Below are 508049 nucleotides of genomic sequence, written 5' to 3' on the forward strand. Positions count from 1 at the left end.
CTTCCCATCCCACCCCTCTACGTTGTCACAGAGCACCAGCTTTGGGATCCCTGCATCATGCAGCAAATTCCCACTGGCCATCTCTTTTATGTATGGTAATGTACACGTTTCAGTGCTACTCTCTCAATTCGTCCTCCCATCTCTTTCCCCCTTTGAATTCTTAACCCAGAACTGGATTTCAGAGAGACTGAATCTCCTGGAGTTGTATGTGCATTTATGTTGTGTGTGTGTGTGTGTGTGTGTTTATGCATTTGAGGGGCATAGAAACGGGTTGGGTTCACGGCTTTCATTATTTCTCAAGAGTTCATGACCTTAGAAATATTAACAGTAAGCCACTTCTTTTTGAGAGGAAACTATTCGAACAAGACCTTAGAAGGTAAGGATGTGAAAACTCTGCCCTTAAAGCAGATTTGTTGTAGATTGATAGTTCTCCAGCTTTAGGTTAAAAGAAAAGTCACTTTAGCTTTGTGGTCGTACAAGAGATATGCTGGAACTTTGTGGGAAAATAATAAAAGGGGGATGGTTTATGCAATAAATAGGAATTAATTTTGCTCCTTAAAAAAATCCTATGTTATAAGAGGACTTTTACCTCTGGAACACTATCCTGGGAAATTGAGAAAGAAAAATAAAAAAGCATCATAGTTTTTCTTTCCTTTCTTTCTTTTTTTGTGGACACTTAAATAGTCTTAGGTGTTTTCATCATAATACGTGAAAGTTTTCATGAGAACGTTATAGGTACAACAGACAGCTATTGGAAATCGCAGGACAAACCTAAATGTGTGACAAAAAGGCCAAATACAGGAGGAAAGTCTGCAAAGCCTGTTTTTCTGGCCTGTTCTTGCCAACAAACACTAGAGGGAGCAACACACCACAGGGACGCTGAGGTTCTCGGTACTTCATGGTCGGGATTCAACTGTGGATACGTTGAATTATACACAAGAGATCGGCAAAAACACGGAGGAGGAAGAGCACCTCCTTCCTTGTATACTTGTCGCGAGGGGCCTGGCAGACCGCTCCAGGTGTCTGTTCCTGCTGGGAGGCAGTTGCGGACCCCAGAGGGAGCGTCTCAGGTCCGAGCAGGTCCTGACCGAAGCCCTCCACCAACCGTCCTCTTTTAGAAGGAAAAGCCAACCTCACTTCCTGTCCTTGACAGGTGACCAAGCCGGTAAATTAATAGACATACTAATAGGTTAGTGAACACACTGACATTTTTACTTACGATGAGAAGAAAATGATGATATAGACGGGAAATTGACATCAGGTTCATTTACTTATTTTTATCCACAGTTATCTATCACCTGCTCTGAGCTACAACAGTTACATTCCAAGTGTAACCATGACATGGAGGGAGGTCTCTAGAGGCAGCCTTCAGGCTGTTTTTGTTGTTTTGTTAATTGCAGCAAAAGATAAACAACATAAAATTTACCAACTTAACCTTTTTATTTATTTTTTTTTGGCCGCACCACCAAGCTTACAGGATCTCAGTTCCCCAACCAGGGACTGAACGTGGACCAATGCAGTGAAAGACCAGAATTCTAACCACTAGGCAACCAGAGAATCCCCTCCATTTTAACCATTTTTTTTTTTTTCATTTTAACCATTTTTAATGTATGTGCTCAGATGCTCAGCTGTGTCCAACTCTTTGTGACCCCATGGACTGTAGACCCTCAGGCTCCTCTGTCCATAGGATTTTTCAGACAGTACCAGAGTGGGTTGCCATTTCCTCCTCCAGCAGATCTTCCCCACCAGGGATTGAACCCTCGTCTCTCACATCTCCTGCTTTGGCAGATGGATTCTTACAGGCACTTATGGTGCATTAAGTACATTTTTGTTGTTGTACAACCGTCGCCACCATCCACCTCTAGAACTTTTTCATTTTCCCAAATTGAAATTCTATATCTGCATTCTCCCTTTCCCCTCAGGCTTTGGTAACCTCTAATGAAAGTGAAAAAGGAAAGTGAAAAAGATGGCTTAAAAGCTCAACATTCAGAAAAATAAGATCATGGCATCTGGTCCCATCACTTCATGGGAAATAGAGGGGAAAACAGTGGAAACAGTGTCAGACTTTATATTTGGGGGCTCCAAAATCACTGCAGATGGTGACTGCAGCCATGAAATTAAAGACGCTTACTCCTTGGAAGGAAAGTTATGACCAACCTAGACAGCATATTAAAAAGCAGAGACATTACTTTGCCAACAAAGGTCCGTCTCATCAAGGCTATGGTTTTTCCAGTGGTCATGTATGGATGTGAGAGTTGGACTGTGAAGAAAGCTGAGAGCCGAAGAATTGATGCTTTTGAACTGTGGTGTTGGAGAAGACTCTTGAGAATCCCTTGGAGTGCAAGGAGATCCAACCAGTCCATCCTAAAGCAGATCAGTCCTGAGTGCTCATTGGAAGGACTGATGCTGAAGCTGAAACTCCCAATACTTTGGTTACCTCATGCAAAGAGTTGACTCATTGGAAAAGACCCTGATGCTGGGAGGGATTGGGGGCAGGAGGAGAAGGGGACGACAGAGGATGAGATGGCTGGATGGCATCACCGACTCGGTGGGAATGAGTTTGAGTAAACTCCAGGAGTTGGTGATGGACAGAGAGGCCTGGCGTGCTGCGATTCATGGGGTCGCATAGAGTCGGACACGACTGAACTGAACTGAACTGAACTGAACTGAATGTTTGTCTGTTTGAATTTGCCTACTCTAGTTTCCCTGTATAAGTGGAAGCATTTCCACTCTTGTGTCTGGCTTATGTCACTTAGCATAACATCCTCAAGACTTGTTCATGTCAGAATTTCATTCCTTTTTAAGGCTGAATAATAATTCCATTATATGTATGTACGATGTTTTGCTTAGCCATTCATCCACTGATGGACACTTGGCTTGTTTCCATTTAGCAATTGTGAATAATGCTGCTATGTACATGGATGTACAAATACCTATTTGAGAGCTTGCTTTAAATTTCTTTGAGGAGTGAAGTTGCTGGATCATATAGTAATTCTGTGTTTAAATATTTGAGTCCCTGCCATACCATTTTCCACAGCAGGTTGCATCATTTTACATTCCCACCAACAGTGCATAAGGACACCATTTTCCTCCACATCCTTGCCAACACTTGCTTTCTGTTTTTTGATGAGAGCCATCCTAATGGGTGTGAGGTGGTCTCTCACTGTGGTCTTGACAGGCTCTGATTTAGACTAATTTTGTTCACAGTTTTATCCATGATTTTGATGTGCAGAAAATCAAGTACACCATATAGAACTGGAATCCATGGCTTAGTAAAAAAAAAAAAAAAGTAGTGATTTTTCTAAATGTGACTTTATGATGAGTGAAACAGCAAATGTTGATTGTAATGTCAGACCACGTTAGCCGGGAACAAGCATCTAGCACAGTTCTTCCCTGTCTTGGTAGCACACCAGAACCACCTAGAAGATATGAAAAACACTGATGTCAAATCCTTGAGAAAGTCAGCGTAAATGGTCTGGGATGCAGGCTGAGCATCAGGATTTTTAAACGGTTCTCAAGTGATTCCAACGTGCAGCTCAAGTTGAGACCCTGAGCTGTTGCTGTTCCATTGGGTTCAGGCCCAGTGGGGCTTCCCTCAGAGATCAGTTGGTAAAGAAGCCGCCTGGTTCGATTACTGGGTCGGGAAGATCGATTACTGGAGAAGGAAATGGCAGCCCACTCCAGTATTCTTGCCTGGAGAATCCCATGGACAGAGGAGCCTGGCAGCTACAGTCCGCGGAGTCGTAAAGAGTCGGACACGCCTGAGCAACAACAGTTTCACTTTCATACCTTCATCATCGTTTATAAAATACGTCTTAAAAATAGCACTATCCAAAGAGTGAAGCAGTGAGTCCTCTTTCAAGGGATGTGCCGTGGGGTCCCATCCACAGACCACTAGCAGGGATGTTACAGGGGAGATCTAGAGGAAGATGGGTGATGGCAAGGGTCCAAAGAACCCAGTCCCCGCACTGAGGATCTATTGGTGCTTTCTGGTTCCACTTGTTGGGCTAAGACACTGCACTCCCTTATTACACTAAGCCCAGAAGGGAGGAAATATTACTTTTCCAGTTTATATTTGAAGAAGTGGAGGCTCCAAGCCTGGGCCAGTGTTGCATATGACCCACAAGCACCCTGATGGATGATCTTCCAACCTGAGCTTCTCAACAAGAACGTCCAGTGTGTAAGTAACTGGAAATACAAGGCTGAGTTTAGCTATTATGAGGCCATATTGAAAATAAACACTCTGGCACTGACCTGGGCAGGCGAGAGGTGGTATTTGAAACTCTGTCCTTAGCACTGCAAGTGTCAGAGCTTCCAGGAAGGCAGGCAGCAATGTAATCCACCCCGTCCCTCCTCAATTTACAGATAAGGAGACCAAGGCCCAGGGAGGGTCCCAGGTGTGTCCTGCTCATACATTTATATTTGGATGCTCTGACACCAAGAACAGCTTTCTCCCTCCCTCTGCCTTCATCAAACTGTCCTGCCCTGGCTCAAAACACTGGGAGCTCAGCACCTTTCACAGAACTGCTTGCAGAGCTGATTCAGAGGGCACACAAGTGAATCAGTCTCTTCACTTTATTGATAATTTTGACTTTGATTCTAAACTGTACGACCGAGTCTCTGCTTGATACTCCAGACTCAACTCTGAATGACTCACGTTTAATTTGCAAGTATTAAATCAGCGCACAAAGAATGCATATTGCCACCTTTGCGGCGTTTGCCGAGAAAGATCTTTTGTTCCCCCCTTGCTTTAAAATTTCCAAAGAAGGATTGCCAAAGATCTGCTGAGCAATGTCAGCATCAATGAGGTAGGGCATACCTGCCGGGGAAGCTCCACAGGGGAGCCCAGCAGTCCCTGATGGGCGCCTTCTGGTACCTGGGCCACAAGTCAGCCACACCAGCTGCCACCCGAGAGGGAAGCTGCCCTCTGAGAAGAGGCTGCCAAGCTGGGGTGACATTCCTCAGCACCCCACCTCCATCCACTCACCCCAGACCCCAGATCACCACCAACATGAGTAGAGGGGATGTGTACTTCTGGGAAAAGGTGATTATGGAAAAGGTGTGGCTTCTCTGGTCTGGCTTACTTCCCATCAGGCAGCTGAGTGTAAATTATTCCCACATCCGAGGGGAGGGTGGAGTCACAAGAGGGAAAGAACCTGGGGCAGAACAAGTTTTACACTTACCTGAATGAGAAATAAACTTTTATCTGTTAAGTCATTAAAATATGGAGATTTTTTTCTTTTTTTGTTTTTGGTATTGCAACTAGCAAACCCTCATTGAGCTGCCCAAATTGGATTGCACCGAAATGTAAATATACAAACACAGAATTTATCCCAGGACCTGGGATGAGAGGCTCTCAAGAAATGTGCATTGGGCGAAGGCAGAAATGAATCTAAAATATAAAATTTCATGATGTACTTTGTCAAAAGGAGGTTAGGAAATCCTCATAAATAGCTCAGGATGTCAAAGGTGTTTTAATTCCCTGGTAACTCAGCTGGTAAAGAATCTGCCTGTGATTCAGGAGACCCCAGTTCAATTCCTGCGTCGGGAAGATTGCCTCACAAAGGGATAGACTACCCACTTCAGTGTTCATGGACTTCCCTGGTGGCTCAGGTGATAAAGAACTCACCCGCAGTGCAGGACACCTGGGTTCGATCCCTGGGTCGGAAAGATCACCTGGAGAAGGGCATGGCAACCCAGTCCAGTATTCTTGCCTGGAGAATCCCATGGACGGAGGAGCCTGGCGGCCTACAGCCCAGGGGGTTGCAAAGAGTTGGACACGACTGGCCGACTAAGCACACAGCAGTCAGAGGCGTTTTAATACACCTTGGTGAGCCCTGGTTCTCCAGCTGCACATGGAAGTACAAGCAGGAAATGAATGGTAGTTGGCACAGGAAAAGGGAGCCGTACCATGGAGTGGATTTCTGAGTCAAATGAGATCCGCTTCACACCCGGAGAGCACCAAAGGCAGACAGAGGAGCCCTTCCTCGTAGGCTGACTGGAGGCTTCCTGGCTGGCTCTCGCGTGTACTGCAGAGCCTTGTGCAGACATAGCGTCACAGCCTGGAACTTGCTGCTTCCTGGAACCTTGGAGCTGGAGGTGGCCGAGAACCTAGACAGGTCTTCACAGATGAGGAAGCCGCAGCCCAGGGAAGTGGGTAACTCACCCAGGAACCCTCTATCATCAGCAGACCCACAGCTCAAGGCAGGAAAGTGTGGATTCAGAGTGGGAATAAGAGAACCAGTTACCTGGATTTAGGGCTTCCCAGATGGCTAGGTGGTAAAGAATCTGCCTGCCAATACAGGAGACGCAGGTTTGATCCCTGGGTCAAGAAGATTCCTGGGGAAAGGAAATGGCAACCCCCTCCAGGATTCTTGCCTGGGAAATCCCATGGATCTCGGAGCCTGGCCGGCTACAGTCCATGGGGTTGCAAAGAGTTGGACATCACTTAGCAACTAAACGACAAACCTGGATTTGAATCCTTGCAAATTACTTAAGGTTCTCATGCTTCTGTTTCCTCATCTTTAAAATGGGAATAATTAGAACAGCACCTACGATGGGGTTGTTACGAAGATGAGATGAGTTTATCTACTGAAGTAGATTTAAATGTACTGATGTAGAGCCCTTTTCCTGTGTCGGCATTCTTAGGCCTTCAGAATGAAGACATTCAACACCATGGAAAATGGGGAATCATAAAGAAGCAGAGGATGCCAGGAAGTTCTCAGACCAGATGCTCAGAACACACAGCCCGAGAAACCAAAACCTCATAGTAGGATCAAGTGTATGAATTGATGCTTGTTACCCATGGAGTCATTCAAGAGGAATGGAGCATTCAGGCCTTATTCATGTCTCAGGAATGCTCTAATGAGAGTGTAAGTTCACTAGTGTTCCTTGGTGCATGAAAGAAAAGAAAATATAGCAAATGTAAAGTTAGGCCTAAATGAGAAAGAGAAGCAGCCAGGAAGAGAACATGGTCAAATACTGCTTTTCTCTGGTTTGAATGGTAAGATTCAGGAGACATTGACTGTTACGAATTGTATATTGCAAAGGAGTTTATTGGGCTCTAGAAATCATAGAATGCCAGGTTTTTATAGAATTGCCTCGAATCAGTTACGTGTTTCATTGAAAAAAGCACACACAGCCTCTCCTCAAGTTTTCCTGGCCCAACCTTCATGCCAGGGAGGATTTCCTTAATATATCCACAGCAGATGGTTGCCAACTTCTGCTTGGACGCTCCGTGACGGGGGCCTCAGGGAGCCATGGGCCGCCCACTGGTTACCAGGCAGCTTTAACTGTTATAGAACTCTCCCCTGAGCAAAGCCAGCAATCGGCTTCCCCGGAATGCTGGCCCATTGTTCCTGCCTTCATCTTCTGCTGAAACATAATACATGTCTTTGCTCTCTCCCTCTTGATGGTGATGGAGTGGAATTAGACCTTTCCGGGGAAGAATGCTGGCTTTGACATTAACTTAGCTATTGGATCTCAGATCAGTTGATGAAGCTCTCGTTGTCTTGACTTATTTATCTTTAAAGAGGGGCCTTGAATTTTCAGAAGGTTCTTGTGAAAGGTAAAGGAAATAAGCATGATGTCCATAAAATATGGAAGACAGAGCCTGGACCAAAGAATTTATCCAAGAGATGGCAATTGGAATGATCATTGTTTGGGTTCAGCTCTTGGGACCCCAGAGTCTGCTCTAAATTGAATAATCTCAGTTTCCCCCAGCAGCTCCCACTTGGCCTGGTGGTCAACACCCACCCCATTCTGTCTGACCCTCTTTCAGCGCTGACCATCAGGATTCATGTCTTCTTCCTCATTGGCCTTCGTCCTGGAGAGACCTGCAGTGCTGCAGTGGGCTTCTGGAGGAGGAGTCAAAGGGCTGTTTATAACTTGGGGGAGCTGGGCTATTCTTGGTGGGAGGAAGTCTCTGGGGTGGAAGGACCCTGGGGAAAGTCAGGGTCAAGACCTGGAGCTCAGAGGTGACTGCTCCAGGCCTGTAGTACATGGAAGGAGAGAAAGCTTAAAGGGGGACATTTAAGATTTTCTCCCAGAGCTTTCAAGCCTTCTCCAAGGAAAAGGAAGCCAGCTGGGAGTCAATGGAGATATTCTGATTACTCAACCATAAAAAAGAATGAAATATCGCCGTTTGCAGCAACATGGGTGAGCCTGGAGATGATCACACTGAGTGAAGTGAGTCAGACAAAGACAAATATCATGATATCACTTATCTGTGGAATCTGAACAGTAATACAAATAAATCTATATACAAAACAGACACAGACAGCAAACTGATTGTTACCAAAAGGGAGCGGGGAGGGATAAATTGGGAGAATGGGATTAACAGATACAAACTACTATACCTAAGGTAGACAAGCCACAAGGATTACTACATAGCACAAGGAACTATATTCGGTATCTTATAACAACCTGTAATGGAAAATAATCTGGAAAAAAAAAATAGATTTAACTGAATCACTTTGCTGTACCCCTGAAACAGACACAATATTGTAAATCAACTATGTATTTTTTTAAAAGACCAAAAACAAGGTGCGAGAAGGATCCTCTTGCTATATTCTGTTTATCACCCTTGATCTGGATGCCACAGGGTCATGAAAACGGTTTAAATTTGTGGCCCCCTTTCGCACCCACACTGCTGAGGATGCTACTCCGTGACTGAGCTTGTGGCCAACTGACACCTTTAAGTTTGTTTCAAAAGAACCACTTTTAAGCAAGTTTTCCTTGTCCTGAACATGAATTACTGACTTTGAAGATCAAATGGGGAAATCTGTAAGAAACTAGCACAGTGCCTAGCCAGTTGTAAGCACTAAATAGATGATACTATTTTATTAGTAATATTAGTATAAGACAATATTGCTAATTAATATTGTTAATAAATATTACCATTCATATCGTATTAGCCTTGTTAGGTTTAATTTTCCTGATTTCAGCAATTTAGCCTGTTGAGGGTGAGCTGTCTATCACACCTGCTACACACACACACACACACACACACACACACACACACACACACACACGCACGCACGCACAGCTTTCCAGCCTCAAACTGGACACGGGTAGCAGGTGGGAGTTTCCCTGACCAGGGACCAAATCCATGCCCCCTGCATTGAAAGTGCAGAGACTTAACCACCAGGGAAGTCCTAGACCCATTTTTAACCAGTGTGCTTTCTGAGTCTATCCCAGAAATTAACGTAGTGACACAATCTGATAGAACCTGGTACACGGAGTGTTCACTCATTCAAAGGAATTTTGCCACTAACTTTCCTCTTCTATTCCAGAAATATATTTCTCTTCAACGTCCAAAATTTTTTTTTTTTATTAGTTGGAGGCTAATTACTTCACAACATTTCAGTGGGTTTTGTCATACATTGATATGAATCAGCCATAGATTTACACGTATTCCCCGTCCCGATCCCCCTTCCCACCTCCCTCTCCAACCGATTCCTTTGGGACTTCCCAGTGCACCAGGCCCGAGCACTTGTCTCATGCATCCCACCTGGGCTGGTGATCTGTTTCACCATAGATAATATATATGCTGTTCTTTCGAAACATCCCACCCTCACCTTCTCCCACAGAGTTCAAAAGTCTGTTCTGTACTTCTGTGTCTCTTTTTCTGTTTTGCATATAGGGTTATCGTTACCATCTTTCTAAATTCCATATATATGTGTTAGTATGCTGTAATGTTCTTTATCTTTCTGGCTTACTTCACTCTGTATAATGGGCTCCAGTTTCATCCATCTCATTAGGACTGATTCAAATGAATTCTTTTTAATGGCTGAGTAATATTCCATGGTGTATATGTACCACAGCTTCCTTATCCATTCATCTGCTGATGGGCATCTAGGTTGCTTCCATGTCCTGGCTTATAAACAGTGCTGCGATGAACATTGGGGTGCACGTGTCTCTTTCAGATCTGGTTTCCTCAGTGTGTATGCCCAGAAGTGGGATTGCTGGGTCATATGGCAGTTCTATTTCCAGTTTTTTAAGAAATCTCCACACTGTTCTCCATAGCGGCTGTACTAGTTTGCATTCCCACCAACAGTGTAAGAGGGTTCCCTTTTCTCCACACCCTCTCCAGCATTTATTGCTTGTAGACTTTTGGATAGCAGCCATCCTGACTGGCGTGTAATGTTACCTCATTGTGGTTTTGATTTGCATTTCTCTGATAATGAGTGATGTTGAGCATCTTTTCATGTGTTTGTTAGCCATCTGTATGTCTTCTTTGGAGAAATGTCTGTTTAGTTCTTTGGCCCATTTTTTGATTGGGTCATTTATTTTTCTGGAATTGAGCTGCAGGAGTTGCTTGTATATTTTTGAGATTAATCCTTTGTCTGTTGCTTCATTTGCTACTATTTTCTCCCAATCTGAGGGCTGTCTTTTCACCTTACTTATAGTTTCCTTTGTTGTGCAAAAGCTTTTAAGTTTCATTAGGTCCCATTTGTTTAGTTTTGCTTTTATTTCCAATATTCTGGGAGGTGGGTCATAGAGGATCTTGCTGTGATTTATGTCGGAGAGTGTTTTGCCTATGTTCTCCTCTAGGAGTTTCATAGTTTCTGGTCTTACATTTAGATCTTTAATCCATTTTGAGTTTATTTTTGTGTATGGTGTTAGAAAGTGTTCTAGTTTCATTCTTTTACAAGTGGTTGACCAGTTTTCCCAGCACCACTTGTTAAAGAGGTTGTCTTTTTTCCATTGTATATCCTTGCCTCCTTTGTCAAAGATAAGGTGTCCATAGGTTCGTGGATTTATATCTGGGCTTTCTATTCTGTTCCATTGATCTATATTTCTGTCTTTGTGCCAGTACCATACTGTCTTGATGACTGTGGCTTTGTAGTAGAGTCTGAAGTCAGGCAGGTTGATTCCTCCAGTTCCATTCTTCTTTCTCAAGATTACTTTGGCTATTCGAGGTTTTTTGTATTTCCATACAAATTGTGAAATTCTTTGGTCTAGTTCTGTGAAAAATACCGTTGGTAGCTTGATAGGGATTGCATTGAATCTATAGATTGCTTTGGGTAGAATAGCCATTTTGACAATATTGATTCTTCCAATCCATGAACACGGTATGTTTCTCCATCTGTGTCCTCTTTGATTTCTTTCATCAGTGTTTTATAGTTTTCTATGTATAGGTCTTTTGTTTCTTTAGGTAGATATACTCCTAAGTATTTTATTCTTTTTTCAACGTCCAAAATTTTAAAGAACTTTTCCCCACTGGCATTAGCATTACCCTCTGTATTATATAAATTTAAACTGGAAATATCTGTGGAGGAACCACATACGGATCCCTTAAAACCTTAGACTGAGCGAGGCAGTGAACAGGAGTATCCTGGGCTGTGCAGAAAAGGCAGAAGCAGCGGGCTAAGAGGAGGCAGACCAGTGAAGAAAGGGGCAACCGGTAGACTACAGACTTCGTTCACATCCCACATTTGTCCTGGAAAGAAGCTTTCATAAATCTTACACACACAGTATAGTGGGTCAAACGGCGGCCCCTGCAAAGGATATTGTCCTGTCCTGATCCCTGGAAGCTGTAGTTGTGACCTTATTCAGAAAAAAATTTCTCCACAGATGTAAATAAGTCAAGGGTCCTGAGAGGAGCTCCTCCTGGATTATCCAGGTGGGCCCTAAATCCAATGACGTGCACCCTTACAAGAGACGAGCAGAGAGAGATTTGAGACACGGGAGGAGAAGGTCACGTGAAGACAGAGCAAAGGTTGGAGGGACACAGAGAAGGAAGGCCAGGGGCTGCCAGAAGCTGGAAGAGGCCAGGAAGGACTCTCCTCCTGAACTTTCAGAGGACGTGTGGCTCAGAGGACACCTGGAGTTCAGACTTCAGGCCTCCAGAGCTGTGAGAGAACACATTTCTGTCTGTTTTGCTTCTAGTCACCAAGCTTGTGGCAACTGTTACAGCAGCTACAGGTAACTAATACAGAGGGTATTTTCCTTCCCTGAGGAGTCCCTCTCAGAGTCTGAAGGACCACCTCCCTTCCTGGAGAAGGAGTGAACCACGTCTAAGCTCTCAACACCTCATAACCATGAGGAAGTAGGACGTGAGGTTTAACATTAATTGGAAAAACTCAAACAGGCGATTAAGGGATTACTCTGTCAGAAGTCAGATGATAACATCTCGGTGAGCAAGCGGCATCCTGAGTTCAGAACCACCACGGAGGCCTGACGGGCTCTGAGTCGCTGACAGGTCTGGCCTGAGGGGAGGAAATGCTGCCTGGGTGACTGGCAGGGTCATCCGGGCTCCTGGTGAGGCGGGAAGGAGGCCGGGCTCCGGGCACCTGCATGTGACTGGGAGTCATCCTGGGGCTGGGACTTCCCTGTCTGCCAGAGTTCACTTCCATTCCTGAAACAGGCAGGAAAAAAGTTGCAGCTCTAAAAATACTGCTGAAGGCTATGTTCATGCCTGTGGCACCTGTGAATATTTTTAAAAGTAAAGTCCCCCACGTCGTTTTTAATAGGGCCATAAATTGTTGTTATTGGTCACTCAGGCATGTGTAACTCTTTGCAATCCCATGGACTGTAGCTCACCAGGCTCCCCTGAGCATGGGACTTCCCAGGCAGGAATACTGGAGTGGGTTGTGGTTCTTTCTCCAGGGGATCTTCCCAACCCAGGGATCGAACCCGAGTCTCCTGCATTGGCAGGCGCATTCTTTACCACTGAGCCACCAGGGAAGCCAGGGCCGTAAACATGTATAGACAACTCAAAGAAGCTGTCATTCTGAGTCTACGGGTGACTGTTCCCTTGTTAGTCAGGGTAGTCTCGGTCGTGCTGTGGTGACTGACACCCCCCAAATCTCAGTAGCGTAAAACAATAAAGGTTGTAATGGGTTGAGTTGTGTCCCTCCCCTCTCCCACCCAAATTTTTATGCTGAAGTCCCAGGTCTCAATCTCTCAGAATGTGACCATGTTCGGAGAGAGAGGGTCTTCACGAGGTAATTAAAGTGAGGTCATTCCAGTGGGTTCTAATCCAGTATGACGCAGGTTCTCATGAGAACATTTGGACACACAAACACACAGAGAGAAGAGGATACAAAGATAAAAAGGGAAGATGATCCTCTGTAGGCCAAGGAGGGAGGCTCGAGACAGCTTCCTCCCTCACAGCCTCTAAGGATCCAATGGAGCCGGGGCTTTGTGCTGGCACTTCTAACCTGCAGCACCATGAGAAAGTACCCGTGGTTGAAGCCAGCCAACCTGGTGCTTTGATATGTCAGCCCTAGCAAACTCACCCAAAGGTTCATAGCCTGCTTACGCTAAGTACCCAGGGTAAGAAGGCTGTGCTAAGGATGGTCACTTAGGAACCCTGGCTCATAGGACAGCCACCGTCTTGAATATCACCAATTGTTCGTTGGAAAGAAAGAGTTCCGGAGGGTCTGGCACTGATCATTAAATGTACCTGCTCAAAAAGGCACAAATCACTTCTGCTCAGGACTCCTTCACTGGAAGAGTCACATGGCCCCAAGCAACCCACAAAGGGAGTTAAGAAGTACAGCCCTAGGTGAGCTGGGGATGTGGCATTACAGGTTCTAGTCCAAATGCAGACGTGTGCCTCCCAAAGGGTCCTACTGAGGACCCTCAGTATTTTGGGCTCCAAAATCACTGCAGATGGTGACTGCAGCCATGAAATTAAGATACTTCCTTCTTGGAAGAAAAGCTATGAACAACTTAGACAGCATATTAAAAAGCAGAGAGATTACTTTGCCGACAAAGGTCCGTCTAGTCAAGGCTATGGTTTTTCCAGTAGTCACGTATGGATGTGAGAATTGGATTATAAAGAAGGCTGAGCACTGAAGAATTGATACTTTTGAACTGTAATGTTGGAGAAGACTCTTGAGAGTCCCTTGGACTGCAAGGCGATCCAACCAGTCCAACCTAAAGGAAATCAGTCCTAAATATTCATTGGAAGGACTGATGCTGAAGTTGAAACTCGAATACTTTGGCCACCTGATGCAAAGAACTGACTCATTTGAAAAGACCCTGATGCTGGGAAAGATTGAAGGTGGGAGGAGAAGGGGACAACAGAGGATGAGATGGCTGGATGGCATCACTGACTCAATGGACATGAGTTTGCAGAAGCTCTGGGAGTTGGTGATGGACAGGGAAGCCTGGCGTGCTGCAGTCCATGGGGTCTCAAAGAGTCAGACACAACTGAGCGACTAAACTGAGGACCCTCAGAGTGGGTAATAACGCATTCAGTTTACAGATTCCTCAAAAAAGAAAGAAAGAAAGAATGCTTTGTTTTACTCTCCTTTCAATGTCTCTAAAATACTCAGAGCCTGCATCTCCTGTAACTAACTTCTAAAATGTTTCTCTACTGACATCCACCTCCCCTGAGTTTTCTATGAGAAATTATATGTTCTACTTTTGATGACAGTCTATAAAAATAAAATGAATACAATGTATTTCATCTAGAGAGAGCGTCATCTAACTCTTTGTATAAAGGGCCAGATAGTAAATATTTGAAGTTTTGGGGGGCCATGTGGTTTCTATTGCAACTGCCCAACTCAGCACTGGAGTGCAAAAGCAGACAGAGACACGTAGATGACACAAATGAATGAGCCGGGCTGTGCTCATAATCAAGCTCTAGTTACAAACTCGGGCAGCAGGCAGGCTTTGGCCTATGAATCACGGTGTGTTGATCCCTGACTTAAGTAATTTTAGTGCCAGCGTGTGCAGTTGCATTTTTCATCTATGCTAGTCCAGTGGAGGTCAAATGACTTAAAGCTTTGATGGAGAAACGAATGTTTCTCAGTAGTTCCCGGGGAGAAAACTGGTGGAGGAATGGAGTCATCACAAGGCACCCAGGCCCGTCCTCCCGCCTGACTGTGAAGGACCTGTGCTGCGGTGGCTGGTACCACGTTCAGCGGCAGCATGGTGGGGTGGGTGGGCTTAGACGGGAGGCTGTGGAGCCAGACTTGTCTGTCACTTACGCTGTGACTGACCGTGGGCAAGCTGGCTGACGTCTGTGTTTCAGGGCCCCCCGACGGCCTCTCTGTCTCCCTGCCTCTCTCCTTCTGTTGCCACCCTGCCGCCCCCATCCTTTCTCTCTCTCTCTTTCCTGCGCTTCTTGGTCTTCACCGCCTCCCTTCTCTCCTCCTCTCCGCTCCTGCGGACAGACCGCCTCCGAACGCACTCCCTTCCGGGCACCTGACTGTTGGCCCCTCCTCCTGGCTCCACTTTGGAGAGGAACCTTCCAGAACCTTCCGATCGCTCCGCTGTGGGATGGGCGGGCTTCTGGCCCCATCAGCTGCGGCTGCGGGACCGAGGACTCTGGCCCAGCTCCATCGGGTGTTTGTCCCCTTCCGCCGGAGTCCCATCATCTGTGGGCCGTGGGGCGTGGCACGGCCATGGCCATTGGCCGCCGTCTGTCTAGCATTCATTTGAAGAGAAACCAGGGGCCCGCCAGAGTGACGTCCGCACGCAGACCTGCTCTATGCTTGGCTGCGGCTTCCTGCTTCACGGTGGATTCCCTGATGCCCCGTCGCTGCCTCCTCTCACATGCACGGCACTGTGCCTTCTGCTGATCCCCGTCAAGTCATCGAAGCGCCTGGAAGCCCCCGACCTCAGTACAAAGCCTGTGCCCACTGCGGACTCGACGGCACCTGGGATTGGCGGTGCTCAGGGCTGGGAGCAGCGTCGCGTCAGGGGCTGATGCTCAGCAGGCCTTGTACCCAGCGTTCCATGGAAGGGTCAGCGCGAGAGCCGTGGGTGGGGCAGGCCCCTGGGAAGAAGGGCCGCGGGGCCGCCACCTCTTCCCGTGGACTTGGGGGCTGAGGGCAGCGCCTCTGTCCTCGGTGAATTTCTCCCACATTCCCTGCTCTTTGCCTTTGCTGCCCCTGCCAGGGTTGGACTCCATTCAGGGCGGACTTGTGTGTCCGACACCCGTCCCCTCTCCCCCATGCGCTGCCGCGCTCCATGGTGGTGGGGGTTTAGTCGCTCAGTCGTGTCCGACCCTCGCAACCCCATGCACTGTAGTCCACCAGCCTCCTCTGTCCAAGGGATTCTCCAGGCAAGAATACTGGAGTGGGTTGCCATTTATTTCATAATTAGAGCTGCCAAATACAATTGTCTCATATTTCTTTGTAAGGTCTAGGTATGCTTTTTTGGGTTTTTTTTTTTTTTTTTTTTTGGAGAGTGGATAACCAATTGTTAAAACATTTCCCCAATGATGAAAACCTAATCTTAATTATACGTTGTTGTTTAGTCGCTAAGTTGTGTCTGACTCTTTGGGACCTCATGGACTGTAGCAGCCAGGCTCCTCTGTCCGTGGGATTCTCCAGGCAAGGGTACTGTAGCGGATTGCCATTTCCTTCTCCAGGGGCCCTCTCTCCATAGGGGCCACTTTCTCCTCGTCGCGCTGCGAGCCTGACATCTGGCACGGTTGCATGGGACATATTAGGTATTCAAATGAATGGGTAAGTGAATGGGTGCTGGGTGCTAAGGGTCTGCGGGGCAAGGGGAATGTAGCAGGGGAATCCACACTAGACTCTGGGGCAGGAAAGACATCCCTGAAGGATGGCATGAAGGTTGGAATCTGAGGCTCTGGGGTGAAGAGTCAGGTAGAAGGTGGGACAGAAAGCTCCAGGCACAGAACTCCCAAGGGCAGAGAAGCAAGGTAGCAAATTAACAGCAGAGCCAGACCTGGAATTCGACTCTGTGCCTCCTAGGATAGTCACTAGAGCCCCAGGTTTGGTTCTGTTCTGGAAGGATTATAGTAGGTTGCTGTCTTTTCAGCCTCAAAGTGATTAAAATCATTACCCAGGGAATTCCCTGATGGGCCATTGATTAAGACTGTGCTTCCATTTCAGGGGGCATGGATCTGGTCCCTGGTGGGGGAAGGAGGGCCCTATGGCTTGGCCAATGAAAAAAACATCATTACCCAAACACTCACACCTAATCGGAAGACTCTTAATATTTAATATTCCCTTGACTCTCAAGAGGAAACTGTAATTGCCTACTAGTCACATTGCAGCTGGGACCAAGTTATGAGGGACACCACATGCTGTGTGTGTGTGTGTGTGTGTGTGTGAAAGAGCTGATACTTTAGAAAAGCAAAATAGCTTAGAAACATTGAGAAGATAAATAACTAAAAAGATCAGTAAAGGAGGAAAGTGTTGAGTTATTTATTTGAACCCATCGACTCAGAATGGAATAAACACCACAAATGGATAGAGATGATGCTTTTAAAACCCCCAGGAAAACCCTTTATCCACCATCTGTGTTGGCTCAAAAGAAGAGTTCAGCGCTAATCCAAACACAATGCGAGGCTGCCTGAATTAGAATCCCAGAGCTCTTAGCACAGTAAATGTCAGGACAGAATAAAAGGGATTCATCATCTACCCAAAGTAAAAAAAAAAAAGAAGTGCTTTGCATGGCTGAGGCCCTTCTTTCCAGAATGGAAGCACCAAGGTATCAACAAATGTTTAATGGGGACTTACCGCATGCTGGGTCCTCACAGAGAAGTTTCCAAAAATAGCGGCCCATTTGTGTGGCTGTCCTGGAAGACATTAAATAGTAGCACCTCCAGTTCACTAGTGCACTGGAAGCGCCGCAGGGATGGAGGGTCTCCACTGAGATTTCACGCCTCTCAGTGTCCGGCTTGCTTCTGCACCAGCATCCAGGTCAGGGCATGAACTCTCGCGCTCTTCTGCTTGTGGCTTCCTTTCTCTCTTTTCTCATCGCCATTCAGGGGGCATGTTTAGGGTTACAGACTGACCACCTCAACTGGCCTAGAAAATCGTCCTTCCTCCGGCCAGAAGCCCCCTGAGGCCACCTAGATGTCCAGGACTCCCTAGCCATTACAAAGTGACATTCCTGGCTTGGAGCAGTGTTTGATGAGTGGGCCCCCCTTTCTCCTCTGCGGACCCACACCATTCCCTCTCAAATGAGGTTCTGGAACCCACTGACCTATTTCCATCCACACACCCACCCATAACAAGGCTCTGAAGTATTTTCCTCCCACTTTCTATCTCAGGCAGACACCTGGAGTTTGCTGGGCCGTGAGGGCTGTTGGTAACTGGAGGTAACCCTGCACCACTAGGAACCCTAAATGATGTTATGACCAGCGCCCACACAGTGGATACATTCCCATTACTGAGGAGCCACTTGTTACAACCAGGCTACCATCACTTCATCAGGTTTAGCCAAATAATAACTCCCAAAGATACCGGGTCCTAACCCCTAAAACCTGTCAGTATTACATAGTTTGGAAAAAGGGTCTTTGCAGGCATGATTATGCTAAGGATCTTGAGATGGGAATATTACCCTGCATTATCTGTGCCCTAAAGGTAATCACTTTTAGCCTTAGGAGAGAGAGAGAGGGAGATTTGACACACCCACCAAGGAGAAAGCAATATGAAGATGGAGACCAGAGATTGGAATGAAAAGGCAAAGTAAAACTGCATTTGAAATGAATATGTCAGTGAGGTAGATGAAGGGGTGAGCTTTTGTGTTTTTTCCAATGAACTCACATATTTGGGGATGCATGAGACAAGTTTGGCAACGATTGTATTCTCATGCTTTGTTTTATGGATTCAAGTGCTGGCAAACCTTGGCTTACCTTGAAAGTAGGTAGAAACAGAGGAATTCTCTTAGAGCAGCCCTCAATTCTTTGAGCTCCTTCTAAGGTATGTGCCGAAAATTATATTTTTCACCTATCAGATGACAGCTCAATTAAGAACTCCTTCAGTTTTGCTCAAGACAAAGAATTGGAAACTATTTGACATGCGGGAGGGTTTGTTATCCAATATTAGAGTTGCTCATTTTTCTTACTCTCTAGGAAGTACACCAAAAAGTACACCAAAAGTCATTTACCCAGTGACTGTTAATTATACCAGTTACTATTACTCGGTTTTGTTTTTTATTCATTTGAGATGCAATTGACTTATTGCACTGTGTAAAGTATAAAGCATAATGATTTGACGCACATAATCATGAAGTCAAAGATTTCATACTTTTTCTTGTGGCTGAGCAATGTTCCACTGTGTATATAAACATCTTTATCCATTCATCTGTTGATGGAGCTTAGGTGGCTTTTGTGTGCTGGTTATTTTAAATAATGCTGCTACCTCTTACTCTTACTTTGGAAGCTTATTTTCATTCCTCATATACTCAGGAAGGGCTGGGAAAACTGAAATATCATTCATCTCAATTCTTGCTTATCAATGTGATTAAAAATACAGAATTTTTAAACTGCACGCTTAAACACATGGAGCTTTCTTCAAGATCTTGGAGCTGTGAATTTAGCTCACTCAGTATACAGAAAATGCCTACCATGGAATGTAAATGTTCTCAGCATCAAGTCTACCAGCCAAATCAGACTTACTTTATGTTAGAAAAAGGCCAACTTTATTTTTTAATTAAAATCATCCTGTTAATGTGTGCCCTCGATGATATTTCTAACTCTTCAGTGTAGGAGGGATGCAGACCTAAGGCACAGAGCCCGTCATGAATGTGGAGCCTGAGTGAACAAGGCTCAGAGGGCGAACAAGGTCATCACAGGGCTCCATCCAGGAGGAGAGCCTTTGACCATCAAGTTAGGGGTGAGTTATGGTGGAAGAAGTGAGCTGTGCCAGTCTGGGTTCTCTGAGAAACAGATGTCAAGATCGGCTTAAAACGCTAAGACTCTATTAGAGGAAACAAGGATGGGAGAAAATAGAGGCTGGCGGAATGCAAGGAGACTTCTTGGGCCACAATGTGAGTCTGAGACCACGTGGAGGGAGAGGGTGAGTGTCCAAGGCTGCCATGAGGATTGAGGAAGGACCATGCAAGTTATCCTTGTAGGCCATCAGAGCAAGGCCATCAGAGGCTTCTGGGGCCAGAGCTGGGAGCCAGGGAGCCCAGAGTTTCTCAGGACTGACGTGGTACCCTGGCCACGTCGGTGGTTGGCTGAGCACAGCTGGTGGGAGCATGGTGATGGACTTGAGGGTGCAGTAAATGAGGCCTCAGTCAAATGAGCTCCCTGTCCTTGGAGGTCTGGGAGGGGCATTCTCATGACCACCCCCTGAAATACTTAAATGGAAATTGTCATCGCTTCTGTTGTCCCCATCTTCAGTAGATTTGAAACAAGAACATGATGACCGGAGCCAAAACACTCCATTTCCAATGCCATGGTTTGAGCCTTAACAGAAATATGCTTAAGAATGGACCAGGGACTGCCCTGGTGGTCCAGTGGTTAGGTCTCTGTGTTTCCACTGCAAGGGGCAAGGGTTCGATCCCTGGTCGGAGAACTAAGATCCCTCAAGATGCACCATGTGGCAAAAAATGAACAGAATGAACTGGTTTGCAGCGATGGGGTTCAGGATGCACCACCCCAAAATATGATACCTTGGCTTACTGAATATTTTAAACAGAAGGAATTTGAGGAAAAACAGGAGCAGGCAGGACTCTGATTTTCCTTGTCTCCTCTGAAGTAGGCCTTAAGGCCCTCTGTGTGAGGCACCTTCATTATTATGCCTGAAGAAGCATCCTTCTCTCTAAGAGGGACGGTTGCTGAGAAGAATCTGGACAGATCTTGCTAAATTTCCCGCAGTTTCTTCCCCTTATCTCATTCTCTGTCCTAGCCTATCCTTCCACAGCTGTGTGCTGTTCATCAAATCTGCCATAAAGACACTCAGGACACTGACACTCAAGACCCTTTAACCATGTCTTTGGGCCCTCTTTTCCTTATGAAGTTTCCCATCTCACATAAAGCGTATATTAAATTTCTTATGCTTTTTTCCTGTTCATCTGTCACAGTCAGTTTAAATATCAGACCCACCAGAGACCCTTTTCTCCCCGCTACAGGAGTCTCTTGATTAAATGAATCAAATACTGATATTTCAAATTATCCTTTTGTCTTGGCACCTGGGACATTTTTAATACCCTCTGGGGCCATGATCCTAGTAAGATGCTGGACACAGGTGAGGTATCACTTTTATTTCGTACATTAGGAGAGCGGCGACTGTGCATGGGCAGATGGAAGGGACGGACATGGGGACAGCTGCTGCAGACGTTTCCTTGACCTTGACCTCCCAGTGGCTCTGTGTCAGTTTGGGTCCTTTGAGAAGCAGACCCCAGAATGGGATGAACCAGGCAAGAGATTTACTGGGGACATATCTATGAAAGAGCAAGGGGAAAGGACCCAGGAGTAGGTGAGGGTCTGGTCCGACACGTGTGAGAGGAGAGAGGGAAGGGAGGGGTCCTGGGCTGACGGGGTGCAGCCAGGCATGCGGGGAGCCCCCTGCCAGGCCCCGAACGGCCAGGCGCTCCCGCCAGGTGTGGTCGCTGGCGGGGTGGGTGGGAGGGAGGGGCCCAGCGTGAGGGCTGCGGGGTGTCAGAAGATGCCCGTGAAGGGAGCTCAGAGCACAGCGCAGTGGAGCTGCCAGGGTCTCCTCCCAGGGACACGCCCTTGGCCCCACCACTTCCATCTCCTCCTCCCGCTGCATGGGTCCCTTAGACTCTCTTCTCCTTCAGGTCCCAGGGCCCTCTCCCGGGCCATCCCCCTCTCGCGCTGCCCCGTCCCCCACGTGTGCCTGGGAATCTTTGGGCCCCTCCCAGGTGTCCAGGAGGCACAGACGCTGTGTGGAGGGAGAGAGGGTGCCTTGAGGCTGAGTGTTCAGAAGGAGAGGAAGGCCAGCCGCATGGTCCTGACTCAAAGGGGCAGTTTGCTTTTCTCTTCCTGATTTTCCTTTGTCAGCCCTGGGTACCTAGAAATGAATGGCTCCTCTGGCACCGCGAGGGTTAATCTCTGCCCCTTGCCCTCTCCGGGCCTGTAAGAGCTGTGTCCTTCCTACAGATAGAACTTGGGGACCACACGTTTTCTAATAGGCTGTCTGTAGCATCACCAACCTGAGTTGCGTTACAAACTCTGTTGTGGCCATTTAACTTTGGGAAGTACCATGCCTGATGCCGGGGATTCTTCTCTTGTGTGTAGCAGGTAGAGAAAGAAAACTGTCTAGACCCTCACAGCTCCCGAAAATCATTATCTCCCATTCAGAAGGCTGGACTTGCTTCCCTAAAACACTATGCCTTTTCACACTTTCCCAATTCTAAGCCAAATATTTAATACAAAAGAAATTCTATACCAACATTAAGTATTATACTGTTTATCCCTTCTAAGAGACTCAGAATACGTTTTATCAATCTGTGTATCTGGTTTTAAACTACAGTTCAACTTGTGCAAAAGAGAAGCAGCAAAGGTCCAACACCAATTTACAATAGGTATGTTATCTTGGGATAATGCTGTTCGATTTTTTTTCCTATAAAAACATGCACTAACAATCCTTCTCAGCCAATGAACACAAAATCCTTTTGGGTATAAAATTAAGTTTATGACACATATTGCTGAAAACTTAAAATGAGCTCAGCATGGTTAACTGACTGACCCAAGGTCATGCAGTAAGGAATAGTAAACACTAGAACTCCAAGTCTTTGGGCTTCTAGACCAGATCTCCATGCTGAAGAGGAACCTCAAGTTTCAAGTCTAGAAGCAGTGTTTGGAACAGGTTGTGTCCTCCATAGCTCAAGATGAAATTCTGTTCCAGGAAGATGCTCAGATTTCTTCGATATCAAGATTTGATTGCAAGTCTGTGACCACTGAAAATTTTTTTTCCTGCAATAACAACAGACTTGGGTCCAAGGGTTTGATCTTTCTAAACATATATTCAGTACATTATTCAAAAGAGAGATATCCAAAGAGTATACTTAAAGGCTCCAATATTCCAAGTAGCAAAAAGCATAGGTTAAAGTAAAGCTTTGAAAACTCCTGGAGGTGGAAATGGCCGTCAGGTGCCAGAGGAGAGGAAGGTGATGGGTTTGCCCAGGGCATGGCGCATCAGACCTCTGGAGAGGTCCCTTGGTTTTCAGAGTTGTCTTTGGGGCTCTTTCGTCAGTCTGCATAGTGCAGTCATCTGGGAGGTTTCTCAAAGTTCTAGTGTCCAAGCCAACCCCAGGATCAGTTACATCAGAATCTTCTGGAGAGGGAAGCCCAGCTGTGAGAGTTCTCAATCTCTCCAATGAATCCAACGTGCCGCCAAGGTTGAGTACAATTGTGTCAGTGGCCGAGGTTGAATGCCACTGCACCAATGCCGAGCACACAGCCACTTCATAAATATGTATTGAATGAATAGGTGGATGAATAAGTGTCAGCAACACAGCTGAAATGAAAAAAAGAAGAAGCACATTAAGGAGCTAAACATGCTTTTAACTTAGATGGAAGGCCCTGAGATCCTCACTTAGAAGACAAACACTCTTAATTTAGAAACAGTTCCCACTGAGCTCAGATGTCAGGATTGTCAGTGCACAATGAGGCTGAGAAGGGAAGATCATGCCTCGGAAACAGATTCAGCAACAGCAGCAAGAAGAAAACAATATGACAGCTTGAAAGCAACGTACAGGAGACAGCAAAAGCAGGAGACAGAACTCCAAGGAGAGCTGTCTGGGGCCATTTAATACCGGGGCAAACTGACCCGCCCAGCCGAGTTTCCCTGAAGGCATCATGGTATTAGAACAGCGCAGTAATTGATGTTCACAATGCTGGCTGAGTCATTCCGCAAAGGTGAGGTTCTATTCGTCTACACAGTTTCAGGGGCCAGAGGGATACAAGGCAAAGTGCTGGGCTTGCGTCATCCCCTGAGTAAAAGCACGATCTGTTTTTGGAAATCTTGATGAGTTTAGTAGCTGGGAAAAGCATCACTTTAAAGCTAGAAGGAGGTGCTACTTCCTAAGAAGTAGATATTAAATGTCTCAGTGGGGCAGACTGTCCCTTGGTCAGAGAAAGCCCCTTTGCTGTGGGTAAACCAAACGTCAGGCTAGTGGGGCAGAGACTTCTTTGGGGAGAAAATCTGGACTTGGATAGTGGTCCAGATACAGATTTCTCAGACTGAGAAAGGTCAGCTTTTTCTTGGTTTTACAAACCAAGTGTCTTTTTTAAGCAGAGATTTCTTATTTGCTTAAGGGAGATTTCCTTTTTCTCAGCAGGGAGTTAGATAGCTCTGTGTCTGTAAGATATTGCCTGTTCTTGAGAGTTGTGTATATTCTGGGACAAGGAGGAGATCTAGGTCTGAGTGTCCGTGGGAACAGGAGGGCTTTGAAGACTTAAGGTTGACCCTGCAGGAAGGGGGTGGGGGGAGTGGACTCATTTGAATCCGGATACACCAGAATGAAACTGGCAACCCACTCCAGTGTTCTTGCCTGGAGAATCCCATGGATTCTCCATGGGGTCGCAAACAGTCAGACACAATGGAGTGACTAGATGATGAGATGTGACCCCAGGATGAAGGGATGTTGGGTTACCACTTTCCAGGGTAGTATTTGTCCTGCTCAAGGCCGTGCACATTCTCATGAAGGAGAAGGTCCTTCCTTTTTTTAATTTTAATTTTATATTGGAGTATAGTTTATTAGCAATGTCATGTCAGCATCAGGTGTACATTAAAGTGATTCAGTTATGCATATACACGTATCTATTCTTTTTCAAATTCTTTTCCCCTTTAGGTTGTTACAGATACTGAGCAGAGTTCCCTGTGAGGTACAGCAGGTCTCTTTGGTTGTCTATTTTAAATAGAGCAGCCTGTGTGTCTGTCAATCCCAAACTCCTGACTTATCCCTCCCCTCCACTCTTACCCTTTGGTGACCATAAATCTGTGGCTCTGTTTTGTAAGTAAGTTCATTTGTGTCGTTTTTTCAAGATTCCTCATGTAAAGCGATATCGTATGATGTTTGTCTCTGTCTGACTTATTTAGTAGGATCATCTCTAGGCCCACACATGTAGCTCTAAATGGCATCATTTCATTTTTTTCCAACAGCTGAGTAGCCTTCCACTGTATGTATGTGTCACGTCTTCATCCATCCGTCTGCTGATGGACTGTCAGGTCGTCCCCATGTTGGCTGTTACAGATGGTGCTGCAGGGAACACGGGGCTGCAGGCGTCCTTTCGCACCATGACTTCTCTGGGTATACACTCAGCAGTGGGGTTGCCAGGTCGCCCCCATGTTGGCTGTTACAGACGGTGCTGCAGGGAACACGGGGCTGCAGGCGTCCTTTTGCACCATGACTTCTCGGGATATACACTCAGCAGTGGGGTTGCCAGGTCGCCCCCTGTTGGCTGTTACAGACGGTGCTGCAGGGAACACGGGGCTGCAGGCGTCCTTTCGCACCATGACCTCTCGGGATATACACTCAGCAGTGGGGTTGCCAGGTCGCCCCCATGTTGGCTGTTACAGACGGTGCTGCAGGGAACACGGGGCTGCAGGCGTCCTTTTGCACCATGACCTCTCGGGATATACACTCAGCAGTGGGGTTGCCAGGTCGCCCCCTGTTGGCTGTTACAGACGGTGCTGCAGGGAACACGGGGCTGCAGGCGTCCTTTCGCACCATGACCTCTCGGGATACACTCAGCAGTGGGGTTGCCAGGTCGTGTGTTGAAGCAGATGTGCTCAGTCGTGGCCGACCCTTTGCGACCCCATGGACTGCAGCTCGCCAGGCTCCTCTGTCTATGGACTTATCCAGGCAAGAATGCTGGAGTGGGTTGCCATGTCCATCTCCAGCTGGATCATATGGTAGCTCTGTTTTTAGATTTTAAAGGAACCTCCATACTGTTCTCCATAGTGGCTGCACCAATTTTCACTCCCACCAACAGTGGAGGAGAGCTCCCTTTTCTCCACACCTTAGAGGAGGAGGAATTTCTGAGATGAGTAGTCATTCCCATCGTCAATTCCATTAGTCCACTTTAGGTCAGGAAATGAGAACCTGAAAGGTGAAGTCCATGACAAAGGGAAGGGGGAAAGTCCCTTTTTTCTCTGCGCTTTCATGTCACTTTTTTCTAGGCCTCCATATATAGCAGTCTGGGAGCTGACACTTACATTTGGAGGTAGGTTGAGAACCTACCAAACGTGTTTAAAACTCTGAGGATGGGTCCAGGCTGGAAGCTCAGCCCATAACCACATATACTTTTGAAGTTCTTGGTTGTTCTTTGTTTAATCTTTTTCTTCTGTCCCATGAGCAGCACTCTGGTAGAGTTTGGTCGAGAGTGGCCATTTGGTCCCTGCGATGCTTCGGGTAAAGTAAGGAGGGCAGATGCCACGTTGGAAAGATGCCCCAAAGGTGGTCAGAGAGGTGCTATGAGCAAAGACCACCAGCAGAGGGCAGAGGCGCCTGAGGGAGCAGTGAGCTTGCCAGCGTGGTTAGAAGCCCAGGGTGGAGTCACATCTGAAGGCAGAAGTTGGGGGCACCTGCTCCCGGGCAAGTGGGAAGTAGCATCGGGATGCTCAGAGAACTCTCTGGAGGGCACACTGAAGGGGCTCACTCCTGATAATTAGCAAGACAGGAGTGGAGCCAGGGTAATTTATTTGGTGGAAATGATGTCTAATTGGGTTCCCCAGGTGGCACTAGTGATAAAGAACCTGCCTGCCAATGCAGGAGACATAAGAGACGTGGGTTTGATCCTTGGGGTCAGAAAGATCCCCTGAAGAAGGGCATGGCAATCCACTCCAGTATTCTTGCCTGGAGAATCCCACGGACAGAGGAGTCCATAGCATTGCACAGAGTCAGACACAACTGAATTGACTTAGCACACATGCACGATGTAACACTGTTGGGCTTAAAATTTGAGAGGCATTTGGAATCAGAATGCCTGTGTTCAAAAATATGTCCACCACTTACTCGCTGTGTGACTTGAGGCAAAACACCCAAGCCAGACAGTCAGATTTCCTTACACGTCAAGAGGCATACCTAACATTTACCCTCGGGATTTCTTACAGTTGTGTTAAGGATCAAAAATAAGTCAAGCTCAAAGATATTTTGCAAACGGTATGTGTTATTTCACCTCTGAAATTTTTCCAAGTAAAATGATAAAGTATTAAGGTTTTTTGGTTGGTGGTGGTGGTTTTTTTTTTTCCTTCACTGATAATCTATGTCTCTAACGAGCACTTCAGGCGTTCTATCCGACAGGTGTGGGAAATGCAAGTGGCATCTCTCATGGGTTGTGTCCCACTGTCCCCCCTGACTCTGGGATCATTCCTGAGAGGCAGAGTGTGGAGGAACAGGGAGGTGGAGCAGAATTGCATCCTCATTCCTGATTTACAGGAAAGATAGGGGATGCCTCTAAAGAAAGCAAATAAATACACCGCAGGAAAGCAGATCGGCATGTACCCAAGATAATTAAGCAGAGAGCAACATACATTTTTAAGTCACAAAATGACACTTTAAAGAATAGTAACATTTTGAGTAAAAATTCAGGAGGCTAAATTAGTTGATTCATCAATGTTTTTATTCAATTAAGTTTAGCTCACCAGTGTTTGATAAACAGCCCTTTTAGGCAGGGTGCTGTGGAGGTTACAAGGTTATTAGATGTCCATCTTGCCTTTAAAGAACTGCAGCCTTTCCTGAAAAGATATTTATTAATTTGACTGTGCCAGGTTTTAGTTGCAGCATGCATGATCTTAAGTTGCAGCCTGTGGGGTCTAGTTCCCTGACCAGGGATAGGACCTGGACCCCCTCCACTGAGACCGTGGAGTCTTAGCCAGTGGAACACTAGGCTAGTCCCTAAGGAGCTGCATTCTTGAGAAGAAAATATGCGTGTGCAAAAGCAGTGCCGGACCAAGCTTGAGCAGTGAGACCCCACATCCGTCTGTCCAGTACGGCAGCGGCCATGAGCGCGTACACACGTGAGCTGTGTGTGGCTCTTGGGCACTTGAGATGCAGTCCAAATGGAGAAGTGCCCTATGTGTAAAATACACATCTGATTGCAAAAGATCAGTATTAAAAAAAAAAAAAAAGGACATAAAATGCCTCAGGAGTAAATTTCATGCTGGTTATATATTGGAATGATATTTGGGGTCTATCGAGTTACAGAAAATATATTATTATATTTTATTCACTTGCTTTTTGAAATAGATGAGAATCAATTTTCTGCTGAGTTTATTTATGTGGGAGCCCTCACACTTGAACCGTACGTGATTAGATGTCATTGTGCCCCTGTTAATTCCCACACCCTGCATCAACGCCATTCTCAAGAGCGTCCCTCCTTCTTAGCACACTTGGTACACTTTCTCCTCCACTTTGCCACAGTTCTTAAAATGTGTTTAGAAAGCAGACTCTTGTTTTCACCTGAAATCTAATCTCAATTGGATTCTGGTCAAGATCCAAATAAAATGCTTGGCCTTTTCCCCTGCAGTTTCCCAGGCTCAGAGAGTGACGCAAAACGCCTTCCCAGCAAGCAGCGGGTTTCCAGTGCTCTGAATGCCCTGCGCTAGGGGGGCTTCTGTCACTATTCACTTTCCTTGGCTACCTCGTATGCAGAGTTGACTAATTAGATGGAAAAACCGCCTGTTTAGAATCTGTTAAGCTTCCTGATGATGTACGCTATGCAGCTATACATTTACCGTGCTTGTTTTAGACGCTGAAACGTGGTAGGTGCTCAGTAAGAAGTTGCACTGGATGAATTATAAACGCTGTTCTTCTTTAGGATGACTGGCCCAAGTCCAGTCACATGGAAGAAACCTTGAGCCTGTAGGGGATTCACTTTTAAATGCTTGGTGATGACTTAGCCTTTTGGAGATTCTTATGTTGCTCTGCTTTCAAAAGCGACACCAAACCTGAACTTGACATTGAACTTGAACAGAGCCCACCCCACCCAGCCTTCCATCCCTGTGCTGCTGAAGCCGCTGTACGCTTCCCCTCCCTCCCTTCCCACCTGCTCTTCTCAAAGCCCACAAGCCACCCACTTCCTTTCCCCTGCATGGCCTGAGGCTGCCAGCTCTCTGAGTGTTTCCCTTTTGCAACACCAAACCACACAAAGAGGGTTCTGGCAGCTGCAGGCCTGTTCACCTCAGCAATTCTGAAAAGTGCTTTGTAATTACTAAGCAGAGAGTCTGGGAGGGTTAAGAGCCTAAATGTTTGAACGCAAGATTCATTTCCATTTAGCATTTTATATCCAGTTTTCCAGTGTTAAAGGGGGAGTGGGGGCCTACCAGAAGAATTTCACATAGAAATTTTAAGAATTGGTTGACAAGGTATTAAGCACTTTTCTTGCAAATTGATTTGTCTTTTCCACATCTCTTGTGAAGTATCTAAGTCTTCTGCCATTTTTAATTGGGTTGTCTTTTTATTGTTGATTTGTAAGCATTCTTTATATATTTTGGTTACAAGTCCTTTATCAGACACATGTGTTATATTTAGACCATCTGTGATTCGTCTATTCCTTTTGTGTATTTTAACTAAATGTAATTAAAAATTTTGATGACACCCAACTTATGTCTTAATGATTAGTGCTTTTTGTATGTTAGGACCTTCAAGGTCATGAAGTTATTACGCTTTATTCTAGCAGCTTTGTGGCTGAGGGTGTTACCTGTCGGTCTGTGACCCATTCTGAATTAGTTTTCGTATATGGAGTAATTGAGTTTTTTCCTACCCGTGAATTCATTTGTTCCAGTGATAATGTTAAAAAGACTTTCCTTTCTCCATTGAATTAGAGCCAACAGTTGGAAACAATCCAAATGTCCACAGAGATAACTGGGTAAATGATAATATATATGATAATATATTCTTCTAATGGAACACAACTCAGCAATTTTTTAAAAAATGCAAACTGTGAATACATGCAACAACCTCAGTGAATTACTCAAAAACAATATGTTGAATGAAAGAAGCTAAAAACCATGAAACAGTTGTCACTGCATGATTCTACTTGGATGACACTCTGGAAAAGACAGAATGAACTCTACAGTGACAGAAAGCAAATCCATGGTCACCTGGCTGGGGAGGGGGGGGGGGGGGGGGGGGGGGGGACCTGTCTTGGTGTGGTGGATATGTTCTTCATCTTGTGTTGGGTGTTGGTTCCACGTGTATTTGACAATTGTCAAAATTCATCCCTGCAGACATCTAAGGGCTGTCCCAATTCATTGTATGTTAATTAAACCTCAATTTAAAGTATGTTAAAGAAAAAAAAAGAATTAGAATGTGAACCTTCCTGAACTCTGCCCAGGGAATAGCCAAGTTCCTCCGTCTCTGGCGTGGGCTTGCAGTTGAAGTCTGGGAAAGAGAAAGAATTCCACACCGAGCACCCTGCCGCTCCCTGTTCCTCAGCCCGTGGGGTAGATTCTTCAAAACCTTGGCTCGGAGACTTGCATCCAAAACCAGCTGAGTAAATAATGGGACTTGGGTGAGCTGTTTTTCCCCTTCTGTGTTTGGAAATTTGAGCCTGTTGTATGTCTCTCAAGCACATTTCATTTAGGAGATAATTTACATTTGCACGAAATCATGGCTGTAGCCCATCTGCTCAACAATTGTATAAGATCCGACACTTAGAAGCTGTTGTGTGTTGATCTTAGCGAGCAGGAGAACTTGAGTGCCCGGGATCCAAGTTCTTCTGAAATAATCCCCAGCTCCATCCAGCCACAATAGCTTATCATTTCTGACATTTTCTTTGGAACATCACAGGTCATATCCATTTTAGACAGTGAATCACTGGGGAAGGGAGGGGACCTTCAGTCCCCCATTGCTTCACCAGATTTTCTACTGTACTTAAAGAAGATTGTGTTGGCAGCTGGGGAGGCGTGGGAGCTGGAAGGGGGTTGTTTGGTTATGTATCCTGAAGGTTTTATCACCCAGGATGATTTGTGACAATGAAACAGCCGGAGCAGTAACGCGATTCGTATCAATGCCTGCATGTCAATGGGTTAGGAATGGAATTACCATCATTTCTGCGCTTCGGTTTTCCCTCAGAAGTTGAGACTCCTGGTTTATTTACAGGCTGCGGTACGCACAGCCAGGCAGCTAAGCTGCTGCACAGATGGTGGGAAGGGGAGACCGTGTGCTCTGGATCAGTGAGTGAACGTTAACAGGATGGTGTCAGAGGCCAGAGCCCGCAGGAGATGGCAGAGGACCGCAAAGGCTTCTTTTGTCTCCTGCAGTTCTTAACCCTTCCGCTTAGTCCCTTTGTCCCAGTTTCATCTGCCAGGACTTTGGAGAGGAGGAGGAGGATGGGGTAGCTCCAGGGTTTCCTGGGCAGAGCTCAGGGAGGGGCAGTAACCCAGGAAGCGGCTGCCCCAGCCAGGGGCAGGGGGCACTCGTGGGAAGCAGGGGCGGTGATCTCATGGGAAGGTGGGTTCTGGGTATCGGAGCCAAAGCACAGGCCAGAAGAATGGTCCGCAAGCCAGACAGACTCTGCAAGCTGGCATGACACAGGAAGCCTCCTGCTCCCAGGGTGGAACTGTGTCCAGGGAGGCAGGAAGTGGCTCTAATCCAGAGAGGAAGTTCCGGGCCACTCAGGAAAGAGCAGAATTCAGCCCCAGCACTAAGAGGCTTATGGGTGGAAAGTGAGTGTCAGGCCAGGACACCTGGGGAAGTGGCCCAAGATGTTGGTGGCAGGCCCTGGGCACACTTGTGTGTTCCCTTTTCTGTCTTCCATTCAAGTCATCTGCTGAGGCCAAGGTCACTGCCGCAGCTGGAGAGATCAACACCCTAGATACACAAGAGGAAAAGCTTCCATCCCCCCGCCTGAGTCTCCCTCTCAATCATGCATGTGTGTCTGTGTGTGTGTCCGTGTATGTGTGTGTGTGTCCGAGTGAAAAGTCAGAAGTGTTACACCGATGGTTGTCTTTGCACAGGAGGAGTTTTCCTTGACCTTTTCAGATGGGGTCTGAGAATTTAACAGTCAAAGACAGAATGAAAGAAGAAGAGCATATAGATTTACTTAATATAAGTTTTATGTGACATGGGAGCCTTCATAAGGAAGTGAAGACCTGAAGAACTGGTTAAACCTGACTGTTTTATGCTGGGTTTGATGAGAGGGGACAGTCGTGGAGGAATTTGGTAGAACAAAATGTAAGAGGGAGCTGCAGTGAACCAGGGACATTTAGCAAGGTCTGTTTGGATTCTTCTTGGTGTCCCTTTGTCTCTGAGATAAGAATGTTCCTTTCTTCCACAAGAGAAATTTATGACCTGCTTAAAGGGAAGATCAGAAATGCACCTGTCATTCCTCAAATTCCTTCAGCTTGTGATATTGGGGGTGGTGTGTTCTGAACCCCATTTCCTCCCATGTGGTGGAAACGTGAAGTGAAAGGGAAAGTAGTTTTGGCCCCATATATTATAAGTGGTCTTCAGGGCTTCCCAGGTGGTACTAGTGGTAAACAACCCACCTGCCAACACTGGAGACACCATCTCTGGGTCAGGAAGATCCCCTGCAGGAGGAAATGGCAATTCATTCCAGTATTCTTGCCTGGGACGTCCCATGGACAGAGGAGCCTGGTGGGCTACAGTCCATGGGGTCACATAGGAGTCAGACATGGCTGAAGCGACTTAGCATGCTTGTACATAGTAGTCTTCATGTATGTGTTTGAATGAATGAATAATTTAGAAGCCTTTAGTACAGATGATCCTTCTTCCCAAGGCCATCTTTATAGCTACCTGGTTCTTAATATTCTTAATCTTCTATTTCTTGGGATAGAATCTGTTGACTCTGCCCTCTGAGCCGTCATGAAATGCACATGCTTTAACTTCTTTCACAGAAATCTGGTGTTGATTTTTTTTTTTTTTTAAATGAAGTTAACTGAAGTGGAAACTGTAGGATCCTGAAAACAGGAGGAGGTCTTCCTACCAACTGAAGACGTAAGAACAGAGGCTTGATCTGAGTCTAGAAGAGCAGACTGTGCAAGAGACTTCACACTCAGCATAACCATCTTCAGACATGGACTCAGCCTCACGCTGGGTGTCCTTTAAGTCTCTCTTGGCCTCCAAGGTCTGTTAGGGGTGTCTGGCCTAACTCTTCCCTGGGTACCTGCTTCGGGCAGTGACCAGGGACATCTTAGCCTGTAGCTACTGTCGCCTCAGAGTATCTCAGTGTCACTGATGCAGTCCTACACCAGATCCATTTACTGAGTATCTACTAGATACTGGCCCAAGCACTGCGGACTTTACAAATATGACCCCCTTTAGTGCTCAGGCTGACCCAAGAAGTTAAACATTAACCTCATGGTCAGACACAGACGATGAGACTCAGAATATGAGAAACTTACTGGAGGTCAGAGTTGAAATTCATATTCAAGACTGTCCTTGTCCCAAGCCTGCTCTGTTTCCACCATACTGCTCAGACTTCCTGTCATAAAAGCTTTTTCATTCTCAGTAGTTTCCTATTACAATTAAATACCCTGGAACAGTATGAAACCCTAAGAGCTAATGTCTTGGTTCTGCCAATAGAAATACAGCTTGGCAGCAAATGGAGATTTAGTAGAGGCAGTTCTCAGGGAACAGCTGAGGGGCAAGGAAGTCATAATTGGGAGGGAGGACAGAAGCTGTGCTTTAGATTGTTTTGTTCTTGTCTGCAGAGGTTCAGGAAAAGTCACAAGATAAATGTAATGCTGTAGACATCACTGGCCATTCTCTTCTGGCAGTTTAGCAATTGACCTGTGGTGTTGTCTTTGGGGTTCCTCACTGATGAGTTTGGTGGTCTGAGTCACTCTTGCAGCCTTCCTTGCACATGCCCTAGAACTTTCTGATCAGACACTCTACCCAAGATTTTGAATCAGGAACACTCAAGGCAGCAGGTTGGACTCCCGGGGCCACGGGAGTGCATTCAAGGCACGGTGACATGCGGGCCCCAGCACACAGGGGCCAAGACAGGATGACTCTGGTAGACCCATTCTGCAGCAGTTTCTAGGGCACTGTTCCTCGCTATTTCACCCTAAGCAGGGTTCTTCCACCTCTCCAAGGACTCTGTAAATCTGAAAATGTAATTCTGTATATTCTGTAGATATAATTTCTTTCTCTTTAAAAAAAAAAAGGTAGTTACATTGAGATGTATTTCGTATACCATAAAATTTATTCTTTTAAGGTGTGCAGTTTGGTGGGTTTTTAGCATATTCTCACAATTTGGTAACCATTGGAAGTAATTATAGGAGATTTTAAACATTTCTCCCCCCTAGACCACAGGCATTAGCAGCTCCTCCCCATGCCCTTGTCAGCCACTAACCTACTTTCTATGTCTACAGATTTACCTATCCTGGACATTTCATATAAATGGCATCATATGCTATGTGGCCTTTTGTGACTTTCTTATTTCAGTTAGCATGATAATTTCAGCTTGAAAATGCATCCTTTGCTTTTGTGACCAAATAATGTTCCACTGTAGAGATATATCATAATTTGCTCATCCCTTCCTCCATTGATGGACATTTAGGCTATTTTCACTTTGGGACTTTTATGAATAATGCTGCTGTGAACATTCATGGACATGTGGCAAAACTGAACCTCCATTTATAATAATTTTTTTTAAAAAAAAAGCTCTCAACAAAGTGGTCTTTTTGTGTCCTTGAGTAACAGAATACAAAGGAACTAAAAGGCACTGAAAATAACTGCACTACGCAGCAGCTGGGGCAAATTACAAATAATAAAACACAAAAAGATAGAAAGCCAACCACGGCTTCTGAGGTGCTAGGAGCTAAAACAGGGTACCACACCTGATCCCTGCACTCAGAATCACCTGAGCCACCCACCAGCCCAGTCTACAATCTGCCCCTACCCTCACCTCATTTAATGAATGAGCCCGCCCCCTCAGAGAGTGAGCAGGGATACCTGCTAAATTGTTTTCACTCCCTGGGGCTAAAGCAGAAGTCCCAATAAAGCCTTGCTTGCATTTCTTCTATGGCCTCTTATCAATTTTTATTGAGTAAACAATCCAAAGACCCAGGTGGGTAACAATTTGGGAAAATGAAAGATCTGAATCTCTTCTTGTAATAATCAGAATTTTGGGGCAAGGGGTAGGGGGCGGTGGTGGTGGTGGGGTGTAGAGGGGAAGGTCCTGGAATCTGGTCCTTAATAAGAAGAAATAACTCTTAAGTGCTGAAAAGTTCCCAGGCAGGAGGACTATGACTGGCCTATTTGAAGAGGCTCAGGAACACTGTATTTTCAAAGGTTTTTCACAATTTCTTTTTAGTCACCTACGAGTGTAAATGAAATAATCATAACCATCATCATGGGTGGAGACCCCAGAATCATGGAAGACCTGAGGGGGCAGATAGATTTCTATTCACTGATCAGCTGTGATGTTGGTAGTGGCTGCCTGGGTCCTGCCGCTGAGATGAATTACCAGGTCTTTCCTGGGCTGGGACAGGAAGAGATCAATGATTGATTAGTGATGTCTGCCATTGATGTGGGGCGGGGCGTGGCTGTGGGGGAAAGTCTGCCTTCTACTTGCTGTTTCCTCTTAGAAAGACTTGGCTACCCTTTCTCATTTTATGATGAGACACACATAGTACAAAAGCCCAGATGGAAACATATATGTACATGTTAAAGGACAAAAATAAAACACCTTCTTTGAAGCATTTCTCTAGATAGCAGCTTCCAAAAAATCTCCCCGGGGCGACACGTGGCATTGTCTCACAACTTCTTTAAGGTCTGATTTAAATAAATCCCTTTTGGCACAGCTCAAGCCCAGGCCCTTTCATTCTATCCTCAGAGAAAAACAGAACAGCTGCTCCTGCTCTTTATTCAGTATGCCTCCCTATTTTTAAGAATTCAGTTCTCCAGAAAAAAAAAAAAAAATTAATGAGACTCTTCTATTTTAATGAGTTCCTTGTTTGGTAGATTGGCATTTTTCCTCCCTCAAGCTCAAAATTCTTGGTTATAGCGGACAAATTAGAATAGAACATTGAGACTAGAAGGAATTTTGATATCATCCAACTCTTCCTTTCACAGATGGCACCAGAGGCCCTGGACCCTGGGAGGCCTGGCCTGCCCACACAGCAGAATCAGAGCTAAGACCCAACCGTCTGGCCTGCTAGCTGGAGGTTTTGCTGTCTGACCACAGTATGTCAACAATCAGTATGTGCTTTTGTTTTGTTTTTTTTTTGGTCAGCACCACATGGCATGTGGGATCCAAACCTCGTGCAGTGGAAGCACAGAGTCTTAACCACTGGATTGCCAGTTGTTTTTTTAACAGACCCTTTGGTTCTCTCTTTCATTTTTAGCCACACCATACAGCTTGAGGGGTCTTTGTTCCCCGACCAGGGATCGAACATGCCCTCCCTGCAGAGGAAGCACAGAGTCTTAACGACTGGACTGCCAGGGGAGTCCTATCAATGTGTTCTGAAGTGAGAATAAACCCAGGACCAAATGTGTTGGGGTTCATTTTGACACACATCACTGACTTCCTATCTCAAGGCCTTGGGTCTTCTTGACACTGGGCTTCAGACCACGCCTGGCACACACCAGAAGAAATGGTAGATTCACACCTCAGGAGCAACACTTAACCAGTGAGGGATGGAGACAGGCAGAAAAGCACCCCTAGTTCCTCACCTCTTCCTTGAAGGGACAGTTCCGAGGTCTTTGTGACCTAGTGTCTAAGAGACTCCCCAGCAGGCTTGAGCCTACACCAGTGACTCTCTCATGAATGGATCCTTTATTCACCATTCTCTTACCCTGTCTCACTGCCCCGCACCCTCATGGTGCTTCTCAAATAAACACTTTGCATGCAAGTCCTTATTTCAGGATCTTCTTTTTGGGGAAATAAAACTAAGATCATGCTCTACAAGAAAAGAGCTTTATTACATGTTCAGCAGGAACTGTGAATTTAGGAAATTGGCTATGAATGAATTTCCCATGTGGAGTGATCGTCAGGAACATCTTTATAACTTATGGAGCTCAGTGCAGAATGAAAATGTGGGGTCCCTTGTTGAAATATTACTAAGAATTTCAAGATAATAGCAGCAGAGCATTAATGCAATGGTAGAGTCTTCTGCGAGGAGGCCTTTGTGACTGTTCAGTTCAGTTCAGTCGCTCAGTCGTGTCTGACTCTTTGTGACCCTGTGGACTACAGCACACCAGGCCTCCCTGTCCATCACCAGCTCCCAGAGCTTACTCAAACTCACGTCCATTGAGTCGGTGATGCCATCCAACCATCTCATCCTCTGTCATCCCCTTCTCCCACCGTCAATCTTTCCCAGCATCAGGGTTTTTTCCAATGAGTCGGTTCTTCGCATCAGGTGGCCAAAGTATTGGAGTTTCAGCTTCAGCATCAGTCCTTCCAATGAACATTCAGCACTGATTTCCTTTAGGATGGACTGGTTGGATGTTCAGGTTATATATATCCAAGAAGATATGCATATATGGTCAAATTATGAAGAAAACTAAAGGAATATTCACAGAAGTATTTTCCTCTAATGGGGGGATGTCATCAGAGAGGCACAAAAAGGGGGTTTTAAATGATATAAGCATTATCATTCTATCGATTTAATCTGAGAGGTAAGACTGTGGACATTCATTACCATTCTTTGACGATGCCGGCACGCTTGTTGAGCCCTTCCTGTGTGCCAGGCAGTATGCTAAGCCCTTTAGCTGGCACAGCACCCTGTGTTCCTATGACAGCTCCATGGAATAGATATCATTTATTGGGAAGTCTGTTCTACTGGAGGAGCAACATTTGATAAGATGCTGAGTGGGACTTGTCCTGTGGTCCTGGGATCACGAGTAAGGTTGAAAGCAACAACAACAAAAATAACCAATACTAAGGCAAGCCAGGCACCACGGCCTGCTATGGTAGGCAGAATAATGGTGCCCCAAAGGTGTCCACATTCTCTTTTTAAATAACGTATCTTTAAAAATTAATTATTGATTTTTGGCTGTGATAGGTCTTTGTTGCTGCACATGGGCTTTCTCTGGTTGTGGTGAGCAGGGGCGACTCTCTAGCTGTGGTGTGTGGGCTTCTTATTGAGGTACTTCTCTTGTTGTGGAGCATGGGCCCTAGGGCCTGAGGACTTCGGTAGTTGTAGGACACAGGCCGAGTTGCTGCATGGCACGTTGGATCTGGTTCCCTGACCAGGGATCTAACCCACGTCCCCTGCGTTGGCAGGCGGGTTCTTAACTATTGGGCCACCAGGCAAGTTCCAGTGTCCACATTCTAGTCTTCAGAACCTGTGAGTGTTTACCTACGTGGGAGAAGAAAAGTTAAACAATGATCTGATTTTTTTTCACTGTAAAAATGATGTTTCCCCTCATTGTAGAATGAACTCATGTTCATTTGTGTTTTCCAAAATATTTGTAGGGCATAACAAAGAGAATAAATCTAACACTACCCAGCTGCAGTCACTGTAAATATTATGCTGCTTCCTTCAAGTCTTTTATTGACCGTATGCTCTATCACATCTATTGCTGTCAAAACTAAGATTATGTATAGCCTTTTTCATTTAACAATGAATTAGTATTGCTGCATTAGTATCTTCCTGCATTATTAAATATTTTTAGAAGACTTTCCTGAATAGCAACATATTATTATCCAACACATAATAATTTATCTCCCATACTCATCCATGTGGAGATTTGTTTCTACTTTTTCCAATTTATTAACAATTTTGTGATAAGGGTCCTTGCATTCCCAGCACAATATAAGATAGTCCTGCACCTTATCTTTTTCCTTTTCCTTTTTTGTGGAAGAAGGCTATCTTTGGATAATTTTTTTAAATCTTTGTCATCAATCTATCAAAAGATCATGTAACTGTATATATATGTTTAAAGAATGGTAATGAATGTCCGCAGTCTTACCTCTCAGATTAAATCAATAGAATGATAATGCTTATATCATTTAAAACCCCCTTTTTGTGCCTCTCTGATGACATCCCCCCATTAGAGGAAAATATTTTTGTGAATGTTCCTTTAGTTTTCTTCATAATTTGACCATACATGCATATCTGACTAATCTATATATTGTCTAAATGTACATGACTGTCCTCTTCGTGATTGGAGTTGTAACTTCTGCGTATATTTTCGTTTATATCTTGATTCTTTTTGTCAACATAGAATTTTTTTTTTTCCACACCACATGGCAAATGGAACTTCACCAACCAGGGATCGAACCCATGCCCTCTAGAGTGGAAGTGCTGAGTCTTAACCACTGCGCCACCAGGGAAGTCCAACATTGCATTTTTGAGGTCCAGTCACGCAACACTTGCAGCAATCTGGTGTGTTTCATTGCTGTTTCATGCAAGTCAGCAACCTACCTTGTCTTTTTAAAACTGGTATTCAACATTTTTTTTTTAAAAATTGGAGTCAATTTCATGGTGACTGCTGGACCACATGTCTATGAGGAGAGTGTTGAGCAAATGCCCAACTTGTTGGAACAAGCCTGCAATCCACAAGGTGGCAGCTGGAAAGGAAGACCACAGACATTTAGACGTAAACAATTTGATGTGTGTGTTTAAAAAAAAATTCATCTTATTACTCTCCTGACACATCTGTAATTAATACTGCAAGATGATTGATAAAAGGAGAAAGCATTATGTGGACAGTGATTATCCTCAGCTTTTAAGGAGATCTGCAGGACATATGACTGGGTTGAATCGCTTCAGAATACGATTGCTCAGTGCAGTTGAAAAATGCCTTATACCAAGCATAATGTCAATGTTTGGGACTGTTCTGCCTTAAGCTTGCCACTACACCAAGGATAACAGATTTGTTTTCTTTGGAGAAGACCTTTTTGTTGTGTCCTCATTTGTTTGTTATGTTGCCTCTAAATACCCTTCCTGGTTGGCAGTAATGTTACATGCATGCATGCTAAGTCACTTCAGTCATGTCCAACTCTTTGCGACCTCAGGGACTATAGCCCACCAGGCTCCTCTGTCCATGGGATTCTTCAGACAAGAAGACTGGAGTGGGTTGCCATGCCCTCCTCCAGGGGAATCTTCCCGACCCAGGGATTGAACCCACGTCCCTTATGTCTCCTGTACTGGCAGGCGGGTTCTTTACCACCAGCGCCACCTGGGAAGCCCAGGAAAGGAGTTACTTGCTCCCCACCATGGGAGAGGGAGAGTGACAGCCGGTCCCTCCCGTTGCTGCTGGTGACAAAGGTGTGAGTGTGGAGCCCAGGCTTGGCCAGCTGTGTTCTGGGACCTGGGATGCTCACCCTCAAGGAGTGAAGCAAAGATGCAGTGGAAGATGACTGCCAGATGAGGCCGCAGGGCGGCCAGCAGCCCGTGGTGATGTCCAGCGTGCGGGGCCATGTGGCAGTGGCACATTCCCGACTGGCCGTCCCTCTCAGCAGAGTCTGGCGGTGTTCCCAGCTGCCAGTGCTCTCTTTTGTTCCAGCCCATTTCCCAAGCCTTGCTTCTCAATGTTCCCATCAATTCTCTGGGTTACTCATTATCCTTTCAAGGCACTGTTTTTCCTTCTTAAGTTTGCCAGAGGTGATTTATTCTTGTTGTCACCACGAAACTCAGACTGTCCCACTTGGCAGTTATGGTTGTTTAGTATAATTTAGTTTTTTCATTGCGCATCAGGCATTGATCAGGACCCTCATTTCTTATTAAAACACTGTGTAATGGGGAAATGAGATCCACAGCAATTTTGAAGGATCATAAGCCATCATATACACAGCCTATTCATGAACTGGAAGTTCTCCACTTTAATGCCTTTTATAAATACAAAGTTCCATTCTGTTACTGTTGCCTTAGTGTCTTTTATACAGAGCCCATTTTGGGATTTATTCTTAAAAAAAAAAAAATCTAACTTTCTATCTTAGGCTTTGTGACACCTCTGTGCCCACTTCCTTAGCTGAGAACCCTGGCGCGTATTTCCCAATTCTGCTGCCTGGACCCCGCGGGGTGTTGACCATAGAATTTCTATTCTTTCTAGCTGTTGGTGATTTCCCTGGACCGGATCTCCTCCTACTAACTGTCCCCCACCTCCAAGTCAGGTCCCAGGTCTGACCTACCTGGCATGGACCAGAGTCCCCTGTGGCCAAGTGCTTATGAGTTTATTACCAACCAAATATAGACACTTTATGAGTGCTCTTTCAGAAAAGGAGTGCGTATCCAAACAATGAGTCATTGTTTTAATTATCAGATTGGCAAAGATAAAAAAGATTGATAACCAACAATGTTGGTGAGAGTATGAGAAATAGACCTTCATTCACTTTTGGAGAGTGTTAGTAAAGTTATCTTGGGGAGGAATTTGGTGATAATTATCAGAAGATTAAGAGTCCATTGCTGGTAGAGTGAAAAAATGGTGCAACCATTGTGGAAACTAGCTACTCTCTTATAAAATTAAACATATATCTACCATATGACCCAATCATTCCACTCCTAGGTACCCAAGAGACATGAAAACCCAGGCTCACACAATGCCATGTACCAGAATACTCACAGCAATTAAATTTGTTATAGCTCAAAACTGGAAACAATCCAAGGGTCTGTCAACAGAAAAAATAGGCACTACTAATGTGTGCAGTGACACGGATGAATCATATTCACCGTGTTTTCCTCCTCTACATTTCTTTTAGGGGCTAAGAGGGGGTTTTTTGAATGGGAAAAAATAAAGCCTAAGAGTCAGTTATCTGAGATGTGGATTGTGAGTCATAAATAGTCTGAATTTGATGAGAAAAGGACATGGGCTATAGTATAAGGGTCTGGTCCATTTGGCAGATCCTCTGAGCCCAGAATATTACCTATTCTGCCTAAGGCCAGAGAAGAATTTATAATCCTAAATCAGTCTGCAAAAGCAGAGTCAAATCAGTTCAAGTCCAAAAATATTTCCAGTGTGAATTCTTTGCTCAACTCTGGTTCATGTGCCCCGGAGGTGGGGGTAGATGGAGGTGGGTGAGGAGCAAGTGTTATAAGTAAACAGTGATACAGCACTTTTTGAGGTGCTGAAATATAAATTATGGTAAAAAAAAATTTTTTTTCTAGAGAATACTTGGAGACAGATCATAATCAAGCTTGAAATAGGGTGGGAAAAATATCTGAGCACCAAAGGTAGTCGAAAAAGAATGAATTGGGATGAAATCAGGATTTGAGAGCGTGAAGGCAGAGCAACAAAAACCAGCCAAACGAGAAGAAAGTAACAAATTATGAAGGCCACGTGACAGGCTTGGTTTTGTTTTCCTAGACATCTTTCTTTGAATATTCTCACAGTCCTTAGCAGGACATCACTTATTTTTAGACGACTTAATCAATATTGATTGTAATGGCAGAAAATGTAATAAAGAACAAAGATGCCATTATTCTTAAGAGACTGAACCTCACTTCCTAGTATCACCTGGAAAATCATTGTGACAAAGTGAATTCTTCAATACCATCTAGACAGCTGCTACGTTGTGTTGTTAGCCAACAGGTGTGTTTGCCCCGCTTGCCCTGCACGTGCGTGCTTGTATGCCCATTTGTGTCTGACTCTCTGCAATCCCATGGACCATAGTCTACCAGGCTCCTCTGTCTATGGGACTTTGCCAACAAGGATACTGGAGTGGGTTGCCTTTTCCTCTTCCAGGGGATCTCCCCAACTCAGGGATCAGACATAGGTCTCCTGCTTCTCCTTCATTGCAGGCAGATTCTTTGCTACTGAGCCACGAGGGGGGCCCACAGCAAGCCAAACACTGAGATAAGGAGGTCTGCAGCAGAGAGAAGTTTTATGAGTCAGCCAAGCGAGGAGACAGGAGAAATCTCAGAAATACTTCCCAGAGGGGAAGGGGCTCGAAGGTTTTTATGCGACAAGGAAGCAGGGCAGGCTGAGGCATGGGGGGCGTGGGGAAAGGTGGTTGGAAATAAGAAAAAGGTGAGGTAATCATTCTGTGAAGGTTTGGCTAAACTACAGGCTTCTTCACAGGACACAGGTTCAGAAACGGTGGCACTGGGATGGTCTGAGTGTGGAGGCTTTGGTCCTGTGTCATCAAGAGGTCACCAAGGGGACATTCGTGCATGACCAGTTGGAGAGTCAGGGTCCTAACCTGTCTTAGGTGCCTGTTGGGCAAACGTCTTATTGTTTAGGCTCTGTGCTGCTTGGAGGGCGCGTGAGTTTTTGTCACAACAGTTAAAGAAAACGAGCTTGGTCTGTGAAGGCAGGTTATGGGAGGAATGGATCCAACGGAGGATTATCCTCAGTTTCAAAGGCACCACCAAAAGGAGTAGACTTTCCTCCATGGGGCATCAGCTTCTGTTACATTTTAAAAGGCTCCTGTAGAAAATTTTCATGGGATTCCAATTATAAACTTGTAATTTTAACTGTTTCCCATTAGTCTCTATTTTTACTGTATCTAATGCAAAGTTCTGTGCATAACTATTTTTGTTTACATTACAAATTTGACTGTAAAGTCAGTTTTGCTAAACCGAATCTTTCCTTTTATTACTTCTTTTGATAAAATTGGAGGAGCATTCCCTTGAAGAAATGTTTTCAATACCTAGATTGGCAAACTTTCTGTTCAGAATGATGAGCCAAAATGAGCATTTGAAATATAACATTGTAAATCAACTATATATCAATAAAAATATTTTAAAAAGAAGTTAAGAAAATTGGCATTTAAATTTTTTATGATTTTAAAAATGATACATGTAATTGTAGAAGGGTTGAAAAACATAGGAAATTATTTAAAAGAATAGTAAAAAGTTGCAAAAATTAAGAAAAGGAAAGTATACATTGTGAAAGACATACTCAGTGGTTAAGACTTTACCTTCCAAAGGTAAAGGGTTGGAGGGGGTATGGGTTCTATCCCTTATTGGGAAGCTGAGATCCCACTTGCCTCATGGCCAAAAAACCAAAACATAAAACAGAAGCAACACTGTAACAGATTCAATAAAAGACTTTTTAAATGATCTACATTAAAAAAAAAAGTATACATTGTGAAATTATTACCACAATCAAACTACAGTTGACCCTTGAAAAGCATAGGAGTTAGTGGTGCCCACTCCTGTGCAGTGGAAAACCCACATGTAACTTTTGATTCCCCCCCAATTAACTACTAATAGCCTACTGTTTATCAGAAACCTCCTCAGTAACAGAAATAGTTGATTCAGCAGGGAAGTCACTCATGTCATGATAAATGAAATTCCAGTATGTGTTCATTGTTTCACTTCCATCTTACGTCAAAGCACATGAAAATATTAACCAACATTCATGTTAGAACTACACTCATTAAAAAAAAAAACTACACTCATCCATCAATGATGTGAGCAACTTGTCCACTGAATTGAGTTATAATCAAGCATTTAGCCATAGTCTGACTTCATGACATGGTTGTTGCTGATAGAATTATGAAAACTGATGGCAGACTTTGAAGAAACATCAAGTCATCCTGATACAGAGGTGTAAACTTAAAAATAAGGTCAATGTTTTAATTTAAAATTAATTTCATTTCTAAAATTATATAAAGAAATTACTTACAAAAATTTTTCTATTAACCTCTATCATGACTTTTACTAGTATAACATAATATTATTTTTCAGATTCTGATCCCTCAAATGCCAAATTGTCAAAGTGATCTTGTGGTGAAGCTGAAAGAGACTTCTGCTTAATGCGTATAACTTGTACCAGAGTGAGTTTGATGGTACACCCCAAGTCATAATTAAGGACAATAAATTTATCGGAAAAATAGTGGATTGGAATGTAACTCCACTTATCAAAAAATGGTTGGCTTACAACTACAGGTGACTGTGGGTATAAGGATTTGACAAAAACAACAAAATTTTTTGTGAGAAACTCAGATGGCTATATGAAATATATAATCGAGTATGGTATATGTTAGTATTATTTGTAAACTGGGTGCTACACATCCTTTTTATCAGTAAAATTGACAAAACACAAAGACATGTATTTTTTCTAGAGAGCCAGTTGTTAAACATGTACCAGCACACCTGTGGCTCCTCACTCCCCAACCCTGTGTTGGCTACTCCTCCACCCGAAAGGTTAACTTTTCTGTCTAGAGCCCCTCTTCCCGGTTCTGATCATACCTAACAGGGCAGGCCCCTGCCTTCAGACAGGGCTCCAGGGTCAAGGTTGTTGTATTTGGCAGAGGCCATGTGCCTGCAATGCGGCAGACCAGGATTCTATCCCTGGGTCAGGAAGATCCCGTGGAGAAGGAAATGGCAACCCACTCCAATACTCTTGCCTGGAAAATCCCACAGACAGAGGAGCCTGGTAGGCTACAGTCCATGGGGTCCCAAAGAGTCAGACACGGCTGAGAGACTTTACTTTCACTTTAATGTTCCTCTTTTGGTTCTGTACAGCACTCTTCCTGGGGTTGGACTGGACCCCAGTGTCCTCAGGTCTCCAGTTCAATTCCTATCAGTACAGAGAGCTCTTCCAAGATTCAGTCAGTTCCCCCAAAGGATGGACTCTGAAATCCTTGATTAAATTTTAAAATAGTTACACAAATGTTATATCACATTTTTCCCCAGAAAGAATTGCCAACTGCAGGTTCTCTAGCCTAAAAAATTATTATGCTTGATGTTTTAACTTCTTGTTTTCACAATGTTGCATTCTAAACAGTTCAGATGAAGTTGCTTTACTTGAGTGTTTGTGAAATGAAGCAGGGTCTACTGAGTCCACCTGTGCATATATGTGCTGGTGTAAAATGATAATTCATAAGAACGTTGCTTTTGCTGAGCCAAACAGGTTTGTTAACTTATTTATCAGTGAAGACTCACAGGGTTTGGTAAGAGAGAACTTCTCAGGTGACCACAGTTGAGAAACTCTCAAGGAATAAGGAAGGCCAGAATAATTACAGTCTTTATTTCACTACTCTCTTCTTTGGTATTAAATTTAGCTAAGATCATTGCCTTGGGTGGCTCAAGATGGTAAAGAATCTGCCTGCAATGCAGGCGAGCTGGGTTTGATCCCCAAGTTGGGAAGATACCCTGGAGGAGGGAATGGCAACCTTCTCCAGTATTCTTGCCCAGAGAATTCTATGAACAGAGGAGCCTGGTGGGCTACATAGGGTCGCAAAGAGTTGGACATGACTGAGCTTTCACTTTCTTCACACTTTCAAGATCATTGGCTCAGACAACTGTAAGTTCTTTATTTTATTCATTTTATTCAGATTTATTTCCAGAATGGTGCATCCCCAGGGAAGCCCCAGAGAGCTGGTTGCGTAGTGTTTGCCGAGAGAATTTACAGTCCTCTGAGGGCACTCGCACAGTTTCCTTTGCCCAGGTAACACAGAAACCGGCTGAGACTTTGTACCAGACAGATGTTGTCTGGAACGTAAAACAAAATGCTTGTGCTGCAAAACCAAACAAGAGTTGAACAAAGAGACAACAAAGTGCTGCAAAATAAACAAGGTCTGAACAAAGAGAACAAACCTGTCATTTCACCATAAACACAGCATGTGGAGGAAGGAGCAGGCGATGGAGCAGAGTTCATCTAGTTTCTGGGCCATAAGCATTTGATATTTGTTTGAAATGGTTATATTATCTCAGAATCACTTACGTTTTAAAAACAGCATGCATGAACCATCTTAGGCCTCAACTTGGAAGCATATTGAAGTATTCTGAGTGAAAGTACACCTCTTAGAGACAGCTGTCAATAAAAATTCAATACCTCTTGCTGCTCAATCTAAAATCTCATAGAGAATTTCAAACACCAGAAGGAGTATAAAGTGTTGCTAATTTTTTTCTGGTCTCAGTCATGGACTTAGGGTGAACAAAAACTTGAAACAGATGACAAGCTCTGTAAAGATAAATCACCAGAAGAGTTTCAAAAAGGAAATTCTTGCAGCAGCTCCATTAAGAAAATTAGCCTGGTTGTAAATATTACCTATTGAATCTTTCCATCTGTAACTCTTTGTTAGTTCACACAAAGAGCTGCACATTCATATTCAGAAACTGAAAAGAGAAAACAACATATGGTTGACAGAAGACATGTACCCAGAGCAAGCTTTTTTCCAGAGCATGTTCCCAGCAAACACAGTGTCCTGATAACAGTTCCAAAAGCCTTAAAATAACAGGTGCTACCAGGGCAGGGCCAAGCTGCAGAGGCAGGGCCTCCACCCGCCCAGATTCTGGGGGGTGGCTAGGAAGGGGGGTGCCTCTTTCCCACCAGCTCTGAAGTTTCCCCTTTCCCCTCAAGACTCAGTTCTATTCAGGCCCACCTGACTCCAGTCAAATAAGTCTCTGCCTATTGATAAGCAACCGTGAGGGAGAACCTTATAGTATTTATTGTTGGTAGGGAAAGTTAGTAAACCAGCAGGTGATGAACCTACTGATTGCGTGCTGAAAATGAAGATTTACTATCTTCCCATTTCTTGTCAGGGCTTTCCAGGTGGCTCAGTGGTAAAGAATATGCCTGCCAGTGCAGGAGACACAAGAGACGCAAGTTTGATCCCTGGGTCAGGAAGTTCCCCTGGAGGAGGAAATGACAACCCACTCCAGTATCCTTGCCTGGAGAATCTCATGGATAGAGGAGCCTGGCGGGCTACAGTCCACGGGGTCACAAAGAGTCGGACACAACCCAGCATGCACGCATGCACCATTTCTCATCACGTACTGACTCTATGTTAGGGTATGTGAGAGCTTGGACACACAAACATAAAAATAGACACCCTTGCACACGTCTGGAGTCAGTAGATTGGGCTCTTTGCCACTTCTCTGCCCGTTACAAACTATAATCTAGAATGCCTCCATCCATTTCAGACCTACGTGTCCTCTTCTGTAAAATGAGGGGGTGGGATTAGATGATGGCTGGGGACCCACTGAACTCTAACAACTCAATGACCAGAAGTGCACGTCACACCTTCTAGAGAATTCATTGCAGGTGTGGGGGAGGGGAGCGGTAAAAACAGTCCAAACACACAGCCGGTCTCTACAATGGGGACAATGAAAGAGCTTGTTCCAGAACCCTACCCACCCATTGATCCAGCCTCACCCTCCTGACTGGGGCCAGCACACTGCCAGTGCTGGGAAATTTCTCCAGGCAGTTTCATGTGGCACCTTCCTTTCCAGAGCACCTTTCTGCCCTCATTCAAATCTTTTGATTACTATCTAAGTTCAATTTAAATAAAGCCATTAGCAGATAGTCACTGTAGAAGAAAGGCATGGATATTTTCCTGGGGGAGTTTTTAAGGGATGATTTAAGAGGCTGAAGCTTGTGAAAATTAGAATTCTTACAAGAGGTACCAGAGGTACCCAGAGGTACATGATTCCTATAGATACCAGAAAGAAACTCACCAAGAAAAGAAGCCCAGCAACTTTTCTACACAAATAAAGAACAACTCTTGCAAAAATAGATAACATTCCACTGTTCAGTTATCTATTGCTGCATAAAAAGCTAACCCAAATGTACTAGCTTGAAACAACATAATATTTCCCAAATATGTGTCAGGAATTCAAGGAGGGTGTGGCGGGGTGTTTCTTCCATTTTCTCTGTTATCTGTAGAGGTCATTTGGTAATCACTAGAGGAGGTATCAGAGAAGGCAATGGCACCCCACTCCAGTACTCTTGCCTAGAAAATCCCATGGATGGAGGAGCCCGGTAGGCTGCAGTCCATGGGGTCGCTAGAAGTCGGACACGACTGAGGTGCTTCACTTTCACTTTTCACTTTCATGCATTGGAGAAGGAAATGGCAACCCACTCCAGTGTCCTTGCCTGGAGAATCCCAGGGACGGAGGAGCCTGGTGGGCTGCCGTCTATGGGGTCGCACAGAGTCGGACACGACTGAAGCGACTTGGCAGCAGCAGCAGTAGCAGCAGCAGAGGAGGTATGGTGGGAATGTGGTTGAAGGGGTCCAAGATGGCTTTTCTTGCACATCTGTTGCCTTGGCAGAGATGGTTGAAAGGCTGGGTTCAGCTGGTACTGTTGAGGGGAGACCCGCAGGAGACTTCTCCCATCATGAGTGATAGTGTTACCTGAGCCCGAGCTCGTTCGGCTTGCCGCAGATAGGCGGAGAGTAGGGAAATGAATTTTAAGAACAAGGAATAATGACTTTAATTGAAAGTCATTTTAGCTTTAGCTAAATTTAGCTTACTCATTTAGCTTTAATTGAAGGCTAGCAGACTGAGAAGATGGCAGACTAGCATCTCAGAAAACCACCTTCCCTCGGTCCAGTTGGGCTCCTTTTATTTACGAGAGGAGGGGGCGGGGCCACTGTGGCACCGACCAATGGTGGAGCAGGACCACTAACGGTCGTGGTTGACAGTTACTCACTAACGGTCACTTGCTTGGGGGCGGGGCCACTGTGGCACCGACCAATGGGGAAACAGGACCACTAACTGTCGTGGTTGACAGTTACTCACTAACGGTCACTTGCTTGCGGGTGGGGTGCATTGTGGCACCAACCAGTGATGGAGCAGGGCCACTACAGCTTGTGTCCACCTCCCTGCCACTGCACCTGGAGCAGAAAGGTGCGACTCCAGAAAGAGGCGGTTCTGAAGAAGTACCCAGCCGCTCCGGCATCCTTGTCCTTCCTCACAGGAGCGAGGTATGTAGGCAGTGGAGATCATGGTGGCCACATAGAGACAGTTGAAAGGTATCCCTGTCAGAGGTCACAGGCGCCCTAGGCTCAGTCTGCCGCTGGCCCCCCAAGCCAGCTGATGACTGATAAGGTGGCCCCAGAGCTGGCGCCCCAGGAGAGGAGCTCCCGCCTGCCCGCTTGGACAGCGGGTGGGTGGCAGGAGTGGGCCAGCCTGGTGGACTAGGCGCAGCGTTGAGCAGAGAGGTGTGGGGGAGCACCCCCTGGCTTAATGCAGGCTGGCACCACGGAGGGAAGGGCCCAACACGGCTCGGGTTGGGGCTCGGGAGGCCCCCGCTACAGCAGGATACTTGGACTTCTCGCTCAGCTCCTCAGGGCTCCCTCAGAATTCTAAGAGACCTGGTGGAAACTAATGCTGCTCACGATTTAGACTCTGGAGGTTCCAGGATGTCATTTCCACTGCACTCTACGGAGGAAGGAAGACATGAAGGCCAACCCAGGTTTAAGGGGTGATGAATTAAATTCCACCCCCTCAGTTGGAGGAGAAGCAAAGTATGTGCAGCCATCTTGAATCTATCACACCTACGCTGACCCTAAGAATAACAATGCCCCTAGCAGGTCCAGAGGCTTTTCAGCTGCATCCTATGATTTAGGTGCTTAATCAGAGTATAGGTGCTTAATCAAGGGCACAGGACTTTCTCCTTCATGCCCACAGCACCTGACCCAAATGCTAGTGACTTAACTCTAATGGCTAAGTCCTGGGGTCTATTTTCTTCTTATCCCTTGACTGTCTATTCCTCACTCTTCTACATTTTGTGCGTGCGTGCGTGTGTGTGTGTGTGTGCTGTGCTCAGTCATGTCTAACTATTTGTGACCAACTGAGCTGTAGCCCACTAGGCTCCTCTCTCCGTGGGATTTTCCAAGCAAGAATACTGCAGTGGGTTTCCATTTCCTTCTCCAGGGGATCTTCCCAACCCAGGGATCAAACCCACGTCTCTTGTGTCTCCTGCATTGGCAGGTGGATTCTTTACCACTGCACCATCTGGGAAGCCTCTACATTTTGTACTGATAATAAATAATATGGTGTTTGTCTTAGTCCATTTGGACTGTTGTAACAAATATACCAGAGAGTGAGTAGCTTAAACAAAACATTTATTTCTCACAGCATGGAGGTTGGGAAGTCCAAGATCAAGACACTGGTGGATCTGTTATCTAGTGAGGATCCACTTCCTGGTTTGCAGGCACCTGTCTTCTTTCTATGTCCTCACGTGGTGGAGAGAATTAGATCATCATCCCTCTCGTGTCTCTTCTTATAAGGGCATTTGTCCTATTTGTAAGGGCTCCACCCTCAAGGCCTAACGATCTGCTAACGGCTCCACCTCCAAATACCATCACATTTGGGGTTAGACTTCAGCTTATGAATTTGGGGGTTGGGGCACAACTATTAGGTTTATAGTAGAATTATTTTTCATCATGAAGTAACACATGGTCATTGTGGAAAATGTATCACCTTGCCACAATCTGGAGATAACCGCAAGTAACATATCTTCCAATTCTTTCTTCTGTGCATACATGTTTATATTTGCAGTTTACATTCCTGTGATCACATTATATAGAGTTCATATCTTGTCTTTTAAATAAACAATTCATGACCATTTTCTTAGGTGGTCAAATACTCCTTATTGCATCATTTTTAATGCTCACATGCAGTTCCATCACTGGAGTGTCATATTTTAACTGTTTCCTAATCATAGTTCAGTTGGTAAAGAATCTGTCTACAATGTAGGAGACCCAGGTCCGATTCCTGGGTTGGGAAGATCCCCTGGAGAAGGAAATGGCAACCCATTCCAGTATTCTTGCCTGGAGAATCCCATGGACAGAGAAGCCTGGTAGGCTACAGTCCACGGGGTCACAAGAGTCAGACACGACCTGGAGACTAAACCACCACCAATTACAGTTCATTTAGGTTGTTTTCCAATTTTGGCTTTGATAAGAAGTACCCTGAACAGTCTCACACATCAAAATATTGGCCATATTTTTAGTTATTTTGAGGGAGATTCTGAGAAGTGGAATTTTGGGGTCAAATCCCCTACCTTGAAATCATCCTTCCATTGACTTCTGGGTCACTTTTCTCTTCAGAATCCCAATATGTTAAATAATTGGTCCTTACAGTCGGCCTTCATCTTTTCCTCTGCGTATGGCTGGTTGTTAAAACCATGAGACCTGGTAGGAAAGACCTAGGAGAGTTTAAAATCCTAGGAAAAGAAATAAAAAGATTATTTCAATTGACAAAAATGCATTCCTAATATACCCAAAGAAGTCAACACAAACATTAGTAAAGACTACTTAAAAGTTCATTAAAATGTCTGGTTATGAGAGCCATCTCCAAACTTCAATATCAGATGTAAAAAGAAAATACAATTAAAACAGCTTAATGCTCCTAAAATTAGGCAAAAATATAACATGATCAAGAATCATCTAAGCAGTTGGGGCAAAACACATGCAAGGAGGAGGAAATGTGGTAGATACTAATTCTCTCCAATTGTAAATCAGAGTTTTAACTCTATTCCAATTAAAATTCTAATTGCATATTTTTCAGAGCTTCATATAATAACTGTAAAATTCATCTGGGAAAATAAAGACCATGCTTATAAAAGGAACAGTGAGAGAGAACAAATTTTACCTGAACATCGATTTTATTGTAACATAGAAAGAGTCAAAATAGTATCTTAGGGATTTATTCTGAAACGTAAACCTAGACCAACAGAACAAAGTAGAAATAGAATAGGTTCTGAAAGAAACACAAAGTCTAATATGAAGAAGTCAAACAAAACAATGGAGAGATATTCTTAAAATAATGATACCTGTGGGGCTAGAGATCAATAAGTAAAAAAAAAAATTGAGTTCACACTTCAAATCAGGGATATTAACCAAAAATTTTAGATGGTGAAGATTAACAAAAATAGAATACAGAGAGATGATTAAAGAAATGGATGAACAAACATGTTTCAAGCTATAGAAGTATTTGCCCTCCTCAATAAAAGACAATTTAAACAAATTCTAGAAAATCAGAGGAGAAACCTAGGAAAGACTCTACTATATGTCACTTTTATTTTTTTTTAATGTCACTTTTAAATGAGAGAATTTATTTTATGATCTGAAAAGTTCTAGAAATTATCATATCCCTGGGTCCCTGGAAACCACGGCTCCTTATTTTCAGGAGAATGATATGTATGGAAGGGTTAAAACCTGCCTGCAGACCTTGCCCCTGGTAACAGAGAACCTGTCCAACTTCAGGTACTGACATAATTCTTGATGGTCAAATTCATGTCCAGGGCTTTCATTTCCAAGATAAAGTGGTTCCTATCCCAGAAAAGTGCAGAGACCAGCAAAGAGGTCTGTGGGGCCACATTTCTGAGGCAGTCAGGGAGTTAGAGGGCTTCCCAGGTGGCGCTAGGGGTAAAGAGTGAAGTTAAAGTCACTCAGTCGTGTCCGACTCTTTGTGCCCCAGGGACTATACAGTTCATGGAATTCTCCAGGCCAGAATACTGGAGTGAGTAGCCTTTCCCTTCTCCAGGGGATCTTCCCAACCCAAGGATTGAACCTAAGTCTCCCGCATCGCAGATGGATTCTTTACCAGCTGAGCCACAAGGGAAGCCCCAGCCTGCCAGTGCAGGAGATGAAAGAGATGGGGGTTCAATCCCTCGAGGGGAAGATGCCCTGGAGGAGGGCATGGCAACCCACTCCAGTATTCTTGCCTGGAGAATCCCCCGGACAGAGGAGCCTGGTGGGCTACAGTGAATAGGGTGGCAAAAAACAGGACATGACTGAAGCAACATAGCACGCATGTATGCAGGGAGTTAGAGAGCAATTGAGGACCCTGTTTGTGGATAACTGGGAGGGCCTTGGAGGAAAACTATGCAACTGGGATTCAGGTTCATATTGTTTCTGCATCATGCTTCTGAGATTCCAGGGGTGACCACGAACCTCAGGGACAGCCTGGGTAGAGAAGTTTTGATGGGGAGAGGATCGGACCATCATTAACCAGGACCAGGAAGCCACATGCTGACTAGGTGTGCATCCTGAAGAATTCAGGGTAGAGGTGCCAGCAGTTTTGGGAACCAGGCTGGATCACACTCAGGTTGATCCCAGCAGTGATTCTGTGCCTACCAGAAGGCAGGACATTAACCCTTTACCCATTTCTGTTGTAGTTTGAAAAGGGGAGAGCAAAGTGGAAAAGATAGCCTGTATCATTCCCCATCTCCATGGGCCTCTTTAAAAATGCAACAGCTTTACCTCTAAGAACAGCAAATACTTTAGGAAACCTGTTTATGTATCAGATATATTAGATACATTCTTAACACTGTGTGTTCTAAGTTGGGATTCTATTTTAAATACACACAGTGGAGCCAGTACTGCTACCCCATGGATTGTAACCCACCAAGCTCCTCTTGTCCATGGGATTTTCCAATACTGAACTGGGTTGCCATTTCCTCCTCCAGGGGATCTTCCTGACCCAGGGATTGAACCCTTGTCTTCTGTGTCTCCTGTGTTGCAGGAGGATTCTTTACCCACTGAGCTATCAGGGAAGCCCAATATTATGAGAACCCTTTGGTAATACTGTCTCTAAAGCAAATAATCACTAAATAAATCTGCCTCTAGATGTGGATTTTCATATTCTAGATCGGAGTTGTCTGAAAGAAATGCTCTCTACAGATTTATCTTCTGTTCAAATTAGAATTCATCTGTATCCATGCAACCTTTAGAATATTACTTCTGTAACAAGTCCCCAAATACATATGCTATACCAGTCCAACTCCAGCAACAACTTTAGCTCATTTTTTGTCTTTTATCCATACTTGAGAAACTGTAGCTGTCTTACTTTACAGAGGCATGTTCTGTTTCTTCGACAAGGCTTAGGGCTTTACACAAAGGATACACATGGCAATTATCACGTAAAAAGAAGCTCAGTCTCACTAGTAATCAGAGAAATGCAAATTAGTGTCCCCTGGACACCTGTCTCTTCCCCATTTACATTCTGGGTGAGGCAGCTGACAAGTTTGTGAAGAGAGACCTCAGGGCACCTCTCTTTAAGCAGAGCTATGCTTATGCACCTTAATGGCAGACTGGGCAAAACCTGTCGAAACAAATGCTCAGTAGTTTTAACTTGTGGAAAGGAAATGTTATTTGGAAGAAATAAAGTTCTTAATGCTCTGCAATCTTTTTACACTGTGGCAGGGCTAGAGTGCTGGAGAAAGCACTCTGAGATCAGAAATCCAGCCATGTTATTAGTAATTCATTTGCGTTAGCACATATGGGAGATAATGCGTTCCTTGGCCCTGTGGTCCAGGTGGTCAGCTCTGCCAGCAACAATTTGGAAGCGCGTTTGAGCCAAGCGCCACGTGGCTGCCCTTCTGCTGCAGCCGCTAGAGCAGCTGGGTTGGTGGCCACTCCTTTTGTCCTGGTTAGAGCATGTTTCCAAGTTTAGCTGACGGTAGTGTACTCTGCAGCCAGACCCACTGCATACACATGGGCATGCTCTTGGCCAGCCCTTCTCGGAGCAACGGCCCATTTTCGTCTTTCTCAGAAGACCCAACTGAACTCAGGTCTCACATTCTTTAAAGATCACATGGCATCAGGGCCACAGGGTGGGGTTGGGCACAAGTTCAGTCAGTTCAGTCGCTCAGTCATGTCCAACTCTTTGTGACCCCGTGGACTGCAGCACGCCAGGCCTCCCTGTCCCTCACCATCTCCCAGAGCCTGCTCAGACTCATGTGCATGGAGTCGGTGATGCCATCCAAGCATCTCATCCTCTGTCGTCCCTTTCTCCTCCTGCCTTCAGTCCTTCCCAGCATCAGGGCACAAGAGCCACATATTAAAAACTAGAGTGGATTCCTTGCCTTTTCAGCATATTCTGTGCCAGGTTATAAACATGAGTCCACTAAAATAGGAGACAATAATGCTTAGTCAATTTACATGAAGCATGAATTTTACTTATTCATCTCAGTTAGGCTAATCAGGTAATTCATCTGCCAAACATCAATATTTACTCAGTCTATGTTCAGTTTTCAATGGTAATGGAGGAGAGCAAAGATACCCAACACAGAGATAGCCAACAGATACTTGTCATTGACTGATTAGTGTACAAACTAGTAGTTGATCAAAGAAAATTTTGGACCCATAGATTTTCAACAAATACTTTTCACTGATTGAGTGTTATACATATCAGTGGTTGATTTTTAAAAAAAGGGGAAGAAGAAGAAAACCACCGACTAGTTCATCTGCAGACTTGTTATCTCAAGGTTGATGTGCCCTTCTTTTGTTTTGCTCAGGCTGGTACTGAAACGAGTCTGCGTTTTTCAGTATACACCAATTAACGCTACAGAGAAGTGGCCAGGAAGTGTGCTGTGTAAGAAGAAGAACTGAATTTGGGATTAGCATTGCACACGTTAACTGCTAGCACTACCTGCGAAGCCTGAAAACATGATTCTGGGCTGATATTTCAATGATGAATGCTGCCAGTTGGGTTGCAGACTGAGATTAGCAGACACGGTGCTGATGAGGGTGTGCTCTTGGGATGGGCACCCACGGAATGGAATGGAAGGAAGTAGCATTGGGCAGGGGAGGGGGTCGGGCTGAATCCGATGCAGTCCCACTGAAGGCCTCAGTCAACCCCACAGGGGACCCTGAAAAAAGTCCTTCATTTCTGAAGAGGGATCTCAACGGTTTGACACAGCATCTACAAGGATGAAATATAGTACTTGCAGGGAGCACTCCAGATGTAGGACACAGCAAATACAACAGCCCTAGATGAGAGTTCTCTGGGTGCGTGCGTGCAGTGGGAAGGGGACTTACCAAGGCATGAGAGAGAAGGTGCTGGAAGACAAGGAGAGGCAGCCTTTGGCCTATGAGTTCACATTTATTCCAGTAGCAATGGGAGCTATGTGAGGGTTGTAAGCAGGAGAGTAACAGGATTTATTTACTGTTTTAAAGATCACTCTGGCTGCAGCGTGTTAGGTAGGGAAACAGTAAGGCGCAATTGTAGTAGGGAGGGGTGGGACCCCAGAACCTTGGATTAGGTATATGGCAGTGAAGCTGGGATGGCACCCCACTCCAGTACTCTTGCCTGGAAAATCCCATGGACAGAGGAGCCTGGTGGGCTGCAGTCCATGAGGTCGCTGGGAGTCGGACACGACTGAGCGACTTCACTTTCACTTTTCACTTTCATGCGCTGGAGAAGGACATGGCAACCCACTCCAGTGTTCTTGTCTGGAGAATCCCAGGGACAGGGGAGCCTGGTGGGCTGCCGTCTATGGGGTCGCACAGAGTTGGACACGACTGAAGTGACTTAGCAAGCAAGCAAGAAGCAAGTGAAGCTGGGAAGAAGCAGTCAAGTTTGGGATTTAATCTTGGAGGCAGAGCCAATGGGTCTTGTTGATCAGTTGGATATAGATCTGAGGTTAACAACAGAACTCAAGTCGGCGTCTAGGTTCGTAGGCTGTCCAGTTAGGGTGATGGTTGGAGCTTCAGGTGGGGGAAGACTAGGAAATATTCTGGGTGTGAGAATGTGTGAGTTGAGGACAGAGGGACAAAGGAGAGTTAAGAATCATTCTGATAAAGCCATTTGCAGCAACATGGAAGGACCTGAAGATCACCACACTGAGTGAAGTAAGCCAGACAGAGAAAGACAAATACCATATGAAACCACTTGTATGTGGAATCTGAAAGATGATACAAACAAACTCATTTACAAAACAGATATAAACTCACAGACACAGAAAACAAACTTATGGTTACCTAAGGGGGGAGGAGAGGGATCAATTAGGAGTTTGGAATTAGCAGACACACACTATTATATATCTAATAAATAACAAGGACCAGGAAACTATATGCAAAGTACTGTAATAACCTGTCGTGGGAAAGAATTGGAAAAACAATATGTATAAGAAGCAATCACTGCTATATACTGAAACTAGCACAACATTGTAAATCAGCTCTACTTCAATTAAAAAAAGAAAAGAATTGTTCTGGACATGGTAAATTTGAGATTCTTGTCTTAGTCTTGCTTCCCCAGAAACAAATATTGAGATAGGAGTCTGAATGCAGTAGTTTATTCAGGAGATAATCCAAGGAAACACAAGTAGGGAGATGGGCAAGTGAGATAAGGAAGAGAAGGCATCCAGTAGGGTGTCCTTTATCCAGCAAGTTACTAATGTTTAGAGAACTGGAGCTTAACATCCCTGGGGGCTCTGGAAGACAGTATGCATTTCAGACGGGGCCTACCCAAAAGGTAAGGTTGCTAGAATATTTGTCAGCCACTCCTATGAGTGCTCCTGGAACCATTACCTCCTTGGCACTTCCAACCTGCTGCAAGCTTGAGCAGAGCAGAAACTGTTAGCTGGAGAAAGTCCTCAAACAAAGAGGCAGTGGCTGGCAACCAGAAGTCAGGCTGGTAGGCATTGAAATGGTATGAACTGAGGGGATACTGGTGGGAAGGAAGAAATTCAGAATCAAGACCTAGTTAAGACCCCAGATAACATGAGAAGGCCTGGGAGTATTCAAAAGAGCCAAGTGCAAGGGCTGAACTCTTAGTTCAGTCTAGAGTCACAAAGAAAAGACCAGCAGCTGCATGAGGCAGTGATCGGATCGGAGTGAAGCCCGTGGGCAGAGCTGATTGCCTCTGTCTTTTGAAGGCACCAAGTCAATATGAATAAGTAACTCCCTATGGCTCCAGAATCTCAGTGGATTAACTGGGACTGAATGGATCATCAAAGGATGTCAGAGTTGCTTCTCTGGGGATCTTGCTTGAAGACTGAGTAGGTGACTTTCTCAAGGTCATCTATAGACCTGAGATTCTTTAAGTATCCCTCTTTTACAAATGCAGAAACTGTGATGTGGGAAAAATATTTTTCTTAGACTCTATAAAAAGTTTGCTGGTTCCTCTGCTAGAGAGCATGACACACACGAAAGCTCATCCAGTAATTTTTCCATGAAGGGGGCTTGAGTATTTTATCAATATTCATGAAATATTAAGATAATAAGCTTGTCAAAACATCTCAAACATGAAAGCCACATTCTTCAGAATTCTTTTCTGCTGCTATCATGCTTTAATTCTGTGTCATGGCAGTCCAGATCCAGTTCCCCAGGCAATAGTAATTACTCCATTACTTAACTGAGGTCCTAATCAATTAGGATCTATTGTCAAAGGCAATCATCTATTTATTCTAAATAGGCCCCCTTTACTGAAGCCACAAGTACTGAATGGAAGTGTTGGGATTTTCCTAGAGGAATAGTTGAATTTAACCTCTCACTGTTCTCCTCTCCCAGCCTCGGGATCATTTTGTGTTTTAGAACCAGTAACTGTTTTCAAGGCGTGGGTCTTTCTTAAACCAAAAAAAGCAAAAGGATTGCAATTTAAATATAAACAGTGTCCAATTGAAGAGGTACTCCTCAAGCATCTCCATGACACCCTGGGAGAGTTGCTATTTTCCTCTCAGCTTCAACTCCTGATTTTAGCAATTTCTACTTGGATCTTTTGTGTTTGGCTTAACTTTGCTCTTGAAAAGTGTTTATAATCTTGATCAAATAAACTCCACCCTTTAGGTTCTCATTAACACCCAGTCAGAGAGATTCTTAACCTGAAGGTCAAGCATAGCCCTGAGAATGTATTGGGCTAAGAATTTACAGGTTGGTTTCAAGGATTCCATGGACAATTTGAAATTGCAAAATCTGGTGTGGCTCTACGTTTAGGCTTTTCCAGGGTAAAGGTCTTTCCGTAACTTCTTAAAGGCACAGGTGACCTAAAACAAAGCTAAATACCATTTTGTCTTTCTTGTGTGTGCATGTTCAGTTGCTTCAGCTGTGTCCCTACTCTTTGTGACCCCATGGACTGTAGCCCACCAGGCTCCTCTGTCCATGGGATTTCCCAGGCAAGAATACTGGAGTGGGCTGCCTTTTCATTCTCCAGGGGATCTTCCTGACCCAAGGATCGAACCCACGTCTCTTGTGTCTCCTGCACTGGCAGGCAGATTCTTTACCACTGTGCCACCTGGGAAGCCCTTTGTTTTTCTTATCCCCATTTAAAAAGAGGTTTTGAAACCAACTCCCTCTAAAAGCAAGTTCCCAAGTGCTTGATTAACCTCTCTATCCAAAGCCCCATTCCCTTTCTTTCTCTTCAGACCACAACCCAGTTTAAAATAAACACTGATCAACCGGAGTCAGATAACTAAAGTCTGTAGTAGAATTGCTCTTAATAGATGTCATCATTAACGTGCAAACTTGGGTTGTTTCTCCAGGGCAAGATGAGTTCCTGGATCCCCGGAGCTGTGGACCATCTGGTCAGAGAGTCGTAAACCAGAGACATCCTCACTCCCAAAACTATGATTAAGAAATATGACAAAAATGTCACGAGATGACGATTAACTCCAACCTCTTTGTTCTTTCTCTTTGAAAAACCCTGAATTCAAAGACCAAATTGGAAAGAACCTGAAGCTTGTCTCCTACTCACTTGCTCGGCGACCTGCAGTAAATCCCTACTTTGCAGCTAACTCCCACTGTCAGAGCTAGGCTTTCTGTGCTGCAGGCACCCAAGTCCTTTGCTCGTTACAGTTTCATACAAATAATTTTCCTTTGTTCAGTATTTTCCCTTTAAAGCAGCTCTTCAGGGCATCAGCCAGCTGCTCTCCTTCATTGAACCATCCCAGACTAGCATCTGTAAATCTTCCTTTTGCTTTCATACTAGGTAACTCGCATTTAATCCTCCAAGCCCATACTGTGAGGTGGAAAATTATTTCTCACCCTCTGATTCTTAAAAGTGTTTAATTTTTTTTTTTCCTGGAATGGATATCATTAAGGGTTTGTCTTTGTCCTCATTTCCTCAGCATTTCCTTCTGTTATTAATGTAAGCAACAAAATGTAAGAATCTCACCACCTGTCACCAAGAGAAGTGAGATATTTTCAAACCATGTAACAATTGTTTCAGATATTTTGAAATTAGTTTGTGCACTCGTTACTACTTTTAAAATTCACAGTAATTATTATACAGCTAGATTTTGGTGTTTTTTTTTTTTTTAAGTACGCATATAGCTGTCATTCAAGAACAAAATTCAACTATGTAAAATTTGAAGAGCTGATTGGCTTTGTTGAACCAGTCGTGAGTCGGCAGCATCCTGACTAGCAAATACAGGGAGGCTCCAAGGGGCGACAGAGGGAAAGTTTTTAAGGACAGGACAGGGAAGCTGTAAATGGAAAAAAAAAAAAAAAAAGGTTTTATTAGGTCATCTCCCTTTTGGGAAAAAAAGGGGTCTTACAAGGTGGGGTATCTCATCTTTCTTTGGGGGATAAAGAAGGCCCATATGACCTCTCTGGCGCAGACCAGAAAATTCCTGCCTGACCAGCTAAGACTACATTTCTGGGGAAGACTGACACATCAATTAAATTAGGTAGTAAGTCTTGGTTTGCTGGCGTGGCCTAGCATAACTGACGCCGTATCAGGCCTGTGTTTTGTTTTGTTTTGTTTTAAATAATATATGACAAATGTATTTCTTGATGTTTTGTTAATTGTATTTCAGCATAAATGTTTTCCTTCGTAATCCTAGGCATTTTATGCATTTAAAATATTATTGTGAAAAGGGGTTCATGATACCAAAAAAGATAAGAAGCTTTAATTGGAAAAATAGGAGTCCCAGAAAGAAACAAGATAGAAGAGAAAATTAAAGAAATGAAAGAAAAAAAATTTTTTTCCAGAACTGAAGGACATTAATTTTCAGATGCAAGGGACCTCCATGTATTGAGACCAATAAATGAGAAATTCCACATCAAGATCTAGAGTCACAAAGCTGCAAGAACCTATGTGACAAAAATCCCCAAATTCTTCCAAAGAAGAAACAAAATAATATACAAAGAATTGAGAATCAAGAATTCATCAGGTTTCTCCTCTGCAACACTGGAAGCCAGAAGACAGTGGTGCAAAGCCTTCAAAATTCTGAAGGAAAATTATTCCCAGTAAAGAACTTCACATACAACCAAATCATCCATCTTAAATGATAGTGAGTGCAGAGTATGAAAATTTTCAGACAATTCAGGAGTCAAAAAATTTGTCTCTTTCAAAAATACCAATGCTTCTGCTCCAGCAAAATGAAGGAAGAAGTCACAAAAGCACAAGACATGGGACCCAGGAGGTTGGTGGTCCAGCCCAGGGAGAAATGAGGCAGATTCCCCAGATCATAGTGAGATCATGCTTGCCCTGTAACCAGCTAGTTAAACTGCACAGTCTGAGAGAACAGTCCTCCAAGACTCCCCTCCCTTCTGACACCAACTGCAAGTTTTGGAGGTGCTCACAAAATCACCCTCAGATGTGATCATTCACTAGAAGGGCTCACAGAATTCACGGAAGACTGCTAGATTCATGGTTACAGTTTATTACAAGGAAAGGATCCAAATTTAAGTCAGTGAAGGGAAGAGGCATGTAGCGTAGGGCCCAGGAGGGGTCCAAATGCAGAGCTCTGGTCTCCCTGTGGAGTCACAGACAGCATGGCCTCCTCCCAGTCACAATGTGAGGCAATATACAGGGAGACTGCTGACCAAGGATGCCTGAGCTTTTGGTGTCCAGCGTTTTACAGGGGCTCAAGCATCTCCTGCCCACATGACTGACCTTTAGTCTCCAGCCTTGGTGGAAGCTGGGCTAATAGCTTTAGCTTCTAGTTCCTCTCGGATCAGAACTGACACAGCGCATGGCCCAAAGCCTCCGTTAGAGATCACACGGTTAAATGGTCGACAGCCGAGGCTCCTAGGCAGATGAAGACATCCCATCGGGCAGGACGTTCTAGAGGCTGGGAGATCACCTCCCAGGAAGCCGGGGTAAAGGCCAGTCCTCTCTTTTGGTGAAGTGAATTTTCATCACACACTCTGCAATGCCAATGAGCTTCTCTGTCACTTCCGACCCTCCGGGTGAGCCTTAAGCCACGCTTGGGGGGATACACGTTTCTCGAACGAACAAATGGCACTGCTCTTGTCACCCCACCCATAAGCCCCTCATGTGTCTTCTCTGTGTGGAAGGCAGGGGTGCAGTCATTGAAAGAGCAAATTCCAGGAACACAGTGATTAAGGCCTGGGTAGTTCTAGATATGCCACGGTTGGAAGACATGTTTTTCTACATTTAGGCTGTAAAATTCAGAATGGGAAATTTAACATGTCCAGAAAACAGATCGTTTATGTTTTCCTGCATACTTTAGGCTTCATGAAGATGACGCACAAAGGACAGTAACAGCCTTTGATTGGGTCTGCATTCACAGGCTGCTTAATGGATGATGCAGCGTCATAAGTAAATAGTATTAGAGACATGCAGAGGCAGGAAAATCTGTATTGTTTCAGTAAGAACAGGTTCTGAAGAGCCATGGCATGGCTCTATTACTATTACAAGAGTAATAGTCTTGTTACCTTTTCTTTCGTGATAAGAAATATAAATTTAGCCAAGGATAGTGCTTTTGACAAAAAAGAACAGGAAGGGATGCCCAGGAAGAAATCCCACGTGTAGTGTTTGAAGAGTCAGCACATAGTAACTTCTCTATCAGTCCATCTGAGCATTTAGTGATATATCCTATGTGTGATCCCATAATGATTAATTCTATCTGTGCTCATGAATTTTGTGATTCATTTTCTAATCAAAAATTTTATATAGACAGAGAACATGCATGAATTGTTTTCTTGGTGTCCCACATACACAGGGGCAACCCTCCTCCTGGCCTGTCTTATATCTAACCTGCTGCTGTCCCTGAAAAATCAGTCTTTTCTCCATAAAGCGTGTCTCATGGTACCTGAGACCAAAATCTGGGTATTAATTGAGTGTGATGAACTTACAGCCTTGAACTTGGGAGTTATGGTCAACAGTGTCAGTCTCTTATCAGCCTCACCATCTGTAGTGGATAACTGTCCAACCCTCTCTACTTTCTATTACTACCTCAACTCTCCTGAGGTGTCTCTGTTGTGTATAGTTATGGGAGTTGGTGATTACCGCTATGGAAATCAAAGGAGCCATATGCCCCTTGTTACCTGAATAGAATCACATGACTTAGCCTCAGCCAATTGCATGCTTTCCCCTGGGAATGTAAATCTGGAGCAAGTATCACAGGCGTTGATAGTTGGAGGTGATCCCAGAGCCAGTCCTGTGCTGTGGAATTTCTGCTTGGGTTCCTATTGCCTCACCCTCCTGAATTCCCTTTGCTTTTGATTGATCCCAAGGTAAATTTATCATCTCCCTCTTATTTTGTGAGCCTCTAGTATTCTTGCGGTAAATATCCCTTTACAAATTTCATGTAAGATTGCCAGGATTGATTTTGTTTCTTAAGAAAAACAATACTGACTGAATCAGAATACTGTTTATTTCTTTTTTCCCTTTTTAAAAAATATTTATTTATTTTTTACTTACTTATTCGGCTGTGTTGGGTCTTAGTTGCGTCGTTGTGGACTCTTGTTGCGGTGCATGGCCTCTCTAGTAGCAGCCTGTGGGCTCAGGAGATGTGGCACTCGGGCTGAATTGCTCCTCGGTGTGTAGAATCTTACTTCCCCCCACCAGGGAGCAAACTTGCTTCCCTGCATTGCAAGGCAGATTCTTACCACTGGGCCACCAGGGAAATCTGGACTACTATTTATTTCTGAGTTTGTTGTTGTTTTGATATCAAGAAAAGTTTGTTAAGTTTTTGCAAATGATAAGAATTTCACAGCTTGTTGGTGCTCTCAGGTTACACTCATGTAAAGTCTACCAGATGCTCGAGAGTAGAGGCATAGGAAACTGCCACGTCAAAGTCAAAGCTTGTAAGATATATAAGAACAAGTCATAATCCTTTTGGTGACTGTTTAATTTTGAATGTGTTCATAAACAGCTTTCTCAACCACTTATAATTCTTGCTGTTCATAGAAAATACTTTCCAAATATAACATTGTGAAACGTTCAGTGATATAAATAAGAAGAAACTCAAAAATCTCAGTGCTCATTTCTGACACTTATTTACCAAAGTTTTAAAACAACTGATGATATTTTAAATTGCATATTAGGGATAAACGTCATTTCATTTTTATTCTTGGTACATTATTACAGATTATTTACATAAGTATATTAATAAAGACACTGAGATCAGCACAGAGCAGATTCCTCTTTTGGCGCAGTTAACACATTGGCAGTCTCCATTATGTTTAAATTTGTTACTATCACATCGGAATATATGTGAGTGTGTGTTCTTACAGTTTTAAAACAATTGAGTTTTTTTCTTCCAGTTTTATTGAAATATAATTGATATATAGCCCTGTGTAAATTTAAGGTATACAGCATAATGGTTTGACTTACATGCATCATGAAATAATGATTGCAAAAAGTTTAGTGAACATCCATCATCTCGTAAAGATAGAAAATTAAAGAAATAGAAAAAAGTATTTTTTCCCTGTGATGAGAACTCTTCAGATTTACTCTTAACAATTTTCATATATAACACACAGCAGTGCAGAGAAGGCAGTGGCACCCTACCCCAGTACTCTCTCCTGGAAAATCCCAGGGACGGAGGAGCCTGGTGGGCTGCAGTCCATGGGGTCTCAAAGAGTCAGACACGACTGAGCGACTTCACTTTCACTTTTCACTTTCATGCACTGGAGAAGGAAATGGCAACCCACTCCAGTGTTCTTGCCTGGAGAATCCCAGGGACGGGGAAGCCTGGTGGGCCGCCGTCTATGGGGCCGCACAGAGTCGGACACGACTGAAGTGACTTAGCAGCAGCAGCAGCAGTGTTAATTACACTTTATCATGTTGTTTATTGTATCCCCAGTACTTATTTATCTTATAATTGGAAAGTTGTAGCTTTTGACTTTCTTCATTTAATTTCCCCCTCTCCCTTCCCTTGCTTCTGGAAATCACAAATCTGATCTGTTTTTCTACAACTTTTTGGTTTATGAAGTATAACTGATACAGTATAGCAGTTTATCAGCTCCTGTTATATAACATTGTGTTTCGCTATTTCTATGCATTTCAAAATGATCACCATGATGAATCTAGTTATGGTAAGCCACCATACAACGATATTACATAATTATTGACTATCTTCCCCACACTGTACATTTCATACTCATGACTCATTTGTTTTGCAACCGAAACTTTGAACTTCTTAATCTCGCTCACCTGTTTCCCTCATCCCCCAATCTCCTTCCTCCAACAACCACCTGTTCTCTGCATCCATGACTCTGTTTCTGTTCGATTCTGTTCATTTGTTCTAGGTTTTAGGTTCCACATATGAATGAAATCATTCAGTATTTGTCTTTATCTGACCTATTTCACTTAGCATAATGTCCTTTAGGTCCATTCCTATTGCAAATGGCAACAATTCATTCTTTCTATAGCTGACTTTATGTTCCATTGCATATGTATATATATATATATTTCCACACCAATTCTTTATCCATTAGTCTATCGATAGGCACTTAGGTTGCTTTCATATCTTGGCGATTGTATAATTACAATGCTGCAATGAACATTGGGACATATATTTTTCTGTATTTGTGTTTTTGCTTTCTTTGGATAGACACCAGGAGTAGAATTTCTTCACCATACACTAGTTCCATTTTCAATTTTTTGAGAAACTTCCACACTGTTTTCCATATTCGTTGCTCTAATTTACATTCCCACTAACAGTGCAGGAAGGTTCCCTTTTCCCTCTTGTCAACACTTGGTTGTTGTTGTTTTTTTTTATAATGGCCATACTAAAGATGTGAAGGGATATCTCATTGTGATTCTGGTTTGCATTTCCCTGATGATTAGTGATGTTGACCATCTTTTCATGTGCCTGTTGGCCATCTTATGTCTTCTTATGTCTTATGTCTTCTTTGGAAAACTGTCTTTTCAGCTCTGCTGCCCATTTGTTAATCAGGTTGCTTGTGTTTTGATGTTGAATTATAGGTTTTTTAAATATATATTTTGGATATTAACATCTTGTAGCATAGATCTTTTGCAAATATCTTCTCCCATTCAATAGGCTGCCTTTTCAGTTTGTTGATAGTTTTCTTTGCTGTGCAAACACTTTTTAGTTCAACATAGTCTCATTTGTTTATTTCTGTTTTTGCTTCCCTTGCCTGAGGAGACATATCAAAAAAACAACAACAAAAAAAATTACCAAGACTGATATCAAAGAATGCACTGCCTATGTTTTCTTCTAGAAGTTATGGTTTCAGGTCTTTAATCAATTTTGAATTTATTTTTCTATATGATGTGAAAAAGTGGTATGATTTGATTTTATTTGCAGTTGGTTGTCTGGTTTTCCCAATACCATTTATTTGTTTGTTAAAATTTCTTCCAAAATTTTTAAAATAAAATTTATTTTATTCATTTATTCATTGGCTGCACTGTATGGCACATGGGATCTTAGTTCCCCAACCAGGGATTGAACACATGCCCCTGCTTTGGAAGGGCAGAGTTTTAACCACTGGATCACTAGGGAAGTACACCTGCAAACCCCAAAACAAATGCTGACACTCTTTTTTATATTCTTTTCCATTATGGTTCACCACAGGATATTGGATATAATTCCCTGTGCTATAAGGTAGGATGTTGTTGTTTATCCTGATACTATTTGTTGAAGAGGTTGTCTTTTCCTCCATTGTATATTCTTGCCTCTTTTGTCATAAATTAACTGCCCACATAAGTGCAGGTTCACTTCTGGGCTCTCTTTTCTGTCCCATTGGTCTATATGTCTGTTTTTGTTCTAGTACCATACTGTTTTGATGACTGTAGCTTTGTGGAATAGTTTGAAATCAGGCATCATGATACCTCTAGTTTTGTTCTTTTTTCTCAAGACCGTTTTACCTATTTAGGGTCATCTGTATTCCCATACAAATTCTAGAATTATTTGTTATAGTTCTGTGAAAAATGCCATTGGTATTTTGACAGAAATTGCATTGAGTCTATAGACTGCTTTGGGTATTATGGTCATTTTAACAACACTAATTATTCTAAATCATGAGCATTAGCTGTCTTTCCCTCTGCTTCTGTCATTTTCAATTTCTCTCTTCAGTGTCCTATGTAGTTTTCCAAGGATATGTCTTTTACCTCCCTAGTTAGATGCCTTCTTCTCTTTAAATTTTTAAATTGTACTTTTCTAGGCTTGGATAAAGTCCTGCTTCCTGCTGACACCTTCCCGATGTCCAGCACAAGGGGAGTCTCTCTTCCCTGTGCTTAAAGCAACTATGTGCCTTCCATGATAGAACAAGAGGCAAGATGGGGCTTTCCCTGACAGTTCACCATTTGGACTTGGGTGTTTTTATTTTATTTTATGACTACGTATATTCTTCCCCCACATGTGTTTTAAGCTCCTTATGGGTCTGAGCTAGTTCTTGCACAGAAGCTCTGTTTGTCACTTGATCAGTGTCAGACTCCACTTTTGCCCTCAGACCCATTTTTGTCCACTTACTGCAGTGTTCCCAATTCTGTCACCCACCACCTCTCCCACTTTGCCTCAACTTCATGCCACATGTACTATTTTTATCAGAGATTTTTCTTCAAACAAAGTAAATTTTTTTAAATCTTAATTCGTTTATTTTTAAGACCATTGGGAAGGAAATGCTTTTCTTTCTCACTGTGGGAGTCAGTGGGATTTAAGTTATCCGCATCAGCCAGGACCAGCTGGTGTCATGGGAGGCTGACGCCCCCTGGGTTGAGAAGCACCGATACAAAGTGAGCAGTGAGTTCTTGCTTTTTGTGTTCCTGCTTCCCCACCTCACTCATGTAAACTCTTCTCCACTCTCTCTTTCATTTTATTGTAGACCTACTTCTCATCCTTCTCTGGGCCTTACTTTCCTTATCTATAAAATAAGAGAAACCTAACAGACTTTCCTTCTGGTTGCTTCCAGCTCTGACTTTAACCAAAGTCTGTGATCACAAGAGTTCATGGAACCCCAGGCATGTACTCCCTTTTACAATTGCCACTCAGTGATGAATTGCTGTTTGTTAATTGCCCAGCACAGGCTCACTTATCTTCACCATGAAGGAGGATGATGACCAGTATCCTTCCCCTTCTTGAAGGACCCAAATGAAGTAGACAGAGATCCTTTCACTTGCCCAAAGTGTTCAGGGAATATAAGAGGCATGAGCTTGGCTCTACCCCCCAGTTTCCATTGTTTCAATGATTACTGACTTTCTCACATTTTATTTCCATAAAGGGAAGAGAATCCTAGACATGCTAAATATATTTTAGCGTGTAATCCTAGTTTAAGTTAGCTAAAGGGCAACTGAGCTATAAAATCATGCTGAAACCACCCAGAAATCATGTTTGTTTCAAAAAAAGAATATGGGGGCCTAGTACGGTTGATGGCAGTCAGAATATGTGATTGAAAAACTGGTCTTTCTTTTTCCCGGCATCGTGAACTTCTGGAAGCCCCAGATTTCTTATCCATTAGATGTTTTGGGTTACACCAAATCATCTTCATTTTCCCTCCTACCAATCATCTTAAATATTTATCAAACCTCTTAGTTCTGGGAAAAAAAATTCAGGAATCAAATTTTTAATTCGTTCTAAAGCTACAAAATTTGAATAGGAGTTAAGGTTTAGAAATTGACCTCATATAGTAGTTTTTTTTTTAAAAATCTTAGGTGAATAAAATAAATGGAAATTCCTTATTAAATGAGAGAAAATATACTTCTCCAAGAAGGTTCATATTAATATATAAAGTCATCATTTCATATAATGCTATTCCTGAATAAGGACCTCATATTTCATTCTGAGCAATATTAGTGATGAAATTATGTGCCTGAAAATACATCTGGGAAAACTGTCAGCTATCTGCCCTATTGGCAACCCTCAACACTTAAACCTACAAGGCTGTTTGAGAATATGTCATATTTCAATACTAAATATTTAGGCCAACTCACTTGTCTAGTCATTTGCTGACAGCAAAGATACAGGGACAACTTGCTATCAGGTTAGCAAGGGCTGCTGCTGCTGCTGCTGCTAAGTTGCTTCATTCCTGTCCGACCCTGTGTGACCCCATAGACGGCAAAGGGTTACACTTAGAATTTAGAGAGCAAATTACTATAGGGGAAGAAAACAACCTTTTTCTTCCACCCTTCTAGGTTATCAGCTGGGACTCTGTAACAAAAGATGGATTAACAAGAGAAAAGCATATACAATTATTTAATATAGTTTTATGTGACATGGAGCCTTCATAAGGAAATGAAGACCAAAAGAAATGGTTAAACCCGAGTGTCCATATACTAGGTTCTGTGAAAAAATTGTGGGGAAATGTGATAGAGAAATGGGTATGAGTGAAATAAAACTAGGAAAAAAAAAAAAGAAATAAAACTAGGGAAACTTAGTAAGGCCTATTCATTTGGATTTTTCTTGGAGTCCCTCCTTATTGGAGATAAAGATGTCCACCCCCTCTGAGGATAGGGAAGGCAGCTCTACACGGAGGTCTTCGACCTGCTTTAGGGAAAGGTCAGTGAGTCCCTGCTGCACCTACTGTTTCTCAATTTCCTTCAGCTTAAAATACTCAGCATGGCACCATATTTGCTCTGAACTTGGTCACTGCAAAGCTAATATGCTCATCATCCTAGGAACACCGGAATGGTTCGGCGAAAAGCAAGCCTCTGGGATTCTTTGGCATAAGTGAGTGATGAAGCTTGAGCCACTTCTACATTATGGGAAATGAGAGTCCAGGTTTTTATTACTCTCATGTTACAATCGCTGCTGGGGAAGGAATGGATAATGAGCAGAGAGTGTAATTTTCTCTAAGATCTGTCCCTGTGCAGGAGCAAGTTCAAAACCATCTGCAACATGAAGTGGTCATTCTCTGATTTGTCTTGCAGACCTAGCCTTCCCAATTAACAAGAGCTGAAAAATTGGTTCGAGTTATACATGCTTCTTCTCCACTTTAAGAAAAAACTTACCAAAATATATATAACCTCATTCACTCTGACCAGAGCTGGGTAGACATCTCTTTGACTTATCTATGCAAACAGGTTTTGCTAAGCAACCTAATAAGGTAAAAAGCCCAGGGGAAGTTGTGGGGAGGAGGAGGGTGGGACTTTTCCTACTAGAGAGAAGTAACTTCTAATCCCGTTTTTTTTTTTTTGCCACACCACACGGCTTGTGGGAACTTAATTACCCCACCAGGGATCGAACCCAGGTCCCCCTGCAGTGGAAACTCGGAGTCCTAACCACTGGATCGCCAGGGAAGTCCCTTAAAGCCCTTTAAAAAGCATTGATTTCTTTTACACTCATTGGTGCACTGATTTGTTGTTGTTATTGTTGTCATAGTTCATTAAAGCAGATAAATTTGGGGATTACTATTCTAACTACTGAAGATTCATGCTGAATTCCTAGAAAGAAGACATGCGAGTGGAATTAATGTCTGAGCTGCTTACAGATGTATGAATCTAGCCTGGGTACTGAATGAAGGGCATGTGCCTTTTAAGTGAGATGGCAAATTGTCCTAGGGGATTATTAAAAAGCTTCCAGAAATGATAGGCTGCCTGGAATTTCCTTCAAAGTAATCTGGGAGAAGGGGGAAGAATGGGAAGATGGATGAAACAAGATTGGCCAAGTGTTGATCATTGTTGAGCCTGGTGATGGCTACATGAGCCTTCACTACTCTGCTCCATACTTGTTTGCATGTGTCCAGGATGAAATATTTAAAAGTCTTTTTTCTTTAAAGCTCACACAGAGAACGTGGTCAGGGAATTGAGGAGGATCAGCAAAGACACAGAAGACAAGGTGGCTGATGGGAAACTGGGGCTGGAGGGAGGAAGCAGGCGGCCGGGCAAGCGTGGGCAGAGACTTGCCTGCTGCTACCACTTGCTTTCGGCCCCTGCTGGGCGGTCAGGAGGGATCCTGAGAGGTGGGCCAGTGCCTGCTCCTGGGTCAGGCTGGGATGACAGCCGGAAATGCCTTCAGTGCCGCTTGAGAGCTCATCCATGGACTCCCAGCCATGCCCTGTTCTGCCCACCTCCTTATCAAGTCCCACTCAGCGAAAGTTCTAGCTCAGAATCTTAACGTTTTAAAAAAACAGGAACGGTGCTTTCCTTATTTGCATGTTTGTTCATGGCCTTCTCCACATGGGCCTGTCTGAACGTGCGTGTGGGGGGGAGGCGGAGGGGGAATTCTAAGCAGTGAAGTGGGTGTTAGAACAGGGTGAAAAGAGAGAGTTCGTATTCGGCTTCTGGCATCTAAACATTTTTACCCACTTTGTTGAGAAATAGGATTTACATTTTCTTTTTATCTCTTCTAAGAAAAGAGATATCAAAAGCCTGGTCCCCAGCCCAAAGAGTTTTGGATTAGGGAGGTCCCAGTGGTACATACAGGGGAGAGGAGAAAACCGGGCTTCCCACCCCAGCCCAGAGTGGGGGGAGGGATGGGGACAGAAGGGAAGGCAGAGGCTAAGATCCTCACTTCCTCTCCCTGCCCCGTCAAGGATTAGGTTGGAGGGCTTCTCAGGAAGTGCTAGTGGTAAATAATCCACCTGCCAATGCAGGAGATGCCAGAGACAGGGGTCTGATCCCTGGGTTGGGAAGATCCCCGGTAGGAGGAAATAACAACTCACTCCAGTATTCTTGCCTGGAGAATTCCATGGACAGAGGAACCTGGAAGGCTACAATCCCTATGGATGCAAAGAGCCGGACACGACTGAGCACACACAACAGCTTTAGGAATATTTAGAAAGGTCTTGAAATCTAGATGGCAGCGGGGCGTGGTTCCTGCTCATGTTCATGGCTCTAGGCTCCTGCTTGCATCAGGTTGCAGGCAGTTTCTCCAGAGTGAACGCAGTCACACAGTAGGGTTAAGCAGAGGGAGGATGTAGCTCCAGGTGCCACTAATGGAACCTCGAGGGTCCCACCAGCACATGAGGCTGAGGGGGCATGCAGGAGACTGCTGGATGAGAGTTCAGGAGCCCCACAAGCTCCCCACCCCTACCTCCAAGGCAAGGCTGGATGGAGAACTATAGCAGAAACTCTGCCAGATCCATGGTGAAAGGAGAAGCAGAAGTTAGGCTGGGCTGGAGTGTAGGGAGCAAGCCACCAACCTGGACCAAGCTGGACGGCAGCAACCGGGTACCTGGGGAGCATCACCACAGCGACCTGACCGTCCTTCCCCAGAATCTCGGGGGTTTATAGTCCAAACCCCAAGGTGCCCTCTCAGAAGCGGATGGAGGGAGGAGGGGATGGACGATTTCTGACGTGCTCACTGTTTTTATGTGAAGAAAGCTGTTAGCCTTATCACATCATACTTAGCTTACCTGATGACAGGGAAAGGTCATTCATTTCTTTGTTACCTGTGAGCGGGGGCTCTTGAAGGCCTTACATTTTATCTGAATGTCTCAGGGTAGCATCAGAGACATTGGGATCTTGCATTTTTTTCTGTGTATATTTTCTGTGAATTTCGTTTCAGCTGCTGCCCTTGTAGAAGTTGTTGTTGTTCAGTCAACAACAGTTGTTCAGTTGTTCAGTCCCAGAGCTTGCTCAAACTCATGTCCATTGAGTCGAGGATGCCATCCAACCATCTCATCCTCTGTTGTCCCTTGTAGGAGTAGCAACTTTATGACCGAGGAAGGAGAGGCTGTGGGCACAGGGGCCTAGGCACCTGCCCCTGCCAACTGCCTCTCCTGGGATGCTGAGTCCTGTGTCGTATACCTAGGGCCTTCCATGAATAGACTGTCTACCTCAAATGCCACCGATGTGACTTCAGTCCCCACCTTTGTCCAGACCCATCCACTCGTACCTTCATCCTCAGTGGATCTGAATGCTGACCCTTATAATGACAATAAGGACCGTACTGTGCTGACACAAAGTGCCAGGCCCTGGGCCAGATGCTTTGCATCATCATCACTTTTAATCCTTAACGGTCACCTTATGAGATGGGTACAAATGGGAACATGGAAGCTTAGGGCGTATAAATATCTCGATCCCAGATAGTAAGTGGCGGAGCTGGGTTTTGAGCCTTTAGCTCTGAACCACCACACAGCTTCCACTTAACCTGGGGAACACAAGCGATGAGCTTGCTGCGTTGAGTGCAGCGTCCTCCTAAGCTTGGACCTGGGTTTGGTCAACACCCAGCCAGCCGTGCCCTGTTGCACAGCTCGTCCCTCCTCCTACCGACCTGGTTGTTGAGGTCCCTGCATGTCTCGCAGCCGCTGTGATGCTCCTCCACCTTCACCTCACATTCACCACTCAGACGCTAGGGTCACCCCCTGGTTTCCAGAGCCTTCTGTGACTCCCTGTGGCAACGAGTCCCTCTTGTGTGTTTCCATGGCTCCTGGCACGTGGACAGGACCTCTCACACAGAATCATAATTACATAGACATAAGACAGTCACCCGAGGTGGACTGGAGGGTCCTCAGTGACCAGTCAAGACCGTCTTCATTTCTGAGGCTCCACCCAGAGCGCGCATGGCAGAGACTGTGGGCTGCCTCGCTTAGGCCTCTGCCAGTCCTCCACCAGCGTGTCTTTCAGCACAGCAGAGGCCAGAAGCAGAAAAACGACATCCAAAGCTAGGTTCCCGTGATGAATTTAGGTCTTGCCAATCAAATGCTTTCATGCAGGACTGATTCAGGGCTCAGCTATGTTTGACAAAAGGCAAGGGGCAGGGCACTCATTTTGCTGGAGTGGATTTTGGTTTTTAAATTGTGATAGCAGTTCTTCAAGTCAGATGGATCCACACAGTATGTAGTCCGCATATATTTGTCATGGGCGGAAAAAAATAATAAATTTAACGAAACTGCCCTCTTAAAAATTGCCAACAACCTCAAAGAATCCAAATCAGTCCCTTTTCACCAAATCTGTTAACCATGATTTTCTCACTTGCCTTTTCAAAGAAAGAGGGCTTTGTGTTATGTTTGATTTAGACCTATTAGAAATTCTGTTAAATTTGCATAGATTTGGGGCTTCCCTGGTAGTCCAGAGGTTAAGAATCTGCCTTGTGATGCAGGGGACACCGGTTCTATCCCTGGTCCAGGAAGACCCCACAAGCCTTGGGGCAACAAAGCCCATGTGCCACAACCCCTGGGCCCACGCTGCAGCGTCCTGTGGTCTGCAGTGAGACACGCCAGGCACCGGGAGGCCGAGCACCGCGGTAGAGAGGAGCCCCCACCTGCCGCAACTAGAGGAAGCCCTCACACAGCAGCGAAGGCCCAGCACAGCCAAAACTAAAACAATGAAGGTGAAAAATTTTGCATAGATTCTCGGTGATGAGAAGAGGGTTGACATAGTAACCCAGAAAGACAGGATCATCAAAAGGAAGGGTTATTGCTGGGCAGCAAAGTGTGGAGACAGCCTGGGACCTGAGACCCTTACAGGCAGTGCTTGCACCTGGACAAAAGTCTCTTTGAGCAAAAGAAGACAAACGATAAGGGACTAAAAAAACTGCACACGTGTGCAGTTGGGGCAAAGTATGAACAATAAGACACAAAACAGTCAAAACCCAACTGCCACTTCTGAGGTGCCAGGAGAAAAAGCAGGTCACCATGCCTGATCCCTGCTCACAGCACCACTGAGGGGGTGGGCGGACCACCTCCCACCCTTCCAGCCCAGCCCAGCGATCTGCCCCTACCCTGACCTCTTTTAAGGATCCAGCGATCTGCCCCTTGCAACCAGGGGGTGAGCAAGGGAACGTATTACTTATTTTCTCTCCCTCGTGATTCCCAACAAAACCTTGCCTGAATTCTCATCTGGCCTCTTGTGCATGCTCAGTCACTCAGTCATGTCTGACTCTTTGTGACCCCATGGACTGTAGCCCTCCAGGCTCCTCTGTCCAGAGAATTTCCCAGGCAAGAATACTAGAATGGATTGCCATTTCCTTCCACCAGGGGATTTTTTCAACCCAGGAATCAAACCCACATCTCCTGCATCACCTGCATTGCAGGCAGATTCTTTAGAGCTGAGCCACCATCTGGCCTCTTAAGCAATTTCTATTTAAGAGTCCAAGAATCCAGATCTGTAACAAAGTCAACAGATTCTGTTGAATCTCCCAAATCACTCCAAAGAGGCAGGAATCTCACCTTCCATGCAGTGCTCACTCTTAACTTTTCTTTGCGTAAGGTGGATTGTGTTTCTCTCCACCTCTAGGGTTCCTGTGCTTCTGTGACATCGGTGGTGTACAGTAAACTATGAAGTGCACCAAAGAAGCTCCTGGGGACAGAGGAGTGAGGACAGAGTGGAAAGTCCTGGCAGAATTTCACCAGTCAGGCAAAGGGGAAGGAAGCTAAGGCGTTTGCTGAAGATCCCAATGAGCTGGTAACCAAACCAGCTCTCTTTCTACCATGCACCTCATAAAGCAGCCATATTTTCAATAAACTTCTTGGTAGGAGTTGAGAATGACCAGAGCAGGTACCCCTAGAGTTAACAAGCCAAGCATCCTGAAATGCTTCCCGCCTCTGGTGCAGCCAGATGGGAAACGCACACCAGAGCTTCAGCAGAGCCACAGGGATTAGAGGCAGTGAGTCGTTCAACAACAAGGCCTTTGGCACATCCCCGTGGACAATGGCACCGGGGATGGATGAATATTTGTAGGAATCTTCATTTAAGAACCATGCAGCATGGAGCAATTAGTCCTTTGCAGCTCTATAGTAGTAGTAGTTTAGTTGCTAAGTTATGTCCGACTCTTGAGACCCCCATGAGACCCCGCCAGGGTCCTCTGGTGCTTGGAATTCTCCAGGCAAGAATATTGCAGTGGGTTGCCATTCTTTTCTCCAGGGTATCTTCCCAACCCAGGGATGGAACCTGGGTCTCCTGCATTGCAGGCAGTCTCCCGCGTTGCAGACAGATTCTTTATCAACTGAGTCACCAGGCAAGCCTCACGACTCTATACCCAATGCTAGAAATAAAGTCTTCGCTTTGAGGGGCCGCTGACAGTTTTCTGCATTGGTGTGCAGGGGCCTTCCTGCACTGTGAATATTTACATCGTGTTTTTAGTACCACTGGCAGTTGGGGCCGTAGCAAGCATCCATTTAGTGAGTGCCATTTAGTGAGTGTTTAAAGAGAACAGTGTACCCACGCTGGGTCCTTCCTTTAGTGCTAATGGACGGGAGCAAGCTGTAAGGTTTCTTAAATAATGCAGCAGCCTCCTGTGACCTCCCCCTTCTCAGGCAGCTCCTGCCACCAACTCAATTATTAACTTAAGATGCAAGGAACATTTCAGACGTTACTCAAGTATTCATCATCCACCCTACCCTCACAATGATATAAAAGGAAAACAATCAAAGACACTTGAATAATCACAATTTTTTTTAAAAGTATAGTTTAGAACAGGCTATTTTATTTTAAACTCTAGGTGGAAGTGGATTACTGTTTTCCTTAGAAAGTATTTGAGAATTTCAAATCAATTCCTACTTGCCCCCCTGGTACTGAATCCTGATTTTTTAACCTTGTCTCCACAGATTCATGCCTTCTTCTTCAATTGTAGTCACTATCACAGGTCTGATCCTGAGTGACTGCTACTGGACTAGATAACCAGGATAGTCCTACCTCAACGTGCTGGTAAAATTTGAGATCAAACCACTCTGTGATCCAGCTTCAGCGTGGGCTAATTTCTCTGGCCTAGAGATGTTTATTTTTTCATCCACCAAATTTCTAGTGAGCCCTTCTCTGAGGCAAGCACTGTTTATATCACAATTGAGATTCAGTCTCCGGCCTGGGGTGGGGTGGGGTAGGGTTCGTGGTCGAAGACCCAAGCGTGCATGTTCACAAAAAAAAAAGACAGTACTTATTGAATTCCTAAAGTTCAAATGCATGTGAAACATGAATGCAAGATGCCATTGGCCACCCAGAGCATAGAATAGCTGGTTCTGCTGGATGGAGCCCCAGAAGGGTTTATATTGGAGGTGACAACTGAGAGAGGCTTTGACAGATGAGTTGATTTTTGCCAAAACGAGCTGAAGAAGCTCATTCAGAGCTGGGAAGGGTCCGTGGGGCTTAAAGGCAGATCAGAGAGGGGTGGTGTTGGAGAAGGGACCAGCCACAGAACACAGGGCCAGAAAAGGGAAAGAGTCTCTAGGGCCAGGAACTTCAGGCATGATTAATGTGACCGAGGGAAGCTGGGGCCCAAGGGGATTACAAAGGAGGCAAGCTGCTTACCTGCTCTGTGCAGACACATTTTGCCCCGACGCTGCTCAGTCCTCTCAAAGAACATTCTTTTCTTGTCAGGAGGAACAGGGAGAGAGTAAACAGCCCACACAAGTCTATGGCTCCTACGGGAAAATAAGTAGATGATATCCTGCCGGTGTGAGTCACCAATGTCATCTTCAGACTTACACGACAAAGCGCTGTTACTATCGTTTTTACCCTGCACGCTTGAAACCTGAAAGGCCTGAGGTTAACCCCGGCCATTATCCTGCTTGACCAGAGCATGATCTTGGCGCCATCCTGGTGATACCTTTTAATACCTCCTCAAGGTTTACGTTCTTCTCTTCCTCCTTTTCAAAATCTGCTGGGTATTTTTTAAGACAAGCTTTTGTCCCTAGAGCCTGCCTTCCAACCACTATTTGGGGCCAAAATAGTCACAGTAAATGAGCTCTCTCTTTTCTGGTAAATTTTCACTGGCTCTCAACTGTTTTAGCACTGAATCAATTATGTGTGTTATGGGAACCTTTGAGACCATTTCTGCTTGGAATGGAGATTGAGTCTATATTTCAGGAATGACAGGCTCATGGAACTCTCCCAGGCTCCTCATCATAGATTCCTGCCAATAGGATTCTGTTTGATGAATAAGAGCCCCAGTACTGGAAATCAGTGATGCCACTCCCCAGTCTTTCAGGATCCAACACAAGGTGAAAGTGAGACTTGAACAAGATATGTGAGGAGCTGAACTGGGCAATGCCAGAGACATCTGTCCTCCAAGTCTAGCATGTCATCTACCTTTTGATCCTTTAAAGACTGACAGAAGTAAAGTGAACAATTTTTGTGATTTAAGAGAGCTTTTCGAGTGTCAAGAGTTATGATACATATGGCCAATTGACTGAGATATAGCCAGTCCAATCTCTGACAAGCGAGATCCCTACTTAATTTACCCAGTCACCTTTGCAGCTAGAAACAATCGTGGTACTCTTCTGAGGACCCCCATGATTAAAAAGCAATAAGAAAAAAGTAATGAGAAGGAGGTTTGCTTATCCCTAATGAATCAGTCACCTGGCTTGGCAGTCATACTGGGACACTGGGAATGTAATGCTTGCTGACTCAGCATCAGAAGGGCTTTGTATTTAGCTGAGTTTTCAGCAAAGATCAGTTCCCAGTGATCCATCAGTCCATCCATATACCTGTCCCAGGCTCCTATTTCTAGGTGAGCTCAGGACCCAGGACAAACTACATGGAATGAGCCTATATGCACTTTTATGCTGATGAAATCAAGTTGATATAAAGGCTGAGAGATGCAGAAGGGAGAGGAATGGTCCCATATACATTTCTTTGGTGGTGGAGAAATTTCAAAACAAATGTGTGTGTGTGTGTATGTGTGTATATATATATATATATATATATATATATATATATATATATATATATATATATAATCCTCAGGTGCTTTTTCAGAAGGTCACCCAAGAGATAACAATGAGCTTTTCTATTTTGAACTACTTTAACAGCTTTGGAATACTTTAGAAAATTGATTATTACACACCTGTACACCTTTAACCCAGCTGTCAGACCTTAACATTTTGCCATATGTAATTCAAATTTCCCTTATTTTTAATAAGTAAAGTATCGCAGAAGATTTTTAGACTAGTGAAACTACTCTGTATATATTGTAGTGGTAGATATATGCCATTACACGTTTGTGTAAGCCCCATAGAATGTGCAGGCTTCCCTGATAGCTCAGATGGTAAAAAATCCACCTGCAATGCAGGAGACCTGGGTTTGATCCCTGGGTCAAGAAAATCCCCTGGAGAACTGAATGGCTACCCACTCCAGTAGTCTTGCCTGGAGAATATCATGGACAGAGGAGTTTGGTGGGCTGCAGTTAATGGGGTGCAAAGTGAATAAGTACGAACACATAGAATATGTAACACCAAAAGTGAACCCAGAGATAAACTATGTACTTCGGGTGATTATGAGGTGTCAGTATAGGTTTATTGATTATAGCAAATGCAGCACTCTGGTGGGGATGTTGACAATGGATGTGGTAATGGGGGTGTCTGGGTGTACATGAGGGTAGAAGGTAAATGGGAAATCTCTATACCTTCCTCTGTTTTACTATGAACCTAAAACTGCCTAAAGGAAATCAGTCCTGAATATTCATTGGAAGGACTGATGAGGAAGCTGAAACTCCAGTACTTTGGCCACCTGATTCAAAGAACTGACTCACTGGAAAAGACCCTGATGCTGAGAAAGATTGAAGGCAGGAGGAGAAGGGGACAACAGAGAAGGAGATGGTTGGATGGCATCACTGACTCGATGGACATGAGTTTGAGCAAGCTCTGGGAGTTGGTGATGGACAGGGAAGCCTGGTGTGCTGTAGTCCATGGGGTCTCAAAGAGTTGGACATGACTAAGTGACTGAACTGAACTGAACTGAAAACTGCTACACCAAAGTTTATATATATATATATGGCTTGCCACAGAGAAGGCAATGGGACTCGGACATGACTGAGCGACTTCACTTTCACTTTTCACTTTTCTGCATTGGAGAAGGAAATGGCAACCCACTCCAGTGTTCTTGCCTGGAGAATCCCAGGGATGGGGTCGCACAGAGTCGGACACGACTGAAGTGACTTAGCAGCAATATGGCTTGCCAGGTGGTGCAGTGGTAATGAATTAGATGCCAGTTTGATCCCTGGGTTGGGAAGATCCCCTGGAGGAGGAAATGGCAACCCACTCAAGTATTCTTGCCTGGAGAATTTCATGGACAGAGGAGCCTTGTGGGCTACAGTCCATGGGGTCACAAAGAATTGGACATGACTAAGCACCCACACACATATATACATATATATGTATATGTAATATATGTATATTTGAAGTACTTTATGTATCTCTCTTTAATAACATATTCCCCTAGAAGTAATAGCTATTCTGAATTTGAGGTTTATTACTCTATGCATTTATTTACAGATACATATATACATAAATGTATTAATATATGAAGAACTCATTAATTAATGTATGAAAAATTAATATAGTTTAGCATGTTTTTAAGTTTGTTTCAATGGTATTCTTCTGAAGCTTGCTTTGATTGTTTAAAATTTGAGGTTTACCATGTTGATTCACAAGGCATTCTAGTTTCCAATCATTTGATTGTGGTCTGCTTTTGCCCTCTGAGTTTTAGGGTATTACCTTGTTCCAAGTGGTTTTGCACTTCCTGACAGAGTGCCTTGGTTGTGTTTTTATTTTCAGCATTGTCCTGGGTACTTGATGGGCCCTTTCAATTTGGAAATTCATATCCTTCAGTTCTGAGAAATTTTCTTTAATTATTTCATAGATGATATCTTCTCTTTGGTTTTTCTGTTCTCTTTTCCTATGGAAATCCTATACTAATTCTCCAATTTTATTATATTTTCTCCTCTTTTCATTTACTTTTGTTCTGCCACCTGAAAAATATTCCTAACTATATTAATTTTCTAACCCTTTTATTATTTTAAAATTATGTCTTCATATTTTAAATTTTTAACAAAATATTTGTTCCCTGAATGTTCTCTTTTGATAGCATCATGTTTGTGTTTCGTGGTTGCAAGCTTTTCTTTATATCAATAAACTTTTTTAAAAAGCAAGTTTTCCTCTACCTGCACAGTTTGTTTCCTCCAGGTTGCATTTTTCTATTTGTTCACTTTGGCCTATCTTGTTTGAGACTTTCATTGGCAGGCAGTAGACTTTGGCTGTTGATTCATACGTAAGAACTGGAGACTAAAATATTCTTAGAAAGCTCTGGGAATGTGTTTAGGGTTTATCAACCTATGATCTGGCAGGACCGTTGCACTGGGAAGCCTAATATTATCCGTGCCTTTCGGTGTTTCTTCTCCATCTGCAGATTCTTTACAGCAGACTCTGGTCTCTGGGGCAGACTCTTCCAGTCTCCTGCCTGGAAGGTGCTGGTCTGGGGCCTGACTTTCTGGTATCCCAGAGGAGGTGAGCAGGGGGTGCAGAAGGCTTGCATTTACCTAATGCCCCACCCTTTACAATACTCATGTTCTTCATCCAGAGATCACCTTCAGAGAAAACCTCTGAGTCTTCTGCCAAAGGGAGGGAATAATGAGGGAAGATCTGTGGATCTGACTGCTTTTTTGGTAGATTTGGACAAGCCTCCTTAGCCATCGGTTTTTTTCCCTCAATTTCAAAAGTGCCTGCGGCTGCCAATTTCTGGAACTCTGAGGCATTCATTCTGAGTTATTAATCAGATTGGGTCTCTATTTTCCCCGCTGCCAGTTTCGAATTCAGCTTTCTTGGCTCTGCCAAGCAAGACCCTTCACCAGCCATTTTTCCAACTTCCAAAATCTGGTTGCTGCTGTCTCCTCTCCCAGGCTCCCCATTCTTCTGGGTTGTGTCTTTTCAAAAACCCCTCCACTGTTATTTTAGTGAGGTTTCAAGAGGCACCAGAAGTAAATGCGTATAAGTCCCCCCTCCTTGTAGATGGAAATCAAGCTTCCCCTCTACTCATCCTCCCTTCAAAGCCAGCTAGTTCTGAAGTTCAGTGCCTTTAATTGCACAAACATTTATTGGGCAGATACTATGGGTCAGCCCTGGACTTGTCTCAGACTAGCACCATCCAAATGGATGGACTCTGAGCAAAGGTTTGCTGAATTGCACTGCAGTGACATTTGCGTCCTGAAGCAAGACTTGGGCTGGCTGCCTGGGGTCCTCTGGCCTCTGAGTCTGTCCTGACTCTTGCCTGCTCCCCTCAGTGGCCTTAGTGTACGTTCCCTACATACGAACCTTCGAGTGGCAGACTTCAAAGGTGCAAACATGCACCTGGTTCCCGCAAGGAGCCAGAACCTGTGCCATCGATGTCCGCGTGAGCTCAGCCGCAGCTCGCCCTCCTCCTGCTGCTGCTGACGGCCCTTCAGCTCCGCATCTTCCACCCTCCCTCCCTCCTCAGTCAGCGACATTTCCTGCCCACTCACGTGAAGCCAGCCCCTGTCTGCCAGCTGTCACAGTGAACTACCATACTTGTAAAAGTACTGTAAGTTTAAAAATATTTTCTTTGCTTTTTGTGTTTTTTTTTAATGTATTATTTGTGCAAAGAGTATTAAAAACTTCATGCAATACAGTACTATAAAGCCAATTGTGTTAGTTGAGTATCTAGGCTAACATTGTGGGACTTAAAAGAGTTACTATACTTTACTTTTCATGAGCAGCAACCTTTCTAAGTCCTGGGCTCCTCAGGTTCAAACTGATTGGTCTTAAAACTTATTAGCGCTCTGCTCTGACTCAGCATTCAAATGAAAAAGAATAGGCTTTGAATTCTTGCCCCCTAAAAACACTTTCCACAAACACCCCATGAAGGAAAAAGCGGAAGCAGCGGAAGCTTAATACCAGTCTATTGTGCCACTCTCATTAGTTAGCCGAGTCCTTCTCATTTCTGACCCTGTGGGATTGAACTGCTTTGTTCTTTTCCAAGGTCACTCACACAGTACTAAAGATTTATCGTATGTAATTAATATTAAGTCCTGATGACTCATTGTTTAAATGACATATTCATTGTGACCTAAAACCTTAATAAGCCTAAACCCAGAGATACTGCTGCATATCTCAGGCCACTCTAAAAAGAGATGCTTTTTTTAAAAAAAATCTGAGGTGTACTTTTATACATTTTCCCATATGCCAGGTACTGTCCTAAGCACTTTACAAATATTGTGTTTCCTCATTCAGTCCCTGTGACAACGAGATGACAGAGGTGCCCTCGTTTTACATCTGAGGACACAAACCCAGAAAGGTGAAGTAACTTGCTCAAGGTCACACAGCTAGTAAGAGAAAGAGCGGAGATTCAAAGCTTCGCAGTCACACCGCAGAGTCGCTGAGGGTACAGACTGTGCCGTGCAGTGTTCTCAGCCTCTGCAAATGGAATGCGCTGACATCTTTAGTCATCACCATTCCAGGCGGCTGCTGCTAGCATGAAGGGGTCAGAGGCCAGGGGTGCTGCTAGACATCCGGTATTGCACAGGACAGCCCACAACAAAGGCACATCCAGGCCGAATGTCCGCAGTGCTGGGGATGGGAAGCCTGCTGGGGCACGCTGGTGCTGGTGCGCTGCTCATGGGCGCTCTTCACCCTGTTTTGTCACTTCTTTCCCCAGGCATGTGGTAGAATCTGCATTTCTTTATTGTTTTCTAATTTTATTGAAGTATAGTTGATTTACAGTGTTGTGTTAATTTCTGCTGTACAGCCAAGTGACTCAGTTATATGTATATATGTATTCGTTTTCATATTCTTTTCCATTATGCTTTATCTTTTCCATTATTTTTTAAAGGATGTTGACTATAGTTCCCTGGGCTGTACAGTGAAAGTGAAAGTAAAAGTGAAGTCGCTCAGTCGTGTCCAACTGTTTGCGACCCCATGGACTGTAGCCTACCAGGTTCCTCAGTCCATGGGATTTTCCAGGCAAGAATACTGGAGTGGGCTACCATCTCCTTCTCCAGGGGATCTTCCCGACCCAGGGATTGAACCCGGGTCTCCCACATTGTAGGCAGACGCTTTACCGTCTGAGCCACCAGGGAACAGTAGGACCTTGCTATTTATAGAATTTGCATTTCTTTTTTAAAACATAAAATAGCTATTTTTTTATTTTTAGCTTTCCTTCATTTAGTTTTCACTACTAATTTCTTGTCAGGACTTTATACCAGTAATGTCTTTTTTCTTTTTTTTAATGTAATTTTGATTTTATTTGGAGAATAATTACTTTACAATATTGTGATGGTTTCTGCCGTACATCAACACGAATCAGCCATGAGTGCACGCTAAGTGGCTTCAGTCATGCCAACTCTGCGACCCCAGGGACTGGGGCCCACCAGGCTCCTTTGTCCGTGGGATTCTCCAGGCAAGAATACTGGAGTGGGTTGCTATATCCTCCTCCAAGGGATCTTCCTAACCCAGGGATCGAGCGCATGTCTCCTGGGGCTCCTGCATAGCAGGTGGATTCTTTATCGCTGAGTCACCAGGGAAGCCGGGAGTCATCCATAGATATACCTATGTCCCCTCCCTCCCTCCTCTTCCCACCCCTCTAGGTTGTCACAGAACCTGCTTTGGCTTCCCTGAATCATAGCAAATTCCCACTGGCTATGCAGTTTACATATGGTAATGTGTATGTTTCAATACTAGTCTCTCAAGTCATCCCACCTTCTCTCTCCCCCACTGTGACCCTGAGTCTGTTCTTTACATCTGTGTCTCCTTTAGAATTTGCATTTCTTAAAGTTCAGTAACTTGCTCTGGCCAATGTAATGTCTCTGGAAGGAATACCGGTCACTTCAAGGCAAGAATGTACAAAGCCAGTGCATAATACCATGTTTTCCTTTCCCTTGCACTGGCCATCTGGGGAATCTTGGAAACACAAAGATTGAGCTTCCCTTGGCCTGTGTCCTCTTTTTTTTAACATGAGGATAAAGCAGAATAGAGCCCTTTAGTAGATGCATGACAGAGAAACAATCTGAGTCACCAGCACCCGGAATTTTAAGTCCCTGCGATTTGGTGTTGTTTACACAGCATAACTCAGGTTACCCTGACTGATGTGTTGCCAACCTAGTGTAGATACAGTTCTTTCTTAGTATCTGCAGGAGATTGGCTCCGGAACCCCTGGAGACACCAAACTCCAAGGATGCTCAAGTTACTTGCATAAAATAACCTGTACAGTTGGCCCTCCTTACCCATGGGTTTGAGTCCAAGGATGTGGAGTCTGTGGGTACAAAGAGGCAGGACTGGCTGTCCATATCTCCCAGAAAGGAATGGCAACTCACTCCAGTATTCTTGCCTGGAGAACCCCATAGACGGAGGATCCTCTCCATAGGGTCGCCCAGAGCTGGACATGACTGAGAGACTGAGCGTGCAGGCACGCACGGGTGGTGTAGCCCGACTCAGCTCCCTCTACTCAATTCCCGTGTTCTTCCCCGGATGAGCTGTGTCCTAATCTTGTATCGTGAGGCTCGGTCACTCTTCCTATGTTAAGAACTTTGCTTTGTGACTGGGCTGAACATATTTAGATTCCATGAGGATGGTCCTGTTTCCCTTTTTATGTCATTGCAAACCTCTGATGTAAGTTGTATAATATTTGTTTGCCATAACAACATGCCACTCAGATGTTTCCAGTTAACACACACATTTGCTAGTCTCATTATACCTCAACCAGCTCTGGTGAGGCCAGGGTTATTAGCATTATAGCACCTGGGATTACGTGAACTTTGTGTGGGCAGCCTCTAGTCGTGGGACTCACTTTATTCATGAGTCTCAGTGCTTAAGAAATCTGTGTGTTCTGGTTTTGCAACTGTAGACCTTAATTCATAATCAAGTTAATCTACACAGAGATGAACTGGAGTTTCATTGAGTTGGGGTTGATATGGAATAATTTGGTGGCATCCCCACAAAAGGTTGATAAATAGCCCACACAATAGTTAACAAGCATTGTTCCTACAAATGAAAACTCTGGGTATTCAGTGGACGATATATCTAGATGATAGAGCTGGACCAAAGCACATAAGCATGTGCTGTGGAATCCGGTAGTGAAGAAGCCACAGGCATTACCACTTCTCCCCAGAAGAGAGCTGACTGGAGCATTTCTTTAAGGTCCTTAAAATGCCGGTCTTGGGACTTCTCAGCAGTCCAGTGGTTAAGACTCCGTGCTTCCATCGCAGGGGGAACAGGTTCCATCCCCAGTCAGGGAACTCAGATTCCTTATGGGGCTGCTGCACAGCAAAAAACAAACAAATAAACAAACAAAACCCAAACCACCAGTCTGCTCCTCTTCTCTCCCCCATACCTCCATAATTTTGTCTTGCTCTTCTCCAATTTGAAATGTCTTTTGGTCTCCTTTGCTCTCAAAATCCAACAAATTTCTTCCCAATGTCAAGTTCAAGTTTCTCTTCTCTGAAGTCTTCCAAGCCAATACTACTGTCTCTCCTCTCCTAGCATTTATAATTGGGGCCACACCTTTTACTACCAGATTGTAAGTTCCTCAAGGGCAAAGATGCTGAACAGATCTTTACTTTCCGTGCAGCAAAAATAACTTATATCCATTTATTTACTCATTCACGCCACAGACTGAGCATCTTACATCCTGAGTTAGATCCAGAATTACAAATCCACTGACCTGGAGGAGCTTAGGCCTGGATTGAGGCTAATGGACACTGACATAGATAAGTACATTATGTTAAATACACAGAGGCAGAGTGCTGTGGTCCATCTGAAACTTACCTGTGCTCCAAGAATGGTTCGGTTGGATCAAAGTAGAAATAATGTACAAGGTATGGGACATACACAAAAGTCTGCCGGAGTGGTGACCAATGTTCCACAGTCAGAAAGCAAGATCTGATGGGTGTTCAACACCAAAAGGCTAGAAGCCGTCGTCAGAGTGACAGAAATGAAGAAACACGCCAGGAAAGGCAGGTCAGGGTCAGCAAGGAGCTGAGCTGGGAAATCGTCTAAACCTGTCTTATTGCTTTGACTACATAACAAATTATTCCAAAATTTAGTGGCTTTAAACAAAAACAATTTAAAATTTTGTTCATGAATCTATAGTTGGATGTGGCTCAGTGGGAAGAGCTTATCTCTACTCTTCTTGGCCTCATCTGACAGGGCTCAGAGTCTGGGAACTGGAATCATCTGAAGGCCACTCACATGTCTACTGGTTGATGCCGGGAGGACTCAAACAACTGGAGGCTGAAACAGCTGGGCTTCCTGGGGTGCCTCTTTATCTTCATGTGATCTTTCCACATGGCCTCCCCAGCAGGGTGACCCATAGGTGCCCCGCAAATTCCCACACACTTGGTGACTTAAACAGCACAATTATCTCACACTTCCTATGAATCTGCATGGCTTAACCTGGTTCTCTGCTCAGGGTCTCCCAAGGTTGCAGTTAAAATGTTGGCTGGGCTGCACTCCCATCTGGAGACTCAACTGGGGGAAAACATGCTTATAAGCTCATTCAGGAAGTTTCCCTGGTGGTCCATGGCTAAGACTCCACACTCCTAATGCAGGGGGCCTGAGTTCAATCCCTGTTTAGGGAACTAAATCCCACAAGCCACAACTAAGTGTTCACCTGCCACAGTGAGAGATCCTACATGCCGCAGCAAAGATTGAAGACTCCCAGGGCCGCAACTGGGACCAGTGCAGCCAAATAAACAATAAATGTAATAAGTATATATATTAAAGAAAAGCTCATTCAGATATTTGCTGGAATTAATTTCCTTGAGCTGTGAGACTAAGAAGCCTGGCCTTTGCTGGTTGTCAGCTGGAGGCAATCCTGAGCTACTGTCTAGATTCAGGGGGAAAGAACGTTGATCTCATGTTTGAATAGAAGGAATATGTGTTACATTTTGAAGAAAACACATGGGAATGGGTATCTGTTGGCATGACCATTTTAGAACTTAGAATCTGCCACTGTTTGCTCTCTGGCCACAATTCACAGACCTTCCATTTATAAAGTATACTTATTTCTTCTCTCCTGGTCTTTGACATTCTTACCAAGCTATGGCACAAGCAAGCCCTGTCACATGTTAAGAGTCAAGTGGAAAAAAATTATAAGCATTGTCTGGGAGAAAACCTTTCAAATGGGGGATTTTAAACCTGAGCTGAATTTTGAAATGGAAATGGGTTAGTGTTATGTAGGAGCTTGTTAAATGAATGCTCAGAGATAGGAATACCAGACACCTTAGCTGTCTCCTGAGAAACCTCTGGGTCAAGGAGCAACAGTTAGAACCAGACATGGAACAATGGGCTAGTTCAAAATTGGGAAAGGAGGATATTATACAAGGTGTATATTCTCGCCCTGCTTATTTAACTTATACGCAGAGTATGTCATGTGAAATGCTAGGCTGGATGAATTACAAGCTGGAGTCAAGATTGCTGGGAGAAATATCAACAACCTCAGATGTGCAGATGATACCACTCAAATAGCAGAAAGTGAAGAGGAACTAAAAAGACTCTTGGAGAGGGTGAAAGAGGAGAGTGAAAAAGCTGGCTTAAAACTTGGCATTCAAAAAGTAAGATCATGGCGTCCAGTCCCATCTCTTCATGGTAAATAGATGGGGAAACAATGGAAACAGTGACAGACTTTATTTTCTTGGGCTCCAAAATTACTGAGCATGGTGACTGCAGCTATGAAATGAAAAGATGCTTGTTTCTTGGAAGGAGAGCTATGAAAAACCTAGGCCACATATTAAAAAGCAGAGACATCACTTTGCAAACAAAGGTCCATATAGTCAAAGCTATGGTTTTTCCAGTAGTCATGTATGGATGTGAGAGTTGGACCATAAAGAAGGCTGAGTGCCAGAGAATTGATGCTTTTGAATTGTGGTGCTGTAGAAGACTCTTGAGAGTCCCTTGGACAGCAAGAAGATCAAACCAGTCCATCCTAAAGGAAATCAACTGTGAATATTCAGTGCAAGTACTGATGCTGAAGCTCTAATACTTTGACAACTTAATAAAAAGAGCTGACTTATTAGAAAAGACCCTGATACTGGGAAAGACTGAAGGCAAAAGGAGAAAGGGGTGGCAGAGGATGAGGTGGTTAGATAGCATCACCGACTCAATGGACATGAGTTTGAGCAAACTCTGGGAGATAGTGAAAGACAGGGACGCCTGGCATGCTGCAGTCCATGGGGTCGCAAAGTATCCGACATGACTCAAAGACTGAACAGCAACAGCAGTGTGGAGTCTGACCCTGCTTTCTGCTTTAATTGTGTCTGTTTCATCTCCCCGACAAAACTATAAAGAGCATCGAGACATTGTCTTCTGTGTCTTCCATATCTATATTCCCTCAATATTTCGGGTCTCAATGGAGGGACTGGGCTTGTTCCTACTAAATATACAGATTCCTCAATTCTCCTGGGGCCTTCGTGTGTAAATTACTGCCAAATCTTGGAAAAGTCTAATCTGAAAAGATGTCTACCTATCAGCCTCTCAGAAAGAACTGTGGATTAGGAGATAACAGACAAGCTATGTGGCATTGGGAAAGTGACTTCATCTAAATCTTGGTTTCATCATCTGCAGAATGATGGGATTGATGTTCTAAGTCCATACTAGAGGCTAATACTCCACATAATAAGTGGAAACAGTTATAAAGTTCTTGAACCTAGTTTTCCCTTCTCATCGGTCTTCCATCTTTATCTGCGAAGAAGTGAGTGGGTCCCTGACCACAGCCTCTATCTTTAGGAATGGAGCAAGTATAACCTCCTAAAAACCGAAGAAAACAGCCTGTTACATCAAGAAACGTAGTGTGATTTTGAGGAGGTGGCTGAAGGTCCAATGAAATGTCTTCCTTTTAGGATTCTATCTCAACAAGGAGTAGCAGGAGAAAAGGAAAGAGAAACACCCTAGGACTTTGGTTGTGCTCACCTACATGTAGACCTCCCCATGGAAGGTTTAATCTCGAAAATTGTATCAAGGCTCTCCCCCTCTCTCCTCACTGCCACGGGAAGTAGTTTGTGGTTGGATGAGTTGAGCTGGTGAGGTGGCTTCAAGAGCAGGTCCATTTCCTCATTCTATAGAATCATCTTTAAAGGGATGTTTTGATGCTGAGATACTGAAAAAAGATTTTTTTTAAATCAAAGCTAACCCTGAGCAGAGCTTTGAGAAAAGTTTTTTTTTTTTTTCTTTTTTCCCCAATGCATTTGACCTTTCCATTTGGGTTATTTTTTCCAAACTTACCTTGCCCCAGAAACATTACACAATAGCATCCTAAATTTAACCACAGTTCTCTTCCCTTTTCTTCTTAAATAAATACAACATGTAGTAAGGCCAGAAATCGAAGTCTATTTACAGAAATGTGTGAATGACTGATAATTGCTCAAAGCTAGATTCTCCAACTTGACAGTGTCTGGGAATCACCGAGGAAACTTGGTAAAACCCTGAGTCCCCGCAATGAAAATAAATGCATGAAGAGTCCTGTCAGCAGCCTCCCAATGGGCTTTTTCTTGTCTCCACATCTCAAGTTTGCCTGTGAGAACAGCACACAAAGAGTAGGACTAATTGATGAGGATCTTTCCTGATTTAACATCTATGATTCTTTTAATTATCTCTGCCCACAATTCCCAAACGTTCATAGCCTCCCTGCAAGATTGGCTTTTTCTCTTGAAACCTACCCAGGCAAGCCACATATGTGTTCTAATTTCATAGCTCTGTTCCCTTTGGAAATGCTTTTGATTAAACCCAATTCCCAGCTCAAATTAAAATTTAACATTGGGGATTAAAATACGAACTAGGAGTATCCCAAATTTGCTACTTTCCTTCCCTCTTGAAGTCCTTAGCACCAGTGTAGCTTTGCTAATAGCAACCTTACCTGAGTCACTTTGCATCCGGGGTTGAGTTCAGGAACTGAAAATGCCTTCCATTACCCCTCTGGCCAACAGCTTCTGTGCTTTCCTCTGTAGACCTATGCTACTGCTCATTGGCAGTTTGGAACTTAGTGTTTCTGATGCTTTCTTATAGCCCTGTGCTGACTCACTCACTCACTCATTCATTCACTGCACCAACAGTTCGAAGAAGGATGGAGGAAAGGATAGAACAAAGGTACTTTCTTGTTCTTCAGGAGTTTGTAATTTCTCCATCCCTAAGGATGGAGGCTGTGATCAGGAACCACTCTCTTCATCATGGGTAAAGCTGGGGGACCCAAGAGAAGGCAAGACTATGTCCAAGGATTTTATAACTGCTTCCATTTATTTTATGGGTCATTAGCACCAAAATGGACTTAGAGCATCAGCCCCCTCACTCTGCAGATGATGAAACTGAGACTCAGAGAGATGAAGTCACTTGTCCAGGATCACATAGCATGTTATTTTGTCTTCAAATCCACAAATTTTTCTGTTAGAGCAACAAGCAAGCTGAGAGAAGCCAATACTTAGCTTATATTTTCCAGTCTTTGTCATTAAAATCTTCCTGGTTATTAAAATGGAAAAATAGTTCTCTGTTTCTTTATTAAAAATTTCTAGCACCTTTTTTTTTTTTTTGAGTGGGCAAGCAAGGAAAAAAAAGTGCTAATCATCACCAGAGCTTCCCAGGTGGCTCAGTGGTAAAGAATCCACTTGCCAATGCAGGAGACGCAGAGAGGCAGATTTGATCCCTGAGTTGGGAAGATCCCCTGGAGGAGGAAATGCAACCCACTTCAGTATTCTTGCCTGGAAAATCCCATGGACAAAGGAGCCTGGCAGGCTACAGTCCATAGGATCATGACGAGTCGGACATGACTGAGCAACTGAGCACAACGAATGACATTAAAGTGGAAATGGCTTAAACATAGTTTTAAAAAATCTCCCCAAGAAGATGGCCAATAAACAAATCCCTTAAGCATTATCTATCTCAAAACACAAGAGCCGGCAGCAGATTCAATACTTGATATAAGGTCCCAACTAGTTCAAAATCCATACATGATGAGATAGAAAAAGGCACCATGAATGCTGACAGTAAGGAGCCTGGGAGAGCAACGTAAAGCACAGAGCCGTCTACAACCTTGTTATTCAGTGTGATCATGGACCGCCAGGAGCAAGTTCATTAGAAATGCAAATCTCAGGTCCTTGCTAGACTGACTGCTTCAAATTTTCAGTTTCACAAGATCCCAAGGGAATTTCCTGCAGGTAAAGTTTGAGAAGCATTGCTCTTCAGTGCTGTTTGTCCGCTAACGAACAAAGCGTCAGGTGGCAGTAAGAGTTGTACAGTGATGGGAAGCCTGGCAAACCAGAGCTCCACTGTCCCTTGCAGGACTCTTGCAAGGGTAACAAAACTTTTCTGAGGTTCAGCTTCCTCAAGTATAAACTCAGGTTTTGCTTGAAAAGGCCGTTGTAGCTTCTGGAGAAAGCTTTTTTCAGTCCAAATTGTGTAGGATGGTTTGTGTGATGAGAGTTGAGTGACATGCGTGTGCCACGTTTGGTGTGCACGATGAATGCTATTAATAAAGATGTGAATCACAGATTTTACTCCCATTTACTTCCCATCGCAGGGAAGAAACAGTCGGCATTGCACAATTCACTGAATTGGGCAGCCGAAGTCTGATTTTCCTTCTGGAAAAAACCCTGAGAGTTGGCGTCAGCAGGAATCCTGATTGAGATTTGCAAAGCAAAAGTGTTGCTGCTATAAGTCCACCTGTGGGTTTTTTTTGTTTGTTTCCTCATTACATTGCTTTAGTTCCTCCATGTCTGAAGCTTCTTTAATCTGCAGGCTTTCAGCTCCACCCTTAAAGTTTTTTTTTTTTTCATCCTTAAAGTTTTGACTTGCATTATTGATCCCAAAGTAAACACTGACTAACCTGGTGGCAAAGTCAACATATTCTTTGAAAGGCAATTAATCTGGGTGTCGAATGAAGTCAGATGTCAGCGACCTAGACATTAGATTACAAATTCTATTATACAGTAGGGCTTTGAAGAATATCTTTCTCCAGGTAGCAACTACATCAGACCAGTTACTCTGGGTGAGGAATGGAATCTATGTTTGGCAAGGACTGAGGAATAATTCGACTTCATAAATCAATAACTATTCTCAAAGCCTCTCTTGACCTCTGATCAGCAAGTCTAACAGCAAGGAGAGGTTGTGGTAGCTATGCCGCTGGTAAAAAGCAAGCCTGTTGGTTAAACATTTGCGGGAAGCCCTGGCCTCTGATAAACGCGCCTCATTTGGCCATGTGTGCTTGCTATTGTTCTGGAACTTCCGGGGACTTTGTTGCCTGACTCAACACATCCTGGCAGCCGGAGGAAGAGGGTGATCTGGGCTGGAAGTGTTGGGCAGAGAGAACTCTTTCTTCAGTCTCTCTTTTCCAGCATTGGGCCCCAGGTAGTGGGATCTGTGTTGGGAGATTTTTAAATAATGACAGTTACCATCCTTAACCTTTCCCAAGAGCCTCAGAACAATATCCTTCTCAAGCTTGCTCCCACCTCGACAAAAAGGATGCCAGACTTATTCCTCTAGTATGCATACTAAGTCGGTCAGTGTGTCTGACTCTTTGTGACCCCGTGGACTGTAGCCTGCCAGACTCCTCGGTCCGTGGGATTTTCCCAGCAAGAATACTGGAGTGGGTTGCCATGCCCTCCTCCAGGGGATCTTTCTGACTCATGGATTGAACCCAAGTCATTAGCAGGCAGGTTCTTTACCACTGTGCCATCTGGTAGCTACTTAATAAGTATTTTTTAAAATTTAATTACATTTTTATTTTTAAAGACTTTTTATTTTTTTAAGCAGTTGTATGTTCACAGAAAAACTGAGAGGAAGGTACAGAGAGTTTCCATATCTGCCTCCCCCCAACCCTGACACACACACATGGAAAGCCTCCCCCATTACAGTGCCCCCAGCAGAGTGGTACATTTGTTATACTCTCTGAACTTACATTGACACATCATTGGCATCTAAGTCCACAGTTTACATTAGGTTCATTCTTGCTGTTCTAGACTCTATGCATTTGAACAAATGGGCTTCCCCACTGGCTCAGAGGTAAAGAATCTGCCTGCAATGCAAGAGACAGAGGAGACGCAGATTCAATCCCTGGGTCAGGAAGATCCCCTGGAGGAGGGCGTGGCAACCCACTCCAGTATTCCTGTCTGGAGAATCCCATGGACAGAGAATCGTGGCAGGCTACAGTCCATGGGGTCGCAAAGAGTCAGACATGGCTGAATTGATTTTGCAAGCACCCAAGCATGCATAATGTAATCAGGAGATTATCAGACAGGGCATTTTCACTGCTTTAAAAATATTCTGCTCTGACAATGCATCCCTTCCCACCCTCCAACATCCCCTGTTTTTCCTGTATCCATGGTTTTGCCTTTCCCAAAATATCATATAGTTCGAATCATATAGTATGTGTACTTTTCAGATTGGCTTCTTTCACTTAGAAATATGCTTTTAAGTTTCTTACATGTTTTTTCATGGCTTGATAGCTCATTTAATTTTAGTGCTGAATAATATTCCATTGTCTGGGTATAGCACAGTCTATCCATTTACCCACTGAAAGATATCTTGGTTGTTTCCAAGTTTGGGTAAATGTAAATAAACCTGCTGTAAATATCCATGTGCAAATAAATACTTTAAATAGAACACTTTAAAAAGAAATAAATTACTCTGTCGTGCTTCAACTATATATAATCATCTATTTGAGCACTTACCGTATTGAATTGCATTATTTATTTATATGTCTATTTCCCTTTCAGAGCTGCATCTTTTTAAAGAAAAAGTCTTGGTCTTGTTCATCAGTGTTTCTCCATCACTTGGTACCAAATCTATGGTCATAGGTTTCGCTCATAGGTCACAGGTTTCTAGTTTCTGGCTAAGTGGGGTTGTGGCTGAAAGTAGGATAAACCCTCTTACAAATACCTTAGTGATGAATTTAACAAGCGCTCCTTTAAAAATATAAATACAATAAGACCTCAACTAAAAGAGTAAGTTGAAGAATTTCCCCATAAAAGGAAAATTAGGAGATTAAGTACTCTGAGCTATCTGGTAAAAGAAGAATTGGATTCTAAAGTTTAAAGCAATTCTATGAAAGCCTTTATTAATATTTTCTGTGTTCATGGAAAGAAAATGAGCAGCCAAGAGCAACCTAAATAGGAAAATACCAGTGATGCATTCATTACACATCTTTAATTAGTACTAATGGGTGCTATGTAATTAATTCAATTCACCCTTCCTTCTTCAGTAGAAACATCTCTCTTCCCTGCAGCTTCCAGGAGATGCTGTAAATTTGTCCTGATTTGCTGCAAATAAGATGCTTTCACTTCCTGATGCTGGTTCTCTGACATGCAAATGTTTGTTTTCTTTCCATTTTATGGATAAGGGCTGACCTCTTGGCTCTTTTACCGGAGAAGAGCCCAGATGATTAGAATATTTGACCTATCTCAGTAGACCTTTCTCAAACCCCTTCCCCAAGATCCAGGACTGTGTAGACTTATGTTATTCCTGCTAGTTTCAGCTTCAGAGGGACCCACTCCTTACCCAGATCTCAACCTCTCCCTCCTAATAGACACCAGGGTGGATTCCGGACCCTGCTATCCTCTCCTTCAGTGTGTTTAGCACCACGGTAACGTGTCTCTTTATTTCCTGCCTTTAATTCCTGTTCTGAGGGTTGTAAACTATCTCGACCCTAACAGTCTCTCTTTCGTAACATTTCAAGTTGAGCCATTCACCATCGTCCCTCATTCACTGAAACACATGTAATATAATGTGTCAGCTGATGAAATATCAAACTGCTCTTCTGATTAATGACTTCAGATAACATACAAGGTCATGAACAGTGTTTATCTTTAGGATATGGAAGGTAAAGAAAATAGCTTACATGTTTCAGAATGCAGTGATGGCCACTCTGCAGTACCTATTCCACCAAGGTGGGAAAGAAGATGAAATTTCCCTTCTACTCCAAGACGTATTCTGGAGGGCTGAGAAGAGAAAGTAAACAGCTATGGAGGAAGACAACAGCAGAACTCTGCATAAGGCAAAGTGCAGATCAAGGACAAATGGCTTTAGCCACCTCACAGGAAACAAATAAATATGGCTGTGTGTGTTTCTTAACAGTTTGACCTTCTGGTTGCATATGGAGGAGAGTCTGGAAATCTAACCTAAACAGAAATAATGAAAAAACTGATCTGATAACACTTTTTTTTTTTCTGGGAAAAGTAATTTTCGACATTACGTGCAAAGAGAAAAACGTAAACCCCTTATACCAGGGCCAGGACTGTTCTTAGCCGTTTAGTGTGCCTGTGGAAGGGCTTCCTGGGTGGCTCTAGTCTAAAGAACCCGGCTGCCAAAGCAGGAGATTCGAGAGATTCAGCCCGGGTTCAGTCCCTGGGTTGGGGAGGTCCCCTGGAGGAAGGCATGGCGGCTCACTCTTTAGGATCCCAACTTTAGTTTTTTAGTTAGCTTCCTTATTAAACTAGCAGTTCATTTACAACACTGTGTTAGTCTCAGGTGTACAACTTCAGGTTATTTCCCACTATAGGTTAGTACAAGTCATTGAATATAGATAGCTCCCTATGCTATGCAGTGAATTCTTGTCATTTATGTATCTTATATATAGTGGTGTCTATTAATTCTGTACTCCTAATTTATCCTTCCCACTCCCCTCTCCCTTGTAGTAATGGTAAGTTTGTTTCTACATCTGTGAGTTTGTTTCTATCTTTCAAATAAGTTGGTTTGTATTATTTTTTAGATACACACAAGTGATATCGCATATTTCTTTATCTGACTTACTTCACCGAGTGTGATAATCTCTAGGTCCGTCCATGTTGCTGCTAATGGCGTTATTCCATTCTTGTTTATGGCTGAGTAATAGGATCCCAACTTTACATGTGAAAAATCTCCTATTAGACTCCTGGGCTTTGACTTTTGTGGATCTTTATCTAAGAGGCCTTGACAGTGGAAGTTCAAGCTCAGAAAACACCCTCAATGAAAAAGCATCCTCAGTGTTCTACTTATTTGCTTTTATTTGGATTTTAGCCTAATATTAATAGTTCTTTAATATTATGTGTGCATGCTAAGTCACCTCAGTCATGTCTGACTCTTTGCGACCCCATGGACCAGAGCCTGCCAGGTTCCTCCATCCATGGGATTTTCCAGGCAAGAATACCGGAGTGGGTTGCCATTTTCCTCCCCCAGGGGAGCTTCCTGACCCAGGGATCAAACCTGGATCTCGTGTGTCTCTTTTATTGCTGGCGAATTCTTTACCTGCTGAGCCATCAGGGAAGCCCAACTCTGGTTAAGCACATTCTAGAATCCAGTCAGGGCTGAAGATTCTAACCTTCATATCTCAGTCTCCTTTTCTGTGAAAGAAAGATAATAATAGCACCTCCTTTGTAGGTTAAATAAAGCACTTAGTACAGAGTCCAGCACTCTGGTAAGAACTTAGTAAAATGCTAGTTGCAAAAATTTCCACTGTCTTTTCTTTCTTGCTTTATCTCTCTATTTTTTGTTACTCTCATGAAAACAGTCCACTTCAAGAAAGCATAGGCTGGAAAAAAATAGGGTCCAGGGAGCTTCTGGAGAGGTGGAATCTGTGTTAGCTTTTCTGCTTTCTGAAAACATGTGTGACATGGTGTTTGGATGAAAAGCAGGAAAGAGCTTTTCACCGTGACTGTGCTGTTATCCTTTTCATTCTCCAGGGTGTTACTTTAGCACTTAAAGTACTAAAGTAGAGAAAATGTACACACATTTATAGAAAGAGCTCAGGGCTCCTCACACCCCCATCGGGTTTCACCATTTGATTTACATTTAGTGAAATAAATTATAAACTTTTATGAAAGTCACCAGAGCAAAGTAATGGAGAGTTCTGAGGAACAGGAGGAAAGGAATCGATTTCTTAGGTGGGAAATACTTGCCTCCTGGGCCTGTGAGGAATAAAATGCAAGGCACTCCAAGTGCAGCTGGAAATGCTGTGGATGTTTTGGGTACCAGCCTTCAGACAGGTCTTATAAACGTCCAAATCTAGGTTACAGTTGATTTCCATTTGTGAGGACCTCATTCATCATCATTTCAAGTGTTGCCATTACTATGTATTACCAGCTGCCATGAGGCTTATACACCCTATTGCCCGGCTCATGGAAGTCGCGAAAACGAGTTTGGTCCTCAGGGATATATTGTAGGCCAGCTTTCTTATCTCATATTCTAAAACAAAAAGGAGAAATAATGTTACAAAATGAGTAACATTATATTGAAGCTAGAGTGTGGTGGTTCTTTGAGCTGAAATAAGTGGCAACAAAGCCAAAAAAAAAAAATTAATGAAAACATGTTTTGTTCCTATTGGAATAATGCCCCTCTAAGCCCAGTCAGCCCGCAGCGGTAACTGCCAACTTACTGTCAATCACAGCTGAACGGAGGAGCAGCGCAGTGGTGGTTATTTGCATAAGCTTTTAAAAAATGCTCATTTAAATGGAGGTATCATCGTATTCAAGCCCAACGGGAATGAACTGTCCTTAAAATTAACTGACAGCAGTGCTTTGAACTGCACAATAGGCTAACCTGGGAGATTTTAAAATGTTCTGATGCCCGGGCCCTACCCTTGACCAAAACAAACCCGTATTTTGGAGACAGGGCCTTGGTGTTGGTACTTTTTAAGGCTCCGCGGGTTATTGTAACAGGCTGCCGAGGCCGAAAACAGCTGACCTGGAGTCTTGTTATGAAGGAGGTTATAGTTGCAGATCATCATCCATTAGAGAATCACCAGACCATCAAGGAACCGAAAAGAAAGTGAGACTCATATCCTGAGTGCTCAGTCGCTCAATCACGTCTGACTCTTTGCGACCCCATGGACTCTAGCCCACCAGGCTCCTCTGTCCGTGGGATTCTCCAGATGAGAATGCTGGCGGGGGTTGCCATTTTATCCTGAGGACACAAACCCAGTCTTGAGGAGCTGGTAACCTCTCGACATTAAGATGCCGGTCGTGGGACTGTGCACGTCGTGTCACCCACCCTCCTGCATGGACTTGCGGAGGGCACGGGCTGCCTGGTGCTGGGGTACAAGCTCTGAGAGTCGTGGAGAAGGTGTGCGTCACTGAACGTAGTCACTCCTCTGTGTGGGTGTGGAGACAGAGACTTCGCGGGATAAACCGCACAGACGCGGTGTTGCGTCGGACACACCTTCGCTCTAATCCTGGCCGTGTGAACTTGAGCTAGCTCTTCATTTCTCAGAGCCTCCATGTCTTTATCTGTGAAATACTACATACCATATAGGACAGTTGCTGCTACAGTGATTTTTTGAGATATACTATTTGATATTATAATACAATAATGTTACATTATTTCCAAGTGTGTAATGTAATGATTTGATACGGTATATATTGTGAAACGAGAACCAAGTAAGTCTAGTTAACATCCATCACCACAGGTAGTTACAATTTTTTTCCTGTGATGAGAGCTTTCAAGATCTACTCTTTAAACTTTGAAAAACATCTTTACTTATTATTTGGCTGTGTTGGGTCAAACTCTCTAGTTGGGGCACTCGGGCTCTGGGTTGGTCCGTGGCGTGTGGGATCTCAGCTCCCCAGCCAGGGATTGAATGTGTGTTCCCTGCATGGCAAAGTGGATTCTTAACCGCTAGACCACCTTGGAAGCCCTGCTTATCTGTTAATTCAATTAACCAGGGTGACAAGGAGTTGGACAGGACTGAGCGCTCACGCAAGCAAATTTTGAAACTGTTGAAGAATTCTTGGTTGCAGATGTGGTCTCACGTCCTAAATCAGTGAAAAATGGGAGTGAAAGCAAGAAGTATAATCAGAGCAAAGATTCCGGTCATCTCCTTCAAGGATCAGGAAACACGTATTGTGTCTTGGTGGCTATCAGTTTGCGTGTGTGCGTACGTGCATATTCACTCATGTACTTCTTAAACTAGGATCCTTGAGATACTGATAAAATCCCTTCAAAATGAACTTGTAGCAGCCAAAATAAAAAAATTTTCAAATCAAAAGCTGAAGCCCATAATTTCCAGGCATAATAGAGGCAGAGTACATTTTATTTTTATTTTATTTTATAAAACTGATAATGACATCATAAATTTTACAACATTTTTCATTTTACTACCTCAAAACACACTTTATAATCATAAGTTAATTGATCTTAAAACTACCTTTACATGGCATTCTTATTATAATCTGTATTCTGTGCAGAAGAATGGAACATAGAGTGATTACATGATCCATATATTTAAGTAGGAGCCAGGAGTCTTGGCTCTTAGTCAATTTTTACCTAATCATTGGAACATTATTTGAGCTTAAAAAAAAAAAGCAAAAAAAGCCTCTCAAATAACCTTTTTGGACCAATTATTTATTTCAGAATAGTTTGGTCATAAAAAGAAATCTAGCATTTCCTTCCCTTTATTAAAAACTGTTGTCATGGAAATATTTCAGTTCCCTATGTCCTCTAATAGCCCACATCTGAACAGGTCATAAACAAGATTGACTGAGGTCCAACAAAGCCTTTTATGATGGAAGTGAGGTTTGTAACAGGCTGCATTACAGAACTTTTCCAAAGTCCATTTCCCAGGATAAGGCGATAATAAAAGAAATATTTAAGGCTTGATTATTCTGTATAACCACGGCTTCTTATCTTAGCCGGTTCAGCTCCTCCCTCCTTCTACACCAAACACACTAAATCTGTCACTCTTTCCCATGCAGAAGTCTTGTATTTTGTTTTATTTTGATCAGCTAATAAAAATGAAGTTCTGTTTACTAAAAGTCCCACGGTGCCTCTTGGAGACAGTTTACCCCCAACATCGGGAACTGATGATATTTTCCAGGGCGTTTGGGTTTGTTTTTTTCTTTTTAATCAAATGATTTCATTAACTGGTACAGACATTCATTTCATTCTGGCTGGTGAATCTGATCAGTATATGATTTTGTATTCACAACAAAAACACTGCCTCAGCATAGGAGCTAAGCATCAGATTCTGTGAATTTGTTTAAACATAGTGGATGCAAGAGTGATCAGGGAATTCGGCTCGGAGCAGGAAGGATCTACATCCCAAATGGATGAGATGAGAGAGATTGAAGGTGCCATCTTAATTCGTGCCTGGACCCATGACACCTGCACCTTGCTTTAATTCGTTCTAATAACGAGTTCCTCCTGGGCTAATTAGTTCCTGGTCTAATTTGGCACATATCTTTTTGCAAAACTGGAGAAAATAAGAAATGAATTTTGTTTTGAGATGTCCACATGCATCCTGGAACCGGATGACATGGGGCTGGGGGTGGGGTGGGATAAGTGTGCAAAGGACGAAACTGGCTTCTGAGACCGTGAAGGCAGGAAATGCATCAGGGTGCTACCTACAGCTTCGTGCTCATTTGTGTGGGAAGAAATGATACTCCTACCCGCAGGCACACACAGGTGTGTGTGCACAGAGCCGGCTCAGAGGGCCTGGAGCAAAACACGAAAAGGATTGTGTTTATGTTCTAAGAGAGAGACTGAGATGGTTTGTCTAGACTTGCAGCATTCATAATAACATGATAAATCATTCATAAAATGTCCTTTATAATGCTGGAGCTGAAGGGCAAGAACAAATAGCTTATCACGCTGCGTTAGATTGCTGCCAACCAAGCCCATATTCTGACAGGGCTTGAGGGGGCTGTGTCATGGGATGCCGAAATTGACCTCCTGGTGCAAAATTCCAAAGGTTGACAGGCCTTAGTGAAGACAGCCCTCTTCCCAGAGGTTGAGGCTTTGCTGTGAGGACGGACGGTACTAGCCCTCCTTGAACTTGTCATCCACTGACTTAACTCAACCTTCTCTTGAATTCATTGTCCTTCTGAGGCTGTATCACTTCAGGGGCCAAGCTTCACAAGCTTGCTGTTCATGGTGTCAGGTCTAAAACCACCTCTGTTCAATTTCAGAGGGTATTTTTTCATCTGGGTGTTCCAGAAGGTAATGGACAGACTGGGCCTGCTGGAAAGGATCCAGTGGGTGAAAGAAGGGAGGCCTGGGGTCCAGGCCCCGTGCGTGACACCGATCCATACAATCAGAGTAGCAGCAGCCGGATGCAGCTGTGGTTGGGGTGATGTTTCTAGGTGTGGTCGTCGGCCACCTTTTGGATGACTTCTGTTTCCTCCTAGGACCAGGAATCAAAGTCATCCACCGAACGTGAGGGCGTGGAAGGGGCGTCAGGCATAAGAGGGCACAGCTGAGTTGCGGACGATGCATTCACAGCGGGCAGAAACTTCAGGGCTTCATTACTTTCTCCAGTGCTCTTCAGCTACCCAGGCGCTGGCTGGGATAAAACAGAAACAATAGAAGACAGGGAAACACAACTGCAAGAGCAGCACTGAAATGAGAGACTGGGATTTTTTTTTTTTTAATTTTAATTGGAGGATAATTACAATACTGTGGTGATTTTGCCATACATTGTCATGTATGCACAGGTGTATCCCCCCATCCTGAACCCCCCTCCCACCTCCCTCCACACCCCAACCCCCTGGATTGTCCCAGAGCACTGGTTTTGAGTGTCCTGTTTCATGCATCGAACTTGCACTGGCCATCTATTTTACGTATGGTAATATACATGTTTCAATGCTATTCTGTCAAATCATTCCACCCTCGCCTTCTCCCACAGAGTCCAAAAGTCTGTACTTTACACCTGTGGAGAGACTGGAATTTAAGTTAGACCAGGAGGGTGGTGAAATGACTATCAAGAGGTCTTAGAAGACTGCAGAAAGGAAATTGGTCTTGATTATGATGACAAGGGATATGGGAGACTTCCCATGGGGACATGGGGTAAGGGTCTGTGATCAGAGTTGGCCTTTAAACCATCCATTTTTGAGGCTGGAGCAGTTTGGATGCTGACAAGGTCTAGGAGAGAAGAGGAGAAGGCCGCTAGAAATGAGGAGGTCAAGTGCCCGCGAAGCCAGGCAGTTGGAGGGACATCACTGCATCTGTTTACTGTATCCCAGGAATCGAGGTGGATGGAAGCGCGGTGAACCAGGCACCCAAGTCTTCACTCCGTGTAGGCACGTGGAGGGAGGGGTCAGACCCAAGGAAGCAGCAACAGGAAGGAAGGTGGCATGATGCCACAAGCCTCCGAGAAGTGCTTTACAGTATCAAGCTGAAACTTTAATGATAAACTAAAGAATATAATGTATTCTTAATGTGTTGCTGTTTTAACATAGGGTAGCCAATGCTATAAGATAGTAGAAGATTTCTGATTATTTTATAAAGAACTTGAGTTTACATGATTAGGAGAAAGTTCTGTTCTTGTAAGAGCATAGGAGCTTTGCTTGCTTTTACATTAAGTGGAGTTGAGGCTTCACGGAGCAGATCCCGGGGATCAGGCAGAGTGAGCGGCCATTAGCTTAGCAGGGCTTACTGGAACTATCTATCAGAAGGTAGCAAGGCCATTTCCCCAGGCTCTGTTTCAGCCACGAAAAGCAGAGCATTCCTTCCCTGTGATCTAAAGATATTTGGTTCTCGGAGAAAGGAAAACAGAGGAAGAGAAATTATTTCTGTGACCTTCCATGTGTAGTTAGCAAGAATGATCTCCGAAGTCTTCCTGCTGAGACAGGCGGGGAGGGGTGGCTCAGATAATCTGAGTTTCTTCACCATCACCACCTTCAGATGCCCAGAAAGGTTGCTTTCACTTGGATGCTTTGCCCATCTCGGTAAATGCTAAGATTGGGCAGGCTGCCAGCGTGTACGAGGCTTGCTGCTTGTCCCCAAGTGCTTCTGAGGTCATTAGCCTCCGTTCAATAAGTAGCACCCGCCCTTCCCTCCCAGATTTCCATTACAGCTGGCCCCGGAGAATTCCACAGAGGCATCCACATTCTCTGGGGGCCAAGGGAGAGCTCTCTGGGTGTGAAACATAACACCCAAAGCTGTTTTGTCCTAGCACAAGCGTGAGTCCTGGTGATTTTATTCCACCTTTACAGTTCAGAATTCACCTTCCAAACTCCTGCTTTGTTGCCGGGTGACAGGCTTCAAACTCCCTGAAAAATGTAGCAAGTGAAGTGGAGAAATCAGAAGCAGGCTATGGTACAATCCAAACATGAATCCAATAAATTGCCCTGAGTTCTTGGATGTGAAGTTTTAAGAAATGCTTACAGCTGATACCCTGGAGAAGAAGGCTTCCAATATCTACTGTCTTTCATAGTTCACAGAATTTTGAAATCTGGACATACTTTGAGACTGTCTCTTCCTGTTCTTAAAGATGCATGGGCACCTCTGTCATTGCACGTTCAATGACCGCATTTCATTTGGGCTCCTTCCCTGCCCTTTGCCATACGAGATGATGCTGTCAGCTCCTCCACCCCATCCTCCCCTCCCCCTTGCACTGGGCTGGGACAGTGACTCAGGCTGGACCTACCTTGGTTTGACAGAACAGCTTGGGCGGCAAGCAGTCTTCTCACTTATTATACAGAAAGAGCCAGGCTGCAGAATGAAGCCAAGCACAGACAAGCAGAGTCAAGTGCCAGAGCCCTTATGATATTCTCTGTATTTCTAGAGGCGAACATATTTTCCTATTTGCATCTAAATGGCATCCTAGGATAAACATGGTTCTGCACTTTGCTTTTTCTTTTAATTAAACAATATAACCTTGAGCTACTTCATGTCTGCATACAGAGAGCATCCTCATTTATTTTTACAACTACCTCATCCTTCACTGGGCGGATGGATCAGTAATTGATCCCACCACTTCTCTATTGATGGACATCTGGGGTTATTTCCAACCTTCTGATATTTCAAATGCATGTCACTTCATATTTTGCCAATGCTGTTCATCTTAGAAGTAGGATGGATTAATGTTACCAGTGTAATTTTTGTCAGATACGAATACATTCTTCTCCACAGAGATTGTTTGGCATTCTCACCAGCAACGTGGGAAAATTTTGCTTCTCCACAATCCTGCTCACAGAGTATGTGGTCAAAGCTTTGGTCTTTTTCTTTTCAGTATTTCAATCCTGTTCTCTCAAGTCTTGCCATCCATGGCAAGCAAAGCAGCTTACCAACATCCATCATATCGACTTGGTAAGACTGGGAAACAGTCACTGGGATATATTCTAGAGATGCTGGTGAACAGAATCCAGAGTGAGTGGAAGCGTCATCTGTGCTGGGCATTAAATGATGACATAACCAGGGTCATTGAAAGAATAGGCCACAACACTGGAAGGAGGTGGGGCAGAGGTGGGAGAAGGGATGACAGTGAACAGTCTGGGGGTGGCATTTGGAGGTAAGAGGTGGGAAAAATGAGAAAACCTAGGATAATCATCCCCTGCTGTTAGCTCTGTGAGTTGGTTTGGTTTACCTCCATTGCTAACTCATAAAGCGAAGCCACTAGTAATTCAAGAGGACTTTCAGTACGTGAAACCATCTTTCTCTTTTTCCAATCTTTCAGGAACTAAAAGATTGGTCATCCCAAGCCCTGCCCCCCCCCCGCCTCACTCCATCCCTTCTCTAGCACACACATGCTCTCTCAACATTGCTAGGGAGGGACTTCCCCGGTGGTCAGTGTTTAAGAAACTGCCTGCTGATGCCGGGAACACAGGTTCGATCCTTAGTCCAGGAAGACTCCACATGCCAAGGAGTAACTACGCCTGTGCACCACAACTGCTGAAGCCCTTGCACCCTAGAGCCCGCGGCCGAGAGAAGCCCCCCTCTCTGTAACCAGAGTTAGCCCGAGGGCAGCAGCGAAGACCCAGTTCAGCCAAAAATAAAGAAAGAAAAGAAACAAACCATTGCTAGGGAAAGATTTACAGCTTAGTTGTTTACTGACTGCCCCAATCTTCCCCATTTTTAATACAAATAATAAAAGCAGAGAAAGTCAGCTTAGAAGCATATTTTCAAAATTTATCAGTGGGGTAAAAGAGTTCCAAAACGAAAAGACATGTTTCACCCTTTAAACTAAGTAGAGAGTTTTCAGGTCACTTGGATTATTATTTATTAAAAAATCAATAAACCTGTCAAAATTGTTAATTAGAACAGCTGTTTCAGAACTTTTAACACAGAGTTAAAAAGACATAATTTATTGCTCTGGCAAATGAAAATGCAGTGTAATGAGGGGTAAAAAAAAATCACCCACTTTCTACCAAAAAAATTTGATACAAATAATTGAGTATTCGTGGCGTCCAGAAAAATGCAGACTGAAATTTACTACTGCACTTCTTGTGGTTGGCTGAAAAATGGGTTTCAAAATTATCTAGGTCCTAATCCTTGGAACCTGTGATGTTACCTTATCCGGCAACAGAGTGTGTAGGCATAATTAAATTATTGAGATGGGGCTTCCCTGGTGGCTCAGATAGTAAAGAATCTGCCTTCAATATGGGAGACCCGGGTTCCATCCTTGGGTTGGGAAGAGCCCCTGGAGAAAGGAATGGCTACCCACTCCGTTACTCTTGCCTGGAGAATTTCATAGACAGGGGAGTCTGGCGGGCTACAGTCCACGGGATCCCAAAGAGGAGGACACGGCTGAGTGAGGAACACTTTTTAACAATTATCCTGGACTATCTGGGTGGGACCTAAATGATGTCACTAGTGTCCTTATAAGAAAGGGGCATGGGGCGATTGGATAACAGGAAGAAGGAGGAGGAGGGGAAGGGGAGGGAAAGTGGGGGGAGGAGAAGAAGGCGATTGTAATGACCTCAACCAAGAGACACACAGATCTGAAGATAGAGGGAAGGGCTGTGAGCAGAGAAATGTAAGGAATGTGGCTCTAGACGCCAACCCATTCCCCACCCTACTGGCCCCCCACCTCTGGAGAGGGTGCCAACACGTTGATTTCAGCCCAGTGATGCTGACTCCAGACGTCTGGCCTCCAGAACTGTAAGAGAATACATTTCTATTGTTTTATGCCATTGAAATTCATTATAGTGGCCATAGGAAAGTAATTAACACACTTCCAAACTTCTAGGACAGAAGAATTTGGTGTTTGATTTTAAAGCTTACCAAGTCAATGGGAGCGGACTCAGAATGTAAAGGCATTATTCAAAAGAACAAATAGGACTCTGCCTCTTTTAGGTGGAAAAACATAACAGCATTAACTTTCAAGTGCGTGTCTACTAAATAAGGTCATTAGAGCTTCCTCAGCTAGCTTACAGGGTCTAATTACCCTGAAGGGTCTTCCTGCTGTAAATTATCTTGGCTTCTAAAATGTATTGTTAGACTTACAGTAAGTAACAAATTAAACCCTGGAGGTTCCATATACCAGTCAGCCTTGGCTTTGATAATGATGTGTAGCAAAAATCTCAAAACTTCAGTGGCTAAAGCAATAAATCTATCTCTAGTTCACCACACTGCATGTTGGCAGGTGTGAGTTGAGTGACCCCGCTCCAGGCTGCAGGTCAAGTTCAGGTCTGTTTCTTGTGTGTTTATGGGACCCAGACTAGAGGACCGACCCTTGCCTGGAAAGAACTGTTCCCATGGTGTAGCTCGGGAGCACATAAGAAGTGGCAAAATTTGCAAAACCTCTATGGTCTCTGTTATGAACTGGTCACAGAGCTACTTTTGCTCATATTCCATTGGAGTAAGTTACGTGGTCAAGTGCATTATCATTGGGGCAGGGGCATTTACTCCTCCTGGAGGTGAGGAAGTAAATATTCCCTGATCAGTAATTCAGTGTTCCATGCCCCTCCACCCTGAAAAAGTTAACTGAAACCAAAGAATTAAGTAGCAAGTAAATGCTGTTCAACACTGCAATTTAGAGGAGACTAATTTGAAGGGCCAGTGGGTGAATCTCAGACTTCTATATGAAACCAAAGCTCTCAAATGGGTCTAGAGTGGTCCCAGGGTGGTAGCGTCCCCTTAGCAGAAACAAACACAAAATCACTCTGCATTTCCATAGACAAAGATTAACCAAACAAAATCACAACCAAATGAATTCACCTTAAACACACATAGAATGAAGTCACAGTGAGCAAGAGTCAGTAGAACCCATGGAAGACATATTCCAAACTTTTAGATAGTCCTTAGCAAAATATAAAATAATTAGTTATGAGCTATTCAGTTCAATGAAATAAAATTTGGAAACTCAAAATAAGAAACTACCAAGAATGAGGAGGACAATTTGAAAAAAAATTAAATAGAACTTCTGGACAGGAAAAATTTGATTGCTGAATAAAAAACTCAACTGACAGGTTCAACAGAAGATTAGACTCAAAGAAGCAGTTACTTAGCAAAGTGGAAGAGAGGGGGAAGAAACCAGTCAGAGTGCAACACAACAGAAAAGGACACGGAGTGTGTTACAGAGGCTGAGAGACATCAACAACAGAAGGAGAAGGTCGACATCTGGTTAACCGGAGTCCCAGAGGGACAGAAAAACCAGAGGATGCAGAAAGGGCAGTATTTGAAGAGATGATACCTGAGCATTTTCCAGAAAGGATAGAAGATTTAAACCCACAGTGCAAAGTATAATTAGGCAGGATAAATAAAAAGAATGTCACATATAGACAAATAATAGAAAATTTAGAATACTAAGAATAAAGAGCAGCTACTGAGTCAAGAAAATTCTGAAGGAGATGGGAATACCAGACCACCTGACCTGCCTCTTGAGAGACCTGTATGCAGGTCAGGAAGCAACAGTTAGAACTGGACATGGAACAACAGACTGGTTCCAAATAGGAAAAGGAGTACGTCAAGGCTGTATATTGTCACCCTGCTTATTTAACTTCTATGCAGAGTATATCATGAGAAACGCTGGGCTGGAAGAAGCACAAGTTGGAATCAAGATTGCCAGGGAGAAATATCAATAACCTCAGATATGCAGATGACACCACCCTTATGGCAGAAAGTGAAGATGAACTAAAAAGCCTCTTGATGAAAGTGAAAGAGGAGAGTGAAAAAGCTGGCTTAAAGCTTAACATTAAGAAAAGATCACGGCATCTGGTCCCATCACCTCATGGGAAATAGATGGGGAGACAGTGGAAACAGTGGCAGACTTTATTTTTTTGGCCTCCAAAATCACTGCAGATGGTGACTGCAGCCATGAAATTAAAAGACGCTTACTCCTTGGAAGGAAAGTTATGACCAACCTAGATAGCATATTAAAAAGCAGAGACATTACTTTGCCAACAAAGGTCCGTCTAGTCAAGGCTATGGTGTTTCCAGTGGTCATGTATGGATGTCAGAGTTGGGCTGTGAAGAAAGCTGAGCGCCGAAAAATTGATGCTTTTGAACTATGGTGTTGGAGAAGACTCTTGAGAGTCCCTTGGACTGCAAGGAGATTCAACCAGTCCATCCTGAAGGAGATAAGTCCTGGGTGTTCATTGGAAGGACTGATGCTGAAGCTGAAACTCCAGTACTTTGGCCACCTCAATGGAAGAGTTGACTCATTGGAAAAGACCCTGATGCTGGGAGGGATTGGGGGCAGGAGGAGAAGGGACCGACAGAGGATGAGATGGCTGGATGGCATCACAGACTCGATGGACATGAGTTTGAGTAAACTCCGGGAGTTTGTGATGGACAGGGAGGCCTGGCGTGCTGCGATTCATGGGGTCGCAGAGAGTCAGACACGACTGAGCGACTGAACTGAACTGAACTGAACTGAGTCAAGAAGATCCCCTAGAGAAGGAAATGGCAACCCCCTCCAGTATTCTTGCCAGGGAAATCTCAAGGACAGAGGAGCCTGGCAGACTACAGTCCATGGGGTTGCAAAGAGTCAGACACAACTTAGCAACTAAACAACAACAAAAGATAAGGCAGATGACCTGCAAAGGAACAATAATTACATTAACAGTTGCCCAATAATCGTTAACAAAGGAAGCCAGAAATCAGAAGAATAGTATCTTCAAAGCACTGAGAATGAGACTATCATTTTTTCTTGGATAAGACTATTGAGTGGTTTTTCTTAAGCGTGGTTCCATCTGCCCAATAACCCCCAAATAAATTCATTTACAAACCGATGCTTCAGAAAGGTAGGGGTGGTAAACTCAGTCACATTAAGAATATTTACCTCCTTATACATTTCACAGTGGTTTAGAGTCTGCTTCTAATTTATGTTTTACTATTTTGCATGAACGAGGGTAGACATTTCCAGATAAACAGAAACTAAGTTTATCACCGATGGGACTTTTATTAAAGGAATTTAGAAGGATATCCTTAAAGAAGAAAGTAATCTCAGAGGAATGTCTAAGAAGCGAAAAAAACCACAAAATACATTGGTAAAGCTAAAAAAAAAAGTGTACAAAAATATCTAATGTGGTTTAAAAAATGGACAGAACAAAATTGGACAGTAATACCACGGAAGGAGTTGATGATCAAAAGCAGTGCCTTAAACTTTTTGTATTGTTCAGATAGGGGATTAAGATATTAGCTTTTGACTTGTCAAGCAAGGTATGTGTGTAAGGTGTCCAAGGTAAACAGGAAAAGAACAGAAAGGTAGTGATTAACATCCCAACTAGGAGAGGGAAACATACCATAAAAAAACAAGTAACAATAATAGCATAATTCAATTAAAAAAGATGCATTAAAAAGTAAAAAAAAAAAAAAAGTAAAATGTGGAAACAAATCAAATATTTTAGAAATATTAATAAATGGAAAAAGCAAATAGCTAATATAGCCAGATAGAAAGCAGGTATACTGTCAGATTGGACAAAATTGGAATCGTGCTCCTCTGCCTTAGACATTTTATTATATTAGGGTGCTAGAATGAATAACACATAGGTATTCAAAATGTGTTTCTTAAAAAGCCCAGCTACTTTTATACAAAATGATTAGCTATTTACTAGTCCTAGTCTGCTACCCACCTCTGTATTTGTTGAAAGTTTGAAGCATGTTTTATTACATAACCCTAAACGCCTTAAATCTGTGAGATTCCTCCATATGTCAGTGAACATTGTTAAGTCCCAAGATGACATCGGATTTTACAGGTACAGGGCCATCTTCAAAATGTCTGCTTCATCAGCTTTCTTTTTAAAGAAGACAAAATACCAAAAATTGAAAAGAAATCCAGTGTTATTTACATGAAACATGCAGATATGTGACACTATGTGTTACCCAGCTTGGGGAACTTCCCAGACTTGATGGAGATATACATAGCTTGCTAAGCCAACTCAGTAATTTGTAAAGAGGCTTTGCATTAAAATGTTCCCTATTTGTGATTGCCCATTGTACGTTGTACTTTAAATTGTTCTTGCTAATTTTTCATTTCTGATGATCCAAGTAAAGAGCATTCACCAACACCCACAGTATCACATCTAAGATGTTAGAGGCAGCCTCCAAAGGGAGCAAAATAGAACAAATTCCAGAGAAGAATCTCCAAGTTTGGTTCTATATAATTGTTGGGTAGACATGAAACCGACTGAAGAATGCATGACAGTTCACTTCGGGAAAGACTTCGGACGAAATTCTCTTAAGGTTTGTGCACTGTGAACTACCCTCCTGCAAGAAGTTGGATGCCAATCTGAGACTTCAGAGAGGTAAGGGGTGGGTAAAACTGCTCCCTGATTCTGGTCACACAAAGTACATTTGTTTACATCCACAAAGGATTTAAGTATGTTTTTAAAAGATGTGATTTTCTCTAAACTGAAAAAGAAAAGATCAGGACCATGGAAAACAGGTGAAGAATATCAGTCTAAACCAGAGATCTCTAGATGGTGCTGTGCCTTAATTAGAATCACCGGGGAGCTTCTAAAACTCCTGATGCACAGGTAGTACCCCCGCATAGCTAAATCAGAGTGTATGGGGATGGAGGTACGCAGCAGTGGTTTTAGACATGTGCTGCCAAGTTTAGGAACCACTGGCCCTGGCTGCCATTCTCAACCTTGTTCAGTTCAGTTCAGTCACTCAGTCGTGTCTTTGCGACCCCATGGACTGCAGCACACCAGGCCTCCCTGTCCATCACCAACTCCTGGAGTTTACTCAAACTCATGTCCATTGAGTCGGTGGTGCCATCCAACCATCTCATTCTCAACCTTACAGGGACATTAGCATCACCTGGAAAGCTCCTGAAACTACCACTGCCTGTGCGCCTACCCTGAACCAGTGAAACTGTAGTCTCTTAGGCCTGCCACTGGGTTCTTGATCATTTTAAAGCTCCTCAGATGATAACAATGTGTATCCAGGGTAGTGAACCACTATATTGGGGAAAGCTGGTACATAATTACACAAGGGATCGATTTTGGTTTTTTATGGGGTTCTTTTATGACTCAGGGCTTCCCTGATACCTTGGTAAAGAATCCACCTGCAATGCAGGAGACCCTGGTTCAATTGCTGGGTTGGGAAGATCCACTGGAGAAGGGAAAGGCTACTCCAGTATTCTGGCCTGGAGAAGTCCATGGACTGTATAGTCCATGGGGTCGCAAAGAGTCGGACACGACTGAGTGACTTTCACTTTATGACTCAGGGCCATAAAATGAGTCCTGAGTTTCCTGGTAGCCAAAGTGACTAGAAAAACAACACTAGTTGAAATAATTCTTGTCACCATCCGTCCTGCAAAAGCTTACCAGTTCCTTGGAAGAAACCAGGCTTTTCCTCCTCGGTCTGAAATAAGTATCTGGTTTGAATCTTTTTACAGGAAACACTAAATGGTAAGGATCACAATTTTATCAACACCTCTACAGTACATGACCTGAGGCAAGTTTCATATTGTAGCTTCTCATAGCATCCCTTAGGGAAAGCCCAGGGCGTGACCCCAGCCTGCAGGCAGGTGCAGACTGCTGTGATGGGCGAGTGCGCGCAGAACCCTGGCGACAGGGCCGGGGGAGGAGGTAGGATACACCCCTGGAGTTCCCAGATGATAGAGCCTCACCCCTATCAGTCCAGCACTGTGCACCGCCTGGTAGCTCAGGCAGTAAAGAGCCTGCCTACAATGCGGGAGACCTGGGTTCCATACCTGGGCCAGGAAGATCCCCTGGAGAAGGGGGGTGGCAACCCACTCCAGTCTTCTTGCTGGGAAATCCCACGGACAGAGGAGCCTGGTGGGCTACAGTCCATGGGGTTGCAAAGCATCGGACACGACTGAGCGACCAACACTACAATACAAGGTGTGGGTAGGGTGTCCTGTGTGATTAGAAATTACAAGTTTCTATTTAAAATTTGAAAAAAGACTACCTTTTCCCTCATAAGAAAAACTGTACAAAACTTGACAAAGACCTGGCCAGTGAGGATACATGAGCAGTAACTCCTGCAGAAATCACAGACTTGTTGAAGAGCACATGGCAATTCTTGTGGGGGCCTTTGTGTGTGTGTGTGTTTGCAAATCTTTATGGAAAGAAAAATAATCTAGATCTGGAAAGGTAAAAAAACTTTGGCCCGGACAGAAGGTACAGAGAATCGTCCTTTTAACTCTGCCTCCATAAATGTGATTTTTTTTCCTCGGTTGGGCTTCTGTGGCATCTCAGCCCTGTGATTTACTGGCTCACGATGTGGGGAGAAGGCTTCTGAGTAGGGTGTTGACGCCAAGGGGCTTTGTCTGGAAAGAAAATCCAGCGTACGCACAACTTTAAGCCACAGCCGTCGTCGGGAGGCAAAGGAAAGCTTCTATTAGGACGGGTGTTTCCCTTCGTTTGAAAACGAGCTAGATGCTTAAAACAGGAGCTGCGGTCGGGCTTGGTGGGGGGAGGCTCTGGGACCACGTGCTTTCTGAAACAACTGACTTCAATGAAAATCCTAAAGGCACACTGTGAATACCAAAGAGGACACTTTGATGTTTTCTTTTCAAAGGCAAATAGCATGTTCTACTTTTGTTTCCTTTCTGAACCCACAACTGTACTTAACAACGAAATGTAAGGACAGGCTTCCTGAAAAAGTCGAATGACTAATTTCTCTTTAATTTGGTCTCTGGCGTTCCTATACATCTGATGGATTAAATGAACTGCTTGCTGGAGAAACAGTAGCCGGGACGTGGGAAGAACCCTACCGTGGCTAATACGACGTCTTAATAGCTTGCCTCTGCAGAGGACAACCTTAAACTTGAGTCTGCGATTTCACGTTGCGGATCACAAAAGAGTGGCCTTTGGCTCAAAGAGCCACGCTGTCGGTTTTCGAGGGGGTGGGCGTGTACTCAGAGCGGGCGCCGGGTCGGTTTTGTTCCCGGCAAGATTGACGCAGGCAGTGGCGGCTCGCGGCCACGCTGGGGCAGCCTCTCCCCGGCCGCGCGGCCCGGCTCCGGGGCGCCCACAAAGCCTCCAAGTTGGGCTTGCCGGGGTTTGCCAAGAATTTAAAGGTGTCCAGAAACATCCATCTTCCCCCGCCTCCCCCTTTAACAACCACGGCGAGCCCAGGGTTCTTCGTAGAAAGACCTCGGGGAAGAGAAATGGGACTTTCTTGTAGAAAATGTTTCCAGCGCCCCCAAATGCCCAGCTCGCCCGCTCCCCCAAAGCGGAGAGGAGGGTGGGTCAGCTCCCAGGACCGAGCGCCCGCACTCCTCCGAGACCCGCCAGGCGGCCGGGGGCGCCAGTGGGGAGCCGGGGTGGGCTCGGGGGGGCCGAACCCCGCCAGCCCCGCGGCCCGCCCGCCAGCCCGGCCTGTGATTGGCTTGGGGGGCGCTTGTGCCCGCCCCGGGGAGGCGGGGAGGGTCCCCTCCGGGCGCCGGGGCGGGAGGGGGCGGAGGAGGGGGCGGGGAGAGCGGGGGCCGGGAGGGAGCGGGCCTGGGGGCGGGCGCGCCGGCTACCAGAGCCCGGAGAGCGGGCTGGGCGAGGGGCGGAGAACGGCTGGCGCGCGGGAGGAGGGAAGCCCGGGGGCGCCGCGCCGCCGCCGCCGCCCGCTGCACGGCGCGCTCTCGGGAGCTCACGGCCCGCAGCCTTCCGGGAGGAAGCGGCGCAGGCAGCGGCCGGGGCGCGAGCGCTCGGGCCCCCTCACCTGCGGCGCCCGTCCGTCCGTCCCCGGAGGCGGCGGCGGAGGAGGGGAGACCCGGCCGCCCAGACGCGCCGCAGCCCAGCCGCCCGGGAGCGCCTCCGATCCCGCGCGGGGCGCCGGCTCCATGGCGACCGGGCTCGGGGAGCCGGTCTACGGACTTTCGGAAGAAGAGGTGAGCGGCGCTCCCTTCCCCGCGGGACTCCCCGGGGAGTTCCCACCCGGCAGCGGCCGGCGGTGGGCACTAGGACGACCCCCTTGGACTCTCGTTTCCTCCCCCCGCCCCGCGCCTGCAGGGGCACCCCAAAGGCGGGCGCGTCCGGGGGCAGGGGTCCCGGCAGGGTGCTCACAATCTTCCGCCCGGCGTCCCCTCCCCCCGGCACAGCGCTCTGTTGGTAAATAAAGCGGCGCGAGCTGGGGTTCCCTCGGCGCTCCCCGCCTTTGGGTGCGAGGGGGGCGCGTGCGGCTCTGCTCCCGCGGGTCCCTTTTCTCCGCGCCGCGTCTCCCGGGGCCGTGGGGCAACTTTCCGCCTCTCGCCCCTGCAGCCCTGGAGTCCATGATGGGTGTCGCGTTTGGAGAGACCCGCGCCTCTCGGGGGAGCCCCGGGCCGCGGCGGAAACCTGGATTGTCTCCCCGCCTGGAACTTTCTCGTGATGGTGTCAGCAAGTGCTCTGCTGCGTGTGTGTGCTTGTTACGGTGGGAGCGGGTGAAACCTTGTGAGCCGTGCGTGTCCGACCCTCCGTCTTGCAGAATCTGAAGCCGAGAGTGTGCATTTCGGGGTCTTTGGAGTGGGACGGGGAGATCCCGCATGGTGGCAGGTGCTGCTGGAAACTTGGAGGACGCTTGCAGCCCTGCCATCTTTTCCCCCCCTCCTTAGGATCCAGCACCTCTGGGGCGGGTGGAAGGAGGAAGCTCCATTGATCTTGTTTATTGATGAAGCCAATTAAGTAAGCCACGCCCCCGAGGCTTTCGGCTTGCCTGGAAAGGGCTTTGTTTTTTACCCTCACTCTCTCCTCGCGGGTTCCCACTCCCCGCTTTTGAGGCGATCCTGCTAACTCACTGCTCAGCCCTCTCGCGACCAGCCAGGCTCGGCCCTTATTGGTGTGTTGCGCTGCCAAAAAGAGGGGTGGGAGGCTGTCGCCGGCGCGGCGTGACGGGCAGGCTGGATGGAGCAGGTAGGAGGGGTTGGCCATCTGGCCGGGTGCGCGCTCAGGTCTGGCTCCCCTTTCGAGAGGTGAATTTACAACCCATGAGGCATTACTCAGCGGGGAGGTATTTCCTATCCTGGTTGTGCATTTCATGAAAAGTTAATGCCTGGAAATTCAGGGATTTCTGGGTTTCTCTTTTTTTCCTCTCCTTTCTTTTCTGAGATCCCCTCTTTCTCTGGTGATAGGGGTGGGGTTAATAGAGAGGCTCTTATCTGAGACTCGACAGTGTTATGGCTTCTCTCCCTATCCTGGTTGTGTGTGTGTGTGTACGTGTGCGCGCGCGCGCGTTTCGTGTGTAATGGAATAGGTGTGTTAGGGTGGGGAAAGTGTCGGGGGTACGTTTCAACCCCTCCCTCCTTTAACGGTGCTTGGTAAAGCTTGCTGTGGTATTGATTTTATCAAAGAGGGATCGCAAAGCAAGGAATGTGATTGGCGTTTCCGATCGTTTTGCCATGCTGGACTTTTGTAAAATACCCCCATTTCCGTGCCGTTGACCGAGGGGATGGATGAAAAGTAGCTTTGTTTCATTTACCCAGGGGGATCTCCTCTCCTGGTTTTCTCTTTGAGGCGCTTTCTCTTTCATTCTCTGCTTCCCCATTTAATTAGTAGCAATAGAGGGCTGGCGGTGAGCTTTGAGAAAGGTGGTGAGAAGCGCATCCCCGAACAAAGGGGCAGGAAGTGTTGTGGGGGACGAAGACGGCTGCCTCTCATCTTAGGGCTTTTTCTTTTTTTTTTTTAATTACATGATTACTCTTAAAATCCTGGGGGGAAAAATGTTTTCTAAATGAGCATTTTGGGAAATGCAACTGGGTAAATGAATCACATGCATGCCAGTGTAGTTTATGCTTTGTCTGCATTTACAGCTAGTGTCAGAATCAACCCAGAGCACATCTTACCACTTTTGTCTAGGTGAGTTAATTCTGGTGATCTTAACTGGTGTCTAGGGTGAAAGTGAAGGATGGAATGTAAACAGAATTGGGGTGTGTGTGTGTGTATGAATGTGTATAGTATGACTGAATTCACTCCTTCATGTTGCTGGAGGGGGATTTGGGGCTGTATGGGGAATAGCAGGAGGTGATGAAGACATTATATTGACTGATTGAGCCATGGCCAAGTTGCTGGTACTGATTTGTTCTACACACACTGTATTCCAAAAGACAGGTCACATCCATCTCCGTTTCTCCTACTAGGGGTGGGGAAGAAACGCAAGGTGGTTCTGATGACTTCACATGTGTATGGTATTTGCTTTTTATGGGTGATTTCATGCTGTCACGTTGCCCTTCGGAAGATCAGGGATTGCCTTCGTAGAATATTAACAAGAAATGGTTGAATTTGCACAGCTTGCTTTGTCTTCCTGAATTAGCCTGTGTTAGAAAACAAGGGGAAGATTTGAGCATCTAAGAGCATCTGAGAGCCCAGTGGAACAAACAGTCTTCCCAAGGCGTGCATTTCCACTCATACGGTTGGTGTGCAGTGGGTCATCATCACCCAGGAAGATATTTTGATTGCCAGGTGGAAGAGTCACATGATAAACCTCTTAGCAAAATAGGCATTCGTCCCTAGCAGATTTCATAGACGTATGTTTGTGTGTTCATTGGAGGTTGATGAAAAGCATTATTGTGTCTTTGGTGGGCACTGAGTTGTCCTCTGTCACGGAGAGGCTTTAGCTCTAGGTACCGCTGGTGATGAAGCACTGCATTAACCCAGAAAACCACGGGATGCCAAGACAGAGGGCATTGTTCCTAGGTCTGTCCAGCTTGTCGAATGAAAGGGATTAAATGCGGGCTTTGCTTGTGTGAGCACACATGCTGTTTATTTTTTGTTGTGCCTTCCTGGCCAGGGTTCCTCTGGTGAATTATGGTTCATATTCACCAGATCCAAATTAGGCCCATTTAGGTAATCGCATTTGAAATTGTAATCAGATGAAGGACTTTGGTGTTGGAGGGGTTAGCAAATTCACCAAATTTCTGACTCAGGGCCCAGCATCAGATTTGGTTTGGAGTCAGAACAGTTTGGACTAGTTTCTGCATTTGGCTTAGTTCCTTGGTGGTTTTTTGTTTTTGCTTTTTTGTTTTTGTTTATTTTTTGGCAAGATGCAGCACAGTTTGGCAAAGTCTGCTTGTGAATATTGCTGTTAACCTTCTGGAATATTTTATTACAACATAAAAATGTATCCTTTATTTATGGAATTTTCTGCTGAGTGAAAGTTTGATAGCTTTTTCCTTAGGTATGGCATTTAAATTTTTTTTTGGTGGTTAGAATGAGGCAGACGGCATAGAGATGAAGGCCAGCCTGACACGGGATGGTACGTTGCTTTCCCTCTTAATTTTATACAAACAAGGATATTCTCTGTGGCACTGTGTTAAGCCTTTATATGCTTACTGTCTCATTTAGTCCTCATAAAAACCCAGTGAGGTATGCTGTGATTTACAGATGAGGAGTGAAGGCTCAGAGACGTGAAGTGACCTGCGTAAGGACTCACAGTGACTAAGTTGTAGAGCCAGGATTTGAACCTAGTTTGAGTCTACGACCCTCGTTTTTAACATGCTCCCTCTCTTCCAAGTATCTTGAAAAGTCTTTGGAGCTGAATTATTCAGGATAAAGTAAGACGGACATACATGTCAGGGGCTGTAAACTGATGGCCTCCAGGTCAGAATTGCCCAGGGACCCTGCTTAGTGCTGTCTGTCGTGTTTTAAAGCCCGGGAGTTTTCGTGGAAAATGGTAGAACTCTGACTTCACGGGAGCCGCATTCTCGCCAGGCCGCAGTTAGCGAATCTGAGTTGTGGCTCTTGAGATCATGGCAGCTGTGATGTCGTTGCCACGGTCTCCTCTGGTCCCTGTTGGCTTAGTCGTCTTGCTCATTGGTATATAGTTCCCACTTCACAACGTATGAGCTTGACCTTTGACATGGGTGTTGTGTTTTCTTTACTCCAAGGTGCTATCAGGTTTAAGATGCACCGCTGTTTCATGCACCACTACAAAAAGAAAATTGCTTTCAAGCTGTGATATACGGTTGGTTTCATGAAGCATCATTATTTTAGAGGTGTAAAATATGAAAACAAGGGTGTTTTAGAGTTCCTGAATTACTCTAGTTGGAAGCCTGGGATAACCCTGGATCATCAATTTCAACATTCACTGCCCCTCCCCGCCCCCCTCCCCCCAATCTGTGAACAATTTTAAGTCAACTGCTAGTTAAATTTTTGCTCTTCTTTGAGAAAAGTGCTCAGAGGAAGGCTCATTGGACTCAGAGGAAGGCTCTTAAATGGGCATTAGCGGAGGAGAAACGGGAAGCTTGGGCCACCTGACTTAGCCAAGTGTGAGTAATTAAGAACTGTTAATCGATAGAAGGTGGTCCGTGTGTTTTCAAGAGATGGCTAAGAGACGGTGCAGGCCATCCTTGCAGCTGTGCAAAATCGGGCACAGGATTGCTCTCGGAAATCAGGGTGGGCTCTGTCTGGATCTGAAGGAGGGGGTGAGAGGCTGCGTCCCCGCAATGGAAGCCTTGTCCCTTCATCCCAGCTCCAAGTGCCCGAGTCAGGCCTAGCCCTGCTGGTCCACGAGCGCTCTGCCCAGGACGTGGGCTACCCCATGTACACCTGTGTCCTTACCTCTAGCATTTGAGAAACCTTAAAAAAAGAATGGGTTTTGTGGTGACATTTAAAAGCAATTTGAAAAATACGTATATTATTAAATATATTATTAAATATAATGTTAAATATATATCTTAATATATAGTAAACAATATTAACGTATATTATTTAAATATATTGTTTAACATAATATTAAATAAATACTATATATTTTTTCATTCAATATAACGCGTTGTTTTAAATTCTCTCTGTAGGTTTTTCTTTGCTTCCAGGAGTCTGTAGAATTTGCAAGCAGTTGATATTTCAATGTATATTCTGTTTTAGTTTTATTAAATGTTTATTATGTCATCACTGAAAAGTAGTGTCATTAAGGAATAAAATTTTTTTTGTCAAAGGCATAAAGAGAGTGGCAAATGAGAATCCTCAGATGACTGCAATTTCTTTTCCATGCAGAATGCAAATTTAATTTTATTTTAAAATTTTATTATGTATTTTCCACATGCCTTGCTACATGGCCTGTGGGATTTTAGTTCCCTAACTGTGGGTCAGACCTTTGTCCCCTGCATTGGAAGCTTGGAATCCTAACTACTGGACCACCAGGAAATTCCCAGAATGCAACTTAAAGGAAGTGGTTGAATGGTGCCCGGCATCTTTGTTTTCAATGCAGTGAGTGCCCACATCCCCAGGAAACTTCCTTGGAAAGCTGTTTGGGGATTCTGGGAGCATCAATATGTTTGATACACCTCAAGAAAAACATGAAATATCTCAAGGAAGAAATCCTTGATGTTAAGAATGGTTTTAGAACTATATCACAGCAGTACTTTTGAGTTCCTGCTAAACTGCTTCTGCATGCCCCCTAAGGGAAGAACCTTTCTGTTCACTGCTAATTAATAACTTTTGTGTGTTATGCAGTTGTTTATATCACGGTAAAAACACGACCCTGTGTGACTTGTGGAAGAAACAGATTAATTCCTCTGTGATAGATTGAGAGCATATTAAATTTTCTAATTTTGAGTTAAGACATCTAAGCCAGCTTTACTGCTGCTCTTAAATTTTGGGTCCTAGACAAGTAGCAGCAATCAAGAGAGACCCTAACTTGAGTTTTTAAGCTTTTTGTTGCAGTTGGTCTTTGAATAAGTGATTCTGTCTTACTGATATATTTGTGAATTGGTAACAAAGCAGACTACACAGTCTTTTGACCATCCATGTGAAAGAGGATTGAAATAATGAATCAGTCATATGATAATGATAAGTATTAGTGTTGTAGAATTAGTGAAGGGCATGAGGAGTGTGACAGCATTACGTTCTGTTTTTATATTGTTTCTCTTCCAGGTCACAGTATAAGCAAATATATTTTGTTTTTCCAACTATAGGTGGCAATATTTGTACTGTTTCTGTTTAATGATATTACTGTTGGCTTGGGAGTTGTTTGTTGGTGGAATATAGAAATGGGAGGATAATTTAGAGATGAGGATAAAGAAACTAGATTTAGAAAACAATATTTTCCCCAAAAGATCAGTTCTTTATTAGAAACAAAGTGATATTTCTCATTGTGGGCCGTATCAGGAATCATCTGTTTTCTAGGTTTCTCAAGGTTCTTCTTACCCAGAACATAGTAAAACTTGAGGGAAGCACAGGCGTTTGGATTTGGGGAGAAGCCCCCACAGCATATGAATGCACAGGAAAGGTCTTTTGAGAGCCAGTGTCACTTCTTTCCTCTTGGGTGCGTAAGGACTTCTGAATAATTCCATTTGGGTTGCCGTTGACTCTGAGAAGGAACTGATAATCGTCACGACTCCCAAGTATTGAATTGCTGGAGATGTTCTTGGTTCCCGAGGCAAGAAGGAGGCTCAGGTTCTAGCAGAGAGAGAAGCAGCGAGTCAGGATCTGGGACACTTATTTCATGAAAATGTAAGTATCGTTGTAATCATAAAACTTTGTTCCAAACCCATGTGGCCTGAATGCTGACTTTATTGTAATAGTTTTAGGTGAGAAAAGCCATATTACATAAGCACGTCTGGGGTAACAGCCTTAAATTTGACACTTTAGTTGACTTTCTGTCCCTAATTTCAGAATCCCATATTGATTCAGAACTGGCCGAGTTTAAGGACGAGGGTATCAGATTCTCTTGCTGTCATCAGACTCACTGCTTGGTGACTTCTTGGCAGGCAGGCAAGCATCCACTGAGAGGTTTTGTGTTCTTTTTATGCCTCCTGTTCACTAGGAAGAAAGGGCCGTTCAAAAGTGACTTTTCTTTAAGTGTAAAATGCTGCGTGCGATGTGAGATCTATCCTGTGTAGAAGGGCCTTGGCCAGGTTTGTAGGGTGGGTGGCCCCAGGAGGGGAAGGAACTTGCCCGGGGAACAGTCCCATCACTGGTTAGGGCCATGGCCCTTCTCCTGGGGCTCCTCAGGGCTTCCTGGGTACACTGTTCTTGCTTTGGAAAAGACTCTGATGCTGGGAAAGATTGAAGGCTAAAGGAGAAGGGGCCGCAGAGGATGAGATGGTTGGATGCTATCACTGACTCAGCATACTCCAGGAGATGGTGAAGGACAGTGGAGCCTGGCGTGCTGCAGTCCATGGGGTCGCACAGAGTTGGAGTTAAGCGATTAAACAACCACCACCAGAGAAACCCTGAAGGGAAATTTTAATGGACCCTTGAGTTGCTCAGGTCACCTCCGTGGCCACTCCTGTCTTCCAGGTGGAAAGGATGCATCCCATCTTCTGTGTGACTTGGTCCCTGCAGACTGAGGGCGCAGACTCAGGAGGGGACCCTACGGAACAGCCGCAAGGGCCTGAGCTGTGCGTCTTGTGAATCTTTTTTTTGGTGTGTGCGCGCCTCTGATTCTTGGTCTTGCCTTTGTTCATCCGGCTTCCATAGTTTAATTTTACTCCCTTTTCAGCCTCATTCTCGGCGCGGCTCTTCCTGGCCTGCTCCAGTGCCATTCTGGGTCTTGCCTTGTGTCTTTTAAAGCATCTTGTGAGGCCGGACGTGCCCTTGTGGGTTGACATAGCAGTGAAAAGATGGACCGTGTGCTCCCGCCAGGCCAGAGGTCACTCGGAGTGGCCCCGGTTGAACGTCTGTTTTAACGTTTTAAACTTCAGAGTTAAACCGTTTTCCTGTGACCTGTGTGTTCAGTGGTTTTGGTCACTGCATTAGATGTCTCTGGGGCAGACAGGCTTGGGTCCCAGGTAACCTGTGAGTGAGCGAAAGTTGCTCAGTTGTATCCGACCCTTTGCGACCCCATGGACTGTAGAGTTCATGGAATTCTCCAGGCCAGAATACTGGAGTGGGTAGCCTTTCCCTTCTCCAGGGGATCTTCCCAACCCAGGCATGGAACCCAGGTCTCCCGCATTGTGGGCAGATTCTTTACCAGCTGAGCCATAAGGGAAGCCCCCAGGTAACATAGCAGAAGACAAAGAAACTCTCTACTAACTTCTCTTGTCGTTTAGCTGGAGCTGTTTGCATCGAAAGTGTTTTATTTACATGTATTAAGTTTTGTTTTTTTTAGTGCTGGAAGACACTTTGGTTTTCCCAGATAAATGAAAGCAAGCCTACACTACTTAGAGACTTCTCATGCTTGTAAGCACTCAGTATTAACAATTCATGAGAAAAAGGGGGTGTATGTGTATCCCACTAAATTCAAAGCTCTGCGTACTTATGAATCTCCCAGCTACCTTCAGCTCCTGAAGAATGGGAATCTGTTAAGAATCCTGTGCTTTTTCTAAGCCTCCAATTTTTCCTGTCTCAGTTCATCAGTGATTTTATCTTTGGTTGTCATCGGAGCGCCAGCTTCAACTCAGGCAGTTTGGCTTGGAAAGGGGAAGGAGTGTGGGTTTCTTTTTTTTTTTAAAGCAAAACTGAGAATCAGTTTGCTTCCTTTTATAGTTTCTTTCAATTCTTTTTGTGCTTTGTATGCTGAGTGCGATCATTGGAGGCAGCTGTGATTACAGTCGGTCAGTTGGTTTTTAAACTTTGAACTGGCTGTGTCTCCCCCTCGCCTGTTAACTCCTGAGGATGAACGAACGTGGTTCTTGGATGGAACTGTACCCAGAGGGAGCTGAAGTCTGTGTTTTCTAGAGTGTGTTTATGCTGATAATTAAGAAGTTGGTGTGGGCTGTGCTGCCTGCCTTTGAAATAGGGGTCTTAATTGTCTGTGTGTTATTAGCAAAAGAGAACATTTAAGCTGGAGCTAAAAGCTTTTCCTTCTCTGCTGGGAGAAGTGAGATGGAGAATGTTATTTATTGTGCAGCCACGAGGGTGGCCGAGGGGTGGGGAGAGGCTGAAGAGTGTTTAATAACATGGAGATGTCAGTAATATAATAAGTGGGAAAAGTAGGTTACAAAACAGTGGGTGTGCTGTTTCTTCAAAACAGTAGAATCCCATTGTGGTTTAAAGTGTTTATGCCGAGGAAAAATGACCAGGAATGTAACCAACCCGTGATAGGGATGGCAGTTATCTTTGAGCAAAGGGATTGCAGTTACTTTTGGTTTTATTTCTTTGCTTGCTTAATGTTTTCTGTATTTCTACAACGAACTCCTCCACCGCCCCCGCCCCCAACACACACACCTTTAACGTAAGAGTGAGTCTGAAAATGAGGTAGAAAGAAACCTCCCAAATGTAGATACTTCAAGCTTTGGGTAAAAATGGGAGTGTCTGTTCAGCCCACAGATGGACAGTGTTTGTTGGGCTGAGCATGTTTTATCAGCAGCCTGCTTTGTGCTTTGGATCCGAGGACATTGAGGTCATTGCACTGCCCTGGTGCCTTCTAGGAGCCTCCCAAGGTGGGAAGCGGAGGGGAGAGGTAGAAGGTTGGTTATTTTTTCAGGAAAAGTGGGTGTTACATCAGATTCTTTTTTTCACCCAGCAATTTGCAAGCCAGGCGTTTCAGTTTCTTTACTATGGACACGCATGGCTTGTATGATCATCCTTCAGGGTATTGTGGTTGCACAGAAGTCATCTGCGTCTTTAGCAGTGTTCTGACTTTCTCCTGTGTGCACTGTGAAAATTGTGGCCTGTGATCAAATTCAAACTTGTTTCTCTCTCTCTTGTTTTCTTGGGCTTTGAGTGAGAGGTCTTGTCATTACGTAATTGCAGCATTGAGGTGTTATCTAGATTGAGCGTTTAGATATCGAAGTGATAACTACGCATAGCTATGGTCTTAGGTAAAAATTACAGAGTGGCCAGAAGCTCCTCCTTGTTTTGCCTTCAAGCTGAGGAACGTCCCTCAAATCTCAGTGCTTCCCAGGGTATGTTTCACGGTGGTTCCTTCCTGAACGGAAGGACAGGGTTGGCCGATGCCACGTAACAGCTAACCTGGGAGGTGTCTTTATCCCCCCTCCCCATGCGGCTTATAGTGTTTCTGAAATAAGGATGCATCTTCCAGTTGATAAGTGTGTTTTATGTGGTGGTAGGTCCCTCCCTCGCTTATCTCCCCCGCATCCCTCATCCTCCCCAAAGTTGAACTTGGCCAATCTCGACCTTGTGTGTTAGGGTAGATTCTTGGTGGTTGTCACGGCAACTGCGGCCTTACTCTCTCTAGTTCAGTTCTGATTATAAGGCGCTCCCACCTGGACCCTAGGACACATGCCGGCTCAGTGACATCATCAGGGAATCAGGTCTGTGTTTCACTACCCTGCTGTCTGTAGCCCGGCCTGGTCCGGAGCCTTTGTTGGTCTGAGGTTGCCTGCCAGTGGCAGTTAGAGCCTTGTTCTCCTTTTCTACTTGCAGAGGGAAGATAATCACTTCCTGTGGCTTTCTGCTTAAGATTAAGAAAATCTCGTTCCCATAATCACCCAGGAAATCTCCTGTTGTGTCTCCCTGGCCCACAGAAGCTGAGATCTGCGCATCCCTCAGCCAGCCAATGGGAAGGAGGGGGTGGGATTACCTTTATTGCCTTACTGGTCCCGCCCTTGAGCTGGGGTGAACCCCGTGGTGACCCCACAGTGCACCTGTTGGATAATTCATCCACCTTCAGAAATGCCCATGACCTCATGGAGTCGCATGCTCCCTTTCCCCAGAGAGGCAGCCCAAGTATTCATTTAAGTATTGCAGAGATCTCCGGGTGAAACACTGCCACTTCTCTTCCACCTGAAAGAAGTTTTTTCTTTTTTTTTTAATGTCTGGTGACTCTGACGTAGTTGATCACTAGATCCATCCAGCCTCTGGCAGCGAAGAAGGAACAAGATATTACAATAAACCTCCCGTTTGGAGAAGGAGCAAATAAGGGATCTCAGGGTATGGTTGCTGGTGGAACAGGAGGAGCAAGGAGCTCTTGCATTGCTCGGCCAGTCCAGCCGCTTCCGGCTCTGCTGTCTTCTGTCCGCTGGGAGGGTCTTCCTTGGTCCCTGTCTCAGGCAGCCGCACCTGGGCGGATGGAAACCGGCAGAGCCCCTTCTCTGGGGTCCTGCTTGGGTGTGAGCTTCGGACTTTAGGGTGATATGTCTGGGGTTTCAACAGCCGAAGGCTAGTATCAGTTGAGTGGAATACTTGGCAGTATTGCTCCCATGAAAACTTAGATTCCAGTTGTTTTTTTTTTTTCTTCCAGTCAATTCCATGGGCTGGTAAATGACAGCCAGTGATCTTATCCAGATGACGTCTGTGCTTTGTGAATTTCTGTCTTAGTGACAGGTCTGTATGCCCTGCTCATCCCATCGCTTCTGCCTCGAGGTGATTTGAAAAATAGCCTCGAATGAAGAGACACCAAGTTTGGGTAACAGAGAGCAGGGCACTTACACTCACTCTGCTCAGAAGAACCTTCTCTGGACTGGAATCGTGGGGCTCACAGGACCCTCTGCCTGCCCCGGCCCTCTTTGGACATTCCAATTTTATTTATAGTGTAGTTTGTATCACAGAATCTCTGATAGTTGGGGGCTCTTGATTACAAGCAACAGCAACCCTTTCTGATGAATTTGAGCAGAACGGGGTTTCCTGAAGGCATTTTGCAAAGCCCAGAAGTACCTGTCAAGCTGGAGCGTCAGGCCTGGGCAGCGGTCAGGGACGAAGGGAAGCTGGACACTCAGACTCGCAGCCAGAGAGCCCGCAGGGAGCATCCGACAGGGCCCCAGGGGTCCTGGGCACTGCACGCCGCCTCCCACACTGCCCCCACCCACCTTGGATGCTGCGTGGCGGGGCGCCTTTTGCTGTAACTGCCTCAGCCCCCCTGTTTCCTGCTTGTGGTGGGCGTCCTCCCAGCCACTCTCAGGCTCAGTGATTCCTTAGAAAGAGTCCCAAGACCCAGAAACGGGTCCACTCACAGTGAGCGTTGGTTACAGCAAAAGGATAGCAAAGTGAAATCAGTAAAGGAATAAAGGTGTTGAGTGATGTCGGAGCAGATTTGGGGGAGCTTCCGGGAGGCCGCCTCCAGGGGCGTCAGGCAGGCCATGCTCCATTCCTCCGGCCACTGCTGGGACCACGTGGAGGAGATGCTGTCTCCCTGGGCTTTTGTTAGAGACCCAGGGCCAAAGCTTTTTGTTGGGAATGGGCTGTGTAAGAGCCCCCTGCCTACCACGTACTAAAATTCTAGCTCCCAGGAGGAGGGCAGGTGTTGGCACAGACGTCTGGGTGCACCCTTCGCTATTGGGGGCACGTTTGTGTTAGAGGACGGAGCTGTGTGCGTTCAAGTTCCTAGAAGCCAGCCCAGAGCCAGTCTTGCAGGCGGACTTGCAGACAGCGGCCTCAGGCCCGCTCCACTGCGTATTTTCTGCCTACTCTCCCTTGTGTCTCTGGTGGAAAACTCCAGCCGGAACCTCTGACTGGGCTCACTGCCTCGCTGCTGGGGGGGTCTGTTTCCCCTCCCTCTTAGACTTTTGGTTTCTGTCGTGGGGGATGGCCCCAGCCTGCCCCGGAACTCGCGCCGTGGGAATCCCCAAACACAGGAAGTGGTTTCTGATGCTGGGAAGTGCAGCGTTCCTCCTCCCAGAGTCAGAGCCTCGGTGGGCTGAGTGCCGTGAGCTTCTGCCATGTGGCCATGAGGGAGAAGCTCTGATGCGTTTTTGCAGATTTCACGTCCTTGAGGGGGGCAGAGTGCCCCCCTGTGCCATGGAGGGGTCCATGCTCTCCAAGAACCCCCAGTACGACAGAGGTTCAGCAGAGACCTGAGTGAGGGGTTGATGGCTACTCGAGGTTTGGGGACAGAATATTCCAGACTGGGAGGATGGGGTGGGTGAATAGCAGACACAGAGGCTTGAGGAGCAGAGAGCAAAGCAGGGTGCCTGGGGCGTGTGGGCAGGGGTGTGGACAGAGGCCACAGGGGCCAATTCGGAGGGCTGGGTTTTCTCAGCAGAATTGGGGAGCCGTTGGAGGGTTTTAAGCAGAGGAGTAGTAGGATCTAATTTGTGAAGCGCCTCTAGGGAGAAAGGATTGTGGGGGGAAGGACATGAAAGAAAGCAGGGAGACCAGTTGGTTGGTCGGGAGGTGATGGTTGGCCGGGGTGTGAGGGCATGGTGCCATGTGGTGAGGTGCATGGGTTTGGTGTGTATTTTGGAGGAAGTGCCTGGGTCTTGATAGATGTATATGGAGTTACCACCCAGGGTTTTGGGGTGAGCAGTTAGGTGGTCAATTACCTAATAATAAGGAGAGAAGGGGAGATCCAAAGTTGTGTTTTGGTTAGGTTAAGAGTAATATACCTACTTGGGCTTCCCTGGTGATTCAGTGGCAAAGAATCTGCCTGTCAATGTAGGAGAAGAAGAGGCAAGGGTTCGATCACTGGGTCAGGAAGATCCCCTGGAGAAAGAAATGGCAACCTATTCCAGTATTCTTGCTTGGGAAATTCCAAGGGCAGAAGAACCTGGTGTGCTGCAGTCCATGGGGTCGCAGAGAGGCAGACACGACTGAACACGCACGCACTCCAAGGGGATAAGACCAGAATGGACTCAGTACACTGCAGTATCCTCCTGCCCAGAGAAGGCCAGAGCATTGTGTGCCTGCTGGTGTGAACTGAAGTTTCTGTCTGCAGTGGAAAAGGTGTTGGAGACGTGATTGAGACATCAAACATGACATCGCAGAGCTGCGTGGAACTCCAAGGAACCAGCTTGGTGGCAAGGAGCGTCATTGGATGTAGACCTAGTTTTACACTTGTATAAATGAAATATGAACCGAAGAATTTCAGTCAGCACAGAAAGAGGCTTTGAGAATATTTTACCTTTCGAACTGAATGTCAAGTGTGAGAAGTACTGTTCTGATGAGTGGTTAAGAATCACTTTTTGGGATTCTCAGACCTTATTTCTCCATTCGAAGCCCTTGCATAGTCTTAGATTTTGTATATTGTTCTTTCATAACAAGCACTTGTCTTGTTAGAGTGAGACTGGTCTTAGGACACAAAAAGATTAATAATTGCAGGAAGGGGCAGGAGTGACCGGTAATGGACGATTTGATGAATGGGATGAGGTGGGTTGGTAAGTCCCAAAGTTGGTAATATCCTGTTGCTCCGGGGAGGAGGGACTTCCCAGGTTCCGAATCTTTTTTTGTTTGTTTTAATAATTAAAAAAAATTGAAGTGTAGGAAGTGCCCTGGCGGTCCAGTGGTCAGGATTCTGAATGGCTGTGTTCAGTCCCTGGGTGGGGACCTAAGATCGCGTATACAAGTCGTGTGGTGCAGCACCCCCCCAAAAATGGAAGTATAGTTAATTTACAATATTGTTAGTTTCAAGTGTACATCAAAAGTGATTTAGTTGTACACACATATATATGTGTGTATGTATATATACTCTGATATTTTTTTCAATTATAGTTTATTACAGGCTATTGAGTATAGTTCCTTATGCTATACAGTAGGTCCTTGTTTACCTATTTTATATCTAATAATGTGTGTATGTTAATCCCAAACTCCTACTTTATCTCAGTTTCCCAGACTTGTGGCAATTTTAATACCTGGGCAACAAGGACATTGCTCTTCTTTGCCAGGCGACCTTCATTCTGCAAAATGACGATTTCAAGCAGATATTCTGGTCTGGGCAATGGCAGTTCCAAGGATTTCTTTGCCCCTTAAGAAATCTGTGGAAAATAAAAACCAGTGTAAAATGATCCAAGGTGCCCTTCTTCTTTGGAATGTATTTGCACTCTGGGGGGGCTTGGAGAAGCAGCAGGTCTTTTCACTTGGAATTTTAGGGAAGGAGGATAGTTAAGAAAATCTGAATTAAGGGTATAGACTAGGAAAAGGAGGGGAGGTCTGCATGGCGTGAACAAATAAGGGCTTTGTGTTCTGGACTGGCTGATCCGATGAGATTGTCCAGTCTGAGATCCTGGCTTGCATGGAGTGGACACGCACGAGACCTGATGTTAATACTGGGGACTGGGATGGTCAGTGACACACAGCCCTCGCTCTGAGGAAGGGTCTGATCTACTTGAGACAGGCACGTAAGCAGCAGCCACTGTGGTCAGTGCGGTAGCAGCGATAATTGTGTAGGAGGGCGGTTGAGTCTGGGATGTGAAGCTGGGTGGAAAAACTGGTGTCTGGCTTCGAACAGTGACATCTAAGTCGAGTCTTAGATTAAAATAAGCCAATAGTTAAAATTTGGGAACTTTTCCTGTGCTGGGTGCTGAAGTGTGTATCTGACAAAAACTAACTTGCCAAACCTTCACAACAGCTCTTGAAGGTGGGTATTCTGTAAATTAAAACATTTTAAAAATATCTGCTTATTTATTTGGCCGTGCGGGGTCTCAGCTGTGGCATGTGGGATCTAGTTCCCTAACCAGGGTTTGAACCTGGGCCCCCTGCATTGAGAGTGCAGAATCCTAGCCACTGGACAACCAGGGAAGTCCTGGAGGTGCGTCCTTTATCTCCATCTCACGGATGGGCAAACTGAGGCACCAGGAAGTTAGCTAACTTGCTCGAGGGTCACAGAGCCAGGAAGTGGCAGGGCCAGGTCTTCAACCGAGGCGGTCGGGCTCCAGAGCCTGTGGGGGGAACCACCCCCCGGCGGGGTCTCAGGGCAGGTCTCCAGGGGGTGGCGAGCAGCCACCCCCGGGGCCCGAGTGGCCGAAGTCACAGGAGGAGGCGGTTGTCTGTGAGCAGCCTTGGAACCGCGACTGTGTCCTCCGAGGCGCCGTGAGAGCGCGTGTAGAGCTCTGCTTTGCTCACGCTCAGCCCACAGCCAGCAGAGAACGGACGGGGAGGTGGACCACGGCGGGCGGTCCCTAGCTGGCTGGGCGGAGCTGGTGGCCGTGGCCATGGGACTGACCATGCGCGGGTGCGGGAGGCAGAGAGTGATGCCAGGGGCACGTGGAAGGCAGAAGGCCTTGGCTGTGGCTACTGACCAATTAGATTAGAAAAAGGGAAGATGCTAGAATAACCATCACCTCCCCTCCCCCGCCCCGCCAGGTTTGTTTCAGATGACTACTGGATGGGAGGGGGAAACCCTTTTTTAAATTATTTACTAAATACCAGGTACAGTGGTTTTAAACTGGGTGGTAAGCCCCCCGACCCCCCCAGAACCTTTGGCAATACCTGGAGAGGCTTTTTTGGTGGTTAGAACTTGGGAGATGCTCCTGGCATCCATGGGTAAGGCCGGGAATGATGCTAAACATCCTACAGAGCACAGGAAGGCTCCCAGGATAAAAACTTACTGGGGCCCAAACACCAGTAGTGCCAGGATGCAGAAGCCTGGCTCTAGTGTGTACCAGTTTTACACGATCATCTCATTTAATCCATCAACCAAACACGTGGGGTTCTTCAATACTCTTTTTCACGTTTTTCAGATGAGAAAAGCAAAGCTTAGCTTTGGTCACGGGTGGCTTGACCAAAGCCTCAGAGCCTGGTGAGGGCCAGAGTCGGAATTTGAGCCCGGGTCTTCGGCGTCCCAGCGGAGATGTGCCCCTTTCAGTTCTGCGGTTTTGTTTCTCACAAGGCTGTAGAGGAAGAGGCTTGTTGAATTGTGGAGCTCTTTTTTTCTGTCCTGCTGGCTCCAGACTGGAGCAGGCAGGAAGGAAGGTGGTTATTTATACTCGGCTCTGCATAGGATCGAATTTTCTAGTCCTGAAGGTCTTACAGTGGGGAGTTCACAGAAGTTATTGTCTAGGTGTTGGCTTTCTCCTGCAAATATGCACATGCACCATCTTTTCCTTTTAAAAAATACTGCTGTTAAATTCAGGTAAAATGGGAAAATTATAATTTTCCATTTAATTATAAATTCCTGTTTCTTCCCTGTGCATACTAACTATTGCAGCTTCCCAGTGATTTAATTATGGAGTATCCCTTAGAGGAGGGATTGGGAGGGTCATCCGTGACCACTCTGGGTTTAGAGGTAGCAGAACTATTAAAAAATACCTTGACTAGCTAGAGGTAAGGAGGCCTTCTGAGAATCAGTTGGTTTTAGTATGGTCTGAATTGACTAGAGGGCTTTCCGTAGTTCAAGAGAGTGTGGCGTTGCGGTATCTGTCCACTGCTGTCTGCGTTTTAATGCTGGCTCCCTGGTTTCCCTGCAGCCTTCCTTGGTGGCCCGGGATGGTAGAGCCTCAGGGACAGAGTTTCCGCAGTAAGACTGTCTAACGCCAGGTCACTGGGCTTTTCAGGGTTGTGCATTTTAAGGTCTTTGGGTGGTGAGCTGAATGAGGCTGCCCTGCTGAGCCCGAGATAGGCATGTGTGGGCCTGATTCCTCTGTGTGGACCCCAATCCTGTTAATATTTGTGTCCGGCCTCATAGAGTGCTGGTGCCTGAGCTGCCGGGCCCATCCGGTGAGCGTGGAGTTTCTGTCCTGTATCCCTCGGATCTGTTGTCCTGAAAGATGCTGGGGCGCCCGCATCCAGGCAGTGCTTCTCTGGGCAATACCTGTTTGCCGCACCTTCCACTCTGATGCTGGTGCTGTTGGAAAGGGACCGCTTAGGAGTTTGGTGAGCCAACAGCAGGATCTTTAGCTTTCTGTTGGGAGAGTTCATGTATACAAAGAAAATCCGAAAGAAAAAAAAAGTGGAGAAAAGGAGGACTTCAAACTTGACAGTGTGCCGGTTGCTGGCCTGGATTGTACTGCATACAACACTGAACTTGAGTGTGATATTTCCTTTTCAGATTCCTTGTGCAGATTCATTCCTATAACACAGAAGTAGCCATAGGACGTTTTGACAGAGAAATGGCAGGGGTAATCAATAAAAAGAGCACTTCTAAATTGAGCCCTGTATTGAAGAATAATCACAAAAATATCATGATATATTCACTAATTCAGTGCAGTCGCTCAGTCGTGTCTGACTCTCTGCGACCCCGTGGACTGCAGAATGCCAGGTTTGCCTGTCCATCACCAACTCCTAGAGCTTACTCAAACTCATGTCCATTGAGTTGGTGATGCCATCCAACCATCTCATCCTCTGTCTCCCCTTCTCCTCCCACCTTCAATCTTTCCCAGCATCAAGGTCTTTTCCAAGGAGTCAGTTCTTCGCATCAGGTGGCCAAAGTATTGGAATTTTAGCTTTAGTATCAGCCTTTCCAGTGAATATTCAGGACTGATTTCCTTCAGGATGGACTGGTTGGATCTCCTTGCAGTCCAAGGGACTCTCAAGAGTCTTCTCCAACACCACAGTTCAAAAGCATCAGTTCTTCAGCACTCAGCTTTCTGTGAGAGTCCAACTGTCACATCCATACATGACCACTGGAAAAACCGTCCATAGCTTTGACTAGACAGACCTTTGTTGGTAAAGTAATGTCTCTGCTTTTTATGTGCTGTCTAGGTTGCTCATAGCTTTTCTTCCAAGGAGCAAGTGTCTTTTAATTTCATGGCTTCAGGCACCATCTACAGTGAGTTTGGAGCCCCCCCAAAAATAAAAGTCTCTCACTGTTTCCATTGTTTCCCCATCTATTTGCCATGAAGTGATGGGACTGGATGCCATGATCTTAGTTTTTTGAATGTTGAGTTTTAAGCCAGCTTTTTCTCTTTCCTCTTTCACTTTAATTTTACTATATTAATGTTACCATTACTCATTGCTTACCTGATTTGGCTTAGGTGTTTTTTTTTCCTGTTGCAAAATTTCCTGATGAGGAATACCTTATTCTAATATTGCTTGCCTTAGGCAGGACAGTTAATCATGGGTTTCCTTTTCTGCAATGGGAAGACAGCAGGCAAAAATTATATAGTGTTTTTTTTAAGGCCTGAATAAAGTACACCCTCCTGAGAGAGAGAACATCAGTGAGGATTTCATGGGTTGACTTAAATTATTTTTATTATAATGTTTCTTAAAATATACCCAAACATTAAAGGAGGAATGAGTGTGTTTATAGTGCATAAATCACTGTAACTCTCACTGTAACCAACACACATTTTCATTACAGATCCGATTCCTGACCTAATTCAATTGAGACTTTTGTTCAGTCACTAAGTCATGTCTGACTCTTTGCAACCCCATGGACTGCAGCACGCCAGGCTCCCCTGTCCTTCATATCTCCTGGGGGTTGCTCAAATTCATGTCCGTTGAGTTGGAGATGCTGTCTAACCATCGCATCCTCTGCCACCCGCTTCTCCTTTTGCCTTCAGTCTTTTTCCCAACATCAGGGTCTTTTCCAATGAATTGGCTCTTTGCATCAGGTGGCCAAAGTTGGAGCTTCAGCATCCATCCTTCCGATGAGTATTCAGGGTTGATTTCCTTTAGGATGGACTGGTTTGATCTCCTTGCAGTCCAGGGGACTCTCAAGAGTCTTCAAGTTAGCTTCCTGATTTAAATTTTTTTGTGTGTGTATTTTTTGGCTGCGCCATGTGGCATGTGGGATCTTTAGGTCCCCGACCAGGGATGGAACCCATGCCTCCTTCGGTGGACGTGCAGAGGGTTAACCACTGGGCCGCCAGTGATGTCCCGACTGTGTGATTTTTAAGGTGGCGGGAGATGCTGACTTATGAAAGCCCCAGCTGTGGCCTGTGGAGGTACTGGCTGCTGGGACAGATTGCGTCTCCTGACCTACCATCTACCAGGTGATGGTTACCGCTCTGTTTTCCCTTATTCCCATTATTCAGCCTGTTCTTGTACCATGTGCTGTTAGAGCGCAGAGATACCAGTGACCTGAAGTCTTGTTAGCTGGAGACATAGAGGCATTACTGATGCCCTCTTGATTGGGAAGACAAGACCGGTTTTAGCCCCAGAAGTCATGGTGAGCCCTCCATTACTTAAGGTGGCCATGTCGATGGTCTCGAATGTATTTGTATTTGTACATTAAGATCGCCATGGCCTGAGGCTTCCTGGACCAGAAGTGGTCCTCACTCTTCACCCAGCAGGGATGGTTACTGTGGTGGTGGTGGAGCCTCTGTGGACAGCCAGTGTATTTTGTCCATCAGCTCTGCCGTCAGACAGCTGTGATTCATCAGAATACAGATGGTTTACAGATGGTTCACACACGGCCTAGTAACCATCTACACTGAGAACGTCGACTGTCCAACACTTCTAGTGCCACGGTTGCTATATGGTCTTGCACCCATCTCGTCTTTAGCTTCATACTGAACATTTTCCTGCTTAAAGAACACAAGTCAGTCAGGCTCTAATTTTTCTATTCCTTAGAAGCCCTCTTTCTGTTGCCACCATCAGATGATCTTGCTGATTTTCCAAGTAATAAATACTTTTGTGTCTTGTTTTCAGGGCGAACAAAACTTTATTTATTTGGCTTTCGAGGCCCCGACAAGGCACCACTCAGGGTGCTCTGCTCATTGTCGAGTGGGTGCTCAGCGAAACACTTGTAGTGGTACTCCTCTAAAGTTGTACAAATACCTTAGGGTTCTTGCCTTTAAAAAAATGCTTTTCTCCCTTTGGTTATCTTAGCCAGGGATGACAATAAAACAAGGAGCAACTTATTTGAACAGCGTTGGACATTGGCTGTCCAAATGAGCATTGCATTTTGAGGTGGTTTCTTGAGAGGCCTTGCCTCTACTCTCCATGAGGTAACCACGGGTCAGTGAAATCCTTGGTAATCCTTTGTTGTTGTTCAGTCGCTCAGTCGTGTCCGACTCTTTGTGACCCCATGGACTGCAGCACACCAGGCTTCCCTGTCCTTCATCATCTCCCAGAGTTTGTTCAAACTCACGTCCATTGAGTCGGTGATGCCACCCAACCATCTTCTCCTCTGTCATCCCCTTCTCCTCCTGCCTTCAATCTTTCCCAGCATCAGGGTCTTTTCTAATGAGTCGGCTCTTTGCATCAGGTGGCCAAAGTATTGGAGCTTCAGCATCAGTCCTTCCAATGAATATTCAGGACTGATCTCCGTGCAGTCCAAGGGACTCTCAAGGGTCTCCTCCAACACCACAGTTCGAAAGCATCAGTTCTTCGGCGTTCAGCCTTCTTTATGGTCCGACTCTCGCATCCATACATGACCACTGGAAAAACCATAGCTTTGACTATATGGACCTTTGTCAGCAAAGTAATGTCTCTGCTTTTTAATACGCTGTCTAGGTTTGTCACAATCTTTCTCTGTCAAAACTGCCTTCTCAGCCAGGTTATTAGCCATCTCAGCCTCCTTACCTTATAACAACACCTCATTAAAATGGTCTTAACTGGGTTGAAGGTTCATCTTAGTCAGGATGGATGACTCTAAAGCTGTTTCCAGAAGTTAAGTTTATCCCCTGGGAAGACACAAGTGTGGGTGTCGGATGTAATGGACGTGTGGGCTTCAGTGGCAGCCCCTCCTGGAGAGAGTGCGGAATTCCAGGTGTGGAATGATGACTTACTATGGAAATAGTGCTGAGGGCCCCACGATGACTGTGCCAGCGTGCCACACTTCTTAGTGTTACAGCCAAAGACCTGGCCACGTTCTTTTTCCCTGGTGGCTCAGTCAGTAACGAGTCTGTCCTCAGTGCGGGAGACCTGGGTTCAATCCCTGGGATATGGCAACCACTCCAGTATCCATGCCTGGAAAATCCCATGGATGGAGGAGCCTAGCAGGCTACAGTCCACGGGGTTGCAAAGAGTCAGACCCGGCTGAGCGACTTCACTTTCATTTATTGCTTATACCTTGTAGAATAAGAATCAGGAGAGGAACTTGGTAAATCTTACTTTCTGTTAAGAAAAGTGAAAGAGCAGAAATTACTGGTGGGTTTTTATGCAGTAGAAATATATACACATTTTCTTAATTTTTTTCCCCTCATAATCACTTCGGTCATTTGTCCCTTTCCTGTTACATCTGACATTTCTTGAAGCCTTTTGGGAATCCTTTTTTGGAGCCTCCATTTTCATAGAAGTTAGGAGGTTCTGGGTTTTACTTCTGACATTGATTGCTAGGTACTAGGAAGTCAGTGGCTGAGAGAGCGTTTTCTCCCCAAACGCTGCAGGTTGTTTGGGGGTTGTGTTTATTTTGGGGGCAGGTTTGTGAGCTTAGATCCCCTTTTACACACCCAGAAGTGAGCATAAAAGTACAGGGTATAAGTCAGAGCCTGTCTTCGTTAAATGCTTTTCTAATATGCTTATCAATTTAAGCGCTTAAGGCCCATGCTCTGAAAGTGAATGTTCAAGTGTTAAGTGCATTTTGGTTTCTGCCAAGAATGAACAAGTGTAGATCCAGTGAGAAGTTGGCAGAACACAGCGTCGCTCCACGGAAGCAGATTGATAGTGGGGGATGGTGGTGCTGGATTATGGTTCCGATCAAGCAGTGTGGAGTCCTCGTTTAAAACAAGTCTGGGAAAAAGCCCACATTTACATATCATACTTGTGAGTGTTTGGACCAATTTTGGGGAGGTATATATGTATGAAATACCGTCTGATCTCAGGCTTTGAAGAGTGACAGTAAAAGGAAATGATAACGTATATATGTGTGTATATATATGTATGTATAAACATAATTGCTCCCAAAGAAGGGTTTTATTTTTGTTGTTGGCCATGTTTTGTATGGGATCTTAGTTCCCCAACCAGGGATCAACGTGCACCCTGCCGTGGAAGCCTGGAATCTTAACCTCTGGACCTCCGCGGAAGTCCCCAGTCTTAATACCACGGCTTAGCCCTGCGATCCCCGTGTGCTGTTTTCATTTGAGGAGTTATCACAGAGTGGTTTGACATGTTCTGGTTAAAGCAGTGACTTGGGATGGGGTGGGGTGAACCACTGTGGGGGTACACCTGATTACCTGGAACACCTACCACACCTGACCAGGGGGCCCCTGAAGACGTACCTGGATCACTTGTCACACCTGTGGTTCTCCTGCAAGAGGGTCTTTTAGCTAAAAATCCAGCTCTCGGCGAGGAAGTGAGATGAGTAGCTCTGTGGGAACTGAGCAAGGCTCCCAGGGCCTCCGTGACCGCCGCACGCGTTGTCCTTTCTCACGTATAATTAGTGTCCCAGCAGAGCCGTTTGAGTAGCGGAAGCTGGAGAAGGAGATGTCCTACGGCGTTGGGCAGATGGAAAGTGAGGTGAGGCGAGGCGACTTGGGAAGCTGGCACTTCTCAGCCTGCCTGGAGTGCGAGCATCCCAGATGGCAGCTGGTGGAGGCAGCGGGGGATGCAGGTGGACTGTGTGAGGGGCAGGAGCTGAGCCCAGGGGTGGGATTTCCTGGAGGCAGAACGGGGCTACACCATTTGGCAACAGGGCTGCAGAATTTTTAAACACAAAGGACAGAAACGTCTCACTGTTCTCAATCCCAATTTCTTTCTTGTCTCAGCGGAGAGGAAAATGTCCTAAGTCACTCAGTCGTGTCTGACTCTTTGCAACCCTATGGACTGTAACCCGCCAGGCTCCTCTGTCAAATGGGATTCTCCAGGCAAGAATGCTGGAGTGGGTTGCCATTTCCTCCTCCAGGGGATCTTCCTCACCCAGGGATCGAACCTACAGGTCTCTTACATCTCCTGCAGTGGCTGGTGGGGTCTTTACCGCTGGTGCCATCTGGTAAGAGGGGAAAATGGTTACTTGCAAAGTGAGGGAGCTCAGTGAGGCAAGAGTGAATGTGATCCTGGGCCACTCAGAGCCACGTGAGCAAATTCTTGAAATGGTCTTCGGTTAGGTGTTATCTCTTGCCTCAGACTTGCTCTGCAGAAGGTTGATAGACCTACCAGGGGAAAATGTCAGCATTCTCCACTTACGGTTTCTCTTCTCTTTTCCCGTTACTCATGCAAGAAAGGGAGAAGCTTGAGGGACGTCCCTGAGGTGCATGGCCGTGGCCCAGGCTCGGTGCTCAAGTGATGCGGATACACGCTGATCTTGGGGACAGAACGGGGCCTCGGAAGCCCTGGCTCCTTTAGTTCTTCTTTCGAAAAGGATGCATTCCCCCTGGCTTCTTGTTTCACTCTTTTCTCTAGCATGGTTTCTTAGAAAAGACGACTGTCTCTTTATGCCCTTCCTCAGCAAGTATTGACAGTGGAGTAAGCACTCTTGTGAAAGCCTTTATTTCCACTGCTTTTCAAGTAGCTGAGTACCAGTGATGTTAAAGTTGGAAATGAGGCCATCTCACCGGGAACCAACTTTCAGATGTTGAAGTCAATATAGATGTTTAATAACTTGGGAGACTTATTACTAAAAGTACTCTGTATTTGAATCATTCTTCTCTCTTGTTAGCTCAGTTTTAGGAAGCAGTCCTAGGGATTCCTGAGGAAGAACATTTGGCTGGATCTGAGGGCAGTGATTGTGAATTTTCTGAATCTTTCTTGGGCATGCTGTTAGAGGAACATCAGCCTCTCAGAATACGAAGTGTTAACTTTGTATGCTGACTGACACAGGGATCCTGAGTTTAAACTGGTGGGTACCACCTCACTAAAATTACACAAGAACCAGTTAAGTGAAAAAGTGAAAGTGTTAGTCGCTTAGTCGTGTCTGACTCTTCTGTTACCCCATGAACTGTAGCCCGCCAGGCTCCTCAGTCCATGGAACTCTCCAAGCAAGAATACTGGCGTGGGTTACCACTCCCTTCTCTAGGGATCTTCCCAACCCAGGATGGAACCCAGGTCTCCTGCACTACAGACAGATTCTTGACCGTCTGAGTCACCAGGGAGGGGCCTTAGAATTCCACAACTGTAGAGTAGGGACTTCTGAAAATCTGCTCGGTAAAGCATTGAGAACAATGGCAAGACACATCAATGTCAACTTTTCCAAACCTTTGGAAATTAAAGACTTGTAACAAAAAGAGTAATATTTGTTTAAGCACAGCAGCTTGAGCTCAGCAGGAGCAGTGAGCTTTGCGTGGCGTTTTAACTTGTGCGGATCCCGTCCTCCTTGCCCCAGCTCCATGGTGGCCGTGGACGCCAGGGGCCTTGCAGCTCTGGCAGCAGTGAAAACCCGCAGTCTCGTAGCCACTGGGTGAGCGAGAGCAGGGCTGGAGCTCCTCCAAAGGCCCACTTCTTTCCAAGGACGTGTCACCCGTCTGACAGCCTGCGTAAAACTCCATTCTTGGGGCTTGTCTTTATTTGATCTGACTTGGAGCACGCTTTGTGTAAGGACCCTACTCCACCGCACGTTGGTTGAGAATGGTCAGTTGCGATTGTTTCATCACAGCTGCCTGAGATGGTGTTGCTATTTGGGGCCAACAATTAACTGATCAAAAAGTACTGAAAGAAAAACCTGGGGTTGGAATGTCCAGTGGGAGCCTTATAAAGCTCCAACGTATTTCTGGGAATCTACAAGGCTCTGCACATGGCCAGGGAATACTGGAGAAGGCCCTGAGGTCTCACCTATGACTGGCCTTGAGGTTCTACCCAAGCAGAACGTGAAGACTAAGGTAGAGTTATGGGCTTCTCTGGGGGCTCAGATGGTGAAGAATCTGCCTGCAGTGCTGGAGACCTGGTCGGACCCCTGGGTTGGGCAGATCTCCTGGATAAGGGAACGGCAGCCCACTCCAGTCTTCTTGCCTGGAGAATCCCACGGACAGCGGAGCCTGGAGGGCTACAGTCTGTAGGGTTGCAGAGAGTAGGACACGACTGAGTGACCCACACAGGGAGAGTTATGAATGGGCTGGCAGAGCGTGGGAACCACGCCCCAGCACATCACAGAAGCCCTTGGTAAGGGAAGATTCATTAGTTCAGAGCATTTAAGGAAATCTCTGTTCAACTAATACTTAACCACTAAGTGAACTAATCAGAGATTTCAGTGGCCACATGTGAACCAGAGATACAGACGTGATAGGCTCAGTCCAAGAAAATCAGTAAACAGCAACAGCAAACAACCCTGGGGTTCATAACAGTAAATTTGGATTCTGCTTTCCGCACATTGACACATTATATTACTTTAAATGTCTCGTTTTCAACAGCAAATTGCAAGATACCCAAAGAAACAGGAGAATACGGCCCAAACACAGAAAGAAAAAAAAAAAACTGTCAACAGAAGCTTTCCTTAAGGAGGCCTGGGTGTTGGATATACTACACAAAACTTTAAATCCACTTTGATAGATATGTAGGAAACCACATCTAGAGAGTCAAAGGGAAATATGGAATGCTGTATCACCAAACAGAAAATGTGAACAAAGAGGTAAAGATTATTAAAAAAAAAAAAATAAAGATTGTTTAAAAAAAAATTCTGGAGTTGAAAAGTAGAGTAACTAAAAAGAAAACGTTGGCAACATTTTGATAGGTGAAAGAAGGCAGCCACAAAAAGCCACGCTTTTATTTAAAGTGTTCAAAACAGGCAAATCCAGAGAGATAGAAGGTAGCCTAGTATTTGCTGTAGGCTGGTGGCAGGGAGGAATAGGGTGTGCTGTAATGGGTATAAAGTTTCTTTGGGGGTGATGAAAGATTTCTGGCATTATCTAATGGTGATAGATGCACTGCTTTGTAAATGTATTAGAAACCAGTGAATTGTATATTGGAAAAGGGCAAATTTTATGATACAGGAATTAAGCCTCAATGTTGTTGTTCAATCATTAAGTCATGTCTGACTCTTCTGACCCCATGAACTGCAGCACACCAGGCCTTCCTGTTCCCACAATCTCCCGGAGCTTACTCAAACTCATGCTGATCGAGTCGGTGATGGCATCGAACTATCTCATCCTCTGTCGTCCCCTTCTCCTCCTGCCCTCCATCTTTCCCGGCATCAAGGTCTTTTCTAGTGAGTCGGCTCTTTGCATCAGGTGGCCAAAGTATTGGAGTTTCAGCTTCAGCATCGGTCCTTCCAATGAATCTTCAGGACTGATTTCCTTAGGATTGACTGGTTTGATCTCCTTGCAGTCCAAGGGACTCCCAAGAGTCTTCTCCAACACCACAGTTCGAAGGCATCAATTCTTCTGCACTCAGCCACCTTTATGGTCCAACTCTCACATCCGTACATGACTGTATCTTTGACTATATGGACCTTTGTCGGCAAAGTGATGTCTTTACTTTTTAATATCCTGTCCAGGTTTGTCATAGCTTTCCTTCCAAGGAGCAAACATTTTTTAAATTTCATGGCTGCAGTTACCGTCCTCAGTGATTTTGGAGCCGAAGAAAATAAAATTTGTCACTGCTTCTACTTTTCCCCCTTCTGTGTGCCATGAAATAATGGGACCAGATGCCATATCTTCATTTTTTGAATGTTGAGTTTTAAGCCAACTTTTTTACTCTCCTCTTTCACCCTCATCAACAGGCTCTTTAGTTCCTCATCACTTTCTGCCATTAGAGTGGTATCATTGCATATCTGAGGCTGTTGATATTTCTCCCAGCAGTCTTGATTCCAGCTTGTGATTTATCCAGCCCAGCATTTCACGTGATGTACTCTGTTAAAAATAATATCTAGATAGGGGCACATCCGGGTGTGTCTAGGGTGTTTAGAAGATCGTGTCATAGGCTTCAGCATCTGGCTTGTGCAGGCCTTGGGCATTTTGTGCCTCGGGTTGCATTCTTTTAACTCTGCATCTGATTTTGCCTACCCAGCCTACTGCCCCCGGCAGGGTTGGCTTCCGTGGCACTGGGTTGAGGGAGACGCTTGGCAGTGTTGCTCCATCTTGAGAGGGTGACGTGGGCTGCCCTGGTTCTTGCAGGAGCTTCAGCTTTCTTTGATGTTGGATGGTCAGTGTTTCTCCCCATTCTTGCTACTTGTACCTCGTCATTTTCCTCTCACCCTCCTAAGATGATGCTAAGAAAAAATTAAGTAGCACAGTGAAGGGAAATGCCCTGGAGATGGCTCTTGACCAGCTTGAGGCTATCAAAAAGCATCTTCCTGAAGGGTGGTATGCAATCCCAAAGTTGAACCAGTTGCTTACAAAGTAAGCAAGAATAAAGCTGAACTCTTGTCTCCTGCTGGTTAACTCGAGGGAAGAAATGGCGCTGCATATTGAGACGAGGAGACAAAGCCCGAATGACGGACACATAGACGGGAGGGCGCTAAGGCATCGGCCAGCATTGGCTGCTGCTGTTGTGGATGATTGGCTCAGAGTGAGGGGGTGCCGGAAACTGTGAGAGAGACGGGGCGCGGGGTGGAGGGAAGGAAGTCTCCATAGGCGTTGAACGGACAAGCGGTTGTTTGGGCAAAACAATAACAACGATAACAAAACCTGCACATATCTTGGATACTTTCTGTAATGGATTCATCTCACCTGTCCTCTTAGGAGGAAGGCGTATATTTGCACAGATCCAATTTATAAGAAGTATTTGGACCAGAGAATATCATCGTCACAAAGATTTCCTGTACTAGAGAGCAAAATGGAAGTAAAACACAAGAGACTCCAGGAGGCGGTTTTAAGAACTTTTTTTTTTTTTTGGTCTGAGGTTGTTGGAGATTACGGATTTAGTTACAGATTTTCCCCTGGTCTGGCCGCACAGAGTAATCATTACGCTGGGCTGGCACAAAGCGCCATGGAAAATAACCGTTGCTGACATCAAGAGAAATGATTATGCCGTTTGGTAAACATAGGAAACCGGATTGCTGAGGAGCCTTCCCCTTGATGCCTTGGACTGTGGCTCAGTGGAAAAGCTACCTGTCAGTTCTTTTGTGGTCAGGACTTTTTGATAAACTGAGAAGCCCACAGATGAGTGAACCTGGAGGTAAGTTGTATTTTGGATCAGAGCCAGACTGGCATGGCGCAAGTAATTTGAGTTGTATAAACGGCAGTGTGGGAGGCAGAGTTGGTGGCTGGTGTCACATGAAGAGCAAACCCTTAACTTCTTTTTTACTTCTATTCTTAATGTTTTACAGGACAATCTCCTTTCTGAAATTGGGCACATTCATATATGGGCTTCCCTGGGGGCTCAGCTGGTAAAGAATCCGCCTGCAATGTGGGAGACCTGGGCTGGATCCCTGGGTTGAGAAGATCCTCTGGAGAAGGAAAAGGCTACCCACTCCAGTGTTCTGGCCTGGAGAATTCCATGAGCTGTATAGTCCATGGGGTTGCAAAGAGTCGGACACGACTGAGCAGCTTGGCTACTGCCTGATTAAAGACCTCTGGAGAACTGTGCCTCAGGGTTGGGGATTAACACAGGAAAGTAAAACGGACAAAATTAGGCCAGATGGTCAGTTTTGTTTTGTTTTGCTGGAATAACAAGATAGAAAGCAAGAAGGAGCAGGGCCACAGAGGGAGGAAAGGGCTGGAGAATTCTTCTTGATCCTCTTTGAGGTTTGGCTCCATTTACTTGAACTCCTTCAGTAACTTTGGGCTCACTCCATAATAGGTAAAGTGAGACAGCAAGATAAAGCCCGTGTCCTTCCACCAAGAGAAGAGCTGGAGTCCCTCTTATTTCAGTGGTTTTCAAATCATGATCCTAAGAAGTGTTCCAGTCCCCAACACACACCGCCGCCCCCCCCCCACAACATTTTATTTTAAAAATTTCAAGCCTGTTTTTGTTCTTCAGTTGCTGAGTCATATCTAACTCTGAGACCCCATGGACCACAGCATGACAGGCCTCCCTGTCCAGCACCAACTCCTGGAGTTTACTTAAACTCATGTCCATTGAGAGTGATGCCATCCAACCATCTCATCCTCTATTGTCCCCTTCTCCTCCTGCCTTCAGTCTTTCCCAGCATCAGGGTCAAGCCTATAGAAAAGTTGAAAGAACATCCAGTAAACATTCATTTACTCACCACCTGGAGTCTACAATTAATATTTTTGCTGTATTTGCTTTACTTGTTTCCTCTTCCCATCTTATTGTTAGTTTGCAGAGTACACAGCAGACATCATTACAGTTCAATATTTGCTAATGAATCACTTGCAGGAATTATTTTCAAGGTTGAATTCCCAAGCGCTATCATGGAGCTTCTGAAGTAGAAGGGTGGGGGCCGGGCCCAGGAGCCTGGGCATTTTTTTTTTTTGGCTGTACTGCCGAGTGGCATGTGGGATCTTCATTCCCCAACTAGGGATTGAACCTGCACTCCTTGCAGTGGAAGCATGGGGTCTTAACCACTGGACCACCAGGGGAGTTCCCTTGATGGGGGTGTTCTTCGCAAGATCCAATTTGACTCCATAGAGAAATGGCTTTCCTGGCTCTTACTACTAATAAAATATTTCTAGTATTGCTCTGGCTATTATTTACATTTTACTGATCTTTGGGAAAACAACATGTAAAAACAGAGGGCTTAGAAAAAGGAGGGGAGAGAGCGCTTCTTGACGTGAGAATGGCAGGATTAGCTGGGAGACACGGCTGGTGCTGGTCCTGCCGAAGAGGATGAAGACGAAGGCGAAAAGGGGGCGTAGGTCAGCCCATTCCTTGTTGGGTTGGTTTCAGCAGTCTGAGACAATGTGGTGGGAATAAAAAGACACTGGCTTGGGGGAAACTGGACTTCGTCTCTGGAGGGGTCCGTTCACTTCACCACTTCACACCTGCGGTTGCGGAAAGATAATCCCTTATAATGGGTGGTGGATTAAGTGAGACCATGGATGGAAGAGTGTTGATAAAGCCTCCTGTGTAGCCCCAGATGGTAGGAGTGCTCTGGGGCTGAGTGTGGCAAAGCGCTAAGACTCCGATACCTGTGAGCTGTGAGTCAGATGTAACCCAGGGCAAATACCTGCTGGCAATACTGCGAGGGATGCTGGTGGAGTGGTTGCCGTGGGAATCTTGATGCAGCTCTGGGGTTTAATTACAACATATCCTTGGGCAAGTTATGGAATCTCTCCCATCTTAATTTCGTTAATTTCTTTTTTTTTTTTATTTATTCATTTTCTTTTTTGGCTGCACCATGTGGCATGTGGGGACTTAGTTCCCCGACCACGAGTGGGACCCAGGCCCCCTGCAGTGGACCATGGACCCTCAACCACTGGACTGCCAGGGAAATCCCTTATTTTCCTTCATTTCTTCATATATGAAGTGGAGATACTTGACTGATCTTAAAGATCCATTCCTCGTTAGCATTCTTTGCTGTTGAATTCTGGAAGAAAGGCTTCTGGGAATGGGATGACAGTAGGGAATGGGAAGTGTGCGGATAGGTGGGAGTGAGCATACGCTTTCTCATTTACTTAACAAACGCAGAATAGCGCTGTGTTCCAGGTCCTGTCCTCAGGACTATAAAAATACTCATTTTTTAATTTTCAAAACACCCTGTAAAGGTATAAATAGGTACTATTAATACTATCTCCATGATGTAGAATAGGAAACCAAGGCTCAGAGAAGTTTGTGATTTACTCCTAATCACAGCTGGGAGACCTTGATGGCATGCAGGCAGTCTGCCTCTTGGATCTTTACCACCTAGCCAGCTCCCCAGAGGGCTTTAGAAGGCTGCAGGGGCATCCTGGAGGGGGGGGGGGTCCCTGGAGTAGAGGGGCACTTGTGAGCTTCAGGGATGAGAGTTGAGGTGTGTGTGTGTGTGTGTGTGTGTGTGTGTGTGTGTGTAGAATTGAGGAGTTTTTTTGCTCTGGGTTGGGTTATGGGAGTTATTTTTCTGTTTTAAACTGCTAGGCTTCCCTGGTGGCTCAGTGGTAAAGAATCCACCTGCAGTGTAGGAGCCGCGAGAAACACAGGTTTGATCCCTGGGTTGGAGAGATCCCCTGGAGGAGGGCATGGCAGCCCACTCCAGTATTTTTGCCTGGAGAATCCCATGGACAGAGATGCTTGGAGGGCTACAGTCCATGGGGTCTCAAAGAGCTGGGCACGGCTGAAGTGACTTAGCATGCACGCATACAGGGTGTGCAAGTATTTTAATACCGAGAGGATGGGTCGGTGGAGGGCAAGCAGGGGCACTGCGGTGGTCCCCGGGGAAGGGGCAGGGCTGGGATCCAGTGCTCATGGAGGATTCCCTTTGGATGAGGAGCACCCCCCCGCCCTGACCCTGGACAGCCGGTTCCAGCAGGTGCAGGGCTATCTCAAAAGCAACCGTAGTTGACTCAAGTTTCAGCATTCTGGTAAAAGCTTCTGGTTTGACCTCACAACCCTTGAGGTTTTTGGTTCTCACGACTTCGGAGACACTGAAGCGGATACGGATAGTCAAGTGGGATTATTTCTGCCAGCTCGCCATATTGCCTTAGAGACCTTTCTGGTCTGGAAAGGTGAGAAGCCGTATATTCATTAGTTTGAGCCACCTCATGGGTGACTCGTGGAAGAAACAGCTCTTGTCAGGAAAACATCTGTTGCTCTAGAGCACAGAGCCAGGCAGGGGGATGTTCCTTATTCCCGTACCTGCTGCTTACTTGCAAAGTACCCCCACGCGTTTGTGGGAGAAGCCACACTTGGATGCTATAAATACAGAACTTCCTTCACCTGTGTTGGACTTCTGGCCCAATAAACCTGTTGTAAGTTGTGTATACTGTAAAGTAGAAAATGCATTTAATACACCTCCCGGACAGCATTAGCGTAAAACCCCATCCACGTTAAATGTGCTCGGGACACTTCTGTCGGCCTGCATGTGGGCAGGATCGCCCAGCACAAAGCCTCTTTTATGAAGTGTTGCCTGTCTCACGTGACTTCGTGAGGACGATACTGAAAGTGAAGAGCGGAGCAGTAGTCTGGATACAGGTAGGTGGAAAGGGTATCAGCTGTTCGCCCTTGTGATGGGGGCCGCTGGCCGGGCACATCATGGGAAGAGCGTTCCGCACGTCACTGGGCCAGGGAGAGGTCGAAATTCAGAATCTAGGCTCTGTTCCTTCTGGGTGCCAATGTTTGGCACCATTGTAGAGCCGTGAAATTGTAAGCCGAATCATTGTACGCCGAGGGGCTCTCCGTAGAGAGGGTTTCTGTTTGTTTATTTAATATATATTTTTTAACCTGTGTCTTTAAATTTTTTCCTGCCTTTTCCCTTTATTTTCTGACCGCATCATGTGGCATGTGGGATCTTAGTTCCCTGACCCGGGATCAAACCCTTGCCCCCTTGCATTGAAAGTGTAGAGTTTTAACCACTGCACCACCTTGGAAGGCCCTCTGTTGTTTAGCAATCAAGTACAAGCAAGCAAGAAAGAAAGAAAAAGTGAAAAAAGTCATTTACTAGCTGATGAGGGAGCCTGGGCCCTGGGGGGCTGCGCCCGGCTGCCTGGCTCATGTGAGATGAGACCAACAGTTCCCAGGGTATCTGGCGGGACCTGTTGGTGGAGGCCAAGGACAACTGTTCTTTTCTCTGCCCTTGCCTGACCTCAGCCAGGAAAGGAGAGCAGCAGTCCCCTGGAGCATTCTCTCAAGCTTCTTAGGATGAAAAAGCTGCTTCAGGGCTGGGGAGAGGCCGGGGCGGGCAGGGAGCAGCCCTGGTCTGAGAAGCACATGCAGCCAGCTGCCTCCGCGTCAGAGCTGCAGGAATGAAAGCGGTCCCGGCCTTTTAGCATCACCAGGGCGTTGTCCTCTGCTGCCGTCCATGAATATAAAGCTCGTGGTGTTTTAGCTACAGTGCAAGTAAAATCCATGGATGTGGATTCGCTTTGGAAGCTCATCTGCGTTTGGGGATATGGATTCCAAATTTCAGATAACTGACTTTCAGATGAAATTTTGAAAGTCAGCCTGTGTTTTAAAGCAAGAGACTTATTATTTGTGCAGAAGGACATCTGAAAACATGCAGAATGACCTGAGTCAAAACACATAAATAGGCCATCATATCTTCCTCTGCCCTGAGGTGAACTACACGCTTTGTTTATTTTCCTCTTGTTCCCACTCTTACCTCTGAACCTCAGAGTACCTGCCTTAATTATTAATATTAGAGAAGTAATTAAGAGTTGGCCGACTCTTCTGAACTTCCTGCTTTTCCCAGGCAATTTCTCTCTAGCAAATGTGTTTTGTACAGAATTCAAATTGGCCATTTCCCCAAGGATACCGTCCTTAAACCTGGCAGTAACTACCTAATCTAGAAAGCTCTGCCTGTATTTGACAGGCCATTTATATTTGAACGTGAAATAATGTGTGTCTTTCACTGGAGAAAGGAATGGTTCAGAAAGGTATTGCAGCCCAGGACTAAATACGCAACATAAAGCCTCAGCTGTTTATTTATCCGGACTTTGAAAAATGGCTTTAGCTTTCGCTCGGGACATGTACTGTATTCCTAATGTATTGCTTCCCTTATCTTGGTATCATCCACGCTTTATTCATTCTTATTCCTCTGCATTCGGCTTTTCTTACCTTCTGGCCATGTTTGCTTTATTACTTGGTGACATGTTGTTAGGGACAGAAGACTTTCCCAAGGGTTGGGAGTGCAAATCGATCTTTAAATCTGTGCAGTTTTACACTCAGTAAGGTATCGGGTGCTGTTTTCATGGAGGGGGAGTTTGGAACCTGGATTTTTTTACCTGTTTCTAAGAGCACCTAACATCAGAGCAGCAATAGTCATAGCTATACGTGTCACAGAAGAGTGAGTGTTATGACTTTTCAAGATAAAGAATGAGCCTATAGTGCATTTGCATTTATTAAGTGTTTATGTTAGAGTCACTTATGAGTGTGAGAGTTGGGCTATAAAGAAAGCTGAGCGCCGAAGAATTGATGCTTTTGAACTGTGGTGTTGGAGAAGACTCTTCAGAGTCCCTTGGACTGGAAGGAGATCCAACCAGTCCATCCTAAAGGAAATCTGTCCTGAATATTCATTGGAAGGACTGATGCTGAAGCTGAAACTCCAATACTTTGGCCACCTGATGTGAAGAACTGACTAGTTTGAAAAGACCCTGATCCTGGGAATGATTGAAGGTGGGGGGAGAAGGGGACAACAGAGGATGAGATGGTTAGGATGGCATCACTGACTTGATGGATGTGAGTGTGAGCAGGCTGTGGGAGTTGGTGATGGACAGGGAGGCCTGGCATGCTGCAGTCCATGGGGTCGCAAAGAATTGGACATGACTGAGCAACTGAACTGAGTAAGTGACTATTAAAAATATGTAATAATTACTTAGTGGTAGTTTATGCAAAAGTATGTGTGTTAGTTGCTCAGTCATGTCCAACTCTTGCCACCCCAGGTTCCTCCGTCCACGGGATTCTCCAGGCAAGAATACTGGAGCGGGTTGCCATTCCTTTTTCCAGGGGATCTTCCCGACCCAGGGATCAAACCCTGTCTCCTGCATTGCAAGCAGATTCTTTACTATCTGAGCCAAGTAGTTTATGCAAAGTATGTGGGAAATGTAATGACTTAATTTGAAATAATGCCTGCCTTCAGGGAGCATACCGCAAGCGTTTGTGAATCTTCTGTGAAATACAACACATGGAAAAGTGCACAAAACAGAAATAAGCAGTTCTGGGGCAGCACAGTGAACTCCTGTGTCCACGGCCCCGCCCCATCAGAGTTCCTCCCCTTGACTCCTTTGCTCCTGAGCTTTCGGATTCAAGTAGAAACTCCAGTTCTTTACTACGCTAATGTTAAGGGATGTGTGTTCATAGGTGGAAATGTGACATAAAGAGGAAAAATTAAAATCCCAAGTAACCCAACCAGAGTCAACTGATGTTATTTTTTGATGATTTTCGTAGTTTTATAATCAATTTTCTTTTATTGATTGAGATGGTACCCTTTATGCATTTTTACACTGCCTTTTTAATTCATAAAATAAACATTTCCTTTTTTTTAAAAAAAGGAAGGTTTAGTAAACTTTATTATAAATGATTATAAAGTATTCCATTATGTGGACGTTCCCTTATCACTTGTCTGTTACATATTCTTGGACTGTTTTCCCTCATGTTTCCCATGTTACACGTAGGCACTGGGAAGCTTCTTTAGTCATCGTGATCTTTCCTTTGATTTACTACTGTTTTCTCTTAATGAGTCAAACAGTGTATGCATTTTTAGGAGGAACTTAAATTCTAAGTCAAAGGTAAGTAGTAGCATACACTGGATTAAGATTTATAAGAGAAGGTACCTGTTTTGTCAACTGAGGATGTGAGCTCTGCCTCGGTGTCTTCATATAGTAGATGCTCAATGAATGCTTACTGATTGAATGAATGAGCATAGATAGGCAGTGATCATAAAGGGTTCGGTTAGTGGTATAAACAGGAAGTGCTACAGTGGTTCATAGTAATTAAGATAATAGCCAATGCCTGTTGTGTTAACAGTTTGACACCGGGCCTTTATCCTAGGTGATTTACATGGGGTCTTGGGTTTTGGAGAGGAAGGGAATCCACATCTAATGCCCACATTAGAGTTAAGACTTTAAAATTAGGTGGGTTTAAAAAACTGAAATAGCTCAAATGTCCATCTGCAGATGAACTGGTGAACAAAAACATACATCCCATTATTCAGCAAGAAAAAGGAATAAAGTGCTGACATGTGTCACAACATAGATGGACCTTAAGAACATGTGCAGTGAAAGAAGCCAGTCACAAAAGGCCACATATTAGTCTTTTTATATGAAGTGCCTGGAAGAGATGCCTCCGTAGTGACAGAAAGTAGGTTAATGGTTGTTTATAGCCAGGAGTGGGGGGTGGCGGAAAATGGGTATAGTTTTTCTTTTTTTTTTCAGGTGGTGACACTGTCCTAAAATTTGATAGTTATCTTGGTTGCATCACTCTGAATATATAAAAATCCACTGAACTGTACAGTTCAGCCCATAACAGTGGTTTCCAGATTGAGATGAGGAACCCATGTGTATGGAGATACAGACATGGGCCACGGAGCTGGGAGATCTTTCTGGAGGCAAAGGATGGACTACGGTGGGAGGTTGCATAGAAGTGTGGGCTGGGCCAGTCTCGGAGGGCTGTGTGTGGTGGTCAGCGGTGTGCACTGGTCTTCCAGGCAGTGCGGGGTCCTTGGGATCTACTGATGGTGATGTAGCAGAAGCATCTTCCAGAAACTTAATCCAGGTCGCTCTGCTGGTGTGCTGCAGAGGCAAGACGCCGGAAGGAGGGAGGTGAGTGTGCAAGATGGTGAGGCAAATCGTGGGGAAAGTGTAGGGGCTGGAGGCCTGAGAGAGGCGAAGTTCAGAACTGAAATGTCGGAGATGACTTCAGAGTTGGGACCCTTGACACTTGTAAATGCAGTCATGCGAACTAGGGAAATGAAGTCAGTGCACATACAGGCCCCAGTGTCTATAAGTTCTGTGAAATGTTGCTGACACTCTAGTGTGTTGTTTCAAAGGACAGCCTTCATAGTTTTCTTCCAAGCTGAATGTTTGCAAACAGTCTTTCCCTAGTGAAAAAGGAATCTTTTATTACACACTCATGAACCATAGATTCTCCTAAGAGACTCCTAAGGGAGTTTTCAGGAACCTGACTCTAGGGATTGGATGGAGACAAGTGTATTTGTTAATCATTTGCATTAGTTTATGTTGCACAGTTTAGTAGAGTTTACAGCTGGTTCCTTGGCAAGGGATGGTTAAGATTCCTACTGACTACTTATGATTTTGAGTTCTAACCATCACAGCCTGAGGGTAGACTCCCTGGTTTTGGAGAATTTTGCTTATAGATATTGAAATTTGAGCTGTTGAATGTCATACATACTTTAGCTTTTAATCCTTTAAAACGTTTGGGTCTGACTTTATGGAGCACCATAGAATATTCATCATCCAGACAGTCAGGATAAGACTCTTGTCAGAGACCCTTGAGTGGATAGCTTTCCAGGTAACTTAAAACTCGCTGAGGTACAGAATGGTCTGTAAAATAAATTACCTGCTGGGTCAGGAGGGAGAAAATAAACAGAGATTTTAATATCTGTTTGTATCTGCAAAAAGAACTTTGAAAGGATGGACAAGAAACCTAGCAATATAGTGGTTGCCTGTGGTGCTTTGTCTGTGTGGTGGGGGGTGGAAAAGGGTTGGTGGAGAATGGGGAACCTGGCCAGATGAGATCAGGGTGAGAGACGGCTGCTTTTATATTGTATCAGCTTAGGTATTTTTTTGAATGACATGAATGTATTATAGTCCTACTTTGGTACCCGCGGGAGATCAGATACCAAAATCCATGGATGCTCAAGCCCCTTATATAAAACGACATGATATTTGCATTTAACTTAACCACATCCTCCTATGCACTTTAAATCATCTCTAGCTTACTTATAATAGCCGTACAATGTAAGTGCTGTGTAAATAGTTGTAAATACAATGTAAATGCTATGTAAACAGTAAGACTTTTTTGGAATATTTTTAATCCATGGTTAGCTGACTTTGTGGATAAGGAACCGGTGGATACAGAGGGCCTATTTTACTTATTTAAGAAACAATTTCACTTTCTAAGAAAGTTAGGGAACAATTCTTGTCCTTGGTTTTTAGCCTCCCCTCCTTGTTCTGCTATATTATATAGGACACATGGTCACATGTCTGATATATTTTAAGTATAACTTAAAATTTGTAGATTTTCTACAAATTGGCTGACTTTCTTTTAATTAAAAATGAATTTTTAAATCCAAGGGAATTACTCTATGTTTGGGGGGGAAAGTATATTACTAATTATACCAGTTTTCTACTGCTGCGTAACCTCAAAATTTAAACAGTTATTTTAAATTAAAAATTTTAAAGAATTATTATGTCATAGTCATTCTTCCTTTTCTGTGAAAGCTAGCGTTTGTTTCTAACTGCATAAATTTCTCAGCTTCTTGCCAAAAGAATTTTATTCTGTATCGTCTCTGCATTTCAATCCAAACTGTTGATTGTTCTTGCTAGTATAATTCTTTTAAAAATGTTGTGGATGTCCTATGAATCTTATTGGGGGTTCACTTTATTAGACGAAAGTCACATCCTCAGATCTCTTCAAGATAAGCAGCTCTCTCCATTGGGCTTTTTCTGAGAGTACCGAGGGGCCACAGCCTTCCTTCTTAGAAGGCTTTTTGTTGGTCTGCATGATTCTGAGGAATTCGTCTCAGTTCTTAATGCAGATTCTGTCGGTGGCACCTTCAACACGCTGCCTGGACATTTCCTTAGATCAGGCTGGCAGCAATGCTGCTGACCTTTCTTTCACTAGATAATAAGGATTCTTTTCATTACAACTTCTAATAGCATTTCCCTCATGGAACACCGCAAGTCCTAGCCTCCTGAAAGATGGTCAGGGTTCTGCGGAGCTTTCTTTATCAGAATGCTGCAGGCTTGTCCTTGAGTCCTTCCAACTTCTCCCCGCTGCCAGATTCCAAAACCACTCGCACATTTTGGGTTTCTCCTATAGCAGCACACCAGTTCCAGTTACCAAAATCTGTACAAGTTACATATTGCTGCAGTACAAGTGAGTCCGAACGTCAGTGGCTTCGAACAGCGAACATCATTTTTCAGTTTTCTGCAGGTCGGGAGATCCCAGAGTGGCTCCAGCGGGTGGTGATGTCTCAGGGTGTCTCTTGAGGTTGTCATCTGTACACTGGCCTTGGCTGGAGTCATCTGAAGGCTTGAATGGGGTTGGAGGACCTGCTCCCTAGCTGTCTCACGTATACGCCTGGCGAATTAGTGCTAGTTGCCGGGGGAGCCAGTTTCTAGCTGTGTGGAACACCTTCATGGCACGGCAGGCGTCCTTCCTTAGAACTGGGTTCAGAAGAGAGGCGCAAGCCGCCGTGTGTTTTATGACCTCATCTCACCCGGTCGCTTCCACAATAGCCTCTTGGTTATATGTCCTTGCTGTTTATTGTGGAGGGTGACCACACAAGGGTGTGAATTCAGGAGGCAAATTCACCTCCCCATCAGGATCGGCCCATGATGGGGGTCACCAGGACGGCTGGCCAACACAGGTTCTGTGGAATTCAGTGAGATACCTCCGTCGGTTATGGTTTGCCAGTGAGAATGGTTTGCTTTAAAGACAGGCCATCTAATTTCTATTAATTAGATTGGCTTTTTTTTTTTATTACCATTTGGCCCTTGTTTGCAAAACTCTTCATAGAATGGGCCTCACCTGGTTGAAGTTTAATGTTACTTGTATGCCCTCTGCTATATTAATAGAGGCCACAAGAAAGAACCATGAGGACTTCATTATTGCATTTTTGCATAAATGCAGCTCTGTATGTTGATTATTCAATATCCATCTTATAACTTCTTCAATGTTTTCCTCCAGAAATCCGTGTAAGCAGAAACTTGGTTTCTGGTGTTTCCTTGGCCAGGGAGAAGTTGAAAGTGACATTTGTTGAAGTATAGCAGTTAGGTTGATCCTGGCTTATTACTACTCTTATTACTTGATATTTTGCTGTGAGATGTTCCAATTTATTTGTGAGATAAAAGCCAGATCTTCTTGAATTCAACAAATGTTTATTGCAGTCCTTGTTTGCTGGACTTTGGTCCAGGTGCTATGGATACAGAAGTGAAACATAGGCAACCTCACTTTTGTATAGCTCCCAGTCTAGTAATAAGAAAATACATTAACCTTTGCTCCAGTCTGCAGGATTTGGCCTCAGAGAAAGCCTCATTCATATGCATTGCCTCCTCCTCCATTCAGGTTTCATCTCATAATTCTAGTTTGTTCATAGGAAAAAACCTGAAGAAAATATGATTAGTGTGAGTTGTTGATTTAGGAGAGAAAGCTTTTAGAAGTGGCTGATGGGCACTGAATAAGATGGTATGATGCTTAAGATGATAAGATTGGAATCTTGGAAGGCCCCAGGTTTAGATGGTTTGAAATGCATCTCAGAAAGGTGAGTGGGAGACACTGCGTCCCCTGAGAACAGGGACTCCCAGTAAGAGCTGCCAGCCTTTTGGACAGAACTGTAGAACCCAGGGGTGTTCTTCAGGTCTTGGGGCAGAACCTGGTCATGCCCTCAGCGTCACCTTTTATTCCTTCTCTTCCTTTGAGGCTGTGTTTATACTTAGTGGTCATTGCCCAGAGCTCCCCAAGACTGACTCACAAGTGAAACTGTATGTGAACAGTTGAGGGGCCTTGTAGGAGGTCTTACTCTGACTGTAAATTATTCTGGAAGGGGGGGACCTGAAAGTCCTGGTCACTGGATCATGAGGTGAGCTCAATACGACAAGCTCCCGAGCTCCTGTGACCTTTGTGGGTTCCTTCTAGGCTCTTTGGTGAATTGCTCTTTCTCATCTTAGTGGTGTTATCCAGAGAATATCTTATGGGTTTATCTTATTGCCCTTGTAACTTCTTTTCCTTTTTAAAAAAATTCTATTTTTGGCTGTGCTGGGTCTTCATGGCTGCACGGGCTTTGCTCTAGGTGCAGGGATCGGGGCTACTCGCTAGTCCGCGTGTGTGGGTTCCTTCTCTTGCTGCAGAGCCTGGGCTGTAGGGCGCACGGGCTTCAGTCCTTTTGGCTGCGGGCTCTGGGGCACAGGCTCAGTAGCTGTGGTACACGGGCTTAGTTGCTCTGTGGCATGCGGGATCCTCCTGGGTTAGGGATGGAACCCGGGTCTCCTGTAGCGGCAGGCAGACTCTTCAGCACCGAGCACCAGGGAAGCCCCACCGTTGCAATCTCTGACTTTGCTGCTTGTTCTTTTTGTAGAATTTTTGTTTGTTTGTTTGTATAGAGGTGTGTTGTTTAAAATACTTAGAAAACAGCGACCTAAAGCTCCATTGACCAGTGGACTTAGCGTCTATGAGAGCCTGAGTGGAGATGGCGTGGCCCAGCCTCCAGGCAGGTACACCTCTCTGTTCAGTGACTGTCCTGCTGCTGCTTGCGTGTCCCTGCTGGCCGGGAGTCCGGGACCCCCGAAGCCCCTCATTCCAGACTTGGGATAGTAACATAGGAAAGTCTTCCTTCATCTGAGGGGTGGTCATGGCCTGAACTGCGTCCGCCCACGAATTCTTATGTTGAAGCCTTAATCCTCAGTTCTTGAGAACGCGACTTGGTGGAGATAGGGATGATTAAGCTAAAATGAGGCCTTTAGGGTGGGCCCTTGTCCAGTCTGAGTGGTGTCCTGATAAGAAGGGGTCAGGAGACATCAGGAGGACACTGGAGAAAGGGCCCTGTGAGGACACAGTGATCACGTGGCCGTCTGCCAGCCCAGGAGAGAGACCTCAGGAGAAAGCGGCCTTGCGGACACCTTCATCTTGGACTTCTGACCTCCAGAACCACGAGGAATAAATTCCTGTCGTTTAAGGCACCCCGTGCGTGGTGTTTTGTTATGGCAGCCCTGGCAGACTAGTACAGGAGGAATCAGCCTTCTTGTCAGTTCTACACACTCACCCTTATTCCATCATAGGAGTCGGGAGAGAGCCAGGCTGAGCCCATGTCCACGTGACAACCTTCCCAGGGCCTTCCTGCCTACCTGTGGAACCGTCTCCGCCAGAACCAGGCCCTCCACTGACTGCCTGCCGGTTTGCATCTCTCTTCAAGTGTGGTGACCAGAATTTGGCACTCTGGAAGGTTCCAGAAACTTCCAGTGCAACAGGGTGGACAGCACTCAGGCTTTGGAGTCTCTGAGATGTCGAGGTCACGTGCACTTCTCTGTCCTTGGGCAAATTGTTGAACCTTCTGGGACCCCATAAAAGGATCCTTGGGTCCTCATTTATAAAAGGAGGAGTGAGATTGTCTGTGTCGCTTGCCCAGTGGGGACTGGTGTGTGGTTAGCACCCAGGGTAGGATGATCAACGACTGATACTTCCTCTGTACCAGGCACCTCTGCTCAGGGCTTGACAGGGATTTATGCATTTAATCTTCATGTGAGCCAGGACTGTACGCATTAGCTTTATCCCCATTTTACAGATGAGCCATTGGCATCTCGGAGACAGGTATGTAACTTGTCCTTGCTCCTGCAGCCAGGAGGAGGAGGGGCCAGGTTCCCACCCTCGCGGAGGCGTCCAGAAGCTGCCTTCTTAGCTCTGGGCTGTGTTCTGCTAACACATGATGGCACAAGATTTCGTCTTCCTGTAAATAGGCCTGTAGGATTGCTGTGAATGTCGCCGGAGACCGCAGAAGCTCCCGTGCAACCACTTACGCTGCGGGCTCTCGAGTCAGGCCCCCTGTGCCCCGGGAGGGGGTGTTGTATTTCTCTCCCACTAGTGCCCCCACACTGTTGCTTTTTGGCTCCAGGTATGGAATGTCAGATTCATTTGTTCAGTGTCGTCTCTGGAACTCGTCATTCTGTCATTCCACGTGCTAAGTGTTCTTCATAGCTGTGTGTCAGCTCCAAGCGTGGCCAACAAGCCTTCTAAGAACCAAGTTGAAGGTACGGGTAAGAGGTGAGATGAGAGGGGCTGGAGTCAGGGCAGGTGCCACGACTCGCTAGCAGCATCTTCCTGCCTGGTTTGAGATACTTTGACTAGCTGCAGGGTGTTGGCCACACGGGGGGTAAAAACGTGGACACACCAGCTGGAGGTTTTGCACATGAGATAAATGATAGGATCATGTGACCCAGATGATTCAGATCTGCTGGGAATTTAGAGGTTGGGATGAGGGGGTGGGTTTGTGTGTTGAATGCAGGAAAGACTGCCGAGCATCTGTTATTTGGAATTGGGAAGTAGAAGCGGGTCTGGTGGGGCAACATGTGCCCGAAGTGAAAGTGTTAACCGCTTAGTCGGGTCCAGTTCTTTGGGACCCCATGGGCTGTAGCCCACCCAGCTCCTCTGTCCATGGGACTCTCCAGGCCAGAATACTGGAGTGGGTAGCCATTCCTTTCTTCAGGGGATCTTCCCTACCCAGGGATCGATCCAACCCAGGTCTCCTACATTGCAGGCAGATTCTTTACCATCTGAACGACCAAGGAAATTCCTGACTACATGCCAAGGCCCAGGTCTTATGAGGGGCATAGCAGAGATCACAGTGCGGAGCAGGACAGGTAGAGAGCAGCAGGCAAGATGATTCTGATGGGACTGATTCAGGGGAAAGGCATGAGGTACACAGGTCGTTGAGGAATGCTGCTAGACTGCTTTGAGTAAGTGAAGGTGAGCAGGAATTGCTCTTTCTGGACTGACTCCATCAGCTACTTGGCACAGTGCTATCAGGTGTTATGGAGAGGAGGAGATAAGTGAGAGAAAATTCTTGATCCAGAAGAGCTTGCAGTTTGTTTAGCAGCACAAAAGCAATAGCATTTTAGGTAGGTGCAGTGCAAAGCGTCAACCTTTTGATTTATGTGGGATATAAGAAGTTACAGATTTTGGTACCTCTCCTGGTGGCTCAGTCGTAAAGAATCCACCTACAATACAGGAGACGTGGGTTGGATCCCTGGGTTGGGAAGATCCCCTGGAGAAGGGAATGACAACCCACTCCAGTAGTTTTGCCTGGAGAATCCCCACAGACAGAGGAGCCTGGCGACCTACAGTCCATGGGGTCGCAAAGAGTCAGACATGACTGAGCAGCTAACACTTTCTTTTTCACTTCCCTAGTATGAGAGGGAAAGATCCCATGTGTTCCCTGTTTTCCGTGGAGTGTCAGCAACATGTGAACAGATTCTATTTTAAGATACAGTCAGGGATTCCTGTTGCAAGTGTCACTTAGATAAGGAGGACATTTCCGTGAAGCAGAGATGGTTGTAGGTAGGTTCCTTCATAGGCTGTGAGCTCTCGGCAATGTGGGTTTTGCTGAAGATAGTGATTTTTATTAAATTACATGCTGTCTAGCATGGTGCTTTTTCACATAGGAATTTTTCAAGAAGTATTCATTCCACAGTGATCTTGAGAAATAGCAAGCTGTTTGGTGAGAAATACATAAGGCATGGCGGTAGGTACTTGTCCTGACTCAGCCTTCCAATCTATCACAGCTGGTTAGTAATAACATTTCATAATTGTCCTTGTCCCTTAGACTAACTGGTATCGCAGCAGGTTTTTCTTGAAAAGCAGGAGTAACAAAATAGTTATCTCCAGGCTGGGTGAAAAAGAATAAAAAGCTACTACCCCACCCCAAATGAAGCTGGATACCGCCAAGTCTCTCAAGCCTGCAAATACTCATTTCCGTGGTGGGTATTTCACTTGGAGAAGCTTTGTCATATAAAGGCATGTAACACAGCTGGGGGCCCGGCCTCCTCTGGCCTGTCCTTTTGTATTGTCTGCTGATACAATGCAGAGGTCAAACATAGTGTGATTTTCGCTGGGGGAGAATGCTCAGATCCACTGTCCAAACATAACCATAAGGAAACGGTCTGTGTTTTGTAGACGAGTGAAATAGCAGGTCTGAAGTCGGTTCAGATTGGAGGACTCCTACTGGACGCTGCTCGTGGTAGCCAGTCTTTACAGCTTGCTGCCCGCCTCATATGATGTTGGCGGGGGATGTGCAGGCCCACCCAGGGCGCTTCCGGAACAGTGGAGGCGGCTCCCTCCTCCCCTCGTCCCCTGGCGCTGGCTCCGCGTTGTGCAAAGTAAAGGCCCAGGTCGCTGGTGCAGCTTGCCAAAAGCCCTTCTCAGCTGCGGGGCGGCCTCGCCTGGCCGCCCCGGCCCTCCGGCCTGCCGCTCCTGTCACCTGGGTGCCCTCGTGTGCGCCACGTGCCCTGGCTGCAGTGCACCCCGTCGCCCCTTGCTTCTCAGCTGATCACACGTCAGGGCCCAGCGGTCCCTGCTCCATGGACTCCACCCCTGCAGAGCTGGCTTTCGTCTCTGCCAGTGGATCACATGGCCCAGAGCTGGACTGGATGGGGCGGCGGGATCCTGGGGGGCTTGGAGACCAGGCAGCTGGGGGTGTGGGGGTGAAGGCAGACCCCACACCTTTGGAGCTGTCTTAGTGACACATGAAAAACGTGTAGGCCTGTAGTGCAGACTGTTGCCTCCAATTCTTTCACGAACACCTAGAAAGAAAATCTGAAAGAAAAATTCAAAGAGAATTTCCTTGTTCATGGTGTGAAGTGAAGTGAAGTGAAAGTCGCTCAGTTGTGTCCGACTCTTTGCGACCCCATGGACTAGACAGTCCGTGGAATTCTCCAGGCCAGAATACTGGAGTAGGTAGCCTTTCCCTTCTCCAGGGGATCTGCCCAACCCAGGGATCGAACCCAGGTCTCCCACATTGCAGGTGGATTCTTTACCAGCTGAGCCACCAGGGAAGCCCATTCATGGCCTATGAGTTTAAAAACAAAGGCTTGGTGGTGTTTTTAAATTTAGACAGCATTGAGGCTCTCCCAACTGCTGGGATGACGGCTTGGAAGGCTCTAGATGTGTCCTGAAAATTTATAGATTGTCCACTGATTGTAAACGTATGTAGATTCAGACATTTTTCTAGATGTGTTACAGGTTAAGCTGTCATTCAGGAGGTTGTTATTCCTCTTTGTTTTTTTAACAGTTTTATGTGTATATTTGTTTTTGGCTGTGCTGGGTCTTCACTGCTGTGTGCGCTTCTCTCCAGTTGCGGTGAGCAGGCTTTACTCTAGTTGTGGTGTGCAGGCTTCTTATTGTGGTGGTTTCTCTTCTTGCACACAGGCTTCAGTAGTTGAGGCTCGTGGGCTCAATAACTGTGGTACACGGACTCAGTTGCTCCACGGCAAGTGGGGTCGTCCCAGGCCAAGGATTGAACCCGTGTGCCCTGCAGTGCAAAGTGGACGCAACCCCTGGACCACTGGGGAAGCCCTTATTCCTCATTCTTTCCTTCCTCCCAACATGATGTCGTTGATCTGAGTTCTTAGTCCCAGAGGGGCTGGTTGTCCACTGTTTACTGAGCTGCACTTGGCTCCCAGGGTCATGGAACCAGGTGAGGAGGGCCACAATTATCCAGGGGAGCCTTACTGAGGGCCTGCTGCTCGGTGCTTACTGGGAAAGGGAGAAGAGACTGTATAGAGGCTGGTGCTGCAGGAGTGTGCCCTTGGGGGAGGAAATGTGCACCTGCCCCCTCTGCTCCGCTCCCCCCCACTCACTCACCGCTCCCCTCACACCTGCTCACTCACACACTCCCTGATTTATTTGCTCAGTCCCTCTGGTTGCTTCACTCATTGTTGTGCCTGTCTGTGTTGTCCCAGAGCCCGGGGCAGCCTGGGGCCTGTGCCGTCCAGGAAAGAGGGAGGCTCTGTCCCTTCAGACGAGGCTGTGCTGTGAGCTGGCCTTGCAGGGCGGGCAGGCATTTGAAAGATGAAAAAATGGAGGTGGGGTGGGGATGGGGGGGTTAATCCCAGGCAATGGGGGTAGTGTGGACACAGGGGTGAGGCCGGAAAGTACCAGGGTCCCTTCAGAAGATGCGGCATAATTGGATTTGCCCAGGGTGGGGGGCAGTGGGGTGAGGTGAAGTCTGGACAGGTGGGCGGGGCTAATTGCAGATCTCCCCCCCACCCCCCTAGTATGGCCTGAAGGGTGGAGGGGCAGCCTTGGGAGGGCGTCTGGCTGGAGGTGCCCACCCTCCAGCATCACACGGAACCCTCACCCGCGTGCTTCCTGGATGCTGAGACAGTGGGGCTGCAAATCCTCAGTGGAGTTTGAATGTCTCTGTGGGTTCCCTGTAATCTTTTCCATATTTTCTTCTATTTCTCACTGGGGGCATTTTTCTAGTGTTCTTATTTGAGCATAAAATAAGGCATGCCCTGGGACCTCCCTGGCGGTCCCAGCGGTCAAGACTGTGCTCAGATGGTAGATAATCTGCCTGTGATGCAAGAGACAGGGGTTCGATCCCTGGGTCGGGAAGACTCCCTGGAGGAGGGCCTGGCAACCCACTCCAGTATTCTTGCCTGAGGAATCCCATGGACAGAGGAGCCTGGCGGACTGCAGTCTGTGGGGCCGCAAAGAGTTGGACACGACTGAGCACACACACGCACAGACTCCAGTGCAGGGGCACGACTTCAGTCACCGGTAGGGAACTAAAATCCTGCATGCCAGGTGCAAAACTGAAGGTGTTGGGCTGCACTGCAGACAGATTCCTCACCGTCTGAACCACCAGGGAAGCCTTGCCACGTGAGGTCTGACTGAAAAAACAAAGAAGCAAAGAAAACCCCCAAAACAAAAATAAAAAAAACAAGGCATGCCAACACGCTTTAAATTCTGTTAGAAAGCTTTGTCTCATAGGATCTAGAATTTTAGGCCATAGGTTTCAGGAATGCCAAGTGTTTACATTTTGGGGCTGCTTTTACTGGAATGAGCTGGTCTCTTCCCAATGGAACTCCTTGGTAGAACCTACTGTTAGTGTCTGAGTCTTTTTCTTTATGTTGTCTTCATCTCTGAAAGTGAGAAGTGAAAGTGTTAGTCGCTCAGTCATGTCCGACTCTTTGCAACCCCATGGACTTTGCAACCTCAGGACTGTAACCTGCCAGGCTCCTCTGTCCATGGAATTCTTCAGGCAAGAATACTGGAGTGGGTAGCCATTCCCTTTCCCTTCTCCGAGGGATCTTCCCAACCTAGGGGTTGAACCCGGGTCTCCTGCATTGCAGGCAGATTTATTTACCATCTGAGCCACCATCTCTAGGGGGTACTTTATCACCAATAGCTGTGTGAGGATTATGTTTGAATGCTAAATTACCTTACAGTGAGGTTTGATGATAAATGTCATTCTGTGGTCGTCTTTACCTGAAACTCACTGCCCAGGCTTTTGTGTAAAGCTCCATTTTGTGTCGCGGTGAGTTCTATTTAAAACAAAGAGCCTCGGTGCATTCAGAAGCCAGCTCTCTGCTTCTCCGTGCTGTTGTGAGTTACTCCTCTCACGGTGGAACCGTGTGATCGTCTGTCCTGAGGTCCATCAATCACGGAATGTGTTTGTGTCCAGACATGAGCTCTTCTCAGCCTTGCAAAATTGGTATCAGTGCAGCAAATTGGTGTGTGGAAGAACAGCAGGTGTCAGTTAGAAGCTTGGGGTTTCCCTCCTCTACTGATTTCACATCAGCCATTTAAGGTTCTAATCTTCAGAGCACTAAGGTCAGTGCTTCATAAAATTGTAGATCAAACCGTGACATCTCAAGTGGCAAACCATTTAGAAATCTTCCTTAAATTACCGAAAAAAAAAAAAGTAAGAAAAAATAAGGTGAATGCATGATGGCTTGTTTTGTTCCCAAGACATAGAACGTAACCCTCCAGCTCTGTGGCTTTTTATTCTGATGGGAAGGAAATGAGACTATTGTTACTTACTGTCAGGGATGGTGTGTTAGCGGTGCCAGCTCTGTGCTAAGTGGTGTTTAGAACACAGAGCTGCTGAATCCTTGGCCAGAATTCATCTGGAGTCTGCAAGCAGGCTGTGAACGCATGGGCCATTCCAAGTGGGCGAAGCCTTCCGTTCCCACGAGGAGTAAAGGGAGAACCCACAGCTGACCTGTATAGTTGAGCGGTTACAGCTCCAGGCCAAGTGCCCTGCTCTTTTATTCGCAAAGGATGTCAGAGACAGAAGTCAGAGCCCCAAGTTGCATCCTCAGCACAATAGCAGGAATTCTCGGGTCTTTGTCTGGTTGGCGTGAGTCAGGGCGTGTGTGACATGCTATCTAAAGTTTAAGCTTAGTTGAGCCCAAGGGCCTTCTCTTCTGAGTAGCACATACTGGAGTCAAGTCTGCAGATGGTAATCAGAAGAGAGGAGTGGTTTCAGATGCAGACCTGGGACGGTGTGCCAGACGAGGGTGGCAGGCATTTGGAGGCGTTCATGTTGTTGAGTCCAGGCTTGTGCTACTGCCTACATGACAGGCCAGCATATCAAGAGGCAAGTTGCTGGGGCAAGGAACAGTGACTTTATTCAGGAAGCCAGCAGACTGAGAAGATGATGACCTAGGGTTCCAAAGAACCCACCTTATCTGAGATAGAATTCAGACTTCTTTTATGTTTAAAGGGAAGACGGTGCCGTTGGTTGATGTTTAAAGGGAAGGCGGTGTCCTTGGTTGTGACAAACTTCTTACTGTCGGAATCCTTTGTTCTTGTATCTGTCCACCTAGGTCGAGTCATGATGTTCCGGTGATTCTCCAGGGTTCATGTTATTCTTTGTTCTGCAACTTCTTATCTCTATGTGAATGGAAAAGTGTTATATCCTTAAATGTTAGCCTGGGCGTTTGAAGTGGACCCAAAGATGTGTGAGGTGGTCCTTGAGAGTTTTGAGATTGAGGAGTAGCTTGAGCTGCTGCATTAGTGTCCATGCATAGTGCAGAAAAGCCCTTCAAGGACACCCAGCCTCATGCCAGAGAGGTGATATCCCACTTTTGGTTGTTTGGTATGCCACCTGCTACAGAAAATAATGGGACAGCTTATCATAAAAGTGCAGGCCCAATAAAATGAGAATGGTTAACAGAACCAGGAAGGAAGGGATAAGAAATGGATTTCAGGTAGTTCTCAGTTTCCTGGCAGCCAGAACAAGGAGAGCAATTGCTGGGGTGAAGCCTGCTCAGTTGAAGGAAGGAAGGCCCCATGTCCTCCTGGCAGCTGTGTGTTCACCGGAATAGATGCTGTAGTGTTTTGCCAGCCTGGTGCTGGGGGAGGGGGCGGGGGCGGGGGCGGGTTGGGCAGGGTCTGGCTGGGGAGGCGGGGCCTGTCTGAGGGCGGAGTCGGGTGGGGGCGGAGTCTGGGTGGGGGCAGAGTCCGGATGGGAAGAGGTCTGGTTGGGGGCGGAGTCTGGGGGGCAGAGTCTGGCTGGGAGGAGACCTGGCTGGGGGCAGAGTCTGGATGGGAGGGAGTCTGGCTGGGGGCGGAGTCTGGGTGGGAGGCGGCCTGATGGGGGCGGAGTCTAGATGAGGGCAGAGTCTGGCTGGGAGGAGGTCTAGTTGGGGGCGGGGTCTAGCAGCGGTTGCGTGGCGGAGGGCGCATCTTTTCTTGGCAGAGTCATCCTGGTTGATTGGAAAATTTCTCTTGGAAAGTTGAGGATTATGATGTTAGACGGTGGCTTCGGAAAGCCAGTTCTGGAGGCCAGAGCAGTGACGAGTGTGGTGGGCATTTCCTGCGCCTGCCTGTGAGGGTAGTTGGTGGGAAGGGCCTTCCTCTCCCGGGTGACGCTTACGCTTCAGTGGACAGACCTGCGAGGACAGTCCGGTACCCCTCCACACCAGCACGTTACCCTAAACCCGGGTTTTGTGGGTGGGCGTGATGCACTCTTTGGGCACCCCTCCCACACTGGAGACACTTACCAGGCTAAGACTTGGCTAAAATATTCCTATTTCTCCCTTGGGGGAGATTTTGACTCTTGTATAAGCCATATTCTCTGTGGATGGTGGCAAAGATCTAAAAAGCTTTATTTTTTGGCTTCCTTTCTTTCCTCCCAGGACCATCAAGCCCCCTTTATTTTCCTTATTTATTATTGAAATATAGTTGAATTGTAATGTTATGTTAATTACTGATGTACAACAAAGTGACTCAGTTATACGTACATAAACACTTTTAAATATTCTTTTCCATTATGGTTTATCACAGGTTTTTGAATATAGTTTCCAATGCTACATAGTAGGACTTTGTTTATTCATTCTGTACATAACAGTTTGCATGTATTAATCCCAAACTCTCAATCCAAAGGTAATTTGACTTTTCGGAAAAAAACCTAAGAAAAGACCTTCTTCTTACCCACCTCACTGTTACAGGAGTTAATGGAAATGGATGTTAGCGTATGACATTTCTTTTAGGGTGTTTAAAAAAATTGATTTTAAGTCTAAGAAGTTTCTCTGTAGCTGCAAAAAATGCAAGCAGGGAACACCTGTCTCATTCTTTTAGATGAAATGTCAGTTTTCATCGTTAGAGAGCCAAGCAGGAAAGGAAACCGATTAAAGAGAAAGATAAGTGGAACCAAACACTTCGGTTGTAAAAGAAGCATGGCTTCTGGGGATGTTGAGTGTGGCCCAGCTGTGTTTCTCCCGGGCCGTGTCCTCCTTAGGGCCCATGAATGGCTGAACTCAGAACAAGGCTTTTGCAATCTGCGCCTTCTGAATATGGGTTTTGTTCTGTTGGCTTAATTTGCATTTGGTGTCTGGAGTGCCTGGTTGTGGAAAGAGCTGATGCTTTGTTTTGGGTAATGAGGGCTGAGGTTTCAAATCAGTGCTTCTAGGTTTACTCAAGTGTCACTTAAGTAACAGGCCACCGTGTTTTCATCGCACTGAGGACCTGCGGGCCTCCATGTGCAAATCAGATATTTGTGTATCTGCACATCAGTAGCCCACAGAATGGCATCATGAAAGAGAGAGCTGCATTCAAAATTCTGTTTCTATTATATGAATTTTTGTCAGAGGACAGATGCCTTTTTAAATGTCTTCAGATGCTTGGTTCTGCCCTTGTCAATTATTTTGTAGCAAGTGTCAACAGTAAACCAGGAGAAGGGGAGGAGCCAGTGTAGAAGACTTTTTTCTGTTTAATTTGGTGCTTCTTGAAAAGTGGGTGAATTATTCATGATGAAATGAATGGGGATATTATCTTAAATTAGTATAGAAGCAAGTGGTTAGCCCCCTTACTGAGCTGCCCATGTTGATCTGGCTGCCAGGGAGCCGAGTCTGTGTATTGTGTTCCTTGATTGGTTGGTTGTGTAGTGACTTCATCCCAAGCCCGATTTTATCCTTTTCTCTGTTTTTCTTTTCCTAAACATTTTTTTCCCCCCAAGCTGCCAATAATTCATTTGGAAATAATGTTGGGTATATAGTTTCCTTTCTCCTCTGTCTCCTCCTTCTACCCCTCCCAACACTGCACCAGGATAACATACCCCTTGTGTCAGAGGCAGTGCTGAGTGGGGGGTCAAGCACTTGGAGAACTGAGCCCATGTGTCTGTCTACAGAGGCGTGGGTCCTGGGAAGTCTTAAAAAAAAAAAAAAAGACAGTTATTGTAATAGCTCATCAACCTGAAACTTAACTTGTCATTTTATAACCTGAAAATTTTGGCTTCTGCATATGTGTGACAAGAATTCTGTACAGTGAATATTATGCATTTTTAGGGAATTCTTGCTCAGGGCCCTCTCGTAGGCCCAATTTTGAGGTCATTTTGTTTTTCCTCTAAAAATATGTACGGTCAAATAAAATAGGTCATATACAAATGTAACATGGAAACGTTGAGCCTATGGCCGTTGCTGTTCCCGCTGCTCCCAAACCAGCCCGTGATCTGATGTCTGCAGTCACAGGGGATGAGAAAGGTCGAAGATGCTCTTCCCGAGGGTCGGGCTGAGCTGGCCTCTGCCCCCTGGGCGCTTGGTGACTGTGGGTCCGGAACCTGCTGAGTGGGACGGAGAGCAGGCCCTGCATTTTGCGTATTGATTTCTGCGTGAAGCAGCGGTGGTGCTGACTCACTGCAGTGCTGCTCATTCTCACACTACTTACTAACTGTACACGATCTATGAATTGTGCATAAATGTGTGTATAAGTTTACATTACTGTGTTGTTGTTGTTCAGTTGCTAAGTCATGTCCAACTCTTGCACGCCCATGGACTGTAGCCCAGTAGGCTTCTCTGTCCATGGGATTTCCCAGGCAAGAATACTGAAGTGGGTTGTCATTTCCTTCTCCAGGGGATCTTCTCGACCCAGGGATCAAACCCACATCCCCTGTAGTGGCAGGCAGGTTCTTTACCACCGGGCCTCCCGGGAAAGCCCTTATATTGCTGCATACTCATGTATATAGACATTCCTCACTTTGCACAGTTCTGGTGATGCAGCAGTTTGTTACCACGCATTCAATAATACCAGTGCCTTAACACAATTCAAATTTCAGTTATTCCAGTGTGTTAACTGAACTGTGAGTAATTGCATAAAGAGCACTCAATTGAATGCTCATGTTTCAGTTCACAAATAGCTGTATAAATAGCAGATGTGCCTTGTGATCAGTGACCAATCACACCACTTCCTGTAGTCTCTTGGTGCCTGGTCATTGCACACGACACTCAGTTCATGCACAGACAGCAAAGTGTGTGTGTGGGTTTCCGCCTTATCTTCCTGTGATAAACTAATGTGATATGTTACAAAAACATCAAAAATTGCAAGGGAATAGGCTAACTAAGACCAAGGTGCCACAAAGGAGTCAAATGTTGGAGGGGAAATTCAGGGTGGAGTAACTGCTTAATGGGTACAGGGTTTCCTGGAGTGATGAAAATGTTTCATAACTAGATAGAGATTGCGCTTATACAACATTGTGAATGTACTAAATGCCTTTGAGTTGTTCGCTTCAAAACGTTTAATGTGAATTCAATTAAGAAACACAGTTGTCCCCCAATATCTTCTGGGAATTGATTTGTTCCAGGACCCATGAGGATACCAAAATCCAGGCATGCTCAAGTCTCTTATATAAAATAGCATAATATTTGCATATAACCTCCATACATCTACCTATGTACACTTGAAACCATCTCTGGATTACTTATAATACCTAATACAGTGTAAATGCTATGTAAATTGTTTCCAGCGTGCTGCAAATTCAAGTTTTGCATGTTGGAACCTTCTGGAATTTTTTTCAACCAAGTGTTTTCAGTCTGTGGTTGGCTGAATCGGAGGATATTGAACCCACGGATGTAGATGCCCGACTGTACGAGAGCTGGCTAAGGCATAGACAAGGTGCTTCCTTGTATTGGCAGTTATGCTCTAAGAAGCCGGCATTTTAAAACTATTCACGCTATGTTTTTAACAAAGAAAACATTTCAATGCTCAATGTCTCAAGTGGTAGGAGTTTTACTGTTTTTAAAAATTTCCCTACGCACTTACAACCTGACAAGAGTTTTTAATATTTTAACAAGTTTTTAGAGGTCACGGAACAGTTGCGGTTTTTTCCATCGATGAGATAACTTTGCAAGGTTTCGGGTTGCATGGTCGTTTTCATGGTCTTGTACAATGGTACAAATCTAGGGCTCCCTGTGTACATAAGTTACCATATGCATGCGTGGTAATTGATGTGCACATCATCGCCCTAACAACCACGCAGTCTGCCTTCGAGCGTTCTGAGCTGTGTCCTCTATAGCAGACAGGTGTGCTGAGCTTCTCAGAAAAGCAGAGAAAGCTCGAGGTGGGATAGTAACAGGTAAGTTGGTGGACCCTCAGCTCCTCCTAGGAAAGGGAAGGTCAAGATCAGCAGGCATTGTTGTTGTTTAGTTGCGAAGTCGTGTCTTTCGCAACCCCATGGACGGTAGCCACCAGGCTCCTCTGTCCATGGGATTTCCCAGGCCAGAATACTGGGGTGGGTTGCCATTCCCTTCTCCAGGGGATCTTCCCGACCCAGAGATTGAACCCAACCTGCATCTCCTGCATTGTCAGGCAGCGCTTTACCTTTGAGCCACCAGGGAAGCCTCCAGCAGGCATTAGGAACGGATGAGAAATCCTGGCTTACAAGGTGTGGATGGACCTCACAGCTACTCGGGGGGAGGGGGGCGCGGAAGGGGGCAGGCTGACAGCTGCGTGACTGGCAGCTGAAAGAAATGGTGGCCCTGGACATGTCTTGGCTTCTGGAAATTTGGTAACAAAGAGACCATAGGGTGAGACGTCTGATGCCCAGGAATGCCACCACGAACCATCATGACACTGTATAGCATTCATTCATTTTGGAGTTGCTTTTGAGGGTCCCTCCTCCCCATCTCAAGCTTTCCCCACATTATGATACAGGCTATGCTTGTGTTACTATTCAGTTAGCACATGAGCATCTCCAACAGACTGAGACTTTTGAGGGCAGGGAAGTGTGTCTTTTTCTTGAGGCTTCTGGACCTGGCAGTGCATAGTAGCAGCTTAATAAATACTTAGATCCCCAGGAGAAGGAAATGGCAACCCACTCCAGTATTCTTGCTTGGAGAATTCCAAGGACAGAGGAGCCTGGCGGGCTACAGTCCATGCGGTCAGAAAGAGTCAGACATGACTAACACTTTCAAAGAATGTTACAGAAAATCAAGATTTCAGTCTAAATCTTTTAAATTAACAAAGGAATCTGTTTGTTTGTTTTGCTTGGGGATCGTTGGTAATGTTTTCTGGCCCAAGTTGCTTTTTTTTTTTCCTGAGCCATGTGCTTATTTTTTCACTTCTGTTTCTTATTTATATTATGAAAATAATTAAGAAAATATTGATCCTGGCCTTGTGTCACAGGTCAGTGTGATACTGTGAAGCTGACTCCAGCACGTAACAGTCCAAACCCTCTCACTCCACCTTAGTTTCAGTGAACCAAATTGAATGACTCCAGGGGTTTTTTTGTTGTTGTTTTTTCAAATGGTGCTTTTTGGAAGAAAGAAATGCAGAAGATGACCCATGAGAAATGATCTGGTGGGGGTCATAGTCTGTGATGTTGACGGACTTAGCTTGTCAAGCACTCATTTTGCATTTTCCAGGGGTCAGCCTTCCAGAGCCATTAGATTTCAAGAACTGTCTTGAGAAAGGAATGTGTGAAGGGAGCCAGTGCTTGCTGCCTCAGCTTGCAGCAAAGCGAAGACCACGTTGTCCAGTGGAAAGAGCCATCCTCAGGCTGGCTTTGGGTGTGCCTTTTCCTGGAGGCCCGGTCCGGGTATCAGGGGCACTCACGGGGATGGCCTCCCTTTGCGGGGGCGTCCCTGCCGCAGGGGTGGCCTCGGGTCCTGAGACGCCATCCAGGTCAGTTTCCTGACCGGGACTGCGTGTTCAGACTGTGGATGGAATTTATTCTGGGGTCATGGGGGTTCCTGTATACTTGCTGTTAAGTCTTGCCTCTTTAGCTCTAGCTCAGGGTTTTAAAATCTTAGCTGAAGCCTCTTTTAGGTATTTAGGATAATTTGGAACCTGCCACTCTGGGGAGATTACCAAAAATCTCCTAAAAGCTGCCGCTCTTGGAGAGGTTATAGGCGCCCAGTTGTTTAGTCTCCTGAGAACCAGGTGCTGGGGATTCAAGAGTTAGATGCAGACCTCGCCCTCTGGGTGGACGAGTCGGGGGAGGTGGTCACAGTCAGGGCCAGGCTGCCTGGCTAAGGGCCCCTTCTACTCACTTGTGACTTTGGGCAAATCTTCTGTAAAGCAGGCTAAGGAAGAACTCAAGTCAGGGTTGTTATGAGGATTAAATAATTTTTTCAGAATTGAAATATAGTTGATCTACAGTAATGTGTGTTGCAGGTGTACAGTATAGTGATTCACAACTTTTAAAGGTTATATTCCATTTCCAGTTATGGTATTCGCTATATTGCCAGTGTTGTGCAATATATTCTTGGAGCTTATCTGTGGAGAATTCAATGAATTAATGTATATAAAGTGTTGAGAGTAGTGCTGGGCAGATGGTAAGTTTTTCAAAACCATAGTTATTATTATAGAAATAGAGTGCATTAACATTCTCCATCACGTTTAATTCTCAACAGTCACGCACAGCAGGCGGTATCCTGCCTGGTTTTTGTTGAGAATTTCAACCACTTGCCCCAAGTCATAGGGTTAGAAAGGGGCTGAGACTGGATCTGAACTTGCCCCCGAACCCTCCCCTCTCTGCGTCCTGGCTGACATGCCCGGAGAATGATAAGGAAAAGTGCTAACCCTCTTTGTGCTGCCATGACGAGGTAGTGCAGTTTGGGTGGGTTACATGACAGACACTTATTTCCTCGCAGTCCTGGAGGCTGGAAGTCCAAAGTCAGGTTCGTCTGCACCTTGGTTTCGTCTTTGGGTCCTCGCCTTGGCTTGCCGATGGCTGTCGTCTTCTGTGTCTTCACATGGTCTTCCTGTGTGCAAGTTTCCTTCTATACAGCCACGTGCTTGATCCAGCTGATCATGTTGGATGAGCGCCGGCTCTGATGACTTCATGTGAACGTAGTTACCTCTTTAAACACCCTCTGTCTAAAAACAGTCTCCTTCTGAGGTTCTGGAAGTTTGGGTTTCAATCTGTGAATTTTCAGAAGAGACAATTCAGTCCATAACAGGAAATGATGAGTAATCAAAACCAGAGGAATTGAACACCCAGTTATCAAGAATTGATATGAAGGCAAAATCAGGGAATGGTGGGGTCAATGGAGGTAGATTTTTGATACCAGGCATGGTTTTCGTAGTAGCTGGTCACAGACAAAGAGGAAGGAGTTCTTTGTGTGATGAGAGGAACATGGCTGGGATATGGTGATCTGGGATCAGCAGACGCATGATTGGTTCGAGCTTGGTGCATTAGAAGAGGTACTGAGGGGACTTCCCTGGTGGTCAGTGCTTAAGACTCCACACTCCCAAGGCAGGGGGTGTGGGTTTGATCTCTTATTAGGGAACTAAGATCCCATATGCTGCATGGCATTCCCCCCCACCCCCCCACCAATAAAAAGGTACTGGATGGGTGATAAACAGCAGCCTGAGACACGGTGTGTGGTTTTGAAAGACATCAGAGTCCATCATCGAGCAAATGTTTATGGAGCAGGCAGTGTGCTATGACAGACTGGGTCATAACACAGTCTTACCAGAGGAGATTTTGAGTCCCCATGCCTTCTGACTCCAGAGTTGTTTGAGTTTGTGGTTGTAGAGAAATAGGTGATGTAAATTTTCTAAAATTAAAATTCCTAGGTATGCCTTAATTTTCTTATTAATAAATGTTATTATTTTTATCACCAAATTGTGGCGTAGTGGAGCTTAAATTTGGAGGTAAGACCATCTGGGTTTAAATCTTGGCTTTGTCGCTTACAAGCCTTGTCAGATTTATCACATGACGCAAATTGGCAGAGCTTCAATTTCCTCAGCTGTGAAAAGTGGATAATTATACATATTTCAATGGGTTGGCAGAGTGTGTACATGTAGTAATATATGTGAAGGTTCTAGTAGTACTGTGTCTTTCCCGTGGGGCACAGTCTTTATGATTATCCAAGGAGGTGGAGGGGATCCCCTGGTGGTCCAGTGGTTAGGACTCTGTGCTTCCAAAGAAGCACAGGAAGAGGGCCTGGGTTCGATCCCTGGTCTGGGAACGAAGATCCTGCAAGCCACATGATACCGTCAAAAAAAAAAAAAAGTGGAAAGTTGATGGAGGATATAGTTATGCAGATAAATTAGAGGCCTTTTTAAAAAGTCTTTTTTTTTTTTTAAATAAGAGAGGAAAAGAAATGTCAGCTTTGGATTAATATTCTCATTCATTCAATAACCAAAAAAAAAATGTCTGACATAGAAAAATTACCATTACCAAAGAGAACAGGGAGAAGGGATAAATTAGGAGTGTGCGATTAACACGTACAAACTATGCATGAAACAGATAAGCAGCCAGGATTTACTATATAGCAAAGGGAATTTAATATTTTGTAATAACCTGTAAAGAAAGGTAATCTGGAAATATATATGTATATATAAAAGTGAAAAAAAGAAAAGGTCTGAGAAACAGTCAGTGGTTAGAAAAAGATAAGCCCTTGCCCTCAGCAAGCTTCCAGGCCAGGAGAGGGGGACCAGGAGGGTGTGCTAAGTCCTGCCCATCAGGTTTGTGCATGCTGCTCTGCTGGGATTAAAGAGGGCTGCTCTGAGAAAAAGGAGTTTTGGAGGAAGAGTTTCACAGGGGAGCAAGCACTTGAATTAAAATCTGAATATTGGAGAGAAATTTATCACCCAGAGTGGAAAATTTCTCTGATGGTGGTAGTAGCGTGCCTGGAGATACAGGAGAGGGTGCATGGCATGGCTGAAAAGCGGCAGTTTAGGGTGTCCGATAGAGGAGAGCAAGACCAGACGTGAGAAGGGGGGCAGACCGCAGTCGGCGCAAAGCCGCTGAGGTGCTTTGCTTGGGCAGTGGGGACAGTAACAGTTGAGGAGGACTCAGCTGACGGTGTCACAGCATGGTTGGGAGCGGAGGCAGGGTGCGGGCTGATGAAGAGTTTTAGAAAGATTTTGTGATGATCCAGATGAGACCACTGTCCTAAACTAGGGCTGCAGCTACTGGAGTCTGGAGAAGAGGACCAGTTCCAGAGCTGTTGGGGGGTTGGTGTTCGGATGGATGTGGCTGGGAGATGACTGGGTTTCTATTGATGGCTTGGGTGTCTAGGTGGTTAATGGAGCCATTCATACAGAGGCTGGGGAGGAGAGGAGGGGGCTGATATGGTGCTGACCTTTGATTGGATGACTTGGAGGTGCCTGGGGACAGTACAGGTCTTTCTTTCCCACAGGTAGCTGGCCAGCCCCTCAATCTGGGCTTGTGTACATATGGAAAGGACAGTGAACGCAAGTGCCTCTCTCTGGAGGGTTGGCCCTGAAGAACAGAGCTTGAGATTTAGTGTCTAGGGGCATCAACATTGCTCACAGATGTCTGGACCTTTCCTCTTTAGGATCAGTTCAGTTCAGTTCAGTCGCTCAGTCGTGTCTGACTCTTTGTGACCCCATGGACTGTAGCACGCCAGGCTTCCCTGTCCATCACCAACTCCCAAAGCTTGCTCAAACTCCGATCCATTGAGTCTGTGATGCCATCCAACCATCTCATCCTCTGCCTTCTCCTGCCTTCAGTCTTTCCCAGCATCAGGGTCTTTTCCAAGGAGTCAGCTCTTCTCATGAGGTGGCCAAAGTATTGGAGTTTCAGCTTCAACATCAGTCCTTCCAATGAACACCCAGGACTGATCTCCTTTAGGATGGACTGGTTGGATCTCCTTGCAGTCCAAGGGACTCTCAAGAATCTTCTCCAACACCAAAAACATCAATTCTTTGGTGCTCAGCTTTCTTTATAGTCGAACTCTCACATCCATACATGATCACTGGAAAAACCATAGCCTTGACTAGACGGACCTTTGTTTGATCCTTTGAAAAAACTGACAGGTTTTTCCCCAAAGCAGCTGGAACATTCCACATCCCCCCCCCCACCCCCGCCCAGTGGTGTGTGCATTTTCCACGTCCCTGCCGACACTTGTTACAGTCCATCTTTGATTAGAGCCATCCCAGCAGGTGGCATGTGTCGCTTTAAATCATTTGATTTTGATATCCTGGTTCTGTTCTCCTGTCTCTGCACATCCTTTCTTTCATTGGCAACTCATGCTTTTACATGAGTTTTACAGATCTGTCAGGTTTTCAGCGGGTAGGTTTCATAGGAAAGTGCTTCCCTCTCAGTATTGGACCCACATTCTCAGTTTAAAATGTGATATTTTGCTCAATGTTAGTTTCTTCAGCTTAACCAACTGGCAAGTCCAGTGGCTTTTCTTTGAGAAAGTTTCAGGTTTAAACAAGTTTAAATTGAAATGAGAATTAACTTGGTTTGCCACAAAAAATCCCATCCTGTCACTTTACTTAATTGAGGAACTTTGGTGGTCGTTCCTGTTTGTGTTCATTCTTTTTTTAATTTTTTGGTATGTTTTGGCCATTCCACAAGGCATGTGGGATCTTAGTTCCCCAACCAGGGATTGAACCTGCGTCCTTTTCATTGAAAGCCTGGAATCTTAACCACTGGACCATCAGGGAAGTCCCTGTCTTCATTCTTTAGCTGACTTCAGTTTGTGATGGGTGAAATGAAATAGGGTTCTTAGTGCATACAGTTGAATATTTATTTTGTAAAACCACATAGTATTTAGAGATAAGAACCTTCTGGAGTTCATGTGTTGAGTGACCACGCTTTACTGAATGCCTAGTCTGCCATGGTGTTCAGACAGGGTTTCTGTCTTCATGGAGTGTATCTTCTGGTCGGGGGACGACCGTAAGGGAAAAAGGCAGGTGGGGTTACAAAATATAACAGGGCTGTCAAAGGAAGTCTCTCTGCGGGACCACGCCGGGCGATCGCACGTTGGGTTTTGCTTTGCGTTTGGTGGGGGATGTGTTGGGAAGGACCTCTGCGAGGAAGTGATTCTTCAGCTGAGACCCAGAGGCAGGAGAGGGGCATTCTGAGGCAGGGAGGCTCTGGTGGGCTGGAGGAACTGAAACAGCATGTGGGGCACTGGGGAGAAAGAAGACCCAGGTAGCGGCCACGTTGGGCGATGCCTTGTGTAGCTGCAAATAATTTGAACTTTATTCAAGATGATGTGGGAGAGCACCGAAGGGTCATAAGCAGCGAAGCGGCATCATCGGATTTAAGAGAGAAGATCTCAAATGGATTGCAGTGGGAGGGGGTCGGGGAGATGGCAGGAACGGGTGCAGGGACAAGTTACAGATTGAGGTAGGAAGGTGGGGGGTCAGATCTACCTGCCTAGGAACCCAAGTAGAGGTGTTCTCGGAGCTGAGCCCTGAACCTGGGGCTTGAGCGCCCTGGCTTTACTCTTCATTTTCCAAGAGGATGTGTATATGTGTACTTCTAGACCCGAGGTAGGTCCCATCTCCTTACTTCCATTGCAGGGAGATACCTCCTTTAACGGGCTTCCCAGGTGTCGCTAGTGGTAAAGAACACGCTTGCCAATGCAGGAGATGCTAGAGATACAGGTTCAATCCCCGGGTCAGGAAGATCTGGGCGGGGGGAATGGCAACCTGCTCCAGTCTTCTTGCCTGGAGAATTCCATGGGCAGAGGAGCTTGGTGGGCTACAGTCCATGGGGTTGCAAAGAATCAGACATGAGTGAGCAACTGTCCACAAACATACACCCCCTCGAACATCTGTTGTAAACCCACTGGCAAAGACAAGGCAGACATGCCATCTTTGAGTTTTCAGGGCCTTGCTCTCTCTTAAGCAAATTGTTTGAATGACCCTTCCATAATTAAAATTTATCAACCAAATTAGAAAATGTGTTTTCACAAGCTTCTAACACTTGGGGCAAAATTTGTTGTTATTTACATGGGGAGCTGAAGTGTGGCTCCCAGTGACAGTTTTCCTGTTGGGCAGTGTTTGTAAGGTATTTTTATTTATTTATTTATTTTCCTGTTAGAATCACTTGAAAGATTTTTCTAAAAGCCTCTATCTCTTTTCTCTTGCTTTTTAAAATCCAGTATGTCTTTTTCCTGTGCATGTGTGCTAAGTCATTTCAGTCATGCCTGACTTTGTGACCCCATGGACTGTAGCCCACCAGACTCCTCTGTCCATGGAATTCTCCAGGCAGGAATACTGGAGTGGGTTGCCATGCCCGCCTCCAGGGGATCTTCCTGACCCAGGGATCGAACCTGAGTCTCTTAGGTCTCCTGAATTGGCAGGTGGGTTCTTAACCACGAGCGCCACCTGGGAAGCCCCCATGTCTTTTTGCCTAGCACTCACCATAGATCAGAAGTCATTTTGGGACTGGGAAAAGGAGCCATAGACCTTCTGTGGCATCGAAGGTAGGCTTTCCATGGTTAGTGTAGAAAATCAACACAAATGTAGTGGCTTCAAACAACACAAACTTCAGATCTTCTAGCTCTGTAGGTTAGAAGTCCCACATGGGTCTGAAAGCCGCGCTGAAAGTCAGCCGTGTGGCCTCTCTGACCAGCCCTCAGTCATAGGCCGCAGGGCCTTGGGTCCATCGTGCGGCCCATTGCGTGGCCCTGCAGACTCTCGTCGTGGTGCGTGGCCTCCAGGGTTGAGGCTCTGGCTTAGTTGCTCTGTGGCATGAGGGGTCAGAATCCCCCACCCAGGGATAGAACCTGTGTCCCCTGCACCGCAAGGCGGATTCTTAACCGCTGAACCACCAGGGAAGCCCCTCCCTTTTCCATTCCTAAGATCCCTTGTGATTACATTGTGCTCATCTGAATAATCCAGGATAACTCGGTATTTTAAGGACCCACCTTAACTCCCCTTCTCTCTCTGACTTGAGGTCATTGTGAGTTCCTGGGATTAGGATGTGGCCGTCTTTGGGGGCCATTATTCTGCCTGCCGTGGCAGGAGACTTTGTCTTTCTGACACTAGGAAATGGTTCCAGCACTTGCTTTCTTGTCTTTTCACTTGGTTGCTGTTGGTATCCACCTTAGAGTCTCCCCTCCCCTCCCCAGCCCTGCCATTCTGGGCCCTCAGTAGGTGCGTTAAGATCACAGACTGGAAACACCTTCTGGGAACGTGTCTGAGCTCACCCTGGAGCTCATCGGTGGCTTGGGGGATGGTGGAGGTTTTTGAAACCGTGACAAGGAGAGATGGAATCTGCTTAGGTTTGGATTTTTCGTGAAGACTGGTTTGTTGCGGAAACACGAAGGCTTACCTTGTGTTCTTCTCATGAATGCAGCATGTTAAAGCAGTACAAGAGAGGCCCAGGAGTCCTCCCAAGATTAATTTAAAGGTTTTTCATTGTTGCAGAAGTTTTTGAAAAATAATCAGACTGTGATTTTCAGTGCTTGGGTTGGGGAGGGTGCTAACGCCGTCTTAACGGAGAACCAGGAATTATGATATGATTTTAGGACCTTTGAAAGAATGACCTGGGACTTCCCGGGTGGTCCAGTGGTTAAGACTCTGTACTCCCAATGCAGGGATTTGATCCCTGCTCAGGGGACCAGGATCCCACATGCCATGTGTTGCGGCCAGAAAAAAGAAAAGAATGACTTGTTTTCTTTGTCAGTTCAGTTGAATAGCTCCTTGGCAGAGAGAGCACATGTGCTGGATGGACAGGGCGTACAACAGCGCTGTTGGGACAACGGGGACTTGAGCCGTGGGTAAAGGCGCGCACAGCCGGGAACATCCTTTGTACCGGGTTAGCAGGTTCTGTTTGAGCATCACGTTTTGTGCAGCCTTGACCGTCAGACCTTGGAACACAATTCTTTTGCTTCTGCTAAGAGACTAGAAAAATCAGTGCACTGTGTCTGTCTGGCAGGCCCGAGACAACACTCTGTCTTTGGAACTTCAGGTTTGGGTGGGAGGTGGGAGGTTATCCGAGGAGAAATGCATTTAGACCTAAAGATTTTTAGATAACTCAGTCATACCCAGTACTGCCAAGTCCTCCCCCACACTGCTGGGTCCCCTCGCAGCGGTCCCTGCCCTGTGTGAGGACCTGGCCGCGTCCCCGGCACGCCTCCTTGGTCCCTGAGTGACTTAGGCTGGTGTCCAGCTGGGCACAGTGATGACCTGACGTGTCTGGTTATTTTAGCACGCTCAGAATCGCATTGCTCCCTTGGAGTTTTGTCCCTGTGAGCATTGTCTGTGGGTCACTAAATCGGCCATAGAATCATTTCACTTCCAGAAATGGAAAATCAGAGTCATTGTTAACATACTGGTTTTTTTTTTTTAAGCTCAGAGGTAAAGAGCCGTGGACTTTCCCCAAGGTTTGCTTTCTCAAGGGTGGTTTTGGTGAAGTTGTGGTTGTCAGAGGTGCAGTTTTCTGAGCGCGCCCCAGGCTTGCCGCATCAGCATTTATGGGCCTAGGGTCAGGAATCTGCGTTTTAAACTGTCCTCTCCAGATGAGTCTTTGCACTCTACATTTGGACACCCCCCCACTCCCCCGTGAAGCCCTCTGCCCTGTCTAGCAGCAGCTAGCACTCAGGGGAAAGCACCTCATCAGAGGAGCTGAGGAAGACTCCGTGGGGGAGGGCTGGGGACAGAGGACCAGAGCGTCACCTTCACTTGTTCCAAAGCTTGACACAGGAGGACGTGGCTTCTGTGGCCAGGCCTGTGGACTCGGTCATGTGGATCCAGGCAGATATAACGCCCCCACCCCGCCCATGCCCACCCCGGGGAGGACCAGCACGGGCCTGGGCCGCCTCACCAGCTAGAGGGTCCCTCCTTGGGCAGCTCTCTATGTGGTGGGAAGGGTGGAACCAGAGGAAGGGGCTTGGCCTGACCCAGCCGCTTCTCCTCCAAACTCAAGTCAGGGCTGATGCTGCTTCTCGCCTTGGGTGGAGGGTGTGGTTTGGCACTCTCTCCTTAGCAGGATGGTGCAGTGGTAAAGAATCCACCTGCCAATGCAGGAGACAGGGGTTCAATCCCTGGGTCAGGAAGATCTTTTGGAGGAGGGCATGGCAACCCACTCCAGTATTCTTGCCTGGAGAATCCCATGGACAGAGGAGCCTGGCGGGCTATGGTCCATGGAGTTGCAAAGAGTTGGGCATGACTGAGCCCACGTGTGTGTGCGCGTGCACACACACACACACACGTGCACACATACACACACATGCTCTAGAAAGGAATTTGGGGAGTGGGAAAGAAGCGTTGCTCAGCCCCAAATACCTAAGGGGAAACAAGTGCTTAGTAAATATTTGAGGTTTGAAGTAAGAACTAGAACTGAGACTCCTAGTCCAGGGGTTTGTGACGCAGCCTCTTCCTCCCCTGCTTTGTGTTTTTCCGGGTACCCATGTAAGGCCATGGTTCCACATGCTGGTTTAAATCAGCACATATATTACTGAAGATGGAGACCCTCTTTGCCTTTGAGCAGGAGAAGCAGCCTCTCCCTATTACTGTCTAGAATAACTTATGTTCAAGGTAATATGTAGTCAATTCATTCTTTATCATGTTCAAATATGACTTAAGTACACGTTTGAGTCTGGCGGTCAGCCACGTTGCTCCTGCAGTCTTTATTTATGGGGAAGCAGCCAGCCATTTTTCACTCTTTACTGGGGAGCCAGATCCCACTGGAAATGGTGAAATTATAAGCTAATGAGTCTGAGTCCCACAGGTATGAAAGATCACGCTTCTGAATGCGTTTTCCTTTGAATTGTTTGAAATGGTAGTGAGTGTGGTTTTGGTTACCCTGATGCCTTTGCCTGTGACATACACAGAAAGTTTCCTTTCTTCTTTATTGACACTGTCCTAACCTCTGGTTAATGGCTGCCTCTCCTTTTATTCAGGTGTTTTCTCACCCTTTAAACAAAAAAAAGGAAGACCAGCTGCTGCATACTTAGTTACCGTGAGTGACAGCCCCCAAGGAAGAACGTCCTCCATGCTTGAGGCTGCATCGCCCACAGCCCTTTGAGTCCTTCCCGCTTAAATAACGACTTCACTTTACTTCCTTTCTCATTCATGGCGTAGTTCCCAAAGTTCAAACAAGAATTACCAGAAAGTTCCAATAAATCTAAAACTTGACATGATGCATGGAACACATCTGCTCTGGTAAAGAATCCCACAGATTTCTTCATGGAACATACTGTTATCAACCCAGACACACTCTTGTGTGTGCCGTGTGACTCACTCAGCATTTCCTGCATGTTTAACTTTATTTATTTATTGGCCTTGCCGTGCAGCGTGTGGGATCTTAGTTCCCCAACCAGGGATCGAACCTTTCCCCTGCAGTAGAAGCGTGGAGTCTTCACCACTGGACCACCAGCGAAGATCCATTTCCTGCATGTTAATTATTGCTTTTTCAGGGGCCCTTGAGGCTGTTTACCTAGTGTTCACTGTCGAAAACATTTATGAATAGATCAGAACCGAGTTGGTGAAGGAAACTTGGGGCTCTACGTATTTTTTTTTTGGTCTCATTTACTTGTAGAACTAGCAGTTCTTCTTGATCAATGTGCTAAATTTGTTAATAGTTAAAAAATCATTTTTTCTTGTTTTGAGCAATTAAAATCTTCCCTCCCTCTGATTTAAAAACAAAAAAAACACTCCCGAGTAACTAGTTCTAAGAACACAGCCACTTTCCAGGCCTGTTCACGACTCTAGGAACCATATTCTTCCTGTTTGGTTTCATTGATGTTTTCTGGCTGAGTCAGTTTTTGGATCAGATCTTTAAAAGTTTCCCAGAACAATGACCGAGCTGTAGACCATTAGGGCTGAAGAGAACCCTGTCTGATTTGCTCATTTTCCAACTGAATATTCATTGGAAAGACTGATGCGGAAGCTCTAATACTTTGACTGACTCATTGGAAAAGACTCTGAAGCTGGGAAAGGTTGAGAGCAGGAGGAGAAGGGGACGACAGAGCGTGAGACAGTTGGATGGCATCACCGACTCAATGGACATGAGTTTGAGTAAACTCCGGGAGATGGTGAAGGACAGGGAAGTGTGGCGTGCTGCAGTCCATGGGGTCACAGAAAGTCGGACACGACTAAGCGACTGAACAACAGCAGCAGCCGGGGGAGCTGCTGCTCTTTCCCCTGCAGTGACTGTGGCCCAGCACCTTTGCTCCCTCCCTCCTTCCTGGGGTGGCTCCTCTTCCAGCTCCTGGGTGCAGATTCCAGATGATCTTTGGCCCGCAGTACAAGCAGGATATCTTACAAAGAAGATCCTGACCTCGTCACACCACCTGCTCCCACTCTGCCGAGGTCATACCTCCACGTTTCTTCATTTCTATCCATACCCACGCCCTGTATCATCCTAAGGGTCTTAGATATCCCTGTGGATGGCCTCATCCACCGACCTTGACATTTCTTACCGCAGTAAATTCAATAGTATTTCTCTTTATTTCAGCCACGGCTTCCATTGAAGATGCTTGACCTCTAAGCTCTTAAATTCTGCAGTCTTCTCTCTCTGACATTACTTTTCTGCTTCATTTTTCTCCTGTCCACACCTTCTTTTCCTGTCCCAGGGGTCCCAGTGGTCTCAGAAACACCTGGGAGGACCAGAACAGTGGGCTGTAGGGACACTCAGATACATCGATGTGTTGAAAGGTATCCAGGCTGTTCTGACATCCCTGCCTGCCCCCAGCCTGGTCCCTTCACCTCCCTGGATTCTCCCTGCCTGGCAGCTGGATTCTGGCCTCCCCTCTGTATTCAGCCTGGTCTCCTTTATCAGCTGCAGCCACGGTGCCTTTGCATCCACTCCATACCTATTTGCCCCTGACCCACTGACCTGCCCTGAAGTCCTTGCTGTGGTGTTCTTTCTGTTCCTTGCTGCATAAAATTGCTGGTGAAGGTCACCGAGCTGTGTACCTTCGTGACACGTGCGTGCTCCTGACTTTGTCTGGGCTTCTGAGAGTTTGCAGTCCTGCCTCCCTGCCCTTGATCCTGCCCACGTTCAGTTCTCTTGGCTGTTGGTTTGGCTCAGTGCTTCTCAGTCCTGACCACACCTTAGAATTGCCTGGGGGAAGTTTGAAGCTTTTATTGAGGCCCTGTTCATGCCCAGAGACCCCGATTTCACTGGTCCAGGGACAGGCAGGCCTGAGCACTGGTGTATGTTTTTAAAAACTACACAGGTGAGCCTTCGAAGCAGCTATGTTGAGAACCAAGATCTGTTCTTCTCTGTTGCCCAGTCCTCCCTCAGTCACACTCAGCGATTAAGTACTCTGTCATCAGACATCTGACAGTCTGCCTTAACCCGCCTTGGAGGACCTTCCCTCTACCTGCCCATCCTTTGAGGAAGGAACGCTCTTCTTGCCAGGGTCTGACCCGCCTGTCTCTGGATCCTCCCTTACCTGCTGTCTCTTTAGGACCCAGGCCCATGAGCCGTCTTTCTGCCTGCACTGATGTTGGTTAAACTGGGCAACCCAAATAGAAACGTCAGAATCTTGTGAAAGCTAGACAGCAAGGGCAGAGAGGGGCTGAGGATGGAATGGGATTCATGTCAGGAGACCTAAGGAGAGAACGCTGTCTGATCCACTTGCCCAGGACTGCGGTTAGAGAAGGTATAGATTACAGACTTCTGTTTAAATCCTGACTCCGCTGTTGGCTGGCCGGCTGTGTTTCCCCTCCCTCCACAGGGAAATTCTTGATCACGTAGACCTCCCTTATGTGTGTGGGATACCTTCCAAGAACCCTGTAGACACCTGAAACCATGGGTAATATTAAACCCTGTACAATTGACCCTTGAACTACACAGGGGTGAGGGGTGGCGACCCTCTGAACAGTCAGAAATCCATGAGTAATTTATAGTCGTCCTTCTGTACCCATGGTTCCTCCATATCTCCGGCTTCAGCCAACCACAGATCATGAAGAACTGGCGAAGCAGAGAATTGATGACTGAACACTAAATGCTAAAGGTTTAATAGAGGATGGAGCACGGAGAGAATTCCCGCGTCTTAGGATCTGGGATGAGAGTTGGCTGTTATTTTAATTCTGCCCCTATTGTTTGAGCAAGTTGCTTAATCTCCGGGGGCCTTATTTTCCTTTGGAAAAGAATATAGCTTTAGATGTGATAAATTTTAGGTCCTTGTTGAACACTGCTGCTGTTTCGGAGTCCATCTAGTGACTGCTGCTTCCTAAGGTTTCATATAATGTGATAAATTTCCTATGTATTATATTGTCACAGTGTTAATGCGTTTTTAAGTTACACAAAGTGTGTTTGAATGCACTGTTGAGAAACACGGCATATAGACGGAAAAGTGAACAAGAGCCCTTTTTGGTGCACTTCCTTACTTAGCTAGAGGTGAACGACTGTCGACCAGGTTAGTGAAAAGTCTTTGAGACCTTATAAAAAATTAATTTTTACTGGAGTATACTTTCCTGGTGACTCAGATGGTAAAGAATCCACCTGCAATGCAGGAGACCTGGGTTTGATCCCTGGGTTGGGAAGATCTCCTGGAGGAGGACATGGCAACCCACCCCAGTATTCTTGCCTGGGGAATCCCCGTGGACAGAGGAGCCTGGCGGGCTGCAGTCCGTGGAGTCGCCCAGAGCTGGAGACGTCTGAAGTGACTTAGCCCAGCATCGTTGCCTTTACAGTGGTTTTAAGTTTCTACTTTACAGCAAAACGAATCAGCCACCCATGCACATGTGTCCCTTCCCTTTCGGACTTCCTCCCATCCGGGCACCGCGGTGCGTTAAGCAGCGTCCCCCGCGCTGCGCCGTTTGTCCTCACTAGTTACCGTTTTATGCAGAATATCAGTAACGTGTGTGTGCCTGGCCCAGCCTCTCGGCTCCTCGCACCCTCCCCTCTCCCTCTTGGTATTTGCTGGATGTGAACTTGGGCAGACCCCGGGAGATAGAGATGGACAGGGAGGCCTGGCGTGCTGCGGTCTGTGGGGATGCAAGGAGTGGGCGACGGACGACTGCAGCAGCCATCCATACCTCGGTTCTTTATGCCTCTCTTTCTGTTTTGCAAACAGGGTCATTAAAACCTTTGAGACCTCTTTCTGTGCGAATCTGTACCCATGGCCTCTCTGTGTTTTTCTAGTATTCAGTCTTCAAGGTTGAAGTAACTGAATTATGAATTTGAGAGAAATGTCAACCAGTGTCTGCTGCTGCTCAGAGCTTTATCCAGGTTAGTGCCCGGGAGTTGCTCGAGTCTCGGGGCTGTGTCGCCCTCTAGCGGTGGCTGACTTTGGTGTCCGGCTGCCGGCCTGCCGTAGGGCTGGCGTGGAGGTGATGGTTCTGTTCCAACACGCTGGTGACCAGCTTGGCTGCCGTCAGTCACTGACAAGGGTCAGAAACATAATTTAGCGAACCCTGGGGTTGCCATCGCCTTTATACCTCTAGCCTGCCCTTTGTGAGAGGCTTGGAACGTGTGGTAACTTTGCAGATGGGGCGTGCTGGGGTACTCCTGAGTTAGGAGGCTACACCTGGCTGACGTATTTTTCACCACCAGATGAACCACGCGTTACAAGGTAGGGCCACCCGCTACAATGTATGCATTGGCTACACCGTCCTTTCCCGTGTTCCCTTTTGGGTCCTCTGTCGCTGGCAGAGTCCCCACGTCGTCCGCCTTCTGAGTGTTCCATCACCTCTTCGCTCTTGCGAAAACCTGGCTGCCTGTTCCTGCAGCTTCTCAAGGAGTAGTTTTTCCTTATTGCCATTTCCAGCTGACCTCCCGTCCCCCTCTTTTAAACCTCAGTTCCCGTTGGAACTTGTAGCTCCGCTTCCCCCCCTCATTCTGTCCTGGTCTTCTGATCACCTCCTCCTTTGATGCCTTCCTCCCCACGCTCAGTCTCCATCCACCATTGTCCGTCCATCCACCAGCAACCTGGCCTCTCGATTCTTGACCTCCTCAGCGTTGGTGACCTTTGCGCCTCTCATTTTATTGACCGTCTTTAGATCTTGTCTCAATTAACCTCTGGAATCGTGATTTAAGACATCCTACTCTCAAATGTCCAGGCCTGTCCTTCCCACGTGAGACTCTGCCTTCAGAATCCAGAGTTCGGTGGCTCTCTGGGCCCCCATCCCCTTTTCACTAGTGGTCACCCTCCCCCTTGCCCTGAGATGGCAGCCTGGACTTCATGGGTCCCTCCTGAGAACGCCCAGACCATTTGGATCAACTTACTCTTTGGACTTCCTCAGGAGGAGATCCCGAGCAACCCTGGTTAAGACTCCCCATTCTGGGTTAAACTCATTTTCCCGATTATCGCAAGACCGTGTTAACTGGATCCTTCATATCTGTGACCTCACCCCTCCAATGGGCATCTCGCAGGCATCTCACTGCACTTCTGGGTCCTATCACCTGTTGCAAGAAGACTCTGATAACTTTTGATCAGTCATCCGTTCTCCCACACCCCCTTCCCCCTCTTCTTAGCTGAGGACTTCGCTGCTTGTTCATTGAGAGACAGGAGCCAGGCCAGCAGACTTCTGACCTCCAGCTGCATCTTCTTCCTGCTGCCTTGCTCCCCACAGGAGCTGAAGCCGGCTGGCTCTTGTCTGAGGCCAGGCCTCCCCCCAACAAGGAATCTTCTGTTACCTTCTCAAGGATGCCTCTCCTGAAGCTCGCTCTTTTTACCCCTGGACGATTCATTTCTTCCTTGCTTCTGGATTCTTCCAAACGGCATTAAAAACAGACCTTGTAATGTTTCTCTTTGAAAATTTTCCTTAAAAATTCCATGTTCCTCTCCAGCCATTGTCAATCTCTTGTGCTTCACTTGATAGCAGGTACCCTTTTAGAGAATAGATTCTGTTCGCCACTGTCTACTTTCTTACCTTTTTTCCAAGCTTGTCAGTATGTCTGTTCCTCCTCCAATGACAAGGGTGACTGCTGGCTGTGACCGGGTGGGACACCGGCCTTTGCTGCCCGCCCGGGCCGTCCAGGTGCCGCGTGTGGTCTCTCCTGTCTTCCTCCACCTTTGGCTGCATTTGAAACAGCTCTCTCTGCTCCTGGGAAGCCTTTCAGCTCCTCCACTGGTCTTTTCTTCCTTTGTGTTATGAATCATTCCTTCTCAGCCGCCCTCTGGGTCCTCCTCTGCTTCCAGGCCTCCAAAGTTTGCCGGTGCCCAGGGTCGCCCTCCGCCCCCTCTTTTCCTTCGGCACTCTGTCCCATGGCGTTTCAAAGCTTTAAGCACTCCCTGTGAGTTGATGTGTCTCACACTGTATTACCAGCCTGCACCCTTTGTCTCTGAACTCACATCTAGAGAGCCAGTTTCCCATCTGACAGATCCACTTGATGGTCCATGGGAATCTCAAATGCAGCCTGGCCAAAGCAAGACTATTGGGTTGCCAAAAAAATTCTTCTGGATTTTTCCATCTTATCTTATGGAAAAACTCAAAAGAACTTATTGGCCAACTCAGTACTTCCCTTCCTTCTCAAGTCTGCCCCCTCCCCACCCAAAGTCTTGCCTTCCATCGCTTACCCAGTTTTTTAGTTAACCCAGTTTACCATCTTCTTTCACATTCCTCATCCAGTGATAGTAATCGCAGAACACCTATCGAGGGCTTACTACGTGCCATGCACTATTCTAAACATTGGACAGAGCGTGTCTTAAACTCTAGGGGAAGGCTGTTAGTATCCCGTTTTGCAGACGACAAAGCTCAGACACAGAGATTAAGTAGTTTGTCCTTAGTTACACATTTTCTAAGTGTTGGAATTAAGATTTGAGCCCAAGCACTGTGACTCTAATCCTGGGCTCCTAAGGTCTCTGGCCTCCAGCAGGAACGGTGGCCGCTGAGCCTGTCTCCAGCCCGGCCTCCCCGCCTCCCTCCCCCTCCTCCCCCACCTCCTGCCCTCAGCGATCTCTCCAAAGGAGAAATGAGATCCTGTCCCTTCCTCATCAGAGTTGGATCCAAAAGCTTGGGCCTGGCTCTCAGCCTCCCGTGATCGGCCCCCGAGCCCCCAGCCCCACCTCTCTGCTCTGCCCTGGTGCTGCCAAGAAAAGACAGTGTGAGCCAAGAAGGCAAGCCACGCATGTACCCTGCCTTTTCTAGTGGTCCCACTGCAAAGTCTTATAAACAACAGATGATACGAATTTTAATGTTTTCTTTAACCCATTCTATCAAAAATATTTCAGCGTGTACTCAGGACTCAACAAAAAATTGAGATCTTCTATATACTTTTCTTTTTACACCAGGTGTTTGGGATGTGGAGGTTATTTCACAGTTGGAGTGTGTCTCACTTTGGGCTGGCCCCATTTCAGCAGCTGCGTGGGGGCACCCCCTTGCCCAGGGCTCACCCCTCCCACCAGCAGGCACGCTAGGTGAGTTCCAGTCTTCGGAACTTGGCATCTGCTGTTCCTTTTGCCTTGAATGCTCTGCCCTTTCATCTTCACTAATAATTGCCTCCCTTTCGTCTGAGAAGGTCTGTTGCTTGGAGAGTCTGTCCCCCAAATTGCGAGTTTTCCCCCAGAGTCATTCCATCCTTTTTAGGCTTCTATGTAGCAGTTACCCAAGCTGATTAGCCCCTCTTAGGAATCTCATCCCCCTGAGGGCACTCGCTCACCCCACCCCAGCCCCTTAGGGGGGTTCCTGCCCCCCCGCCCCAGCCTGTCCATCCTCCCTTGCTGTTGACTGTGAGTTTCTGTCTGTCTCCCTTCCGGGGTTGGGGGGGTGAATTAGACCTGGTAACTGTTTTTGCTGCTCCCACTTAGGACCTTTTTCTCTGCTCCTCACCTGATGCTGTTGTGGTTTTTCTCTGATCACAGTCTGCATTCTGGCATCCTCTGCCGCTTCCTGGGAATGAGCGGCACCTGCCAGTCAGGAAGCACTAGGCACATGAGGCTAGTCAAGTTAAGATAATTAAAACTGAACGAAAGTGAACACTTAGGGCTTCCGTTGGCGTTTGCCACATTTCAAGTGCTCTACCTACATGTGACTGACAGCTACCATGTAGGACATCCCCAGCATCATAGAAAGTTCTACAGGGGGGCGCTGTTTTGATATTGGATAGTTACATGGCTGCATGAAATGGGCTTTCCTGGTAGCTCAGACAGTAGAGAATCTGCCTGCAGTGTGGGAGACCTGGGTTCGATCCCTGGGTTGGAAAGAGCCCCTGGAGAAGGGAATGGCTACCCACTCTAGTATTCTTGCCTGGAGAATTCCATGGACAGAGGAACCTGGTGGGCTACAGTCCATGGGGTCACAGAGAGTCAGACACAACTGAGCAACTAATACAACATAACACATAACCATATGGCTGCACGAAGATGCCAGATTCTTCGTACCTTTCTCATCATAATTCATTTATTCATCTCAACATCCCTGGTTGTAGTTGGTTGTAAAATTCTTCTTATCCCAGGAAACTTAACGGGGGTGGGGGAAGAACCCGTACTCTGAAATGGTTTCTATGGGGGGAATGGGAATTTATATGTCCAACTGCCTCTGAGTACATAATACGGATAAGGCTGTGGACAACCGGAGTCCAAAAATGATAGATTCCGTTTTGAGTTAAACTACGGTAGCTTCCATCATACAAACAGAATGCAACCGATGCCTTTGCCTTCCCCGCTTGCACTGGGTCACCTTTTTTCTGTCGTCTGATTACCTGACGAATTGGTGCCCGAGACCCGGCCTGGCCTTTCTGGGTTTGCAGGTTTTTTCCTTTCCAGTCCTGTTTGCTGTTATCACTGTGCAATGTTGGGATTCGGTGAACTGAAAACCTTCCCTGCTTAACGTTCTGTGGTTGAACAGCCCATTGAGATGCCTGGATCGTAAAAACACAGCCTCTCTCACGGCTGTTGATGCTTTTGTTTTTCCTGGCTGAGCCTGGCCTTTGGATTATTGGGCACTGGCTCTCACTGTACGCGGTTAATGATTTCCCACCTACAGTAACCCGCTTGGCCACATGCACCTGATACAGTGCGGTTAGTTCCAAGCTATGAAGCGCCTGTCATGCATGTATAAGATTTTTCTTATTAGAAGAGGGGATCTGGCAGGGGGTAAGATTTTCTGGCATGTTTTCAGAATAGTGAAATGAAGAAACAGATGACCCGGGTGAGATTTAACAAATAGCCTTGTGCCTGATCGCCTTATTGAACATGTATATATTCATGCTGTTGGCTCAGTCCAGGTTGCTGATGGAGAGTATCCTGAGAAAGTTGTCTGGACAGTTGACGTGTTTTCTTACGTGGAGTCTAACTGAGAAGTTCATGTCCAGCCTGGGCCTCGTGCATGTTCAGCTATCCACAGTGAGGGGAAGCAGGACTTGATTCAGGGCAGTTGATCTCAGTTGATTCAGAGCTCTCCACATCTGGCCTCCACGTGTATGCCTGTTGTGCTGGAAATGGTTATAGCTCTGTGTTCTAAGATCAGACAAAAGAGTGGAAACACCTAATGGATCCAGCTCATCCTTTTGCTTGGTCATCATATACCCATTGTTCTAGAAGCTTCTCCACAAGATAGAAGGCCCAACTAGGTCTCCACTTTTCTTTTTGGGCCCATCTCAGTTGGAGGGATTAAGTGTTAGAGTCTTACGTCCCTTCCAGCTGGGGGGAGAGTGGATCCACAGATGATCTCATTAGCCGTGTTTGTATGAACTCTTGGAAGATGCCTCACAGACAAACCCAAATGTGGACCCTGTGACCCTCGCTGAACAGGATTCATCTCGTATCCATGGCCTCATTGTGACCTGCTTGGCTGACGGGCCGCAGAACTGCTGATGGCGGAGCCATGGCCTGATGCTTTTCACCAGGTCACGCTCTTTGAACTTGTGTTTCGTGTTATTTCACATACAGTGGCTTCTTGGACTCTTGGATTGAGGAGTTCTTGGATAGTTCTGGGAAGAGCAACTTAGAATTTTGAACGAGTTTCTCAACAGATTTGATTATATTGTTTGAGGTTTTTTTTTTTTTTTTTTTTTTTGAGGTTTTTTTTTTAAGTGTATATTTTTAAAGATTTTTTTTTTTGTGAACCATTAAAAAAAAAAAAAGAACAACTTAATTGCATTTGCTACAATACTGCTTCCATTGTATACCTGTTCTACGCCCTGGCTTCTTGGCTCTGAGGCAAGTGGGATGTGAGCTCCCCAGCCAGGGACTGTACTCATATCCCCTGCATTGTAAGGTGAGGTCTTAACCACTGGATTGCCAGGAAGTCCCTGAAACGTGTTCTTATATAAATACATTCTGAAAAGGTGGGAGAGAGCATCCACTTTCTATTCTAAAACAGGCCTCCTTGCTTCTTCCTGCCAGCAGAACCCAGCATTGGCTCTGGGTCCTTGTCCAGCTCCCTCTCCTCATCTCTGGAGCAGAGGAGTTAAGCCGAGAGGGCCCTGAAAGCTTCAGTTTAACCAGAGGAGATGGAAATTCCTGACTCAGGGCTGATTGGCCCAGTCTCTTAAGTTCTTCTCTCCCTCTGCTAGGGTTAGGGTTAGCTAGTCCTGGGTGTTCTAAAGCTGTTTAACCTTATCCGGAGTCTTACTATCTCACCGCCTGAAGTGTTTGTTTTGCCACTCGCTGAAAGGGGGAGAGAGACCTGTGGGACTTCTTCAGAGTGAATTATATGAATTACACATGAGGCCGCCCCACGGGAATGAGTCCAAGGGATGCCGTATGTAAACGATTAGGTTATTTTGCAGATGGGAGCTAACTCTCGAGTATAGTCCTGCCGTGGAGCCAGCGGTTTCCTGTTTGGTTGCTGTATAGCCAAGAGCACTTGAATCATTTAGGGTCTTTACCTTTGGACCCTCATCAGTCAGACTGGATAATGGTAAGGTTATGTTGCTGAAAGTGGGGTCTGGTTCCTTAAAGCCAGGAAAGAGGCACAGAAAGTTTGCTTTATTTTGGATCCTGGTGGGGGTGGGTTTCCCGTCCAAGGCCGACTCCCCCCGCCCCCGCCCCACCGACAACCAGTGGGCCAGAGCTGTTATAGATGGAAGGCAGGGTCTGCACACAGGAACATCGCAGGCGGCTCTGACAGTCGTCTTGACGTTGCTCATCGGGGGTCTGACCAGTGTCATTCTGGTTGTCTTAAAGTCAGCTGCTCTTCAGTTCCTGAGCTGGCTTGTCTGCATTCCTTTAAGGCCAGTTCTCGGAATTGCGGCAGCTTGTGTCACGGCTGCGGCTTCCCTCATAGCTCAGTCGGCAAAGAATCTGCCTGCGATTTAGGAGACCTGGCTTTGATCCCTGGGTGGGGAAGATCCCCTGGAGAAGGAAATGGCAACCCACTCCGGTACTCTCACCGGGAGAATCCCATGGACAGAGGAGCCTGGCGGGCTACAGTCTACGGGATCGCAAGAGTCGGACAGGACTTCGTGACTAAACCACCACGTATCCCGGCTACAGTCTGGTCGTTGTGTAGTTAACGTCCTTCACCTGGAGGGGGTTTCAGTCCCTACAGGACAGCTCCTACGCTGTGACTCAGAATGTCATCTGTAGCCCATGAAGAGGAACTGAAGGTCCTTGACTATGCTTACCGACTAAACTATTACTATTTAGTGTTGTTGGGACTGTTATCCTTTGTTTCTGCATTTTCTCACTTCTCTCATTAAACTGATTTTTTGGCTAAAGTTTTTCTACAGACAGAAGGCAGGCTGAGGACATGGCAGGCCAGGGACCACAGGGTTACCTGTACTAGAATGCTCTTAGCAAGTTAATTAATCCACTGTGTATTCCCCAGTTTCCTCATCCAGAAAGTGCCTTCATCATATCTCTGAGAGTCATGAAATTTAAGGAATTAATAAATATATTAATAAGTATATGGTGCTTGGCATATGGCCAGTCCTCAGACTGATCCCAGATGCCTTTCTGGGTGTCAGAAACAGAGGTCTTGGTGTTACTGTCTGGGTTTTGTTTTGATTTGATTTGTTTCTTGAAGGTGATGAAAGTATCTGTGATTTGCTTTTCAGGTTTAATGCTTTTGTTTGTGGCCAATGTCAGAGTTACAAGACAGTTTGTGAAAAGTGACTGTAATATGTGTGGTCGGTAGAGGCTTGAGATCCTTAATGAGATCAGACAGATTGATCAGGAAATCATTCAATTTGAATAGCAAATGTGGTTAACTCATATTTAGGAGGTTAATAGTTTAATAGGGGCATCAAAAACCAAACCAGGTGGAGGGCCTCTCTTCTCTGCGGATTTCAGTTATCCGTGGTGCTGAGTGGCTTCATCCTCCTCTGTGCCTGGCAGATAGTGCTCGGTATACATTTGTCAAACGAAGCGTGGGAGGAGCACCAGTGACAGTTGAGCAGTTGGGTATCTTTTCTGATCTATTTGGCAGATCCTGGGGGTTTGACCCTAATGGAATTCTTATGGTTTTATACACTGAAATGTTAACCTTTTTAAAGAGTTTTTTTGAAGTTTTGAGCAAAAGGGCTAGTTAGGAGAGTGAGCTCCTAGAGTTTCTTGGCAAACTGTTTTCACTTCCCTTTGCAGAGCTGCAGGCTTCGCCAAGGGTTTTCCACGGCCCCACCTTGATTCTGGCCCCAGGGGATGGATGTCTCTTCCCTTGATAGACGAGGTCAGAGCTTGTGGAATGTAAAGGAATGTAAAGGAACTCGTTCACAGACCACGTGCCAGATGAAGTGGCGGGTCAGGACTTGAACTCAAAACTTGTTACTTTCGATCAGGTGCTCTTAGCATTTACGAGTGTGTGTGTGTGGGGGGTACCTTTGTGGGAAAAGGTATATGTATTTAAATAAGAAACTAAACTCCTAAATTGCAAATTGATTTTTTCCTTAATACACTAATGTTCATAATGAAGCAAAGGTACCCTTTCCCTTTCACCCACACTAAACTGCCTTATCTGTGTTTCACAACGATGATGGAAAGGCCAGGGTATTAGGTGTACCCTCTGTGCTAGTCCACATTCAAATCGCTTTACGAGTAGAGTAGGAGCTCATTTAATCCTCATAACGAGTCTCGGAGAGAGGTATTAATTTTTATTCTCCTTTGGGGATGAGGTTGTGAGGTAGGGAGAATCAAGCTTCATATTCTTAATTCTGCTCTCATGTGTCACACCAATCAAGCAGAGGAATTCCCCTTCTTAAGTGGAGTTTCAGAATTACTCTTTCTCCTTTCAGAACTGGTGTGGCTGTGAGGGGACTGTGACCTTTGTACCCTCAATTCAAGGGTTTCACGTGTTGCTGGAATTGCCTGCTTCTGCATTTCTGTCTCCTTGAAAGCAAGGACAGGCCATCTTACGTGTCTAATACCAGCCTCTGCTATGATGCCCATCCAGAGTAAAACCCGTTGCAATGCCGTGAATAAGTGAAAGAAGGGGGAGGTGAATGTGGAGGAAAGGACTGAGGACGTGGTGCATCTTCCCAGCATCGTGAGATCTGGAGCAACTCTGGCCTCACAGTGTAATGTTTGTGGTTGAGTCGCTCAGTCGTGTCTGACGCTCTGCGACCTCATGGACTGCAGCCCACCAGGCTCCTCTGTCAGTGGGATTCTCCAGGCGAGAATCCTGGAGTGGATTGCCATGATGTCCCTCCTATTGAGGGACTGTGCTTTTTAGGCTGCAGTCTGTCGAAAACCTGAGTGTGTGAGCCTCTTCTTAGAGGCAGGGCTGAGCTGTGTCTTTGGTGTCTTTTTCTGTTTGGTCTGATTCTGAATTCACTTTGAGATGGAGGCCATCTGACCTTGAACTGAGAGAGAAGAATCACCTTTTTTCTTTTTTTTCCCCTTGAATCTCTGTTACTGCAGATTGTGAAACGCCAAGTTGTGATCTCGAGCGTTCTGCAAAAACTAACCTTTGGCATACTTGGCTGCAGCCAGCCTCTTTCTAGTAAATTCCCCACTGGTTCTTGGCTTTTCTGGTGGAATTAACACATTGACAAAGTTTTCTTCATTTGTATTCCTGGTGCGTGGGCTTGAATATCCTTCACCCCTTTCTTTGTGGGATCTTTTTTTGTCTTCTGTGAGAGTTTTAATGAGAGAGAAGCCAGAAACCACACCTTGTGTGGGAAGAGCAGAAGCATGTCTCTGGCAGAGAGACCCCAGGTTACTCAGAGGGTCATTGCCTAGGGATTCCTGAAGAAGATACTGGATTTACATCACGCTCATTGATGTATACGCCCCTGGAGTGATGGGCCAGGAAGCTGAATGCCTGCTCCTCCTGGCGGCTGAACACTGTAGTCCCTGCATCCACAGCGGAATCAAAGGAACCCGTGTAAACTCAGTTTGAAATGTTTGTGTCTTAGAGGTAAAGCTAGTAGATAATGAAGATAACAGCTCACATGCTGAGGGGGTTTCCTGTGTCTTTGCTGTTAGTAACAGTTTCGGCTCTCTGTGGGAAGCGGTTTCCTCACTTAATCAGCTGGCAGAGAAAGTGCTTCAGGGCTGGCTGTTCTGTGTGAGCAGAGAAAGTGGGGTCTCCTCCTGACCAGGCTGCTGATAAAGGGGTTTTCATGACAAACAATGGTCTGCTGTCTCGGGGGCTGGTGTGGCTGCTTCTTCGTTTCCCAAGTGCCCTCTCCCTTCCCAGGTTCGTGCTGGGTTGGGGGTGAGGCAAGGGTTGTTGCAGGAAGGATGACCCCTTCCAGGGCCTGAAACTGGGCTCTTGTCTAACATTCAGAAATGAATTGTCCGAGGAGACACATGTGCTGACAAAGCAAGAGATTTTATTGGGAAGGGGCGCCCGGGTGGAGAGGGGACCCAGGAGAACTGCTCTGCCACGTGGCCTGAAGTCTCAGGTTTTATGGGGATGGGACTAGTTTCTGGGTTGCCTTTAGCCAATCCTTCTGACTCAGAGTCCTTCCTGGTGGTGCACGCCTTGTCCAGCCAAGATGGATGCCAGAGAGAAGGATTCTGGGAGGTGGTCGGACATGTGGTGTCTCCTTTTGACCTTTCCCGGACTCTTCCGGTTGGTGGAGGCCTATTAGTTCCGTGTTCCTTACCAGGACCTCCTGTCGTAAAACAACTCATGCAAATAGTTACTGTGGTGCCTGGCCGGGGTGGGCGGTCTCAGTCAGCATGCTTCCCCTAACAGGGTGACCCAAAGAGGTCAAAGTTGGGAAATGGCAAATGAAGGGGTGGCAGTCTGGGAGCTCCTGACCAGGATACAGTGGTCTTTCAGGGATGGAGACTTCGATACAGTTTGAAATAGTGAATGGGAAGGGTTATGGAGTTAAGAGGGGTTTGAGTAAACTCTTCAGGTTTAACGTAGCTGGAACGAGAAGGACCAAGAGCATTCTAGAAGGACCCAGAGAAGCCCAGGGAATTGGGCATTGAGACATCAGGGGTGTGAGGAGAGGCTGTTCCAGGCCCAGCACTGCTCCGGTACCTTCCTGCGGGCGCACCTCTTCTGTCTCATTAACTCCCTCGAAATGTACAACCCCAAACTGAACAGGTTATCCCCAGGTAGCCAAGCTGAGAGTGTTTGCCACTAAAATGGAATCATAACCTGATTTCATTAATTCACAGGGAGGAGACAAAAGTCAAGAAATGGACGAGATTTTTTGTTTTTTAATTTAAAGAATTTCTCCCGTATTGTTTTTCTTAAATGTTTGCTATCTGCTGTTGCATATTTATGTTGAATTCAAGGTTAGAATGATGTCTGATCTGGCAAAAACACATGTCAGCAATATTTGTTGTTACTGGGTCGACCAGGTCCCTGGAAGACCTCCTGTAAAGCTGATGTGCTGGTACTTACCCTTGCACTTAGAATACTTGGCCGTCTAACAATGCCAATTCTGCTTGTGATTTTCTGTTTGAACAGCCAGAGGTTGTGTTTCGCAGTCTTTGTATGACTGCTGCAGGTGTCCTAGGGCTGAGCTGGGAGGAGAGGGCGCTAAGATTTCTGCTTGTCTGCCCCTCTGAGCACGAGACCCTCACTTACATGCCTCTCAGTACGCTTGGCTGTTGATTTTGGGGGAGAGAATCCTTCATGAGCTGAAACTTTGGATGACGTAGGGAGGTGCGGCTGGTAGATTCAGTAGATACTCCGTTCTATTAATTTTATAATCAGAAAAGTGTGTTTAAACCAATGCATATTTGGTTTTTTTAAAAAAATCAAATACAGTGAACAAAGTGAAAAGTGACAAACAGTGAAAGTGAAAAGCCCTCTCTATCTGTGGTTGTTGGGAATAGGTTTAGGGGTCCAGGGAGGGCGTCTTTTGTCTTCGTTACCTGGTGATAAGTCAGGTCACTCTGCTTTCTGGTCGAGCCCTATAGGTCTGGCTGAGTAGGAAGAGCTGTGTGGCGAGAGCTTGGCTTCAGCACAGCTGTGTTCTTGCATCTGCTTCCTTGCTAACCTCCATAAGAGGGAGGGTCGATGAAGGATGGTGGGGCTCCCCTCCCCACCCCAGGAGCCGCGTGTGGGTTGTAGGGAGGAGTGGAGAGCGCTGAGCTGGTGAAGGCTGGGGCTTTGTGGGTCTTTAGGGCCCGTGGAGTCGGGGGAGTTTTCCGAAGGGTGTTAGCATCGCATTTGTGTTTTGGTTCCGTCACCCTGGTTCAGGGCTTCCCTGGTGGCTCAGGCGGTAAAGAATCTGTGTGCGTTACAGGAGACCAGAGTTCAGTCCCTGGATCGGGAAGATCCCCTGGAGAAGGGAATGGCTACCCACTCCAGTATTCTTGCCTGGAGAATTCCGTGGACAAGAAGCCCGGTGGGCTACAGTCCTTGGGGTCTCAGAGAGTCGGACAGGGCTGAGCGACTGAACAATGACAGTGGCCCTGGTTCAGCCTTCATTGTACTGAAGAGGGCAGACAGAGGCAGGGACGCGAGTTAGGAGCTTGTCCAGTCGTCCAGGCGAGAGATGCTGGTGGCCCGAGCAAGGCTGGAGCACTCCGAAGGTGGGTGGGTTGACAAGGCACCCACAGCTGGCCCCGGAGGACTTCCGTGTGTTCAAGATCAGAGGCCCCCGCCCGCAGTCCTACAGGGGGTTATGTGCGTGAAGAGTGAAGGCTGAACATTAGTTGCGCAGACCGAGGAACCCCTCAAGTTGGGGCTGGTGAAGTTTTCTTCGCTGGATTAGATCATAACTCCCAAGGCTTATAAAAGCCCACTGTTTGCCCCACAAAGGCCACGAGCATGAGGGACACACAGTGTGTTCCCGCGTCATGTCGCAGAAATGCAGACCAGTGCCGCGTGCTGTCAAAACTCCAATCAGATTGGTGCCTTTGTCGAGTAATCAATGGATTCTTTTGTCCACTTCCGAGCACAGGATTCCTTTCCCCTTCAGTGGTGTGTTTGAAGTGTTTTTCTCGGAGGAGGAATGTCTGCCTCGTGTAATCCATCCATTCCCCCGCTCCCCCTTGTAGCAACGTTCTCATGAACGGAGCCTTTGTGCAGGCCTCGGTCACCCGCGCATCTCCGCTGGAGATAAAACAGGTGCAGTCGCCCTCGCTCGGGGTTGTCAATTATTTTTCTGAGACTGTTGGAGGCAGTGTTCAGAATTTCGTTACACTGCAGACGGACTGTCGATTGGCAGTCCGTGGTTCCGATGCAAGTGCCATGTGGAAGAGTGTGGGTTTGGTGGGCAGAGAGCCCTGGGTTTGAGGAGACCTGGCCCCCCCAGCCTGAGCTCCATCCTCAGGCTTGCTGTCTGCCCCACCCCTCCCACCTCGTTTCATCCCGTGTTAGGAGAGAAACAGCGACACTTCCTCATGGGCCGGTTGGGAAGATGGTCTTGGCCAGGTGTTTCCCATCTCTGGCCTCTAAGGAAGGGCTGACGCTTTGCTCGGTGCTGACCAGCACGCCAGGGGCTCACCTGCAGATAAAGGGTGCTGAGGGCGGCTGCCTTACAGGGGACTTCGCAACGTGTTTTCAGAGTACCTTTTATTGTCTCTCAACCGTAAGGCTAGGAGAGAAAGCAATGTGAATTACTGATTGGCAAAAACAGGAACTCTTGCACAGTATTGTCACAGAGAGACAAGGTTGATTTGGGCAGGGGGCAGATGATGAAACGAGTAATCTTGAATTAGAGAATAAAATAAAATTCCTCTACAGCATCAGGGGTGATGTGGAAATGAGGGAAAAGATTCCTCTTTTGTTGGATAGACTCCAGCTACAGTCTCTTCTTTTAAAAACCTTCAAGTGCTACGTCGCTTCCTTTGGGAATGGTTTGCTCTGGTTTTCTGATTGTGTGCAGAAATAATTGGGATTCATAGGAAGAAATTCTGTTTCTCCCTCTAGATGAGTGTTATGAAAGTATGGCATGTGACTAGTGTTATGAGTGTGTCATGTGACTAGTGTTATGAGAATGCATCCCTGTGTTTTATATGTATATATCACTTAAATTGAGTGTAGCTAATAGGAATATTGGGAAAATTTCCATCTCTTGTCCCCAGTTTCCAGATTAAAAATACGAAATGATCTTCGTACCCATGCCGGTGGTTGGAAATAGTGGCTGGGCTCTTACATCCAAGCTGCCGTCTGATGAAACAGGGGCTGTGAAAACAGTGCAGCCCTGTTTTGTGAAAGCAAGTGCGAGGTTATGTCCTGGCAAATTTCAGATAAATGTCGTACTGGCAGGCGTCCGGTCTGTTGTCTTTTCCGCCTCCCAAAACTTCTAATTGAATTTGAACCACCCATTTTAAAAATTCTGATTCTAATGTAATGTCTGTGATTTTGTTTGGTTTTCAGAAGGAAGAATCTTGTGTCCTCCTGTTGGGGTGTTTAAGGAACTCATATTGACCGATTCCTCTGACTTGTTATAGTCTCACAAATGGATCCCAATGTTGTAAACTTCAGAGGATGTCTGGATGGCAGAGTTTGAAACTCAAGTCGTCCAAAAGAGAGTCTGGGGAATCTTACCTTGTTCTCTGTTTTGTAGAGACAACTGCATTTAATAACGTTTCTCATTATTGGCTCAACGGAGTCTGCATGTTCAGGAAAAGATCTTTCCACTTGCCATTTTTAAATGTCAGATATTTAAGGCATGTTGAGGCCCAGATAACGAGGACTCTTGAAATGAAAATTTAATTTCACATCTCCTTGGACAGGAGCTTGAAGGGGGAACTTGAAAATGACAGGCCTCATCTTTCGTTATTTCTCTAGCATTTCTAACTCCATTTAAAGAGTGCCCTCTAGCTCCGATGTTTATTGACTATCAAGCCATGTATATGTGGATGCTGGCAGAGTCATTAGAAATGGCGGTTGGGAGAGGGGAGACCAGACTACATGATTGGGTGGTCTGAGGTGCAAAGTGGGCAGGCACCCGGTGAGCGGTCGGGAGGCCTGGCTACCTGTTCTGCGTTGGAAATGACCGAGTTGGTGTCCTCCTGTGTGCTTGGCACTGTCCTAGCAGCCTTCCCAGATAAAGGGTTCTATTTCTATTCACTGAGAGGGAAATTGAAGCTTACTCATGTGTCCGAGGTCATGGCGCTGGAAGTACCCCTCCTCCCTTGTGACGTCAGATGACTCACGCATATTGGATCCTAGCTGCCTCCTCTCTCCAAAGGGTTGGCGTATGTCATCAGTAGTATCTCTTGAACTAGAAATTTCTGTACTTTTCATAATTGTTTTGGGAAAAGGGCAGTTTCCTTCCATATTTCTTATCAGCAGTGATGACAGTTGGCTCTGAAACAGGCTCTAAGGGCGTCTGGGTTACAGTATTTCACAGACCCAGTGCCAGGGATGATGGGATACTGTTTGAAGATCATCCAGTAAGGCTCCACAGGGCAGAGGGGCAGGAGAATGTTAATGCTCTGGGGACCCCCATGGGCCGGGCTGGCCTGTGTTCTGCGTTCATGTCTTCGGAAGCTGTGAGAGACGGAGGCATCGTCAGGGAGTAGGATCAATCCTTGCTGCCAGTGGTCCTCATAAAGGGGTCGTGGTGGTGGGTGTGTGGCAGGCAAGCCAAAGGATTTCCACAGGGAGGCTGGAGGGCCCGAGGGCCAGCTTTAGAATTTTGCGGATACCCAGTCCTAGAACCATAAGGCTCTGTGTTGTCCCCGCTTGGGTATGAAGGGAATTAACTAACATTATCTAGAAATTGGCCTTTTCCCTGCGCTCTCTTAGTAGGCACCTAAAATACTACTTTGTTCTTGTTGTTCAGTTGCTAAGTCGTTGTGTCTGACTCCTTGCGACCCCATGGACTATAGCACTCCAGGCTTCTCTTTCACAATCTCCCAGAGTTTGCTCAAACTCATGTCCATTGAGTTGGTGATGCCATCCAACCATCTCATCCTCTGTCATCCTCTTCTCCTCTTGCCTTCAGTCTTTGCCAGCATCAGGGTCTTTTCCAATGAGTTGGCTCTTTGCATCAGGTGGCCAAAGTATTGGAGCTTCAACATCAGTCCTTCCAATGAATATTCAGTTGATTTCCTTTAGGATTGACTGGTTTGATCTCCTTGCTGTCCAAGAGACTCTCACAAGTCTTTTCCAGCACCACAGTTCAAAAAGGCGCTCAGCATTTTTTATGGTCCAACTCTCAGATCCGTACATGACTACTGGAAAAACCATAGCTTTGACTATATGGACCTTTTTGGGCAAAGTGATGTCTCTGCTTTTTACTACGCTGTCTAGGTTTGTCATAGCTTTCCTTTAGGTTTTAGTAAGTCATGGTTTTCCACCTGGATATAGACTGAGTGCTTTTTTTGACTGTTTTTGTTGTTGGAATTGTATGTGGAATGAATCTGTTTTGACTTTATTTTTTGGGGGGACCAAAACAGAATATTCTGCCCCAAATATTATTTTATGACTACGTATTGAGAGCAGTATTGTTTTTATTTTCCAGTTTGTTCTTATCTTACCAAGCTCTTTGAGGCATTCTGGAGTTCAGAGAAGATGCTAGGTTGTCTCAGTTCAGTTCAGTCGTGTCCAACTCTTTGCGATCCCATGGACTGCAGCACGCCAGGCTTCCCTGTCCATCGCCAACTCGCTCGCTCAAACTCATGTCCATCGAGTCAGTGATGCCATCCAGCCATCTCATCCTCTGCTGTCCCCTTCTCCTCCTGCCTTCAGTCTTTCCCAGCATCAGGTTATCTACTTTATTTTAAAATTATTTATTGGATATCCTGATTATAAAAGTATTTGTTCACTGAAAAGAAGTCAGAAATCATTGGGTAAAAATGACCCACCGTCTCACTGGCCTGAGGTAGGAGCAGTCACGGTTTTGGCATGTCTGGACCTCGCCCTCTGCACATCCCCGTCCTGCTGGGAGGCAGCTGCTCGGAGGGCAGAGCTGAGCCCGTCTTGGTGGTACTGAGTTCCCAGCACCTGGGGGGCCTCGGTGCGCGCTGCGCGCTCCAGAACGGTGCGTCGGATGTGCAGTGCTGCCAGTCAGCATGCAACAGAGGGGACCTCACCCTGGGAACTGGCCCCCCAGGGGTGGGAGCTAAAAGAACAAAGCATCCGCAGGAAAGAGGCACCGCCCTCGGGCCTGGGGGAGCCCAGGGGAGAACTGGAGTGGCCTGGACCCGGGGCCGTGGGTGGCCCAGCCAGGACGGTGCTGACCCCCGCGGGGGGTGTGCTGTCCACTTGTGGCAGGAACTGCTGGGTGGGCCTGTGGTGGGGGGGACGCTGAAGGCCTGGAAGAGGCTGGGGTCTCTGGTGGTGCCGGGGCGACACTGACCAAGGCAGGGAGGAAGCTCTCTCCTCTCGGCAGGAAGCTGGCCAGAAAGGGGCGCCGGGAAATGCAGTTTGTAGGGTGCTGTCCCAGCATCCCCGGGCAGAGAAGGGAAGGGGTGGCTTTGGAGGCGAGGAGACAGCAAACAACCAGCCTGCCTGTCATTTTAAAGAGTTCGATCTGGAGTCCGGTTTTGCTCTGGGCTGCGTCCTCTGTGCTCAGTCCTGTCCCGCTCTTTGTGACCCCACGGATTGCAGCCGCCAGGTCCTCTGTCCATGAGGTTCTCCAGGCAAGAACGCTGGAGTGGGTTGCCAGGCCCTCCTCCAGGGGAGCTTCCCGACCCAGGGATTAAACCCACATCTCTTGTATCTCCTGCTTTGGCAGGCTAATTCTTTACCATTGCACCACCTGGGAGGCCCAGTTGTGCTCTGTTCTAATGAAATTTACATTTTTACTGCGAATAATACATCATGGGCATCTTCAGTATCAGCAGAGACAGCTCTGTATGCTTTCTCTAGGGCCCCGAATCTGGAGTCAGATTCCAGGTGAACTGCTCATTAGCTGTATGACTGGTCAGTTTATTTAATGATTTAGGCAACATTTTCCTCATTTGTAAAATCTACCGAATTGTGAGGATTTAATGAGATTATGTCTCAAAATATGATCACTTTACCCAGGCTGTGACAGTACATGATGGTGATAATAAAAATAATAATGACAGTTATCCAATCATTCCCAGATGATGTTTAATGAATTTTTTTTTGCCTTGATGAATATTCATGTACATCTTTGCCTACTTGTCTGGATCTTTCTGCAAAAAGTGGATTGTTGGCATCAAAGTCTTTGCTGCTCAAAGCTGGGCTGGTCATATATCGATATTTTACCAGATTGCCTTCTAGAACTATTATATCAATTTTTAATCTGACATATAACAATACCTGTCTCCTCTATACTCTCACCAGTCTGGATATGGTTATTCTGTTTGCTTTTCATCAATCTGCTGGGTTGAAAATGTTTGCTCGTTTTTGTTTGCATTCTTTTGATTATTGGCAAGTTTGAAATTGTCTTTCCGAGACTCAGGTGACAACAGTTCCACTTTGTCATCAAGTACCTGCGGCCTGGACTGCTCACTGGCAGGTCCAGCAAGATCAGTTTTCTCAGACTCACTCAGCATCGCTTCTCTCCCTAGAGAACAGGATTAGAGAAGTCTTGCCCATCTCACGGGGTGACGGTGGGGGCTAAGAACGTACCAAAGTGCCCAGTCAGCACCAGACTTTGGGTAGCTACCCTCCCAGCTAACTTGTTAACTTCAGCTCTTCCTCCCGTTGTTGGTCTGTTGGTTTTAGAAAGGTGAGTTGGAGAGATCAGCAGCTTGAAGATGGGGTTTTGAGAGACAGGGCATTGCTGAGTAGGGGTGAAGTCCAGCATGGCAGCGGGTAGCTGAGGTGGAGCGTGGGTGATGCTTGTGGATCTCATGCCCATCTGTGAACAGAGGCACCCGTGGGCTTGGGCCCTGACATCAGGCAGGTTCAAGAAGGGTCTGAGCCAGGGAGGAAGGTTCCAGAGTCACCTCTGAAGAGGGGAAGGGATGGGGCGTTGGGTGGTTGGCCAGGCGGTCTGTAGATAGAACGGCAGAGTGAGCGCTTTATGTCAGCAGGGGACCCCGCGGTATGGAGGTGGGAAGCCCCAGTTCCGGCCCGCCCGCCCCGGGGCCTGTCCTCTGTGCTGAGCCATGCTTCCAGTGTGACACGGACGTGGGGGGAGCGTTTGTAAAAGGATGAAGGTGAAGGCCGTCCGATGGGCTCGCGCAGAGGTGGGGAGGGCCGGGAGTGGGGCAGGGCTGCTGCGGCCCCGCGGGCCCGCACGCTCCAGACTGGGTGCCGGCCCTGTGCTTGGTTTCGCCCTTGAAATTTCACAGTCTTGAAAGTTTGGGACAAAGGGCCCATGTTTTCATTTTCCACGGGGCCCTGCAAACTGTGTAAGCTTCCAGAAAGGACGTGTGGAGCAGAGGTGTGCCGGCAAGTGGACCCAAGTGGGCGCTGTCGGAGGCAGGGCCCCCGGAGGCTCCGTGCTGGAGGCGGAGGTTCGCTGTCTCGATCCAGGCGGAGCCCAGTGAGCTTAGGCTGGTGTCGGCGGCCCCGGGACTGGGAAGGTTTTCCTGGCGAGAGACAGAATGCTCTGCACTGCAGTGGATCCCTTCAAGGATGTAGTTGTACCGGCTCGGGTTCTAGAATGGGCTTCTCCAGGCTGGCACTGTTGACTGTCGTGTGTGTCCTGTCTCTTTCTGACCCCGTGACCTGTAGCCCATCAGGCTCCTCGGTCCATGGGATTTCCCAGGCAAGAATATCGGAGTGGGTTGCCATTTCCTCCCCCAGAGGATCCTCCTGACCCAGGGATTGAACCCGCGTCTCCTGCATGGCAGGCGGATTCTTTACCCACTGAGCTATCAGGGACTGTTGGGCTGGGTGATTCTTCGATGTTGGGGGCTGACTTGTGAGACTGGAGTGGGGCCCAGCCCTCATGGCCTCATTTTAACTTTAAACACCTCCTGCTAGGCCTTACCTCCAAATAGAGTCACATCGCCAGGGGCAGGGATCTGGGGCTTCAACATACGGATTTTGGGGTGGGGGTAGAGGAGGACCACACATAGCTTAGCCCATAGCTCTGATCTAAGTTTATGGTTCTGTGACAGTAGGCCGAGGGACAGCGGCTTGTTAGGTCTTTCTTAGAAGAAAGGTGAGTCTGTATTTTGGCTGTTTGAAGATCTCATTATCAGATTGCTGTAAGAAGTTGCTAAGACTTTAAATGTCCCTTGACCTGATGATGCACTGCTGATGGTCTCACATGTACAAGGAGACGAACCTTTATCCTGAGTGCAACCACACAGATGCTTTCTGATAAACCTCCTTCCAGCTGTATCATTACATAAATGGGAAGGGACAGAAAAGGAACACTGCACAGGGAAAAAAAATGACATTAAAAAAGTGACATTTAAAGGACTTCCCAGGCGGTCCAGTTGTTAGGACTCCACTCTCCCCGTGACATATAGTCAAAGCTGTGGTTTTTCCAGTTGTCACATACAGATGTGAGAGCTGGACCATAAAGAAGGCTGAGTGCAGAAGAATTGATACTTTCGAACTGTGTTCTTGGAGAAGACTCTCGAGAGTCCCTGGGACTGCAAGAAGATCAAACCAGTCAATCCTAAAGGAAATCAGTCCTGAATATTCATTGGAAGGACTGATGCTGAAGCTGAAACTCCAGTACTTTGGCCACCTGATGCGAAGAACTGACTCATTTGAAAAGACCCTGATGCTGGGAAAGATTGAAGGCAAGAGGAGAAAGGGACGACAGAGGATGAGATGGTTGGATGGCATCACTGACTCAATGGACGTGGGTTTGAGCAAGCTCCGAGAGTTGGTGATGGACAGGGAGGCCTGGTGTGCTGCAGTCAGTGGGGTCGCAGAGTCGGACAACTGAACTGAGCAACGGAACTCAGTTGAGACTGAGCAACTGAACTGAACAGTTTACCAACTTGCCTCTCCTTTGACTCTACCAACACACAGTCTAGGAGACACCCATGCCAACCTCTTCCTGCTTCTAAATGAGATCTTGTCCCCTGCAGAGATACATTTTATACCTTTTGCAAGGCCTCTGCTGTCCTTCAGATCTATCTATAAAGAGCCTGTCCTGTTTATGAGGATGATTTTAAAGTTCTTAAAATTGTTATCAAATGAGAGACAGGAACCAACCATCCATCCACAGGATGATAAAGCTCATGATACAACTGGTCCACTCAGAGGGACCCTGGAGCCAGACCCCTTCCACAGCCTGGACCGGCTCATTTCTCCTCCTCCCTGCAGACCCCTGAGGGTGCAGAAGAGCGTCAGCCACCTACCCTTCAAGTGGCTGTTCAGAGCCATGAGATTCATGCATTTCCCACCCTGGACCGGTGCGCGTTCCCTGCACGATGCTATGCAGGAAGAGGTGCTGAGAAGCCGCAGGGCTGGCACAGAGCATCTTCCTGGAGTTCCAGTTCTTCGGCAAGTCTTGATGGGTACGGCAGTGGTTCTCCGAGTGTGGGCCCCCGCCCACCCAGCATCACCTGGCCACTTGGTGGAAACGCCCATTTTCAGGTGCCCCTCACACCCTCCAGAAACAGAATCTCTGCGGCTGGGGTCCCGTGCTTTGCACTTACAAACGCCCAGGTGATTCTGAAGCTCCATGAAGTTTGAGAAAGAATATTATATTAAACAAAGCATCGTGCAGCAAAACAGGCAATTTGCATCTGTTCTTAAGACCTCCCATTTTCAGGGACAGGCATAGTCCTCTCTGCCAGGGAAAACTTGGCAGAAAATGTGAGACGCGCCAATGAAATTTCTAAATATGCAGGGGGCCCCAGATCCACATCTCCAACCCTAACCTCCCTTCCTCCTGAATCCCTGAGTCTCTCTCTCTTTCTGAGCCAGCAATGTGGGAAGAAAGACTGGGATCTGTACTCCAAACTGAATAGATTCTCAGTGTTCATCTCCTTCCTCTGTTCCAACACCTCAAAGCTTCGCAATAACTCTTACCAGGAATCACTATGTGGGAGAAAACAAACCCAAACACTCCCAGCAGTTCGTCCAGTGTGGCAAGAGGAAGGGCTCTCACTTTGAGTGTAATTCATGTCCACCGTTAACCCGAGTAGTTTAGCACTTTTTTAATTTCTCCAAAGAGCACTCATTAAACTTTTATAATGAGGAACTGTTTTCATGAGGAGGTAGAAGCAGGTTATGCCACCATAGATTCTTTTCTTTATGTCATCTCATATTTACCCAGTCTTGCCCATTCTTTCTATCCCGTGGTATAGATGTTTTGATACTCAACTGCATCATATATATATGAAAAATATATCTGAATCACCCCCCCAACACCTGCTGCAGTATCTCATTCTCTTCCCGTGCTGACCCTCAGACAGCCCTGGTCAGCATCAGCCCAGGGCTCTCTTGTGATCACGGTCCCCTGCTCCACCCTCTGACATAGTCCTCTCTCTGCTCTCAGATGCCACGGGCTCATTTCAAAACTCAGTCAACTCCGTTGCTATTCACACTTGTTCCTGTGTGTCCAGTATGACTTAAAATACTAATCACCAAGCCCAGACCACGCCCACTCCCTATATACACACGTGCGCACGCACACATCCGTACCATGGTGAGTGCCATCACCAGACTACAGCCTTCTCTCTCCCAACTATCCCATCAGTGACAATGCTACAGTGACCGCTGAATTTTCACACTGATTCTGGACCTTCACATTTAGTGACCCTTCTTGGCGCTTGTGGTAAAGAATCCGCCTGCTATTGCAGGAGACACAAGAGATGCAGGTTTGATCCCTGGGTTGGGAAGATCCCCCGGAGGAGGAAATGGCAACCCATTCCAGTATTCTTGCCTTGAGAATCCCATGGACAGCGGAGCCTGGTGGGCTACAGTCCATGGGGTCACAAAGAGTTGGACACGACTGAGCCCGCGGGCGCACACACATACACACACATACTTGAGCACCTACTGCATGCTAGAAATTTACATTCTGAATTACCACCACTCCTCCCGGGCCTCCTGCAACAAACCATGATGCAGAAAAGCATCAGAGTGTATGGAGGAAAAGCTGTGGAGCCTGAATGAACTCTGCGGAGAAAGAGGAAGAGAACAGGTGGGCCAGGTGGACGGGAGCCTGCAGAGCGGTATTCAGAGGGCTCCCCCCTCCCGTGTTTCCTCTGCGGCAGGAGCAGTCCCTTTCCCACAGCCCCGGTTCCAGCGGTGTGAACAGGAAGGAATGATTTTCAGAATCATTTTGGGGAGAGCACACGAGGAATGCACATTTGGCAAAGAAAGGACTCCCCAAAGCCAAGGTCGTTAGTCACCAGAAAATGACACTCGGGAAAGTTATGAAATCCCCTGCAGAGGTTTTTTTAAAAACGCAGATGAGATTCTAATCTCTGTACCTGGTTGAGGTGGGGCCTATGCTCTCTAACAGAGTCAAAGTTCAAAGTGCTTTCATAGCTGGAGGAGTCCGTGTTTACACTCATTTACCTGGTGGAGGAGGGGGAAGGGGGCAGGGCAAGATCCCAACCGACAGGGAGTCACTCTGACCCCCACCCCACGGAACCACGGCCCCCTCGTGTGGAAACAGTGCCCTTGGCTTTGGCGCCTGCCGACCCTGGGCACCACGCAGTGACAGCCGGCAGGTACAGGCAGGCCAGCTCACAAAATGTCAGTTACCTGAAGGAAGGGATGCCGGGCACCCATCTCAGAAAAAGCTGTCTGTGGCCCCCTCCTCTACCCCTCAGTAAGCAAATACACAGAGCCATCTAGCCATCTCAGGTCTAAAATGCATTTCCTTGGTCCGAATAATTGGTGCTCTTAATGTTCTCCTTCTAAGCACTTAGAAACAAAGGTTTCCAACAAGTAGTTAAAATTTATCAGAACCGTAAAGGATGGTGGCACCGGCCAGCAGGGCAAATAACAGGTAAATGAACGTACTGACTGCAGAATTAAACCGCACCATCTCTTCACACAGAACGCTATGCAGTTTGGCTATTTACATAGTGAAAGCGAAAAGTGAAAATGTTAGTCACTCAATCGTGCCCAACTCTTTGTGACCCCATGGATGTTAGCCCACCAGGCTCCTCTGTCCGTGGAATTTTCCAGGCAAGAATACTGGAGTGGGTTGCCATTTCCTCCTCCAGGGAATTTTCCCGACCCAGGGATCCAACCCAGGTTTCCTACATTGCAGGGATGCTTTACCATCTGAACCAGCAGAGAAGCCCTAGATTTACATTTAAATCCTCATCAGCTCCTTTTAACAAGCAAATAATGAAGCATTATAAAGTCTAAAAACTCACCTTTCTTGCAAAAAATGATCTAACATTTCTATTCAATATTCAGTATCAGAATCTTAAGGCCCAGGGTGGGGACTCCCTCCCCAACCCTGGGCCTTAAGATGGACTGGAAATTTGGGGTGGGTAGATGCAAAGTATTTAGAATGGATAAACAACAAGGTCCTACTGCATAGCACAGGGAATTATATCTAATCTCCTGAGATAAACCATCATGGAAAAGAATATTTTTTAATGTATATATATAATAGTCACTCTGTTGTACAACAGACATTGGCACAATGCTGTATATCAACTGCGTTTCAATAAAAGAAAAAAAAAAAGAGCTTTACCCAGATAAACTGCATAAATTACCATACCCAGTAAAGTTTCATGTCTCACTATAAAGTTTAAGAGAAACATTTACAGATGCCCATTTCTTTTTCCTTCAAGAAAACAAATTCATAATTTCCACAGTGTTCATCAATTTTAAATCTGTGCATTTTTCTAAAAAATTTTTTCCCCAAGCAACATCTCCGTTTAAGAAAATCTGTCAGACCCATTTAGTGGCTTCTTCACAAAAGTTCACACCCCTGAGGTCTGAGCAAAATCCTCTCAGAAAGAAGTAAACTAGGGCAACCGCGTTAGCATTGAAATCCTAGCGGAAGAATCTCGAGGTTGTGTCAAATTGCTGTGACTCTGGATGAATCCACAGAATTTAAAAATGCCCCAGGAACATAAAACACCCTCCCCCTGGAGGAGTCTTACCAAGAGGCATTAATTCCTTACGTGCAAGCCATCTCGATTAGGCGAGTATACTAAACATTAAAGGTGAGATAACACTGGGGAACTCAAGGGCACCGGTGGTTCTGGAGAGCACGTGGAAGTGCCGGCTGCCCCCGAGGTGACTTTCCACCGCCAGCTGACAGGGAAGAGGGGAGTAGCTTTAACTCACTCCCCGCCAAGTGCAGCCCAGGTCAGCCCAGGTCGGGCAGGCCCCTTGAAGGAGCCCCAGTGCCGCCTCCTGTCCCATCGCAGCTGCAGAGGAACCTGCCACCTTTCAGACTCTCAGAGCCCCACACCTCACCTCTGCAAGGAGCATTATGACTGAGGCTCAGAGAACTCCGCGGTCAGCGCCCTTCCTGGGTAAATGCTTAGAGGGACACTCTGTCTTAGATGCACCCCCCCACCTTTTTTTTTTAACATCCCCCCACCCCAGCACGTGGTATATCTTGGTTCTCCAACCAGGGATCGAATTCCATGCACTGGGAGTTGTTCAGTCACTAAAGTCTTGTCCACTGGAAAAACCATAGCTTAGACTAGACGGACCTTTGTTGGCAAAGTAATGTCTCTGCTTTTCAATATGCAGTCTAGGTTGGTCATAACTTTTCTTTCAAGGAGCAAGTGTCTTCTAATTTCATGGCTGCAGTCACCATCTGCAGTGATTTTGGAGCCCAAGAAAATAAAGTCTGTCACTGTTTCCATTGTTTACCCATCTATTTACCATGACGTGATAGATCGGATGCCCTGATCTTTGTTTTTTGAATGTTGAGTTTTAAGCCAGCTTTTTCACTCTCCTCTTTCACTTTCCTCAAGAGGCTTTTTAGTTCTTCTTCACTTTCTGCCATAAGGGTGGTGTCATCTGCATATCTGAGGTTATTGATATTTCTCCCAGCAGTCTTGATTCTAGCTTGTGCATCATCCAGCCTGGCATTTCGCATGATGTACTCTGCATAGAAGTTAAATAAGCAGGGTGACAATATATACCCTTGACCTACTCCTTTCCCAATTTGGAACAGTCTGTTGTTCCATGTCTGGTTCTAACTGTTGCTTCTTGACCTGCATATAGATTTCTCAAGAGGCAGGTCAAGTGGTCTGGGAGTTCCATCTTTTTAAGAATTTTCCACAGTTTGTTGTGATCCACACAGTCGAAGGTTTTGGCGTAGTCCATAAAGGAGAAGTATATGTTTTTCTGGTATTCTCTTGCTTTTTCTTTGATCCAGTGAATGTTGGCAATTTGATCTCTGGTTCCTCTGCTTTTTCTAAATCCAGCTTGGACATCTGGAAGTTCATGGTTTACATACTGTTGAAGCCTGGCTTGGAGAATTTTGAGCATTACTTTACTAGCGTGTGAGATGAGTGCAATTGTGCAGCAGTTTGAGCATTCTTTGGCATTGCCCTTCTTTGGGATTGGAATGAAAACTGACCTTTTCCAGTCCTGTGGCCACTGCTGAGTTTTCCAAATTTGCTGGCATATTGAGGGCAGCACTTTCACAGTATCATCTATTAGGATTTGAAATAGCTTGACTCGAATTCCATCACCTCCACTAGCTTTGTTCGTAGTGATGCTTCCTCAGGCCCACTTGACTTCGAATTCCAGGATGTCTGGCTCTAGATGAGTGACATATTGACTGTCAAACCAAGTGTGAGGTGCTTGGTGTTAAAATTAAATATTAATTTCAAGTTATAGAAAGAAATAGCATCAAATAGAAACAGATCGATCAAATGAATGAAATATGTGCTCTGTGACAGGGGTGGGAGGGAGGGGACCTATGTATACCTATAGCTGATTCACGTTGTAAAGCAGAAACTAACGCATTGTAAAGCAACTATGCAATTAAAAAAAAAAAGAAAACTCTTAGAAAGAAATGGACCTGAGACACGGGCCTTAAAAAAGGCTTAAAAAAGTCCAAGAAAAGTTCCCTAAAATGAAAACGTTGTATGCACGGCCCTCCCCTTACCCATTTCCATGGAAACAGCTCACTTCCGTGCAGAGCAAGCCCTGCCTGTTTGTTTGATGGATTCGTTAGAGCCTTCTGCTGCTGTCAGATAAAACTCTGTTTCTGAGACGGAGGACTGGGCATGAGGAAGAAAATAGGGGGTTGTGTGTTGAAACCACAGGGGCTGAACTAGGTGACAATCACACCTCTTAACTTTTAACACCTGCTGAGTCCCAGCTCTCAGTCTGGAACCAGGAAGCTGCAGTTTGCCAGATGTTCAGAAGCGCTGCCAGTGGAACAGCCAAATATTATTCACGATACCCAGTTACCCATCAAATATTTATGAGGGCCTATGTTTCCGACACTCTTCAGGTAAAGGGGGATGCGTTAATGTGTACATTTGAAGGTAGAAAAACAAATGAAAGCAAGTTTGAACTTCATATTGAAATTTCTTCCCTCCTATATTATGTGAAATCCATATTAGGACCATTTGAAAGTAATCAAACTTCATAAAATATTACTGTAAAAGGAATAAATATTTTAAAATGTATTTCATATGGTGTTTCAGAGAACTAGCACCCTAACACCATCTAGCCTCCTGCAGCTGTGTGAAAAAAAGCTTCCAGAACCTTCTTATTTTCCTTTTCCTTTGAAAGCACTATGTTGGAAGTAACATACATTTGTGACTTTCGTTCTGGCATTACTTGGCTATCTCTTTTTGAAGCAGCACACACCCACGTGGTAGTTGAGATTATTTCGTAGTTTGAAAAAAGAGCTGGAAAACTTGACTTTGATATTTTTTTTTAAAAAAAATCACAGCACCAATTTAAAAATAATCTTACATATTTTTAGGAGGAAACTGGAAAAATAATTTAGCACAATTCTGATAAGCTCTGAAATAGCATTTTTCAGAGTCGCTATCTCATTAATGAGTTGGTGATATGAGTTATGTCCTTGTAATAACGTGGCATTGCTGGGTAATGAGGCTCAGCTGAAATGTGAAATCTGATAACACACATTTGCACATTTTAAGGAAGCCCAGCTATTAGAAGCAGTGGTTCTGCCCGACATGAGGTCAGTTCAGCCAGCATGCATGTCTCCTTTTAAACGTGAAGCTGCAGTGACCCTGAAGCTGTTGTCTCAGGTGTCCTGATTCCTCGGAGATAAATTACAGGTAAGCATCCCTCACGGTGTGGTGCTGGCTTTTAGCCTCGGGGGTCGCCTCTGGCCTTGACAGTTACACAGGTGCCCTTAACCTTGCACCCCCTCCAGGATCCCGTGGTTGACGCCTGCAGCTCTCCAAGCTTTGTGGCACCGGGTCCCGTGGCCTCTTAGTTTCAGACTGGTCAGCCCAGGTCCACGGGCAGCGTTTCCCCGGGCGAGACTTGCCTCGACTCTCCCTTTGCTGCTGCGACTCTTCTTCTCCGTGTTGTTTGAGTTAAGCTTTTCCTGCAGCGTTCACGCTAACTCTGGCTACTCCTGGAATCAGTGACCTGCTGCCCTCTTACCTGGCTTTTCCCTGGTGTTAATTCTTGGAATGATTCTGGGACCAGCCTGTTGTAGGAGTGTTGCTGTTCTTCATGAAGGGATGTTAAACATCACACATAGAGCCAGTTAGAGCCGCCTTGGACCCTGTGTGGAGTCAGATCAACAAACAGACCCCCCCCCCAAAAAAAAAGGATACGGTTGACAAATGCTCTTCGTTCATTTCTTTTTTCTTTAAGTTTTCTTTATTATTTTTGCCTGTCCTGGCTCCCCCTTGCTGCACGTGGGCCCCCTCCAGTTGCGGTGGCGAGTGGGGGCCGCTCTCCAGCTGTGGGGCGCTGGCTCTAGCACACAGGCTCAGCAGGTGTGGTGCAAGGCCTCAGTTGCTCCGTGGCACGTGGGTTCTTCCCCATCAGGGACCGAACCTGTGTCCTCTGTATTGGCAGGTGGATTCCTAACCACTGGACCCCCAGGGAGATCCTTCTTTCATTTCTAATGGTTATTTCATTCATAATGTTTTGAGACTGGCTGAGAGTTAGGACGCATCCAGGTGTATCAACAGCTGTGTTTCCCTGTGAGGTGGACGGGATTGTAACTCTTACTCCTGGGTTTTGCCTTAGAGAAGTTTTACGTATACATGCTTCAGGTGGTGTGTGATCTTGCATAAATCTCAGATGAGTTTTTGGCCCCCCATATGCCGGTCTAAAATAGGCCACGTCTCAGAGCTGGGAAGGGAAGCTGGGGACCAGCTGCTTCCTTTGCTTCCTCCCTGGCGGTCCTTCTGGCAGGGATCCCGTCTTCGCTCTCTCTCTGGCACTAACTGGCCAGCTCTCTGCCTTGGGAGGCCCCCTGCTCTGTATCGGACCAGGATTAATGGCCGGAAGTTCCTCCCTCATCGAGGCGCATCTGCCTTCCTGCAGCTTTCACTCCTGGGGTCAAGGTTTGTCCTCCGCAGCCTCAGAATAGAAGGACTTGGTTTCTGCAAACCCACTGCCTTCCTGAGAAAGAATCTGCTCTTTTTTTTTTTAAAGCAGGGGGGAGGTTTTAAACATTTGTAAGTCTTCCTCTGATGTTCGTTTACTAACTATCCTGATAGGTACTTAAAAACAATTATTTGACTTGTTAATATGTGTAAGTGGTTTTAAATTAAAAGCATAAAGAAGGCCGTGCAGTAAGATGTGTGTGTGTGTGGTCTGTGTGTGCCTGTCCTGTTTCTCTCTCATACCTCTGTCCCTAACCATCTTATTTCTGTCCTCAGAGTCAGCCAGTGGTACCATTTTCTGGTGTCCTTTCAGAGTTTACTTTGTGATCCACAAACACATTGTTCACGTGTGTGCGCATCTACATGTCTCCTGTCCCCTTTCTGTGTAAAGAGCGGCATCACCCCGCGTGTTCTCCACTTAGTCATTTCATGTGACAGTACATCTCGGATTTTCAAATCTGTACCTAGAGGGTATCCTCATCCTTACGGTTGTTCAGAGTTCTAGCACATAGATTTTTGTCCTATTTACTTAAAAAAGAAACTGAGCAACCACCTCCCTCCCAAGTCATGCCTCTCGGGTTTGCGTGTACCGCTGGCCCAGGGCACAGTGTGTGGACATTCCCGACTCAGGACTTGGACTAATGCATGTGGTTTACACTGTCACAGAGTTTGAGACATACTGTGCTGAAGACAAAATAAAACCCCCAGGAACGCCCCCCCACCTGCACTTGTGATGCTCTCCCATCCTGTTTCTTCCATCCTGCGCTCTGCATTGACTTCAGCGGCTAAGCACACAACAGCACTCACCGCCGTAAAACTCCATCCTTTGAGCTTTGGCCTCATCGCCCATTCTGATGAAATCTTTTGGATTCTGATCCTATCTTCTGACCTTTCATCTGGCTGTGTGTATCAGCTGCAAATTAGATTAGCCTGCTGTCAGTAACCTCCTCCAGATTTTCCCAGCTCATGATGTGGCCCAGAATGGAGCTAATCATAAAGAGCCCCCTGACATAAGCCCTGGGGGCCCCCTGGACTTTTCCAGTGATTAGGCTCTGGATAGGAGCTAGCAGCCAGATGCAACTCAGCCCCACCCTTACTTTAACATCAGTTCACCCTCCCGTCATCATCTTGTCTAGAAGAATATAGAGTGTTCTTGTTGAAGGCTGGCCAGGGTCCATGTCCACTAGTAATGCAGCGTGCCCTTGAACTTTTTACCTTCTCAGAATAGGGAATAAGCGTGCATGTGTCATATATTCTTAGCAAATCTTCACTGGAGATTGTTCTTTTCTAAATGTCCAGAAAATATTTAGCAATTCACTCTAGAAATTTGGATGCATTATCATTGATTCATTCCCCCTGGAAATATGGGGGATGCCCAGCTCTTTGCTAGAGTCTAGGAGGACGGTCCTGAGCAAGGGGAGAGGGCGGCTCGTGTCTCTCTTGCCTTGGGTGGCTACCTGTGGACCATTCTTCTTGTTACTTCCCAAGATCTGTCTAGCCTCTGCTCTCCAAGAGCATCATCCTTGGCCATGATGTTGTAGTTCAGTTGCTCAGCCATATCCGACTCTTTGTGACTTCATGGACTATAGCCCACCAGGCTCCTCTGTCCTCCACTATCCCCTGGAGTTGACTCACATTCCTGTCCACTGAGTCAGTGATGCTATCTAACCATCTCACCCCTTGCTGCCCCATTCTCCTTTTGCCTTCAGTCTTTCCCGGCATTGGCCGTGATAGCTAATTTTATAAAGCCAGCAACCAAAAATGGTGAGAGGAGAAATGTAGGGTGCTGTGGGAACTTCTTGTAGGGGTGACTTACCGAGTCTCGGAGACCTGGAAGGACATGTTCAGAAAATGTGATATTTAAGCTGACACCTAAAGACAAGTAAGAAGGAGATCTGAGCAAAAATAGCAGCAAATTGGTGGTGCTGGCGGAGGGAGAAGCTGCCATCAGCCCAGTCTGTAGAATTTATAATGTGATTCATAACTTCTTTCAACGCTGGGAACTTTGCCCGTCTGTGGTTCTGTAATTTCTGAAATGACCAGCAGTTTCCCTCAGTTTCTCATGATGGATGGACACTTGGTGGAACCAGTTTGCAGAGCCCGGATGGCCTCGTTGCTACCTCCATGCCTGTGTTTCGGGATTCTGGGTCTCCTAGTTGTTTTCCAACATAGACAGACTGACTCCATGTAGTCAGGAAGTGTTACCACAAGAAGGCTTCTACTTGTAGCCCAAGAGTGGACAATTATTTTTATTAAACTCTTCAGACTTCTCTAGGAATTAGGAATAGTTACCTTGTGAGGATTCATCTGGTGGCGAATAAAGTCTTTGTGGGACCAAACCAAGAAATTATGTGCAAGTATGTGACCAAAGGGATTGGGAACATCCACAGTTCCAGTGGCAGTGATTTGGGTGCTGTCTCCGTGAGTCAGAGCTGGAATTTGGTCGCCTGCTGTGGAAGGGAAACCTCCTAAGTTGTGTGTGGTCAGGACAGCCTGGGGAGGGGAGTGGGGATGAGCCATCTGGAGCACAGGAAATCGAAGCCCAGAGGGGTTTCTGCTTGGGGCCGTTCTTTGAAGGCCTGTCCTGGAGCCTGAGTACTTCAGAGGTAGTGGCAAGGTCACCCTGTTGCAGAGATGAGCACAACCCGTGTTGGGGTCTTCAAACTAAGCCCTTGTTCTGAGGTCACACTCATTACTCTCCGAGGTCACTTGACTAATTGTAGGCAAGAACTGATGCGTTCGAACTGTGGTGCTGGAGAAGAAAGGAGATCAAACCTAAGGAAAATCCTAAGGAAAATCAACTCTGAATATTCATTTGAAGGACTGATGCTGAAGCTGAAGCTCCACTGCTTTGGCCACCTGATGCGAAGAGCCGAATCATTGGAAAAGACCCAGATGCTGGGAAAGATTGAGGAGGGGAGGAGAAGGGGGGCAACAGGGGATGAGATGGTTGGATGGTATCACTGACTCAATGGACATGAGTTTGAGCAAGCTCCTGGATCTAGGGATGGACGGGGAAGCCTGGCGTGCTGCAGTCCATGGGGTCTCAGAGTCGGACATGACTTAGCAACTGAACAACAGCAAAGCAAGTTGAACAGATGCAAATTAGAGTCAAGATACCAGCCCTGTGTCTTCAAATCCACACAACAGGCCATTTTCTCACAATAAAATCTAACAGGCAACACTGCATTTTTTAAAATTAGCTTTGCTCCTATGTGCCCTCGTCAAGTTGCTGGGAGCTCTTGGGCACTCCGACATGAGTCCCGCTTGATGAGGGTCAGATCTGGTGCCAGGGGGTTCACCTGGGGATTGTCTTCTTGGGGCTCTTGGGAGTCTCTGCCTCCTGAAACCCAAACCTTCTGCCGGTTCCTCCTGGCCAAGCTACACACTCCACAGAGCAGTCTAGACTTTATTGTGAGAGGTCAGGTATGACTACCATGAAAAATAGAGAACTTTAAGGAATTTGCTGGTGGTCCAAGTGTTAGGATTTCATGCTCTCACTGCCGAGGTCATAAGTTCAATATCTGATTGGGGAGCTCAGATCTTGCAAGCCATGTGGTGCAGCCAGAAAGAGTGTATAGAATTACTTTAAAAATATGTGTATTTTTGTTGTTTAGTTGCTCATTCACGTCTGACTCTCTGCGACCCCATGGACTGTAGCATGCCAGGCTTTCCTGTCCTTCACTGTCTTCTGGAGCTTGCTCAAATTGTGATGCCATCCAACCATCTCATCCTTGGTTGTCCCCTTCTCCTGCCTTCAGTCTTTCCCAGCATCAGGGTGTTTTCTAATGAGTCAGGTTCTTCGCATCAGGTGGCCAAAGTATTGGAGCTTTAGCACCAGTCCTTCCAGTGATAATTCAGGATTGATTTCCTTTAGGATTGACTGATTTGATCTCCCTGCAGTCCAAAGGACTCTCAAGAGTCTTCTCTAACACCACAGTTCAAAAGTATCAATTCTTCGACACTCAGCCTTCTTTTATTTGTTTTAAGTACAAATATGTATATTATATATATATATATATATATAATTTTAGACTTGGAGCTATGAGTTTTGGCTTTCAACAAAGTGCAATTGTTTATTATCATTTTTAGAACTAGAAACACAAGATAATTCTTGTCTTAGCAATCTGGAAGGAATTTAAAAATGTTTCCTGTCTTATGATTAAGTTTGGAACAAAAAGGCCATTGATAAGTGGATTGTTTGAAGACCTTTTACATGGAGTTTTACCAAGTCTTTTTGGTAAAAAGAGAATTTTTAATTAGTGGAGGAGAGTGACTGCGTGCTTGAAGTGGGACTCTTGCCAGCACCTTCGTCCCATGGATGCTGTTCACAGGCGCCCTCCTCGCCTCCCCCCATCATCACTGAATTACTGTGGATTCTCGGCATTGGAGGATTTAACATTTCCAACTGAGAGCCAGTGTAAAAACCTATCCACAAGTTTGCATTCTTGCTGAGGCGAGCATTTGAGTCATGCTAGCTGCGAGGCCCGTGGAAATAAATGCACGAGTCAGTAGGCTGTCCCTGATCTTGACCTTGCACTGCTGCTGACTCCTCAGCCTCACACTGACCCCTGGGGCCGTCTGCTCCTTCTTCTCTTCTTCAGGGATGGATTTTCCAGGTGAAAAGATGTGGAATATCGGTGACTATAAAGGAACTTAGGATGACCACTGGGAATGCCAGAAGTCACAGACATCCAGTGCTGTCGCTGAGTGAAAACGTAATGCCAGCACTTTAAGGGCATAATAGTCAAAACAGTGTTTGGTGAGAGGGGTGGAAAGGAGAGTGTCAGACAGACCTGCATCTATCAAGCCATGCAGAACTGGCTTGAAGAAGTGACAGAAATCGTATGCGTGCTCGAATGCGATTCTAGTGCAATTGTTGTCTCGTTGTCTAGTTGTCTCCTGCAACAACCGTGCTTTTCTGGAGCAGGAGATATGGTTGCAGCCAGTCTGCCCAAGTCCAGCTGTTTCCCGACTTCCCTCCCATGGTCTTGCCCTCTCCTTCTCCTGCAGGGCATCCCTGGGACCTGGTCTGGCTCCCTCTAGGGAGGTCGGCCACCCCAGCTCTACCCACTGTTTTCAGTCCCCACCAGCCTTTTGTCTCCGAGGTCCAGGGTGTCCATAATTCCCTTAAAGGTACCGAGAACCCCTGTTGACATTCTACTTCTTTTCTTGCCTCCCAAGTGCTTTCTCTGTGAATGTTTTGCAAGATTTGAAACCTTGCTATGATTCTGGCCTCATCAGCTAAAACTCCCAGATCTTCATCACACTGGCTGTGAAATCACCATCGCTGCTATGCTTCTACGTGTATAACAATTTTGTAAATGTCTCGATGCAGGAAGACCATGCTGCACTCCATAGTATTTGCTTTATTAGTCTTCACAGCTCTTAATTGATAAGCATGTAATTTGCATGCTGGTCTTTCATCTTTCAAAAGAGAGCCTGACCCTGGAACGTGTGATGACCATAATGCCTCTCTCATTTCCGGATAGCTGCGTCCCATAGTTTAACTTTTCTGCTGTGTTCTAAGCTGTAATTAGGGTAAGAATAGCAGCCCCTTCCTGCCTCCCATCCTTCTTTCCTGACTTCCCTGTCTCAGGACATTATTCAGATGCTGCTCCCTTCTTGCCCTGAATTGGCGCCCTTAGAGCAGCACCATCCCATAGAACTTTCTGTGATTATGGAAACATTCTCTCTGTTGTCCAGTACAGTAGCCACTAGGCATATGGGACTGTTGAGCCCTTAAAATGTGGCTAGTGCTGCCAAGAAACTGGATTCTAACTGACTTTAATTACATTTAAAATAGATTTTTATAGCTAGTGGCGGCCATATTAGTGCAGCCATGAGGTTTGGTTGAGAATATGAGTGTCTAACAAGAGAAAAGAAAAAGGCAACAGTGATTTATGACTTATGGCAGTAGCCTTTACTTCTTTTTCTTGTATTGAGACGTTGTCCCAAAGCACTGGAAAACCTCAGTTTAGCAAGGAGATAAATTAGATGCCCATTGTTGTGTGGAATTCTCCCTGCATGTCAATTCTCTATTGCTGTGTAACAGATTATCCCCAAATTTAGCATCTTAAAACAATAAGGATTATTAGCTCATAGTTTCTGTGCGTCAAGAGATCAAAAATGGCTTAGCTGGGTGCCTCTGACTCATGCCTTGCTGGCATATAAGATCTGTCATGACGTTGCAGTCATGATGTCAGCCAGGAGGGCTGTCATCACAGGGCTTAACTGGGGCTGGGGGACCCCCTTCCAAGAAGGTTCATTCACGTGGCTATCGGTGGGAGCCCTCCATTCCTCCCTCCAGGGACCTCTCCTCTCATCAGGCTTCTTGAGGGTCCTCACCAAATGGCAGTGTCTGGTTTCCCCTGAATGAATGATACGAGAGAGGGAGTGAGCCACAGTGCTTTTTATGACACAGTCTTCAAAGTTACACACTGTTACCTCCCCCATAGTCTTATTAGAAAGACGTGGCTAAGTCCAACCCCTTGCCAGGGAGAGAAATGAAGCCCTCCCTCTTCAAGGAATTTCAAGAATTTGTGGATCTATTTTAAAGCCACACAACATAATTTCTGAAAGTCAGTCACCTTGTGCATTCAAATTGACGCTGCTCTGGAGGGCCATCCTTTTCACTTCTTCCTATTTGTTGGATAGAAGAATGGCTGTAACCTAGTAGAAGTTAAGAAATTTAGATTGTGCAGGATCCGATGTTTCTGCAGCTTTTTCCACAACTGCTATCTTGGGACTTCTGCTTGTTTCACATGTTATGTGTTGGGCTGACATTGGTGAACAGCTACCTCGGATAGTCTTGTGGGTCGGGGCGTTTGCTGTCATCATGATCATGTGAGCTTGAGCTGGGCATGTCGTCTTGGTATTGAGTTGCTCCTGTTTTCTGTGCTCTGTTTGTTCCCATCACACATATCTTTCAGCGCTGTGTCAGCCCTGGGTTCTAGGTGTATTTCAGGTATGTGTGTGTCGAACCTCCACAGCTGACTGCTAGGCCCCGAGTAGCAGAGAAGATTGTCTTGCTCAGATTTGTGCTCCTCCTTTCTGCTAGCAAAGTGCCTGAAGATGAATCACCCGACACATCTTTTTATTGTCGAGTGCGTCACTAGGTCAAAGTGGAGAACGCGCAGGGAGAGGGAGATCAACGTTACCAGCGTTGTGAGATCAGGGAATCCCTCGAGAGTGAGTAGGGGAACAGGTTTAGGGGACAGGAATTGGGGTAGAAAGGGCAGAAAGGAGGTAAAGAGGACAGGATATAGCAAGAGTTGGAGATGATGAGACGGAGAGGTGATGGGCCGGTGCAGGAGATTTTGAAAAATATACGGAACCGGATCTTGTCTCCTAGGTGGGGCAAGAGCCAGATGGAAACGCAGAGATTAGCAGCATCTCCTGGGTAGCAGGTACTATGTGGACACTTCCCACATGTCGTTTTATTTTTTAAGGCAACTAAATTTAGTTGATGTATATATAACTTAGATACTTGAGCAGTACAAAATTATCGATTATCTCTTTTAATCTAGGGTGTTTACTGCAAGTGTTAATAATAACTAGATAATGGCTGGAACAATAAATACACTGTAGAATATGGAAGGTAAAGACATAAATTAATTTAGGTGCAGAATTATCAATTATCTCTTTTAATCTAGAGTGTTTACTGCAAGTGTTAATAGTAACTAGATAATAACTAGAACTACAAATATACTACAGAATATGGAAGGTAAAGACATAAATTAATTTAGGGGAGAACAATCAAGAGGTAAGTCCCTGGTGCCAGACTTCCTTGTCCGCATGGACAGCTGGTATGTGTGATATGTGGGGTCACAGTGGATCCCTGTGGAAGTAAGACCACTATTTCCCAACCCAGGTACCACCTTTTTGAGGTGGGAATCATTTGCCATTGTTAAGAATTGGGAATAAAATATAATAGGAAATAAAGTATAAAAGTTCACCTTCTCAAGGCAGATTCACAGGAGAAAAGGTCAATTCTCGTGTCTTGTGTTGAGTCGGACTGGAGATTTATTTTTACCAAAGGAACCACTTTGATAGATAATGTATTTAAGAGGTTTTGTGGGTGGGCATGGGAATCTGGTCATCATTTACACACAGTTTATATGAGCAGGCTACTGAGTTGTTCATGGCAAATAGATGGGGAGACAGTGGAAACAGTGACAGACTTTATTTTTGGGGGCTCCAAAATCACTGAACATGGTGACTGCAGCCATGAAATTAAAAGACGCTTACTCCTTGGAAGGAAAGTTATGACCAACCTAGACAGCATATTAAAAAGCAGAGATATTACTTTGCCAACAAAGGTCTGTCTAGTCAAAGCTATGGTTTTTCCAGTGGTCATGTATGGATGTGAGAGTTGGACTGTGAAGAAAGCTGAGCCCTGAAGAATTGATGCTTTTGAACTGTGGTGTTGGAGAAGACTCTTGAGAGTCCCTTGGACTGCAAGGAGATCCAACCAGTCCATCCTAAAGGAGATCAGTCCTGGGTGGTCATTGGAAGGACGGATGCTGAAGCTGAAACTCCAGTACTTTGGCCACCTGATGTGAAAAGCTGACTCATTAGAAAAGACCCTGATGCTGGGAAAGATTGAAGGTGGGAGGAGAAGGGGATGACAGAGGATGAGATGGTTGGATGGCATCACTGACTCAATGGACATAAGTTTGGACTCCAGGAGTTGGTGATGGACAGGGAGGCCTGGCATGCTGCGGTCCATGGGGTTGCAAAGAGTTGGACACGACTGAGTGGCTGAACTGAACTGAATTGTAAACAACTGACTTACAAAATGAGCCTTCAGAATGCCATCCATTTTATGGTTTGAGCACCTTATCTTGTTTAATGTCTCGATGAAGAATTAGAAAATTAAGTGGGAGGGAAAAATAACATGTCAAGTGCAGAGAATCATCCTTGTTACCAAATAACAATGCAGGACAGTTGATTTAACAGAATGGGAGGAACCCTCAAAGTCATGGGAAAGCCTGGGTTATCTGGCCCCACTTCTTCTCTGCCTCATACAATCCATCTCCAGATAATATCTTCATTGTCATAATCCACCTTAGTTAAATATTTGATTCTGGGAAGTCATAACTAGGGGCTAAAATGTCACGCATAGATTTTATGAAAGTAATATAATGCTTCAGAGAGTGTAGCTGCTCGGCGTGGGGCCCACTGCATCTGATAAATGAGTCATATACCTGGTCATGTGTTTCCTTGCAGAGTGGCGATGGCTGCTTATCTGTGTGCAACCTTGTTATTGAGAGGAAGCAAAGATAAGAAGTTTTACTGAATGTCTGAAACCCGTGTGTAAAAAACTATTTTTTAGAGTAGCACTCTCTTTCCTGCTCTCCTGCTCCTAAACTTCAGGGTGAAGTGAAATTTCCTGCAACCACAGCTTGTAAATAGGAAGCGCCCAATAAAGACCCTCTCCCCTTTTATCTCCCAGCTGTTGACTCCATATTACATGAGAACTCTGTTCATGTCCTCCAAATAGACACCTCTATGCCTTTGCGAGTTGGCTAAAATACAACATGTAGCTGTGTTTTTCTTGTGACAAAAGATTTCTTCATTTCAGAAATATGGAAAGTAAGGAAGTATTCCTGAGCCTGTATTTAAATTTTCTGTTCTTCCCCTTTTTGTATTTTCTGCTGCTGCTGCTAAGTCATGTCGGTCGTGTCTGACTCTGTGCGACCCCATAGACCGCAGCCCAACATGCTCCTCTGTCCCTGGGATTCTCCAGGCAAGAATACTGGAGTGGGTTGCCATTTCCTTCTCCAATGCATGAAAGTGAGAAGTGAAAGTGAAGTCGCTCAGTCATGTCCGACTCTTAGCGACCCCACGGACTGTAGCCCACCAGGCTCCTCCGTCCACGGGATTCTCCAGGCAAGAGTACTGGAGTACTGGAGTTGCCATTGCTTTCTCCGTGTATTTTCTGAAGTTTCTACAAAAATGTAGTTTCCAAACAAAAATATTTAATGTTTCAAAAGGAAAAAAATGCAAACAAGCAAAAAGAAGTTATCCGTTATCCAGAGATGATCATTCTTATCGTCACCCTTTCTAGGGCTTTGCGTGTGCCTGTATATATAGTTGATATTTATTCTCAAATGAGACTGTATTGTGAGGGCAGGCTAACTGCTAAAGCAACCTGCAGCTTTCAGTGAGAATAAGCTATGCAAGCCTGTTTGCCCCTCACTGCCTGGGAAGGGTCAGCAGGTGAAGGCGGAAGGGGCAGAGTGAGGCAGGAGAGTCGCCCCCTTCTTGGCCTTCAGAATTTTCTCCGTTGGGCAGGGGAAGAGGGACGAGATGGGAGGTGGGTGAGTGGGAGGGTCTTACGGACCTTGTCTGGAAAACGCAGCCGGCATTTCTGCCCACGTCTCATTGGCCAGAACTTAGTCACATGACCGCACCCAACTGCAAGGTGTGCTGGGAAATGTAGTCTACTTGCCAGTCTTAGTCGACAGGGGTGACAGCGTGTTCAACAACGTGCTGGTCTCTAACTCAGTTGTATAAGCCGTTTTAACTTTCTTAAAAAAAAAAAAAGTTTATTTTAAACATAACTTTGTGGGCAAAATCTGGCCCCCTCTCCATCTCCACCGTGTGTGAAACCCCGCCCTCTCTTTCCAGATCTCCTTATAATTGGTCTCCCTGCTCCTGGTCTCCATCCCCTGAAGTGACTGTCCCCCAGCAACTGAAGTCAAGTGTTGTCCTGCTCGAAACTTTCCAAAGGTGGTTGCAGTTATGCGCCCCCCACACACCCACACCGAGGCTGGCCCCGCGGCCGTCTGACCACACCTGGCTTGCTGCCCCGGCCCCCCAGCCTCTCCCCTTGGCCTTGTCCTCTGAGGCGATGGGAGCTGCCAGCATCTCTGCCTGAACCCCCCGCAGCCCATCACCTGCTGTCTTCTTCAGCTTTCAGCTCGGATGTCACCTCGCCAGCTCCCAGTCATAGATCTCCTCCCTCCCTACCTCAACGTGGTTGCTTTTTTTTTTTAAACTTTCCTGTTGTCGTCAGAGCAGTTGCCACCATCAGAAATCATCTGACTTGTTTGTTTGGATTTGCTTGTACCCCACCTCTCTGTTCGCTAGACTGTGACTTCCTTTAGGTGGGGGGAGCTTCATTTTGCTCCCATCTATATCCTGAGGTAATGAGTCCGGCACACCCTGGCTGCCTAATACATACTTGTGGGATGAATGAAGATCTTCACAGAGTGCACACATTTTTAATGACAGTACTATAGCCCACTGCATGGAATTGCCATGAATATTTAAATATCTACTTTTGTGTCTTTTACATAAATGACTTGATGACTCTTATCTAGGTTTTTGGGATTTTAGTGCACGTATCTGTTTATTTTCTTAGAATCGATTCCTAGGTGAGAATTTGTTTACTGAACTGGTGTGTGTACAAAAGTTTAATGTGTTTAGACCCTCTGGATTTGTTTCCCCATGTTTCCACACTCTCAACACTAAATGGTGGGCGGGGTGGGGTAGAGGTTTTGTCTGTCTTCATGGCTGTAGCCCTAAATCTTAGAACAATTATTCATGCTTACTGATGAATGCATCAGTTTTCATAAAAAATTCTAAGTATCCTTTAATTTAAACTTATTTTTATTCATTTATTCATAGAAATGGTCTCTGATTTTTAAAATGTATGTTTTTTGCAGAGCAGGTCTGTCCAATGTAAGAACATTCACCCAATGTTAAACTCAAGGGCACTGCCATTAGCAGGGCTCATCTTATTCCTTAGAACCCAGTCAGGGTTCCTCTGATCCCCCTATGGAGTTGGTGGAAAGTCCAGTACTCTGTCCAGGATTTCCGAAACCCCACAGGCTGTGCAACAAGGGATTTCTAACCAGAGCCCTCGTCTTCTCTGTGCCCGTGACTGACTGTATCTTGGTTTCCGTCACCCTGTCCCTTCTTTGTTGCCTCCACATCAGCCACAGGTGCATAACTAGGTGAGCTGTTCTGAGTTGGTCTTTGGGAGGAGTTACTGCTTTGCAGACCCTTCCTCCTTCTCCCCTCTCCTCACAAGTCCTCTCACCTTCCTGCTGCTACATCACACATCTGCTTCAGCCAGCATCCAGGACCGGCCTGGAGATGAAGTGCTTTCCTTTAACGGTATCCATCCTCTGTGGGTTCCAGTCAACATCCCCCCTCTGCACAGTGGTATTGGGGTTTTGCTTGCCAACACTGACATTTTGAAACTGTAATTTTTGAGAAGAGATTTTTACCATGTGAAATTGCTCTCTCAGCCCTCACACACATGTACGTTAACTTCAAAGGAGGAATTATTTATGGAATTTATGGTGTCTTGTTGCACTTGGGCATTCATCGCAGTGGTTTCATGTGTGCAACTGTGTTCCTGCTCCAGCTGGGAGATATTTCCCATCAATAGTAGAAATAATTGATCTACATGACCTAGTTTGAATTAAACTTGTGCTTAATTAACTTGGTTGCTCTAAATGTCGAGGGTTGTAGGACATCCACTTGCTTATTCAATCTTTGCAGTGTATTCTAAGGGTTGTAGGATCTCAGAGCAGGAATATTGCCTTTGGAATTTAGTCTAAGGAAGGCTCGCGCATTGCTTTGTTCCAGATCCCACCGCTAGACTGGAGAGGAATCATTGACTTTGTGTATTGACTTTGTGAAAATGATGGATCAAAAGTCAGTTTTTTAATCTATTTTTCCCCCTCTCCCACAGGGAGAGTCCCGTATTCTCAGAGTGAAGGTTGTTTCTGGAATTGATCTCGCCAAGAAGGACATCTTCGGAGCCAGGTATGTCTGCTTCGTTGTTGTTTAGGTTTATGGAGTTTAAGCAAACACTTTTTGAATTCAGGCATCCATGGGAATCACCCAGAGGGAGGGGGAGCAGCTTCTTAAAGCAGAGATTGCTGCCCGCTCTACCAGTTTCTGACTGAGTAGGCAATGCAGATATGACTAGTTCAGGGCCCACATTCTTGCAGGGATATGGACCTTGGTCTCAGCTGGGCTCGCTTGGCCTTCCCATGGGTTGATTTAATGAGGAAATTAGATGCAGATGTTTCTGTTTTTCTGCAGCAGAAAAATAAGTTTGAGAATATGTTTGTGTTCATTTTAATATATTCCTGTTGGCTTTTTTTTTTTTAAATCAACTCTAGCTGAGGGAAACAAAGGATCATTTTGTTCCTGGGAGAACTGGGTATTTTTTGACATGTGTAATTTTGGAATTAAGAGATTTGGTGATTCCTGTGTCATTTACAGAAGCACTGGCAGCCTGATCATTTGGGGGTGTTTCAGCTTTTTAATTCTGGGTGTTGCACCTGGTATTCCTGTATTTTTCAGTCAGCCCTATTGACTCTTGACAGTGTGTTGCCATAAGTTATAAGACCTGGGAGCAGAGTGAGGATTGGAGCTGCTGGAAGCTAGAATTTGTTCCAGATTTCAGAGAAGAAAGCCCTTTTGAACTTTTGACCTAAAGGTTATAGCAGAAGTTGATCTAATTTATCTTCCCTGTTTAATGGAAACGGGAAAGGTTAATTCTTAAATCCTTAAGGGCTACTAGTTGCCCACCATGTATGCCAGTGGCGCTAGAACAGATCGTTGGCCCCCTCTCAGGGCACCCTCTTCATGCTGGATACCCCTTGGGGTTGAACCATGAGGGCCATGCTGGCTGCTGGAGTCACCTTGTCGAAACCCTGGCTCATTGTCTGCACCCCCGGGACGGTGACCCGTGATGCTCGGGCCTCAGCCTGACCCTGGAGACCCTGCGTGACGAGGCTCGTTCTGTCCAGCTTGCCTCATCCTCCCATACCCCGCCGAAGCCCCTGACTGCCGTTGGTCAGACCTCTTCTAAATGCTGTCCTGTTATCAGGCCTGGTTTTTTCCTTCCAATGCTTACTTGTTTATTAGGCTGCTCTGGGTCTTAGTTGTGGCATGTGGGATCTAGTTCCCTGAATAGGGACTGAACTCGGGGCCCCCGCACTGGGAGCGTGGAGCTTAGCCACTGGATCCCCAGGGAAGAAGTCACACCTTGCCTGCTTTGAGTTTTATTTAACAAAGTAATCAGTAGGTTACTAATGACTTGCACCTGGCGAAATGACCAACAAGAAATCCAGGCATATCTCACTTTATTGCACTTCCCAGAGTACTGTTTTTTGTTTTTTGTTTTTTTTTCTTTTAAACAAATGAAAGGTTTGTGGCAACTGTGTGTTGTCAGATGATGGTTGACATTATTTTTTTTAGCAAGAACATATTTTTAAATTAAGGTATTTACACTTTTTAAAATACGAATGCTTTTGCACATCCAGCAGACTATAAATAACTAATATATGGACTATATATAGCTATTGCACATCTAATAGACTAAAAACAACTATGTGATACGTACTGGGAAGCCAGAGTTTGTGTGGCTCAGTGTATGATGATATTTGCTTTATTGTGGGGCCCTGAAACTGATGCTGGAGTATCTCCTACAAATAGATAAAATGATGCATGTCCAATATCAGGGAAATATTAAAAAGAAATCTCTCATGCCTTGGTGTGCCGAAATGACTGACTGAGGGTTAGCTTTCTGAGTTGTCTCACCAGGAAATGATGTGCTCTGGGGCGCTGCCTTCAGCCTGAGCTCCAGGTGTTGGGCGGGGAGACGCATCTCGCCTGCAGCTTCTTTCTTATTTGACTGTGATGCCCCCTGAGCAGTATACCATGCGCCTGAACTGTTTCACTTTCCTCTTACTAAACGAGACATTTACTGGAGACAGAGGCTTCTTACTTTTTAGTATCTTTCTTCTACTACTTAACACGCACCAGCATCAAGAACAGAACTGGGCCGGTTGGTTTTTCACGTTCCGTATTTGCACACTGACTAGTAGATTGTGTTTTATGTCAAAAAAAAAAAAAAAAAAATGCCTATCGTTCTCACTGACTCTGCATCAAATGTTAGGGTTTGGAAGGAAGAAACTGGATTTGGAAAATTTCAGTCACTTTTCCTTAAATTCATTTTCGTTTTGTTTTATCCAAAACTCTTCATAAAAAAAAAAAATTGAAATGGATTCAGATGATGTTTTTCAGCCTGTTCAGAAGATCTGAGGTTAAAATTGGAGCGGAATTGAGCTCCAAGTATTATAAGAGCCAAGCAGAGCTGAGCCTTGAATTGTTATCATTTCTATGAGAAGAGAAGGGATCATTTCTTGGGGACAGATTAGAGAGGAGTTACAGATAATGCCTCAGGATGTTCAGTGGAAAGAGAAATAGTGTCTTGGCTTCACGGACTGGGTTCCAGAAAATGAGTCAGAAGCTCTGAATCCGGTTCTGCCCTTCGCTGTCTTAGTTCAATGAATTCCGCACACGCCCACCTTCCTCCTTCCCTCTCCCCCTCTCTCAGGGGCCAGCTCTCTCCCAGGGGACACCGTTCTCCAAAGACCTGTTTGCCAGTGAGTGGGTGGCCCTGGGTGGGTTTGGGGGCCGAGCGGGGCCACCCCCCGCTGGCCTCTCCCGGGAGAAGGGCGCCGGCTCGCACCCTGTCATTTGCCCGGTGACCTGAAGCTTCTTCCACGTAATCTGGAGCACCTCCTTTCAAGTCATCTCCGTCACGGTGCATTAGCGGAAAGCAGGGAGCGAGGAGAGCAGTTTCCTGGGGTCGGAAAGAACCCCGGGGTGACTCTGGTCCACCGGGAGAGTCATGTGTCCTAAGCCGGGTGGGGGGCAGCCGTGAGCATGGCCGACGCTGTAGTGCCTTCTCTGCTGTCCCCCGGAGTGAGACCCTTTTCTCTGAACCACACCCCGGCAGGCCCCCTTTCCCCAGCCCCTGTCACTGAATGTCCCCTTCACCTCTGCACCTCACAGCGGCGGTCCCCAATGTTTTTAACATCAGGGACCAGTATTGTGGAAGAGTTTTTCCATGGATAGGGGGAAGGGATGAGGGGGATGGTTTGGGGGATGATTCAAGTGCATTGCATTTATTGTACACTTTATTATTATTATTATTACATCAGCCCATCTCAGATCATCAGGCATTAGACACGGAAGGTTGGGGACCTCTTCTTACACGACCCCAGGTCTCCCTTCACAGAAGAAGGGCTGGGTAGGAGCTGGGAACCCTGATGGGTGGAGGAGGAAGCACAGTTTTCATAAATGGCATTGTCGGAAACTTGGACGTGATAGAAATGATACAGGATTGGACCTGTTGGGATTTGGGTTTACGGTCTGGAGTCACAGGAGGCTGTCTGGGTCACTTGGCCTGAGGATGGGGGTGGGGGGTCACGGTGGGTGGGGGGAGGGGCAGGTGCACTGGTCGTAGTAGGTGATGCTGTTGGGGGTGACCAGTGCCTTGGCGGGGGCGGGGGCTCCCAGCCCCTTGGAGGCTGCTTGAGGCTGCAGCCCTGAGGACCAGTGTCCGGACCTGCCTCCGGGCTTGGGTGGCCGACGCAGCTGCACCTGAAATCCTCCCAGTCCAGTGCCGAGGACACCGGGTCACTTTGCAGCTTCCGTCCAGCAAAGTCTCACTTTATTCAAAGGGCCTTTGTTGGAAGATGATATCTGAGTTCTTGCTCTCCTGGGACTTCTGAGTCGTTGATGTGTGTGGAAAACGGCTGTAGTAGAGAAAGATGTCTTCTTTTGGACCCAGCCTTCAGGGGAAGAAGGGCAGACCTATCATCTGTCATCTAAACAGGGACACCCTTGTGTGGAACAAGTGCTGAATCAGATGGGATGTCAGGACCTGGAGTCCAGATGGAGACAGTGGTCACCCAAGGCAGAGACACCTGTCTCTATGGTCCGTACTATGATAAACATGCCATGTGAGCTTTTTGAAAGGCTTTTTTTTTTTTAAGCGTGAGCAAAAGAAAATCAGGCTCTTTCCAAAAGTAGGCCATGTGTAAAATGCCAGTGACACATCAAAAGGGAAGTAAAACCATGTTGAAAACACTGCATCCAGAGGGTTCCCACTTCTGTTTTGGAGATGGGCAGTCTTCGTGGGACCTAGCACGGTGTTTCAGGGTCAAGGAGACACTGCCCTCCAGGAGTGTCTGGACGCCGTGCCGCTGGACGGATTGCTGCTACTTGCTTCCTCGAGTGACCCGCTGACCTCCACACCTCTCGCCCCCCAGCCTGCTGCAGAGCGTTTTGAGCTGAGGCACAGACCTAGACAGGTAGCCCTTCCTGTGTGGTTTGATCCGCCCCCACCTGTGCACTGAAAACCCAGTTTACTGCTAAGGTGGTGGTTTCCCGTCCCTGGGTAACACCATGTGCCAAGCCCTTACCGGTCAGCTTGCCGCCCACCTGGGCCACCGCCCACCCACCCCCCTGGCTCCCACCCTCACCTGCCAGGCACCTAGCTGGTCGTCACGTCCTCTGATCCCCCCGAGTCCCCTAGCAGGTCACATCCTTCCATAGGCCCTGCGGCCTGGAAGGACTACTGTGTGCATTACTCTGTCATTTTATAACTGATTCTTTCTCCCAAACTCCATTTTTAACTTCTGATAGCGAGGGTTTATTTTTACTTATTTTTGACTCCCCCCACCTTACATGGTACCAGCACATCGTGGCTTCTCAAGAAGGAGTGAATGATGACCTCCTCTCTCCCCTCCCCTCCTTTTCCTGACCCTTCATTGAAAGCCCACAGTCCTCTGAATGCCCAAAATGTGCTGCTTCTTGCCTTGGAGGGTGCTTCCCCTCAGCCTGGGGTCTGCTCACATCCTTCCTGGCCACTCTCCCATCTCTCCAGCTCCGGTTCAGGTGGCAACACCTCTGCTGGGCTCCCCAGCCCAAGGGGAGGAAATGACTCTTGTCCCCAGGCCATCCTGGCTCTGCCAGTCCCCCCACCCCGCCCCGGCCATCCCTCATCTCAGCACAGAGGCTGTAGCTCTTATTCTTGTGAATAAGCCCAGAGATCGGGCACAGGGCAGTTGGCTTGGCTTGGCTTCAGTAGTAGAGTCTGATGATGGTAGCGCTGGTGCAGGGTGGCCAGCCTGGAGGAAGGGTCCCTTTCTTCTCATTCTCGGAGGTGCCATCAGCTCATTTTGTTCATCTTCACGAAGGGTCTGTATAGACCAGTGGAGGGAGCCTGCCTGGACTCTGAAGAGTGAGGCGGGGGAGCACAGAGGCCGGTGTCGGAAGACCATCTCGGGGGCTGGCGGGGTGGCAGGCGGAGGGTCTCCATTAGATGCTGATGTCTTGCAGAATCACCGCGGCCAAGCCCACAGAAGGGAGCACACTTCCTCGTGGCAGTGGATCTAGAAAGCTCTATGTGGGGGGCGTGAGGCTGAGCTGGGGCTGCGATGGAAGGTCAAGACCCTGACCTTGACCCTCATTATTAGGGTCAGGATGGGGCAAAGGGCATGAGTCATGGGTTGGGGAGCATGTGGCCGTCTGTCCAGACAGGAAAAGTGGGACCAGTGAGCTGGGCTCTTCACCAGCAGTGAGAGGTGGGACAACTCTGACTTCCTGGGAAGCCTTTTAGGCATTCTCCCATCCAAGTACTAACCAGGCCCCATCCTGCTTAGCTTCTGAGACCAGGCTGGATTGGGCGTGTTCAGGGTGGTACGGCCGTAGACTTAGGCACTTTGTGATGTGGTGTTTGGCCACAGTGATGTGTGCAGTTGAGGGTCCATGCTTTCCTAAAATGGGGTACGAGGAAGGTGGGGAGTGAGTCACGATAGCCTTTGTTTACTGATTGTGTCCTATGTGCCAGGCATGACCTGACCTATTTACACAGAGCTGGCTGGATTCTCCCCAAAGCCCTTATGCTGCAGGCCCTATTGTTCTTTCCAGTTTGCAGATAAGGAAAATGAGGCAAAAAAGATAAGCTGCAAAGTCTATGTACTACCAGTATGTTTGAGTGCTCTGAGCTGTGCGTCTGGGCTCTAAACGTACGTTTTTCACAGACTGTTTGGAGTGCTCCTGGAGTTGGCTGGCCCAGTGCATGCAGTGTGATGTGAAGTCATCAGAATCTGCCTAAAGTTTACAAAGAGGGGATAACTGTCTCCATCTTTTGGGTGAGGAAATCGGGGTTCAGAGGCATTGTCATCAGCCCAAGATAAAACCACTCTAGTGAGTGGTTGGGACCAGTTGAGTCCAGATTTATCTGATTTCAGAGCTCTTTCCCATGGTAGGGTAATAGTCATCTTGAGAGACCAAGGTTCAGATTATTAGATGGGCCATTGGATTAGATAACTGTTAGGTGTGATGACCAGGCAGTTTTTAAAAAGCATATTTAAAGAACTAGCCAGTGTGTGTGGTGGCAGCTAACCAAGTTCCTAGAATTGTGAGTGAATATCATCAAGTATTAGGGGGCTTCCCGGGTGGCACAGTGGTAGAGAATCCGTCTGCTGGTACAGGAGACACAGGGTCGATTCCTGGGTCGGGAAGATCCCCGGGAGGAGGAAATGGCAACTGACTCCAGTATTCTTGCCTGGAGAATCCCATGGACAGAAGAGTCTGGTGGGTTACAGTCCATGGGGTCCCAAAGAGTCAGACGTGACTGAGCATGCAAGAGGGAGAAAGACCATCAAGTATTAGACTTCAGATAGATGTACTTTGCTAAGTAAGATCTTTTAAGTTTATTTTTAACTTAAAATATCTTTGGGGTTTCAAACTGTATTCTTTTTTAGTTAAGCTTGTATCTTGAGACATTTAACCTTTAGTCATAGGCTTAAGCAGTAACTGAATTAGAAACATTTAATGCAAGTTTTAGATTTACCCTCCCCTTTTTTCCTCCTTAATTATGACCAGAGTCTTTATTTGAGGTTAGGGTGGGTGAAATGCTTTTGGGATCACAAAGCTGCTCTTCAAATTGAGCAGCTTTGGTGAAGACAAACCAGCTTTCAGTTCAGTCGCTCAGTCATGTCCGACTCTTTGTGACCCCGTGGATGACAGCCCACCACGCCTCCCTATCCATCACCAACTCCCAGAGCTTACTCAAACTCACGTCCATTGAGTCGGTGATGCCATCCAACCATCTCATCCTCTGTCGCCCTCTTCTCCTCCCACCTTCAATCTTTCCCAGCATCAGGGTCTTTTCCAACAAGTTAGCTCTTTGCATCAGGTAGCCAAAGTATTGGAGTTTCAGCTTCAGCATCAGTCCTTCCAGTGAATATTCAGGACTGATTTCCTTTAGGATGGACTGCTTGGATCTCCTTGCAGTCCAAGGGACTCTCAAGAGTCTTCTTCAACACCACAGTTCAAAAGCATCAGTTCTTCAGCGCTCAGCTTTCTTTATAGTCCAACTCTCAAATCCATACATGACTACTGGAAAAACTATAGCTTTGACTAGATGGACCTTTGTTGGCAAAGTAATGTCTCTGCTTTTTAATATGCAGTCTAGGTTGATCATAGCTTTTCTTCCAAGAAGCAAGTGTCTTACTTTCATGACTGCAGTCACCATCTGCAGTGATTTTGGAGTCCAAAAATATAAAGTCTGTCACTGTTTCCATTGTTTCCCCATCTATTTGCCATGAAGTAATGGGACCGGATGCCGTGATCTTAGTGTTCTGAATATTGAGTTTTAAGCCAACTTTTTCACTCTCCTCTTTCACTTTCGTCAAGAGGCTCTTTAGTTGTTCTTTGCTTTCTCCCATAAGGATGGTGTCATCTGGTATCTGAGGTTATTGAGAGAATTTTATAAAAGTTTTTGTGTGGGAGGCTCCCAGACACACATTGTCGAGTTGCTTCTTTAGTACAGTTTCTTCTCCATTGTGTGTTGAGCTGGTAGCCTCACATTATACCTGTTGAGTTGCTGTCATTTTTTCTCATGGCAGCTGGTGAAATTTAAAACACGTACAGACTTGGACATTGGAGGGATGTAGTCAGAGTCCTCCCATCTACTAGCAGCTGAGACTGATGGGGATTTAATGCCATGTAATGATAGCTCTGTGGCACCAGCTCACCCCCATCCCCACGGCCTAGGTTTAAGTTGTTAACACTTTGCTACGTTGGCTGCATCTGTTGGTTTTTTTCCTGAAGTATTCTAAAGTGAATTGTAGACATCGTGACACTTAGCCCCTGAATACTTCAGCTTGTGTCTCTAGGGGAGGCGGAAAAAAAAGGCAAGAACAAAAGTAAAGAACATTTTCATTTTAACCACCATGCAGTTTTCACAAAATTAACAGTAATTGCCTGATGGACTGTCTTACCTAGTCCATTATCTGAATTCCTCCAGATAAAAGGCCCTGAAATGCCTTTTACGATTGGGCTGTTTAACCCAGAATTCTGTTGAGAATCATGTATTGCAGTTAGCTATGAGGTCTCTTAAGACCCTGTTCTAGAACAGTCTTGCCTCCCCTTTTTGAATGACCTTGAGGGACCAGTACATTGTCTCTCTGACCACATTTGATTGCTTCCCGTGGTATCAAAGACTGTGTTCCCCTTTCTCCTGGGTTTCCTGTACATTAGGAGTTGGATCTGAAAGCTTGATCAAATCCAGTTTAAATCTGTAGTTCAGGAAAGGGGGATGCTGTTTGATCAGGCAGGACCCAGCATCTGGTTGTCCTGTAACTAACTGATGGAGCTAAAATCCATCCCCGGTTTAAAGTCGGTTCCCTCCACTGTCAAATTAAATCTGCCCCCAGGTGGCCAACGAGAAATGGGCGAAGGAACAGTTTGGCACTAGAGACATGTACATTTTAAATATTACTTTGCTTTTTCTCCCAAAAGATCAGATGTTGTTTTTTCCTTTGCCCCTTTTGGAAAACAGCAAACAAAAGAACTTTTCTCCTTTAACAGATGGAGAAACCTCCAGTCCGTAAGTGCCTTGAGGGTCCCCTTGCTAAACTGCCAGTGCTTCTAGGATGCAATGAGGCCAGGGTTTGTATAGAGTCAGGCTTTGTTTAATAGGGGTTCTGTACTGAACCCAGAAGCACTTCTGTTTGGTCTGCGGTACATTAAAGTGAAAAGTGTTAGTCTGTCAGTTGTGTGTGACTCTTTGTGACCCCATGGACTGTAGCCCGCCAAGCTCCTCTGTCCATGGATTCTCCAGGCAAGAATCCTGACGTGGGTTGCCATGCCCTCCTCCAGAGGATCCTCCTGACCCAGGGATCAGACCCAAGTCTCTCCTGCATTGCAGGCAGAATCTTTACTGTCTATTTTGAGCAATGGGTTTGGGAAATTTCATATTAAAAAAACAGGTTTCTGGAAAAAAAATCTCAGCAACCTAGACACCTTGGCCCATGTTCCTATGAGGTGGAGTGGCTGGAGCTGCTGGAGACCCTCTGGGTGGGACCTCAGGGCCACCACGGACCCCACAGCTCCTGCCGTCTTTTGAGCAGCTGGCCTTCTCCACTGACGGGGCCCTCGGGCCTCTGGAGGGATGACCGGCGTTTGGTGCTGGCCTCTGCCCTGCGTGGTCGGCAGCGTGTAGAGCTGACCTGCCCGCAGCACAGTGCCCGCCTGGGAGGAAGTGGGGCCTCTCTGCTCCACTGAGGCTGTTTGTGACCTGCCGGCTCCATGCAAACCTGCCCCTCTCTCTGTGCAGGCCTGTTGGAGTGGCCTCAGCTGTCTAGGGCATTGCTGAGCATCACAGCATCAACACTAGTGGCCTGTGGGCCAAAAGTATTTGTCTTAAAATCTGAGCTCTCGCAATTAGTCCTGTGAGAGTCCAGAGCACCCTGCTCACAGGCTGTTCATTCCAGTCGTACTCCCCTGACCCCCAAGCCCCGAAAGGATATTATTAAACCCTTTCCTCCCAAATAACGACATTCCCACAGCAGCCACCCAACTTATTATTTTTATTCTATTCTATATTATGCTCTCTTTAAGTTTCACATCCCTAAGTAGTGAGTGGGAGGCTCCGGAGGGAGGGGGATATATGTACACTTACGGCTGATTCACCTTGTCACACCACGGAACTAAACACTGGGAAGCAGGTGTTCTCCAATTAAAAATAAATTTAAAAAGATCAATAATTGCCATCCATCTAAAGAATTTGATTATATTTTCACATCAAGAGCTGCATCAGGATGACCCAAGGTGAAATGAGACAACTTATTATAAATCCATGCTGATCTCCCAGTCTTTGTATGTAGGAATAGACGCGGCATCCTTCTAAAACGTGCCAGGCTTCTTGTGCATAGCGTTCAGGCCACCGGGTTTTCCAGACAGGAATGTCAGAAGTGGCAGGTGGGTCAGCGCACCGGACCAGCACGTCTCTGTCCTGGGTGAGGCCCCGGGGCTTGCTGTCCTAGAGCCAGTGCTGTGAGAACGGATGTTTAGAACGGTCTGGATTCCCTGAAGAGGCTGTGCCGGAATGGGCATCCATTCAGAACGCCGGGACTATCGGGTCGGTTTAAATATGTACTCCTACAAGCTGGCCTTCGTGCCTTTCCGGGCTTGGTGAAGGAAGCAGGTGAAGTAGACAGGCCCCCTTTCTGTACGTTCGTGAGAATCCCGTGTTCACAACCCCCTCCTCTGCCTTGACTCCAGATACACGAATGTGCTGGCATCTGTCATCTAAGGAACTTGGGCTCGGCCACCTGGCTTAACAGAGACAGAAGGGAAAATTACAGGATGTCTCGCCTTCACCTCCATCAGCAATGAATGATGCTCTCTGGTCCCGGAGTCTCCAGGGCAGAGAATTTGATGTGTTTTAGGAAGATGAGGGAGGGCTTCCCAGGTGTCTCAGTGGTAAAGAATCCACTTGCCAATGCAGGAGAAGCAAGTTCAATCCCTGCTCCAGGAAGATCCCCCAGAGGAGGCAATGGCAACCCACTCTGGTATTCTTGCCTGGGAAATCCCTTGGACAGAGGAGCCTGGTGGGCTACAGTCCATGGGGTCTCAAAAGCACTGGACACGATTTAGGGACAGAAATATGAAGGCACCCCACACAGAGTAGATACTTACTAAATTTTGTTCATCTGATCAGAGTGGAGCCTGAGACAAGGAAAAAATTTAAAAGCAGCTGCAGAGCTGTGGACCATATTTTATTTTAATCCCCTGGTGTAATTATTTACAAAGGGCACCAGTGAGAGCAGAAATCCGTGGATGCCTCTGGGGAGTGGCGGTGAAGTTTGGATCCTCTGTCCGATGTCTCTTGTCCCGGGGACCTGGCCTCTTTCCTCCGCCTCACCCCCTCCCTGGCTGCCTCCCGCCCCTCATTCCTGCCTCTCCTTCTTTGCTCAGCCGCCTGTGTCCCCCACCTGCACCCCAACAACTCTTCTTTTGCTTTATCCTGAAATTTATTCTGTATTTGTCTCCCAGAGGTTTCCGTTTGGTGGGGGGAGGTAGGGAAGCGTATGAGGAACTAAAGTTTGACAAGGAAGGGAATTTCGCCAGCTTGAGATGAGTCAGAAGTGAAAGCGTTTCGGAATGTGTAAGACAATGAAGACAATATTTATTTTACAGAAACGGAGCTAACAACCCAGCCTCCAGGAACACAGCCAGTAGGTATTGCAGGGAAGGAGGTCCAACGTTCAGCTGGCAGAGCACTCACAGCTAGAGTTTCATCACCAGAGGGATAAGGGAGGCCTCTCTCACTGTGAATGGTTCCCTGGGCGACAGCCGCCCCGCCAACCTGTTCTCAGTGAAGCCCTGGGGGGTCCTTGACAATGTGCCCTCTCGGCTCCCTGTGCACCTGTGTTGACAAAAATGGCATCATTCAAGGTAGAAAAATGGTTACACCTGAAAGTAATGCTTCTGAAAATGCACAGTCCCCTGTGGTCCAGTGGCTAAGACGCGTGCTCCCAAGGTAAGGGGCCCAAGTTCTATCCCTGGTCAGGAAACTCAATCCCCCCATACAACAACTAAGACCCAGCACAGCCAAGTAAATAAATAAATATATTTTTTTAAATGCACAATCCTAAGGAAGCTGTGGTACATATACACCATGGAATATTACTCAGCCGTTAAAAAGAATTCATTTGAACCAGTTCTAATGAGATGGATGAAACTGGAGCCCATTATACAGAGTGAAGTAAGCCAGAAAGATAAAGAACATTACAGCATACTAACACATATACATGGAATTTAGAAAGATGGTAACGACAACCCTATATGCAAAACAGAAAAAGAGACACAGAAGTACAGAACAGACTTTTGAACTCTGTGGGAGAAGGTGAGGGTGGGATGTTTCGAAAGAACAGCATGTATATTATCTATGGTGAAACAGGTCACCAGCCCAGGTGGGATGCATGAGACAAGTGTTCGAACCTGGTGCACTGGGAAGAGCCAGAGGAATCGGGTGGAGAGGGAGGGGGGAGGGGGGATCGGGATGGGGAATACGTGTAAATCTATTGCTGATTCATGTCAATGTATGACAAAACCCACTGGGGGAAAAAAAAAAAAACTGCTCTGATAAAAATGCACAATCCAGAATCCATTTGGATATCTCTGTCTTTGTTGTTTAGTCACTCAGTCATGTCCAACTCTTTGAGACCCCATGGACTGCAGCACGCCGAGCTTCCCTGTCCATCACCAACTACCAGAGTTTACTCAAACTCGTGTCCATTGAGTTGGTGATGCCGTCCAACCATCTCATCCTCTGTCATCCCCTTCTCTTCCCACCTTCAATCTTTCCCAGCATCAGGGAAATGGGTCAGCTCTTCGCATCAGGTGGCCAAAGTATTGGAGCTTCAGCATCAGTCCTTCCAATGAACACCCAGGACTGATTTCCTTTAGGGTGGACTGGTTGGATCTCCTTGCAGTCCAAGGGACTCTCAAGAGTCTTCTCCAACACCGCAGTTCAAAAGCATCAATTCTTCAGGGCTCAGCTTCCTTTATAGTCCAACTCTCACATCCATACATGACTTCTGGAAAAACCATAGCTTTGACTAAATGGACCTTTGTTGGCGAAGTAATGTCTCTGCTTTTTAATTTGCTGTCTAGGTTGGTCATAGCTTTTCTTCCAAGGATCAAGCGTCTTTTAATTTCATGGCTGCAGTCACCATCTGCAGTGATTTTGGAGCCCCCCAAAATAAAGTCTCTCATTGTTTCCATTATTTCCCCATCTATTTGCCATGAAGTGATGGAACCGGATGCCATGATCTTAGTTTTCTGTATGTTGAGTGTTAAGCCAACATTTTCACTCTCCTTTTTCACTTTCATCAAGAGGCTCTTTGCTGCTTCTTCGCTTTCTGCCGTAAGGGTGGTATCATCTGCATATCTGAGGTTATTTACATTTCTCCTGGAAATCTTGATTCCAGCTTATGCGTCCTCCAGCCCAGCGTTTCTCATGATGTACTCTGCATATAAGTTAAATAAGCAGGGTGACAATATACAGCCTTGACGTACTCTTTTCCTTATTTGGAACCAGTCTGTTATTCCATATCCAGTTCTAACTGTTGCTTCTTGACCTGCATACAGATTTCTCAAGAGGCAGGTCAGTTGGTCTGGTATTCCCATCTCTTTAAGAATCTTCCACAGTTTGTTGTGATCCACATAGTCAAAGGCTTTGGCATAGTCAATAAAACAGAAGTAGATGTTTTTCTGAAACTCTTACTTTTTTGATGATCCAACAGATGTTGGCAATTTGATCTCTGGTTCTTCTGCCTTTTCTATATCCAGCATGTGAATATATATCCAGAATTGTGAACATCTGAAAGTTCACAATTCACGTACTGTTGAAGCCTGGCTTGGAGAATTTTGAGCATTACTTTGCTAGCGTTGTGAGATGAGTGCAATTGTGCGGTAGTTTGAGCATTCTTTGGCATTCCCTTTCTTTAGGATTGGAATGAAAGCTGACTTTTTCCAGTTCTATGGCCACTGCTGAGTTTTCCAAATTTGCTGGCATATTGAGTGCAGCACTTTCACAGCATCATCTTTTAGGATTTGAAATAGCTCAACTGGAATTCCATCACCTCCACTAGCTTTGTTCGTAGTGATGCTTCCTAAGGCCCACTTGAACTTCACATTCCAGGATGTCTGTCTCTAGGTGAGTGATCACACCATCACGATTATCTGAGTCATGAAGGTCTTTTTTGTATAGTTCTCCTGTGTATTCTTGCCACCTCTTCTTAGTATCTTCTGCCTCTGTTAGGTCCATACCATTTCTGTCCTTTATTGTGCCTATCTTTGCATGAAATATTTGGGGCGGGAACATGGAAAATAAAGTTTTAAAGTCTGCTTAGAAATTTTATCAATCTAGCAGGTTCTTTGGTGATAAATACAAGCCCTAAGTGCTATAGGCAGTCTGAATCAGTGGCCAGCAAACTCCTTTCTGTAAAGGGTCAGAGAGTAAATAGTTGAGGCTTTGCAGGGCTTATGATTTCTCAAGAGTACAGAAGCAGCCAGGACAGTAAATGAATAGGCATGGCCATGTACCAGTGGCCTGTGGGCCACAGTTTGCTGGTCCCTGAGAGTATAAGCTATTGATTTTCTACAACACATGTATTTAGAACTGGGAGTGCCCATATTATTTGGTCATGATTTCCAGATTAAACTATTTCATTGAGCTGCTAATTGATCAATGACAGGCAGGAATTCAACCAGTATTGACTTTTGGGGCATGAAGGAGTCAGGTTCCTAAATATGGCAGTAGCTTTTTTTTTTTTCCTTCACTCTCCAAAGCCAGCATACTTAAAATACAGCTTGTCAAACATTTTAGATAGGCATTGTGGATTTCAAAGTCTACAGATGAGTATAAAATGTTTTTATCTTAGAGAAAATTACTTCTCAGTGCTTTATATTAATACATTTGTAAGAAATAAAGTTTTATTTATAGGAATCCCAGCAGATGCAGAACATCATTTAAATTAGGATGTTACCATTAAAATACTGCCTGTTTTCTCTGCTGAGTATTTCTTAAACTTACGACTTTAGTACAGGTAATGTTTAATAAGGAATTTGCAATGTATAACTCCTCAGTAAATTATTAAAGAACTGGTACTCCTACTGTATAATATCAACACAAGTGATGTAAAAGTATGTTGTTGTTCAGTTGCTTAGTCATGTCCAGCTTTTTGTGACCCCATGGACTACAGCACACCAGGCTTCCCTGTCCTTCACTATCTCCTGGAGTTTGCTCACACTCATGTCCATTAAGTCAGTGAGTCCATCCAACCATCTTATCCTCTGTCGTCACGTTCTCCTCCTGCCCTCAATCTTTCCCAGCATCAGGGTCTTTTCCAATGAATCGGTTCTTCACATTAGGTGGCCAGAATATTGGAGATTCAACATCAGTCCTTCCAATGAATATTCAGGGTTGACTGCCTTTAGGATTGACTGGTCAGATCTTCCTGTCCAAGGGGCTCTCAAGAGTCTTCTCCAACACCACAGTTACAAAGCTTCAATTCTTGGATGTTCAGCCTTGCCTCAATTAGTGTGTGCTGACATTCCTTCGGCATAAATAAGCTGCAAGGTTTGTTTCCACTGTCTGTTTTGGGTTGATTATAGGTACATTGTTGTGCTTCCCTTTTTGAACAACTGATTATTGTTTCAAAGTCTCTATTATTTTTAGATGCTGGAAATTAGGCATTCATGGTAGGAAGCTAGAGAAGCATTCAAAAGAAATACTGCATTTTAAGTTTGTGGGAAACTGGTTGAGAAATCAGAATGGATGAATCATAACTTTATCACAGTTTCTTTTTCTTTTTGCTAGTGAGAAAATGACAGTGTTGCTTACATATTCTCTCTCTCTCTCTCTCTCTCACTTGTAAACTCTTGGGAATTCTTTGCATACAGTGATTTAATTTTGTTGAAGTGCTTTTCTATGTTATCTGCACAGTCTGGACAGTAAAAGAAAAGATTGTGACAGAAAAATGTGCAAATTCCTTTCTTCCAGATGGGTTACTGGCTCCCTGCAGTGTGATTTCATTTTTCCTCTGTTATTAAGTATGTAGTAGAACCAGCATGTGCTGGAAATGAGATTTGAATGACATGTACCTGAGTCAGCCTCTTTTGTTTGCAAAAACAACAACAAACAAGTATCTTGGCCTCAAATGTCAAAATATTTGTTCTTTCTCTGGACTAATCTTTCTCAGCCAATGACTTCACAGTCTGTGTATCTGGGCCTCCAGGTTAGGCACTGGGGAGTTGTCCTTGACTGTCTCATCCCTCCAGCTCTTCCTGGTCCCTGTTTGTGCTGAGGGCTTCCTGAGCAGGGTTCACATCTTCAGGTCTGTCCTCTTCCCTTATCCCTCTGCACATGAAGAGAATGTGAAGGTCGCTCAGTCGTGTCCGACTCTTTGCTACCTCAAGGACTATACAGTCCATGGAATTCTCCAGGCCAGAATACTGGAGTGGGCAGCCTTTCCCTTCTTCAGGGGATCCTCCCAGCCCAGGAATGGAACCCAGGTCTCCCGCACTGCAAACGGATGCGGATTCTTTACCAGCTGAGCCACCAGGTAAGCCCCATGAAGAGAGTGTTCCCTCTCAGACCACACTCCGCTACTGGCGGGCCTTCAACCATCGCTCCTTTGGTGAATTAAGGCCCTGACTCCAGAGCCCTCTGTCTGCGCCCTCTGTTTGGCCTGGCTCCCCGCCCCCCAGAGCTATGCTCAGTTCCGTGCTTCAACTGGCGCCCTGGACGACCAGCACCTCCCCTGTCTGTCGTGCAGCCATCTCCTTCACAAAGATGCCCAGGGAGATAGCCCGCAGGAGGCTTTCCTCACCTCCGCGCCCACCTGGCCCAGGTGTGGGGCAGTGCGTCGTCTGCTCCGCCAGGTGCTGGGCGGTCACGCTGTGCGCATGCGCTTGTGGCACATTTCCCCCTGCCCCCACCTCCCATGGTTCTCCGCGCCCGGATGCCGCTAGACTGAGTTTCCTTTTCTTTCTTTGGTCCTCCCTTCTTCAGTATGCGCTCCAGCTTTCCTTACCTTCTCATCTCATAATTTCTTATTTTACTTTTCCGTATGTATTGTTAAGACCCTCATTCTTACAGTTTAGTAACATAAAAAAGCCTCTACCAGCACATACCACCTTACTTTTAGCTTCTTATGTTGAAGCCACCACAACTGCCTTTAATTTGAAGGAGGGCCTCACCCTTAACCCCTCTGACCTTGTAAGAATTCGCTGGAGGAGAGGCATTGTGAAGCATCCCCCACCGTGAAGGTTTCTGAAGCCTGTGTATCTACACTCAGGTGTATGGGGGCATTTTAGCTCCCTCTGGTGGCCAGACCGTCAGGTGCATTTTCGTTCTGGACCATTAAAATAATTTTCATTATCTAGTAATCCTCGGGAGTTCTTTTTAAATTTTAAAAATTCAAATCTTGTTTGTTTGGCAGGTATTTGAATTACTCTCAATAGTGACACATACAGAGGATTGAATATTTTACTTTAAGCAGTCCATGCTTTTCACAGTTGGTTTTAAAGTAGACGGTACATAGCATTAAGCTTTATTTCCTCCTTTTCCTTCCCTTTCTTTGCCAAATAATTTCCTAGAGTTGTAGATCATCACAATACAAAGCCATGAACTATAAAGTAATAAATAAATATTGACAAGAAATGAAATTTTTCAAATGAAGGTCCAGTATGGCTCAAAGACAAAATGAATTTAATGAATTTTCAGTTTCACGTTTTTATGGATCAGACCTTTAAAATGCATTTTTCTTTATGAAAGGAATTTCCAGACTGACATTCTTAATATAGAGAGATAGTAATATAAAGAGTTACGTATATCCATGCTTATGTGGGAGATAGGTGTGGATGGTTTCAAAAATATTTGTATTTGGCTTTGGAAATTAAAAAATATACTTTGCATATGCTTCTGTCTGAGGTTGTGGGAGTTTTTAGCACTATGGAGAAGCTAATGAAAGCAATCTATGACATGAAAAACAGACTTAGGGAAGACCAGAGGGTTTTTAAAATATTTCTCTTGTCATCTCTTCCCTGTAGGTAAATTTTTAATGACGCATGTAGACAGCAGTGCTTTTCAGATTGATGACAGTGACCCTCGAAGAACAATAGCAGCAGCAATTTTTTTTTTTTTTTTAATGCAAGCTTGGCTAATTTTCTCTCAGGTGTGCTTGGGGATTTTTAAGATAAAATTCTGTTGGGGGCTGGGGAGGGTACATCTTTGTGGGCAACCTACTTGAGTGGGCAGGTTACAGCCAAGGGCTTATTTCAACAGAATAGGGAGTGGCTCCGACAGCCCCAGAGGAAAACAACCCAGGCCATTTCTCTACTCATTTTGCTTGTTCTTTTCTCCCTTCAGTGTTTTTTCATGTCTGTAAATACCGACAAGACACAACCACGAGGAAAGCCACAAAGGCTTTCAGTGGGACGAAAAAAATTGGGAGGCACTGGGGAGAAAAATTAGGGAGAAAATTATATGTCCATTTGTAATGGCATTATAGTAGTTTATTTTTTTTCTCAGTTGAAGACATTCCAGTTTATTAGGGCTGTCAGGAGGACTCTCATGAGCTAATGTTCTCAGCCCCTAACAGGGCTGGGACAAGAGACAAACACAAAGTCTATTGTGTGTTTTCTCTAGACACCCCTTCCCCTGAAAAAGGCCTGCCTCCAAAGCAATGAGGTGAGTCATCCACAGCAACAAAAGAACTCTAAACCGTCTCAGCTCAGAAGAAGATGCTGCCTAAGTGGAATGGTACTTCTTTCTGGTGGAGAGGTCTGAGAGAGGCTCAGCTGTCCAGAGGGCGTTAACCCTTGTCCCAGGAGACGTGTTTTGTCACCCTAGGTCACAGCCTCACTCGCTTCCCCTGCCTTTTGCCTCCCTCTGGCTTTATTTTATCCTCTTGAGCATTTGTGGTCCATCTGAGGCTTTCTTTACAGAGTGGACTAAGTAGAGAGTCCCTCAAAACAGTGAGGATGGCAACAGAAATGTCGCCATGCCTGAGAGGCTTTTAAGTCCTTTAAGCTGGGCTGAAAATTGGCTTCAAATAGTAAGAAGGAACAGACTAAAAAAAAATTGGATAGAGGTGGCTCAGTTCTGTCCCTTTTTTTTTTCTTGCCCCCAAAAGAAACCCCACAGTGCTAATGGGCAGCTCATCATAAATGGTTTTCAAGTTTAATAATAAGAAAGCCAGACTGGCAGGGGAGGAGGGGTGTTGTTTACTTTCAAATTTACATATTGAAGCAATATAGAAATTTATTCAGTTCAGTTGCTCAGTTGTGTCCGACTCTTTGCAACCCCATGAATCACAGCATGCCAGGCCTCCCTGTCCATCACCAACTCCCGGAGTCCACCCAGACCCATGTCCATTGAGTCAGTGATGCCATCCAACCATCTCATCCTCTGTCGTCCCCTTCTCCTCCTGCCCTCAATCTTTCCCAGCATCAGGGTTTTTTCCAATGAGTCAGCTCTTCACATCAGGTGGCCAAAGTACTGGAGTTTCAGCTTCAGCATCAGTCCTTCCAGTGAACACCCAGGATTGATCTCCTTTAGGATGGACTGGTTGGATCTCCTTGCAGTCCAAGGGACTCTCAAGAGTCTTCTCCAACACCACAGTTCAAAAGCATCAATTTTTCGGCACTGAGCTTTCTTTCTAGTGCAACTCTCACATCCATACATGACCACTGGAAAAACCATAGCCTTGACTAGACGACCTTTGTTGGCAAAGTAATGTCTCTGCTTTTTAATATGCTGTCTAGGTTGGTCATAACTTTCCTTCCAAGGAATAAGCATCTTTTAATTTCATGGCTGCAGTCACCATATGCAGTGATTTTGGAGCCCAGAAAAATTAAGTCAGCCACTGTTTCCCCATCTATTTGCCATGAAGTGATGGGACCGGATGCCATGATCTTAGTTTCCTGAATGTTGAGCTTTAAGGCAACTTTTTCACTCTCCTCTTTCACTTTCATCAAGAGGCTCTTTAGTTCTTCTTCACTTTGTGCCATAAGGGTGGTGTCATCTGCATATCTGAGGTTATTGACATTTCTCCCGGCAATCTTCATTTCAGCTTGTGCTTCTTTCAGCACAGCATTTCTCATGAGGTACTCTGCATATAAGTTAAATAGGGTGACAATATACAGCCTTGACGTACTCCTTTTCCTATTTGGAATTTGGCCTGTTAATTGTGGAAATCTCAGTAAACACTTAATAGACAGGAAATAAAAGCCCCTCTCTGCCTCGCTCCCAAGCTTACTGAGATAGATCCTTTGAACATACTCCCTACCCCCAGATCCGTGTGTGTGTGTGTGTGATTGCGGGGGGCCTGAGAGTCATACCCTACAATCCTATAAACTTCTCTTCAACTCCCCATTATGCTGTGGCCGTGTTCCGGGTCACCCCTCAGAAGTCCTCCTCATTACGCTGTGGCCGTGTTCTGGGTCACCCCTCAGAAGTACTTCCCCAGTACGCTGTGTCCATGTTTCCCTCATAAGTATCTTTGTCTTAGCCTTTTCTGTGGCCAGGTAGTGTGTCTGAGAATGCTGCAGAGTCAGTATGTTGAGTGGCCGGTCACCGTCTCTTCAGGTCCAGAGAAGCTTGGGCTTGGCTTAGAGATGGCCTTCTTGTTTGGCCAGAAGTGACAGCACAGGCCCTTACTCTTGTTGTAGCCGGACTCTTGCACTTTGTATCTTGATTTTTTTCAGATATATTTTCGAGCCCCTACAGTGTTCCCTGTACCGTGGAATGCACTGGGCAGCGGGGGACCTTCGCGTCCCTGCCCGCTCAGAGCTTAAATTCCACGCCCTTTTTATCATCAAAGTCTTGGGCCAACTGCAGAGGGAACCACTTTGAAAGATGCCCACCCTCCCTCCCTCCCCACCTTCACCTGCCATTGGGGGTCCTGGCTGGAGGACCCTTGCTCCTCGGAATCTGGTTGCCACTGGTTATAAATGATGCTCCAGGTGGAGGTCACCTGTTGAGCATCCTTCATCCTCAGCGTGAACATTTGCCCATTCAGGTGCGCTCATGTTGGGACTAAGTGAATCCTTAGCTGGCTGTCCCTGGCGATGCCATCCTCCAGCAAGCTCTCTAGGTCAGATGAACCCCATCACCTGAGCCACAGCTTTTCAGCCCGCCTTGCCCCCTCTTGGCCGGGAGCTCTTGCTGGAGCATCTTATTTAGCAGATTGAGTATTGCCTGCAAAGCTCTTGCCTGCACCCATAGGCTTCTTAGCCACAGTTGTTTCTTGCCCTTGTGGGTATCACTTTAGCTTGCTTCTTTGTATGTGAATGACTGAAGTTTTACTTCAGCTCACTCTATATTTGCGAAAACCCTTTTTAACCTAAAAAAAGTTTTTTAAAATTTGCTTCCACCCTCTTCCTTTTTATAGTCTATTTTATTCATTTCAGTTTCTGATGTCAGAGGAGTTCCATGTTCATTTATAGAAAGAAAAAATCAGTTGAAGAGGAAACAGCTACTGAAGGGAAGAAGGCTTGTGCTCTGCAGTCTTCAGGATTGACTGTGTTGGTGGCAGGACATTCATGGGAGGGCAGGTGTGCCTGGCTCTGGTGTCGCCATCCTGGGGACGTGCCCTGCCACGGCGTTGTCTTTTGTGCGAGGAAGGTTCTGGGGTCAGGTGGGGTTTACCCTCTCACACAGCTTCCTGACTCATGATTTCCCACCAGCATCCTCCTGGACGGTTTTGAGTGTGGAGCTGAGGTCTTGCTGGGGATGCTACCCGGACTATCCCAGAGGCCTTGAAGGGGCACGTGGGACCCTGGCTCACAGGAGTTTTCTAGAGGAGCTGGGTCAATGTTTAAAGATTCTCTTCATGATTAGCCTGGTGTCTTCCAGAAGCGTTTTTCAGAGTCTTGGTTTTTTGAGTCAAAGGTTGTCTTTTTCTAAGTCCTGCTCTCCCATCTCTGGCAACAGGAAACCACATCCTGTTAGTGGTCATTAATCAGTGATGCTAATTATCGATGGTCCTTGGTTTCAAAGTACTCCCAGGTGGTGCTAGTGGTAAAGAACCCGCCTGCCAGTGCAGGAGAGCAAGAGACACAGGTTAGATCCCTGGGTCGAGAAGATCCCCTGGAGGGAGGGCATGGCAACCCTCTCCAGTCTTCTTGCCTGGAGAATCCCATGGACAGAGGAGCCTGGCGGGCTACAGTCCGTGGGGTCTCAAAGAGTCGGACACGACTGAGCACACACACCTTGGTCTCGAGGCACGTGCGCTGGAGGGCAGTGTGGAGTGAGGGTCAGCAGGGTGCAGGGTTCACGCTGGTGCCTCGGGAGTGATGGGGAGGTCTGTTGTGAAAGGACCCTGGGGTGCGGCTGCTCGGGTCTGCGGTCTGAATATCACTCACTTCCCTGGGCGTTTCTAATCTGGAGCTTGGAGTCAGCAAGAGTTGCTGGGGCAAGATTTCAAAAGGAAAGATCCCTTTCCCATAACACACACTTTAAACCTAGCAAACACACAGTTCTTAAAGATATTTTTTTAAAAAAAGAGGCTCAAGTTGGTTTCACCTCAGTGACAACAAACAATGAGAGAAGTTATGAATGAACAGGCCAAATCTGTCTGAAGAGTGTGCGTGGCCGAGAAGATGCCAGAAAGTTTAAAAAGAGTGACTGGGGATAATCCTGCCAGTTTATAAGAGCAGAGAAAGAGCTCATTTTCTTCATAGAAAAAGATGGCCTGCAAGTCAAGGAAACGACCTATCACCTAATTGGAAAATGATCATCGGAGACCACACACGGAGTTCAGAGAAGAGGGAATACCACTATCGATTAAAAGAATGGAGACAGCGAGCTTCGAGTACAATAAAAGAAGTGGCAATTCAAGCTCTAGTGGAAAACCTTTCTCAGCTATCATGTTTTCAGAAAGGAAAGATTTTAATAGCAGTATGTTGATATGAGAGTGATGAAATGGCTCCCCTTTAATCTGTTACCGGAGGGCGTTGAAGTGAACACTACCTCTAGCAAATGTTGATTAAAATGACAGGAGCCAGGCCCCCCACCCACCCCAGTTTGGCTATTTTATTCAAAAGATTGAGCTTCATACCTGTGTGAAGTGAAGAGGTTACAAGAATGCACATTCCCTTGTTGATCTAATCAGAAAAGATTAGAAAGAACCAAAGTGTCTGTTAAAAAAATAGCTGAATCCGGGGACTTCCCTGGTGGTCCAGTGGTTAAGACTCCACCCTTCCAATGCAGGGGACACAGGTTCCCAGCCCCTGCTCTGGGAAGTTCCATGTGTCATGGGGTGTGGCCATAATTCAATACATTTTTTTTTAAAGGTTAGTGTTTTGTTTTTAAACAAAGCAAAAAAACCCCAGCTGAATCTTGTGTTCTGACGTCAGCGTCTGCTCTGCCCGCTCTCCTTTTCTCTGCTGGTTTTATTCTCAACCAGGTTTTTTTTCTCTCTCTGATGGCTGCTCTGGACTCCCATTCACGACCGAGAGAGGGTGGCTCTGGCAAAGTTTAGGACTTGCCTTCTGTTGGGTCACTCCCCGACCTGTGAGCAGGGGAATGGGGCATTCTTTAAAATGACCTGTTGTGGAGTAAATCACTCCTTTATATTAAGGAAAAATGTCAAACCGGATGACTCACCCCCTCCTGTCTTCATTTCCTCTTCGCGGTCCCAGGAGGGCTTTCTGTCCTTTGTTGTCATTTATGGATGAAGCAACAGAGTCCAAGACCTGTATTTTGAAACATTGTGGTTTTATGCATTATAATTACATCACCATCATCATATCAACCTTAGGAGGCAGAAACTAGTCTTTGTGGGTCCCAGTGGAGAAAAACCCAGGATCAGAAAGGGTAAGCCACTTGCCTAAAATCTCAGCAGGGAGGTGGCAGAGCCGGGTTTGACTCCAGTTGGCATAGACTCTGTTCTCATCCACGCTGTCTGCGTAGCTCTTGGGGCACCCTGGCCCAGCCCCCAGACTGTTTGATTCAGCTGGCCTGGGCTGAGATCTGGGCATCAGTGTTCACAGACCCCCAGGGCTTTGGAATACGCTGGGAACCTCTGCTCTGTGCCACCAGCAAAGGCTGAAGGTCGCTGATGGTCTTAACGTGGCAAAGGGCTCAGACCCCTGGTTCTCTCCTTTCAGGAAGAGAACGCTGGTTCACACGGTCAGGCCTGTCCGTATGTGAGAAAGTCATCTTTGAAGTAAGTAAGAGATGCTTGGAAAGAGTTAAGCGGCAGACGGTGGGCAGGACTGTTGTAGGCAGGAAGCATTGGGCATCTCGAGGGTTCTAGGGAAAACCTCGCTTTCCTGTCTCTCTGGCTGGTGGTCTTCGATGATCAGCCTTTATCAGCTTCCCGAGAGATGACTGCAGGCGGGCCCGGGGAACCCAGGGGAGCGTTGTGATGACTTCATGTCTGTCCTCCTCGGGGGACTGCGTTTCTGCACTCATGCCTGGAAGAGTTACTCAGCCACATTGACAGGTGTGGGGCGGGGCAGGGCTGGGGGACTGGAAGCTGAGAAGGAGGTGCAGCTCTGGATGGAAAATTCGATGCACGGGGTGGGGACAGGGGAAGAAAGGTTACAAAGGGAAGAAAAGGGTTGTTGTCACCGGGAACACACAACATGAGGGCTGTGAGTTTCAGTTTTATTTGGGAACTTACTGAGGACGCTTGCCCAGGAGACGAGCTCTCGGACCGGTCTGAGCAACTGTTCTGGAGAGGTGAGGATGGGTGGGGGGGTTATGCCAAAAGCTTCTCTTCTGTGTGCATCGGTGCAGAAATCACATCTCAGAGACAAGAGTTTTGGGTGAAGTAGAAAAGGATAGATTTATTACTTGCCAGGCAAAGGGGGACATAGCTGGTTCTTGCCTCAAAATTATGTATCCCAACTTGGAGAGGATAGTGAGAGGTTTTATAGTAGTGGTTCAAAGAGGGTGTGATCAGCCTGTGGACATTCTTCTGAATGTTGGTGTTGAGGTATGTAGGAGTCAGCATCATCGACCTTCATGCTCCAACTGGTCTGGGGTCTACATGCTTGTGGGCAGCATACCGTGTTAATCGTTAACTTCTCCCACCTGGAGAGGTTTCAGTATCTGCAGAAATAGCTCAAAGATATTGTTGTGTGTGTCCCTTAATGGGGAAACAGGACCTTGCCCCAAGGGTGCTCTTGACGGTTTCTCCTTGGTCTCCCATCTCCTCCCTTCCCTAATTAACAACTGTTTGAATCTGTCCATTGGAATTTAGGGAAGGTCGTGGAGACGGAATGAAGGCTTTGCCTGTAATCATATAAATGGGGGACACAGAAAGGCTTTGTGCCCAGGACCCTGCTCGGTATTAGGGGACTGTAATTTTGGCAAAGATTGCAAGGAGATCAAACCAGTCCACCCTGAAGGAAATCAACCCTCAATATTCATTGGAAGAACTGATGCTGGAAACCCAATACTCTGGCCACTTGATGTGAAGAGCCGACTCATTGGAAAAGACCCTGCTACTGGGAAAGATGGAGGGCAGGAGGAGAAGGAGGCGACAGAGGACGAGATGGTTGGATGGCATCACCCACTCAGTGGGCATGAGTTGAGCAAACTCCGGGAGATGGTGAAGGACAGGGAAGCCTGGTCCTTGGAAGCTGCGGTCCATGGAGTCACAAAGAATTGGACATGACTTAATGACTAAACAACAGCAACATGCAAGCAAACACACATCTCAGTAGAAGGTTTCTGCCAAGTCATGAAGAGCAGGTGTCTCCATTAATGATTTTAGTGCTCTTCTAGGCACGAGAAGATGGAAGAAATTGGGTTCGTAAAATTTTCGCCTGAAGGCCTGTTTTGTTTTCTCCGAGCGCAGAGTGCCCCGTCCCCTACCTCCATCTGAACCCCTGCCAGGGTGTGTGGAAGGCCAGGGCAGCGCTCGCCAGTGACTTCATCCCTGTAGGACCAGATCGTGACTGTCTTTCAGTTGTCACTGTAAGCCAGGACAGGAATAAAATGGAAATTTAGGAAACTACACAATTAGGATTTAAGTTCATTGAGCTTTATTATGCCCAGACAATGTACTTAGTCCTTTCCATGAGTGATATTCACAGAGGTGTGTGATCCAGTCGAGGCCAGGACCCACATCTGACACGCGTCATTTTCTCCTTTCCTCAGACAGGGCTTCACTAACCTACTGGGGAAGAAGAGATACAAGGCAGAATACATGTCTCTTTCAGCTCTCTTTTAGAACTGAAGGAGACCTTAGGCTAGCCAGGAGTTCTCACGCCTGGCCCTACCTCATGGGAGCTTCAGAAATACACTGGGACTCACTTGTGAGGTTCATCCATTTGTCCTGGAATCACAGCTGGAGACAGGGTGAGGGCATGGGCCCCCGAGCGTGGCACAGCCTGTGCTCCAGTGACCAGGGCAGGCCCCGGGGCGCCCTCCAGGACCGTGTCCCTCAAGCCCCTCAGTCTCTGTCTGCTCTTGACCTTCCCAAGAGCATCCCACTCCTGGGAATGGACGGAAGTTGAGTAAATGCACACTTCCACGCCCGTGTGCCAAGTTGTTTCAGCCGTATCCAACTCTTTGTGACCCATGGACTGTAGCCCACCAGGCTTCTCTGTCCATGGGATTCTCCAGACAAGAATACTAGGGTGGGTTGCCATTTCCTCCACCGGGGGAAGCTTCCCAACCCAGGGATCAAACCCCCATCTCCTGGGACTCCTGCATTGCAGGCGGATTCTTTACCGCTGAGCCACTGGGGAAGCCCTGAGCACACAGGTACACCTAAGGAGAAGATGGTCTCTCTGCACAAGTGGTCTGGATGTATAGTCTGGCGGGCAGGTTAATTCATTCATTGTCTTTCTAATGAAAGTGGTTGCACAGCTTAATATTCTTCCAGTCAGTGTGTGTGGCAGGAAAGAAGTGGGGAGTTGGTTCTTTCTCTGCACTGCTCTCCGGCATCAGTAAGGGAGCCCTGACCTTCTCTCCCAGGCCCCTTTGTTATGCAGCAGGGCTGGGAAAGAAAGGCTTATCTTTCAGCCATCCAGGGCGCCAGGCAGAGGACAGGAAGCCAGACTAGGGCTTTGTACTCCCCCACCGGCTCTGAGAGTCTTTGTCTTCATCTGGTATTTACTCAACACCTGTCACCTCCTGGGAATCTTTAAAATTGTTCTGGAAAGAAACCATTCTGCCTCAAGTGTCTATTTTTAGACTGTGTATAAAGCCCACATTGGATTTCTGCTGCCTTTCTCTCTGTTGGCCGTTTGAAAAGCAGTGGGATCTTTTGTCTTTCAAAGTTCAGCACCTCTGGCTGCTTTCCCACCTGAACCCCACCCCCCCTGGGATGCTCTGGGGTTTAGCTCTTCTTCCCTCGGTCTGACCAGAACTGAAACCACAGGCGATGACCTTTACATCAGAACAGATGAAATAATACAAGTAGGGGAGTGGAGGGAAGGAAGCTATTTCAATACATTGAGCCTGGAGTTCAAGTGAGTGTGAATCGGTCTGTCTGGATATGCCCTGGGCATATTTATCCTGTTCAGTGAGACTGCTTTGAGCTTTGGACTCTGCAGAAGCTGTCCGAGTTCAGGCAGGTCTTTCTGACTGTTCCTAGCCGAAGGAGTTAGCAGTGTGGATGAAGAGTGTCACCTGCCATATCCATAAACAAAGGATGATGTGCCCATCAAGCCGTCGGCCACTGCATCCACCCTCCGCCCTCCGCGCTGCACCCCGAGGGGAGAAAAACAGGAGAGTGGCCCTAAGAGTTACGAGTTAGTCTCAGTCGTGTCCGACTCTTTGCGACCCCATGCACTGCAGCCCAGCAGGCTCCTCCATCCATGGAATTCTCCAGGCAGGAGTCCTGGAGTGGGCTGCCATGCCCTCCTCCCGACCGAGGGATCGAACCTGTGTCTCCCACTTGTGGGCAGGTTGTTTGCTGTCTCAGCCACCAGGGAAGCCCATGCTCAGAGAAGCACTGAACTCATTGACGTGATGAGCAGTAATCTTTCTGATACTGACTGCCGGTCTCTGTTGCAAACTTCTGTATGTCCCGGCCCCTTTCCCCTTCACAGGAGTCCTTAGAGCTGTCTGAGAGGGTGCCCTGTGGGCCTGTCTCCCAGTGAAACCTGGTCCGCAGCTTGCAGGCTCTGCGTTGTTCTTTAGCGGACAGCAGCCATCAAGTTCGGTGGTGAACTGCAACAAAACAGGATTAACGTGTTGAGGTGGGATCTTGACCACATCCTGGTTAGCAAGGGGTGATTTTCTCTTCGGCCAGGGGTTTTGGGTTCTTTTTCCTGACATGAAAGTCACTGTGTGGCAGGCAAGGCGGTGAGAATTCAGAGTGAAGCCTGCAACCCACGGGTGGTGGTAGGGGACAGTTTTATATCTTCTCCTCTTTGCCTTTTCTTCTCTTTTGTACCTTTTTTCCCGTCCTCGTTTTCTTCCTCCCTGTCTCCATAGGGAGAGAATTCAGTGTATTCTCTTTCTTTGTTGTTGTTGTAAACATTTTTTTTTTTTTTGGCTATGCCACATGGCATGTGGAATCTTAGTTCCCTGACCAGGGATCGAACCCATACCCCTTGCATTGGAAGCGGACAGTCTTAACCACTGGACCACCAGGGAAGTGTCCCTATTTTGTATTTATTGAATAAAAATTTTATGATTCATGTTACTAAATTTAAAGTAAGAAAATTGAATATTTTATATGGAATTCTCTCCAGAAAGATAAAAACCAATAAAACCAAACTAAATGTTCCTTTAGGCAAAAAAATTTTTTAAATATATATGAATAGAAAAGACTAGAAAGAGTGCATAACACAATCCCAACATCATATCAAGGTGGTAAGATGATCAGTTATTTTTGCTTTCTAAATTTTCTTCTATAAATATATATTATTGTTATCAAACATAGAAAAAGGAAAACATGCATGCCTGACGATCTAGCTAACATATTTGAACCCTAAGAGAATACTGAAGAAAGTCTTATATCCTTATATTTCAAAGGATATGTGTGTGTGTATATATATATCCTTATGTATCCAGGAGTTGAGTTTTAAGGATGAAGTATTGTTTACCATGAAGAAAGAGTTAAAGCAACCTAAATTAGTTCACTTATGGTAAACATCTTGGAATAGCATGAAGTCATAAAAAATGATGTTTCTAGTAAATATTTAGTGATAGGAAAACATTGTATAACACTGAGTGACACTATGGAAAACAGTGTGGAGATTTCTTAAAAAACTGGAAATAGAACTGCCAGATGACCCAGCAATCCCACTTCTGTGCATACACACTGAGGAAACCAGATCTGAAAGAGACACTTGCACCCCAATGTTCATCGCAGCACTGTTTATAATAGCCAGGACATGGAAGCAACCTAGATGCCCATCAGCAGACGAATGGATAAGGAAGCTGTTTTACATATACACCATGGAATATTACTCAGCCATTAAAAAGAATTCATTTGAATCAGTTCTAATGAGATGGATGAAACTCGAGCCCATTATACAGAGTGAAGTAAGCCAGAAAGATAAAGAACATTACAGCATACTAACACATATATATAGAATTTAGAAAGATGGTAACGATAACCCTATATACAAAACAGAAAAAGAGACACAGAAGTACAGAACAGACTTTTGAACTCTGTGGGAGAAGGTAAGGGTGGGATGTTTCGAAAGAACAGCATGTATATTATCTATGGTGAAACAGATCACCAGCCCAGGCTGGATGCATGAGACAAGTGCTCGGGACTGGTGCACTGGGAAGACCCAGAGGAATCGGGTGGAGAGGGAGGTGGGAGGGGGGATCGGGATGGGGAATACGTGTAAATCTATGGCTGATTCATATCAAATGTATGACAAAACCCACTGAAATGTTGTGAAGTAATTAGCCTCCAACTAATAAAAAAAAAAAACAAAACACTGAGTGAAAAAGTAAGTTACAGATCGTTTTGTATCATTTGATTCTATTTCTTTTGTAAGAAATCTACACAAATGTAAAAATATAGAAGACAATCTAAAATATAAATCTGTAAATAATGTTCACAGGACTAGATTCCTGGGCCTTTATTGTCTTCCTTTGCCTGTATGTGTATGTGTAATTTTTCTGTTAAAAAAATCAACCTTGCTGTTATAGCAATTGGAAAAGTTTATTTCAGTTTTAGAAAACTGCCTCTATCTGAGTGAGAACCTGTTGGTGTAAACTTGTAGTTGACCTTTTACCCCTATAGTTAAACCCGTCTTCTGCCTTCAAGAGAATTAAAACAGTGAATTTATATTATTGTCAAGTAGATTTCTGACGACTGGATTATTGACAGTTATAATGGCTGAGATTTTTCATTGCCCTTGGTATCAGTGAATAGTGTTTTTTTCTGTTGTATTTGGGTTTTTCTAGGAGAGGCAACAGTGCTGTTTCTCACACTTTCCTGCAGGTTAGAAGCCTCATCTTTCTAACAGGAAGCTAAATAATGAAGCTTTTCCAGAATGGTGTTACAACAAGTGAAGCTCTGAGCCCGTGAGCCTGTTGGTGGTGCCTGTGGTTTCAGAATTCAAATACTGTTTCCGTGTTTAGTGAGGTTTTGCAGCTAAGTTCCCTGGGCCAAGGCTGTCTCCAAGAAGGCTGGCTCCGAGATCATCAGTAAATCACTGAAGCAGACATTGGCCTTGCTGTGTAGTTGCTGAAAATTTGACCGGTGCGATAAGCTCGTTACAAAGCAATTACATTAAGCTAGAAGTCGGTGCACCAACCAGTGGTGAATGGTATGCACAGGTGACATTTTTTTATTTCAGAAAAATCAGTCCTGAATGGGCAGTGAGAGGTGGTCTCCGACAAGCCCTTCTACCCCAGAAACTGCAGGGCCAACATGGTACTCGGCACAGGGCTGGAGCTTAAAACACAGTTGTGAATAAGCTTCTGACTGGGCTTTTCCAGCCTTGGCTCCTATGTACACAAACCTGGGATCAGGTCACTCACTGCAGGGTGAGAAGCTGTACCTTGCAGACAGGCATTTTGAGAGGAAGATTAAATGAATGGTCCAGGATAACAGATGATTTCTGAGTCTCAACACTTTGGCCACCTCATGCAAAGAGTTGACTCATTGGAAAAGACCCTGATGCTGGGAGGGATTGGGGGCAGGAGGAGAAGGGGACGACAGAGGATGAGATGGCCGGATGGCATCACCAACTCGATGGACATGAGTTTGAGTAAACTCCGGGAGTTTGTGATGGACAGGGAGGCCTGGCGTGCTGCGATTCATGGGGTTGCAAAGAGTCAGACACGACTGAGCGACTGAACTGAACTGAAGATGCTCAGCTGCCTTCTGTCAAGTGGAGAGGATCATCAGTGGCCTCACTCGGGCTGGTTCTTGGGTCTCCTGACTCGTGGCTTTTCCAGTTTAATTTAATAATTCCTAGTAGTCCTTTGACAGCTGACCGCCCACTGTACTATCTTCTTGCTAGGCCGCCTTGAAGAGCTTTGAAGTGTCCATTGGTCGTTTGCCCACTGCCTAGCGCTGCACAAACTTCGGTGCTCATGCTGGGTTGCTTTGCTTGGATGTAGCCCGCAGGTGCTTATATCTGACTTTCCCTGGAGTTCCGCCAACGTCTCTTCATGCTGAAAGGTGCTGTGCTGGGAGCCAGGAGAGCACAGACCTGGGCCTGCAGGAACTTATCATCAGTTACTAATTTGAGCTCAGCCTGGCCCTTGAACATGGGCCATAGATTTCTAGATTGGAACAACGTAGGCGGGGGTGGAGCGGGGGAGATCCCTTAGTGTATATAGAGCTGGGTTTCGGCCTGCTGGCCTAGTTTCTGGTGGTTTCAAAGAAGTGGTATCCAAATCAGATACTCTTGTATTCTGGCATGACGCAGCAGCCTGTGTGACCGTGGTCAGCTTGAGTTGGTCGCAGAGGTTTTTAAAGTAAAGGATCTAGGGAGAGAGCAAGGCTGGTGTATGTGGGTTGGGGGAGGTCCTGTGTGGCCTGTATTTTTTTTTGACACAGGCTAGTTTATATATGAGCCACTTACAAAAGTGTATACGTCTGATGGCAAGACAGGAGTGGGAGAGAGGTCCAGGAGGCATACATTTAGCAGATTGACTTTGTCATATAGCGAAACCAATACAACGTTGTAAAGCAGTTGCACTCCAGTTTAAAGAAAAGGAAAAATGAGATCCAAAAAATTTTTGAAGGGTCAAACTCATTAAAAATACATTTTTTTTTTACTAAAGTAGAATTAAGCTAGAAACAAATGAGACAAATAGTCAAATCAACTATAAGGAGGTAAATTTTCATGCAATAAAATACACTTAAGAGTTAAAAAAAATAAGAAAACCTCTTTGAAAAATAAAATGTACCTCTTGAATGAAGTCTAATTCTAATGAGAAGAATTGAACTAAATTGCAATCAGATACTTAATTTTATAGTTGTTGCAAATAAATATCTTAGGGCAACCCGGGTGGAAAAGGCAGGGCATTTTAAGTAGCATAAAGTCCTGAGAATTCTTCTGTCCTCTTGTGGCTCAAAGAGGCATCATCTTCTCTTCTGTTCCAAGCAGATGCTGCCAGTACATGGAGAGAACGTTGCCAGCTAAGGCACAGCTGGTCACCCAGGCCTTTTCATACAACCTGCGTGTGTTGTCTTCCCCCTCAGTTCTTGCTTAGAAATCGCCAGCAGCATTTTAGAGTGTATTCCAATGACACCACTGAACTATTGAATCTTCCCATTTCTTCTTTCTCTGTGGCCCTCAGCTTCCTCCAGCAAATTTCTTCCCCAGGTTGGTTTCTGCTCTCGGGAACCTCCTGGACTTAGATGTATTTACCCAAGACTGATGAAGGTTTTGGAGGAGGGAAGTAGTTCAGAGTGATTTCTGGCAGTGGCACCTGCGTGGTGGCCCTTTGTTTGTGACCTGATTTCCAGCACATTCTCTCCTCCGCGATCCCACCCACGGCTGGCTGGCTCACTGGTCAGGGCTGTCTCTTCTTTGACACGTCCTGGATCTTCAGCTGGTCTCTTCATTCGGTTGCAGAAGTCCTGCCTCCTAATTTTTTCATCAGGATTGGCTCTTGCCACTGTTACATTTGGGGGGGGGACACCCTGGCTCTTTGCTTCTTTTTTTCCTGTCAGTCTTGGGAATTTCATTCTTGGTAACTTAATCACTGGGTGTTGGATGTGGGAATGAGGTGGTAGCAACTGAGGGAGGTTGGGAAGATGAATTGGGTTGGGAAGAGCCAAGGTTGTCCTGAAGCCGTCAAAGCAGCAGGGATGCATGTGGGCTGCCTCCTGGAGACTGGACCGGGGGTGGTACGGGGCTCACAACTGCAGTGTGCACGAGCCACCACCAGATGGCGATGTCAGCTTCTTGGCCCAGCAGAGCTCCGCGTGCCCCCCACCCCCTGCCAGGGTCTCTGAAAGCAAAGCCTTCAACAGGTACTCAAGCCATTGTCTTCTGCTCAGATTAAAGAGTGGTCTTACAAGGAACCTGTGAGTCCCATTTTGAGAAATAACTGCCTTTTAAAAGGGAACATTAAAGGAAAAAAACCTTCTGGCTCAGTTAAGAGCCTCTTCTTTACCTGAATACTCCTTGCTCTCAAACATGGGTGTGCTCTTGAATTGGGAAGTTAGAGGGACTTGGGGGCAGAAACCTGCTGTAACTTGGGCTGCAGCTTGGTTCCCTGGCAGGGATGGGGCTGAAAGGCCATGTGCTCTTTGACCATTGTGTGCAAAAATAATTTTTAATTGGAACCCCCCCCTCCCTTACTTATTGGAGACACTGGTTTAAAATGGTAAGGGAACCATCCTTTGCTGTTGGACGTGGGTGGAGTCAGTGTTTAGCTGAGGGAGGTGAAGGGTGGCTGTGGTTGACTCTGGACGTTACTATTAGATCTAATGTTGCTGAAGGTTGTCTGTCTGTCTGTCCACTTGGGGTGCCTCATAACAGTCCATGAAGGAGGTTTCAAGGCTCCATTTCTATAGATGAGGAAGTGGGAGGCACTGTAGACCAAGAACTTTGCCCAAAGACCCCCAGCTGATAAGATGCTGGAGATGGAATCCAAAATTAATGTTGTCTGGAAATACATGCTCATTCCGAGTATGTAATGTTGACAATTGAGCAATTGCTTAAACAGCAGTATCTAGAGGGCTTGCTTCTTTCCTGGAACACCCTTCCTCTCAGTGCATCTAGAGGGGGGAGATAGCATTAATTTTCCAAACAAGACATTCCTGGTGCCTTGGGATTCTAAAGGCCCCAGGGTCACCTGGGGAGCAGGGGCGGGGACAGAGCGGGTATGCACCCTTCTTTCTGTGAGTTGGCTGTTAACTTCCCTGTTCTGCTGGGTCGGGGGGCGGGGGGGCTGTGTTGTAAGACGTGGTTTTGTTGTAGTCTCTGCCCTCTCCGAAGGAAGAGCCGCTTCCTTCTTCCCCACATCAGAATCCGCTCCGAATCTGAGCGAGGCAGGCTTCGGTAGCCGCTCCCAGCTCAGACAGGCTGCAGCGAGGGGCCCGGACCTGCCTGCTCGGGGAGTCGGGGGTGGGCGGCTCCCGGCGGCGCCCCACCTGGGCGGCGGCGGCGCCACGCCCTCCCGCCCCTCCCTCGGACGTGGTACGTCCCGCTCCGGGCCGCCGATCACCTGTCGGCGGGGCGCCGGCGGAGCCCGGGATTCCTGCTCGCCGCCGCCGTTGTTAAGGGAAACCGACGGCGTCTGCATCTCCACCAGCCTCGCTCTGTCCCCTTTAAAGTGAGGTCTTCCTGCCTGGCATCGGGTAAGTGCCAAAAGGAGTAGTGGTTAACGTTAACATCAGGAAAATGTTCTCTTATAATAGATCCTTTAGCTTTAATCTGAATGTGCCAGGATGGGGGAGTTGTTTGATCCTTCTTTCCTCTTGTCTCTTTCTCTCCTTCCTTCTCCCTTCCCTCTCTTTCCTTCCTCTTTCTTTCTTTCTGTTCCTTTTTCTTTCTCTTTTTCCTCCCCCTCCCCCGTTTCATGTCCATAAAACGTTTTTTTGTTTTCGTTTTTGCATGCTTCAGTAATCAAAACATAGACCGTGAAAAATTGTGTTTCCCCCGTCTCACCTTGTTGCAAACGTCTTCTCGGCACGCTGAAAAATTATAATACAGCTACTGCTCTTGTGCCTCCCTCCCCCATCTGCCCCTTTATGAATAAATTACTGCATTTGTCATCCCTGTGTGCCTGAAATGTCGAAAATAGACACAGTGGAAGGGATCTGTCATGCTGAGTTTGGAATTTGGTACAAAACCCCAGGCGAAATGAGGACAGATCTTCTATTAATTTTTTTTTTAACCTCATTGTGCATGAAATTCAGTTTGAATCATAGCCGATGCTACTAGCAAGGTGGTGGTGGGACAGGTGTCCACCTCTTCATTGTTTTAGATTTGCCTCCTGGGATATAAATGCCTTCCTCATTTGTGTTATAGCCTTTACAGGAATTGCTGGAGGATGTCACGTGACTCCTAACTTTAGTTTTTCACTTGAGTTCAGAGATTACACGGTTTTGCTCTTATATGGATGTATAATCAGTTACGAACTTTTAAAAATTGTAAATGAGGTGCCAGATGATTAGATCATTGTTCATTGTCTTCTCCCCACGTTCCTCAGCCTCCAGACACAGAAACTTGTATTCCCTTTGAGAGAGAAGAAAGCCGGCTCTTACATTTTCTAGACTGTTAGAGCACTCACATGACACCTCGTTACAAACCCAGAAATTAATCTCCGCGACCCCATTGTCTTCCCAGGTGAGGTTAATCTCACTAGCAGGAATTACTGTGGTTTGCCGGTTTGACACTTTAGTCACAAATAAGGTCTCTGTGGCAAATATAGAATGGAGTTGGGTGATCCCGGGTGCTTGCTCTTTGGGGCCGGTCCGTCCATAAACGCTGAGAAACTCAGGCTGCCCGAGACAAAGGATGAGAGGGGAGCTGGCACTGATTTTTACGAGTCCTGAAGGGAAGAAGCCGGAGCCTGTGCAGCCGCTTGAGGCTTGTCAGAAAGAACACTTGTCAGGATTCTTCACAACCCTGGCTCCTTGTTAGGCATGAACTTGAACTTCTGACCCTGTGGGCTTGATGGCGACCTCTTGTCCCTGAGAGCCGAGTGGCCTTGGGTCCCTGGAGGTGGGAGAAACAGCACCGAAGCTCTGATGAAGACGGACCTGCCACCCTCTTGGTGTGGGACTTGCAACTCTACAGTTGAAACAGTCACCTTAAAAGGAGATGTTTCCTGGGAGAAAATGGGAAATCGCAGACACAGGACTCCCCCACCCCCACCCCCACCCCAGACTTTACCTGTTTGTACGTCCTTCCCTGCCCTCTCCCTTGCCTGTGAGGGGACAGTTATACCTCCTAAGGGAGAAGGAAGAACAGGACACAAACCCTGGAGACTTAGCGGCAGGTCTGGGCGGACAGCAGCAGTGGAAGGCAGGCCAGACCTGCCCCCTCCCTCCCAGGACGCCCCTGTGTGGGTGGCCCCCCACACCCCCACCCCTACCCCGGGGCCATTGCGGTGCCCTTTTCCTGAAATGACCCAAACCAAGTGTTTGGCAACAAAAGGCTGCAGCTTTATCTAAATGCGTTTTTGCAGCTTGTAAACTCCCATCCCTGCCGAGGGGCCTGGGCGCCTGGTTAATGATCTTTGATGTAAGTAATTCTGTGCCGTGATTAGCATCTAGCTTGGTGAGTGCCCCACGGGCTGACCTCCGTGGTTCTCTCTGCCCGCCATCTGCCCACCTGTAGGAGCTGGGCACGGCTGGTTTTCTCTTGAAGTGCCTGCTTTCCGCTGGGCGTGGGGAGGTGGTGGAGGGGTTGGCAGAGCCAGAAGAGGTGGAACCAGAGATCTTCATGGGCAGAGTGGCCTGTGTGATGGAGCACTCCTGCGTGGCTTTGAGGCTCGAGATCCAGGGCTGGCCTGGTAAGCCCTTCCTCTGAGCCTGCCTTGGGGACTTCTGTCCAGGTGAGGGTGATGGCAAGTGATGGGCATCGCCCAGCCGCAGGTGTTGACTGCCTGGGTCTCTTTCAAGTCACCTTGGCCACCATCTGTGCTTCCCAGCTTCTTTCTGCTAAGACACCTGTTGGCGTGCTTCCATGAAGGAAAGAGGCATTCAGATGGAGCTTACAGGGTGGATAGAGTTAGCCCCTTTCTTCTGACCTAAGTAGGTTGTGGAGATGAATTCTACAGGGTCACACTGACAGCTAAAATGAGAGAAGAAATCAGCTTTCAACCTTTCCTCACAAAAATGAGAAATGACCTTTATAACGACAAGAAACAAGGCTTAAAACCAGGTTTTACAAATCCAGTGGCAGCAACCCACACAGTCTCTCAGGTTTCCCTTAAGAACTTACTGATCCTGTTTTACTGTTGTTTATAAAATATTCCTCTCCACCCCACCCCGAGATTAAGCAGAGTGACATATTAAGAGACCTCAACACTTTCGCCGAAAGCATTTATAAGGAAAGCTCCTCCTCCCGTGTGATCTCCTCTCCCCCGGCTTCATTTTCTTCCAGGGAATGGGGTAACATCGCTGGTGACAGGATGACCCCTGGGCAGCATGCCCTGCGGTCCTGGGAGGCGGCCTGTGGGTGGGTTGGGTAGCACCCAGTGGTCAGTTGTCTGTCTTGGCCTCTTTCCCAGACCAGCTTCTGCCTTGTGCTGGTGTGGTTTGCTGCGGGTTGTAGAATCTGGTGTTTGCTATAGAATCCTGGGATGGAGAGGGTGAAGGCTGGTTTCTAACCTTTGTTTCTAGGAAATTATCACGCCTATTTATTTTTATTTTATATTTTTACTGTTTACTATATATTAAAAGTACTAACTCATAACAGTTGAGGAGGAAAACATGATTTTGCTTCTTTGGGCACCCACAGTGGTGATACTTTCTGAGACAAATACTCGTCTGTATGGTCTAATAAAATATTTTTTTAAGAAGTCACATAATCCGTGTTGAGATCGTGCATTGCTATTAAAATCATATTTATTTATATGTATCATGAATTGCTCCAAGTGCTTCTCAGCCAAGATTGATTTAGCCTCCTCCCCACCCCTGGGGACCTTTAGCAACGTGTGGGGACATTTTTGACTGTCCTTCAGTGGGCATAGGCCAGCAGTGCTGCTCAACTTTTTGCAGCGAACAGGACAGCCCTCCAGCACAAAGAAATGTGCCCCCAGCCAGCCACAGTAGTGCCACGGCTGCCAAACCTTGCTTTAAGGCATGTGCAGAATTGGAAATGCCGTGGAATATCTGAAGGCTCTGAGTAGCCTATCCATAAAGAGTAAAAGTTTGATTTTGGCAGAAGTGCTCCATTGGGCCAGGTTGAGTTACTCGTAGCAAGTTAGCGGAGCGTGTGAGTTATATAAGACAGCAGCAATACAAAGCATTTCTTTGCAGTTCACGTTATTGGCCGAGTGCCTTATTATAAGATTATTTAGTAGTTATAAACCTGACCAGAAGGATTCGCCTCTATGGTCGGGCAGGAAACACACTGTCCATTTGTGGAGGAAATCGCTCCACGGCCGCTGGTGGGGAGAGGGGTCTGAGTGGTCATGTTGTCTGAGTCCCTGTGTGGCTGGGGCAGGACGGGGGTATCTCTGCCGTCAGCCTCGCTGCAGAGACTGCCATCAGAGAGGACTGTGGAGTTTTAGATACAGAAGGAGACCTTAAGAGCCAGGTTGGCCTAACACTTTCTGTTTCGGGATAAACTCCAGCCCAGAGAAGTTAGCTTCCCTGTTCTGATCACTCTCATGGGATTCCTCCCTCAATTTAGTTCTTGAGGAACGTTTTACCCTTTTATTGAATTTACTTTCCGTGAGTCATGTGTTCATTTTCGACACGTTTTGTCGTCACTCTGTCTTGCTGTTTGAAGACTTCCAGGTTAATAACTTTTTATGTGTTGACTTCTTGACGCCTTAATTAGACGAAACTAAACTTGGGAATGGGACAGTGGCTTACACACCCAGACAGGTGTTCTGTGAGCTTCAGACCCTGAAAGGTTATTTGTTGACCTGATTTAAATGATGCACAGCTTAGCATGAGTGTACCACTTCTGGTACCTAGCACTGACTTCCAGATTGGTGTTTTTCATGCAACAACTCAGTCTTCATACATGGAAGTTCGTTATGTACTTGACACGTGTCGGTTCTCTTAAGATGGTGGTTGGTGGCGGTAAGTTTAGTCGCTGAGTCAAGTCCCACTCTTGTGACCCCGTGGGCTGCAGCTCGCCCAGCTCCTGTCCACAGGTTTTCCCAGGCAAGAGTACTGAAGTGGGTTACCATTTCCTTCTCCAGGGGATCTTTCTGACCCAGGGTGGAACCCCCGACTCCTGCTTGCAGGGGGATTCTTTACGGCTGAGCCACCAGGGAAGCCCTGAGATGTTACTGTAACTATTGATCAGGGTTGGTCTTTTGAAGAGCTGAGTATTGGTGGTGATTTCACAGATTTTGCATTTTTCTTGGGCTTCACATGCCTTGAGAAACATCGTTCTAGTCTTTTATGCTTGTACTTATTATATTTGCTTAAATAGCCTTCCTGTGGTTGAATTTAAAATCCAAAGAAAACAAAAATTGCCTACTGGAACAGGAAAAGACACTAGGGGAAAAAAGGATATAATGTAATAAAGTATAGACTTTACTTAATGATGATATATTAACCTTGATTCATTAATTATAACACATGTACTGGGCTAATGTTTAATGATGGGAGAAACCAAATACAGAATACCTGGGAACTCTGTGTGCCTTTTTGCAATAATTCTCTAAGTCTGTTCTAAGGTTAAACCTTTATCTTTAAAGACTTGCTGTCATTCTGGTAAAGGATATAGTAGTAAGTGTTATTGTTCTGCTTCTCTTTGGGGCAGGCTGCTGCTACAAAGTTGAATTCCTTGTTTGTCTCTTAGCTTTTATCTTAGGATAGTCAGAAATGCCCCTTTCCAAAATACATCCGAATCGGTAGGAACAATTTTTCAAGCCGTATCATGTGGTTTTAATTTGCCTGCCATTGCAATGACTCATTTCTCGGTGATATATTTAAAAGACTAGGCAGAATTTTCAGGTTAAAAAGTTACATCCACAGAAAGTGTATTTGTAGGTGCTGGTTGAAACGCTATAGGCTGGGAATGCCCCCAGCCGTGTGAACGCCGGACGATGGGCCATGGCCCCTTCTTTGTGTCGGGCTTCTAGAGGCATCTGGGTGACAGATGTCCCTGACTCACTGCAGCCTCACGAGACTCAGCACCTCTAACAGTGGAGCAATGAGCGACAGGATACACACATGGGTCACGTTTTGCTTGAAATTGGTGGCAGAGCTCTTAGGCCCAGAGCTGCCACCCAGGGCTCCGTCGTATGGATCCCGAGGGGCCGCCCAAAAAGCACTGGATGTGGAAACAGAAGAACTTGACGTTGGATCAGTTTGAAGCAGTTGCCTCAGCTATAAATGGGCATAACTGTCATCCTGCAATTTTGTTGGGAAAACGGGAATGAGATAATATGAGATGTATTTGAATGATGTCAGATCTGTTCAGATGCTGAATATATTACTTTATAGTAGGAGGCAGCCTTCCTTCTCACTAGCAGTTATATTAAAAACGTTGACTTTCACCTTGGTGGACAAAGGTTGGCTTTGGTGTCAACCTGTGAATGTGTGTTAATGTTGAATAAAAAAGTTTGCTTAGAAAATTGATTCTTAAAAAATCATTCAGATATACACAATAATAGGGAAAACTGCATGATGGCAAAAAGCATAATGAAATTCCATCACCCAACTTTAACAATTATTAATACTTGGCCATTTTATCGCTTTTGAATGTAGTTTAATATTTCCTTGCAATTCTTTTAGTACTAGCATTATATCCCATTAGGGATGTAAGATTAAAAATACATTTTAGGGCTTCGCTCAGGGGTAAAGAATCTACCTGCAATGCAGGAGACGCAGGTTTGATCCCTGGGTCAGGAAGATCCCCTGGAGAAGGAAATGGCAACCCACTCCAGTATTCTTGCCTGGATAATCCCACGGAGAGAGGAGGAGCCTGGTGGCTACTATCCATGGGGTCACAAAGAGTCGGACACAACCGAAGCGACTGAGTATGCGTATATACTGTACTGTACTACCTCTAAATTGCCAAGATTGACTGAAAAAGTTAAAAACTTTAAAAAAAAGTACATTTCAAAGGCAAGTAAAAAAATATTTCTCTGTATGATTGCACCACCAGCTTGATACAGATTGTTATATTTGTTCCACTTTGTTTTTGTTTTTTTTCTAAATTTAATTTTCTTTTTTAGTCGACCAAGTGATAACTAAAGGATTATTGTATGAAGGCAACCTTCCATCCCTGTCTCCTGACAGGTAACCGTTGTTTGTTAGATTTGAGGTTCTCCCTACATTGGCCTTTCTGGACATGTAGATTAAATATATGCATGTATTTTGTATTCCTTCTTCCGTATAAAGGAGCAGAACATATATCCTGTTCTGAACCCTGATTGTTTATTTCTTCGCTTAGGACTATATCCTGGGCTCACTCAGTATCATATAAAGAATTTCCTGTGTCTCTCCCAGCTGTGTTGGTAAGACCTCGTATGGAGGCCCCAATTTCTTCAGCCAGTCCTCTGTCAGTGGACATGCAGGTTGTTCCCAGACTTGTCCATTGTTTGGCAATAAACAGCCTTGCCTGCACGTCATTTTGTATTTTTGCCTAAAAATTCCAGCAGGGATAAGGGGACAAGACGAAAGAGGCACGTCCATGCGCTCCTCCTCTGTTGTCTTGTGGAAGGTTAGCTCTCCGGTAGTCCTTCCCTCCCTCCCACACTGGCCTCCCCTTTGACACCAGGTTGAAGAGGTGAAGCTCTCTAGGCTATAAACTCCCTCCCTGCTGTACGTTCTCAAAGCTAGACAGAGACTTGGGAGGTGGACCCATCTTCCTCCTGTTACAGACGAAGAACCGGAGACCCGGAAAGTGAGGGGAGAGCCGTGAACCCCGCGCTTCTGCGCCCCACCCAGCAGGCGAATGTCTTGGTTAAACTTCCCTCCTCCCTGCCCTCCGCTGGCCAGGTGTCCTCCAAGGCACTGTTAGTCCAGGTGTGGTCCACGGACCAGCAAGCATCACACCCGCGTCCCCTGGATTGGCAGGCGGACTCTCCACCACTGGACCAGCAGGGAAGTCCTCAGAGCCTCCTTTTAATTGGATTCCTGGATGACTCATGCGCAGTCAAGTTTGAGAGCGGCTGCATCAGACACAGCTGTGGTTTATCCACACGGGTGGTGCAGGTCCCTTCCAACAGGTGGACGCGCACCCTGCTCCCGACCCACGCCTCCCATCTGCCCGTCCCTGCCCGTAAGGGGATCAGCACTGATCTCTTCAGGGGCAGAGCCTTTCCCGCCGCGTTCGGCCTCCATCCACAGCCTTCATCCTCTGTTCTGTAATGCTTCTCATGTCAGGCAAGTGCTCTTTTGTTTCGTGACTTTTCCTACATCTTCGCATCATTGATGCTTGCTATTGTGTAAGAGTTCTGTTATTTTTATTGTTATTGTTACTATTATTAGTTCCATTTCTTTGCATTACTACTGCTGTGCGGTGTATCTATATCCACACCTATAATGATAACTGATATTTGGCTTCAATGCATACTTTTAACTTAATTGGAAATTACTCCCTAAATTATCCACAAGCTGAATTGGCAGCTAAAATAACTACAAGTGGTGAAATCATTGTCTTAATAAAAGCAAGATCCTTCTACTGTTGAATTCAATATTTCTAGTCTCTCTTACATTTAGTTTTGGAAGGTCAATTTTTGAAAAGCAGAAGTAATAATTTATCTAGATTCATTGCTGAGGTTTAGTATACTGGAGAGAAGATTTTAGTATAATAATATGCAGTGTTGGTAAATGTACAAGAATAAGAGTTCTTTTAAAAGGCAGGCAGCTTTTTATGCTAAGAAACAGACGATCTTTTTTTTTTTTTGTAAATGATGTTAGCGGCACTCAAATTAGTAAATGTTAAAATAACTGTGACTGGTAAAACATTTTTCAAATTCTTTTTACTTTTTATATTATTAAATGAAATTCTCTGTTTGGTAGTTGATCTCTCAGATAAATTAAGTCTTGCCAGACTGTCTGAGGAGATAGTGAATCAGACCCTAAAAACTTGTAGCATTTGAAAAATAACAACTATGTGCTGCAATTATAGGGGCATAATTAATTAAAGAAAAAGTTTCGGTATTTTCAAATTTGTACTAGTAAATTTTATCCTGGTTTAGTTGAATCCAGTTGAAGTCAACTGCTATGGGGGGAGAAAAGCTACAGACAATAGTCAGTTCCAAAGAATGACTTCTAATTAAAAAAAAAAAAAATTCAACCTTTTTTGAATTTGGAGGCCTAACTGACCTTTCTAACATCTGCACTCCACTTTTTAGGTACTAATACATTCATAAAATATTCAGTCGTTCAGGGTGATTAATTTTTTTTCATAAGCATGGTTTTTTATTGTTTTGCTTTTGGTGTACATGTGACAGGTGACTATCTGGAATACAAAGAGGATTAAGTCCTTTGACTTCTAGATACTTAGACTAATGGAAACCTTAAAATCTTCACTGGGCAGGGTATCTTGGTATCACTGCAACCAAGTGAATGAATAGGCCTCTAAATAGATGACAGTTACTCTTGTTACAGATACATGACTTTATGTTGACTGACAGGTCATGCTGTTTGGGAATTGTGTATGTTTTTGAGCTTTAGCTAGTGGTTTGAAAATTAGGTTAAGAATTCCCATAATGTTGATAGCATTAAACATTCATCACATAAAAGGTTTCCTGAGTATTATATATCTTTGTGAGAGTCAGTCATATAAAAGTTGAAGAAAGGAGGAAGTTATTAAAACACTAGAAAGGAGATCAAATTCAAATAGTCTGCTGCTGCTGCTAAGTCGCTTCAGTTGTGTCTGACTCTGTGCGACCCCATAGACGGCAGCCCACCAGGCTCCTCCCTCCCTGGGATTCTCCAGGCAAGAACACTGGAGTGGGCTGCCATTTCCTTCTCCACAAATAGTCTGCAGATGACGTGAAACTCTCCAACTGTAAAATCTGACAGAATACAATGAAGAAAGGATAGAAAAAATAGATTAAAAAGTGAAAGGAGGAACTCAATGTTATTATCAAGGAGAATGTGTATCAGATGCAAATATCCAATAGCCCATGAGCTCTTTGATACAAGATATTTGGGTTAACAGTGAAACTATTTGAATAAACATTATGAGTAATCACGAGATATTCTAAGATGTCGAAGATCAAGTATAGTAAGCATGTAGAATCACTGGTAGGTATCCTTATTCACTGTGGCCCGTTTGTGCTTCTTGCTAGTTAGATCCTTACTTCTCTTAATTGTTAATGAACTAAGGCGGTTTAGTGGTCACCAGCATCTGGCTAGTACTTAAAAACACTGGGGTAACTCACCCTCCTGGTAATCTGTTGTGTTCACAAAGGGCCAGAGGAATAACAGAGACTAAAGAAAGATAAATACAGTCACCTGGCAAAAATATTTGGCCTTTCTCAAAATGCTGGGAGTTATATTTAGGAGAAATGTTTTGGGTAAAAATATTTGAAAGTTTGTTTTATCATCAGAAGTAGCTCGGGTTGTTTTGCCTAGAGGGAGTGTTGTGTGTGAGGGAGGGAAGGGGGGAGAGAGAGAAGCAACTGATACAGGCTCCATGGAGTTTGAAAATTGGGAGAAGGAAATGAGATGATTAAGTTAATTGGTGTCGAATAAGAATAGAAAACACGTGGGAAGTAGACTCTTGAAATTTCAGGGCCTTCCATTCGTCGTTAGTTGAAGACAGAGGAGAAAATAATGGAAACCACCAGCAATGAAGAAAAGAAAGCAAATGGTTGCGAGAGAAGGTCTCCTACCCGCTTCCTGCTGTTTGGGTAGACTTTAGTTCTGCCTGCGTGCGTGCTTAGTCACTCAGTCACATCCAGGTCTTTGTGACCCTCTGGACCGTGGCCCGCCAGGCTCCTCTGTCCTTGAATATAGGTCTGGCCGAGCCCAGTTCCCCTCTCACTTCCCTTTCCACGCCTCTGTTCCTGGCCAGCTGAACAGCCTGTGTTCCCCGTGTATGTCCTGAGGTTCTTTCCCATTCTTGGGGCCCTGCCCCGGGCCCTCCGTCTCCTGAGTGTCTGAGCCCTGATTGCCTGATGAGCCCCAGTTCCCACACCAGCCTCTGCATGCAGGCCTCCTGAGTTCTCGTCATCCCTCCTAGTTGAAATCGGGGCACCCTCAGAGGAATCCATGGTGCTCCCCTATGCCCCGAGTGCAGGATTCATTGAAACTTGCAGCAGGAGTGTGGTTAGCTGAGTTTGGTGAACTCATTTTATTATTTGTAAAGTAATTAGCCTCCAACTAATAAAATAAATGAAAAAAAAAAGTTACATCAAGTTTTCCACTTGGACCAAACCTCCTCCTGTTCCCAGATTTCAGTTCTTGGAGGAGGGGATTAATCCATCTCTGTCTAACACAGTAATTAGAGTAGAGAACTGGTGTTATAGTCTCAGCTTTATGGCAGCAATAATATAAAAAAGTGGAGAGAGGGCAGTGGGAATGGAGGTGAGGGGACAGGCTGTTCCCCTGGAGTGACACAGAATGGCCGGCTGGTCTGGAGGCGTTAAAGGTGCTTAGGTTTGGGTAGGGGCTGGGGTCCGTCTCTCTGTGACCTCTTAGGCACGTACAGTAACACTAACGAGCTGGTGGAAGCACTCCCCTTCCCACACGGGCACCTTGTACATCATCACCGCGGTACTCACTGTGATGGGAAGATGGGGTGACCCTCAGGTGTGGTCCTTCCACTCCTCCCTGCACTTGAACAAGCCCCTCCAAGTGCCCCTCTTCCCTCTTGCCCTTTGCACTGTGAAAATACACTCCAGGTCTGCCATCTCCTCTTTTCATTTTTAACTTCAGCATGTAATTGTTTGCTAAGAATAGAAACTGAAATATTTCCACCAGAAAGTGAATTTTTCAGTACTTCAAAGGATAATAGGAGAATATCTGGAAATTCCAACCAGCTCAACCAGATTATTCCTTGACCATGGCCAGCAGCTGATTGCCATTGAACTTTGGCAAACACAGATGTCTCCCTTTCATCTTGACAGATGAAAACCAGAATGGCATGCAGAAAAAAAATAGCCAGCCAACCAAAGACCTCATTTTAAAGATTTTCTTGCTGGAGAGTTGAAAACAGTTGCTTGTTTATAGCCGGTACTGGGCCTTGAATATGAACCAGTGATTCATAGTTCAGGAGTAGCATCAGCTCATAAAGAATGGGTTGAGGCAGGCAGGGTTACGTGCATACAGGTGTTATAGACTTGACAGCCTAGGGCCCCCAAGCCCTAATGTACCTTTTTAACGCGTCTTAGACTTAGTGGCAGTGGTCCCCACGCCAACCCCTCTGTCATGTTCTCAGGGGTCCAGGCACAGCCTTGACCTTGCCTCTGCGCTCACAGAGACTGGTGTCAGACACCGGACTGTTGATCGGGATATGCAGGTCACTTACGCAGGCTGTGGGATGGGGTGAAGTTGTGGTCCTTTTCCCAGAAACAGTGCATGTAGTCTAAAGGGAACTTCATTTCTTCAGTCGCTCAATCGTGTCCAACTCTTTGCGGCCCCATAGACTGCAGCACGCCAGGCCTCCCTGTCCATCACCATCTCCCGGATCCTACTCAAACTCATGTTCATCGCGTCGGATTGCCTCACTAGCTTCGGAGACCCTTGAGAACATTGTGTCCTGTTACCTATTATAATGAGGCTTTAATAGTAATGTTTTATTTACTGGGATTCACTGGGGAAAACATTCAGGAACAGAGTGAGAAAAAAATTAAACATAGAGCGTGTTTAAAAAAAACAAAAACCTCCTTCTGGATTCAGTTCTTACCAGGACTTAGGGTGGCAACCCAAATAGAAGTGTGTGCTTTTAACCAACAGATAAGTTATTAGCACATTGGTTGTTTACACATGAGTCAGAGCTTCTAAAATTTGTTCCCATAAGTAAGGTTAGCCTCCTTCTCCGCCTGTTGTCCTAGGGTCTAAAAATGGAAACGTGAGCCCAGACTCTTTCCAGATCATAAAAATAATTCTGAATTAGTAGAGCATAAATGAAAGTGGTTTTCTTGGAGCATTATCTTCAAGTTCCCCAGGCCAGGTTGGGCCCTTGTAAGTCTTCTAAAGTTCCCTGTAGTGAGGATTAGGCAATAGTAGCAGCTTTGCTTCTGGCCTCAGACACTTGTCGAATTAGGTCAGAGCCACTCACCCTGGGATCAGCAGACACTCTGTCCCTTCGGCATCGATTTTTAAGAGTTGCCGTTTGAAGCAATCACACAGGAAAGGTTGCTTCTTACACTGCTGAACCTGGGCACAGGGTGGGTTCTGAAGACTTACTTCTGATCACCTGAGAGTTTTGTATCAACTCGCCCTGAAGACGCAGCTCAAATGTGACAGGCCGCATTCTTGCATTAAGTTCATGATCATGACAAATTTTTGTTGACTCAGGCTCTTGTGGTGCCCTAGATTTAGATCATTGTTCTGAGTACAGATAGAAGTTTTAATATTAGGCTAAAGGTATACAGATGGCAACATCTATTCTGGTGGTGATTAAAAAAGAAAGACCTACCTGTGAATTAAATCACTTTTCCAAAAATGTGAAATGCAGCGTGAAAACCTGCCAGTAAGGGAGATGATAGAATTTTGTTTGAACTTGGCCTGTGTTAAGGGAATGGTGATGACTTTGCCTCTTTCTTCCACTGGTTTATTCATCCTCTGCTGATCAGATGTCAACTAGTGGACTAATTCCACTGCCTGCTTATATTGTGGCTCTTAAAATTGTCATCTTAGGTATTTTTCTTGTTTTTCATGAATGTTCTAGACATTGCAGAACATATTACCTTCTGGGAAACTACCTTCATTATTTAAGAAGATGAAAAATACGAGAACTGAGTATGCATTTGGGGAAAAAAAACACAACTAAATAAAAAAGAAAGAACTAGGAAAAAGGAATTAAGAGATGACATGAAGATAAGAGTTGGAATTAACGAAACATTTTAAAGGATAAGTAAATCCAGTAGCCGCTTATTTGAAAGGACCGATAAACTAAACTCCCGTCATCCTAACTGAGACAAACGGAAAGCAGAAATAGATGCAGATGAGAAGGGAGGCACCGAAGGGATCAATTGACTTTATGTGGAAGTGCTCCATGCAGCCCTCTGGATGCACATCTAAAAATGTAATGTTGATTCCTTAATAAAATACAAATTACCAGAATGGATTCAAGAAGCTTAGAAAACTTGAAAAGACCATTTAGTCTAGAAGAGGTGGGAAAAGTGGTTAAAAATGACCATTGAAAAAGGCATCGTGATTCCATGGGTTTCTAGCTGAGTTTTATCTAAGCTTTAAAAATCAGAAAATGTTATAGACCAATATCTATGAAAGCAAATGCAGAAATTCAAAATAACCTACTAACAGATCGACTCCTGAGTGCATCAGAGGCACCATGATTAATAGTTTGTCCCAGTAATGCTAGGGTAATGATGTTAGGAATACTGATCACCACCACACACTTTTGCACCCCAGCGTATTAAAGGAGAAGCACTTATGCCCAGATCAGAGGAGAGGAGCCGTTTGATCATATAAGCAGCCATCCCTATTATATTATTGGGTTGGTCAAGAAGTTCATTTAGGTTTTTCCATAAGATGGTATGGAAAAATCCAAATGGACTTTTTGGCCAACCCAGTATAATCTGAAAAACCAATAAGGATAAAAGGAAATCACTTAAAGGCTATTTATTACTCTCCAAGACCAACTAACAGCAGATATTTCCCAAAAGGCAAAACACTGTTTCTGTTGAAATTAGGAATTGTAAAAAGATGTCTGCTTTTACAGTTTGATATTGTCTTAGAGGTTATAGTGAATGTCATTAGCGAAATGTTTGCACGTCTAGAAAACACAAGAGCTTATGTTGGGAAAAAAGAATCTAAAATCAGTTGGGAAAATCATCATGATAGCTAGATAAAATAAGCCTTTAAATATGGTCACTGCTCTCTTTTGAAAATGAGCATCGGGAATAGAAGGTACATGTTTCTTTTCTCAACAGCAGCAAATAACCTAGGAAGAAATTGACCGAGAATGGTACCTCCACTCTTTCTAGTGAAGGATGTAAAACAAAAGCATATTCCATATATACATGTTATCCCCAAATTAATACATTTATTGCTATTCCCTTGAGAATTTCCAAGGCAGCAGGTTTTTCCTTGTTTTAAACTAAATGAAATATTTCTAAAGTTTATATAGAAAAAATAAATACATAATACCCATGAAGAGCACGTCCAAATGTGGAAAGTAAAACCCATGAAGGGAGGGACAAACTTAGCTGAGAAGTGATCGCAGTAGTGATCTTATTACTATGCTAATAAGAAAGTCTTTGCGGTCAAATCAGGGTGGTGTCGATACAGGATTACATAAATGGTTCAGTGGAACAGAATAGAGCACCCAGGACTGTGTATCCTGAAGCACCAGACGTAACGCATCATGAGATGAACAGCTCGATTCTGTTGTGAAAAGAATACCTCACGTACTGGATGGTTCATCTGTCTGATGCTATTGGCACAACCACCTCTTTAGGAAGGAGGTGTGGGGGAGATGGACCTCTGTCTTCCATTATAATCAGAAATAAATTCCAGAATCTTCAGAAAGTTAAATGTAAACGAGCAGTTCAAATGTACAGGAAATGTAAGAAAATGCTTGTGTAATCTTGGAGTGAGGGAGAGTGTTTTAAGCAAGATTCAGTACTCGCAAGCTAGACATTTGGGGAGGGGAGCATATAACATGTATGACAGTCAAGGGGTTACTGTCTGTAACTTGTGAATTGACAAGACAAACACAGCTTGGGGAGAACGGACAAAAAATATAAACTTGCAATTCCCAGAGAGCAAATGCAGACAAGTCCAGGAAACCTTTCAAAAAACAGTCGATATTTGCTAGGGAATTGCAGACTAAAACAGAAGTGAGACGTTACTTTAAATTCATCAGACTGGCTTAAAAAAAAAAAGGAGAATAGCACTTCTTGCTAGCAGGGATGTAATAGAAGTGGTACTTTCATAATACTGATGGAAATGTGGATCACCATGCTTTATTTGGAAAGCAGGCTGGCAGTGCATGTTAAAGTGAAACATTAATATTCCTTTCTCCTAAGCAGCCTTACCTGTCTGTCTTCTAAACATGAAAGTGTCTGTACACAGAGGCATTTGTAAAAGGATGTTTATTTTAAGATTTTAGTGGCAAGATCCTGATAATAACCAATGCCTGTTGGTTGACAACTGGCTAGCTTTATGGACTACCCGTAGCATGTCATATTATGCAACCATGGAACGGGACGAGTTAGACGACATTAGCATCGGCTTTGAGGGGGTTTCTGTGAGAAACTGGGTGCAGGATAAGTAAGAAGTGGAAAAGCACAGAACACCCCAGCGTGACACGGACTCCGCTTCTCGGTATTTGCCTGTGAACGTAAGTGTGTGAACGTGGAGGAGATGACGAGGGCACCCCGTCTCCAGGTCAGGAGGGGCGGAGCGGAGGCTGGTGTGGATGATGGCAGGTCAGGAGGAAGCAGGGGGAAAACCCGCCCGTGGTAAGGGTTGACCCACGTCAGACATGGCCTGAAGTTAAAATCCCCGGTTCCTCCTCTCAGACCTCTAATTCCGTCTCTTCCTCATTCCAGCCTGTGCTTGTTTTGATGCCTCGAAACCCTGTCGGATTTTGTGAGGCTGTTGATGATGCATCTTTGCAATTCTTAGTTTTTCCAAGTCTGTTTGCGCACTCCCTTTCCACGCTCGTGACCTGATATTACATGGCCTGGCTTTTTCACGGCCTGCTTTTTTCACACGTTTGACGATTCTTGGTTGTCTGTGGATCTTGGCGTTTGTGACTCCTGTGGGCTCCGTTTGTACCCACGCTGGTGAGCGTCAGGTTGAGGCCCTGGAAGGGGCCCGCAGGTAGCCTTTCACCTGTGGCTGCTGAGGGTCCCTCCTGGCCATCTTCAGCTCCTTGCACTTCCAGACTTCGGACCGCCCTCCCGCTTTCACCGGCGTGAAGGTGGCAGTGACCGGAGAAGCTAGAGGAAGCAGAGTTCCACAGTTAATCACCCTGACAGCTGTCCCATGGTCTCTCCAGCCCCTGGTATCAACTGACTGCTGGATTTCTGGGGGCCAGAGAATATGTCCACCCGTACAGCTCTCTCCCGCGCGCTTGGAGCCTCTGGTTTTTTCTTTTCCATCCATCCAACTCGTCCTATTTCTGTTCGACTGACAAGAGTCTTTCTGGGGGACTGTCCTGGCGGTCCAATGGTTTAGGATGTAGTACGATGTTTATAGATATTGGGAAATTGCCCTCTCAAGTTTTACACTAGTTTCTCTGACTCCAGTAGTTGATGAGAGAACCAGTTTTTCCCATCCCCAGCATTAGTCCATGTTATCAATCTTTCAATCCTTGCCATTATGGAAGGTGAAATATTTTGTATCTTCAGTCAGTGAAGTCAAATAGCTCTTCATGTGTTTGTATTTCCTCTTTTATGTGGTGCTCATTTGCATTCTCTATCTATTTTTCCTTATGGCTGTTAAATTTTCATTGATTTGTAAGAAGTCTGTAGAATAGGAGGTTTGAGTCCATGTCTGTGATATGTTACCCCTGTTTTTCTCATTTGAATTATTGCATATCTTATCGAGAAGCTTTTCACTTTAACATGGTGCTTTTAAACATGCCTTCTTTGTGGTTCCTTGAAAAGCTAACAACTGTTTAGGTGGCATTATTTCTTTATGTTAAAAGTAAGGAGTATTCTGCCTATAATTGTGAAAGTTACACGTAACATAAGAAGGAAAAGGAAGTTAGAAGGAAAAGTCTACCAACAGCAGAAGGAACCTCGCTCTTAGTATTCTGACCTTTTCCTTTTGGTAGGGAATGTGTATTTTTACATTTGTTGTGTTCACTCAGTCATGTCAGACTCCTTGTGACCGCATGGACTGCGGCAGCACATGAGGCTTGCATAATTCACCTCGGAATGTAAGTAGACTTTCTTAGCCTGTTTTTTTTGGTCACTTAAAATTCCCACGTGTGATATACAGCATTCCATTTTTCTCAGGGTACAGTATCTTAATCATTTCTGTCCTGTTCTCATGTAAGAAAGAAAAGGTACAGTGAATATCTGTGCAAGAAATTCTAAGTTGTATTAAGTTCTGTACTTCCCTGGAAATGGAACTACTGAATTTTTAAAAAATCAGGATTTAAATCCTTTGGAACATGTTACCAGTTTGCTTTCCCAAATTGTGGTGCCGGCAGATGCTCCCTTGTAGCTCAAATGGTGAAGGATCTGCCTGTGAGGCAGGACACCAGGGTTCAATCCCTGGGTTGGGACGTTCCTCTGGAGCAGGGAATGGCAATCCACTCCAGTATTCTTGCCTGGAGAATTCCATGGACAGAGAAGCCTGGCAGGCTACAGTCTGTGAGGTCACAAAGAGTCAGACACAACTGAGTGACTAACACACACAGACAGTCAGCATAAAAACTCTGGCCTCAATCAGAAGACGAGAGCCGGCCCCACGATCTGGGGGAGAACCTTCAGAAGGAGGCACAGCCAGAGGGTGCAAGAGCTCATGCAGACCTGAGTTTCTTCCGAGGTTGATGGAGAAGACTATGGCCAGTGGGGCTTCGGAGAGGAGTGGAGCAGACAGGAGTCAGGGCTCTTGAGGGGCTGTGAGGGCCACCGTGAAGAATTTGCATTTTATGCCTAAGGTAGCAGAAAGCTGGCAGAGAGAGCTGCCAGCCAGCCAGGACAGTGGCTTGGGGTGGCCCCTGTTGCAGGTAAGAGTGGCCCTCCCTCAAGGCCGGTTTGGAGGGTGTTGCAGTGGCCTGGGTTCTGAAAGAGGACGGCTTGAACACCTGGGCGGTAACTAACATGCAGGATGGAGGGAAGGGGAAGGCTTTTTTTTTTTTCTTTTTGGCCATTGAGTCCGTAGGGCCTCCTGATGGACTGGATGTGTGAGGGATACAGAGACGAGCAGAGTCCAGGAAGTTCCAGCTGGCGACCACTGAGACGTGAGGGTGAGCTGGGAACAGATGTGGAGGCAGAATCAGCAGCTCTTGGGTCTCTTCGGCCTCTACGTGGACACTTGAAGGAGGTGATGGTGAACGAGAAAGTCACTCAAGAGAAAGAGCAGGGTCGGGTCGGCCTTTGGGGGAGTCATTTGCATTGAGATGGTCTTTACAGCAAAGAGCCGTATCACCAAGAACAAGGTATTTCTTCCATGTGAAAATGTGTTCGGGTTCTCTGAGTAGCTGCCCTGTTCCTTGAATAACATCAGGAACACAAGAGCTTCATAAATGGGGCGACCGTGTCTGTGAGCTTGTCAGGTTTTAAATGCTTGGAGGATACAAACCACTGGGTCCTGGCCAATGCCTTGAGCAGCGTAGATGCAGGATATGATGTTTACTGAGTGACGTTTAAGGATTCAAGACACCTTTTCCCCTACTTGATGAGACAATTTTCTTTTTAGATGTTTTAGTCACTGGTGACTTGATTGCATTAACTACTGCGAAGCGTGGAAACCCCACCTCATCATTTTTTGTACGGCTTTTTTGGAAGAAAAGGCTAACCCAAGTTAGGAGGAGTTAAGACCTTGTGAGGAAATTCACGACTGTGTTACAGTCACCAAACCTTGCCTGTGTTATGTAAAGCTTTCTGCCTGTGTCATGCCGTCCTTGTTTGGTTCAGTTTATTCCTCCCCCTCCAAGTGTCCCAGTTTCTCTTCTAACTGTGGCTGGATTTGAACAGAACAGACACTTGGTGTTTTTTTTTCTCCCCCAGCATGTGGATTCTTCATTTGGTTACTCATTCTTTATAAATAAGTGATAGTATATTCTTAGCGATTTTTAAATAATTCTTTTTTTCTGAAGTATGAAGGAAGTAGACGTTGGAAAAGATGAAGTATAAAGCAAAATTCACCTGTAATCTGAATAGCCAGAGAGAGGTTGTTGGTTACAATTTTATTTCTTTCTTGTCCTTTGCTGTATTTTTTATATGTATATGGAAGCAGTTTATATATTTGGAATAATGCTATAATGTTGTTTAGAATCAAGCTTTTTCACAAATATTTTATGATAAACATTTTTAATGTATTTATTTTTTATTGGAGGATAGTTGCCTTATGATGGTAAACGTTGATGAAAACGTATAATATTATTTTTAGAAGTGTATTTTTAAAGACTGCAGAGTATGGGTGTGTTTACACTGGCTTTTAAGGGGAAAAAAAAAATCTCTTGATGATTTTGGTGATCAACAAATCTTGCTAAGGTTAAAGGCAAAAGCAAGTAAAACAGAAACACCAAAAAGTCTTTGGAATGCTACTCTGAAGTTCAAATTGTCTGTTCTTAGTAAGGTTTTGTTTTGAAGGAAGTCAGCCTCCATACTTTTAAAAAATTCTTTTTGCTCATATGAACTTAAAATTTAGTTACTTTTTTATGTATAGTGTTGGCATAAAAGTTCATCAGGGTTTTCCCATACAAAGTATTTATCAGAAGTATTACTAGGAGCCATATGAAGGTTGTACATTTAATTGTGTGAATAATAGGGAGTTAAGGAGTTGCCATGAAGTTTTTAATATTATTTCAGAATTTAAATATAGAGGAATAAACCCCAAGGACAGAAGCAGCGTTTCCTCTTGGCAGACTTCTGGTAGACCCTCACCTGCTCATCCACAGGCGGGCCTCCTGTGACCTCGTCTTGCCAGTAAGGACTCTGGGGAATCCCAAGGAAGGCTACGGTCTCTTCCAGCCCCTCTGCCAACTGCGTGCTGCCAACACTGTGAAACTCCGTTATCCGTCCTAAGACACCAGCAGCTTCCACTCACCCAGTCCAGGGAGGCCTGAATTGCTCAGCACACTCCTTTTTCACTGTTCCACAGCCCTTGACTCTGGTGTCTCTGGGCTCCGGGGTCCCTCCTTTCCTTTCTACTCACTCCTTCTGTTGTGCTAGCTTCTCCAGGACAGTCACCCTCCTTTCTTAACGATTTTTTTTAACCTTGGAAATCTCATAATGACTGCTATTGCCTTGGTAGAGACTGACTTGGGTGCTTTAAAAGTGTATACCTGTAAATATGTACACTTTCTAAATTGGGCTATGTCATGTATAGTTTTATAGCTTACATTTTTAAACATTATATTCTGCGTGTTTTCCCATGTTTTAAAATATTCCTTGAGAACGTGAGCCTATAGATAGCTGTGATTTATTTTCTCTATGATTGGACATTAAGGTTGCTCAGTTTTTTGTTTATTTTTGTAATGAACTTCTTGACGCTCAACTTACACACCTGATTGTTTCCTTGGAAAAGATTGCTTGGATTGGAATCAAGTCAGAGGGTATTGAGTAGTTAGCCCTCTGGATTGTCAACAGGCTCTTTCCTTCTCAGGGATATCTCCTTCTTTAGGGTTTCTTCATCTTTTATTTATTTTATTGCAACAGATTCTAGCGTGTTTCCTTGTTTTCAGCGTCAGTGACTCGGTTGATCTGTGCTACCGCTGACCACAATGACCTTGGAAGCCGCAGCTCGTCTTTGGCGCTGTGTGTATACCCTTGAGGAGCTCCAATTACATCCACCCAACCAGCCTTCCCACCCTCTTCCTGGGTCCTCTGACTTGCTGGAGGAACCTGCAAGTTTTGTGCCTGCCGGGGCCACTCTGTTTATGGTTTTATCTCTCCTGAGAAGTCTTTGACTCATCTCTGCTCTGTTTCTGCTCTCCCGTGGCCCCAGACTTGGATGTTCCTGACTCTGTCTCTGATCTCCTCGCCCTATGACCCTGTCTGCTACTTCTTTGGAAAAAACAACACAGACCCTCAGTTGGGGCAATTGCTGTGCGCCGCCTTCCCTCTGTCTTGTTCCTGGCTCGTCTCCCACAGCATCAGTCCTTTTTTCTTCTGTATCCCCTCAGAAGCTACTTCCCCCTGCTTCTCCAGTCCCACCAACTTCTTTGCTCTGCATGGAGTTCTGTCCTTTGATTTATTTAAAAAATATTTTGGCCACGCCGCTTGGCATGTGAAATCTTAGTTCCTCAACCACGGATCGCCCCTTGCATTAGAAGCATAGAGTCCTGACCACTGGACCTCCAAGGAAGTCCTAGTTCTGTCCTTTTAAGCCAGTGGTTCTCAATTAGGGATGTTTCCGCTTCCCAGGGGACACTTAGCCATATCTGGAGCTATTTTTGGCTCACACCTGGGGAGAACTTTTGTCTGAAAGGTAGAGGCCAAGGGTGCTGTTAAACCTCCTACAATGCACAGAAGAGCTTTCCAGGACAGAGAATCACCTGACCCCGAATGTCGGTGGAGCGCAGTTTAAGAAAGCCTGTAGACTTAGTCCCTGACCTTAGCCACACTCCATCCGTCATCCAGTGTCTGTATCTTCATCTCTTTACTGCCGCTGCTCCAGGGAGCAGCAGTTTTTCTTTGTGAGACTGGAGAGGTTTGATCATTTCAGGCTATCATTTAATAGTGTAGCAGGAGCAGGGCTGGTAACTACTGGATTAGGACTGTGTCGGGGCTGAATCTGCCTTAGCGTTTATTTCTGAGATCCTTGTGCCCTTCTGCTTGGATCCTAATTTCCTTCTCTTGACAGAGGGACTTGAACTAAGAAGACCTAGCATTTCCTCCATTGTTAACAGTTCTTAACTGTGTTGCTAAGATTGTCATTTACGCGGTTTGGATGCACTTTTAGTGGAGGCTGGGCAGAAGCTGATTTTCGGTTGGGGGATAAGATGTGGATTGAGACTCCTTGGTCAGTAAGCCTGACTGTAAATGGAGGTGGCAGAAGTGAACTTGGAAAGATTTGTAGGCGTTTTACCCTCTTCTTCCAGGATAAGGTCTTTCTCATGCATTTTTTTCAAGGCAGAACCTCAATGGACAAGGAGGGAGTAAACACTCAAGTATTTGGCTGTGGGAGAATGGCTGTTAATCAGAAATCTGAATTCTGTCTTCATTTTTTGGTATTACTTTGAATGAAATCATCATTTAACTAGAGCATTAGTTTGCTCAGGCTGCCATAAGAAAGTGCCATAGACTGAGTGGCTTAAACAACAGAAATTACTTGTCTCGCCATTCTAGCAGCTAAAGGCCTGAGCTCAAAGTGTCAGCAGGTTAGTTGCCCCTGAGGTCTCTCCCCTTGGCTTGCGGACGGCTACCCTGTCTCCTCCCTTCCCTTCCCTTCACATCATCTTCCCGCTGTACCTATCCGTCCAAATTTCCTCTTAGAAAGGTACCAGTCACACTGGATCAGCAACTTCTTGTTCCGTGTCTTTTTAGCCTCTGTCTCCAAACAGTCACTTTCGGAGGAACTGGGGTCAGGACTTTAACATTAGCATTTTGGGAGGGAATGCGACTCAGCCCGTAACAGTTGGATAGTATTTCATCCAAGGGAGTTTAGGTGCCCTTTATGTTTAAGGCATCAGGCAAATAGTTACTTAACTCGTTTCGGTATAGTTTCATCTAGTATATTGTAGTTTTTTGTTTTTTTTTTTAAACCTTCCAATCATTGTGTGAATGTGAAACAGCTTTATTTTTTTGAACTTTTTATCTTGTACTAGGGTATAGCTGACTAACCATGGTCTAATAGTTTCAGGCGAACAGTGAAGGGACTCAGCCATACATACACATGTGTCCATTCTTTCACAAACTCCTCTCTCATCCTCTGCCACATGATGTCAAGCAGGGTTCCATGTGCTATACAGTAGGTCCTTGTTGGCTATCCATTTTAAATATAGCAGCGTGTCCCTGTCCACCCCAAACTCCCTAACCATCCCTTACCCCCCAGCAACGGTGACCTGTTCTCTAAATCTGAGTCTCTTTCTGTAAAATGGCTTACTTTTATAATTGTAGCTATGGTTAAGAAGATAGAATTCCTGCTCTTAAAGTATGCTGTCCTCACACGCTCAGTACTACAAATTTGGGGATATTTCTCGTCTTGTTTAGAAAGTAGAAGGTGCTACCTGTCAGCCTGCCTCTCTGAGGTTGTGTCTGGGGCCAGGGTTTCTGGTAGCAAGCCATTGCGGACTTTCTGCAGCAAGCCTTCAGCGATCCTCCCAGCCACTAGAGGTCACTGGCTCCCCTGGTGATCAGTTTGGTTGACCCAGCACCTGAGGGAATCCCGGTCTTCCGGCACCTGTGGGACACATGAAGGTCTAGGTTAGATTTCTCCGCTGACACACCAGGAACATTGGAGTTCACGTGGAAGGCCAGCTTTTTGCTACAAGTGGGGGCACTTCCTGTCGCAGCCGCCCCTGCTGGGGTTGCCGAGTGAGGGTTGACGTGCTTCAAGCAAGAGCAGGGAGGCGCCAGTCACAAGCCAAGGCGGGAAATGGCAACCCATCCCGGTATCCTTGCCTGGAAAATTCCAAGGGCGGACAAGCCTGGCGGGCTACAGTCGGTGGGGCCACAAAGAGTCCGACGCGACTGAGCCCACAGCCGAGGCAGGAGCGTGTCTTCCTTGGCCGCGGGAGTTGCGTGAAGGGCGGGCGGGGGGAGATCTGTACCGTGCCCAGCGCACAGTGCTGGGGGCATCCAGCTGGCTCTGCCGGCCGCACGCAATGCCCTTGACCTATGTTGAGGGGCCCCCCGTGGGTTCACCCCACAACGGGCTTGCACACCAGAGATGGCGGGCTTGAAGAGCGGTGGTCTCTCTCACATGACACCAGACCCCCAGCCCGTCAGTTCAGTTTGGTGTTGCAGTTTGTATCACGTGTGTGTGTCAGTCGCTCAGTCGTGTCTGACTCTTTGCGCCCCCACGGGCTGTGGCCCGCCAGGCTCCTCTGTCCATGGGATTCTCTGGGCAAGAATACTGGAGCGGGCTGCCATTTCCTTCTCCAGGGGATCTTCCCGATCCAGGAATCGAACCCAGGCCTATTGCATGGCAGGCAGATTCTTTACCATCTGAGCCACCAGGGAAGGTCTGTAGTTGATATCATAGTTATGTTTATTCTGGCCTTTTCACCACTTCAAGACTGAGTTAAGCTCTCTGGGGGAGATCCACAGATTGTGCTGTCAGCCTGCCTCATACGGGGCTTCCCACACAGAAACTGAGTAGACGCCAAGGTCATTGTAAAAAGGTGAAGGACAGGGCTTTCCCTGGTAGTCCAGTGGCTAAGACTCCATGCTTCCAATGCAGGCAGTGTGGGTTCAATCCCTGGTCAGGGAACTAAGATCCCCCATGCTGTGCAGCGTGGCAGAAAGATAAAAATAAAATTTAAGAAAGAAAATGTTTAAAAAAAAAACGGTGAGGGACAGACCTGTAGCTTGTCTGCTCAGAAAACTTGGATACAGCTTTAAATGAGCAGGCAGCCCAGCCCAGGTTACGGTTATTCACAGAACCGTGCATTCGCTGGCTGCTGCCCGTCCTGTTTGGTGAGCCCCGCGGTGTCTCCCTACCGCTCAGAGCTGCCAGTGGGAGCAGCGATGCTGCTGGTTGCTTCACCTTGTGGAACCGAGTGGCTGCTGAAGCTAAATGCTGAGCTGGGTGGAGTTACTTAATCCTTATGGTAGGGGTGGAGTTGACTCAGTCCTTTTCCACCAACAAGCATTTCTGTCTAGCTGTCATTGAAGTGAATCATCGGTATAAGTAGCCAGCTCGGGGCATTCTTCCTCAGTTGTGTTAAAAACTTGCTGGTGGTCCCCAAGGATCAGCAGAGGTGTGAGGATCAGGGAAGCCAGAGGCTGGGAGCCTAGGCGGCGTCGGGGCGGACTCCCAGCTGGGTGACTACAGCGCTAGCCCCACCAGACGCCTCCCGGCAGGAGAGATGGCTTGTTTTTCATGAACCTTGAGGACAATTACAGGTAAGAACAAAGACACCACTGTCTGCTTTTATTCTGTGAATGCATAGCATCTGCTCTTGGCACGGAGTTTGCGTTTCGTATAGTACTTTTTACAGCAGTAGCAGTATTCTAGCATCAAGATTTCCCTTTGTAAACTACTTGTGTTGGCTCTTCAGAGTTCCTTGTAGTTGATCAGCTTTGTTCTATGTCTGCATAGGCAGGATGACGGCAAAAAACGAAACTTGAAAGGAATTGTGGGCTGAATATTCCTGATTCTCTGCTCTTGGCTTTCTTCTGTTTTGGCTATTTAGAAAACTATACATTTTTTATTCCGAAGATGAGAACACAATGGATACTCTAATTTTTTTTTCCCCCTGGGAAATAATGGCAAATGTCGATCATTGAAGTTCTGTGCATGTTGTTCTCTGATTTAGAAATCACTGGTTGGGGAGGAAACAATTGTGTTTTTCTTCCTGTTGTGTTTTGGATCTCTGTTTTCCCTGAGTATGTCTGGCTTAGGAAACTCACTGAGAAGAGGGAGACGCCGGCTGTACTTGGCCTCAGATGAAATAACATCTCAGGTCGTAAAATGGCTTGGTTAGGAAGTGATTTATGGTTTATACCTGAAGTTTTGGTTGGTAATGATAGAAATCTTTCTTCTCATTAGTATTTAACTGACATGACTTATCTTAAATGCATTTATTATTATTCTTATTGGTTGGAGAGAGCAAACGGTTAAGCCTGGAACATACTCAGCCAGTTTTCCCTTGAGGTTTTGTTATCATTTTCCCACCACTGCTGCTCATCCGTACGGATGTGTGTTATGATTAACACGTGAGTTTTGTTTCTTTACTGTCTCATTTGATGATGATTCATAAACTGTTAACCAGCTCGTGTATGTCGGTATGTTGCTAAAATGAATTGGAGTGCTGGTTGCACCTTTATATTAACGAGCCAGGTTACTTTCAAAAAGGTGTTCCTAATATTAAATGTTGTTTAAGGTGATAAAGAGATACCAGCAATTGACATAGCCAAGCCAGTAGCCAAAGCTGAGTTACTGTTTAGTTCACATTGTGAAGTATGATGTTTATGTATGTTTGAGTTAGATGGTGCCCATCAAAAAAAAAAAAAGCAAACGATGAAAACTGTAAGAGGGAATTTAAAGAACCTGTGTAGTCATGCCTCCCCCCACCCTTTAAATATTTGTGAGGAGGAAAAGGTGAACGTTCATTCCCATGGGATTTTGAGAAAGACAATGGTGAAGTTAAGAAGAGAGGAAAAAGAAATGCTTTCTGTTTGGACCAGAGAAGAGCAGCGGGAATGACTCTCATGTACAGTGGTTTTTTTTGTTTTGTTTTTTTAAAGGTTTTGTTTTGGTTTTGTTTTATATTTTTTGGAGTCTTGTACTGCAACTAAATGTTTCTTTTTTGTTGTTTTATTTTTTAATCGAAAGATACTTGCTTTACAGAATTTCGTTTTCTGTCAAACCTCAACATGAATCAGCCATGGGTATACATATATACCTATGTTTAAAAACACTGTTAGGACATCCTTTTATTACCATGGAGTATAATGAAAAGATATAAATGAAGGCAGGAGCAGGATGATAGGAATTTGCTCCTTGAGGAATGTAAGAATTTTATTCCAAAGTGGTTTGGTTGGTGGGTGTGGGGAGCCCTGTGTGCTGACTGACAGCATCTTAGAGGCGGTTGACAAGACTTTGGGGTTATGGTGGTTGCCCTGGGGTGGGAGGGATGTTTTGTGTTTCTGAATTTTTTCCAGACAGTGTTTGTACCTCTGAGGGGTTTTGCAAATCGATTTTCAGGTGAAGTCCACTGCCCCCACCCTGGCGGAAGCCTGTTCCTCGCCGTGGTTTCTTCCCTCGTGGGTGTTGAGTTAGTGGTGATTTCACGCGCTGCCCACATCCAGAACTCCTGGTTCTCCAGGTGGCCTGGTCTCTTCGATCGGATCCTGAGGTCATTCACCTCCGGGGTGATGCCCGAAGCCCAGCTTTTCAGGTGTTTTCAAAACCCATCTCCACTGACTTCAGCGGTTCCGAATTCCACAGAGGGTCACTTGGCACCCGCCCTCCGCGTCTGTGTGCCCTCCAGCTTGGCCTGGCTTTCTCAGCGTCCGTGTGGGGGCGGGTCCCAGGCACCATCACACCCGCTGGCCCGGACTCGGGGGTCAGGCCTGACCCAGCCCCCCAGCTGCCCGCCTGGAATCACAGACAGCTTTGTTTCTGAGGCCCGAGGTCCAGATCTTATAGAAACTCCTTCCTGCTTTTGTGTTGTTGCCAAAACCGTATCAGCCAAAACAGTCACGAGATCTTCCCAGGTAAACCACCAGCTGGACTCTCAGCTGAAACCGATGTGAGCCGCTTACTCATCTTAGAAGCAGTTACTGGGGAAAAGGTGAAAATTCCAACTCCCAATCGACATCAGCCCTGGAATCACAAGGGTTGGTTTTCTCCTCCTGGAAAACAGAGGCGTCCATGGAAATGTTTGGAACGGCACATGGACACGTCCCAGGGCATCACCTCCCAGAGGCAGTTAGCGGTGTCGCTCCAAATTAAGTGGCAACTCAGAGATGATAGATTCTAGTAGGGTAACTGGGGTTGAATAGAAACACATTTAAAAATCACCACTTGCCGTGATGTAAGCTGTCCTGCTTGCTTCACTGTTACTCATCCGCCCGCTGTGGGTGATGGGATCACATGTGATTATAAAGTGCCTCTGACTCAGGCCAGTGACTGGAAACCTCGTCACATTACGGAGGGCATCTGGTCACAGATTTGGGAGCAGAGGTCAGGGGCAGCCCTGGTGCTGGGCCATTTGGAAACATTTTCCAGGGCAGGGATTTGATTTGAACCTGCAGCTCAATTAACAGGCTTGGCAAGCTGATTTTGACCAAGATCTGCCATGCTGTATAAGACAAGCTTGAGACTCAAGGAAGTCTCCAGCTTTGTTAGAGGAAAGTGTGTGGTGGGCTTTAAGGAATCTTAATGTCTCCCACTTTTTCTTTCTTGCCCTCTTGTGTTGAGATTTTCAAGGGCGTGATTGCATGTGAGGTTTGTGAGTGGTATGTCTGAAGGACACTGACCTGTCTGGTAATACATTTGTGTGGCTATCTTAATTCATTGACAAGGCTATTGAGTATCCTTGTTCGTTCATTTAAAATAATTTGTCTTCTTATTTGAGTCTGTCTCTGACCAAATATTTATTAAGTATCTTTGTGCTGGAGACCTCTTCTTCACTTACACTTCGCAGTTTTTGTGGAGCTCAAATTCTTTTTAAAAGGCTGTTTCTTCCCCTGTCTCATTCTTGCTTTCACTGGATTGATTTTCTTTTTAAATACATACTTTAGCCACCCCTAAGCATGGGGCTGAGTGGGGATGGCCGTCAAAGACAATTAACATTGAATTGATTGGTGAGATTAAGCAGACTGGGAAAAAATATGTTCCCCAATTTTGATTAGCCAGTTAAAAAATTCTTCTTCGTTTTAATTCTTTGTTCATTCACAGTCCACACGGTGATTTTTCCCTGTGTGTGTATGCACGTGCATGCCAGAGGAACTCTGTTTCTGAAGGAAATAAAGAATTTTAACGGCTAGGACGATTACGTCAGCTAAAAAGTACGCCTGTCAGAGAGAGAGAGTATGAAAATGAGAAGACCAAAACGGGGCCCTGTCATTTCCGGGGACCTGCAAACCCCAGGAGATGGGGCATCACCCGCTGCAGGCATGTTACGGGGAAAATTAGATTTGGAGCATGACACAGCACAGAAAGCTTTGATGACAAAGCCAGCATCTCAGTTAGGCAATAAGCAGCTTGAGGCTGAGACCCGCAGCTCACAGCGAGACTCGGAGACATGCTCGCAGGTGGGGTGCCCCCAGCCCCTCCCTGGCCCAGGGCGGCAGGCCTCCTGCAGTTACCCCCGCCTCGGTGTCACCTGCGTCATCCTTAAGTCCTTGTGCACAATCTATATTTGGCTTGGCTGCTTTTTTTTTTAGGGGAGGGGAGAAGCGTGGGCAGGGAACAAAAGAAAAGGCAGTTGGTGAGTTCCAGGTGAAGAGCGCGCACCAGTGAGTCTCTAAGTGGCTTCCCAGTCTTGAGGTGAGGCTCAGTTATTTATTCAACAAGTGTGCATGGAGCCCCTGGGGGGCCACTCGGGAGCAGCGTGCTGGGGAGGCCCCGGGCAGCGGGAGGGGCCAGGTGTGCGCTGGCACCCGGGCCGTGGGCCACACGGCATCCCCAGGGAGCTCCAGCCGGCGGTCACCAAGGGAACACATCAGTGTGATAACCAAGCGAGGGAACAGCAATGGCATGGGCGGACAAGCCTTTGTTTTTTTCCTCTGTCACTGTCTCACGTGGCAGCTTCTAACATTTTCCAGTATGACTGTGTTTGGTTAATTTGAAAGTCGTGGCTGACACTAGGATAGTGGTCAGAAAACCTGCTTTAAAAAGGCTTTACCAACTCCTCCCCATGGAAGGCTGCGTGCTATTGTGCCCGGAAGGGAAAACACCTGCCGTTCATTGTCTAGACCAGAATGCAAAGATGTTTCCTGGAAAAAAATATTCCCACTCACCTAGCATGCTTATCTTTTCTTGCCAGTGTTGGAAGCCAGGGACAGGTACATCTATGGAGTAGTCCAGAACAGACGAGTTATTCCACCCTCTCAGAGGCGTGGCAGCCCGGATACAGAGCAAAGGGTTGGCCTTGTGGCCGCACCACTGACGGGACACAAGTTTTGTTGTTTGCCACGTGGAGCCCTGTTGAGTTAAGTGATGTCCAACCCTGAACTCTCATTTTTAGGTCAGAACTTATTCTAGCATTTTATAGAACCAAGCCTTGTAAATTATTACTATTTTGAAAGCATAGGATTGGGAAGACTCCCTTACCATTTGGTGAGATTCAGTTCAATTCAGTTGCTCAGTCGTGTCCGACTCTTTGCGACCCCGTGGACTGCAGCACGCCAGGCCTCCCTGTCCACCACCAGCTCCTGGAGCTTGCTCAAACTTGTGTCCATGGAGTCAGTGATGCCATCCAACCATCTCATCCTCTGTCTTCCCCTTCTCCTCCTGCCCTCAATCTTTCCCAGCATCAGGGTCTTTTCAAATGAGTCAGCTCTTCACATCAGGTGGCCAAAGTATTGGAGTTTCAGCTTCAGCATCAGTCCTTCCAGTGAACACCCAGGACTGATCTTCAGGATGGACTGGTTGGATCTCCTTGTAGTCCAAGGGACTCTCAAGAGTCTTCTCCAACACCACAGTTCAAAAGCATCAATTCTTCGGTGCTCAGCTTTCTAGTCCAACTCTCACATCCATACATGACCACTGGAAAAACCATAGCTTTGACTAGACGGACCTTTGTTAGCAAAGTAATATCTCTGCTTTTTAATATGCTGTCTAGGTTGGTCATAGCTTTTCTTCCAAGGAGCAAGCGTCTTAATTTCATGGCTGCAGTCACCATCTGCAGTGATTTTGGAGCCCAGAAAAATAAAGTCTGTCACTGTTTGTACTGTTTCCCCATCTATTTCCCATGAAGTGGTGGGACCGGAGGCCATGATCTTAGTTTTCTGAATGTTGAGTTTTAAGCCAACACTTTCACTCTCCTCTTGGTGAGATCAGCTGATAGTGATCATGACATCGGATCATTTCCAGGTGCGGTGGCAGATCTAGGAAACAGGCCTGTTGTGTCTCACTCCAGGGCACCTGCCCTCAATTGCATTGCTGCTGCTGGTTAGTCGCTTCAGCCGTGTCTGACTCGGTGCAACCCTCCGAACTGCAGCCCGCCAGGCTCCTCTGTCTATGGGATTCTCCAGGCAAGAATACTGGAGTGGGTTACCACACCCTCCTCCAGGGGATCTTCCTGACCCAGGGATCAGACGAGGCTCGCCTGCATTGCAGGCAGATTCTTCACCCCAGAGCCACCAGGGAAGCCCCCGGTTATGTTGCTCTGTTGTCTTAAATCAACTAAACCAGGACAGCCATTAAAGGAGGAAAATAAAAGAAAACCTATCTTTGTCAAATGTGCAATTGTTAAATTTTTGTGAGGGTCTTCCACTTAATAATTTGTCGTTTCCTTTAAGTTATTCAAAAATCACCCTTTCAGAGAGCTTCCAGGACCATCCAGTTGAACAGCAACCAGTGCCTCCCTCCACCTCCTATCTGTCCTCTTTGCCTGCTGTGTGTCTTCTTAAAAAATTATGTATCTGTTTGGCTGTGCCCAGTCTTCGTTGTAGCACGTGGGATCTTTGATCTTTAGTTGTGGCATGCGAACTCTTAGTTGTGGCATGTAAGATCTAGTTCCCTGACTAGGAATCCAACCTGGGTCCCCTGCATTGGGAGCACAGAGTCTCAGTCCCTGGACCACCAGGGAAGTCCCTGTGATTCTTTTCTCCCTAGTATTTGTGGTCTGTGTGCTCACCACCTGTCTCCCCTTGCTGTAGGGTAAAGTTTGCAAAGGAAGCAAATGTTTTCTTCCCCGGTGGATCACAGGTGCCTAGACCAATGCCTGAGACATAGTAGGTGCTCAGTGAATCGCCTGAGTGAAGGAGCAGAGAGGAAGCCAGACACTCGAGCCTTTGGATGGGCTGCGAAGGGAGCCGCTGGCTGTCCTTGGGGTCCTGACTCAGTCATCTGGAGGCTGTGATTTCTTCTGAGTTGTCAGTGCTTAGAGGTGAGTTGTCTGGAGCTTGCCTCGCACGATCGTGAGGCGTTAGCAGAATGGACTTGGCTGGGTGGCTCTCGTGACTCTGGGGGTCTCATCGCCAGCCTTTCCCACAGGCTTTTCCCACGGGTCAGGGTCGAGCCCCCGCTTCTGTTGCACAGAGATCTCTGGTCCCCGGGGACTAGCTCCATGGAGCTCCTTACAAGCTGTTCATCGACGTGGCGCGTGTTTTACCTGTTGTGGGTTTTCCCTGCCTAATTGCCACTCTGGTTTTCAGCCTTCAGCATGCCACGGTCGCATGCTCCACTGTGGTTTTACTTCACCTGAATCCTTTATTAACCGCCTCTCATTCAACCCCCCTCAGAGCAGGCTGTCCTTCACTTTCAGCTTCTGCTCCATTACTGTGGGGTTTCTTTGTTTCAGTCATGGCATGAGGAAACAGAGAAATTGTGAGCGAGGCTGTTCTATTTCCATCTGATGTACCCCAGTTTGGGAAGTATTATACTTTCATGGAGATCGCCATTGCCCAGCACGTGAATAGATCTGGTGACACTTTACAGTCTCTATGACAGAGCTCAAGGTTTCCCGCCCTCTCACCCCACCCTCCATGCCTAATCTGCCCTTGGGTCGTCACTGAACACTCTAAGGCAGTTACCTGTGGCAGACCTACTGTGCGACAGGAATGTTGTGTATGCGAGTGACCAAGACATGGCCCTGTTTGCAAGGAGCTCCTAGACCCGTCGCAGTAACAGTCACATAAGTAAGCCATGGCTATACTGGTTGTCTTCTGCCAGTAGGTGTGGGTTTGGCATTAAGAAGCCGCAAAGACAGCTGAGCTGTACTTTCAGGTTGAGTGAGGGTCGGTGCAGGCACGGTGGGATCAGGACATTTCCAGGAGAGGAGGAAAAGCATAGTGTTTGCTCAATGTGCAAGGCACACGGAAGATGACCTCCGAGGGGCAGGCAGAGGCCAGAGCCGGGCAGACTGAGGGTGCCACGGTTGTCTGGACTTTATCTCTGAGGTTACAAAGAACCACATTCCCATGGGTGTGGCTTGGGCGATCGGGTTGTCATTCGGCTGCATAAAGAAGATGTGGACTGGAAGAGCTGAGGGCAGGTTTCCTCCGTGAGGCACGTCACCACTGGGCTGGGATGGCCAGAAGGTTGCTTTGTCGGCTTTGGTACTGAAGCTCTAGGGGCCAGCTCCAGTCGACTTGGCCACCACTTAGCCGTTAACAGTCTTGGAGAAGAAGGGGGGTGTGTGCCCACCCAGCGAGTGCTGTAGAGTGAAAAGAGGTCAAAGATGAAATGGGGGGACACCAGCATATAGCATGTGTTTCTCCAGTCTGGGTGTCCCAGTCTGCACTCTCTATATGAGATCCATGCGCTTGTCCACACCTGCGGTTCACTCCTGACTGCTCTGTGTTCTAATCACCCTTAGAGCCTTGCTATACCCACCAGCCATATCACCTGGGAGCTTGTTAGAAATGCAGATCATCAGGGCTCACCTCACACTTCCTTCAGCATGAAGCATTAACACAGAATCCTCAGGTGATTGCTTTGCCTGGCAAAGTGCTCGAAGCCCTTCTGAAGAACTTCTTTGCCAGTCACGTAAAAGCAGAGGGCTTGTTTCTTCTTCTCTGTTCTCTGTAGGATCTCATTGCTTTTCAAAGTTTTCTCAAAATTGCAGACCCTAGAATATACACGGAGTGTAAATCTAATCAGCAGCTAATAAGCGGCACTTGGCTAGGATGCAAAGCTGTTTCTCACATTCAGTCGCAGTCTGGGTAGGGCTTGGCGGTCATTTGTAAGGAGGAGCGTGCTACCTGCGCGCCCACCTTGCTTGGGGTCATCTAACCCACTTTCCCCCCGGTGACCCAGTGGAGAGAGAGATTGAGTCTCGTTTTCGTGGTGACTCCAACCTCATCCACAAGTGGCTTATATTTGATGTGACTGTGATCTCTGTTGGATGATACCATCCATGTCAGCTGCATGGAAATTATATTCAATATCTTGTAATAGCCTATAATGGAAAAGCATCTGCAAAAGAATACACACAGAGAGCCAAATCGTTGGCTTAGGTTTTTCTCTAACACCTTGTGAAACAGACTTTTTGGCCAACCCAATCCATTATATAACTGCACCGCTTTGTTCTACACCTGAAACTAACACAATATAAATCAGCTACACTACAATAAAAAATTTTGAGGCTAATTACAATGAATGTTTTCTCAATTATGTGCTTTTATTAAAGGCTGTTTAAGAGTTTGTTTCGGGTGTGAAAATTCACATCCACGTTGAGGTTTACACATCTTTATTTTGAAAGGAAACCTTTTCAGGCTTGGGGAAGAGATCAGCAGCAGACAACAAAAGCATGGAAAAAAAAAATACTGAGAACTTGTACCGTTGGAATAAAAATTTCATAATGGTGCATAATGAGCTAGTGATACATGTTAAAAATACGAACTCTCCAGTTTATAAGTGCTTATCAACAGTGTAATCAGGGTGTCTGGAATTAACTGTTATCATCTCCCTAATTAGTCCCCAACCTTTAACATTTTTTGTGTCCTTTAGATTTGACTATTTCACTTTCTCACACAAGAGTGTGTCAGTTGCATAATTCATTAAAAGTTTTTGCTTTTGTTAATCAAAGGTGATTCATACTGTTATTTTAGCATTCGTGAAGTCGCTCACTCCGACTCTTTGTGACTACGCCCCCGCCCCAGTAGCCCTCCAGGCTCCTCCGTCCATGGAATTTTCCAGGCAAGAATACTGGAGTGGGTTGCCATTTCCTTCTCCAGGAGATCTTCCTCACCCAGGGATCAAACCCAGGTCTCCTGCACTGCAGGCAGACTCTTTACCCTCTGAGCCACCAGGGAAGCCCCACTTCTGTTAGTTTGGGGTATTAGGTGATTGCTGAAAATGAGGTTCACTGTGAGATTTTTTTTTTTCTTATTTCTTTGAGTTTTGGCTTATAACTCAGGACAATGTAGGAAAGGACCCTGTGGCTCCCACGCTGTGGAAAAGTGAGGAAAAATAAAGGAAGTTTAATTAAAGGAGATTTTGCATGGAAAATGCATCATGTGTTTAGTTGATCAGTATCAGGTATGTGATGAGAATTCCATGTTTTGGCAGCTGAGGCAAGAAAACCTTTCCAAACGTGTGACCCTGGGGAGAAGTTACCCTGTCAGATGATGAGTAGGAAGTCAAGCAAGAACGGAGTACGTACTGAGGGCGCGTTCTCTGCAAGGTCCTGTGGAAAATGCAGTCTAGCCTAAGAAATAGATATTGGCCGTAAGAGACGTGCACCTAATTTAAGAGTGCTAAGGTTTACATACTTGAAGAAGGACAGTCAGTACTGAAAGGCATGTAAGTCACCGCACAGGAGTGGCCTCAACAGTCACGACTGTCGGAACGCGGAGCACCGAGGGGCTGGTTATTATAGGGTGGTTTGTTCTAGGAAGATGAGGAGCGCGTACTGGCTGCTTGGAACCTGGAAGGATCAAGCATTTCCACAGGAGGAAGGGGAGAAAAGAGGATCTCCCATATGTGAGAAGGCACCAGGGATGAGTGGGCTAAAAACTTTGAAGGTGGCAGATTGGTGTATATGGGGAATCAAACACATGTGGCTGTTATTGACAAGGTCGTTTAATTGGATTCTGCGCTTATTGCCTAATAGAAATTCTTAACTCATTACTGATGGGTCCTGTTTTGCAGAAACTAGTGCTTATGGCCAGCAATTTGTTATGTAGGTGAGTACTGAAACGTTTCTGGTCAGTAACATTCAGGTAACAAAAGATGTAGTAAGACGTCTGTCATCAATGATGGATTAAGCATGGGGCAAAAGTGAAACAAGTTTCAGTATACTAGAGATCTGACCTCCATAATTATTCTGGGAAAGTTGCATTTTATTCACGTAGATTGTCTTAATCTGTCCTTGGTACCCCTACCCCATGATGATTTGGTACTTTCCTCCTTTAGGGTCACAGAGACAGGGAGAAACACATACATCCATAAAGCAGTCTTCTCGTAGCATAAGCTGTAACAAACACCCTGACAAGGTGGGCGTGGTGTGGGTACGAAACACAGCTTCTGTAATTCTAGAACCTACCCCAGGCACTCTTTAGAGATCCAGTCTCATCCAACATGGTACCTGCAGAGAGGATTTTAAAATACCTGAATGCAGGGGAAAATCTCCTTGTTCATCCTGCTTTGAAAATGTGCTACTCATGCTGGCGAGGAGATCAGTCAAGATTTTTACTCCTGATGAAAACTTCATTTCTTATACAAATTCTCTTCTTGACAACACAAGGGCCCTGGAGGCCCAAATGTGAGGACCTGCCATGTATTTATCTGGGTAACTGGGAAAACATGTGCTGCACGACGCTCGTCTTCCTGCCGTTGGGGTGGGGCTTTGTCATAAGCTAGCCCTCCTTGAGTTGGCTGTAGCTTTTCCTTCCGGTCATAATGCCGTGAAGCAAATTGTTTTTGCCGCTCTTCTGAAATTCTGTTCTGGAAAGCCTTATGGTGATGTTGTGCAGGACTCACCATCATGGAAAGGTCAAGTCTCTGGTGGTTTGTTTGTGTGTTTAATAGCCTTGAAGACAGAACTTTAAATATCTGGCCAATTTATTTGAGAGTTAAGGAAGTGTTTTTGTTTCCCTGAGTAATTCTAGGATTTCACAGGCAGTTCTTTGTGCTTTGGAGGGCAGTCTGAATGTGGTAGGCAAGGGGGCATCAGCATATTTTAAGTATTGTTCTACAGCTTAGTCTGTGTGCATGCTCAGTTGCTCAGTCATGTCCAACTCTTTGAGACCCCGTGGACTATACCCCACCAGGCTCCTCCGTCCATGGAATTTTCCAGGCAAGAATGCTGGAGTGGGTTGCCATGCCCTCCTCCAGGGGATTGTCCCCACCCAGGAATCGAACTTAGTACAGGTTCATAATCCCATGCAGTTCAAAGATCCAAAAAGCCCTGGAAAGAAAACGTCGTTGTAGGTTTGTAGGAAACTCATTTAGTGGCAAAACCTGACGTCAGTGGACTTGAGAGTATTTCTGGTTTTATGTAAAACACATAATACAAGTATTTATACATATCGGGCTATGGGTCCTGCCCCCAGACCCCCACTGGGGATGTTATGCAGTAACTGGAATAGTCAGGACCATCTAACATGAGAAGGAAAGTCAGAGTTCTGGAACACATTCGGCCTCTAGGGTTTCCAGTGAAGGATGCCTTGTTTCCTGAAGCTGCCATGGTGAAGTGCCACAAACAGGGTGGCTTAAAACGTAGAACTGTGTTGTCTCAGTTCTGGAGGCTGCAGGTCTGAAATCAGAGCCACGCTGTCCCCAAGGTCTAGGGAGAACTTCCTCGAGTTTCTCTCCTCTGGTGTTGGAGGTGGTCCTTGTTCACATCCTTCTGCTTACGTGGCCATCGGCTCCCTTGTGTCTTCATTCCAGTGTGCGCGTCTGCCTGGGTTTTCCCCGTTTCCGAGAGTACGGTCAGACTGGATTAGAGTCCGACCCCACGAGCTCCTCTTCACCTGACTATCTCTGTAAAGACCCCTTTTTCTAATCAGGTCACATTCGAGGCTGCGGGATTAGGCTCTCACTCCGTTCTGCGGGGACCCAGCGGAGCCCGTGAGCCGGGGGTGGTTTCACTGCTGCATCTTTGCTGCATTCAGGCCGGTGCCAGTTTCAAGACCGGGGCCTCCCGACTCTCCCGGTGGCCCGGCAGCTGCTTCGCTGAGTGGCTGGCACCCGAGGGGCCACCTCTTGAGACTTGAGACGGTGCCACGCCTCGTGTTCGCCTCCTCTGCAGCAGGAATGCCCCTCAGAGAAATCTTGCCCGGAAGAAGAAAGAGTATCACAGTGAAAACGGAACTGGACTCGGGGTCCGCCCCCGAGGTACCTCTGGTACCACTGCCACTCCCACCCCTGAGAAGCCTGGGACGTTCCCACCCACGTTAAAGGAAGGATTGTAGGAAAGTCTAGGGCACTGCGGCACGTGGGGAACACTTGGGTGAGAGCGTAGCACTTCTGTGCGCAGGGGCTGCCGAGCTGTCCTTGGGTTCCTCCTTCTCTTCACCACGCGCCCTGCCTGCCCAGGAGGGTTGGCCCCCGTCCGCACAGCTGCTGTTTACTCCTCTGCATCCAGCTCCTTCTTGGAGACCTTGGTGGCTGAGCACCCAGCACCGGGGGTCTCAGCAGTGTCTGTCTCTGATGTCCAGGGGTCCCGAGACCCTCCCGGCACGCAGAGCAGACGTCAAACACGGTCTGTGCTCTGAGAACCCAGGGCTCTTCCACAGTTAATTAAAAGTATCTTTTTCTCCCTGTGTAGTTAATAAAGGCTGAATTCCCTGAGTAGTCTTCTGCCTTAGAGTTTGCCCTCTTTTCTAGTTCCATGCACCTCTGTGTTGGGTCCACTTTGGCATCGAGTTCAAAGTCCTTCTGCTGGAACAGCGTTGCTTCTTTGCATCCTGAGGGCACAGGTGAGGTGGACCGAGGGATGGACTTCTGAGTCAGAATGGTGACTTGGGGAGTCTTTTCCTGTCCTTGGTGATTTAATGTGATTCAGTGTCTGCTTACCTGTTGTTTTAGGTACTGACTTTATAAATTGGGAGAGTGGAGGGAGATAGTTTATTTTTAAAAAATATAATTAAGAGCAGTTATGAATGTATCTTGTGTGTGTGTGTGGTGCTGCACGTGGGGTCTAGTTCTCTGACCAGGGATCCAAGCTGAGCCCTCTGCATTGGAAGCTCAGAGTCTTCACCCCTGGACCGCCAGGAATGTCCCAGGAATGTATCTTTGCAAGAAGTTTGAGTTGGTTTGACTTCTAAACAAGTGGGAATCACTGTCCAGCAGACTCAGAGCCAACTGATGGATCAAGTCTCAGAATGTGTCCCCTTGCCTCAGTTCCTTTATTTTTAAAAGCATTTATTTATTTACTGTTAGCTGTGCTGGGTCTCCGATGCCACACACGGGCTTTCTCTAGTTGTGGTGAGTGGGGGCCGCTCTCTAGTTGCAGAGCGCAGGCTTCTCACTGCAGAGGTTTCTTTTGTTGCAGAGCACAGGCTTTGGGGTGTAGTTGCAGGCTTCAGTAGTTGCAGCTGGAAGGCTCTAGAGTGAGGGCTCAGTAGTTGTGGCACTTGGGCTTAGTTGCCCCGAGGCATGTGGGATCCTCCCGGAGCAGGAATCGAACCCATGTCCCCTGCATTGGCAGGCGGATTCCCAACCACTGGACCGCAAGGGAGGTCCACCCTGTTTCCTTTAGAACTGAGCTCCCGATGGGCTCTTATAATTACAGGGTACTTGGAACTGTCCTCTTATTACACGGTGGTGGTTCTTAAAAATGGACAAAAACTGACCTGCCTTTACTCAGCTCCCACGCCCACCCCTCATGTCGAACAGAACAAAACAACTGTGCTGACTGTAAATTGTAATTACAGGTTGGCCTTGTAAGTTGCCCTTCCTATGACCCCAGGAAGTGTGGGCAGTGTCCAGTGGCCAGGGGAAGCCCAGCAGGACAGGCAGAGCCCTTGATACCCAGTTGAGAGGAAGCTGTCCATCCCCTCCACCCATCCTCTCAGCAGTGAAGGCCTGGAGACGGACAGAGGTACTGAGTTCAATGCGCTGCTTGCGCTGGGTCCTGGAGAAAGAAAGACAAGGCAGAATCTCCGTGGCTCCCAAACTGGGGTGCCAGGTGAGCAGGTTGTTAGAAATGCAGGTTATCAGGTCCTGCCTCAGATCTGCATCAGAAACTGTGGGCTTGGGCCCAGCCCACCAGGCAGCCCTGACGTGTGCACGTGGTGAGAACCTCTTCGCAGGAATTCCTCACGTCAGCAGGCCTTCTACAGGCAGCCCAGCCGCTGCGGCGATGCTGGGCGCTGGAATCCACACGTCTGCACCGCAGCGGAGGCCTTGTCTGAGAGCACGTACGGCAGGGAGGGTATGTGGAGGTATTCTAGATGGTTCTAGTTAATCATTACTGTGAGCAAATACCACCAGAATGCAGGTCCTGCCAAGTGAGCATAAGAGTGAATAAGCCTTCCGCAGGTCCCTGGCAAAAGGTGAGCAGGAGACTGGTTTAAGAAGGGGGAGGAGGCACTTAGGAGGAATATTTGGATGTTTCCATGATACAGATTTGTGGTTACCAAAAGGTGGGTTGTGGAAGGATGGATTGGAAGCTGGGGATTAACAGAGGCAAACTTGCATGTTTTATATCTGAATCCCTTTGCCGTATACCAGAAATTAAAACAACATTATGAGGCAACTATCGTTGTTGTTGTTTAGCTGCTAAGCTGTGTCTGACTCTTTGGGACCCCCATGGACTATAACCCAGGCTCCTCTGTCCATGGGATTTCCCAGGCAAGAAGACTGGAGTGGGTTGCCATGCCTCCAGGGACAGAATCCGCATCTCCTGCATTGGCAGGCGGCTTCTTTACTTCTGAGCCACCAGGAAAGGCCTGAAACGATACTTGAATTTTAAAAAATGTTTCCATGATAAATCTCAGCAACCTCCTCATTTGTCATAGGATTCACATTCTTTGCAACACAAGACTTCTCATGTGGTGGTTCTCCCTGTGCCCCACGTGGACTGCCTTCTCTGGCCGGGACAGTCACCAGGTTGAGCACATTTCCTTTCTCTTTCTGCCAGAGTATAGAGCACATGTTGCTTATGGTGTCCTCAGATGCTCAGTCATGTCTGGCTGTTTGCGACCCCATGGACTGTAGCCCGCCAGGCTCCTCTGTCCCTGGCATTCTCCAGGCAAGAACACTGGAGTGGGTTGCCATGCCCTCCTCCAGGGGATCTTCCCGACCCAGGGATCAAACCCAGGTCTCTTAAGTTTCCTGCATTGGCAGGTGGATTCTTTACCGCTGGCGCCACTTGGGAAGCCCAGTATATGGCTTAAATAGTAGAATCGGACTCTGGTTTTCAAAGATCTTCTTTGGGGAAGATTGAGCATTTAGGTCCCACAGTTCTTTAGGACCCATAGGGCTCCTTAGATTCAAACTTTCTACCAATGAGCCCAGGATTCTCTTGGCAGCAGGGGCCCAAAGGCAGGGGGTGAGGCTCTCCTCTCTGATGGTGATGTGGGAGAGTCCTGTATAGTGAACTCTTCCTTGAGACTCATTTCTGCTTCTGTAACTAACATGTTTGCCCCATCTGTAGAGTTCCTGCCTGAACAGCCTCTTGGAATTCCTGTCCCCTTCACTTCTACAAGTTTATTACCCTTGGTGCTAAACACTTCGCATGAATATTTTCCAGCTGATAACACTTCTCTAGGCAGGAATTAATTCTGTGGAGCATTTGGTAAGGGAATTTACAACTGTATTAGGCATAACTTGGTCTTTGAAAACTTACAGCTTTAGGGTTATGTTAATTCCAGTTACATAAGTAAGTAGGATACCTACATAAATATTTAGCATCAGTGAAAGCTGAAAATGAAATATGAATTTAGTTGTATGGTAAATTTAAAAGCAGGCATATATTTATTATGCTGATTCTGTATTGTCCTGTGAGTATATTTATTTCCCATTGGACATTTTTCTGGGACCTTTTTTAATCAATTAAATACACACAAATAATTTATTGACAAAGACCAAATGCTCTTTTAAGTAACAATAGTATGACTTCTTTTATTGTGTGTGTGTTTAAAATCACTTTTTTTTTTTTTTTTACAAATATCTGCTCATGAAACTGTCTGTGGGATTGTGATAGGAGATAATGAGGAAATGATTCATACATAGATTTTTGTTCAGCCAGAGCCTTTAAGGGCTATTTAAAGTTTATATAAAGTGAACTTGAGTTGTCTCTGTTTGTGGTCTGAATACATGTATCTATTGGTTATAGTTTTTACATACTCCTATGGTGATAGCTTCCACGGTCCTTGAGGTAAGGGTCTTAGAGGTCCAGCTACTACTTTATGCTGGACTAGTTGTGGGAAGGTAACAAACATGACTATTCATATAAAGGTTGAAGAAAGTGACTAAAAGTACCTCTGAACTGTCATATGGCAGTTTGAAATTAATGGCATATGTAATTATAGTATTTGAAGTAGTGATCTCACTTGGCCAAAGATTTCCATGATGTCTGTAATGTTTATTGCATATTAAGAGACAGGACTACTATATGCCATGAGAAAATGATTCAAAGTAGTTTTAACTTTGTTGTACCATTTCTAATCTGAGAACTCCACATTGAAAACATCTCTTCATGGATTACTCCTTTTGGCCATTCACTCATGTTAGGCAGTGAAACCCTCCACAGTTGGTAAGCACTCAGGTTGTTGAACAGTGGCTGTTTATGTACGTACGGTTTGAGGACGTGCATGTGCTGTGATGCGTTTCTGAACTACATTTTCAGACGATGTGCTTTTGTGTGGTCTGTTCTAATCAGCTTGGAAAATGGGTCATTTTTCTTATAAATGCATGATTTGAATTGCTCCCCACCACCCACCCACCAAATGTTCATGGGGGAGAACACTTTGGGGCCTTTGGCAGAGTGGATTTTTAAAACCCCCTAAAGGGATGATAAAGGCGACGCTGAATGTTGACATGGTAACGAAACATCCCTTCAGTGGCCCCGCAGGTGGACCCATTACAGTGGCGATGAAGCACATTTCCCCCACAGGGCACGTAACGGGGACGCTGAGGAAGGGCGTTTGTTTTTGCGCCACTTGGTGTTTATACGCCTTTCTTTAACGGCCCTTTGAGATGTCTCCACTCCGTTACTTGAAAAGGAAGGCGACTGTTCACTTAGAGAGTGATGTTAAAGTTGGAAGTACTTTCCACCCCTCCCTACTATACGGACACAAGTATGATATGTGTCCCTTGAGATCTCTGGTTGCTGCCATTTTGGGGGGCACCACTTGCAATGAGAATTCACTGTGGGGGAGAGGTGGGAGCAGCTGGCCATAGGGACTGGCTGTATCACCTCACTGCCTCAGCGTTCCAGTCTAAATAGTGACCATCCCCATCATTTGCAGTATAGAGAGATATGAAAGGAAGAAAAAAAAAATCTCTCATGGTCTTGCAAATACAGTGATGAACACTGTTTTATAGTTTTGTCAGGCGAGTGTTTGCTCCTCGGCTCTTGTTTTATCAAACCAAGGATTTGGAGTGACGGACATTAAAGCCGCCTCAGTGGGTCACAGCTCTTGTGTCTTGGACAGACCATGTTATAGCTCTCAGGTCTCAAACGGACCGTGTTATAGCTCTTAGACAAATCAGTGTTACAGCTCTATTTTATTTAGAAGATAGCAGGCCAATGCATCTTCGAGGCGTGAGGGCACGTCGATCCACAGACGCGAAGAGAAGAGCACCCCAGCTCTTTGGCTCCTCTTTTTATATGTTTTTTCCTCCCCCCTGGGCCTGTCCTATGCAAATTGGGCTTAGGCAGGAGCGCTGTTCTACCTGAAGTCCTCACTCCGGTCCTCGGACCTTCCTCTGTTCTATTTTCACAGGTTTTCCCTTCCTTGTCTTTTAGCCACTGCCATTTTGGACTCCTTTTCCCTATTCTAACTACCTAACAGTTTGATATGTTTATAATGCAGTAAGTGTGTTTGCTTTTACGGTTTAATTTTATTTGCTAATATAGGTTGATTATATTTTTAAATTTTCTCTGTAAACAGAGTGCAGGCAACTACATCAAATCCTTCATCAGTCCCCTTGTAACGGCTCCATGGCATTTCACGTGTGCACACATGAGGACATCATCTTTTCTTCATCCATGAAATGGGGATTGCTAACATCCTGCTTTATCGTTGTTGTTCAGTCGCTAAGTGGTGTGTGACTCTCTGAGACACCATGGACTGCAGCACACCAGGCTGCCCTGTCCTTCACTGTCCCCCAGAGTTTGCTCAGATTCATGTCCATTGAGTCAGTGATGGTATCTAATTGTCTCATCCTCTACTGCCCCCTTCTTTTGCCTTCAATCCTTCCCAGCATCAGGGTCTTTTCCAACGAGTCAGCTCTTTGCATCAGGTGGCCAAAGTATTGCAGCTTCAGCATCAATGCTTCCAATGAATATTCCAGGTTTGGTCTCCTTTAGGATGGACTAGTTTGATCTCCTTGCAGTCCAAGGGACTCTCAAGAGTCTTCTCCAACACCACAGTTCAAAAGCATCAATTCTTTGGTGCTCAGCCTTCGTTATGGTTCAATTCTCAAATCTGTACATGACTACTGGAAAAACCATAGCTTTGACTAGACGGACCTTTGTTGGCCAAGTGATGCTTCTGCATTTTAATACACTGTCTAGGTTGGTCATAGCTTTCCTCCCAAGGAGCAAGCGTCTTTTAATTTCATGACTGCTCAGCAGGTCATTCTGAGGACTCGAGATGACGCATACGTAATGGACCAAGCACAGTGCTGCGAGGTCAGAAAGCACTTCATAAATAACACTGTAGGTCACTGTGTTCATAATTGTCCCTGCATTTCAGATCACCTGAGAACAGTCATAAAAATTGATGACTTTTTTGAATTCTTAATAGATCTATGTAGCCAACTTTCATAAAGCTGACCTCTGCGTTACATGCATTCACTGTTGTCTGACTTTGGTTTCTCTGGAGCAGGGGTAGATAGCCTCCTTGAGGGCAGATTCTATATCTATTTACCTCCCCCCCCCATTTCTTTGACCTTCCCCCTTGGTGTCCACCACAGTCCTTTGTGCATGATGGACACTCTATTTGAGGAATTAATTACTGAACAATTTCTGATGAGGGAGCAGTTTCTGGGTTCCCTTTTCCCTTAGGACTTTGTGAGTTGCTATCTCTCTTGGCTCTATTAAACTATTACTAGCATAAAAGAAAAAAGTGTTTTCTTAATCTCTGGTGATAGCACATGTCTGGGAAAAACACGTAAGAGAAAATGCTGGAGATAAAGGCACATCACAACTGTCACTTTCTTTGATGGCTGTGTGAATATGAATGAATGATATTTATACTACTGAATGATATTTATACTACCAGAAGATAAGGATACACTGGTTTTAATTAAAATTGTTTAAAAAAGCAAACTCTTTTAGCTTAAATATTTTCATGAGCTGGTGCGTATCTACATAGATATAAACAGAACTGTGTATATATGTGTCAGAGATAAACAGTTCACTTATAGTACTCCCGCGTCCCCACCCCACCCCGCCCCCCATGGGTCCCTGGGATCCAGGGTTGGGACCAGCGAGTAACCTTGTTTCAGATGGCAAGGGATGAGGAGAGGGTTCATCCTGACCAGCCATTTCGAGCCTTGGGTGAGGGGGAAGGTGCTGGGGTGAAGTAAACCACCAGCTGCTCCAGACAGCAAAGTCATTCCTGAGATATCCAAAAGTGTGTTTTCCAGCAGCTTCACAGAATATGCCTAAACTGTAGTTTGTTTGTTTTTTTTTAAGTCGAAATATAGTTGATATACAATGCTATGTTAGCTTCTGGTGTAAGGTGATTCAGTTATATGCATACATACATTCTTTCTCATATTCTTCTACATTAGGGTTTATCACAGAACACTGAATATAGTTCACTGGGCTATCCCACGGTGGTGGTGGTGGTTTTGTCAATAAGTCGTGTCCGACTCCTGTGACCCCATGGAATGTAACCTGCCAGGCTCCTCTGTCCATGGGGTTTCCCAGACAAGAATACTGGAATGGGTTGCCATTTCCTTCTCCAGGGGATCTTCCCAACCCAGGGAGCCAACCCACATCTCCTGCATTACACACAGATTCTTTACCACTGAGCCACCAGGGAAGCCATGCTGTGCAAGAGGCCCTTGTGTATCATTCTACATACAGTGATTTGCATCTGCTGATTTATCCCTCCTCTACCCCCTTCCCCCTTGCTAACCATGTTTGTTTTTTATGTCTATGGGTCTGTTTCTGGTTTGCTAATAAGTTCACTTGTGTCATATTTTAGATTCCACATATAAATGATATCACATGGTATCTCTCTTTCTCCTTCTGACTTCACTTAGTGTGATAACCTCTGACTTAATCCATGGTGCTGCAAGTGGCCTTACTTCATTCTTTTTGTCTGAGCAGTATTCCATTATGTATATGTACTACATCTTCTTTATCCTTTCATCTGTTGCTGGACATTACCTTGTTTCTGTAACTTGACTATTGTAAATAGTGTGGCTATGAACATTGCAGTACATAGATCTTTTCAAATTATCGTTGTTGTTTTTAATATATTCCCAGGAGTAGGGTTGCAGGATCAACATGGCAACTCTACTTTTAGTTTTTTGAGGAGCCTCCTCCACAGTGGCTGTACCAATTTACATTCCCACCAACAGAGTGGGCGGGCTCCCTTTTCTCCGTACCCTCTCCAGCTCTTGTTATTTGTAGTCTTTTTAATGATGGCCATTCTGACTGGTGTGAGGTAATATCTCCTTGTAGTCTTGATTTGCATTTCTCTAATTAGTGATGCTGAGCATCTTTTCATGTGCCTATTGGTCATCTGTATGTCTTCCTTGGAGAAATGTCTATTTAGATCTTCTGCTCACTTTTTGTTTGATTTTTTCTTTTTTTTATCATTGAGTTGTATAAGCTGTTTGTATATTTTGGAAATTAAGCCCTTGTCAGTCACATCATTTGCGAATATTTTCTCCCAGTCCTTAGGTTGTTTTGTTTATGGTTTCCTTTGCTGTGCAAAAGTGTGTAAGTTTGATTAGGTTCCATATGTTTGTTTTTATTTCTTTTGGGAAACTGACCCAAGAAAACATTGCTACGATTTATGTCAGAGAATGTTTTGCCTATGTGCTGTTCTAGGAGTTGTACGGTGTCACATCTTTAAGCCATTCTGAGTTTATTTTTGTGTGTGGGTGTGAGGGTGAGTTCTAACTTCATTAATTTACATGTGACTGTACAGCTTTCCCAGTACTGCTTGCAAAGAGACTGTCTTTTTCCCATCGTCTATTCTTTCTTCCTTCGGTGAAGATTGATTGCCCAAAGGTGTGCGGGTTTATTTCTGGGTTCTCTGTTCTACTCTAGTGATCCATGTGTCTGTTTTTGCGCCAGTACCATGCTGTTTTGATTACTGTGGCTTTCAAGTCTGGGAGGATTATGCCTCCACCTAAGCTATAATACAAAGTTCTAATGCCTCTTGAGCTCCCTTGGACAAAACTAAAAATGCATTTGTCTGTAGTAGACCCATTCCTTTCTGGCATTTGTTGAAAGGTCATACATATTTAAGAGCAGCTTACTGTCAGTGTTGGTGACAAGTGACGTATTTCAGAGTGTAATTCATGCCTTTCAGTAAATGTCAAGGGTTGGAAGGTATGTGCATATTTCTTTCAAAAATCTTCAGCAGTCACCCATTTAAGGCAATTTTCTGGGTACAGAAAAGCATCTGAAGCTCTTTGGGGTTTTTATTAAGGTGTAGGCTAACCCTGAAATTACAAGGTTTTGTGCCTTGCTAAAGAGTATATTATAGTTGAAGCACATATGTAACTATTATTGTTATTTTCATAATTTTTGTACTTATCAAAGTAGTACTTGCTCACAGTAGAAAATCTAGAAAAAATAAAAACCACAAGGAAGAAAATAAGCATAATTCATAAAGTTGTCATCTAGAGAGAACGACTAACTTTAGCTCCATTTTTCTCAATTACTTTTGCATATATATAGAATTAGTCACAGTTTTAGACCGTGCTTATTCCTTAATGTTATACTATGATTATTTTTTCCCAATGAAAAATATTCTTTGAAATGACGATTTACTGGTTTATAATATTCTAGCAGATGATTACACCATAATTTATATAATCACTTCTTTCTTGGACTGGAAAGTTGCTTCTAATTTTTTCTTACATATGATGCTGTAATGAGTATCTTTTGCAGATAAATATTTGCCTACATCTCTGATTATTTCTTTGGGATTAATCCTTAGAAATAGATTTGTTGAATCAAAGGCACCAATTCTTTGAATGTTTGATACCTCCTGCCATGTTGCTTTCTAGAAAAACTTGTGATAATTTCTTTGCAGTAGTAGAGTATTAAAATGTCTGCCTCTTTTTAGAAAGTGTTAGCTTTTTTGCATCCGTGACCACTTGTTAGATGAAAACTTCCATTTTGATATTATCACCTATATTCATGTGATATGTTATCTCACAGTTTCTAGCTAACTTTTTTCCTTATTGGTTTGTGAGTGTCTTGCATTATTTCTTTATTACAGATACTAGTAACTCATGTAACACTGACTATGATAGTGAAAGTGGAAAGGTATGCTGAAACCTTGAGCAAAAAAGGTTTTCCAATGAAATTTTCTCTGGGTTAGCCAAGTTTTAGTGTATCATACATCAGGTAGTCAAAATAAATTTGACCTACAGTGTTATGTAATATGCTACGTTAGACTCAGCTCTTTGCTCACAGGGAACAAAGACGGGATGTTTTTACAGGCTGTCCCGGCAGCATATTAAGCAACTTCATTTTATGGGAAAGAATGATTGCTTCCTTCAGGTGATGGTGGCGTGCTCCCACAGGAGGCATGGTTGAAAAACGAAGACCGTTCTCACTGTTCTTGTAATAGCCCAGCCTCTTGGAAAGAGAGGTTTCTAGCTGGTGGACATGGCGGTGCCGTTCCGGCTTGGTGGCGCAGTCTGAACCTAACCCCCGGAGCACTTCGCCCTCCTCTCGGCTTCCCCGCTCCCCCCCACTCTCCTGCCTCCTTGAAAAGAGTACGTCGGTCTCATCAAAGACCAGTCTGCGAAAAATGAGCAAGTAACGGGTGCAGCAGGACTCGCCTTTCCAGTCTGCGGTTTATCATGGAGCGCTTGGGTGACTCAGGTGGAGGGGGTCACCGCTTTAGTGACACGGCGGGCCTAGCTGTCCTTGTTCAGTGTGGCCGGGAGGCTGAGCAGTGGGGAAACCCAGCAAGTCTTGTTTCTACCCCTCCCTGAGAAATGACCTCATCTGTGCTGTTTTTGCTTAGTGGCGATGAAGGCAGAATGAGACCCGTCTCTGAATTCTTGGAGTCCTGGTTAAGATCAGAGCAGGCCTGCAGCCCTGCGGTCTTTATATTAGAAGTGTCGCGTGCCAGAGTCCTTGGCACTGTGTCCCAGCCACTGCTTCTGCACCCCGTTCAGACGGGCCCGGGACACCGTCTTCTGTTTGTGATGCCTGTGTCCTTGTCTGGAATGCAGCAAGTCCTCAGTTACTTTATTATTGTTGTTTATTCGAGAAGTCGTGTCCGACTCTGTTACAGCCCCATGGACTGTATGGCCCACCAGTCTCCTCTCTCCATGGGTTTTGTCAGGCAAGAGTACTGGAGTGGGTTGCCATTTCCTTCTCCAGGGGACCTTCACGGCCCAGGGACTGAACCCTCATTTCCTGCATTGCAGGCAGATTCTTCACTGCTGAGCCACCAGGGAAACCCTACTTAGTTAATACTGGGATGCTATTTGAATCCTAGTTTGGTTCAGCCGGTAAAAGTGTCTACCCGCAATGCGGGAGACCTGGTTCAATCCCTGGGTCAGGAAGATCCCCTGGAGAAGGGGAATGGCAACCCACTCCAGTACTCTTGCCTGGAAGATCCCATGGATGGAGGAGCCTGGTAGGCTACAGTCCATGGGGTCGCAAAGAGTCGGACACGACTGAACGACTTCACTATCAGTTTGTCTCCTTGGAAGGACTGAAAAGAAAGAATGTAATACCTCAGTAGCTTCAGTACGCAGCAGAGACAGCAAAAGGTTTGCCAAAAGGAATGTCTCCTCTAATCCACAAAGCATTGAGCTGCTTAGAGAGGAATGTTAATGCCAGCCCCGAGCTGTACCACACACCAGACACTAGGATAGTAACTGGTTGTCAAGAGTAAATTGCAATGAGCTTTGTTGTAAATAAGGTGACCAGTTTGCTCATCTCCACCAGATCCCCTTACGGCTTCCACAAGCATGAATCACGAGGAAGCACGGAATACTTAAGGTGCTGTGTTTGGCTGGCCCCCAATTTATACTATGAGGTAATCAGTGTCAGGTCAGATCCGCTGTCACCTCAGGAGCAGGGGACTTGGAAGGAGCAACGGAGAACCTCAACAGTCTTGAAAGAGGGAAAAACAGAATTACAGTTTCAGCTGTCATTTATGGGGCACTTATACTGTGTGTTTGGTGCTGAAGTGGGCCCTAATATTAATACATAATATTCTCTGATCCTTACAGTGATACTCTGAATTAGGAATTGTCATTCCCATTTCCTTGACAAACCACCTAAGTTAAGAGTGGTTAAGTGACTGTCTGAAGGTCACTTGGAGAGTTGGTGAAGTTGAGACTGGAGATTCAGTGGAGATGGTCACGGGCACCGATGAAGAAGCAGCAGTGCAGAAGATCCGTGGTCATTTTGTCTACTTCCCCCCGTGCCCTTCCAGATTTTTTTTTTATTTTACTAATTATAAAAGCATTATGTATTAATGGTTAATAACAGCAGCGAAAATCCTCAGTATATAGGAAGTAACATGGAAAAACCAGAACCCTCTACCCTTACAGCTATGCCCTGTATCTACTCCCCACAAGAGAAGGTGCAGACGCGGTTCTTTGTGTCTTTCCTAGACCTTCTGGTGTTCTCGGCAGGGGGGAGGGAAGCCTCGAGCATAACCTACCATCAGCCTCGGGATTTGGCTGGCCTTTTGTAGTGAAGGTGCGGAGACAGTGAGGGTCAGATAAGTGCCTGTCAGAGGACAGTCGGTTCTTCTGGAACTGCCACCTTTATCGGGGGGCTTCTGTGAATCAGTGTGAAAAAGTCTCTGGGAGCTGGAGTCTTCCTCCCCCCGCACCCCCCGCAGAGCATCACGTTCAGATGAAGGTCATTGGAGGTGAAGACAGCCAGCAAGCATTGGAAAAGAAGCTGGTGTTGACGCTTACTGTTCCTCAGCCTGGCTCCAGGCACACCCACGCCTTGTGCCTTTTGGTTTGGTTGTTGCTCGGGTGATGTGTTCTTGATACCTAGTACGTAAGTTGGTTAGAAGCTGGTAACATGTGTAAAATATCACCCTAGTGATGACCAACCCAGACAGCATATTAAAAAGCAGAGACATTACTTTGCCAACAAAGGTCCATCTAGTCAAAGTGATGGTTTTTCCAGTAGTCACATATGGATGTGAGAGTTGGACTATAAAGAGAGCTGAGTGCCGAAGAATTGGTGCTTTTGAACTGTGGTGTTGGAGAAGACTCTTGAGAGTCCCTTGGACTGTAAGGAGATCCAACCAGTCCATTCTAAAGGACATCAGTCGTGAATATTCATTGGAAGGACTGATGTTGAAGCTGAAACTCCAATACTTTGGCCACCTGATGTGAAGAGCTGACTCATTTGAAAAGACCCTAATGCTGGGAAAGATTGAAGGTGGGAGGAGAAGGGGACCACAGAGGATGCAGGTGGTTGGATGGCATCACCGACTCGATGAACCTGAGTTTGAGTAAACTCTGGGGGTTGGTGATGGACAGGGAGGCCTGGCATGCTGCAGTCCATGGAGTCGCAAAGAGTTGGACATGACTGAGCAACTGAACTGAAGTGATGATCAGGAGTGGTTTCTTATACTCACTATTGTGGACTTCACCTTTCATACCCTGATGGAGAGAGTAGAGTTTTATTCTCTATTCCTATTTTATCTTCAGGAAGTCAGTCCATATTTTCATAAAATGGGCTGGGCTATTGTTACTATGAAAGAAGAGAAGGAAGTTCAAATTGTTCTGAGATTCAGAATATTCTAACCAAAAGGGGTCCTCCAGTCCAGTGGCTTTAATTTTTTAAGTTATAGAACCCTGGCCACAAAAAATTCTAATATGAAAAACCAATGTATAAGACAGATTAAGGTGCAAATTCTAACCTGTAGTTATCCTGAGATAGTTGCACAGAACTAGGGCTCTGCTGCGTCTGTAGTTTGAAAACCACTGATTTAGTCCGAGCCTCTTGATTTGGGAGATAGGAAAATTGAAGTTCAGAGTACTCAAGTGACTTGTTCAAGGTCACACAGCTGGTTATTTGGAGTGTTGAGAAGGAGATAAAATCTCAAAAGTGTGATCTTCCTTAAAGCTTAAGACACAGCCCAAGTCTGGTTGTTCCCCCAACCAGAGTTGGATAAGAAAATAAGATGAGCCATCTAAAACAGCCCCCCTGGAACTTCCCTGATGGTTCAGTGGCTAAGACTCTGAGCTCCCAATGCAGGGGGCCTGGATTTGATCCCTGGTTAGGGAACTAGAGTCCATGTGCCCCAACCAAGAGTTTGAATGCTGCAACTAAAGATCCCGCATGCTGCAACTCAGACCTGGTGCAGCTAAATGGATAAATAAGGTACAGACTAGGTCATAATGGCAGTTACAGCACATAATGTTTTTCCAACTCAGCAGAATTTTGAGAACTCCTGCCCCTCGACATTTCTTCCGGCCAGCTGTTTTGGTGGTCAGCGTAGCATATTGCGGGAAGGCTGGATCCGTCCACTCAAGAGGGTTGGATTCGGGAGCAAAGATGCCTGTGTTCCTTCCCATCTCCTCCTTTCCTTTTTAACCATGGACAAGCTGCTTGATTTTTCTCATTTTCTCATCTGAAACATGTACCAACTTCGGAAGCTTATGGAGAAAGCAGAGTGAGATGCTGCCTACGAGTACTGGCTGGGTGCAGACAGATGCTTGACGGAGGCTGGGTGCTGGGCCGGTGGCGGCCGTAGCCGTAATGGTGGTGCTGGTTCCAGCTCTGCTTGTAGTTGAGACAGAGTTGATGGCTCTTCAGGCTGGGCTGGCATCTCCCTGCTCATTCTCTGATGCTTGATGCCTTGTCCGCAGAGCACCTTTCTGCTCCAGCCTTCCCCTTGGTGAAATGGGAAAGTGTTATCCTCACTCAGCTGAGCTAAGGGCCATTCATGAATGTCTTTTTTTTTTTTTAAGCTATCTTTTTAAAAAGTTTTTAATTTTTTAATTGAAGTAGTAGTCTTGCCTGGAGAATCCCATTGTAAAAGGAGCCTGGCATGGGATCGCAAGAGTAGGACACGACTTAGCAACTAAGCCACCACCACCATAGTTGGTTTATAATGTGTTAAGTGTTGCTGTACTAGAAAATGGCTCAATTATATATGTGTGTGTGTATTGTGGTTCAGTCACTCAGTCATGTCCAGCTCTTTGTGACCCCACAGACTGCAGCACACCAGGCCTCCCTGTCCTCCTCTATTTCCTAGAGTTTGCCCAAGTTCATGTCCAGTTAGTCAGTGATGCCATCCAACCATCTCATCCTCTGTTGCCCTCTTCTCCTTCTGCCTTCAGTCTTTCCCAGCATCAGGGTCTTTTTCCAATGAGTCGGCTGTTTGCATCAGGGAGCCAAAGTATTGGAGCTTCAGCTTCAACATCAATCCTTCCGATAAATATTCAGGGTTGATCTCCTTTAGGATAGACAGGTTTGATCTCCTTGCTGTCCAAGGAACTCTCAAAGAGTCTTCTCCAGCATCACAGTTCAAAAGCATCAAATCTTCAGTGCTCTGCCTTCTTTATGGTCCAACTCTCACATCCATACATGACAACTGGAAATAGACATATACATACCTTCTTTATCATATTTTCCCTCCTGGTTTATTACAGGATGTTGAATATAGTTCCTGGTGCTACACAGTGGAAACTTGTTTCTCCATCCTATATACACCACTTTGCACCTGCTAATCCCAAACTCCCAGTCTGTGCCTCGCCAACCCCCACCCCTTGGCAACCACCAGTCTATTCTCTGTGTCCCTGACTCTGTTTCATAGTTTAGATTCCACATATATGTGGTAGTGTATGGTATTTGTCCTTCTTTTTTTGACTTCATTTAGTATGATAATCTCTAGCTGCATCCATGCTGGCTGCAAATCGCATCATTTCATTCTTTTTTTTTTTATTATGGCCAAGTAGTATTCCATTGTATATATGTACCATATCTTCTTTATCCATGCATATCCATGTTGACCTTTGATTTAGTCCTCGCTGTGGCCCACTGGTTCCCCCAGCTCACTAGCGCTGGCGTGCCGGGAGTGTGGTCTCTCTGTAAACATTTGCTGATGGAGGAGGTGCTGCTGTGCCTTCAGAAAGGGAGAGTCCCCTGGGCAGGGCTCCCCTCCCCGCCCCACCCTACCCAGCGCCTTGAACCCTCCTGTCCGTTCACCAGCCTCCCCAAGCCCTGTGCTCCCTCCCCTTGAACCCGCACCCTACTGTCCTTTCACCAGCTCCCACACCTTGGCCTTTGGTTCTCTGTTCACCCTGAATTCTCTTCCAGGAAGTTTCCTGGTCAGTCCTTCAGGTCGTCACCCAGTACCTACCTCTACCTGGATGCACACTCAAGACAGATGCAGACCAGCCTTCCTCATCACAGCTAGGGGACACTGTCCCAGACTCAGAGACCACACCCTCCATCACTGTGAACTCTTCAAGGGGGTATAAACTGAGGTCAGGTGATTAGAGGAAGAACGTGGATGCCCCATTAAAGCCAGCACCTGGCTCTTTCCAGAAGTTATGTAACAGGCAGCAGTCATGAAAGCCAAGGGGCATGGCGGGGAGAGATAGCAGTCAGCAGAGGCCGTTGTCTTCTCCGTAACGTGGGATTGTGTGTGTGTGTGAGCGTGTGTGCACCTCCACGGCAGACTGGGAGCCTGTTCTTGAGGTAACAGGGATAGCAGGCCGTGAGCTCTTTTTAGCAATAACTTGGTGGCTGGAAATAGAAAATTGGTGTCTATAGCTGGAAAATACTCTTTTCAGATACCATGTGGAGCAGTAGTTCTCACAGTGATTCCTGAATCCCGAGCAGTAGCATCACTGGGTGTTTGTTTGAGATGCAAATTCTTTGATCCCACCCCAGACCTACTAGACCTTTGTGGGGGTCTTTGGGGTTGGAGCCCAAGCAATCTTATGATAACTATCCCTTCCCCTGGCAAGTCTGATATGCTAAAGCCAGAGAACCACTGACCCTAGAAATAAGCTCCTGATCCATCACCCAGACGATCACTCTGATTAGGAAGGTGGTCTCGGGGTCTTTAAACCTAGATTACATCCTGGCTCTTGATTTGTCTTTATTCTGAGGCTGAGTGTGTCCAGATCAGAAGGAGTAGGTGTGTCTGGTTAGATGTCCTTTAGTGAAAAGGTATCTATGGTTTATAGATAAGTGACAAAGGGTTAACTAATACCTTCTTCTAAACCAGAATGTTAAAAAAAAATAAATAGCTACTCAGAATATAACAGAGCAAATTGTTGGTTTTTTTGTGTTTAAGGAGATGTGCTGTAGCTTCCACTAAGATGCATTTTATGGGTAATAAATACTACAGGTGTATACCATCGGTATTTTTCACTGACTCTTGATTTCTGTCTTTCGGATATATATCAAATATAGTTCTGTTAATACTAAACTTTGCATCTTGTCACTTTCTCTTTCCTTAAGGGAAATCACGGCCTATTTATTGAGCTATCGAATAAAAACCAATGTTTAAGCATTTTATGATGTTCCATATAATCTTTAGAAACACTTTGGACGTTGCAAAGTAAGAGTTAATAGTCATGGTGTATAACTACTAAAGGATAATTCTCAAATTGGGAGAAAATAAATCATCGGCTATAGATAATTAGATGAGTGAAAATTTGGGAATTGAATACATGAAGGCCCTTTCTATGATTTTAAGGATTCCAAGTGTGAAACAGAAGACCCTGGACTCCAGATTCTTGTAGCTTAACTAGATTTGAGCTATCCTAGTATGAGCAACTCTAGAACATATGATGAGTGGATTTACCAAGTTCTTAGTAGATAATCCACATTAAGTATGCTTTCAGTATACTTTCTGGCTAAAAGTTTTTAGTTTCCCAAGGAAATTATTAGAATTCTGGAACTTGTAGTCAGGAAACCTGAAATTTAATCAAGACTTTACTGCAATCTGTAACTTTGGGCAACTCTCTATTGACTTACTGGGCTTTAATTTTATATATATGTGTCTTTCTTTTCATCTATAAGATGATACGTGTTGGTTTAGATAAACAATGCCTGTTTTACCTCCACTGAAAGAAAAATAATTTTTACCAACATAATGGAAATCAGAATAAAAATAAGATGCAAACTAAATTTTCAAGCTAGATTTTGCTAATCTGGACAAATTTTATATGCCTTTTAATAATTTTTAGTATAATCTTTCCAGAATCTGAATGTGCTTAGGAAAAAAGAAACTACAGCAAATTAATTATTTTTAATTAATAATAGAGAAGATGATCTTTAAAGTTAGAATACGAGTTTCATGCTAGTTTTGGTTTTAAATAAACATCCTTGGTCAGAAACTTTTCTCGGTATATTTCCCTGGTGAGCATGCTGAAAATGTCACTGCTTAGTTTGTAATATTTACATAAACTGGGTCATTAACTGATATTTTTGCATTTTCGGTTAGGTTATGGCTGCTTTCTTCTTTGTATTCTTAAAAGTATAATCCTGTTTTTTCTTACAGTGATCCGTATGTGAAACTTTCATTGTACGTAGCAGATGAGAACAGGGAACTTGCTTTGGTACAAACAAAAACAATTAAAAAGGTAAGTGTCCATCCTTAATTAAACATCATTTAAATAATAATTTAATCTGATTTAATTATGTCTTTGAGCTTTGTAGATGTTTTTGTTTTAAGCTGGCAGTATTTTTATTTTAAACCTCTCTCAGTATGAAATCTGTAAATTCAACAGAGATCAAACTTTTCAGTATTAATCTGAGACATTGGTTTTGGCTTTTGGTTAAGTGCGTGCATGCTCAGTCGTGTCTGATTCTTGGCAACCCCATGGACTCAGTAGCCTGCCAGGCTTCTCTGTCCATGGAGATTCTCCAGGCAAGAATACTGGAGTGGGTTACCATTTCCTCCTCCAGGGGATCTTCCCAATTAGGGATCAAACCCAGGTCTCCTATATCTATCTCCTGAATTGGCAGATGGATTTTTTTTTTTACTATAAAAGCAATATTCAAAGAAGCATTGTTACCAGTAGCAATTTTTTTTCCCTGCAAAGAATAAAACAAAAGATGGATTTGTTCTTGTTGACTTCTTAGTTTACAAAAAGAAATTTAAAGCCATTTAAAATATATTTAATGAAATGGAGTGGCTTGTGGATTTGGTAGGAACAAAGGGAATGGTTTAACTTAAAACAGGTATTACCAAAGGAAGCAAAATACTTGCTTAGCTACATGAAAACAAATAAAAAATCTTAACAGTAAAATTCTGTGTATATGTGTATATATGCGTCACTTTTCTAAATTTTACAGACATGATCTCATTAGATTTGTTTCCATAATTATACCTGAATTCATATTTCCATGTTTTTATTTGCATCTATAAAATACATTAGAACATAGATTTATATCTATACTTATATCTTAATTCATCTACTCCATGTTTTTATATGTATCTGTTAAATCATTTATTTACCCCATATTCGGGGCATTTATTAAAGATGCATGTTTTCTACCAAAAGTACTGTTCTTATCTGTGCTTCAGCAGTATTTATGGATCCCCGTTATTTTCCCCTCCCCATCTGGGGGGTAAACAATCTAATACACCCTGTGATAAGCAATTCCTGGAGTGCGTGAGGGCTTTTAAAAAATGGTTAACTCTTCCGGCTATTGTGCAGACGCCTGGGGTCTGTTGCCAGGTCATTTTGTGAAAGGAAGAGACAACAGTCAAGCGTGTCTCCCACCTGGCGTTCTGACTCGCCCTGAAAATCTGGAGAGTTTGGAGAGCAGGGGCCGGTATTTTGATGGGTGGGGAGGATTCCTGCGGAGGACGGAGGCCATTGTTCCCTGTTGGGCGCCGTCGCCGGGCGGGGGAGGCAGCCAGGGACCTGGTTGCCCGGACGCAGAAGGAGCAGAGAACCGGAGCCGCGATCGGGGGGCACTGAACCGCGTTTCCTTCCGCGGGGAGGGCCCCCTCCTCCGCCCCACGGGAGAGGGTGCGCTGTGTGCCCGGCTCGGTTAGTATTTCTGCGCTGCGCGGGGTGTTGGAGAACCGTTTGCATCATCCTCTGCTCCTCTTGGGCGGGTGCCCGGCGCTGCACGCGTTCTGTGGCCTCACCTGTCTGCTCCTAACCCCACCTGTCCTCTGCCTCTCCCCCTCCGCGTCTCCCCAAGCGGGTCTCCTGGCCCCCTGCAGCCCCCGCAGCCCCGGGCTTGCAGCACCTCTCCCCTTCCTCCCTCCTGCTCGCGTTCACTTATTTACATCCCAGGCTCCATCCGGAACTAAAAGCCTGAGCCCCTTTTATTTAGGGTTCGATTTCCCCCTTGAGCTGTGGGTGGGGAAATTGCTAATTCTTATCTTTAATGCTAGTTCAGTGTTGTACACAGCCTATGTTTATTTTTTATGTTGTTGTTATTATTTTGCTGTTTCTTGCACTAGGTTTTACAGAAAGATAGATGGATAAAGGCAAATATCATTCTAACTTAAAAATCTCTGTAGTCCTTGGTGAGGGGGTGATTTTTCAATCTCATTTTTACATACAGTTTTTGAGAGAGATGTTCATTTCAGAGCATAATGCTTGTCCAAATGCACAAACACATGTGTATATGTAGTCTTCCAGACTATGTTTCATCTTAGTTTCAAACGCTGTTTGTCAGTCTTATCTTTTATCAAAGCTGAGGACAAAAGTGTACTTTCCATAACCTTGTGAGATGTATGTTTATGTGGATTGCTATGCAGATGGATGGATGGATGGATGGATGGATGGGTGTGGATGGATAGAGAAGAGGATTGAAGTATAGAGGTAGGTGAATAAATATATGTAAACCTAGTTATTTGGGGAGAAAGAGTTCACTTTTGGTTTATAACTGGCAGAGTTTTTGCATGTTATATAATCTGATCATCAATGTTGTTCTTTATAAAATGGTCTTTAGATTTCAGTATTTGTGTAAATAGTGAATACTGTCACCCTTCTGCCACCTGCTTCATGATTCTCCAAAACAGATTTGTAGCAGTTTGAGAGAAGTGAACAAAGTCCATTGTTCTTGATAGAATAATTGTATCAATGTTAATTTCTTGAAGCCTATCTTTATTTTCATGGTGATGGCGTGAAATTTATGGTTTCTTATCTGTGAATTGTCTGTTTCATAAACACATCCCCTCCCCATCTAGTTTGGTGTATAGAATAGTCTGAATTTTTTAGAGCACTGTATTTTAGAAATCTGTATTTATGTTGTACTTCTGTCAGATAACTTAAATGCTTCTTTAATTGCCGTTTTGAAAATCTCTTTAGCTATGTTTTAGTGGGGAAAAAAAAGTTTAAGCAAATATGTGGACTGCACTGTACCAGTAACTATTAACGTTGCAAAGACTGTAAAAGAAATTACAAGATGATTTCTCTTCCAGACGCTGAACCCAAAGTGGAATGAAGAATTTTATTTTAGAGTAAGTTTTTCTTTTCTTGGGGCGGGGGATCATAATTGTTATTGATGACTAGATTGATATATAATCTCAACAGACTCACTGAGTTACAGCTATTAAATTTTTATTACGAAATTCCTTTTAATATGAGAAAAGGTTGGGTAGCTTTCTAGTGTATCCCAAATTTGCAAAAACTATAACTAGTGGTAACGAAATCTGGACTTGTTTCATTTGGGGATCTTTGAGGGAATCAAAAAGAAAGTTATCCAAATAGCAAAGTTTAGCTTTCTTATGCAAATTTTTCTTTAAAAAATAAAGTAAAATTAAAACAGCAGCTTAATTGTTTCAGTGAAGTATAAGCTCAGTAGAAGCAGCATGATTAAAAAGAAGCTTAAAATTGAAACAAAAAAAAAAAAATAAAAAGAAGCCTAAAATTGATTAATCATGTTCCAATTTGGAAAGAAAATTTCTACAATTCAGTTATTAAGTGTGAGCATATGTGTATAATATAAAACTACATCTGCAGTTTAAATATCACCAAATTAGGCAAAATTTCCTCAACCTTTTATATTTAATATCTAGAAGAGCTATATGTAGAAATGACTGAATTCTGTAAATTAATGGAAATTACTTTTCAGTGAGTTTATGTGGTTGTTGCTTTTTTTTTTTTTTTTGGTGTTAAAAGTTTGAAACTATTAAGCTGCCCAGTTATTTTTTTTTTTTTCTGTTCAGTTATTTAATGGAAAATAGGGGTTTTTCTCTTCAAGATGAATTAATTTTAATGGTCTGAATAGCTGTGTTGTTAAAAACTACACTACCTCCAGAAATGTTATAGATAAGGTCTTCTGACTGGTGTCGATTCCCAAAGCACAATATTACCATGAGACTGGTGATAATGGCCCTGATTCCGTCCTTTCAGTCACAACAGTATTTCATATATTTTATGTGCTCCGAACGTGGATCACTACATATGACATCTGTTTTCTATTATGTCCAGAGCTAAAATATGGCATTGATATTTGAATTCTTGGTGAGATCCTGTGTCTAGCCTCTACTGAACCTGAGGGACACACGGGCTTTTACATGGTGTCACCACCAGATGTATTTTTAAATTACTTTTAAATTTTAAATTTTAAAGACTGAAAAAGTAATGGGGGCAGATAGATGTTATTGGCCCGTAACTAACTCTCAGATACAGCTTTCCACATGTAATACTCCAAACTACTTAGACTTCTTTCTGTTTGAGGGAAACAAAAATTAATTAAACACCTTGGCCACATTTCTGTAAATTTTACTACATGCAAAATTTTTTTCAAGTTATATTAGCCCTAAAGATATGTAAACTTGATTTTTTTTTTGGGGGGGGGTCATTTAAAAATTTCTTTGTCCCGTTCATTGAACAAATCTTTACGGAGTGTCTGCTGCATCCCAGCCCCCGTCACGGCGTGTGGACGCACTGGTCCGCGCTGAGCTTTCAGACAGACACTGCCCACTCCCCCCACCACCTGCTTGCTCCATCTCCAGGTTAAGAGCAAGCCGAGGGGTCAGGAGCACGAGGCGTGTTCTCTGCACCATCAAGTGTTCTTTCACTGGCTTCTCCCTCGTGAGACAGCTGAGGCTTAGTGCTGGGAGACCTGGGTCCCATCTCCAGCTCTCCCACTGACAGCCCTTCTGACCCTGGGGAAGCCACCTGAGGACTCACACTCCCCACGGGCTCCCCTAGTGAGAGAGGAGTCCTGACTTAGGAAGGCTGTTTCCAGGATTTATGTACAGGACTGGAAATGAGCATACATCGCATCTGACACTTGGGGCTGAAGGACGATTCCTGCTATTTCAGTGAGCTTTGGGAAAAGAGACAGAAAGAAGCAGAAAGACACCGAAAGGCCAGGGGCTCTGACGCTGACCCCGCCGTTGCTGGAAGAGGGGCCATCTCTTATTTCTCTTTTCTCTCGTGGCTCCACACGCGGGCTCTGTAGACGCTTGGGCAGGGCCTGCTGGAGCTCCTGGTTGCCCTGCATACTAGCTGCGGGCTCATGGGCAAGTTACTTTACCCTCCTGGTCTCAACTCCTCATTTGTGAAATTGGAGCAGCAGTTGTATTCATCATAGGGGTGCTTTGAGAATAAATGGGACCATGCGTTTTTTATATTTAGTAAGGAGACAGTGCCTAAAATGCATGCACACAAAGGTAAATAGCTGCTTTTTACTGTTTCCTTCATGATTTTTGATCGTTGCCTAAGAAATTTTCTCAGGCGTAGACCTTGATGAGGGTGTAGTCTTGGTATACAAGCATGAGGGTGCCTTTTTAGGGGAGATTTAGGAACTGTTAAAAACCATGTGGAAGTATCCTTTCTTATGTTAGAAAAGCAGCACTTAAAAGGCTTTTCTTCTGATATGTCTAAATATTAGGCATAGAATAATATAGAAGTCAATAATAGAAAACTTCATAGATGGAAGAGCAGGTTGTTTACAGCGTACAATTGATTTGAGTGCTTTGTAAAGTATTTTATTCTTTCAGTCCCTTATTTCATTCCTTGGAATTATTTCTGCCCATTTAAAACATATTATTTCTGTACCTTATAGGTAAACCCATCTAATCACAGACTCTTGTTTGAAGTATTTGATGAAAACAGACTGGTAAGTGGGTCCTAGTTTTTAATTTTGGCTTCATTTTTTAAAAAAAAAAAACTGAATTTTTTAGAGCACTGTATTTTAGAAATCTGTATTTATGTTGTACTTCTGTCAGTATACATGTCCCTCAAGAAGACCATTTTTGTCCCATTACTAGCTTAATGTTCATAATGATCAAGGCCATTACTCATGTAAGTGACCCTTCCAGGGTTTTTATGTATAAGCCAGACTATGTGATTGTGACATGTTCTGTATCAAATCTCTTTGGGAAAACAAAAATCTAATTAACAGTATACAGCAAAAAGGGAATATATTTAACAGGTAAAATTAAGAAGTTATTTTATAAGTGGTACTTTCTCAAAGGAAATTCATAGAAAGCACCTTCAAAAAACCAGAATGCTGAGGCATACATTTGCTGCAAGTAACGTTTTATATAGATTGATAGTAGGTAGCTGTATATTTTGTGTGCGCACGTGTGCGTGCACACATATGTAACTGACACAACTTAGATTTCATTTTAGAAATGGAATTTCAGAAGCAAATCTGGGTTAATACATTTGCCAAAATTAACTCCCTAGAATGTATACACCAAGTACTCACAAGGCAAGGTTTGCAACTATGAAAATGAATATTATCATGATATGTACAAACTTTTAATGTACTCTCAGAAGTGGTATTGAGTTGACCAAACAGTTTGTTCAGATTTTCCTGTAAGATGTTATGGAAAAACCTGAACAAACTTTTTGGCGAACCTTATATTATAAATGACTGTAGTTATTGTATTCAAATCTGCTTGTGAGTTCCTGAACTCAATGTCCTGAAACTTAATGTCCAGTCATCCCTCAGTCTCCATGGGGGGCCTGGTACCACGACTCCTGCAGATGTCAAAATCCAAAGACCCTGAAGTCTCTAATATAAAATGGTGTAATATTTGCATATAACCTAAACACATTCTCCTGTATGCTTGAAATTTAGATTATGTATGATACCCAAATACAGTGTAAATGCTATGTAAATAGTTGCCTGTATGAGGCAAATTCAAGTTTCACTTTTTGGAACTTGCTGGAATTACCCCCTTTCCCCAATATATTTGATTCACAGTTGGTTGAATCCATGAATGTAGAACACATACATATGGAGGTTCAACCATATATTATTTGCTTAAAATAAATGTCCTATGCACCCTACTTTCTGCAGAATTCAACTGGAACTACTTAACTAGCTTAAGTTTAATAGAATATTTGATCTGAAGGAGACTTATAATATCTCCTTTAGTGTCCTGTCCTTGCAAATGAGAGAACTGAGGTCTAGAGCCCTTATGTAATTATGTAACTGCTAATCTCTTAAGTCTCAGGTCAGTGGTGGCGAATTTGTTGTTGTTTAGTCGCTAAGTCGTATCCATCTCTTTTGCAACCCCATGAACTATAGCCCGCTAGGCTTTTCTGTCCATGGGATTTCTCAGGCACGAATGCTGGAGTGGGTTGCCATTTCCTTCTGCAGGGGATCTTCTCAACCCAGGGATCAAACCCACATCTCCTACATTGGCAGGCGGTGTCTCTACGACAGCCACCAGGGAAGCCAGTGGTGATGCATAGCCAAGCCTTAACCCTTAGAATGCAACTTGGGAATATATTTGATCTCCTATGCCTGGTATTACTCTCCAAATTAGGAAATCAACAGATGTTGGCCCACCATCCTGATAGCTTTTTCTATTAAAATATGTAGATTTTCAGTGGTTTTGCATCAAAGTTGACATTTTATACCTTAGGTGATACTTAGTAGTACCGAATAGCTAAATCACTTTTGCTCTGTGTATGAAGTTATTTTCTTGTTAAATCCAATGAGAAATTCTGCTTGAGAGTACAGTTTTTGGCACTCCATCTCTTATCCAGCAAATACTGAATTCGACAAACGTTCAGCAAGTAACATCAAGTCCCTGGAGATACACATGCAGCCATGGACTAATTCTTCCTCTCATTTATTGAGTATAACACTTGAAGGTGAAGAAAGGGTCAACATTGGGGAAAAATTGCCTCCTGTCAGATGGGTTTTCACTCATTATTTTTCTTTTATTAAAAGAAATACACTGTAAAAAAAGTTTTTTTTTTTGTTTTCCATGTCCATTATCTAAAAGAATGACTGTGGAGATGGCCTGGCCATGAGCCCTAAACTAGAGTTTCAAGCCCAACAGGGCTTTGAATGAATGCCAAGCTCTAAGGAATCCCACGTGAATACAAACTTTATCTGAAAAATTGTGTTTTGTGTACCCAGCTTTGCCCCAGGCCATCGGCAGTGCTGTGACTATGCAGTGAACGCTGCTGCGGGTGCTTTTTTTCTTTGCTGGCTGTTAATCCAGCTAAGACAATACGTGACTGTGGTGGTGCTCGGCAGTTTTCGCGTTAAACAAACTGGCTTCCATTTCTCTCATAGAGATCATTTTTGGCATTTAAAACCCATGCCTTTAGAAAACAGGTTTGAATGTGTGTAAACACAGGGTTAATCCTCCACACCCTGGACTCCAGAGCTGTTGACAAGAGTCATGCTTTGCGGATTTTAAAATAAAACTTTTTGTCACTCTTTGCAGCTTGGTATTCCCCCTTTGCCCCCCATCATTTTTTTTTTATTCCCTCCTAAATAAACCTCTTTTTTTTTTTTTTTTAAATAACTGATGTTTCTGGCTCACGGAAAAAAGTATCTTTAAAACACACAGAATATATCCAAATTAGCTACAAGTCCGATGACAGTTTTTTGAACATGGACTTTCACTTTTATTACTTAGGTCCTTTCTAGCCCTTCAAAAGTAACAAGATTCTCTGTTTGTAACCCAACTGGGGTGATACTGCTGACTTCTTACTGGAAAACAGTCTGCTCCAGGCAGCCTTTTCTTCTGCATGGTATTTAAGTTAATTTATTACAAAAGCCACAAGCAACAGGCTTCTTCAACTATCTTTCCCTTTTTTTTTTTTTTTTTTAGTGGGGGGATGTTGTTTTTTCTCCTATCTGGCATGGGGGGAGGGGGATATTTTCTCCAGCTGGGTTCCTTTCCTCTGGCACTGCCCTATCTGAGAATCATATTATGTGTGAGATTGTGTCCCCCGCCCTCCCCATCTTTCAAATAAAAAAACATGTCGTGGTAGCCAGAGGCAGACCCCAACTGGCAGTAAGTTGGTCGCCCCCCTCCCTCCACTCAGCTATTTTGTTCCTTGTAGATCATGGTCTAATTATTTAGCGTTAAAGGGACACGCATTCTGTGGGGTGTGTAATCGTATTTATAGTACGTTTTATTAGTTTGCATTCCACCGTGGTAGTGTGGTGATATCATATGTAAGAGGGGCACGTAACATCCGATTGCTCCCGAAAGGGTTTTCCTGCAGCCCCTGCACTTTCCCTTGTCACTGCCCGGTTCGATGGGAGCGGGGGCTCCTCTGTGTGGCTGCCTTGGGTGCCAGTTCTCCCGCATCGGTGAGACAGTGCCCGGGTGCCCAGCTCGGTTTGGAAAGAACTGTCCGCGGAGCGCGCTGTGCTGAGATTTATAGCCGCATGGCTCGGACTGTTTGCTGCCTTAGTCAGCTGTGAGAGCTCCCTGCTGGGGCCACTCCTGTCTGATGGAAAAGCAGCAGCTGGGAAGGTGCTGTTTCAGGCTCTTGCTGTTTAAAAAAAAAAGAGAGCGAGAGGGGGAAGAAAACTCCACTAAGTCCAGAAGCTGGCATTGGAGGGGGAGACCGCGGTCATGTGGTTCCGGCCACCCTACCCTCTGTCCCAGTGCGGATGAGAGCTTTCTGCTCTTATCCAATCATGCCTGGAATGCCGCTTGCCACTTGGGTTATTTCTGCTATCTGCCGCCCTTGGTGCCGCAGTGCTCACGCTTTGGCAGATGGAACGCTTTTCCTTGGAGTCCGTGTCTTTGGGGGTTGACTGCTGGCAGCGCCGGGCCTGTTGTTGCCTCTCGCCCTGTCCCTCCCTGGCCCTCTGGGCACCATGGCCCATCGGCTTCGGTTTCATTTTGGCTCCTGCCGTAGCAACACAGCCCCCGAGTCAGAGATCCTAGACCAGGAGGGAGAAGACGACTTTTTCATGGCATTCCACACGCTCCCGCGGCGGGGCGGCGCGGTGGCGCTGGCCCCGAGCGGAGCGCAGGACGCGGGCCTGCGGGGAGGCGTGGGCGCGCTCAAGCGCAGCACGTCCATGTTCATCCCGCAGCTGCTGGGCCCCGTGGACGCGCGGCCCACGCGGAGCTCGTCCGTGCAGATCTCGCTGCAGCGCAAGGCGGCCGACGGCGCCCCAGACGACGGCGACGCGGGCACGGAACTGCCCGGGGAGCCCCCCGAGGCCAAGAACCTCGACCACGGCGGCGGCGATGGCTCCCCTCCTGGGGGGCCCGGGGCTCCCGGCCCGCAGCTCAACGGCACGTGCGGCCGCCGCCGAGCGCCGGGCCCCGACGGCCGCGAGGAGGCCGAGCCGCCAGCCGTGCGTGTCCAGCACCGCGCGTCCAGCGCCGACGTGCGCCCGGTGAGGCTGACGCCCTCGGGGGCCGAGGGTCAGGCTGGCCCCGCGGCAGCGGCACCCGAACCTAGGCGCTGGTCTCTGCAGCACGTTCCAGACGCTTCTGGAAGCTCCGGGAAGCGCTGCTTTGTCTTCCAGCTGCAGCAGCCGCCAGCCGGTGGCGGCGGGCCCGCGCCGGGCGGCGACTTCAACTTCGGCTTCACCGGCACCAAGGGGGACAGGTTGGTGAGGTATCCCCGAATCCGGCTGGAGAGGAGCAGCTCATACCCCACGCAGCCCCGGGCCGAGCGCGGGAGTCCCACGGAGGAGCGTGGCCACCCGGACCCGGAGGCGCCACCACGGGGCCGCAGGGTGGCTCCCGATGCCCACAGGACCGACGCGGCGGCCGAGAGGACGCCACAGGGCCAGGGCTGCACGTTTAAGATCAGGCAGGATCAAAACGCGGGGCAGCAGCACTTCAGAATCCTCGTGACTCGGGGGCCCGAGGAAGCCCCCCAGAGTCCCGAGGAGGACGCCGCCGCGGCCGGCCCGGCTTCCACGGGAGCCGGCGCCCCGGTAAGTGAGCCTGCGATGCCGTGCGTCCGCAGTAGGAAGGGGCTGATTCTAGCTCAGCAGGCGTATTCTGCAGCGGAATTAAAATAAACAACGTCCTGCTGCTCCCTTCTGGGGCTTTCCCTTCTTCGGGCCAGAGTAACTTAGTGTGTTTGGCCAGGTTCTGGGTCCACGATTTGTGGTCCCGCCTTTGGTAGAAGTCCATGAAACTAGTTAGCCGATTTTAGAAAATATCGTAGCCTTAGGTCTTCAGAGTCACATAACTGTTTTGAAAAATCCGGACAACCCTTTCTCCCCCGTTTCCCTCCCTTCTCAATAAAAGAATTTTTAAGATGTCCTTACTTTTTAAGTGAATGTACAGTGCCCCAGTGTGTTGACATTGGAAATGCGTTAAAAAACTGCTTGCAGATACAGGCTGTGACAACACTCAGGTTTAAAAAAAATAATCCGTTCTAATCCAGGTGAGAGAATCTCAGGTTAAACTTACCTGGTTTCTTCATAATTAAACATATGTCAAGTTGGACCCATTCATCTTCGTGGCCTTTGAGCTGTACAGGGCTGGCGCTGGTTGTATAATGTATTGTCTTAGTGGGGTTTTTTTTTTGGTCCCATTAAGTAATAGTGAACAAAGGTAGCCACAGTTGTGGGTTGGGAGGAAACGTGTTTTTGAAGCAGATTGGCCTGTGGGGCCAAGGCGAGGCGAAACTGATTGGGGACTTGTTAATGGTCGGATTGCACACCCCTGCAATTTAACACTGCCCACTTGAGTGTCTAAGCTGGACTGCTGTATATAGAATAGTGAAGTGCCCAGCCTCCAGCTGTGGAAACAGAAACCCAGCAACAGATTTTGGCCTTCATTGCGCCTGTGTTCTTGCTCGCTGCCTCCCAGCGAAATGGAGTACAGACAGACAGCTGCTAACTCCACCAGGCAAACGATGACTCTGCAGCTTCCATGGTTTGTCGTTGGATGCGAAGTTTCACCAGTTAGCTTGCTTTTACTACTGCTAATCACTGGCCACGTGCTTTATTTTTTCTCAGAGGACAAGCTCCTTGTATTCTGAATTGCGGTTGCTTTCCTTGAATTTCCTGTGACTGCTGGATTTCAGGATACGGCAGTCTAGGAGACTTTGTGTTTGGTTTCAGTTGTGAGTTGCGACTTTTCAAAGTGGATGACTGAGTTTGGCTGTGGAACCGTATCATCTTTTATTATTTTGTGTCGAGAAATATTTTTGGCTGTATGAGTTAAGTTTTATCACTGATCCATCATTGTCTTTCACCATTTTAAAGGCTTATAATCAGGTGCTAAATGTCAATATATTTTTCTTGTTAATATAACTTTATAACTGTTAATGTAACCGTTTCTTCTTTTCTCTTTTATACACCCTTTTCTTTTATTATTTCTAGCCCTTTCATTAGGAAATGTTATATTTTTGGTCTGAACCAATACCGTTTTTATACAGTGGTACAGATTTCAACAAAATTCTGATAATAGCATCTAACCTTCAGCCCAAGAAAGTACCATCACAACAGGTATAGACCTCTTAGGGCCGCGTATTTTCATGCTGAATTTGGACAACCTACCACATGAATATTGACAACATGCATATCCTACGTTTTGACAACTTATCAGACTTTTAAATCATTTTGCAGTTAGGCATTGAGGACAAACGGATTTTTATAATTACAGTCTCATTTGGCTTGACGTTTCTCCCGGGATTAAAAAAACAAGTGCAACATACCAAACACTGTGTGTAATTTACATGCAAGGGCCATTCTAACTTTCAAGGGCTGTTAGAGTGGAAAATAAAATTTCTTCACATTTGGAAATGTAAGTTCTAGAATAACGAGCTTTTTGTGGAAAGTAAGTCCCATCCAGAGCATAGTAGTTTTTATTTTCGAATTTGTATTTTTGTACACTTCTATAAATTTGCAAAGGGTTGGTAGGAAGCTGGCTTTTTCTTTTAAGAGAAAACTTGCTTCTTCAAGAAGCAGAAACAAAACTTGTCACAAAACTGTCTGCTCCATTCAGCACTCCGTACGTGTTTCAGATGGGCAGGGGTGTTAAGAGTAGGCAGCAGCTGCGACGGCCTTATTTATCTTGAGGGAAAACATTCACTTGGGCGTCTGCAGTCTGGCCGCCACCAGGCTCTTTTGACGTTTCAAATATCTGCTGCTTTGGACAGAAGGGCATTTCGTTATTAGTTTACATGAAAAACTGATTACAGTCAGGTCTTTTGAATGGTATCAAAAATCTTTCTTGATGGGGAAAACCTTTCAAGATTCCTTTGGCAGAGGTGCTCAGATATCACGATCCATGCCTTAGACCTTATTACAAGGTTATTTTGTTGAGAACTTTGCTCTGTGCCTCCCAGACATCCTGTCATGACTGTCACGAATAAATTTAAAATGCAACATGATTGTCCAAAAAAAAATGCTAATCAGATTCCAGGGACCTCTTGTGATCCTTGATTTTTTTTTTCCTACCCAGTCTGTGATGTAAGACAGAATTGATTTTTTTAGAGTTACCAGTTACAATGTTACAGTATTTCAAAATGCTTATAACTTATCGGTTTACTTTGTAGCATTTTGATGGTTATTTAATGAATAATGTAGTTATTTTCTTAGATTAGTGTTTTGAGTTCCTTGGTTGGGTTAAGCTTCCTAACTGCATAATAGTGACTCTGAGGAAGAGGGATCCTGTTTATCAGGGGTTTCTGTGCCCTTTCCCGATGCTTGCCTGCATAGTAACTGCTCAGCTCTGCATCCTACAAGTTTTAGGAGCTGGTTTTCTAATCCCATTAATAATGCCATTAAGTGTTTAAGGCCCACTGTGTATATAACATTACACTGGGTCCTTGGAAAGTTTCTGGGACTCTGTTTCTTGCTGACACAGAATTCATAATGTAAACAGAGATCAAAGGGCCGGGGGCAGAACACTTCTGACACCCACGCCATACGCTACAGGGAAAGAGTGTTCTTTCTTTACTTCTTCCGAGGCTCTCTGAATTTACCCCTGTGCCCTTCCCATGGACACCCATGTCACAGAAGTGGCGTGGGGGTCGTCTGTGACTCCCAATTTGTTTTACTGAACAGCAGAGGAACACCCAAGCTATTTTTCTTTGGGGAGAATTTTAGTTTAGATCTCTTTTAGACAGGGTGATTTGACTCTACAGAACATTTTTGACATTAGTATTAGTTGGTGTCTCCTTTTTACCTTAAAAAATTAATTCTAGGAAAATATGTACAAGCATTAGTCCTTCAGTCGTGTCTGACTCTTTGCGACCCCATGGACTGTAGCCCGCCAGGCTCCTCTGTCCATGGAATTCTTCAGGCGAGAATCCTGGAGTGGGTAGCCATTCCCTTCTCCAGGGGATCTTCCCAACCCAGAGATCAAACCCCGGTCTCCTGTGTTGCAGGCAGATTCTTTCTTTATTTAAAAGCACCACCACCACCACAACATAGTGAATTTTAAAAAAGCTAGCAGTCCTTTCATTGACTTGGTCTCTGATCGGATTCTGTGAACTTTTCTTCTCAGCTGTCTCTCTCAACATGGTTCTATACAAGCGTGTTCCAGTATTATGTAACTCGGAATTTCACCTTAGAGGGATTAGTGAAAAGTGTAGGTGATAATGTCGTAGGTGGGTACACACAGAAGCACAAAGGGCTTGTGGGTGATCACTCACGTCTCTGTAGCACTTCACAATGAGTGCCGGCCTTTATTTCACTTAATATAATCATCCGCCTATCTCGCTCAGCTTTTCCGACCATCACGTAGCAAAATAGTGTTATTTCACTGTTTCCAGTGAAGGTATGTGGTACGGTCATTAGGTGTGATAACTGATGACACACCCCTAACGACAGTATCACATTCTATCATTTTTTGTATCTGTGCAGAATGGGAATTTTAGAAATATGTTTCTATCTTTGCACATAAAACACCTGTGTAGCAGCTCAGCTTTATGTGATGTGACGTTTTAATGCTGAAGATTCTAGAGATGGCAGCTTCAGTGGGTGCCTCGGAGCACTGGCCTCTGCAGATTTCTGCCATGTCCCAGGAAGTGAGACTCCCTCTCTGAGCGTTCTCCCTTGTTAGTGAAAAAGGAGGCCAAAAACACCCAGCTCATGGGTTCATGGTGAGGTTTCAGTGCGGTGTTGTATTGGTCTTCTCGTCTCTTACCTGCATCTCTGTAAGGCACACACTGTTCCCCGAGGGAGGCGATTGGGTGGCTGTGAACAGTCGGTTTTGATCACAGGGCGTTAGACACAGGGCCACAGAAATTTAAGGAATACCTGGAATTGTTTGCTTTGGAAACTGGCTTTGATCTCCTGTGTCCCGTTATCTCAGCCTTCCCGAGTGTTTGCCCCTCGGATAATCAGCATCACAAGGCCTTAACAGTGCCCTGTGGTGACACAGGCCTTGAAGAGACTGCAGTTTGTTCCTCAGCTCTGCCTCGGACAAAAGGACCTTTAATTGTGCTTGTGCGATTAAATTTTGAAACTTAAATGTAGTTATATCTGCTCGCATTTCAGACATGTTATTGGTTTGCCATGTCATTTTGGCTATATGTGTGTGTGTGTATATATATATTTATTTATTTATTTTAAAACCAGGCCATGTTTCCAGTTGTTTGTCTTTCCTTCTTATTGGCTGTGGCTTTTGAGCAGGAATCTAACATTATCTACACAAAATTTCCACGTTGTGTGCTTTACAAATGAGGGCAGTATTTGGGAATAGGCCTTATTGGATACTGCAGGTTTTCATAAATGCTGCAGCTGCTTCTCTTGGCTAAGCTTGGAGGCAGAGTTCTTCGGCATTGAACTAAAACTACAATTTTATAATACGTGCTAATAAGAAAATTGTTATCTCTACACAAAAGTTCGCAATACCAGAAGACATTTACTCCATGTAAGAATTACCTTAAATTTAATCAACGTTGTGTCTCTGTATAGTTGATAGTTTAAAATTAACTGAGGCTAATCTAAATAGTCACTTTCCTATAGCTCAGATGATAAAAATTCTGAATAGGAGTCTGTGAAATTTGATCAAGCACATTTTTTTTAATAAAATTAATCAACTGCATTACTGCTGAGAAGGATCAATGTCCTAAATACATTGACCCTTTTTAACTCCAAGACATTTTCAAAAAATGAGGAAAAAGCAGAAATTCATGGAAGGTGTTGAAACTGTTGCTTGAATGCTCGAATACCAGAATATCTAAGTTTCCATTCTGAATGCCAAAAGAAGCTCAGGAAGCCCACTCCACAATTGGCTGGTGGTTACTGAGAGGTTTGGTAACCTGTCTGCAGTCATGTACTTCGCTTGATTCATACCAGGCAGCATACTATTCCATGTCCTCCACAAGAGAGAACACCAGTGTACCCACGATGTAGAGTCAGCTGCAGTTTAAGGTGAAAAAAGCCTGAGAGGATAGAGTGTTGAAAATATGCGCTAAAATGTGTTGTTTAGGAGCTTGGTGATTTTTTCTGGGCAGATGGAGATGGTAGAAAGATTTTTAGAAATAATCTCAACACAGTATGCATCACAGATGCATGATGTTTCCAATGGATTTTCCTTTTTAAAATCTCTTGTTTTTATTTATTTATTTATTTATTTTGCTATAGCTTCCTTGGGCAAGAGGGGAATAGCAGTGAAATAGTGGGCTGCATGGGTGGGCCTGAATGAAATGGTCAGTGACCTGCCTGTTTTGTGCTAAATCCTGAATGGACACCTCAGGGGTCTCCAGGCATCACCACATCTTAACAGGAAGTGTAATCTTCAGACTGGAGGTGAAGTAGATTGAATTTCACGAAGCCTGCTTTTTATACCCTGATCATTTTAGAACCAAGGGCTGTTCTGACACTTTGGACTAGACTGCTTCATGGGAAGGAATAGGTCATGGATGTATCATCAATTGAGTTGAAAGGGACCCTGCTTTCTCTGGTTTGATTGTTGTGGCCACACTTGTGGTTTAGTCGCTAAGCCTTGACTGACTCTTGTGACCCCAGGGACTGTAGCCCCCCAGGCTCCTCTGTCCATGGGATTTCCCAGGCAAGAATACTGGAGTGGGTTGCCATTTCCTTCTCCAGGGATCTTCCAGACCCAGGAACTGAACTCAGGTCTCCTGCATTGCAGGCAGATTCTTTACTGACTGAGCTACACGGGAAGCCCCCTGTGGGCACACTAAGTGTTCAGGTACTTGGTTTTGGTCCTTCAGGTGTCTGCCCCAACTATCTCTTCTTTGAAACAACTTGTTTATTTTAGTACTGAGTATTATGACCTATACGTGGTAAGCAGAAAGTGAAGTCCCTCCAGGGGGGAAAAGACCAGCGTTTCCCCAGGCAAATTTGCCTTTCAGAATTTGCATAGCCTTCTTTTGGGGCTTCATTTTTATACATCAGGGCAAGTTAGGTGGCATTTACATCTCTCATCTAATAACTCTGAGGAATCTGCTTTTAATCCGTGCTCTTTTGTTGCTTACCTTTTTCTGGGAGGTTCAGATAGGATAGGGATGTCATTATATTAGGTATGTGAGGCTTCAAATAATTTGATAAATGTATGGTTTTTTATTCTTACTCTCTGTGGGATAATCCAGAACTGACAAACTTTTAAAATATATTTAATGACCCACAAATGTCGTAACTCATCCAGTTCCTTGAGTGACCTTTTGAAGCTTCATTATTATACTTATTGAGGTTTTTTTTTTTTTTTGAATACCCGGCTAGGTATTTGACTCTTCAAGGAGGACAGAAAAGTTGCTGTGGTCCGATTGTTTAAAATCTGAGCTGAGCAGAAAAGTCAAGGTGGAGTAGAAAAACTGAAACACTAGTGCTTCTTCAAAGCAGAGAGGTTTTCAGGCTAGAAGGTCTATTGTGGGACTCAACTTTCCTAAGGAGTTGGGCTGGGTTGAACACTGCATACTAACAGCCTAGTTCTGGGGTTTTTTTGTTTTTTGTTTTTTTATAAAATCATTTTAGTAGGTTAGCATCAAGGGTTTTTTTTTTTTTTCCATTTATTTTTATTAGTTGGAGGCTAATTACTTTACAATATTGTAGTGGTTTTCGTCATACATTGACATGAATCAGCCATGGATAGTTCTGGGTTCTTTATAGTATCTTTCTCAAGAGTAAAAGCACCGTAAGCTTAGTATCTATTCAGTATGTACTTAGTGATCATGCTTTACCACTTGTAAAAAGAGATGCTAAATTGTAGTATAACTTTAAACATTTTAATGTAATTCCAGTATTTAAGTTTGTTAACCTCTTGTCTCAAATGGTAGAGAATCTGCCTGCAATGCAGGGGACCCAGCTTCAATCCCTGGGTCGGGAAGATCCCCTGGAGAAGGACATGGCAACCCAGTCCAGTATTCTTGCCTGGAGAATCCCATGGACAGAGGAGCCTGGTGGGTTACATACAGTCCATGGGGTCACAGAGAGTCGGACATGACTGAGTGACTATCACTTTTTCACTTTCAATCTCTTATAGTAGAAGCCATGTTGTTTTTTTTTTTTAAATCCTGATATAATATTCCACACGTTCACACATATATTATGAGGATACCCAGATGCTGTAGCAAAGGACAAAGTGCTGAAAATAGTTTCATAGAAGCGGAATGTGCTTAAGGGCCTGCCTGCACCCTCGGTTGAAATTATATTAGCAAGAGATGCTCTTGTGTCCTGTAGTCTGCACTCTCCTTTGACAAGTGTATGCAGCGAGAGTTGTTTTTTTGTTTTATGTTTATAAACTTAGAGATGTGAGTTTCCTTAAGAATTACATAGACCAGTTCCCTTCCAGTTTAAAGATGAGGAAACTGAGGGTGTCATTTTCACCCTTGAGAATATTCTTTGTGTCTCACAAGCGTGCAGTAGTTATTTTTGAATATGCAGCGTGCAAAGCGCTATAAGCGGTCTGTCACCCACTGCCTGTGGTGGGAACCAGTGCTTGCCTGTGTCTCTTCTCCTGAATCAGTGCTTCTACTGGGCACACATGCCTTGTCTGAGCTGTTCTGTCTGCTGCATAGAAAGTTCTACAAACCAGGCTTCCCAGCCTCCTAGATTCCCACCATTAAGGCATGCTAATACACAGGACAGAAGCTGTGGGTCATGATGGACAGGAGTGACGTCGCGGAAGGGGAAGGCCGGAACCAGATCTGGAAAGATGGCCGGGATTTGTCTCGGTGGGTCAGCGGGAGGAGCTGTGTTTTTGAAAGACTGAAGGTAGAAACCACCAGTGATGTGATTTCTGTATTTGCCAAAGAATTTTAATTCCTTGATCACAGTTAGCAAGTTTCAACCTGTTGTTTCTTAATGTGAACAGTTGTTGAAGAATTTGCGGGGGGAGTGGGGGGTACGGGGTGGGTGGTGATCAGCATGAATAATTCCTCCCTTGCCATCAGATGTGGAGTTGAGTGAATCCCTTCCTTGCCTATCTGCCTGCCTTCCACAGACCTATTCTGCCCAGCACCTGCCTGGAGGTAGGAGGACCGGTGTGGAGGTGGACAGGGCTGGAGTGGGTGCAGAGGGACAGGGTGTTCAGCGCCCTTGGTGATGGAGTGGGTGTCGTACGGATGGAGGAGGCTGCTGACGGCAGGTGCGATCCCGTTTACATCCTCAGGGCCCGCACCGGCTCCCGTACGGGGGCTGCAGGCGGAAAGGGGGAGGCCTCAGAGCCGCACCCGTCCCCTTACAGGGCCGGCAGAGCCGGGGCCTTGGCTGCGTTTCCTCTTCCAGAACCTCAGAGGAGCCGTGAGTTTTCTCAGGCTGGTTGGTCTAGCCTCGGTTCTCAGGCTGTCAGACCTCAGTGCTGGAGACTGTTCCTATGGTGTCACAGTGCCTGGGAAATGGGAGGCATTTTTTCTCTTTAAGCAACTGTTCTTTCAAGATGCTTTCTGCTGCCTGTGTCATGGCAGGATGTGGGTGGGTTTATTTTTTGCACTTTTGCACCAGGCAGTCTGCTCCTGATTTGCAGATTGCATTTATTATAAGGCATATTGTCCATTGATGAATAATGTGTGGGCTGCAGAGCAGATCCACAGCGTTTAAAATAGCTCGTTTAGCCTGCAGGCCTCACCCCCAGAGAGAGGCAGGCCTTTCAGAAGTCGTGTCCGGGAGCAGGGCTTGCTGCATCTGTTTTCCCCGGTTTCTGAGGTCATTGTTTTTGTCCTCTGGTTCATCTCGTGCTTCCTTGACAGACGGAGGCCTTGAAACACGGTCACAACCTCGGTTCAGGGAGAAGACGTGAGCCAGGGAGAGCATTCTTAAGTCACGGCTAAGGAAATTGATGCTCCTTTGTCCCAGCGACAATTTCCCTGATAACGTGGGTTGAAACAAAGGGAAATACCAGGCTCCCAATGTTTTGTGCTGATGTCCTGCCTAAGGCATCAGAAAGTGGCCCCAGCCAATTTCTCCTCATTTCTTGGAACCGACCTCAGGCCTGTGCAGAGGTGCTGGGTTTGGAGAAGCCGACGGAGGCCTCGGAGGGTGGAAAGTTCCATTAGAGAGAGCGGGCCTGGGAGCAGTGTCTCAGTCTCGCGACCGGGAAGGGGTCAGGGGCAGGGTACCAAGTGCTTCAGAGGCGCCTCCCTTAGGGAGCAGAGCCCTGCATCTGCTGATCTGTGCTCCCAGAACCCTCCGTGCAGATAGTTTTTCCTTTTGAGCAGGTTTCTTATTTTGCCACATGAATGTGTTGCAACCTTCTCTCGGTGGCCAGGTGGCCTGTGTTGGAATGCCGGTGTGTGTTGCCAAGCAAAACAGATGCGGGAAGACTTCCCTGAAGCGGGGGTGGGGGCAGGGGTGGAGGGCCAGGGAAGGTCGGTCGTGTTGGGGGCGGGACAGGACTAAATGGTCTTTATCTGCAGGATAGAAGCTTAAAAAGCCATTGCAAAAAAAAAAAAAAGCCATTGCTTCACAACTCAGAAAATCATCCTAGGTTCTCACAGGCATTTCCAGGCCCATTGAGGGCCTCTTTTTTTCCTCTCTCTCTCTGCACCCTGCATTCAGAATGGGGTTTAGATAGCTCAACACAGCAGGAAGAATTAAGTATTAACATTATCCAGCACAAGCCACTGGTCAACAGATTTTTCAGTTTTCTTTTAATGTATTGCTCTTTCTGCCTATTCACAGGCAGACTCCTAGCAGAATGGAATCTGCCAAGGATGATGCCGATTGGGTAAGGAGAACCTCACTGATTCTGATTATCCAGCTCACTAAAGGACCCCGTGGCCGGGAGCGGGTGATTGCTGGGAGTGGGGGATGCCACCCAGGTGACTCTGACATGCAGCCAGGGTTGAGAACAACTGGTTTAAGAAGTTAGTGCTAGTGACCACCTTAATCTCGGCTTGGCGTTAATTAATCACCCCTGGTGTAAATACTGATTTAGTGCATTTATTCTTATGTGTTCTTTCCTCATCACCCCCCTCCAAATACACATCTGCCTATGTGGTGGCTCATGCTGGAAGTGGGGTGTCCTTTTGTGGCTTAGTCCACAAGGTAAATTTCCATTCCAAGGCGGCCTATGTGTTAAGAGCAACAGCGTGTTCCAGTTGGATATTTGCAACTTGTATGGAGAAAAATTTCTCTCCCCAAATTGCTTCGAAATGAAAGCAATGATTTTCTCCTCCGTTTCCAACTGCAACAAGCAAGTGAAAGTGGGGTTCCAATTCTAGACAGGTAAGACCGGTCTGCCCTGTCAGATCTTAGCTGCAAATGTGACTTTTCTCCAGGGAACGAAAGTTATCTTCCTTCTGTAAATATTAACTGAGCGCATTTTTGTGGTTTGGAAAACTCCACTTCTTGGAAGTGTTGACAAGGCGTCAAGCCTTCATGAATTTCAGAGAAGTGGTAATAGGTGCTTTCTTCCCTGTAATGTTTAAAAGCAGAACATTAAAAATGCAAAAGGATTTTAAGGTTAGCTGCACCAGTATCTCACTTTTTAAACAAGCAAGCTTATGTTTTGGCACACAGGAAGAGGGTCACAGAGCTTTGATACCAGGCGGCCTCATGCCCAAACCGTTGCTGTTCCTGCTACACCCAGGGCGTGCATGCGTGTCCAGTCGTATCCGACACTTTGTGACCCCATGGACTGTAGCCCACCAGGCTCTTCTATCCATGGAATTTTCCAGGCAGGAATACTGGAGTGGGTTGCCATTTCTTACTGCAGGGCATCTTCCCGACCCAGGGATCGAACCCGTGTCTCTTGAGTCTCCTGCGTTGGCAGGCGGACTCTGTACCACTCGCGCCGCCTCGGAAGCCCACTGCGCCCAGCACGGGGAGCATTCACTCCACTGCACCCGGCAGTCTTAGAGATGAGCTCTCCAAGGACCGTTCACACGATTCTGTCACTGCTCTCCATGCTGTCTTAAGTAGAACATTCTAGGCATATCTCTATGTTTGTTTTGTTTGTTTTTGACTGTTACCCTCACAGCAAAGGATTATTGTATAATGTAGTCATTCTTTATGGAAGTTTTTCTTAATGATGCCATCAGGGCTTAATAAGACATATAATACATTTTGCATCATCATTAAAGCTCTCAAGACGCCCATGATCTTTGGGAAGAGCTTGCTGCTTATGTTGGTTTCCCATCTCTCTTGCTCGCCAATTACCACTTCTTATAGCCATGAGGATAGTAACCTGCCTTCCTTTTACTTGCTAAGGATTCAGGAGGTGTTTAGGCAAGCTTGTTAGGATTGTTTATAGAGTGAGGCTGTACATAGACTGAGAGGAAGGATTTGAGTCGTTCTTTTTGAATAAAGCATGTGATTTGTCTTTTGTCTTTCCAGTCCCTTTGCCTATTTTATTCTTTTTTTTCCTTGGAGCATGTCTGGAATCAGATCATTTTAAGATTTCAGAATTCAGTGGGATAGAATCTATGCCACCTGTTTAGCACAGTTCTTGGCACATGTAGTATGTTAGTGCATAATCAGGGTGAGTTGTTTTTATTATTCTTCCCTCTGAAGGAGAAGATGTAAGTTCTTCACAGGTGTTTAGGGGTTGGGTGCCCAGCAAACCTGTCATCTGCTTTTATGTTTGTGCACACATTTGTGGTTCATCTTAATTTTTATTGCTGTATGGGTTTTGTCCTTATCCTTTTAGGGTTAATGAATTTTCTACCGGACTGTATGGAAGAACCATGGAAAAGATCAATAAAAAGTTTCCTTAGAAAAGACTTTATGAGTCACTAAACTACCAGGTGTCGGCAGCTTCAGACTCTTAAGTTAAGCACTTTCAAGGGTTTGATGGTTTATTGTCCTTTTTTTTGTTTTTGTTTTAAATTGAACTATAGTTAGTTTACAATGTTGTGTTAGTTTCTGGTGTGTAGCAAAAATGATTTATTCTCCTCTTTTTTAAAGGCCAAACCAAGATCTCTTTATAATAGTGGCTGCCTTTCCCCTAGATGTACTTCTGGGAATGTTCTTTCTGATTTTCATTAAATCCAAACAGAGTTGTCATAATTTAAAACTTGCCCTTTAGCTCTGTAAAGTCTGAAAACCAAATTATAAACCATGATGTACAGTTGATTATAGGTCAGTAATTTTATCAAGAGTTATGTAAGTGCACATATTGTGTCTTTTGCTGTTGAATAGGATAAAAATGTAGGAATTGAGTTAACCTCATTGATTACATTTACCTGATAATAACTGTATTAAAATGAGCCTTTATTTTTCTTTCCCTACTTCACATTCAGTGTGCTTCTCCCTAATCTCTGAATTTCAGGAGTCTATTAATAAAGTATGTGTAAAGAATTAGTTGCTAATTTTGGATGTGCTTGAAATGAGATTGTCAGCAAATTACAACTTCAAACATAGGACTGCATTTTTTTATAGATTGGACATCATCCCTGGTATAGAAGATAAATTCCAGTGTAGGAAAAATATAAAGACTTTAACACTTCTGATTTTTTCATATATTAGACTTTTCTTATATGCCTTTATGATCCTTAAAATGTAATACAAGATCAGGGATAGTTTTTTACCCCAGACAAATCTTTATTTGTGTTAAGATTTTGCAGTGTTAAATTTACTGGAAATTAGAGACTAGAAAACAAATCTTTAACTGATTAAATAGTAACTATTTACTAAACCCAAGTCTCTAGGTAACAGCTGTGAAATAAGCTATAATTCAGTGGTGAAGCTGGCAGGAAATTAATATTATTTAATGCAACTTCCTCCCTTTACCAAAAGAAATTAATTTGCTCTAGAGAGGTTTGTGGTTTGCTTGTTGTTGCTTCCTTTATGAACCTGAAGGTCAGGGAGGATTTGTGACCCTTCCGAATTCCTTTTACCTTCCAGATGCAGTTCTGGAGATGCAGGTGTTTTGTAAGAGAGACGTGGCCACCGTTCTTGGGAGGCTTATGTTCCAGTCACTCTAGTTGTGCTAGGTAGTAAAGAGATACTACTAAATGAAGTGAGCATTTATGTAAATATACCAAAGGAGGTAAATGGAATGCTGAGACAGAGAGAGTGATGGGGAGGCCTGTGTGAAGAAGGGTGGTGGGGAGAAGCCCTCTCAGTAGCCAACTGTGGCCGGGGTCTGACGGGTGAGCTGCGAGGGTGGAAGAGCGCTCTGGCAGAAGGAGCCTTCTCTCCGGCCCGCAGAGGTCCCGCGAAGGGAGTTGGGGGAGCGAAGGGGGATCCCAGTGATGCTGAGCGCAGAGAGGGAAGCAGGTGGTGGTCCTCGGGGTGTTGAAGAAGATGTGCCCGGACCCCAGCGCTTTCACGTCAGAGGCTGTGTCCTATCCGTAGATCATGTAGAAGCACCTTGTTAGATTAAAAAAGTCAAATTTTGATCCAGCTTCTCTGGAACCTGGGGAAAAAAGTAGCTGTTTTTAAAAGTACAGATCATTTGACTTTCTAGAGGAAGAGCACTTAGCATCTGATACCACCTCTGAGATGTATAAAGGGGTCCTCACTCCTGTTGTGCCTCTGCAAACCCTTTGGGTGTCATTTTGGGGGCTCTGAAGAGCCTCTGATACCACAGTCCTTTATGTCTCAGCACAGAAGAGAATTCAACCAGAGGCAAACTGAGAGATGGGAAGTGATCTGTTAGAATAGGACGCTTGTGAGGCTTACAGGCGGGTGGGCAGGAGGGTGCCAGGCCCTGAGATCACTCACAGGGATACAGTTTTATAATCAAAGGAGAAGCGGGGAGGGGAGAAGAACGCCTTCCTCTTTCTTGAGTGGACGTCATGCACCCATCACCAGCTCCTCCTCCAGGGTGAACAGGGGGGTTTTATTATCCCTGTGTGGTCAAGCCAGGCCCACAAATTACTGTCTTTTATGTGTGCGGAGTGCATGTCCTAGGGGTCCCTAACTCACGGAGCTCACTGGCAGGATGCGGGTCTCTGTCTCCATTGTTGTATTGTCTGGGGGCATGCCCTGTGCTTCTGTGGCATGGTCTTGTTGATAAGCAAGCCTGCTTGGGCTTATGGTTAAGCAAAACTGCTCTCTTGAGTAACCATTAATTTACAGGGCTCTCCCATATTTTTTACTTACCATCCCCTAGTGGGATGAACTATTTAATTACATACTTTGTCCCTTTATTAACTATTTAATTACATACTTCGTCCCTTTACTCTGTCCCTGTTGTTCTTGAAAATGATAGGAAGGCACTTAAAAATTTTTTTGTTCATTGAATTATAGTTAATCTAGAGTATTGTGTTAATTTCTACTGTACAGTAAGTGATTTGGTTATATATTTAGTTACATTTTTTTTCTTACACTTTTCATTGTGGTTTATCATGGGATATGGAATATAGTTCCCTGTGCGATACAGCAGGACCTTGTTGATAATTCGTCGTAGGATATAGTACTTTGTGCCTGCTAATCTCAAACTCCCCCCCCCCACCCCGCCCCGCAAAGGCAGTTCTTATTTCCTTTCCTAAATTCTGTGTCTCATATTTAGCCTCTGCTGAGATCCCTGAAAACAGGACAGATAGGAATATGTGAGGTCATAAAGATTTCCTTACGTGTCTTTAGATTCCATCTTCACTTTTGAAATGTCGGGCAGCGAAGTGTAAGCTGGTCTTGTTTCTTTTCCGTTTTCGGGACCCTGTGTGGTTGTTGGCGGCTGGGTGTTGTGGAGAGGGCTTTGTGACCTCGCAACGAGTTGGGCTAATGCATTTATCCATTCAGTCCGTTCCAGCTGGCAGTATGCTCCGTTTGTGGACCACAGTGGTAGTCGGCTGTGTGACCTTCAGTGCAGATTTCATTCTGACCCCGGTTAAATCCAGGAGATTGTAGGCACACATCCTTCTTTGAGAAAACATGAGAAGACTGCGTGGAAGATAAGGGTGGCTGCCGGGGTCACCACCCCTGCCCATCACGAGGCGGCGTGTGTCCCCTCCCCTGGAATCGGCCGGCACTGTGAATGCAGAGGCAGGGATGCTGGGCTCCCTTGACGTTTAGTCTTTAAAGGTCCTGGCAGCTTCTGCTTCCTGCCTTTGGGGAACGTGTGCCTCCAGGATCCAACTGCCACCTGAAGAAGCCGAAGTTAGCCACGTGGAGAAAAGTTCCAGCCTTCTATCATCCCCACCAGTGTGCCCGACAGGTGAACGAAGCCTGGATGGACCATCTAGATGGCTCTGGTGGTTTTAAGCCCCTAAACTTCAGGGTGGATTTTTTTTTTTTTGGCGACAGATAAGCTCCTTTACTTAACACTCAGCCTTGGGGGGTAGTTTAACCCTTGCTTGTCGTCAGGGCCGCCTCCTGTAGGTGACCCCGCGGGCTGTGGGGTGAAGGGCTCGGACAGCTGCTCTTCCCGGAAGCTGGAGGAGGGCCGCCGTGCACAGGCCGGCCGACCGCATAGCTCAGGGATACGCTGGCTTAGACAGCTGAGAGGCAACTGCAGTGGCCCCAAGGAGCCGAGCGAGTGGGCGTCTCGCTGTCGGGAATGGGGTTGTTCAGCTGGAAGGGGGAAGAGAACTGTGTAGTTTAAGGAAATCCATCATACGGTTAAAGTGGCACTGAGAGGCGCAGACTTTACCGAGGGCTTGCCCCAAGATGCAGTTGTTAAAGTCTAGTTTAATAAGTGGTGGTGAAGGACCGCTTCCAAATAATTTAAAAAATGGCTTAATATAGGATGATAGTCTTCACTTCTCCCCTCTGAATTGCTGGTGAATTTCAGGGCCCAGTAAAATGCCACTGACCTTGCCCCGTGGCCCCTCACAGCCGTAGCAGTGGGTAAAGTGTTTCTCATTTTGTTTTTCTATAGTAGGTGCTCAGTGAGTGGAATCAGTTAAGTTTCTCTAGTCATTTGGTTCATGTTACATACCACTTACCTAAAGTTTGCTCTAAAGCAAAATCTGTTAACGTTTAAAATCATGGCAAATGATGTCGGCTACAAGCACACCTGCGTACTTCGGTGGCTTTTCTTCATGCCGTGTGATTAACCACTACACACACCCCCCCCCCCAAAAAACAGATTTGACGTGAAAGGACTCTCATGTTTCTTGAGTAACATGAAAAGATACAAAGCCCTAGTTGCACGTCTTGCACACGAAGCCGTGCGGGCACTCGTTTCGGGGGAAACCGCCGTCTGGCAGCGGCGTCGGCTGCTCCTCTGGCCGTGGCCTGAACCACCTCCATGTCGTGGGGCCGCTCCCAGAGCTGGGGGTGGTCAGGGAGGCCTGGCGTGCTGCGGTCCTCGGGGTTGCAGAGAGGTGGACATGGCTGAGCGGAGGAGCACCAGCCTTCCCGCCACTGCTGCCTCGGGGCCACAGCTCCCGCCCGCGTCCTGGCTCGCCTGGAGAAGGGTGGGACCACCCTACGAAGCAGAGGCTCCCACCCCGCTGCACCCCGCCATCACCTGGGGGCGGCCGGTGCCCCTGGTGACGAGGCTCAGCGACCTGTCGTCGTCGCCCTGGTGTGTGTGGGCCTGCGCCCGCGGGAGCAACTGGTTAGGTTAACTCTTTGGCCTCTTTTGACACTTTTTCACACTAATGTTTTGTTAAAGATTCTTGTTCAAGTCCAGTAGCAAGGGTGAAAAAAAAAAAAAATCTGGCCTTGTGTTGAGGTTTTGCTTGCAGTTTTAAAAATAGCCCTGCTGGAGTGTTTTAAATAAATAGAGCACTCGATTTAAGGCCCTTTGTCTCTGCTGACAGTTTCTGTGACCCCTGGTCACGTAGCTTTTCTGAGCCCACTTCCTTATTTGCTAAGTGACAGCGCATGCCTTCGAGTTTCTGTAAGGAATAAATGAGATCGCTTTAAGAGCTCTGGTGATGCTAACGTGCTGCACAAGTGTGGTTGATTATGGTGTTATTCGTGATAAAATGCTTACTAGAAAAAGTTTATTAGTCCATCCATGCGCCCCCTCCCTGCCCCACCTCCCAGATGATGGCTTGAGAAAGATTTCAGGCTTAAGTGATTAAGGAAGATTCCAGGATGTAAAGGCCCACATCTTTGGTGGGCCCTGCCTGTGAAATCGTCAGGATGCGTTGGATGTCCACTCTCACCGCGTCTAACCCTTGTGCGCAGGCACTTTGCTGGGGTGGACCATGTCCTGCTGTTTGTAAAATGTTTCTGTCTAAAGAGAGTTGGTTTTCTTCCCTGGAGAGTATTTATTTCTTTGTGCCAGGCTCCAGGCTGGCTGTCCTACCCTTGGCTTTTTGCTTGGCAGACGGGCAGCCAGGTCATAAGGGGGAATTTATGGCAGGTCTGGGTAAGAGAGCTGGACCAGGAGGAGAAAGGGGACTTGGCTATCGAAAGGGAGGCACGTTAGCCTTGGCTTCGCCGAGCCCACTTTGTCCTGGGGGCTGGGGTTTGAATTCTGGATCGTGTGGGTTCCCTCCTGTAGGAGGGGAGAGGGCATGAAGAAGGGGAAAGGAAAAGCAGCGCTCTGGCAAAGACAGAAGCAACAGATGAAATAGAGGCTGGGGTTCCGACACAGTCCCTGAGGTGGCAGAGGAGGGCAGGCTCTAGGCTGAGGGTCCTGGGCGTGGGAGGCTGTGGCTGGGGTCATGTCCTCTGGGCATGTCAGGTTGGTTTGGGAAGCCTGGTAGCAGTGAAAAGAAAGGTTGAGGACCAGGCCTCTTGTTCACGTGGTAGATCTTGACTTGTTACGACAGTTTAATTGCTAGATGCTGACCATTGGCCAGCTCATTGGTTACGTTTGCTTTTTTGGCTTGTTTCTCAGTGGGTTTTATAAAGGAGGTAATTCAAACCTGTGGCTTTTAAACTTTGCTCCCAAGGCTGCTTCTGAGACTGCCAGCATTCACCTGAACTTCATTTTTATTGTTTCTAACCTCTTACAGCTATGAAGATAACTAAGATACATTTAAACATACAAACCTGTGTGAGATAATATGTTTTGTTTGGAGAGTCTTTGTATGCTGTGTGACATCCATTGGCATACTCTGCCAGCTTATTTTCAACTGCTTCTCCATGATTGTTATATCTTCATTGGTTAAATTGGCTACATATAGGTTAAGGTTAAAAACTTCAGTGTTTATAAGCATCACTGGTGATGCCCATGCAGGTGGTCCATGACCTGCTTTGAGAAATGTTAGGCTGAGATGTTGAGTGATGCCTCACTCAAAACTGAAAACCTGGGAATATTTGCTCCCTAGCTTAGTTATTTTCAGTTGCAAAGCCATTGTTAGAAAAACATCAAACATGCTTTCTCTTTCATAACCAAAAAAATGCAGTGTGTCCACAATCCTGTCTACTTCTTTGAGAGCATTGACCCGCAGGTAGGCCCATGAGATTCAGAGAGGCAGTCTCTCCATTACGTATGTTGGAAATCTGTGTGTTTTGCAGCTCACAGTACATGATGCAGTTTGTTCTGGAGCTGGGGGGGTCTGAGCTCTCAGTATGGCCAAAGCCACTGGAAGATCAGAAACTTAGGAGGCCCCTTGTGCTCCTATTTTCCCCACATCCACCCGGTGGTCGGGTCCTGCCCCTTCTGCCCCTGCAGGGGCCCCTCCTGACTTGCCCCCACCACTGCTGTGGCCAGATTCGCATTCAGGACAGTGGTGACCTGACTGGTCAGGCTGTTCACTGTCTCCAGACTGACTCTCCTAATCCATCATCCTCATCGCTGCCCCAAAGTACGATCCTGGGGGCTTCAGATCTTCCCCTCTCACGTTCTGCTGACCCCAGTGCCTCTCATTTCCTGCGGGGTCATTCTGTTTGCATCTCTCACCTTATGCGTCTCTTGAATCCATCTGCCTGTTGCCTGGCACACAGTCCCTGGTCCGCGCCTTTGTCTGGACCCTGATCCCCGTGGCTCAGCCAGGATGCCCTCTGCCCCTCCCTGCCAGGCCCTCACTGACCCGCCTTTTACCCCCTCCCTCCGTCTCTGCTGTCATCCCTCTCTGTGTCTATGTATCTGTCTCCTCTCAAGCGAAGCAGAAAAATTTGGAATTCGAAGACAGGTTTTTCAGAATCAACTGTTCACACAGCAAGTATATCCTTGGGCTTCTTTTACTTTAAAGATGTTCATTAGTTCAGGTGAGGGAGTTCAGAGTCATCTGGCGCCTGCCCTCGGGGAGCTTCCAGTCTGGGGAGAGGTGGAAAAGATCTGAAAGTGGAAAATGTATGGAAAAGATGCATGCAAGGCAGTGGGTACCGGTTATGGAGGTAAGAGTTCAAGAGCGAGACAGAGATGGGTGAAAGCCCCAGTTCTCACCATCGAGATCGCCTGAAGGCTGCAAAGCAATAGCGGAGGGAACGGAATCTTGAAGAATACGTGGGTCAGACAGGCAGAGAGGGTCCTTCCAGCAGGAAGCCTTGCAGGAGGAGAGAAAAATCTCAGGTGAGTCGGCCTGTGTAGGTCGTTAGGTGTGTGGGTGAGCAGAGAAGTGGGGCTGGAGGGGTGGGTGAGGCAGGCGTGTAGATGCCGTTCGCTAGGGTGGCAGCAGGATTTTTCGTCGGTGCAGGTTCTGGCAGAATGTGGACCGTGATATGTGACACGGTTGTCTCTGCTTGATTTAATAATAATGAGTTTGTTTTATGCTCTCCACCAGGAGTCAGCAGATTTTCCCTGTGAAGGGCAGGTGGTACATATGTGAGAGTCTGTTTAGCGGAGACCACCACATTGTATACAGTCTACGTGGTGAAATGCACAGCTTTTGAGTGGAGAGAAAGCCTCTGAGTTTCTCAGTCTCTGCTCTAAGCTGGGCCGAGTGTTCTTGGCAAGATCCCACACCCTCCATCCCCAAAGCAGGCTCTGGGAAGAGGCCTCCCTCCAGCGGAGTCTGCAGGGCACTGGGTGTGCCTCTGTTTACAGTGTCATTGTTGGCCTGGCCTCACGTTTGATGAAAAGAGGGCCCGTGGGGCTGGCCGGGTTAGGGAGGCTTTTTTAGCAGGGGCCGTGGAAAGGGTACGAGGTAGAGAAAGGGGGAAAGTCTGAGCTGGGCTGTAGCCTTAATAGTTTAATCTGGATAAACAAAGAGGAGCTGGCGGGCACTCCAGAGAGGCAAGTTACAGGGACCAGATGTGGGGAGGACTTAGGAGGCACAAATAGGCCCCGACCTGTTGTCATGTTTAGTCCCTCAGTCGTGTCTGACTCTTCACAATCCCATGGACTCCAGCACGCCAGGCTTCCCTGTCCATCACTATCTTCCAGAGTTTGCTCAAACTCATGTCCATTGAGTCGCTGATGCCATCTAACCATCTTGTCCTCTGCCGCCGTCTTCTCCTCCTACGCTCAATCTTTCTCAGCCTCAGGGTCATTTCCAAAGAGTCAGCTCTTCACATTAGGTGGTCAGAGTATTGGAGCTTCAGCATCAGTCCTTCCAATGAATATCCAGGACTGATTTCCTTTAGGATTAACTGATTTGATATCCCCACAGTCTAAGGAACTCTCAAGAGTCTTCTCCCACACCACAGTTCAAAAGCATCAATTCTTCAGCACTCAGCTTTCTTTATAGTCCACTCTCACATCCATACATGACTACTGGAAAAACCATAGCTTTGACTAGACGGACCTTTGTCAGCAAAGTGATGTCTTTGCTTTTTAATACGTTGTCTAGGTTTGTCGTGGATCACAGCCTTATGATGGCAATGGAGCTTGCATAATTCAATGAAGCTATGAGCCTTGTCTTGCAGGGCCACCCAAAACAGACAGGTCATAGTGAAGAGTTCTGACAAATCGTGGTCCACTGGAGGAGGGAATGGCAAACCACTCCAGTATTCTTGCCACAAGAACCTCATGGACATGAGCAGTTTAAAAAGGCAGAGATCTCTGGGGGCTGAGAAATCATGTAGACTTGTTGTGAAGACAGGCTGACTCTTGAAGCTTTTCTGGAAAGCTGTTCATGTGTTTCCACACGGAACTCACAGTGGTGGAACTGATTGGGGGGCGGAGAGGCAGAGGGGATTGGAAACGAGGGCGAAGCTGAGAAATAGTCCTTTTAAGTTATTTTCTCATTTTTTCCCTCATTCAACCACAATTAACATATGTTAATACCTTGAAGTCCCATCCCCCAGAGATGCTCACTTTTTGTTCTCTGCTACATATGTGAGAAGCAGCGAAAAGATGAACAGTGAAATTTGGTGTTAAAGGATAATCAAAAAATGACTTACCTCATAATTAGCTACTTTCCACTTATGTGCCACTTCCTGAACTCTGCTATAATTCAATTTTTTTTTTTTCCTTCTTTAATCTGGAAGGAATGGCCCCAATACCAGTGGTGGGGCCTCCAGTGAAATGCGTTAGCTTGGCCTTGCGGTGCAGAATCCTGAAGCCTTCTCAAGTGGCTTCGGTCTCTTATTCTGTGACCCCGGCCGCTCTGTGACACGTTTCTCATCGTGTTTTCCTCGCAACCTCTCTACATGAGGTTTCCCTTATTCATCTCGTACAGTCTCTCTTCATCTTTAGGGAATGAGAACTCCTCCTGCTCTCCAGGCCTACAAACAATGTTAAGGAAAGCCACATTTCATAAACAAGGCAATAAAAGTTTCCCCTAACCTTTGGAAAATTGTTTTAAAGGAGGGAGTCTGGTGGGGTGGGAAGGCCTTTTTCCCCCTGAGTATGTTACAGCTGACCTATGGAAACAATTTTAAAAGTAAGACTTTTAAGAAACAAAGTTGATGGACGTGTCTATTTTACAATTTCAGCAGTAAGTACACCCACATGAGCAGTAGTTTCTACTTACTTCTTTTTCCATCTGATCCTCTCATTTCTGGCAACAAGAAGGAGTGTTTTCTAACCTGGTCAAAGTGCTGTCTGTTTGCTGGTAAATCTAGTTCTGCCCTTGAGAAGGGAGGGTTGAACTACTTCTCATTATCTTAGGTGTCTCATTATTCATCTATCTGATTTTAGAATGCCCCTGAAATTTACACTCCAGGAAATTTAAACAGTTATTCAGTGCAAAATAAAAGGTTTGGGAAATACTGTCAATAATTGCAATGATTGAAATTAAATAAAAGATCACTCAGTCCATTTTGCCTCAGTCCAGTGGATTTAAATTAAAAAATTACACCCACCACAAGGTTGGATGCATGAATAAGTGAGTTTCGCTCTGAGCTGATCTGCCCGGGACTGGATCTGTCTAGCTCTCTGGCAGGCTTTGATGTCTCCGTTGAGTTTGAATGCTCTCAGTGGGCGGGGCCCGGTGGCTCCGGCTGGTGTAGCATTCTGCATTTAGGCCTGTTACTTTATATGGGCTCGTGGAAGGACTTTCCCTCCCCTGGTTACATATGAAAAAGAGAAAGCCGGGGGACTGCAGAGAGCATGAACTCAAAGTATGGAATTCCCGTCTGTCTCCAGCGTGGTGGTGCTGCAGCAACATAATCTCCGTGGCTTAGACCATGAAGATTTATTTACTTGTTTTGCTCGGGATAGACGTCCAGCATCCGTTAGCAGGCTCAATGTGGTTACTGAGGTTCCCCAGGTGACAGCACACGGTCTCAGGGGTGGTGCGCTTCCTCCATCCCTGCCGTGGGGGCAAGGAGTGTGGCAGATGGCACGCTGCTGGCAAAGGCTCACGGCCCGTCCTCGGCTACATCAGGCCACGTGGCGACTTCAGGCAGAAGCAAGGCATGCCTGCCATTGCCCAGAAGGCAGCGAGGTGGGATACTGGAGAAGAGCCTGCAGGACTCAGACGCTGCCCTTTTATCCACCTTAATTATCACGAGGCTTGAGGGCAATAACGCGGTCCTCCCTGTTACAGGGGTCCCCGCGCTCAGTGCCCCAGCCACACACCGTTCACCTGACTCGGGAGAAACTCTTTCTGAGAAAGCAGCTCTCCTGCCCATTTCACCATCACTAATTGTTGTGGGTTGAATTGTGTGTCCCCCACCCCCCAAAGAAAGATGTTGAGGTCCTCACTCCAGGAACAAAAAATGTGACCTCATTCGGAAATAGGGTCTTGGCAGACACCAGTTAAGATTGTTTGGATGGGTCCTGATTCAATTAGCCTGGTGCCTTTATAACAAAGGGGAAATAGGGATATAAACCCAAAGGAGAAATGCTATGTGAGGATGCAGGCGGAGCTCAGGGCAATGCAGCAGAAGCCATGGAGCACCAGAGATGGTCAGCAGACCACCTGAAGCTTGGGGAGAGGCCTGAAACGGATTCTCCTTCACCGCCCTCAGAAGGGACCCACCCTGCTGACACCTTGCCCTGGGACTTCCAGCCTCTATAACTGTGAAAGTGAAGGTCGCTCAGTTGTGTCCAACTGTTTGTTGACCCCATGGACTATATCCATGGAATTCTCCAGGCCAAAATACTGGAGTTGGGTAGCCTTTCCCTTCTCCAGGGGATCTTCCCAACCCAGGGACCCAGCCCAGGTCTCCCGCATTGCAGGCGGATTCTTTACCAGCTGGGCCACCAGAGGAGCCCTCCGACTGTGAGACAGTGCATTTCTGTTGGGTAAGCCACCCAGTTTGCTGTACTTTGTTGTTGTTCAGTCGCTCAGCCGTGTCCAGCTCTTTGCGACCCCATGGACTGCAGAATGCCAGGCTTGCCTGTCCTTCACCATCTCGTGGAGCTTGCTCAGACTCCTGTCTATCAAGTCAGTGATGCCATCCAACCATCTCATCCTCTGTTGCCCCCTTCTCCTCCTGTCTTATTAAAACTAATTCACGCATCAATACACTTTTAAAAAATTCTTCCTGGGCCTGACAAGCAAACCTGCTAGGGAGAGCAAAACACAGGGCACTTTGGGAAGGTCTGATGAAGCCTTGCCCAGATGACCCTGGCGCTGCATGCCCGGAAGTTGTTGGCGTCATCCCCATCCTGCAGGGAACTTTCTGCAGACGTCTCTCGTGTCTCAGTCCTGGAAGCAAAGAGTAAGATACGTTCTCAGGAACTCTATATTAGTAAGAAGAGAAATTTAGGGATGATAGATAGTAGCACTATGAATAATCTATCTTTATGACACCATTGTGCATGGTTATCAATACAGAAAAAGGTTGTGTGGGATAAAATGCTTTGGGGGCTGGAGTCAGCGATGGGGGAGGGGAGGGTTGTCTATCCACAGACATGCCAAGAGCTTCCATCAGTGCTTATCTCCATTGTTGGGGCAACATCTGGTCTTCTGGGCAGGCTGATTTTGCATCATCTTGTTACTCTCAGTAGAGATGAGTTGTCTAATACTTAATTTTATTGCCCTGAAAAACTTGTATATAATTGATGCTTCCCATTTGATGCTAAACCTTGTGTCTGGATGTTTTACGTAATTGTGAACCTGCTTTTTCCACTATTGCCAGAGAATAACGCTGTGGGCACTGTTGAGTTACGGATTACCCGATGGGTGATGGTTAGCGCTCCTTGGCTGGGTACCGGGCTGGTACTTCTAGGTGCTGGTGATCTGCTGTGTTTCTCTCTGTGTGTGTGTGTTGTCGTGGGGAATTCTCGTGCTTGCTCTCCCCTCTGTACATGCATCACCTATGTGATACATGCACACACATGCTAATACATTTCAGGGTCAAGAGCTATATAATTTTAAAAATTCCACGTAGATGCCTTAAGCAAAGGATTTAATTGATCAGGGCTGAGAAGAAGGTGCTGAATGGTTACCCAGTTATCCTCTCTGCAGTGTCCCCCTTCCTACACTGTGTGAATCTCCCACACTGTGTGAATCTCCCACATGGTGATTTTGTGTTTCTGCTTACCACTTTCTTCTGGTGCTGAGACCTGTGGATGGGTGTTAAAGTGATTTCTGTCTCCAGTAAACAGACTGATTCAGAGACTCCCTCAGAAGTCAACAGACCAGGGAAATGATGTACCCAGGCATATTTTGAAACACAAAAAATCCACGTGACTCTAATGCAGTCTTGATGCCCAGAATGGTTCTGCTGTGAAATTTTGAAATTTCATCATGGTAGAATTCATAGTCAAGCCCACATGTGTTCTAATGATGTCTTGTTTTCTTGTAAAGATTTGTGTTGTTTTATTGGATCTTTTTTTTAAAAAGGCAGGTCATATCTGTTTGTTTGCATAATCACCAAAATAAATGCTTCATGATGTTAGTAAATACTTTTCTGTTAGTAAATCCTTTAACTGTTTTAAATTTAGTAGATTAAAGTTAGTAAACTGTAGTCTTTTTTGTGGATATATAAGTTATCCTGAAATTATATGCTGCCCAAACTCTTGTTGTAATACTCAGTTCTAATTCAGAGTTTTGTTATAGTCGCCGAAGAAATGAATATAAATAAAGAATACTTTTTGAAAATTTTTTTTATTCAGGGGTTAAATGCTGCAGTACAGTAGGTTCATCTTTTGCTGAAGAGAAGTAATGACAGAATTTGAACTCATTGTAAGAGATCATTGTAGGCAAACATCTTTTGAGATTTAATTACAAAGCATCTCTTGGTTGTAATGTTGCAAAAATTGACTTAAAGATTCAGTTCAAAAGTCAAAGTGGCAAATTGAGAACTGGAAAGAATCAGTGAGCTATTCCTTCGTTATTTAAGATCATCTCTCAGAGTTTCTCTTGACAGCTAATATGAAAATTGATCTGCAGATTGGTCTACGGAGAGGTGACTTTCAGCACAAAATCTCAGTGAAAGGACCGATGGGCCCTTTCTTACTCTACCCCTGACTTAATCGGGAAACAGTGAGTGACATAATCACCTTAGGGTCAGGGAAAGTGGAAAAGGATATTTAGTTTAGGGATTCTAAAACCCATTTGCTTTGAGAAATAAGGAGCGTGCTGTTCTTACCCCATTGCAGCTTTTCCTTTGGGTAGTGTAGTGTGTTTGCAGACTTCCCTTTGGCACTACGTCGTGGCTGCCCCTCCCCTGGGAACGAGTGTCCGTGTCCTACAAAGTCATCCTCTTTGTTGACCATGAACTTGGACTGTTGCCCTGATGCCACTGTGTTGGTTGCAGGGGGGCCCTGCCTCTGTCCCACGTATCTCCAGTGGATTATCATACACTAAGGATAGTAGAATATTTTCTCTTCTTTAACCAGATGACTGCTTGAGTTGATTCCTGACGTATGTTTCCATTTTCCCTCTGTTCCGATTGTACAGACGATCAGGAGAACCATCACCTGCTCTGCTCAGGTAACGCTGCACGTACTCCCGGGTGAAGCCCTTCACTCCTGTCGTAAATGAGCAGGTCTTCATCAGCCTTCTTGCTTCACTCTAGACGCTGATTCAAACCACTGTGATGCGTTGCTTCAGTTTTTCTTTCTGTATAAATTCTCACTTCTCTTTTGTTTAGAATTTCCCTGAGTTGGCCTGGGTAGCAGTATAGTAAGGGAAGCAAAACATGAAACTTAAGTCATTGGAAAGACTGTTTTGGACACAATGGCTTTTAGCTTTGAGTGGCTCACTGCATTTTTCATATCAGAGGAGTCATTAGCAATTTCTAAACATCCTTCCATATGTCTGGCTCTGCTAATGGCTGTGATGAGGGGAATTTAAGTTGAATACATGGCCTCTGCAATCAGGAAATGCACATGGTGTTTGAAAAGATAAGACTTGCATACCAAATGTTAGATAGTACGCCTTTGTTCTTGGAATTTTATTAAATTAAGGCTAAATATATGTATATACCTAAGTTGAAAAATACTAGGTTAAGACATATCCTGAAAATGTTTTGCCTCAGTGATAAGGGTAAATTATTGCTCTTCAATCTAGTCTCAAGCTTCTTGTTTAAAGTGAAGTCGCTCAGCCGTGTCCGATTCTTTGTGACCCCGTGGACTGTAGCCCACCAGGCTCTTCTGTCCATGGAATTTTCCAGGCAGAAATACTAGAATGGGTTGCCATTTCCTTCTCCAGGGGATCTTCCTGACCCAGGGATTGAACCCGGGTCTCCCGCGTTGCAGGCAGAGCCTTTACCATCTGAGCCACCAGGGAAGCCCAACTTGGGCAGAAGCTCAGACAGAATCTGAGCTTAGGACCTTAGCACAGTGAATCTTTTTCTTTTTGGCTGTGGGATATTAGTTCCCCCAGCAGGAACTGAACTAGGGCCCATGGCAGTGAAAATGTCTGGTCCTAACCACTGGACTGCCAGGGAATTCCCCAAGCTTCTTGTTTACTTAAATATAGAAGAAATACAGAAACTTCAATTCACACTATTATAAATTACCAAAGCTTTGTACACAGCTATCCTGACAGCTGTAGGTTTCTGGTTTTTTGAGTTTATACTGGTTTATTATGTTTTCCCTTTCCAATAAGCATGTGAACATTTCCTTACAATCTGATTATAACAGAGTTCCTCTGCAGTTTTTGGTCACATACAGAAAGATTCTCAAGACGACATCCTTGTATGGTTGGCCTATTGATGTATTAAATCCCCACCCACCTGTAGTTTTCTTCCCATTAATTTCTGGTCTTAAGAAAAAGTCCAGGAGATGTAGAAGTCATAAGAGGACAGTTACGTGAGGCTCCTTGAGTTAATTTCTAGTTACCTGAATTTTTTTTGCCAACTTTCTTACTTCCTGGATAACAGCTTTCAGGTGCATCAGATTTCTTTAGATTCATGTTAATTTTGTACTGATTCTTAGTAGTACTGCTTTTTCTTTTCCATCTAATTCTAGGCCCCTTTAAATCTCCTTAATCCAGCCATCATCACATTACTAGATATGGCAGAGTCATTTTGGTGAACTTCAATTACTTTCTTCTTATTGGAAACCTTGGACGTGTTTCTGTTTTCATTGTTCAGCCCACACCTTGAAAGAGGGCTTCCCAGCTGGCACTGGTGGTAAAGAACCTGCTTGCTAATGCAAGACATATAAGAGATGCAGGTTCAATCCCTGGGTCGGGAAGATCCCGTGGAGGGGGCCATGGCAACCCACTCCATTATTCTTGCCTGGAGAATCGCAGGGGCAGAGGAGTCGGTCTGGCTACAGTCCATAGGGTCACGAAGAGTCAGACACGACTGAAGCTGCTTAGTACGTATGCACCTTGAAAAAAACTCAGCAAGGGTGTTTGTGAAGATGCCTGGCAACTTTCTGGGTTATATGTTGGTTCTTTTTTGCCTTTTCTTTGCCTCATTTTGACGGATTTGCTCAGAATTAACATCACTTACCACTTAGTATGATGTATTGAAGATAATAGACAATAAATGCATGTTGTCTAAATGAGTTAAATATGCCTAAAGTACTTAACAGAAAAACTTAACTCTTGTTATTTGTCAGTTCCAGGGAAAATGGCCTTTTATATTACCAAGTTCTTCTGTGAGTGTCCAAATACTGCCATGTTAGAGGACTTGGTCTAAGTTGTCACTGTCGTTTTGTTTTCAGGCAGATCAGGAGTTGGTCTGCCTCGTTGGCTCGATGGTGTTCAGTAATCTGAGTTGTCTGTTGGGAGTGTTTGGACAATCCTAACTGTCCAGATTGTTAAGATAAAAGTTCACTAGGTAAAATTCCATGTTTTGCCTTCTAGATTTTTCTAACATATGGTTACTTCCTACCTTTTCAATGAGGCCTTTCTCTGAGACCAGGCTCAGTTAAGATAACGGTTGATAATAGCTTACCTGTGAAGTTGATAGAATGGTCAGCGTTCATTCATACCAGGTGTTTCTAACTCCTATTTAAGAGACATTCTAGATTCTAGTCTAGTTTGTTCTAGACATGGGCAAGTCAGTTTTACAGATATTAAAACCTGTCCTCCTCTTACAAATGATTCTTTGCAAGAATCAAACTTTTTAATCAAGCGATTTTATGAAAGCAGAATGTAGAAATTAAATGTTAGATGAACTAGCTTTCTGTTGGGTTCATTCCTCATTCTTCCAGCACCTTACCCCCCACCCACACCCCCCAGCCCGGCTGTGCCACTCGGCATACACGATCTTAGTTCCCTGACCAGGGATCGAATCTGGGACCCCACATTGAAAAGCCAGGTCCTAGCCACTGGACCACCAGGGAATTCCCTACCCTTTCAGTCTTACTCAAGCAGCATGTTATAATAAGCTCTTATCCTGCTTCCACAGTAAATAGGACATCATTTATTAAGGTGCAGTCTCCTTACCTATGAAAAAAGCCACCTTCTTTTCTAAGTGACTACACACAGTTCCCATACCTTGAGTCCGTTGTTACCTGTGCCGTATTCCAGAGCTGTTGGAGCGTTTCGCATGAGAGTGCACGTTGTTAGGCACACGGCATCAGTCTTCACAGTCACCACGGGTGTGTTTAAGTATAGGGTGGAATAGAAGCTGTATTCATTAGAACTTTTACATCGACAATTCTGAATTTCTAAAATACTATATACATCATAATGGAGGCCCGTGTAATAAACTGGATGGACATTGGCTGAGTATGTGCCCAGAGAGGTGCCGTGTTGTGTAGAATGTAAGGAGATGCCACACGGGTCTTCAGTGTTCCGCAGCACGGGCAGCATTCCCGTAAATGCGCCGTGTTTGACGCATTAATTTGGCATCTGCAAAGAGTGCTGTCCTTTTTATAGAAAGTACCTAAAAACTACTTTATATAACGTACTGTGTTCTTTTTCAGTTTTGTTCATGTAAACACATGCATTTAACTCGGTCACAAACTCCTGTCAGTGGACGGTGTCTTAAAGAGAAGGGCATCTTATGAGCATAACACACAGTCCTTGTGTAGCCCATCCTCTTTATCTCGTGGATATGGTGACAACAATAGAAAACAAACTCTTTCGGCATGTGGCAGAGTGGAGCCTAGCGCACTGAGGATTCCCTGAAGGTACTGATAATCCCAGCAGCTTGGAATGTTGACCTGACTGCTGATGCATCCCACAGGGTGCTGCTAATTCAGACGGGTCAGTTTGGGTAAACAGTCAAATACAGGACGCCGCTGAGGGCCCTGCTGGACGCTGGAGCTGTGGTGATGACAGCGTGAGCTGTTGTTGGTGTGCATCGCCTGCGTTTGGGAATTTCTGTGATCCAAAGGTCGTGCATGGCGGCCAAGAGAAATTTTTCCAAAAGGCCAAGCATGTATGAGAATATTGTTCTGTGACCTTAATGATAATAAGCTTTTTATCAACCCAGAATGAGCACCTGGAGGCTAATATTTACAGAGAAAGAATTGAGTGTGCTGGTAATACTTAATTGAAGAACTTAAAAGAGCTTTTTTAAGACATTTTCTTCTTTGACTTTTTTACTGGACACTTCTAGTTTGACATTGTTCGAGTTTGTATAACTTTGTCCTCATTTAACTTTCTCCTGTACAAATAATAAGGAGCTTAATAAAGGTCCATATGATCAAAAAGGCAGCTCTTAACCCAGCCTGACATTCCAGTCTCATTTGTTTTTGTTTGCCTTCAGCCAAAGAATTCAGACAACTGCATGCTTGACTTACAAACAGAGGACAAGGCTTTGGTCAGTAATTGTGTTTAAAATACGGAGTGGAAATAAGTTTATGTAAAATAAATCCATAAGAAGAAAGTAGAATATACAAATCTCCTGTAGAAAGTGCTTCATGACCACGGAGTCCACAGAGTGAAATTGTGGGCAAGGGTCCTACAGGGACCGTCACCCTGCAGGGTGAATTTACCCTCATGATCATGAGTTCATGTCTATACTACATTTCTGAATAAATTGAAGTTATGATATCCTGACTTTACAGAGCAGAATCTAAACCTCTGTTCATTCACACTGCTTTTCATGTTCTCGGGCTATTCATAAATCTTTGATAGATAAAGAATTTTGTAAAATGAGGTCTAAAAAGAGTTTCCTAGTGCAAATTTCCATTTGCTTCCTTATGCATTATGTTTGATCAAATAGAAAACATTGGACTTGGTAGACAATTGAGTCACTGGGTTAGGGTTTCACTGCTGGTGAGGGTCCTTCTATCAGTTGTGTGTGTGTGTGTTTTACTTGGAAGAGCAAGGAGTAAACTCAGGGCAGAGCCCGTTTGCTCTGCCTCGCCAGATGGTGGGAAGAGTCCTCTGACAGCCATTAACAAAACAAAACAACACAAGAAGAAGTCATGTGCCTATCATGTGCCTAGTTCATACTGCAGTTTCATTTACAGCTGAGCTTGATCTCAAGTATTACGAGAAAATAAGCTTTAAAATCAAATTACTGTAGAACTTTGGTCATCCATGCCTGACTAATTTGCCCACCCAGTAGTTCTCACTGAAATCTTGCTCTTCTTCTACCAACTTTGAGAAAAATGGAATAGTAGGCCATGGAGAAGGCTCATGTTACTTCTTATCTCAAGGCTCATTGTGGAAAATGGAGTGACCTACCTTGAAGGTTTCATAACCAAACCGTCAAGAGACGGAAAACAGCGGCTTCTATTCTGTTTTCTTTCTCATATTTAATTGTAGGATTTTTTTTTTTTAGTACACAAAATAGAAACATGAATAATTGTGAATAGTCTCCCAGTTTAAGAGACTACAGCCTATAAAATTTCATATTGTACAGTAAAATTTTTAAAGCACTAAACTGCGGAGGTAAGTATCAGACAGTTTATGTAAGGCTGTGAGGTGGGTATTAACATGATTTCGTGAGAGTTTTATTACAGAATTTTATTTCCTAAAGGAAGAAGGGAAACTCAGGGGTTTAACTGTTTTACAGTTTAGTATATTGTCTTCTTAGGACCTCCAGTTTGCTGTTGGCAAAATAAGTTTTGGTTAAATATTGACTTTTATTTTCAAGGCTTAGCAACAGATACTGACCCAATATATACCAATAGCACCACTGAGGTTGTTTTTAATATTGAGGTCCCAGTGAAAATGTGTTTAAATGTCGAACATTCATTGTATCACTTTCTCTGCAATCTAGATAAATATTACTAACTTGCTACCTAAAAACTGAGCAGCTCAGCTAACTAACTAGTTTGTACCGGGTCCAGTTAGAAAAACTGAAGTATCAGACAGATGGTTTTCCAGTTATGCCATGTTCTCAGTGTAAATCCAGCATGATTCCTTGTACCAGGCATCCAGAGGTACAAATGTAAGTACCCTGACAAAAGAACAGACCCATAATTGGGCACCATATCCTGGGTTTAGGTATAGTTATAATCAGAAGTAATTGCTATTTTATTCTGAGAATTGAAACATTGCTACTGCACTACCACTAAGTCAACCTGCTTATTCCTTTGTCTAGATTAGTTGTAAAAATAAATGAGTGAGTGACCCACGTTGCTGCAGGGATGTGTGCTCAATCCATTGTGAATGTTTTTCCAAGTAAATGTGGTAACAGATGACTAGTGCTTACGGGTGACTGCTTTGTACATAAATTAGCTCAGATTCGAGGCTCTGGCTCTGGTCTCCACTCTGAGTTGCATCTAGGAAGGCTCTGCTGGGAGGGGCTGAGGAGCCAGGGAGGAAGGAGCAGCTTCTGTTTCAGGAACTGCTGATTGTGTGCAAGGCCAACGGGCATCAGGTCTGGGTAGGAAAAATGTTGAGCCTGACCATTCCGTTTATGGAACTCTTAGCATTTTGATGACTAGAATCTGCTCTTCAGGGTGCTTTTAAAGTAAGCTTGTGAGCAGACAGAAGTGTGTCTTGCACGCCGTCTGCCGAGCATGCGCCTCTCGGGGTGTGAGTCAGCCGCGCACACTCAGAGCCCCATCCTCCCGCTCTGGCAGCTGCTGATGGTGATGGGACCCGAAGCAAGAGACACCCTCAATGACGCGGTGCGAAGGCCTTCACCAACACTCATCACCACCACGTCCCCATCGAGTGTCCGAGGCAGGAGAATGTCTTCCGTGGATTTTGCATGTCTTAGGGTTGTTGTTGCTGTTTAGTTGCTAAGTCAACTCTTTTGCGATGACGGTAGCCCACCAGGCTCCTCTATCTGTAGGACTCTCCAGGCAAGAATACTGGTGTTGGTTGCCTTTTTCTTCTCCAGGGGATCTTCCCAACAGGGATCAAACCCTAGTCTCCTACATTATCAGGCGGATTCTTTGCCACTGAACCACCATGGAAGCATCTTAGGGTTACCAGAGTTATACAGTCCCCTGAAATCTCTATGTGCTAAGTGTGAATAACTATACAGCTCTTGGCAAATTTTCAGGTTCTCCCGTAAATCAACTGAATTTGTTCTCGTGAACCTGAGGTCTTGCTGTATCCCATTGATACTCAGAATTTCCTTAATAAAATTAATTGACTTTCAGGAACTTCATTTTTTTATTCAGTAATCTCGCATGTCACAATTAAAAGTGGCACATTTAATAAGCATCTCTCTGTACTATTAAAGCAAAATATTGACAACTGCTAGCTATCCAGTGTTCAGATAGACGTTTTATTTTTTTTTTCATTTATTTTTATTAGTTGGAGGCTAATTACTTCACAACATTTCAGTGGGTTTTGTCATACATTGACATGAATCAGCCATGGATTTACAAGTGTTCTCCATCCCGATTCCCCCTCCCACCTCCCTCTCCACCCGATTCCTCTGGGTCTTCCCAGTGCACCAGGCCCGAGCACTTGTCTCATGCATCCAGCCTGGACTGGTGATCTGTTTCACCCTTGATAATATACATGTTTCGGTGCTATTCTCTCGAAACATCCCAGCCTCGCCTTCTCCCACAGAGTCCAAAATTCTGTTCTGTACATCTGTGTCTCTTATTCTGTTTTGCAAATAGGGTTATCGTTACCGTCTTTCTAAATTCCATATAGATATGCATTAGTATACTGTAATGGTCTTTATCTTTCTGGCTTACTTCACTCTGTATAATGGGCTCCAGTTTCATCCATCTCATTAGAACTGGTTCAAATGAATTCTTTTTAACGGCTGAGTAATATTCCGTGGTGTATATGTACCACAGCTTCCTTATCCATTCGTCTGCTGATGGGCATCTAGGTTGCTTCCATGTCCTGGCTATTATGAACAGTGCTGCAATGAACATTGGGGTGCACATGTCTCTTTCAGATCTGGTTTCCTCGGTGTTTATGCCCAGGAGTGGGATTGCTGGGTCATATGGCAGTTCTATTTCCAGTTTTTTAAGAAATCTCCACACTCTTCTCCATAGCGGCTATACTAGTTTGCATTCCCACCAACAGTGTAAGAGGGTTCCCTTTTCTCCACACCCTCTCCAGCATTAATTGCTTGTAGACTTTTGGATAGCAGCCATCCTGACTGGCGTGTAATGGTACCTCATTGTGGTTTTGATTTGCATTTCTCTAATAATGAGTGATGTTGAGCATCTTTTCATGTGTTTGTTAGCCATCTGTATGTCTTCTTTGGAGAAATGTCTGTTTAGTTCTTTGGCCCATTTTTTGATTGGGTCATTTATTTTTCTGGAACTGAGCTGCAGGAGTTGCTTGTATATTTTTGAGATTAATCCTTTGTCTGTTTCTTCATTTGCTATTATTTTCTCCCAATCTGAGGGCTGTCTTTTCACCTTGCTTATAGTTTCCTTTGTTGTGCAAAAGCTTTTAAGTTTCATTAGGTCCCATTTGTTTATTTTTGCTTTTATTTCCAATATTCTGGGAGGTGGGTCATAGAGGATCTGCTGTGATTTATGTCGGAGAGTGTTTTGCCTATGTTCTCCTCTAGGAGTTTTATAGTTTCTGGTCTTACATTTAGATCTTTAATCCATTTTGAGTTTATTTTTGTGTATGGTGTTAGAAAGTGTTCTAGTTTCATTCTTTTACAAGTGGTTGACCAGTTTTCCCAGCACCACTTGTTAAAGAGGTTGTCTTTTTTCCATTGTATATTCTTGCCTCCTTTGTCGAAGATAAGGTGTCCATAAGTTTGTGGATTTATCTCTGGGCTTTCTATTCTGTTCCATTGATTTATATTTCTGTCTTTGTGCCAGTACCATACTGTCTTGATGAGTGTGGCTTTGTAGTAGAGTCTGAAGTCAGGCAGGTTGATTCCTCCAGTTCCATTCTTCTTTCTCAAGATGACTTTGGCTATTCGAGGTTTTTTGTATTTCCATACAAATTGTGAAATTATTTGTTCTAGTTCTGTGAAAAATACCGTTGGTAGCTTGATAGGGATTGCATTGAATCTATAGATTGCTTTGGGTAGTATAGCCATTTTGACAATCCTGATTCTTCCAATCCATGAACACGGTATGTTTCTCCATCTGTTTGTGTCCTCTTTGATTTCTTTCATCAGTGTTTTATAGTTTTCTATGTATAGGTCTTTTGTTTCTTTAGGTAGATATACTCCTAAGTATTTTATTCTTTTTGTTGCAGTGGTGAATGGTATTGTTTCCTTAATTTCTCTTTCTGTTTTCTCATTGTTAGTGTATAGGAATGCAAGGGATTTCTGTGTGTTAATTTTATATCCTGCAACTTTACTATATTCATTGATTAGCTCTAGTAATTTTCTGGTAGATTCTTTAGGGTTTTCTATGTAGAGGATCATGTCATCTGCGAACAGCGAGAGTTTCACTTCTTCTTTTGCTATCTGGATTCCTTTTACTTCTTTTTCTGCTCTGACTGCTGTGGCCAAAACTTCCAAAACTATGTTGAATAGTAGTGGTGAGAGTGGGCACCCTTGTCTTGTTCCTGATTTCAGGGGAAATGCTTTCAATTTTTCACCACTGAGGGTAATGCTTGCTGGGGGTTTGTCATATATAGCTTTTATTATGTTGAGGTATGTTCCTTCTATTCCTGCTTTCTGGAGAGTTTTAATCATAAATGGGTGTTGAATTTTGTCAAAGGCTTTTTCTGCATCTATTGAGATAATCATATGGTTTTTATCTTTCAATTTGTTAATGTAGTGTATTACATTGATTGATTTGTGGATATTAAAGAATCCTTGCATTCCTGGGATAAAGCCCACTTGGTCATGATGTATGATTTTTTTAATATGTTGTTGGATTCTGTTTGCTAGAATTTTGTTAAGGATTTCTGCATGTATGTTCATCAGTGATATTGGCCTGTAGTTTTCTTTTTTTGTGGCATCTTTGTCTGGTTTTGGAATTAGGGTGATGGTGGCCTCATAGAATGAGTTTGGAAGTTTACCTTCTTCTGCAATTTTCTGGAAGAGTTTGAGTAAGATAGGTGTTAGCTCTTCTCTAAATTTTTGGTAGAATTCAGCTGTGAAGCCATCTGGCAGATAGACATTTTAATAAATTAATATTATAAACCCATAGATTGGCGTTCAACTCTGCATGCTTGGAGCCTGTTACGTGCTTGAAACAAAGAAGGCACAAAACAAGTATTTGTTGAATGAATGAATGAAAATGCAAAGAAATGACTAACAGACCAACTATTTATCACACAGTTTAGTAATCAGGAAGTTCAGTGGGGAAATACCCTGGCCAGATTTCTTTTGCTAATCTTATTAGTGCAAAGGATTTGTTATTAAAAATAGTTCCACCTTCATTGTTTGACTGGATAGTTTAAAATAGATCCAAACCATTGTTTGACTGGGCTTCATAAACGCAGGATGAAATAGATTAAACTTCCCGTCATCTGCATGATGTATTGCTATTGCTGACGAAATCCCACCCCTGGCAAATGTGAAATAATAACCAGCATGAAAGCTTGGAGGTTCCTTCAAATGTATATAAACAACCTTGGCCAGACTCAGAGTGGGTAGAGCATCTAAAAATAGCCAGATAATCCCTTATCTTGTTGCATATGAAAATAGTGTTTGTATAAGGCAGCATTATTAGAAATGATGTGTAAGAAAAGAATCCTAGCAATGTTTTTTACAATTTAGAGCGAGAACATATATTACTGTGACTCTGAAGCACAGGATTAGTGCTGCTGGGATGTGGACCGAAACTGTAGCCAGTCTCTCTGTGATGAAAAGGAGCTGTTCATTTACGCAGACGTGTAGTATTCTGTCTCATGGAGATGCGCCCTCTGCCCCCAAAGCGGAACCCTGTTTGTCCACTGGAGGCCCACTCAGGGCCGCACTGGCAGTGACGGGCTTTGAGAAAAGAGAGGTCGGTTAGGGCGCCCCCAGATCTTACTGGCTTGACACCTCTCGCTTGTGCCGCGTGCCAGGATGGGTCAGCAGGCCATGCCCATCTGCGTGGTCACTCAGAGACCCAGAGGAGCGGAGGTCGCACAGGAGCCCAGCTAGGAGGTGCCCCTGTCCCCTCTTCTTGGAGGCTCTGCCTGCCTGCCAGGAGGCCAGGAAGTGCAGACATCTGTGTCTAGGAAGGAGAGAGAAGGGTGTTTGCTATTGGCGAGTGACGTTCTCATGTGAAAATCAGTGAGTGAGTGTGTGGTGTGATGAAGCCAGTGCCACATTTTTCAGATTTAAATGGACTAATTGAATCTGTCCGAGTCCGTGTCAAGCGGCTATTTTCTGAGTCCTGAGAATGACGGAGTCTGGTTCATTTTCCCACTGTACCAGCTTATTGGCATACAATGAATGGAATTTGGCCTGTGGCGTGGAATCTTTGCCTAAGAGAGGCGGCAGGCATCTTTGTTTGGTGTTCTCCAATAGGCTGATTTCATATATCAGTTTTTAAAGCTAAAGCATAGTTGGGTGAAACTAAGTGCAAAGCAAAAATTGCCGCAAATAATTGTTGATATGTGAATCAAGAATTTCCAGGGTTCCCCCACCCCACCATGAGTATAGTGAACATTTGCCAGCAGCTTCCTAGCATTTAGTTCACACATACACACACACACCCCTTATTTAAAAAGAAGCAACCCAAGTTGTCTTCTCTTACCAGAGAGTGGCAATGTGCTCAGTCTCATCTGTTTGTGACCCTTTGGACTGTAGCCCGCCAGGCTCCTCTGTCCATGGGATTTTCCAGGCAACAATACTGGAGTGGGTTGCCATTGCTCCTCCAGGGGATCTTCCCCACCCAGGGATTGAACTTGCATCTCCTGTGTCTCCTGCATTGCAGGCAGATTCTTTACCCGCTGAGCCATCAGGGAAGCCACACTCTTTATTTGGGGTATAACCAGTTTAAGAAGCTAGATTGAATAAGCCATGTGGCCATTAATTGTCTATCATCCTGAAGTGCAAAAGTAACGTGAAAGGTCACAGATCTGGAGGTCCTCCAGAGGCACCTCAGTTCCCACCTTGAAAGCAGGATGAGAACCTGAACGCGTCGCTGTTGGGTGTCGGCTGGCGGGTGCTGGCAACCTCGCTTAACGGAGCGTTAAGCCTAAGAGCACATCCCTGTGAGCTGAGTGGCTGCAGGGACTCCGCAGAGGAGCTGCCCTCGAGCGGCCCCCGGAGCCTCGTCCTGCACATGCCCCACTGCCTCTGTGGCTCCCCGTCCTCCTCCGGGTGGACTCCGGATGCCCAGGCGCCGCCAGCCTCGCTGCCCCAGGCCCACCTGTCGGGGTGGCCCTCCACCGCGGCTCTCCTGGTCTCCCCGTGGCTGAACCTCCCCTGGCTCAGCCTGCCCGGCGCCTCCTGCTGTCCTCCGCCTTCGCCTGGGCCCCTCCGCCCAGTCCCTCCTCCATCCCAGGGGTCCCCTCACCCCACTCCCGTGTGGCCATCCCACCCAAGTCAGAGCTTTATTCTTGCCTTGCTCGTGACTTACGTTACATCCTACCTTGTATTCATAGATGTTTCTGTACGTGTGTCTCTGTCTACCTCCCTTTCTCTAAGCGCTTATGAGGTTAAGGGTTTTCTCCCTTCTACCCGTATTGTCTAGTAACTAAATACACTTCAGTCGTGTCCGACTCTCTGCGACCCTATGGACTGTAGCCTGCCAGGCTCCTCTGTCCATGGAATTCTCCTGGCAAGAATACTAGAGTGGCTAGCCATTCCCTCCTCCAGGGGATCTTCCCAACCCAGGGACTGAACCCAGGTCTCTTAAGTCTCCTGCATGGGTAGACGGGTTCCTTACCAGCCAGCGCCGCATTACACGTGATTGCTCCAGCTCAGTTGCCGAGTCGTGTCCGACTCTTTGCGACCCCATGGACTGCAGCCCACCAGGCTCAGACTTTGTCCATGGGGTTTCCTAGGCAAGAATACTGGCGTGGGCTGCCATTTGCTTTTCCATTATATGTGATTAATGCTTGTTAATTATTGAATGAATTTATTTTATGTTCGTTTTAGTACAAATAAGTATATGGCATGTTAGCTCCCCAATATTAATCTTCTTTGGATTACAATGGTACTAAGTAAGTGAATGCCTATAAAATAAGACTTAATCTGAAAAGTGAAATCTTTTGATCCATAGAATACTTATCTTAAAAACAAATGAATTGACCGCATGTAATTTTTTACTCTTTTATAAGTTTGGTCTATTGGAAGCTCAAAATATACTAATGCTGACTTTGGAGGAGGGTGTACCTAAAGGAATATTGTTTTCGCAAATCATTTTGCTAGATTATATCATATCCAGCTGGGTGACATCCCAGAATTTGAGACAAGTGGCTCAGAGAATCTTGTCAAAAAGAAAAGAAAAAAAAAAGAGAAAACTTGGTTGGTGGCTACCTAGTACACGCTATGCGCAGGTTTGTTTTTCATTTGGGGGATAAGTGCAGTTTTGGATTCTTCCTTAACAGTCGAATCATGTTTCTTAATAAAGTAGTTTTATGACGCTAAGATGAGAAATGGCTTGTTCTGTTCCTGGCAAAATCAGCGCCAGTGAAGTTAATGCACCAGGCTAGCTGGGTTTTAATTTAAAGAACAGATCACCTTTTTAAAAAGTAATAAATCCACTTTTGAATTAGCAAGAAGATGTCAGCGTTTGGATATGGGGTAATTGTTGTGTGCTTCAATGTCACTAGAAAGCACAGTAATTTTAATAACCCAAGCTGCGTACAGTAAAGCTCTTCTAAATGGTACACCAGCATATGTATGTGTGCTGTGATAAGTATATGATGTAAGTATGTAAGTATATGATACATATGTGATATGTATGTGTGTATAATAAGCTGCTTCTTTAATGCTGTGTTTTGTTTTTTTTTTATTTTAGTTAACATAACCAGGTCTTTGCAAAACATCTTACTGCTTTTGACTCATGTATTCTCTGCTGTGTAATAATGGGTTCTCGTGACTTGTTTATAAGATCTCTTTACCCTGAGTAAGGGTTTGGGTATTAGGAAATATTTCAGTACTATCTGTCTTCAGTGACATGCGTTCCCATTTTATACCAGCCTTCACATTAGCACTGTGAAATCTGATCATGAATCATATCATGGAAATGCACACCCCACTTTCTGCTTTTTCCCAAAGTAAAGTGAAGGATTCTCCTTCCTGCCACCTTCTGGTTACATTTTCTTCTTTAATTTAAATAGCCAAGGTAATTAGGAAGTTTCAAAAGTCTTGGTGGGGTGTCTTTATCAGGCCTGTTGAATTTGGGTTGACGTGGATTCATTTTGGTTTCCCCTCCTTTTTTTTAAAGAACAAGTTTGCATCTGGGATTGAGGGGGAAGCACTTTGACTGAATGGCTCCAAATTCAATCCTTTTTTTTTTTTTTTAAATCTCTCTGCTTAAAAAAAAAAAGTTGAAGTGTAATTGTTAGTCTTTTATGTTTCAACCAAGCAGCTGTTGACACAGATTTCTTAAGAAGTGTCTAAATAAAAATATGGCAGTACTGAAATGAGCAGAAATGGTTGCTCTGTCAGAAACAAGCAGCTGCCAGTGTGTGCAATCTCTGTGTCACAAGTATGGTTTTTCCTGGATATGCTCACAGCAAGTCATCTGATGAAACTGCCAGACCAGCCTCATTTTTCCTTTCAACTTTTTAGGTCAGAGGTTAAAACACGTTGAAAGCACATTTCACATTGTGTTGGTTTATCTTCCATTTTAAACTATTAAATGGTTTTAAGACAACAGCGGTGAAACAGCAGCCACAACCAACCTTCACGTATTTAGGTGGCCAGAGCTTTATTTTAAAGGAAACCATAGTTCAAATAACACTTAGTACTTCAGTAGTACTTTAGTATCTCAGCTGATCGGGTGAGCTCAGAACCTGGAGGGATATTACTGCATTTGCTTTGTGCTTTTGTATAACATCGCAAAGAAAGATGACTGCGGTGGGCTTCCCGGGTGGTAAAGAACCCACCTGCCTATGCAGGACATGTAGAGATTCGGGTTCAGTCCCTGAGTTGGGACGATCCCCTGGAGGAGGGCATGGCAGTCCACTCCAGTATTCTTGCCTAGAGAATCCCGTGGACAGAAGAGCCTGGCGGGCTGCAGTCCATGGGGTCGCAAAGAGTCAGACATGACCAAAGAGACTTAGCACGCACTCTATGTAAGGAGAAGGACGGTCAGCCATAGGTCTGCTGGGGCTCTCAGGGCTGGCAAATAAAAATGGAGGAGGACTTCGAATGTTGAAAGAGGAAATTACCAGCAGCCTTCAGAATCCTCTAGGTTTTGTGGGGGAAAATAGTTCTAAGCAGACTCTTGAAGGGGTTTGGAATAGACAGGTGTTTCCTTTTTTGCCTGTCTTGTCTTTGTGTTTCCAGAAAGAAAGTGCCTCCTGGCGCGTGTGCACAGATCAGAAGCACTGGGCAGGGTAGGAAGAATGCACAGGTGTGCATCTCAACCTGATGGATGTGTTGGTGGTAAGATAATATCGGGGGCACATCTTCGGGTGGCCCGATCACTCTCACAGAATTGGAGTTTGACCCATAATAGCATTTTTATTTCTGGTGGTGCCCAAGATAAAGGTTTGAATGGCGTTACATGTCGCTGTTGGTCATGTTCTCTGGTTTCAAACAGGATTCCCCTGGCAGTTCAGTCCCTGCTGGATTCACAAAGAACATCCTTGTGGGTTCGAGGACGAGACCTCTCCCAGCCCTCCAGTTCTCCTCTTCCTAAAACAGGTTTTTGGATTGGTCTTTTCCCGTGTATCGGTTTCCTGTGGCAGTGGCAACAGCTTACTTACAGACCTGGCCTCAAAACATAGAAATGAATCCTCTCATAATTCTGGAGGCCAGAAGTTCAAGCTCACAATCGCTGGACTGGAATCAGGATGTCACAGGTCTGTGCTCCTCCGAAGGCTCAGGGGAGAATCCGTCCCTTGCCGCCTCCAGGTTCTTGCTGCCAGCATCCCTTCGATTGTGGCCACGTCACTCCAGTCTCTGCCTCCCATGTCTCATTACCACCTCCTCCTCAGTCTTCAGTTGCCTCCTATACTTGTCCTACAAGTGAAATGTTGAAAGTGTTGCTCAGTCGTGTCTGACTCTTTGCAACCCCATGGACTGTAGCCCACCAGGCTCCTCTGTCCATGGAACTCTCCAGGCAAGAATACTGGAGTGGGTAGCCATTCCCTCCTCCAGGGGATCGTCCCCACCCAGGAATCAAACCCCAGGCTCCTGCATTGCAGGTGGGTTCTTTACCCGCTAAGCCACCAGGGAAGCCCGCTTCTCCTAGAAGGACACCTGCAGTTTCATGTAGTGCCCACTTGTATAATCCAGGATAATCTGTCTCAAGATCCCTAATTTAGCCACATCTGCAAAAACCTTTTTTTTTTTAAGATAAGTTGACATCTACCAGTTCCAGGAATTAGGACCTGATGTCTTTGTGGATTATTATTCAGCTTCCTATACCCCATTTTCAATACCTAGGACGGCTCACAGAGAGAGCCAGAGGCTTCAGATTCTGTCCTACAGGAGTCATTCTATTCTTGAAATTAAATCAAGTGGTTATTGAAAATGTACCACGTGTTGGCTAGGCCCAGTGGGGGATAGAAGGATGTACAAAACTGTGTCTGCCCTGGGACTGTTTGTGATTTTGCTGGAAGGGAAGATGTGCATGTAAAATGAGTCCTGCGGAAAGGGTCACGTTAGATCCCAGGAGGCAGGGAGCGGTGCCCACAGTGGCTGCTGGAGCCCCTGCCCGTGCTCGGTGAGGATGCTCTGCGAGCGTGAACACGCGACCCAGGAGAGACTCCGACGGCCGCGTCCACTCACCCCTTGCCTGCTCCCCGTCGCAGTTCTCCGCTGTCTCCAGGGCTTTTCCCAAAAGCTGCCTCTTGCAGGTGTGTCTTCTTGGATGTCGTCTTCCTTCCTGTTGGACTTTGATGCTGCGAGTGCCGATTCTTCAGTATCTTTCTCCAAAAAAAACAGCAATTCAGTTTCTTGAATTTTCATCTGTGCCAGCAAGCACAATCACTTCTGTAGATCAATGATACAGAATAAGAATAAAATTTAGGAAATGTTAAGTTTACAGTAGAATCCATCTATTACAAGATTAGGCTCTATTCCTTGGGGAACTTGGAATTTACACGAATGTCACCTATCTTAGTGAAAACCATGATAATATCCCTTTAAAAAATGATGATCTTTTCTGTATATACTTTAAGAGAAACTACATGTCTCTGAGTGGCAGTGCATGATTTTGATAAGAGTCCAGGGCTGTCTGCTGTTGAGTTTAACTCCAGGACCCTGGTTGTCTTCAGTAGATTCACAGAGACAACATGAGAAGATGAGACAAGTCCGAGTTTGAATCCTGGGTCCATCACTGTTTAGATCCTGGCTGTGCTGACTGGATGGTGTGGGCAGGTCACTGAACTTTTCCAATTCTCACATCTTCAAAAGGGAGCTAATAATGGTACCTCCCTCGGGGTTATTAGGATGGTTAAATGAGATAATACACATAAAGTGCTTAGAACATGGCCTTAAAATTTCTCTTTTCCTTCTCTCTCCCCTTTTTTCCTTTCAAAAAAACGTCTGTGGGCTAGGCGAGTTTACTGGCCCTGATTAGCACACCACCCTACATAATCAAATACTGTGCTGTCTGGTCCCTTCCGACAAGCACATGATGACAAATGCGACCTTTCCTGGGATACTGTTTCACCTTGGATATCAACCAAGCTGCTGAATTCCATTTTATTTGACAACGTCTTCTCATTCTTTTGTTCCCTGGGCTTCTTGAATTGCAGCGTAGCGTGTTTCTTCCAGTAAAAATCAAAATTAAATAAGTAAATAGCTCCTTGGCAGCCTGTGTCCAGGAGTGACTTGGACCTTGACTGGGGACTGAGTAGCCATCCCAGTTAACAATGACAGTGGATGAGTCGTAACCATCGTCTTTAATCGCGTCTCCAAAAGGTGTGCATATACTGTTGCTGCTAAACCATAATGTACATGCACATGCACACTCCCTCTGTGCATGGTCAGGTTGACGAAGGCACGTGGCGGGGCCCATTCTGGTTTGAACATCCTGGAGTTGATTCTGTTAAAGTTCTTACCTGAATTTTAAGAACAAAAAGATTCCTCCCACGCAGAGGCACTAATCGCTCACACATCGTGTGCACCCAGCATAGTAAATGACTGGGGAGGCGCCACATCAGAGCCTTTGTCCACGAGCCGTCTTCTGTCCCCTTCACAGGGAGAGAGCTGTTAGATTTCTTGACTGCAAGATACCAAGGTGTTTTGGTTTTGTGTTTTGTTTTTTTTTTTTGCACATTGATGCCTAAAAAGAGAAATGGAATAGTGTGTACTAATGAATCAAAAACCCTTTTCAGTGCTTTTGCATAAATGGGACATATTTTAGTTTCTTTTTGAAAATTTCACTTTGAAGCTAATCTCCATTACTGTGACTTTGAAATGCCCCCGATTGTTTTCTCTGGATAGGTAGAGAAAAACATGGACAGCTTTTACAGATAAGGCCTGAGACAGTTATCATCAGGTTATATATACATAGGTCATAAATACATTGCATAGAAAAGCCATCTCCTCCTCTATGCTGCTGACCTGTCTTAGAGATGGATTGGGATGAGGGTGGTGGAGAGCTTAGGAAAGACCTCTGGCCTTCATAACGGTTTTAAGAGTCCTGGGTAACTCTTCTCAGTTTTTCTCAGAATGGCATCCAGAGCAAGGCTCAGCTTTGTAATTTATCCTCAGCATGTGACTGTGGTCCCCTTATGCTCTGAGACATAATCCACAGACTGGCTCCTGAAGGAATGGGTGAGGGTGAGCTAGCACCGGGCTGAGAATTTTTCATCCAGCGAAAACCGGAAGGACACAAGACTTGGGGGTTATACCGTGAGCCTTCAAAGAGTGTCCGTGCTGGTGAGAGCTCACACCTGGGCTGTGCTCCTCGCTGGCCCTCTGACCTTGCACAGACTGCTTAGCCTTTCCTGGGCTTCGGTCTGCATGCCCATAGCTAGTGCTTGTCAGGAGGACTGAGGGAGATAAGTTACATGAAGCACTTAGAGTGTGCTGGGCCCAGGGGGAGTGTCCCGTATATACTACTTGTAACTGTTGGTTTGTTGCTTCAGATGAATTGTGTCATGCAGACATCCGGGAGGGTTACTGCCCTCAGCTTCAGTAGAAGTGTTTGCTGCACTTCGTACCTGAGAAGTGTATTCGGTTTAATACTCCCTCCCATCTGATGGCCCTGACACATCTAACGCTCTCCTGGTTCTTTCAGTATGAAAGTTACTGTGCATCTCACGCCACCTCTCAGCGTTGCTGTTGTCATCTTCCACATGGCGGATGAGGAAACTTAAACTTAGATTAAGTAACTGCATCAAGTCACCGTCCAAATACGGTGCAGGGCTGGGAGCAGAAAGAAAGTCAGACAGAGCCACCGCCCCCTCTCTCCGTACCGCTGGGCACAGGGTCTGATCCTCAGAGGCTTCCCAGAAGGAGAAGAAGGCAGTTCAGTCTGTGGAAGTCATGCTTGTAGCTTCTTTGGACATGGTAGTCAAAACAGCCCCTGCTTCCCTCGGCGTAGTAAATACGATTGAATTTCAGTGTATTCCGAATCTGCTGTGTGTGAGGGGCCCCACTGTGATCAAGTGTGAGGTCCAGTGGGCAGAGTTGGGCCATATACCACCCTGTCTCTTGTTCTAGGTTTTTCTTTCAGTTTCAGATTTAAAAAGTGGTTCATATTGCTTGATTTACAGACTGTTGTTGAAATTTCTGAGTTAATATTTTTGTTCAAAATTGACATGAAGGGCAAGACAAACTGGTACAGTTAGTTTATCTCTTAAGTTCTGGGAACTGTACACATTTGGGAAGCTTAGAATTATGGTATTTTATAATGGAGATGATAAGACACAGAAATCTTAAGAATTCTCCTTGGAAGCTAAGATTCCATGGGAAGTTAGGGCCCCAGGTAACTCCTTTAGTACTTCTTCCTTTGACTATGTGGGAAAATTCAGTGAGAGAACAGATAAAAGAATGACAGTTTAAAGCTTATCTAAGTGTTTACTTCATATCTGGTTACCTGAGCCAGTTCCCGGGGCCATTGCTGTAGATTGATACCCACTTCCATGTTCCAGTAATTAATGTTTAGCCCAGGAATGCGGTCACTGGGTGTTTAATTTTGATGAAATCCAAAGCTTTGACCCATGAGAAAGTTAGGAATTACATGGGAACGTAGCCATATTTTTATGTGCCTTTTTTTTATAGACCTCTGTACAGTTTACGGCTGTGAACATATAGACCAGCTCGTAAAGACAGTCTCCAATCCCTGCCTCTTTGTGGGGAAGGAGGTACACTGTAGAAAAACAGTGATTTAATGCACTTGTCAGGCATCTCGCTTATTCAGTGTGGTGCTAGTTTTGCACTAGTGTTTCACTCTGGTAGTTGAGGAGCTCACTCAAGGTCAGAGAGAGAGCCCCGCTCGACAGTTTTGCTGGGGTCCGTGCAACTGCTGGGGCTGCCTGTGCTTTCCAAGCTGGTATCTGCAGACCCCAAGAGGAAAGCAGGAACATTCCTTCAACCTCAGTTTCACGTAAAGATCTTTGTGGGAAAATCCTAAATCTTATAAAAATAAGCCATGGGACTACCGTGGTGGGTACTATGCAGAGTTCTCATTAACATTTCCATGAGAGTCGTAGACTCTTGCCCTGCCAGTCCCTGCAGGAGACTTAGGGAAGTGCCCAGCGGTGTGCATTTGGAAAGGTGGCAGTGTGGTGATGTTGGCAGGGGCTCGTCCTGGCCCCAGCTAGTGGGGGGTGTTGGCTGAGAAGCCCAGGGTGGCGTCAGAGAGTAACGGAAGGGGGTTAGTGTTGCTTCTTGCTGCAGTTACTTCACAGATTTCCTGAGCCTTCGTTGTGTAGTCTAGGGATTACTGTTTATGATACGGTTTTCTTTAGGATTATGGATTTAATGTTCTGAACAACCAACATGCATAAACAGACTCTTCTGTATGACTTTTTTTTATAAGTTGATGAATAGCCTCACTGCAGATCATCTTTATATTTAAAAAAAAAATCATTTCTAAGCTTAGACTAAGCTTTTTAATTCTTATTTAGCTTTCCTTCAGTCCTTGACATTACATTTCTTTTTCAAGTATTTATTTTTTAAGGGATAATTAGCTTTACCTCAGTCCACTGGGTTTTTAAAGCTCTTTCGTCTGTTCTCCCCTTTGGATGGAACAGGGTTTCTCAAACTGTCTGTGCTGAGCTCTTTGCAATGCAAGTTTTTTGATTGGAGACCAGATGAGTTAATAAAAATAGCCATTTCTTTATCATTGGCTTGTTATTGGCAAGGAACACCGCCCCCCCGACTCCTCCCATTTCTCAACTTTCAAAATATAAGGCTGTTTAAGCCCATTCTGTAGTAACCCGCACAAGCCTTCCACACACACTGACATCAGAAGTGTGTGATGGTTTATGAAGCAGGAAGTACAGGTGGTCATCACCCCTTGTCCAGATGAGGAAACTGGTCCAGGGGAAGCTTCAAGCCTGAGGTCATGCAGCTGGTTAGTTCTGAGCCCACACTAGCTCCCGAGGAGCCAGCTTCTGCGCCTCTGAGGGTTCTTTTCCCCAGTACACTTCACATCCACGCGCGTAATTTAAAACCTGTGCATCGAGGCTGTGTGCTTCTCAAAGACAGTACCTCCCCTGGGCGTCCCAGGTGGTGCTACTGGTAAAGAACTCACCTGCCAATGCAGGAAACACAGGAGACTCGAGGTCGATCCCTTTTTCAGGAAGATCCCCAGAAGGAGGGCATGGCAATTGACTTCAGTATCCTTGCCTGGAGAGTCCCATGGAGAGAGCCTAGTGGACTAACATCCATAGGGTCGCAAAGAGTCGGACATGTCTGGGCAACTTAGCATGCATGCACGCACACTTCCTTTGAGCTGTTGGTGCAGGGCCTACAGTGCAACAAAGGTGGGTTTCAGGGCCAGCAGTAAGGTGGAGCAGGAGAGGCATCTAAGGTTCAGAATTCATTATTTTTAAAGTATTTATTTGGCTGTGCCAGGTCTTAGCTGCGGCACTCAGGATCTTCAGTCTTCGTTGGTATGCGGGATCTATTCCCCTGACCAGGTATCAGACCCGGGTGCCCTGCATTGGGAGCACGGAGTCTTAGCCACTGGACCACCAGGGAAGTCCTATAGAGTGCAGGTTTAAGTTAGCACTTAAATCAGCATGAGCGGCCTCGCTAGTCTCTTCCTGGCTCCGGGGCTAGTGGGTTTTACAAATGACATGGGTGTGCGTCCACTTCTGGCACAGCGTGGTGAGCCCTTGAGTGTTCATCCCCTGTGATTCTTAGGAAAAGTCGCAGCCTTCTTCCAGGTGTCCCTTGTGTTATGACACATCAGTAGACTGAAGGTCTGGCACCCAGGATGCTGCTTCTGCCTTTGGTGGTCTGAGGGATCCAGACTTTTGATGTGACATCGAAGGGCATGTTGGGGCATTTTTCTCCCCTGTGGTTTTTAACCTAAGGTACGCTCACACGCTCTCCCCATGTCTCTGGGCCTTCCTGGCTTGGATGCCAGCCCCACTGTGTGCTCTGGGTTTTGGCTCTTTACAACATGCTTCCTCGTCTGGAAACATTTCTGGCCCAGAGCTCTAGTTCCTTCCTGTTAACTGCGTAGCTTCTGCTGTTGATCTTAAGCACAGCTCAGTCAGGCAAGGAGCTCAGCCATCAGTCTCAGCTTCCTGGGGATTTTCCTGGCAGCCACACAGTGACCTCTGTCCCCCTCTCTGTTTTACCCATTAATTAGGAAATAGTCCAGTGCATGAACCTTTGCTAGCAGATCTGTCATTTGAAATTCCTTGGGTTGGGGGAGGGAGGAGAGGGAAACCAGCTAAAACTGATGAGGATGGAACTTTTCTTCAAATAAATGATTAAGCCATCCCATCCCCATGTACAGAGTTAGCTGGCCCCTAAGAAGTAACATGTAGAAACAAATGAAAGTATTGAAGTCAGAGAAAACTCTTGTTCAGATCTCAGCTTTGCCACTTTCTTGGTATAGAAAGTTAAACTTCTTTCTTCCCTATTGCTTCAAGGGGGAGGGAGTTGAAAAATGAACACCAGATCATAAGAACCTTCTTACAGAATTACCCCAAAGATACTGTGAGCGCCTATGGAATGAGTACAGGGGAGGAAAGTGGACTTGGACAGCAATTCTCAACTGGGGGCACTTTTGTCATCCACCCCCACCCCAAGATATGACAGTTTGTGGAGTCATTTTTGATGGTCACGACTCAGGGGCTAGGGTTGCTTTCGCATGTTGTGGATAAAAGCCAGGTGTTTCTAAAACCCCGTAATGCATAGAGTAGACAGACACTGCCCTCCCCAACAAAGTGTTCAGTTCAGTTCAGTCGCTCAGTCGTGTCCGACTCTTTGCGACCCCATGAATAGCAGCACGCCAGGCCTCCCTGTCCATCACCAACTCCTGCAGTTTATTCAAACTTACGTCCACCGAGTCGGTGACGCCATCCAGGCATCTCATCCTCTGTCGTCCGCTTCTCCTCCTGCCTCCAACCCCTCCCAGCATCAGGGTCTTTTCCAATGAGTCAACTCTTCCATTGAGGTGGCCAAAGTATTGGAGTTTCAGCTTCAGCATCAGTCCCTCCAGTGAACACCCAGGACTGATCTCCTTTAGGATGGACTGGTTGGATCTCCTTTGCAGTCCAAGGGACTCTCAAGAGTCTTCTCCAACACCACAATTCAAAAGCATCAATTTTTCAGTGCTCAGCTTTCTTCACAGTCCAACTCTCACATCCATACATGACCACTGGAAAAACCATAGCCTTGACTAGACGGACCTTTGTTGGCAAAGTAATGTCTCTGCTTTTTAATATGCTGTCTAGGTTGGTCATAACTTTCCTTCCAAGGAGTAAGCGGCTTTTAATTTCATGGCTGCAGTCACCATCTGCAGTGATTTTGGAGCCCAGAAAAATAAAGTCTGACACTGTTTCCACTGTTTCCCCAGCTATTTTGCCATGAAGTGATAGGACCAGATGCCATGATCTTAGTTTTCTGAATGTTAAGCTTTAAGCCAACTTTTTCACTCTCCTCTTTCACTTTCATCAAGAGGCTTTTTAGTTCCTCTTCACTTTCTGCCATAAGGGTGGTGTCATCTGCATATCTGAGGTTATTGATATTTCTCCCAGCAATCTTGATTCCAGCTTGTGCTTCTTCCAGCCCAGCGTTTCTCATGATGTACTCTGCATATAAGTTAAATAAGCAGGGTGACAAGATACAGCCTTGACGTACTCCTTTTCCTATTTGGAACTAGTCTGTTGTTCCATGTTGTCCAGTTCTAACTGTTGCTTCCTGGCCTGCATACAGGTTTCTCAAGAGGCAGGTCAGGTGATCTGGTATGCCCATCTCTCAGAATTTTCCACAGTTTATTGTGATCCACACAGTCAAAGGCTTTGGCATAGTCAATAAAGCAGAAATAGATGTTTTTCTGGAATTCTCTTGCTTTTTCAATGATCCAGCGGATGTTGGCAATTTGATCTCTGGTTCCTCTGCCTTTTCTAAAACCAGCTTGAACATCTGGAAATTCACGGTTCACGTATTGCTGAAGCCTGGCTTGGAGAATTTTGAGCATTACTTTACTAGCGTGTGAGATGAGTGCAATTGTGCGGTAGTTTGAGCATTCTTTGGCATTGCCTTTCTTTGGGATTGGAATGAAAACTGACCTTTTCCAGTCCTGTGGCCACTGCTGAGTTTTCCAAATTTGCTGGCTTATTGAGTGCAGCACTTTCAAAGCATCATCTTTCAGGATTTAAAATAGCTCAACTGGAATTCCATCACCTCCACTAGCTTTGTGCATAGTGATGCTTTCTAAGGCCCACTTGACTCACATTCCAGGATGTCTGGCTCTAGGTGACTGATCACACCATCGTGATTATCTGGGTCATGAAGATCTTTTTTGTACAGTTCTTCTGTGTATTCAAAGTATTATATAGCCCCAAATGCTAGTGATGCTGAGGGTGAAAAGTCCTAGGTTATTGAATCTAATTGTCCCATCTAACACCAGTGACTATGCAAAATACAGTCATTACTGTCCATGTTTTACAGATGAGAAGATCAAACTTTGCTGGTGATTGAGAAACTTGCCTTTGGCTATTCAGCAGTTTCTAGATAGACATGGGACATTAGGCATAAGTGAAAGTCGCTCAGTCGTGTCCAACTCTTTGTGGCCCCATTGACTCTACAATCCATGGAATTCTCTAGGCCAGAATACTGGAGTGGGTAGCCTTTCCCTTCTCCAGGGGATCTTTTCAACTCAGGGATTGAACCAAGGCAGGTGGATTCTTTGCCAGCTGAGCCACAAGGGAAGCCCAGCCACAAGGGACATTAGGCATATATGGGTCCAAAACCTTCAGCCAACCCAATAGGTAGTGAGCTTCTAATCCCTGATGATGTTCAAAACCAGGCAGATGAGCAGCCACTTGAGGGATGGACAGAGAGGTGAGTCTCATATACTTTTCAGTAACTGGCTTTTGAGGTCGCTCCCAAGGATCACATTCTTCAATTCTGTTTTGAAATGGGACTTGTCTTTTCAGCCCCAGCATTAGAATGCCGAGCAGATAGCCCTTGGCCCTGACCAGCGAGATCTCTGTGCTTTGTCCAAGCACCCGTGGGTCTTGCTCCTGTTAATATCCCAGCCCTATCAGCAGAGGGTAGGGTTCCATCCAGGGGCAGCCAGAAACCCACCCCCCTCCCGATCTCATCCACATTCCAGGCCCAGGCATGTGTAAGTCAATCCAGCTAGTTCTCATCTGGGAGCACAACAGAGGCACAAAGGAAGGGAGACTGCCATTTATCAACAGTTTGCTAATCAGCGTAATTCTACCAGTGTCACAGGTAATCACAGTTGCTCTTTTGAGAAGGAGGAGAACCAAGAGATTTACTCACTGGTTGTCAGCCCAGGCCTCAAATAATCATGAGCTGAGAGCTTTTAAAACTCACCTGGGTTGGGGCCTCTCTGCTGTAAATGTGATTGTCTCAGGTGAGGCCTGGGGAGCAGGGATTCGAGAGCCTCCAGGAGATGGTAACGTCCAGCCAGGCCAGGAGCCCCTGGTCACCTCCACTCCTTCTGCTCAGAAGGGCTTACTCAGGTACCTGTCGCTGGTACTCCATCCTGAAGAGACGACCAGGAGGAGGAGGAGGCGGAGGAGGTGATGTTGGGCCTCGCTTTCCAGCATGTCCTTACAAGTTATAGCGAGGAGAAGAGGACCCCTCTCTGGTCTTAAATTCACACCTACTGGGATCTTAAATTGACATTTCTCCTCATCCTTCCAATGCCTTATTTTAAATGGTATAATGTAAAGGTACAAGTAAACATTTGCTTTATTTTTTCACAAGGCTTTGAAGGCTTCCTCTCCAGGCTATTATTCTCAACAGTGTATTGTGCAAAGGAGAAGCTTTTTCGTTTTTATGGCTGCGTTCCTGTGCCCTGGAGGAGGAAGCTTTAGATACTTAATGAGTTTTGAGGGAAACTTTTTAAATAACCACCTAGTTAATGGCCTGACTTTATAATCAACTGTGTGCTTTAAACTCTAGTCTCCAAATGTTTTTTGCTCAGTAAACCGTAATAAATAATTTTGAAGAACTGTTTCTCGCACATGTTTTAAGGTGACATCTATTATTTGTCAGTAACTCAATAAGTTATTAGTCGAGTAGTTGCCAAAGATGTAATTTTTAGTGTATGAAGTATTGTGTGCGTGCTTTAAATATATTTCATAACATATCCAGTATTTTGGTTTTCTCATCTTGTGATCATAGACCCAGCTCTTTATTTTATGGAAAATAGCTGCTGTAAAATTGAATTAACCAAATCAGAGCTTATTGCTAAACCTGAGCCAGCCTTATCAGGCTTATTTCCTCTCACTTAAACATCTGATTTCATCTCTTAAATCAAACGAGAATTAGTTGGATGGATGGTAGACGTGCAAGACATTGTCATTCTGTGAGCCCCTCTTCCAGGGAAAGTAGGAGTCTCTCTCCTGTGCCCTCAGCTTGGGAGCTGGGCCTTTTCACACTGTCCTTCATTTCGGTTTCAGAGGTTTTTATACCCAGCAAACTGTGCCGTGGTGGGATTAGGGAGTGGGAGAAGCACACCTCTCTTTGGAAAGCAGGAGAAGGGAGTTGTGATTTAGGAAGGGCAAGGCTGCAGGAGACAGAGGCTGTTCTCAGGCAGATCGAGGGTAGGGAAAAGGCCATATGGAGGGGTCAAGAAAATGATTTCTCTGAAACTGTCCCTGCCCAGGTTCCCTGAAAAGTCTTCGTTTATCCTCAGAGTCTGCCTGCTGCAGTCTGAAGAGATCAGCTTTGGGGCAGAGGGAAGGGATTAGTAAAAGAATAAGAAGTAGTCAGCTCCGTGCCATTTCTCTTCCAAACATATAATTTATTCATTTCACTTTCATTTTAAAATACAGGTAAAGAGAGAAAAATGTGTATAAAAGTATGAACATGACAAATAGTATTCCTAGAGCTTGTTCCTTTGAAGTTTACAGATTGCAGGGACTGTATCTGGCAAATGTAAGCTGACAGGATTTGGAGTTGGGGACTGCAACACATCAGACTAAGGTCTTCTGGGGGTGGGGAAGCCTGCACAGACTGTGAGGTTAGCCCTGTGGTGCTGGTGACAGCGTAGTCCCCAGAGCCAGCCTGCCTGGGTTCACATGCCGCCTGCCGCTTTACTAGATCAGTGACCTTGGGCAGGTTTCTCAACCTGCCAGAAACAGTTTCTGACACATGACTGATGAGCTGCAAGTAAGCTTATTCTTTGCAGTCTTGAAGTTCTTACCAGAGTATGGCTGGAACTCTCCCGCCGGCAGTTTTTGATGGAGTCCATTGGCCAGAGATGGGATTTCAGCCAAAACACAGCCAATGCAGAAAGAGACTTATCAGGACTACCTGGGATGCCAAAGCTCCAGGAAAGTCAGTCAGTGTCCTTGTGTAAGCCTATTTAGCTCTAGTTCAGAGTCATCACTCATTAAAATTTTAAGAAAGACACCACACCACACTTAGGTTCCATGTGATCTGTTTTTGCTTGAGGACAATATTCCACTGTCCGGCTAAGCAAGGAGACAGACTGCTGGTTCCAAATGCCTTGAAGTATGAGGAAGACCTTTTAACAGTAAACTTGTTAATGAAATCAAACTATAAAAATGACGTTGAACCCATGGTGTCCCTAGGGGCACCTTCTTCCGTCACTTGACCATTCTTTTACACTGTATCTTGGTTACTGAAGGTACCTGTGAATCAAATAATTAAATCAGTTTATTGGTAGCTAAGTTCACAGATAAAGTACAGAATCTAGAATTATCTTTACTTTCTCTTGTTCTCTATGCATTTAATCTGTCGTTCAAATTGCTTGCAGAAAAACTGATTTTTAAACTTCTCCAGAGAAGGAATGAGACCCTTACCCTGTGAAGAATCACTCACTATATCCTGAAATCTTGAGAAATGAAAACAGCTTTGTGTGATCAGATCAGAATCCCAAAGTGACACAGTATTGTGTCATTAAATGAACCCAGTGACACATTTTCCTTTTAACTTTGAAGTTTAATGTTGGGTCAGTTTGCTCTGTAACAGGTAGAATATATGTGAATGTTTATCTTATTGCAGCAGGTTGTAGTCATTAAAAATTGATAGTATATTCAGCAAATTTACCATTCCTTTCACAAGGAATGACAGTGATGCCCAAGATTTTTCTCCAAGGGCATTTTTGACAAAGATCAGTTAGCCTGATAGGAACCTGTCAGGGCCGCTGGTGGGGAGCTGTTGTGCAGCTGGGCAGCTCTGAGGCAGATGTGAGAGAGCAGCAGGCCAGGCCCCAGGCCGGGCAGGGGTGACTGGCCGTGGCCATCTCCCTTCTCTGAAATGACACACAGCTGTAGACCGCAGCCTGTGTTACCAAGCACGTCTGGGCTGGAGGGGAAGCTTCCTTACAGATGGAATAGCGGTGAATGTTGGGGTGGCCTGGTGGGGCTGATAACCCCCACACCCCGTAGGCAGCCCCTCTGCCCTGGGTGGGAGGCACCCCCAAGCCCAGCCATGGCCCTCCCCGTCCCTGGCCGTTGCCTCCACTGACTTCCAGGATTGCCTTCTGTCACCTCTGAGCCGTTGCTCTCCCTGTGGCCGTGCCCTGGCCGTGACTGGCTCCTGTGGGCACAGCGGTCAGGACCTCGCACGGGTCGCAGTACTCGCTCCCTGGTCACATGGTGAACAGCCTCCTAGCGGTCGAGGAGGGTCCGGGAGCGGGATGCCCTGAACCAGCAACCCCACTCTCGAACCCCCGTGGGCCAGGTCCTCGCAGAGGTATCATCTGAACAACTCAGCGCTCTCCCCGAACACTTCCCTCCAGAGTCCTCTCCTCCAGTCAGTTCACCGTCCCGCTGTCCTGGGACCTTTTTAAACGCAGTCCCTCGCTCACTTCCTCATGTGGCCTCTCACCCCCAGGGTGCTGTACTCCCCCATCACCGCGTGGGGCCGCATCATCTCCCCTCCGCCCCCAGGCCCCCCCTTCCCCTGGTCTTCTCTTCAGGCCCCCAAGCCTCTTCCCAGATCCAGCTTCACGGCACCCTCGTTCCACCCCGCTCTGTCTCCCTGGCAGCCTCCTGCTTCTGACCCCGCTGAAGATGTCCTCCTTCGTGAGGGCACGCCCGCCCTTGACCCCGGATAGAATCGGTCACTTCCGCCCCCGCCCCGCCCCCATCCCTCATCTCTGAGGTGTGGCCGCCATGGCCACCGTACGCGGCTACAGAGCACTTGAAGCGCAGATGGTCCAGACCGAGGTGTGCTGTAGGGGAGAAGCATACGCCGGATTTCAGGGGCTTGGTTAATGGTCTTTATATTGATTACATGTTGAGATGATAATATTTTTAATATCTTGGCTCAACTAAAAATATACCCTTAGAATTAATTCCACCTGTTTATTTTTCTCAAATGGGACTTAGAAGTTTTCACGTTCTAGGTGTGGCTCCTGTTACATTTCTCCAGTGCAGATTAGCTTCCATCCATAGGTGGTGAGGGCACCAAGTCTGTACCTTTCAGGCCGGGCACAGTGCGGTGCAGTCTGCCTGTGGGTGACCCCCTGCTTGAAGTGACCTCAGCAGAGCTGCCCACATTTCACGCGTCTGGTTCCCAAGTCTCTTCTCCATTGTTTGTTTTCCCAGAGTTTATTGGATCGTAAGTTCAGAGTATCAGATTTGGCAGAAGGCTGTAATCCCTGTGGCCCTCAGCTGACCCCTGGACTGCAAGATGCTCACCCTTGGAGGGGGGAGAGGACTGGCTGTGCCCTTGAGCTTCCTCCACCACCACCACCCCTCCCCCAGAGGGAGGGGGGGCGTGTCAAGCTCATCTCACCCCTCTGTGGAAGCAGGACACCCCTGGAGAAGTGGGGAGCCCCCCGAGACCCCAGAGCTCTGGCTTCTCAGCCCAGTTTGCCTTGGTCTGGTCATGCTCCTTGTTGAAGCCAGGCCGCTTCTGCTCAGCCTGTGTAGTCTTTGCCAGCGGGATGGTTCTGTGCTCTCTCCCCACCTCTGTTTTTGTCTTCTGAATTTCAAGCAGAGTGTCCCTTAAAATAGAGGCGCTCATGATCACACATCCAGCCAGCAAGGTTTGGTTCTGCCTGCCTACCCAGTGTGAATTTACGGGAGCCTATAAAAGTCCTGTGAGTTTGCCCTGACATCTTGTTGATGGGGAGGTCTTGTTTGTTGTTAGAAATAAGAGCCGGTGTCTCCAGGACACACCCTGTTCTGTTTTAGTGAATGGGAGGTTTCAGCCTTGACCTCTGAAAACTAAATGGCAGAGAGGCTGGTGGGGTGAAAACTGTATGCAAAAAAATCCCTTGAGTTTTGTTTGGGTTTTGTGTTCTGGTGCATGTCGAGTGGATTTTGGTAAGAGCACGTGTGTTCAAGGGGTGTCATCACTATACCTTTTTACTTATTTTTTTAGTGGAATGCCACCTGGCTGTGTGATTAAGGTAACTTTGACCATGTATTTTGAAACAGTTTCGAAGTCAGAAAGTTGGAAGTCAGAGGCACCAGGTGGTAAAATGTTGAACCATGGGATGTGTGGGGTGGATGGAACCAAACTTATGCTGTCTCCCTAAACTGCGGCAGCTCTGCTGTCAGAGGACAGACGCTGGAGTGCATGGAGGATGTGCAAGAAAGGATACTCCTCCATCCTTTCGGACGTGACGGCAAAGGCGTCTCATGCTCCCTTGAGGAATGAGACAGCACCTAAATCTCAGTACATCTCAACTTCCAGGTGACTCTCCAGACAGTAGACTGCTGAAGAGCATCACTACATTTGTCACGTTTTGTCTAAAAGCTTCTGCAAAAGTTTGCCAAGCCATTCATTATTTAAATAACTCAAAGTCCATGCTTCAGAAGTCACTCTAAAAATAGAACCTGTTTCCCTGTCTGGTCGGGGCTGCTGTGTGGTGTGTCTCACCAGGAAGCCGTATTTACTGGTTTAGCAGCAAAACAAAGGTTGTTTTTCTGTCTCGCTGTCTAGAGCTGGGAGGCTTACCTTGATTTATAATATATGAAGATCTAATCTTTCCATAGGGCTTCCCTGGTTTCTCAATGGTAAAGAATACCCCTGCCAAGACAGGAGACTAAGGTTCGATCCCTGGGTCAGAAAAGATCCCCTGGAGAAGGAAGTGGCAACCCACTGCAGTGTTCTTACCTGGGAAATCCCATGGACAGAGGAGCCTGGCGGGGCTATAGTCTATGGGATTGCAAAAGAGTTGGACGTGGCTTAGCAACTAACCAACAACAATCTTTCCATGTCTTTACTCTTTAAATTCCTTTTCTGTGACTGATGCCTGGTTCCTCTCTACTTCTCTTCCATTTGTCTTGAGAAATTCTCAATATAGTTTTCTCATCACTCCTTAATGATTTCTGTGACATTGGTAGCACTGGATGCTTTTCATTTGCCAACATTGAGTGGCTGTCAAACTTGTGATTGTGACAGGGCATTTTAAATGAATTTTACAAGATAACTTAGTACATGCATTCATATATGTATGTAACTAAAACAGATTACTTGAAACAGTACTTATATTTCACGTGAGACTCTAATATTTTCTATTCCATTACATTGATGCTTCTTATGAATTCCTAATGGGATTGCAACTCCCAATTAAAACAAAAACAAAAACACTGCCTTCATGTATAGCTCCTGTGTTACTTGCGGGTCATTTTGCCTTCTGAGAATCACTAGTCCTTTCTTATATAGCCTTTCCTGAAAAGCCTTCCTGACCCAAGCTTTTCCTGCCAGCACCCCTGACTTGCGGGGCTCTTCTCCCCACAGAGCCCCGCTGATCCCCTGCAGCCTGGATGTGAAATGCATAGTCCTAGCCTAGCACTTGTACAGTGACCTCTGTGGTCATCAGCGCATAGTAAGATTCAGATCACATCCTTCAAGTGCAGTTCCAACCTAAAGACCAACCGTCTGTGTTGTTTCTTGAATGGGTGTGTTCTTTGAGAAACTGATGCTCATTTATTTTGTGAGGACGGCTAAGCCTGGTGTCTACTTCAAGGCAGGCAGCTCCCGCCCAGTGTGCACTAGAAGAAATGCCCGAGGGCTGTGTTGGGGTTTCCCTGAAGCTGTTGTGATGGTCCCCAGGCTTTGGGGCCCAGTGACATTCCCACACACTTCTCCGTGGACTTGGCACCCTTGTCCCTTCTTATTTAAAAAGGAACAGTTACTTTAAAGGGGCATGGGGGAGAGTGGGCCTATATATAGTTAATCATCATTTGGAACACAAACTCTAAGATAGTATATTTATTTCACTTTTCCAGTAATAGAATATAGATTTTTGTTTCCCCTTATGCGACACATCTCAAGGGCTCCATTTTGCATTGTCATTACGTTGGGAAAATATCTGATGGCTTGTCAGAAGGGAACATTTATAATTGTGTTTCTAGCCTGCACATTTTCAGCCTCTGGAACAGCGTGACAGGTAATTGAGGTTGAAATTGACAGCATTTACCACTTAAAAATGAGCACAAGAAATGCCAGTATGCACTGTGTGAAGTGGAAACTAATTTGGTTTTTGTAAGCACTAGACAGCATATTAAAAAGCAGAGACATTACTTTGCCAACAAAGGTCCGTCTAGTCAAGGCTATGGTTTTTCCAGTGGTCATATATGGATGTGAGAGTTGGACTATAAAGAAAGCTGAGCACCAAAGAATTGATGCTTTTGAACTGAGGTGTTGAAGAAGACTCTTGAGAGTCCCTTGGACTGCAAGGAGATCCAACCAGTCCATCCTAAAGGAGATCAGTCCTGGGTGTTCATTGGAGGGACTGATGTTGAAGCTGAAACTCCAATACTTTGGCCACCTGATGCGGAGAGCTGACTCATTTGAAAAGACCCTGATGCTGGGAAAGATTGAGAGCAGGAGGAGAAGGGGACGTCAGAGGATGAGATGGTTGGATGGCATCACTGACTTGATGGACATGGGTTTGGGTTGACTCCGGGAGTTGGTGATGGACAGGAAGGCCTGGCGTGCTGCGGTTCATGGGGTCACAAAGAGTCGAACATGACTGAGCGACTGAACTGAAGCACTTGGGGTTAACAGGGGGAGTTCCCAGGTGGCTCAGCAGTAAAGAACCCAGCTGCCATTGCAGGAGACGCAGATACCTGGGTCGGGAAGATGCCTTGAATAAGGAAATGGCAACCCACTCCAGTGTTCTTGCCTGGGAAATCCCATGGACAGAGGAGCCTGGCAGGCTACAGCCCATGGGATCACTGAAGAGTTGGACACAACTGAATAACTAAACAACAACAAGAGTTAACATGATGCTTGGTGGAAGTCAGTTTGTAATGGAAACTATTTAAATGATTTGAATATTGTGTTTTCATAACATTGGTGCAGGGTGTCGTCCTGTGGCAGTGGTGACCTCAAGATGTTGTGATGGCCTCAAACCTTGGCTCTCCAGGGCCCGCAGGTGGGGACCCAGCACCCCCCAGGTGTCCTGGAAATAGCCCTGCTTCTCATTTTGGCGCAGAGGCCATGTATTTTGACTCTGTGGTTCACTCCTAGCACTCTTCAATAGTGATATTGGAGGTACATTTTATCATTGGTGTAGTGTCACTAATCTAAATATTCTACCTTGTTTGAAAGGTCTGTAGTTCTGGCAACAGTGGGATGTTTTGAAACCTAGATCTCACCAGCATGTTCCAGTGACTGGCGAATCACTTGTTTAAGCCAATTCTTCTCGACCATGTGCTGTTCTATACACTTGATCCCCATTTTATTTTTAAAATGATTTTATTACCGTGACCCTTGATGTAAACCAGAAAATAAGAGCCTGGTGAGGTTGCCTCATCTTCTGTTATAGGAACTGTTGTGTGTCTTTTTTTTCTTTTTAATGTAATGAGAAAGCTTGTTAAGGTACAAGTGAAGCCATCTAGCTTTGCAGCAAGTACAGTGGGGATCCATTAAACTGCTCCTTTGAGGAATGGAGCTGAGTTGGAACAAGAGGTTTTGTTAAAGATGACATGCCAGATGGGCATTTTAGGCAGAACCGTCCTCCCCAAAGCCTCATAAACCAGGCTGTCATCAGCCCCTTCTCATCCACACTGTTGAGGGCGGGCATCCTGATGAGAAGCCCAAGGCTGGTGCCTAGCCAAGTCTTCCTGCTGTTAATGGGATGGGGACAAAGTATTGGTTAAGAGCCCAGACTCTGGAACCAGTCTACCCAGCTAGGAGCCTCTCTGGTCCCATCTGTAAAATGGGCGTATAGTGTCTGTGCCCACCCACTGCAGCTGCTCACTGAGGATTCGGTGTTTCCTTAACACCGCACCTGCTTTGCCACCGTAGCCCCCAGGGGCCAGCGCCTCTCTCTGGATTCAGATGGTGAGCTCATCTGATAGGTTTAGAAGTCTTAACATCTCCCTCGCAAGACAACGCGGACATGTGGATGTTTTGTGAATTTTTGTGAAGATGTCCTTCAGGTTAACAGTTGATAGGGTAGCCAGAGAGAGCAGATTATGAAACAGAGCTCTGGGATCAAACTGTCTCCTGATGGTTGTCTCCCCGTGTCCTTTTCCTTCGCGGCCTCAGCACCAGTAGCCAGCCGGGAGAGGGACAAGGATAGAACCTCATCACTCTCGGTGGGTAGACACACAGTCTAGAGTCAGGACTCAGGCAGCTCTGCGTTTCTAGTAGTGAAGTTAACTGACATTTATACTGTAGTTAAATCAGCCACATTCAGAATGGGACTGCTCCCTAATTGGACAGTGAAGATGTCTGTGCTGACTGTTGCTTGTTAAGCTGTACGTCTTTGGCACCTTACGGCCTTGTGCCTGGTGGGCAGAGGCAGATGTATCTGAGGAAATAGGAGAAAACAGAGCCTCATCAGAAGGAGGATGGGGACTCTTCTCAGGCTTTGGCACGCTTCGCCAGTGGTGATGTTAATCTTTCGTTACCCTTCACATATTGTTTAGAGGAGACAGACAGCTTTCTAGTCAATCAAATTTTTAAAATTACTTGAAAGGACATCCTAAGTATGGAGCAAATCATTGCAGTAAATCTCGTTCACATTTTACCTGCTGCCACTTTTTAAATGCAAGAGGAGAATTTTTTTCAAGTGCATTTGAAAAGTTCATTTTATAAATTAGAAAATTTCACAGTAAAGACTGAAAATAGAGCCCAGAGTTTGGAATCTGGAACTCTGGATTCTCTCTTGGGTTCTTCCTCAAGCTGGTAGTGGGACGAGTCTGATGATGTCTGTGAAGAACTTTCTAACTATCATAGGCATTTTGAATGTGGGCGTTTTTGTTTGTTTTGACAAGGTTGACGAGGGTAGCAGAAGCCATCGTCACGTTTCCTCCAGTTCACACTGCAGGCCATCTGGGCATCAGGGCTGTGACACAGATGCCCCTAAAGCAGGACACTGTATCATATGACCTGTTGGACACCCCGGGGTCCAGGCCAGGGCCCCTGACCCTGACTTTAAGACTTACCATGACTCCCAGAGCCTGAAAGGGCACATGTGAGCTTATCCACATACATTTTCATTGAGGTCTGTGCAGTAGATGTAGTAGGAAGAAGTACCATGTGTCCAAAAATATAACCAGTGGATAATCCACAAACTTAGATTGTGAAGCAGTATACTTACTAGGTTGAAAGTTCAGGGCCATTTTTTAATAAGTAATATACAAGGTGTATTAGTAACTGGCCTCTATACTCTTTCCCAAGACTCAGCTCTCAAGGAGGTTTCATTTATTACACTTTATAAATATTCATGAAAATTGGCCCCAACATTTCTTTACCGTCTTCTCTTTAAACTGGGCCAGCTGTGCTCCCAGGCCCTCTGGAGTCCCAGGTGTCCCTTCCCTGGGTGATCGCCTGCTCCCCAAGTCCAAGAGAGGGTCTGTCTCTAGTCTGTTGGGTGATCGATGCCTTGCAGGGTGTCTGGCAGCCAAAGATCATGTGTGTGAGGCTTTGGGCTCACCCATCTCCAAGGCAGCGACCATCTGTGGCTCACCTGGGCCTCTGCCTTCAACCCATCCCCACCACTCTCCCAGGTCAGAAAGGTCTCCCTGGACCTTTCTCTATTTGTAAAGAAACACGTTTAAGAATGTTGACACTCACTGAATAGATGAAAACACTAATTATTTTCTCTCTTCTTAACAGACACGAGACGACTTCCTGGGACAGGTGGACATACCCCTTAGTCATCTCCCGGTAAGAACGGTTGCCTGCTTTATAACACATGCAGTGAACGGCAGTTTGTCTGCAATTTAGGGTTATTTTCAGGGCAGTATTTCCTCCACACTGTGGAGAAGGCTGAGATGAAGCACAGATACTGTGAGCCTGACCCCTTCTAGAAGGTGGTCCTTTCAAGAGGCTAGGAGATCACTTAATTGCAAAAACCAGGTGTCCTTGAACCATCTACAGATACCTATCAGTGTCGCCAGCTACTTTCTTATCTCATCTTCCTTTGTCACATCATACAAAACAGCTGCCTGCTTCTGCCAAACCCCTTCTCTTTGTCGCTGGAACGTCCTTGCTTTCAAGTTCATCCTTCAGCTCTCCTCACGTGTGTGTTCCCTTTGTCTGGAATTGTACACGCTGTTTCTCCTGCGCTTCGTCTACACAGACTGTGTTTCCATGGCTTTGGTTATGGCTTTCTCGGTGACAGAGACAAAAGAAAAGATGCTGTTGGTTCTAAGTGAACTTGTCAGCTGGAAAGACTCTGGCTTCAGAAACTGTCCTGGGTCAGCACGTGTGCTGTTGCTAGTAATCCTCTGTGCTCAGACGTGTAGCAAAAGGACTGGGACTGTTGACCATGACTGAACTGGAAGGTGACTCCCACGTGTTCCAGTACCAATCAAATGGGGGGGCCAAGGCCTCCCTGGGTGAAAGGTGAATGACCTCGTGTTCCAGCTCCCCACCTCGTCCCCGGTGCATCATGAAGTGCCCACAGTAGCACCTCCTCATTGTGCTCAGTCGTGCCTAACTCTCTGAGACCCCATGGACTGTAGCCCGCCAGCCTCCTCTGTCCGTGAAATTCTCCAGGCAAGAATATGGGATTGGGTAGTCATTCCCTTCTCCAGGGGAATCTTCCCAACCCAGGGATCAAACCTAGGTTTCCTGCATTGCAAGCAGATTCTTTACCGTCTGAGCCACCAAGGAAACCCCCACAATAGCAACTAAGAGAAAATTAAGTCAAATGTTTCTGCCTTCCAAGGGCATTTTTTTAAAATGCTCTATGTGAGCAAATAGCATAAATTATCTATAAACGAAAATGACCCAAACCACCTAGTATGAGCCTGCCACTGTGTTGAAGCTGTAGCTATCACCCTCTATTAAAGACCAAGAAAGACCGTCTTACCTAGGAAGCTCTTGAAGATCTGTTGTGAAGGACCGTGACGGCCAGCACTTTATTCTTGTTTACTCAGGGGAGCTATTAAGGACAAAAGGCTTTTGAAGCTCGTTCCCTTCCCAAAGATTGGAAACAGCAGTAGTAACATTAGAATATCTTTGTTTATTTCTGCATAAAAACCTGAAGCTCCAAGATGCTTGCGGAAAGTGGTCATGCTCAAGACGGATTCCATGAGCCTTCAGAACACTGATTGTCCTTTTACGGTCCCGTTGAGAGCATAGGGATGTCCCCACTTTGTGCAGAAAGATTGTTCATGTATTTCTACATCAGTGGGTCTTCCCTCCATGCTCTTCAGGCTGAAGCTGTAATCACTTCACATTTTTAGACAGTGTTGGTTGCTTGGGCATTTCTTACATGGGTATCCCCAACCACCCTTTTCCCTAACATAAAAACCACATCACAGGGACTTTCCTGGTGGTCCAGTGGCTAAGACTCCATGCTGTCAATACAGGGGGCCCAGGTTCAATCCCTGGTCAGGGAACTAGATCCCACATGCCGCAACTAAGACCCAGCACAGCCAAATAAATATCAAAGCACACACACACATCACAGTCAAGGCAAATTATGCGTTGATATTCTCCTAAGAGGTGCAGCTGGAATTTTTGAACAGATTGCTCCAGCAATTCCTTGTTTGAGAGAATGAGTGCAGATTGGTTTTGAAAGTTGAGGGGACCTCTCAGAGGATAGAAGAGTGTTTTCTTTTCAGAGACTAAGTCGATAGAATATTTTTTACCTTTGGAGTTGGGTGGAGGCAAGAGTGAACTTTCAGAGAAGGAAGGGCTCCAGGCCAGAAGAGAAACCAACCGGTTCACGAGTGGAACAGTGAGCACTCAGAGAGGACTGAGGACTTGCCCATGAGCTGAGCCTGTTGAGTAATGGAGCCTCCCAGTGTTGAATCTCCAGGATGAGTGTGCCCTGGACCACCGTGTCTTCTCCTTAAAACTGACTGGCTTTGTGGAGCCCAGGACAGTCCTCAAGATGGATCACACTGGAAGCAAGAGGAGAGGTGAAGGTGCATTCTTCATCCTCTGAGCAGTAGTGGATCCCAGCCAGCGTGTTCTCAGTGGACACGGCTTTGGCCCCAGGATTTGAGGTGCTCTCAAGTGTATGTTCGATCCTTTGTGTAGGACACTCGTGGGGAAATTGCACAGTTAATGTTGTATAACACAGCTGTGAGTATGTAAAATGGATGCTAGCATTTGAATATATTTCGTGGGTAGATAATGGATGCTATTTTCTTAATAGCTACTTGACCACTGTCAAGGCTATATGGCCTGTGGATTCAGTGATTTTTAATATCCTCAAATTTTAGGTGAAAGAACTTAGGAAAGTTGTCTCATTGGTCATGAGAGAAGGTAGTGCAGAGCAGTCCTATGGTAGTGAAGTGCTAACCAGGCCTTCTCAGAATTTAAGGAATCAGATTGGGTATCTGGTTATTAATTAATTCCATACAGCCCCATTCTCTGATAGCGGATTTATTCCTTTCACGGATGTTTGCTGATTTAGACATGATTCTAATCTCTGAGGAAAAATCAGTGAAGCAAGTTCCTCCCTCACGTATCTCAGCAGGGCCACCATCGCCATAAACACATGTGTTAGTCAAGCATTTGAAATGTGGCTAATGTGACTGAAGAATGGGGAATTTGTCATTTTATTTCAAGTCATTAAAATTTATATTTAAAAGCTACATGTGGCAATATGGCACCCTCTTAGTTGGCTCAGCTGAGATCAGAACAGACTTCCCCAGCTTAGGTGAAAGCTGTATGGTTCTGAATTCCCTTCTCCTGAGCTGATAGTTCTGCCTATTGGAGAGAACTGGGGGTGGAAGGATTCTCACACGCAAGTTTTGCATGTGCGTACTATCACTTCCGTCATCTCTGGCTCTGCAACACCATGGACTGTAGCCCACCAGGCTCCTGTCCATGGGATTCTCCAGGCAAGAATACTGGAGTGGGTTGCGATGCACTCCTCCAAAGGATCTTCCCAATCTGGGGATCAAACCCATGTCTCTTTCATCTCCTGCATTGGCAAGTGAATTCTTTACCACTAACCAGAATTATCAGTCAGGATTCAGTTTTTTCCCCCTACCTGAACGCATTTGCTGGGGGATACTGGCATTTGCAGTGTAAAACTGTGCTCTTAAGTGCTTAGGAATGTCTCTCCTGAGCTGTCCTCACTCAGACCTGTTAACTCCCCGACCTCGAGAAGCCTACCCAGAAGACCAGAGGGTCAGGGCAAGCCCACTACCAGTTTATTCTGGTTTAAATGCAGACCCGTCGGTAGACACACAAGCCAAGTTATATGCACTTGAGCATCTCAGAGCACTCACAGCAGTGGTCCTCGGCCCACTGCCCACCGTTGGGTCCCCGGATAATCAACTGTGTGCCCCGCTGGGCCTTGGGCGCCATTGGGATGGTCCGGGTTGGAATTCTGCTGGGGAGACAAGCAGAGGAGGCCCCTGCAAACAGAGAGACAGGGCCGGGAGGGTCGTGTGAAGCTGAGATGCATTCTGCATTAAAGCATCAGTACCCCCGTCAGCGACCACAGTGGCCCCAGGAGGCCAGCATCAGCTCCATTTTTGCCCTTAAACAGGAAGGAGTAAAGAGACATGATGAGAAGGAAAAGTGACTTCTTTCCCCTCCTCTGATCATGAATTCCCCAGTGTTTTATCAAATGCTTCCAGATGAAAGAAAATGATTTTGACTTTCACTCACTTTCATTCTTGGCTCTCAGGCCAGTGCTCCCAGTTTTATTTGTGAAGGGGGGGAGGGGAGGATAAGAAATAGACCCAGGGAGTTCAGAATGGTAGGGACCTCTGTTTCCTTGGCTTCTGTTCCAAATATGCCACTCATCTTTAATATTTTTTTTTTCCGTTTTACTTACTATTGAGTGTGCATGCATGCTAAATCGCTTTAGTTGTGTCCAGTTCTTTGTGACCCTATGGACCTTAGCCCCTCCCGCCCTGGGATTTTCCAGACAAGAATACTGGAGTGGGTTGCCATGCCCCCTCCAGGAGATTTTCCCGACCCAGGGATCCAACCAGCATCTCCTGCATTGGCAGGCAGGTTCTTTACCACTAGCGCCATCTGGGAAGCCCACTGTTGAGGTTGGGAGTGAGTAAAAGAGGAGGGAACAGGGAGAGTAAATAAGGTTAGTCGTCTGACCTTTTATGCAGATCTGAGAATTAACAAAACATAGATTTCTATCCACAGAAGTCTCCGAATGTCAAGCTTTAAAAAACCTCTCAGGAATAGTTGACTGGGAGCCTGGAGATGGGCAGGTTGCCTTGGTAACCTTGATAAGTTAGTAATCCCTTACAGGACTCTTGTTTGTCTCACCTATAAAACGAGAGTATTCACGTAGATGATACCAGGTTTCCATCCAGCTCTGTGAAAGCGCGTCTTTGCTGTCCATGGCATTAGCTGGCATTAGCTGCCCGTGGCTTTCACTAAGCAGGGACTGCGACCATGATGACATGTGTGTTACCGGGGAGACCTGGGCCGCATGATGCACGTGGCGGGGGCAGAGGCTGTATTTTAGGAAGGTGGCCCTGCTCCCCTGATGTCTGTACTGCAGCTGAAACAAGGCTCCTCTTTTATTTCTCCAGTGTATCACCAAAAGTGACCTTAACTGTAACTGTCCTATTCTTTTTTTTTTTTCAAGAAACACTGTCGTTTTTACATGTTTATTAAATTCTGTGTGTCATTGCCCCAAAAGTTCATACAGTATTTATGACTTCTCCTTAATAATTACTTAGAGACAAAAATAGCTCCGACTTGTGTTAACAACAGAATGACATTTCTGGCAGGCGTTTGCCATGTACACCTCTGAAACTTGTCTTGCTTCTTCCCTCAGTGTCTTCCCTGACCTTTGAGCCCCATCCCATCACCCCTCCTAGATGCAAAATCTCTGTATCTGTGGAAAACACACTGAGGTAGAGAGAGCTGTTTAAAAACATGAATTTCTCTTATTTTAGTCAGGTGCCACTCAAGGCAACCAGGGTTAACTTGAATTTATAGCTTTCCTACACTGAGGTGTCATCGGGATGGTAGTGCTCTTATTTGTCATCTTAATTGTACTTGAAGGTAACTCAAATGATGAGCACTCCTCCTATAATTCCAGCTGGTACCAGGGTAATGGTTCTCTCTCACATGTACAGAGTTCAGTATCATGGAGCTTAGAGGCCCTTTAGACAATTTGTCCACTCCCTGTATTTTACAGATGGGGACCCCTGGGTGCACAGAGGTCGGTGACTTGCCCAGCGATCTGCAGGTTGACCAGACCAGAGGTCTCCAACATTGCTCTGTGGTGCAGTCAGGGGGCACAGAGGCTTAGTCTGAGGCTTGGGTGCTTTTAGCCATCACATCCCTCTTTTGAGTCTAGGTTCCTGATAAGGACATTCCCTTTCACTTGCCCACAAAGTTATTTTTCGCATTACATATATGTCAAGTAACTGCAGTTCTGTTTAAAGCAATAAATCTTTATAAGGTGAAATTGTTATGTAACCGAAAGATTTTTTTTGAATGCTCGTGGCCTGGGATAGGAGGTAGCAGCACCTATTTTGGCCACTAGGGCTGTTAGCATCGACCTGTTTGAGATGGCTTTCTCCCAGAAACACTCTCAGGGAGTCTCTCCTGGGCTTTTCTCCAGGGAATGGGATCCAGCGGGAACCTGAATAGTGCCAGGACGAATCCTGTTGTCAGAGATTACCATCTTGTTCATGCTGGAGAATTTCCATGGAGGTGAATTTTCATCTTCTAATGCCCTGTCTTTATTACAGAGCACTACATTGACAGTGTTCACAAGTGACGTGAAAATGTAGAGTTGACTGATGATGATAATAGCCGGCGTTTGTTAAGTGTGGCAGGAGCCCTTGTGAGGACTTTTTATGTACCAGCTCAGTTGATCTATTTAATTGTGACAGTTCTGTAAGCTCCTGTTACTGCCCCACTCTGTGGGTGAGAGCACTGAGGCACAGTGAGGTGAAGACCTTGCCCTTGGTCCCGTGGCTTTGTAGGTAGCAAAGCCAGAACATAGACCTGGGATGTCTACGTCTTGAGTCTTTGTGGTGGTTGTCATTTAAACAATGCAGTGTATGGACAGTTCTGTTTTTAGAGTCCCTGTAAGCTCTGACTTTGTGTGTGTGTGTGACTTAGAAAAAAGTCTAGAGAATATAACCGACTTTGCCTAGTGAGGGTGGATTTTTGTGGCCTTAGCAGTTTACTGTAGATCAGGTGAATTAATCAGCTACTTCATGCTTCCTTCGTGCCCGACAGTGCTCTTGGCGCCAAGAATACAGTGGCAGGCAAATCCAAGTCTCTGATCTCACAAGGTAATATTCTATAGGTGATAGGATGATAAACTGGTAAATACATAAATAAGCATGATAATAAAATAGAGGAAAGGAGGGAGATAAATCAGGACGCTGCGGTTGAGGATGAGAAAGGGAGATTGTGATGGTGACTTAGGATGCGATGTCTGAGGATGTGACTTGGGATTCTGGACGTGGAAGGCAAAGTGGAGACCACCTTGGCCGTCTGAGCCAGGGCTGTCCAGCAGAAGGACCTGCGAGGGCGGGACTAGACAACGTGCACGCAGGACAGATGAGGTCAGGACAGTTGCTGGTTGTTCAGTCGCTCCGTCGTGTCTGACTCTTTGTGACCCCAGGGACTGCAGCACACGAGGCTTCCCTGTCCTTCACCATCTCTCAGTGGAGGCAGGGGTGCATGCAAAGACTGGGTCCCAGTGAGATGAGAGATAATGAAGAACCAGACCATGTTTAACCTTGTAGGTCCATAGGGAAGAATTTTCAGCCTATTATAAGCAGAGTAGGAAGCCATTGAAAGTTTAAAGCAGAGAATGATATAAAAGATAATATTACAAATATAAATACACACACACCCCCTTCTGATTTATAATAAATCATTTTGCTATGGTTTGTCCCTCTTGCTGCAAAGGTATTTTAAATTGTGTTTAATTAAAGAGCCCAGGTATTTGTAGTTTTACTGCATGTAGTATTTTTATTTTTTACTTTTTTGAAATAAAATTATTTCAATAAAAGTATTAGTTTTATTCCTACTAGTAATAGCTGCTATGTTTGAACCTACCAGTCACTGTGGATTTACATACATTGAGTCACTCAAGCCTTACAACATTCTAATAATAAGCATGAACATTTCCATTTTATAGACAAAGAAACTGAAGTTAAAAGAGAATAAGCAACAGTGTAATTAGTGCTATAACCAGGCTTTGAACCTAGATCTGTCCCTGCTCTTACACATAATTACAACCTACTCAGGCTGCAAGGTATATAAAGTCTACATAGTAATTCTAGAAAATACTATAACTTGTGGTCTGCCCTTACTATATCACTTAATTTTTTAATTAGTTTATTTTAATTGGAGGCTAATTACTTTACAACATTGTGGTTTCTGCCATACATTGACATGAATCAGCCACGGCTGCACATGTGTCCCCCATCCTGAACCCTCACCCCATGCCCCTGGGTTGTCCCAGAGCACTGGCTTTGAGTGTCCTGCTTCATGCATTGAACTTGCACTGGTCATCTGTTTTACATATTGTAATATACATGTTTTGATGCTACTCTTTCAAATCATCCTACCCTCACCTTCTCCCACAAAGTCAAAAAGTCTGTTCTTTACATCTGTGTCTCTTTTGCTGCCTTTCATATAGGATTGTCGTTACCATTTTATAAATTTCATACATATGTGTTAATATACTGTATTGGTGTTTCTCTTTCTGACTTACTTCACTCTGTATAATAGGCTCCAGTTTCATACACCTCATTAGAACTGACTCAAATGTGTTCCTTTTTATAGTTGAGTAATATTCCATTGTGTATATGTACCACAGCTTTCTTATCCTTTCGTCTGCCGATGGACATCTAGGTTGCTTCCTTGTCCTGGCTATTGTAAACAGTGCTGCAATGAACATTGCGGTGTGTGTGTCTTTTTCGATTCTTGTTTCCTGTGTGTGTGTGCAGAGTGTATTTCCTCAGTCGTATGGGAGTTCTATTTCCAGTTTTTTAAGGAATCTCCACCTTGTTCTCCATAGTAGCTAACCCAGTTTGCATTCCCACCAACAGTGTAAGAGGGTTCCCTTTTCTCCCCACCCTCTCCAGCATGTAATTGTTTTTAGACTTTTTGATGATGGCCATTCTGACTGGCATGAAATGATACCTCATTCTGGTTTTGATTTGCATTTCTCTAATAATGAGCGATGCTGATCATCTCTTCATGTGTTTGTTAGCCATCTGTATGTCTTCTATGGAGAAATGTCTGTTTAGTTCCTTGGCCCACGTTTTGATTGGGTTGTTCATTTTTCTGGTATTGAGCTGCATGAGCTGCTTGCATATTTTGGAGTTTAATTCTTTATTAGTTGTTTCTATTATTTTCTCCCATTCCAAAGGCTGCCTTTTCACCTTGCTTATAGTTTCCTTTGTTGTGCAGAAATTTTTAAGTTTAATTAGGTTCCATTTGTTTATTTGATGCTGGGAAAGATTGAGGGCAGGAGGAGAAGGGAATGACAGAGGATGAGATGGTTGGATGGCATCACCAACTTGATGGACATGGGTTTGGGTGGACTCCGGGAGATGGTGATGGACAGGGAGGCCTGGCATGCTGCAGTTCATGGGGTCACAAAGAGTCGGACACGACTGAGCGACTGAACTGAACTGTTTATTTTTGTTTTTATTTCTATTACTCTGGGAGGTGGGTCATAAAGGATCCTGCTGTGATTTATGTCAGAGAGTGTTTTGCCTATATTTTCCTCTAAGAGTTTTATAGTTTTTGGTCTTATATTTAGATCTTTAACCCATTTTGAGTTTTTGTGTATGGTGTTAGAAAATTTCTAGTTTCATTCTTTTACACATGATTGACCAGTTTTCCCAGCACCAGTTGTTAAAGAGATTGTCTTTTCTCCATTGTCTATTTTTGCCTCCCTTGTCAAAGATAAAGTGTCCATAGGAGCATGGATTTATCTCTGGGCTTTCTATTTTGTTTCATTGATCTATGTTTCTGTCTTTGTGCCAGTACCATACTGTCTTGATGACTGTAGCATTGTTGTACAGTCTGAAGTCAGGAAGCTTGATTCCTCCAGTTCCATTCTTTCTCAAGATTACTTTGGCTATTCGAAGTTTTTTGTGTTTCCATACAAATTGTGAAATTAGTTCTGTGAAAAATACCGTTGGTAGCTTGATAGGGATTGCACTGAATCTATAGATTGCTTTGGGTAGTATACAATTTTCACTATATTGATTCTTCCAGTTGATGAATATGCTACATTTCCCCATCTATTTGTGTCATCTTTGATTTCTTTCATCAGTGTCTTATAGTTTTCTATATATAGGTCTTTTGTTTCTTTAGGTAAATTTATTCCTAAGTATTTTATTCTTTTCATTGCAGTGGTGAATGGGATTATTTCCTTAATTTCTCTTTCTGTTTTTTCATTGTCAGTGTATAAGAATGCAAGGGATTTCTGTGTATTAATTTTATAACCTGCAACTTCAGTATATTCATTGATTAGCTCTAGTAATTTTCTGGTGGTGTCTTTAGGGTTTTCTATGTAGAGGATCATGTCATCTGCAAACAATTTTACTTCTACTTTTCCAATCTGGATTTCTTTTATTTCTTTTTCTTCTCTGATTGCTGTGGCTAGGACTTCCAAAACCATGTTGAGTAATAGTGGTGAGAGTGGGCACCTTTGCCTTATTCCTGATTTTAGAGGAAATGCTTTCAGTTTTTTGCCGTTGAGGGTAATTTGCTATGGGTTTGTCATATATGGCTTTTATTATGTTGAGGTATGGTCCTTCTATGCCTGGTTTTTGGAGAGTTTTTATCATAAATGGGTGTTGAATTTTGTCAAAGGCTTTCTCTGCATCTGTTGAGATAATCATATGGTTTTTATCTTTCAGTTTGTTAATATGCTATATCACTTTGATTGATTTGTGAATACTGAAGAATCCTTGCATCCCTGGAATAAAGCCCACTTGGTGTATTTTTAAATTAATGAGATAGTATCATTTCTTTTCCTACTTGTTTTGACCTCTGATTTTGCACAACAAAATACTGATTTCTATTTAAAATTAATAAATAACATCATAGCTTTTTGAAATAAGCACCAGCAAAAGGCTGATGGATGATGCTACGTAGGACAGTCTCTGTGGGGGAGATGGCTCTTTCAGTTATCTGAGGCTGAGGACATATTTTAATGTTAAAAATAAAGTAAAATTGCATTCACACATTGATCTTGCATATTTTCCCATTAGCCTCACTCTTAGATTTCTTGAATCACAAGGGACAGGCAGGCAGGCACCAGTGACCCCTGGTTCTCCAGAGTTAATCAGCAGCATGAGATTGAGGCCTGCACCCAGCAGTTAGAAATTACACTTGGCAGTGACAGCTATAATTTTGTAAATTTGTGGAAGGCTGGGGTTGGCTCCTAAAAAATGGGTGTTGATAGTGACATCTAGCGGGTCTTGAGGAGATAAAGTTCTGTGACCTATGAAATATGTAATTAATTGTCAAGTACTGTCTGAGGAGCCAACTCTGTCTTTGCCGAGCACGCTCTAAAACAGACAAGTGTGTCCTCGGTCGTCTGGTTGGGTGGATGTGAAATACGAGAACCTCAGGAGCACCAAAACTTGCTTTTTCTTCCTTTAGACAGAAGACCCAACCATGGAGCGACCCTACACGTTTAAGGACTTTCTCCTCCGACCAAGAAGGTGAGGCTTTAGGCTGCAAGCCATTCTTTATGCTTTGGGCTTGATTTTCTCTGAGGAAGATTTTAGCATCTTTCCCTATTGCATCTATTTAAAGCATCATAAATATGACGTGTCAAACCAAGTCACATCCTCTTGTAACCAATTTTTCTTCCATCATGCAGTCATAAATCTCGGGTTAAGGGATTTTTGCGATTGAAAATGGCCTATATGCCCAAAAATGGAGGCCAAGATGAAGAGAACAGTGAGCAGCGGGATGAGATGGAGGTAAGCCGGGCACTCCGGGCTGTGGTCTGTTTTCTTTCCCTAAGAGCATGTAGATATTTTACATGAAGGTTTTATAATTTAATTTAAGGAACTAAATGTTTATAAATATGAAGGAACTTAAATGTGTTCATGAATGTGCATCTTCCACGGATCTACCAATATGTTTGCTTTTACCAAAAGAGGTGAGCTTTTCATTTTACCTTATAACACTAATCATTGAAGAGGTGTCTTTTTATGAACTGCTCTAACCCCTGTTCTATTAACAGTCCCACCACTGTGTGAAATTCTCCCCCACATATTTAATTCTCTTATTTCTTTGGATTTAGCGCTTAGTAAAGTCCTTGTAGCACTTAGAATGGCTTCAAAGTGGGTAAAATGATGTAGAAGCTGTTCCAAGTTTCTTACTCGTTTGGCCAGCAGGTGAGAGCGTGCATTAGAAAAGCTCTCCTCTAGAAAGGCCTTTCTGCAATTAGCTGTCCAGAGGAATTTTCTTTTGTTCCCTCTTGGCAAGTTAAAAAGAAAAATACCACCTTTTAACTTTCCTGTCACATACGTCTACTGTGGGTCCTATCGGACATTCGCAGCACAGGCTCCAGACAGTGCTGTTTCATTAGACATGTTCTCATATTGTTCGGAGAATGTCCATTCACGAGACCTCTCCATGGCCTATTTGCACATCTGTTTGCAGCTGTTGCATATACATGGTGTGTGAATAATGCATTATGGGCAAGTAACTGCACCCGCCCCCCAAGACCCAGAGGTCATATTTCCAAGCAGTATTTCATGTGCAGGCTTTCATCTCTCTCTGGGAGAAGGACTGAAGTGGGTGGTAGGCAGTCTTGACTGTTAAGATTTCATAAGCACATCCACACATTTTTATCTCGAATCCAAGGAATTTTTTTTTTTTTTACACTCCTCCAGCCTTCCAACTGCAGTAACCAGTGAATTAGTTAATTTTCCAGTGACTTTACTCGGGGATGTCAGGAAGGAATACTTAATGCCGAAAATATGTGTTGCAAAAGAGTACCTCTGACTCGGGGACCGTGAAGGCTGCTGACGGGGTGGCAGCAGGTGGGAAATGACTGAGTAGGAAGAGGCAGCTTCCAGGCTGTTCTGGCTGCCGTGCGTGCTCGTCCTCCCTAGAGGGGTGTCAGGGAGCTCCCCCTCCTCTGGGGGCCACTTTCCCGTGGTCCTCCCTGGGGAGCAAGAGCGCCCCAGGCCTCTTGGTGGCCCGCCCGTGGCATCTGCAAGAACACACGTGCTGTGAGGCTCATCTTCCCAGCTCCCTCCTACCTTCCGGAGGTGTTGAAAAGACGACAGCTGTAGCATGACCCATATGATCGGCATGGCTTTGTACAGCCCCAGAGGCCATCAGGTCAAAATAACAAACACGAAATATGAAAGAGCATAATGGGACCTAGGTAATGTGAGGGGCTGCTCAGATCCCCGTCCATGTCACTACCCACACCGCCGCCCTCGGGGAGGGCAGTGCAGTTTGTTGGCCGTGGCTCAGAGCGATTTTGTGACTCTCTTAGAATTGACATTTTTTCCGCCTAGTGTTGAGAATTTCTTGAAACGTGGCACACGAAGCCACTGCCGGAGCCCATGGGAGCGAGGACAAAGGGCATGGATGCCCTGGTACCAGCGAACCAGCCTGACACCCTTCCCTCTCTTCTGTCCCACAGCCTGGGTGGGAAGTCGTTGACTCCAATGACTCGGCATCTCAGCACCAGGAGGAGCTGCCCCCGCCTCCGCTGCCCCCCGGCTGGGAAGAGAAAGTGGACAACCTGGGCCGCACTTACTACGTCAACCACAACAATCGGACCACGCAGTGGCACCGACCCAGCCTAATGTGAGTGCCATCCGTGGTCGCGAACACGTCCCCCACTCTGCACACAGATGCCCCCACGTGGCAGCTCTTTGGGACAGAGCTGGGAAGCACGTCTTCCATCAATGGAAGCGCGTGGTTGTGCGTTGCAACGGGAATCCTCTTGGTGTAGTTAGAGGGCATGGGAACCTAACAGAGTTCGTAGGTTATAAAGACGCCCTGGCGTCTGTATCATGGTCTCCTGCTGTAAATATGCACTAATTTACTTTGCATGTCATCTTTATGTAGAGTCATGAGATGTAAAACCAAGATCATTTTTCTTAGGTTTAGCTTAATGCATGGTGATTACATCTCTGCTCCCTTCTTCAGTCTCAGCACATATTGGCTGTGCCATTTCCTCTTTAACTTTTTGGAGTTTTATTCCATAATTATTTGATTATCTCAAAACTTTTTTTTCCCCCTTTTGAGGAATTTATAGATCACCCCGTGATAGCATTAGAAGCAGGTGGGAGGGTTGCTAATTCACAGTTGGTAACACTCTTTGTTCTAGTCCCTCGCCAGCCTCAGGGACACAGTGAATTGATTGTTATTTTGTTCACTGGACAATTTTTGGTTTAATAATAGCAAACACTAATTAAACCTCATGACTGTAAAAAAGGATTTGAAGTAGCTTGTTTTTAAATGATAGTATACAGCAAGACCTAAAACTATTAATATACAATAAAAGACAAAAACAAATACTAAAAATGTAAAAGGAAAAGGCTATCCTAGAAAAGGTGAACTCCCCGGCAGCCAAGACAAGGAAGTAATTTATCAGTAAATTGTATAATTTTCAGTATGAATAAAGGCAAGTATATCAGGTGAGATAATTTTATCTTTAACCCAGACTCTGAAGGAAATTAGCTGATGATGGTTTTTGAACAAGTGTTAGCAAGGTGATGGATGGTGTTGTCAATAACCCTTTTGTCTTTAGAAATTGCAACTGTTGTCTGCATAAGACTGTGTGGTGGGAAGAGTTGCCAAGAAGTCTAGTCTAGGTGTTGTTTGATTTAGAGGAAAAGCTTGCAGAATCTGCAACAGTGAAGGCCAGTCTTTCCTAAGCCCCTAAGTGGGTTCTCCTTAATACCAGGTGCCCTTGGTCAGCTTTGGACCACCTAGCATGAGCACCAGCTCATTGCTGCCGAGACAGCATAGTATCCCAACATCCAGATGATGTCAAACTCTTCTTTGTGATAATTTTTTCCATATAGAAATATAAATGGAAATGGTTTCATTGGTTTTTTAATTAATTTGTTTTTACTATTTCCCTTTAATCAATGACCAAAGCTGTTAAAACTGTTTTAAGTCATTTGACTATTGTAGTTATTTGTAGTTTTAAAAAAAAGTAACCACCTTGGACTTGGTTACATGTAGCCATCACAAGATTCTTGGTAGCAACACCCTGAGCAAAGTACCTTTATCTACCTTTGTTAAAGGTCATAGGAAAACAGTATCTGAAAGGAACACTTCATGGGGACCCTAGTGTCATGTGACCTCTGTAAGAAAACAAAGTGACCACTAGCAGCTCACAGAGACTAATAACCAAGATATATAGGGAGAAATGTTCACTGGCATGAATAATTATGCAGACCAAAGTCTGTGTTTGGGGGTAAATGGGAACAGTTGTTACTTTCTCTGCCTCAGAGAGTGGTGAAACTAATGGAGAAATCCCTAAGGAACACTTCATCGTTTTTTAAACACACCACCTTCAGTGTCCTGTAGACCTGACCCAAAACAAAAGCCGTAACTTACATAAATACTGGCTCCTCGGGAGCCCAGAGATAAATTGGGAAACTGGTTCTTCCAAGTTCAGGTTCACATGTAGTTTAGGGAGGCGTCAGTGACGTGATGCTCTCTACAGGTGGCTCACCAGAAGGGACATTGGCAGAGCTCTGGGTGCAGCTTCCCGGCTGCCTCCTTCCCATCAGGCACGGCGTCTAGGAAACAAGAGAAAACTGAGATGAGGGGAAAGGGTCGGTTTCCATGATAACCTCCTGTCTCAACCGTTTGAGAATATGAGGTTCTTTGTCCTTAACTTGATTTGGCTTGACCAGAGCCCTCAAGCCCTCCAGATGATTTTAAAGTGTTGTTTTAATTGAAAAATGATTTTTCTCATAAATCAGTTTTCACAGAATGCTACAGGCACTCCAGGGAGGGGGGGCGGGGCGGGTATTAACAAGTGTCTTTATTAAAAGGCTGTATCTCTGCTGAGAAAGTCAGATAATGAAGTGATGGTCACATTCTACAGAGAATGAAGGCCCTCCTGGGGAGTCTCAGTGCTTACCCAGACTTGCGCTCCAGGCTTCAGCCCCTGCCAAGTCCTCCTGGACATCCCCTTGCCCTCAGGCTGTCCTTGCAGGGTCCTGCCCTCCCTGCCTCTCGCCGCCCACGGCCATCACACAGGGCATCTGACCCTGCAGGCTGCTCTTGAGGACTTTCTCTCCTGGGCCCTGCAGATGTGCTGCCCCGCGTCCTCTCCAAAAAACAAAACCAGAATGTGCCTGTCCCCCCCGGCAACCTTCAGATGTCAGCCTCCTGTCCTTTCCTCCAGGAGAGCCAGACCTTTTCTGTCCCAGTCTGTCTGAAAGCTGGATGCTTTCCCGTGAGGACACAGAGCACATAATTCTCTTACTGCCTGTGTAAGCAGGGACTGTGGTTTCCTCTTCACAGAGCAACCCCTCGCACCTGGCACAAAGTAGGAGCTTTTAACTGAAGGAGTGACTACAGATGAGTCGTTTCTGAGAGTGGGTACAGACGCATGGTTTAGTGAACTGTTGGGGACTGGATGCAGAGATTAGGATGGAAGGTGACCACGGAACACTCCCCCAGGTCTCTCAAGTCAGATGGTGGCTTTTTAAAACCCCTTTAATTTTAGATTTGTCCTTGTCCTATTTAAATGTAAACTATAAACTTTTTATTGTTAAAAGCAGAAGTTCAAAAATATAATGAAGGAATCATATTAAGACTATAAATGAAGATGGACTTGTGAAACACTCATTTTAACTCTTTTTAGTACTTCTTTCTAAACCACTTTGTAATTCTTCACCCTTTAGCAATCATTTAATCATCTCTTGATGACTCAGGTCATCATTTGTCACTGACAGTCACTGATAGAATGTAAATAAACCGATACATTGATCTTAATTGGCACTGAATTTGATAAATGTATGGGTTTTCTTGTCTTTATTGATTTGTATATTTCCTATGAAAGTCAAATGAAAAATATATTGTGAAATTAATGAATGAAGAAAATTCAAAGAGCTACTCCTTAAGTTTTTTTTTCCCTGCCCCCGGTAAAATCATGTTTGTTTTGTCAGCTCAGACCTATTTTTAAATGTTCATTTTCCCATCAGTGACCATTTAAACTTCCTGTCAGTTTCATCAACCCTCTCATTCAATTGCTTGATTAAGGGCCAAAGGCCTCCCTTGTATGAATATTTTCATTTCGTCTCTAAAGACCATAAGAAAGTCCAGACTTGGAATTTCAGAATCAGAGTTATCTTTCTTCTTTATGCTTTTTAGTTGTTTCTAGTTCACACTGATTACTAAATTATTCAAGCATGTTGGATAAGGCGGATTAACATAATTTATTTTAAACGCCCCTTTAAAAAAAAAAAAAGGCCTTTTCAGAATAATGGAATTTTATATACTTCTCAGAAAATGCAGATACAGTAATATTAAACCTTATTCTCCTCAACCTCTCCAAAATCCCTGTAACAAATCAAGTGTGTGTTACAACCCAGAACACGCATGTGGTGTTGACTAAGTGACAACTGACATTTCAAGTGAAGATATAAAATTTTCACAAAACTTTTATATATACAGTGTTTTAAGTAAAGCCATTATACAGTGAAATTGAATTGAATATCCTGTAAAAATCACTGTAGCAGTGTAAAATCCTAAAGATAATATTATATTTTCTAACATACCTAAGAGAGTGTTTTTTTTTATCATTGTTTCGGTAGTTTCATAAATTGTATTAGTATACTTGTGTGTCCCTTGATTTTATTTAGCTTCTTTGTGGCCTTATGTGATTTTTTCAGATATAGTTTAATACATCTATAAAATATGCAAAATAGGTATTTCTGTGAGGTTTTAAGAATTTATGTATCCATTCTGTACATACAGTAAAACTTCATTTAGATCTTAATAACAAGAGTTATTGATTTAATATGGATTAAATAGAAGCCAACCTCATACTGTCACTTTACCAGTAAAGCTAAAACTCATGAAGATTGTTGGTGGAACTGTTCAGACTCTTAGAAGCTGGCGATAAAGAGTCGCCTATTTATTTGCAAATAGTGCTGCTTATATCGCAGGCTGTTCACTGTTACAGGGCCCAGTAGGCTCTTTAGGGGGAAGATAGCATGTCTGAGACTGCATTAGAATGTCTTAAAACCTATGTTTTAAGGAAAATCTGTAATGAGGGCCCTTGATTAATACTGGATTTCAGTTAGTCTAAAATAATGTTTTCAGCTATTGTGAAATATTAATTTGCAACATCATGGTATCTTATTGAAAGAGTCTGTAAGAGTTTTCTCTGAAAAACATTTTGACATTTAAACCTCTACTTTAAAAGCCTCCAAGTAATATTTCTCCCAAAGGAGAATTGCCTGTAATTTACTGCAGAAGTTTTAAAGATGGAATCAGTGCTTTTCAAATCCTAAATTAAGAGTTACATGACAAAAAAAAAAGGGGGGGGAATATGAAGTTACAGTATTCTTCAGATCCTAGTTGATTTGGGAGGTAATTGCCTGATGTTTGTGTGAATTTTTAAAGTAGAGTTTAATGGGAGTTTAAAAGTGGAGTTTAAAAAGTGTCATGATCTGAGGTTCTGTCAAAATGAAACCCACAGAGGCCGAAAAAGTTCATGTCGAATCAGGAACGTTCCCTGGGGACCCCAGCTTTGAATTTACACTGTTTGTACTTACTGGTTGATTGCTGATGAACAAAAGTCTGGACCTTGTCGTTGCTGGACTCCTTGAGGGGTCGCCACTGACTGCCCTCGAATGAGGGCTCACCTGTCATTCTCCTTCAGAAAGCCGCTTCTCGTGGGGCCCCTGGGTGGAGGACTTTGATTTCTCATCTTTCTTAAACCCTATAAAGTACATGCTACAGTATATCCCTGAAAGATACTCAAAAATATTGTGGCAGAGGCATTTAGAAACTGAGTTTATTTCAATGAAGCCGACGTGGAAGTACACTCTCGCCAAGAGATGTTGGCAGGTTCTCCTTTGAGTGGCCAGCTGATTCTCAGAGTTGAACGTGAGAGCACGACGTCGTGTTCGGTGTCGGGCCCTGGGTGAATGTTGGGCTGGGGTTGAAGGGCCAGGTATCAACACCGGTTCTCTTTCTGCCCCCCTTGCTCTGTGTGCGCCCAGGGACGTGTCGTCCGAGTCCGACAGCAACATCCGGCAGATCAACCAGGAGGCCGCACACCGCCGCTTCCGCTCGCGCAGACACATCAGCGAGGACCTGGAGCCGGAGCCCAGCGAGGGCGGGGAGGGCCCCGAGGTGCGACCCTGCCTGCTCACTCCCTACAGCGCCCCCTGGCGGTGGGCTGCGGGGCGGGAGGGCCCCGAGGTGCGACCCCACCTGCTCACCCCCGACGCGCCTCCTTTCCGTGTGCTCCAGGCTGACCCCGTGGCACGATTTCCTATCTCAGTAAATACTGTCTAAAAGAAAAGATCACAGTCTTCTAGCTAGTTGAAGACCATTGGGGTATTTACTAACTTAGAAAGTGCTCTAGAGGCCATCTTCGAGCACACATAATTTACATCACTGTGAAAGTGCATGACATTTTTTAGCACGGAAATCTTAATGTATTTTCACTTCATACTTTTATTTTTCCCCAGAGTCTAAACGTATCTTAGGCAACATGGTAATCATCTTTGAGCAGTTGAAGACACCTGCCCTGTAACTTCTTCAGGCACCAAATATAATTTTGAGTAGTTTTGACGTGGTGGAACAGGTTATTACCAAGAAAATACAAGTTGGGGTGAACATAGATGTTCCTAAGTTCACTCTTAAATGCTTATGGTAAATCACTGGGGAAAATATAAATTGAACAACAAATTAGTAATTGCAGTAACTTCGGTGCTGCCTTGACAACTCTGTTTACTTATTGGAAATCCATTCTTATGTTAGGAAGATCATTCACAAAATGTTCCAGTGATCAAAATTGGAAAAGCAAAATGAATGATGCTGTAATAAATTCACTAAAAGTTACTTGATAACCAGTGATTACTAACAGTTTATAGCATCTCTGCTGTTTTCATTGTGAATCCTCAGTGGTTAGACTAAAAGAAAATTCATGAAAATCGTAAATTCCTGAGGATATTTTTTAACCCGTGCAGGTAGCATCAAGTGCTAGAAGCAAGCCACTGCTAAGAGAGGTGCTGTTTTAAAGGGGTTAGGAGCACAGGCTTCCTTGGCTTGCTGGCCCCTAGCACCAGTTACTCCCTCAGCCTCAGTTTCCTCATCTGTTAGTCAGGCTGGGAGCCTTATCTTCCTTATGGATGCTGGGAAGACCGAGTGCCTCCTTAGCGCTCAGTAAATGTGAACGACAGTTAGGATGGTTATTACCAGGGCGGGCACGAGAGGGTCCCTCGTTCCAGCACTCACCACAGTGTCTCTTCCCCCGGCAGCCTTGGGAGACCATTTCAGAGGAAGTGAACATGAGTGGAGACTCGCTCAGCCTGGCGCTGCCCCCGCCGCCAGCCTCGCCTGTGTCCCGGACCAGCCCCCAGGAGCTGTCCGAGGAGCTGAGCAGAAGGCTGCAGGTCACTCCCGACTCCAACGGCGAGCAGTTTGGGTCTTTGATTGTAAGTCATGGTCTTGTTTGAATGAGAAGTTGAGCGAATATTTTGTCATTTTTGTTGTTGTTGTCACTTTTCAGAGAACCTTGTTTGCAAATAATGACCAGGGTCTCCTAGCCCCCAAATAATTTTGACATTTCCCAAGTTCCTTCTTCCCTGGGAGAAGCAAGACTACACCAAACATAGCCCAAGCAGACGGAGCACTTTCTTGATTCATAGATAACTCACCTATGACTTCTGTATTGTTAAGCATTAACCTCATAGAAGTTCTTTTCCCAGCAAAAGGTTGTGAAACAGTGCCTTCATCACAAAGTGGTGTCTCTCAGGGGGCCTGAGAGCCGTTGGGCCTCCGCGTCGGTCTCCTGCTCTGCCTGCTTTGTCATTCTTGTTTCACAGGTGACGGCATGATGGTTAAGTGACCCGTCCAAGACAGGTTAGGATGGGAGACAGAAGTCATCTCCTAAGTCCCAGAGAAAGGCTGTGAGATGTGACACTGCCGCTCGCGTAGCGTTTGAACCTGAGTTCTCAGCCGTCGAGCAGATTCGTTCTAGATGCTTCAGGTGGGGCCAAGCCCCAGTGAGAGTCAGCAGAGTCAGCCATGAAGACCTGTGTTTGACACAAAACTGCAGGAAAAGGCCATAGAAAATTCTTGCTTGTACATAAAATTGAGAAGCAATGCAGCCTCAGTATTTCTTGAGAAACTGAACCAGCAGATGCACTGTAGTAAATGATGGTAGTCCCTCAGCTGAAGATGGCATCCTAGAAAAATAATCATCATTACAGCCGTATCACATGTAAATGACTAGGACGGCTGCATAAAATGTAAAAGCAGGTGCTCACAAGACTGTCACTCCTTCAGCTGTGTTTTTCTTTTAAAAGATACCATTGGCCCCATCAGGAGTTACAGTGACTACTCAGTTAATGTGCTTTTGTGTTAAAACTCTTGAGTATCTTTCGGAAAGAGGAGTAACACTGAGATGTAAATGTGGTACTAAAGGGAGAGGGAAACAAAGAGTTTGCATACATGGGGTATTTGAACTGATAAAACTCGCTGTGGAAACAGCAGAAGCATGGAAGTCATGTATTTAAAACCTTATAAAAGGGAGTAAGTGCTGCCAGAACCATAGCAATGGTATCCCTTTAATCTACCAAGTGAAAACCATCATTTCAGTTACTTGTAATAGGGAACTTCTTCATTCTAGGTTCATAAAATATCTTTAAGATGCAAGTATAAGTGACAGAATTATTTTAAGTTTGTGTTGAGTCCAGTTCAACTATTAAGTATTTAGGAAAGAGGGGATTCTTCTCCAGTTCTGCTTGTGAGAGTCACTCTGTATTCAAGGACAATAGCGTGATCTTCTAAAGAACGAATCCTTCATGCTAACCATGTGGAAAGACTTGGAAAGCCTCCCGTTTACCACCACAGCATCTGTCTTGGACCTTACCCCGTTTTCCTCACCGGAAAACATTAACAGTGAGGACATGCTCCAGACGTGTCCCATGTGCACACCTGTGGCTCATTTGACCCCCGCCTTGTGTGTGTGGCCTGCTGCTAATCTGTTGGTTTTTTTTTTAAGCCATATAGACCAAGACAAACAAGTGAGAGGAACATATTATACATTATTCTCTAGATTTTTTTTTAGATTAACCTCACCTATTTTCCTTCATTCCTATTCTGAACAACTCCATCTCCATTCAGAAGTTGAAAGTATTAATACCTAGCCCTTTAGAAGTAGCCTAAGATTATATGTGCATTCCCCTAGAAATAGAATCCAGCTGATTCTTTGTCAGTGATAAGAATAGCCAATGAATGTTTGATAACTGTTAGGTCAGTATCGTTTCCTTTATTCCTGTTCCGCTGGAATTTACCCAGAGGTTGCTTCCCAAAGCACAATGTATGACTTGTAGCTTCTTTTTTCTGTCATTGAAGCAGCATTACCTGTGGCTTCCCCTTTCATGTTTTGACCTCTTATTTTTGCTGTTATTGCTCAAGACACTTGAGAATGACAATGAAAGATACTTGATGCCTTAAAGGATTATGTTCATTACTCCAAAAAGATGGTGTTTCATTGAGTTACCTTCTAATATCCAAGAGCAGCCAGTAGGCTTGAGGGATTAGTTTTTTTAAACCAGGGAAGCTTGTTTCTCAGGGTGTGTTCCTGATGCTCCGTGTGCTTCCCTCCCCGCAGCAGCGAGAGCCGTCCTCCAGGCTGAGGTCATGCAGTGTCACCGACGCGGTCGCGGAGCAGGCTCATCTCCCACCGGTAACCCACGCTCACTTCCAGCCACCAGTTGGCTCTCTCGGCTTTTATTTAAAATCATCTGGGCAACCAAGGAAGAGTTTTTCCTGTGCAAAATCTACTTACCATTCACATGAGGCATTAAATGTCCTAGCAGATTGCCCAAGGAGAGTGGATTTCCAATACAGAGCGTTGTCACTGCCACCAAAGTCTCTGAAATGCTAAAAACGCCATTGCTTTGCTCTTCCATCCAAGTGAATGCCAATTCTGATATGCCTACTTGACCTAAACATTAGCAATTCCTTTTTAAAAAATTTACTTTGGTCCTCAAAGCTGTATTTAAGTGACCTGTATCTCCGGAACATAGGAAAAACTCTTCTGGGTGGGCAGCAAGGAGCCCTTTCCATTATTAACGGGCTTAACTCTTAACCCACTGAGCTTCTGTACCTTCTCTTTAAAGATAGCTCCCTTGACTCAAGACTTGGCTATAATTTGTTTCCACTTTCCCACTAGTTTTCATAACTGGCAGCAAATATGGATGTGTAAATGGTGTTAATAATTATATAGGACTTAAAATGAATGTTCTGATTGGGAGGCAGACCAGAACTGCCTGCGGAGGTGTTAGTATACACGTTAAAAATAAATTTTATGTAAATTTCTTTCTTGTTTTGGAAGAGAAAATATTATGTGGTTTTAGCATGCTCAACTTAATATTTGACCTTGACCAATTTTTATTATTATGACAAATCCTTGATCATTGTTAGCACTAATACTTATTGCATCTGAAATTGAAGGGGAAGGAAGACTGCACTTAACAGTTTTTGCAATCATGGCATCTTCCCTGTTGTATACATTTCTGCTCAACTTCAGAGGATGTGTTTTGCCTAGATTTTAAGTCTTTTATGTTTACAGAATGAATGAATAAATCCATTCTGAGTACCAGATTAGATTCAGTTGTGGCCTTCATGGAAAGCGCTGGTAGGTCAGAAGCTTGACAAGAGTATCCTTTCTGGGGTGCAGTGCAGGCCTCCCCCCAAAACAGAACAATCAGCTGTGGTGGGCCAGTGGGAGCCTCTTCAGATGATTCTGTGTTTGTCCTTCATGAATTAATGGCGCTTTCTCTCCTTTTCAAAAATCAGTGTCAGTTGTGTTGGCCAAAAGAGCCATTGATTCTTCCCTCTTTCTTTGTGCTCTGTGAAACTGTGAACTCACTGATCACCAGTGGCCTCTTGAATTTTGAGCTTGGCAGATTTAAGAATCTGCTAACTGTTTAACAGTGAGGGCACGATTGTGGTGCTTTCTTTCTTTTTCATACGACATCTCACACTGTTGAGGCTGTCAGTTCACTGTTCACCCAGATCGGGGCTGCATCCAGAGCCTTCTCTCGGTGGGCGGGTGATCGTGTTCCTCTTTTCCTCTGGTCATCAGTGGTTGCTCCACTTTGTCTGGCCCGGGCAGATTGCAGAGATTCTGATTCATGTCACCTGCCTTGCTGGCTGCACCAGCTCTGATCCCTGATTCAGTAAGCAGTGGGTGGCCTCCCAGAATGCATTTCACTGATGTAAATTATCATTTAACAGCCCAGTGCCCCAGCTGGGAGAGCACGTTCATCAACTGTCACGGGTGGTGAGGCGCCAACGGTAATGACACCCTTGTTCAGACACTCTTGGCAAAACTGTGGGTCGGTTTTAATATTTGGGTAATGGTGAATATACAGTTTTTTCTCTTTGTTTTGATAAGAGCAGCTTCTGATGTGCCACGGAGCTGCACATTTCTTATTTTAATAAAACCTCTCACTTTCATATTCCTTGAAGGTACCAGGTAAAACGAAACAATTTTTAGTCCCGTGTAGTTCTAAGAGCTGTCAAGCTTTAAGTTTTAATCTGAACCTTTTAGAGTCTATTTCTGCCTTTTAGTGTTTGTACTGATAAGTCTTCCCCATGTGTTTAGAAGACATGGGTAAAATATTTTGGTTGGAGGAGAATCAAGGAAGCCCCAGAAATTGCACACACTTGTGCATGTGAATTTTCAGTGGTGTATTCCCAGTATCACATTTCAAAGGCTGACTTAGATGTTCTGTATCACGAGCAAGAAACAGGGACCTTTCTCTGTTGCCAGGGCCCCCAACTCACAGGTTCAAAGGTATGAACAACGTATATTCAAGAGGAGAATGTATGAATATAATTCAGGAGGAGAGAGAAAGTATAATTAAGAAATTGAAAGGATCTAGAAAAAAAATGGTGTTTCTAAACCAAGTGTGCTCTTTGTTTTAAATAATTCCTACTATTCATGTTTGTGGGTAATGCATGACTGTGTGCTTCGCCAGTTTTCTCCTTGATCCCTAAACACAGGCTAGCTTACAATTTAAGGTTGGAGCTGGTGTGGCTGTTGGAAGAATTTTCCTTGTTGTTTCACCTTCGTATGTTTGTTACAGCTGCTTATTACTCCAGAACACCTTGAAATACATACATGGTTGCTGATTTTCTGCAGGGTATTTATTTAAAGGAGTGATTTAGTTACATTGTTAAATTGACGGCTCAGCATGGTACCCTGGAAAGTCGAACTGGCAGTCAGCAAAAATCAGGCCAGTTTAAGGTATCGAACCACAGTGATTGATGTAAAGGGCACCTGTTGGGTGGGCCAGGCTCACCCTCCAGGAGAATTGAAGAAATTCCAGATGACCGAGTGAGCTTCCTGTTGTGCACAAGTCTTTTCCATGGGGGTAGAGCTGCGAGGTGGATGAGATCACTTCATGAAGTGGTTTTAACAGGAAGCGGGGCCGGTGAGCATCTATCCCGTCATGCACTTCACTGGTCTTGGTACCTGCTGTGAGTGTCGTGATCGCCGATGGTGTCCAGTGACAGGATGGACTGAGCCATAGTCATCCCGGGCTCCGTGGTCAGGCACCTGCAGAGCAGGGTGACCCCTCCAGTGGGCTCCACGCGGCCCTGCCACCATACAACGCGTCTCGCCTGTGCCCTCCCCTTCCCCCCAGCAGGGAGCTCAAAATAGCAGTTTGGTTTTTGTGTCTTATCGTCAAAGACCGGGTAGTAATATTTCCTAAATGCTTCATCTGCTCTCAGGCTTTCTGCGTACCTGGTGATCTTTCAGCTTGAGCAAGCCAACCTCCTTTATGACTACCTGAGAAAGAGTCACGTCTGGTTTTTCTTTTCCCACCCTCGCCAGCCCTTGTCACCAGTGGCCTTGGCTTTTCCGATTCCGTCTCCTCCGTGGGTTTTCCCTCTTTCTTACCTCCTCCCTGCCACCCCAGCACCCAGGTGTGTTGTGTCAGCCTGGAGCCACCCTGGGACGCCCCATCCTCCTTCCTCTGCTCTCACAGATGTTCCTGTGGGTACACGCACACACGCGTGCACACACACAGGGAGAAAGCGGAGCTCATATGCATGTTACTTAGTCGACTTGATACTCACTTGCAGTCACTTCTCTGGGACATACCGGTTATTACATAATCCTCGTTACATTGTGACGCTGGGATGTGAACGCACCAGAGTCCCGTGTTTCCCACAAAGATGAGCCCTCAGCCGCGGCCCAACCCGCCCCGGCCTTGCTGTCTCCATGCAGGGCTTTCTCTTCTCGGTTACAGTCAGCACGCCCCAATTCCCGCCTGCGGACCCACAGCTCTGACACATTACAAGTGAATACACGGCGGTGTCCCTGTCTAGGCTGGGCCAGGGTCCACTCTGTGAAAATGAAAGGGATAGCACAGTTTGGGGGGGTTGCTGTATACCCCGTAATATTCCACTGAGGTTAGAGTGTGCCAGGGCTTGAGCAAATCTTGGGGATTCTGTGACAGCGCCAAGCTGTTTATCATCTTTAAAAGTGTTGTGAAACTTTTATAGCTTCACCATTATTGAGCGCTTCGTTTTAGTGAACTCAATGGAGCCACCCAGAAGCTGCAGTCAAATGGCTCCTTGACATCATGAAAGACAACAGTAGATGCAGACGGAGAGCTGTGAAATTCTGGATTCAGCTGACCAGCTGTGTTTCAGTTGGCTCCCCATTAATTAACTTGTTTCTTGAGGTGGCACGGGATGCACATGTGCAGGATCAGTACAGATGCCTGCACATGTGCACACATACACGTACGCACACGCATACACGCACATAAGCCCACATGCGCACATACACATACCACACACGTACACGCACACATGTGTGCACATACACATATGCATGCACACGCATACACATACGCACGCACATGTACACATACATGCACACACATGGCAGGACAAGTCTGGTGTTGGCTCCGGGCTGGGCCACTGCCCTGGTCTCTTCACAGAAGCTGAGCCCCGCTCCTCCCCAGCTGTGGGAGGCGTTGTTTTGAGTCACAGATGGAGTCGTCCACACAGGTGGTTCTTCATGGCCATTTGGAAAGAAACCTATAAAGAAGCATTTTAATAACACCACCTTGCATCAGTGGAACTAGATTATAGGTTGCCAAGTCACTTCTCTATACAAGGTAGAATGCACATTTGATTCAAATGTCATGTTCTCCACGACACTCCTAGTTTTCCATAAACTGATTAGTCCTATTAACTATGGCCCTATGAAAGTAACCTAGTTGCTGGACTACTCTGCTGGAAGTCTCCCAGCTTTAGAGCTCAGTCCTGAGATTATCCATGACACATCCCAGTTATTTTTGTTTATTAGCCTCCCCATAAACCTCCTTTCCAGGGATACTATAACTGTAAAACTATCCTTAAGTTTTCCAGAATGGAGTTTTCCGAAGGCTTATCTAATTGCCTCTCCCCAAAAAAATAACTCGAGGAGGAGAAAAGCAGCAAATACCATTTGGTATTCCATTCAGCCAAAACATATTTGGCCCTCATGTAAACAACAGTAGGTCAAGGCTTGATAACATGTATTTGGCCAGAAATGCTAATTGACCACTAACTTAGGTTACAACTTGGGTTCCCCCTTAGGTCAGCAGAGTCCGTTGCCATAGTGCCCACATCAAAAGTAGCCTGGAAATAGCTCTTTTGTGTTGGTGCCACAGCAAGAGGAGGAGGGCGGAAAGAGCTTTCAGCCATAGACAGGTTCCTCTGTCTTTAATGCAGAAGGATCCAGCCTGCATGCTGGTGTCTCTTCTGCTCTTGTTGTATCCCTGCACCTCCGTTCAGGATGCTACGTTGTCAGAGTCTTGAAATTACCATTACGGGACCTTGGGGACTTTATCTGGAATAACGTCAAGAAATATTTGCTGAGGCTTTAGCAGGCAGTTGTCGTACGGATACGCTTGCCCTGCTGGGTTAATGTGTTTTAGAAATAAGCGTTAAGGCAGCCACTTCATGGTCTCAGTTTTTGGGGTGTTTTTTTTTGGAATGTGCTGTTGAACTCATGAGGTAGGATATTAAGCCTCATTGCCTGCAGTCCCCAGATTCCATGGCAGCCTCCCTGATCGTGCTTTTCAGTTTGAGGTTTCACAGTGGACTGGGGGACCCTCTTTGCCAGGGGGCATGTTGGTAGTGAACATGAAAGATGGGATGGACACGGGGAGAAGCTGGGCTGAGAGGTTAACATCATCAACCTCATCAAGAAAATACACCCTGTGTATGCCCATGGCTGATTCATGTTGATATTTGGCAGAGACCAACGGAATTCTGAAAAGCAATTATCCTTCAATTAAAAAAAATAAATTTTAAACAAAAAAAGAAAAGAAAATATGCCTGGTGAAGCATCTGGAGGTTCAGAAGATCCTAATTAGGGACGATGGGCCCTAAAGGGAGTGGCTCCCTTCTGTAACCACACGTAGAGATTACTCCTGAGTTTAGGCCTCTTGTTTCTCTTACGCTCTCCCAAGAGCCATGACTGCCGAGGCTTCTTGTTCCTGAGCAGCACCCCTGCCCCAGTTGCTGATCTCATATGCAGCATCCGTACCTGCAGGACTTCCTGGGCACCACCAACCTCAAACATCCTTCTCTTGGCTTCCATGAGTCATTGAGACATCCTGCTTTCCCAATATTTCTCCACCCAGCCTGCATTTCTCAGACTGCTTCTTAGAAGCCGAAAGATCACAGGACTCCTTTAGCGATCTCCTCTGGCGCATCCAAATCTAGTCCCTCTGTGCCAGCCATTCTCTCTCAGCCCGGAAGCTGCCTGCGTTCCATTCACCCTCTAAAGAGACAAATCCCACATGGGAGGATGGGGGAAGTACAGCCTCAGCGGTCAGGTTCCTTGGGAGGTCTGGGCTGCCTCCTCCTGGGCCGGGGCAGCTGAGGTGTTCTGGTTGGTCACTGGTGTAAAAGGGGGTCTCATAGAAAACAGACTCTGCATCTCACCCGCTCCCCGACCCTGAAGGTTACATGATATAAGGGCCCCAAGCTGTTGAAGAGTTTAGGGATAAGCTAGGAGAACATTCCAGTGGCAGCTAGATTGAGGAAAAGATACTCAGAGCATCCCTCTCAGAGATGATAACGTTTGACAGTTTGAAACATCTTTTAAGCTCTACGTGGTTTGAAGTAAAATTTGGTAACCAAACCAACCTGGCATCGTCTTCTCCTTCCTTATGATCACATTGGCAGCAGCCCTCTACGTTGGAGGCTGCGTGGCCTGGAGCAGAGTCCTGTGAGGTTTTGGCCCTGTAGCTTGGGTGGGGGTTCATTTCACCCTCGGTTTAAAGCTGTCGGAAACCTGTCGCTGTTTTCCGGACATTCAGTGTTTCCGGTACCACTAGAATTAACTCACTTTGTCTAGCAGAGCTAATCCTTGGGGTATGTATGACTTTGTTAAGCTGATCGAAAAACAAATGCAGGATATTCAGTAATGATGATTTCTTACACAAACAGCCATCAGTGGCCTATGTACACACCACGCCGGGCCTGCCTTCGGGCTGGGAAGAGAGGAAAGATGCTAAGGGACGCACATACTATGTCAATCATAACAATCGAACCACAACTTGGACTCGGCCTATCGTGCAGGTATGCGGTTTGCCCTGCAGCTTCTGTCACAGGCACTCAGACGCCAAAATGTCCACGACCCCCGCATTCCTGAGTTTTAGGTATCGTTCTGAGGAACCCACATCAAAAGAAAATCTTTTCTTGCAAATGCATTACTTTAAACATAACATTTGCCTAAGAAAGAAATCAGTCCCTGACTCAGTCTCTCCCTAGAGGGTCCATTTTATTAAAAAAAAAACCTGACCCAAAAGAGATTTTCAGAGGAAGAGCCCGTTGATCCCAGCAGGTAGCGTCCCTCCCAGCTCCCCCTTTTCTCTGAGGCTGGTTCTTCTGCCAGGCTCGTGATTCATTCTTTACTTCCCTGGAGTGAGTTTCCCCGTCCCTCGCCCACCCCCGCCCCCGTTAGCACGTGTGGTCGTCTCCTCCACGCTGCCCACAGGCCAGACCTCTCGTGACCGCTGGCCGTGCGGTCACTGGGCCCACACCCGCGCAGGGAGCACCTCGCACGCCGCTAACTTGTGTTTGCCTCCAACGTAGCTCGCAGAAGACGGCGCATCGGGATCCGCCACAAACAGTAACAACCACCTAATCGAGCCTCAGATCCGCCGGCCTCGTAGCCTCAGCTCGCCAACAGTAACTTTATCCGCCCCGCTGGAGGTGAGACGGCTACTCGGCTCCCCACCCCTCCTCACCCCCTCTTCTGTCTCCGCCCTGGGCGGGCGCGGGGCGGCCGCCTCCCTCTCCGGCCGTCGCTGTGCTCGTGGTGAGGCCTCACTCCATGCTTCCCACCCCTGGACTCTCACACCGACTCTCACTGTCACGGGGCCGTGGCCACGGCGACCCCCTGCTGGATGGGGCTCCTCTCTTCCGAACTCTCTCCATCCTTGTGTTCCGCTCCTTACCGCCTGTCACCTCATGAGACGCACATAACAGCTCTTTCCAATCCCAGTGCTTCCGTTGAGTTTTTACACACAGCTGTCGCTTCGATCATTCTTTCTCCCTCCCTACTGTAGGGTCTTCCATCGTGTGGGCCTCGTGTTTCTGATGCGTGTCTGCATCTCTGAGTCACCGCTGGGCATCCGCTTTGCGCTCTCCTGTTTGTGTGGTCTTAGCGACATCCCTTAATATCACAACAGCCGGAGACTAAAACCTTTGACGCTGTAAACGTGATGGGCATCTTAAAGTTGGCTGTGGGCTGCTCTGTGCCCGGGTTTAGGAGGTTGATGAGTGGCACGGGGAGATACCTCCTCCAGGCTGTGATGTGGATGTCCTGGTTAACAACTGTGCGATCCCTGGTGGTGGTCTCCATTGATAGAGCTTTTTTTCTGCTCCAGAAATTGCCAGTCCGTCTCCATTAGACTGTGAGCTCATTAAGAGCAGGGGCACGTTTTTCTCCACCTTCTGTAAAATCCCCATCCATAATGGTTACTACCGAAAAGTATTTGGGGGTATGTACCGAGCAGCTATCAAAGGAGCGTGGTTATACTTACTTAATATTGTTGTGTATTGAACCAATAGGAAAGCATCACAGTTAGATTGTTTTTTAAAGTAAGCAGATGACAGAAGCAGGGTTTTTTTAGGCGTTTCCCCCTGGTCCCCGTTCAGAGAGGAGCATTCCCTGACCCCCGGGGACGTGATGGCCCTCTGAACCAGCACGTGATGAGAGTTCTAACGCTCGTTATTATTCCTTAGGGCGCCAAGGACTCACCCGTACGTCGGGCTGTGAAAGATACCCTTTCCAATCCACAGTCCCCACAGCCATCACCTTACAACTCCCCCAAACCACAACACAAAGTCACACAGAGCTTCCTGCCGCCCGGCTGGGAGATGAGGATAGCGCCCAACGGCCGGCCCTTCTTCATTGACCACAACACAAAGACCACGACATGGGTAAGGCCGCTGCTTTATTTGGCTCCACTTTCATCCCAGGGTCTGGCGTCCATCCCTTTATCTCCTGACTCAGCATCCATGGTGCTTGCTGAGAAGTTTCCTGGCACCATAGCGTGTCCCCTGAGGGTCTCCTGAGCCTTCTCCTCGACTCCGCACGTGGGGGCTGGGGGGAGTGGGTGATTTACAGGCACGGACTCATGGCCATCCCGGGTACTGATGCCTTTTCCTCAGAGCGCTCATGGGAAGCTCCAGTGTTGACAGTTTACTGTGTTTTGGAAAAAGGTAGTGCTCCATATTGCTGGAATTTTGATGTTGTTGCTTCCTGTCTTAGGATGCTGTAACTTTATTGGGAATTCCAATCTTTTTACAAAGAATTTTTCTGTGTCACTTTCTTTTTGCATTTGTGTTGCCAGTACCCGTCTTTGTTTTTATTTGATGTGTCCTTTTAGTGTGTATAGTTTGCATCAGATAAGTGTTTTACCCTCCAGTGCTATGTTACATTCTTTTAATCACAGGTTAGGAGACTTTGTAAATTTGATAGCTCTTTCTTGTGAGCATCTTGTCGCGGTTTTTTTTCCTTAATCACAGTACTCGTCCTTGTTCCCCTGAATCATGCACGAGGGAGAATGTGTGTGTTGTATTAACTTAGGGAAAAATGAGATTATTGAAAAGGACGTATGCGTGTCTTTACATTCCTCTGTTCACTCTTCCTTTCTTTCGGGCAGTCAGTGGTGGCTTATTAAAGGTAGCATAGAGTTCTTTTTAAAGTCAGTGGTGTTTTTCTACTGTTTCACCTCTAGGCCAGTAGTTAACCTGAAGTGGGTCCTCAGGTTTCTGACTCTTTCTGATGCTCCCGAAGGTTTGTTTTCCTTCCTTCCCCTTATATCCCCAGCTGACTATCCAGGTATGGAGTTGGGCTCAGTCTTTCTGTGTGCTGCACTGCTGTTTAGAACCGATGATTACATGAAATCTGGTTGAGTTTTGGTGATTGTCACTGGCCCTGGCTCTTTGGTCTTGGACCAAGAGTCAACACATGCTTTAAATTCCCACTTCCAGTGAAGACACCAAATATACCCAGTTGCTAGAACAGCAGTATCATGTGAAGGAAGAGACCTGGACCCAAGTGACCTGGACTGTCATTTACTCTCTGCCCATGGCATGATGGTAATTCAGTCCCTTGAGAATTGGATTAGGTTCTCTCAGATCTCACGGATCATGGTACGGTGTGTCTTCACGAGGACATTCTTAGCACTTGGGGCAGGACTGTGCTTGTTACTGCAGGACATTTAACATCCTTGGCCCCTGCCGCCGAATCCTAATAGCCACTGCCCCCTCCCCCACCCATCATACTGAGAACCCCGGAGGCCCCCAGGCGTTTCCCAACACCCCTCAGTGAGAACCACTCCAATTTTGGAGTAAAGGAATAACCTGCAAAGAGAATTTAAAATTCAGATCTGGTAGCATTCATTTGGTAAACTCATCACTCCTTCTCAGACGTGTGATAAATAGCAGTTTCATCTGAAGATAAGATTACAGGTTTGTGGCAACAGGAGAGTAATAGATAGCAAGCTCCTTGGGAAATAGAGATTGGTTTTAAAGTCTTTTTTTTTTTTCCCCTCAGGGACGTAGAACCTGTAGCAGCCCTGCTACTGAACCCATTTCTACTTGGTACAGCACTGCTGGGATTTCAGTTCCTCAGCCAGAAATGGGAGCTCCAAAGATAGGGGTAAATACTGTGAAAGTAGATGGATTAGTGTATGGAGCCACTGTGGCCTGCCAACATAAGCTATGATTTTAGTAGTTTGAACTAGCTTAGTAATCAGATCCCCTAACCTTTCCACAGCCTTTCACGCCACAGCTGCAGTGCCAATTGCAGCTGGGCAGGTTTCCTGTTAAATATTAGCACCCGCTTTGTTTGTTGCCTGCGTTGTTGCTGAATGAGGCCCAGTTTGAATTTCCCATTGCCCCTTTCTACCAGATACTCGTGACTCACTGATTTTTCAAATTTCAATTTGTTAAAACAGCGTTTCTTTGTGGCTGCTGTCGTGAAAATCCTGAAGGTAGCAACAGAGAGGTCCACCAGCCGTCACGACCCCTCCCCGCTCAGCACGGATGTCCTGACGCGGCTGCGTCATCCCCGCTAAACAAAGGCCCATCCGCAGCGCTGGCGGCGGAGCACGCGCTCCGAACGCGTGTTTAGTCTGACAAAAGGTGGAGGGGTGGGGAGAAACGGGAAGATAATATTCAGCTTAAAACCTGTGTTGAGTTGCTTTGGGGGTTGCTTTTTTTTTTTTTTTTTTAAGAGAGAACAGCTATTCTTAGATTTGCGCATTGTCATAAAAGAAAGAAAAACAGCTCAGACAGGTCGAGAGGAATGAAAACGGACGTCTTCCCTCTGCACCCTGTGTGCTCTCGAGGCCTGCACTGACCAGAAGCTTCTCCTTTGAACACATTGATAGAGGAGCCTTCCCTTTGCTTCCCCGGGGTGGTACTAGTGGTAAAGAACCCGCCTGCCAGTGCAGGAGATGCAGGTTCAATCGCTGGGTCGGGAAGATCCCCTGGAGGAGGAAAGGGCAACTGACCCCAGTATTCTTGCCTGGAGAATCCCATGGACCAAGGAGCCTGGTGGGCTACAGTCCATAGGGTCGCGGAGTCGGACACACGCACACACACACCCTCTGAGTCTCGTTATAAAACACGGCCTCTCGCACTCATGAATCACGGAGGCAGGGCGCCAGCCTGCTGTGGGGATCAGGTCAGACATGTCAGGTGCACGTCTCCTGGTCCCCACCGGGTGGGGCAGCTGTGGACCTCGGGAAGGCCCCCAGGGAGGCGAGAAGAGATTACAGGAGGCTGTAGTGTGTCTGTTCCTTCTGCTGAAGCAGCAGCTCAAAGCATGTGTGTCAGAACATATTTATGTCTTTAACAGGACAAAGCATTGGCTTATTTCTGTAATAAGAAAGGTTATACCTTAATTAAGTTTTAGGCTTGTTTTCTTTTCTACCCAGGTCCAGACTAATAAAAGTCATGTAGTCCAGGCCTGGTGGTTGCTCCCTTCCAGGCTGGAAAAAGCACCACTGTGTTTTTAACCGGCCAGCGTGCCCTTATATTATCTATTTTTAAATAAGTCCACTAAGAAATTGCAGGTTAGGGGAGACATGTGGGATCTTAGTTCCCCAACCAGGGATTGAACCTATGCCCCCTGCCTTGGAAGACGAAGCCTTAACCACTGGACTGCTAGAGAAGTCCGCGAAACCTTTTTTTTTTATGTTGATCTTTGCCTTCTGTTTAAAAGCCCTTTCAACTGTATTTGAGGGAAACAGTTGTGAAATACTGATGTAATTGTGAAGGAGGGCTCTTCCTGTGCTGAGGCGAGGACAAACGGCCCAGCACACGTCATGTGGTTCATTCTTTCATATTCAGACCTCGCTAGGATTCCGGCTGACTCTCATCCCTCAGGTTGTCCCAGGTCACGTGGGCCCTGGCTGTCTCCTGCCCCGCCAGCTGCGCCCTCTGTCGGTCAGGGGACTCCGTAGGAGGGCGGTTCCTGGGCCCCGTAGGCTGAGTCCACAGAGCCTGATGGATGGCAGCTGCTGGCAGTATTTTGATTTTTGTTGGTATAATAAAATCACGTGACCCGACCTCCCCGCCCAGGTGCCTCCAGCCCTCACATTCTGTGAGTTCCAGGTTTCCGTGCCAGGCCATTTTAGCAGACCTGCCTGTGAAACGGAGTTTATTTTACTCTTCATGCTTTTTCCCCCATCCCCTGTTGGTCACTTTTGTTTAATTGCAGTTGTTTTTTGTTTGTTTGTTTCTTTTATCTTCTTTCAATCAGCAGCTCTTTGCCAGAAGAGCAGGTTGTCTTTCGCAGTAGCCTGTGTGTGTAATTCCAAGCATGGAGCATCCGGGAGCCCCAGCCTTGTGATCCCAGCCTCAGACTTTCTCTGAATTCAGCATCATCCAGGGCTGTGGGGGGGCCCGGGGTTCCCCACGGTGGGGACATTACTTGGGCCAGCTCACAGTTAGCCTTGGATGTGTTTGGTGGAGGTCACTATTCTAAGGTTTTCCTCTTTCCATGACAAAGCAGTTACAGATGTTTACCAGATGATGAGCTTTTTGGACCTTCTAAATCCTAAAGCTATCTGTATATCAACTTACACTGTAGGTGTTCCAGTATGCTATAGAATACTGGAATTTTTTTAGGCCTCTGATTATGCCTTTAAAAGGTTCAAGATCGATTTCCATCAAAAACTGCTAATATGACTTATTGCTTCTGTAACAGTTTGCTTATAGCTGACAGAAAGCACAGGTTGATTTGTATGCGGGTGATTTTTCTTGTCATTCTTGCCAGCCCCTAAATCTGTCACTTTGTTATTACCTGGTGATACCAACGGTTTAGACTGTTCATTTGGGAGAAACATTTTTAAAGCTTTGTCGAGGTATTGTGCACATCCCATACATTTCACCCATTTGAAATGTACCTCGGAATGATTAGAGCTTCACACATGTGTGTGGCCATCACCATCATCGGTTACAGGACATTTCCATCCCGCCAAAGGAAACCCCATACCCATTAGCAGTCACGCGCCATAATCCAGGAGATGTTTAATACAGTCTTGGTATGTAATCATATGTAACTTCATATGTCCAACCAAAAGTGAGTTTTATTATTTTCCCAGTTTTGTTTTGTTTTTTTCTCAGTTTTATACCAACTATTTCATTTTCTTGCTGACTTGGGGAAATGCTGAGGCAGAAAACCTTTTAGTAATTTTAAGAGCAACAAAGGCTTTAGCATTATTGAAATACAGTGTTTTTTGAGTTTTTTTTTTTAAGATTTTAGGATGACTTTTTGTTTTTCTATTAGGCTTATTTGGTTAATATTATCTTTTTGTTTTCTAGTCGTTTGAGTTTAAAAGATTATCATTTTGTTTGTTTTCTAATCTTTTGACTTTAAAATAGGGATTCCTAGGTTGCCCTGCATTTTTAATTGGGTCTGTACAGGTGAAGGGGCAACTGCTAGACTGTAAACCAGAACCTCTGGGCAAGTTCTTGTTCTCTGTGAGACTCAGTTTCCTTGTCTAAGGGAGCAGCCCAACCTCCTGGCAAGGTAGCTGCAGGATCATACATCTGACTGCTCTTTGTAAGTTATAAAGCATGACCCAAGATGTCAGGGCATGTATTTCTCTTTCATTGGTTCTGTGTGGTATCTGATAAAGCACATCCCTTAAGAAAAGTATTTTGTGAACTTTTAAGATCTAATTTGTAGAACTTGGTCAAGAATCCCAGTGAAGTTCTCTCCTGGGGTTGTGACTTGATGAGATGTTGCCAGCTAAGCCTGGGGCAGTTCATGACTGGGCAGTCCGACCAGACTGGTTTCCAGCTTTAGCTGAAGAGAGGGTGGAAGGGAGCAATAGCGACTCAAGTGCTGATGGAGAGGCTGTTGCTAACAGGCGAGCTGCCCTCACCCCGGAGCTCAGGGTCCAGAGGGAGCTGTACAAACCAGCGTCCCCACCCCCTCCCTGTGGACCAGAGCCTCGTCTTCACCAGCATCCTCCACCCTGGTTTCCATGGTGACATCACTGCTGGAACCCGCTTCCTCTTCATCTGCTCCAGGTCTTGGGAAAACCTTCTACTTCTTACTCTCTTCCTTTCATCGAGGACAAGGAGGAAGAGTGGAATCGTTTTTGAGAGCTGGGGTGTCAGGCTTCCTACGCCGAGGTGGGATCCTCCCCTCCCCCACGCAGCAGGAGTGCATCCCGCGTACAAGCAGCCTGGTCGCTGTGGAGCACACGCCTCCCGAAGGGCGGGACCAGCGCTGCTCAGGGACGGTGACTCCTAACCTCTTCTGCCTTTTGCATTTTTCTTTCAGGAAGATCCACGCCTGAAATTTCCAGTACACATGCGGTCAAAGGCATCCTTAAACCCCAATGACCTTGGCCCTCTTCCTGTGAGTACACTGGAGACCCACAGGCCAGTCTGAAAATGTTTCCTGAGTCATGGGCTCAGTATTGATAGGGAAGCCCTGTGATCTTCTCCTTCTCCGGGTGTTTTGAGTCCCCTTTGGTCTGTGAGTTCTTAACAGAGTCAGTTTACACAGTTCACACCGCACGTAGCTCTTCTGAAAAAGGTGTCGGAGTGGCTGCCCTCTCGCTAGCGGAAGGTACACCTGGCCGCTAGGATGTTGGAGGCTTTCTCTGCAGGTGGCGAGTTAAGCAGCACACATTTATTTTGTAACTTAGCAACCATTGATTTCCATCCATACTGCTGATTTAGTCATAGGAATAAAAATATTAAAAACTGTGGGAGAAAAAGGCGTAAGTAATTGCAGAAGGTTTCTCTAAGTCCTTTATCCTGCAGATTCCCCCTTGTCGATGACTGTTTATAAATCTAATTTTTTATCAGTTCTCTTTTGGGGCCTGAGTGAGAGAAAAGCTATTCACTCCAAGTTAAATTTTGAATGAAACCTTCTCCATGCTTCTTGACCCACCCACCCACCCCCCAATTTTTTAAAAACCCTTATAGGGGCGGAAAGGTGGGGAGTGGTGCCCACTCCAAGACTACTTTAAAGTGGAAAGGTGCTGGGAATTTTTTTGGTGATTGTTTCCCAAGAACCTTTCTATTGCCTGCTGTATGGTATTATATACACAGCCAAATTTGAAGCGCGAAAGATCAGGGTGAAGTCTTTATTCACCAGGTTATACCAGCATCCCACACTCCCCACATGTTGGGTTCTAGGGCTTAGATGGAAGGAGCCCCGAGGAGAGACTGGAGAGCGGGATTAGAAGGTGGAAGATGGCAGGCTGTCTAGGTCTGCTGGACTCCAGACTTCAGTAGCACATGGGCACAGTCCAGATAATGAAGGCATCCCAGCTTGACCTTGGAAAAATTATCCAGATCTGTTGGTTCCTGAGTCCTGAGTAGTGAGAGTTCACAACAGAGAATTGCCATATTAGATTGTTCGGCCACCTGATGACATAGATATAGCATCCGTCTCTCACATTTTATATCAACCTTCCTGCTCCCTTTACTACTCAATAAATATACAGTTAATTAAATGAACTATTCAACCCCAGGCTCAACTGTCTCACAGTGTGCTGGAATTTCCCTTTGAAACTTTTGAAATAAGAACCCCTGTTCCCTGTTCATCATCCAGCGAGTGCAGCTGAAACTATAGAACATGTGCTGAAGTTCATTTGAAATGTTTCCATTTCATTTATTCCTTATGGAAAGATGTACCCCAGGGGAGAAGGTGCCCTCGAGTCTCTAGCGTTTGCCTTTGATTTTGGAACTGCCGGCTAATGTTTGTCTTCTGTGTCTCTCTTCCCCTGATACCAGCCTGGCTGGGAAGAAAGGATTCACTTGGATGGCCGGACGTTCTACATTGACCACAGTAAGTAAGCGCGGTCACGGGCATGCAGGGGGGACGAGGGTGACTCAGACGTGACGGTGAAAGCCGTGTCGTCTCCCTCTCCATCTAGGCAGCCAGGTGCTATGTGGCGAGGACGGTGCCAGAGACTCGGTGCCCCCGTACGGTACTGTCCATGCCCCGTGTTCGCTTAAGGCAGCCATCCCAGTTTGACCTTGTGACCTATTAACTTTTTTTTTAGTTAAAATGTTTTTTCCGATTGACGACCCCTTGACTTTTGTGCTTTTAATAAATACACTCTGGTGATAGAAAATAAGATGAGAAGTGATGTTCAAGTCAGAAATCTATGGAATGAGCAGTGCTTGAAGCAGCCGTCACATTTTTTTAAACTCTGCCTTCAGGGGTCTCGTGGCAAGATGCCCCCTCTGACTTATTTTCTATTCACAGCATGTCTCCCTGCGCCCAGCACACTAATACAAACGCAGTTCTTTCCTTGAAATTGTAGTACATTTGCTGCGGATATTTACTCCAGCTCCAGTGAATAAACGTGTGGTGTCTTGTGCCAACTAAAAGTTAAACTAATAAAGGTTTGCTTTTAGGCATTAGCTTTGTGGTTTTCTTTTTTTTTTTTCTCCCTGTTGGAGTGACATTTTCTCCATGGGATCATATTAGTATATCCCTTAAACCTTCTGAAAATGTATGTTAAAAAGAAGTCTTCAGGTAGATTTAAAGTTCATGTATATGTGTGATCTGATAGTATTTTGATCTTTCTTTTCATTTGGTTCATAAATGTGAGCAGTAAGTCTACACCAGGTTGCCTAGCCTCACATTTTCTTCAGTTCAGTAGCTCAGTCGTGTCCGAGTCTTTGTGACCCTGTGGACCGCAGCACGCTAGGCTTTCCTGTCCATCACCAACTCCCAGAGCGTGCTCAAACTCATGTCCATCAAGTCGGTGATGCCATCCAACCATCTCATCCTCTGTCATCCCCTTCTCCTCCCACCTTCAATCTTTCCCAGCATCAGGGTCTTTTCAAATGAGTCCGCTCTTTGCATCAGGTGGCCCAGGTATTGGAGTTTTAGCTTCAGCATCAGTCCTTCCAATGAATATTCAGGGTTGATTTCCTTTAAGACTGACTGGTTGGATCTCCTTGCAGTCCAAGGGACTCTCAAGCGTCTTCTTCAGCACCACAGTTCAAAACATCAATTCTTCTGCGCTCAGCTTTCTTTATAGTCCAACTCTCATATCCATACGTGACTACTGGAAATACCATAGGTTTGACTAGATGGACCTTTGTCGGCAGAATAATGTCTCTGCTTTTTAATATGCTGTCTAGGTTGGTCATAGCTTTTCTTCCAAGGAGCAAGCATCTTTTTAATTGTAGCCATGAAATTGCAGTGAATCTGCGGTGATTTTGGAGCCCAAGAAGATGAAAGTCTGTCACTGTTTCCATTGTTCCCCCATCTATTTGCCATGAAGTGATGGGACCGGATGCTGTGATCTTAGTTTTCTGAACGTTGAGTTTTAAGCCAGCTTTTTCACTCTCTTTCACTTTCATCAGGTTTCTCACATCTTCTTACCTCACTGCACTGGTTAGCTGAGCACCTTGCTGAGCTGACTGGGAAGCCTGGCCCGAGCCCTCCTACGGGGGAGCCTGTGGCTGTCTCAAATCTCAGACCCCCTTCCCGGGTTCCTCAGCCACCCGTGCACGGTAGAGAGAATTCTGCTTTGAGGCGCAGGAGTGAGAGGGGCTTTTATCAGTCAAGTTAAACAGAAAGCCCAGCAATTCAGGATTCAATCAAAATAGAAGTCCAGGGTGTGTTTAGGGATGTGTCTTACCCTTGGTCAAAATTAGATAGTTTAAGGTACGTAGGCCTCATTTTTGTCTTTGACCAGTAATAATGCTGACTTTTGCCTACTTCCCAGAGTTTTAGTGAGCATAAAATTGCTGCCATAAGTGCTTTAGATATGTGTCCTCCCACTTTCCCCCTTAATATTCTATTTATAATTCTGCTGTTTCTTAGCATAATTTGCTTAAAATAGTCACACCCCTTTTTCCCATTAAAAACAAAAGACAGTCTTGTCTGATGTTTTTTCGTGCGTTACCGTTTCACTTTTCAAAGAGAGGTACGAGTAATAATGACCATTTTATTAAAACAAAGGCTTAACCGATGGCACGACCTTGGTCTTTTGCTCAGAAAGGACCTCACATAGCATTGTGGCCGTGTTCCGGCTGGTAGCGTGATGCCAGGGCAGCCTGAAGAGAACTTGTCATGAGGTACTGCAAGGCCCCAGGAGCAAGAGCAGCGCAATTGCAAAGGGCTGTACTAGGATACATTAGGAATATGAAAAATCATGGCCTGGTTTTCTGGAGGCGTGCATAGACCTGATGAAGTAAATGCTTGACAAGTGGTGACTCGGCTGGCCGGTGGTGGCAATGTTGTTAGGAAGTTGATGCCCGTGGTTAGAAAGCAGAGAGAACTTGGCTTGAGAGGCATCAGCAGAACGGTGCCTCCAGCCTCAGGCCTGCCCCCACTCCTGTTTGCAGAGGGTGAGGTGAGGTCACTCAGTCGTATCCGACTCTGTGTGACCCCATGGACTGGAGCCTACCAGACTCCTCCGTCCATGGGATTTTCCAGGCAGGAATACTGGAGTGGCTTGCCATTTCCTTCTCCAGGGGCTCTTCCTGACCCAGGAATCCAACCTGGGTCTCCTGCACTGCAGGCAGCCGCTTTACTGTCTGAGCCGCCAGGGAAGCCCCTCGTTTGGAGAGGGTAGTCCCTTGCTAAATGCCTGGGCGGTTCCTCATTTCAGCCCCTCCAAGCTCCACTCCGACATTCCCCGTTCCTCTTTCCAGACCACACAGCACTCGGGAGCCCCCCTTGTTCATTCCTGGGACTCGGAGGATAGGATGTAGACCACGGACGGAGCCTGGCTGGCCTGAGCTGTGCCAGTGTGGTATTTGCAGCACTGGTGTAAAGAACCTACCTGCCGGTGCTGCAGCTGCTAGAGGTGGGTTCAGTGCCTGGGTCGGGAAGATCCCCTGGAGCAGGAAATGGCTACCCACTCCAGTATTCTTGCCTGGAGAATTCCATGGACAGAGGAGCCTGGCGGGCTAGTCCATGGGGTCACAAAGGGTCGGACATAACTGAAGCAACTTGGCACGCACACGTGTTAGCTGGTAGTGTAACATTTCTGCCGTTTCTCCCTAATTTGTCAAGGTTTATTCAGTGGGAAGCAGTAAAGAGGTACATATCAGTGAAACAGAGCTCCACTCCTATGCCTTTCTGAACAAAAGAAACCAAATCTGTGAAAAATGCAGCATTGCTGTTTTCTTTTTAAGACACTTGATCAGGTACAAAGAACCACTCCAAAATGGGTTGAATTACCTGGAATTTCCTTACCTTCCAAATCAGTCTCTCCTTCTAAACAGTTTTCCTGAATCTTAGTTCCAGCAAAATCCAGCACCTCACTTTGTTCTGCTGCTGCCTGCTGGGCAGAGACCAGGCCATCCCCGCCACGCCACGCGACTGTGAGAGCAGGCACCTTGGGAGGTGCTCAGTCATCCGTCCTCCACTTCTCTGGGGCTCATGACCGTGCACTGACTGTAGGAGAGAGCAGTGCGCTTGTCTGCGAATCCATTAGGGTTTTCATTTTCTGCTTCATAAATTCTTGAGAAGTGAGACATATTTAAGATTAAAAATCTTAAAGATTTAATTTCAGAAGAGCATGAATACTCAATACTAATCTCTTCAGAGTCCCCAATTGATTTGGCTGACATTTATCAGATTGGGCTTCCCAGGCGACTCAGATAGTGAAGAATCTGCCTGCAAGGCAGGAGACCTGCGTTCGATCCCTGGATCGGGAAGATTCTCTGGAGAAGGGAATGACAACCCACTCCAGTGTTCTTGCCTGGAGAACTCCAGGGACAAAGGAACCCTGGCGGGCTACACAGTCCGTGGGGTCACAAAGAGTCAGACACCACTGAGGGACTAACACTTTCACTTTATCAGATAGTTTGTATGTTTCATGCCTGGTGTAAAAGGTTACGGCAAGGTCTTGAACTGAAGCCTACCTCTCTCAGGAATTGTACAGTTCTTCTTAAAGACCTGAGGAGCCCAGGTGCTGAGTACGTGCCCACCAGCAGCTTATATATCAACACAGAGCTAGAAGATAAAATCCCAGGGTGCTCTAGATCTCGTCTTAGTCTGCGTGTGGTCGTACCACACCCACTGGTGGCGGTGGTGGTGGTTAGTCAGTAAGCCGTATCCAACTCTTGTGACCCCATAGGCTGTAGCCCGCCAGGCTCCTCTGTCCATGGGATTCTCCAGGCAAGAATACTGGAGTAGATTGCCATTCCCTTCTCCCAGGTATCTTCCTGACCCAGAGAGCAAACCCAGGTCTCTTGCATTGCCGGCGGATTCTTTACTATCTAAACCACCAGGGAAGCTGTACCAAACCCTTTAATGGTATCTAAATGGACTAAGTTTCATTCTTCTACTTCATTCTTGCCCCCTTTATTTGAAATATTGTGGCTCAAAGAGAAAAAGCAAGTTTAGGTTCAAACGTTTCAGTACCGAATGGGTTAACTGGCCACCGACATTGTTATCTTGATAATTCTTAAGTGCAAAATTGATGATTATGATAACCATACAGAACCGTGTGTGGTTCTGAAAGCTTAGACTGTTTTAAAAAGGAGTTTGTTTTCACCATCTGCTTCATTTGGTCATTTAAAAAAACCCAGGCTTCTGTTGCGTGCCGGGAAATGTGTTCAGCGGTGGAGAGGAAGCCGCAGAGATGAGCAGTGCATGGACCCTGTCCGCCTTGGGCTCAGCTTAAGTAGGTCGGGAGTGCCAGGAGGTATTTAAGTGCTGCCTTAGGGGAGTGAGCCTGTTCTTCTGTCCAAGTGCTGGGCTCCAGTAGGGGGAGGGAGGCTGCAAGAGAGGACCTTGTGGAATGGGTGACTTTTCCAGTGGATCCAAAATAATGAGTGAGGTTTAGTCGGGCACGCCCAACACAGAGGTTTCCGGAGGGAGAAAGCGGGTGGCACCGTGATGAGAGAATCACAGTGGGCTTGCAAGCCGCCGGCAGGACACAGGGTCAGGCTCAGCGGGAACCTGCCAGGGCCGGGGCTCGGTCCCTTCTGCAGCCAGACCGGAGCACCAGAGGGGCCATCCAGAAGGGACTGACATGGCCAAATCTGTTCTCTCGAAAGAGTCCCTTGGCAGAGCTGTAAAGGCTGTTCTGAACAGGGCTGAGTGAGCCTGAGGCCAGGGAAACCTGGAGAGAAGTGCGGGGAGAGGCGAGTGCCCCACAGAGAAGCCTTTTCAGCGAGAGGTGGGAACAGGGGTGACCACCGTGCTGAAAGGTTGAGGAGGGGACGGGGGTGGCAGGTTCAGATTTGAACCAGGAGTGGACCGCGATGCTGTTAACGAGGAAGACGAGGTTCTGTGAACTGCTTTGGTGTTGGAAGATTATGACTTCGACTCTGGCAGAGTTGGGTTTGAGGTGTTTCCCATGGGAAGTCCAGGTGCTGGTGTCAAGGATGACAGCTCAGAGTTCCCATCTGGACAGATCAGGTCTTGTCATATGTAGGTAGCAGTTCATTTATTTTCTGTTTCGATAATGGTGCCCAGTCTATATATAGTCCAAGGCAGTTTTTACTCAGCTGTATTTTTCCTTTATTTAGTTTTCTTTTCTCTTGTTCCCCATCACAATAGCAGCTCTTACTTTCTGAAAACTTCTGTTTTCAAAGTAAGAAACCCAAAAATGCCTTTTACTTCCGTCAGCGTTCTCTGAAACATTGAAATATTTCATGTAACTTTTCTACCGAATTGTTAGAATCTGCAATTGTCATGTCCTTTGGTAGCTTTATTTTAAAACTTTACCACTGCTCTGGTTACCATACCAGACTTCAGAAAATTCCTGGGATAGTCATTAAAACCAAATATTTTAGTTATTCTTATCAGTCCACTTACTAAGTATACCAGAAATAGAATATTCTTCTCAAACCAGTAATTTCCCTTTTTTAAAGCCAACTTAGATGTCCTGAAACTCCGTCTCCCCTCCCCACATCTTTCATGTGAGTCCATCCCTGCCTGTGCCCTCAACACACACAGCAATCCGTGAAGTCATTTTAATTAACATGTGCTAAGTCGCTTCAGTCGTGTCCAACTCTTTACGACCCCAGGGACTGTAGTCCGCCAGGCTCCTCTGTTTATGGGTTTCTCCCAGTGAGAATACTGAAGTGGGTTGCCATTTCCTTCTCCAAGGAATCTTCCCCACCCAGGGATTGAACCTGGGTCTCCTACATTGCAGGCAGCTTCTTTGCCAACTGAGCCAAATGCACAGTCACCAATCCCAAGTGACCCAGGTAGCTATCTTGTGTTTCCACCTTTACCATTGAAACGGTGGTGTAGGTGTCAGTGACCAGTCTTTTTGACACTGACTCATTTGGGAGAAAGAACGACTTCTCTCCAGCTCGGCCGGAAGGGAATCTTTGCTCTGGTATCCTCTGCTGTATTTAATTCTCATTTTTTCAGCTTGCCTTAGCTGTTTTGATTTTTGTGTGCATCTGAGTGAAACATGTGATGGATTATTCATTCGTTCAGCATAGGACTTCTCATCAAAAGCAGTTTGCAGCACCATAAATAAAGGGAATAGTATTTGAAATGAGAGAAGAATCACGTCTCCATGTTAGCTTTGGGGGTACTAAGACTTTTTCATGCCTTTTTAAAAATTAAATGAAAATCAAGATCAAGTTATAAATCCTTGAAGGAACAGGGGTTTATAACTGAAATTCCAGCAGATTATTTGCCAGGAAGTGTGAATAAACGGTTTTACTTTAGTTGTGCATTTTTGATTGATTGTTTTTAACTAGACAGTGTCAGAGGTGCCTATTATTCTGTTCTAACCCTGAAATACTAAGCTATTTATCTTTGGGGGTCAGGATGGGAAACTGAGCAACTTTTGGAAAATCCAGAAATAACTCTTTCTAAAACATTTTTAACATTAAATAGATTTGAACTAATAAGCTTTTTTATTTATTTTTAATATTTTCAGATAGCAAAATTACTCAGTGGGAAGACCCAAGACTGCAGAACCCAGCTATTACTGGTCCGGTCAGTATTCTAAAGTTCTAACTCTTCAGTATACTATTTTGGTTGCATCTAAGCACATATTTCTTGTATATTCCAGCCTACCTTGATACCAAGGGCCTGACTGGTGTCCTTGAGAAATTTAACATCACTCCCATCTTCTCCTCCCTGGAATTTCTGAGTGAGACATTGATTGCTGCATTTGCCTTTTCACAGGGTTTTCAATATAAAGGAAGAGAACATGATTTACTAGTGGTAACAAAACTAAGCTTTCTCTTTCGTATTTTATAAGAGGGTAGATTAAAATACAGCAATCAAAATGTTCTCCCTTCCTTTTTATATGAAGCAAAACCTTGTCCTGGATTTATAGAGTTTTGACATTTCCTGAGGCCACGGGTAGTATATGCATGCTAATAAATTTAAATTGGATTCTGAACCTCTTCCGGCTCTAAAAATCTGCAAAGGTTTGGGTGAGATTGTAGCTGAACTCCAGAGCTGGTAGAGTTAAGAAGAAGTACCTGGTTTCAGACCCCTGGGTGGAGTCTGGAATAGGCCACAATGATTACAGGGAATGCAGCAGTCTTTTGTCAGTGGTTATGTAAGTGTAAGGAGAGACTCTCTTTTTGTAGGAACTGTGCTGGAGTCAGCAGAAGATTACAAATTGGGGAATCTTTTAAAAACTAGAGGAGTTAAAGGAAGTAAAGTTTGTTACACTGAGTGCTGAGCCAAGAGACCAATAGGTGTATTTCAGATACCAGTTTTGGGGACTTCACTGGTGGCCCATTGTTTAAGACTTTGCCTTCCAGTGTGGGGAGCGCAGGTTCAGTCCCTGGTCGGGGAGCTGAGATCCCACATGGCTTCGAGACCAAACAACCAAAACATACAACAAATTCAATAAAGACTTTTAAAATGGTCCACATCAAAAAAATCTTTTTAATACTAATTTTGTGACTTTAATCTGATTCAGTTCAAATCACGTTTTGAATTCTATGTCCATTTGAAAACTTAGACGATAATACAGGGCAAATGCACGTTGATGCCTGACGTCCCTTTAGCTACTTGTTGGATTTGTTCAGCTGCTTTGCTGCTGGTTAATGCAAAATACCTAATAACACCTGTGTCAAAACAGACATCAGGTTCTCTCCATGTAGCTTAAAAACACCTGCCTCACTGCCGTGGGCTCCTTTTGGTATATTCACAGTCACAATAAGTCAGAGTAGTATTTTCCCTTCTCCATCGTGAGAAGCAAGGTAAATTCAAGAAACGATGCTGTTTTTCAAGCAGCAGAGGACTTTTGACTTAATTCTGAAGCCTTTTCAAATATCTATCAATTATGATCATCTGTCTTCATGCAACATTGTTAGTTCTTATTCATTACTACTGGAAATTATTTAGCATCATAAATCCAGATAGATTTGCTGTGAGGAAAGATCTTTGTTTCTTTATTTTCTAATAAAAGAGACTTGTTTCCTCTTTTATTATAGGTAGTGGTATCTCTGTCAGTGAGAGCATGTGTATTTAGGTATCATCACCTTAGTGTAGATAAGTGATTTTTGTTTTAATTCAGTTCTAAATTTGGGGGAATTTCCACAATGATTTCTTTCTGTCCTTAGCTTATAAATTATTTAGAATAAACTTTTTAGTTTCTAAGAGTTTGGGAGGGTTTTTACCTCTTTCTTACTAATTATTGTCAGAGAATATTGTCCGTGGAATATTATTAGATATCTGAAACTTCTTTGGAGGCTTGACCATTTTTTGTTACTGTTCTTTTTGTATCTGAAAAGAATGTATATTCTGTCTTTACTGGGTATAGAGTTCTTTATATGCCTGTTAGATCGAGTCTGTGGTGTTCAAAGTATACATTTCCATCATGACTTTCCCTGGCTTTTCAAGTGTAATTGAGTCAGTTGGGTCAGAATCTCTCATGATGATTGTGGCTTTGTCAGTCACTGTGTTCACTCTGCTTCACTAGTATTTGCTTAATATATCTTTTCTGTCTCTTCCTACTTTCTGTTGGACTGATAGTCTTTATTTTCTCTTTCTATACTTGCTTGGAAGTTGTATTTTCTCTTTCTGTTCTTTCAGTGCTCACTTTAAAACTTTTAACCAACATACTTGACTTAATGTCAAAATTAATCACCCTCTCTCTCTCTCTTCCTGGATAATGTACAACTTTGGGGAACTTTAGCGCTGTTCTTCTAAAAAGAAATGATGCAAATGAACTTACTTACAAAACAAAAACAGACTCCCAGACTTAGAGAAAAAACTAATGGTTGCCCAGGGGAAGATAGAGTTAGGGACATATACACACTGCAGTGTTTAAAATGGATAACCAGCTCGGACCTACTATATAGCACAGGGACCTCTGCTCAATGTTTTGTGGCAGACTGGAAGGGAGGAGAGTTTGGGGGGAACAGATACTTGTATATGTATGGCTGAGTCCCCGTGCTATTCACCTGGAGCTATCAAAGCTTTGTTAATCAGCTATACCTTAATATAAAATAAAATAAAAAATTTTAATGCTGTTCTTCCCAGTCCCACTTTCCATTGTTCGAGGGAATTTTAAAACTACTTTATCTTTAAACTTGCCAAATGAAAGTGAAAGTGAAAGTCACTCAGTCATGTCTGACTCTGCGACCCCATGGACTATACAGTCCATGGAATTCTCCACGCCAGAATACTGGAGTGGGTATCTGTACCCTTCTCCAGGGTATCTTCCCAGCCCAGGGATCAAACCCAGGTCTCCCGCATTGCAGGCAGATTACCGGCTGAGCTACCAGGGAAGCGCCAAAAACTTGCCAGATAATTGTTAACATTTTCTTTTTTTTTAAAGCTGTCAATGCTTGTTTAATTTACTTACATATAATCAAATTTCTTTGTCTACCCTTGGTTCTTGCATTTACTTTTTCCCAGGTTAAGTTTTCTCCTTAATGAAGTTTAACCTCTACTTCATGACTCTAAAACTGTTGCCTATAGATCAACAGCGTCAGAACCATTCAGAAACTTATTAGAAATGCACATTTTGAGGTCCTAAACCAGACCTACTGAAAATCAGCAACTTTGCTGTGGGCCCTGCAGTCTGTATTTTAACACACCCCTGCAAGGATTCTGATGCACACCCAAGTGTGAGAACCTCTGCTCTGCCAGCAATCTCAGTGAGCGTGTGTGTGAGAGAGAAGGGGCTTACCTGCCTGTCTGTCAAATGATAGTTTAGCTGACTATAGAATCCTTGGTCAACAGTTACTTTCCTTCAGTACTTTGGAGTTGTTGTTTTTTTTTTTTCTCTCTTCCAGCCTCCATAATAAGTTTGTTGTCAGTCTAATTGTCATTTTTTTGATGAGGAAATCTCCAGTGATTTTTAATTTTTCCCTGTCTTTAACTTTGTACAATTTTATTATCATGAATATAAGTGTAGGTTTCTTTTTATGCATTCTACTTTGGGTTCATCGTGATTCTTCCTTTTGGGGATTGCATCTTATCTTTATCTGGGAAAGTTCCCCACAGTTATTCCTTTGCATATTGTACTTTCCATTTTTATTATCTGTATCAGCAGCTCATATTAGGTATTTGATTCAGTTTCATATTCTGTCTTATTTCTGAGCTTGTCCATCTTCTGTCTGTCTTATTGCCATGTTGCGGGCTCAGCTCTCCCAGTGAATTACCTTTGAAGCTTTTTATCATCTACTCTGTATCAGTGCATTGTGTCAACATTTCAGTGACTGGGTTTAATTGCTGAAAGTTCTGCTTGATCTTTTTAAATTTGCTCGGCCCTTTTAGTTACTGTTATTCTGTCCTGTTCTTTCATTTATTTTTCTACCCATACTTTTAAATCATGCAGCTTTTAACTCATTCTTAGAATACTTAGTTCATAGCCTCTTTTATATTTATTCTCATCTCTGGTCTTAGTGGTTTTAAATCTCTCACTTGTCATGTCTGTAGACTCTCCTCAGGGGTAGGTGATTGTCTAGTTCAGTGTATAATTTTTTGATTTTTAAGTGTGTGTGTACTCGTCTTTTTTTTTTTTTATCTTATAGGTCTTTCATATGGCCCGAACTGTATTTCCTGTTAACTGTTTAGTTTATGTTTACGCACCCTTAGTTACTATAACTATGGGCCTGATACTCACTCTGGTGTACAGACATGGAGTCTTGAGTTTATTAGAGGTCTGGGTTTGTTTATTATTTTTCTCCCAGTTATGATCCTGGACAGAAGGTACGCTTCCTTGCAACTTCCCCAGGCCTGTGGGTGGAATTTTCTTGTCTGCTTCTCAGACGAGGGTCTTGTGCAGGGAACCGTGTTCTGGGTCATACAGACTGTAGGCCATGTTCCATGTCCCCACGTGAGGATTAAAAACTCAAGCCCAAGCACCAAGTCTGGGTCCAAACCCCAGTTTTCTAATTTTGAGTCTTTCTGCATATCTGGTACCTAGAGTTTCTTTTTCCCAAGTTTTAAAAATGCTGCATACTGGCAGAGAGGAGACCCTTCTGTGACATTACTGTGATTCAGTGTGCTCTTGGTATGACAGGCATCACCACTAAAGGCCCTGGAAACGTGAAGTGCTGTGCATACCTGCTTCTCTTAAGAACACTGTCTCATGCTTGTGTAACGCTTTGTACTTACTCAAGAACTTTATGTAACCAACTGCTTTGAAACTCACAGCAGTCAGGTCAGGGATGGTAGGGAAGAAGTTGTGATTCCCAGTTTCTCAGAAGCTACTTGTGTTGCTAAAAGTTAAAGTCTGGGTCAGAATCCAGACTGGAGCCTCAGCTCTCCTGGCCCCACTGACTTCTCTGTCAGGCCCGGGCCCTTCTCTGCCAGGAGCCCCAATGTCAGCAGTGGACAAGGATGGCATGCAGATGCTTAGAACCCACTTAGACAGTGTCAGGTTTTCATTTTCTTCAAAAAAGAAAGCTTATTTAATAGAGGGCAGCTTTAATCAACAGATACATTCATTTTTTAAATACCCTTATTTAAAAGTTATGTTGTGTATAAGAAAATAAGATGCCAGATTTTCACAAGAGAATAAATAGTTTGGCCTGTCCAATACAAGAAACATAATTCTCTTCAGAGGCTGCAGTGAATGGATGTCTTTATCCTGGTACGTTGTTGGAATCCTTTTAGAAGAAGGATATAAAAAGCCATTGTAAGAACGACCCCTAGAGAGAAAATACGAGTATTAGAGAAGGAGGAAGATTTCTTAGCTTTCATGCATCATCTCCTCAGAAGGAGAAAGGCTAGAAATATCTCAGCACTGATTTCCACCCACAGCTAGTCAGCAGCTCGCAGATTATAAGCCAGACAGGGGCGGAGGTACCATGGGCTGAGGGCAACGCTTTGAAATACATTCCTTGGGAAACTTGTCATTTAAGACTATCAGACTTGCATACACAGTGATGAATGTTCAAGCCTTTTTCCAGTGTTTTCAGATGAGGAAACAAAAAATAATTGCTGGGAATGACATTTGGGGAAATGGAAGAGCCTTACAATTTGTCTAGTTGAGTCCTTCCACTTCGCTGTGCAAGAATTCGAGATTAGAGAGGTTATGTGACAGAGCTAGCTGGCAGGGAATCTGTCCTACAAATCTGGGCTTCTGAAGCTGGCGTGAAACCATAAAAGGAAATCTTTCTTTTTTTCCAGCTTAATTGTCTTCTATCACAGTTAATCATACCCGAGAACCTCAGACAAACACCTTTCCTTTTTGACACTTTGCTTTCGTTGGGATCTCACTGTTCCTGTCGTGGCTTGTTCTGTCCTGTCACTCTCATTTCTGCTCAGGTTTCTCTTTCCTGTGCTGCCTTCCCCAACCATCTCCTGTAAGAGGAATTCTATCATTTTCCTGCCTTGCATTTAGTTATTGTATTCATTTAGTTTTTATTGCCCGTTGCTCACAGTAGCTTCTAAAAAAGCTGTAGAGCAAAAAGCATGATAATGTCTTTATTGGCTTAGTTCAGACCATTGTATCCATTTCCTTGTGCTGGTGGTTGTCCAGATGGTGATAAAACCTCTACCTTTTCTGGAAGCGGAATTCATACATTATTTCATCAGACTGTCCAAAATAAATATGATATATAGTCATGTCTAATGTTCAGTGGAAAAGCAAACAAAGACTGGCTTAAAAACTAAAAACGAAGAACAAACCATAGGTAGTATAGATGGTCTTTTTTTTAATTGAAGTATAGTCAATCTGCAGTATTGTGCCAATCTCCACCATACAGCAGTTTCGCAGTTATACACATACTGAGTGTATGTACAACTATGTATATATAGTTACATATATATTAAACTATGTATGATTTATACCAGGATATCGTGCTATACAGTAGGACCTTGTTGTTTATCGTTTCTAAGTGTAACAGTTTGCATCTCCCAACCCCAACCTCTAATCCGTCTCTCTGCCTCTCCCCCTTGACAGCCAGTTGTCTTCAGAATGCTCTTAAGACACATAAATGTAATGTCTTTTGCTCTTGAATTACAAAGCAGGATACTGACATGATCACTGTTTTCTGTGACAGCAGTTACTTGTTTTTGTTTTGGCCTAGTTACTATCTGTGTGATCATGTCTTAAAGCAGTATGAAGGGAAGAAACTCTTGCTCTTCATTTCCTCTCTTTCTGGTCAGGAATAAGTGTGGCTGAAGCATAAGGTTTGGAGTCTGGAAACCCTTTGCAAAAGATTAGTATATTTCATTAGTGCAGCCCAAAATGATACCAGCAGACGTATTCTTGCCCAGACTCACACTATGCTCCAGAAAGCAATGAGTTGTTCTGAGTGTAAGGCTGTCACAGTTTTGTCTGGGTGTGTGCAAAAGCCAGTCCTTTCTGCTTCAGAAAAAGAATTGTAAGCCTTTTCAACAGCTTGAAGTCAGGGCTCTCAGATACTGTAAGCTACCTGACAGCATAACAAGTAAGGAATATTTATTTGAATGACGGTATAAAAATGTTACTGCTTTACCTGAAGAGATCCCAGAGCTTATGAATAATGTTAGCTCAGTTACTGAGCTCACTCCTGAGGGATCATCCCTCTGCTCCTTAGACACAGCCTTCCAGATTTAAAGAGATCCTTGCCCACGACCACTGAATAATCAGCTCCTAAAATGAGGATGTTTCCAGCGTGCTGTCTGCTCAGTTTTTCATTCCTTGACAAGAGAATCAGTTCACTTGCCTTTCTGCTGTTAACTTTTTCTCCCAAAGATTGTTAAAGCTCAGTTAGTCTTTTCTGAATGACAGTGCAGCTCATTTGGAGTTGTGTGTTAAAATATATGATAGCCAATAACTTATCTAAACTACAATCAATAAAAAGATTACAATGCACCTTGATGCATATTCAGACAAAAGTCACATGGAAAGTCTATTTATGTATAATATCTCTAAGTGATTTCTTGAACATCCGTATTGTTTTCAGGGGTGAAAGCCTCATTCAGTGCTGAATAATCTTAATCATTTCTAAAACTTCCCATATGGTGTGTAGACATTATGTAAATTTCAATGGTTATATGGAGAGTGACAATTTTAAGGTTCATGATTCATGAAATTTTCTGAATGTTGGCTTCATGTACATAAAATTTCAACTGTATTGTTCATATTGTCTATATTTATACATTTGTCTTCCAGGCTGTTCCTTACTCCAGAGAATTTAAGCAGAAATATGACTACTTTAGGAAGAAATTAAAGAAACCTGTGAGTACATGTCTTCCAAAAATGCTGCCTTAGTCATTTGTTAAGTTACCAAAATTACTTCAGTGAGAACTTGTTTCTTACTTTTATGTCTGTATCGAAAATGCTACTTTCCTTTTTTCACTGCACTTTAATCCACCTGGATCTTCAATCTGAATTTTCTTTTTAACAGAAATGGTAAGTCAATATTAACTTAGTATTATTGTGTCGGCCAAAAAGTTCCTTTGGGTGTTTCCATATCATCTTGCGGAAAAACCTTTGGCCAACCCAAAACATATTATATCACCTGAAGATAATTTCTCATGTAATACATAAAAAGATGGAAATGATTTCATGAGATATAAAATAATTCAGGACCAAGGGAAAAAAATTGGAGAAGCCTATGCAATTGCTTAGGTTACCCTATTTAATAAAACCTCAGTCCTAATTATAAAAATGTTCAAGTGTGTCCATTTAAATTCCAAAGTATAGTTTTAATTTTGATATGCAAAACATAAATATAATTTATAATATTTGGCATATTAAGACCAAATGTCATTTTCAGAGTAAAAATTCTCACTGGGAAAGCCATTAAGATTCTGGCAAAACCAAGAGACCTTGTAAGGCTTTTTGCAGGCAGTGTTTTAAATTACAATATTACATTTCCTACTGACATATCTCCCCAGATCCTTAACACTGGGTCTTCCATTTCACTCTGGTCTCACCTGTCTGGTGAGGATTTCCCGGTCTTCTCCTCAGTTGTGCCTTCACTCTCTCTGGGGTGTTTTCACACTGGTCACTGTTGATTGGCTTCTGCTCACTGGGAAAAGGGGTGTGTTTCCCACAGCTCAGATCTCCCCGTCTGCCTGTGCTTCCTGCCCGTCCCCCCAGCCCACTTCACCTCCCCAGCCCTCTCAGATCTCCCCATCTGCCTGCGCTTCCTGCCCGCCCCCCCAGCCCACTCCACGCCCCCAGCCCACTCCGCTCCCCAGCCCACTCCATGCCCCCAGCCCACTCAGATCTCCCCGTCTGCCTGCACTTCCTGCCCGCCCCCCCAGCCCACTCCGCTCCCCAGCCCACTTCACCTCCCCAGCCCTCTCAGATCTCCCCGTCTGCCTGCGCTTCCTGCCCACCCCCCCAGCCCACTCCACTCCCCAGCCCACTCCACGCCCCTAGCCCACTCAGATCTCCCCATCTGCCTGCACTTCCTGCCCGCCCCCCCAGCCCACTCCACGCCCCCAGCCCTCTCAGATCTCCCCGTCTGCCTGCGCTTCCTGCCCGCCCCCCCAGCCCACTCCACGCCCCCAGCCCTCTCAGATCTCCCCGTCTGCCTGCGCTTCCTGCCCACCCCCCCAGCCCACTCCACTCCCCAGCCCACTCCACGCCCCCAGCCCACTCCACCCCTGCCTCTGCTGTGGATGATGCACCGGGGACACAGAGATGCCTGGGACCCAGCCTCCGCCTCAGGGAGCTCCCACTGCAGGTTCTGTTCTCTTTTCCATCACCCTGAATCGCGGAGCTCCTGGCAACTCCATCTTAGAATGACTCAGATTTGAACCCCTGGAATTCCCATGTTTCTTTGTGAGTCGCCTGCGTTTCTTCTGAGGATAAGTGATGACTGAGGGGCCCACCCTGTCTCACTCTGTAGCACTTGCCCTCTGCGGTACCTTCTGCCTGGACACTGACTCTGCAAATCCATTGTCATAAGAGAGCCGACCCTGGGCCTGTTTGCCAGGAAGCAGTTATTCTCATCTTCAGTCAAGTGCCTTTTAATTTTCACATTTATCGTCAAATAGCTGTGGCCTTTGGCCTGATCATCAAGGTCTGCCCACCCCAACCCTGGCAATAGAATTAGCTTCTAAGCATCATGGACCCACGCCTGCAGCTGGAGCCCCTACCAGGGCTCAGAGTCATCCCAGCCTGGCTAGGTGGGGGTTGTCTATGGGTTTTAATCATCTGGACTGAAGTCCCTTTCTTGGACTGAAACAATATAGAGAGCTGACCGTGTTTCAGTTGCCAGCGGGTGGATAAGGGCCCCACAGTTGCTCATAAAAGCAGGACAGGACAATTTGTCTTTAGTCAGCATAGTTTCTTCCACAGCACGTGTTGCTGACTCAGTCTGACAGCTGCTCATGGATGCTGTGTGTCTCCTCCTGATGTAGCGAGGCTTTCTGTCTGTGAAGAAAAATCTAGAAAGAGCAGAGTCCCAGTTGGAACCATTCATCCCTGATTATTCGAAGGCTTCCATCATTTCTGCTCTTTGCTGTTTTTCTGTTAGGAAGTCAGGTGTATTTTTACTCTCTGACTGTGTGTCGGTTTTATTTGTTTTTTCTTTAATTTTTTAGGCTGATATTCCAAATAGGTTTGAAATGAAACTTCACAGAAATAATATATTTGAAGAGTCCTATCGAAGAATCATGTCTGTGAAAAGACCAGATGTCCTGAAAGCGAGGCTGTGGATTGAGTTTGAATCAGAGAAAGGTCTGGACTACGGGGGCGTGGCCAGAGAGTGGTTCTTCCTACTGTCCAAGGAGATGTTCAACCCTTACTACGGTCTCTTCGAGTACTCGGCAACGTAAGTGTCTGGAGTGCATTCAGAATGTGTCCCCCCACGGAGACAGGTTTATTCCTCATGAATTTAAACTTGATGAGAGAGTGGGCTTTTCTGGTAGTTCAGCTAGTAAAGGATCTGCCTGCAATGCAGGAGACCCTGGTTCCATTCCTGGGTTGGGAAGATCCCCTGGAGATGGAATAGGCTGCCCACTCAAGTATTCTTGGCCTTCCCTGGTGGCTCAGATGGTAAAGAATCTGTCTGCAATGCGGGAGACCTGGGTTGGGAGGATCCTCTGGAGGAGGGCATGGCAACACACTCCAGTATTCTTGCCTGGAGAATCCCATGGACAGAGGAGCCTGGCGGGCTACGGTCCATGGAGCTTTAGAGTCGGACGTGACCGAGCAACAGAGCGCACAGTGAGAGGGCAAGCAGCTCGCTCACTGGAGGTGAAGGAACACTGCTGACCTCAGCCCCTCCCTCCCGCCTCCCTCCTAGAACAGACTCTGACTCCACGTGGTGAAATACAGTGCACTGTGAACACCTAAAAATAATTCTTCTCTTGTCTCTTGGGTTCATGTAATTGAAATTGAAAACGTGTTGGGTACTTATGGTAAGGAACAGAGCACTTTTCATTTGTTATGTTAATTCAGGGGAATTTGTCACTGTCAGAATTCAGAAGGTCGTTGTTAATAGGAATAGTTTCTGACATTATACTGCTTAAAGGGAAATTGAGGACCCGTCCCTTAGGATCAGAGGACTGTCCTGGGCCTGCAAGGCAAGGCCCAGCCTTCCCCTTGCCTTAGGATTTCATCACTGCCGGGCATGAAGGCTGAGGCAGTCAGTGGCTTTCTCGGGAATCAAGCCATGGTTGCTTAGAAGGCCACCGTTTCCCCCTCCAGGCTGCGGCTTCCCCAAAGCCTCAGGCTGGGCCCAGTCCCTCAGTAGGAGAGTCGTTGACCTTGAGAAGCAGTCCGCGCTCTCTGGGGCCAAGACTTCTGCCGCGCCTTCCCCCTGGTGCCGGTCTCCTGAGGGCTCTTTGGAGAGGGCAGCCTCAGTGGTCTGGCCAAGAGTTTCCCATTTTGTAAAACTGACAGAAGCCATGAAAATGGAGAGGATCAGAGACCACATCCACACCTCACCCACATCCCAGCGTGGCGCCCAGAGGAGTCCGGCTGCAGAGCCTGTGAAAAGCACTGATGCTCGTGATTGTGAGACCAGACGGCAAACCAATGCACGTCCGCACTCTAAGGCTCCCGCCGTCGGGGCAGCCTGTGTCACCACCAGGGGCCGTTCAGGGCGGAGTGCTGGCCAGACGGGTCAGGGGTTGGGCCCCAAGGAAAAACCTTAACCCCCAAACCGGAAGCCTCTGGAAGGAATTAACCCTCTTACATAAACCCTCATGTGGCTGGGAGTCTGCGTCCAGCCCCTGTGGTCTGTGGTGTTTCTCATCTTCCAGAGGTACTTGGCCGAACCGTATGAAACTGACGTTTCTGTCAATCAGCACAGCCAGATATCCACAGTTCCTTATGGTTTAACTTAACAGGGCATGTTCACCAGCTCTAGTAGATCTCTGTCCTTGGTCATGGAAAGAGGCTAACCGCTAAATAAACTCTGTTCTCTAGCTTTTACTCCTTATCTGTCAGGTACAGGATGTTACAGGTACACTATGAAAGCCTGTTGACAGGCGGAAACAGAAAATTCAAACGCTTGCATTTCTTTTGTTGTTCAGTCGCTAAGTCGTGTCCAACTCCTTGCAGTCCCATGGACTGCAGCATGCCAGGCCCCCCTGTCCTGCACTGTCTCCCGGACACATTCATGTCCATTGAGTCAGTGATGCTATCTTAACTGTTTCATCTGTCACCCACTTCTCCTTTTGGCTTCAGTCTTTCCCATCATCAGAGTCTTTTCCATTCAGTTGGCTCTTTGCATCAGGTAGCCAAAGTATTGGAGTATCAGTCCTTCCAGTGACTATTCAGGGTTGATTTCCTTTAGGACTGATTGATTTGATTGCATTTCTTTTTTCTCTCTTCCTCCCCAAAAGGGACAACTACACACTTCAGATCAATCCCAATTCAGGCCTCTGTAATGAAGATCATTTGTCCTATTTCACTTTTATTGGAAGAGTTGCTGGACTGGCAGTGTTTCACGGAAAACTTCTAGATGGTAAGTTATTTAAAAAGTGTTGAATTAATAAAAATAGGACACTGTTCTCTGTGTTCTTTCATGAGGTGTCTTATTCACATCATAGAGTTTAAGCAGAAGAGCTTCACTGGTTCTCTGTAAATCGGTAGATTCTTTTTTTAATGCTTTGCCCATAACAAAGGTGCTTCTTAAGGCCGTGATACCCTCGGACGGAGCAGACACGCAGCATGTTGGTGTCAGCCCCCTAGCCCCGTCTCTGGCCTCACCTTCTTCCCTCCCCAGACACCGGAGAGCTTTGAGCCTCATCTTAGGGCCCCACTGAGCTGGAGGGAGCAGGAGCTGCTGCCGGGGGTGGGTGCCTGGGGAGACCGAGGGCGGGCTGAGGACGGGGACTGAAGGTGGAGGGGGCCGAGGTTCCCACGTCCTGTGGAGAGGCGTGTGGTGCAGGCCGGCCGGGCACGGCTGCGGGGGGTCCTCACTGCCGTCACCCCACCCAGCGCCCGCTCACCCCCGGGAGACCGCACAGGCTCCTCACGGCCTCGCGCGCTCCCTTCTCACCCCGCCTCCTCTCCCCACCTGCCGGCCGGGCGCGCTCCCGCCTTGCCCCCGCCGGGCGTGCCTTTCTCGCCCCATTTGCGCTGCAGGTTCCCGCCTCTGCTTGAAGCTGCTCGGTCGTCTCGCAGCAGCCTTTCTGGCCTCCGCACTCCGCCGGGCCGCCCCTGTTAGTGTTAGGGTTAGGGTTAGGGTTCCCTGCTTCCCCATCCGCTCCGCACCCCTGTGCACACCAGGCCCGTGTCTGACTACAGAGGGGCCTCGCTGTCTCTCCTGGCCCCTCAGGCACATGAAAGCGGGTTAGTTTTTAGTTCTTGCTCTGGTGCACAGCATCGTCAAAGATTTGAAACTAACCCAGTTTTCCCCACACTTTAGGTTTCTTCATTCGACCGTTTTATAAAATGATGCTGGGAAAGCAGATAACTCTGAACGACATGGAATCTGTGGTGAGTAAATACGAGTTACTCTGGTGGACATCACAAGCCGCTTGTGCTTTACAGAAAGGGAGCTGAGACCGTGGGGTAATCATAGCGATTTTTATAGGCACCCTCGTTCAGTATGAGCAGCAGGGAACATTTAGTTGTTTAAGAGGTTAACTGATCTCCATAACTTTTTAAATAAGCAAGTCATTGTTCACATTTGCTAGAGTCACGGTATTTGTGGTAGACACACCCACAGCTCAGTTATCTCTGCTTACCCAGGACTAGATTGACCAAGTTAAATCCAAGGGTCATCTAGAAACCTCATCATTGCCCGTGTTTTCCATTGAAATCGCTAATACTGAACAGGTTACAGGTTTGTCTGCCATCTCTTTGTTTTCCAACCTAAAACAATGGCAGGGGACCAGGCCAAACAGTAGATAAGGGAAAGATATTTGATGTCACCCTAGACAGGGAAGAAGGGCTGCAGTGTAGAAGAATGAAAAAGTAAACAGTAATTGCTGACTTTTGATTTGGGTTTTCATGTTGCATTTAACTTGCTCATTTTTAATCTAGGCTGACCCTTTCAAAGTTGAAAGGATTTTCTGTAAAAGCAAAATCCGATGCTCTTTTCCCAGTATCCTTTGCTTCTGTTTTTCTTTTAATTTACCTGCGACCCCACCGCTCACCTCCACGGGAGTGGGAACCAGAGGGAGTGTTTCCCTGGGGCCGCCAGGAAGCGCCTTCCTTCCCTCAGCCTTGCCGCCACGTTGACTGCTGGTGTTGTGGAGTTGGGTCCGTGAGCTGTGTGCGTGTGGCTCATGACACAGCCTCTGGGTGTGGCAGGAGGGCCAAGGCCAGCGTGCACACGGGGCCACTCAGCTGGTTTTCCTGTGGGCCCGGAGCTCTGCGTACCGCCGTGCCCATGTCAAGCTTCTCTTCAGCTCTCACCTCTAGCTTAAGCTGTATGCTTTGTTACTGTGCAGCGAGGAAGCTGGGAGTGCAGAGGCTTCTCTTCAAGTCTAAATTGGTTTTATCCCCCATGGGGATAGTAGGCACCCACATTCTTTTTCCTTCTTGGAGCCCAGGCTCTGGGGCCCGTGTTCTGAGTTTTGTTCCCAGTGACTTGCAGAGAGTGATAAAAGCCCAGGAAGGGGCACAGCTTGAAACCACGGGTGTCTAATTAGGACTCTCTCAGTCCCTCCTACTTTCCTCTGATATTGTCGCTCTTTAGACACGGGGAGTGTACTGAGCTCTACAGGCTCGGTTGTGTGATTTCCTGACTGCCTTGCAGAGCGGGCCACTTCGTTTTCACAGAGGACAGGATCCAACCACAAACCTCAGCAGGGGAGAGTAGGGTGGGGTAGGGCTGCAAACATGATGTTAGTAACTAATGCATTTCTTGAGATTCTAAATGGAATTACACTGGGAGGACAGAATCATTTAAAGAAGTCAAAGGAGCGTTTTGAAAAAAATATTTTAATTTTTGTGTCACTTTTATAGGATAGCGAATATTACAACTCTTTGAAATGGATCCTAGAAAATGACCCAACTGAACTGGACCTTATGTTCTGCATTGATGAAGAGAACTTTGGGCAGGTATGTGTTGTAGGTGGCCACCCGCACTCACCCTTGACTTTCAGAGTCTTTGCTTCTGCACAGGCTGTACCACAACTTTGCTGGACAATTAAAAACAACCGCCAGGAGCTTTAGGTGTTCATTATCATCTCATTGTATCACCAGCACCTTATTGTCATGCCAGGAAGCTAATCCCAATTACAGCTGCCTCTCTTCCTGCAAAAGAGAAGTTGCTCAGTCGTGTCCAACTCTTTGCGACCCCATGGACTGTAGCCTACCAGGCTCTGTCCATGGGATTTTCCAGGCAAGAATACTGCAGTGGGTTGCCATTTCCTTCTCCAGGGGATCTTCCCGACCCCGGGATTGAACCCAGGTGTCCCGCATTGCAGGCAGATGCTTTACTGTCAGAACCACCAGGGAAGCCAAAGAATTTCTCTTCCTGCAAAGTTAGAGAAATTCTAAGGCCTCTGGGCCATGAAGTAGTACCTACTTCTCATCTAAAGTAGATTTGAATGTGAATGTTGGTTCCGTGGTTTTAAAATATAGGTATAGTGTCAGTGTTTACTTAGTGATGTAAATATGTGACCAAGAGTAGGTGATGTCTGGGGGACCTTGATTTTTTCCCTCTGCTTTAATAGTTCCCTTGTCGTGATGAAATTTCTCTTTGAGGGCTCAGCAGGCTCAGGGTTTTCTGACCTTGCTTGGCACCTGTACTGTCCTTGTGGTTCAGTTAAGTTCTTGTCTGACTCTCTGCAGCCCCATGGACTGCAGCACACCAGGCCTCCCTGTCCTTCACCATCTCCCAAAGCGTGCTCAAACTCATGTCCATTGAGTCGGTGATGCCATCCAACCATCTTGTCCTCTCATCCCCTTCTCCTCCTGCCTTCAATCTTTCCCAGCATCAGGGTCTTTTCAGATGAGTCAGTTCTTCACGTCAGGTGGCCAAAGTATTGGAGTTTCAGCTTCAGCATCAGTCCTTCCAATGAACATTCAGGACTGATTTCATTTAGGATTGACTGATTGGATCTCCTTGCAGTCCAGGACTCTCAAGAGTCTTCTCCAACACTGCAGTTCAAAAGCACCAATTCTTCAGTGCTCAGCCTTCTTTATGGTCCAACTGTCATATCCGTACAGCACTACTGAAAAAACCATAGCTCAGGCTGTGTTAACTGTAAAAATTAATTTCAAAGATAAAAATTGCCTGCTTGGAATTCTCATCATCACCCTGAAGTTGTGTAGGGATGTGTTATCTCTGATTCGTTTGTCCCCTGTGATAACACTGGTTGGGGGGGGGGTGGGCAGGTGGGCAGGGAGGGCCTTCTCAAGGTGTTATCTAGCCCTGGCTCCTGTCCTTTCACAAAAGCCCAGAGAGAGTTCCATCTCCCAGACCAGATCTCATGGCCTTGACCAAGTTCATGAGATGGTGGAGCCCATTTTAAGGGTTGTCTATGAAAAATGATGTTGCTTTGTTCTTTATTGCATCAGAGATTACTGAACTGTCCTCCACTGCCCCAGAAGTGCATTCACATTCTCTTTTCTCGTCACAATGCTGGGCTCAGTTTTATAAGTGAGGAGAGGAAATCAGGTCCCTGCCCTCTTGGGTTCACAGTCTTAGAAAAAAGAAGCTGATGCCGCTGGATATGAAGGAATTTCTGACAGAGAGGTGGGGGCAAAAACTATCCAGCGACAAGGTGATCACATAGATACCAGGATTATTGTTACATATGCTTGAGCCAGGAGCAGTCACTCGTGTGAGCCTGGGAGTGGGTGGGACTCGGGGAGTCTGTGTTTTCTCTCCTTCTTGGTTGGCACAGTTGAGGCTCATAAAATCAAACACCAGGGATGAGTGAGACCTTGTGATAAATGTGAATGATCAGTGAATTCATTTAAAAATCTTGTTTGCCCTCCCATCCCTTTTTTGCTGCATATTGTGCTTCATGACCAAAAATCTTCACAGACCAGTGGACACCACCCGTCCTTGTGGGAGGCTTGTGGGGAAGGGGGAGGGAAACCTTTTCTGCACACCCGCCCCCCCACGGTATCCCATCTAGATTAGCAGTAGCCGCCCCCCCAGGACTAAATGTAAATGGGTTCCTGCCCTTAATCTGCTTCCTTCCTCTGCTCTTCCCCCTTCCCTTGAGCCCCTGCAAGTCACCCCTCCTCTCCCCCGTCACCCCTCCCCCCTTCACCCTTCCAGCTCTTCCAAGTCCCACTGCTTCTGTCGGCCCTACAACCTGGATGCTCCTCTGCCTGATGCTTTTCTCCTCCAGACCCCAACGCTCAGTCACCGTGCAGTTCGGGTTCCACCCATCTCTGCGCTGCTCACCCCCACCCCCGTCTCTTATCTCCAGTCCACACCCTTCCTCTCGTGTCCAGATTCCCCCTGGGCTCCTGAGCCCCTCCTCTCTCCAGAAAGACCCACAGGTCCCGGAACTGAACTGAAGCCACTCCCTCCTCCCAGCCCCGGCCCCTGCCTCGGTCTGATCAGTGGCCCCCACCCCCTCCACCTTGGCCTCTTCCCTCTTTCTTCCCACGAGTCCTCATCGCTTCCCTCGTCCACACCTTCCCTCGCTCAGGCCTCTGGCCCGGCCCCTGGTCCCCACATCGTCCCCTCTCCAGCCCTCCCCCTGAGGCCCCCACACGTGTGCTCTGGGTGTGGTGAGTGTGGAAAGCACACCTGGGTCCGGAGCTGTCCTGCTCAGCACCTTCCCCACTGGCTGCCCCGTGCCTTCAGTGTGAGCCGAAGCCTCCCCAGCATGGCGCACCTTCGCCTGCCCTCCCGACACCTCCTTCCTGCACCTTCACAGCCGTGGGGCGCCCACCGTGCTGTCCCCCAGGACGCCCCGTGCCCTCTGCTGGCTGTGCAGCACCATCTCCTCGCCAGCCCCCCTGCCCCCGTGGCGCTCCCCACACTGACCTCCAGCCACCACTGACCGGCTGCCTCCCCTGGGCCCTCGAGGTTCCTAGGTTTCTACAGGGCCCAGCGTGTCGCGATGCCTACTGCATGCTTAGTGAGCAAAGGACTGAATCATACTGATCTCATTTTTTTAATGTTACAAGTAATGGAAGCTCCAAGTGTGAGAAAACAAAATGTAATTGAAATTGTGGTGACTTTTTATTAAGCTGGACCTTTTTTTTAAGGGTCTTGACTGCCAATTTTCAAAGGGTAACACATGGCTGATCATCCTGGAACTGTGTCATCTTTGCATTTTTAACACATGGAGGGAGAAGTAAAAAGCCGAGGAGACTTAAAATTAGTCTTAGGGTGTCAGATGCAAAAAGAAGGGTCTCATGTGTTTATACTTACAGAGCTCCATCCATGCTCAGTCAGTCAGGTCCCTCTGTCGTGTCTGACTCTGTGCAACCCTTTGGACTGTAGCTCTCCAGGCTCCTCTGTCCATGAGATTCTCCAGGCAAGAATTCTAGAGCGGGTTGCCATTTCCTCCTCCAGGGCATCTTCCCAACCCAGGGATCGAACCCACGTCTCCTGCGTCTCTTGCTTTACAGGCGGATTCTTCACCGCTGAGCCATCAGGGAAGCCCATAGAACTCCATATGACTGACTTAAATAACACAGTTCAGAAGGCATTACTGATGCCACGATGAGATGCAGACCCCTGAGAAACCTTCCTCAGTCACAGTTAAATGTAACTATTCCTACCTAACAGGTACAAACCGAACAGAAAATGTTTGCATTTTTCAGTAGACTTTGGATAAAGATTCTGATGATCATCATAATTCATGTCAACTATTCATTAAAAACAATTCTCAAGCCGCCTCATTTTATGTGGATTTTTCTGACTTTGAATTGAATCAGGTAGAGTAATGCAGTAATCAAAACAGACTCGCGAGATGCGTAAGATAATGATTAGGTGCCCTATTTGTGAAATGCCTTTCCTTTTTAGAGAGCTAAACCTGATTAACAAGGAACTAGCATATCTATTTTGTATTCTGGAAAAAATACAGAGTTAGTTAAGCAGCTGCACCTAGCTCTCATCTCCCACGTTCGGTCCATCACGAGGCCCTGTTCATTCTTACCTCCCTGCTGTTCCTCAGCTCTCTCTGTGTTCCCTGTCTGCCCCCACCTGCGGGTAAGCCACCATAGACGTATCATATGGCTTCCCTTGTGACTCAGCTGGTAGAGAATCCACCCGCAGTGCGGGAGACCTGGGTGCGATCCCTGGGTTGGGAAGATCCCCTGAAGAGGGGAAAGGCTATCCACTCCAGTATTCTGGCTTGGAGAGTTCCATGAACTGTATAGTCCATGGGGTCGCACATAATATATAGTAATAAATATTTTATATATATATATAACTATTTATCTGTTTACTGGCTGAGCTGAGTCTCTGTCACTCGGGCTTTCTCTGGCTGCAGCGAGCAGGGCTGCCCTCTAGTTGTGGGGCGTGGGTTTCTCATCGCAATGGCTCCTCTTGCTGTGGAGCACAGGTTCTAGGGCGCATGGGCTTCGGTAGTTGAGGCTCAGGGGCTCAGTAGCTGCAGTTCCCGGGCTCCAAAGCACAAGGTCAGCAGCTGTGGCACACAGGCCTGGGCGCTCCACAGCACGTGGGGTCTTCCATCTTCCTGAATCAGGGATCGAACTCATGTCTCCTACGTTGGTAGGCAAATGGGGGCGCCCCGCTTGTAGATGTCTAACTAGTCTTTTATATCCACCTTGGAAGGAAAGTTATGACCAACCTAGATAGCATATTAAAAAACAGAGACATCACTTTGCCAACAAAGGTCCGTCTAGTCAAGACTATGGTTTTTCCAGTAGTCATGTATGATGTGAGAGTTGGACTGTGAAGAAAGCTGAGTGCCAAAGAATTGATGCTTTTGAACTGAGGTGTTGAAGAAGACTCTTGAGAGTCCCTTGGAGTGCAAGGAGATCCAACCAGTCCATCCTAAAGGAGATCAGTCCTGGGTGTTCATTGGAGGGACTGATGTTGAAGCTGAAACTCCAATACTTCGGCCACCTGATATGAAGAGCTGACTCATTTGAAAAGACCCTGATGCTGGGAAAGATTGAGGGCAGGAGGAGAAGGGGACGACAGAGGATGAGATGGTTGGATGGCATCACCAACTCGATGGACATGGGTTTGGGTGGACTCCGGGAGTTGGTGATGGACAGGGAGGCCTGGCATGCTGCGGTTCATGGGGTTGCAAAGAGTCTGACATGACTGAGCGACTGAACTGAACTGAACTGACCTCCTACAGTGGCAGAGTGGTCTTAGCAGAATGTGAGATGATCATGTCATTCCTCTGCTGAAAGCACAGAAATTTCCCATTCTGTCACTTTCAAGACAAAGACCTAATCCTTTATGTGCCCCATGAAGTCCTGCGTGGCTGGGCCCAGCGTATTTGTCTCAGCTGCATTTTGCATCACTGCTGCCTCTCATGCTTTCTGGGTCTGGTCCCATGAGACTTCTTGCACACACCAAGCTCCTTCTTGCCTCAGGACTTTTGCACATTCCATTCCTTCAGTGGGGAGCACACTCCCAGTCTCGGTTCATTCAGCCGGCTCTGACCCCAGACCCCCGACCTTCAGAGAGAGTCTCATGTCTCCCTGTGGCCGGTACAGTAAGCGACTTGCCACTGATTTGTATGGTTGCGTGTTTAGCAGCTGTCTCGTCCGTCAGGCTCAGTCTGGTGGTGGCTGTCCTGGAGCTTCCTGTTGCTCACCACCTCACAGTGCCCGCTGCAAGGCCGGTGCTCAGAACAGAGTTGTCGAGCCCAGAACGTGGACATCAGCAAGAGGCTTGTGCAAGCGTCGCCCTCTCCAGCCCTTTGCAAAGCTGCCGTTTTGTTTTTCTGATACTGAGCTGCTTATGTATTTTGGAGATGAATCCTGTGTCAGCTGCTTCATTTGCAGTTATTTTCTTCCATGTTGAGGGTTGACTTTTCGTCTCGTTCATGGTTTCTTGGGCTCTGCAGTGCGTTGCAGTTTTTCTAACCCAAAAGGAGCCCACACCTCCTTGTGCCAAAAAGTAAAGTCATTCCTTCAGCAGAGTGCAGTTCCCACGGAAGCGAGATGTGCATGCAGTCAGCCTCCCTCAGTGCTCTAAGCTTTTTCTCCTTCTGTAATTAAGAAATATCAGCCTGTGAAGGTTGGTGGTGGCTGCCACTTCGTGTAATAGAACTGCAGCTGTTGCCATGTTTTTCTGATTTGTTTTCTTTCTGGTTGGTGAGAATCTGGAGCTGCAGGGTGCGGGGGGGAGCCTATTAAAAATGTTTGAAGTGAGCAAATTTCAATATTTGAACAATGGTCATACACCAACCAGAGATGTAAACCATACATTCATGTACACCCCACACACACGTGCCCCACCGGGAGGAGACATGCTTTCAGAGCTGGGACAAGCAGGAACTCTTGACTGCAGGGTCAGCAAAGCAGCACCTGATTTGGTTGAGAGGCACGCGCCACGTGGACCTGTGAGAAGCCGGGCAGCAGGGCGGGGCAGAGACTGGGCAGCAGCCACGCAGGAAAACTCTTTGGGGCCTGGCTGAGCTGCGTGAAGGCACACGTTTTCAGCTGGGGTGACAGTGCCCCTTTGAGGGTAAAAACCTGTTCTTAGAGGACAAGAGGTCTCAGCCATCACAATGGCTTGTGGTCCTCCACGCAGCCACAGAACAAACCACTGGTCCCATAGGCGTCTTTGGTAAGATTGCATGAGAGGAAAGGGGCAGTTGGTGGGGGGGGGGGGCATCTAAAAAGGCTCCTCGGGGGGTGCTGACGGGGAGAAAGGCTGAGAAGCACTGGGTGGGGGAGAGCAAGTAGGGGAAAGACAGACAGTGGATCCAGGTGGGGAGAGGGGAGAGGCCAGACCACAAACCCAGGGAGGAGGCAGCTCCTCCAAGACAGGTCAGGGAAAGTGGCAGGGGGCAGCTGCGGGGAGCGTGAGGGTGGGAGAGGCGCTGATTGCCGGGGGAGGCTGGGGAGGACGGGGACAGCAGCACCCAGGAGCAGAAGGAGAAGCAGCCAGACCTTCCTCTGACCAGGTCCAGCACGCCCGATTTGACCCAGTGTCTCCGCAGACTTCTCAGACCTTTGTCCTAAAGCGTTTGCCAGAAGATCGGGGAGACCTGTGTGAGTCTCAAGTTGTTACTTAGCAAAGAAGTGGGGTCCAGTTCTGTGAGAGTTGCATCACAGAGGGTCTGCTGGTCTTCGCAGTCTTGCTTCACAAAGGCGAGAGAGGAGTTGGTAATTGGGCCAGGAGACTTCAAGAAGAACAGTTTTCTTCCAAAAGCACTTGTTGACCCCCTCCCGTGCGCCAGGCACTGTGTTAGTTTGTCGGCGTTGGGTCCTTCAGGAAGGAGTTCAGACACAAGACAACAGCTGTTTTTAAAAAGTGGAATTTTTAACGACCCTGGTGCAAGGACAGATTGAGGGCAAAAGGAGAAGGGGCAGTAGATGATGGTTGGATAGCATCACTGACTCAAAGGATGTGAGTTTTTAATGGAGTTTGAATAACAGCTATTCCTGCCCACAGGGGTGTGTGAGGCCAGGATGGGGTGCAGCTGAGGCTCTGGGAGGACTTACTCTTCTCCAGAGAAGGGCCTGAGCCCCCGAACCCCCATCACTGCCTCCTGGATCAGCCATGTGACCCAGAGTTGCCCTGGCCAGCAGTTCCTTCCCTAGCACAGATAGTACAGTCTGCTTTTTTTTTTTTTCAACTCTCAAAACTAATATTATATATCTGATTACAAAATATAATAATAAAATATTGACCTTTGTAATAAAGTCAGTACAGTAAACACATATTAAAATCACCCTTCGTTCCTACCACTTAGAGAAAAATCACCATTAAATTTTGGTTTGTGTCTTGCAGAATTATTCTCGGTAAACATACACAAGGTTTTTTTTATTTTTATTTATTAATTACAGGAGTGGAATTGTAGAGTGTGCACAGTTTTACCTTAATAAATCCTAGATGGCTGTCCATGTCAGTAAATACCATAGTTTACGCCGGGTTTCATTCCATAGACCAAACATCTTTTTTTAATAACTTCTGTTTATCTATTCATGGCTGCGCAGGGCTTGTGTTGCTCTGCGGGAGCTCTTCTCTGCGTGGTGAGCGGAGAGCGCCTCTTCGTCTGGTGTGGGGCTGCTCACCGCAGTGGCCTCTCTCGCCGGGCGCGCGGGCTCCGGAGCTCAGGCTCAATAGTTACAGACTTGGTCGCTCCACCACATGTGGGGTCTCACCAGATCAGGATCGAACCCGTGTCTCCTGCGCTGGCAGGCAAATTCTTTACCACTGAGCCACCAAGGAAGCCCCATAGACCAAACATTTTTCGCCATGGCCTAATGGTCAGCATCTAGGCTATGTCAGCATCTCACCATATAAACAGTACGAGGACTGTAATCCTGAAATACACATTTTGTACCAATATCTTACCGTTGGTATAAATCCTAAAAGAGAAGTAGCTATAAGAAGGGACTTGCACCTTAGAATCTTGATGCGTGTTGCCATCCCACTTCCTAAGCGGAACTATTCAATATCCTCAAGAAGTGCTGGGACCTACACAGGACAAGAGCAGATCCCTGCTGCGGGGGGGAGAGGGGGGCGACTGGACAGGCTGGAAGACAGCCGTGGAAGGGAGCCTGGTGGGAAGAAAGGATTTGAAGAAATATAAAAATACAGTAGCAGTTAAGTCCATACTGGGGACAGGAAATCATTGTATTGACGTTGTAGAAGGTGGGGTTCAGTCATGTGGGAGGGAAGCTGGGTCCCTTCCCAGATAATGAAGAAAAGGACGAAGAAGAAAACGGGAAGGGCCAAGACCAAGGATTCATAGGCTTAGATTGAAAAAGCTGCCTCCACGTGAAAAAGAACAACAGTCAAGCACACCATCAGAGGAAATGCTTAGAGAGGAAGAGGTTCTGGTAGGCAGGCCAGAGACGTCCGGTCTGATCCTGGGTGTGTGTGGCGGGGTGGGGTACTCTATTGTACCGTTCAGTTGCTAAGGGGTCTCTGATTCTTTGTGACCCCTGTGACCCATGGACTGCAGCAGGCAGTCCCAAGTTTGCTCAAACTCATGTCCATGGAGTCGGTGATGCTGTCTAACCATCTCATCCTCTGCCGCCCCCTTCTGCTGGCTTCAGTCTTTCCCAGCCTCAGGGTCTTTTCCAGTGAGTGGGCTCTTCATCTGGTGGTCAGAGTGTTAGAGCTGGGGCGGGGTCACTGAAAGTGGACCTGTGACAGAGCAGGGCTCTTCAGGTGTGAATCTGTATCCCTTGTGAGGAATGTGACCTGGATGTTTACTCTGGAGAACCCGCTCCCTCGGGCTTGGCTTCCTCCTGGACATAGCCGGACGCATGTGGGGAAAAGACAGCAAGGACTCCCAGCAGAATACAAATGTGGTTATCTGTGAATAGGGGAGCTGTGGGTGGTAATTTTTTTCCTCTTTATTTCCCCAGAATTTCCATGAGAGTAAACACTTTCCTGTTAGATCAGTAGACTCTTCCTTCCCTTCTGCTCCTTAATGCTTTGTCCACTCGGATGTTAAGCCAGGGCTGGCAGAGGAGGAGAAGACTCTGCCTTGGGTTCAGTGTCTTTACTCCTCACGCTCCTGGGTGGCCCTGACCGAGGCAGGCACGTTCTGGGCCAGGGAGCCGGGAGGTGGTGTTGTGTGCCTGCTAAGTCCCTTCAGGCGTGTCCGACCCTTTGTGACCCCATGGACTGTAGCCCACCAGGCGCCTCCATCCATGGGATTCTCCAGGCAAGAACACTGGAGTGGGTTGCCAAGCCCTCCTCCAGGGGTCTTCCCGACCCAGGGATCAAACCTGTGTCTAACTGCAGGCAGATTCTTTAATCACTGAGCCACCGGGGAAGCCCGAGGTGGTGTCTGATGCACAGAAAAGGCAGGGGTTCTCCAGGGGCAGGCGGATCCATTCCTCAGCTTGACTTCCTCAGCATCTCTTTTAAGTCCCTGTGTTTTGCCCCTTTGAAAGAAATTCCACTTTTTTTTTTTTTATGGCTATAAAATCTAATTTTCAGCGACAAATTTGGATCTCTGCAGTCTTGATGGATGTACCCTGTCTTTTCTGTGAAACATAATTAAATTTCTTGATAAGTCAACAGCCGATGAAAAAAAGTGTTGTTCTCCACTGTTGCTAATGTATGAAGGATAATTAAAACTCATAAATAACCATAAAATCATTTGCCTTCGATGATAACATCTTTAAGCATGTAACATCTTAACAATTTAAAGGCTTCATTCGATATCCCCTTGGACACAGAGCCCATCTTCTGGGAAAGAGTTGTGAATAAATTTTACTTATGTTCTTTTTACAGTGAGACGTTATTACTCAGTGGTGATACGCAAAATAGCTTTGTGATGGTGATCGTTGTTTTATCTTTGTAATTACAGACATATCAAGTGGATCTGAAGCCCAACGGGTCAGAAATAATGGTGACGAATGAGAACAAGAGAGAGTACATAGAGTACGTACCATCCGGCCCTGTCTTCATTAAATCGAGCAGCACGTTTGGTGGACGGCCCTTGCCAGAGCACCTTGTGCATGTCGTGGACATCCTTCTAACAGCCCAGGTTCCTTTCTGGCTTGGGCTCATGGACTGGAAAGTGTGGCTTGTGTCATGACTCCTTGGAGCTGCCAGACGGAGGAGCAATGGGAGGAGACGAGGGTCCTTGTTGAGTAACGCGGCAGATACTCTGGGAGCCAGTGGGCATCCCGTCTAACACTGAGAATCATGGCGATGGAACACAGTGTCCATGGCCAGTTGGGGTAAAATTAGCAACAACCAAAGAGAAGATATTGCATCTCTCTCCTGACTTCTTTTCCACAATGAAAGTGTAGGAAAGGAGTTTAAAATGGATAGGGAGAATTGAGCAGATGCTGAAACACCGTTCCTGATGTGTGTGATTTTCTTTACTCAGCCTCTTCAGCCTCCATCGGTGGAACAAACTGTTGAGTCCTTTGGAAGTCTAGGACATCAGTACTGGGCAGAAGTTCTTTCTCTGTGGGGCAGCTTACGTTTTCCTCTCTGGTGTATACATATGCTTCACGCACACAGTCCTGGTATCCCCCAAGGATCGCCAGGCTGCCTCGCTAACCTTGGGCACAGGGGGAGGTCAGCATGACGGTGGTTGGCTCCCAGGGTCTTAGTTTCTGCTCATCTAGTGAGTTAACAGCCACGGCCTGAGCTCCCTGTTTGCATTCAGAACATCACCTCAACAAGCCAGGTTGCCTCCTCTCTCATTATAATGGGTCACAGGGCCTGAGAGAACTGGCCGAGGATCTCAGCATCCTTCCCTAGCATCTGCAAAGAAAAGCCTATTGTCTTTTCTAGTTAGGAGGAGTTGGAGAGTGTCGAGTCCCTACAGACCCTGACGAAGGACAGACTTCTCCACTTGCAAGTTCGAAAACTTGCTACTCTCAGTCAAAGACTAAAAGTAAGGTAGGACCGTCCCTGCCTGTCCACGTTAATTGGCACTTGTGCTGGACTTGGGCAGCCTCAGCGAGCAGGCGGCGTCCTAGCAGACGCTGTTGTCTTCATTCGGAAAGCACAGACTTGGGATCGATTTTTAACAGCCCTCCACCCCAGGGCGACTAGGGCCAGAAGTCAGAGGGTTTGGGCCTTGTGATGCGTGTACCGCATCTTTCTTTGCAGTTACTTCTTTGAGGTTTCAGGTTGGGGGTTGGGGGCAGGGCCTCAGGCAGCGTCTCCACTGGCTTCACCGCCAGAAGTCGGATTGAACTCCCAGCTCCTCCCTGCCCCCGGCGCAGTAGGAGGCTGTTGGGCTGGTGATCGCAGCACAGCCAGGGAGCCCCAAAATGCTGAGCAGTGGGCGGGCGGCAGGCTGGTCCCCGGGTGCCGTTGCCATGGCGCCCCCTCGTAAGTGAGAGCCCTTGGTGACAAGGTCCCTGTGCTATTTCACGACAGAATGCCTTAAGTGGACTCCAGAGCGGATTCGCCTGGTAGTAAATGCTGCTATACACTGAACGTTGTCACAGGGAACATGGTTTCAGTGGATTTCTGTGACTCACAGAAGTTTATTACCACTAGTCCTCCAAATGTTGGCATTAAAGTAATAATGTTAGTGGTAAAATGCTGATAGATTGTATGTCTTCGTTGGAAACCAGCACATTGGATTCTAGAACGAAATATCAAATGCTCACATATGTCGTGCTGGGTATTCCCCTTAAAAATATGTACATGGTTGTATGTAAGTGTGGGTATATACATCTTTGGGTTTGTGTGTACATGTTCATTATGCCCAGGTGTGTTTGTATTCAAGGCCCATTTTCCCTTTTTTCTGGACAGTCACATTTATAAAGCAGCTTTGGTAAAGTGAGGCTTGGTGGCGGGGAGGGGGAAGAAACCAGTGTCTTTTTTTTTTTAAATCCCCAATGAGATTTGAGGCTCCACGTGTGCCCCTGTTCTCGAAAGCATCCAGGACTCAGCCCCAGCGGCCCCTCTCTCCTTGGCCCGCTTTGGACCCGGCTCCTCCCCTGCCCGAGAAGCTGCTGCAGTGTTGAAGGAAGGAGTGAAAGCAGGAGGTGGTTAACTGCTGTCCGTTTCTTCCCGCAGCCTAGTCATCCAGTGGAGGTTCGTGAACAGGGTCCAGAAGCAGATGAACGCCTTCCTGGAGGTGAGTCAGGCTCACTGGGAGCCGGGCCTGCGCCCTCAGGTTGGCAGAGGACCGCCCCCGACCTGGGCGCAGGTGTGGGGACCCCCTCCCACTGCCTGCAGCCCCAGGACAGGAGTGTCCGTGTGGCCCTGCCGCCCTCCGTTTGTTGGCGTTGGTTCAGGGTTTTCTGGCTTTGCTGCTCTTAGTTGTTAATTCGCCGTGACTGTTTTTAAAGGGAAATCTTTACAGACTTGATCCAGAAGGGCCGGCTCCCCCCAGAGGCTAGACCCATCGCCCTGCAGTTTTCAGTGGTACCCAGGGAAGGCTGGAAGCATCTCAGTGCTTTGCTGTGGTGACCGCAGGTTCTGAGAAATGTGAGGACCTGGGCAGTTTCCATTCATACCATCCCTCCCCAGTAGCCGTGCCTTCCCCTTCATCAGCCGAACATTTTTTTTTTAATCCCCTGCTCTTTCTTCGTGGCTGGCTGAACAATTCCTCACCCTATTAAAGCGTGAAGCGGTTACTTCTCAGACCCGGGTAGTTAACGACAATGCCGCCACCAGGCCCCTGAGGAGAGAGGCCCGTCAGAGAATAGGGGTTCATCATTTTTTATAAAATGGCGCACTGTGACCCAAAGTGCAGTTTCTTTTTAAGTCCTAATAACTGGCTGTAGTTAAAGAAAACGAACCCCAGGTGTCCACTCCAGGCTTCCGTTCTCATTGAACCGATGCCGGGTTCTCGTTGAGTGATGCTCTTAAGTTCACCCCTCACCCAGTTACCTGCTCATGGTGAATAAAGCACCAGCCCAGGCAGGACACTCGGAAAAATTCCGGGACTTTGGGTGCAATGTGTGAATTGGACACACTTGAGAACAGCAGGTTTCACACCTTATTTACACACGAAACCCAGGTGGCCTCACTCCAGGTGATCTCACTTGCAGAAAGTGACTACATGAAGGGCCAGTGACGCGGAACGTCCATCCTGGGTCAGTGTAGTGGTTAGTGAAAGTGCCAGTCACTGAGTCGTGTCTGACTCTGCAACCCCCCATGGACTGTAACCCACCAGGTTCCTCTGTCCGTGGGATGCTCTAGGCAAGAACACTGGAGTGGGTGGCCATTCCCTTCTCCAGGGGGTCTTCCTGACCCAGGGGTCAAACCCACCTCTCCTGCACTGCGGGCGGATTGTTTCCGTCTGAGCCACCAGTCGGTGATAACTGACCAGCTAAGCTGGGAACCGGCTGTTGCTCTGTGCTCCCTGTCTCCTCCCTGCTGATCACAGGCCGCCTCTGGCGTCTCATCTCTGCCTTCGGCACCTTGTTTGTGAACGGTCTGCTTACACGCCTCTGGCCTGTGTGTCTGAGGGCACCCTCACTCCCGGCGGTGTGTCATAAGTGGCTTTTGGAATCTGCCGCCTACTTGCAGCAACTCATATTTTCAGTGTTTCAGGAATTACTCAAGTACCTGAATCTTCTGGAGTCTGCCACTCTTTAAATCTTTTATACTGTGATTATGCTGTTTTTATTGGAACTAAAATTACTGAATATTGTCACTGATAGCTATAAATTATCAGGGAACAATGTATTTTTTCCTAGCTAACCACACAAAGCTGGTTGGCCCTGTAAAATTTGTCTCTTTCAGAGAAAAAGGCATTGAGAGTGATTTTTTTTTTTTTTTTCTTTCAGGGATTCACAGAACTGCTCCCTATTGATTTGATTAAAATCTTTGATGAAAATGAACTGGAGGTTTGTAAACATTTTACATAAAGGAGATTTTATTTACGTTGCTTCACTGCTGATACTGTAATATTCTCTCATCCACAATGTCCTGGAGAGTAAGCTTAGGTCAGTTCTGCCACAGGTGTCCCGGGGGCTTGTGTGCCGACCGGGGAGCAGGGAACAGCAGAGGCCGTGGCCTGTGCGCTCCTTCCTGGGAGAGGGCAGGTCTGGGGTGCGGCAGACAGGCCTGCGCGCTGAGCCGGCTCACCGCCGGGCCTGGCTTGGCGGGGAAGCTGCTGCTGCTTCCGGTAGAGCTGGGGCGGCAGCAGCCAGGTGAGGGGGGCACCGCCCTGCTCCCCGGGTTTTCTGCACACCCACCGTGAGAGCCGAGGGGGACTTGGCCCAGAGGTGAGCGGGAGTGTCGGGGGGGGGGGCGCTCCTAGAGCAGCGGTTGCCGTGAAGGTGAAGGGGTCACGTTGAGTGAGGAAGCGCAGCAGAAGCAACGAGGCGGGAGCAGGAGGTGGCTCCGTGCCGGCCTGGGCCAGCCTCTCGGTGTTGATGTGGACGAGAGCGCGGCGTCTGCAGGGCAGGGGGCCTCTTCACCGTTGTGTCAAGGGAAGCAAGACGAGGCAGGCTGCGTCTGTGCAGAGGCTGCTGACAGGACTCAGGCCGCTTGTCCAGTGAAGCGGCTCCTGGAGACTGGCTTTCTGTTCTTCTACCTTCAAGTGGAAACGTCCAGGTAGATGACATCCTAGAAAGATGTAGGACCAGTCTGCTCACCGGGAGGTGAGGTGATGCCCTGAGCTGGTGGATCCGTCTGGGGAAGACACGTTCTTGCTGTCATAAAGCACAAATTCTGCTGTGGGTGGAGAGGTATTTTGAAATATTGAGACAGATAACTTGTCAGAAGAGCAGACAGCCAGCGTCACGGGCATATGTAAACCGAGCCAAAGGAAATCCGTGAGCACTGAGCTGAGATCAGAGGGGCCAGGAGGGCGATCAGTTTGGACTTTTCATTTCCAGTATCAGACGCGGTGGTCCGTCCAGGCCCTGGAATCTGGCCCCCTCGTTACCTCTCTTGTCTCTGACCCGAGGCGGCAGGCAGGGTGTGGCACACGTGTTCCCCTTCATCCGTCCTTCCAGTTCACTGGCTCGTCTGGCTTTGCACGTAACGCGATGCTGGCGTTGAGAGGAGGCCTTTTCTCCGTGTGCATTTCTTGGGCTTTCACGATACACCCTGTTCACCTCTGGTCTGTCTCCTCCAGTTGCTGATGTGCGGCCTTGGCGATGTGGATGTGAACGACTGGCGACAACATTCTATTTACAAGAATGGCTACTGCCCGAACCACCCCGTGATCCAGTGGTTCTGGAAGGTAAGTCTGGGGCCCGGGGCCGGTGCTGCCTTCCAAGGTCGGTGGCCTGCTGGGGAGGGAAGAGGCCTGCTGAGCCCGACGGAGCCCTTCCCGCTGCTTCTGTGTGACCGTGGGGGACGCCTGTCCTCACTTGTCCTGAGTAAGCCACGCTGTCTTCCTCGGTCACCTACTCCAGTGCTTCTGTTTGAGGAAACTGTTGAGTAGGATGACCCTAAAAAGCAGATAGCTGGATTCAAGAATTGGAACGAGTCCTCCAGAGCATGAATAAGAATGAAAGGCTTCTCAGGACAAATACATGCTTTGGGGCTGCCTTTTCCAAGATGCCATTTTGGTTTAAAAAACCATTTTCTCAACTTTTTTTGTGAATTACAACAGCCATTTTGATGTTTACATCTTTCAATCAGAGATGCAAATGAAATCTGATTCACTCTCTAAAGGCCAGTGTTTGTATCCTGTTCATTTTAGGAGAGAAGTGAGACAGCAGGTCTGAAAAAGAGTATAAACTGACTTTGAAAGAACAGTTCCGGGGGAAGAGCACTGGTTATTTACTTATAGAAATAAGAAATCTGTTTGAATTGTCTTAATTTCTAAACATCTGTTACTAATAAGATTTCAAGTGCGGCAGAGAAGTATAGAGAAAAGGAAGAAAGCAGAATCATCAAATCCTAAAATCTTAGTCCACGTCTCACTCAGCTTTGATTTTGGATTTTTTTTTTTTTTTAATATCAGTTCAAGTGACTTTACCAGTGAAGCCAACTAGATTCTTAGAATAATTCAGATAAGTAAGATACACCGGTAATTTCAGAGGCCTAGCCTGGCTTCCGTTTTTCTTTTTCTAAAATGTTATCTTTAGAGAATTTCTCTACAGTCAGAAATCCTGCCTCATAAGCTAGGTTCCCCTCTCAAGCCAGTCGGAAACACACAGTTTGAAAAGCGTCAACCCCAGGATCGTGTGTGTTTCTGATTGACTCGAGCGGACCGGCAAGCCTCACAAACAGAAACATGAGCTCAGTGCCGTCAAGGAGTTTGCCTTTTTTTTAAAAAAAACCACTTATTTTTGACCAGTGGGCACATGAAGAAAGTGACATTGTGATCCCTCGGTCTCTGAGATTACAGAGGCCAGTGTCATGGCCATTAAAAAAAATGCACCCCGGCCTTACCCCATCCGGGTGTAAGACCATCTAGGACTAGTGCACGCGGGATGACGGTTTGCCGGTCCGCGTTGCGCGTCCAGTGGCACATGGTGACCTCTGCCCCCGTCCGCAGGCTGTGCTGCTGATGGACGCCGAGAAGCGCATCCGGTTACTGCAGTTTGTCACGGGGACGTCCCGAGTACCTATGAACGGATTTGCCGAGCTTTATGGTGAGCAGGATACCAGGGGGTCTTGTCCTCCCCTCACCCCGTGCTATGTACTAGGCATGCGCTGTGCTCCAGAAGATTGCCCCCAGGCCTCCAGCCGCGGGGGTTTTGTCTGGACGCAGTAGACCCGCCACGTGAAGGGTGCGGCCACATGCTGTCCCCCTCAGCTGCTCTTAAGTGCTCAGTTGTGTCTGACTCTCTGCGACCCCGTGGACTGCAGCACGCCAGGCCCCGCTGTCCATCACCGACTCCTGGAGTTTACTCAAACTCATGTCCATTGAGTCGGTGATGCCATCCAACCATCTCATCCTCTGTGGCCCCCTTCTCCTTCTGTTTGTGTAGTTACCTCTGTATAAAAGCAGGGGACTGTTTTTACTTTTTGTTTTTGTACAGAGAACCATAAGTTTGGTCTTCTCTTTCTTTTTTCTGGTACATCTTCCAAAACAACTAGATTTTGCAGAATCATCCATGTGGTTGTAAGCTGAACATTAAAAAGTACTGCACCCCTCCACAAGGCAGAATTCTTTTAGCGCTTCCTGTAGATTAAAAAAATCACTTTCTGCTCTGCATATTAAAAGTCACGATATTTCAGGTTTCCACCCCACCCACCCAGAAGTAGTTTTAAATTTAAGCTTGCAGGGCTGGGCTGAAAGGCTGCAGCTTCCACCCGTCCCATGTTGCGTCTGCTCTGTTCAGCGTGGCGCAGTTCCGTCCTGATGGTGACGCGAGTCTGGGTCTGAGGTTTGGGGTGGTGCAGCACCATGGCTGCCTCTGTTTTATACACTGTGATGTCACAGATGCAGAAGGGGTCCCCGGGCTCACCCCAGGCACACCTTGCCCGCCCCTCCTTCGTCTTGCCTTGAGCACTCAGCGTTGTGTTCTCTTTTTCTTTTCTCTAGGTTCCAATGGTCCTCAGCTGTTTACAATAGAGCAATGGGGAAGTCCTGAAAAACTGCCCAGAGCTCACACGTGGTGAGTGACGGAAAACCACACAGCTGTCGACAGACAGGCTTGTTTTTTCAAAGCTTAGTTGTGGATAACACGGGGCGAGAGGCAAGCATGCTGTGCTCCCTGCCCACCGAGCATTTAGAGTGGGAAATGTCAGTTATGCAGGCGAAGGTATCATCATCGCTGGTGCTGATGAAGCTGAACCATGAGTTGAGAGGGCCGGTATGTTTGATAATGAAGGGTTAAGTCCCTCCTTCCTGCTTCCCATGGGGCGTTCCTCCTCCAGTCCCCCTCTTTCCTTAAATATTCTGGGAAGCAGAGATTTTACTGTATCATCTCCCTACATGGCTGTGACAGCAGCCAGCCTCTGAGCAGATGCATTCTTATTCCAGCCTTAAGTTGGTTTAGAACCAGGAATGAGATTCCTTGGAGAAACAGGGTCTTCAAAAGACTTTCCATGGCCATCCAGAACCCATGAGTCTCTGGGATTTAGTAATGTGATTGTGACAGAGGGGGGTCACAGGTCCGACCAAGGACCCCTGCCCCAGGGAGGCTCAGTGCAGTGGCACTCAGAAGCCCTCCAAGGAACGGGGTGGGAGGAGGAGGGTCTCCAGGACCCCCGAGGACTTTGCTGAGACCCACAGAGAGGACCTCAGGAGCCTTCAATCCGGCTCCTGGGTCCCCCGGGTTGGTTTCCCCTGCCGAGGCTTTGGTTTCTTACTCATAGGACGCAGGTGGAGGGGGTCCTGTGGATGGTCAGCCCCCCGGCCTCCTTCCCCACGAGAAGCCTGGGCTGCCAGAGTCGCCGGGCCGTCCTGGGCTGCCTGGCACGGCTCGGAGGAAGGTCTCATCAGGTGCATGTGTGGGAAATGGGCTGTGGAAGGCTTTTTTGCTTCTCTTTGATTCCGTCGCCTTGCCGGAAAGCACGTTCTCCCCACTGTTTGTACCATTCCGAGAACTCCAAGTGGGATGGATGTGGCCCCTGCCTGTCAGCGCCAGGAGAGCAGGCTGACTCTTGCTGCAGCTGGCCGATCGCCGGAGCAGTCGGTGTCCCTGACCGTCTGCCTTTATTCTCCGGGGAGAATGTTTTGGCCATTTGGAGCTTTTATTCCAAACAGTTTCAGAATCCAGTGTAGTTTTCTGGGCTCAGTAGTCTTCATCTGAAAGGCTGCCAGCGCTGAGCTGAGCCCCAGGACCGTCGGGATGGGGAGCGAGCTCCCGGCCTCGAGGAGGAGTCACAGCAGCGTCACTGGGCGCGGCCATCTCGTGTGGGGCAGCCCCTGCACCTTGACAGCAGCGTCCCTGTGGGTTCTTGGCAAGCTTGCTCGTGGTCTCGGAGTTCACAGGCTCCCAAATCTCAGGACTTGGAGTCAGGTCTGCCTGAATTAGAATCTCCACGCTGACCGCTGTAGTTACGCTGCCACCATGGGAACATGGTTCCTTTTCTTTCCAGACTCTTCAAGGAGAAACCAAGTAATTGAGCACTCATCCCACAGACAGATATCTTGCCGTTGAACGCTTCTTCTATCTGAGTCAGTGTGCTGGGCCACCACTAAAATACAGGGCCACCCAGACAAGGCCCTGACTCGGGTGTCTCTCGACCTTGGCTGGACGTTGGAACCCCCTAGAAAGCATTAAATACAAACGCTGGTCCTAGGGTCCCACTTGCGGAGGTTTTGACCCAGTTGGTCTGTTATGACTGGGGCTGTGGGATTGCAGAGCCACCCGGTGGTTGGCAAGGACACCTGGGGTTTAGAATCACTGCTCATCTTCAGGAAGGACCGAGGCCGACCCTCAGGAGGAATGCAGCCCCGCCAGCTTGCAGCAAAGCCCCGCTGCTCTTGGAGTGTCCCAGGAGGAGAGCATCCGGGGCCTTTTCCCAGACCACTCTCCCCAGGCCCCGAGGAGAGCACTAGCTCTGCTGGAGCCCCCTGGCTGGCCGCATGGGGCTTCCTCTTTTTTTCTCTGCTGTGGCTCTCCTCCCAGCCAGCCCCAGCTTCTGCTGAAACATAGAAACACAACGACCATGCTTCATTCTTGGTTCGCTGTGAACAAACTTCACCGCGATGACCATCAGTCAATTCAGTTCAGTCGCTCAGTTGTGTCCAATTCTTTGCAACCCCATGATTTGCAGCACGCCAGGCCTCCCTGTTCATCACCAAGTTTACTCAAACCCATGTCCATTGGGTTGGTGATGCCATCCAGCCATCTCACCCTCTGTCGTCCCCTTCTCCTCCTGCCCCCAATCCCTCCCAGCATCAGGGTCTTTTCCAATGAGTCAACTCTTTGCATGAGGTGGCCAAAGTACTGGAGTTTCAGCCTCAGCATCAGTCCTTCCAATGAACATCCAGGACTTATCTCCTTTAGGATGGACTGGTTGGATCTCCTTGAGTATAGTTGTGGCTAAATAAAATCTAGCCATATGTGTGTTTAATCTCTTCCATGTTTGATGAAAATATAAAATACACAATGAAGCTTCAAGATTAAAACCTGATTTCCTAGGAGAGGGAGGGCTTAGCGGAGCTGGTTCTTTCACATATAATTGTGGAGTATCTAACATGAAGCGGCTTCATTCCTTTGTTCTATCAAAGGTCACTGCTCATATATTTAAAATTCCTCTTTACTAAGCAACACAGACCCACCTAAAAATAATCTCCTTCAGCCCACACATCTTCCGCACGACAAGGCTGAGGCCCCTGAGGGTAAGGAGGTCACGCAGTTGGTTGGTGGCAGGCCAGAGCCAGACCTGTGACATCAGAAGTAATGGTAACAGTGAGCACTTACTGTGCTCCAGGCATCGCCCTGACAAGCGCTGCGTGTGTTAACCGGCGTCACCGTCACAGCGGTTCTGAGAGGCGGGTCTGATGACTCCCCTCTTCTTAGCAGTGGAGGAACTGACACCTCGAGAGCTGACAACATCCCAAACCTCAGCTCTTCACGCTCCCCGACTTGCTTCTCTCTCGCCCCCATCATTCCAGTATTTCTCAAGCTTGAATAGTGTATGGGCCTTCTTTAAAATGGCCACAGATTCTTGAAGCCCCACAGGATTGCAGGCCCTGCACTGTGAAATACCAGCTTAAAATCAAGACAACAGCTGCCTCCTGGGAAAAGGTCTTTTAAGTGTAGCTGCAGAGTGGGGTTCTGTCTTTGTCGCTGGTGAAATGACATTTTGAGGTCATTATCACGGTGAAAACCAAACACTGAAAACTTCTTTTCCTCTTCATCTTTCCGGATCCCTGAGTCTGAGCTCTGGTTTGAGAAGCGCAGCCCTTCTCTGCCGTGTACTTTGATGTCAGAAAACCTCAGGGCTCAGTGCGTCTCATCAGACACTCAGCGGTTGTTAAAGGGCCTGCCCCGCTCACGCGTCCGGGTCTCACTGCTGCTGACAGTCATTGGCTTTAAAACGCAGGACGCCGCTCTGCTCGTCCTCGGAAACCTATGCCAGTGCCCAGAGCGGCAGTTCTAGACGCTGAGGCAGCCTGACCGCATCCGGGCCTTGGAGCCAACCTGGGGCTGAATCCGGACTCTGCCACTTACTGGGTGATTTGGGGCAAGTTCCCTCACCTCTGTGTGCCTTGGATTCCTCTATGAGTAGGGATGCAGCATTACCTACCTTACAGGTGGGTACTGGGATTTGCTGAGGTGATGGAGGAGTAGCACCCGGGTGGCTCAGCTGGTTAAGAATCTGCCTGCAATGCAGGAGACCCAGGTTTAGTCCCTGGGTGGGGAAGATCCGCTGGAGAAGGGGTAGGCTACCCACTCCAGTGTTTATGGGCTTCCCTTATGGCTCAGCTGGTAAAGAATCTACCTGCAATGTGGAAGACCCCGGTTCAGTTCCTGGGTGGGGAAGATGCCCTGCAGAAGGGAAAGGCTACCCACTCCAGGATCCTGGCCTGGAGAATTCCATGGACTGTATAGTCCATGGAGCCGCAGAGTCAGACAGGACTGAGCGACTTTCACTCGCTCACCACTAACAGCGCTGGCACGGGGCAAATGCTCCACGAATGTTAGCTTACAAAAGCATAATGATGCACATGTGTGTGCACATGCACACACATGTGCAAACAAGCCTCAAGCATGTGTGGCCATCGTCACGACAGAGGCCAGCAGCCTGCCTGCGTGGTGTCTGGGGCTCCCTTGTGCCTGGGGCGGGGGGTGGGGGGGCAGTGCCCGGTGGGTGCGTGTGACAGTGTGGGCTGCCCGTGGGCGCGTGCTGTGTGCCAGACCCCTCTGTGTGTGACCAGATGCTCCCAGCACCTGACCCTGCAGCGGTCGCCGCATTTCACAGGGGAGCCGACAGCGGGAAGTGACCCGCCTGGGGCCACACGGCCGGCAGGTGGCAAAGGCAGGATTTGAACTCAACCCTGGGAACACGTGAAATCGCTGCTCACAGAGGCCACGTGTATCTGGAGGTCTCCGTGTCACCAGGGCGACTTGTGCCACCCCAGCCAAGGCCTCCAGCTAGGTAGGGGCTTTGGGTAGATGCAGCTCTTCACGCCGCACGCCAGTGACTTGCCTGACTCTGGGGAGAGCGTCGCTCCGTGTCGGGCTCCCAGAGCCGCGGGAGCCTGGGTTCTGGTCTCAGGTCTGCGGTGCTGTCGGGGCCGAGGCTGGGGCACGGCGACCTGCCGCCCGGCTGCAGGGCCCGCATCTGCAAAACGAGGAGACACCTGCTCAGAGGGGCTGTGCGGAAAACAGAGGCGCTGCGTGCAGAAGCGCGGACTTCCTAAAATAGTGTCAGACAGCTCCGTTCGTCCTGCTGCGGAAAGTTTTGCCAGTTTTGACAGTTTTGAAGCCTCGGCGTGTGCGTCAGTTACCTTGCCTGTCCTGTGTCCCTTCCCAGCATGGGTTTCTAGGATCCACGTCCGACTGTAGTAGGGAGGTTTCACAGACGATTCGAAAATTCTCTTTTCATCCCCTGCAGGTGTGGGCAGGGTCATCACTGGATTATATTTTTTGTGCTGAGGCTTTCACAGTCCTCTTGCCGAAACACCAAGTGTCCTCTTAGGCCGAATCGAGGAGACACAGGTGCGACACTCGTAGAGATGCTGGCTCCTTACTTCTGCTTTGTTGCTTTTGCAGCTTTAATCGCCTTGACTTACCTCCATATGAAACCTTTGAAGATTTACGGGAGAAGCTTCTCATGGCTGTGGAAAATGCCCAAGGATTCGAGGGGGTGGATTAAGCGCCCCCTGCCTCGGGGCGGTTGTTCTTCGAGCAAGTCCTGCTTGCACTTTTGCATTTGCCTGACAGACTCTGCAGAGACGCTGGCAGAGAGCAACGCGGCGAGGGGTCCCGGAGCGGAGCCCCTGCCCCCGACTTGCCCACGGCCCACAGGGAGGCCCCGTCCCGGGCCGCGTTCCTGCATTTCCCACCAATTTCCAGCTGGTTGATGTGTATACTGGTTACATTTCAGGAGGACTTATTCTATTTATGTTGTGCCTCTGTAGGCCAAGCCCTTAATAAATATTTTCCATACTTTATAATGACAGCGAATGGAATTAATCACTCTACAGGTATAGTATTACAACTCATGTTTACTTTTTAAAATGATTTAGACCGATTTGCAGATTTTATTTCACTACAATTAAAGATGTCTCATGTACTTGGAAAAGTGAGCTTTTTTTTTTTTTTTTTTGTATTTGAACTTCATACCAGGTTTAATGTTGGTGATGTTTTTATTTTTAAAGTACTTGGAAAGCCCCACCCCCTACCGGATTAGCTATGGAAGACTGACTTCTGTCCAAAAACCTTCTGCAGACAAATACTCTAACATCAGGCATCATGACATTTTTTTCCATGCTCAGAATGAGAACTGGATATTACGTTTTTTTGTTCAAATTCAGTGTAATAGCTGCAGACTGAGAGAATTGTAACATAGCATGACAAAATTTGTGTTGACTTGCAGGAATCACACCGTTATTCCTTAGAAGTGATTACGTGTGCTGGAGCACTTTTGAGGCAGGGTTGGACTATCACTTCTCGTAAGAGAAGCTACTTAACCCTTCCCAATGCTGTACAGTCCTCCTATTGTATTTTCCTCCTTGCTGTTGTAGTAGAGACACTTGAGTGGAACTTGGCACCGAGTGATTCGAAACTGTGGAAAGCAGACCTGTAGAGTCTCCTGTTTGTATGCGTTTGCTAACGGTAGCTGAATACGCAAGTTTTGTTCTAACTGCACCAATCCTGAAGGCACTTTATGTACTACGTGGAGGTCATACCTGGTTTTCTTTTTTTTTCTTTAATCATAAGCATTGAATGTGATTTCTTCTCTCTGCACACACCCTTCCGGTGCAATATCTATTGATTGTGAATCTGGCTGCTGGTGTCTAAACCCTGGCTGTAAAGCTGAGCCTAGAGACCTGTCCTCACCAAGCATTCTGTGATTTCTACTCCACTGCAAAGATTACTAGACACTTAATCTAACCGGGTTTCGTTCCCAGTGACCTGTTGCATGCTTCCATACCATGCTCTGCCCGAGCTGTGTCCATCACGTGCTAGATTAAAAGGGTGGAGAAGACTTGATTTGACGCCCTGACCTCTGGCTCTCCAGTTGACCCTGCCGGGGGTGGAGGCCTCTGCGGGATTTAGGTTCTTGGCCACTTGTGAGGCCTTGTTGCAGAACTGTGTTTTGAAAGGACGCCTGAGGCAGGGCAAGGGGGTCTAGCAAACCCTTCTGTCCTCCTTAACCTGTGTTGTCCTAAACCCTCCGGTGGCCGTCCAGAGAAACTGGATATATCACTTGCCAGTCATAGATGAGACCCAAAAAACTGTGGTTTCAGGGCCTCCGTTTAGGATCTTCCGGGTGGCTTGTGGGAAGCCACGAATGTTTGTGGTTGAGTTGTTTAAAGAGGCTGCAGAGCCCTTGGCATCTAAAAGAAGGTGGAGTTCTACAGAGTTGAGGGTTGTTCCCTTTCACAGTGATTTTTTAAAAATCCCATAGTGATCAGAAAACCTAGATGTTGAGTAATTAGAAAAACAATATTGCTCATTATTTTTACCTCTTGGTGGGATTTTGTCCCTTCAGTTGATAATAACGAGTGTCTCCTCCTCTTGGCCCCTTGGCTTGCTTTTTATGATTCATGTCAAAGCCTGGGAGAGCAGTGTGCTGGGATGGGCTTCATAAGTGTGCAATTATAGGGAAGAAATCCAACAATCCCTGTCGAAGAACTGGAATTCTTCTGTCATTTCATAAATTCTTAAATCAGAATGTTCACTGAATGCAAATTAGGCAAAGTACTGAAAATACGAAAGAAAACCCACTCTAAGATCATTTCTGTGCCAAGAACAGATAAGAATTATTGAAATAGACCCCCATGAGTACTTGGAAGGCGGTAATTGTGAATGACAGTTCAGTTCATCTCTTCCTTATTATCTGATTTCAGTGACAGCTCAGAAGTGCTGGGTTTAGAGTTTGTTTGGGGGTTTTGGCTTCCTTGAATCCAAATAAGCTTCCCCAGTTCACAGCCACCCTCAGGGTTTCACTCTGCGTCTAAAACGGTCACGTACCTTGTTTTCTCTTGATCGTGACGACCGCTGTCCACCCCTGTCGCACTGTACTCTCAGGAAGCAGTAAGGAAGAGCAGAGGGCCTCTGCCCACCCCACTCAGCACACCTGGGGGTGGAAGACGCTGTCGCCGCCCCTGGATCTCTTAACAGTGATGCCTTTTTAGAAATGACCGGAATCCAGCTTCTCTAGGCCCCTGGAAAAGAGCCGTTAAGAGCCATTTAGCCATGAGGTTAAGAAGTCAGTTCCAGAATTTGCATATTGCATGTGGTTGAAAGGTTTTTAAACATCAGCTAACCCAGTCACCTGTAAAAGTCCTGCGTGTCTCTAGCGTGTCTCTAGTCCCCCCTCTTGTCGGCCTAACGGTGAATCTGGGGAGGGATTGGCTCCAGGCAGGGTCTGCTCCTGCACCCGCCGCCTCTGCAACAGGAAACGGCGAGGCGTGGGTCTCAGTGCTCTTTTCCTTTCTCCTGAAACACGTCCCTTTACTTACCACGGCGCTTTGGTAGCTCCCACCAGATACTCCCTAAGGCCAGATGACAAATGCTTCAAGAACCTGACATGGTTTGTTCCTCCCACATAAGGATGCAGGCACAGATTCTGAGAAGAATGGTTTGCAAAATATTTGAACTGCTTTCTGCATCTCACACTGTTCGACAGACAGCGTGGACCGCTGCCGTGTGACCTCGCCAGGTCCAAACTGGCTCCCCTGAAAACAGAGCTAGCGTGCGGCAAACTACTCATTGTCCTCACAGTTACTGTTTCTCACGTGACTCCGCTGTTATCTAAGTCTTGGATGTCGCCTCTGAAATGTCAGGATCCATAGAGAGCGCGCCTGGGTTAACCAGTCCTCACGCCCCCGCCCAGCCGTGCGCTAGGCCCCTCTTGCCTCCTCACACGCTGCCCCACCCCAGCCCTGGCGGACCCCGGTGTCGACTCCTGCCCTGCCAGCAGGGGGCGAAGCCGCGCAGGGGCCCGCCTGCCCCGCCCCGCCCTGCCCCGCCCCGCCCCGCCCCAGGAGGTCCCGCTCTACCTCTTAGACTTTGGGGTGCATCCTGGTAAGTCAAAACTGCCGATTTTAGGTCCAAGATGTGTTTTTTAAAATAATGCTTAATAAACTCCACTTTGTACTTTAGATTTTACAACTGGGAAGAAAAATGTGACATACTTTGGACCACTTTTTTTTTTTTTTAATTTATCGAAGCCTTAACGAACCGTGTATCTACATTTGCATTCACACACCCCCGCCCCCCATCCCCAGAGCGTTTTCAGTGTCTTGGAGACAAAGCTGTAGCGTTAGGATGTGAGCTTGTACGTTTCATAGGAAAGGAGAGCTTTCTGTTGGTACAGAATCGTCCAAGAAAACCTCTCGTTTAGACCTCTCCCCTTCGTTAAAGGTGTTATGTGCAGAGCAATGCATGTTTAGGAAGCATGTCTCTTCATTGGTCGGTTTTGTGTTTGTATGAGTAACAGTAGACCCTCACGGCGCTGGTGACAGACCTCTGTGTACAACCTTCTCAACCTGTATCAGTGCATCGTAAGCCTCATGACCATGACCTGTGTCCACAGACATCTGTGTTCCTAAAGAAGCCACTTTGCCCCTCCCCCTCCGACTAATTTCACCTGGATTGTCACGGTTTCCTTCATGTTAACTTTGCATAACTGTTCGTCCTTCACTACTATGTATGTAATATATGTACGAACACCTGCTGTCCAGATATATCTGTATATGTTTGTGTAGCATTTACGCCTACCTTGAGGAATCTGGTTTCAAAAGGGAGTGACAGGTTAGTCCCTGCCACAGTTTCCTCCAAGCTGTGTCCTGAGAATTCTGACCCTCAGAGAACCCAAGGGAGATGGTGATAGAATATGCTGTTAGCTCTTAATTCAGCATCTATTATCACACAAAACATGAAAAAAACAGTGACTTTTAAGGTGAAAAGTTTCAAGCATTCCAAATGAATTCTCAATGTTTCGTAACTTTTTATTATAACCTCACCGCTAATACAAAGCCAAGTACTATTTGATACAGTGATTAAAAACCAAACAACTTGGAAATTTTTTAAAAGACATCGTCTGGCTAACTGCTCATTTTCACAATCAGAATAGCTTTAAAATACAGTTGAATTTGATACAGGTAAAAAACGTTTTGTTGAAGAACAAATTCCTTTTGCTTTTCGTTTTTCTTGAGAGACCTAAAGAGAAATTGTGGATTGTTTTCCTGACTTAACAAAAGAGTAATGTGACAAAATGAAGTCATTGTAAAGACGTGATGCGACTTGTCAAATATTTAATAAAGGATTGTGGAAGCTGGAACTTTTTCTACATCAAGTATTATAGGTTGTCTGTTTTAAAGCTTCTTCATGAATGCATTGTCTTAATTGTTTGGGGGGTGATATTCAAATGCCTGCAACTTTGTAGATAGTATGCTCATTTCCTTCATCTCCCTAGAAGTTCCATATCTTTAGAAACATCATTAAAGACTTCTCAGAACACATGGGTTGAGCTTAATGGGATGTACCTCTATTCTTATCCATCTGTCTTTTATTTAAGAATTAACGACTTGATGGATTACCCAAGTGGTAATATAAAGTCCATGACTGGAAAGGCATATTTCATCTCTGGTTTTCGTCCAACTAACCCTCAATTTATGTCCGTTAATCAGACTCAGTAATGAAGCCTAAGATGGTTCTCAGAAAGAAAATCCAGACCTCATGTCAATTCCCTGATAAAACAGGTAGTCTCCTCAAATTTTGCTCCTTTTCCTTACCTCTTGATGGCCTTAACTTGTGCCCTCAGAGACTGCCAGGAGGTAGCATCCAAGCAGGAAGTAATTTCGTCGTGGTCTCCTGCTCCTTGTCTCTCTCAGTTAGCAGTAGGCCGTGTCCTGCTGGAAAGACGTCGGTAGGCGTCCGAGTTCCTGCAGCCTCCTCCAGCCTCGCAGGAATGCACAGGGGAGATGTCAGCGGATAGAGCCACCCTGAACTCGTATGTGTCCATCCTCAGAGAGAAACACACATGATGAGTTTATATGAAATAGAGGAATAAACCATACATCACTTACACGGTTGCTGGGTTAGTAAACGCGTACCCTGCTCTGAAGTCCAAGGGTGACCTAGGCACTCCTGAAACTCAAAAGCCTCCTGGTAGAAGCTGATGGTAAGCCTGGGCACCTGGGAATTCTTATCACTGTGGCTGGTCCTAGGTACCATATCCAGATGGGTCCCTGGACGTATGAGGGCAGATTCCACTTCCCAGCCCCTTTGGTGCACCCCCACCCGGAAGACGGCGCCTCTCAACACTGCTGTCCCAGAGAACCCGGACTGCAGGGTCTCTGAGTGTTCAGAGGACTTGGACTGGACAGGAGAACAAAACGATGGAGGCTTTTATTGACCCAGACGGACTCCTTCGTCAGGGATCCCGGGCCCGCCTGGTGGACACCTGCTGGTGGGGACTGAGGAAGTGCAGGACCACGGTTCCCTTTGTAGGACTGACTGCAGGCCAGCCTGGGGAACAGGTCAAGTGGCCCGAAATCAGCCTGTCCCCTTCCTGCAACCCCAGGCTGTGCCTTCCCTTTCCCAACCAAGCCCAAGTCCATCCTGGCAGCGAGTCACAGGGTGAGCTTGACCGGAAAGCAGTGGAGAGGCTGCCCCCTGCCTCCGAGCGAAGTGGCATCTCCCCTCGGAGATGGGACCCCCTGGACACCCAGGGCTTCAGAGAGCAGGTCAGAGGCTTCCCTCGAGTCCCAGCCCAAGCCTGGCCCCCGCGCTCAAAGCAGCAGACCCTGGCCCCTCTGGGTCCGCCTGCTGCACGTATCTTGAAGCCTGAGCTGCCTGCTCTATCTGAGTCCCCTCCTTGGCCGGATGTCCGGCCCACTTACCCCTTCGGTGCCTCTCCACACGTCCACAGGGCACCATCGCCTGCGGCTCTGCAGCCTCGGGGCCTCGCTGGCTGCAGCAACAGACACAGCCTTGGAGAGAGGGAGTCGAGGACCTGACGGCAGGAGGGGAGGACACACGGTGCCTCCACGAGCCCTGCGCTCACCTCGCCCAGTGCCCGGGGAAAGCCTTCTCTTCTCTGCGGGAGAAGTTCACTTGCAGACGGCCCGTTTGGAAGGGGTGAGGGTCGTGCAGGAAGGAAAGCCGCAGCCAGGGAAAGTCAGGTCTCACTGTGATTAAAGGGAAATCATACATTCTGGCAACTGCTAAGCAGTCCCGCCCTGTGGGAGTTTTACATACATTTCCCAGAATGAAGTTACCAGTTTTCAGCCCTGCGTGGCCTTGTTCAGGCGGAAGAGCAAGACCAGCTAAAGGCAGACCGTTGCGCGCTGCTGCATGCCTGGAGCTCACCACGCTTTAATCACATGATTGCCAAATGTTTGATCCAGAAGGACCTTGGCCACGTAAGTCCCCAGTTCTTGCCCTTGCTTCCTCCCCAGGTGCCCCGTGCAGTTGGCCTCACTAGCCCTCAGGGGCGGCCCTGCAGAGACCCAGGATGATGGCCGTGGGAACCGAAGACCCCCAGGGAGGGGCCGATCAGCTTCTCGCGCTGCCCCGTGGGTCCCTGCGGGCTGGTGTGACCTCTCTGACCCTCTCTCTGCGCTCCAGCAGCTTGTCTACACAGAGGGGCCGCTCGCCACCAGGCCCGGGGGAGAGAGGAGGGCCACCGATGCCTAGCTGGAAATGGGCAGCCACCCTCAGCCTCAAGGCCACCCCTCCCTGGCGAGGCCAGGCCCAGGGTCAAGGTCAGACCCTCAACATCCCACTTCAGGTGGGGAACCTGGGTTGTCAAGGGAAACTTGCAAACACATCAAGCTGGTCTCACTCTTGTAAACCCCTCATGGCGGAGCAGAGTGCAGGGGGGTCTGTGGGGGGCAGAGGACCAGAGCACAGGCGGGTGCCAGGGGTACGCCAGGCAGCCTCCCACCTCCGAGCCGGGCCACCGGGATGGTGTAAAAAGCTTCAGTCGACCTCAAGCAGTATCGTCCCAGCCAGGAAGAGGCCGTGGTCAACATCCTCAGGAAACCGTCTCTTGCTGGCAGGGGCCAGAGCCCTCCGCCACCGCGGGTGTCCCCACAGCCTCCCCAAAACGCAGGAGGAGCCCTCGAGCAGGGTAGGGGCCCCGCAGCACTGGGCACAGAAGCTGTTTGTGGGAATCGGGGCCACTGCACAACTGTGGGCTTCCCGGGCGGCTCGGTGGTGAAGAGTCCCCCAGCCAAAGCAGGAGACACAGGTTCCATGCCTGATCTGGGAGGATCCCCTGGAGGAGGACATGGCAATGCACCCCAGTGTCCGTACCTGGGGAATCCCAGGGACAGAGGAGCCTGGGGGGCTCCAGTCCAGGGGGTCACAGAGTCAGACACGAGCGAGCGACTAAGCATAGCCACCACCCCAGCGCACGCCCTCCTGTCTGCACGGTGAACTCAAGGGTTGGGAGGTGAGGGGCTGGTCCCAGACACCCCTCCAGCCATCGCCTGTCTCAGGACCCTCCGCAGCCCCCAGGCAGGGGGACGGCCGGCCAGTGTAAGGTTGTGCAAGAGGATGAGAACCAGAGGGACAGACCACCCTCCACCCCCTGCCCATCCGCACGGCCACAGCTAACCACAAAGGAGGCTGGGAAATGGGGTCGGGGACAAGCAGCCTTCAGCACCTCTTTGCAGAATGAGCCTCCCCTTCGGAGAGTGGCCTTCCTGCCATTTGCCAAGCTTCCATAGTCTCCGATTCCCTCTCTTGGGATAGCAGTACTACTGCTTACCGTAAATCTCAGTCTCATAAGGTAGATATTGTCACCACCAACTTACACACGAGGAATCAGACCGGGAGGCCCAGAGTCTTACAGAGGACAGATCTGAACCCGGGTGGTTTGGCTCAAAGCCTCCCGTCAGCCACTCACTCTGGCCCATCCTCCACCCCCTGCACCAAACCTCCTCTCCGAGGGAAGAGCCCAGACACTCATTCACACCGAGACGCACAGGACTGATCACACCAAATGCATGACCCGTTCTAGATGTTTTTACAAACTCCAAGGTGAGGCTTAGACAAACCAGCAGGAGTAAAAACTGACCTGATGGCATCTCTGTGAAAGTCATTCAGTCGTGTCCAACTCTTTGCAACCCCTTGAACCCATGGAATTCTCCAGGCCAGAGCACTGGAGTGGGTAGCCTTTCCCTTCTCCAGGGCATCTTCCCAACCCAGGAATTGAACCAGGGTCTCCTGAACTGCAGGCGGATTCTTTACCAGCTGAGCTATCAGGGAAGCTCACAGCAAGCTGAGTGGAAAAGGGCTTTTGAGGACAAAGGCCCTGCTTCAAGCCACAGTGTCCAACATACACGGAGACGTTGCAGTTTAGTCACTCAGTCGTGTCCGACTCTTTGCAGCCCCATGGACTGTAGCCCGCCAGGCTCCTCTGCCCATGGGATTCTCCAGGCAAGAAGACTGGAGTGGGTTGCCATGGCCTTCTCCAGGGGCTCTTCCTGACCCAGGGATCAAACCCGTGTCTCCTGCATCTTCTGCATTGGCAGGCGGGTTCTTCACCCCCAAGCCACCTGGGAGGCCCCACACAAGGAACCCCTACCTGCAAAGACAGCCTTCTCCAGGGACAGCCCCAGGACCACACTGCCTCTCTGCCCCAGCACAGAGCTCTCTCCACCTTCAAAAGCAAGGGCCCTACATTTTCCAGATCCAGGGGCAACACGAACATCGCTTAGTCCAACAGAGGTGACAGGCTGTAGAGACCTGGAGACTAGGGGGCTGGGTTCTCTACCCTCGGGAACTATCTGATGAAGCGCCAGGATGTACATTTTTTAAAAAGTGTTTCTGTTGGATAAACATAAGCTAATCACTAAAATCCTTTAATACTATTTTGGTGGAGAGTTTGGGATTTGTCTTTCGAATTCTAGTTGTTCGGCTCTCTTACAAGTTAGAAGAGCGCCTCTGGCACTGGGGTCCTCTCCCCTCCGACCCCCAGCCTCTCCCCGCTCTGGCCCGCCCCCGTCTTGCCTCTGTGCAGCCTGTATTTACTCAGAAGATCTTTGCTTGTTCATCAGCTGAGGTTATCAGGGGACATGCCCTCCCCATCCCAAGGCGTAGTCAAACAAAAGTCAGGCCCTTTGAACCCCAGGCTCCAGTTAAAAAGTAACAGGCTGGGTACTGGGTCAATAAGCCGCAAATATTAGCTGTAGAGGCTGGAGCACCGTGACCTTGGGAAATGCGCTGCCGCTCATCCTGTGTCCCCAGCGATGGCCGTCTGTCCTGGAGGTCCGGGACACTTACAGACCCTGGCAACCTGGAGCCAGTCATTCTTTTTGCTCTGCAAATTGAACGTGGAAGCCACCAGCCCTTAAAGTTTGCTCCCAGACCACTCCACTGGCCTGGACGGCCTCCATAGCAAGGCACGGGTCCACTTCCCTCTCCCCGTTTCCCAGCTGCCCGACACTCTGGCCAGCCCGCCTCCAGCCCAGCTCTGATCACACCGCCGGGCTGGTCACTGTGTCCACGACTTGCCCGTCAGCCCCTGCGTGGTGCTCAGGGCTGTGCAGGGCGCCTGGGCAGCAGGACAGGCCTCCAGGGGGTCGCCCCCAACACCGCCTTCCCAGTCTTCAGCCTGCACTGTTCCGTGGCAACCATTTCTGCTCCCTTGAAACTCGATCCTAATTTCCATGACATATTCCCCTTCTGGTTGTTCTCTGCTCCTCGTGCAGGTGTTTCCCAATAATTCATCCCTGGTGTCCTCTCTCGCTCTCTCCTCCCCACCTCCCCTGTGGCTTAAAGTCATCACCACACGAGCAGTGACCAGATCGCCCTCAACCCTTCCCTGCAACACCCCCGGACCTCCTCGTGGGATCCCCCGGGTCACTCAGATTCACAGAGCCCCAGGTTAGGCTCCCACTGCTTCCAGACTTCAATTCTTAAGAGTCTTTAGTGTTCTGCTCTGGTGTCTTCCAAGCATCCACCCTGGGGCTTTAACTGTGACCTTTCCCTCTTTGGACCTGGGGAGCAAGGCCTTGGGAAAGAGCTCAGCTTTCCACTCACTCATCCATCCATAAACATGCCACCATGTGCCACACACTTGTAGCAACTGGAAATATAACCATTCAAAACAAAAATCCTTCCCTCTAATAAATACACCTTCCAGTGGAGGCAGAGAGACAATCAATGTATAAATAAGTAAACAGTGTGCTGTTAAACGTTGGTGGAACCAAGGAAAGCAAACGGAAGGAGGAGATAGCGTGGGAGGGTGGAAATCTGGACAGAACGGACTTCCCTGGTGGTCCAGGGGCTAGGACTCTGCTCTTCACTGCAGGGGGCACAGTTTCGATCCCTGGTCAGAGAACTAAGATGCTTCAATGCCACGCAGAGGGGCCAAAAAATAAATTAGTCACAGTGGCTCAGGATAAAGATCTCAAGGGTAAGAGTGAGTCATGGCCACTTGGGGAGGACCACGTGGACACAAGGAGCAGCAAACACAAAGGCCCCAAGAAGGGCTGGGATCCAAGGGCAAGGCCCTTCTGGAACATGCTAACATCGAGCCAGCGGTTGGACCTTCCAACTGAGGAAGGCGAGCACAAAGTTGAATGCAGAAGCTCGGGGAGATGTCTAGGCTGGAGATACCAACTTCAGCGCCATCAGCTTGTGGATGGAATTTCCAGCTGAGTCTGAGAAGGTGGGATTCCCGGACTGCAGGCTGAAACAGGAGAGGAGGAGAGGAGGAGCGGCAGGGAGGCGGGAGGAAAGCAGGGCCCATGCAGTCTCAGCGGCGGGGAAGGCGGCTTGGCGAGGAGGCACGTGTCCGATGCTGCTGGCAACAAGGGACTCACCGGGCACCTCCGAAGGGGAGGTCTTGGTGGGGTTGGGGAGCAGAGGCCCGACCCACCAGGGTTCCACAGAGGGGGCAGGGCTGGGGCGCACGTGCGTGCTCCCCCCACGGCAGCTCGCTCCCCTCCAGGCCCACCCCGCGCCTTACGGCCTCGGGAACTTCAGCCCAAGTCATGATGACGACCCCCGAGCGCACCCCACTCCTTTCTTCTCCCCTCTCTCAGTCCAGTGTGCGCACAGCCCTAATCATCGCCCTCCATGGCGGAAATCCATCAAGGCTGCCAGTGTCAGCTCATGAATGGCTAAGCCCCTTAGCCAAGCACTCCGGGCCAGTGATGAGCAGGTCCCTGACTCAGTTTCCCTCCCTGCCCCCTCTTCCCTCAAACAGACAAGACCCCCCATGTGCACATTCCACATTCAGTCCTTCCTTCTTGCCTCTGGTCACGCCGTTCTCTCCTGGAAATGACCTCCCCCATGTCCAAATCTATCTAAAATTCAGAGAGCATCTCAGATGTCCCTTCCTCCAGGGAGCCTTTCCTGATTCCCTCCAACACAATGAAGTTTCATCTCTCTTCTGAACCTACAGCACTCTGCCCCTTTCTGCCTCTTGCTGTGGTTCGTTGTATAATTACTGTCTTCCTCTTCATCACCGTAAGCACTCTGAAAGCATAGGTTACATCAATGCTCTCTGTCCCTTGGCTGCTCAATAAGGCTGGGCCAGAGGGAACTGGTTAGGTGCCTGGGGAAGCAGGGTGATGCTGCAGGTTCCAGAGAGCTTGGAGGTCATCTGTGGGCTTCACCTGGGAGGCCCCTCACTGCTCCCCGCCTTGGTCCACTCCTGAGTAATAATCAAACCCGTCGGGCAAACAAGCATCTTCCACTTCACGACCCTGACGAGGGACCCCAGACCCAGCTGACCATGAGAAAGTCATCTGGGGCTTCTGGTGGAAGAACAAGACAGGAGACAAGCAGATGGTCAGCAAAAGGCCCTGAAGCTGCAGAAAAGGACCTGCCCAGAGTCGTGCTGCCTCAGCCCGGGTGCTCTGGCGCCTGCCGACTCTCTTTGCGGCCTAAAAACACAGCAAGTGAACACAGTGCCTTTTTCACTCTGCTTTTCATCCTTCTTGGGGTTTTCAAGCCTCGTAGATCAACAACACTTCAGTTCAAGAGATGGCAGTTTCCCTGGAGACCTTCAGGTGCCTGAGCCGCACGTGGCCGTCTCAGCAGAGACGCAGGGCAGATGCTCCCTGGTGCCTGCCCAGCCGCGTCCTGGAGGGGCTGGCATGGGGCGTGGGAGGCCGCCTCTACATTTGGAGAAGAAAGTGACCCGGCCGAGGTGACGGAGAGAGAAGCTGCAAGCAAGGGTTCTATATAAATATATGTCACACCTTATGTAATGGGCCTCCCAGGTGACTGCATGGTAAAGAATCTGCCTGCCAGTGCAGAAGATGCAGGAGACTCAGGTTCAATCCCTGGGTCGGGAAGATCCCCCGGAGGAGGAAGTGGCAGCCCACTCCAGTACTCTTGCCTGGAAAATCCCATGGACAGAGGAGCCTGGGGGGCTACAGTCCATGGGGTTGCAAAAAGTCAGACACTATCTAGCAACTAAACAAAAACAACAAGCCTCATGTGATGCCGCCAGTACAGGGTAGGGTAATACCCTGCCAAACCCTTTAACGTCTCTACAGCCAAGCACGTGAAGGCACACGCTAAGTGGGATAAACACTATAAATAGCCTCACGTCAGTTCGGGTCAGGTTTTTGTCATCTGACAAGGTTTTTGTCCCAAATGGGATTGCTTCACCTTTATAAAAAATGAATTTGAAATGGCAGGTAAGGGCTTGTGACTCTGCCTAGAGGTCAGTGTCTGTCAAAAATTCAGGTAGGGACCTAGAGATTCAGTGCAAGCTGTATCAAAATTCCAGTGGCATATTTCATAGAACTATGAATAGAATCCTAAAATGTGTGGAGAAACACGCCAAAGATCCTGAACAGCCAAAACAATCTTGAGAAAGAAGAACCAAGCTGGAAATATCACACTCCCTGATTTCAAACATAAAGCTACAGTGACCAAAACAGTGTGGTACTGATACACACACGAAACAGCGGAACCCACGCTTCTAGGGGTGATTAACCTACAGCGAAGGAGGCAAGGATGTACAGTGGAGAAAGAACATGCACCATGGACACCAGTAAACGGTGCTGGGAAACTGGACAGCCCCGTGCCAAAGAACGAAACGAGACCTCTCTCTTAGGCCACACACAAAAATCACCTCAAAATGGAATAAAGACTTGAATGGAAGACCTGAAACCATAAAAACCCTAGAATAAAACAGGCATTGTACTCTTTGACATCAATCTTAGCAATCATTCTCTAGATATGTCTCTTCAGGCAAGGGAAATGAGAGCAGAAATAAACAAATAGATCCAAAAAAATAAAAATAAAACGCATCCACACAGCAAAGGAAACTATCACCCAAAAAAGAGGTGACCTATTGAATGGGAGAAGATATTTTCAAGTTGTATATCTGTCCAGGGGTGAGTATCCAAAATATATAAAGAAATCATACAACTCACCAAAATGCCAGATAATCCAGCTTTAAAAATGGGCAGAGGATCTGAATACACATTTTTCCAAAGAAGATATGCACATGGCCAATAGACACATGAAAACATATTCAGTACCAGTGATCATTAGGAAAATGCAAATCAGAACCACAATGGTGTATCACCTTAGTTTTGTTAGAATGGCTTTTATCAAAAAGATAAAAAGCAACAAGTGTTGGAGAAGCTATGGAGAAAAGGGGACCCTGTAGACAGCTGGAATTATAAATCGGTGTGGCCACTTTGGGAAACAGTGTGGAGATTCCCCAAAAGGCTAAGAATAGAACCACCATTTCATCCATCTATCCACTTCTGGGTATTTATCTAAAGAATTTGAGAACACTAATTCAAAAAGATGCTTGTGCCACTATGCCCACTGCAGCCTTATTTATAATCACCAGGGTATGGAACAAACCATGTTCACTGATGGGTGAATGAATAAAGAAAACCTGGCGTATACATACAGTGGAATATTGTTCAGCCACAAAAAGTGAGATCTTGCCATCTGTAATCATGTGGAGGGGCCTTGAAGGTATTATGCTAAATAAAATACCCTAGGGTTTCACCCACATGTGGAATCTAAAACAAGCACCAAAAAAAACATGAACAAAATAAAAAACCCTTATAGATAAGAAGAAAGATTGGTGGTTACCAGAGGGACAGAGGACTAGGCGATAGGTTAAAAGGGGTGAAGGGAGTCAATTTCCTGGTGGCAGGTGGTAACTAGACTTCTGAGACTGATGCTGTGTAAGGTATAGATGTCAAACTCCAATGCTATACACATTAAAAAAAAAAAAAAGAATTGTTCCTAGAAGAGCAATCACTTGAACTGAAACTCAAAAGATCAGCTGGTGCAGAGGGAGACTTTCGTAGCACCCACCAGACACGCCACCTGCAAAGCCTCGAGCAACCCCCGGGGCAGCTAGCGCCAGGGCCAAGGGAAGGGGCTCCTGCTGCCCAGGCAGGAGAGGCGGGCACAGCAGGGACCCAGCACCGCTGACCACCTGCCTCCGATTCACCTGGGGCCAGGCGCAGAAAATAAAAACCCTGGGCTCTCACCTGAAGCCCTCAGAAAATGGAGCCCTGTAGTCTCCACTTAATAAGTTCTCCCGGAGACTCTCATTCACGCAGAAGTTTCAGAACCTGATTCATTTGAAACACCTGATGTGCCAGGGGGTGTTCTAAGCTGCTTTAGAATCATGAACATATTCGATCCTCCAAACACCCTTACTAGGTAAGTTATTATCACTGTTTTGCAGGTGGGGAAATCAAGATATACAGGAGATTAATTAAAAAAAAAACAAAACTTCATCCAAGATCATGGAGCCAATAAGGCATAGACCAGGTGGTCTGGTTTCAGAGTTCGTGCTTTAATCCCATGCTTTCTTTGCATTGATTTGGGCATCTCTGCTCCATCTGCAGTCACAGCAAATTTGAGGCTCTGGGCAACTTGGAGTGTGGATGACACGTCCCTGAAGCGGCCCTGTGCCCCCCAGGGACAGACCACGCACGCAGCTGTGTCAGGGGAGGAGGAGAGCTGCGGTCTTTCACCCCTGGGGGCTGGAAACCACCGAGAAAAGTTGACCAGTTTGCAATGACCCTTTTGGCCCTGGGGTTCAAAGCCCATGTTCCTCTCCTTTTTTATCTGTGTTGTTGATACTTGTTTCAATAGCTTCTGTTTGAGGACATGGAGCCAGAGAGCTGGAATCGGGGCTTGGAGCAGCCTGACCGGATGGCCAAGCCTGCCGAGCGATCCGCCCTCTCCTTGTGTCAATTCCAAAAGGCAGGGTTTGGAAATCAAGTCAACAGAGAGCGTCTCTTCATCTCCACACAAACAGCCATCCCGCGGTGTTTGGAGAGTGTTGGGCAAGGCCGGACCGAGCGGGGTCAGGGGAAAAGTCAATTTTGCCTTTTAAATCTCTAAAGCCAGGGTCTGGTCTCCACGCTTCCATCACACGCCTGCAGCTCACATCAGAAAGCAAACGCTCCAGGCTTGTGCATCTGCCCCTCCCCGATCCTCCCACCTGTGAACTACCGTGGGCATCAGAGAATGTCCTGGAATATTCTGCCTTTCCCCTCATGCTAAGCAGAAAGTCTCGCTGCACAGACCGTCACCAAGCAACCTCTATTTGATGGCCCTGGAGTTCTTGTTCAAGGACAACTGCTCTCTAGCTTAAGCCAGTAAAGAAAGCACGGGAATCACACCCAAAGCGAGAGAAATGGCCAAATGCCACGGGTCGGCATAGCAACCGTCTACTCAGAGGAGTTTAGAAATGGAACAGTAGGAAGTGCTTGTTCCAAACCCCTTGCTTTACAGATGAGGAAACAAAGGCTCAGAGAGGGGAGGTGTCTTGCCCGAAGCACCTGGTTCACAAGGGGAGAGGGTACCTCTGAGCCCACTTACCCCACACAGCCCTTCGCTGGCCTCTTGTCATTTGTCTTCAGATTTTCCCAGTTCACATTCTCAGGCATCCATTCAGCCTTTTATTTCTTCTCTGGGGCATCTTCTATGGGCCAGTGAGGGGCTAGACCCTGGAGATGAACCAGTAACGTAGAGCTCCAGGAAGAATTCTTTGTGGTTTCCCCTCCCCCCTTCCTCCCTCGTCCCTACAGAAATGGTGCTGGGGGGACTTCCCCGGTGGTCCATTGGCTAAGATCCCATGCTCCCAACGCAAGAGGCCCCCTGGTTCAATCCCTGGTCAGGGAACCAGATCCCACATGCCACAACTGCAACCCGGCACAGCCAGATACATATTTCTTTTAAAAAAGAAATTTGAAGCCACAATTTTAAAAAGAAAACAGAAGAAATAGCACTGGCCGCGGTGTCGCCCTTAACCCCTGAGAGCAGCAGCCCTGGGGCAGAGCTCTGGACGTGGGGAGGGAGAAAAGTCGCTCCAAGGAAATCAAATTCTGTAGCCCAAGTTGAGAGGCACCCCCTTGAGTCACAGGCCCCAATTCCACCCGCTGCGGCTCCCGGGAGCCCCGTTCCTGGGAACGAGGGACGGAAGTGAGGGTGTCTGAGCACCGTCACAGCTGCCCCCCTCAACCTGCTCCAAAGGAGGCCAGTACCACCTGCCAGTGAAAGACTCCCCGAAGTAAGAAGCCTTCCCGCAGAGCGAGCTGCGGATGGTGGCAACAGAAAGCAACAGGCTGGGCCAGCCGCTGTAATCACAAGCGTGCACGGGGTCAACACGGCGGGGCCAGCTCTTGGGAGCTGCTCTCGCCTCTAAGGGACTTGACTCAGGAATGCATGGGGGGCCCAGCGGCAGCTCTGGGTGATGGATCCGGGATGTGTGTGCAAGGGCGGTCAGAAAGCCGCAGGCTGCTTCCCACAGGATCATCGAGAAGGTTCACCGGAGTCAAAGTTAGGAAATAAACCAGGGAAGGAGCGGGGTTCTGTAAGAGCCTCGCTCTCCCACTGAACGCAATCTGTCACTCCAAATGACTCACGCACCGACGGAAAAGACTAAAAATATTCGAGCCCGACATTTGCATCTATTAAATCATCCTTTTGTCGCACATGGCTGGAAACTGGCTTTTCTAAAGGTTACTGCGAATTGTCTGCCTCTGCGGCTGGGTATCTGTGGGCTTCAAAATCAGCTCCAGGGCGGGGGATGATCAGAGAGGCTCAGTGGGCATCAGCACCAAGTCGTTCATTTTGTTTATTAGCAGCAGCAGTGACCCCAGGATTTCTGACCAGCGAGGGGAGAGCGCCTGGTGATGTGGCCTGCCCTTCGCTGAGCCGGCCCAGTGGCCGGTAGAGCCGCTGTGTTCCAAGCTCTGGAAAGCAACCGACTTCTCCTTGCTTCTCTTAAATGGTCATCAGGTTTTCTTCTAGGCATTCAAGGTGATACAGGTTTGGCTGTGGCTTCTCAGGTGGTGTCACCCAGGACAGATCAGTGAATTCAGAGGCCCTCGTCCTGTAAATTACACCCTGGCCCATGTCACAAGCAAACACAGGGCCCTGCCTGGCCACCCGCCCTCTGCTCAGCCGCGTGGTGCAGAGAAGCCCAGACAACCTCAAAGGCAACAGCAGGAGTGTTTCTGCCCCAGAGACACAGAGGGAGAGGACATGCTAAAGAGCCAGGCAGGGGGAGGAAGTACTGTGTGGAGGACTGTCCTCCTTGCAGAAATGGACACAGTGAAAGGAAACCTCACACACACACACACACATACCCCAGTCTGAGCCTGCCATGTTCAAATCATCAGAAAGGGGAACCCCCTGGGTCTGGGACCCCCAGCTTCTGGCTGCCAAAGGGCTTGATTCTAAGTCAGGACGACGGTCCAAGAGGCAGAGGCTGCATTCAGAAATGTGCTCTGTGATGTTCACATCTCAGAGATGAGAATTTACCTGCAGACTAACTCAAACCAGCTTCCCAGGTGGTGCTAGCGGTAAAGAACCCACCTGCCAATGCAGGAGACATAAAAGATGCGCATTCCATCCCTGGGTCAGGAAGATCCCCTGGAGGAGGGCATGGCAACCCACTCCAGCATTTCTGCCTGGAGAATCCCATGGACAGAAGAGCCTGGCGGGCTACAGTCCTTGGGGTCACACAGAGTCGGACATGACTCTCAGCACGGTGCTGTAACTCACACCAGACACACAGCTCAAGGAGGATAGAGAGACTTAGGTGGCAGCATTGTTTGAACTCGAGAAAAGATGAATGAATCTGGGGACCATTTTAGACAAGTTCCGTGCACTCTTACAAGAGCCGGAAGGAGTTGATCGAGAACTCAGGTCACCGAGTGTCAACATAGCCTTTCTCTTCTTCCCTCACCGCGTCTCTGCTTTCACCCGGCCTACGTATAATCTCCCTTTTGTTGTTGTTCAGTCACTAAGTCACGTCTGGCTCTTTGTGACCCCAGGGACTGCAGCGCTCCAGGCTTCCCTGGCCTCCACCACCTCCTGGAGTTTGCTCAAAGGCATGTCTGCTGAGTCGGGGAGCTCTCTTCACCGTCCCTTTATGCCGGCTTGGGCAGGCTTCGCAACTTTCCGTTTGTGACATGTGCACCGTTCTCTGTGAAACTCCAACCTCCTTATTGACTCATGCCCCCTCCCTCCACCCCCAGGAGCGGGGCCTTAAGGCCTCTCCTGGCGTCCTCCTCCCCCTCCGTGTTCTGGTTTGGGGGCTAGAGCAGAAGCAGCCGGCAGAGTCCTCTCTCCCCGACCACCCGTTAGAGTCCAGGGTCCCTGGTCTCTGCACCAATGAGGGAGGGGTCTCTGGAGATCCTGTGGTCTCTGAGTGCTTGGTGAGTGTGGCTTTCAGGGCAATGGGGTCCGGCCTCACCCTGGGCCCCTGGCTCTGGGGCTGTGCCAGGGATGGCTGCCTCGTCTCCTGCTGGCCCAGACTGGAGGAGGCACACCCCCAAGCCCCTCCCTGGGCACAGGGGGCCCGGCCCCAGGTCTCCTGGTCTGAGCCTCATTGTGAAGTTCATGGAAAGCTCAGGTGGGTCCTCTTGGAACCCACTGCAGCCCAGGGAACTGGGAGGGTGAGGCTGTCCTCCCTTCCTTCCCAGGCACGGCCCCTCTACCCTGCGGGGCCCTGACACCCTCCCGCCTTTCCACAAGCTGCCAGAGGGCTAGTCAAGCTGTCCGCTCTCTCCTGGGAGCTGTCTGTCCTGTGGCTCAACGAGCTCCAGGTTCATCACCCGGCAGGCCCCCTCCTGTCAGCGAGCCTCACGGTGCTTCCCGGGGCTGGCTTCCCCGTCCACCCACGTGGCCGGGGGTGGGGGTGGGGGTGGGACCCACTGGGTTAGGGGGGAGTATGACTCCTCCTCAGGTACAGTGTGCACCCCCAAGCTGGCCCCTTGTCTCCTTCCAGCCCCAGGGCTCACCCCACACAGGCCAGGGCGGGGGCAGCGGGGGTGAGGGGTGGTTCCTCTGAGGAGGTGCCAGGAAGCCGACGGGACCTCCCCTTCAAACACCTGGACCCCTGGTATTGGTCATTGGCAGCTCTGGGCCTTGGTTGCAATTACAGAGCAATAGGAAAAGTTCCACATAGCATCCTATTACTCAGCCAAGGAAAGAGGCTCTCCACCTACTGATACTGAGTGATCTTAAAGACATGCTGTGAGATGAAAGAGCAAGGTTCAGAATATTTTGGCCCCAACTTGTGTTTTAAAGATGGTTATGATGCACACATGTGTGTCCGTGTTCACAGTCCATACAAGAAACAATGGTTGCCTTGGGGTTGGGGGCTGCGGTCTCAATTTTCACTGAAGGCTCCAAGAATGGATCAGAGCAGGCGTTCAATAGCGGTAACCCCCTGCCCTGGGCTGATAAGGGAGAGAGAAGATCTAGTTAAACATGTCGTTACATCCATTTAGCAAAAGAAAGAAATGAGCAAGATAGAGCAGCGGTGGGTATCGCCAGTGCGTGGTGCATGCCAAAGAGAAAGGGGCGTAGATACAGCAAGGGGAAAGCCACATGTTACTTTCACAAAAATAAATCCGCCGGTCATGTATCACCAGTTTCTAAAGAGGAGGAGAGGCAGCTTCCAATAAAAGATGCTGGTGATTAAACATCCTCAAGAGAAAGAGGAAAAAAAGAACAAGAGGCAACATAGTGGAGACGTGGAGAAATGACCGTATCCAGAACTTTGGGCGCAGGTCTTTTTTTTTTTTAATTGAGGTAAGCTGCGGTTCATGGGGTCGCAAAGAGTCGGACACAACTGAGAGACTGAACTGAACTGAACACTGGTTTAAAACATTGAGTTTCATGTGTGCAACATTGTATTTCTACTTCTGCTATGCTAGGGTGTGCTCTCCAAAACCTGTGTTTCCATCCATCGCTACATAGTGGCTCCCCTTACCCATTTCACCCTTTCCCACACCACTCCATCACCTCTGGTAATCACTACTCTGGTCTCTGTATCTGCATGTTGGTTTTTGTTTGGTCTGGCTTATTCATTTTGTATTTTGCTTTTTATATTCCATTTATGATTGAAGTCATGGAGCGTTCATTTTTCTCCATCTGACTTACGGTTTTTCCCTGGTGGCTCAGTGGTAAAGACTCTGCCTACCAGTGTAGAAGATTCAGGTTCAGTCTCTGGATTGGGAAGATCCCCTGGAGAAGGAAATGACAATCCACTCCAGTCTTCTTGCCCGGAGAATCCCATGGACAGAGGAGCCTAGTGGGCTACAGTCCATGGGGTCACAAGAGAGTGAGACACGACTTAGCGACTATAAACGACATCATCTGTCTTATTTCTCTTAGCCTAATACCCTCAAGGTCCAGCCATATTTTTGCAAATGACAAGATTTCATCTTTTCATGGCTGAGTAGTATTCCATTGTACACAGATATACCACACTTTTTTTATCCATTCATCTGTTGATGGATACTTAGGTTGTTCCCATGTCTTGGCTAATGTAAATAAGGGTTCATCTTTTCTTTTGGAATGAGCATTTTCACATTCTTTGGTAAATACTCAGGAGTGGCATGACTGGATCATGCAGCAGTTCTATTCTTCATATTTTGAGGAATCTCCATACTGTTTTTCCTAATGGCTGTACCAATGTCCATTCCCACCAACAGTGGAGGAGGCTTCCCTTCTCCCCATATCCTCTCCAGCACTTGTTATTTCTTGTCTCTTTTACAATAGCCAATCTAACAAGTTGAAGTGATCTCACTGTAGCTTTGAGACTCCTGAGAGTCCCTTGGACTGCAAGGAGATCAGACCAGTCAATCCAAAAGGAAATCAGTTATGAATACTCATTGGAAGGACTTTTGCTGAAGCTGAAGTGCCCATACTTTGGCCACCTGATGGGAAGAGCCAACTCATTAGAAAAGACTCTGATGCTGGGAGGGATTGGGGGCAGGAGGAGAAGGGGACAACAAAGGATGAGATGGTTGGATGACATCACCGACTCAATGGACATGAGTTTGAGCAAGCTCCAGAAGACGGCAAAGGACAGGGAAGCCTGGCGTGCTGCAGTCCATGGGGTCACAAAGAGCTGGACGTGACTGAGCGATGGAACTGACAACAATAATTAGTGACGTTGAGCGTTTTTTCATGTGCCATGGGCCACCTGTACACCTTCTTAGGAAAAATGTCTGTTCAGCTCCTCTCCCCATTTTTTTAATCTGGTAGCTTTCACTGTTGAGTAGGGCACAGGCTTTGCTCCCATACTCATGGACGGGTTAGTTAGTTGTACGAGGCCTCATGTAAACATCACAGCTACTGAGGTAGGGGGTGCTATTATTACTCCAGACCCACTTTGCGGATGTGGACACCTGCGTCAGAAAGCTGCCTTAGTCAGGTCACACAACCCGTCGGTGGCAGAGGGGCCCAGGCTCAATTTTTCTCATATTCTGATGATTCTTCCTTCTACACACATTTCCAGAAACTCCAGACCTTGAAGGGAACCATCAGAGTACTATGAAAACTTCCCTTTATTGATGCCGCTGGGCGCCGCACGCACGCGGTAAGGACCCCTCCCCAGCACGCACTAGGTCTGCCCTCTGACCTCATTATTACTTCAGTGTTGAACCTTGGGGATGGAAAACCAGCACCAGAAAGGGTGAGATCTTCGACTGCCTGACCCTTCTCCTTTCTGTTTCTGACTGAGACTGTGGTTAATTCGTCTACACTGAAGTGCTATTGGATAAATGGGCTACCCTGTCAGCCAAGATGTTGAACTTTATTGGGACCTTTGGAGACGAAGTCTTAGCTGAGGGGTCTCTACCGCTCAGACCCCAAGGCACCATTTTCCTTCCCCTGGCAACCATCATGAGCAGTTTCTTGGACACCCTTCTAGACAAACAAGGACACAGTTCACCCCTTCCCTGCGTTTACCGAAATGGAAAGAGGTTACACAGGCTGCTGCATACACTGCTTCCTTCACTTCATAAACCTTTCAAGTTGTTCTAAGAGTTTTTTAAAGAATAGATCTTTGAAATTGTTTTATCAGTTTTGTTTTAAAAAAAAAAAAAACAAACCCCACACACTTCTCACGATTTTGGTGGCTCTAGAATATTTTGCTCTGTAAATATATCCTATGTTAATTTGATATTTCTAATAGATATTTGATATGTTCTAATACCTTCCTATGTAAACAATACTGCAATTTTGCACACTGTAGGATAAATTCCTAAAAGTGGAATTGTGTGTCAAAAACTATGCGCATTTGTAATTTTGATAGATATTTCCAAATTGCCTTGCAATTTGGAGTGACCTACACTCTCACCTGGGTTTCCCTAGTGGTTCATTGGTAAAGAATCCACCTGAAATGCAGGAGACATGGGTTCGATCCCTGGATCAGGAGGATCCCCTGGAGCAGAGAATGGCAACCCACTCCAGTATTCTTGCCTGGAGGATCCCCTGGACAGAGCAGCCTGGCGGGCTCTACTTCCTGGGGTGGCGAGGAGCTGGATATGACTGAAGCAGCTGAGCAGACACAGTTGCCATACGGATATTTAGTCTGCTTTTCAGGTTTTTGATCTTACAAATAATGCTGCACTGAATACTTTTATATACATGTCTTAGTGTCCTTTTGTGACTGTATTTATAAATTCCCAGTAATAGGATTACTGCATCAGGAGGGATGTACTTCCAATTTTAATTCACTGTCAAATTATCCTTTAAAAAGTAGACCAGTAACACCTCTGGCAACAGCATTTGAGAATGGCATCTTGCCCACAGCCTGACCAATGCCAGATATTGACCAGCTTTTTAATTTTGACCTATGAACTCACTGAGAATTGATCTCTCATCAACATTTCTATAATGATGAATGAAGTTAACCATGTTTTCCTGTGTTTACTTTTCTGTAAATTCCATATTCATATTTTCCCTTTCTTCATTTTCCTCTTGAATTATTCAGTTTTTATTTATATGAATGTTTTCTAAACCGAACAAATGTGACTGTGGTCTGGATTGCTAATATTTTTCCCTGGATCTTTTTTCTTTTGACTTTATTAATTATCTAATGTTAGAAAGTCTGGATTTGAGGCTCTGTGGGCTACTTAAGAATGCCTTCCCTGGCCCAAAATTATATATATTTTGATCAGTTTTAAGTGTAGTCCCTCAGTTGTGTCCAACTCTTTGGGACCCCATGGACTGTAGCCCACCAGGCTCCTCTGTCCATGGAATTCTCTAGGCAAGAATACTAGAGTGGATTGCCATCTCCTTCTCCAAGGGATCTTCCTGACCGAGGGATCGAACCTGGGTCTCTTGCATTGCAGGCAGATTCTTTACCGTTAGAGCCACAAGGGAAGAGCTAGATAATCACTACCGTCTGTCCTAGAGATTCATCTGGTGCCTGTTGAGACATCAGTTTAACAAAACGCTGAAGGGTGACCTTCCTTTTGACGGTCCTAGCTGAGACCTTGCCCAATTCACAAGTTCAGCCAAAATACCAATACGCTTGAGGTTAATTTAATTGATTTTTTTTTCCTGGTTCCAAACTGTTGTCTGGGTTATTGATTATTTTCAAATGTCCTTTATACAGTCCTGATTGAATAAGCCATCCCATAAAATCTGGTCTAATTAAAGTCCTGCCCTTGAAATACAAGAATCTATTTGAATGCTTTTCCTAAGCTTTTTGGGAAGAGGACTTCCCCCACGGCCCTTGGTCTTCTGTGCGCCTTCAGCTAAACCACCTCTGAGAGTAGTTGGGACTTTTCGGATGGCCTGCAGGGCAGCTTTGTGTGTGTGGAGGGGAAGGGTTAACGAGGGTGAGCTACACAGATACTGGTAGACCACAGAAGCACAGACCTGGGGGAAAGTCAGTATTTCTAAAGCTCTGGCTTCATAGCACTTTACCCCATGAGTTTTAGCTGGTAATGTTTTGGAGTTTGTAAACCTTTTCGTGGAAATCAGCCCACTGCTGTTTCACACAGCAACACAGGGAGAGTCGTAACACTGTTCTTAATATTTTTATATAGGAAAATGGAAGCCCTGGGAGACAAAGCTAACACAGTGGGAAGGGCTGAGCTGGACGAAAATCTCTTTCTTGGTACTCAGTCTACTGGTCCTTCCCCGGCTCTCCCTGCCCTTCCTGATTACATCAGCTTCCACGGAACAGAATTGCTAAGCTTAACTACAACGCTTTTTAAAAATCGGGGTGTCATTGCTGTATAACGTCGTGGTGGTTCCCGCTGCACAACAGTGTGGATCAGTCGTACGTATGCGTGTGTCCCCGCTCTCTCGAGCCTCGCTCCCACCCCCATCCCACCCGTCTCGGTCATCACAAAGCGCGGAGCTGAGCTCCTCGTGCTAACCAGTGGCTTCCCACCAGCTGTCTGTTTGTACACACGACAGTGTCTTTATGTCAAACCTCGTCTCCCAGGTCCCCTGCCCCCTCACTCCCCACCCCCCTCCTCCATCCTGTCTGTGGTCTGTCCTCTGTGTCTGCATCTCTATTCCTGCCCTGGAGCTAGGATCGTCTGCAGCACTCACTGAAATAATCATGTATGTGCTCAAGGAATGACATAACTCTAAGGACGCTGACCTTCAACCTCCAAAAAGAACGGAGCCAGGTCAGTGGATTAAATAATACAGGATCCTGAGGCTCCTGGGATATGTTCAGATAGGGCTGCCATATAAAATATAGCATCCCTAGTTAAATTCACATTTCAGATAAACAATGAATAATTTTTAGTATAAGAAAGCCCCAAATATTGCATGGGGCATACTTACCCTAAAAATATATATATTTGAAGTTAAAATTTAACTGGCTATTCTGTGTCTTCAGTTGCTAAATCTAACAAGTCTAATAGAGGAGAGACAGCTTCTTGATACATGTAACAAGATTTGTGATATTCTTGGTCTGGAGGAGGTATTAGCTGAGTTGCAGCAGTGACTTCCTAACATAGAAACTAATATAGAAATACATAAAGGTCACCTTGTAACACTTTAAATCTCATAGACAAGAAATATTTTTGCTCATTTTTCTTGGTATCAAACTAAAAAGTTAATCAAGCATTAAGTATCAAAGTCTTAGAAATTACAGAGGATGTGTGCAATTATTTATCTTTAAATGTGGTCTTTGCATCATTATCAACAATTCTGAATAAAAAAGGAAACACCCACCTTACTTCAAAATACAGTTTTGGTGAATAAGTTCAGTCAATGGAACACAAGGAAAGAAAATGGTATCCAAAATTATTAAGAGTGCTGATACAGATATTGACATGGAAGTGTGTTCAGGGTAGAATATTAAATGAAAAATACAAGCTGCTAAATTTTCATATTTTTGCAAAAAAAACTGTCTTGTCTATTAAAGTGTACCTTCCCCCTCATGTTTCAGCATCTCTGAAATTAGGATGCCTGTAGGATTTACCGCCATTATCAGTGCTGTTGGGCAGCCAGCAGACGATATAACTGTCATCAATGAGAACTCAGTGATTGCTGGGCATGGTGTCAGCTCACTGCATTATCTGCACTGTTGGTACAACATATTTTGAGTTTGCCATTGAAAATGTCTTCCAAGATTACACTATGATTCAGCATTGAAATAAAAGTTATTTTCTGCAGAAGCTTGAAAACAAAGTAGAGGGAACTAAATTAGATTTTAGTGAAACAAATTTTCTTTTTTGTCTTGGAGAAATAATCACAGTTCTATATTGTCTTGCAGAACATCATGTCCTTTACAGAACCCAAGAAAAAGAGACTCACAAGTAGATGAAGGGATGTATTTTGTTTCTGAGAAATGTACAGAAGGATTGCTGATGACAAGCCAAGGAAAGCAACTTAAGACAACTTATTTCTGGGCCTGTGTACCAGGGACAGGGAGGGCTGAGGCAGAGCTAGGGTAGGGAGTCCAGCCACCATCTGGGGACTCTGGCTGCCTTGTCCATCCTGTTGGCTTCTGGTCCAACCCAGGCTGGGCTCTCGGCAGCTAAAGCCAAAGGCAGGGAGAGGTTGAGGCGGCTCCACATGGTGCTTGGAACTCTCCTGCTTCCCTCCCCAGGGCCAAAGCAGCCATCTGAGCAATAGGAGAAGGAATGGTTGTGGGCGAGAGGGGACAGACAGACAGGGATAATGCCACCCCTTAGTTTGCATTTTATCTGTTATCTGGAACTTGCCCTGGTCACTTGGGAGCCTCAGGCAGAGGGAAATCCTTGGGGCTCAGACCAATGGCCAGATTTGCCCTCTGAGCTGGCCCCAAACCTCTGACCCAAGGATCCTTCTTCCCCAGCAAAGCAAGGAAGGGAATTCATAGCCACTGGAGTCTATGGTCCCAGATACAAAGAAAGCAGGAGCCATGAAGGACTGGGCCTGTGGTCTCCTGGGATAAACCATCTTATGCCCCTACCAACAGCCAGTTGAACGTCTTTTCTCTCAATATTTTCTCTATCATATCTGCCTAACAACAGTAATAATAATGCTTATTGAGTGCTTACTATGTGCCAGCCACCGTCCTAAGTATTTTATAGACAACATCTCACCTAATCCTCGGGCTTCCCAGGGGGCTCAGTGGTAAAGAATCCTCCTGCCAATGCAGGAGATGCGGATTCAATCCCTGAGTCAGGAAGATCCTCTGGAGGAGGAAATGGCAACCCAGTCCAGTATCCTTGCCTAGAAAATTCCATGGACGGAGGAGCCTGACAGGTTACAGTCCGTGAGGTCGCAAGAGATTCAGACATGACTGAACACACGCGCATTTAATCCTCACCGTAGTCTGGGAAGGTAGGTATTATTTTCTGAATTTTAGAGAATAGCAAATTTAGGTTCAAGTTCACCCAACAAGTGCAGGAACAGGATTCAAGCTTCAGGTTCTCTGGCTACAAAAGCCCCTGCTCTTAAGCACTACCCACAGTACATCTCTCTGAATGAAGACCTCTGACCGGAGCTGTCCCCTCCTGACTAGTCCCACTGCTGCTGTTTTACCCCTGCTCCTTGGAACTGCTTCCTCTCTCCGCTTCCCACCTACACACCAAGCAGCTAGTGGAGCCAGCCCACACTCTCTCACCATCCCGTGTGCCCACAGTGGGCGCTCGGTCCTGGGCAACTTCCAGGATCCCTTGTGCCTCCAGCCCAGAACTCAGCTGTGTGAACCTCCCATGATTCTTGGTGCCTCCCACAATCCTCTGTGCCCCCCAGCCTGCATCTCAGCCTTGTGTGCCTCCCCCAATGCCCCTGTGCCTCCCATGATCCTTTGTGCCTCCCACAATCCTCTGTGCCCCCCATGATCCTTTAGGCCTCCCACAATCCTCTGTGCCCCCCAGCCTGCATCTCAGCCTTGTGTGCCTCCCCCAACCCCCCTGTGCCTCCCATGATCCTTGGTGCCTTCCACAATCCTCTGTGCCCCCCATGATCCTTTATGCCTCCCATGATCCTCTGTGCCCCCCACAATGCCCTGTACCCCCAGCCTTGATCTCAGCCTTCTGTGCCTCCCCCAATCCCCCTGTGCCTCCCATGATCCTGTGTCTCCATGATCTTCTGTGCCCCCCCACAATCCCCTGTGCCTCACAGCCTGGCTCTCAGCCTTGTGTGCCTCCCCCAATCCCCCCGTGCCTCCCATGATCCTTTGTGCCTCCCATGATCCTCTGTGCCCCCCACAATACCCTGTACCCCCAGCCTTAATCTCAGCCTTCTGTGCCTTCCCCAGTCTCCCTGTGCCTCCCACGATCCTCTGTGCTCCCCACAATCCCTGTGCCTCACAGCCTGGCTCTCAGCCTTGTGTGCCTCCCCCAATCTCTCTGTGCCCCAAATTAGCAGATACTGTTTCCTAAATACCACCTTGGGCCTGCTGGTTCCCTGTGGCTGGCTGAATTAAAGACTCCCTTCTCAGCTTGGCCGCTGAGGTAGGCTGGGGTCTCTGTATTCACAGCACCTCTGTATTCTGGCCCAAGCCCAGATCAGCTTTCTGAAGTCCCCCTCCCACAGGAGGCTGGCTGGGACCAGGTCTGACACTCCTGCTCTGACCAGAGTCCTATGTCTACAGTCCACTGTGGGGACATGCATGTGATCGCAACAGAGTTAGTAATTCTAAAGCCATGTCTCTTCAATGCCATCATGAGCTCCTTGAGGCCTCACTCCTCACGTGACACAAGCAGTGGGCAATGGTCGCTCTCTGTGCTCAAGAGTCCACCGCCAGGCCAGGATGGGGGCGCTGCAGAAGCACTCCTGCACTGGATGTGGGTGCTAACCACAGTCATCCCCCAGGCTGACACTTGGACCGCAGGAGGTGCTAAGGGAGAGCAGGCTGGGACCACCGCAGGAGAGACACGAGGGGCCGGCCTGACACGCCTCGGGGCTGCAGCTCTGACCGCAAGACCACTGACCAAATAACTGGTCTGGCATCTGACTCAGCAGATTCTGGAGTTAGTTAATTTTCTATTCTGAAGCCACTAAGTACTGATTCCATTCTTTGCCTGACTCGAAAAGAAAAGTGAAATGAAAGTAGCTGCAGCCAGGACAGAAAGCAAATGAACTAACTTGACTTTTTAAAACTTCTTTCCATCGAACATTGTTTTATTTATTTTAGTTTTTGTTTATTTTTTAAGCTTTTTTTTTTTTGGCCATGCCATGAGGCATGTGGGATCTTGGTTCCCTGACCAGGGATCGAACCCATGCCCCCTGCATTGGAAGCGTGGAGGCTTAACCATTGGACCACCAGGGAAGTCCCTGAACGTTCTTTTAATTCAGAGTAATTCTTGGGTTGATTCTACTGAGACCTAAGTGTGCCAAGATGTGGGGGTAGAAAAGGAAATAAGAGTGGAGAAAGTTTTGTTGAGAGGTGCTGGTGGAGAGAACTCAGGGGAGACCCAGGGTTGGAGGTCAATGTCTGTGAATACCTCCCTATGCAACAGGGAAAGACCATGGGGCAGGGAGCAAGGAGAGAAGGGGAAGTGATGACCCACACAAAATGGAGAACTCTCCAGCAGAGTGGGGTCTAGGAGACACGCTCAAGGAGGGCACAAAAGAGGGAACCACACCCAGAAGCTGCACCCTAATTTCTCAGCCCAAGACAGGGTCTAAAAGGAAATGGAAAGAGAAGGAGCATTGTTACAACAATTCTGTAAGTAGCTCTGAATTTCCCGCCAAGTTTCTATTTCAAGGATTCCACACAAGGATGTGTGTTGTAAACTAGTCCACACAGGCCTTGGCCTTCAAGGAAATTACAGCAGAGATCACCAAACTGGGGTGCATTTGAGATTGTCCGGAGTATGTGGTTAAGACTGGGCCGCCAATCACAACGTGTGTTTTGCACACCACCAAGCAATTCTCGGTCACCAGCTGGGTGTGCTAACCAGTTCTAACCCTATCGACCTGGAGACAGCATCAGATCCCACAGGTTAAGGGCTCAGTACCACAATACGCACTCTCTGCCTCACTTCACACCCCAGTTGCAAGTCCAGGTTGTCATCTGTGCTTCTGAGCAATCAGAGGTTCACAGAACCCACTCCTTGGGTGGCATTAATTTGCTAGATCGGTTCATGGAACTCAAACATTTTACTTACTAGATACCAGTTTCTTATTTAAAAAAAAAAAAAAAAGATAGAGCTCAGGAACAGTCCGACAGAAGGAATCTATCTACAGGGCAAGGTGTGGGAAAAGGGCATAGAGCATCCGTGTCTTCTTCCACCCAGCCACTCTTCCCAAACCTCTAACATGTGCACAACCCAGAAGCTCTTTGAACCCCGTCCTTTGGAATTTTAATGCAAGCTTCACTACATAGCATGACTGGTTAAATCATTGGCTATTGACTATTGATTTGACTTCTTACCCTTCTCACCAGAGGTCCAGGGGTGACACGCAAAGTTCCACTCTTAGTCATGTGGTTGGGGCCTCTGGCAACCAGCCCTCCTCTTTTGGTTACCTAGGTTCCAAAAGTCACTTCCTTCATGTAACAAAAGGCATCTTTAGAGCTCTTACCACTTAGGAAAGTTCAAGAGTTGTAGGAGCTCTGTGCCAGACTTGGGGATGAAGACCAAATATGTATTTATTATTAAACATATCACAATAGTCATTCACTCTGTTCCTTTCATCCTTAGACATCTAGATGACTTTGGGACTATACTTAGAAGCTTCAAGGTGTTCTTGGGGAGGTGGGATGGAGGGGAGATGATTCTGTGATGCCAACCCAAGTCCAGGTAGAGAGCTACCTAGGATAGACCATGAACAAATGAATGCATCAACTAAATCTTGTCTTCATGTGGAATTTCATGAAATGACTTTGCTTCTTCCATATGAAGTCTCTGGTGATGGGAGAAGATCGTGCCATCAGAATTTCTTGAAAGTCACTAAGGGCAAGAGGAAGAGCTGGATTGGCCCCTCTAACCTGAGGATCTGTGTCTGCGACTCAGCGTTTGGCCTGGGCGTTGGGCTCCTTGCAGGAAGGAGTCACAAGCATTACTCCCTTCAAGAAAGGAGGCCCAGAGCTTTGTGGCTGCCGAGATCCATTCTCAGGGAACCCCGCTGAGCCCCAGCAGGGGCTCACTCTGTCCTTCCACATTCTTGTGTTCACCAGAGTAGAAACGCTCAAGGTGACAGGTTAGTGGGTTGTAAAACACAAGGGAGCACCTGGACAGAGGTCATGGACCGGGGCACAAACAGTGTGACGCACAAGAGTTTGTCCCCAGTGCCCAGAATTTTGAGTTACGCTTGGAAAAACAAAGTCACGGGTATTGAAACTCAGCCTCCCTAGGTAGGGAAGCTGAAGAGAACAGCAGAGTTGCCTCCAAAAAAATTGAGCTTCAATTTGCCTTGACCTGTATTAGCTATGTTTCTGATGATTCTTGTTTCAATTTTAAAATCAGGAAATAGCTCAAAGATGTTCTAAGGATTTAATAATAACAACACTTAACAGGGTTTACTTATTTACCCTGTGCCCAGGCACTGTTCTAAGCACTTTATGTATATTAATTCACTAAATCCTCACAATGACCTTTTGAAACAGGTACTATTATTCAGACAAATTCATCAGTGAGAAAAGTGACGTGCAGAGAGGGTCAGTACCTCTCTGAAGATCACACAGCTGGAAAGTGGGAAAGCTGGAGTCTAAACCCAGGCAGTTTAACCTCAGGGTCGATAACTAGGTGATGTAAGAACATGAGCAAACATAAAGAGGCAGAGAGGAAAAGGTACTCAAATGACTATATTTCACTGTTTTTGAAAGATACAGTGCCCCCCCACACTTTACCATCTTGAAAATCTTATGCGTTCATACCTGAAAAATTGCTAGATTCATTTAATTAGGAAATGACCTTGAGGTGGAACTAATTTCTGAATAATTCTTCCAATTCCAATTTGTCTCATCGTTACTGTAATAAACGTAGTTAAAATGAAGCACTTATTGTCCGCCTACTGTGGATAGTGGCTAGCCAAGCCCACACTGGAGCTCTAAATACCAGATGAGCATCAGGCCACACGACATCCTCTTCTAACCCCCCCAAGCGCCCCCCCCCAACACTGGCTGCACGGGCCTCCTTCCTGTTTTGAGACACAGTTGAGCATGTAGGTCCCTCTGCCTGGAAATTCTCTTCCTCATGGCTCACTCTTTATTTGTCTATTCTCTGTTCAAATGGTGGGGCCCTGACCATCGCTCTTTCAACTTGGGTCCTTCCTCAAACTCACTATCCGCTTCTGACTTCATTTGGTTTATGGCTCACCTCCTTTTGGATGTAAACTCCATGGGAGAGGGCATTTCAGTCTGATTTTCTTGGTTGGTTGAGTAGGTTTTGCTTCTGCATACCAAGTATCTAGAATAATGCCATGGACATTGTGGCTTTCTACCAATATTTCTTGAGTGAATGAATGGGTGAGGACTCATTGAAGATTCTTGTTCGATGTTGAAGGAAGATTTACTCTGAGAGTATCTGCTTATCTTCAGAGCAGGGAGGCCATGAGGACAGAGGGGAAGCCAGGCAGAAGGTTAAAGGGCCTGCATTCTACACCTTGTCTCATTAGAAGCCCCAGGGGAGTGGCCAACCTTCAGAAAAGCTAGGATGAAAACAGAACATTTTGACAGAGTGCTAGACAGCATCTAGATTAATTTTGTGATTTAAAAAAGTGAGGAAAGAAGAACCGAATGCAAGGCATCAAATCTTGCCTGGATCATAGCTTTTAAAAAAGAAAGAAAAGAGTTCTTAAAGAGATTTTGGAGATAATTGGGAAAATTTGAAAATGAGCTACATATTAGATGCTATGGGAAATCCCATGGACTGAGAAGCCTGGCAGGCTATAGTCCATGGGGCCGCAAATTGTCAGACACGACTGAGCAACTAAATGACAGTTAGGGAATTACTGTTAATGTAGCTCTGATCATGGTATTCAGGTTAAGCAGAAAACTCCTATTCCCCAGGGACATGTGCTGAAATGTTTAGCTCAGAAGTAGCATAATAAGTTCTGCAACTAGTTTGTAACTGCACTCTGGGAGTACCTACTGGTCACTCAAATGATGACCATCCTCTTTGCCCCCTCAGGAGTCAGGTCCCTGCCTCCACGATGCCAAATGGTGTTCTGAGCCCACTTCCACCCATAAGAGCAGGACCTTTAGTGGGAGAAGATGGCTGGTGTGGGACTACGGCGATGAAACCAGGACTCACTGTCAACATTCTGCGTTTTCACCAGGGTCCTGGATTAG

General features: G+C 46.1%; 1 protein-coding gene, 1 long non-coding RNA gene and 1 other non-coding gene across 16 annotated transcripts; 1 reads left to right on the forward strand and 2 right to left on the reverse strand.

Annotated features, from left to right (window-relative positions):
• The first annotated feature begins 113966 nt into the window (after positions 1-113966).
• On the forward strand, positions 113967-479414 carry NEDD4L (NEDD4 like E3 ubiquitin protein ligase). 13 transcript variants are annotated; one of them, XM_043444296.1, is made up of 32 exons: positions 114255-114620; positions 226852-226925; positions 317713-317794; positions 320602-320640; positions 323199-323252; positions 391257-391307; positions 402189-402250; positions 402412-402514; positions 404200-404366; positions 409763-409895; positions 411029-411205; positions 413389-413463; positions 415020-415079; positions 420249-420380; positions 420897-421016; positions 422052-422249; positions 428119-428196; positions 429585-429639; positions 429728-429781; positions 436676-436734; positions 444320-444385; positions 446707-446936; positions 448957-449078; positions 449985-450055; positions 451532-451627; positions 461974-462047; positions 464157-464217; positions 465878-465937; positions 467176-467283; positions 468550-468646; positions 469543-469615; positions 474674-479414. In XM_043444296.1, exons 1-32 carry the CDS (start codon positions 114573-114575, stop codon positions 474774-474776), a joined length of 2982 nt encoding a protein of 993 aa, XP_043300231.1. In that variant the 5' UTR covers positions 114255-114572; the 3' UTR covers positions 474777-479414. The 13 variants fall into 13 exon arrangements, with proteins under 13 accessions (XP_043300232.1, XP_043300233.1, XP_043300231.1 ...); XM_043444297.1 differs by lacking the exons at positions 114255-114620; positions 429728-429781 and adding an exon at positions 113967-113983; XM_043444300.1 differs by lacking the exons at positions 114255-114620; positions 429728-429781 and adding an exon at positions 212828-212846.
• On the reverse strand, positions 129927-129999 carry TRNAE-CUC. Its single transcript has one exon. It is a non-coding gene; the product is annotated as a tRNA-Glu (tRNA).
• LOC122425709 lies at positions 474107-483135 on the reverse strand. 2 transcript variants are annotated; one of them, XR_006264974.1, is made up of 5 exons: positions 482853-483135; positions 480979-481266; positions 479869-480099; positions 477101-478992; positions 474107-474242 (listed from the first exon to the last, which is right to left on the reverse strand). It is a non-coding gene; the product is annotated as an uncharacterized LOC122425709 (long non-coding RNA). The 2 variants fall into 2 exon arrangements; XR_006264975.1 differs by lacking the exon at positions 482853-483135 and adding an exon at positions 481357-482846.
• Between the last annotated feature and the right edge of the window lie 24914 nt (positions 483136-508049).

This window comes from Cervus canadensis, chromosome 23 (genome assembly GCF_019320065.1).
Source record: "Cervus canadensis isolate Bull #8, Minnesota chromosome 23, ASM1932006v1, whole genome shotgun sequence".
Taxonomy (NCBI): domain Eukaryota; kingdom Metazoa; phylum Chordata; class Mammalia; order Artiodactyla; family Cervidae; genus Cervus; species Cervus canadensis.

What these genes read in the sequence shown, in the direction of transcription:
- NEDD4L (XM_043444288.1), top strand. Translation starts at nt 327,225, where the DNA reads ATGGCCCATCGGCTTCGGTTTCATTTTGGCTCCTGCCGTAGCAACACA. An exon ending in ACCCAGCTATTACTGGTCCG is followed by an intron (nt 436,735 to 444,319) that starts GTCAGTATTCTA and finishes TTTGTCTTCCAG; the next exon opens with GCTGTTCCTTACTCCAGAGA. An exon ending in AACAAGAGAGAGTACATAGA is followed by an intron (nt 462,048 to 464,156) that starts GTACGTACCATC and finishes TTCTTCCCGCAG; the next exon opens with CCTAGTCATCCAGTGGAGGT.